The sequence below is a fragment of the Aythya ferina genome (assembly GCF_964211825.1).
Source record: "Aythya ferina genome assembly, chromosome: 17".
Lineage (NCBI taxonomy): Eukaryota > Metazoa > Chordata > Aves > Anseriformes > Anatidae > Aythya > Aythya ferina.
In genome coordinates, this window is record NC_140316.1 from 8,538,863 (window position 1) to 9,099,332 (window position 560,470).

A 560,470-nucleotide genomic window follows, 5' to 3' on the forward strand; every position below is an offset into this window, starting at 1 on the left:
TGAGCACATATCCATAGATATGGATATAGAGGCAACAGCTTCTGGACCCCTGAGGCACACTGTTCATGAATTATAGTTGCGACCACATAAATTGAGGAGCCAGTGCTGATCTTGAAGTCACAAGACACGGACTCTTGGGTGTGCTTGCAGGGAGGCACCCTAAGAATTTCATATTCTCCTCTTGATGTGATTTTTTTTTTTTTTTTTTGCTGTGCAATCTGATGAAACATACACCACATGCTGCTTAAACGTCTGGCTGGCCCCCTTCATACAGCAGCAAAGAAACTCCTCTTATATTTAGAAGCCCTGTTCTAGGGTTACATATCAAGATACATACACACTGCTGTTTTGCAGAATGCAGCTGCCCTGTAAGAAGCTAAAGATGCTAATCTGATCCAGGAGCTGAGGTCAGCAATTTCAAGTTTCCATCTGTCTCTGCCTGTAATACATGCAGGAAAGAAAAGAGAGCTGGACTTCAGACATTAGTCGGTGCCTTCAGCATGCAGGAAGACTGCAGAAAAAAAATGGAAGCTTGGAGCAGATTTGTGAAAGGAAAACACTGTTCTTTTCCCCAGGGCACAGACATTGAGTTGAAATACATTTTACTGTTTTTTCTCCCCCCTATTTCATGAATTAGCATAATTCAGAGCATACATGAGAGCTCTTTTTTTTTTTTTTTCTTCATCAACCTTGGCAGGTGCAATGTATAATGGTAATGGGTCAAACCCAAACCTAGAGGGATGATGATGAAGAAGTAATTTCCAGTGCCTATCATAGATACTGAAAATTTTTTGTATGGCCCTCAAAATATAAAGCAGGTACTAATTCCTCAGCTGGACAACTGCATTTTGCCTTCCAGAACTACTGCTATCACCCAGGGGTCTTGCTGATTTGGGCATTTGTTCATCTTTTTTCTTTACCAAAACATTGGATACCTCACTTTGGGTCTATCACAGAATGATTTGGTCATACAAGCACCACTTTTGTTTCCCGCACAAGTGAGGTGAAGCTGGAGAAGGACCTGAGTTCAACTGCATTTCTCAAACACGCTTGAAAATGTATAGAAGCATAAATAAATGAAGAGAACTGATACCAATATATTAGTAAAGCAAAAATAAGATTACCTATGACATAGAAGCACTAAAGGACATTAGAGGAATTGCTACATTTTTCCCTATCTGTCACTTTAAGTGGTTTAATATAATGCTTTTATTTTTATACCAATCAATAGCACTGTAAGGTAGCAACATTTCCCTTCAGAAGTACTGAAGATACAATGGCTCAATTCTCACTTATATTAAGAGTGAGACTTCAAAGATATTTACAAACACCAAGATGCAAGTTAGATTTCCAGCATGGTTTTCAAAAGCATCTGCACAAGGCAGCTGTCTAACTCCTATTGATTTAAATGCTTGTTAGGAACTTTGAAAAAATACTTCAAGTCACATATCCCTACCCTCTAATGCTTAAATATCTTTGAAATTCTTTCTCCCCATCAGCCCTCTATTGTTGGTTTAGTTTACAGTGCAGGAATTTAATGTTTTGCAGAATGCTGAAACTTTTTATGCATGCTTTGATTTTTAGTACGTTGATGTACAGAAGTTTTACTACAGCGATATAGGGGTGTTTGCTTTGATGCCAGCAACGCAAGGTAGTGGGCCTCTGACCTCTGTTACCTGTTGCGTGACCTCCTTTAGTGAACTCATTTGACCAAAGCCCTAAAGAAACCACTGAAGGCCCACTTTGAAAAGGCCTCAAGACTCTTTCTTTGGATGGCATTTTGAAAATGAAGCACAAAGCCTGCCCTGCTGATATTTTGAGCGCTACCTTATCTCAAACAACTTCTGCATGTATTAGCTGCAGTACAGACTGGTTGAACAGTATCACGTAGGTCAGAAGTCTTGTTTTTGTTTTCACTGATTTCGTTCTGAAATTGTCCAGTAGGTTTGAGACAGGGAAATTACTCTTTAAAATAGGAGAGGCAACAAAAGTTAGGAAAGAACTTCCCACATACCAGAATGGACGTGAATTAAAAGTAATTTTATTCCACTTCTCAATGACAGTTCTATCATATTTGATAATAAGGCAAGCTACTAAAAGTCCCACAAGACATATCAGACTGTTGAAATAGTATTCAAAAAACAGAGAAGTTCACAGGACAGCCAATTCTTGTGATCCTCAAAATCAGTGGCAAGATTCTCACATTGACAAATTAGATCAGTGTAAATGCTGAAGAAATCAACTGATTTCACTGATGTGAGTGAGGTTTTATACTGGAGCAATTAAGGATAGGCTGTGCATCACTGACTTCAATGAAAAACAGAATCTGGCAGAAAGAAAAGTGAAAAAGCACATTAAAAGTATAATACCAAGGCACAGAAAATACATGCTACTTCCAGGCATATGCTTTAACAGGTACAGATTTCTGGGAGATTTTATTTATTTATTTATTTTTGTCAATAGGTGTACTCCTGCCAGGCATGATGCATTGCTCACATGCACCTGTGAAACTCCCATGCATTTCTGGATAAAGATCCAGTCGATCCAGATCTACAATAGTGCAAGGAGAGTAAGTGTAAGTTGGCATAGCTTGCTTGAAGATGTAGTAACAATTAAAGCAAATGGAGCAACCGCCACTGAGGATGTAGTCATCTGTGTTAATGCTCACAGAGTTTACTCCTTTGAAAATGGAATATTGGTGTTAACCAATACAACAAACATGTTCTTTCAAACAATTTTCAGCTAATAAAAATCAGTTGTCCCATGCTAAGTTTTCATAAAATGTCAAGAAACTGCCATAATTTAGAGGCCATCAATTCTGTAATCTAAGGCTGTTCACTGAGAAATAACTCAGGATCAGCAAGAGTCTACATAATGTCAGTAAGTGTAGAATAGTCTGTCCATCTCTAACTGCATTGATATATAGACTATTCATAGCAAGACGAGAGGATGAACTAAACAAAAAAAGGCATGAACAAAGCAGAACACAATGGAAGTATGTGACTTGCTAGAGGAACAACAACAAAGGGATGAAGAAGGACAACTATTTAAAAAGATTGTTTGTGAGATTAAAAAAAGAGAAACTTCTTGCATGAAGTTTAAAGAGGAAAATACGATCAATGCAACTCTAATGCAGGACTGGAGCTAAGTCAAGGGAGTTCAACAATGAAAGACAACAAAACAAGAAGAAATAATTAATAAAAATATAGATGCTATGGAACAAAAGCGTCTTCTAACAATTAGGTGATTGGCATCGGTCCCAGACGGTGAAAAGTCCAATGGAAAGACCTAAAAGCTGAGGGTGACAGAAGAAAGCAGCCACTGAGTCAGAGTACACCCACAGCATTATAAAATCACATATCAGGATAAAATCACAAACCCATTGTTATGATTATGCTATATTGAGACTATTTTACAGGAATAAAAAATCCTTAAGGGCCTGATCCAAAACCCACTGGAGGTGACATGATTTCTACTGGCTTCAGTGGGCTGTGTATCAGATCTTACATTGCACACTACAAACAGTCTGGATAATTAGGCTTTGGGTAGGCTCAGCCAGGGAACATCATGGACCCAGCATACATTACTCCATGTAAATGAAAAAAAAAAAAGGAGTAGTTAGGGCAAATCACATTATATATTAGGGTAAAAGAGAAAATGCTGCTTTATACTGAGATTCATTATAAATAAATAATTTTGAAAACCTGGTCACGCCATGCTGATTAACTAACTGGGCTATCATTTCATCCACCAGCAACATGCCTCTGCAGACTTGTAGGGTCAAATCTAACAGTCTGGAAAGAAGGGGTTCCTTCTCTTCTTCTTACTTTTCCCCTTCTGAGATTTACATGGTGATATACTCCAAGTGCAGTCCTGGTCTTCAGATAGCATGCTGCAAGGACACAAAAAATATGTATTTTTAAAGAAGGAAGAGACAGAGTTTGCCCTGTGAGTTTAAATTATTAATTCTACAGATCTAATGGATGCATTATTTAGTGGCACTTGTTCCCTTAACAAACAGCCCTCTAGATTAGTGGTTCAATACAGTTTTGAATCAAAGCACTAAGCTTCTAATGGCACCAGTCATCTGTCAATCTGAACTGAATTTTTAAACTGGGTTACCTGAATCAATGCAAGTTAGGATCTTTCATTGCCAGGAAATGGTCTCTTATTTGCCATAGTTTTGTAAGGGCAAGAGCATCTCTGCTTCCTTAAAGTGGTACATAAAAACAGTCAGGCAGGAACAATACTTTCAGTAGTAGACAACTTGGTAAATACAACAGCTATACATGACAGTTTTCAAAAAGACTGGGATACCTCTTCTCTTGTGCATCTGTGTTAGGAGAGGAAGATCTGAGAAATTCCTTCAAATTCTTTTGTTGTAGGTAGCTGTCAGACATTACCCATGGTTGTACTGATCTCACTGACTTGTCTCTGGATTATGGGCTCTCTCCTGGAATCCTGAGATATCTTTCCCATCAAGCAGCTACTTCTTAGCAGCTCCTTAAAAGAGGACTCAATACATTTGGCACTCAACACTAAATATATGGGGCAGGTAACATTAACTCATTTGCTGATTTTGTCTTGGACACTACTCAGGGCTCCAATGGGCTGAATCTATTGTGGGAACATTCTCTCCATACACAGATAAAAAAAAAAAAAAAAATTGACCAGATTTTTATATGTGGATTGCTAAAGGAATGAGGCTAAAGCAATCATATTGCCTCTGTACCTCTACATGTGTGTCTGCCCACTACCCAGCTGTTGAGCTCACTGAACATGCTTGATATAGTGTCAGACTTCAGTAGTAGTCAGTTGACTTTAAGCTCTTATGTTTTTACAAATCCAGTAAAGAGGCAGGTGATGAAGGAAAGAATTGGTTAGTGCCTTTACAAATAGAAGAAGCAGCAGTGTGAGCTCACTAGTTAGGTGGATGCCAAAAATTAATGTGGATAAAAGACAACAGGAATGCCCTGACCTCAGGTCTTGTGCTCAGTTACTGGCAGGTCAATCCTTGCAGCCAAAGACAGGCAGACTTCCTTGAATCTTTGCTATGAAAAGGTACAGAAAGCAGAATGGGCAATGTAAAGATTTGCAAGCTGGCTGCATAATTCCTGTGATCTTGCTGGCACTCCATTTATTCTATCTGTGAAAGAGAGTCACTCAGTGAAATGGTAGCAAGGTGTTTGAGAGCCTCAGAAAGGGGAAAGCAGAGATGTTTAAAATAATTTTGCATGTTTTTTTTTTCTCTTTAAGAACTATTTAAAAGTTAGTAAGAAAAATATAAGTATACATCTGTCGCTGGTGCAAAGTATAAATGCTTACTTCTTTTCTCTCTACCATTAATTACCAATGCTACATACACAAATGTGCTTGATTTAAGGCCCTTCTGATCATGAAGCATTATGAGTTAGTGTTTTCTGAACAGCTTGACTGTGTGAACAGCCTCTGTGTTCTTCAAAGCTATGCTGACAGGTGGTATTTCTGTGCCTTCCTTGGGGTGAAGTTCTAGCTCAAGTGAGATTACAGAAGGGGTCAGAAGTTCACACTCCCCTACACAAACATTAAAATATCATAATGGTTTGCATGAAATTCTGAAGTCACTGAACATGACTACCCTTCTCACCCAGGCTCTTACCAGAAGGTAACTTCACCCTGCACGTATCCCTGGGGTTCAAGGTAAAGACAAAGGGCTCCTGATGCGAATGAAAAAGCCCTGGACTCTGGTCCATTGCCAGGAGTTTCTCTCATTTCTTTCCTTCAGTGCTTCGGATACCTTTCCTCATACCAAAACAGTCCCTTATCTCATACAGAGCTATGCAGAGAAGCTTATATATTTACTACACTCCAAAACCTCTTACTAGATCTCCACATTTTCAACTGACTCACTCCCACTTGCCTAGACTGCAGAGAATCACTGGAGAGCAGCACAAGAGGCATGTGCTTCTGATGATACACGCTTCGTTGCTCATCTGGGAAGTAAAACTCATGCAACCTCTAGTTTTGCCCTGATCTCAAGCATCACTCAGACACTAGAAAGCCTAAAAGCATGTGCTATTAGAAGCTGTGTATTGTTTCAGACTATTAAGCAGCAAGACTGGTAATGGAGTAAAAATACAAGAATACAAGCAGGAAGTATAATATCATGTTGCAATCCAGCTACAATCAGGGCTTGGGATACCTGAGGCTTCCTTAACTAAGGAGGTCCTAGCCCAGGATTATGTTTTCCTGTATTCTGCTAGGGAGACTCAAATAAAATCCAAAGACACCAAGCGTCTTGTGTTATCAAAAAGTAAAACAAAACATAATTTGGAGACTGGTCCAAAAATCTGGAGACTGATCTGAAAACCCAGATCTTCAATTACTGGAGAACACTTCACTGATGAAATTATCAACCTTCACTGATCAAAATACTTTGCAAGAAACAGGAAGGCTTACTCCAAATCCGTTCAAGTCAGTGGAAAGGCTGCTAACAGGCTTCATGAAAGAATATAAAACTGATGGTACTGGGTTGGAGCAAACAGCCACCTCTGCAGCATCCTGTCTCTGACAGTGACATGTTGCAGATGCCTACAGGGAGTGTGTATGAGAAGACTAAATCCAGGGTGACATTTCTCTCTTTATTATCTTCCTACTCTGGCAATCTGCAGCTTAGAAACTCTCTGAGCCTGACATAATATCTGCATCTTTGCATTTAAGCTTTCTTTTGTAACTTCTCTGGTTACTCTTTCAAATGATTTGTATTGTTGGTATCCATTGCAAAGGGCAGAAATAAGTTCCACAGCTGCATTGTGGAAAAGTACCTCCATCTCATTTGAAGCTGCTTTCCTCTGATATCTCTTGACCTCGTTCAGAAGAGACATCAAATAACCACTCTTTGTTTACCTCCTTTCACTGTCTTTAACTACCTGTCTTCAACTACCAGATCTCCCAAGCCAAAGAGATTGTGTCTATTTTATCTTTCCACAACAGAGGTTTTTTTTCATACCTTTCAGCCGTTCTCCATCATTATTTTTGTCTACCACATCTTTTTTTGAGTCAAGAATATCAGAACTAGAGGCAGAATTCAGAATGTGGTACGCAGCTCAGTGTCACCTGCCATTAGGTATCTTGCCATTTACTTTCAAACCAGGCATATCACAGCAGACTAAGGTCACACACAGGCTGTGGCATGCAGCTCTCTGCACTGTTTCAGTTCACAGAGATGTCTCCTCACGGAAGATAAATACGGCTCCTCTCTTACTGCAGTTCTTGACAGACAACATGCCTACAAGCACCTATTCATGGCTAGACCTAGTGATGACACAAATACTGTTTTAAGTTCATCTGAGCAATCAGTGAAAGTGTAATTCAGTGCAATGGACCAGCAAGGCAAGTGTGCAGGAGAAGTGGATAGGAGGTTAAAAAATGGAGTAATAAGAAATTGGGCCTAGTGTGGAATGGGTGACAGCCAGGCTGCAGCTTAACACTTTGTGATTCCTCCATGTAGCAAGCAACACACCAGTTTACACTGATCAAAAGAGATGAGTTTCATCACTGGGTGCTTGACTGCAGTGATGCAAGGCTTCCCCTTGTCTACTTTCAGGGTTAAGACTGCAGAAAGTAGGTGATTTCCAAGTGTTGGATGGGCCCTATTCCAGGCTATAGGCCTATGTGTAAACATATACCTTAATGTAAGTTTGCTAAAGGTAACATGCCAGTATTAAAGACAAATGAGGCTCTCCAAGGCAGCAGCACGAGCCCAGAAATGGCTTAGCACTGATAAGATCTTCAAAATGAAAAGACAGTGCTGTTTCTTCCATGCAGACGTAGGTGTCTCCTGCTGTTCTTCCTGTGTCACCATTACTGTGCAAGTCAGTAAACCAAGCAAGGCATGCAAGGACGCTCAGGGCTCACAAGGTAGTAACTTTCTGAAAAGTGAAAGGATCATCTTCCTCCTGAGTCCACCAGTCCCTTCCAATCTTATTTCAGTCAGATGCAAAACAGCCTTTCGGGTGTTCCTGTAGTCTGTGAATTAACAGACACAGGTCCATGATCTCATCCACCAGATCCCAGACAGAGCTTTGAGGTCAGGCTCACTCTCCTTCGCATGCGATCTGAGTGTCACTCAGATGACGAGCTACTGCAGTGATGAGTTATGGGCACCACAACTTAACTGTATCTTGTTCCTTCCTATTCATTTCACAGTTCAGAAGCAACAGATTTGGCTAGAATAGTCCAAGTGAACTGCAGCAACATGCACATCTAATCTTGCTGTCTTACAGGAAGTATAATAATTAGTAATAATAAGTAATACCCCAGTAGTATGCTGAGGGTTCCCAGGTTTCTGACAATACTTTTATCTAATGCAGATATTTTGAAAAGACAAAACTGAAGAAGAAAAGCAATGAAGACGTATTATACTGATTTACTGCTGCTTATTTCCTTGAGGGTAGGCTAGAAGTACTTACAAATAGTACCTAGGCGTAAAGTGCTAACTACTCCTAATATCTGGCAGCAGGCACAAAGAAGCATTCACATTCAGCACACAGGGTCTCACTGTAGGGGAAGTGAAATATTGACAGCAATTAAATATAGGCATTTGTGCCCTAGTTAATGTGAATGCTTCAAGGCAGTGTTTTCTACCACTCCTCATACTGCCTTTCGCTCCTCCTACTTTAAAAAAAAAAAAAAAGCCTGGGCTGCTATCCTTGTCTGAGAAATGATGAGTAAGGTAGTAGAAGTGAACAGAGGAATTTACTGCTGCTGTCAGTTACAAAACTTGGCACTCCCAGCCTGAAGTGACTTGGTTTTAAATTTGTGAGGGCTGAACAAACCGAACACAAGCTGTACTGAAAAGAGATTCCTGCTTGCAAGATGCAAGGGAAACTACTGAATGATACAGTAAGCTTTTGACTTTGTGGCATCACCCACTAATATCCTACAGAAATGGACCCTAGTACCACTAACTTCCCTACAGCTCATACTTTTAAGTTTGTGCCTGAAAACGTTGCACATGTTTAACCAGCTACTTCATTCCACTCCCCAGATATGTTTGCATTTCGGTGGTGACTGAGGCGATCTCTATTTATAGTTTATACGTAAGTTTGAACATGTGCATTGGAAGTGTTAGGGAAAAAAGGTTCGCCAACCTAAACAGCCACCAATAAATTGATTTCAATTGGCTATTTTATCAGAGAGTGCACATTACTAAGAAGACATTGTTGCAAAGAATATGTGCAATGTATGTTGCACAACCTTAAGAAAGGATATTGATGCCCTATTACTTTTGTCCTGTTCTGCTAATACGCTTGCAATCCATCTGCATAACCACTGAGACTCATTTGCTGAGTCTCTTCACTACCACTCCAGATATCTGAATGAAGGTTACTTACAATGCATCGAGAGTGAACAACTTTCACCCACAGCAAGCCAAGTCAAAATTACATTTGTGGTCACTTTTGATATAGTTATGACCACCTTAATATCAAATGGTGAAATAGTAATTGACTGTTTTCTGCTTACAAAGTTAAAAAAAGAAATGTTGGACAGATTATGAGACTGAAAATTAGCACCTATGGGCTCCACTGCTTGGAATCTAGGGATCTCTATGCACTTGGTCTTGCAGATGGAGAAACTGACTAAATTAAACTGGCATAAATTAAAAAAAAATCTATGGGTGCTGCAAGAGTTTCCAGAAAATCCACTTCTGCTAGCACAATCTTTTGTACTTCTCCACGGAAAATAGCATTTTTCTAAATTTCAAAATGAGAAAGAGCAAAAATTGATCTTTTGGAAACCCTGTACGTGTTTAACAGAGTCAGACTCTGACAGTCTTTAGTTTCTTACTCTGAAGCCCTTGCACAGAGAAGAACTGTTTGCAATGGAACCGATAGTATTTTGCTTACCGTTGTGAAATGAACTACACAGTAGATTCCAATGATGACAAGTCCAATGATAATTGATGCAACAGCAACCCAGAGTGCATTGCGACCCAGTCTTTTTGACCCTTCTATATCTCCTTGATTATAACTGTTTAAAGCCTGTAGAAGAGAAACAGAGAGTTTGTGATTTAAAACAAAAACAAAACGGAAATCTGTACACAAACCAAAGTAACTGCTTTGAACTAATGATAAGTTCTATGCACATTGACACTGTAGAAAGAACTTCTGAAAATGGTTATTCGCTTTGTAAAAATAAATTTCCACTGATAACAGTCCATGGTAAACAGGGAGTCCAGCTTTCTGTTCCACTCATTTTCGGTACCTTTCATTGTACCTAGATGTGTTTTATTTCAGTAGTGAAGCTATACTCATATGATTAGTTCTCTTGCACACACTAGCGTAAGAGCTGTCATATCAGCGCTAATCCACCCACTTGCATAAATCAGTGGCTTTTATCTCTGAAAATATTTCTGTAGGATATGTGAACTGTTAAGTGTATACAGCTGAACAGAAGCTGGCCACTTCACCCGCAATGAAATAAACTCTTACCCTCTGCAGGGTCATAAGCAGGAAAATGAGTATAAATAAGCTGCAGTTTTTACAGAAGGCCTCAGTAAAACTGGTTCAAGTAGGCTTACTAAATTCCTGTTTTACCAATGTTTTAATTTCAAAGCAGTTTGCAGGTGATGGAGAAAACAAAACGAAGAAAACTAGATCATCTGAACAACACATGAGTGCCATCTTCACAGGCTAGAAATTCTTTCCCTTTGCATTTTTAGAATGTGCTGATAATTATTATCATGTAAATTCAGAAGTGTGGATAAGAAATACAGATATTTTCTCAACAGCCTAAGTTTATCTTTATCCACCCATGATGTGGCAGATGCTGTCAATTCATCACATGTAAAGATTGCAAGGTATGATAAGAACACTCTTGATTTTCTAGTCTTCTGTGAGACAGACTGTATGGTTTTTTGAACTTTTTTTTTTTTTTTAAACCAGGGAATATTTTTAAAATAGAAGATTCAGTGGACACTGAAATACTCCAGTATATGAGTCTAAGAGAGTTTGTAGCAACTATTTCCCCAAAATAAGATGCTATCCAAGAGTTTTTAAGAAGGGTGTTATTACTAAGAATTTATTTTAAAAGATCAGGAGACTTTGAATTCATAAGCCATGACACTGAGTCCAGATTTCTTTATCAGATTACACCATTGCACTATCTCAGTATATTTCCTCAGGGAATCAAATTAGTCATGACCTGTTCTTTAGTATCTTATTATAGGAAGTATCCCAAAAAGGTGGAGGGTGGAAGTGGGGGGATATGAGGACCTGATCAAATGAACTGTTCTTTGGACTAAATAATACAAGTTGTCTTTAGAAAATGACCACACGAGGTACTGCCAGCTTCTGTTATTAAAGTGCTCTGGTTACAAATCACTTTTTGTAGCAAAGGTAGGACAACAGTTAATTCACCAGATCTGAGACTTGAGAGCTGGAAATGAATGAACACTGGTGATAACGACACAGAGTTAGAGCAGCAATATGCCCCCTCTATGGGTCATTTCCCCCCCCCCAATAAAAGCCTAGTTCTACCCCTGCTATGGCAATAGAAGTGCCTTTATTGTCACACACACTTTATAGCTAGAGAGGTTTAAAACCTAATTTGAGATTATTCAGACAAATAATTTTACAGCAGTTGCACTAAACCAAAAGAAAGAAGAGCTGCTCTGCAGAGAGGAAATTACTTCTAATATTTTGCCATCATTTATTTCTGTAAGAGTTTGGCTGAGATCCTTCAGAGTAAAGCTCATTTGAAAGGTCTGATGAGAACAAGGGCAAAGGACCAAAGGCACTCAGTGATTTCCTTCTTGTGAAAATTAGTCTCTTCAAAGTACATGGGATATTAAAGGTGATGTTGCCAATGATATTCACTGGCTACAGGACAGCTTCAGCGTCATACACCTCTCCCACATCAAGCACAACAAGTTAGCATACTTTTGCCACTGCATGGAAATGTAACCATCTCAAACTTAGGAAGCCCTGGTGTTGTTAGCTCTAAGGAGACTTGGGTTACCACTGTACAAACAGGAAATCCCACAGTCTTATCCAATGCTGGTTGATTTATTAGCTTCCATGGGCTTTCACTCAGGTCATAAACACTACCACAGTAACGTATCAAGAGTTGCTGAGATTTTCCTCAAAATGACACAAGGAACATCATTTAGTTACATGATCACTACACTACATGCTTTCAAAAATTTGTGCTTCTATTCAGTTTAGCCTTAATGCTGAATTTCATTTTCTTTTAATGCTATTCCATTTCCTATACTATTCTGTGTCCAGACATGTATAACCACGAACGGCTATGGTAAGCTTGAAAAAACGAAACACCTCACTAGATAGCTTTGTTGCTTTTCAAAGAAAAGCACTTTGGCTGCTAAAGTATACTTAGACTTCATGGAATACCAGGAAGAGCCTTTTTGCCAGGCAGAAAAATAATTAGGGACATTATCTGTATATGTTCTGTCAATTAGCGTGCACAGAAGTTAATGGGCTAGATGCATCTTGGTGTTAGCACTGCAGTAAGATCTCTCGTGCCAAGGCAGTCCCAGAGCACTGAAGCCTGTATTCCTAGAATTGCATCTCAAGGATAAGTACAGGTACATACTCTCTTGTGTCTAAGAGAGTCTGAGCTGCTGATGTGCTTTTGCCCTTAAAGAGAGCACTGATACATCTCTTCCTGGCAGCCCACATGCCTAAATATTTCTCTGTTACAGTTCCCTAAAGAATATCTCTAATACCTCTGCTTTGCTGTCAAATTTTGTTGAGGTTGGATAGTGGACTTACACGATATATAATGGTGAAAGTGGGAAGAGATGGAAATGAGAGACATACACAAACAAATAGGATGACCACCCAAGCCTTGTTTCCTTAGAGTATTAGCCTAGCTACACCTCATCATTCAGGCAGAAAAACAGAGGCTGTACTGAGGCACAGTCACCCCTGATTCTCCACCAGTGCAGCCTCCTGTTACAAGAGCTGGCTGGCACAGTTCCTCTCACCTGTTACACCCCTGTCCTCAACAGGCCTGTCTACAGGACAAGACCTTTCTTGTTTATTCTTTTTTTTTCCTAAAAAAAAAAAAAAAAAAAAAAAAAAAAAAAAAAAAAAAACTTTCAGGAAGGTCAATGAAAGGAAAATGGAAAATGGCCTGGCTTGGTCTTGAGCAGGCTGACTTCTCCTCCTGCCTCTGCCAGCAACTATAGCAGCTATGAATGTGACTGAGGCTACAGGGAGGAATACTGCAAAAACATCACTGACACCCCAGCCCTGACTTTGCTTCCCTCGCCCACCAAAGGACAAGCTTTCCATGACATCTAGACAGTGGTCCTGCAAACAATCTAAACTCAGATCCCCATGAGGTCTCAAAGCAGGAACAGAGTTGTAAACAACACGTGATAGCAATAAACTTGCAGTTCTGGAGCATTTTGCTAATGTATTGAGGAAGCCTGGAGAATGTCCATGCAATTCCTGCAGGTACCACATAAATAATTCACCCTGTGCACTTTAATAAGTACTGTCATTTTAATACAAATCCACAATGAAGAGGAGGAAAATAGCATTAATGATAAAGAAGAGGATTTGGGTGAGACAGGAAGGAGACAAAAGCTGTTTTATTAAGAGGCTTAAATGAAATGGTGCAATTTAGACAGCATTCAAGAAAAAATAAGAGGTTTGGGGAGTGGTTGGGGTCTGACGTAAAGCTCTTTGAAATTGACTTGTTTCCATGTACCTCAAAGAACCCATGGATCTAGCTTTCAGTTTTCAACATGGTAGACAACATTAACTGTTAAAGCTTTAAAAGCTACATTTCCAGTAGCTATGCAATATATGCAGAACACAGTATCTGCATGCAACATTTGGTCTAACTTCTAGAACAAATTTCAGCCATTTTCAGCCTAATACCAGACGATTTCTCAAGTTTCTGCTACCTCATTCTCTGTGAAGCCAAAAACTAAATTAAAGCCACAGTTCTGCAGCTGCTTATTTACTTGAGCAATCTTAACGACTTCACCAGGTTCAGACACATCTATTTACAAAAGATATTCTCAGTTCAAAAATGAAGCAACTTAACCTCATATGAACAGAAATATGTTGAATTAGCTACAGACTATTCATCCCTTTTAACATGCATTTTCTGTTCCACACCCCCAGAAGACCATTTATAGCAAAAACAGAAAGACTACTAAATTACTACAGAAATCTTCTTCCATGTCTTTAACAAATCTGGGCAGAACAGACTGAGGTGCTCTGATCAACATTTGCTATGCTTTGGATGAGCCAGGCTGCAACAAACCCTATTTGGCTGTGCCTGGAAATGAGATACTCTCTCTAACTCAGACCAAAGGAAGAACGAGATGTGCTGGCTCAATATGACTCCTCACTGTGAACAACAAATGGGGAAGGAGCAAGAAGAGGGACCTGGGGAACAACTCAGAGCCAGGCTTGATCTCTGCTTTTTGACAAATGAAGCAGGCATGTGATGAACAGGACACAATGAAAGGAGAGTTTGTTTTGCAGGCTGTATAGCTGCATGCAGACGTTGTACCTCTGCAACTCTGGGGACAGGTTGAAAGTATCCGTGCAGAGGAAAGGCATAACCAGTTTGCAGAGATGAGGTCTGTGTGAACATGCTTAAGAACAGCTGTCAAGTCTTGTTTAATATTACTGAATTAAGTACAAAATGTTCCATATGGTGTTACGCATCCACATACCTACAAGCTGCTTAGAAAAGCCACACAGGGTTAGATGACCAGTCTGCCACACAAATCTTTGAAATAAAGGTAGCTGAAGGTGCTGTACTGAGAAAGGCCAACAAGGTTCATTCAACTACGAGACCTGGTGGTATCAGAAATATCCACGATTCATTTTTTCATCCTGTTCCACAACTACCACTTAGCTGTGATTCCATGTGTCAGATACAAGTTCACCCGAACCAATCCTCAGATACAGCTGGCAATCCACTGCCAACTAAGCGTTGTCTGAGTTCATGGTAGGGGGAAAGACACCACTGCAGATAAGGAATCAAAAAGCTCAGTGGCACCCTACCTAGCCACAGACTCACGCCAGAGAAGTCTATTCTGTCACACGAGCCTCCTGACCTGGCACCTGCACTTCACCCTCCTGTCTTGATGCCTGTGGTCTCACCTATGTGAGAAAGAACAGGGAAAGTCTGAGCTAGGCACCTCTGGGGTTGAGTAAGCCTGCAGATATTACAGCAATACAACACAGCTGTTGGAAGCAACAGGAAGCAGGAGAAATAACAGCATCTGGTTGGAAAGGCAGAAGAGCACCAAAGAGAACAGCAATCCTACAGCCAGGAGACCTAGGCAAAGGGCTCTGGAAAGGGCTCTCCTTGCTGAGGAAAACAGATCTCCATTTGCTGAAAGCTGCTAAGTACACCTTACATCTACAAGAGGCCAGGACCTAGTTTGAGGGGGCAGCTCTTGAAATACCAAAATATCAACACACTGAGGCCGTTTACCGCTCATTTCATTGGCTATCCTCTTATTTCTGTTATGAGAAATAGATTTCACAAAGTGGGTAAGGAACAAGAAGTTTATTGTCACAATATGAAGGACCTGGGAGAAGTTGGTTCCAAAAATAAAGTCAAGGAGATAGATCTAGAATGGTAAGATTTGTGCTCTCACAGGTGAGAACAGAGCGATGAAACCAGTGCCAGAGCTGTAAGCAGGGCAACTGAAGAGCCTGAAGACAAGTCTGTCATTTAATTTGGGGGTGTGTTAGAGCCCAGACTCTACTTTTAGTGTGAATGCTATTTTCATTGTCTGAATTGAGAACACTTAAAGAGGACATGACACACACAGACAAACAGGGTGCTGAACCATGCCCCTCTGGAGGCCAACATGACTTTTCCTTTCAGGTTCATTCTAGACAGTGGAAATTGTTATAGAGAATTCTGCTTTTATGGGTCTACACCTCTTCTAACACAAGGTCTCAGGCAACCTGTGCAGACTACAAAGGTATCTTCTACAAGAAAAGAAAAAAAAACCATGCCAGCATTAACTCTTAGCAGCTCTAGGAAATACACTGAGAGAGAGGGAGGATGTACGTCCCAGCAAAAGGAGAGATGAAACCAGCACAAGTTAAAATGGAGAACCAGGAGTAGTGGTGAATAGAGCAGTTACAAGCAAGTTACAAGTTTGCAGCTCCAAAAGGCAGGGGAGTAGGGCTGTGGAAAATAAGTTTGGATGTGTTATCTTCATGGAAAACGTGAGAATTTAGGTATGAATAATGTTGAAACAGAAGACAATCACACAGTGGTGGTTATTGGTTTAGTTTTGGTTTCCTCTCTTTAAGGGAATGGGCAGCTGTGACCTGCACAGACTGCTTAGCATTCAGGAAGTGCTCTTCCCACCCTGGTTTCTATATATCTCACGGAGACAGTTACTTAAGCCTGACTCCAGAAGCCCGCACAAACTTCAACTAGGGCGTGGGTAGACATTTCTCCATATGGGGTGCAAAAACCTTTAGAGGCCAGGTTCTGTCCTTGACAGTTAACTTCTGTGCAACCCCAGTGCTTTGGTGAAAGTACTGTCATAGTGAACAGATGCCCCCAGGCCCAGATTGTCAGCTCATTAGTTTATATAGCGCCCTAAGTGTCCACTGAAAGAAAGGTTGCTGGGTACCAAAACCAGTAGATTTGATCTTTCTAAATCAAGGAAAAGAACTTATTGCATAATCAATAACAGAGAAAACAAACAACTTGAAAAAAAATAAAATGACAGATAATACTTTTCATGACAAAAATGGTTGTGAAGATGGTTTGGGAATGGCTTCTGTAAGTATTTTTTTTAAGCATGTATCCTAGTATCAAGGTGTGATTACTAATCAATTTTACTAGTTTTAAAAGATTATGTTTGTGTATATTTTGGATATAGGTAATTATTGTAATAGCTAATGGAAAAAAAAAAAAAAGCTATATTTTTGCTTACCTTTTCAGCCTGTCTGTCAGAGAAAAGGATGAAAATACACAACATGTTTTAAACCCTTTTCAGCTCCTAAACAACAGAAATACATTGCAGTATTACTGATTACACTGATCATATATTCTATTAGAGAAATCTGGACCTGACTGTGCAACTTTTAACTGAGAGAAAAAGATTCTGTTCTAACAGTCCTTTTAACTTTAACAGGACTACTGCATTATTCAGGACTATGCGAATGAATTACATAGGAATAAGTCTGTTCTCTCAGCATACTTGGTACTTATTCTATAAGGGTTTTTGCTAATAAACTGAAATTATCATTGGTTTGTCTACTTTTCTTGCAAATAAGATCACCATCATGCCAAAGGGCTTATTTACTGAAAAAATAATAAACACACTATCAAATTTGGTTAGTTGAACCAGAAAACACATCCACTCCTTTGCAAATCTAATTTCTGCTCCCCAGCTGCTTTTCCACATACTTTGTATGTCCAATTCAGTGTGCAAGTTAGTTGATGCAACAAATCTCATTAACTGGGATAAACTTCCCTCCCTCACATAGCCTGACATTGAAAACTTGATTTGAACTGCCTTTCCCTCTGCGTTTTACGCCTGATAAATTTTTGAGCTGATACCTGCTGGGATAGCTGTACGAAACCCTGATGGAGCCCTTTCTCATGCTCTCTACCTCACCGAACTTTGTCCACACACCGGGGACAAGTGCTTACAGAAGCAGTTGGATGCTCTTTATCCAGATAGTTCCTCCAGCCCCACTCTGCTCCTGCAGCTCCCGACAGGGAGAGCCCCAGCCAGACCGGCTCCGTGCAGGAGCAGACAGCAGAGGGTCGCCTGCCACATACACGGAACCCCAAACCGGGAGGGGGGATCGCGTTCTCGGGCCGGTCCACAACTTACCATGACGGCGAAAACAAAGGCTACGATGTTGACGGGATAGGCGGGGCAGAAACAAGCGAGGATGCTGAGGAGCAGGTAGTTCTTGGGCCGCGGCTGCGGCGGTCCGTCGGGGAGCTCATCCTCGATGTTGGTCTCGGGGCTGTTCTCCAAAGCCCTCTTGATGTCGGTGCCTGCGGGGAGAGCGGACATGAGGCTGCGGCGCGGCGGGCGGGCGGCTCGGAAAGCCCAGCGCCGCGCACCGGGCAGGCGGCACCCACGGCGGCACCGAGCCAAGGGAGCCGCCCGGTGCGGTGCGACGCCTGCAGGGGGGGGTGTGTGTATGGGGGGGGGGCAGCCCGCAGACAGCTCCTCTCCTGCCATATGTTTTAACACAGCAAATTCAAGGAGGGAATACATACAAAACCAAGCCGTCGAGGGTGGCAGCGTGGTCGGGCTGCGGATGGCTGGAGGCACGGCGAGGGGTCCCGAGCTGTCGCTGTCCCACTCTTCAAAGCGTCCCCCAGGACATGCTGCTGCTGCTGGCACAGCAGGGCCCGGAGCCACATGGCCCTTGGCTGCTCCCCCGTTTTTCTGAAACTTTAACCGGTACAGTTAAAAGACTTTAACTCTGTGTTGTCCCTGGGGAGAACTTCGCTGTCTTCTCAGATTCTCGTTTCTGGTGTCAGTGAGCTCCATCAGCAAGTGGCATAAGGTCTGCAAAGGTATTTTCCTTTGATCAAGGGAATGGGGAATTGATGGGAATTTGTCATCTAACCCAAGTGACTTCCTAAATTTAGCAAAAATATTAAAGTTTGGCTGAAAATAGCCTACTTAAGAAGTTTGGTGGCTCAGGCTCAGAGTATTTTGGCAAATTTTTACCAAGTGATTCAGTCCCTACTAAACATTATACCTGTAAGGTGAAATCCACTGTGGGGAAAGCTTGAGGGGGAGCATGGAAATCAATAAACCAAAACCAAACACAAGTCAAACAAAGATCTGATTCCATTATGGCTTTGAAGCTGGTAAGGAAAACAGCCAGTATCCAGAGAGGAATGGGCTCTGATCATGTCTGATCATGCCATGTATCACTAAAAAAAACAAACAAACAACTTTATATCCGCATGAAGATTCAGCCAAACGGAGGGACTTCTGGGCAGATGAAGGTTGGAGTTGAACATTTGCACTGTGTTTGGTTCCTACCAGAAGTACTTCATTAATTCAAGTTACAGCAAACAGTAAGGTATACTTACAGCTTTGTGAAGGAGCTACCATTATCATTGGGAGTTTTGCAATTGACTTGAATGCACGCTGTGTTTTCTGTTCATGTCTGTCATCCTACAAGATATAACACAGACAACATAGTAAAGACCTATACAAGTGCAGTATTTTTACTTCCATAAACATTAATCACCTCTCAGGCTGCATCCATAGAATATCACATGGAATGAGAATTTACCGATCTATCAAGATGTTGAAAGAAAAGATTCTGTATCTTTAGGAAACAGTAAGAAATACCAAAATTAACTTGCCAATTTACCCATTAGTGTAAAGAGCACAGGCTCTTTGTAGCTGTAAAATCTTTGATTCTCCCCTGTTCTCAGGGGACTTTAAACATACATGAGACAAGCTCAGAAAACACCGTTTGCATCACATTGCACAATTACTTTTATAATTGATTTCAGTAGGGGTGGAGACCATGGACCTACCTTCAGCAAGTGACCAGCATCTTTCAGGGCCACACAAACCTTTAATCCATGAAAACATTTTCTGAGAAACACTGCAATGGCTTTATGAGTCTGGTGTGTCTGGTTTTAGTTGAAATGCTCACAGGTAAATAAGAATCTACTATGAGGCATGTGAATGTAAATATCTCATTTATGTGGGACAAGTTGAGCCACTAGCATTGAAAATAACAAGCACAACAAAAAGCTGTGAGCAAATCAACTCTAAAGAGAAGGCAAAGTTGTGTGCAGAGATTAGCCAGGGAGTCTTGCAACTGGGGTAGGAAGATGGGATATATATTCTTACTATCTTATGTCAGACATTTAGTTTAAGTGCCTTTATGGGAACCTCAGAGAAGGTGATTCAGAGAGTGGTGGAATTACCAGCCACTGAAGGTTAACAATTTTCCACTGTGGAGCATGAACTACAGGAGCAATTTGGGCTCTGTTAAGCTGGACTATGTGAATCCCTTCCCACGTCTCTCAAAGATGCAGACCTAAAAGTAGAAGCCAGGATTCTTTGTGCATTTCTAGGAACAGCAAAGTCTCATTGTGCAAATGATGCTGCTAAGGCATGCTAATGGATTGGAAAGGAAGCAAGAGACAGGAAGTGGTGAGATGCATGTAGCTATGAAAGATGTTATAAGATATTCAGGGGCAATTTGTGATAATGAGAGCTCATTAAGAGGTTTGTGAGACAAAGGTTCTGTCATAAGGCAGTTAGTGTAGCTGAATTTAGTGGTTTGTTTTATGTAGAAGATGGGTTGAAATCTAAGAAATATATCACGCTAGGACAAGCTGGCTTAAATTTTAAATGGTACTGAGTTGTAGCCACTTACTGAGGTTAAGAAAAAAAAGATATTCAGCCAATAGCTTGGTTTCACATAGTGCAGTGATGGAGGGTGGTTATATTCCCAAGAACCTGGGAAAGGTTCTTATCTCAGAGAGAAGAGGTGCTGAGGTAGCTCAGCAGAAAGCTGTGAAAATTCTTTAAAAGCATTAACTGAGAGTTTTAAGGTATAGCTCTGTGGAAAGGAATCATAAAAACAGCCCTCCAAGAGAATGAGTCAGAGCGCCCAATATACTTGCTTGCAGCTTTGCACTTGAAGCTGAGTCTTGAAAAAGAAACAATTTTCTGTCTGATCACTCTGCACAGAGCAGAGATTTTCCCAGTGATATGAGTAAGGCAACATGTTGGATAAATTGCTTATCATGATGGGCAAAGCAGATGGGCTACAGACATGCAGTTTCAAGATTTTTTGTTAAAGGTCTTCTTCCCCTGATTTTGGATGGTGCTATATATTGACAGCAGGATTTGTCATAATACAGAATATGATCTCTCCACCATGCTTTGCTGTATTGCTGACTGGTGGAGCTCTCCTCAAAAGCATGCTCATGGCTCACAGTTCTGAAAAGAAGTTGTAATGTCTGCACGCACAAGTCAAAGTCCAGAGAATGATCAAAAACAAGAGTTTAATGCTCAGAGGTTGTTTGGGCCTCATGTATATGTCCAGACAACATGATAAAAGGAGATTCCTCATTGGTTCTCCACAGCATTAAGGGAGTAGAGACTTTGCAAATCACAATGAACTCTTCTCAAGTGCACTTGACATCATGCCAGAAGGACCTGGTGAGATGTTGTACTGGCCTGAAAGGCTGGTCAGATAAGCTGGGCTTCCCTAGCTCAGTGTAAGGTAAAGGAGGCATTTCTAGCAATGTAGTTCTTTCTGGGACAGCATGGTGATGCATCACCATCAAACTGACCTTACATGGCACACTCAATCCCTACAACAGCAGAGCTGGTGAGGGCCTAGATCATGCTATCTGCACTCACGATGGCAAAGATGAGCACACTGCCCTTTTCCAACTGCTCTTAGAAAAAAAAAAAAAAAGAGAAACTGAAGGTTTTTAAGAGAATGTAGCATCCAGGATAATGACAAACAAATAACCCTTTATCCAGGAGACTGAAACTAAGCTTTCTTGAGGGCCCTTACATTCCCATTGATTCAGTGGGAGCCTAGCAAAGGTGTTATTAATTTATGATGTTGAATCAGATAGGTTGAGCTCATTGGTTTTCATACATATTAAATATTCACACAGTTATACTTTTCCTTAGACAGAGAACTGCCGTATTATTTAACTGAATACGGTAGTCAAGATGTTACAAGAATAATTTTGATGGTGATTTCTCATCACCACAGTAGTGGGTGGGCTTATAAAGAAGATAGAGACAACTTGTCTGAAAATTACTTATTTTCCATGAAAAATAGAAAGAGTCAACATCTGTGCATGGCACAAGGTGTTGAGTCAAGAGGTATATCTGCCCTTTAACTCTTTGTCATAAACAAATGAGAACATTCAGGAATCAAAGGCCAAAAAACAACTTGCTTTATTTTTGGCCAACTTGCGTATATTTGCATTACCCTGCACTTCAAGAATCAATTCAGACCTTTCCCGAAGTCTGTTCATATCACTGTCATTATTTCTTCTAGTATATAACCAGTTAGGTCACAACGGGGGCATGTCTCATCTTTTCTGCTTTTGAAGTGGGCAAGGTTTAATATGTGTCATATTTAATAGCTGGAAGTGTACTAGCTGGAAGTATGCATGTTCTCTTCCTTAAAAACATGGATCAGGACCTTTTTTTTGCTATTGTATTTTGTGGGTGTTACTGAGTCAGCAGTGCCTGAGGGGCTGATGCATTATTCTACCACTGGGACTAGTTTCTGCTGATGTTCTAATAGGTATCACGAGAGAAATGCTTTTCTTAGCTTAAACATAACTTCCCTATTTTACCCTTGCAGCTATATACTCTTACTTTTCACTGTGGATTGTAACAGTAGGCTGTGGCTTTGCAAATATCAAACATCCCTGATGGGCTGTTGCTTTGGTAAATTATTCATGGTAAATTAATGTGTGATCAGGGAAATGTCCAGATAAAAACTAAAGTTTCCTTTGCAGTCTGAGACTTTTTTCATTCATTGTTAAACTTCTGAAATACTATCATAAATTGAAGCCAATAAATAAGTTGTTTGTACAAACCCGCTAGTGCCTAAACACATGTGAAGACGTCTTTACATGTTTGTCATGATCTATCCTTCTATTCCATCTCCCAGCTTCTGACGTGCCTGATCTCATCACACATCAGCATCAAAGAATCTGTTAACGCAGCTCAGACAGCAACGGGCATCTGCTCAGTGCTGTGGGTGACCTGCATTGTGCTGTGAGGAGTCCTTATTTTATCTCACTGTTCCGTTTTCCTGGAAATGAGTTCATATTCTTGGAAGTTTTTCTCCTTATGATTGACAAGACAGTCTGTTGTAGCAGTCCCCTTGAAGCACTGAAATGGCACGATTTATCTTACCTCACTGTAAACATCTCAAAGCTGAGCATCAAAGCTCACCGAAGTCTGACTTCTTTTAGAATCCATGGAGAAGGCAGCACCCAAAGAGACTCTGCGTGTATTATGATTAAAGTTAGGGGAGAGAAATTCCAGCCAGGAATTTTGCTTATAAGTCACTTGTAAAGCACATTTTGAATCCATTACCATGCTAATAAGTGTTCATAGCAGAACTTGAGCAATTCTGCAATTTGTGAGGTATTTGTGTTATCAAAGAAACGGCAATGGTAATTTGCTGTCTAATTCTTACTTAGCAAATAACAGAAAATTGCTGTTTTGAATAATTTTCATAAATTCTCTGAAAGCGCTTTATGAAAGTGTTTTAAGATTATTTGTTTCATCTCATTCTGTTAATTAAGGCTTTTGATGCAGACAATGAATTAAATTAGTTCTCACTCACCACAGGGTGAGTCTGTAATCTTTTCACTGACTACTCTGAACCAGCTCCAGCTTCACACAGGAACAAACAAGAGCAAGACACAGGCATGGCTCTGCATATTGTTCTATGGCTGGACTAGGTCAGTAACGTTACCTACAAATAGAGTAGGGGTTAAACCAAAAGGCTAAATGCACCCAGTAGGGAAAGTCTGGATCTGGATTCAGATCTGAACTTGTGGAATAAGCTGAATACCAATCGTTCTATAAATTATTAATATATTTAGCACTTTTCTGCTGTGTAGCATCCCAAAGAACCATCTCTCCTTTTCTCACACATATACTCACGTACTCCCCTTTCATTAAGGAGAAATAGAGTAATTAGAACAGTCATCTAATTTGGATCTTACTGATCAACACCCCTGCAGCTTTACTTCAATGAAATTGCTGTGTCCTAGAACACACTGGTGAACACAGCCCAGAACTCATTGAGAGATCATTTAACAGGTAAAAACGGCAACCAAGACAATGCGATGTGTAACCCACCAGGAAATAGTCTGGATGTACAGGTAACAGGACATTATTCTTTTTCCTTATTTATACATTACATTGGATGACTATTTGAAAAATCTGTTCAAGTGTATAAACTCAGTGTTCGCTTTCGTCCTGTGATGTAAAGTCAAGTTGTAGCACTGATAAAACAACTGTGTTGACACGAGTACATCAGGTTGATAAATATGCAAATACTCCATTTAGGGACAGAATTGCCACACTACTCTCTATGGATGTCAAAAATCCTGGTACAAAACTATCTCAGAAAAGATGTCTCAGAATGCACCTTGAAGGGTACTTGGAAAACTGAGCTTTAGCTGTATGCCTCTACTCAGGTAACTTATCTTAGCCCCCTCCACAGCTAAGAGACATAACGTGACTTCTCCAAACGTGACTGGAATACAGAGTACTTACACTAACTTGTGTGGGTACCCTTGAGAAGGGCTTCTCATCCCCTTTGACTATAGAGGGAGCTGTAACTGTAGAGAAGGACTAGCTAGTTAATGTTCCTAGCCTGTGAAGGAGGAGTCTGACTGTCCACTGCTCATCCCCATGCAGCTTCTCATGCTAAGTGACTGTTTTGTTTAAAAATTACAGTGTTTTCTCTTTACACTTCATGCTTGAAAAAATCTGGTAATCCTCTTGAAGGATTTGGAGAGGGCTTCTCAGAAAGCTGAACAACATTCTGTCCTTCCTCATCTTCTGAATTCTTTTTGCAAGGTTGTAGCAGGATGCACTGCAAGCCTGCAGTAATAAAGTCTTTTTTTTTCTTTTCTTTTCTTTTTTTTTTTTTTTTTCCAAAAGCAAAAGATCGCTTTTTGTAATTTTTATCTCAGCCTCTTATATTATATGGGTCATAGTTGTTCCTCTTTTCCTACAACAAATGGGAACAGTTGGGCATTGTAATCTTTCCTCCATGCTTTTTGTGTGGAGTTTCCATTATAGACCATATGTATTTCCCTTAGCTGTAACCTGACCTACTTTGTAAATATGGTTTAAAGAACCATAGGTAGGAAATAGCCTGTTAAAGGCAAACATTTTTTAGAACATTCTGGGAAATATTCTAATAAATTATCTACAAAAGACAATGTTTCAATGACTGTTACAGTAATCTAGCACTGGAAATAAATTAAATGCCACATTTGTCAACTACAATTTATAGTACAATGACTAAATCCATCATATATAGTTAGGTGCAACTTACAATGCTGTGTACTAAAGCACAGCCACCCTAACAAAAATCATACAGAAAATGAACAATTCTTTGTCAGAAAAAAAGGAAAGAAATGTCAACAAGAAAAAACTCTTTCTCAGCCTTTCCCTCCTTCAGAATTTTATTCGTATTCTTGCAAACTGAACTGCAAAAGTCCAGTTCAACAATGGAAAATTGGAATCTTGAAAGCTGACATTGTTAACTGTTGTTAATCAGGACTGACACAGTTGAAAATAATGTAATTGTGTGCGGATGCTGCAGTAACCAGACCAAAACCTGCAGGACATTTGCGTAGCTACAGCATGCAGCTCCTTTGGAATTCATATTATCATGAGAAAGAGTTACCTTTGAGCTTGCTCTGGTTTGTGCAGAGATTCTTGTGACATTCTTTCTTTTCTGGTGGAATAAGTCTTTTATTTCCCTTCTGCCCAACTGCAGAATAATTTAGAATCTGACTTTTCTTCCCCAGAATTGTCTTTTAGTATGGAAAAGACCACTTACCTTGAAGAGTAAGAGTCACTACCAGCTGTGGTGTCTTGCTCGAAACATGGAACTCAGTAGCTGGTTTAATGTGATAAATGCCATTGCTTTCCTGCCCTTCTGGCACAGCAGCAAAAGAGCATTCCCCTCTTCTCACTGTCAAAAGGTCTCCTGAATGAACATCCTTCCTGCTTACTGTTACCCTGGTGAATAGACAAATACAACAAGAAACATGCTACAGTGACACTGCTATATTGGACTTTTACCCAACAGGCTCAACTTTACCCTCCCTCTCCAATACTGTTATAAAACACAAGCATTGGGTAGATCAAAATCCATCTATGTTCCATTTTTGACATGGACCACTAACAGATGATTAAGTAGAATACAAGAAACAAGTCACATGGTGCTTCTGGCCCCACCACGTCCTTCCAGCTTCCTGCAATCAGCTGGTTATGGACTTTTCAAGGAGGAGGTTAGACATTGATTTATTTCAGCCAGTAGTCAGTTAAATTACAGAAGCAAAGGTTTTGGTAAAGGTAAACACCTTTACAACCTTACCTTTGGTAAATACCTCAAATACAGGATCATAAATTTAAAAGTAGAAGGAAATGTGTTTCTTACCTAGAACAAATGAAGAGTGAGATGGAACAAGCCATGTTAATTAACCCTTGCGTTGGTTGTAGGAGAACAGAAGGGTAAAATGTCTGCTTCTGAAATCTTTTCTTCCAGGTTCTCTACGTGATGAGCCTGATAGGCTGGCTAAGGTAGCAGACTCCATATCAGGGAAGGCTATTACCTTCAAAGGTGCAATTCAGTTCCAGACAAAGTAGGAAAGATTAAGCTTTACTTCCACTCACCAATTTCCAGGCTCTGGATGGAGAACAATCCTATCTACACATACATTTGCATCAGCATTTCTTCTCTGATGATTCAAAATAGCTCTGATTTTATTTTCCATAAACCAGCCTTTAATAGCACTCTTAAAGGCTTCCAGTAAAATGCATTATGAAGGGGTCTCTGAGCCTTTTAGCACACACAGAATGTTTGGAAGTCTATAGTCAGAGAAATAGGATTGGGACTTCAGCAAGAATGGGTCTGTACAGAAACCTCAGTGCCAATGAACAGCTAAAGGATTTGTCCAGATCAATGACCTCTTGCCTTTGCTATGAGTTCAGCACTGGTCTTTCTTTGGAAGCTGTTTACAGGCACGTGAGAAGAAATCTCACCAGAGACAGGAAATTAAGTTTGGGGTTTCTGAGAATCCTTTCTAGCTGCATTCCTTTTGTGACATCTTTTTTATTTTCTTTGATCCCTTTCTTTTGGTGGTCTGCCAGTTTTTCTACTGGGAAGTGTCTTTTATTTTGTGTAGGCTTGCTGCATAACAAAAAGTATGGCTACAGACACTCAGTGCCTTGAATAAAAGATTGAGCCGCTGGCTTTGAGATCAGCCTTTGCCCTTGTCAAAACAAGCTATTCTCATTTTACAGTAATCAACACCAAACAAGGTCAATCAGAATCTTTCCACTGACCTTATTAGAAGTTAGATCTGGGCCCAAATATCCTGGGGTTTGTTAGCCTGAGCTTTTATCTTCTGCAATACTGCAACAGTGATATTTATTAAAACTTAGCAAAAAAAAATTGCTGTTATTAATGTCTGAGGCCAAATATAGTCACATCTCTTTAACACACAGGCACGAAGACATTAATTTACAAGACAGCAGAATAGAATGGTGATACATAAAGCTGGAATTCCAATTAGAAAGACATACACTGGTTTCTGAATACCCGTACAATGACTGTGACATTTATTTATGGTAAAACAGCCTATCTCCAAGAAAGAGGTGTTTATTTTATAATCCCTATTTATAAGATACTGCTTTTTATGTCCTAGGTAAAACACAGTGGGAGTATTGCTGCTGATGTAAAAGAATGGCTGGCTTCTTTTCTACCATGGTGAAATCTTTCCTACAAGAAGAGCAAAGATGACAATTTCAGAACCACTGTGAAGCAGAAGGAAGGGGTGAGCTGTGAAAGAGGAATTACTTATTCTAACTGTTGTGTTTTCCACTTGCCAGCCTAATAGCCAAGCAATTCTCAAACAACAATAACTTTGTCTTGCTACTAGTCAGACCCAGAAAATGTTCTTACTTCAGTTTCACAAAGGTGTGATCTGAGGAGGGTGGGATTTGGATGACACTTGGAACATAGCAGGCAGTGGGAAACAGCAAGATTCTCTGCCTGAGAGTTCATTGCTTGAATGCCCCAAACACCTCTTCAGTGCATGAAGTAAGCAGCCTACCCAAGTTTGCATGGTTCATTTGGGCTAAAGGCATTTGTGAATGACTAGCCTATTTGCTGAAACTGTAAAGGACCAGAACAGAATTGGAGGAAGGGTGAGCAAGCAGCGCTAATCCAGCAACTCTACCACACATACTGTTGACCTTTGGCTTGGACTCTTGGTGTGTCCAGCTCCAGTGTGTTAAATGGGTTACTTTGAACCTACCTTGCAAGAGTGTACCAAAGGAGTAAGTTGAAGACTGAGATGTTCAGAGAAGAAATCTCTTTGCATTATTTCAATCCTTTAAATAAGCAGAGACTGGAGTAGGATTGAGGATCTTGTCTGGTCAGTAATGAGGAAACTAAGTTGTCAGGAAGCAGGAAAAGGGAAGCTGCTATTTTTCTACAGAGAAGCTCTTTCCCACCTCAGGATAAAAGCAGCAGAAAATGTTTCATTAGGATGGTGCCAGAAGAGGAGAAAAGATGATATACATGTACTTTCTACAGGAGTCCCTTCAATTACCTGGTGACAACAGGAGAGAGAAGAGCCATTGTCAAACTAAATCATGTACAAGATATTTTATAATGTTACAAAAGCTACATTACAGACTCCTAACATTCAGGATCGGCTTCCTGCTTTTGGAGCTCAAATTACTTCTCAGACATTACCTAATTATATTTGGCACAATCATCTCATCTTACACGCAGGCAGACACATTAAGTCACATGCTCAGCTTTTATAAACTGCTGATTTTAGCAGCATTGCTGATATACTCCAGCTGAGGACAAGTCCATTACCATTTCTTATATGTGAGGAAAACTCATAATAGCTTTCTCATTGGCATCTCCCATATAGAGAGGAATGGCTAAAGTGAAGGTTTCACCTTGTGTAAACAGATCAACCAGAAGCTTCAAAGCTGCTAAATTAAGATTTCTTTCTGTTTGCATGTAGTATCAGCTGTTACCACAGGGTGACACAACAGCACAGACAATGAAACTCCACTCAGATCACTGTGAAATGATCTCAAAAGGACAGTAGATGTAGGGGTTCTCAAAACCCATGAAGGCGTGCAAGGAAGTTGTTTTTGTTTAAAAAAAAAAAAACAAACAACAACAAAAACCACACACACAGTGAACATTCAGAATTGGGGTCTGACAGGTCAGACTGAGACCTGATCCTGCTTATCTGGTAGAAGTATTGACACTGATTTTACTGTAGATCTGTCCTCCAGCATTTGCAGATAAGTTTGTCATTGGATTTTAAGAAGGAGGGAAAGAAAATCTGAGACAGGGAAATATATGGCTTTGCTACCAGTAAAAATGCTAGGCTACCACCACCACATACAGAGTGAGAAAAGTGGAAGCACAACAAAACTTTTAAGGCTCACTTTTTATGGTGGCTTTAAGTTAAAGAAAATCGTGATTTTGGTTCTTTTCCTTGAAAAAGATTCACCTCTTGTTACGAGGATGAGGAAGGGAACAAAAAAAGGTTGGTAATCAATAACATGTTACACATCATTGGTCACTATACTCACCTGACTCCTGAGTTGGCAGTGTTTTTCCTTATTGCAGCTGAAGGATTAACAGCCTTTCTGGCAAATGGGCCTTCGGGAAGTTTTGACAGGCAGGTAGGCAGCTCATTAAGATCATCAGCTTAGAAGGTCATTGATTCCATTACCCAGCAACTGTGACCCACCATGAAATAGATGGTTAAGCCCAAAATGATTCGCAGAGCTCCTGAATTATCACTGTCTCCAAGTTCAGGGGTGCTATTCTACTGTCTTACCCAGCAGAGTAATGGAAAATATATGGTAAAGTAATCAGCAGAAAGCACATCTTCAGGTAAAAACTTGGAAAATGCACCTAAGGATGCCTGATTTTCCAATAGTAATTTTAATAAGGCAAGAAATAAGCCATAATCAGAGTAACTACAAAATAAAGTCAATAGAAAAATAAAACATCCAGATTTCAGAAAATAATTTGAGCAAAACCCAATCATCTTAAAGCTTACAACCTCCCTACGTTTGGGTTATATTTTGTAAATAGTAGGCAAAATGAAGAGCAATCAGAGACAATGCTATTTAGATATGACAACATATCTGTAATGAGGAGATGCTTGCTATATATGTTGTAGAAATGTTTGAAGAAGCCACCTGGCCTGTGATTAGGAACTCAGTGTTCATCCTAAAAAGTTGGTTAAGATTAAAGTTTGTTGGTGAGTCCAAGACATCATACAGGAAGGAGCAACAGTGTTGAGCTTTTATTTTCTGTGGCTGACCTCAGCCAGCAGAGCACTGTACAGGGTGTGCAAGAGTGGTCAATAGGACTTCCTGAAGTTAATTTGTTCCCCAGCCTTCCTTGAGGCAACTCTCAACAGACAGTAGGTTTTCTGCTTGAATCCAGACAGTTGTAACTGGAAAACACACTCATCTGGCCGTTTGATTAAAAGGCAGAGGCCTGTGCACTGAGAGGGGCTACTCTTGTCCAAAACCACTCACTGAAATCCTCTTCTGGCATCTCCACAATACTTTCACGTACAAACTGAAACAAAAAAAGGTTCTTTCCTGAGCATTTGATTTTATATGTAAGAGAAAGACATAACATGCGGGAAAAAATTGATCATTGTGACAATGGAAGAAAAATACTGATTTCTGCAAACAGTACAGTGCTTTATATCACCAAAATATTTTAATACAATTTTCAGAACAGCTGGATTTGCTCTAAAATGAATTAAAAGCAAAACTCTACAATCTTCCTTGCCATTTATACCCTGAATCCTTCAAAGACAATTCTTGTGTTTTTAAACATATGTCTGTCTCCTGCCTGACATAGCGCTACATACATGTACATTAAAGCAAACTGGAATTAAATAAAAAACTTAATCTGGAATCTCTTAATTTATAAAAAAACTTAATCTGGAATCTCTTAATTTATATTCATTGATGCTCTTCTTGCTCCTAAAATGCTAGTTTCCTTTATCAATTCCAGTCAGAAGAAATACCAAGGTCTTCCCTCCTCAGTGGCTATTTTTGAAAGATGTATAAATAAGCAGATAGGAGATTCAGCAACACTTACCTCTTTTTTTTCTATTAATACTACTCTAACATGAAGGGTCAAATGAAAAGGAAACAGAAAGAAAATAGCAAATAAATCTAAAAAGAAAAAACAAGCAACAGAGACACATATTGAGCATCAAGATAAGGCTGCCTCTCTGGTTAGCAACAAGATATGCACAAGACAAAATGGCTATTTTCATAAACATCAAGAAAATGCAGGTAGTCTGATTTCAATACACTGGGTGCTTTGCTCGTTAGGCATCATATACTCAGTAAATGAAGATGCACAGACACTAACCTGCTGCCCCTCTGAAATTACTGTTCTCTTGCAAATAAGAAAGAACTGTAATAAGAACAAAAAACAGAAGGTGGCATCATTGCCTTTTTTGTTCTGGTTAGACTATGTAGCAGTATACATTCTAAATGTATTCTGGGTTCTTTCTTCTGTCTTTACTTTCTGCAAATCACTTCTACAACTACAAGAGCTGAGCCCAAGTTAAGATCTTGAGAAGCAGATTATTTTGACACGTTGTTGAAGCAAAACAAAGATATCTGCAGAATTCCAGAATCGGTGGCGTAATAGCTCATAGATATAACTACTGGGAATGACAGGCCTCTTCAAGGCACAAGAAGTGAATGTTTCTTGTCGAGCATCTTAACAATTTATGACAGATGTCACTTCCACTGTGGCAGTAAATAAATCAACAATGACATAATAATAAAATTATACTGATTAATAATCCAGTGCTTGTCATAACAGCTTTCTCCTGAAGAGTTCAATGTGCCTTGTAAAAGGTGAATAGTACCATCTTCAATAATGAGATCCTAAATGATTTCATCTGGTAACTTTCCACTGTGTGGATTTCACCCATAGGTGTCTGCTTTCCTCAACCTTACCATACAAAGAATCAAGAACAGGACTTGTCTCACCTCCACAGCTGCAGCAATTTCTGGAGAACACAGTTCCCACACCTGTAGATCAGTCAAAGCCCTAAGAAAGGTGTCATGATGAATTTTTAAATCAGGAGTCATGCCAAATTTTTCCAGTTTCTTTAAGATTTTCTTCACGTAATGGTCATTCTTCACAGACTCTGGGAGTCTGGCCAGCAATACAGGAAACCTTTAGCAAAAAGGGGAACAGCAGTAAAAGAGAAGCCCTAGGAACAAATGCTTATCTGATGGATAACTCTAGGTCTTCCTTGACATTTCTGCCACTTTGCCACCTCCATGGCTTTTTTTTTAAAAAAAGGGTTCTTTGTGGAATGCAATACTCAGTGTAATTCCCATTGAATAATGCAAAGGAGCTTTATTTAATAGAACTTGTGCACTATCTCCCTTTACAGGGCATTAAAATAGATGCTTCTTCATTGTTCGTTTAAATTTTGAATGACAAACTTGGTTATGAAAGCAAATAATAATAAAAAACTGAACAATATTTCCATTTTTACTGGATATGTCCTCTTCACCTTTTCCCCATTTATGTTTAGCCTCTATAGATTTTCTAATGCAATCAGTGCCTTCTCTGAAACACTTTCTGATTTTCTTTACTATTCCTTTTCCCCCGTTAACATCATTCTTCATTACGTGCTGACATAAATCTCACTGATGTGAGCATGCAGTAACACACAGTCTTTACCACTGCATTCTGAATATAGAGAGCCAGAAGGAGAATTACACGTTACAATAAAAATAAAACTCTTGTGAAAAGACTTCCATTTTTTTTTAATGTTCTGTGTAAATTCTGCAGTGCTGTTTTGACAGTCCTAAAGACTGATGTTCCAAGCCTTTCCAGACTGTGCATGACTGGAGTTTGCTGGCTGAAGATTTGGCAGCACACCAGCAGGAAGTGTTGCCTCCCCACAGTTTAGGATGCACATTACTGGTACAGCAGGAGAGGGGTGAGGAATTTTTTCCTTAAATCAGTAAAAAAAGGAAACAAATAGGTTCTTGTCTTCAGTAGAACCACTTCTATACTCAGTTGCATACTGCTAGTATGGCTGTTTAGCCAACTCATTACTATCCCAGTTAACAGAACTGTGTCACAAGAAGGTCTTGTATAACACATTCGTGCATTAAGATATTTTCTTTGAGAAGGGATGCTAGGGCCAGTAGGCTCATATCATACTGTTCATATTTTATTTTTCTCACTTCTTGAGAGAGAGAAAGCAACTAGACTGACAGCATAACATAGTAAAGCATTCCACTGCAATTCAGCTTTCCTAGCAAGACACTGTTTGCAAGAGTATGGGGAAAAAACCAGCCGTGTTGTAAATGAAGTAACTGCTATGATGAACGCAATTTCTCTGTCATGACCTAATGTCTCCACAAGGGGGTTGACCAGTTGCGTCAGAGATTTCACTATTCTTGCACCTCTCTCATTAGCACTTCGCAGGACAGGCAACAAAAAGGTATACTCATTTAACTATGCTGGTATAGTCAAAGGAAGACAAGCCTCCTTACTGTGGAAGTATGATTTTTATATGAAGGAATAGCTGGCTGATAGTACTAGTCTCATATGGGGGAAAAGTGAAAAATTATACTGGTGTAAGTCTTCCTTATTCTCATGGAGCTCTGTCCATGTTAAGGCTTTTTGTAGCAGAACTGAGCATATAAAAGCAAAACCACATTCATTCCAGTTTCAGGGCTTATTTACATGTCAGAACTTAAATTTAGTGGACAGCTGGAACATATGTTGGAGAACTAAAACCAGGGTTTTGCTATATAGGCCAAGACTAGGTTTATTCATTAACTCATGACAGATGAGTTCCTGGGCCACCTGCATTTTGGGCCTGAGATAAGAAATTGGCTTTTCATTACTGCTATATGTGAAGGACAGAAGGCTTACTAGCACAGAGAACAAAAGAGGGTAGACTGAAAAACACATTCCATGCAGCTTGCATTCTCTGCAATGTCTTCGTTTTGTGTAGAAGATTTTTTTTTAATTATTTTTTTTATTTTTGTTTTTACTAATGACAGCTCTGTGACCATGACCATCTGAGGGTCTCTGACTCCTTACCATTTTATTTCATCTTCAACATGTTCTCTTTCAGCTCTTACGTCCAGCTTTCTTAGTCTTTCCATGTCTTTTTTAAAATACTTCAATCGTTTCAAAGCTAGGTATTTTAGAGAGCATCGCTCTTCCTGGCTCCTACAAAAAAAATAAATAAAGCTGTCCTTGAAAAATTACCATTCATCTTCACAGTTAATTCCGAAGATACTAAGGAAGGTGCAAAACAATGAATGTGAAGAACACATCATATGACGAGTCTGTGGACACTAATAAACTTCCTATTTCTTCTAGAAGCATATTTAAAACTGTTTATGTTTTATGTCAACTCTAGGAGGTAAGAAAAACTTAAGTCAAAACACAAATTGAAATTTTAATTTTAAGTTTTAATTGAAAACTCCACTGTCTATAAGGTATCCACTACTTAAAAACAAACTAACAAAATAAACAGCAATGCTTCACAATGATTTAGGGTAAAATTGTCCTTCCATACTGAAGAATACTATCAGAATGATTAGTTGCTTAGGCAGTCACAACAGCTGCTCAGGGAAAAAAGTAAGAACCCAGCTCCAAAGAAGGAAATCTCTGGGGCAAAAAAAATCTAGCTACAAAATAGAACAAAAGATTGGAAAGAAGAAGGAAGAGAAAAGGGGAAAGAAAACTGTGCCTATAACATCCTGCAGAACAGTCACGTAGGGAAGGATTTCAGGCCTGTTGCTTATGGAGAAAAAACAACTTGCACAACTATCACCCAGAAACATTCATCTGTGAAAGGAAAAGGAAGACAGATTTCAGCTGATCAACTAAGGAGAAATGTCACTGATCTGGGAAAAGGCCTTGAGAGAGGACATTGCAACTGTTACTAAGAGAACAGTCAAAGTAATGATGAAGAACAATACAGCAATCTCTGAAATGAAATTACAAGATAGCCATGCAGACCATATGCGAACTGAATTTATTATTCTCTCTTTGAATGTCACAGTCCTTTAGACCCAATGTAAGTATATACAACGTATTTATCAGAACTGTGTTCCACAAGAGTCACTCAGAAATATCCCAAAACACTTCCATAAGTTCTTAACCTGTAGTGTATTTTTTGTATGTGGACAGTCATGAAGTTTTCTGGACCATGCCTTTATTCTTATTTTTATCTAAATCAGTAGATGCATTTTAAAACATCTGAAGACAAGTCCTAAATCTGGTGAGAAGCAAGGTGCAGGGTCTTTTAAGAATATACAGGAAGAGTCTCTTTTTACCTCTCAAGGCTCTCTAGGGTGTCATGTAAACAACAAGCTGCTTCTTCACGTACTTCTGCGAACTTTTGCCTCGTGTCAGCCCGCAAATTAGATTTTCTCTTAATGAAAGAGCTGATGCGGCAGCTGCAAAAAAAACAAGAAAAAACCTTTGAATTAACATCTTGTGGTAACCATCTTGTGACAAGCATCTGTGTTGCTTACAACATACAGCAATGTGAATGCATGTCAATTTTGAGATCTCATTCACAGTAATATCCAAATTTAGTATATACAGTTTTTAATTCATGAAATTTACAAAATAATTTGATTAAAATTATAAGTTATATTAAATTCAGATTGTTTCCAACTTTCCTGCCAGTCACTTTCTTCCAGGAAAGTCTTTTTGCACTGCATTGAAATGTACTAACTGTGCTGCAAGTTTTTACTGGCTTGCTCTTGCCTCACTACAATAAAATGCTGACATTTGCATGCCAAACTTTTTCCACACATTGAACTGAGTTTATACAGCATATAACGTCCTTCAAAAACATATCTGTAAACTCATCCCTGCCTTCTGAGCCTCTGATTCTTTAATATTCTCTCTTGCTCTTTAATGAATGGCATGTTTGCTCTGTAATCCGTCTGAGCCACTAACAGCAAACCGTAAGACAAGACAAGCTTTAAAATAGTGTACAGTTGGTTTGTCCAGAACGTGAGACATCCTACAGGTGCTGATAAAACACTCTTAAAATGACAGACTTGCTGGAGTTCCTTGCTATCTAGGTACAAAGTTTCCGATTTATTTTTCTCTTGATCTCTACTCCAAGAAAAAAAAATGCTTCAGCGAAGTCTACTTATAAGAATAGTTTGTTGTGTTCGTCTTAGAGCTATAGAAACCACCACAGAAGTGAATAATGAAGGAACACACCTAGTGTAAGTTTATTCTGCCATCCATGCCAAGAAATGTTAGTATCATTTGAATTCACTGAACACTGAATTCAGCTGTTCTGAAAAACATGCTTAAGCTCTGTCCTGGTGAGTTGCTTCTCCTAGTCATTCAGAAACACATTGAATAACATACCTCTGCAGTCCAGTCTTCTCAACCACATCTTCTTGTTCAGGGACATCTTTTGACATGTAACCCTGTGGTATCTGGATCAGCTTCTGCAGGGCTGATAAAAAAAATTAATAATAATCTGTAAAAACATGCTAACTCAACTGTGCATTTTCTTCTAGCAGAGAGGATGTCACATACATTGGCCCAAATGAAGCATCCTCAGAGACCTAATATTTAGTACTTAAAAAAAAAATTAAGTTTCTTTAAAAAATACAGACTTTTAAAAGAGGTTTCAAGATAGGTAACCAAATACAAAGGCACCCAAATCATTAATCCCTTTTGAAAGCAAAAACATTGTTCTTTCAAGCTGTGAAAAACAACACAACAAAACAAACAACCATCAAGTAGGAGATAGCAGATTATTATTATTATTATTAACATTAGATGCTTGTAATAATAGTACATTAGAAAACTGGAAGATTTGAACAAAATACACAGAAATTCAATCTTCGGTTCCTGTATTGTTTTGTTAGTATTCTAGTGGCATAATTGTCAAGTCTTCTGAATTTGAGCCTACAGCATCACTTTGCCCTTCTTCTTTTAAATATCAAATGGAATTTAATACGTTTAAAAACAACAGGTATCCAGTTACATCTTTGCGTCTCTTTATTGTCATCTACTAAAACATAAGACCTCAAGTAGTCCTTCATTGGCTATATGTTCCAGACTATCCACCTCTGAGCAGATCTTTCTCACTACCAATGGTCTCTACTTTTTCTGCCTTCCACTGTAATGTGAATGCTTATATTCTCCTCTCTCAAACACCTGGAAAGCCACTTTAACTCACTGTTTTCCTTAAAATTGACATCTTTATTTTCCTCTCCACTGCTGTTTTCATTCCTGCTTTTATGCCAACTCCCTGGAAAGACACTGAGGTGGCCATCTTCTGTACGTTATTCCCTCCAAACACACGTATTAAAAATCCCAGTGTTAGCTGTCAAATTCTAAGTCATCCTTTGAGGTGCTTGGTATGTCCCATATGGTAGTAAGTGGTATTGTATTGAGCATTCAGCATCTTGAAGTTACAATCCTCAACTTCAAAAGGTAATTTCTGTGTATTTTTGTGAAGCACCGCATATACTGTAATAGAAAACGACTGCTGAACGTTAACTGTATTAAATATGAGCAAAAACTACTTCCACTTGTTAAAAGTACAGATTTGAATATTATACTGTGAATTTATAAATGTAAGACATGGATGCTAGAAATTGTTGGGCACCAGCTAATGGACTAAAATTTTTAAGAAACATGCTTATAATAAAGATCCTCTATTAACTGTGGCCAAGGTAAGTTTCAAGAGTGCCAGACTCCTAGCCAACCTCAAAGCTCTACCATTGACTAGTTTAAACGATGGCTCCCCTGTGACTCTTACTAGTCAGTGTGTTAGCCTCTAAGATGCTGGCTATACCACTGAACCTCCTAGAGCTCTAGAACTGAGAAGCAGTTTGAATATGAAGGTTGACTCCCATGGGGTTGGAGCCTCTGCTCAAAACTGAGCTTAGCCTGCATACAGATCTCATTTGTTCTTGGCATGTATTGCCAAAGCCCTTCTAAAAAGAATCCAATTATCTTTTCTATTTATGGTTACCATACAGGCAGATAGAATAGCTGGATATCTGAAACCCATCTATGCTGCTGATAATGTCTGTCTGGGGGAGAAGAACTGTTCTAAGGAGTGGCTGCAATTGGTGCTTTCTCCAAGATGAGACAAGTTGTCTCAAGCCATTCCTGATAGCAGCCCAGCTGGCAGATTTTGGAGAGAGAGAACAGGAAGCAAAGCACAGCTAATACCAGAGAGATATAGGTCCTTTTTTTGACTATCAACAGAAACAGAGGGCCTCATGGAAGTGGTCCTGGTACGAAGCCTGACGGGGTTCAAGAAGAGTTTGGACAATGATCTCAGAAATAGGGCTTGATTTTTGGGTGATCCCATGTGGAGACAGGAGTTGGACTTGATGATGTTTGGATCCCTTCCAACTCAGGATAGCCTACAACTCTGTGAATATCTCCGTGCCCTCCATTTTATAGTATTATAATCTGTTCCAATTACCAAGTTAGAAAAACTGGGGAAATGAATACTCCAGCTTGTCCATATTCATAATATTTTTGAAATATTAACCTCCATAGCTGTGAGCTAGGCAGACATTAATTAGAAATATGAAAAACAGCAGAGACTGTAGTAATTTCACTAGACTGCATTTGCAGCAATTGGGGTTATGATCTCCAGCTCTCCCACAGACAAGCTGTATGAGCTTGGCAAACCTCCTTGATTTCTACATCTTAAACATCTGTGTAATGGGGTACAAATATATACCTATTATGTAGGGATGTAACACTGATTAAACCATTGTAAAGATATTGATCAACCCTAAAGAAGAGGCCAAAATACAGGTGCAACCTTTATAATTAAGAACCTTTGCACAAATATGCATATATCCTCTTTTGAAAGTTTTTGCCTGAGAATTCAAAGCCACACTGCTGGCTGAAAAGCTTTGGAGCTAATATCCAGCCTAGAGCTTGGGGCTAAGACCTCTCAGATACAGGTCTCATTTTAATTTTCAGTGTGAAGAAAACTTATGCTGTGAACTGATTTGCATATACGTATATTTTTGCAGTAGCCACAAAAAATTAGGTTTACATTTCATACATTTAAATCACATACTCTGTCCACATAAAAAGATTCTCAAATGTGGCAAAGGAAGCAAGCTTAGAACACTAATCTGCTTTGTAAAATCTTTGACTGATTAGATTGGGACCGAATGATAAATGAGCTAACCTCAGAAGTGACCTGTTATACCGCAGCTGTAAGCACTGCAGCTTTCACATTTTCCTTTGTCAACACGATGTAACATTTAAGCTTTTGGACTAGTACAGGTCCTCGCTCTGCCAACAGCTTTGAAAAATCAAACTTGTATAAGCAGACATTCTACAGCAGCAGTCCTAAAACTACAGCATCTAAATTAATGGAAAGCCTTTTGTCCAACTGCATTTTGAATTCTTTCCCTAACATAAGTATTATCTCTAAGAGGCACGCTCAGGTGTAACTACTAGTTAGCTACCTACTACAGAACCTTTCCCACTTTTAATATGTGCTTACATGTGGGTACATGAGTTGTGTGTACTCTCAAAATTTTGTCTGTGTGAGTTTCATGAAGCTTTGTGAATTCTAGATAAAGGCTACTGACTTATAATCTATTTCTAATATGTGCTTTTCTGGTCTTGACTTAGGAGGAAAAGACTGAAGATTACCTAGTTTTGTACTAAAACGCGTTGCAGAGCTGGCAGATAAACTATTCTGTCAGATCAAGCATAGGGTAGTCACTAATGGATGAGTAAAGGAATACAGAGTAACAAACCCCTGAGTTAAACAGACATGTATTTAGTGGATCAGTTGTTTAAACCACAGAACAGTTTTACTGTTTTTACCTCCTGTTGAATATTACAGATGTGGATGAGTGTCTGATCATAAAACTGCTACAACTGACTATTAATTAAAACTCTTACTTAATATTCACATGGGACTACACTGTCTTTAAACCAATTTGCTAACAGTGAGGGTGCAAGGAACTCTGTACAAGTCTCCCTAAGTCTGAAGAGAAATACACTTGTACATCTAGCAGTGTCTTTGAACTAAGGACTCCCTAGTAATGCTGAAAACAAATCTATTTGATATTAGCAGTCAAGAAAAGAAACTTACGGGGAAAAAGACGATGTTGTTCCTTAGTTTGCACTGACTCACTCATAACATCAGACAAAGCTCCATTCGTGTTGACATTGTCTTCAGAGTAAAGCACAAGGGAATTTACACTACCCTGAGGGGTTTGACCATAAAAAGACTGACTACTAAGCTGAGAGATGACTGGAGTAAATATCTTGTTTGTCTTCCTGAAAAGTGGACAGTGTCGTGCTTTCCGCATGTATTTCTGTACAAAGAAAAAAGAATAGAAAGGATTTTCAATACCAAATGTTAACAGCAAAGTTTGTTTCAAAATTCTGTTGCAAATTTGACAAGAAACACATTTCCATAACTAATCAGAGCAGTAGGTTTTTCTAGCCTTCCTGTAACTTCAAAGATTTTTCTTCAGTGACTTCAACAAAGCAGTGATTTCTTGGATCATACCTCCTTCAATTTGTTACTTTTCTTTGACATTCCTCTGCTGAAGTAACACTGAAGCAGTGGAGAAGGTTGGTAATAGAGCAACTTTCTCATGTCCATGGAGGAATAGGTCAAAATGGTTTGATAAATGTTTGGGTCTCCTCCCTACACCCACTAACCTGGCAAATAAGTTTCCTGTGTCAGGAATGTGGATGTGAAAGCAGATTGAATTCTACAGGTTTATTAATCAAAACACCATGCATTATAAAGCAAGTACCCCTGGAGAAACACAGTAATTCCACTACAAGTTTCATACCAAATATGAAAAGCAGTGTTCAAGTCATAATTAGTGTAAGTGACAGAGAGGAAATTATCATTAAGTCAGGAAAGTTATTTCAGAAAAATAATCCCAGCAATATAGATGCTAAAAGACACACAAAGGTTGACACACACTTTGTTTTCCTCTGCTCATGTTCATTTGGACCTGACTTTAGAGAATAGATAAGACTATATGGAAAAGTCAGAAAGACCTCTATTTAGAAACACCCCTGTTAATTCCGTGACTTGCTGACTTTGCTAACAGCAAAAAGAATATTTGCATAAAAACACTTTTTTTTTTTTTTGGTCTTTTAGAAGTTTCACAACTCTCGCTGCTTATTCCCCAACAGCAATCTTCATCTTCCATTAAATCATTTTTGTTATTATGTCAGGAGGGTACAAGCTGCAAGTGCTGACAAATAACAAGAGCAAACAGCTTGCATGTAACAACAGCCCATACTTCTAAGAGTGCCTCACCTGGGGCTTTAAAAGCCTTTTACTAAACTTCTTTAAATTTGCCTTACAGGGGGCAAAGCAAGGAACTAAAATCTTAGGCAAACTGCTGAATATCAAAATGTAAGATATGCTAGAGTGGAAAATATCAGAATCCACTTGTTCCGTATTGAGCTCTTCTAGTTATGCTCCTAAGCCAAACTCATTCCCACTTTATTTCCTTCCATTCACTTTAGCAGTTTCAAAAACCAAAACAAAATAAAACAAAAGTCTTGCTGTGGTTTCAGAAAGATGGACTATCATAGCAAAACAGTTACCAAGTGTTTTAGATCATTTGTAGTGTTTATAATGATGTTTGCCTTACCAGATTACCATCCTCTAGGATAATAATTTTATTTATCTTTTAAAAGGCTTTCATCTGAATTGCTTTTCTCCTTTCCTCGGCTTTGCTTTGAATGTACCAAGCGAATCTTGCTTTCTTCAAATAGAAATTTAGTTTGAATTTGTTTCAAATTGAGCTGTATATTCTGAGTAAAAAGGCAACCAAACATATCGTGACTAGAACTTATTGGAACAAGGTTTTCCAGGACACTGGTCTGAAATCCCCAGGTGCCCAACTCATAAAGAAAAGGGGGCAAATGCAAGCCAAAGGCTACATAAATTTTAACAAAGTTTTTAATTCTTCCCACATCGGTGATTATCTCTAAGGCCAAGCCACAGTTTCAATCTGCAGAATAACTACATGTTGCTTTTGCTATTACTTAGCATCACACTGTTATTCATCAAAACCCAGAGAGACAAACAATCTGCATTCAGAGGATCCAGAGTATAAAATGTGGTATCAGGAAGTTCAATTAGGCAACAACAACAAAAAAAAAAGCTTGAAAAGTTAGATTAATTCCTAAGGAAGAAATTACCAATGAAGTTACCTTTGTATTTGTAACAAAGAGCTCCCACATGAATGCTACTAACTTTTCCTCTTCCATTTCTTTCACTGTTTTTTTACAGCCACCAGGGTCCCTGAGTGAAAATGATTTAATCAGTTTCTCATCTCAAGAGTCTTTGTTTTATTACAACTTCTTTTAAGAAATGTAGTAAACATACAAGCTGTGATTACACTACAGTCACAAGTGCAGATGAACCTAAATACAGCAAAGTCATTTTTGCAAGATATCACGCTTGTACTGGGTCAGATTTTGCTCTCAACTTCCTCTGTGCAAGTACTGAAGAATCTTATCCAGTATAGCCAGATTTCATGGATAGAAATGACAGGAGGTTCATACAAGTTTGATTTTTCAAAGCTGTTAGCAGAGCGAGGACCTGTACTAGTCCAAAAGCTTAAATGTTACATCGTGTTGACAAAGGAAAATGTGAAAGCCGCAGCATTTGCAGCTGTGGTATAACAACAGGTCACTTCTGAGGTTGGCTCATTTATCATTCGGTCCCGATCTAATCAGTCAAAGGTTTTACAAAGCAGATTAGTGTTCTAAGCTTGCTTCCTTTGCCACATCTGAAAATCTTTTTGTGTGGACAGACAGTATGTGATCTAAATGCAAGCCTGATTTTTCATGGTTACTGCAACATGAAGTACGTGGGTATGCATATCAGTTCAAATAACTTTGAGGAAGAGGAGTGGTGGTTACAGACTGCAACAGAAAACAGAAAGTATACAAAAGACGATACTACTTCTGAACCTGGAAATGAATCCAGAGTCTTTATGCTCTGCTGTCAGCCTGTATTTGTGAGATTTATTGACAAACTGTTCCTCTTATCCCAGTCTATTGGTCGTTCCTCATATGTAAGGGGTTGAAAAACCCATCTATGATACATGCTGGACTGGACTGATTCTCCTGTCTAATTTATCAGGCTAATTCTACATAATGCTACTCTGACACTCTTGTTATATATAAATGCAGTTTGTCTTGACTGAGAATATACAGAGAAAACAGAAGAGCTCTGCCCTGTAAATCAAGCATTGACTGTTCAATGTTTTACCAAACACACACAAATAATTTAAAACAGAGTCAATGTTGTTATATTTATTAACTAAAAATGCTGAGAATTTAAATTATTATTTACTTTTAACAGCACAAAAATTCAGAAGCAACACAATGCAGTTTTGTTAGAAGTACCATCACCATTGTAACATAATTGATAGAATAAAAGCAGCCACTAAATATCACCTAATAGCTGGCTTTGTTCTGTAATTATAACATTCCTGGAATTCCTGTTGTGTTCAATGAGATAACCCTCTAAAGAAGGCTCCAGGAATATGCATACACATTAATACATGTATTTAATTTTCATAATTATTAACAAAAGAAAGAAGGAAAGAAAACATAACTAAATTTGGTTGGGTCAACTCAGTATTTTCTGCTAGTTCTGTAACTTACAATAATAGAGGACCATGCTGTGCTATTAATTTGACTGTACAACTCCCTGCTGACTGCATGGGGGCAATGTCAATGCAAAATTTGTTTATGCTGCATGGCATGGAATTAATAACATTTCACTCAAATATTTATTACTTGAAATAAGAGAAACAACAAGGTATAAAGGACAAAAGATTCCAAAATCCTAACTCCAAAGACTACCATGCATTATGAACGTACATTGGATTCCAGCAGGTTAATATGGAATGCATCGAATTGTTGGATTCAAGGGTCAAAGCTTCCAAAAGCCAGTGTATGGCACACAGCTGCCGGAAAAGATGTTCGCTATAAAGTGGAGAAACAAATGTGTTATGCTACAGTTAGGAAAATATAGTTCAACTGGCAACATGTTGCCAAGTAGATAGCCTAGCAATAAAAGCTCTTGTTGATAAAAGGCATTTCTGTAACAAATTGTTTATTGTCCCAGTGAATTCCAGACACCTCTTGAGGTTTTTGCAATGTTGATGCATATTATTTGGTGGGAAATGTTCCAACAGACTTGCCTTTGTGATGTACTTAGTACTTTCATACCTATGAGGGTTCCAGGATTTATGACCTCATGATTTGGATTCTTATGTATCTTTTTGGGTGTTTTTTTTGGATTCTACAGTAGCTTCTAAGGCTTTGCATCTGAGAAGAGGCAATGTGTTAGTTCAAAATGCCAGGCTGATCTTTTTCTGAACTAAGATTATCTTTAGCATTCTAACCTAGTCCACAGGCAAGTGTGAATATATAAAGGTACTTTTGGTGAGCAACAGGTTAATAAACAAAATAGCGTACATGATATGTGTACTGTCTTTTCCCTGTCTTTCCTAGGCCTACCTTTTTTTTTTTTTTTTTTTTTTTAAACTAGGCAAATTAAATATTAACTTTTACAGCCTTTCCTTAAGATAAGCCTTATCTCAAAAGTTATACCATATATGCAAATAAGTCAGAATTTTCTGAATCAAAATCTGGAGGGCAAACAATGTATGTTTGTTCACATGCACCCACACAGGGTTTTCAGTAACTTATTAGGATTCAAACATTTACAATTGAAATTTAACAGTCGCTGAAGACTGATTATTTTGACTTATCTTCATGAAATTCTCAGGAATCACAGAATGGTAGAATGGTTTAGGCTGGAAGGGACCTTAAAGATCACCTGATCTTGTCCACCAGTTAAAAAGATGCATATGCATTATGGGGTCTGTTTTGCTGTGAATCCCCCTGGTGTCCTCCCAAGGAAAGCATGAAATAAATCTGCCTTCAAATATACCTTTTTGCTTCAGGGGGTCTTGGAATCAGGACACTGGTATAAGCAGGAGTGAAAGACCTTAAGGTCATCTTTTTTTTCTTCTTCCCTGACTTCTTCAAGTGGTTGCTTTCTGTTAGAGAACAGCTATAGGAAAGAACAGAATAGAGTTAAAAAAAGGAGTATGTGAAATGAAGACAGAACCAATAAAATCATTTACAGTGTTCACATCACCACACCACATTCCCACTCTCCTCCTCACATTAAAAAAAAAACAAAACACTATTTCTCTAAATCTGGAATTACTGCATATATTAAAAATATTGCAAATCAGATGTTTACCAGGATGTATAATTATTCATAGTATGCTTATGATAACTGCTTATTCCAGTGATCTACCTGTTCAGACCACACCTGACTATGGAGCTATTCTGCACTACGACATGGATGCATGGATGGCTAAAACGTCAAGTCAAAGTGTGGGCCCAGTATGACACAGACAAGTCCAAACCTTTTATAGAACACGACATGACAACTCCCTAGCAATAAGGTACACATTTCACTGAGCTGTCTGCCAAATAGAAAGATATTTATTTTCCTTACATTCAAGACTCTTTACTTTTTAAACCTTAAACAATTCAAAAATTGCCTTTAACCTAAGAACAAAGATTGTTGCTGGTAACTCTGACAGAATGAAATTGTCTTATAGGAGCATACAATCTGTCTGCAGACACTTTCTAAAGGGCTCTGGAAAAGCAGAATTTGCTCCTGCTAGTTTAATGATACGCTTCAATCTTTGCCATTTTTTACTTCCAAGGCCCAAATGTAGCCACAAATGTGAACTGTAACAAAGACATACTAGATAACCAGAAAGATTGTTTGTTTTCCACAGGAAACAGAAAGGAATGAACAGAGAATCTCACACAACAATCACAAGAACTTAAAAATCACAGAAAGCAATCACGTAAAGTTAGTGAGCACAGCAGGCAGAGCTGAACATGACCTTTTCTACAGACCTTTTTGTCTCTAAAGAATGAACAAATCACTTGTCAGTAAATAGGCATATGCCATAACCTGTTTTTCAAAATATATTCCTCTGGGATGCTGAATCAGGTCCTCATGTCAAAAGCACCAGCTCATAGTTCAAAGGCAGCAGAAGTATATGGAAACCTCATATACCTTTCCAAAGCAGAGAGAGCATGATTATGGACTTAGTGGAGATAGAATATAGCATCTTTTCAGAAATACAACACTTTTTGCTCACATCATGTCAAGATCACAATATGAAAAATAAGAAAAAATGCCTACAATCAACACATACTCCAAGTCTGTATCACCTAAGCCAAGACAAGTGAAGGAGGCTTTTAAAACTGACAGTACATAGAGCTGTGTAAAGTGACTATGTGTGGCAGAGGAGGACTTAATGAAGACAAGAATAAATAGAACAACCTTCCAATGGTTCATCACTGCATTAAAAATTAGTGTGATAGTCAAAGAAGCCAAAAAGAAAAGAGCAATAAGAGTGAAGCATGTCAGATATATCTGCGATAGTTTGCTTTCTCCTTCAGTGCAATTTAGAAGAGTGACTGAATGGCACAGCTCCTACGAAAGACAGGAGATCCACAGAGAAAATATAACATGAAATACTATAAGCTGGATAATAAATTAGTATAAAACTGAAATGATATTGGCCTTAAACAGGTGAGAGGTTAACTGAGAACTGGGTGGAGCTTCAAACTTAAAGTTACATGCAAATTTCTTTAGCACAGACTTCCTAGATGGATGAACAATTGTGGATTAACATTTCCTTCCTCAAACTAAGGAAGCTGACACCCTCAGACTTCTTACTGCCTACTACAAACTAGTAAATAATTGGAACAAGGGCTGGGGAGCGTGTCCCCCAAGCATTCAATTGCTACACATTTTCTAAAGCAGCAACTGTGAATAGTACATACAATACTGGCAGGGGCATTTCAGCTCTATGTTCAGGGACCTTTTCTTTTACAGAGATCAGTGCAGCTCTACAGCCAACTAAGAAACGAATGAACACATTTATTATTTAGTCTAACAAAGATATCTAAGAACCATAAAAATTGGCAGGTATTCCTTCTGTCCCAAAAGAAATGTCTTAAACAAAACCTCATTAAGCATCTTCTTCATTCAGATAACCTTACCTAAATTTGTACTTATTAGAGATAACCAGAGCACATGAATTCCACATACTTTGTTGTTCGGAACAACATGCCTGTTTTATGCTTCTTCAAATCACTCTAACTTCTTTGTAGTTCTAATGAATAACAGAATACTGGTACATACAGTGGGACTATTGTATAGGCGTTTAAGTCCTCGATGGAATCCCTATTCCTACTGGGTGGCACTTTGCTTCTACTTTGTCATGTGTTATGAAAAGAAACTTACCAAGTCTGAAGCACTGATATATTTAAAACTGTTGATAACAGACTTAAATGCTACAATTTACGTAACAGCAATAAAGAAGTCCCAGCAGAGACTTAGTATTTGCTCTTTTCTTGTAGAGGAAAAGAGGAAGGGGGAGAAAGAAAATGCCTAGACCCGTCACTGTGTCACACCTTCAGTGAAATTTGAGCATATAAACCCATGCCAATAGTTTCATCTCTTGAGAAAGACTGAAGCCAGACGTCATCTGTTAAAAAGGCATTTTGTGCTCCTCCAGCAGTTTAACACTGCTTCAGACTTACTTATTCCATGAAGTTCCTCATCTTTAAAGTCAGCACTGTGAAAGCTGGGAGTGAAGAAAGTTTCCACAACAGATAATGATCTGTATTTTGTATCTAGACTTTTTTTTTTCTTTTAAACTGCCTACCACTGCAGACAAATATGTGTAAAACATCACACAACTGGAGCTAACACCACATGGGTAAATCACATGGGACAGTCTGAATGAACAAAGGCACACCTGACAACACCATGCATTCTTCTTTCACTTGTTTCAGTGTGTCCTCCTGTGCCATTCAACACATCCTGGAATTGAGAAAATTCTCCATAACCCCCCCCCTGGATTTTGACATTTGATCACATTCTAATGACTTCCAAGTAGAAATGTTGGCAGATTTTAGAAAGCTTTACTCTAAAAATGAAATTAAACTCTCAATTAACATGTTAACATTTTGCTAGTGTAGAGTTTGGGGTCTTTTTTTTTTTTTTTTTTTTTTTTTTAGCTATTTTTACAACTGACAAAGAGCCTAGTACAGGTATAAGATTAAAGTGGCTTTGTCAGTATTCACCCACAAGCCTGGAAGTAACTGCACTAGAAGGTTTTTTTGTTTTGTTTTTACTGCTAGAAGAAGCCATTTCTACATAAAGATAAAATTATCTGTATGGCTATACCTTCATAAAGGAAAGAGGAATGTTGAATCTTTTTAGGTCAGCCCTGCTATATCTAAACAGAAGCAAATAAATGCCTTCAATGATCTGAATCATCACAATAATAAAGGCAATGATATTTTTCATACGTGCAATTTTTTTTTTCCCGTGCAATAAATGGGGGATTAGCTGAGTTTTAGGTGACAGAACGGTTACATACAAAAACGAATAATGAGCACTGAGTTTACAAAAGGCTTTCTGGGAGGTTAATTCAAGAATTTATTTTTATTAAATAGTCCTGTTTACCTAAAACGTTTATGTGGCCTTCATTATCCTGGGATCACAGTGCTTCACAGAGCCATTTAAAAACATGGTCGTAGGTGACTTGGTTAAGGTAAGAAGAACGTTTTAGATTATGCAGATAGAGGCAAAACTTCCAAAATACTTTAACCTCTATACCCTATACCTTTTCTCCTTCTGTAACACCATTTATTTTTCAGTAACATGCTATTATTTTCTCATCTTTTCTAGCTATTCAGCTAGAGACCATTTAGAACACTGTGTATTAAACGTGACTCTAGTAAATATAATACTTTTCTGCTTGAAAACTCTCAGCCTGTCTATGCTACTTATCTGTGTTTTTTTGTGTGTTTGGTTGGTTATTTGGACTGGGTTTCAAACTAACAGGAAAAAAAATCTTGTTTTTTAATAACGGTTATAAATTGTCAACTCACTTTGTGACTAGGGTCTGACTGCATCTTGGATGATTCTGGAGACTGAATTCTCCAAGTTGAGAGTCAGCTCATGAAAGAAAGGTGAATGATAGGAACCCAGTACCTAGGTTGGACATAAGCCACAGCAAACTGTTGAGGAAAGCATAGTTAACTACAGTCCTAACTCATGATGGCAACATTGTGCTGTGACTTCCTGGGAAATCTTTTACAGAAGTCAGGCATACTGGCATTACAATGCCGTATTGATTTTCAGAACAAACTCCAAATCCATTTTGATCATCAGATTAGCCTCTGCCTCTCATTAGTCTTTTTATCTTCAGATAAAACTGTAGTTGGAAGCACTGGGAACATAGAGCCAGCCATGGAAAACTGTTAGACATGAATGAGCTTTTGATGCAATAAGGCTCCCAAAGGTCTGTAACCTCTAGAATAACCATTCTGTCCTGCTGAGCAAGTATTTAATTATCTCACCACCTAGTGAGGATTGAGAGATGGAAGACAAGTAGAACAACATAACAAGCATTAGAGGTGCACTGAATAGATCAGACTGAGGCAAAAGATTGAAACCTATCTAATGGAGAGAATACCAGAGGAAGGTGGTAATAGGTCTGAACTAGCCAAGAAACACATTCTGCAAGCCAAGCCACTTATTCTGCATGCAATTCTTTATTATTCTTAGTTCTGTGGTCCTATTTTGGGGACAAAAGCATGCCAAATTCTCACCAGACCTCCTCTTCTCCTCAGAGAATCAGTTCTAAGTTGGCTATGAAACCTTTCCCTAGTTCAAAAGACTTTCCACCTTCTAAACTTACCCCTTTTTAACAGTGCCTCAAACAGTTTTGTTCCGTGCTTGTTAAGTTCAGATGTATTCACACAGATTTTTAAGCATTTTTTCTTTTAGTTCACACAAGTAGTAATCTGGCTCAATACCAAGTAATGACAGAAACCAGAGATTGTTACTTTTTAAAATCACTGACCTTGGATGACCAAAAGCCCTCTGAGTTGACTTACGTGCTTGTTTCTTCCTCTGACTCTTCTGGATCCGAGAAACGTGTGGGTGGCTGGAAATCAGTTTCCCATCTTGTGCCCTGAGCCTGCTGTTTGTTCAGTGTGTTCTTCCTCTCCAGTGATTCTTGATGAAGTATATGGAAATATGCTCCACCTTGCTTCACAGCACTGACATGATGCCTGCCAAAAATCATCATAATTTGGCCAGTGTACTAAAGACATATTAGAAAATTAATTTCTATGCAGCCCACCAACTGCACTTTTAACAGATTTCACATTCTTCTACATTCAACATCAGTATTTCTTTCTGCAATATGAGAGAGGACAACAATTCCCTAATGTGAACTGGGAGATCTTTCCATTACCTCTTTCAGCACAGGTTAACTATTCAATGTTGGAGGTTAACTACTGAACTCAGGACACCACTGTGTCCACTACTTAATTTAAAAACTACCTGACTCATTCTAATTTACAGCAGCCAATTGACCAGTGGGCCCCTCACTGTCTTAATTCAGTTGTCAGCAGCTGACAGGCAGTACCCTGAAGCTACCTGTTAGCTGTTAAATTCCACTTGCTGTCAGAAGGCTGAATTGTTAGTCAAAGGGAAGCTGCCAGAGAAGGCAGTGAGCGAGCCGAAGACGACAGGACGGGTGTTACTGCAAGAGAAGGAAATGAAGAAACCATAATGCACTCCCTGGAGGATGATAACAGAGACAAAAAAAGAAAAGATGAGCTGGGGAGGAAAAGGTGTATGGCACACCACCACTTATTAACACGTTACCTAGAATGGAGCAGATGATCTAAGTCAGACAAGAGCATGCTATTCAAGCATAGGATGGGGCCCTTTAAATTAAGGCATTGCTGACTTTGGAATTAAGTGTCATCAGCTGGTATTGATTCTTTCAAAAATAATCTAGTCTTGAAAGCTGGGTCTTGTTTTTTTACTTAGAAGTAATACCCCTCCTTTTATTACCAGAGATGCATTAAAGCACCTGAAGATCATATAGGGTACACATTTCAGGCACCAAATTAACTAATTCTCAAGTGGAACCATTTACTCCCTCCTTGCTTCCCTTGATGAAAAACCAGTTGCACAATTTAATGGTTTTGGGACTGGGTTTTGTAAACTTTAAGTCCAACAATCATAAATGCAAGTCTGAACACCTTTCATTTGCAGAAAGATGGCAACCCATCTGCCAGATATTTCTATGCTAAAAAATAAAATAAAATGAGACAATAAATGTCCCTGACAAGAAATACTGCATGCTTTAGAAAAACATGAGGACTTCAGAGCTTTGTCAGACTGGATTGTCTTTTTTCTTCCATAAGAACCTAGTATTTTGTATAACAGACACCTCTCGGAATACTAGAAAATGTTTAGTAACTGCAGACTCCGGCTTTCTGATCTTTTCCAGTAGTTCTCAAGCTCTCTCTTTTCTCCCAGCCATCAAGATACTTGTATGTTAAAATATTTTTTTCCCCTCCATAGTGCTTGTTCTATATTATTGCACACAGTAATTCATATAAGTATTCCCCCTTTAAGATCAAAACCACTGCTGTACCTGTGCATTATAATACCACAAATAGGGAACAATAAAGTTATTTGATAAATCAAAGATATCTGGTAAAGATACATAAACTAGAAAGGATTTGTTTGTTTCTTTTTACATTAACAGCCATAACCAGTACTACTGGAGAAAGATGTATAAGTGGCAAAGTGCATTCATTACAATTTTTTAACGCTTATCTAATATAGAAGACTTCAATATATGTATGCCAAAATCAATGATCACTCTCATATACCAATAGGAACAAGAAAAGTTGCACATGCTTGTGAATGAACATTGAGTCTGTGACTTCCTTGAAGTCTCAGGTATCACAAAATTAGCTCCAGTCTCTAAATAAAGCCCTCTCATAACTCCATAGGATTATTTCTGGCATATTCGTGAATTACTCTGAAGGTTCATGGACTCTTTTTAGGAAAACATTAAAATAAACCCAAGCTTAAAATATAGAGGTGGCAAGAGTACTTTTCTGCACTGAAGATTTATAGTGTATTGCTGAAACAGGACATCATATATTTCTGCATTTTTAATTCTGGCATCAGGATACCCTGTTTGTACAATAACTTCATAAATTTATCTATGTTGTCTATTTGACAAGTAGGTGAGAATCATTCATTAAAATACAATCAAGATAAAATTTGGCATCCATTTATTAAAGTAACTGAGTATCAGTCAACTGTAGTCACAACACAGATTTTCAACTGTTTCAGATAAAAGGACGTCTTATTTTTTAAGTTAATATCTTTGTCAGTATGAAAACTAAAGGAGTTTCCTGAGCAGTGATAATGTACCATCAAATACTTCATTTTTTCAACAGGAAGTTATTATAGATAAGCATCAATGACATGCACAAAGGAATGGCCCAGTAGTGTACTACACAGAAAGAAAAGTTGTTACAAGTTTGGTACGATTACATACTTACTAAGTTTTCTTCAATTTACTTTTTAGGGAATAAAGGTGATCAGCTAATTGTAATACAAAGCCATTAAAGTATCAGGGAGTTGAACTTCTACTGCTGATATGTGATTCTTGGTACCTTTCTTTGAGCAAGAAATGACTCGCAAAAATAAAAGGATATCACATATTTATCTTAATCATAATTTAGGTGCTAGACTAACATTAAGAAGCTATAATAATAATACCAGAAACCTTGCCATTAGGGTAAAGACAAGCTAGACATTTTCCAGGTTTTTTACATTGTTTAAATATATTTTATTTAAGTGCACTGCTCATCTTCACTAAATTCAAAGGAATCATACTAAGGATTTATTTGTTCCAGAAAATCAAGATTTACCGTTAACAACCACCGCACATTTACCTTGCATAAAAACAAGTTCTGTGGGAGGTGATTTACTAAATGAATGACATATACTCCTGAACACATGATGCCAAGCTCTCACTCAGATCAGCTGGTGTAACCCCAGCCTGAACAGACCTGCTAGAAAGAAGGGCAGAAGGTTGCATTACCATAAGGCTGCTCATCTGTTAAGCAGCTATATTCAGTGCAGCAGGTGGTGTTACTGGGGACACCTGAGTCTCATTAATTCTTCCTGCTAGTCTTCCCCTATCCCATTCCCCGAGGTGCAAAGAAAGAGCAGTCTCTATGTACCTGCTTGATTCTTCCTCTCTCTAAGGCCTCACATTATAATCATGGTAAATAAAAATTGAGTTGTGAGCTTTAAGGAAAATAACTATTTATCTATCATACAATTACTACATATGCATCATTTCTCTGATCGTGGAAATTGTTAGTCTCTGTTTCATAAAACAGCTTATATTATTTTCTTATCTTAATGGTTACAGCCTTCATATCAATAAAACTAATGACAGAACATCTCCTGCTCCAGACACTGTACAGTAGGCATTTAGCCTCTTCCAGAGGCTTATAGCCAATTGCAAATATAAATAAAACCAATGTGGCATTACTCTAAAAGCCACTGAAAGCACATGCTTTCTAAATGCCATTTCCTTTCATTTCATAAAAGCATTTCAATTTGCAACTGCAACAACTCCCTGCAAACCCAGTAAAAGCTTCTCTCCTTGGGCACAAGACCAGATTCTGCTGAGGGTGTTGCAAGGTGAATGGCAGCTGGGAACTGCCAAACTTGTAGCAGTTGTGACAAATTCACTAAGAGCTAAGGCTTCTCAAGTGAAAACCAAGTGCAATTTCATGCACACTGCCACTTAAAAGCATGCTGAGTGAATAATTTCTATTGCAGAAGTAATACAACCCATATCTATACGAAAAAGCACAGGAAGCAGTAACTTGGAAACTACAGTAAAGACAGCTAAATAGTATGAAGCATTCTGAATGTTACAGACTAAACCAATGAATTAAAAAACAGCACAAGTCTTCTTAATGAAAACTTTGAATTATCTGCAGCCATGCCATCAAAAGCTGTGATCCTATCAAAACCCTCAAATGAGGCTGATGAGCGGCTAGATCCTGAAGAATTCAAAGAAATATCCACAGAAGGAAGTGGTGAGGGCAGTTCATGTGTATTAAACACTTCATGTGTATTAAACTTAAAATCTAGGCCTTAGCCTAGGCAGCACTGTGGTAGTGGACAGTCTGTCTTTTTGAACTTAAAACAAGATGGAAGTTCTGATTACTTGAAGTCATTAAGAATCCCATAGCAATCTCTGCAGGTGCTCAAGTGTTAACACCTGCATTCTCATCAGGTTTCAGCTGATTAAATGTTACTGTCCTGACAGCTGTTTCAGTTGGAATAGGACACTTTTTTGTTTTAATCATTCCAGTTCCTGAAAATACTATGTGGTGTGTATGTGCAATAACACATCAGTCTTCATTTGAGCAGTTGCTGCATCCTAATAGCTGAAGCAATTCTAATATGTCCTCTAACTGTCTGACAAGGTGCTGTAAAGCTTAAATAGTATTTGTAAAACAGCAGGAAGTGCAGAGATAAAAGAAAATCCTTATGACACAGTACTGTTCTCATTTACAAAGCACGCAGAACAACAGGAGAGTAAACTCCACATTTGTTGTAAACTGTCAACACTGATACAAATTCACACCAGTGGAGAACCTGTTCCATTCTCAGTATATACTGGAGCTGCTGACTATTCCACTCAATTCTTTAGTGCCCATATGTTCAGTATGGTAATGCATATGTATCTACGCCTGTATGTCCCTAAGTTATTTATTTAGAGTGCTTTACACATTTGGGATCTCAAAGTAAGACAGTCTCATTGAAAATGAGAATTAGTGCACTCTTCACTTAAGGTATACTTGGAGAGTTATTAAAAAGTGCTTGCATGACCTCCCTTCTTAAATTACCAAAAGCCACAAGTGGTGAACCTGCTCTTGAGCTCTGTACACATGGCGTTTAGGTCACGTCCTGAAGTCTCAGCACATGGGCAGAAAACGCTTGCAAGTATTCACAATTAATATATAGGTACTAATGTAAATTAAGAATTCTGGTTTGGTAGTGTTTATAGCCAAATTACAGAGATGCAACAATATATATAAGGCAACAGAGAAACAGGAACACAATGCTTACTACCCTACTTAATGGCTGAGTAATCACACAGTAAGAAACTAATAGGTAAATATTAATACATATTATCTTCTTAAATTCAGTAAAAAAAAAAACAAAACACAACAGATTATAATTACATTAAGATCTATTAAATGTAGATACTCAGACATCCACAGAAACTCAGACATCCGTTATCATTTACCATACTGAACCATTAACCATTCTGGCAAGGAACTAAAGTGGTACCATACCAACATCTGTCCTGGACAGTTCAAGGTATGGATGCAATCTGGAATACCCAGATTATTTCAGATGTAGATTTCTGTTTTATTCTCCTGAAGATGAGTACAATACTCAAACATATTTGTTAAAAAAAAAAACATACACCAAAAAAAGAAAAAAACAAGCTCTGCACAAAAGTGATGATGCATATTTTCAAATGAAAAGCTGACTATGAAGTCATGAAACAAAATAAAACATGAATAAATTTGTGGTATGTTCACAGACTGCAAGAAGAAATAAAGACCTTCTAGTGAAAACAACGTAACACTATTATAAAAGATGTGACCAGGTGAATATATTAATATATTATCATACATTTAAAGATAATTTGGAGTGTTATTTAATTAACTACAAAGACATTAAATAAAATGAAAATGCTGCTTCCCCTGTGAAGTGAGGAGAGGTTCTCTAATGTGGAAGAACACAAACATGTTTGGCTACCTGGAGGTACAAAATAATATACAAAAGACCTTATTTTTACATGTAAATGTGTTCTGAACCTAGAAAGAATGAAGGGTAGCAATTTCACTTTTAAGAAGCCCCAGAACGCAAGAACATGCAACTACCACTTCTGGAAGTATATACAGGTCCTTCTCCAGTTGCACTGTGCTGTAAAATCTATTCTTGCCGATTTTGGTAATGGAAAAGTTGCATGCAGGATGCAGGTATGTTTAGGTTTCTAGCCCCTGGTTTCTCTGGAAAAGTACATAAACTAAGGTCGGGAGGGGGGGGGAAGTAATTACAGAGCAGCACAGATAAGATAGTTTTGTACTGATGAAGGGAAGAAAAAATTATCAATTTTGAGGCTTTGCTTCAAATTCTTCTCCCAAAGCTTTGGGGAAATGATTACTTAAACTTCAGAAGGAAAAAAAAAAAAAAAGTCATCTGAAGATTTTTAGGCTTACTTTTTTTTTCCCTGAAAGTACAAAAACAACTTTAAGTTCACGTTTCACATAAAAACACACTTCGTAAGTGGAACTCCAATGAGGTCCCGACCCTCTTAGAAATACGGTTAGTTCAGGATATTCACATGAAAGTAGAATCTACTCCTCACAATCTAGCATTTTACCTTACCACACAAAGGTATACACAGAACAATGACATTTACTACTAAGTAGTGGAAAACCCATTTTAAGTGGTAGCTTTGTTCAAACATTCAGTCATAATGTGTCATTTTTTGTCACAATACAAGGAATTAGACTGTCATGTTTAGGTAGTAAAATCTAATACGCAATGAACTATTTCCACTTACACATTTTCAAATAATAAACATACTTTTGCATGAGAAGAAAAGAGATTGAGACTCAAATGAACAGCCTGGAAAGACAGAAATGTTGATGGGCATAGCAGTCTTTCCAGTGATTGATGATAGAGATGATGATTCATACATCCATACACTTAAATGGATGTCTTTGGCCATGACTGCTGTCTAATTAATGTGAGCCATCACTCATGTAAAGAAAATTTTTGCTTCTGGAAAAAAAAAATGCTGCAGACTGCCAGCAGTGACAGTGCTAGAAACATGCCAATTAGAGTGATTTCTGCCAAGCAGCAAAAGGGCACACAACACTGGTTTCCAAGCAACTGACATTAGGAAGTATTAAGTACACTGGAAACTAATATTGGCAGATAGACATTGCACCTTCTCAGTTAGTTCTGCCTGACTTTTTTGGTTTGTAACCACGGTCTCCTCTCCACTCTCACACGCTCCACTGAATCATTTAGTAAACCACGCACATTAATGAATGCCAATATATCAGAATCTCCACTGAAGTTTTCTTTGCCTGTATATATTAAAACAGGGTTGGTATAGATCCACAGGTAAGGACAGTCAAGATTCATTACCAAAATTCCAAACCCAACTCATGTCTTGCCTTTTAAAGTCTTCCCATAGTAGCTACCTTTTCAATCACAAAACTCAAGTGGCTTTGTATTAAAAAGTATCCTTCAAAGACAGCTAGTTACAAAGCCACTAGCAGGAAGAGAAGTAGCCGAAACAGCTCTTAGGGTATGTCAGTCTAATTGCTGTTGCGGGCATAAAGAATGCATTAGTAGAGCCTGAGCTTTCAGCAGACTGACTTTTAGAGATCTGCCTTCAGGAAACTTGAACCATTTTAAAGAAACATACAGTTTAGAATTTAAAACATAAAAATCAGCCACTGGAATACTGCAAAATTGCCAACAGTTTGACATTTAGTTTTATTTAACTAACACTACTGGAACAGAGGCAGGGGAGCCAATTTTCTCCAAACTATAGGAAATGCAGTACATCTACAGAGGCTTGGCACATCCATTTTGCAAATAAAGGCTTGAATGGCTCACAAAATGGCATGAACTCCTTCCCTTTGGGCTTGTAGCTCAAAGCTGTCGATTCCTAGGCATCACTGACTAAGGATGACCACAACGTGTCATTTTTACATGGGCACTTATGCTTAGATAAGTCACCATGTGAGCAGTTCTTGTAATTTTATGTTGACAGAGATAAGGTCCATTTTCTTCTTTTTTTTTTTTTTTTTTTTCTGATACTACATATAACCACAAGCTATCTTACTGGTATAGCTGGAAGCCATAGAAAACACCTGCAATTTGTGATAATTGAAGTGCTTCAGTTTAAAGAAAATAGACACACTTAACGAAGTAAACACGATTTTTCATCTCCTATTTTTCTTGCCAAAAGTGAATGAGAGTGCCCTGGCAAAGCAGTCACATCACCTCTGCTTCCTTTCCCATGTAGTTTGTTAGACTATGTTAGACTAAATCTAAAAAATACATCTGCTTTTCAAGATGTAGCTCTGTTTCATGAGAAGTAACTATTTAGTCTAAACTCATTTAATTTCCTCTACAATGCATATATTCCTCCCAAGTTGAAGGCAGACTTTAAGTTAACATAGGATCAGAATCATCCTTCAATACGTCTATTTCTATCCAATGGCAAAAGTAGTCTAGGGGGACTGGGCTTCTAATTCAGAAAGCTCAGGTAAATGTCTAATTCTAGATGAAACAAATTCAGCCCCATGCCTACAGTCAGGTATTTAAACTGTGCAAATCCACCAGTACAATGACCTTCTAACAGGCTACTCCATCACTGTGCACCTCAGTGCATATCCTCAGCCTTGCCACAGAGCGGAACTGGGACGTATTAATCAGTTCGTGCAGGGAAGAGGAACACAAGGACAGCAGTCTGGCAGCCTGCACCATTTGTAGAGCTTAGGTGAAGAGAGACTTTCAAAAACATTATCCCTCTTCTCACCTTTCTTGGCATCAAAAAAAAATAATCTGTATTTCTACCTCTTTTGGGGGGTCAGTGAAAATAATTACCAATTTTGCCTGGCAATCCATTTATCAGAAGGACTTAACTGAGGCAGAAACACAAAAAACAAGAAAACATTTGTCTCCTTAATGGAATTGAGATGTTTCCTTTGTAACACATTCTGTTTGGTTTTGCTTCCAGTTGCTCTCACGTTTTGTGCCTCTTTTTTACATAAAGATAATATTTTCAACTAGTCTCATTTTAAGCAATATATATATTTTTAAGCTCTATTTTTTTGTGGTGATGTTTAATAACAAGTATTTCCAGCACACTTGCATGGTCTTTCTGGCTGAGTTAGCTCACAGAAGTGATTTATGGCTACCTGCTTTTATTTTGTGTTAACAACCACAAGCCTCCAATGATTTGGTAATCTTTTTTGCTGTGTAAGTGTTCCTACATCTTGCTACAATTTATGATTAGTTACAAAGACCTCTACTTTCTTGGTTCTCATACAATCCTCATGCAGCTGTGGATGACTTAACATTATTTCTGGATCACATTTACAGATGTGATTGCAACAAAGCAATAAAAAAAAAAAAAGTATCTCCTTCAAAGCTGAATGTCATTTCAAAGTGGCTGTACTTATTCAGTTTTTCTTGTCTTAGTAAAAAATAGCAATAGAATATTTCCTCTTCTAGAAATGAAAATATAATCATTAGAGCAAAGCTAAAGATATTTCAACATCTTATCAGTGACAGACTGCAACTGAGTGCACCCTCAGCAAATGTGCAGATGACACCAAGCTGAGCGGTGCAGTGAATACACCAGAAGGAAGGGATGCCATCCAAATGGACCCGGACAGTCTGGAGAAGTGGGCCCATGAGAACCTAATGAGGGTCAGCAAGTCCAAGTGCAAGGTGCTGCACCTGGGTTGGGGTAATCCCAGACACGAGTACAGACTGGGAGAAGAACTCATGGAGAGCAGCCCTGCTGAAAAGGACTTGAGGGTTCTGGGAGACAAAAAGCTCAACATGAGCCAGAGTGTGCTGGCAGCTCAGAACAACTGCATCTTGGGCTGCATCAACAGAGGAGTGGGCAGCAGGTCATGGGAGGGGATTGTCCCCCACTGCTCTGCCCTCCCAAGGCCCCACCTGGAGTGCTGTGTCCAGGGCTGGGGCCCCTAGCACAAGAAGGATGTGGACCTTATAGAGCAGGTCGAGAGGAGGTCTACAAAGGTGACCACAGGGGTAAAACACCTCTCCTATGAGAGAGAGCTGGACGTTCAGTCTGGAGAAGAGAATGCTCCCAGTACTTAAAGGGGGCTTATAAAAAAGATGGAGAGTGACTTTTTACACAGGCAGATAGTGGTAAGACAAGGGGAACAGTTTTAAACTAAAAGACATCAGATGTAGATCATATGTTAGGAGGAAATTCTTTACTGAGGGCAGTGAGGTGCTCAACAGGTTGCCTAGAGAAGCTGCAGATGCCCCCTTCCTGGAGGTGTTCATGGGTAGCCTGGCCTAGTGTCACAAATAAAGGTGTCATCTTTTCTGCCATACTGTACTCCACCCACTGAATCAATGAGAAATTCTGAGCCAAGTAACTCAGGACTTCTTTGTCTACATGTGCAACCTCCACTGGAACTAAGACGCACTGATCCCCGAAGAAGAATTACCATTATCTACAGATTTCCCAAACAGATCTTTTTATGCTACAAAAAGACATGCAATTCCTTCCTATATTTTAACTTGTAGTTTAGTTAAAATGGTAACCTGCCAGCTCTCTGATACCTCCCTAAAGTGATTTGGTACACCTCATTAGCCGGAAGGCACTGGTAAGACTTTCTGCTTAGAATAGACTGATACTTATGAAAGATGACAGCCTGAACAACCTCTGCATTGCCATCACCCTCTTGTATATTATCATGAAGATCATCTTATACTTAAAGAGAATATTACTAAGAGGAGGTATGAGTTCATAATTATATGGTTTATCTGCACTTCATGTTTTTTAATGTTTAAAGTGGAATATTAAAGCGTTATGAATGCATTTAAGTCTGTTCTGGTAACGACTTCAAACATTTTTGAGATAATTTTAAAATTCATACTACTATGCTATGTCACTCTGATCATTATTCCTAAAAAACTTCCTCAGTTTGTTCCATTATACTTGTTAATACAAACAAGCTGCAAGATCACAGACATTACTTTCCATGAATATGTATCAATTAACATCCAATTAAGACAACTGCTCGCTGTTCCTTTTCAATCATAAGGAAAGGCAGCAAAAAAAAAATCCACAAAGGTCATTTGTATTCACTGACTCCCTGTAGTATGTATTAGCATTCTGCTCCGCTAGCCTGACTGCTTTCATTGAAATAAAAAGTTGCTGTCCTAATGATTTACACTCCAGTTTTCTTCTTTTGTGCATTTTCCACTCTGCTTCCCCCCCAGAAAATAGCTCCTTTTCTGTAGTCTGAATTTGTTACTAAGAAGTATTGCTGACATGCTCTTTGGTCCAAACCATCAGTACAGTAATTCTCATTTGAAATTATCTTTTCCTGAAACTCTGTATCTCAATATTTGGTTAAAAAGGCTGCTGGTTTCATCTCCTTGCTTTTCTTACAGTTCTTTTTTATCCTACATGCAGATTTAGTTAAAGCAGCATTGTACAAACACTCAAGGTGAATGGGTAGCATTTTCATTGTTAAAAGGTCATACAGCGACAGTCGAGGAATATCCAGGCTTATACAACAGAATAATATAAAAAAAGTTATCGCTTACTCTTGATTTCCAGATATAAGGTATGTTGGATATATTTCTGCATATCACGTCATTTGGCTACTGCATATTTTAGAAAGCACTAGAAGATGCAAGTCTACATCTCAAAAATCAGTTTCCCTATTTTTTCTCAAGCAAACTTCTCCACAGCCATTGTAGTTCACATCATACTTCACTTCTTAAATTATATAAGGCATATAGGATTTGTGACTTAATTTCTACAATGAATAGAATAAACTTTATTAGATGTGCTGCAGGATCACCACCGGGATTACAATGTAAAGAATGTGTGGTATTACACAAAATGACAGGCAAACTTCATTTGAACATGTATTCAGACAACAAATGCTCTCAAGAAACAAGTGACCATTGCCTGCACAACAGTATGCAAACACATTTCTCATGAGCTTGCTAAGAACCTCTGATTAGGCACTGAACAAGCTAAATTTCTGATATTCATAAAACAGAATAACCAAAACCCAAATGTGTAAATTTATCATTTACTGTGTGGATTGGGTTTACATGGCAAGGTTTGGTAGCAGGGGGGCTGAGGAGCAACCTCTGTGAGAAGAGCCCAGGAGCTGCCCCACATTAGATAAGAGCCAGTCCCAGCCAGTTCCAAAAGGGATCTGCTAATGGCCAGAGTGGAGCCATAGAGCAATGCTTCTGTGCCTCTGTGAGAGCAGATTTAAGAAAGGAAAAGGAAAAACAAACAAACAAACAAAAAACCTGCTGTGCAATAGCACTAAGATAGAAAGAAGTAAGAAAATATAGAGAGAAACAACCCTACAGGCACCAAGGGTAGTGCAGAAGGGGGGCAGAAGTTCCTCTGTAGCCCATGGAGAGGCCCCTGGTGGAGCAGGCTGTCCCCATGCAGCCCATGGGTCCCACATGGAGCAGATCTCCATGCTGCAGCTCCTCCATGGGTGGAGGAGCCCCCAGTGGAGCAGGTGGATGTGTCCTGGAGGAGGCTGCAGTCCATGGAGAATCCCCGCCCGAGCAAGCCCCAAGCCAGAGCTGCTGCCTGTGGAGAAGAGGCCATGCAGGAGCAGGAGGTCTCAGGGGAGCTGCAGCCTGTGGGGGACCCATGCTGGAGCAGTCTGCTTCTGAAGGATCAGCCCAATTGTCCAGACCCATACGGGAGCAGTTGTTGAAGAGCTGCTGCCTGTGGGAAACCTACATAGGACCAGTTAGGGAAGGATGGCATCCCTGGGAGGGACCCCACGTTGGAGCAGGGGCAGAGAACGACTGTGAAGGAGCAGCAGATGAAGTGTTATGAACTGGCTGTAATCCCCATTCCCTGTTCCCCTGCACCACATGTGGAAAGGAGGTAGGATAGTGTGGATGGGAGGATGTTTTTGGTTTGCTTTTAGTTTCTCACTGCTCTAATCTGTTAGTGATAGGCAGTAAGTTACATTAATCTCCCTATGTTCAGTCTGTTTTGTCTGTGATGGTAAATGGTGAGTGATCTCCCTGTCCTTATCTCAACCCTCAAGCTCTTTTCATTTTATTTTCTCCCCCTCTTCCTTTGAGGAAGAAGATTGAGAGAGAAGTATAGTGGAACTTTGCTAGCCATCAGTGTGAAGGCACCACACTGTGCTGTCAATGTAAAAAGTAAATATAAATTTACTTGTGCAGTAACACAAAATTAAGTCTTCTTTTGCTTTGTGTTCCACCTACATTTCAATAGTGATGGAAAATCAGTGGACAGGAATAGATCCCACTCAGGCATTTGAAATTACATGAAGCAAGTATTGCATACAACTGAAAACTAAGTTTATGGAACTAGAAAAACACGGAGGAGTTGGAGATGCTTTAACAGGTATAGATTTTCTTACTTGTCAGCACACCAAGTTCTGCTTGGGATATTAAAATAGAGTTGAGGTCTGTCTATTTTCTGCATCAGCAGTAAAAAAACATTCTGTGGGCCAAATTAGATGTTTAGGAAGTTGCCCAACATTCCTGTCCTCTGTGGGTGTGGTACAGGTACAACTGATAAGGACTTAACAGACAATTCTGCTGATAATGTCCATAAAGGAATAAGAACTTCTCTGTCCTTTTAGCTGTGTTTTTTTGTTATTTTTTTTAAATCACTCAGAAAACATAACATCAAAATACATTAGGATCAAATCTATTCACATCATTAAAAGTCTGCATTTAACATAATTTTGCAGATTACATTACCATTAAACATCCAGCTGAAGGTGAATCTGCATTTATGATTATGTGAAGCATGTGTCTTGAGTTAAAAGTAGGCTACACAAATCACTTCATCTATTATAGGAAACAACTGCACTCACCCAGAGTGATGGACTGGATCTCTTAAAGTCTTTCCCTGGAGCTTCTGATTTAGTGGCCCAATTTTGAAAAAGAATCAGAGAAAGAGACATCACTGAAATCTAGAATAACAACTCAAGTATTTACTTACCTGAGACACCTGAGTTCCAGTCACAATTGTTCCAGTGATAATCTTACATCCACAATTTGATTTTTTCCTATTTCCTATCAGAGTAATCATCATCTACCTGATACCCATCAGAGCTGTGGACTTACGACAATGCTTGCATGCCCTGAGTGCTAGGCATCATACAAGTTTTCAAGCTAACATCCCTGAAAGCGTAAGATAATGGTAATAAGACTGAAAATAAAGAATGTAAATACAAGTGGTTAAAGAAAAAAACCCTATGTGTTAAAAAAAAAGCAATTTTCATTCACACTCTGCCATCCATGCCAAATTAAAAGCTATATATTTATGCAGTAAGTTTAGTTCAGATACATTGCACTGTTTCTGATTCCAATTTACTTGACGGAGATGCAGTGAGGTCAAATGATTTGTACAAAGGTACACAGAGCACTTCTCAGCAGGAGTTAGGATCACCGTCTTGATATCCCCACTCCCAATTTCTGACCTCCATATAGAGCACTCACCACAATGCTATAATGCTCAGAAACAGGGAGCAGAAGGTGCAGGAAGCGTGGAGAGGCCATCTACTTTTCTCCTTCTGGTATGAACTAATCACATCCAGCTGCAGTTTGTACCACTTGTCCTACATGGAGCTGCTTTAGCACACAGCAAAGCCACCTTGGAAAAGCATTGTTTTTCTTGCCACTGAATCCTTCAGATTCAGTACTCCTCATCAAGAGCTCAAAACACCAGGTTCTGCAAAAACAGCCCTGTATTGTCCATTCATATGCTGAAGAAGTTGTAGGTATAAAATCTCTATAATTATATAATTAGAAGCTCACTCAGTCTATTTAATTGCAGAGAATTTCAACGATGTGGAAAAGCTCAGTTGATCCTAAACATCTCTACATTGGTCAAGGTATGCAAAAATACTACGTAGCTCCTACTGACATTTCAAAATGTTTCCCAGCAAGTAACAAACCAAGGCCCCCTCAGGTTAACCTACTAGCAAAATGACACTCAATTCCTTTGAACTATAAATTATAATGAGAAGAATGGTTCAGTTAGCTTCACCCAAATGCCTGGCAAATCAGTTGCATCAAACTTAAAAATCAAGCCTTTTCATATCACGGGTGATGGTAAACTTCATCCTACAAAACGTTTTAAGTATTTTTTTTATCCTACTCATTCAAAATTAAAGGATGTAAAACATCCTAAAACAAGCTGCAAGCACCTGCAAATCACAAATCAAGAAGAAACTGACATCTGACAGCTTTTCATCAAAAGAACTTTAACTTGACTTCAAAGAGACAATGCCACTAATAGTTAGCAATGAAGGCAGACAAACATAATTAACACTGCATTTACAGCAAAACCAAGCCAGCCTTTACTAAAATGGCTCATTCAACATTTGAAGTATGCAACATTTATTATTTTGCTTATGGTTTATCACCTTTTCAGTCAAATTTATAAAGTGAAAATTCACAAATTAACAAAATAAATGAAAAATAACTGGATTAAAATAAGGATAAAAGGGAAGAATGTGAAATTTAACATTATAATGAGTAAGTAGTATACAGCTTAGTAAAAATGTTTATAGTATAAATATTTCAAAATGTTTACATTGTATAAACACTACATTGTGAAAAGTAAAGTTGTGATTCCTCTGGAGTAGCACATGCCAAGAAGCTACTTTTCTCTAACTTCCTTGATTTCTGTACCATTACAATCTCAAACAATCTTTAACATATCATGAAGATACAATATCACGTGTTCTCTTGACTGGCAGACTTCCTTGGATTTAACCAATTAAATTAAGTTTCCATATAAATGTCTGTCTTGTTGCTGCTTGCTTTGATTCAACTATTTTTATCTAGTGAATGTTCTTCAAAGGCTCAAAGTCTACAAACGTGGTAAACACTCATGTAAGGTGTACCCTGCTGGGGCTGGCAGCAGCAATTTGTCAATTTTATTTGCAGCAGGCTGTAACTAAACCTTGCCAGATGTAAATCACCTTTTTGTACTACTGCTTGCTGTTTCAGTTGCAAATGATTCTTGTTTCTTAGATTAATACTCACATCAAGAAAGCTAGAAGGTTCCAGGAAAATGTAGAAAACTCCAGAGTCACCTACTGCAAGACTTAAACGGTTTAGCAATTACTTAAGCTAATACTTAGCAAATACAGTGAATAGTTTCTGTAGGCAAGTTTGGAGTGCAATCAAAATGTATGATTGAAACAGAACAGCATATTGAAGGCTCGGTCTCATCAACTTAAGGAGCAGCTGTAGTGACAATGCTGAAACACAGGTGTCAACGCAGCATAAGTGCATTTAAAAGTATGAGTACCTAAACTGGAAACCACTCTTTGCTAAAGACTACACCCAATAGGCTTCATTGTTTTGTTTTGTTTTTTAATGGGACTATAAGAAATGCCCTGCAGAGACAGCTTACTGCATCTCTGACAGTGGTTATAGAAGATACATTCTAGGAAAAGCAAGCATGCCCAACCAATTTTTATGGTCAACCCCCTAAATCAAATAATGGTTGTTGTTCAAACAGTTGGCTGAAGGCTATATAGGATCCCAGATTTATGTCTGATTAAAACATCCCCATTCCCATCAACTAAGGAGCACAAGAGTTTGTTCCTACCAAGTCAGCATCTTCCTGAGACTCAAGTTGGAATATTCTGAATGAGTCTCTGCATGTATTTCTGTTTGTAGTGAGAATATCTACCATTATATTTTCCACCACAGTGGACACCTTTGCTTATTTCTGACTACTTTGATTACCAGATCTTGGCACAATACTGTTTTATGCAAAAAAAAACTGCAAAGAAATAGCAAACACCTTTATAATGAACACTTAAACAACGTAGAATTATCAACAGGGCTATCAATCATTCTTCATGCACCAGAGTCAAAATTTTGAGTATACACAACAGCACATAGAGAGAAAATTATGAGCCATCTTTCCCTAAGCTGTTAGTACAGTTGATTATTTTGTCTCTAATCCAACTGCTGCCACTGCAGAACCAACAATTCTTTTAGTCTTGACTGGTCCATTTCTGTGTGCTCTGGATTCCCTTACCTTGACTGAGCTAAAGCTTTATTAAGAGTCCTCAGCTCCTTTCCTGTTTCTCTAAATGAGGTGAGTCTCTTCACTGATTCCGGTGGGTCAGACTGAAAGTGATAAAGTTGATAATTAGCATTAGGGTATTAATAAGAGCTCAGCAGAGATAAGATATGTGCAGTCTCAGAGTTCAGCTTTAATCACTAAACATTGTCTGAGATGGTCAGAAAATATCTGGGACAGCATTAGGACACTTCATAAGCACGTAAAAAAACTTTATATGATATGTCTGGGTAGACACGTGCATTTCAACAGCTTTTAACTCATTGGCTGACTTTGGATTTAACAGAAGCCTTACAAGCAGTTAAGGACCTGTGAGACTCATTAAACTATCAGACAAGAAGAGACTGTTCAATTGCCTAGACTAAGGGAATGACTGCTGTGACTGCTTATGCAAACTACAAGAAGTATACATGAGAGAGAAATACTTTAGCAGTTCCAGTCCAAGAAGATTTTCAGACTCAAAACAAGGAGATAGGCATTTTTAAACAAACACACACAAACAAAGCAAAAAGATGAAAGCAATATGAAAAGTTCCACAGATGTGGCTGCTTTTGGAGCATAGAACATAATGGTTTCTTATTTATTTTTAAAAGGAGTATATACACAAGGTCAGCAATTTCACACAAGGGAATTAAAATCATCAACTTAGTACATTGTTCAAATGCATGCAACATGTTTTCTTCTGAACATCTCTGAGATAAAAGTTTACATTTGTTGTTGAACTAGCCATGGCTTAGAAGTATCCTTGGGGCTTCCAGAGAACAGCTGCATCAGTTTTATAGAATGATGATCACATGCTGTGTGCATACAGTGCTTTTGCATGTGTTAGTTAAGCTAATAAAATATGCAGCTGAGGCAGCATTCAATGTGCAAGGAGTGCATGGCTGAATTGCCATATACTGGGAAGAGTAATATTGGCATGCACAACCTGAGGGGCAGCCTAAGCTATTCCTTTGGGCAGTTTTGTGCATCTTGTAAGTTGTCCTAGGGTGCCCATAAAAATAAATTCCCAGTAAAGGAAATAAAGATGACCAACACCCCTTTCACCGACAGGTTTTTGAGATATAAGGATGTGCAATACTGACCTACGTCCTTCAAAAAACAAAATGCTTAAACAGTCATTCTGAATACGTTAGTCATTTCTGTGCTAAACTGTTGTATAGTTTGAAGGTTGGCCTTCCAGAGTTGATGAATGGAATAACTAGCAACACTAAAGTGAATTTTCTGAATAGTATTTTTTTTTTACCAAATTACACTATAAACTTATCTCACTCATTAGCGATCTTTTTACTAGATAAAACCTATGATATGTCCATCAGCCAGCAAAAAGGCCGGTTCCTTTTATACAGTAAGGCTTTAAGCCTTGAACACAGTAAACACTTATGTATATATTTTAAATATGATGTCTGTCTGTTGGCCTCTTTAACTTAATCCCGAATCAAAGCTTCAACAGTAATTAAACTATGTAGTCTTACCTTCGGATTGAAAGAGTACTCATTAGTAGGAACCTTAGCTACTTCTTTGCATGGTCTTTCCCGCCCATCTTTTTTTGCTGGTTCCTAAAATATTAACAAAAACATGTAACCATATTTGAAGTGCTCATTAGCCATACAGTAGCTGGTCACCATTTTCAAAATTAAATGGTGCAAATAAGTTGTCCTACGGGGAGGCAAACTAAAACAAATGTAATGGCTAGTCTTATGTAGAAACACTTAAAATGTCACTGAGTAAATCTGGCACACAGAGAGGTTCTCATGTGAAGCACCTATGGAAAACCTACTGCGCAAAGTGCATACACGCTTTCTAAATTACTGTGCTTGAATGTTTAAAAAAAAAAAAACACTTTTCTTATGGAAGATTTATCTACTGCGTCTAACATAAAAAGAAAATCCAATTTCCAAAACAGGAATAGGAAATTACTTACCAGTAATTGTTCTTCCCTGAAGATAGATACCACGCTAGATCACTATTCTTGGGTCTGTGCTTTCACCCCCAAGGATGGCACAGACTCATGAAAAGCCCTGAAGTCAAACACAAGCCCATTTTTAGTTCTCCTTCAACCAGTAGGTTATTCAAGTGGAAGGAAGACAGATTCCCTCCTATTAATATTTATATACATAGGTATATATGCAGGTAGATTAATAAAAGATTTTAGATCACTCAGCAGTGTATGGTGCTCAGGCTAAAAGGATATGAAAATAGAAATTCCTTCCTGGAGTAGTTTCAGATCAAAGAGCTCATTTATTGATTCCAAGCAAAGCAAAGCTGGAGGCCCTAGAAAGCCACAGCCATATAGCTTGGGCAGAGCTGATGTACAACGAAGTCTGAAAGTCTCTGCACAGCAAATTCAGAGCTGTGGATGAAATACTTGCTACACTGTATAGCTTTTGCACAACAGTGCAAAGCCTGGAAATACTTAAGTGTTTTAAAAATCCCTAAGAGCACAGCACTTTGCTTAGAATCTTGACTTGGGAAGGCACAAACTGCTTTCCAAATCTATGTTCCAATGTAACATTTCAGCAGAACAAAGGTTGAAGGTGTACGGAGCAGTATTCTTCACCCCCTAGAAAACTGCTAACACCAGCATTCTAATGTAATCACTGAGGCAGCCCATAAACAAAAGACATAAACAAAAAAAAAAAATTAAGCAGCAAAGGTACTAAAAGCAAAGTAGCTGGAATAGAAATAAGATTTTCTGCAGCATGTAAAGATGAACTAATAAAATGTCAAAGACAAGTGTCCAAAGGCTTTGCTATTTCATGCAATTGGGGAGCACTTAAACAAGATTGGTCAGCAGGAGCAGGGACAGATGGCAAATTGACAGGGATTGGGAGTACAAATCTTAGAGGGACCCTGATACATCCAAGAGCTGCCTCCGTGTGTGAAGAAAAGCTCATTCACACACTGAATGAGAAAGGAATCATTTTACAGCCTGAGCAGGCACCCGTATTTCACCCCATCAGAGGAAATTACTGGAAATAAGTATGCAGTCAGTGAAGAGAGTCTTAAATTTTATTTTTCCTAAAACTCAGTGCAACTATTTATGATTATATGCCATAATCAATACATTTTGTCTGAATAGTCCCATGTCTTTATTTGTGAAAACAGACTTTCAAAAGTTGACTGGATCTCAGAAATCTGTTGCCAAACAAAACACAGTATTTGTGGTTTTGATTTTTTATTTTCAGCATAAAAAACTATATTCATAACTGTATGTATATTAATGCACACAAACAATATCTGAAACATAATGCTAAACGATGTAACTATTATTTTTCGCTGATCCACCCTTCTAAACTTCAGAGTACTCTTCACAGTAGAAAGGTGCCAGATGGATGGGTAAATGACTTCCTAGGTGAAACAAGCCTTCAGAGAACCTGGCCTGGAACCAATTTCATTTCAAAATGTGAAAGGTTTTCATCCTCCTCCCCCCATCCAACATTTTAATATTTTGAACAACATTTAATTTACATTAGGGCACACATCATTTTGAGATTACAATGGAAAAAATAGCTCCAATAAATTCTCAGTCTTTTGACACAGTAGCAGAGGAGAACAAAGGTTGAACTACTTTCATCTGGCTTTCTCCTCTGTACTTGCAATCTACAATGCTAACCACCAACCTTATCTGAGCATCATCCCATAGTATAATAAGCAACAAAACCCAAAATTGTAAGCTCATGTGAGTTCTCATCTTCTTTGCTACAGGAATAGCATGCAGACTGATGCTGGTGGTGGTTTTTCTTGTTACTGTTTTGTTTTATAATTGCAAACATTTAATCTGTATTTAAAGAGAAAGCTATTAGAAACCTGATTTGGACTTGGAGCAGAAGCATCTTAGGCTTCAGAAACAGCCAAATTTCCAGTCTGATTTGTTCCTGAAACTATTTTTTTTCTCCCAGCAGAAGCAGCAATATGTTGGCCATGGCCAGCTACCATTGTTTTTACAGCTGGCAATACCCTGAATGACGTGATTAAAATCGATTTAAAAAATCTCTCAGAATAACTCATTACTCCAAAGACTTCAATGGTTTAGAGGTACGTTGACCACCAGTACTGACTCAGAATCCATTTAGCCACATTCTTTGCAAATGTGCAATGCCGTAGAGCACTGGGAGAAAAGTTTTTTTCAAAGAGAACTTTCAGAGATTCCTGGATACAATGGGAAAAAATAAATTTGTGATCAACGTTTTACAGGATGCAATGTTATCCTGCATCCCACCTCTGGTCAGGCAGCTCTGCCAGTTCATGAGGAAAGGCAAGAGAAAAGAGCTGTAAGCCTACCTAACCTTTGCACAGTTTGACAGGAAGGAAGGGGAGGGAGGTATCACATATGCTACCCTTCCACCCAGGTACTGATAATGTGATTCAATCAGCCTTATCACAGAAAACAGAAGGAAATAGCTTCCTTTCCTACAACGATATCTTTCATTATGTCGTGTACTGAAAAGGTGCAACCTGAGCTTAAAGCAGTAACAGTACATAATGATAGAACAGGAGAATTCCATCTTCATAATTTGTAGTGCAGATATAAAAGACTGAGATAATGCTGCCAAGTCTAATTTGTTAGGCTCAACAATATGTTATCATGACAACCTGAACAATCTTAGTGCAGAAACAGTGAACAGGCTTGGAGGTCCCCCTCTGCCCCCCCACTTTTTTTTTTTTTTTTTAAAGTGTTTCCAACTTAAGGAGACTGTTATCCTAGTTCATCTAATTTGCTTTTAAGCTATCAAAGGTTTGTTTCAGTGATCATTTCCTGCTTTCTTTATAGTGAAGTAACAGAATAAGATACAACTCCGTATGTAAGAAAGAACGGCAATTTAAACAGATACAAAAAAAAAAATCATACGGTAATATAGGAAATGTGGTCCTAAGTGAGATCACTTGAGGAAATTAATCCAAAAGTTTCCCTGAAAATGTTTGAAGTCCTTTTTCTTGAGATCACACCCAGCAGCTCTCAGTAAAATGAACTACAGAGATAGTGCAGCAGGTGGAGCTCGATGCCATCTGGTTCCCTATAAACTGCTCCTGCGGACCTGGAGGCAGCCCCTTCCAGAGCTATCGCAGGTGGCACACACAAAGGTCTGGCATTCCTCCTTACTGGCTTCGGCTGCTCTTTGCACGTCCTCTTCAGCTTCAGGAAGAAGATTGAAAGTTCCAAGTATTTTTGGATGAATAAATTCTTTTCAATAACTTGTTTCAATCACAAGCCACCACCTCCAGACACTAGATTTCATCCTAACAATTCCCAGACACTTCCACTTTCTATTTTAAATTCTGCAGAATAGAATTTCCTCAGCTGACATTTCCTTCCTTTTAATAAACACGCTTCCCATTTCATACACTTATCTTTGCAGATGTCATTCTGTAAATTTTGAAAACTTCCAATTTTGTTTTCCAAATCCTGTTGTGGAAAAATGAGTTGGTGATCTGCATGTCATCTACAGATGGGAGAGCTGAGGTACACCAAGCTTGCCTTCAGTTTGTGTTCATTTATTTATTTATTTTACTTAGGCTTGTGAAAGAACTTCTTTCCTTGACAATTCATGAAGCTTTTTTCCACTCTGGTCAACCCATTTGGTTGGTATGCTATTGTGAAAAATAGATTTGACACACCTATTGCGCTCTTCTTTCTAATATCGCTTGAATAGGAGCATTATGATTACATTTGCAAAAGGTGACTGTGTTTTGATGAAAATAAATCAGCACAGCTTCATCACAAGCCACCCATTTAGTCATCCAGATGCAAGCCCAACCTGGTGAAATGTATTTTTAATTTTACAAAAACATTTAGAAAGCTCTCGTGAAGCACTCCATACAGAGATGATTACTGCTATTCTGCAGGTAGCATTCTAAATGTTGATTTTTAAAGCACGCATTCTAGCCAAGTACTCAGGGTATGCATTTTTTTTTCTGCTTCTGCTGCTGCTCAATACTGACCCTTTTTGCCCTTTCACTAGAATGTGGGAACATGGAACAGACATCAGGGCCAAAAGAGAATTTTAAATTAAATACAAGAGACTCCTAAGCAAAGGACTTCAGTAAGAATATTCTGCAGAAAATTAAGTCTGCTCTAGGAGTAATGTTATTTTAGTGCTCCAGCTTAAGCTATGCCACAACTAAATCCGCAGATGCAAATATATCTCAGCCTCAAACACAAGACACCTGATTTGTTAGGGTTGTGCTGTACCATATCAATAATTCAAAGCACTCTGCAGCTGAGAATCTCTGCTGCCAAGGGGAGCACTTGTTAAGTGCTATTACAGCAGCTTCCATTCCTTGGTCTCTGGTCAGAAATGATCCCACTATCGAAGGAGGAGGGTACTCATCCCTCTGTTTCACCATAGTATTAATGAGGGAGGGAGCTCCAGTTCCGTCCACTCTCCTTCTATGCTCCAACGAACATATTACTGTCAATAAAGACATTTCAGCTGCCTCCTTCCTTTTTCCTGATAAGTGAGAGAAAGGTTGTTTACCAGTAAAGGTGTAAGAATGAAATTTAGAGTAAGTAGACTCAATTTCATCTCTATCAAACTTCCTCTGACATCCTAAATAAAACATTTAACACTTTCCATCAGCCACTAAGAGCTTTCCCCTCCCCTATCTCCCCATGTGTTTTTTTTTTTTTTGTTGTTGTTGTTTTTTGTTTTTTGTTTTTTTTTAAATGAATTTTGGTACAAGCACCTCAGCTCACTAGGCCTCTGTTCCCCATATCCAAAAATGGGGAAAACAACATTTCTTATTCATTAACTTTTATGAACTATTCAACTATTATAGCGGTGGAAAGCATACGTACAGAAAGACCATTGCTTTCATACCAAAACAGAACCACAGGATCTTTTGGGTTGAAACGGACCCCTAAGGTCCACCTAGTTCTAACCCCCTGCCTTATAGCTTATTATTGTTTATTCCATCACTTTGCCTCAGCTTATTCTCAGGGAGTTTCTCTGGGAAATCCTCTTTGCATTTTATTTTCTCCAAAGAATATTTACTTAATTCTGATAAGGGATAAATTATGTAAAATAATTGGATCAAATTAATCTCGACTGTAATGCCATTGTTGCCATTGTATTTACCCCCCAGTTGCTTTTAGCCCCTTAGGCAACTACATTATTTGACCTGCCATCTTTACAGTCTATGTAAAACCATTTCATTATAGGATGATCTGAAAACTCCATGATCTAAAGGTTTTGAATTGTGTCCTTACAAGTAAACATAAAAGAAAACTGCTCCTATACAACATGTCTCTTTATGCCTCATATTTCTGCCATTTACCTGGTCTCTGGGCAACATGTCAATAATTTAGGTTTATGCAGCTCTCCCAAAGCCTTTTATTTATATTTTTGGTGGCATACTGTTAATCAAAATAATAGTTAGCCTTCACTACTGTTTTCTAGATATTTACTTCTACTCAATTTAGAATTACAAATGTTGTCCCCAGATCTGCTTACAGAAAACCAAATATCCTAAAAAGCTTTTGGATTGCCAGAAAGTCTGTTGTATTAGAAATTAATGTAAACAGTATTTAACTGAGAAAATAAAACCCTCATGTACCACAATAATGCTCATTTCCTTCTTGCATTTAGTAGTTTAAAATAACTTACAAAGTGCTGAAGAGATCCACTTAGTAACAAAGGAAACTCAAAAAAACAGAAACCCTTATTAACATCTCTAAAAAATTAGCTTCTTAGTTCTGCTAGTCTAACACATGATTTCTTATTGGAATGCTATGCTAAAAACATGAAAGTTCATGAACCGAGGCAGGAGTACATAATAAAATTAACAGATCAATATCTTCTACAGCACAGAGTCACTATTCAATCCAAAAGCAACAAACAAAATAAAGAACATGCCATTCTGTTTTATTTCATAGTGAAAACAAAGTTAATTTGAGAATGAGTTGGGGGAACACACAGCTGGTAAGCAGAGTTACCAGCCCCAGGAAATTCAGGGAAATGTAATTGAGAACGAATTATCTCTTTAATTACTTTTGACCAAATCAATAAGAGCCACAGAATAGAAAGCACAATGACTGCCACCTGGTAGAGGACAAAACAAAAACTGAAAGTTACTACAAAGCTCGGTCATGTTAAGACCAAAGAACTTTTCTCTTACAGGAAGAAAGAAAGAGGGTTAAGGATATTGGTTCAATAAATAAGCAGTGCATACAAAAGTTAATAATTGATCCTGGCCAACACACGCTGTTCTCAGCTGTGAAGACTGTTAACACTTTACTTGAATTTTAAACTGTCCAGTCACCACTTCAGGATTAGCAAAACAAAAAGCACCACCTGTTTCTTTCTGAACTTCTGCAGTTTCTCCCACACTTTCTTTTTATCTACTAAACAGCAACGTAGGAATTATTTGCTGTTGCAGTTTAAGGCATAGCGCTTATTCTTGTACTTGTATTAATAAACAGACCAAGATCCTACATCTCCTTTGGCTTTGTACCACAGACGAGTAGCAACAGTCACACCTGGAGGTCACAGACGTGTAGCCAAACACAGCTGGCTTTCAGCACAATGGACTATCTGCAAGCAAGGCAGAGATGGAGGGACCACAAGGGCTACTCTGGCATCCAAGAGCAGTGAAGACTCCAGAACCTGTTTACCTGTAGTACCTGCAGGGTCCCCATTACTACAGCAATTTACCACCTAAAGTATTAATGGTCGCAATATGCTGGTCAGTATATACGTCAGTCTGTATATATCACAGAATCACAGAATCACAGAATTTTCTAGGTTGGAAGAGACCTCAAGGTCATCGAGTCCAACCTCCAACCTAACGCTAACAGCCCTCCACTAAACCATATCCCTAAGCTCTACATCTAAGCGTCTTTTGAAGACTTCCAGGGATGGTGACTCCACCACTTCCCTGGGCAGCCTGTTCCAATGCCTCACAACCCTTTCTGTAAAGAAGTTCTTCCTAACATCTAACCTAAAACTCCCCTGGCTCAACTTAAGCCCATTCCCCCTCGTCCTGTCACCAGGCACGTGGGAGAACAGGCCAACCCCCACCTCTCTACAGCCTCCTTTAAGGTATCTGTAAAGAGCAATAAGGTCACCCCTGAGCCTCCTCTTCTCCAGGCTGAACAAGCCCAGCTCCCTCAGCCGCTCCTCGTAGGACTTGTTCTCCAGGCCCCTCACCAGCTTCGTCGCCCTTCTCTGCACCCGCTCAAGCACCTCGATGTCCTTCTTGTAGCGAGGGGCCCAAAACTGAACACAGTACTCGAGGTGCGGCCTCACCAGAGCTGAGTACAGGGGGACGATCACCTCCCTAGCCCTGCTGGTCACGCTATATGAAGGATGAAGGTACAACCAGGTAAGTGACTTGTCCCTGGTCACACAGAATACACACACAAAGGGCATGGAATTGAAAGCAGGTCTCTGAAGCTCAAAAACTCACCTCTTGACTTGAGCTAGAAGTCTAACTCCACAGTCTGACTCAATCTTTCAGCACATCTGACTATCACTGAAGAAAACTAAAGGAGGCAGATTTCTGAATATCTCCTTTTTTCTCAACCAGGTTTTAATTTAATATGCCACAACTGTTGATCACGTGGATGCTGAACATCAAATTAAAGTGAATACCAGGTGTACTGTTAGCACCTCGCTCTCTTCCCTTTTCTCTGTGCCCTCCACCACTCCTCATGGACCTTAAGGTCTTCAGTTTCAAGCAGTTCCTTTAAAAGTCTTGGCATTCATATGTGAGCAGGACAGTGTAGTTACTCCATGAGTTTACAGAGTAAAAGAAATTGTATTTTGACATGACCTTTCCCCTCCCCCCCCCCCCCCCCCCCCCCCAGCCTTCTAGTCAGGAGTTACTTTAACTGGCAACAGCAAAAGACTGCAAAATGCTAAACTGGCACCAGAAACTGAGACAAAGTAAAGCAATGTACAACAATCTTCACGCTGCCCTGTGCTGACTGAAAGGCTTAAAAGAATGTTTCACAGAAGTGCAGTTAGAATGAATAAAAACAGTGGCTCTACAAACAAACAAAAAGGTAAAGGCAGCTTTGGATGATGGAGATACCTCACCTGTTTTTAAATAGCGAGCTGTCCTTTTGAGCTGTAGCATTTCCCTAGCAGTAACTGAATTCTTCTTCCCCTCCTGCCCAGCTTACACCTTAAAACTATATACAGAGTAAGTCCTTCACTCAGGGGGTAATACATCATTCCACTTTGCCAATGCCAATTTAATGTGTAATCCTTACACATTGGACAGAAGAGGCAGGGCAGTGATGAAGGAACAATCCAGCAAATAAAGTGCATGAAGATTTGGGCCTTTTCTTCTCAAAGGCCACAGTCGTGTTAGCAAGAATTTCAGAATAATTCTTAATTCAATATTACAGCACTTTCTTCCCCCGTGGCAATATATGTCATGTTTTTGAATAGGTCTGATTCAAGGCAGACATACCAAAACAGTTGATTTGCTTTTTCAGTGAAACAGACCTGACTTCTACTAAAAGAACCATCACTGGCCCAGAAAAATCTTCAGCACAATGAGCTACTTCCTATATCATTGCCAGACCTACCATGGAAAAAATTCAACTGACAATGTCTTACAGACATACACTGAGATACGTTATACAGCCTGAGGTAAAAGAAACTCACTTCAGAGTCTTTCAAGTTGCTGTAGCCCATTTAGAGAACAAAGATTTGGGGCCAAAAGCAGTACTATTACTGCATCTATTCCTCCTGAAATACATTCTCTGAGAAACAGTGGGAACAAACATGCAACACGCCTACCGGTTTAGTCAATAAATAGCAAATCTCATTCTGTACAGACTTAATTGAGCATTTTTCATAATATCTACATTCATTTCAAACTCCAGCAACAGAGGAAAACACATTATAGTACAATATGACAAACTTTATAGCACAATTTGCTCAAACAACAGCTGGCCCAGTATGTCAGAAGGAAAGAAGGAAAGAGTTGGCTGTGATTTCTGAAGCATGTTGTTTCAAACAAGCAAGATATTAGAACTTCCTTGATCTTAAGAAAGAAGTTTTTTTTTTTTTGTAGTAGGTATGAAGACACAAAAACCATTGAGAGAATGAGCAACTAATTATCCTGAAGCTGGCCTGTGGAAGGAATTGGGGATGCATAAGCAAGCCCAGCTTTGCCTCATACAGAGTTCAGAATTATCAGTTTTATGTGGCTGATTTTACTGATGTCTTAGGAAAACCTGATAGCTTACATTCATAAGGTTTATTAGAATTCGGTTCCTGTAAATGAGTAAAAATGTTAAGGAGGAAATTTTTCCAAGCCCTTTCTTGTACTTTGAGTCAAATTACTAGCTGCTAGGCTCCTGATTATGGCAGCCAGCTGTGTGTCCACCTAGCACTTATTTCTGGAATGGCCCAATCTGAAGGTATATATATGTATATTTAAAAAACAGTATACATTCCCTATGTTACTTAAATTGTCCAATACTAATTGCACTACTACAGAGGTACACTCAAACAAGATAGGAGAATTGTCTAGGATCAGTGCATACGGGGCAAACAGGGCAGCCGTTTGGGACACACCGGCCTCCTGCAGCAGCCACAGGGGGGTTCCTGGACTTCCAACTTGGCACTCTGTCATGCCACCGGGGTTGATTCCTCTTTTGAACAGTTCCTATGTAGATAAAGTCTGAAAGCTTTCTAATGTGAATGATGACTTCGAATCCTCAGAAGGGAGTAAGGTGTAATCTCTGGGCAGCCTGATGCCAACATGGCTCACGCCCCGCCTATTAGACTGAGGTGATTTGCAGAAACTGCTCCTAAAAGAGGATGGGCAGGACCAGTGGGAGGTTGGAACAGCAACAACATGGAAAAACACGTCTGTTGCATAAAGTGTCTTTAGCTTCCAGAGCTCTATGCCACTCATTACTCACAAATAGCATCTACAAAACTTTAAACTCTGCAGTCAAACATTTATTTTGATAGCACAACTAGCAACTTTGGGGAAAAGTGGTCACCGATGTCTGTAATCTTGAGCTTTTCGGGGGGAAAAAGAAAAAAAACATTATATCCAGTTCAGGGAGAGGGATGGTTGGGGGGATTCTTCTCTCTGCCCCCCCCCCCCCAGACAGAGAAGACTCACTGACTAGGAAATATAAAACCCTACAAAGGGTAGAGAAGTTTAGCAACAATAATTCTCTTCTGCCATCACAGCGCTTTGTAGTAGTATTAAAAGGGATGCAGATTGCTAGCTATGCCAGGAAAGATAATATTCTAATGCACAAATTCCTATTACAGATTCTCTCCTCTAAGAATTCAGACACGTTAATCAGAATCTCTAAACTGACTGACAAATGCGACATTGGTTGGTGTTACTCTGCATGCGGTGCTATACCTAATTTCAGGATATGACCTTTCATATGGGGTAGGCAGACAATGAGAATAATATAGTATGATCATTATGGAGTTTATCTATCATTTTAATTTTGAAAGACAAAACAATTTGAAAAAACTTCTGTATTTATTTTGCACACTGTCTAATCTTTTGGATATTCCAAATCATACTTTAAAAACTCAGATGATTGAGTTGGTATAATGAGAAATTTAATGACCTGTAAAATGAACAGAGCACATCTGCCAGCCCTAAAAAAGTCATCTTTTCTCCACATGCACACCACAATATGGGACTGACAGTTCCAGTCTATTTTTCCAAGCAGCCACTCTTGTTACTTCCTTAAAATAAATATGAATTTTAAAAAGCTGACATATCTCTTCACAGTTTTCCAGTGTTTTCAACTTCAAGAAGGAACATTCAAAGAGTATTCACTGGTTACGACATACACGGACATTCTACCCACCTAAACTGAAAACAAATTTTACAAGGAAAAAGATAAGCAACTTCTGAACCATTGGTAATTTCACTCAAGTCTATGTTTTTTAAGGGTCATACTCTGCTGAAATAAAGTTCCTGACCAAGTTTACATTTTGACAGGGATAAATACAGTCCATACCGTGACAGCAGCACGAAGGGTACCCACAGTCCAGCTGGCACCAACTTTGTCCGTGACAAACACGGACCACATCAAGAAAAGAATTATTGGCTATGATTTTTTCCAAGATCAGAGTACCCTTTAGTTCTGAGACAAAGCCCCAAGTGCTCTTGATAGCTACATTAAGGTCCTAGCAAACAGCTCTGCATGGGTTTTAGGCACAATATACTGAACAAAAAAAGGGATTTTTAGTAACTCATACTAAAACACTAGCAAGCACGCACACCTCACTTATATCTGGCTGACTCATCACATGAAGCTAACTAGCATTCTTTCAAAGATTTGACTACATTATCTGCTAATAAGCCCTATACTATTTTATCTGTGACTTAAAAGAAAAAAAAAAAAACGATTAATATTTAGGAACTACTCTACAATTCTGATAAAAGAAATTCAATACAAATTGATAACATTTGACACAAATAAGGGAGTAAGCCACAGCTAAGCCACAAAAACTTGACTTTCCAGAGGACAGCTATTTTCAGAAACATTTTGTGATAGCCATGCCAGCTGCACACACAGACTGCATTGCATCTGTGGCCCATTCTCCTTAAGCACTGTCTTTGTTTTGATTTCCTATTTTGTATTCCATTAGTTTTAAGGCTGTATGTCATTCTGCCATTAAATCACTGTTTTCAAGCAATAGTGTCTTCTAGTTGACCTCAGAGCAAGACAGGACAAAGACTTCCATTCATACAATTTGCCAGTACAGCCAATAGGTGATGGAAAGCCTTGCTATAGAGCCCGTATCTTATGTAGCCAACTCATTCTGACTTCCCAATTACTGCCACGCACCAATTCAGACCTCAGACACCTCATGTAAGTGATACAAGCTAACAGTATTTGATGAGAACAGCTAGAAATGAAATACCCAAAAGGAGAAAAAGTTACAGACAGTATTTTACCAGAAGCAACTTGTTTAAAACAGAAAGATTCAAACGCTTCTGATGAGCTAAATGAAATGGCAAGGTGCCTATTTAGAAAACAATTTTTTTTTCTAATTTTTTTTATTTTTTTTTTAGAATCTGCATTCACTAAAAGATGAACTAAACTTACTGTCAAGCAAGGGTGATTTCTGAATGTCAGACAGCAAAGTTGAATGAATTCAGTACTTCCAAGCCTTTAGAAAAAAGCCAGGAGGAAAAGAAAAAAAAAAAAAGCTTTGTTCTGACGAATCTGGAAATGGATCATTAGGATACAGCCAGGGTGTAATTTTTCATTTTTCACGGATTAACATCATTGTTTGCAGTGCAGGCTGTTGCATAGTGACACAAGCCTATATAGGGTGACAAGAAACACACCCAAACAATTTCAAGAACACAGCAGTGCCTCGGATAGGAGCTTAAAGTCAGTTTATTTTACAGAAATCCACCTCTGAGCTTCGCCAATGAACAATGGCAGCATTTCTCAGGGCAGAGCTCGCGGGTGAAGTGCCTGAGAACCCTCCAGCGACGATACAGCTGTCTGCATGGAGGATTCAGCTCCCTGAACTGTGATGAGCAATTTGTCTCACAGCTTTGATCTGCTGTCAGTTTAGCAGATACTGACCCCAAGAATTCATTTCTAACATTTCAGGGGAACCTAACCAAAAAAAAATTGAAGCAGCGTGTGGTATACCTGTAGTTAACCTATCACCTGCTGATAGTGGTAAAAGAAAAAATAAACGTGCTTCTGTTATATGACAAAGGCTTTCAGTTTCTTGAATGCTTAAGTATTTGAGCCCAACACATAAAGCATCAACAAGGTAAAGCAGCATAAAGGTCAGCACTGAAGTAAATACATTAAGGATGAAGGATTGCAGTGCAAGGACTGCTCTAACAAGTGAGGAACCACACAATTTCATCCCCCCAGAAGCTCCACAGGCATTAGCTCAAGGCCAAAGACACAGCAAAGCGCACTCATCGGGATGAGAAAGGGCCAGAGACTTCAGTGGGCTCTGTAATTTACTGTAACCTACCTTTAATTGCAGCACAGAAAACATTACAAAAAACAAACAAACAAACACACGCCAGTTTTGCAGTCTCTTTAGTGCAGAGATGTAGACTGTTACCTGGAGCCCAATGCAACATAGCAAGAATTTGCCTTTTATGAGTTAAAAGGTAAAAATAATCCTTAATGTTAAAATTAGTAATGGATGGAGTGTACAAATGAGTGATTAAAATTAACATCACAACTGCTTCATGAAGCACCTTTTGACCCATAAATGAAATTGTGTGGGTGTGAATGAAGTCAGACCATAGTCTGGCAGTGTTTCACCTGAGGAATTGTGCCTTACTCCACGATTAACCCACAGAGGTTGATAGGTAGAGAGATGAAATATCTGAGGATTGTACACCAACAGGGACTTCAGAATCCTTCTTTCATAATGCTCAGATTAGCACAGAGGCCATGAAAATCTTTTAGCTGTAAGTCATTGAGGAATTATGTCAAAACTGGTCTTAATACATTAGAGAGGACAAAAAACAGTGTTCCAAAACAGTACCCCAAACAAATTCAATGCCCAGTTTCCACACAAAGTAACTTTTTTCCAACCAAAAGCATCCACAATAACATTACAGCTCCTACCTCTTTTCCCTGTATCCTGCTTTTGAGCTCTTATGTAAAGTGTGACAGTTATATAGCTACCCAATTAACTTCGCTATTGTCCCCTAAAAACACTCTCCATCTTTGCTCTCCTTTTGTGCAAATGGCATAACGTTAATTTAATGGAAAGGCCACATTATACTACAAGGAGTGTAGTGACATTACATTATGTCCTCCCCCTGCTTACCATCCTCCCCCCATTGCTTCTGTGCATTTAACACTTCCCACGGACATCACATGAATAATGAGAAGTGACTCTAGCCACACACAGGGCTGCTTTCTACTGCTTGTAATTTAAGACATCATCCTACAGTCTCAAGGAAAGCAAAATACCATCGATCTGATTTTGTACACAAAAGGTTGTCCTTTGTAAGTAAAATTCAAGCTTTAAATCCTATAATTTCCCCCTCACTACTGACCACCTTCATTTGCTTTGCCTGCAGGAGAAAGCCCAATTTCAGAACTCACTTCAACATTTCCACATTCTCATCAACTTACCCCAAAGTTGTTTCTCTTTGTTATGAGAAGGATACTTTCTCCTCTGCTCTTCTTCCATGCAGAATCTGGGGAGAATTAGCATGCTGTCCTGGCGAAACTTGTTTAAACTGTTGTCTGCCCATCTGAGTTTGCCTTCCCTTTTTCTACTGGATACATTATTCTTCATGACTCTATCCTAAACACTCAGGTAGTACTGCTCTGCCAGCCATGGCTAGCCACAGCCTGCTGACATGGCCCCTACATTCTGCAAAACGTTTTTGGCATCATTTAGGATGTGCAACTGATCTCTATATACACGTCCTTCCTACAAACAACCACAACCCAACCTATCCACAAACTTAGTCCTACACTACTACATAGTTCTTATTTCCTTTTTTTTTTTTTTTAAATGTGGCTATAAAAATTTCCACATTGTTCATGCTCCCCCTCCCCTAATTAAATAACTACTTCCTACTAGTGATCACATGCACAGAGAGGTTCTTAAAAAATGCCACATACAAAAAAGAGCACAGCTTTTCCTATCTAAAATGTTTTCTTACTTTCCCAGTATGCATTTCTGACATAGCTCCACTGAACATGGCATTAGGGAAATCCTCCACTGCCCAGTAAGATCAGCATTAACACTCCTTTGTGCTCTCAGAGCAATACAGAGGAACATAAACCAGAAACTCATCCATGAATTACAAACAGTGTTAACCTTAGTGTCCACCGCAAGTTCTAAACAGAACAAATTGCACCCACAAACAGTGACAACCATTTATTTCTTACATGGCACTTCTAGTCAAATCTCAAAGTGTTTTATGAAACATCTTTTTCCCCATTCTCACCCCAAAATAACCATTTGACCAAGTGCTTCCAGATAGCAAAGGACACTTAATTGGCCACACTTGTGGGGAGCACAAGATTCTTCAAATGGGATGAAGAGTCTATTCCTTTCATTCTGTAACTTACAGAGTATTTGTATGCACTATTTAGGAGAAGCAGACATTAAACACACTAAAAAACTTCATGTTTTGAATATTTACAGGGAAACATCACCTTTCAAACTCACTTCTCTCCTGCCCGAGGCACAGTATTGCAGATCGATTCCCAAAGCTAGGTGAGCAATGCAATTTGCTAAAATGACAACTGAAATGTAATCACACAAGTGTAATGCACCATGACTGTACCAGCAGCCTGGCATTTGGCAAGTTTACTAAAACCTTAATAACAATGCATTATTACATTTGCTATGCTTCCCCTAATTCATTATGGAAGCAGCCTTTAGGAATAGAAATTGAACTTTTGAAACTGATTAGACTGTTTTGCATTTAATAGCACAGAAATTGTGTGGACCACGCGGGTTAGCTGCTATTCCAGAGATATGTCAAACTCATTCAGCAATCATAAAGCTTTTATTTCTATCGCACACAGCATTCTCCGGTAGTTCAGCTCAGGTCAGGAGTACCACCTAAAATCTAATATTCATGTCATAAAGTAAAGCCAAATTAAAAAAATATCAGTTTTGGAAACATATTGCCCTGATCTCCAGTCTCACTTGTATCACCATTTTTGTGTTTCACACTCTAAGAGATAAAACAAGGAGTCCTGTGAGAACAAGCAAGAGCTCAGGATCAGAGAATTCTTCACTGTAGTACCACCTTCACAGTTTTCTATATGCAATTAGCTAAGATAAATCACTTCTATGATTTTGTTGAAATTTTACACTGTCTGAATAAGAAGTTCCAAGATATTTCTGAAGCTTCGTCTAAACCTAATCTAAATCTATCATAACTAAGTTTTCTCTTTTTATTTAATTTCATTTGTTTTTAATAAAAAAAGACTAAAGCACAGCATTTCCTAGATGCATATATGAGACCTGGGTTCATCAAATGACCACAGATTGGTTACCCAATTCAGAAAGCATTAGGAATGCCACCGAATCCGTGTGGTCTGGCCAGACCAGCTTCCCTATTCTGGGGATACTGGTAAGACAACCACCACTAATGTTTTCCTGCTCTTCCCAGAGCGATAAGGAATTATGACTGACCTTCACATGGCTGGCAGCAAAAAGGTTCCCTGCATTCTAAATTCTGCCTTGCAATACTTTTTTTCAGTCTTCTGGGAAGTGAGGTATTAGATTGGAAACTGACAGATCTTTAACTGGAGCAGTAACAAATAACATCAGTGTAATTTCTCTCTTGAAAGAAATTGCTCCATTTTCTTCTCCAGTTTCCAGCTTAAAACCTTTCATTGCTGATGCTGTTGTCAGTCTTATCTAGTGATCTATTTACGTAAAGCACACAATTACAGTATAGATTTTTATGACAAGTACAGAGCAGGTTTTGACATTAATAACACTGAAGATTTTGTGGACTTGGATTGTTTTTAGGGCTTGGTCAGGAAAGCCAACTTTCTCCCATGTAAAAAGTCAACAAGTCACCGCAGAGGTTTTACAAATTAATTTGTCATAGCAATTAAGGGAAAGAAGCTATATAAACATGATAAAAGATGACTAACATCACCATGCATTGTTACATTAAAGAATAAGAAAAAAGACCTTTAACACGTTGCTCTGAACACTTAAAAAAAAAAAAAATCAAAAATACTGTCTGGAAAGCTACACTCTTTGACTGTTAACGAATCAGCGCTGTCTGCAATGCATGCCCGACCTTTGAGAACGGGGGGAAAAAACATCTCAAACAAAACTAACTTGCAATTATTTGTAAGGGAAGCTTGAAAGGTTCCATCACGCTATGTAGGCACAGACACCTACTGACAACGCAGAACCAGGCAGCCACTCCCTCCCAGGCCAGGGAATTTTGATAGGCAAGAACTTAAAAACTGTCGGGAAGCTGCTTGGTGTAGCTGCTCTGGTTAAAATGCATGGCCCATTCAACTTCTCAGGATACTTCTCCACTTGCTGAGCTTCCCCCCTCCCTCTGTGGTACCACTAGAAGTTTGGAAGGGGGTTACTTTGTTCCATCAGGCTGCATGGGAAAGAAATTCTTTCACTGCATGGACCCAGCTTTACTTAGAACTTGTATTGTAAGACAGATGCTGTACTCCCTGTGTGACCACAGGACAGCAGAGTTTCCAATGCAACAGTCAGAACTTTCAAATACCACGCTTCAGCTGTCAAATTTACTTAATACAGACACAAAAAGCATCAATGAACATATCGCTTTTCTAAACACGTTTGTCGTCATCATGTATATGTACAGAAAGGATTTTAAACATGCAATTACTACATATCCAATGTCCACATCATTTTGTGTTACTACCCCAGCATACTTGTTATGCAAACGTTTTTAGCTCTTAAGATCTTATTTTTGATAATACCAGCTTACAAAGTGTAATCTGCTGGCAGATATTAGCATACCCAAGTCCCATTGAACCCACAGGCCTTTTATCATCTTCTTGCAGTTTACAAAAAAATTTATTCACCACTGCAAATCATCAGCTGTAGTTCTTGCTGAGGAAAACATTAACTCAGAAAGCAGAAATGAGTACAAATGCAATAATTAAGGAGAGCATGTTTTTTAACACTATGAATGTTATGCTCTCAGACACCTGTAATTAGACACATCCAGTAGACCTACAATCTTCTCAAGGTGTTCTGAATAGCAGAGACTGCTGGGGTGGGTGGTAATGGGGGTAAAAAACCCATAACCTGTGTTTTTGCTATATACAAAGTATTTTTCAAATAGGCAGTAGGAATACATTGTTTGTTTGGTTTAGTATCTTTGAAAAATCACACTTAAATAGGTATCTGCAGAGTAGCTTCAGTAGGGAGACTTGGTGTATGAACAGCATGAAATTAAGGGTTTTCCCCAGTCTGTCCTGATGGAGGGAAGCCAGAAACTGGTCAGATTCAGTACCAAGAAAGCATTTAGATTTTCTAACACAGTAACCAATCCCCTCTAGGGGAAAATAAAATAGTTAGCCTGATATTTCAAGACTGTCTAGGGCTTTTAGCCACGTTCTCCGCAAAAAGGAAGGATGTGCAATTATATCCCCCAACAGCTTCAGCTTCATTCATCTAAAGCACAAATCACACAACTACACATTTAGTGGCGTAACTGGTACACTAAGCCTAACCCTAATTATGACCCTAAAATACATGTACGGCGCTACTTTCTCCCATCAGAAAGTGCTCCCCACAGAAGCCTTTGGGTACACCTCAACTCCCTTTGGGAGCCTTTACTCACACAACACAACAGCACCTTCTCTCCTGTTCCTGCCTACCCTAAATAACAACCATGCTGCTTCTGTAGCAGCTGCCAGAGAGTATCCCTTAGGCACCCCATTAGAAGGAGTAGGCTCAAAGTCGCAGGGACCGAATGTGCAGATTGTGGGCTGTAGAGCCAGGAGTTACTCCTCTCTGTGCACAGAGACCACGAGGACAACTGCTCTCTACCCGAAGGAGCACAGAAAACTCAGGTTGCTCCAGATGTCCTTGCATGAAGCAATGGCAGAATGGAAAGAAAATGGCACAATGCTCCAGTCTCATCTCAAGGATCAGCAGCTTGGTCCTTGTCCTTGGGGTTTAACGATTCCAGCTGCATTTAAAAGCAACTTGAGATAGAAAAAGACCCAGGGAGTTCACAGGTATGTAGTACCATGGAGACCAGGAGAAAATAACAATGTTCACAAACACAGGCACTCCGAGCTAATCCTGTCAGACCTTCCAGAAACTTAAATATGGACACAAAATAAAAAAGAAAATAATTAATCCACCACCACCAAAGCCATCCGTACCTATGTGAATTGTCTCACAAACACGTTACTCTTCATACCCTTCTTATGCTCAACTTTGAGCTTTATGCCCTCCCCTTAACCACCACCATTTCTCATCCCTGCCTTACACCCTATTAATCCTCATGCCCTCAGCACGATTCCTCTCCTTCAAGGACCTCTCAAGATGGATCTCGTACCTTGCCCCGAGTATTCTCCTTTAAGTATGCTCATTATCCTACACTTTCCTTTTCATTCATTAATCTGCTATCATCTTTGCTCCATTTTAATTGCTCTCATGAAGAACTTTAGAGAAATTACAAAAATCAGTTCCCAAAATCATAATACACGTGTCAAAGTGGTTACACTTTACCTACAAAGACCCTACTTCCATCAAATATAAAAGCAGATTACAATTACTGACAGAAAGGCATAGAATATTTCAAACGCTTCATTAAACAGAAATAGTCATTCTTCTCCCAGGAAGTAGGGGTATATAAAGCACTTAGGAGAAAAGCCTCCTTGATTTTTTATTTTAAACACAAACAGGAAAGTTGTGCCTACCTGCGCGAGCTGTCCCAAGGAGTAGAGGGTGAGTTTCTTTGGGTCTGTGTAGAGAATCTCACCAAGCTCCTGGTATGGCTTCCCCATGGGGGTGAAGTGTCCCTGCGTGAATTGCTTTTGCCTTCTGTGGTAGTTTTCCCAGAACACTTGTTTTCTTGAAGGCTCACTGCTTCTGTAAATCGTCCTGCTTCTGGCCAAGACCTTCCCTTCCTTCTGAGCAACACCAGGCAAAGCCTGAACACGCACAAAATCCTGAGGGTTCAACACCCTAGTGGCTGCCAGCGCCTTAACCCCACCAGTTTTAACAGAGCCTGGCAACAAAGGTGCCTTGGGCCTGCCACTTTTACCTGTGCTGGTGGCCACAGGTGCCTCAACTTTGCTGCTCTGAGGTGCAGCTGGTGCTGGCATTGCTCCTGAAGGGGGACCGCTGTGTTTTAACTCCCTATGCTATCGATAATTCCACTTTTCCAGTCACGAAAACAAACACCTGCTGCTCAAACCTCCACGCGAGCTTTCTTCCTACCCTTCTGAGGTGTAACCCCGCAGCAGCCATGGACTAACAAGACTTTACCCCTCACTCCCCCTCACCCTGCGGAACGAACCCTGACCCTCAGGGGACCCCAAAACCCAACCTGCCTCTTGGGGAGCACCCGGCACACCCCTCTGAAGGGCTCCACCTCACGGAAACTTTATTTTCCACCGTTTTCAACCTCCCCCTCCCCACAGCCCCTCACACAGCGAGCCCCTCGCCCCCGACCCCTGTGGGGGAGCCGCCTGAGGACCGGACCCCCCTCAGCCCCGCCACCCCCTGAGGGAGCCCTCAGGCGGCGCCGCTGCCGCGAGGAGCCGCGCGCCCGCCGTCACCCGGGAAACGCCGCGCGCACAGCGCCCCCCCCCCCCCCTCCCGCCGTGCACGCGCCCGAGCAGCAAACGTTGCACGGGGCCGCGCACGACGGGCTGAGCAGCGAGCATTGCACAGCGCCGTGCACGAGGGGCCATGCAGTGAACCCGTTGCACGGCTGAGGAACAAGCTTTGCACCACGGCTGCCTCCTATGGCAGCTTGCTCAGTGTTCGGGTTGAGGCTGCGCTGCACGGCCATGCAAAGCGAGTGCTGCTGCACCCCCAACAGGGCCAGAGCTGGGGATTGCAAAGGGGTTCCTCTTGTAAAAGCCGTACTGGGGGGCACCAGGAGGCAGCAACTAGCATGGAGTTTCTCCTTGGCCACAGCACGATCGTGGCGAGAAGAAACACCCCCATGCCTGGTATCTGCGACAGCTGTGAGAAATACCACAACAAGGTTATGACAACTATGGAAGTGGGATTTGGAAGCAGCATTAATGCCTAAAAATGTGCTTCTGCACCAACACAACGAAGCTTCTGCGTCTGAAAAAAAGATGCTTGATTGCTCTTGCAGGCTGCAGTGCTGTTGTGCTTTGGGGTTGTGTCTAATGTGTGCCCCACTTTGTGCTGCTGCCCAGTGCATGCTTGTTTTTTATTAAAACAACAACAACAAAACAGCCTCAAAACCTTGAAAACTTGTGGTTTGGGGGTCAGCACATGAAGGCATTTCCACAGCAGGTGCTGGGTGCAGACTTTGCCCAGTTCTTGGGCACATTTCTCTCCCACCCTGTTCATTGCCAGCTCCCATTCCACAAGGCATTTGGGGACAGACAGGTATGCATTTATTCCTCTTTTCCTTCCATGTCATTTCTCTGTCCAACTTACAATTTTTGGTGGCAATTTAACAGCTTTTACCAATTACAGCCCTATCTTCTTCTCTGTTGCTGCTGCAGAGGAGGAGGTTACGCTCGTCACTGCTGTCCTCAGTGTTTGCTGTCACCGCCTGTAAGGCTATTTCTTTTCATTTTGTCCTTAGCTTTTATTTTCTTACCCCTCAAGGACAGCCGTGGATACACCAAGCTGTTCCTGAGCTCAGCAGCCCTTTGCTTTCGGCAGCTTTGTGGGAACGGCCTCTTCCTTCAGTCCTCACCCTTTTCTCCACGTGTCCATTTTCTCCACACGATAGCTGCGTCCCAGCTCCCAGCCTTTGGGAGCACCGACCACCCAGCCCTCATGGTGCAGAACATGAAGAGATTTGGGGCCTCGGGGGTTCTTTGGGGGGCAGGCAGCTCTCGGCTCCTTGCAATGAGGCTGCTGAGGCCTGGCTCATCAGCGCTACACCTCACAGGCTGAGGAACCTGAGGTGCTGTCAGGTCTCGGTCTCACAGCATCTTCGCTGCTCCCAAACCTCAAAGAAATCCTTCCAAAAAGAGATCCTTCCAAAAACAGCAGCCGCCCCCTCGCCGGCACCGTCCTCCATTTTGTGCCCTGCGGCAGGCGCGGGGGGGGAGTTTACACCAGGCAGAAAATGGAGGTGGGCGTGAAGATGCCCTGAGGGTTGGGAGGGGACCTCGAGCTCCTGCAGAGCTGCCCAAACCTCACCCCATCGCAGAAGGAAAAGTGCTGGTAGCGGGCACAGTTTGAGGATGGATTAGGATTATTTGAGGATGGATTTGGATTATTTGAGGATGGATTCGGAGCCAGCTCTGCGGCTCTCAGGGGGTTGGTGGCCAAACGCTGCAGCCCCATGCCAGGGAAAATCCTACATGACCTTTAAGGTCCTTTGAGCTTCAGTGTTACCCAAGTAGAATTCAAGCAGCGCAATCCCCCCCCCCACCATCTGGGTGCCACTTTAAAAGACATTTTCTCATATCATTGCAATTTCAGGAAATCGCACTGGATGGCTATGGAAATGCGAGATGCTTCCCCCTAAATTGTGCGGCAGCGTGAAGCATTTTAAGCCCCAGCTGCCGCTTATGAGATATTTTGACAGCTCACAGACGGCTTCCGAGAATTCCCCAGCCCCAGCACCACCACGCAGGCTGGTGGTGAGCCTGGCTTCAAGCATTGCGGTGCCACTGAGCAAAGCCCTGTGCTTGGCTTTGTGGCGATTTCTGCTCATTTTATGCTTGTTTAGCTTTGGGAAGGAGGAAAATACTCCCTAGCAGAGCTCTGAACCCACTGCGAACCTGCCTTGAACCTGCTTTCCTAACTAGGTGAAGCTGCAGGCACGCACGTGTACATGTCAATGACTTGTACTGCCCCGTCGATGCTCAAGCATTGATTTCCACCTAAAGGAAACACCCGAGGGATGAATTGAGAGCTAACTGCAGGTCAGGGGGTTGCCTTCAAGCTCAGCAGCTGCATAAATAATGCAAGCCCGACCCCAAGCCAGTTCACCCAAACAGCTTCTGGACCACACGAGCAGATCTTTGGCCATCAAACCCTGCTGGGGGCTGGCCCTGCTGCCCCATGCTCGTCACTTCGTGTGGGCCCCAGTTCCCCCCAGCAGGACATTTCCCTCCTCCCTCGCTGGGAGCCATTCCTGCTGTTTTCTCCCCCAGAGCTAGCTCCTGATCACCGAGCAGGGATCGAAATGCCGAGCACGCCTCCCTGCAACTTGCGCTGATTTTCGGAAATTGCAGCCAATCAGCATTGCTGCAAATTGGCCGCTTTTTTTGGCTCAGGCTTGATGCAAAGAGGAAAACAAATGGAGTTTTAAAATGCAGCTAATCAAGCTGTTAAAGAGAGGTTAATCCTAACGAATTAATCAGATCGCAAGCGGTCGGGAGAGGAAGGAGCAGGAGAGCCACCGGGCTTGGCTGTTCCTCAGGGCAATGCCACGTTTCAGCAAGAGCATGGAGAAGGTGGTGATGCTCCTAGGGGGCAATGGAGAGCTCCAGGCTTTTCCCCATCTCCTGCAGCCAAATCCCATCCTCCTGCTGCCCATTGATCCTGGCCATCAGCTCAGCCAGGGTGTTCCTTGTGGGCAGAGGCCCTACAGGCAGCTCAGTGTGCTCGGGCATGAGGACTCAAAAATAACGAGTGGCAGTGAAAGGAAGGAGGTTTAAAGAGGGATATTAATGATATACACCGCTGTATACAACAGCATAATCAGAAAAAAATGTATTACACCCATTAAGTACCATTATCAATGCCTGGAGCTAATCGTTTCGACTTAATGAAACTAATTCATTTCCCTATGCTGGAGCGATGTCCCTTCCTAGCACAGGTGGCAGTGATGCCACCAGCCCTGGTGCCCCGGCCACAGCCAGCACTGTGGGGCACCCTGATGCTGCTGCCCTGTGCTCCCTGGCACCCTTGGTGTTAACGGTGGTGAGGAGCATGGTGAGATCTCCAAAACTTCTCTTGGGAGGTGCAGGAACCCTAAGGTGCCCCGCAGCACCCATCTCAGGGTACGCATCCCACACCTCTTTCCAGACCAGAGGAGAAGTGACTTCAAGCCAACGCGGTCTCACTACCACCAACTAAAAACCCCCAAAACCCATAGGCCCAGCTCTGTGTCACCTTTCGCTCCATCCCAGCAGCAGAAACACTGCAGCCTTCCCACAAGGTCTTTGCTCCAGAGAGGAGCCTGGGGTCAGCACCAGCCTAGGAAAAGCACTCACTTGCACCTTGCTTTACCTTCACGCTGGAGATGGTTTAGCTTGATTTATTCCAATTAGTTGTAATTTTTTTTTTTTTGTTCTAATGAGCTCTTCTGCAGGCTTTCTGTGCTTCATGAACACCCTCCTCAGCTGATGTAATGTGTTTCAAGGAGATTGCTTAATAAGGAGAGATCTCCAAGGCTGCCTTGGACAGGGGGCTTTTTGTTGCAAGATGAAAGAGGAAAAGGGAGAGGGAATTGGGCTCCTTCGGGGAAGGGGGGAGTGGGGGGTGCTGCAGAGCATCTGTCTGCTACACCAAATGGCAGGATGGCCCTTAGTTATCTGTGGTGTTTCCAGAAGTCCTCCCGCATGGATACAACACATTATTTGCTGGGGGAGGAAGCGGGGGTCCCTAGAAGGGGCTGGTGACGCTCCGCAGGGTGGTAGCACAGGCTGGGAGCTGCTGCCAAAGTGCTCAGCCTCTGATTTAAGGCATGGAAAGGCACCTGGTTGTGTTATTTCTATGGCATCGGGTTCATTTTTATTATGGGAAAAGTAGGCATTTTTGCTTCTCTGTCCCAGTGACCATCGTGTGACAAAAGCACCTCTTTGGAGACATCAGGGAAAAAAGGGGGATGAGATTTGCTCTGCAAGTAGAGCAGGGATGCAGCAAAGCAAAGCCTCCAAAGGAGGAAGAACTCCAAATAGAAACATAAAAAAAAAAAAAAAAAGTATGTAAAAACGATGTGGACTTCAGCAGAGGAAAACCAGAACCATCATGGGATGGTCTCTGGGGAGAAAAGGAACGGATTCACGCTGAGTGAGCCTGGGTTTGTGTGAGAGCCAGCCGGAAGCATGCTGAGGGATGCTCTGGGAAGGAAAAAACGCCCAAGAAGCTGCATCGAGCCCTGCAGAGACCTGAGCAGGGCAGGGGGGGAGCAAGGGGGGGACGAGGGGCACAGATCCCCCTCAGCCACAGGATGACGGGGGGCCTCCGAGGATGCCTGGTGCCTCCAGGCCTCCCCGGAGCTGCCTGTGTGCTGCTTACCCTGCCCCGCGTGCTGCCAGCCAAAAGCGATCAGTTCAGCTTTTTGCTTCCATTTTTGGGAAACGAATCCTCGGGGACACGCAAGGAGCTCGCCTCATCCCCGGGGGGGGAGGAAACGTGGGACACCCCTCGGTGCTCCCTGCATGGGAGGCCCCGCGCCAGAGCGGGTATTAAGCCACAAGGGGTAATACGCCGTGACACCATAAAATGCAGCCTAATTGCAACGAGGCCATAAAAATGTAATGTAATTGGAGTGGCTATCGCAGTGTTTTGTTATGGGGCTGATGGTTTCACAGCCTCAGCTCACCCAGGGGCTGAGGACAGACAGACAGCCCCGGGCACGGGGCCGAGCTGCTGGAATCACGCCGCAGCGTTTCCAAACCTGTTCCTCCACCTGCTGAAGCACTCGGAGCAGTATTTATTTTTAAAGCCTCCCTCGCTGCAGCGATCAGGCAGCACTTAAAAAAAAAATAAAATAAAATAAAAAAGAAGAAGAAGAAAGAAAAAGTGTTGATCTGCACCCATTTTGTTGGCGTGGGGTTCCCGGAAGATCCAGCAGCTCGAGGGGGTGCTCACCAAAGAGGCCCTGGCAAGTTGCCCCTGTTAGGGGGCTTTGTTGCCGACGCAGCCTCAGCTGGTAAGGAATTACCACTGGTGCACTTCACAGCAGTTTCTAAGATGTTATTAAGGAGTTCCTCGGGAAACAGAACCAAATAGACCAGAAGGTGAATAAAGAAATAAACCACTTTCCCCCAGCTGCAGATGAGCAGGAGGGAACGCCGCAAATGGAACCCAGCTGGGCAATCCCTCACCACCCCCCAGGGCAGTTTGGGGACATTTGCTGGGTTTTAGAGGCTGAATCACATGCTCCCATTTCACCAACACCCACCCAGCAGCTCCTACCTCTACTCCAGCTCCCAAAAGGCCAAACCTGGGCTCTCCATGCCCCAGGCCTGGAGCCCTCCCCAAATACCCGGGGGTGGACGGGGCTCAGCTGCAGCTCATCCCCCCCAGCCCCTGTGCGAGCAAGGCTGCTGTGCTCGGGGGAATGCCAGGGCCAGGGTTTACAGCACACGGCGGGGCTGTTGTTGGTAACCAAGCCCCGAACGAGCCCGGGTGCAGCATGTGAGCTGTATTTTTAACTCCAAGGCCCTCCTGGCGCCATGGAAAACCAGGTGCCTGCTCCAGGCGCCCATTGGCACCGCTGCTTTGCCGTGCCCTGGGCATTGGGTTGCAGGGCTGAGCTGCGGCCAGGAGCTTGCTGGGGGACGTGTGAGTGGGGAGGGTGTGGGGACAAACCCCGATTTCCCAGCTGAGAGGCTGGTTTAGCATCTCCAAGTAGGAAGAAAGGCGTGCAGCCCATCCAGAGAGTACGGAAATGCCCACGAGCATCCCCATCCGCCCCTGCCCTCGCCTCCCAGCCCTCCAGCTCAGCCAAGACCAGCAGAGGCTAAGAACATCAACTCATCTTTATTCCTCAAGTCTGAAAAGTAAAAGCACAAGTTCTCTTTGGAAAAAGAAAAAAAAAATGTTCAAACATGCAGACAGTTTACGTTTCTCAGCAGGTCCGGTGGGGGTTTGGCTGTCGGGGGGACAGGGCTGTGCCATCGGCCCTTGCTGCCGGACGCGTGCCTTCGGGCTGGCGAGGGGCCGTTTGTGGAGTTCAAAAAAAAAAAAAAACACCAAAAACAGAGAAGAAGAAGACGACACAGGACCACAGGATTCCACTTCAATTTAAGAGGAGGAAAGGGCACTTTTTCGCTATCGTTACAAACATCCCGCCCGCTCACCTTACAGCAAAAAAAAAAAACAACAGGACCGTACCGAGGACACCCGTTCTGCCCGGTCTGACGGACACAAAACCCTCTACCGGAGCATCAGACCGCTGCAAAACTGCGGTGACAGTGGCCTGGTGGCCGTGGCAGCTGGTCCCGGGGGTGGCGGGTGCTGCCGTCCCCGCGAGCAGGAGAGGTTGTGCCCCGGGGCCACCCCGCCGGGGACTGGGGAGCGGGGTCGGGGGGGAGCGGGGAGCAGAGAGGAGGCCGCCGGGGTGCGGGGGGCTGTCAGGCACAGGTGGCCTCCGGGCTGTCCACGGGGATGTCGCTGCCGCAGCCGCCCTCGCCGTACTGCTGGTACGGGGGGATCTGGGGCGCCTCGATGATCAGCAGCCCCTCCGGTGACAAGGAGGCGAAGACGGTGATGGGATCCACCTCATAGGGCAGCCTGGAACGGGGACAGACAGACAAATGGGTTTGGGAGTTGGGGAGGCTGTGTGGCTCGCAGCACCCCTGCTGGGAATGCCCACATGGGCAGGGTCAGCAGCCCCCGCGGCGCTCCCCGAATCCCCCCGTTGTTCCCGGAGCTCCCAGGAACGCGCCGGGGATATTTAGAGCGGTCTCTTGGCCGCCTCGCCACCCGCCGGGCGCTCTGTTTAATCTCCACGGCAGATGTGTTTGACAGGACGTCACCGCCGCCTGCGCCGGCTTCTGCCGAGCACGAGTAAATCAGCCCCATGCCCGGCGCCTTGCCCGTAAAAGGAGCCTCGGCGCCTGCCTCTCGCCCAGCGCGGCTGCCCCGCGCATGCAGCCTTTTCCCAGGAATATTTTGGGGAAGCCAAGCAGCAAAAAGCCCCCGCCGCTGCCTTGCGGTTTGCACCTGGCGCTGGCTCCCCTTCCCCGCTGCTCTTAGCCGAGTGAGTCAAGGCGATAGCGATCTGCCTGACATCACTCGGATGTGTACTCGGGTATGCACGCGGCCGCGCGCTGATGAATGGGTGTATTTTGGGGCTGGTGATGGGATCAGCGCATCGCGGCCCCGCAGGATGTGCTGGCACCGTGCACCCCTCTCGTGCTGGGGTCCAAAATGCAGGGAGGGGACCAAAAAGCACTGCGGGCGCTGCTCCGTGCCTGCCCGCTCTTGTGTCAGGGCGGATTTTGGGGTGGAGACAGCAGTGCTATGGCCATCCCATGTCACGGGGATGGGGTTGTGCTTGTAGAGGGCGTAGGAGGATGCCCTGGGGCCGGGTGATACCTACTGGATTTTCTTGGTGAAGTTCTTGGAGACGATGCCTCCTTCCACCTGCTGCTCCTCGTGTTTGCCTGGGGGGAAGGACAAAGGCAGTGTCACCACCCCACAGGGCTCCTTTGGTTAACCCAACAAGCAAAACAAAACCAAACCCAGGAAAGTTTCCAAAGGAGAGGTTTTCCCTTCCCCAGCACAGAGGCTTCCACGTGGGGAGGAAGACGCCAGACCCAGCCAGGCCTTGAGCTTAAAATGGGAGCGATCGTCACAATGAAGTGTTTGTTAAAAAAAAAGTGAAGGGAGATGCCAGCAGCTTGAGGCAGCAGCAAGTGCCCGGCCTCTGGGGCTGCACTGCTCTGAGGAGGAAGTAGAGGAGGAGGGGGTGTTTTCGCCTGCCAAACACCTTCGTTTCCCATGAAGGCCTGGGTCCTGCTTGCTGCCAAGAGATGGAGCTGAAGGAGCCCCCAGACGTGATAAAATCTTTGGAGGGGCCCCATCCCCTCGCCCCCATCCTCTGCCAGCTGCCAGGTGCTGCATGAGGACCCCCCAGATGGGGCTGGAGCTCCGAGGCTGCTCGGGCCCCCCCAACCCACAGTGTCCCCCCACACCCCAAATCAGCCCCCAGGGCAAATACTGCGCTGTGGCAGCCCCAGGAGGTGTGGGACATCGGCCCGGGGGATGCTCGGGGCTGGGGGCGATGTGTTGGGGCGTCGTGGCTGGGTTTTTAGGGAGGTGCTTCTGGCTGCCTTGCTCTCGGCCCCTTTAAAGGGAATCTCCCTCTCTCCCTCTGCTCTGGCCTCACACAGCTATAATTAACCCAGACAAGCTGGGGCCTCTCTCGGCAGATCGCTGCTGGGTGCCAGCTGGGACTAAAATCAGGGAGATTTACCCCAAAGGAGGCCTTTCCTTCCCATTTGGGCAGCAAGCGTGCCACCGCGGCTCCTGAGCAGGGTCCCCCACCACATCCCCAACCCCTTCTGTGCCAAGCCCGTGGGGTGGCCACAGGCAGGGCAGGACCTTCGCGCCCCATCCTCCTCCTCCTCCTCCTCGTCCCCGCACTTTGGCTCTCACCTGACACCTCCACGTAGCCGTCCTTGGTTTTGACCGTCAGCTCCTCGGGTTTGAAGCTGTGCACGTTGACGCACACCTTCCAGGGCTCGCGGGAGGCGGGCACGGGGCTGCGGCTCTCGGGGTACCCCCCGAAGCGGGCGCCGTAGCCGGGGGCCATGGCGGAGGCGCGGGCCATGCCGGCACGCAGCGGGCCCGGCCAGGTGGTGGTGAGCCGGGGCCGAGCCCAGTCGGGCCAGTCCGCCGTCAGGTCCCCGGGGAAGGGCGACATGCCGAAATCATCGTCCAGGAGGCGCGAGGTCAAGCCGGGCTCCCGGAAAGGGTCGCGGACGCTTCGCCTGCTGGGGTAATGGCAGGAGAAGGGCAGCTGGCTGTCGGCCATGGCTCGCCGCTCCGGCGGCTCGGGGCTCACGGAGCCTCAGTGGGGCCGCTCCTGGCTGTAAAATTCCCCGGGGAGCCCGGCCCGGGGCAGGCGCATCCACACGGGAGGGGGCTCGGGTGGGTGCGGTGGGGGCTGCTCCTTCCCTGGTACCAGGCGGAGGGCGACGGAGGAACCCCGATTCAGGGCTGAACCATTCGGCGCTCGAAAAGCAAGTGCAGGAAGGACGGAGGAGATCTCTGGACCAAAAGAAAAAAAAAAAAGCTTCCTGGTTGGCTTCAGTCCCAGGGATCGGGCGGTGGAAAATAAAACTTCTCGGCCAGAGAAGAAAAAAAACAACCAAACAAACACGAATATCCCAAGATTAAAAGCTTATCTCTCCCCTCTCTCTCCTACAATCACGGTGCGGCTTCCCCGCCGCTCCCGGCTGAGAGCCGCAATAAATGCTTGAGCTCGGAGCCGAGAAACTTCTGTAACCTTCCAGCCGCCGGGCGAGCGCTATTTATACGGCTTTGGGAGGGGGGGAGGCTGTGTTTTGCAATTCCTGCCCTGTCAGCCGAGTATTTTGGAGAGGATGAAACAGCCGTGGAGAATCTGGGCTGCGGCAGCTGACCTCTCCTGCTGGCCCGAGGATCCCTGCAGCCACGGGGCCACGGCGTTTTCAGCAGCTGCCCCGGCCCCTGCCTAAAAATAACCCCGCAGCTCATCGCTTTCGCCCCAATGTCACCCATTAAAAATACCCCCCCGGTGGGTCCGGCCCCCGCACTGTATGGCCACGTGTCCCCACGCCACCGAGCAGCCCCCTGTGCTGGGAAATGCGTCACCGCCACCCCCCAGCATGGCACACGAGGGGACGAAGCCGGTTGGGATTTGCAGGCTGATGCCCGGGGCTGGGCCTGGAGCAATGCTCCCAAACTGCCTGGGGAGAGTGGGACCCCACAGAGCCCAGCCAGGCAGGGTCCTCGCCCCCTCGCCCTCCTCCTCCTCGCCGCGTGCCCGGCCCTGCCGCAGCAGGGCGAGGCGCTAATCACAGCCCGCGCGGTGGTGGCAGAGCTAATTACAGGGCAGCGTGCAGGGGGAAGGGGTGCGGTGGCGGCGGCGTGAGCAGGGTGCCCGGTGGTGCGAGTGGGGGTACCTGGTGGTGTCCTTGCAGGGGGTCCTGGCACGGCTGGGGTGGGTGGGTGGGCGATGCGCAAGGGATGCGCAGTGCCGGGTGCTGGGCCGCTTCCTCACGCCGCGTCCTCTCCCCGGCTCTGCCTCCCGCTCCTGCAATTTTTCTAATGGACTCGACGGCGCTAATTGCAACGGGGAGGCCGCAACGCGCTGCAGGCCGCGCGGCGGTTCAGCTGCTGGTCACTCTGACGGCATTAATCACGCTGCGCCGGCGCGGCACCGCTGGGGAGGGAGCTGCCTTGGCTGGCGTAGGGAGCGGCCGCTTCCCCTGCTCATCCCTCGGCTCCGGCACCGCTGCATGCGTGGGGGCATGGCCAGGCATGGCGGGGGCTCCCTGGGGACCGAAGGGGACGCCCTGGATAGGCCTGGGAGGAGCAGGGAGGCAGCTGCCAGCAGAGGCCAAAGCGCCTTTCTCTGTCCCTTTGTCCTGCCTGGCTGAGGGCTCCCCCCCATCGGGGTGACACAGGTGTCCTGGGGGTGACACCAGCCCATGGAAAGAGGGGCTGAGCCTTGGGGAGGTTTGGTGCAGCCCCATGGCCACCACCATCCCTGCTGCATTCCCAGGAGCCTCCCCACTTCCTCAGTCCTGCATTTCCCCAGTAGCTCCAGGCCATCCTCCCTCCCCGGCCAGGAATTCGCCTTGTCGCCTTGTTTATCCCGATTAGTCACACGTCCCTCTCCGGGGCCATCCCGATTTAGCTCCTGTTGTCACTCCAAACCTCCCAGTCGCCTCCCACCGCCCAGCCAGCCCCACGGCTGCCAGCGGCGCCACGTCAGCTCTGGGGAGTGCGGCACGGCCACCCATCTGCTGAGGGACGTGGGGACACTGCCCCATGTCCCTGTTGTCTCCGTTCCATGACCAGAGCCTTCCTGGGTGCACAACTGAGCTGCCATCGGGGCTCAGCCCAATGCCACAACCAGCACTCACGGCTGGTCCCGAGGAGCGTCCCCAGGTGAGGGGCATCATCCCTGTGGAGCCCCCAAACCCTGACCCCCCTGGCACGACAGCTGCGTTTCTGGCTTGCGCTAGCGTTGGCTGAACTGGGGGTGACCCAAATCCCACAGCAAAGGGCAGCAAAAGCCCAGCCCAGCGAGGAAAGGAGAGCTGGCAGGAACCTGAACAACTGTTTTTGCTCCAGTCCGTGCCCTGAGGACCCAGTTCTCAGCAGCTGAGAGTGCATGCACATGTCCTGCCCCACCGAGCAGCTGAAAGAACCCAAAATATCCTGCCGCACCCAGCCGCATCCAAAAGGAACATGAGAAACAGGGCTGTGATGAGAACCAGATACCATCTGAATCTTTATTGGAACCCTTTTTCTAAACAGGCTAACAACTCAAATACCCCAGGAAGACTAAAGAATACAGTATGCATTTCCATGGAAAGCAAAGGTAGTTTTACAATGGAGTCAAATGAACAGCTGCGCCGGTGTAATTTGGTAAGGAATCGACCAACAGGCGAGAAAACAGGGACACCGCTTCCCTGGCAGCTTTTCTCCCGTCTTGGCTTTTGTTCTACATCTCCCCATTCCCTGGATTTTGAATATGGAGAGCTGCCCTGGTGCTCAGGGTGCTGTTCTCTAAACAAGAGCCCCACATCAGGCTGCTTTCCCATGAAGCTGTTGCTGCAGCAGCGGATATAGCGGTGCTTCAGAAACCGTCCTGATCCTGTGCAAACTTCCAGGTAGCAGCAAAAGTGATAGGAATCATTCATCCTCGAGTACAGAGATAAGAAAGCCCCGCGGGACACTAAAGGGCAAAGACTTCGGTTAGGCACCTAAATCCGTCCCTTTCTCAAGCAAACACCCTACTGCAAACAAATACCTTTGTTTCAAAGATGGGAGCTCCTGCTCATTGCAGCGCTGGGGAGAGGACAGGAGCGAGCTCTGCAGCCCTGATATTTCTCCCTTAATCTCTGGTGGTTGAGCTCCCAAGGAGCCTCGTTGGTCTGGCAGATGCCCCCGAGCTGGCAGAGGCCAGCCCCCACGGGAAGTCACCTCTCTCCAGCATATATGGCACACCGCGCTGCATGCAAAAGGCTCCAACGTTCCTGGACCCAATGGCAAGACCCAAAAATTTTTTTAAGTAATGCTCAATAAATAGGAGAAATAAATATTAAATAAGAGGCTGAGTCCTCTCAGCCTTTTCAATATATGTACAATGCATAGCAAAATAACGTTGATTGGCTGTTGCAGACGGGTTTGGTACAACGTCAGTCCCCCAGAACAACAAAAACATGGAGAAAAGTTATGGTCGACAGAAAGCAGAGCACGAGTGAGTGCTGCAACCCGTGGTGAAATAACACAACGGTGCTTTGAAGTATCCCTTCTCTGCGCTTTTCAGCAAAACCGCAGGGGGATTTTGGGCTGGATTTGCTGGAATCTGGCCCCGATGCATGGGGTGGGCAAGGAGGAACCCCAAGACAAGGTTGGTCCAGGGAGCAGGGAGAATCCCGGGGGGACACATGCGCTGTGGGTGCTGCGTTGTGTGCTCTGCTGTGGAAAGGCAACCAGGGTGCTTGGGACAGAAACAAAATCATGGGCAGGAAGGAGCCCTTGAATGAGGAAAGAGAACTCTACCCTTTGAGACAGCGCTTCCGTAAGGTGGCAGAGAGATTCCCCCAAAGCCTCGCTGCTCTCGGTGAGGCCCCAGCTGGTCCTGGGTGCAGCGGCTGCTGATGAGCAGTGATTCACCTGCACCAAAAGGAGCGAGCTGCCCGCCAGCTGGAAGCTGCTCCTTGCAGACAGCAGCAGTCTGGGATGCCGGACACAGAGCAAAAAATCCTGTAACAGCAACGAATCAGTGAAAATGAAAAAAAAAAAAAAAAAAGAAGAAGAAGAAGAAGAAGCACTGGCAAAGGCACAGAGACAGAAAAGCTCACGGGCTTCTCGCAAACTGACAGAAAACCCAGTTGTCCACTGACAGGGAGGCTGATGGTCTGGTTTGTACTGAAAAACCTTAAATAAGTTAAAAAATAAAGAGATAAATACCACCGAGGGAAACATACACATGTATATGCACATAGGCACATACACACACACACACACAGGTGTACACGCGGACGGTTCGGTCCTGTCACCGGCGGCTGGGTTTTGCAAGCACCTCCCGCACACAGCTCGCTCTCTCACGGTCTGGCTTCTTCAGTTTTTCCATGGGTGGGTCGCAGCGTGGCAATAAACAACACCGGGGAGTCCTGGCGACGGCGTCCTCCTCCCAGGGAAGCCGGCGGAGCGGTGCCGAGCAGCCCGGTTTCGGCGGCAGGGCCGGGGGAAGCAGGGCTGGCAGCAGCTGGAGCCCAGCCCCTGGCCGAGAGGCAGGCGCTGCGAGAACCTCTACACAGCAACGGCGACACGGAGACGCTCAGAACAGGCAAACGGGTCCCAAAATAACTTAACTGTCCCAACCCCCCCCCCCCCCCCCCGCAACCTCTCCCTCCCCCCAAAAAAAATAGAATAAATAAATACTGCTCATGGCGGCCACCTGCATCCATTCAGACGTCTGATTAAAAAGAGAATAATAATAATAATAATAAATAAATAAATAAATAAATAAATAAAGAGGTTTGCTCCGACGCGAGTCACCTGGGAAACCCCAGGAGCGTTTAGCTGCCATGGACTGTGCAGGCGGAGGCAGTCCCAGAGGCGCGGGGCAGCCGGACCCCGACGCGGTGTTTGTTCGTCCGTCCCCAGCCACGAGGAACTCCAGTCAGCGCTGGGTTTGGGTATTTACACCACGAAGCTCTTCTTTTTTTTCCTGGTTTTTGCCCGCCTGGCTCGCTGCTGCCTTCCTGCAGACCCAAGTGTGCGTTCAGGGGTACACGGGCAGGGGGCAACTCTCCGTGCACCGGTGGATTTGGGGTTGGGTCTCCGCTCACTGCCATCAGGTCTTCTACAGAGCATTCAAATGCCAAACTGGGAGAGACTCTCTGGGGAAGAAGCGTGAGGTTTTCAGCCCTTTACGAGAAGGGAGCTCACCGCAGAAGATGGCCCAGGGGCTGCTGCCAGGCCCAGGGCAGGAGAAGGAATCAGCACCCTGCTGCATGAACGCCCTGTCTTCGATCCTCAGCCACAGCGCCCTGATTTGCTCAGCCCTGCCAAGAATTTGCTTCTCTGTGCCCTAGGAAGTGGCCCCCAGGTGCTGGATGTCTCCCCACAGAGCAGCCCCAGGAGCCCAGCTCTTTGCCTCAGCCACCCTCAAATTACCCCACGGAACAAGGCAGGGGCACCGGGAAATAAGCGGGGCTTGGGCTGGAAGGCACAGGGCAAGGGGCACCAGCAGTGGGAAGGAGGACTGGGAAAAGGGGACCCCTGGCATCGATCCTCCCCGTGTACCAGCCAGGTAGCAGAATAACCCTCGCTACTGTTTTTTCCAGCAGATAACACGCTTATTTGCTTGATAAGGCAATCATCCAGGCTGTGTTTGTCTTTCGTCTGCTCACAGCTTGGCCCCTTTACCTGCTGCCAGCAGGAGCAGGGCCCTGGGTAACCCTTTATCTGGTGAGTTTGCTTTTCTTTCTAAGCCCTCTCCTCCTCCAGCAGATGCTGGCTCCCCTTAGCCCTTTTCTGTGACACTTACATGACACACCTCCTTGACTCATTAAGCCCAAACTTGTTAATAATCAGGCAGGATGGAAGGGGAGGGGATGGAAAAAGGGAGGGAGGGAAGTCTTAAGCCTAAATTAGCGTCTCTAAGCAGCCAGGTGTTGTAAGAGAAAGAAAATCCTCAGCACCAGCTCAGCCTGTGCTGGGAGAAGCCTTTGTTACCCTGCAAAACACAGTAATTGCGCAGGCAGCTGGGCTGGCAAGCCTGGCAGGGAGACAAAACCGCAGGGCCGCCCAGGCAGGCAGGGCCCTCCTGGGAAAAACAGGCAATTAGTGGGGGCCCTTCCTGTCCCCCCAGCACCAAACTGGGCTCCCCTGCACCCTGCTGCAGCTCTGGGGAGGGGAAGAACCTCGGAGCAGCGGTGGAGTGGTGGGGGAGGCCAGACCCCGCGCCGTGCGTCGGGGAGCCGCTCGGTCACCCCGTGGCCAGAGCTGAGAGCGGAGCCTTTTCGGCTGTGTAGTGCCAGGGAGGGAAAATATCCTCTGGTCTTACACTTGGAGTGATGAGGCTGATCCTGCCTTCAAGGGGAGCCTGAGCCTCAAGGAGAAGTTATCTCCCCAAACCCTCCTTCTACTGACCACTGCTGTCTGTTAGGGGAACGTGGAGCTGGGATCCCCTGGCTCACACACTTCTGACCCCGTGTGCTCTCCCTACACCCCGCTGCGGGTACCTCGCCGGAGCTAACCCAGCGCCCTTGGATCCTCACAGTCCCACCTTGCTCTCGGAGATCAAGGAACCCTTAGAAAAACCTGAACTGCTCCCAAACTGCAGGAGAGGCCTCCAAGAGGGGAACCCCACAGCCTCACCTCTCACGCCGTGGCACTGACTCCCCACTCCCAAATCTGCTTCAGACCTCAGCACGTTCACGAGTCTCAGTGCTGGGGGGAAACAAAATGACCCTGTGAAAGATGAACGCACACCTGGTAGGAAAAGGCAGGAGCTTTTTTTTTTTTTTTCCCCTGGAATTAATATCAGGAGGGATTCCTAGCCTTCTACTTCTAGCAGAGACTGGCTTCTGGCAATAAATAAATATTCGCATGGAAGAGGCCTGCTGCAGAGTGGGCAGAAATTCCGGGGGAGACACCCATGGGACCTGATATTTGCCTTGGTTATGACAGGTCACCCCCACTCATCACCAAAGCTTCCCAGCAAATTCCTCCCTAAATGTGTCTCTTCCTCCATGGGAAATTAATCTGCTGGCTACCGGTTTGGCAGGAGAAGAGCAGGGAGACAAATTCTTCCTTTGGACCAGCTGGTGGCTCAGAGAACGGCGGCGATGGGGAGATGGGGGCTGTTGGTGAGGACGGAGCAGATCTGGTGTACCAGGCTCTCCATGGGGCACCGACCCTTCTTCCAGCCCCGGCTGGGGGAGCCAGGACAGACCCATCCTCTCTGCAAGGTGGCGAAGGAGCCGCACTGTGCGCAGGCGGCCTCTTACTCTGTCCGAAGTGGGGAAGGGAGACCCGGTGCTGCCATCGCATTGGTATCAGGGTGATTGCTCTCGATGGCCGGGTAGGTGGGAAGGACGTGGAGAATGCCAGGAATTCGGAGGTGCCGGCAGCGCGCGAGCCCTCGGCGGCACTCCCTAGCGCCGCAGGCTGTCGGAGCTGCCTCCTGACTCAGAGCTCCTGCTCCGGCTGCGGCTGCTTCTGGGGCCCGAGCTGCGGCTGCGGCTCCTGCCCTCCCCGCTGCTGCTGCTCCAGCTGCGGCTCCGGCTCGTCCGGGAGCTGGAGTAGCTCCGGCTGCGGCTGGGGGAGCGGCTGAAGCTGCTGTACCAAGAAGAGTAGCTGCTGGCACTGCTGGAGGAAGGACTGGGCCGATAGTAGGGGATGGGGCGTTTGCGGGCACTGTGGGGACAGAAAGATGTGGGTTACCAGGAACACCAGGACAGATTTACTGCCTAAATCTCCAGAAAGTGCCGTTTACGCTGTACTGACAGCCTCCTGGCTTGTTTGTTTATTTAAAAGAAATAAAGTAGGTAGCTGACAGGCTTTGGGATTCCTGCCACCCACTTCCAGGGCCCCGGGGAACGCCCCAAGCACCAAGTCTGAGGCTGGGCTCTGCCTGATGCTGTCCCCAGAAGCCCTCAGCATGAGGGTTACAGGCTCTCTGTGCCTGGGACGTCTACCACAGGAGAGGGCGAAGCAAAAAGCCTGTAGGGGGATGCACCTCGGATCTGATGGGCAAGTCCCTGCTCTGACTTCATCTGCCTTTTTTCTTCAGTGGCTGTAAACGAGATCCCTGCATCCTCTCTCTGCCTCTAGCTGGAAATCCTGAAGCTCTAGGAGTGGCAGACGGGCCTGCTGATCAGGCTCAGGGGAACCGGCCTCCTGCTGGAGCAACCTCCACGGGCAAGGGCTGGGACCAGAGAACATCCCACGTCCCCCAGAAGGGACTGCTGAACCTGCCTCCCTCCAAGGGACAGGCCGGTGTCCCAGAATGTCCCCATACCTCGTGATGCGCCGCGCTTCCAGGTGGCTGGGGGAGTCTCTCCTGCGTTTCCTCAGGGGCGAGTAGGAGCACCGCCGCCGCCGGTCGCGCTCCCTGTGCGACTCCTTCTCGCTGGAGCCGTACTTGTGCTCTCGCTCACGGTCCCTAGGGAAGGTTGGGAACAGTCAGTGCTGGGCTCGTGCGGGTGCAGTTGGCTGCGTTGGGGTTGAATGCACAGAAAATGACCCAGAAAGGCACACAGCTCCAAAAGGGAGCATCCTAAAGCTCAGAGCTCTGGTGGCATCAGCCCCGCACACGCAATCAGCTGGGCAGTGAGACACTTGTGGGGCCTGACAGACAGACACCGACCAGTTCTGGGCTGCCTGGAGGATTCAGCAGTCTCCTGGCTGTCCCATGCTGCTGAGCTAAGATGGCTCCCCCATACCCATGCCTATAGCTGCACTCGGTATTTCCACAGCTCTGCTAAAGCTGCTCCTGCTGGCTGTGCTGTGAAACCAGGCGAGCACAGCCCTGCCAGCGGGCCCCACGCGCGCCGAGGGCCCCAGGTACCCCTGCAGGGCCGCACGGCTCGCCAGAAGGAGTGTCGGGGTTGCTATGGTTTTATCTTTTGTTAAACTCCCGTACACGTCAGCACAGGCCCTTCTGCGGTACACAGATGATTTCATACACCCCGTTCCCTGCTCGCTGCCATCTGCAAAGCGCGACGTTACAGAGCAGGAGCCCGGGCCCTGCACACAGGAAACGTTCTCCTACAGCAGAGCAGGGACTGTCGCAGCTTGCAGGAATCAAGCCCCGGGAATGTAACATTTAAGGGTGCCAAATGTTCACAGTATGCTCAGCCGCAGAGATGTTACCAGAAAGAAAAAAAAAAAAAAAAACTGCCCAAAGGCATCTCCGGGGCTGAGCTGTGAGATGCGTGTCTCCTGCAGGGTGTGGAGTGAGCGGAGCCGCCTGGACCGTGCTTCCCCTTGCGTGGCTGAACGAGCGCCAGCACGAGGGTACCTGGCATCTGCCCACACAGCAGGGACACTTCTCAGGGCCTGACACCTCTTTGGCAGAGCCGCAGCCCTGAAAAGCTTTCCCTGCTGCATGTCTTTCCCTGCTGCACTAAGATTTCTCTCTGACAAGGGCTGCAGCCCCGCCGCAGGGGTGTGCTGCTGGCTGCCGTGGGCTTCTTGGATGATGGAAGCCACGGGCAGACCCGGCTGGAGCCTAACGCTCTGCCCACTGCTCACAGCCCCGGAGCTTCCCGGGTTTTCCTGTGAGGCACCTCCTACTTGCACGAGGCCCTGGCAAACATCCCCAGGCAGCCATCTGTGCACCCTGCCGGGCAGCGCGTCCTTCGCAGCAGCTCAGAGCGGAGGAAGAGCCGCTGAGTATGAGGTGCTGTGGTGCTTCAGTGCTGGGGGTACACCAGCCTCCCTCCCTGCCCTGAGAGCGGGACATTTCAGGGTGAAATTCCCCTGAATCAATGCAGGGTGGGTATTTCTCAGCTATAAGAAATCCCCTCTTGCCACAGAAGGCGAAAGGCTCGCTGCTGGGCTCTTTCCTCTGCTTCCAGCACCAGCTCTGGGGCAATAAACGGGAAGATATTTCCATAGGGCTGCAGGCCAACATAACATACAGAGATAAACCTTGCTCTGTGTCTCCCTGCTCCTCCTTCACTCTGCTGAGAAGTACTGGGGTGCCTGAAGCACCCAGCGAGGAAGCTTGGGGAGCAGTTTGGGGCTGGCAGAGGGCACCAGGCTGGAGCACAAGCAAGCGATGGAGGCAGTGGGGAGGCATGAGGCAGCGATTAGCACATGCAGACAGCTGTACCTGCTGGGGCTGTAGCGGGAGTAACTGGGGCTCCGGCGAGGCTTTGAACTCCGGCTTCCAGGACTTTTTTTGCAGGATTTGGAGGAATAGCTGGGGGACCGTGAAGAAGACCTGGGGATAGGGAATACATGTATGAGTTAAAGATGCTGGAAGGTGAGACAGTACCAGACTCCTCCTAATCTTGGCTGATGGGGGGAAGAGATGTCCCATATTGCAGGAGCTATCTGGCTCCCTACACACACACAAACCCTCTCACCCACTTCCCCGAGGAGTCTGACAGCCTGCAAGGGGCTGGACGTTGCCCAGGGTCACAGAGACAGCCGTTTGCACTGGCCTTACCTCTTCCCTGAAGAGCAGGACCTGCTTCGGGAGTACCTGGGGGAGGCCCTGTGGTGTGAGGAGCGGGAGCGGCTGGAGCGGCTGGAGCCAGGGGAGGACCTGCCTGTGCTGCTGTACGACTCGCTGCGGGAGCACGGCCTTGCCGGGGAGCTGGGGGCTGGGGACGGGGACAAATTTCGCTTCTTCTCCTCCGAACAGCTGAGACACAAGGACAGGCACGCTCTGAAAACATATATATTTGGGTGCTCAGTTAAGCCGTGGCTTATGGCTTACATGAGCTAACAACAATCCCATCCTCCCAGTCCCAAAGGGGATAAAAACCTCCTGGTTCCCTAGGCTCCTGCTGTCAGAGCACAAGAGCTCAGCCTCCAGGTCTCAGGCAGCTCTTCTGCCCCGTGTCCTGCAGGCCTGGGGAGGCCTGCAGGACACGGGGCAGAAGCCCTACAGCAAGGACAGCCAGAGCTGCGGGCCTGCACAGCAGTGTGAGCAGGCATGTCCCGCTGCCTTTTGAGAGGCCTGTGTGAATCCCTGTACCTCCAGAAGAAGTGTCCTGGCTGTGCTTTGGGGCTGGCCTAACAACAGCAGTGGCCAGCTGCAATTCCAGCTCCACCCATGCGAAGGCAGAGTTATCCCACTGGAGTCACGGTGTGAGAAGTATATAGGGCCTCAAAATTTTATCCTCTGACTGAAAATTCAGGATTCATTCTTCCTAATACCAATTCCCCTGGCTCCTTCCCGCTCCCGGACCACAGCCTGGCTCTAATTTTTGGTTTTTAAGACCTGAGGGCCTGGAATCGCTCCCTAACACCACTGCCTGAGCACAGCCTTGGGTACCAGTCCTTGTGCTTCAGCGCCTTCATCCTCAACATCACTGGGCAAATCCCCAGGGAAAGGGAGGCAGTGATGGAGGCTGGCACCACGTCCCTCTCCTGATGATGTCCTGTGGCACCAGACTGTGTCTGACTCCAGCTCCCAGCTCCAGCAGCACTGTGGTACCAGTGTAGAGCTGCTGCTGTTATCCCACAGCCAGCACAGCACCTGCCTCTCCCTGTGATCCCCACGTGCACAAAATGCTGTCTGGTCACCCAGGACCAGTCCTGAAGGAGGCAGGAAGGGACAGACTGGATTTGTCTCAATTGGACAGGTGAAAAAACAGCCTGTAATGGTTTTAGTGAAAATGAACCTCATTCCCCTTCCCCATGGTAAAATAATTTGCAAGGAACCCCCTCAGGCACCTTTCCAGAATTTGCCCAGAAGGCCCAAGGACACGGTCGTGTCCAGCAGAGCAGGGCTGTGCTCAGGACACAGCTCTGCATGGGGCCAAACCCCAGATAAGCCATATTAACACCAGAAGAGGAGGCATGGGCAATGCCCAGGGATGCGATGGCTGCGTTTTCATCTTCCTCCTTGGGCTAAAGCATTGCTCAATGCTGGGTTCCCGACTCCAGACTGGCAAGACCGTGGGTCTGATTTACATCTAACTCTCTCCAGACCACAAAAACCTCCCTGCCAGCTCACCGCCGCAACTGGCAAGCAGGCAGGAGATACAGAGCAACGCCGTAGCAGGTATTTGGCTGCCAGCAGCAGCTGCTGGTAATCACTGACCTTCGGTCTTGTCCCTGGGCATCTGGAGACAGATTTTCCAAAGCTGTCGCCTTGGTCTGGGAAAAGCAACTGGTGAAGGAATTTCCTGAATCAGAGCTGTTATCACTGTTGGCCAGTTTGGGCTTCCCGGACGAGAAGGCATGGCCAAAGCCATCATGGACTAGACTTCTTTTCTCCTGGCTGTCCTTGGACCTGGATGAGCTCGTTTGAGTGGAGGGAGGGGAGGAAGTATCGTTTCCTGAGTCATATTCATGATACTCTCCGTTCTGGCTGGCTAGGTTGCCCGGCGGGCTGTCTGTTTTGGTAAAGAGGTCAGCAGAAGACCCTGACTGAGAGATCTGAAAGCAAAAAAGCCATGTGGCATTGTTTGAACATTTTTTTAAGGGGGATTGTTTCTGGTTTTACTTTGATTTTTTTTTTTTTTTAAATAAGCCCAGAAATTTTACCATCATGATGCACTGAAACAAAAGGAAAGGAAAGAAACAAACAAAGTAAGAAAGCAAGAAAGAAAAAGAAGAAAGAGAAGAAAACAAAAGCACATATCCCTGAAAGAAATCCACAGTAAGAAGAAACTTCTTTTCCCCCTGCTATGATAACGGGAAGATTTAGAGATCATGCAAAGAGTATCAGCATGCGATTCATGTTAAACAAAAGAGTTCAACAAAGTAAACGGGCAACCAAACAGTCAAAGTAACTAACTAAATAAAAAGGGTGTAACAGAGGAAAAAGCCCTTATATAACCTAAAAGGAGGGAAATCTAAAAAACAAAACAAAACAAAACAAAAAAAAAACAACAAAAAAAAAGAAATATACATACAAATAAACTACATAAATCTTGGGGGGGAAAAAAAGGAAACATTCTTAAATGAGTGTTTTTTTTTTTAAAAAAAAAGCTTCCTTAATAAAGAGGGTGAATAAATGTCACTAAAGTAAAAAATGTCACTAAAGTAAAAATCAAATCAAATCAAGGGCTTCTGTACATATAAAAATTGGCAAATAAACAAGCTTAGCACTTTGAAAATTAAAAAAATAATAATAAAATAAAAATGGGGGGAGGGAAAAAAAAAAAAGAAAAAACCCTCTGGAAATAAAAGGTATACAGACACTTCTTTGTGTGCTTTTTTCCCCCTGAAGAAGATACAGCTAATGCGCTCAAGTGACCTCTAATAAATTCCCTGGTGTCTTGCGGATAGCATCCACTTACCCATCAAGAACTCCTCCTTTAGTAGGTAAGGTGTAAGAAAAAAGGAAGAGCGGGCAACATAAGTCCATCATTAGAGTCTCAAATTACATGAAAAAAACATAAACCCTCTCTTCAATCCACACTGCCAACTGTTCACTTGACTCCGCTATGTAAATGTCAAGCCTGCTTTTTGTCTGCTTGCTTGTCTCACTTATTATTCATTTTTGTTTCCTTCTGGTTTAAATTAGGCTAACCAGCCTGCTCCCAGAGGCTGATCGCTTGCGCTGAAAAGTCGTGGCTTGCGCTAAATCCCCTCGGGTTTCCTGGTGGCCCACAGAGACATGGAAGTAGCAAAAGCAGCTTGAAGGAAGAAGCAAAAAAAATAAAGTAGAGGAGGGAAAAATATCCCCCTTGTTTTGCTGGTTTGGAGAGCTACTGGGATGGGGGATAGCCCTGCTCCTGCCAGCTGTGGTGTTCAGCCATACCCGGGATGGTTTTTGGTGGGCTGCTGACCCTGATGTGGCGAGCAAGGACCCCGTATCCATGTGGCTGCCTCGGCCAGGGCTGTCATCTGGGACCCTGAGCACCGCTGGGGGGTCTACATCATTTTAATATTTTAACCCTTCAGTTTTAACTTTATTCATGTGTTTTAGAGCCAGGCCAGGAACCTACCAGCACTGGGCAGTGGGGCTACGTTAGTGCCAGCGCCTGCTCTTGCTATGGGGAAAATTAGGGCCAAACACGGACCTAGCATGACTGCACCCTTGTGTGGCCTCCTCCTTTTTCACTGCTGTCCTAACTCCCACCCAGTTTTTGGTCCAGGATTTGCAGTATGGACACGTATGCTTGGTTCCCCCCACTCCAAACAGTCAGTGCTGAATCTCAACCCCCCCCTCACGTCCTCTGGGGCACGTAGCACCCTCCCTCTGCTTCCTTCGTGCTCTCCGAGCCATTCTGGGGAGCTGGGATGTGCCCTCCCAAATCTGGGGTATTCTGAGCCAAGAATCAGGGGGGTTGCTCTCGATTTAATTTAAGAGGTGCTAACTGGGACACGGAGGGTGACTCAGATGCACACTGAGACCGACTGAAACCGGAGGGGAGCTGCTCCAGGAGCAGAGCTGCCAGAGCACGCAGCAGCTCTCAGCGAGCAGTCCGTGGAAGGAGGGCTGCTCACAACACCCTCGTGCTCTGAAAACACCTGGGCTTGGAGGATCTCCAAGTACTTGCTGCTTGTTTAGTAACAGGCAGCATTTCTGGGATAAAGCACAGAGGGACAGGAATTGGTTCATCCCATCCCATCCAGCCGGAGCTGGGGACTCCCCATCTTCTCCCATCTCTGCTCCACAATAACCTCTAAGCCATGCTCATGTCAAAGGAGCGTGAGAGAGCCAGCCATGCAGCTCTCCTGTTATCCACCAATTCTTTCTGAAGCCCTGACACTGCATCCAGAGCTCTGAGGGAATTGGCACCCTTGGGCTGAACCACAGCTCTCTCCCCAGGGACATCCCAGAGAATACAGGACTGCGCTTTCAAATATGGAACCAGATTTTTCTATTATTATATATTTTTTTAAGATGGTTTATGGCTTGCGTTATACCTGAACCCTAACCAAAAGGCAGACAGCTTTTGACTGCATTTTATTTATGGGTGTAAAAAACCATGCGAGATGCTCCCTGGCTACACAGGGTGGGAATAGGGCTGCTGAGAGGGACACGGCCACCAGCACTGCACGTGCAGACACCCCTCACTTCTACTCCCCCCAGCCTAAACCAAAGGGCCTTTATTTCTTCACAGCCAAGAAATCCACCTGTTTCTTTGCATTTCTAAAAGAGCTTTTAAGGCTGCCTCTGGGACCTGGGGTATACGCTCTTGCTTCACCTTCGCTGAAATCTACCTTCAAAGTGACGCCTGTTGTCAGCACATTGCTAAACCTAGCAAAAAACTGAGTGGCCAACAAGCTCCTCTGTAGCTCCACTGCTGCAGTAGCGGCACTCTGGGAAGGGGCAACACATGGATATCATTAAATCATAGAGCCTACAGTCCTCGTGAGGGCTGGAAGGCCTGGCCTGGGATTCCTGCCCTGCACCAGCAGCCAGGACAGGCCTCAAGGTGCTCGACTTCTCCACTCAGAGACGACTTCCCCATCTGACGGCCTTGGCTTTGCTCCTGGTCCCATTTTGTTGCTTGCGAAAGGCACACAGGCCACACAAAATGGAAACCAGGAGCCGCGTCTGAAAACACTGCGCAGAGTTCAACTGAATTCTAATGGCTTTTTTATTTTTCTAGGTTGTCTTGAAAGAGCCTGGTCTTTCATGAATCTAATTTTCTCTGTGTGAACATTTGGCTTCCCCTCCCTCCCCCCCAGTAAGTAATTAAATAATCTCAGTGAACTTTGCTTCTTTCAGCAGGGGACCTGCTGCTGCCCTCAAGAAAACCTAGGATATATTCTTATTGTTTGGGGCGTGGGGGCTTTTGTTTGTTTCAAATCGCTATTTAATCAAGATGGAGGTGTGAGCAGAAACGAGGCCCTCACTCGTACTTCAGAAGGTAATTTCGAGAGTGCTCGTAGATCAAGAGGCAGTGCAGACTAATAGGTTACAAAAACACAATCACCACTCGTCTTCCAATTAAATTGAACAAGTCCATTTACTGTGCTTCAAACAGCCCCGAGGAGAGATAGGGCCATAAATTTTCTCAGCCATAAGGGGACCGAGGCCCATCAATGAGCAGCGTGGCACAGCCTCACTCATAGCCAGAGGGTTTCTTTCTTGGGTCTCGTTCTCTTGTTTTGCAACTCATTTCAAAGCGGAGTTAATTTCTTTTTTCAGGGTTGCATAACGCCTCCCCTCCCTCCCTCTTTCTGTGCCTTACGCTGATGAAAGGCACAAAAAGCTTGCGTCAGTGACCCCTGCTCCCCGCCAGGGCTGGCAGACAGCTGCCGGCACACGCTGCAGCACCTGCTGCGAGGGGCTGCGAGCCTCCCTGGGGACAGTCCCCTTCGGGATCAACGGGGACATGGGGCTGTCCTTCACCCAGGGGAGATGCCCCAGCTGAAAAGCCAACGAAAAATCTCGTCTGCCCACCGGGGTGCGGCCAGCGTGGTGTGACACAGGCCAGAGGGTCCGCAGCTCAGCTCCTGGCCAGGCTGGAATGGCTTTGGGGTGAGGGTTTGTGTTGGGACAGCTCCTTTAGGGTACTGCTTGGTCCTCCTGTGGCTGCACACACCCCTGCCTCTGACTGAGCACTGAGCTGCACATTTGTCAGGCAATAACCCGTGTAACTTCAGCCCTCTGGCTGGGAGGGGGAAAAATGGAACAGCAAAGAGAGCAGCTTCCATACTGAGGGGAGGGTTTGCCTTCCAGCTCTTTAAGGGCCTTGTTTGTTCTCAGAAACACAGCAAGCAGCAGTTAAAAGAAAAACTTTTCCTATATAAACAAAATCCCAGGCTAGAAAAAAAAAAAGAAAAAAAAAAAAAGAAAGAAAGAGCGAGGCAGGCTGCAAGTCTGCTACAAGACTCCCTGAACCCTCCTGCACACAGCATCCCACCCCCTGAGCAACATTTCTCCGCTTGTACCTTCCTGCAGACCCGCTAGCACAAACAGCACTCCTTGGAACAACTGTACCCCACTGAGCCTCGCTGAAAATTTGGGTCAAGCCTCTGTTAATTTGTGACACTGTAAACGAGCTTCAGTGAAAGTAAAGGAGCTGGCAGGGAAAATATATGCAGAGTGCAGCTATCTTCATCAGGTACAACAAAGGCAATTAAAGTTGCACCCTGCAGGTATTTATATTGCGCCGCTCAACCAAAAGCACAGGGGCATGTAATACAGCTGTGTTGGTGTAGGATAAAGTGTCTGCAGCAGGTTAGGGGGGTTGTTATTAACGTTCAGAAGAGATGCTGCATATTACCCACGGTTTCTCAGCATGCTGAGGCACAGAGCCACAGCCCTATTTCTCAACAGGTGTCTACTGTGGCTGCATGTGATTAAAGGGAAAAATTAGAGTGAGAAGCTAGGAACTTCGTTGCTCAGAAGCAGCAGGGAACTCTGGGGTGTTCTTGTGTGTGTGCTTGTGTATGCATGCATCAGCTTGCACATAAAGGCAAGAGGGAAAGAAGCAAGGTAGATGCATGGGCAGGGCACTCTTTTGTGTGGTTTATCCCTCAGAAATTAAAGGTAGACTGAGTTAGATGTGGGCATTCCAATAGAAGAGTAAAACAACGCGTGGAGGCAAAATTTACCACACAGCGCTTCAACTTGTCAGCAGAAAAAAGGAAATAGAATAAAAACTGGCTTAAAAAAACTTGGATTTGGAAATGCTATAGCATTACCTCAGCAAGTTTGTGTATTGTCTGTCTGGGTCTGTTCTGTGTGTCAGGATCCTCCCTGCAAAACCTCTTTCCTCTGGAGATACCACGATGCATCTCTCCATGTAAGGATGGTTTGGAAGCTCAGGCCAGAGGAAAGGGCAGGGTGTGATATAGCAACGCCCACTGAGGACTGAAACACGGCATTTTTTTGACCTGAATTCTGTATTTTTCCACAAAAATATTTTCTGCAAGAGCAGAGAGCTGAGACCTCTCTCCAGAACTCTCTCAATGCAGATTCTGACAGAGCTAAGCTCCTTTATAGAGCAACCCTTGAACTCAGAAAAAGGAGAGCCATACAACAGTTGTGTATAGGCATTAATAGAGGCTAAAAGTTTCCGTTCCATTTTTCCCTTGCCAGTTTGAGTATTTAATGACCTTACCCAGAAAAAAAAGCAGGGGCAGCACTCAACCAGGGGTTTTGATTTAAACAAGTGCTTAAGCAATGTCCCAGCAGAATGTACTTCTTTCTGGGAACAGAGCGGACACTAGTGGTATGCGTAGTAAAGCTATTGACACCTTTTTGTCACTGGAATATTTGCCTGTATTATTAACCCCTGCTAGAAAGAATACAGCAACAGCCCGATGACTTTTGCTTTGCATCCGTTATCTGCATCTGTAACTATAAAACTGATTTCCCCTGCCCTGCAGCTTGCGTGCTCATTTACCCCAAATGAGGCAAGTGGAAAGCAGAGCACAGCATGCTTGAGTTTAGCTAATTTTAAAGGTTCTTATAATTTTAAATTAGAGTTTACTCTTGCTCTGGGAACAAAACAGTTGGCAATTGGCCTCACAGGATTCATGGAGCCTGGCTTCAGAGAGAGGAAACCTAGTACCAATTAAAAAACAGACTCACACCTGAAATATGCATGTAAAATATGCAGCTTGAACACCACCAACAAAACCCTGGTGGCAAGATGCAGTCTTTGGCTGGCTGGTTTTTGAAAGGACCTGCGAACTCATTCTGACCTTCCTGAATTGACCCAGGGCAACACCCCAGGCTTGTAGCAATGAAAGCTTCAGTTTGTTTTCCTTTTCATGTGTGCACACGTAGACATGCACCTAAGTATGGTGCTCACGTTCTGTTCTTGCTCTGCCTTATATGGTTTTATAAGCAGTGACTCACGTGTACTACATGCTCGGTAGATGTATATAACATAATTAATTCTGAAAGACAACTTGTGCCTGTCCGCATCCGTGTATGATCTGCGTATTTTGATTGGAATGCTACCTGTGCAGGTGAGCGGATAAAACATCTCCTCTGGCTGGGACTACCCATCTCACACCTGATGTAACTACTGAGTATTTGCAGTTGAGCACTAGCTTTAAAAGGAGAAAAATCAGTTCCCCATTACATAACACTTCGGGGCTTGGAGGACTACGTATTCAAGACACTGCTAACATTACACATCCGTACACAAATACAAGATTCTGTAATCCCTTGAGTCTTACGTAGCACTTTCTCTCTCCAGAATGCCTATCAGATACCAACACTGATCAAAGGGCATCACACCTCTGCTTTGCAGCTACTAGGAACAAGGGGGAAATGTGCCATGGAAATCAAGATTTCATATCAGTCAGTATCTAATATTTCTCTGTCATTTCCTCCCTCAGTTCTATGGCATGTATTATATCATCTCTTTCCATGTATATGGAAAAACATCCCAAGGCACTGAGCCTGACTTTCCCCTTGGCTGCACATGCAGTTCCCATTAGCATCAATGAGAGCTGCTCATAAGCTCCCAATTTGGTCCTTGGGCTTGTCAGTCCAGAGCAACAGTGATCCTAAGAGGACCCTGATGGTCAGATAACATCCCCTGCCAATAATCACCAACTCATTAAATGTAAATGTTTCTTTTATATATGTTTGATCTTTTTCTTCCCCTGAAGGACTAAACTTTCGGACATGAAGACCACCGAATTAAGTTCACATTCAGCTGAGCAAAGACCGCATAATAAACACAACCCTGTAAAATCTCATTGCTGGAGGCCACTTTTTCTTTGTTAAATGTCCTCAATTCATTATTCATAAGCTAGAGTCTTGGCAAGTTTTTCCCCTCTCCAACCCCACCCTTGATGTGAAAGTGCTGAAGGAAGGAGCGACTTTAAATACATTGGAGAACAGCACCATTAATAAATAATACTGTTTTAACCAACTTTGTCTAACATCATTATAATTGAGTTATAAAAATTTTATAGCAGATTTCTTGCCCAGATTCCTGTGGCTAGTTCAAGCAAAGTGGTGTGTAATACTTACTACTTCCTTGGGAGACAGGAAGCTGTAGAGTGGGAGGGTTTGGCTGGCTTTTTGGTTGGCCTGAACCTCTGCAGAGGAGCTTCGCTTTGCTGTGACCTTTGAATGGTGCTGGGAGCATCTTCGCCGTGTTTTACGCCCTTCCTCCCGAGACCTGGCTCTGTGCCTCCAGAAGACATGGAGAACCAAACCGTTATTCCTCGGCATTGTAGTGGTGCCCACTACCAGCTCCACACAAACCCTTGACAGCTTTGTGCTGAGCCACTGCATGTGGGAGGAAACCTTCCACATGACTCCTCTGTAGAGTCACGATGGACAGAAAAGGAACATTTTGCTTTTCTACTTTTTTTTTTTTTTTTTACTATATATATTTAGCATCCAGGAAACTTGGGGTGGATTTTGGACCTTAACGTCAAATTTCAGCTCTAACTCGTAATTTTATGGTGGCTCAAGACAAACTGTGCTTCCCAGCAGCTTGAATGTCCCTATGTCAATACACCTCCAAGAAAAGACGCTCTTCTCTTGCATGAACATCTCACCTATTACAGGTTGCATTCCTCCCTGCACTGATCATCATCAAATTTTCATGAGAAAATTCTCAGTAATTAGGAATGGAGTGGGAGAGAGGGGGTGGTTTGCTCATCAAGTCAAGTGCTTTCAAAGAACACGTATCAAATTCATGTGCATGAGCTATGCAACTTGCTATCGCAGTGATGTGGCCCTAGCACCAGCATCCACTCAGCTGGCCTCAGGATGCATCTGTCATCCACAGGACAGAGACTGAAATCAGGTCAAAGGCAGTGGATACAGATGCCATTGGCAAATACATTTCCATTGCTAAGAACAAGTTTAACGGCTTGCCTGGGACATCAGCAGCACAGAGCCCTTGGGCTGGGAAGGCAGACTGGGCTGAAATCAGCTGTCACTGCCTGAGCGTCAGCTACGGGGATTAGAAGTGACTGCTGGACTAAGAAGCTGAAGCCACTGCTCCTCGAGCCAAAACCCTCTCTTTTATGGCCAAGAGCGCAAGCAGCTCAACACACGGTGTCCCAGCAGAACGGGACATGGCTCTGTGCAGAGCTCATGGATCACACGAGCTCTTGCAGCCCTGAGCTCAGCGAGCGGTCACGTTACCTGCTGCGGCAGCTCGGGGAGTAGGAGTCGGAGCTCTCCGAGCGAGACTGGCGGTGGCGATGGCGATGAGCTTTCCGGGTGCGCCCACGAGAGCTTTAAGAAGGCAGAGAGGAAAACCACCGTTAGACAGCAGACTGGGGGCTGCAAGAGGCAGCAGGTGGAGGCTGAAGTCATTTAAATCAGAAACAAGAGCTGCACTTTAAGCCAAAGAGATTGGTGCGTGAGACATGGTGCAGTACAGCAAGGCATGAGAAATTCTCCATCCCTTCACAGCTACACCGACATTCAGGCAAGCCATCTTACTGAGATCTATGCTTGCATTTTAACTACAAGCTATTAGGTTGCCCCCATAGCCTGCTGGAGGAAGATCTATGGACTAGCATGCAGGAACACAGCACAGCACCAATCCTTTCTGCTTTCAAGACCTTAAAGAACTGTCAGCTACTCTCCCTTCATCCTGCAGGCTGCCCTGACAGCCAGGGAACTGCCCAGGATGTTCCCACAGCTAAGCTTTGATGTGGGAGCACAGTCCCTCTGGGCAACCCATTGCAAAGCCCAAACCCTCCCCTTTCTTGCTGTGCCCCTCTCTGCAGTGCAGGCTCCTTTCTAAACAGCAGATGCAAGAGGCCATGTTCCAAATAATACAGAACACTTAGTACCTGCCTGCCTTCCCCACCTTCTCAAGGTGGGAGGGTCTGCCCAGTCCTATAGGATGCTCTTATGATTGCTATATGAACATGAAGGACAGCTTCCCTAACTGCAGCCTGCCCTATTGCGGGCACAGGACCCTTTTACCTGGCTGCTCATAGGTGTCCAGTCATGCTGCCCCCTTTCTTTACAGGGCCACAGAACAGGGACCAGCAAAATGTGCACACAGAGCCCAGTTCACTGTCCTGCTGCTCCACGTGGGTTATTACTGACGGCTTACCTGGCCCCATTACTGAAGGGCTGTTGTTGCCCTTGCCAAAAGCTTGAGCCCTGCACACACAGAGTAGGCTGACGTGGGTGGCAGGCTGTGTCACCTTCAGTGCCTATTCCTTCTCATCATGCTCAGTGCCCATCACAGCAGGTATTTTTGGTCTGGTAGCGCAGCCATCTGCTCAGCCGGGCATTGCTGTGCCAGCAGGCAAAGCTAACGAGGGGTTAGCTGATGGGAACAGCCTGCTTTCATGGCCACGCTGCACCACTCCTTGACACTGCTAATATACCTGACTGGACAGCATTTAGCAGTCTGGCACCACGAAAACTTAGCAAATCAATTGCTTGAGAACAGCATCTCCCCTAAGACAAAAGGGCAACCACCAGGGCAACTGCTTGAACTCCACTTGGCTGTTTCCTCTGATGCTTTTTACACCCTATGATTCAATTAAAAAAAAAAAAAAAATTGGGATTTTTCTTCCTTCTTTCTGCACAGATGAAGTCAGGGATACTAAACATCTCTCCCTCACACAGTGGATTTGTGTAAAAATCCCCATTTTCTCTTCACCTTCTGCACCACTCCCTCCCAGTTTAAGACTTTTCTCTGTCTGCAGGAAGGATGAACTGGTCCCATGTGGTTTAGATAACCAGTTGCTCAACACAAAGATAAGCCAAAGCAGGGCGATGGTACAAAAAATCCTGATCTGCGTTTGCTCACAGGCTCTCTCCAATCCACCCCTGGGAGCAATGGGGAGTTTTGCAGAAACCAGGAGTGACTCAGTTCTGACTTGTGAGCTGAAAGATGGAGGCTAAAGAGCCCTGGCTGGTTTATCCCCAAAGAGCAATTCTAGCAGCTCTTTGGGGATAAACCAAGAAGGAATCAGCTCTTCTCATTCCCCTTGGTCAGTGCACTCCAGCAAGGCATCCAACCTTTGTGTTAACCACACTGCTAGGCTACTGCACCTTGGCCAGCACCACCCTGCATATGGGAGATGCCTTCTTTCACCAATTATCTAGGAAGCCTCGGTTTTACCAACAATCTATGAGACTTCTGGGTGTGTAGCAGCTTAGTTTGAGGAAAAAATGGTGAGTGCCCCACTGAATAGGCAGAAATAACGAGAAAAGGAGATGGGTGTTCTGCATTGTAACACAGCTGGCCTCTGGAAGCAGCACGGCATGTTGTGCTCCTCTTGGATTCCCAATCTCTTCAGTCCCAAGGTGTACCAAGGTAACATCAGTAGGGCTAGGGGTTGTTGTCCTTCTGTCCCCTTTCTGCCTAAGAGTAAACAGCTTCAGCCCCAGAGCTGTTTCCTTGCTCTGAAAGCAGGTGAGATGCCACAAGTTGCAATTCCCAGGAGAAGACCGAGAAGGAAATTAAAAACAGAATGCTTACAGGCCCTCCTCCTGGCCCTAAGGAACCACATTTCATGCCATACTCCTTGATTGTCTGCCCCATAAGAGAACCACAATCCTTCTCTTATGCACTTACCAGAGCAGTTAGGAACCTCAGCTCCACATTTTTGCATTCTCTAACACCTCTAAACAACCCCTTCTCTTCCCTATTCCCCATTGCTTTCTGCTCCCATGAAAAATTCCTGAATCAGGTGGCACAAATGAGAGAGAAAAGATCTCCAGCCTCTACAAACCCTTCCCTATTTCAGCAAAACCAGAATCACTGGTTTTAGCTACAAAATAATCCAGAGAGCTGCTCAGAGCTCTGCAGCTAGCATTAGCTCCTGGGGACCCACCACACGAAATGCTTCCTACCCCTGCAGCTCTGCACAGGCAGGGCAGGGAGTACCAGGAACCACTACTTACTGTTTTTTGTGTTTTCTTTCTTCCTTTCTCTTACTTTTGGGGCTTGAAGAACTAAATAAGAAATGGCTAATTAATTCAGAGATTTCTGTTCTGATAAAGAGCCACACAATCACACACAATGTTACAGCTAAATTGCCCAAAAGCGTGCAATAAAAAATTAAAGGGATGAATGATTCTCTCTCAGCACAGGGGGTCTCAGTTCCTGCTAACAAAGCTGGCTCATGGGCTTGGACAAAAAAAAAAAAATCCCAGTGCCATCAGCCCTCCTGCTGGCTTTCCCATAGAGAACTGGAATAGTACATGCATGTACTGGGATCAGGAGCATCCTTAAAGTACACAACTGGAAAGGCAGTGAGTGAGTCTGAGGGTTTCAAAGATGGACACTGCTCAGGGATGCGTACTCTTTGCAGATGAAGCCATAAAAGAAACAAGGCTAAAGATGCAGGAAAGATACAACATGGATGATTGTTGCTGGGGATACTTTTAACCAAGATGCCATTTCCAGTTACTTGCTTAGCTGCATAGGTTGGGCAGGAGATCTGACTCCTATGGGATCTGAGGGACACATAAGGCTGAACAGGACAAGGGTAGCCCCAAATCCACAGGAAATGGGGGAGCCAAGGGAGCCACCAGGAGACAGAAGTGTCTTCTGCCCCCACCCAGCAAATATCAACCTCATGAGATCCTGAGAAGACCATTAAACTATTATTTCTAAGGGATCACCCATGCTTGCTCTTACCTGTGTCTTCTCTTCTTTGAGGATAACCTGCAAGACACAAATATTTACACTAAATACAGGGTCTAACAGAAGTGGAAATCTGAATCAGAGACAATATGGTAAGGCCCATCTATAGACTGAGCACCTCCCACGTCCCTGGGGGTTCCCTTTTCACTAATATTGCCTCTGCAGTCTTGCACTACGATTAGTTTGAAGAGACAGAGGAGAGTACAGTCCCAGGTTTTCTGTATGAAGGACCATGTAGCAGCCAAAGGAGGAATCCTTTCTGGATAACCCCAGAGCAAGCTCACAGCCAAACCAGGATCATGCAAAGTCTTCCCTCCTGGAGCATCCCTGGGATGACACAGGAGCCATCATGCTGGTGGTCTTCAAAGAAAATCCTGGGAACATGGAGATCACGTTGCAGCAAGGCCTGACCCCGGTCTACTACACAGCCTGATGGCCCATCTGAGCTTCTAGGACAACATCCCACAGAGGACATGGCCTGAAGTGCTGCCTAGAGGGGCCAGGAGATTACCCATGGCAAATGGGATCTGTAGCTGATGTGTTACCAGGTGTCTGGAAATGACCTCCATCAGTCACTAATGCTCAGTGGTTGCTCATGCTGCTTTGTGGGACCAGATACAGCTTATCATCAGCTTGTAGGGAGCACAGATGGGTACTAAAGGTGGAAAGCCAAAGAGCATCTGACCCCGGACAACTATCAGAAGGTGGCATCCATACAAGAGCATAAGAATCTCTTATTGAAAAGGAATTATTTTAAAGGGATTTCTATCTCCTTGTATCTCCTTCTCCCTGCCTTCCTCTTTAAGAAACATACTTTGCTTTTCACCCTGTTAGCCACTTTTGGTAGCTTCTCGCTTTGATTCAATAAATTATAAATACATGAACTTTCCGAGGGAGATGGCATCCACTGTTCTCTGCAAATATTGATTTAACAGTTGAGGGAAAATGGTAAAATATTTGCAATTTTAAATTTTCATCATGCTTTTTAAATTAAAAATGGACTACAGAAGAGGGAAGGCGGAGGCAGTCCCATGACTTCAAGCAATGTGAGGCGAGCTCTCCCCCTTGCCAGCATGGTTGGGAGATGTTGAGAGATGGCTCTGGGCTGGGAAGGGCAAATCTGATGGCTCCTGGTGCCTGGGGAGGGGAAGGAAGGGGCTGAGATGTGGGCACAGGGAGCTGGCTGGAGCCTTTTGATGGTTCAGATGCTGCCGCTTTCTGTGGGTTGATGGAAAGGGGAAACGAATGGGAGCCACATGAAATTTGACAGCAAGATTGTGGAGCTGGTGGAGGCTGCCTTGGCCTTGACCTGGCTCACCTGCCTGTCTGTCTGTCCATCTGTCCATCTTCTCTGCCACCCTGAAAGCTCACCAAGCCACCCCAACGGCCATCTCACCTTCTCGTGGGGCCCTGCTGCCTCGATGGCCACCACCACGAACAACTACGAGCCGTGGGAGGGCTGTAACGTCTCCCACCTCCTGCCCAGACGCCCCCTGAGAACCCGGCACACCCCTGCACAGCCACCAGCCAGCCGTGACGTTTCCCAAGGAGAAATACCTGTTTCTTTTTCGTTTCTTGGAGCTCTTCTTCTTCTTCTTCTTCACAGGGGAGGGGCTGTAGGAGGGAGACCTGGGGGTGCAAAGGGGTGTCAGGGGCTGCATGGCCCCCTCACCCCTCCAGGGCCATCCCGGCCCACGCCATCCCCAGGCTCAGGGCCTGGGGGGCTTCAGGCTGAGCCCCCGCAAGCTGTGAGGGGAGGGCGACAACACGGCGGTGCCTCGTGGGGCCTGCCAACGGGCCCTCACACCTCCATTTTGCATCCATTTCCTCCCCTCGGCTGCCAGTCCCCTCATCCCCACACGCCCCAGCCCAGGCCCACGCTGTCACGGCCGCCCTCACCTCCGGCGCTTCTTGCGGCCAGACTTCTTCTTCTTCTTCTTCCCCCGGGCCGGCGGCGGTGCGCGCTCCCCGTTGCACGAGGGGCTAAATCCAAAAATATTTTAAAATTAATAAATAAATGCACCATCTGTATCATTTCACTTGGGGCTGCTCCCTTTCCCATGCCGCTGTCCCCACCAGAGGGACAGACAGGGCAGAGGGATCACTTCTGATAGCAGATCAGGGGTGCGGGTGAGCCCCTAATTACCCTCTAATGAATAATTTGGTCACACTTTAAATTAAGTGTCTCCTGCATGGATTTAATGGAGATATAATGAGACAGCCACTGTACGTGGATGCAGTGCCAGCTGATTATTTAAAATGTGTTTGCTGAGGTTAATGACTCCAGAACAGATTTATAGGTTTTGTTGCTCTTTGTAAATATGCTTTAAATAATTAATTGACATTTAATTTGCATATAATAATTATTGCAATCAGATGCATCTAACAGTAGTAAAAGACATGACATATGTTAAATAGCAATTGATTAGAAAAATATATATTTATTGAGATGCTATGGTAATTTAGTAAGCTACGTATATCTTGCACAGCTGTTAAACCTTAAAAAATTGTGAACTAATTTCTTTTTAAACACATGACACTGAATCATGTCATGTTTCAGTGAAAAGTAAAATCCACAGTTAAATTAATTCAGAGCACTGGACTGAAAATATGAAATGTCTGGGGGCTAGTGATCCAAAATAAAGCAGACTGATAGAAACAAGGGCACTGGGTCTCTGCCTCAGCTTCCCCACTGTTTGTCCCACTGGCAGGAGGAGCCACCTTTGGGGACGTGAGCGTGGCCTCATGTTTGGAAAACGTGAAGAGCTGCAGACAGGACAAAGGAAAGGACATTATTGTTAATAATAGTCCTAAGGCAGAGCAAGCATCCTGGCATGTTGGCCTCTCAGGTGACAGGGACAGCACGTTGGTGGCCCCAGTGAAACCACCTGAAGGGCTGCAGCTCAGGGCCAAGCCCACCAGGAGCTGGCCCTGCTGCCAGCCACCAGCAGCAGGTCACCAACATTGCCTTGCAGGGTAGGCATGGGGACAAGGAGCTGGAAGACCCCTTCCCATTGTCTGACTGGGCACAACCAAGTGTACCCGGGGCTCTGAGGGAAGAGAGCTGTCCTGGTGAGGTGAGCTCACCCAAAGGTGAGCAGAGGCTTCATCCCAGCCCCCACTGAGACTATCACTATGCAGGAGAGGACCTCAGTTGCCCTAGTGAGACAGCAGAACCCAGGACAACACAAATCTGGGCTCCCCAGCAAGCAGGAGCACATCTCAGCCCCCTTATCAATCAAGCCCTGCCATGGCCAAGCCAGAGCATGGAGAAACCTCCAGCCTGCGCTGCTCAGCCACAGGCAACTCCTGCAGAGCCCTCCTCCTGCTCCCGAGATGAATTCTTTTGTCTTTGAAGTGGAAGACTTCTCCCTGGGCTGATCCAACTTTAATTGTTCTTCTGTGATTGTAATCAGAGTCTAATTAAAAATACACTTTAGATTATTGTTCCGGTTAGCCTGCAATCTGAAGATAGGAAATGTGCTTTCTTTCTCTTTCTTTCCAGCATCTTTAACCAAATGGAGAAGCTTTAATCCCAGAGACGGTTCAGCAGGCAGCTCTGAGACCCCAGCTGCTTCACTTTGAAGGTTTCATTCGTTTTTTCCCCTCACAAATAGTCAGGGGCAAACGATGAGCTGATAACAAAGCCCTGCCCTAACAAAGACAAAGCAGCTAGTCTGATGTGGGCACGTGGAGGTGGGAACTGCTGAGGTGATCCCCAGCTGGGGGAACCCCGCAGGCCCCACTGTACACGGGATGCTGGCAGCTCACCTGGGCTGGCTGCATGAGCACAACGTGGAGCGAAAAGGGAACTGAAGAGACTGGGTTTCTCCATGGGTTTCATGGAACTGCAACTCATGTGGCCATTCAACCCATCCACAGCTTTCACAGACCCCACTTGGGATGAGCATACACTCTTCGGTGTTTCCTTTGCTGACAGCCCCGTCCCCTTTGGGGTGGCCCCATCCCCTACCTGCGGGACCTGCGGCGGGCATGGCTGCGCCTCTCCTTCCCTCTCGCCCAGCCGTTAGTGCTGGAGGCCTCCTTGGACACGCGGCCACTTGGCTTCTCGGGGTGTCTGTCCTCTGCAGGGTATGGCAGGCAGCTGAGTGGCCCACTAGAGGGTATCAGGACAGAAAGAGCAATAAGGAAGGAAAAAAACAGGGGAGTGAAAATCCCAGCAAAACAAAGGGTAAAAAAAAATACAATTATTTCAATCACCATTCCCCAAACCTGCTGTAGCATTGCCAGCCCCTTGCTGCATGGCCTCTTCCCCCAGAGCATCCCCCTCATCGGCACCCAGGTGGAAGCAAAGCTCCCTCCCCTCACCTACAAACAAGGTGCTGGGCCAGCAGCACAGCTGGTCCTGCTGAAAGCCCAAACTGGAGGCACTGGGGCAGCCCCTCAGAGCCAAGGGGAAGCGCCTGAGACTTGCAGGTGCCTCTACAAGCCCTGGGGAACCCACACAAGCAGAGCCCTGCAGATATTTTTTTCAAACAGAAGGAGTGATTCAAAGCCATAAACCACACCTGGAGGGGGCACTGAGAACATGGTGTCATCCAAAGTATTATTCAATAAATACAGCAAGTGTCAGGGTGTCCAGGGCATGCTGCAGAGACGTGGGATGAAGGGCTGGGGTGTGCACATCTGGAGGGTTCAATGCGCCCAGGAGCATGGCTAAGGAGCAATGCCATGGTGAAGGAGCATGTTAGCCCTGGCTTGCCTTGGCCAGAAGCATGCAGCCCCTGGCAATGTCCTTCTGCCTGCCCTCGTCATGAGCAACGCAATTTTGGGGACTGCAGTTGGCCCAGGAGCAGCTGCAGAAGAGAGGTCACCCCTATTTCCACTTGTGCTCTCAGCCAAAGCCCACCTTCCCTAATAGCTTCCTCTTTCTCAGCAGACATTTTTCAGTGTCCGAACATTTTAGGGATGTGCCTTAGCCAAGCACAAGCACTAGGGTTCGATGGGGTGAAGCTGGGGCAAATGTTTCCAGCCCAGGACATGCAGGAGGTGCTGCTGATGTGACAGTCCCTCCGGCTTTCAAATCTATTACTCCTCCTGTAATAAATCCCCCGGTCTCTGCCCAACATCTATGTGGTTTGTAACCATCCGGGAAGCTACATGGTTAATTGCTTTCTTTGCATGAGCTAATTAGCTCGTGGCCTTTCCCAAACCCCTTTTAAGAGCAGCCTTCCGAGGCTCAATCATTAGGATCCATTAAAAACGTCCCCAAATTAATGATCTGTGCAAAGCCAGGGCTGGAGCGGCTCCGGGAGCAGAGTACCCGGGTATGGTGGGTGATGTTCCCCACCCTGGTCCCCGATCCCACTAATGGCATTTTCAGGTCCCGGGATTAAAACATTTTGGCCCGGAGGCGAACAAGGGCTGCTGCTGTCCTGCAACACCCCGCGAACCATTTCTTCTGGGCTTGGAAGCAATTATCGATGGAAATAATTATTCTCCAATCCCATCAAAGGCTGGCTTTGATTCAACCAAATGTTCTCCTCCGGTGAAAGCTGAGAGTCACTAACACGCTAAACCGGCTGGTAATCCCTGTGCGTTAAGCTCCACGGACATTGATCGAATATAAATATATATTTAAATATATATATATATATACTTTGTAGTCTTTCCTGTCTTTCATCCCTGATATAAAAGCGCTTGCAGCTCGGTGTGAAAGACCTCCGCAGCCTTAGAGGGAGGGCTGTCACACCTTCCCCTGCAGGGAGGAGAAAGCCTCTGTGGAGGGTTTTTTTTTTGGGAAAAAGAGCTTAGTTTGCTGGAGGCAGCCCCAGGAGGGCGGCAAGGACATGCAAGCAATGTGACTGGAAGCACAGGCTTCCTCTGTGCAGGGGACGTCCCTTTCCTTTGCGGCAGTCTCTGGTCCAGGAAGATTTTGGGGGCAATTCTGGCCAGCTTCTGGTGGATGGGAGGGGAGCAGAGGGCGCACAGGGCTCTGCCCAGGTGCTCACCTCTCCCACCAGCCTGAGCACTTCACTGCTTTTCCCAACCGGGCTGCATTTTGGTATTGCTAACGTGAAGGGGAGAAACCACCATAAAATGCTGCAGTCGCTTGGAGAACGGGGCTGGGGCTGGCAGCCAGGGTATGACAGCGTGGAGAGGTGGCTGCTGGCCTTTCGCTGAGGACGGGGCAAAGGCAGAGGGTATTTGCAGCCTCGGGGAGCAGAGCTCTCTCACAAACCATCACCACATCTCCATCACAGAGCTCAGTGCCATGGCCACGTGCTGTCTCATCAGGCCATGGACCGCGGCTCTCGGTGACGCAGCCCCCTCCCCTGTCCCCGGGCTCCCACGTCCCCCAGCCATCTCCTGCCACAAAGCTTTCATCAAGCAGCCTTTCTCCTTCTCTCCTTTCTCTCTGGAGGAGAGAAAAGCTGGAACGTTGCCTTCCTCGTGACCTTCCAGCTGCGGGACACCATTGCCAGGGCAGCAGTGGCAGCATCTCTCGCCTCCGCGGGACCAGCTCCAGCAGCCCCAGCCCTCTGGGGCCACTCCAAGGCCCCTCCACCCTTCTCAGCAGCTGTGCAAGCAGCAGAACAGGCACAACGGGGCTGGATCATGCCCACCAGGCCTTTTTTTTTTTTTAAGATTTATTTTACTTCTACAGGCACAGAGTAATGGGGTGCTGGATGCCCAGCCCGGTGCCGCAGGGATCTGGCTGAATGCACGAGCACTTTGGAGACCTCCAGCACTGGCCACACTTGGGAGATCCACTCCACCAGCACTTCTGAGCTCAAGACAGAATATTTGGGAAAACCAGCACCGGCACTTCACTACCTTGCCCTTTTCAGCCCCAGCTGGCTTCTCATTCCCATCACCTCAGCAGACCCCGGTGCAAAAACAGGCACAGCTCCAGCCGACTGGAGCCCCGAAAACTCAAAAGGTTAAAGCCTCTCTGATGAGCCTGTTAGTTGCAAATATTTCACTGGCAAAGCCAATGATGGATGTCTCGCTGAGGGACATCAGCCCATGAAAGGACACAGGCACCCATAGCTCCAGGAAGAGCGAGAAGTGCCCGCAGCCACAGCAGTGGGACCCGGCGGTCCCGCAGCCATCCCCGCACATCGCCTCTGCCCAGCACCTTGGCTGCTCTGCACCACTTCAGGCAGAGGAGATTTTTTTTTCTGTGCTGGCAAAATTACCCTTTTATTTTCTCTGTCTCTTCTCAGCTGATTGAAAAAGAAAATTGTGGAACCGTTCCTTTGTCCCAGGAGAGGGAGGGGGGAAAAGGAAGGTTGTAAAGCCCTTTCCAAGCCCAAACTCCAGCAGATGTGTTTACATAAATCCCTTTGAAATAGGCACTAAAAATACCTCTTCAAAATTAGGAGATGGGGGAGATTGTAAAGTGCTTTCCACAAACACAGACACACAAGCACCCCACGGCAGGTTCCTTCCCCACCTCATTCAGACTGTTATTATTAGTGCGGCAGGAGCCCTGCAGTTTGTTATTGAAAATTATAATAGCAAATCACCGAGATATTTTCCCTGATTGCACAGATTCCAAGCCAGTTCCATTTTAATCTTCTCTCCACTATTTTCCCGTGCATCAGCAGAGGCGCCAGCTGCAGAAAAGCGCGTGGCTTTTTTTCTTGATGCAGTTTAAGCACAGAAGAGAAACGCCACTCTCTAATAGATGTTTTTCATCCAATTTTCGCCACCACGCCTCGTTTCCCTTCCTGTGATGCCCTCCTCCTGCTGCAAGCCCCAACGCGGCGGCGGCTCCTTTTGCTTCTTGGCCTCCAGAAACGCTTCACGACCTCCTCTCATCACACCCCGGGCCAAAAAAAATTTTAAAAAAAAGCAGCTCAGCTCTTTATTTTCCAGCAGCTGATTTGCCACGCATGGCTGCCCAAAAACAGAGGCGCGTCCCCGCTGGCAGTGGGGTCGGTGACAGGTGCTCCGGGGACAGGAGCAATGCTCCGTGAGCCATCCTTCAGAGGGTCCCCACGGCTGCGTGCCCTCCTCCCCAGGGGCTGGACAGCCCCGAGCCTTTCCTATTCTCAAATCCCCCTCCTTAGGCAAACACCCTCCGGGTCCCCATGCCTGGAAAGGTGACGGCGATGGCACCGCAGCCAGGGCCCGGCACCGGGTAGGGCTGCGGGTGCTCGTCACAACACGCCAGCTCCCCTGTCTGCAGCCCTGCTCCATTTGGCAGGGCGAACGGCGGCGAGATAAACAGTTTATTTGCCAATAACATAGCTCGTTAACTTTTAATCGAAGAGCGGCGTGTGAGCACACAGCTTCCAGGAGCGATGGGAGATTGCTGTGAGCACAGATCAGGCACAGGGCATGGCGGCAGGGGGAGAGGACGGGGAGAGAGGCTGCCCCTGGAGCAGTGGCATGCCCTCTCTATTTCTTTGCCCTTTCTTTTATTTTATTTTAATTCCCACTGGAAAACGAATGGAAAACAACCCCAATAACTCCCAAACCCAACCTGCCTGTGCAACATCCACCTGCCCAGGGAGCAACTTGGGTTGGTGGGGACAGCGGGGGACACCAGGAGATGATGGCCAGCTTCTCCCTCCAGGATGGGGGCAGGACACTCAGACCCCACAAATAAACCACCCCCGAGATGGGGTCCCTTGGGCGTCCCCCATTTGGGACTTTTCTCCCTAATATCTACCCCACGGTGACACCCTGGGCTACACGGGGCTGGGACAGAGCAGATGGGGAGCGTGGGGAGCACAGCTTCATGGCTGGGTGGGTTTGGTGTGGCTCCAGACTTCCTTTCCCCAAACCCCCCAGGTGCTGTGGGAATCACCTCGGCAGTCTCACCAGCTGCCTGGAGATGGGTGGCAGGAGGTATTTTTTTAAAGACAGTTTCTAGGAGAGACAATGGGGCCTCATCTCCACTCAGGAGGTTGAGGATGGCGTGCCCATGCCACCCAGGGCTGCTTTTGGGGCCAAGCCAGGAAAAATCCCTCCCTCTCCACTCCCAGGTCTCGTCTCCAGCCACCTCCTCCACCCTGCAGCCCTGCACAGGGCTTTAAATCACCGGGGAAGAGCGAGGGGAGGATATTTATGGGTTTGCTGCTCCCTAGGGGGAAGGTCTGGAGGAAGCAGCCAGCTCCCAGCGCTCCTGGCCCCGTGGCTGGAGAGAATCATTTCCCCGCTCCGCACACCCGTCTTTAATTGGGTGTAATAATAATTTTAGTGCTTGCTGGGATTCGTGGGGCTGAACCAATGTTTGTAAAACGCTCTGCTATCCTCGGCCGAAAGGCAGCCTAGAACGGCAAAGCCCCCGTGTTATCCACATGTGGATAATCCAGAATTACTCACAAACAAAATCAAGATTATGCAAATGTATTCATTACTCCCCAGAACACCTCCAGGAAAATAGGGGAATTAGTCCCGTTAACAATTACCCGCTATGTCAGCGCGTGGCTGAGCGCACGGGTGCACGCGCTCCCCGTCGGCGGTCACCTGGGGCTCGTCCTGGGACCTCAAGGTGTTGGAAAAGGAGGGGAAATTTGGGCTGGGGGTGGCCTCGGTGTGCCCCTGTCCCCGCCCCGTCCCTCGCCTTTGTGCCCGCTGATGCTGAGCCCAGCTTCGTGCAGCGCAGGGCAGCCGCGTGGCCGGGGCGTGCCGGATAAAGGTGCGCTGGAAACCCCGCATGGTTTAATTAATGCCACATGCCTCTCACTCCGCGGGTTGCGTGGGTTGTTAATTATTTTTATAAAGAAAATAATTAGTCCCAATCAAGGCAGAAGCTCTCCAGAATTACAGCTCATTAAGCGCTCGCACATTTTTCTGTTCTATAAAAAGTCGTGCGGTGCTGATGAAAATTACAGGCCCTTGGAAGCAGCATGAAATACAAATCCAGGCGGTGTCACCATCCTGTTACCACCAGCCGCATCGCTTTAGCTTCAGCAATTGCAGCTGGAGCTGAAGTGCAGGGCTCTCTGCTCCCTACCAGCGCTCTGCTCTGCCCGTTAGCGTGCCGGCACCAACGTGACCCCCAGCAGCGGCCCGGACAAGGATGTCCCCAAGGAGGTGACAGCCACCGAGGGGAAAGGAGCACCTTGGCGAGGGGTTGAGGGATGCTCAGGCTGGGTTCAGCTCCCCCATGGCAAAAATAGGGGAGAAGGAGCAGCCTTCGAGCAGTGGGGTCACCCCGGTGGGACGCAGGGGGGTGCTCGTGGCGGGGTGCAGGAGCGTCCCCGAGCATCCCCGGCCAAACCATCCCGATGTGCTGGGCCCAGCCCTATTGAACGCCGCAGGGGCTTCGCTCAGAGCCTAATTGAAAGAAATCAGAGCACGGTGAAGGGAGCTGAGGCCAAATCGATAGCGGAGCAGTGGGGAGGGCAAGCGGGACGCCGGCTTCGCTGCCTCTCCACCATGAACGGCGCGGTGAGCCCTGGCCCCTGCTCCTCATGCGACAAACAGGGACGTGGAGGAAGGCGAAGACGACGCAGGCAGCTGAAAATAAAGGTGTCTGGTGGGAAACCAACAGCCTCAGCGGGGCAGCTTGAGCAAAGCCCTACCGCCCCTCCTGCACCCCGCACGCCGGAGGTCTTTAGCTGTGAAATCTCTCATAATGCAAAAATATTTCCCTTGCTGGGCAGTAGCCGGTTCTTCATCCTGACAGCTGAAATCCCAGCCTCCTGCCCCAGTCCTCTCCTGTCGCACCCAAAGTGCTGTGTTCAAGCACACCCAGGCAAAGCCAAAAATCCCCAAAACCCCAAAGCCAAAAACCCCAAACTGCAGCCCCAGCACTGCCCTGCTGTGCCAGGGCGATGCTCTGCTGGCAGTCGGTGTTGGCCAAAAGCCATTTTCTCACCGTGACCCTTGGGTTCCTGAGCACTTCCAGCCACTCGCACATGCAGACGAGGCGTGCACTGGCCGAGCCCCCGTTCCTAATCCTTGGGATTTGGGATCAAGCATCACAGTGGTGTTTGCAGCCCCTATCTGCACGCTGGGCCTTCCTCTGGCCCCGGGAACAAAGAGGGAAGGGGGCAGCGAGCAGAGCAGAGCAATCCCGAAGGAGCAGCACCCTGCTGAGCACCTCGTCCTGCTGCCCACCCAAGCACACTGGGAGCGCACTGGGAGCACACTGGGAGAGCCCCCGGAGCCCGGCCGGCTGCAGCCACCTGGTCTTGTTTCATTAATGGAGAGACATCAATTAAACACGGAGCGTTAAACGAGTCATCAGTGAAGCAATTAGCCCCAACCACAGGCTGGGGGCTCAGGGACCCGGCTCAGCCTCGAAACGCCTGGCTGAGCGCGTCCTGCCCCAAAAGAGGCTTATTTCAGCCCAATTCACCATCCTGCTGCAGGACGGCATCCTGCGAGCATCCAGCCAGCTACAGGGCTGCCTCCCTGCAAAAGGCCAAGAGCGGCACGGGGTTCCCACCACGTCCCCCGGCTCCTTTCCCCCTTCCAACCGAGTTCGTTCCCACTTTTAGTTTTTTTTTTTTAAGCCCTCCCCGCAGTCCCCGCTGCAATGGCAGGGAAGGCGCTCCCGTCGCCTGCACAAAAAAAATAAAAAAAATTGCTATTTTTACACTCCCGGCTCCCTCAGCTGCTGGAGGAGCCAGCCCCGAGCCTCCCGCAGCAGGGGGGCTGCGTGGCCCCGCTGAGCGGGCACCAAACCCAGCGCCTGCCCCGACCCTCCTGGGCTGCTCGGGGCCTTGCGGAGATGAGGAGGTTTCGGTGGCCGCAGGAAGAAAAGGTGGAAATAAAGAGAAAAGGGAAGGGCGGTCATGCACGAAATGATTTCATTTCGCTGATGCGGGGAGCGCGTTTGATAAGTTCATATTAGAGAAAAACCTAAAGAAAGCCCAAAGAAAGGCCCGGCTGCAAGACAGGAGGCGAGGGGGATGAAGGCTCCAGTCCCCATGGCAGTGCTGGGTCCCACAGCCCCACATCTTTATTTTTATTACCCAGACCTCAAGGGAGGGAGGCAATCTGCCTGCAGGGGTGCGGGCTTTATGAGCCCCCTTTTCCATGCTGTTCCCAAAGGAGAGCCCAAGTCCTTTTTTCGGGCACCTCTCTCATTGCCAGGAGGGGAGCAGGAACATGAGGGGTGTTTTCCCCAGGGCTTTTGGGGGCCCTGCAGCATCTCTAACCTCGGCTTCATCCTCCAGAGCCCTGCGAGACCCCTGGAGGTGCTGGGGCAGCCTTGGGGGGACGTTTGGCGGCCGCCAGAGCCCAGCAAATGCTCTCTGATGAACTTTTCCCCACTGGAAATGGGCCCAGCGGAGGCAGGTGGATGAGGCTGTGCAGAAGGAGGAAGAGGAGGAGGAGGAGGAGAAGGAGGAGGAGGAGGAAGGCACCGTGGGTCCCCCGAGCATCCCCAGCTCTGTCCTCGCCGCCTTCACCCCGGGCTCCCCCCAGCAGCCCCCGAGCTGCCTAATTAGCGCCGCCGCCGCCGTCCAGCTGGAGCTGGAGGGCAGGGGCAGACAAAGCCTCCCTATTGACAGCACCCCCGAGGACTGCGGTTGGAGGCAGGGGGGGGCTTTTCTTCTCTCCCCCCCCCCACCCCTCCACTTCTCCACTTTTCTTTTCAAGCCCCGCTCCCCCCGTTGGGCCGGGGCCACGGGCTCATTAGCGCTGCGGCTCGTTGGGAGCAGATGGCAGCCAGGCCCGGCCGCCTCTCCCCGCGGAGCAGATGCCCGGCGGACAAGGGGGGGATTAGCAGAGCCGGGGGGGCCGCAAGCTGGGTCCGTGTCCCCCCCCCAACCTCCCCAAGCAGCACGCCCTGGTGCCGATGCTCGGGGACCCAGCGGTGCCAAAACGCTGCGGGTTGGGATGGGAGACAGCAGGTACCCTGTCCCGTCCCCAAAATCACCGGTGATGGCAAACCAGGTGGCAAAACGGTGTTCACCCCCCCCCCCAAAACGTAGTGACCCCCCCTCCCTGCCCGCCACGCGCAGCACGTCCCGGGGGACTGGGGGTTAAAGCGCAAATCCCCGCGCTGCCCTGGTGTGACCCAGTTCGGCCATCTGGCAGGCACGGACACAGCCTCGGTCCCCCCCGTGTCCCCCTCCAACGCCGTTACCTGCCCCAGGGTGAAGTCCCCGGGGGTGGCCGGGGGGTGACAGCGGGCAGGTGACAGCCCCGGGCCCCTCGGTGCCCCCCTCTGCAAAGCCGAGCGTTTCCCGGCCGCGCTGCAGCAGCTGCGGGCTGCTCGCCGGGTAATTAGGCTCCAGCACCGAAATAACGAGCAGCCACCCGCAGCCTTCTCGCAAAAATAAATTAAAAAAAGAGTCGGACGAGAAGAAAGTGAAGACGGGAAGCGACCGCCTTGATTTTTCCCCTTCCGTGCCATGAAGCGCTCGGGAACCCCTCGGCTTGGCAGGAGCCCCCCCCCCGGGGGAGCGGGCAGCCCCTGGCCAGGATTAATGTATTCTTTTGTTCCGGGGATGAAACGTGGTTTTAGCAGGGCTTTAACCCGCTGAACCTCCCCGGGAGCTTGATGGGAATTAAGATGGAAGGGGATTTATCTCCGGGAGCGGTGCTGAGGGATGGGGCAGCACCGTGCTCCGTTTTGGGGGGCTCGCGGGGAGCCCACAGGGCACGGAGCCTCCCAGGGGGACTGTGGGGCCAGCTGGAAGGAGGAAAATCCCCTTCTGCGAGAGGAAAAACCCTGCTGCCCCACGGCTGTCAAGTGTGGGAGCAGAGAGCCAGCTGGTCACCGCAGCGCCTCGCCGGGCTACCTGGCCTCCCCACCTGCCCCCGGTGCCGCTTGGCTTTAGGGGATTTGCTCCTAAATTAGCCCGGCGTGCACTCGGGGCCACGAGGCCGATGGGATCGGTGTTGCCGCGAAGCCTTCGGGAAAACCAGAGCGGGCTTTCGGAGGGGTGCAGAGCAGGCGCCCAGCTCCGAGCCTTTCCCAGCTCCCAGTGCCGGTTCCCAGTTTCCCAACCCGAGCAGCCCCAGGAGGCAGAAGCCTGGCTCAGTCCCTTGGGAAAACAACGCCGAGAGGACGGCTTTTAACACCATCGAGGCAGCCAACAAGACAAATTCGGGTGCTCCCAAGCCGGGAAGGCGCTGTCATGAAGAAGCCGCACGGGTCCTGGCGCATCCGATGGCCCTGCTGGGTACCGGCTGGGCACCGCTGCCCCTTTTGCCTTTTTCTGCAGGTTTTTGCCCCAACCGCACACCTGGCAAGGCAGGGGTGGCCACAGCCCCTGGGCTACGAGTCCTGGGGGTGTCATTGTGTCCCCCCACCCCGTCCCTAGTGGCTGCCCCCCCCAGGTCACCTTCCCGCGGGGTCCGGGTGCTGCAGGACCAAGCCAGCGGGACGCACACCCTGGGGGCTGCACGGTGGGGCTGGGGGCGCCCCCACTTTGTGCCTGGTGACCCCTCCAGCTTCCCCCTTTCACCCCACAGCCCAGCGAGAGCTTTCTAGCCCCCTGCTCAGAGGCAGCCAAAGTTTCCCAAGCGTGCATCAGCCCGGGGAGGGATCCCCCAGCCCTGCGCACGGGGGTCCCTTGGGTCCCCAACCCCTAAGTGAGACCCTCGGGGGTGGCAGAAGGAGGGGAACCAGCAGGGATTTGGGGCAGAGCCCGGTGGCGGTGCTGAGCCTGGGGGGGGTGTCCCCGAGCCCTTACCTGGGCAGCGGCTTGCGGGCGGTGATGCTGGCCACGATGATGCTCTCGGGGCGCGGCGTGGCCACGGCTTTGAAGGTTCCTCGCCAGAACTTCTCGAAGAGCTGCTTCTCGCCCTGCTGCACGCTGGCCATGGCCCCGGCACGGCTCGGCACGGCTCCGCTCCGCCGCTCTCCGCGGTGCTGATCGCTGTTACATCCCTCCCGGCCCCGCACGGCTCAGGTTCGGGTGCCCGGGGCTGCTGCGGCTCGGGGTTAGCCCGGTTCGGCGCGGCTGGCGGGGGGCGTGTGGGGCCGAGCCGCTCCCGGCTCCCGTTTTGTGGCGGCGAGGCGGGGAATGGGGCCGGGCCCCGCCGCCGTCCCCTCCCCGGTGCCGCCTCCCGCAGCTGCTCCGCCGGGAGCAGCCCCGGACCGAGAGCAGCTCCCGGGCTGCAGCATCCTGGATCCGGAGCATCCCTGGACCAGGAGCATCCCTGAACCAGGAGCATCCCTGAACCAGGAGCATCTCTGGACCAGGAGCATCTCTGGATCTGAAGCATCCTGGATCCGGAGCATCCCTGGATCCGGAGCATCCCTGGACCAGAAGCACCCCTGGATCAGGAGCATCCCTGGATCGGGAGCCCCAGGCCGGTCACCACCCAAGTACATCGCCCGTTTTATCACCCAAATGGGCCCCGTGGTGACCAGCCCGGGGCTCCCGGTCCAGGGGTGCTCCCCAGGAGCATCTCCTCTCTGGCTGGGTTCAGCCTCTGGTTTTGCCCTCTCCCAGCTGCTCACTGAAAAAAAAAATATAGGCACCAGCTCGGATCACCAAGAGGAAAAGGAGCAAAAAGCCACAGGGAGCTTTCTGTATCTGGTCCGCACTGGGATCTGCACGGGGAAGGGATTTGGGAAACAAACTCTTCCTTTCCTCCCCCTCCATCCTCTCCCATTTAACGGTGAGGTGGAGGGGCAGAGCTGGGCTTTGCTGCTTCTCAGCCCCAGCTTGGGGCAGCAGCAGGGAGGGAAACCCAAAGCAGCTCCAAAACCAAGGGCTCAGCACCCGGGGCAGGATCCGACCCCTCCTCGCCACCGGGGCACCTGGGCTGGGGCAAGTGCAGCGGCGTGATCCCCCCAGCCTCTTGCACCGAGCCCAATAAAGCTGTTTCTGGGAGAAAATGCTTCTCGGAGCCGGCGCTTGGGAGCACAAGTGAGAGGCGGTGACCTTGGGTGGCGGAGGCACTCGCTATTGTGCCTCGGCTCGCCGCGTGCTGCTTTATGTAAGCAGCTGGGGATGGCAGAGCCAGGAACAATAGGCAGCGGGAGCTGAGGAAGGAGGGAAAACCACAGCAAACTTGATCACCTCCTTGCGATGGATGCAAAATTAGCAGGAGGTAGCAGGGCGTTGCCTGTCTGACATCCTCCAGCCCTGCTGCTTTTTGCTTTCTGTACCCAGGCCCCGGGCTGTGGCCCTGCACGGAGAGCAGCAAGCCTAAAACCCTAAAACCTCGGCAGCAGCAGAGTCAGGCAGAGGTCCAGCAGGGCTTTGTAAAACACAGCCAGCTCCACCTGGAAAGCCCGAGGGGTTAGGACAGCATCTGCACGGGCAGAGAGCTGACCTTGTCCCATGGGGACAGCCTCACCCCCAGCTGGTGCCCCTGGGGCTTCTCGGGTGCTGCTGGTGTGGGTGCAGGAGCACGGGGGGAAGGATCCCAGCCTGGTGCCAGCTCCCCCCCATAAATGCAGCTCGTTACCCCAACACCCAGCCCAGCACCAGCTCCCAGCTCTGCAGGATGAGTGCAGCCACCGCCAGCTGCAGCCGAGGCCCCACGGCACCACGCAAGGCTTCCAGCCCGCCTGGCCCTTCTCTCCTCTAATCCCCAGGCCACCTGGCCCCAGACGAGCCCGGCTGTCCCCTGTTGTCCCCCAAAGCCCAGCCCACACCTGGAGCTGCTCCGAACGCCCCCAACCTGGCTGCTGAATGGGAGGAATAACAAATGTTTGCGCTATTAAATCGGCAGCGTGGGTGGCGCGTGAGCAGGGGGGAGGCAGCGATCGCTACGAGGTGAAACCTCTCCTGGCGTACCTCGCGGGGACATCGGCAGCCAATTAAGCAATTGGCTCCGTTAACGGAGGCTCCGAGGAACGCGCCTCCCCGCCGTACAGCAACGGCGCTGCAATAAATCGCCTCGTAAATAAACAGCCGGGAAAAGCGGCGCAAGACGCCCGCAAAAAGCACGGCGGCAACGCCGGGTGGCACCGGTGTGGCTGCCAGCCCCGTGCCATCCCCCGGTGATGCTTAGTCCCCCTTTTTCCTCCCCCAAACCCAAAGGGTTAACCTCCCCGGGTTTAGATCCTGTCTCCCTCGACAGGAGTGAGCGGTGGGGTGGCTCCGTGCGTGCTGAGAGGTGCCCCCGGGGACGGGAAGCAGAAAATGTGTTTACCCAGGATTACATTTTAATCTCTTCCCTCCTTCTAGAGAGAGAAGAGAGCTGGGTTTGGCCTGGAGCCGGACAAAGATTTTTCTATAAACGCTGAATTTTCCCTTGGGTTTGGATTATTTGCTTGCTGCGCCACGTGCCGCAGAACCCCGGTGGGTGCTGAGCACCTGCTGCTCTGTGCCCATGGTGCTTGGGGTCCCTGAATCCCCAGGGAAGCACATCCAGGCCTGTCCCCATGTCCCCATGGCCAGGACAGTGCTGGTGCAGTGACCCCACTGGCACCATCCTGGCACCTGGACCCACATCTCCGTGCCCCCATTGCCCCCACGGCAAAGACGCTTCAGTGACACGAGGCCAGAGGAAGAAACAGAGCTCGGTCTTGCACAAAACCTCCCCATTTCCATCTCCACTTCATCCCCCAGCCAAGCAGGCTTCCTGCAAATGCAGAAAATCAATAATTACCTTTGGAAGCATTCATTAGATCTCGAGAGTCAATAAACAAAAGCTGCGAGCGCCCTCGACTCATTACGCTTCAGAAGCACCTACCAATTATTCCCTCCACTAACCCAGCCCCAGTCGGCAGGGGGGGGGGGATTTTGGCCCCGTGCTGAGGCTGCAGCACTTCATGGGGTCTATCCCTCATACGCCAGCATTCATCTTTCCCTTTGGAAACCTCCGTTTTATGGAAAGTTTTCCCCCCTTGAGAGGCTCCCAGGCAGAGCCGCGCACACCGCAGGGTCCCTCTGTTCTCCCCACAGCTGGGGACATCCATGGATGAGGCTCTGGGGGAGAGGGAGAAGAGGGAAGGGAGAAAAAGCCCTCATTCCTCGAAACAGGAGGGCTGCCCAGCAAACATGGGAAGGTGGAAATTTCAGCAGCAATTTTGGCAGCTGGCAGCAACCAGCCTTCAGCACTGGGACGGCACCAGCAGTACCCAGGGCTTGGAGATGGGGTGGTGGTGCTGGGACCTGCCCATCCCATCCCATCCCGTCCCATCCCATCCCTCCTTCCCCTGGGGACATCAGCCAAGATTTGGGGCAGGCTTTCTCCCAGCGCCTGTCCGAGACAATTCCCATCCAGGCTGGGACAGGAAAGCTCCCGTGACCCACGCAGGACAGGACGCAGCCACTCCTGGCTCCCGCTGCGGCTCCTTTGACTGTGGCCTTGTGCACTGCAGCGGGGGGACAGGCACCCCCACCCCGCTAATGTAGCAATTAGACATGTTCAGATTAATCAGATAATTAAGCAGAAATGCGCTAATTGAATAAACAGGAGAGCTGAATGCCAATGACATGGGGAGAAAAGGAGGACAGGAACAGGAGGCGTGGGGACGTGTCCCCGGCTCGCAGGCGGCTGAGCCGAGGGGCTGGGGGGGTCCCCAGGGTTGGGGGGTGCTGGAGATGAGCTCGGAGCAGCAGGGATGGAGTCAGGCACCGGAGAGGATGGGCCAGCCCCTGGAAGGCAGCGGTGCCCACTTCAGACCAGGGGCAGCCCGTTTATGCCACTGCTTTTCCTTCTCTTTCCCCAGCAGTGTTTCGGCACCGCTGCGCCCGTGCCAGCATCGTGCAACGCTTGGCAGGAGCGCAGCCTCTGCCATGAGAGATTCAACTGCTGAGAACAACTGGAGAATTTGGGGCACGGACACTTCCCATTAAGACGCGCTAATGAAATGTGAAAATGTTTTGCTGTGCTGTAATTTTTATATATTTTTGAATGCAGCTGCGGTGCTGTTCGACGAGGGCTAATTTGGACGTCAATTAAACCAGGCTAAATTACAGCCAAGTACGCCGTGGGAGCCAACGCGGCAGGGGACGTGTCCAGGAGCCCCAAATCTTGCTGACCTTGCCCTCTCCTTACAAGCTGGACCAAGAGCCCCATCTCACCTCACCTCCGTGGTCGAGCCCTGCCAGCTGCCACCAGCACAGGGGACATTGGGCAAGAAGTGACAAGGACAGGGACGGCCACCCTAGGGAGCAAAGCCACAAGCTCCTGCTGTTTGTCCTCAGCTGCTTGGGGTGCTCGGGTTTTTAAAAGCTCCCAGCACTGCCTCTGTGTCCAACCACGCCGGGTCTGCTGGGGCTCAGCACCGGGTCCTGCTGGCGGTGACACGGCCCCGTCCTCGCTGGGCAGCCCCCGGGTTGCTCCCACAACGCGTTTATAGATGGGAGTGAAAGAACAAAGCCAAGGGGGCTACGTGGGGAGCAGGAGCACGGGGCGCAGGCTCTTCGCTCTCGGATTTTTTTTTTAATGGAATAAAAAGGAGATTATTGGCTACAATTAATTGTTCACACTCTAGAGAAGATGAAAGTGCGGGGAGTAAACAGATGCCGGTCACGATTGGGCGCTCATTAAGGCAGGAGCAGGATTCATTTCATACGCGTGATTAACTCCTGGCCACTGATGATTTACACGGCAGATGATCAAAAGAGAATTAATTATGCCACAAACGGGGCTGTGCCAACCCGGCCGGGCCGGCACTGCTGACGGTGGAGCCCACAGCCCCCGACATCGGGGCTGGAGCCACTGGCAGCCCCTGCAAACAGCAACCGAGCAGAAAATCCAGACGTGTCCTTCCCTCAGGATGGCTTTTGAGCAGCTCGGTGGACATCACCCACTCGCACTGATGCTCCTCACCAGGGAGTTTAAGCCCGAGGGTGACCCGCTGCTCTTCTGGGGCTGGGTTTGGTGGCTGTGAGTGCAGGGGAGCTGCAGGCAGTGCCACAGAGCACGGAGTGGCACAGTGTGCGTGTCCTCTGCCCAGCTTCCTGCCCCTCGTTAGCAGTAATTAACCCAGGGAAGGCTTCCCTCCGCTCAACACCTTTCCTTTCCTCGGTGATTGATGGAGTCCCTCGCCATTACACATCCACACGGTAATTAAAGGAAGGGACTCCGCACCCTGAGCCTGATTTATTCTTTAATACAGCCCCCTTTTGATCTCGTCTCTCTCTCTTAATTTAATTACAAGCTGGGAATCAGCATCCCTCCACCACCAGAGCTGCTCTGCTTTGCTTGGGTTCCTCCATCCCCAAAACCTGGCGGCTGGCACTTTCCAGGAGCTCCGTTAAGCACCCGCCCTGCTCCCACTTCACAAACTAGAAGGGAAAAATCTCCCCTTGCTTTCAGCATTTAGCCAATAAGGGAGGGAGGGCGGGTTTGTTTGCAGCAGGTGGGATGCTCGCTTCCCTCCCAAACCCCAAATTACCATGGGGCTTCTCCACCCCTGGCAGACCCCGGGCTGAGCACTGCACAGCATCACAGCGAGCATCATGGTGCAATAACTCCTTCCCAAGCAGCCTGGGCAACAGCAGGCGTTTTAAGGAAAGAATAAAAGAAAATAAAAGGGCATTTTGTGTTTAAATCCCCTCCACGGCTTTTATTTGCGAGCTCCCCAGAGGGGGCCATGCCCCAGAGGTGCCCGCAGAGCCCAGCCACAGGCACGGGCACCTGCCTGGTCCCCCTGAGTGCAGCCGAGCCCCTGGCTCTGCTAACGAAGTGGTGCTGATTAGCGCCTGGTATTTTTAAAATCTTAATCTTAACTCCTGCAGGAGTCACCTTCAGCTCCGCCAGGCGGCCCCTCCCCGAGGAGGCGACGGGGAGATGAATTGATTGCCTGGAGCTGATTAGCAATTAGGCCTGGCACGCTCCAGCTGTAAATACCGTCACCGCGGCTGGGGACGAGGCAAGGCAGGGTGCAGGGGGGGCCCGGGGTGCTGCGGTATTAGGAGCAGGAGGGGGCAGACCCCAAAATAACACTTCCCAAAGATTTTGGCAGCCGCCGCCGCTCCGTCCCCTGAGATCGCTGCATGCTCCTGCCTGGCCAGCGGGCTGCGTGCGGGTGCCCGTGAGTTGTGTCTTTAATATGGTGCGGGAATATTTACCCCATAAATTCTTAAGAGCAGATTTACAGACCCTAACAGCATTACAGGCTGGTAGTGCAGCTATGAGATCCCCTCCCCATGGAGTGCCAGCAGCGTGGAGCTGTCCAGGGGCTGGGGCTGGTGTCACCCCCCAGCCCTGACCTGCTCCATCCCAAGGGACACCCAGGTCCCCAGGGTGGCAGGATCCCACCCCGATGGGGCCCAGGCAGCACGCGAGGATCAAACCCAGCTCAGCTCCAGCAGGACCATGAACAGACGCCCACGCGATGCCGCTGTCAGCTCTGTACCTGTCGCCTTCGGAGTTGCTGGCTATTTACACAGCTCTTAACCATTACAGCTGCTCGGCTGCAAAGCAGCTCCGTGACACAAGCCCCCGGTCCCAGGCACTTTAAAAGAAATGAGAAAGAAATTGAATTGTACTCGAAGGCGACTTCTGGGGAGATAACGCCAAGGCTCCGTGCTCGGCTGCGGTGGTAGCGAGAGAGAAGAGCTTCACCTCCCTGCACGGCCCTGGCAGTGATGGACGATACCACAACTGGAGCACCACGAACCCGGGCATCTTAAAAATGGAATGTGCGGAGGGCCAGCAGGCTGCGTGCTTGGGGTTACCACTGCTGGGGACGGGCTGCTGAGATTTAAGAGCTGGTCGCTGGTTAAAGAGGCTGGGGCTGCCTCTGAGCCCACGCTCTCCAGCTCCAAGCTGCTCCTGGCTGATGGTGCTCGCTTCAAGATGACCAGAATTTGGGCAAACGAGACGTCGGAGTTGTCGCTCAGTGTTGTGATGAGGGTGTAGTTGAACAAGACAGATTAGGTGAAAATACTTGCAAGGGAAGAAAAGGGGGGGGCTCTGGCTCGCTCAGCCAGGCTGCTAACCCCGACTGGTACTGGGGTGGGCCCAGCACCCACCAGCAGCTGGTCATGTCGGGCTGCAAAAGCTCCAGAAAGGCCAGGGAGGTCTCAGCTGCCCGGGGAGGGCAACATAATGCTCTTTACAGTCCCTCTTTTGGTGACTAGACCAGAAATCATCTGCTTGATCTTCAACCAGCAGTCCAAAGCCTTTACATCAGTCTCAAGATTAATTAGCAGCTGAATAATAATCCCAGATAAATCTCATCAAGGCATAAGAACCTTCCCTGCTGCCTTGGGTGTCAAGGGGGCGGACCACAGCCTGGTGCCAGGACCCCCAGCCTGGCCCCATTTTGGGGTGTAGGCTGCTGTTTTCTCTTGGCACAAGCAGCCGGGTGCTGTCACCCATGGCAGGGGCTCCCCAGAGGCAGAGGACAGGCCAGGGGTGGTGCAGAGCTGCTGGGGGCTCAGAACTCTGTAGCAGAAGGCTTGAGAGAGAGGCACGGGCATCTCCATTAAATACAGGGGCACCACAGAGCTGGGGCAACCTCAAACGCAAGCAGAGGGAAGCACAGAGAAGGAGAAAAGGCTCTGGAGGCTTCCTGCTCACACTTATCCTTGCCCCGCCGCCACCTGCCTCCCTCACGGGTGGGCACCGAGCCTGACGGACACCCAGCATGGCCCAAAAGGTCGGGATACACGCTCCCGTTGTGGCTGTGACATCTCTGCTCCAAAAGCCATTGCTGTCCCCTGGCTGTCACCGCCGGAGGACGACAGCCCGGTAGCTCCGTCTGCGTGTGGGTGACTTTCCTTTACCTCCAGCCCCCCTTTCCCCGGGCACCTCCTCTCCTCCAAAACGGCAGCAAGAAAAAATAAATAATCAGCCGCAGCGAGCCGGCTGCACCAGAACATTTATTTCATCGAATGCACCATTTATTTTCAATTATCAGTGAACCTCCCCCCTCCTCTGCTCCCTCCCTCCCCGCGCGCTCGGCGGATCGCTGGGACAAAGTTTGCAGAGTTGCAAAACGGCAGCAGAGGAGAGGGCAACCCTGCCAGAGGTGAGGCGGAGAGGGGCACACATGCTGGGGTGGTGCAGGGAGAAGGACAGAAGGGTCAGACAGAGCGGGGAGAGGCGCCCTGCCTCTTGGCTTACCTCGGCCCGGCGTGCTGAAGAGGTGCGGTGGCAGCGGAGCAGAGGCGACGATGGGGAGGCTGCAGGGAAGAGGCACAGACGAGGGCCAGAGCGGCACTGTAGGCATCTTATCCTTCTATAAGCTCTTTCAGCCTCGCAGCCCCAGCCTTCTCTCCCTTGTCCTCTCCTCCTGGGGCCGGAGGCTGACCTCAAGCTGTCCTCACCTCCCTGGGGACACAGCCACGGCGACCTCAGGTTCACAGGAGACGTCCAGACCTGGTGCAAGATGTGGTTTCTGAGCTGGTGAGCGAAAAAAACATCCCACCCAAAGTCCCCACGTGGCCTGCAGGCCTCCAAGCATCAGAGCTCTGTCGTGACACCCCCTGCTGCCCGCAGCACCCTTGTCCCGCTGGGTGCAGGCAGGGGTCGAGGTGCGGCACTCGCTGGCTCTGCCTTACGCTCGCGCTCCAAAAGCCGCCTTATTCCCAGGTCGCTCTCAGTCAGAGCCATTTAAAGATCTCTGACATATCATGAAGGATCCTCTAATGGGGTTCAGCAGACTAAGATTTATATCAAAAAGCCCCAATTTATTGAATTAATGCTGCAGAGCAAAACCGTGGCTGCTTAACAACTGGAGTATCAGTATTTTACAGCAACATAACTAATAAGGCCATTAATACAAACTGGGCTCCCTCCTGACATTTATATCACTGTAAATCTCTCTCAGCACCAGAATTATTTATGCCATCCCAGGCACTCGAGGAGCGCTGTCGTCCTTTATCAGGCTGAAAGATTTAAGCCACGAGATGATGATGCTAACTATAATAAAAAAGGAGCGTGAGAGGAGCGGGGACAGCGTTGGTAGGGCAGCAACGGGGCCGGGACCCTGACCCAAGGACAGCGGGTGCAGATGCGAGCCTAGCCCTTGCTTTTGGGGAGCAGCTCCCCGTTTCCAGCAGCGATGGGGCCAGAGGCACCTGCAGACCCAGGCCTCGAGATCAAACCCATGGGACATACATATTGACATACGCACCTGGCTGCAGTTTCCCACGTGCACCAGGTTTGCCCTGAGCAAAGAAAACTTTGAAAGAGAAAGAAACGAAGCTGCACAGGGCGAGGAAGGTTTGAAAAGCCAAGAAGCAGCCCCAGCCCTGGCCAAGCAGCAAGGGAAACCATAAATAGGAAGGAGGACGGGGTGGGGGCGGTGGGAGAGGAGAGGAGCCTGACAGACCTCGGTGAGTACTAATTATTTCTGGCATTATCTGCACAGACAGATAAGGTTTTCATTAATAAATGTGAAGAGGAACGAGGAGGGGGAGGTGAAGAGGAGTGTGGGGAGGGGACAGAGAAGCAGTAACAGCTGAGTGCCGGGCGAGATCTGCAAATTAGCCACAACCACCAACAAAATGCAGTCGGGTACAGGGAGCAATTAGGGGCCCAGCCGGCTGCAGTGGCAGCACGGGGGGACACGGGGGACAGTAATTAGCTGCCAAGCCTGTCCCCACTCACCTCTGCCTCGCAGGCTGCCTCGTAATTCCCAACACGTTGGAAATGGAATCGTCAGTAAGCTCTCATACGCGGGGCCTTATTAAACCCGCTATCTGTGTTTATTTAATTGGAAGGAGATAAAGCCAGGCCAGCCCAGGGAGCAGGGCTGGGGCGATGCAGCATCTCACTGCAGCCCTGCTTTTCAACCCAAATGCGCAGGCACACGTGCGTGAGCGGGGCGACAGGGGTTGCAGGGATGCCAGAGTGATGAATTTGGACTTTTATCTCTGGGCAGGCCGTGACAGCATGGAGAGGCAGGAGAAAAGGAAAGCCTGGCTCCCCCGTGCTCCCTCGGTTTGCAGGCAGCGCGTACCTGGGCTGGATGGGGCTGGAGCTCCACGGGGTGGTTTCGTGCAGCGGGGTTTGTGGCCGAGGTCGAGGAGCTGTGGCAGTTAGCAGAAGCTGGCCGCTCCTCTCTTGGCCTCGGTTCCCACGGCAACGGGGCATTTCGGCACATTTCTCCACGCACAACCTCACGGCAAAGGTCAGCACGGGAGAGGAAGATGCTTGGTCCAGCTGAAACAGAATAATATTGGGGCAAGTCATTAAAACCCAGACCAACAAGAACACCTCTCCCCCCAAAAAATTATCTCAGCCATCCCCAAACCAACCTCCCCGGGGTGCGTGTGCCAGGGTCACAGCTCAGCAGCCACCCCCAGCTCTCGAGTGACGCTTCCATCAGCCCCGCTGCTCTCCCCGGGGGGCTGCTCCCTTCCATTGCTGTTAGGAGACGGTGTCCTCCCTGCGGCTCTCTCCTTCCACAGCCCCTTCTTTCCAAGAAGCCAGGCCTCCAGGGCCTCTGGAAAACTTTATTCACAGAGCGGGGGAGAAAGAATTGCTTTTCTCTGTTTTATCAGAGCCAAGACTTCACAGGACTCTCCTTAAACCACGGCATTACAAAGGAAGCGAGAGCCTGCATAGGTGAAAGGACAATTTTTCTGGAGGCAGGGCAAGCTGCCATCACTGCAAGCACTTAATGAGGAGTCAAAGTGCTAGACCAAGGAGTTTTGCCTGCAGAGATTTACCAGACACAACCACAAGCTGCTTACTTCTTCAAACAGCTGAGCAGGAATTGCTTCTTTCTGCTCGAAGCTAGGAGCAAGCCCGTGCCCACATCTAGCAGCTGAAAGGCAGCAGAGCCGCTGCATCTCCTCGTGCCCCTCCGAGCAGAGATGATACAGGCTCAGGGACGGGGGTGGTTCCTGCCCTGGGAAGGGAAGATGCTCTTAAACAGCAGATTTAGATCCCCTCTTCACAACAGACAGCGCTCCCTGTCCTCCAAAACAGGGCTCCAAAGCCCGCTGAGCAGCACGTGGGTGAGCAGACCCCAATGAGGCAGCGCAGGAGAAAGTCGAGGAGAACAGGACAAACACGAGACCCGTTTCAGCAGGCAGAACTTGCCCTACAGCCTACCCAAAGCAGGCTTTGGTCACAGCAATGGTGCTGGTGGACATGGGGCTGATCCCCAACCAGGCACTGATGGTCCTCTGCTAACCAGCCAGGCCCGCAGGAGGCTTCCAGACGTCCACCAGCTCTGGAGAGCCAGAAGAACAGCGAGGATTTCAGCCAGAGAACTCCTTTTAACAGGAAAGAAGGGTGAGACCAACTTTCACCTCTTTGAAATTTAAGATGAAAACTCCCCGTGTTACCAGCAGCTTTTCTGAGGAAAGTTAGCAAAGTCTGTCTGCAGGCAGAAATCTCCTAAAAGGAGCAATTATGACCAGGACCAGCAGAGAGACTTTGATCAGTTAAAAGAGACTTTTTTCCTGAGACAACAGTTCAGGATGGAGAAGCACGAGCTGCCTCACAGAAGGCACCCCGACCAGCACAGTTCCCCTCCCTGGTGCTCTGCACTACAAAGCCCAGGGCCACGGGAGAGGCAGAGGCACCGAGGAGGCGAAGCACACGCTGTGCTGGGGTGAGCGCTGTGCACAGGACCCGTTTGGAAGGAACACAGCACCCACAGCACCCACCTGGCCAGAGGTGGGCACACGGAGCTGCCATCCGACCCACTGCTAGGTGGGAGGGCTGAAAATCCTCTTTGCTTCCTCACGCCGTGAGGGTTTGGTTGGGAATCTCCCCTCGCTGGCACGGGGACAGCAGCGGGTGTCACGGGGTGAGCTGAGAGCCAAGAAGGGGCATCGGTAGTTCGGGATCCAAGGAAACGGCCCGAGATCCTGCCAAGAGAAGGACACATTGATTGTTTTAGTACAGCTGCAAACATTAAGCTTGCAAGCCAAGCCTGCGTTCAAGAAATCTCTAACATTTAAGGAGCTAAAAACCCAGCGTATGACTGATGGAAAGCTGAGAGCTTCTCTTCATCAAGCTGTCTGAGGTGGGAGGTATTCCCCAGTGCCCCCAAAGCATTTGGGATGCAGCTCAACCCGTGTCCTAGGTGGGAAGGGCTGCAATGATTCATCTCATGCCTCTCCTCTGCCCCATTCCTCCTTTGTCCTGACTATGCTGGCAGCAGCCAGGGTCAGCTCTGCAATCCCCATTTAGTGCTGCGGGAGTTACTGGTGTCTTTTTTTGTGAGTCTTTTCCCTCCCAGTCACTGAAGCAGAGGGAAGGTTTCTTCGTTTCCTTCCAGGTGACGAAGCACTGCTTCTGCAGCACTTCTTACCGACAGCACTTCTTACCTGTGCCCCAAGCCCAGGGAGACCTAAATGCTGCAGTCGGACAGCACCGTCCCCAGCGTGGAGCAGAAGGGACAGCTCCAGCCACCCACCCATGCCCAGCAGAGCAGCCCTTGAGCCAAGTTTGGCCCCAAGTTAAGGCTAAAAAAAAACCCTTCCAATTTCACCTCATTGGGAAAAAGGGCTGGGAGGCCAAGCTCCACACCAGCTCCTCTGACCTCAGACGAGGGCAAGCAAACTCCAGGCTAATTAATGAAGAATTGCAGTGCTCGAAGGCTTTGGCACCATCATCTGTTGCTGCAGTTCAAGTCCATTAAGCACAGCCTCGCTCTGCAGCACGGCCTCCGCTTTGCTGCGCAGAGCTCTCCAGCACACCTGGCAGCTCGGGGACACACGGCCACCAAGGGCGGTGGTGGCCCTGGAGGGGCCAAGAGGAGACTCTGCAGGGAATGGGGTGGGGGGATCCCATCCCCTCTCCTTTTAGGATCTTTCTCCTACCTCTCGCTCAGCTTTTCAGTGACACAGGACCTCCTTTCTCCAGGTACTGGTGGTAAGAGCAGTGACATGCCCTGCTTGGCTCTAATCAGCTGCAAAATCACTGAATGTTCTTCAGCTGTGCTTTTTTTTTTTTTTTTTTTTTTTTTAAATATCAAAACTGGAACTGAGCTGGAAGAAAGTAAGCAAAATCCACCACGGCTAATTATTTGATCTTAATTGACAAAAAAAATAGAGGGATTGATGAAAGGAGTTGGTAAGCAGAACGATAACATGAGTGTCCTCGAAGGCAAGCACTGTAACAGGATCCAAAAGCAAGACTTTTGGTAATCCTTGGGCTGTTAATTATCTAAACACCGGTCCCTTGGAGCTGCCTGAGCGAGGATTAATTAGTTTGTGAAATAATAGCTAAATTGATACTGGGAAGGAGTTTGGGTTCCAAAATAATGGCTGAAGATTAGCCAGCCGGTTTCCCCGTTTCTCTTTGCGATGCTCAGAAGGACATTTGTCTCTGCTGCTTTTTCAGAAAGGGGCCATTAATCAAACCAGCAGACGGCCCTTCCCAGATCTGTGATGTTGCACAAAGACAAAAGGAAGGAGGAGGAAGAAACAAATCACCTACAAGCGTTAGGAAAAAGAAATCCCAAAACCCAGTGATTAGCAGCTACGGAGACCGTCTCCCCACAGGGGCTGGATCCATTCAACCAGAGCAACTCTCCTGGAGATGAAGAATATCTCCTGTGAAAGGCAGGTACCTACAGGAAAGGGATTTGACTGTCTCTAAAACAAATTACTTGCACTAATCCCAGACACCAGGATTTGTGTCTCCTGATTCAGCCAAGTTTGATGTCCACGTTGTCACCACCTGCCAAAGCTTTCCCCATGAGCGGGCCGCATGGCCATAAGGATTTGTGGGATCGACCCCTCTCACCTGGCTGCACATCTCACAGGAGGTGGAGGAACATCTCCCATCAGCGTCTTTGACACTGCCACATGTGGCTGAAGCCACCTGGCAGGCTCAGGAGGTGCCAGAAGCACAGTGCATGGAGGCACCCACGCATCCTACTGCATCGCCTCCAAACAGCCCCACGATGCTCCCCACCTCCCCGGGGGATGGCACTTGCAGCCACACGACTACTCAGCCCAAGAGGAGGCACGGAGCCTTTTCTCCTGGCCCCTTCTCTTCTCCCAAGCTCCCTGCCACCACACACATTCACGGAGCACTCTGGGCAATCAGCCTGGTGTTGCAGCAAAGCGAAAGAGCAGCCGGCTGAAGGCTGCAGCATTAATCACACCAGCCTCTCACTCACGGAGCCTGTTGTCTTGCAAGAGCGTCTGCTCCATAAAATATGCACAGCTGACATGCATGAAACCCCTCGCAGCATTTATTGATGTACATTACCTTGGCTTTTACAGCATAATAAATAACAGGGGAGAGGCAGACACCCGTCCCCTCATCAGTCTGCACTGCACTGCCCACCCTTGGTGGCTTCTCAGACCGAGGTGTGCAGGGAACATCTCCCCCAGCACAGCACAGCTCAGAAACCCCGCCAGCAACACGTGTCCGAGCCCCAGGCAGGTCGTGCTCCCAGGCAGGGAGGCCAAGATTGTGTTTCCTTTCCTTTACAGGGGCCTTTAATAAACAGGCACCACCAGCCAGCGAGAAAAGTGTCCTTGCAAGCTGTTTGTTACCTTTGGCATCAAACAGCTACGGGCAGACGAGGGGCAGCGCTGGCTCTGTGCAGGGAGTTCTCAGTTCTTGGGCAGTGAGGATGGGAATCGCGTTGGTCTGGTAGGAAAATCCCCTCCAGCATCTGCCAGAGCCACAGTGCAAAGCGCAGACCTTCTCCACAAATATCCAGCAGCCCCACTGCGGGCCCACAGCCCCGCTCTGCCCCCGAAGCAGACTGCTGGCAGGCAGATCTGCTCTCGGTTTACACCGCTTCTCAGACCTCGGTGGCTCCATGCGCTGCAGAAGAGGCTTAAGCAGAGCTTGGAGGAGAGATCCCATCGGATAAGAGCGAGCAGACAACAGTCCCATACCAGAAAGAAGCCACTGCACCTCCGGGAGGCTTGGTTTATCATCACAGGTCTCAGACAGCACAGAGTACCTACCGCAGTGTCAGGCAGCGAGCAGCAAACATCTCATTAGTTACAGCAGGGCTCCTGCTGCTCTGCCAGCCTGGGCTGAACCAGCTCGGAAAGGGGAACAAAATTCCCCTCCTGGAAGCAGATCAAAGGCAGAGCAGGGCGAGGGGAGGAGGAACTCACCTTGTGGCTGCCGGTCCAGCAGCATCCTCAGCTCCTGGAGCACGTAGGCTTCGGGCTGCCTAACCTTGTGGTCTCACTCCACTGCAGCGCCTTAGATAGATTAATCACTCACGCCGTGGGCAAGAAAAGTCAAGTGGATACCGTCTCCTCGGCCATTACTCTGATTTTTCATCCTCTGCTTGCTGTGAACAAAACAGAAATGACAGTGAGAGTGGCAGCTCACCAGCCCTATGAAGGATGCAGCACGCAGCCCAGCACCCGGCGTCCCCGTGCCGTCATCCAAACCAGGGCACAGAGCACCCGCTGCTCGCTTCGCCCTTCACTGTCCAGCAAGCCACTGATTTATCTCCAGGTGCCAGTTATTTATCTCCACCCTCAGCTGGGGAAGAGAAGACACTTCTATTGGCAAGTTCGGGGGGCCTCCACCAGAAACAGAAGTGAGGGGAGCACCAGGGCCCAAGGGAAGAGCTATTTTTTGGGGACCGTTACAGAGCTTTGGGCTCACAGCACCCACACGGCCTCCTCCCTGCAAGGTATCACAGCCCCCGAGAAGGGACTCAGCACGCTGAAGCAGTGGGAGCAGCTCCAGCTCCCATGCAAGAAGCTGGGGGCAGCTCCACTTGGATCACACTATTTTCAGCAGGGGCTCTTCTCTTTGGCCCTCTGAATTCCCCCTGCCCAAGCCCTTGCTGTCTGCAGGCACCAATACCAGCCCGCCTGGGCTTTGCAGCCCAGCTAGCACCACACACGGGTCTCTTTTCCAGATTCCCTTTTAGCTGTTTGCTAGCCCCAGGGGGAGGAGGTAGTTTTTTCATCCCTTTTTACAAGGTGATTAAATGCTGCATTTGTAAAACACTTCATTCTGGGAAACAAATTATGTAAAATGCACTCAGTGGGACCTAACACGAACCGATACCATCAGCTAGCAACAGGGGCTCTGCTTCCAGGATTTGCTTTCTAGAGGCAGCCGTGGATAAGCTGCTGACCTGCTGCAGCCCAGGACAGGGTCCCACCAGGCACAGAGCTCTGATCTGGCCCTGTCACAGTCTCCTGGTGACCTCGAAGCCTGCAGGTCCCATGGAAAGAGCCAGCTGGCTGCAGGCACCTACCTCCCAGGTCACGTCCGTGCTGGGTGAGCTCTGGTCAGCTCGCATGCCGAGCAGGACAGTGCAGGGATGGGCCAGCCTGGGCAAGGCTTGGGCATGGTGCAGGGCGGCTATGGAAAGTCTGGATCTCCTGCTGCTGCTTATTTTAGCACTCACAAGGGGTTTTCAGAGCTCTCCTGCTGCTGCTAGCTCTGCTGTGGCACTCCAGGCACGGAGAGCTGGAAGAAGAGCAGCTGGATGGGGTTTCACTCATCTCCAAGCAGCTCCAGGGGATGCAATACCTGCCCCCAGCCCAGCAACTACAGCAAGAAACAAACCAAACTGGACCCAGCTTTCCTCATCTCAGATTGGAAACGACGCTGCTTCCCTGAGGACAGGCCACTTGTCAGGGCAGGTGGCTGCAGCAGAGGAGAAAGGAGCTCTTCTTCTGGACAGGCTCAAGGATGCCTCAGGGCAAAGCACCGCGGGCAGGTAATGTGCTGGATTAGAAGAGAAACCAGCCTTAGAGCTTGCCTCGTGTGTATTGCTGATGAAAAAGGAAGAAGAGCGAAATCAAGATTTCCTGCCCCCAATTTGCTGACTCAGTAATGACTCAAGTGACTAAATTTAGCTAGTGAAGAGCTCAGCAGCAGGGTGAGTGCCTGCTGGCCTTTCCTTAACCTTATTATGAGACCTTTCAAGTAAACCCTTCCCCGGCTCAGAAGGGATTCTGCTCACGCTCCAAGGGGATTATAAACCACCTCTGAAAGCTGGGAGAGAGACGTGTGTACGTCCACAGGTACACACACGGCTTCCTGGTGGCGATGCAAGACCTGGGAGTGGAGAGACAGCACTGGAGTGCATCTCGCTTGTGGAGTCGTCATGGCAACAGGAAATTTTTAAAAGCAATTAGGTGTGGGTTCATCTGCATGGCTCAGAGGATCGCAGAGAGCCCTGCCTCTCCTCTCTGCAGCTGCTGTGTGCAGGCAGCGGGGTCTGGGGGCTCGGGGCTCCGCCGGTTCAGGCAGATGGGGTGGTTCTGGCTGAACATCCGTGGGAAGAGCCACGAGGGCTTTGGGAACCAGCCCCGTGTTGGTGTGAGCTCAGGCTGGCTGATGGAGGGGGAGATGCCCCGCAGGAAAACAGCCCAGACCCAGGTCTACGTCTGCAGCTGGGGCACAACGAGGCAGAGCGGAAGACTTCCTGACCAGAGGGAAGTATAAATTTCTGACAGCAGCAATACCATCAACACAGCCTGACCTGGCTGCAAGCTAAGCTGCCCCCGTGTTTTAATAAGGCCCGTTCCTGCGAGGTCAATCATTACCTAACCTCCCACAAAACCTTCATTGACCATTCTCCAAGAAGACAGGAGAGCAGCTCATTGCCTGCACTGCCCGGCAGCTCCGGGTTCAGCGTGTGGGACCCGCAGAGCTCCTCTCCTCCACAGCCCCAGGGCAGGAGCCGAGGGAACCAGCTGTTGTGGTTTAACCCATTTTTAGGAGGAAAATTAACTCTATTCCAGCTGAAACCAGGCCATTTGCCTGCCCCGAGCCGCCCACACCTCCCGAAGGCTGCTGACTCGACCCTCGGCTGCTGCAGGAGTGGGAGCAGACTGGTGCACGTTCACCTCCACGTGGGCACGGCGTCAGCCCTTCTCCAGATAACACCACACACTCTACTTCTCCCATTCCAATCGCACTGCAAGGGCTTTTTTCTCTTTTCTTTTCTGAAACTCAGTCCCTCCTCCTCACTGCTAGAAATCCCTCTGAAGTTTCTCCTCACATCTTTTCGCTCCCCTTCGCGATTTCGACATTTCCCAGGCTCTGTAGTGGATGAGCTGCTGTTCCAGCTCCCCACCCCACTTCCATTTTCCGCTTATTTTTCTACATTGTCTGCTCCCAGTGGCAACTCTGGCCACCAGCAGCTTTTTGGCCATTTGATGAAACAATCCTCACTCCAGCGTCTGTGTGCGAGTGTTGGTTCATGGCTGCTCCAGCCCCTACCTGAGCCCAGCGCCAGCACTCGTGCATCTTTGCACCAAAGAGCTTCCCGGAGGCCCTGAAAGCTGCAGAAGCATGGATGGCCTGGTGTTCGTGCCCTGTTTTAGCATCTATCTCCCCTTTTTTATTTATGAACTAGAAATGGAGCTTTAGCTTCTACCAGAGCAAAGCCAGAGAGCAAAGAGGTGCCGCAGGGAACCCGCGCGTGGGGCTCTCATCACGCCAGCAGCATGAGTCAGCCACACCACAGCCTCCCCCTGCAGCAAGGAGCTGCAAGGATGAGCACCAGCGTGAGGAGAGGGGAGAGGAAAAGGGAAGCTTGTGCAGAAATGGCACACGGCATCCGCTCCACGCGGGCGGCTGGGTGGGAAGCCAGCTTCCTTCTCTGTTCTTTCTGCCTTACAACTTGCCTGCAGGGCTGGAGAAGGCTGAGTTGCTGCTGCTTTCTCCCAGGCTGGTTCGCTTTCAGGGTGAGAGGGGTGGGTAACGTACATCTGCAGAGGGGAGATAAGGTAATCTGGTACCTCGACTGCCTGGGATCTTATTAAAGGAGGGCTGGCTGGCGAGATCCTATCTCTGCACAGAAATATCTGCAACTTTATCCTCAACTGTAACGTGAACCAAAACAAATTGGATGACCAGCACGGCCACTTCGGGCTCTCCTGCATGGCAAGGTGGGCAGGGAGCAGAGGGGAGGCCACCCCAGCACAGCCTGGGCCCTGGCAGAGCAGCAGAGCAGGTGGGTAGGAGGCAGCGCAGCTGAGACAGCAACACGGCAGGATGCTGCTGCAGCAGGAGGAAGTGAGGGTGTAAATGCAGGAGTGAAGGAGACCTTGTGAAGGACGAGGGAAGGGCCCGGATTCAGGCTTGTATGCTCAAGTGCACCACAAAGGGTTTGCAGCCCAAGGGAGCACTTGAGAAAGCAGCTGGCTTTAATGTGTCTCGCAGGAACATCTCTCTCTTAGGGACCCCAAATTACAGCATGTCCCTAGGGCTGCTCAGCGAGCCCACACGCTGACAGAGGAACATGCAGCAGCAATCTGATGGCTAACAGAAGCAGCAGGGCCCATTCCTGCTGCTTAGGACACCAGGATTGCTGCGAGGAGACAGAGCAGGGCTCGAAGCTACAGAGCTGGGTTTCAAACCTTCAGGTCCCACGTTCATTCAGGGGCACAGGGACAGGGGCAGCTCTTGGAAAACTACCACCCCAGCTGCAGCCCCAGCTCCTCCCAAGCAGGTTTGAGCCCAGCAGGCAGCGCTGGAGCAGCCCACCCAACCATTTTTCCACCCTAGGCTGACCCCTGGGGACAGCACAGTCGGTTTTTGCCAGGTTTGTCACTCACCTCCCACCTCCCTGCTGCAGCAGAGGGAACCAGGCACCACACACGGGCTGGCCACCAGCCTGCTCTGCAGGAGCAGATGAAAGGCTCCTTTGTTCCTCCACCTGGAGCACAGAGCCAGCCTGGTTCTCGTGCACCTGCGGGAGCCAAGGCCATTGGGAGCAGGCTCTCTTGCTGCAGCTGGGCTGCAGTTGATAGGGGGACCTCTGACTGCTCTTTACAGCGTTTGCAGGTGACTGCATGCAGCTTCCCTCCTTGCTCTCCAGCAGAGCTCTCCACCCATGCTGGCAACCTGGGAAGTGAACACAGACAGATGTTCATGGGAGGGGTGAACCTACCTGTGCTGACAGTTTGGGCTTTAAAAAACACTGAATGTCCTCCAAGGAGGAGGGACCTGATGCCGTGCCCAGCTCGTGCTCCCACCAAAGCCAGGGACAACGCACATGCAACCAAAGCTCAGATCTCCATCTCCTTTCGTTGTGCCCAGGAAGCATCCTAACTGCTCCTGCCACCAACACCTTGCCACAGTACTGCAAACTATGTCAAAGCAGGAGGTGCAAGAAAGCTTCTGTCAGCTCCTCTCCACCCTCAAAACACCCCAGTCAGCTGCACACCACGCTGGAGGGATCACAGCCTGCCAAGAGGGGCACGAAACCATCCGTGGGATATGCAGAGATCTAGGAAAATGTTGTGCATCAAAGCAGGCAGCAAAGTACACCGTCAGCTGGCGTTTAGCAGGGGCTGATGTCTCTGCTCCCCCACGGAGGGTAACAGCCCAGACACTGCCAGGGCGACTCCCAGATACCAAAGACAAGTTGACCAACATATCTGGGGAAGAAGTCCCGCAGCCTGAGATAATAATTTGTGCTTTTCGAGGTGGGATTAGCCAGGGCAAGAGCCTCACTTCAAGCAGCCCTGCTGTTCTGGGCTCCATGCTTCCTCGCTCAGAGTTAGTTCAGGCATTTCTGCATCCTACAGCAGCAGAGACAAGGAAGGCCCTTTGGGTGAAACAGAGACTGGAAAATCTTCAAAGACGATGCAGAGAGGACGTTCCTGCCTATTACCTGCAACTGGAGATATGCTACCTGACTTATCCAGGGCAAATACAGCTTGTCAAGAGCAATACACTCACTGAACTGCTAGATGGGTCAGTCTGTGCCGACAGTGGTGGTGTAGGAGAGGTAATCAAAATGCTGCAGAACCAACGTGTAGCAGCTCCACACGAGCCCTCTGAAGCCGATGGGAAAAGGAAGGAGGCAAGAAGTGCTGACAAGTCAGCTCCGTCTGTAGCAAGCAAGAACAAGGACTGACATGCAGCTTAACCAACGTATTAGTTAACACCATGAAGGAACAAAAAAAAGTTACAGGGGTGAAGGAAGAAAGCTGTTTCCCCTATAAACACCCAGAATGTGATACTCCTGGACTTCATATCACCAGATATATGATGGGGGGGGTGCACCCTCTGCACTCAGACCATTTTGATAAAAGGACTCAGAGCAGCATTTAGATCATGATGTCTAAATGTCATGAGAAGAGGCATAGCAAAGGGCCAGGGCTACTTCCAGGTGGGCCAGGTCAGGCTCTCCCCGTAACGCTGGGCAGGCCAGTGAGCTGCAGGCACTTCTCAGCTCTGAGCAGTTCTGGGATTCCCTGGACAGATCCCAAGGCAAGCACCGGTGACCCAGCTAATTACTTGTAGGGAATTACTCTGCAAATGCTGGCTCATAATAAATGATTGTGCTCCATAAAACCCTTTCTGAACCTGCTGTATCACACAGGTGTCCTCAGGAGTAAAAGTGCTTAGCAAAAGCAGCATGAACTTGGCACAAGAGGTGAAAGCAAGACCCAAGCTGGCAATGCTGGCTTTAAGACGACGAGGAAACATCCAAACAGGAGCCGCACAGGACCACCACCCCATGGGGAGTCCCTTCAGCAGCTCTGAAAAGGGTTTGTCAGGAGATTTGGCATCGTGTGCGTTGGTTTCCCTCTGGTCAATGGGAAAGCAACATGCAGGAAATTCCTATTTCAGTGAATTTGGAGAAGGGGGATCTCACATCCCAAGTTCTTCAGACTGCCTTCCTGGAGCGGTGTTCTCTCCTCTTGGGTCAGCACATATCACAGACCCCAACCTCTGTGGGCAGATGGCTCTCTGCCTTCGTAGCAGCAGGCTAATAGGGAAGCGGTAGGGGCCAGATGCTCCTGCCCTCCCACGTTGAGTGCGAGCAGCAGTGGCATTTGCTCACATCGGCACCAAGAGCCACCGAAGGCAGCAGGAAGCAATGGTGCCAGCGCTGACGTTGAGCCAGCGATGCTCAGAGCCCTCTGAGAGCTCTCGGAGAGGATGTTATCCACTGACCTGCTGCACCAGACAGCCTCTGCCGCTCCGGGGCTGCTTGCAGAAAGCTGGAGGCCTCCCAAGCACCAGCTACACCTCGTGCCTGGCTGCTGCGGCTTCCTGACACAGTCAGACTGTGGAAAGCACCCAGGCAGGGCAGCCTGGGGCTCAGCCCGGGGGGCAGCAGGAGCTGTCCTCTTGGATTTCACCACCCCCACAGCTCGCTCCACTCTAGCAGCAGGCACGGGGAAAGGAGCTCCACGTTTATTCCTGCACAGCGACAGCTCTGAACTCACTGAAAGCCGCTGTCGGATGCTGTTTAAGGCCCACAGTTGCCCCTGTGCCCCAGTTTGTGCCCCGGGAGCAGAGCAGGGACATTCGGCCACTGAGGGTTTACAGCAGGCAGGGGGTGGCAGGAGAACGTGGCCCTGGCTGGGTAATGAGTTTTGCATTGTGCTGCATTAACCCAGACTAAATTACCTTTTATGCTGCTCTGCCTTGGCTAATAGAATAACACAAACCAGCAAGCAGCAAAAGATAACTTCGTCCTTCTGATCGCTGTCAAGGGAAAACAGACCCTTTATTCTCAGCCCGTGCTGCCAGTGCGAGGGCAGGTTTCTAGATCCTCCAGGTGCCCCTGGAAGGAAGCTAAGAGTTAAAGCTGGCAGCGCCTCACTCCCTGTGTCACGAGCACCACAACAGCCGTCTCACTAGGTGGAAAGGAACAGCAAGCGCTCCTAATTGAGCTCCTAGCTGGTTAAGGAAACACAAGTCTATTTAAAGGAGTCAGAGCCTTTTTAATCTTCCTTCTCTGAAAGAGAAAAAAGCCTGCATAAATATATCTAACCAGAATTAGAGCTCAACCCCTAGAGAAAGCCCTGTTTGTCTCCTTCAGCCCATTGTCCAGCATGGCAAGGGCTGTTTCTCTGCAAAAGGCAACATTAGCTAATTGCTATTTGAAGTCTTCCCTCCTACGGAGCGGAGCAGCAGCAGCCCCTGCTCCCCTCCCATGACAGCTCTCTGCAGCACACGCTTCCCACTCGGGCAGCAAGTGATCAGCAGTCACGGGGCCGGATCCTGCTCTCTGAGGCAAGCCACAGCTCAGACCTGAGAATTTGGAGGCAGGGGGGCAGCCAGCCTTTCCCCCTCGCTCCCTGCTTGGGGCACAAGGGCCATGATATGGGATGGACCTACAGCCACTACAGGACCTGCCTGCAGGGCCAGGCTTGTGCCAGTGTCCCCCACGGCACCGCTATCACAGGGGCAGGGAGGGAGCCCCATCTCGTGGGAAATGCTGCAGCAGCATTTCTCTGCAGAAACAGCTTGAGTGAGTGCAAAGGGAAAGCTACTGGAGACAGAAAGGGGGACAACACATCTCCCGTGGAGCTGGAAGGGGTGGGGAGGAAAATATCCTCCAGCAGAAAGGCCTGCAGCCATCATCACAGATGAGTCAAGGCAGCAAGGCAAGAGAAATGTAAATAGGAGCACATCTGACTTAAAGTTGGGCAGCGTTAGGGATGCTTTTGCCTAAGCTGGTGAGAAAGCAGTTTGTCAGAAGACCAGGCATTTGAGTGATGCTTACTTGCAAGATTGTTTGTTTTTTTAAAGTGATTACTACACAAAAAAAAAAAAAAAAAAAAAAAAAAACATAAAATTGCCTCATCGTGAGCCACGATGATTTTCCCTTAAGAAATCTTTGATATTCACTGTTTCCACCGAGCTCTGCAGAGAAGAGAGCCCTTCTCTGGAAGAGCAGGGCACAGCCAGGGCTGGGGGGAGCCACTTTCTAGGAAGAGAGAAGGGCTGGGGAGGAACGTGGCACGGCACTGCCCTCTTTGGGCAAAACCACCCGCTGATTGCAGGCTCGCCACTGTCTTTGGTTCAGATGTTGTGCAGAACTATTTTTTTTTGCATCCTGGTGAACACGAGTGACTTTGCTCCCTCCCTACAATAAGTGTGGGGTAGGAGGTGTACATAGAGAGCTACTGCCCGGCAAATAACAGGCAGCTGTTTGCTCAGGCAGCCTCGCCTGTACTAACAGATGGTCAGGAGATGCTCTCCTCCTCCAAAACTCACCCACCCCGCTCTCTATCCAAGCCATGGGCTCGCCGAGCCTTGCCACCACTGCTGGGGGGTTCTGCTCCTCAGTGGGAGAGCGCCAGCACCGATTCGTGCTCCTGGTCTGCATCTCCAGCCCTGGCTGGGAAATGAGACCCAAGCAGAGCAGGGTGGGTGACTGCACGGGTCCCTTTGCCCAGCCCAGCGCTGAAATCCCTGCTGAGGACCGGGGCTGATGGCAGGCAGCTCAGGACAAAAAGCTCAGCAAATCCCAGCGCTGCAAAGGGCAGCTAACTGCGTTATTGGTGATGCAGGAATTGGGAAGAGTCCCCTTCCGTTTCATACCTCTTCACAGCTCCCCTGGGAAGCAGTTCTGTCTTCCCAGGTGGGACGGCCAGCGTTGAGGACAGGCACTGGCCTCCTCTCTGCAAGGTTATTTGCTAAAGGAGCCACGCAGCCAGAGGTTTGAGCTCTGCTGCCTGTTTGTATACGTGATAAATTGTGGAGCTTTTTTTTTTTCCCTTTATAGGAAAAAGGCTTCGTAACCTGACTGCAAAAACATACGGTAGAAAGAACATCCTGGAGCATGGTGGAAACAAAGAGCAGAGGATGGAAGAGAACAGCAGGTGATTTGGTTGCTGCAGATCTTACCTTCACGTGACCACGCAGAAGAGGATGTGTTAATGGTGGTAGGCAACTGTAAGTGTGGCATGTCCGCATCTGCAAGCATGGGATTTCTCCAGATACCTGTGAAGAAAGAGAAAGCAGATGAATTCATTGAAAGAATTCCCTCAGGACCTGAAGGAAATAGCTGGGTGGAAGAAATCCGTCCGCCTCCCCCACACAAGCGTGCAACGCAGCAGGGTGCAGCTCAGGAGGCAGGCACGCTGCCAGGGCACTACCGTGCACAAAGAAAACCCTTCAGCCTTTGCTGTGGTGCTTGGGGATCCCACCAGGAGACACTTCCCTGCTGAAGGCAGAAGATGCAGCCCTGCAGCCCCCTCGGGTGAGGCAGCAGCTCCTGCAGCATCCACCAGCTGGCCCTGGAGCTAGCGGCCAGCTCTGATGCACCATTCCCAAACCACAGCAGGGACTGGAAGCTGCTGGTTTGTTAAAATCAGCCATTTGGCAGCGCCTGCTCTGAGTAAAGGGAAGAAGCTAGCAGTTCTCTCCAAACTGGGAGCCCGTGGGTGCAATTCAAAACCTCTTTTCCAGCGCTCTGTGTACCCGTGGTACAAACGCATGCATCCGTGCCCATATAGGACCCAGAACAATGTTCCTGCAGTTTCAGTCAAACTTCTGTGCAGGTAATAATAGCTCAAACGAGCTCTGTGCTAGCCCCTCTCAGCAGCAGGTCTTGCCAGACTTTACAAAGAGGGGGGAGCCACGTGGCTTCTTGCTGCATTTGGATGGAGCCTATTTTTGGGCTCTTTGCTGGCACACAACGCTGCTGTAAGCGATCACCTCCGAGGTTAATTAGATGAGATGCTTCGGCAAGGTCTCTGGAGGTGCAGGATTTCCTTTTCTCCACATTAAGCCCTTTTATTAACACTTCAATAGATCTTGACATCGCGGTGCCCCTGCTACGTTACCTATCACACCGCCGGCAATAATGGCAGGGCTTTTGCTGGGGATTAGGGGCGAGCTACAGAGAACGGCAAACATCAGAGAAAGCAATAAGAGCAGAACACGTTTAGAAATTGCCGGCTATTGCAGCAGCCCCAGAAGTCACAGCTGTGCTTGTCCCCACTGCAATCAACCCAGCACTGCGAGAACAGCACGGAATATTAGAGTCACCACGGTGCCCAGCGATGGCTCTGGCTCGGAGCCCTGCAAGTGTCACGGGGACTGGAGATGTCTGGAAGCTCCGAGAGCCCTGCAAGAAAAGGACGGCGTTCTCAGTTCAACACGACGTTAGGCGCTTACAAAAATGACTTGGCTTCTCTGCCCCCGAAGCTTGCAGGTGTTTGTTTAACAGCCTGCATAAATTGAGGCTAATCACAGCTCCGGCAGCTGCTGAGGAGTCCGACAGGCAGGAGGACACGGCCCCGTTATCTCGAGTGCAAGCTGAGCAAGCTGCTCCCGAGGGGAGAGCTAATCTATGCAGCCCCAAACGAAGCAGCCGGCCTCTCGCATCCACGGCTTCACGGGGGAGAAGCCGAGGACGGGGGCTGAATGGGATTAGGGCTGAGCAGGGAGGGGATGCTCGGGGCCAGGCGCTGCCTGCTGCCAGGGAAACTGCCCTGTGACGAGGGCAGGCTGGGGGCCAGGGCCGGTCTCCCTGAGGTGGAGCAGGCTTGTTGCCCAACCTCGTGTCCCTTGGGACCTCAAAGCAAGATGCTGAGGGAGGTGGGCTCCAGAGCCCACCAGGCAGCGAAGCAAACAGGCAGCCCCCCGACATACCTAGCACTATGCACCCCCCTCCTTCCTGACGTACGGAAAGACACAAATAATGTCTAACAAGCCAACAAAAGCAATTTATCTAAAGCATGCTTCTGTCAGGAGCCCAGACTCCTCCAGAAAGTGGGACAGTTTCCAGAGTGTGCCATTTCCTAAAAAGCAGGGCGGGTTTCCTGGCTTTGCTACACCCTCCTGGCTTCATTCACACATCTTAGCAAGCCAGGCATGAGAGCAGGGCAGGTACTTGGCGGCAGCAGGTCCTGCTGACCGCGTGCTTCTGTCTCACCTTGAGAACCCAGCAGGATGGGGCAGAGTCCCCCAGCCAGTGCCAAGCCCTTCTAGGGGGGCAAAAAGGGCTCTCTCCTTCCGCCAGGACATACAGCTGCACCCAAGGGCAGGAACACAGCAAGGGGGGGCTCCCAGGGCTCATTTCAGCCACACTCCCAGCAGCCTGACGCAGGTTAGTGGCCGTAGCAGTTCGTTCCCTTTCCCTTCCAGCCAGTCCCCATGGCACACCCCAGCTCCTGTCCTTACCTGGGCAATCAGTGGCTCTGTGGCTTCCCCCAGGCTAGCACGCCCCAGCAGCTCTGCTCAGTGTGACAAAGCGAGGCCATTAGCCAAGCACAGGACAGGCTTGGCCATAAAACCCAGCACTGCACATCCCAGAGAGCTCTGCAGGGACAAAAGTCGATGTGAAATCACAAAGCATACATGAAATCTGCCTCCCCACGCGCCCGTACGTCCATCAGCAGAAGGCAGAAACGATGGACTTGTGCTCCTGGCATGGCAAAGGCTAATGATTTCTGGGCACTCGTAATTGTTTCCGATCAGACTGACATTCACAATGCCTGACCCCGTAACAAGGCCACGGGGAGGCTGCAGTAAAACACTAATCACACGCTCAGCACTCGCTCATTAGCTAAGCCCAGAGCCTGGGCTTCCAACAGCCAGGACAGGATGGATCCAGGGGGAAGGAGGCCCACCGAGAGGTAGGGAACTGGGGAATGGCTCAGCACCGTTAGGGACCAGCCCAGTTGCTCCCCGTGTTTCAGTTTATGCCAGTCTTGTGCTCCCTTGTTATCCTAAGTGCCTGCCTCAATTACAGGCTTTATTACACACATGGCTTAAGCTGCTGAAGAACACAGTGCTTAGAGATTTAAAACCCAGCCCTAACGGTGGAAGTACTCATTCCTGCCAAGTACAATGGTCTTCAGAGGAGGATTTTCATTAGCTACCCATCTTTAAAGCCAGGCTCCCTATCACCGTGTTAAGCAGCAGCAGAACTGTGACCACCGATCAGCCTTTTGCTAGGGAAACCTCCCCACACTGGAGCAGGCAGCGTGCCCCTTGATGGCAGCCAGCTCTTGACTGTGATTTGGTGCAGTTCACCCCGGGTGATTTCAGAGGGTCCCGCAGCCTGAAATCAGCCCTCAGACCTCAGAGAGGCAACGGGGACAATGCTCAGGACACAGCTTGGCTGCAAGCTGTGGGATCAGGTGAGGCTGGGACTGTGCAACCTTCCAGAAAGGGGCTGGAGAAGGAGAGACAGTGAGAAGGGAGTGCTGGTAGGTTCCCTACCTAAGAAACAATAAAGACCTGGTCTGTAAACAAGCTGGGAGCTTGGGAGCACCCAGCTGCACCCATCACCCCCCTGTCCATAAAGCCAGCCACCTTCACCATCAGCAGCTGGTGCGGGCACTGCTCACCTCCACGGCCACCACTTGCACAGGACAGCACGCACTGGGCCTGCGGTGCCTCAGCTCCATGATGCTTGGGATGTTCCCTCCCCCTTTTGCTTTTGGAAACGCATAATAAGATCTCGACACAAGCTGTGGAAATTGCATTCCTTTATCTTGCCTGTGCTAAGCCAGGAAGAACACGAGCAACAGCCCGAATACAATTCTCCTCCCGACAGCAAAGAAGTCAGCACCTCCCCTGCCCCTCAGCTCTCCGCTGCTGCTGAATTTCCATTTCTGGAGCTGCCCAGCCTGATCTCTGAGCACAAGCCCCGCAAAGGCCAGGCAGTGCTCCAGGGCTCCCTTCCTGCTCCTCAGGACAGCCAGAGAGAGAAAAGCCAGCAGTGCCCAGCCACTGCATCACGAGGCATTGCCAAGAGGAGGAGGAGGAGGAGGAGGAGGTCAGGCTTAAGGAAGGCAACCAGAAGCCCCTCGGGGAGCATCCTGGCACACTCAGCCTGGGCAGCAGCAGGTCGTGTTTCTCTGTGGATACCTGGACCAGAGCAACAGCTCTCCTCTTTCATTCCAGAGAACCCACACAACAGGCAGGCAGTGGTCCAAGCTCTCTGCTTTCAGGCACTCGAAAAGCCAGGACTCCCACCCACACAAACACACCTGGCTCCCTGCTCAGGGGTCTGCGAGCTCCCAGAAATTAGCCTGAATCTCCCCACAGCACGGAGGAGCCTGCAGGAGCCTCCGTAACAAATGGCCCAGCAGAATGCCAGATGGCTAATAAATCCAGCCTGAACACACCACCAGCTCATGGGAGCGCTGAACACTTCCAGTGCCTACAAACAGGCATTATAGATCGAGCTCAACTGGAGATGCTGGCTAAATCCAGGGTTTCCAACAACTGCTGTATTAGCAGGCTGGGCAAGGCATGCGGTCAGGGAGCCAGGGCCTGCCAGAAGACAAGACAGGGCTATTTTGCAATAAATATGTTAAATATTGTGTATTATCCAGCTCTGCGTGCAACGTCAGGGTTACAGCAGTGCCTCTGGAACCTGAACAAGACAAGGACCTCATCGCAGGTCCTCACTCACCCTGAGGTCATGCTGCCATCAGAGCTCATGAGCAGCCTTCTGAGCCCCACACAAAGGGAACGGGGGCAGCTCCACTTTTCAGGTTGTCCTCGTGAAGCACAAGGTGAAGCCGCTGTTTTGACACTGGATGAGATACTTTTTTCGGACGTTGATCAGTCTCTGACTTTTTTCCCCAAAGAGCCATCTGGGAGACTCTCCTAAAGGCGCAGGTAACCTAGATGACAAGAGACAGCCCGTCAGCATTGCGTGACTGCAGGAAACAGGCAAAAGGAAGGGAGCTGACAGAAGGAGAGCTCCTCCATCCCCAAAACAGAGGAGTCATCTCTCCTTGCTGCTATCCAGCCCCAGCAGTCACAGGCTGTCATAAATGGAGATAAAATAGGACAGGGGACTGCAGCAGTTAAAGCCTCTCCCGTCTTCGTCTAGACGCTCTCCAAGCATGCATCCAAGCCCCTGACAGCTGAGGACTGATGATTACAGAGTGAGCAGGGACAGCTCTGCTCCGATGCCCACCTCACCCTGGAGGAGCTGTCTCCGAGTTGACGGTGCAGCCTGCTTCAGACGAATTGGTCACAGGGATCAGCACGTCAGCAAAGCTCCAGTACAGCACCTCCGGAGCTCTTAGCAACAGCTCATGCTGTAAGGAAAAAAAAAGTAGCCTTGAGCCATCACGCTACAAAGATGCCATCCCTTGTGCTGGCAGCTCAAAGGACAGGCATGTAGTACCTAATTTTCTTTTGGCCCCGTTGATTTTCTGCAGCTCTGCCTCCAGATGCACACACATGGGCAGCTCGTTCAGCTTTGCAGGAAAACTGGAGCAGGAGGAGGAGGATGCCTCTGTCCCACTGGGAGCAAGTGAGCTGGTCTGAAGAACAGAGACAGCAAAAGGCATTGCAGGCCAGTTGGGTTAATGCAGAAGAGGGAACGGGCACAGCCAGCCATTCCCACTCCGCCTGGCAGCCACGTTCATGGGCTCTCAAGTCTCTCAGATCCTAGGCTGGAAAGCAAAGCATGGCAATTGTCAGCACTCACTGCTGTAAATAGGAACATTTTGGAAATAAACTGCATCTTGGAAATTAATCTGTGCTGCCTCACTGAGGGTTAGCACCTTAAATTTGTCAAAAAAAAAAAAAAAAAAAAAAACTCTTATGAGTCAACAGAAAAGGAAGGAAGGAAGACATTTACTTGGCTGGAGAGCCCTAATACAGAGCTAGCAGGAAGCAAGAAACCCGAGGAGACTCACTCCTGCCTGGCTCAGGTTGCCCTGCTCCAAACCCCAGGATTTTTACATCCTGGGGTCAGACTAATTTCTCCTGCCATCACAGCAGCAGTGTTGTAAATGGCTTTTAAATGTCAAACTAGCACTTGAGTGCTTCTAAGGCAATGCACAACACGCATCAGGGATTATGAAAAAATCAGGCAGCATTAGTCAAGGCTGGGCCTTAGCACTTTAGCCAGAGATGACTTTGGCATTCAGCATTCACAGCACACGAAGTTCAGTGTTCCTCTACTCCTGAGTGTTGCCAGCTCTTTGGAGAGCCTCACAACTTTGGTGAGAAGCAGGCACGAGCACGCTTTGGTCACCTGGGAATTTGCAGAGCCTCTGGTGCGACGCTTTGGGAAATCGTTCTGCAGCTGAAGTCCTGCAGCATGCCGTGGATCGCGCATTCCCAGCAGACTCCTCTGCCACTGTGCTGGCTACTTCGTCCTAGCTCCAGGCTCCCTCATGCCAAGTCTGCACTCCATCCAGCCCCCAGACAATCTGTCCCCGTGGAGGGAGCAATGTGTTGTCCAGATCTTTTTTTTTTCCTGGAGCTGAAGTGGACTCATGCCCAATATAAAGCAAATCTGGACTCGTAGCGCTGTGTGACACTGATATTTCCATCTCTTCCAGGTTATCCCAGACACCCAAGGGTACCCAAAGTGCCTTCACCTCCCAGCCTGTCAATGGGAGTCCAAGAGGCAGGTAACTGGGAGCAAGAGCATCTTCCAACACCTCCAGCGTGCTGGGGCTTTCACCCCCAGCCCTCACCGAGCATCCCTCAGGGCAGGTGGCTGGACACGTACCCCAGCTCGCTGCCCATGGCACACAGAACAAGCACTGCTGTGGAGTCGGTGTCCTCATTCCCCCTCCACACACGTGTATCTCGAGGGTTAAAAATCAATAATCCTCTCTTCTTCTACCCATATTGTTAACACATCCAGGTAAGCAGGAAAACAGCCCCCTGACAGAGCTGTGTTTTTTCTCTTCACTAACTCCTGAGGGGCTGCTAGGCAGAAACCTTTAATGAATCTGACAGAACTCCTAGCACAGAACAGCCCTACTGTTTGATGCAAAGTTTAATTTGATTTCTCACTTGAGTAACTGAGACATCCTTGATATGCTTCCTTCGGCTTCTCCCCAGATGGATGTGCTGCATGTAGTTAACACCAGGAGTCACCTGCATTTCACCCTCTGCCTTTGCTCCACTCTGCTCCTAACACTGACATCCCTCAGTACCTCCCAGGGCCGCAGAGCTCCCGCTCCCATCCAGGTGACCAGCTCTCGTCTTTGGAAAGGGCTTTCCATTCATTCACCCTCCTTTAAGCCAGGGGAAAATTGAGGTTGAATGGTGGCAGCAGTTTGACCCCAGACGATGTCGCGGGCAGGGGCTGAGGTAGGAAGCGCAGCAAAGTCTCTCAGCTGAGGTCAGGACCAGCAATCTCTGCAGGGCAGCAGTCGTGGGAAGCAGCAATTCCTTTCAGCTTAAGCTGCTGTGTTCCTCCACAGCAGCAGCTCCGTTCCAGCAGCAAGGCTTGCATCTATGCAGCACTTCAGGAACAGCTCAGGTACAGGGCTTTGAGAACAGAGTAAACATTGTGATTGCTATCAAGTATGAGAAGTATGGAGAGGAACATGGTGGTGGTGTGGCTTTTTTCTCTCCATTTTTTTCTGCTATCTGTTGACAGGACATGCTGCAATGGCAGCCAGGTGCCCAGCACCACAGACCTGCTGAAACAGATCCACTCTTGATACGGGAAGACCCCAAGCATCCCAAAGCCCAGCAGAGCAATGAAGCCCCACACGATGGCCAGACGCAGACAAAGGTCCCCCCAAGACCCACCATGACCTAGGTTTCTGTCTGGTTCAGAACTCACTCGTAAGCCAGCACAAACAACACTGGTTTAACTCAATCTATTCACCTCCAAAACCTCCGAAGCACAACAGTCAATTTCAGAATCTTAAAGCAAACCGTTAGGGAGTGAAAGATGGATTTGCAGGCATTAAAGCCACAGACCAAGGAGCAAACAGCCACTTTTGATTGAGAAATCAATGCCTGGGGTTTACAACATTTCACACTAAGGAGCAGCAGAGATACCTCATCCCTCCAGGGCAAGGGAGGAGACACTAGAACCTGATGCTTCCAATCTGCTAAAGCAGGCTTTGCATACCTTGAGTCCGTGGGGTATGACATGCTTTCAAAAGAGACTGCTCAGATCAAACTGCTCAGAACAGAGTCCGTTTCACACCTCTTTTGGGCAGCTCATGCCCTGGGTACAGCTCAGGCACAACAAGTGGCCTCCAGGCCAGCTGTGCTGAGGTCAGGGAGCATCCGAGTGAAACACCGACCCACCAGATGCCAAGCTGCTGCTAGGCGGCCACGCAGCCCTCGGTGCAAAAAGGTTGTCCTGGAAAGGAAAAAAGATGGCCAGACTGGATTGATCAAGGTGCCAGAGGGAAGGAGCAAGTCATGAAGGAGAAAGGAGGAACAATCCCTGCGCCCGACGGGGACTTTTACAAGCAAGAGAGACATGCTGACAAATTGCAGCGGACCGCTGGAACCCCTGATTCTTTTAAAAGCACTGCTTTTCTCTCAGCTTTCTTCTCCTTTGTATACAGAAACCTCATCCTCAAAAGCCATCACAATGCCTCCAGAGGGAAAAAATACCCCGGCACAAGGCAGACTTCCCTTTAGGCAAAGTGAATCTGCATTAGCTGAGCAGAAAGGCTTTCATCTCAAACCCATTCATTTCCAGAGCACTTGACCCAAAAGGAAGTCTCCTTTATTCCTTTAAAAGTCACTTTCTTTACCCAGGTCCCTTGGCCTTAAAAGGGAGCCATTATGCAGCTTTCTGCTCTCACCACTGCCTGTTCGGGGCCCTTTCTCTCCTCCAGCCTGCAGCAGTGGCAGTCCCTGTGCCACGTTCCTCAGCATCCTGAGTGCTGTGCCCCCAGGAGTGCAGGCAGCACCAACACCCTGCTGCTGCAGGAGCTGAGCTCAGGGCCCCCCCTGCTCCCCAGAGGGCTCCTGTGCCCCTGCCAGGCTCTGCAGACCCCGTTTGCCTGGAGATGGTGGCAAAGCAGGGGGGGTTCACCATTGGAAACAGCCAGATCCGACTGTTTCTGTCCTTCAGCAAGAGCTAACACAGCAGTAATAGCCATTAGCATCTGACTTAATTCCATCGGATGCTGTAAGCAAAAAGTTCTTTTGCATAAGGCACGGACAAGGCTGTAGCTGCAGGGCCTGGGTGGCTGTGAACAGCTCAGCAATGCCACCAGACGTGCTAGACAGAAATCAGCTCGTGCAAACCGTGGAGACGGGGCTCGAGGAGATTATTCCTCCTGAGAGAGCTGTGGGAGACTGTCAGAGCTCTCTGAGAGCTCCCTGAGCTCTGCCTCCAGCAGCTTGCAAACCTCATGGCCCCCGCAGGGGTGTCCCCTCATGGCCTGGGACACACACCCACCTCTGGCACGAGCAGCTCCAAACACCAGAAGATGTTGCCTAGAGGGGACACAGCTCAGGAAAGCGATTTTGTGCTCAGTCAAGTTCTAGCCCATCAAGTCACTGCTTCAGTGCTGAATTTTGCAGTACTTGATGTCCAGCCTAAAGGCCCAGCCTCAGGCCAGGGAAACTACAAGATTCTCTGCTCAAAATTAGAATGAATTTCTACCCCTCCAAAATGGGGAGCAGAACTTGGACCCCGTTCCCCAAAGCAGTGAAAAAACACAAGTGCTCCAACACTGGTTGCATGAGATCTCTTAATTCCAGGTGTTTCTTTTTGTTTGTTTGTTTGAGCAGCACTCTGTGCACATGTGGAGGGATCTGGCTTGCTCACTGCGCTTGGCCATCCTGGAGGGAGGGAACAGCTGCATCAGGCAGGACTGGCAGCAGAGAAAACTGCACTGGTGATGATTCCTTAAGCTGAAGTGCTCACCGTGCACAGAAAGGTGACAGCCAGCATAAGCTACCTACAAGGCTTTATGGAATAAATCCAACGCGCTTCAATTCATCCAAACCATCTCTGCAGAAGCACTAAAACCTAACAGGAGGGCATTAAGGGGCAGGAAACAGGAGGCAGGATCTCTGAATTGCCTTTCCAGTGAGGATGTGGTCTGCTGGAGGATGTGAGGGCATCCTGGCACATCAGCAGTACATCACCTGGGAGATGCAGCAGCTCCGGCCCCAGAAGGGGATGGTGTAGGCTGAGCACCCTGCTGACACAGCCCTGCAGCATCCCCGAGCACGTTCAGAGCAAGTCACTGAACCCAGCCCCACCTTACACGTGGGGGTAGTGCACGCAAGACTGCACAGAGCAAAACAAATCCATCTTCTTGCTGGCACAGCCATGCAGAAACATGGCTCCCACTCCCCTTCCAAGAGGAAAGCTGCCTGCCCCACACCACTCTCCTCCACCAGGCCCCCAGCACCTCAATTCCACTGCACAGCAACCAGCAGGAGTTAGAAACCAGCCTGCTTCCCTCCAGGCAAGACCCAGTGCAAGATGTGGGGCTCCCACCTGCCTCTGCCACAGCCCTGCCTTATTTTCTTCTTCTGAACAGCGGGTACAAGGGGTTTTACCTGCCCAAGCCATGCTATCTTCCATCCTTTGACAGCAGCACTGAGAAGCAAGATGCTCAAAGGCAGAGGTGATTTCTGAATTTGATTGAGTGATTCCTAGCTATTTAAAGTTGGGCTGGCTTTTGCTTGCCTTTAGCAACACTTTCAGGGGGCTTCACTTCATTTTTTGCGGCCTCCCTTTTCTGCACAACCCCCCAAAAAGCCAATGAAAGTCATTAAGGAAAATACTTCCCAAAGCTCACAGAGATGAACAGGTTCTGTGAGACTAATTTTTAGGACAACAGTGGAGGCAGGGAGAGGAAAGCTTAAGACTTCCCATAGCGGAAAAAATGGATCTATTAAAGCAGTGGGTGCTATCAGGGAAGTGACCAATTTCTTGCCAACCAGCATAGCCAGACATTTCTTCTAAAACAGATCTGTCTTAGCTTCTCCGGAGCATGACAGCTTTCCCCTCTACCTGCCTGAATTGCAGCAGCCTAGCTTGACAGCTCTAATAGTGCAATTCAGTTTATTGACCTATTAGCTGCCACCTGCTTGGGACGCAGCCACGGCAGATTTGCCATTGTGTAAGCAGCAGAAGCAGCAAACATAAAACCCTAAATAAATTTTCAGAGGCTGTGAGCAGTATAATTAATCATATGGTCTTTCATGAGGCGGCAGCAGCAGCAGGGAAGCAGACAGGGGAGCACAGAAGGCAAAGCTGCAGGAAGAGGACATCAGGGCACCCTTCTGCTGCCTCCCCCCCGCTGCCAAAGATGAGGCACGAGCCAAGAGCTAAAAGGCAAGGCTGGAGCCTAGGTCAAACCCCATTTCACTGCTCACCCATTTCTTGAACCTGAGCGAGCGACTGTCTCCCACAGCAAGCTTTATTCACACACATCCTTGATCAGCAAATAAGCGGCATTCACAGTGTTTGCAGTTTTTAAGTTCAGAATGCTCCAAGTCCGCTTCCCGTTGTGCTGAACTTGCATCTCCTCCTTTCCCCCGTGACCTCTGAATCTGGCACAGAGCAGTCAGCACAGAGTGAGAGCAGAAAACAGACATCAGAGAAAGAAACAGAAGGGAAAGCTTTCGGCACCCTGAACTTGGTTCCTTCCAGCTCTTCAGTTGGCAAACGCACAGAGCTTGTATCTTCCTCACTGCCTGGATCTCACTGCGATCTCGCCTTTTCTGCTCCTCTGCCAGTGCACCATTTTGGGATGCTGCTTCCTGCTGCCCACCCCATGGCTAAATTGCTCCACGAAGGCGCACACGCAGGCAGCTGGTTGGAAAAAGAAATAGGAGGCCCTAAATCTTCCTGAGTTTAGGACATGGCACATCTCTGCCCCAAGACCTCCTGCCGTGCTACCTGACAGCAAGGCTCTCCCTAGACACCCTGCCCTTCAGCTCATCAGCAGAAGCAAACAGAATAGCGTGGCCCTGAGAGAAACTTCCTATGATATCCACCTTTAAAAGCCATCAGGGACTCTTGGTGACACTTGGACTCATCAGGATCCCAGAAGTGACAAGTTAGGAGCCAGCAGTACCTTTCTGAAGGGCGATGACAGACAGCCTGGCTAAGCCCTCTGCTCCTCCTGCCTTGCATCCTCCTTAATCCAAGCTGGGTGGTCAACACGAGGTCCTTGTACTGCAGACAGAGGTCCTGATCTGTGAAGACAGAGATGAGAAAATAAGTTTTTATTTCCTGCCACTGAAGTGGAGCCAGGCCCTGAGCTCCAAGATCAGCCCATGTCAGAGACACATCTCTTCTTCCACCCTTATTTCAACCCACTGCCTGCTCACTGGGTGGCTGGCATCTCTCCCGCTCTGAGCGGCTGCTGTTTCTCTAAGCAACATAGATGCAATGCTGAGCAAAAGCCCCCCTCAAAGTGGGGGTAAAAAAGATATTCCAGCCTTTGAGCCACACTTTTAATATCTTTTTTTTTTTTCCCCTGCCAGAAGAAAGTAAATTCCTTATGCCAGCTGGGCTGCAATCTCACCACCACATATCTCTGCTTCAGCCCTGGCTGCCAGCCCCTCTGCACAGATGGCAAATGCGAGGCTCGTATTCCCTCCACGCCACCCCTTCTGCTTCTGCAGCCCTCGGCGCTGGCCAGGCAGCACGGTGGGCACCAGGCACTGAAGGGCAGACAGAGCTGGGCCGACCACCCACGAAAAAACAAAATTCAAGACAGATCCAAGCACTGTGGATGCCTTGGCAGAGCTGCTCTGGTGGCTGGTAGGGCAGTGGCAGCACCTCGCTGGCACCACGAGGAGGAATTGCGGGTTTAATGTGGCAGGGCCCTGGGCACCTCTGTTCGTGGTGAGAATCGGAGGAAAGGGACCTGGAGGCCCAGGACTGCCTCCGTTTTGGTGTTTTGGTACAAAGCAGGTCATAGTCCTACCCTTCTCTTTGGCTCTGCAGATTTCCAAGCAGTTTTGCTCCAGAAATGGAGAACGCCTTTTATGGGCCTGGCAGAGCAGGTGTCTGGGACAGGTAAGGGCCACAACCAAGACCCCAGTGCAGACCTAGCTCAACTCAGAAGGCAGCGCATGTGTCCACGCTGCCTGACTGGCACAGAGCACCCAGCCCTGGCCAAAACACCCTGCTTGGCCTCACCAAACTGAGCTGGAGAGCGTCAGATGCTGCATGGCGTGGCAGGGAAGGGAGCAGGTTGTTTGGGGATGGTGACAATTCAGCAGCCACCGGGTCACACTGCCTGGCTCCGGCTGTTGCACGCGGGCAGCTGAATGACATCTGTCAGTCGCCGCCCTCAAGCTGTGTCTCGAAGCCAGCTGCCATCCCACTCCCACCCAAACCATCCATCAAGCATCATCTGTGTCAAGCTAGTTTTTATTTTAAACCTAACGTCTGTAAAGTGTTTTGCCTTTAAATTATTCTGCAGACTCACTCAGTTAAACAGCATTTCCCAGTCTAGACAGAACAATCTTGTTGTCAGTGAAACAGATTCACCCTGACATCCCCACGGTGCGTGGTGATGCGGCTGCTATTTTGGAAAAACAGAAAGAGCTAAAAGCTTTTTCTCTTACGGTTTTGAAATGATTCCTGTCCACTCAACTTCAAACAAACACCTCAATAAACGATCCAGCCGTGTTTGATCTCTATTAGGAAGCCACATGGATGGAGAAAGGGGAAATGGTTTGGCATCTGTGTGACCCGACATCTCTGAGTGCTTCCTGCAAGATGCCTGCCCTCCTGAAAGGGAGGAATTCCCTCTCCTGCTCTGGCTTTCCAAACTGGCTGCTTTGGCTCTTGTGTCCAGACTGCAGGCCTAGGAGTGCAGTTTGGAGCCCTCAGGTCCCCCTAGTGTGATACCAAAGACTCTGCTCCCAAGCAGGGACTTGCCTGATTCTCCGTGGCTGTGGGGCGAGCCGCAGGTGACTGGCATGAAGATGCAACCGAGGCATCAGCAGCCTGAAAGAGATATCAAACCAAGTCAAAACACATCCTGCATATCAGCTTTGCCCCCATGTCTCCTCTTGTCAGTGCATGAGAAGCAACAAAGGCTTCCTTTACATTATAATTAAAAAAAGAATTTCCCCCCTCATGAAAAATCTGCACAAAGGAAAAGGTAAAGCAGGCAGAGCGTTTGACAGCACTTCACGTCTAGTCAGCTCTGCTATAGCCTGCGGAGCTGTGAGAGTGAAAACAGCCTGATCAAACCAAAAATAATATTTTCCCCTTTTGCTCTGTCAGTGACAAATCCTTGATGCCTGCAGTGAGAATAACGTACACCAGCTGGGGAGCTTTCATCTTGCAGTACCACAGCTACCTGCCCAACCTGGCACAGTGGTGGGGGGGGGAAACGCATTGAGATATTACACAGCATCAGATTCACTGCAAGCACCAGTCCTGATGTCTTCAGCTGGCTTGAGAGCATCCCGAAGCCACAGGGCCCACCTTCAAACCTGATGCTACATTAAGCAGTCCCTCTGCTCTTGGCCTTCAGCCGATCCGATCACTACAGAAGCCATCGACACGTGAGAGGCTGTTCTGCGAGAGCCCCAGAAGCAACAACTAAGCAAAGCAATTCACATTTCAACACACGTGGCATCAAGGTTGTGAAATTCTCCCATCCCAAAGTGCTCCCAGCAGAGCCTTTGTGTAGACCTGAGCTCCCTTTTCTGCCAGAGGTGCCAGCACCTGCAGACAACAAGCTGAGAGCTCTCTCAAGCTCACCCAGGTGAGACAGGTAGGCTACAAATGCAGCACAGCCATGTTCAGGTGTGTTTTCAAGCACAAACAGTGGGATGGAGATGTGGACACCAGCCCTTTGACGTGGCCATGGCTCCTTTGTCGCACACAAACCAGCTCACCTCTCCCAAACAGCTGCTCGGGATGGAAGCAGCAATTGCTGGTCCCCCAGCTCTGGGGCAAAACCTTCTCACTGAACTAACGAGCTGGCAAAATAAAATATAAATGCCTCAGGAGACACGAGGCATTCAGCAGGTCCTGGGCCAGCAGAGCCCACTTCAACATGGAGCTAGTGGTTGCACATCAGAGCACTGTACCTGCTCCATCTCGTGACACTTGTGTTGGAGGGGTTTGATGACTCCCAAGAAATGCCAAGACAAGAAGCTTTTAGGAACTACTGAACTGCCTTTTGAAGAGGCAGGAGATGCACGTACCTAATCCAGTCTTAAAACTAATGATTTAATTTACCTTATGTGTACCAAGCCAGCATTAATGAGCATCTCCCAGTAGTATACCATCGGAATGTTTTATCTGGAGATTATGCTGATTAAATCATCAGGTGCCGTAATCTTCCCTTCCCCTCTCAACAAGAGGAGTAAAAAAAAAATTAAAATACAGACATAGCCCTCTAAGCCACAGCAGGGAACTGCACGTTCGAGCATTCTTCTTGCTCAGCAGAGCATGCCCATGAGGCTCCCTATCCTGGAAGAAGCTGTCCTAGCTGGTACGGTGCTCGGAAGGAAAATGAAGGCACTTGTTCAGAACTGAAGAGAAGCCAGGAGACAGAGGAGGAGCTTCAAGGTAGTACAGGTGCTACACTGGATGCACAGCTGCTGCCTGAGGCCACTGGGTCACTTGCTGATGGGACAGGAGATGAGGATGGCCTTTCAGGTCACAGCTAGCGGTTCCTTTGGTTGAATGCACAAGGTAGCCAAGCTTCCCAGAGCTCCTTCAGAAGATCTCTGCATCCCTCAGCCCTTCTCCTCACCCCACTCCTCAAGGAGCTGCACTGCTCTGAGGGTGAGGCTGGTGGGCACCATCCACACAGCAGACATCTCCTTCCACCTGCCCCCAAAACCTGCCTTTTCACCAAGGTTTCGCTCTGCAAGCATCGCTGAGGAAATGCCATGGGAGCTCCCTGAGGCTATAAATCTGCTTCCAGAACACCAGACACTGAGGCCGCCGGTCACGCAAGCTGCAAATCCAAGTGGCTTAGATTCCTCGTGCAGGTAGACAACACCTTAGCAGAGGGGAATAAAAAGAGAAGCCTGCTGAAAACATCTCCATTCCACCTCTCTCATCTTCCCATTTCTGCCCGCACCACCTCTTGCTATACACCGAAGCGAAGGAACAAACCACCTACACCCTGACGAGTCAACGAGACCTACCTTGACTTCTTCAAACAGTTATCGCCTGCTGACAGTGGGTTTTCAGACCCAGCCTTTGGGACCCGATTGCAAACACTTTCCGGCGGCTCTCTGCCACATAATCACGTTTGGGTACTTCACGTCTAACGGCTTTGTCTGCTGCCTGCTTGGATTGCACGCAGAGTGCTCCAGAGCCCTTGGGCACGGCACTTCAGAAACAGAACACCTTTTATTTAAAGCCAATTCAAAACCGCAGCGGTGAGTTTGAAAGCTTCCCTGGAGAATGACAAAGGATCTTGTTAAGCTTATGGCAGAAGAGGAGGGGTCCAAGGCCAAAACAAGACCCTACAACAGAAAGCTCCCTCTGCAAAAGCAAACTCCAAACGTGGCTCATGCTGATCTCTGGCACAAACAACAGGTCTCGAGTAGGCAATCCGTATCTCCAAGTCTAAACCTCAGTTTGATCAATATTGACTTGCCCTTCCAGACAGTCATTACGCAAGTCAGCGTTGGTGTTTATGAAGTGAGTGGATTTATGAAGTGAGTGGATTTTGTGAAAGAAGGGTGCTCAGCAGCTGTCAGATTTGCTTATTTGGAAGTTGGGTCAAACAGCAAGCTTTTGCCAGCAGTTCTGAATGTGGGCTGCAACCACCACATTCCCTGTCTCACTCTCCTCGTAAATACAATAATTATTGTGCTGTTGTAAAAGCTTTGAAGCCTTCAGAACAGAGAAGCATTATCTGGAAGTTTGATACCAAAATGAAGTTTTCAAGAGGAACTCCATCCCACTAACAGCAGCCCCGTGGCTTGTGCAGAAAACACAGCTCCAACCCTGTCCAGACAAGGAAAAAACTGGTATGGTGCAAAAGGATCCACACTTACAGGCTCTGTAAGGAGGCATTTTCTCAGCAAGAGTTCTTCTGACAGACAAGAGAAGGAATGTTCTGACTTGCAGCTCCACAGATCCGCAAGCTGTAAGAATTCTCCCTTTGTAAAAATTATTATTATTCATTCCCATGGTCCTGTGAGCCTGCACGACGATTCACAAAGCAGAGGATGGATGCATTTCCTTCCCTGAATACCTTTCAAATCACAGCTCTGACCCAGAGCCTTTCTCACCTAGGAGCAAATCATCATCTTACCATACAAAACTGGACTTCCCCAGTACGATTTAAGTGGAAAAATGTCAACTCAGAACTATTCTTCACATCCTTCTGATGTCATTTTACAGTAGGAATAACCTGTTCTGGCCCTCTCTCTCTCTGTAAGTGTCTCTGCCTTTCCGGTGTGAACAGCATTTCCCTTTTGGCCTTTTAGTTCAATTAACGTGGGCCCCCAAAAGGCTCAGGACTTCATCACTTCTAAATGAAACGCCTTCAACCTCTAACGCCACTTGTCTTTGGCAGGACCCTTGTTCCAGACAAACTTGACATTTTGACAGCATCTTTACATTCACTTTCCCTGAGCAAATGCACTCTACAAAGTTGAATTTTTGGAGTGGGGAGAAAATCTTTCTCTGAGTAAACATCTACACACTGCATGGAATTGCATGTCAAGCCACTCAATAAAACCACCTGGCCTGCCAGGAAGAAGCTTGATAAATCTTTGGTACAGACGCCTTCTCCCCCCTCCTTTAAATCCTGTACAGAGTCCTCAAAATCTAGAGGAAGGTTTCCAAACTCACTGATCATCCTCCTTATCCTGCCAGCACCACATTCACTTGTGCTTCACCCTCACTGCTCAGACAGCTGTCTTTGGAAACAAGGACCTGGAGAACACACAAGGGAAAGCATTACAAAAAGCCACAGAGGTTGCTTTCCCTCTACCCTCACTACCAGAGCTTGAAGGATGTCGTGGTAGAGAGAGCGAGCGCTGTCTGCAAGCACCACCATTTTCACATCTTCTCTTCTTAAAACAGCAGACAGCCCTGCAGGTACAACAGACCCGGGGATGACGTTTGCCACCTTGGTGACAGAGGCCACCAGCGCCATGTCACTCTGCTACTGCTCACTCACAGCCGCTCATTCTCTCCTAAGGAGAAAAGTCAGTTGAGAGACTTACTCTTACTTCACTCCCGACAGCCAAGGTGTCTGATTTATTATTATTTTTCTAATATATTCCTCCTCTCCCCAAGCTGGAGGCAGAAAACCTTCACGGCAAATCAAAGCCCACAGATGTCAGGCTACTTTTCTTCTCCTTTACCTACGTAATGCCACGGACAGCCAGAGGCAGAAAGCTGCTGGTCCTCAGCAAGATGGATTTCCTTGTCTCTAACCAGTTCATTCCAGCTTGGAGGGAGAGATCCTCCTTTTAGCATCACATTACGTGGGGCTCATGCTCAGGTCCCTTCTGCGTCACACGAAATCCTCCTCTTCTGCTAGCATCTTTGCAGATCCTGTTGTTACATACAACATCCTGCACTAGCAAGAGATTAATTATCCTCTGTGAGTTACCATCTGTCAGCTGATCCCATTAACAAACCATGCCCATGTTTTCCACCTACTGCAAAGGAAAAAAACGCTCACAGTTCAGGCTTTTTTTTTACTTAGGAATTGCAATCAGCTTCTTATAGCCAACTGCCAAAGGCCAGCTGATTAATGGTAACTAACCACACAGAAATCTGGTCCCCTGCTCCGGACTGAGCCTTAGCCCATCCAGCTGGACAGAGACAAGAGGGTAACACTGGAGATTACATGCTGAGAGCTGCAGGTGAAGTTCTGACATAGCCAAAACCCTACAACAAAACTCTGCAGAAGATTAAATTGCCCTAAGACCTGGAACAGAAGCTAAGCTAAGGAAGCAGCAGGGAACCCCTAGCTGGGTCCCAGACACAGCTCAGTCTTCAGCAAACCACTCCTGTGCCTCTGCTTCCCCACCTGAGCAATCACACGTCCTCTTCTGCTTTCCATAGAAACCTTTGAGATTTATGTATCAAAAACACTGTATGGGGAATATCACTGCCAGGACAGACAGCAGCATGTGCTGGATACTCTTCACAGCACTGACCATGCAGGAAAGCAGGATGCTCTGGCACTGACGCTAGCTTCTCCTACCTGTCTTGCTCAGTAGCTATCAAGATTGCCACAGCAACAGGAAGACAGAGGAGAAAACTATTTCACTGGAATGTATTTGGTTGCTTTTTAGTGGATTGACATAAGAGTTCGTTTATAAATACATCAAGAGCATGTCAGTGTGAAATTGGAAATGAGAGTGGATGGCAGCACTGTGAGCAAAGCACACGGGGTGAGAAGATTAAACACACAGGTTAACCCGAACAAGTTACAGACTGAGACCTGGGGGAGAATGCAGAAGCTCAGCTCTCATCAACTCCACTGATCAAGCAACAGAAACCCTTCTCACTAACGCAAACTGCTTCGTGATTGCTTGCCTCCATGCTGTCACAGCCCTGACGAGCTTCTGCCTCCAGAAGGCCCGCTGTCAGCGAGCAGGGGCAGTGCTCGGCTGGGCTGCAAACGTCTGCTTTTCCCCTTGGGAAGGGAAAGCCCACAGTGCTGGTGCTTGCAGCAGGCTGCTCTGCTCCCAGCATTGCCACTGCCACATAACAAAACAGGAAACAAAGAGGGCCAGTGAGGTTGTGCTAGAGGCTGAGGTGTTCCCCAAAATAATTTAGGAGGCTCATTAAACCAGTTAACAGCACAAGAGCAGCTCTGACAGGACAAGCAAGCCACTGTACCTCCACTTTCTTTTGTAACAGCTTCCCAAAAGGCTTCAGCATTTAGCTGAAGACATGAGTGGTAACTCAAAGGGTATGTTCAACCATTTGTTTCAACAGAAATCAATTATTATTCATCTACTTTCCTAAAAAAAAAAAAAAAAATATATATATATATATATATATATATATACACATACATACAAACAAGAAACTCCACCTACCTTTTCATTTTATGATGCAAGCAGAACTGGAGCTGCATCCACGTGTCCTGATCCAACCACTCTCCAAACCCACGGCAAGCAGTGCAATAAATCTGTTCGCTTGGACACACTTCAGTCACCAGTTCCAAACAGGACTTAAATCAGCAAGTAAAAACCTTAAGACACCATTTTTAACCCTGATTTGCATTTGTAGCCATTTTAATTAAAGATCACTAGCTTTCATTAACTGGTAAAGCCATTAAATAAATAGGAAAGTCCTGAAGGCAATCACTGTCAAAAGAATTCTAACTCGATAAAAATAAGGAACATCAATAAAGTGAAAGGAAAAATGCATGTCTCATCACTTTCTGTTCAGATATTTTTTCCTCTCAGGATTTGGGACAGAATATGTGGATGAAAATTAGAATTAATGGAAAAATGACAAAGCTACCTCAGGCACAGGGGGCAAATTCAAGATTAAATAAATCAGTAGCTGTTTCTAGGGGGATTAAGTCCATCGGTTCTCAAGCCCTAAAATTGATTGGCTTTGCTTAAAGCCTTGCTATTTACTGTTCAGTCTTGTTTCCATGAGTTCAGACAGCTCTGTGGTGGTGAATGGAGTGAAACCCAGCTGGTGGCCAGTCGCCAGTGGTGTTCCTCAGGGGTTGGTGTTGGGGCCCATCCTCTTTACTATCTTTATTGATGACTTGGATGAAGGAATTGAGCGCACCCTTAGTAAGTTTGCAGATGACACCAACCAAACTGGGGGGACGTGTCGACCGACTGGAGGGTAGGAAGGCCCTGCAGAGGGACCTGGGCAGGTTGGGTCGATGGACAGAGGCCAAGGGATGAGGATCAACACGGCTCAGAGCTGGGTCCTGCACTTTGGTCACACCAACCCCATGCAGTGCTGCAGGCTTGGGGCAGAGTGACTGAAAAGCTGAGCAGATGGAAAGGATCTGGGGGTGTTGGTTGATGCTCGCCTGAACATGAGCCAGCAGTGTGCCCAGGTGGGCAAGAATGCCAACAGCACCCCAGCTTGCTTCAGGAATAGTGCAGGCAGCAGGAGCAGGGAGGTGATCGGCCCCCTGTACTCAGCTCTGGTGAGGCCGCACCAGTGCTGGGTTCAGCTTTGGGCCCCTCACTACCAGAAGGACATCGAGGGCCTGGAGCGTGGCCAGAGAAGGGCTGTGAAGCTGGGGAAGGGCCTGGGACAAAAGTCCTGTGAGGAGTGGCTGAGGGAACTGGGGGGGGTTTGGGCTGGAGAAGAGGAGGCTCAGGGGAGACCTCATTGCTCTCTGCAACTGCCTGAAAGGGAGGGGTGGGGAGCTGGGGGTCGGCCTCTGCTCACGGGTAACTGATAGGACCAGAGGGAATGGCCTCAAGCTGTGCCAGGGGAGGTTCAGGGTGGAAATGAGGAGACATTTCTGTCAGAAACAGCAGTCAGGCATCGGGACAGGTTGCCCAGGGAGGTGGTGGAGTCACTGTCCCTGGGGGTGTTCAAGGAGAGGTTGGACGTGGTGCTTGGGGACATGGGTGAGTGGGTGACATTGGTGGTAGGGGGGTGGTTGGACCAGCTGATCTTGGAAGGTCTCTTCCAACCTTAATGATTCTATGATTATGATTTTAAAATGTTCTTGACGCACGTTTATTAACTAAACTGAAATCAAGAATATTTAAAAGTACTCCTGAATGGAGAGGAAGAATCTCAATGCCAGCACTGACTCCACTGCAAAGAAATAGTTTGCATATAACATGGTATTTCAACAGTCCAAAAGTTTAAACTGATGTTAAACATTAAGGGTCCCAAACTGAGTAGAACACTGAAAGAGTGGAATTATTTAACTGCATGAAATGCAATGTTTTAGTAACATCAGATTTCACTGAATTCATACAGGACACCTGCTTTTGCTTTCTGAACGCTTATAAGCACACTAAATTTTGAGCCTTCGAACTGGGTTTTAGAGAAACTAAAACTAGGAACAGCAAACCTTAAACATCCATTGTTTCGTGTTTGCTACCTGCTTCTGTGGAACAAGAACCCAAAACATGTTTTAATCTTTCTTCTTCTGAAAGGGGAAGAACCAGTTATTCACAAAAGGTCACAACAATTTCTTGCTCTTTTAGGTTTCATTTTTCTCAGTACCTCAATAGCATAAGAAAAATTGCAAACAAACAGGGCTTTTGTTGCTAATCACTTTGGCTCTTTACAAACTTCCAGACAAAGCACATGAGCTGAAAAAGAATTTATTTTGTTAGCATTCTTCCTGGTAAAAAGACTTCTGAAACTTTTCAGTGAGCATGATGTCAAAAAGCCACTGGAAGTTAGTTCACTGATCAGGCTTCCTGTACATTTGAATATCTAACGGCTGATCAAGTGCAAAATAGTAATTTTTTCCCCAGCAGATACACAGTCCATTTCCCAGGGTAATGAAAAAAAGTACCTAACATGAGCTAACAGCCAATTACAATTTAACCCTCAATAAGTCTGGTTTCAGCAGAAGGTTTACCTTTCTTTAAAAAAAATAAAATAAAATACTATAACCAGCAGTTAAAACACGTTAAATTTACTTTAAACACTGCTCATAATGAAAATTAAATATTTTCATACCTGTAGCAAAGCCATTTCTGTTCACCGAGGGTTTGAATTCTTCACAAGACTGATGTTATGCAAACAGCAGACAGAAAAGACAATTTTCTCTTAGAAGTTTAGCAAGACCTTGTCCATCTCCTTGAGTAACTTGTCTTTTGTTTCCAACCAGTGGCAGGAAATCCTCATTTCTACAGCTGTCTATACACTTGATCACCAAATGGCTCATCCTCACCACAACACACTTTGAGCATCCTTCTAGGATTAAAAAATGTACTGTTTCCCTGCATTCACAATAAGACAGCATTTTTTATCATCTCCAGCTTTGTAAACAGCACAGGCCATTACAGAACAGCCTGCTTGAAAAAAAGAAATGATACAATATTCATTTGTTTTGTTAAAGGAGAAGAATTTACTTTTTACAATGATCAGCTATGGTAAGAAAGACTTTCATTTCATTAAAATTAGACAGTAAGCACAAAGCAGCCTTAAAACAAAATACCTTCAACGTAATAGTTAAATTTTAGCAAAAAGTTGGCTGTAAGACCACACTCTGGGCTGCCAAAAGCAGATATTCAATTTCAAAGGCTGGTTCAGGGGCAGTGGGGAAATTGACAGTGGACATGGAACAGAAGGGAGTTACTACGAACATCATACGTCCTTTCTGAACATCCAAGATCAGTGCCAAAACAGAGTAAGAGTTTGAGATCAAGTGTTGACAGCTCAGATCCCCACTGAAGCACCGCCCTGAATCAGTAGCGGTTTCTGTAACCCATCTCCCCAGTCAATAAAGCAGTACACTTAGATTTCTGCCTTCCCACCCTGATTTCTCACTGTCCTTATTCTTTCTTAGCTTCTTTTTTCCCTGCTACAAGTTTCCGTCCAAGGTTTGTGCCACGACAGCTGCAACCCAACAAATCCCAGTACCAGCAACTTGCTCAGCACAGCTGAGGGATTACAGTGGGGTTCCGGAAGGAAATGGTGCACAAGATCCACAGGGGTTTGCTTCCAGGACACCATTCAAATATTCAAAGGGTGCAAACTCAAGATGCCCTCCCTCCACCCCAACTTCTGCAATTTAAGGCCACAGCTACTGGAAAGATGAATGTTGGGCTGTGAGAGCAGCTGTTGTTTCCCCCTCGTCTGCTTAGGGATAGAAATGATGAGCTGATGGTGATTCAGACTGAGCTGCAGGGTCGAAGCTGTGTAATTAAGCTTCTATGATGTGCACCTGTATCACACCTGGCTCTAAGAGGAACTGCTACATTTCTATGCCTCTACCAATACCTTTAAAGTTACCCTAAAACAGGTAACATAACAGCAGTAGAGAAATCACCTGCTGTCTTGCCAACCTGCTAACATCTTCCCAAAACTGTACCAAAGTTTCCAGCTATTTCCCCAAACACATGTATGAATAAAATGATATAGGCAGGAAATAAATCCTGCTGTTTACCTAATGCTTTTTATTATAAGAACTATGATGACCATCTGAAGGCTCAGTGACAAATCCTGTTTGGTACATCATCATCTTATAAAAACCTGCCACACACAGAGGATGTTAAGTTACATTAAGTATGCTTTTACCCTGACAAAACACAGCCTGCTGCTTTCCACTGGGCTAACTGCAGCAAAGATGGCACATTTTCCAGGGGTGGGAAGCAGCCATCGCCTCCTTTCCCCACCACAGTTCCAGATCTAGCTCAAACTCTAAGCACTGTAAGAGCACAGAAGGTGTTCCAGCCAAACAGGCAACGCATCAGAAGCTCAGCCGTAACACTTGACTCCAGATCCGTGTACGTGCATTGGTTATTGGGATGTGACTGCCACCCAACTGCAGTGAGTAAAAGAAATGGAAACAGACATTTAGAAGAGTCATTTATCCAGATACGAAAAAGGCTAGACTGATGCTGAACAAGAAAGCTGAAAAAGAAAACCAAAAAGATGCCTCACAAAGTAACAGATAAAGGCAGAAATTACAACTTTTTGTCCAGTAATCGAAAGAAGGAACACAAAATTGATTTGCACGGAAGGGAGATCTGACAGTGCTGCCAGGGTGCTGTGTAGCTCACGCCAGTACAGTCACACATGGTACTGGTGGCTTCAGCCATCAGAGGCAGATCAGAGTCAGATCTTTAAACGCCTTGGAAGGGAGTACATTCATGTATTCAAACCCTTGGAAGGGAGTACACTTGAACATTTTAACTCTTGTGTTTTTGGAGGATAAGCATAGAAATCCAGTGTTATCTCCACTAATTAAAACACCCTTCAAAGGGAAACCTTTGTATGATGTTTTAAGGGATGAAGGTTTCAGATGTACACTAAGAGCATGTCAATACAGCTGTCCACTCTGTACCAGACTGGTATTTATCCTTCATTTCTCTACATGTACAAATGGTTATACTCACATATTGTTTCTTTACTCTTGCTACGTGTAAAGTCAATTAATCCTTTGTTTCATACTCGTCTGCCTACTTCAGGAAATCTACTGTAGCAGTATAGACATACTCTCTGCAGGTTTATTGAAGGGTTTTTTAATGTGAAGAGAAACGGAAGCTTTAGATTAGCCACACGTGACTGCTTAACTACATTAAAATCAACTGGATTTTCAGCAGTTTCTGTACTGATCAGACTTTCCCAAAAAAGCCTCAGCGCTCGAGTCTTTAACCAGTTCATCGCATAACGCTGATGTTATTTACCAGATATTACAGATGCATCTCAGCTGCAATTGAACCTGACAGAATTAGTCTCCTTTTGCTCAACATCCTGAGCCTTGCAGGAAAACAACAACAAAAACCAAACAACCTCAGGTCTTGACAAGCAAAGTTTCTTCCATCGGTCTGATTCAAAACAGAAATGTTACGCTGTCTTCAACGTACAAGTCCAATCTATGCATCATGAAACAATGATGGAAAAAGTATGACGCAAAGTCTTCTTAGTCACCCAGAACATAAAGAAAACATACAGAAGCCTGGTGCAAAGTCCAGAAATAGTCCAGGGCAGTGCTTGGGTATCACTCAAGATTTTAGGACTACTGTGGATAACGTGGCCAGCCACAAAGTGTCTCATAAGAGGTCATGACAATGTTCTCTGTTGCTAAGATGAGAGTGAACAGACCGCCATTCCCCATTAGATGTTTGTCTATTGGTTTTAATTAAAAAAAAGAAGAGCAAGGAAGAGCATACAGTCATGCAGCTGATCGTCGACGAATCACAAAAACTCCTCGCTGCAGCTGTCCCAAATAGATTCGCATCTTTGTACTGTCGCTGGTTTTCCTCACCCAGATCTGCATAAAGGAGAGAGAGAATTGGGCAAGGGGGAAAACATTGGGGTGAAAAAGGGAAAAATCCCACAGTAAGTAACATGCAGCCAAATAACTCCAGGTGTTCAGATCTGACAATAAGAATCTCTGCTACTCACGGTGCACAGATAAATCACCTTAATCCTTTTTCCCTCCCCCCATTAGGCATCTGCAACCTTTGTAGAAAATCAAGTAACACTTCTGACTTCACCAATTTAACTTTCCACTCAAATCAGTCATCAAGAATAATTGCTTCTATGGCAATGCTTGGGAAAAGTAAAGTTTGCTCCTGCTACAGTTCTTAACCGGAACTCCAGCATTAAGCTTTACCTAATCAAGAATAAATCTCTCTAGATCCACAGATCATAAAAATGACCTATCCTGGGATTTGTTCAGACACAAGGAACTATTAGTCAAATGAAAAGCTGACTCTTAATTTTGTTCAGCGAAGCATTTCTCACAGTGTATTAAATAATCTGTATCTGAAGATAAAAGGGCCTCTTTTTCAGCTACCTGCCTGGAAGAATTCATAGAACTTGCAGATATATGGTACGTTTCAAAGGACAAATTGCTTCCATGGAAGCAGCCATTCAGAGAATTAAAAAAAAAATAAAATAACTTTCAAGAAGTTCAGACCCAAATACTTGTCCTTCAAAAAAAATCAAATCTGAACAGGACTCCTCTGTGTCTTATTATTCTAAAGCATTTACACCATTAAATAAACACATGGAAAATAGGAGTTTTTCAGCTCTTAGTACTAGAATATTTTAGGACAGAAGCCCAGTACTGCCCATTGCAAAGGCTTATAAAGTCAGTGCCTGAATATTATTTATCCCAATTTTAGATACTGTATTAGCTACAAGCCTGGCATAGTAGATTTATACAGTTATTTTAATTACAATTTGACCTTACTAGCAGAAGCCCTGAATATAAATTTAATATTTGCCTGCATTTGTACTTCAGTTATTTCCCCAGAGAAATTAAAATCTACCTTTACTGATAATCATCTCTATTGCAACATTTCCAAGTGTTTGGTAGGATTTGCTAACCAAGAGGATTTGTACGTCTAGAAGCTGAGTGCCTGTATAGAACAGTAAACACAGCCAGTTTGCATTCTATCACACTATGATGGAATGGCACGCTGCTTTTGCTGAAGTTATCAGTTTTTGTTAAGCTTCATTTGGAGGAAAATGAAAATTCTGTTTTCAGTGAACACAGTGAAATTACTATTAACCCTAAAATGGGCCACAGAGTTAAGAAAAATAAAAGAATTGAGACATTCTGAACCTAAAACCAACGTTTTAGGCATACAATGTATTCTGCCATCAGAAGATAACATCTATTAATTTAAAGAACTGAAGGACATGGCAAACAGAAACAACCAAACCCATCCCTTAATTTCTTTTATTCCTAAACTGTAAAGAAAAACAAGTTTATTCCTTTTTCCAACTTCCAATAAACTGATATTTCTGAATAAACTCATGGGAAGAAAACCCTTTCCTGTACGTACTGAAGAGGTCATAAAAAGTGAAACATTGAATTGTTTCTATGTGCTTGGCCAATGATTTCCACCAATGCAGCAATCTGACTCAGTTTCCAAAGAAACCACATGGGATTATTTTTTTTTTTCTCAGTTGGATCATTATAGCTCACACTGTTGGAGATGCCCACAGCCAATTCCAAAATTCAAATCCAGTTTAAGTAATTTAGACCTTCATATGAACAAAGATCCCTGATACGCTGTTAATTACTTCATTTTTTCAGCCACAAGACAACAGTTTTATATTATAATATTACGTTCCTTAGTTAAGACTTTTTTTAAAACTTTTTTTTTTTTTTATTTTAATGGAAGTGCTGTTGGGGAAACACCCTGTGCCTTTACCTTCAGTAAAGTTCCTTTGAATTGACTTGACTTCCTTTAGAAATGCTCTCAAGTTATAACTCTGGTCTACAACTGGAGATCTCAAATCCAGGTTTGCCTTCTAGCTTCTAAATTTGTGCAGAGCCCAGAAAGATTCAAAAAACAATTGCAAAATGAAAATGAGTGATACAATCAGAGCTGCAGAGCGCACTTCTAAGAACACTCCCTCATTTCAGTATTTTTTTTCTCATCTCCTATCTTTACATTGTTGCAGAGACCCATCACAGGGAAATTAACTGCCATGCCTTCTCCCAAACCTTCCTCAGAAAAAGGAAATGAAACCTATGGTGTCACTTAAAACGTGAAATTTCTAACTACAAAACTGCATTTTCCTCAGGTTTGAGGTAAGCTGTTCCCAAAAGATTAAGAGTTTTATTCTTTTAAGTTAATAGCAATAACTCCAATCAAATTAGCAGCACTCTGTTTGTACCACATCTGTTAGCACACTACTACATCTAAATAAACAACCATTGAGCATAACAGAGCAAGGAAAACAGTTGTGATACAAAGCGAATCCCATATGCAACTCATTTTGTTGAAACCAAAGTGTTTTCCCTTTATTGCCAAAGCAAATTAAAGCTGCTTTATTATCTGATTGAAGAGAAGTGCATTCAAGTCTACCATTTCTTTCCTTTAAGTGTTTGGAATCTGCACACAAAGAATAAAGTGCTCCCGATGCCCAACTAATGGACTGCTCAAACAGTAAGATTATATTGCAACGAGATTCACATCAATCTTCAGCACGCAACTCTCTCTTGACCTGCTTCTCTAAGTCTTAATCATTAGCCAACAGGAAATTGTCTCTGACAAACGATTCACCCCCTCCATCTCCCGTGTAGGTGATGAATGATGCCAGCTTACTTCACAGCATAAATACTCGTGTTAGCAGGAAGAATTTTCTCCCTGGAGGAACTAAATTTGGTGACAAAGTTTTTCATTACCCTCTCCTGGTTTCCAAATGGGATTTACTTTTTATTTTGCATTACTAGGAGCTGTGAATATGTGCTTTAAGTAATAGAAATGGAACTTATCAGGGCAGCACCAAGGAGATGCAACATCCCAGTTCTCCCCATTTTCCTGCCTGCCAAACTACTACTTGCAGAATGTAGGATCACCTTTCAGAGAGCAAGAGCAAGGCTCTTCCCATCCGAGATCTACCCCAGGATGAGATCTTAATTCAGTTTCATCTTGTATTCAGCTTCTTTAGACACCAAACGACTACATCTTCTCTGAAAGTAGTACCTGCTCTTAGGCCCTATTAAACTGATGTCTACCTGACTGAACTGACCCATGAACCCCATGAAACCCAGAGCAGCCACCTACCTCGTTGGCGCCCACAGAACTGATGACACAGCTGATCTTAGTGTTCTCTTTAGACTCCAGGTAAATGGCCTGGCTCTTGTGGTACCTACAAAAATAAAACAACAGACAACACATCAAACCCTTAGCTGTCCAGAGACTGAGAAGGTAAACAATAATAAGGTCGATAAAGACAAGATTCTATAAGTATTTGGATAGAATAAATACAAAGCTTTTTTTTTCTTTCCATGCCACTTTCCCTATCTTTGGGGCGTAGCTGATCCTCCACACACACTTTGCATTTAAATGCAGCTTCAGAATGCACAAAGCACTCCCCATTTGAATTCAATTCTCAAAGCAGATTACTAAAAACAGATTTAATATCGGAAAGAGGCAGAGCACCAAGACACGAGATAGGACACTGATTCACAATAAGCCCTCACTTTGAGTTAACCAAACTAGCTTTTCGCACTTCAGACACAGGATGGATTTTAGATAGCAACTCCATGTTGTGCCTGATAAAATCTGACAGAGCAAATTAGATGCTAAAGGATTATTCACATTCCCCAATAAAAAATTACTGGAACACTAGTGCAACAACAACTCTGAAGTGTACTCAATTCAACTGTGCAGTCTATTAAACAGAGACCTCAAATTTCTAATAGTCTCATTTTGTGAACACATTGAAGATTACATCAAAGCGACAGGTGTGACTGTGACAAGCTATATATACCCACAATAAGCACGAAGTATCTAAGCATATTTTTATCTAAGCATATTTTTAACTTTTACATCGCATTTTAATCATGCTGTATGAGTTTTATATAGAATGCCTTAAGGAGAAAAAAGTCAAAATTCATAACCAAATCGCTTGGTTTCATGGTCTTGCCTTCTTCACCCACACCACATTCCTGGTAAGGGCTGCAAAGTACGCTAGACAAAATTCTGCTTCTGTTTATTTTGCTTAGGAGAGTTCTGCAAGTAAAACCAGTTATACTGAAACGTTATTTGCAAGTAAATTATCTTAATCAAGAGAGCACCAAAAGACTTTGGTTACGAAAGCAGATCTGTATTTCTGCCTTCAACCTAATCATGATGTGCTTCATATTTATCAGGGAAATCCAAGCTGCAGACTCACCACGCAGATCTCCTCAGCATGCAACTCCCCGCAGCCTGATGGGCTGACAGCCATTTGTCAAAATACACGCATTTGCATAATCTTTGCAGTTATTTCTACAATAACCATACTGTAAATATGGAAGTCTTCCAATAGTTTATTCCATAATCTCTTCCTACTGGCTCATGTACTCAGAATTTTCACACTGCTTGCCAGGAATAAAATGATAGCGTCGGCTTTCAGTATTCCAGAAGTACTATCAAAGGACTGGGCAAGAGAATTAAAAATAAGAAAAACATTTCTCCAACCTTTAGACACTTGTGCCCAACCATTCTTCTTTTTCCCTCATTTTAATAGAAAGGGTGTCAACAAGTATCAGGGCAATGCAATAGCAGCAACAATACAAGCCAAAAATCCCAGTTTATTGAGCCCAGGTGACTGTTAATCGATGTAAGGGAAACCATGTAAGTTGCTACAAACCAGACCTCACTCTAGTAAGGAATAGGACACTGATGGACTGATATTTCTACCATGATACATTGTGAGTGCTTAAGCAAGGAGAATTGATCATCTTGATAGCACCAGTGCACAAGCTTCGGAGTGCAGAAGACACCAGTGCAAAAGAAAACTCCTGGCTGAGATTGACGGAGGCACAGATGATGAAATATGTTTCACTCAGAGCTGTTTGTTTCAAATTTTTAATTATCAGTGAATTGCAAAGCTAATGACACACACGAAATTGGCTTCAGGCTCTGGATTTCACTTCAAGTTGCCATCTATCAGTAAATTTATGTTAATTATGCACAGAAAAGGTAAAAAAAAAAAAAAAAAGGTAAATCCAACACTTTTTCATTGAGTAGGTCTCAAACAGCCTCAAGCCCCACACATGCAGAGAGACGGGTCAACCAATTTTAACCTTGTGTACCTCAGCAACACAGTCACATCTCAGCCTTTTGCATCATTTATGCACCCACAAGGAAAAAGAAGGGTAAAACTTAACAGGAAAATAGATGAGGTTAAAAATACAGTGGAATTTAAGTTGTCTTTCAAGAGAGAAGGAAAAGTGCCAGACACCCCTTACTTCACCACTATGACAAGCGAGGCAACCAGAAGTAATTCCACTTTCTGCTACAAAATATTTTGCTGAAAGGCTGAGATTTTCAGCTGCGTGTCCATTAGAAGATTGAAAAAAAAAAATCACTGTACTATTGTATGCAGGCAAAGCTAAAAATAAAAAGAAGAAGATGGCTGTTTTATAGAGAACTGCATTTTAGGGTCTGGTGGGGGTGCGGAACAAACAGACTGGGGACAGCAAAACTGAAGTTTAATTTCACATTCCAGAATTCCCTACACAAAGCCTCCGCTCTGGAGATATGTTTGTGAAATACTTCTACAAGACCTTAGGGAGGCCACTACTTTAGGTAACGGTCCTTCATAGCTACTGTCAGGAAGCAGAGAAAGTCACTCCCAAGCTGTCAGATCTATTTTTTCTGGCACATGCCAGCAGCTACAGCCTTAATACACCTTAGAAACAATTACCCTCCCACTTATCAAGAGTTTCTTCGTTACTTTAAAATACCACCTGCTTTGCAGAAGTACCATTACTATCAATCAAAATCTAAAAGCAGGATCATTACAGTCACAAAACATGAAATACTGATCTTAAACCTGCATATAAGAATAAAGCAGAGGGGACAGCAACAACTAGGATTCCTGACAGTGAGGCCCCCGTGACTTTCATCTTGCTGAATCCAATTGTATCTGCTAACATTTTACATCCCAACTAGACACCTTTTGGGGAGAGACTGTGCCTTTGAGATTCATCTGGGCTCACAGGAGCACGCCCAAGTTTAAACTTGGTAAGAGTTTTACTGATTGATTGTACCAAACTCCATCTTATTTTTCTTGTTATACAACACTACGGTCACGTGCACGGTTAAAAATTCTAAGAACAGTTTATTCATCCAAATATATCCTAGAGGATAGTAGCTTTACACAAGAAAATAAAATTCTGAAAGAAAAAAAGGAACTTAATGCATTCGTGAAGGAACAAGTAGCCTGTTTGTGTCTGGTTTATGCTTCAAGGAAGTTTAAGCTCCAGGCAGCTGCTTTTATCAGAGCTGTATACATTGAACCCTTGATGAAACTTCACTACCCGAAGACTACCAAAAGGAAAAGCTGTAGAAGAGAACTGCTGTGTAGACAACAAATTCCATGCTTATTACTCACAGTAAGAAAATTACAACCCCAACACTTGTTATTTTAAGCCACCAGAACACCAAATGGGCTACAAGTAAGCACACTACTTGGAAATTGCTTTCTGGTTGAAGAATATGAGACTGTTCCCTTGATTATCTAATTTTGCACGTCTCCAATTAAGAGCTGCTAAGATTCCTGTGAAAATTTTAATATTTTCTTCACATTTTGTAAGGCTTCCACAGCTAGATGACTGTAAAACTTAGTGATAAATCCAATCAGCAGTTCTGAAGCTGCCTCTCGTGTGGATTTGATCTTTAAAGGTTACTTGCATTTGTTATTAGAAACATTTTTCATTGTGAAACAGCATTTCTTCTGCCACCTGGTGGAATGATGGGCTAGTGTACTACAAACCAGAGCACAAGGACAGTGAATACAGCAGGCAGCAGCTGTACCTGAGATCCCAGCACTTCTGTATCCTAGCTGACAAGCTGCACCGCTACATCAAACTGCATCCATTGGTGGCTCTCTTACATGAGATTAAGTTTGACAAAAATGTTTCCCAAGTGTCACAGTGCAAAAAATTGAACAGAAGGACAGATAAATCATGGAGCAAGCCAGTAGTTACTCCAGAAACTCTGTGAGGCCTGAACACTCTGTTATCACTTACCATTTACCGAAGTCGTAGTGATTAACCCTTGGAGGAAGATGGCTAATACCTGACCAGAAGTGTTTTGTCCCCAAATTCTTTCAAAGAAGCAATTCCTCTTCAAAGTCTTTGTGTCTACACAAAACAAGGCTAGGTAGGACTGCTTAAAAACAGAAATTTACCGGGACTTACCATCTTTTATCATAGTAGAGTTTTCCATCTTCTATCCGGGCTTCAAACCGCTGTGCTGGAGACTCTGCTGGTGTAGCTGGGAGGTGTTCAGGGGAGGAGGGAGAGGCTGAGGACAGAAAAGAGACCAGTTAAAGAGTAGCTTGTGCCCACCAGGCAGCAGTACATCTGACTGAAAACAGCAATTAATAAGGTCATGTTAGGCAGAAAAAAAAAAAAAACATAGAAAAGCTACAAACTCAAATTTCCATCAGAAAAATACACTCTATGGAGAAGAATAATTCAACCTATACCTTGTTTTATATAAATCATAATATTTACTTGAATAGATCAAACTTCTGAAGAAGATTTGACAGGTAGGTAAAAGACAACACTTAGTTTGTTTTAAATTCTAATTTATAATAAAGTAGTAAAACAGGGTGAGGATTACTTAGGCAAGTTAATACTGCTCTTTCCTGAAATAATGTGTACAGACCCATCTAGAAAGCTAAAAACATAAGTTTTCAATCCTCTATCTACCATACAAACAGCTAAGTTGTGCAGGTACATCTGAATATAATGAAAAAATCTATTTACACAGCTAAGTTGTCTGACATTTCAAATTGTCCCATGTCACCCAAACATTTCAGGCACCTAAAGCTGTTGGAGATGGGAAGCATCCCCAACAAGTGATGAAGAGACTCCACACAGCACCCCAATTTGCCACAGTAACTACCCAAAGAACAGCAATTACACAGTCAAAACATTTACAGAGTCAAATTACGGAGTCAGGAATTGACAGTGAAGAAGTCTACAATATAAATCTCCGCTCAAAACATGGTTGTGAACAAATTCCAATGCAACCATTAACTCACCTGGTCTCTTGGGTGATTTAAGCTACATGGAAAGAGAACAAAGAAGTATTACAGATCTGACGTGAGCTAAGGAAGGTTATCGCAATAACTATAGTTTTTATTTTTAAATGGACAGATACGTGGCATAACAAAAACAGAATAGTATGAATAGTCTCGTGATACTAAAGGTGTTGAAATGGAGCTTTCTCAGAGCATTCAGATAGTCCACCAAAACCAGCAAAAACCGAATCCATCTCACACACTCCGTTCTTTGAACGTGATCCAACTTTTCTTGGGGCACACCAAATACAGTATGTAAATTATTAGAGACCTCTGCAGCTGCCAAAATAGGCATGCCCCACTACCATCCTCAAAAACCTCAATGAACAGCTTTCTAGTATGAGAAACCATAAAAGCCTCTAACCATTTAGCAGGAAAGCAGTAGGAAAATGAAATCTAGAAAAAAACTGAAGTATAAACATACACACTGCATCCCAACCAGCCTGGGGAAGTATTGCAAGACTGGGGAGGGGAAAAAAAAAAGGAAGGCCCACAAAGGCCTGAAACAGAGGCAGGTTTTTGATCTCACAGAAAGCAATGTTAACATCTGTTCAGCCAAAAGGAAGAAGAGAGAAACACTCCTTAAAATAGCTTATCACTTGCTTCTGACAAAAGGTAACATTTTTACATGACAGTCATTTTAATTAGGTTAATTAAGCTTATTACAATAGGAGGGAAAAGATACCATCTTGCTTAATCTTTTATTGTGTTATTTTAGAAAGTCTGTTGGGGTGAAACAGTCCCACGTGTCAGACAGGAACATAAGACAGACAGCTCTGTGCTCTTCAGGGAAGAACATTAGCTTTCTTTACAAAATAAATACAAATCAAGCCATAATCCCTACCTTATTCAGGGTTCTCAGGTCCTCCATTATTTGCTCATCAGTCAACAGGTAATTTAGCTGAGGTATCCAGAATTAAGGTTCCCATAAGCTCTCGACAAGCAAAGATATAAATTAAAAGTCAATGACATCTCACTTCACTGAACATAAGCCAGAAGGTTTCTGTAAAACTGCATCAGATTTTAATATGGGTGTTATCCTTCAGCTTTTCTTTGTCATATGAATTAGTACAAGTCAATCTCCACAGAGTCTCATCATTAGCAACAAACAGTGCCAAATCATTTTAATTTATTCACATATAACCATCAACGAAAAACCTTTAGTGCATTGACATTTACTTCATATAGGCAATCAGCAGCATTTCCAATGTTGTTCTCTACAGCAATGCAAGAAGAAAAATCTGGAGGCTGAAACACAACAGACTCGCTTCGAGCTTTGTAAAATTGAGCTGAATCCCACCCAAGTCTAGGAAAAGAAAGTCAGCAGTTTGCAACTCAGTAGGAGGAACAGAGAGAGAGGGATGGATCTTTACTCCAGTGACGAAAGGCAGAGTTTCATACTACAGCTGCTCTATCATGCTCAATTAATAGGTCATGTTTGCTATGAAACTCATTTATTTCAGATGAGATATGAGCACTAATAAATAGATATATTTTTTAGAAAAAGTGAACAGAATCTCCAACTAAAAAGAGGTTAATTAAAAGTGGAGATGCTCATGACTATACTGCATGAACCCTAGAATTTTAAGTTCTGATATCGCCTTCAGAAAATGTGAGTCACTCAGGAGTCACAAGATAAGTGTCTTTAATCTAAGCCAAACAAGTCTGGAATCTAATAATAAACCTCTGCAAAGCAAGTATCATTGCCTCCCTTTCCAGGTGAATTTAGTATACAAACAGAAAAAGTGCCCACTGTCACATTTCCAAAAGCCAAAGAACATTTTAATTATAAAAAACATGCAACGAGGCAGGACAGGAGGATTACATATACATGTTTTTCTGTTTCTTGTGATATATGAAGACAAGATGGATTTTCATCTTTTTTTTAATTCAAAGAACACATCTGGCACTCCACTGACACTGCTTTTGCTATGCATCTTTCTGTATTAGATATCCAAAGCCTTTATCAGAAATGGAAAAAATAGTTTGATATGACAAATATGATCTTTCTAGCAAATGTCACATCTTGAAATGAGAAAAGCTTTGGCTCATGGAAAAAGCCATTTCCTATCTATGGAATCAATTGCCTCAACATTTAGGTAAAATGACAAGCTTTTCCTTTGTGAAAAAATTACCAGAGGAATTCAAACCGATCTTGCTGACAAAAAAATCACCTATGTTATCCCATGGCACTGTGAAGTAAAAGAGATTATATTGTCTTAGTAAGGGATATCTAAGGACTAGCTGTAGAGTATTAGTTTATCACACAATATACAGGAGAAGTCATGTTTTGGTATTTCCCAGATGAAAATCAGATTCTAGCACCTCATCTCATTTTCTTTCCTATACATCACAACACTGATGCATTTTGCCTCGCAGGCAGCATGCTGGCTTCAGGTAGAAAAGCCATTCAATGCTTGTGTAAAAGGATATCAGGGGCAGGTTTCCTCCTCTTGTCTGGGATGGGAACTGGATCATTTGGTCGTCGCCTCAGTTTCCTCGTCATGATAGGCTTCACTTCCATAGAATCTGTAGGGTAATGAAGTTGGAGAGCAGATAAGACCACAGGGAGAGAAGTAAGAATCAGACACTTTCTACACAAGGCACAAGGGAAATAATGTCTCCTCTCCTGCACAGAGAATTGGATTTTTTTTCATGATAGCTTCCAGCATTCAAGCTGGAAGTGCTGACAGTGAATACAAAGTCTCTTTTATAGGAGGTCACTGTTCAATATCAGTGCTGTGATGCCATGGTTACAGCTTTCGCTGTCTGGAAGTTGTTTCAGGGGCATTCAATAGCTCCTTTAGGTGCAGGTAACTGAAGTACAATGACGAAGCAGAAGGGTTCAGGGAAATTTTTTTTATGCTAATGGCAAATATCTGCTTGTAAATAGACCACTTAAAAGGCAGGGTTCACAGAGGTCTTTGCTAACAAAACTTGAACAGGTAATAGCACACAAAACATCACCTACATATCAACTGTTCTTTTTTATGCCTTCAAGCTGGAAAAATAGGTTTGTCCAAGCAATAAAGATGGTTAATGCATTTGAGACAGACTGATACAATCAGGTGGAGTAATTTTGAACACAAATAGGATTTAAATCCAGATCTAAAGAAGTTTCAAATTATGTTTTATAAAATGAACCTAATTAATAACTCACAAAGCAACGGTTGTTAGGAAGTAAGTTGTAGCTTCTACACTGGGGAAAAAGACAGAATCTGTCTAAAATTTAAACATCTCATCATTATCTGCATTGCAGTTTGTCCAAATATCTATAGGTCATCTCAACTGAACGGCTTTACCCTGAAACTTACACGAATCATTCCTAAATTTATGAGGATACCTTGAACTGGCAAGGAAGAGACCACATCTTAAATGCTAAACTATCATTTCACCTCTTCTATGTGCTATGAATTATTTGCTTATCTTTAAGTACACATGAATCACATCCCAGATAGCACTTACGTATATGAAGCTTCTGTGGCTCCCTCTAGACGCTACATCCTTGAGCAACAATACATCAGTGTTCTGATGTGTTCAAAACACATCAAATTACTTTTCTCCTTATCTCAAGGGTGAACAAGGATGGCCATTCCGCACATCAAAGGAAAAGATATTGTGATAAAAGATTAAAAAAATAAAAAATGAAGTGCCACCCACCAAGAGCACACCAAAGGAAACCTCTCTGCAATTCAAAGCTGACTGAAAAACACTGAACACTAATAGCTCTGCAGACACTAAAAACATAAGTTATTGTGCTGAATAGAAGCCATCCTTCACATTTGTTACGATTGATTTACAAGAGCCTCAAAAGAGGAGTCTGAAGCACTTACTCAAGGTGATATGCAGCCAAGCTGAGAAGGCTTTTTCACCTTTTTTCAAGAATAATTTGAAATGAGTCGTCACAGAGATGGTATCTGTATTGCTTAAAATGTGAATAAGGCAAAAATATCATTTTTGTTCTCTCTTTATCTTAGCACCCTGTATATTGAATTGTGACAAGTCAGCTGAAAGTTACCACCAAAGAAAGTTATCAGGAAAAAATAGTTTGAAAGTATTCCATTTACCATGAAACACCTGAAGAGCTTCGACATTCTTGAGAGATTCATGAAAACTTTATAAAGGTTTCAAAGAGCTGCTAAAGTACCGACAGATTCAACCTGAAATATAGGCTTGTGTGAGGCTGAACAGCTGAGCCCCACACCATACAATGCTCCAGAAGACAACAGCTGCAACCTAAAAAAACCTGCAGGTGAGTCCTGGCACTCAAACCAGCCTATCATCAGGTTGCCCACTTGCATTCCTGCATGCATTGAGCTTTTAAAAGTTTTAAAACTCACTGAGTCCACACAAGCTCTGGTGTTCTTATTACTTGGCCTCCAGCATGCATTCAGAACAAAATCTGCTAGTTCTAAAGGAATCAGATTGCATTTCTGCTAGCCCGGGAGGAAGGAGATGAGGGAAGTCTGTCTAGCACATACAGAAGGGATTGCTGCTCCACAGTTATTTATGTGCCTTTTCCCAGAGTTGTATCTGACGAAACAGCTCACCTCTTCAGGACATCCAACAGTGGGGGGCCATGCTTTCCTGAGAAGAATTAATCTGGTCCCCAAACCAGACACATTTCTACTACATACCCCTTTTTACTCCTGCTCAGTTTCCCTTCAACTCTGCAAATCTCACTCCTGATGCTAACAGCTGTCCTGCTGGCAGAGAAATTGGCTTCCTTCGGATTCTGAGAACATCAGCACCAGATTTTCTGGGCTAAGATCTAGTCAGATCCTGATTCCTTAAGGAAAATCTGCTTGCAAGATTAGCATTGTATGCCAACTTAGTAGTTGGCAAACATAAGCATGGGATAACAGTAAGATAAGGCTAAGGCACAGACAGCTTGTGAGATCAGACTAGACTTCATTACTGAACAAACTAACAAACCAAAACACCACTATCAGGGAAGCAGCACAGCACAAGGTGTTTTCCAGACCAGATTAGCACTAATAGTTTGTACAAAGCCAAAAGCACTCGAATACATCCAAACAGGTTTTATTTCTCCCTTCAGAACACTAATTAAATTATCAGCTTACATAACTTGTGCAGCTACTAGGAAAGAAAGACAAAAAACAGTCTAATTCACAGACAGGCCTCAGCAACACAACCAATGTTATCGGTCCGTAAAGTGAGGGAGTTGTTTTTTGTGAGGAAATCAAATCAGACCTTGGGTTCAGCAGCACAACCTGTGAAAGAGGCTAATTACCACTATAACTCCACCACGACCATTATTGACAAGAGCACAGCCAAGGCATCAAGGGTACCAAGTGGCTTCGTGAAAGAAATCTGTCCATTTAGCATCCATTTTCCAGAGTCTGGGCAGAAATGCAGCTAACAGACATCTATTTTACCGGCTTTAAGTAGCACATTTCAACCCTTACTGTTTGCCTGCCTTTAGCTTCTTAACCATCTGTTACTGGAGCAAAAAGGACAGTTTAAAACTCAGTACCACTGATAAGGTCAATACTGCGTTATTTCTCAGGAGTTCTATTGCCAGATCACAGGAACTGAAGAATCCCTTTCCCTGCATATGGAGTAAGGTATGATAAAAATACATTTCACACCAGCCTAATGAAAAAACATGAACATCTGGTAGGTGTTCACTGGAAGAATTCAGTTACAAAAGTAGTTGAATTACATTGACTCCAACTGCCATCACAATTTAGGGAAATGATGAGGGAAGCCATGGTACATACAAGTCAACTGGTTAATTTTATACAAGCTAAAACTAGAAATGCTGTTCTCCAACAGTATCTCAAAAAATATCTTAAAAGAAGCTATGAACACAGGAGTTTAGTTTTCAGGCATGAGTCTGACCCAGAGTCCAGCAGAATCTTATGAAGTCCAGCAACTGCCACAAGAACTTACTTCATATTTTCCTGAGTTGCATTACAAAAACACCAGAAACTTAGCTGTCTTGTACTCAAATCCCTCCTTCTTCACATAGCTCAAGATTATTGCTTGGAGGTTTTCCTTTGCTGTTGGTGCTCAGCATCTTCTCCCAACTGGTCTTTTCTTCTGCATCTCTGCTCAACCCCAGCTGCTAACAGTAACACTGCATTCTTCCTACAGCCTGAAATACAGGACACTAGCTGGGCAAAGCCAACTCCTGCCTTGAACCTGCTGTAGGGAGAATACCAATCCCAGCCTGACTACAGTTCTGCTATAGAACTGAAGGACTGACATGGACCTTAAAAAAACAACTACCTGTGGCTTTCCAGAATCAGTAAAGAACATTAAGCTAGTTGCTACTGAAGTGATAAAGACCCTTTAAGGATCTTGGTCTTGCATATACAATCCACTCATTCAGAGAGTAAAGGTCATTAATTATACAAAATCAATTTGTATACAATGTTTTGAGCTAACTTTCACTTACATAGCCTCTAGCCTTCTATTCTGGAAGATTTACAGCCCCCTTTGGGTAAAGGCATGCAATTAAGCAATGAAAATGTATTAAACTGACAGTAAGACATCACAGGCTTTACAATATGCTCCATTAAGGGAGAACCTCATGACCAGGTACCACCAGAGGAATTCCCAAATATTTCAAAAAGAAACCTACAGAAGAGGGACACCCACTCAGATACAGACACACCATGCTGCTAGCCTAGTAATGTTCTAAACCCAAGTAACTCACTGCAGCTGTGCAACAAAACCTAAGGTTTCTCAAACAGTTTCTTTAATTTTGAAAATAGAAAAAGTAAATAAGAAAGCTTATCCACTCTGTTCCTTTATTGACACTATGTTGATTTACCTGTTAGTAATTCAGGTCACTGAATTTTATTATGAACTGCACTCCCCACTAAAAGACTACCAATTTGTGTTCTACATCTGTTGACATTTGGAAAGTTTTAAAGCCAGACTAGCTGTCTGTATAAATCAGCACTGCTATTTTTTTTAATCTCTTTTTTCTAAGCAGTACTGAAGCAAGGAAGACAAGTGACAAATGCCTATCTTGTTTCTTACCTCCTGTTAATTCCATGGTTAGCTTCTCATTCTCAATCATCTTCTTTTTCTCTTCCAACTCTGCAATCAGATTTTCTTTAAGCTCAATTTTCTTATCTTCAAATTCTTTTGCTGCTGCCTTCTTTTCCTTGACATAATTTTTTTCCACTTGATCTGTCTAATGCAAACCAGGAGATAAAACAGTTAGCTGAGGAGCCAATGTCCCAAATCAATGATTTAGAAACACCTTCTTTCAACTGCTGTGCTTTGATTAGCTTTTCAGTTCAAAACCACAGCTCATTCTACAGCTTATCAATATTTAAATAAAACAAACAGAAAACCATCTAAATATGACTAAGCAAGTGGAGCTACTATCAGCAAAAGAATTAATCCTTTTTAAGCCCACTTTAGTGGGGCATACCTATCAAGTGTCTAGCAGAAAGCTCTTCAGATTTTAAAGAATCACTGTATCTTATCACCTCAAGCAAGCTTAAACATCCGTTTTAAACCATCAAAAACACAGCCATCATACAGCAGTACAAGAAAATATATATATATATATTTTAATTCTATTTTAATGGCAGTCTGGAAATTACATGAGGTAATACCCTCAGAATTCTATATTCAACTGTAACAACACTACAGGAAAAAAACTGCAAAAACAAGTACCAGTTGATTAAACCGCAGGTTTAAGTCCTTGTATAAAGTTTAACAAGTATTTTGACAAATTAAGGGTACTTACTTCCAGCTGGAGAAACAATTCTGAAAGAAGAGACAGAATCAATTTATTATCTCAAAAGATGCACAAAATTTTTTAACATTTTAAGTCATTTGATACTGCAACCAAAAGCGTACATGCTCATCCCACCTCTACCCTCACTTTGCAGTTTTATGCTGAAAATAATGTAACCATGGAAAAAAAAAGACAAAAATATATTGTTAACTGAAGTTTTCTACAGATAGTCAAGCAGATTTGCAAAGCTTACACAGCAGTAAGCCATTCTTTTCAGATCAGCTACTAATTGCATCAGTGAATTAGTAAATGAGTCAGTGGGTAAATCCTAACCATTGCTTCATTATCTGCATTCTCAAAAAAAAAAAAAAAAAAAAAACCCTCAGCATGGGAAGGATAAACACAAAACCATCCTGTCATACTAGGCAGTTGGATTTTTATCATAAAATTCAAAGTTATCACAATCTGCCCTCCTGTGGAAGAAATACGATGCTGCAGCACCACTCCTTGCCAGCCAGAAATGTTTGTATTTTGTCTTAATTTTATCTAAATGTCCCAATATTTCTGGAATACCACTCTAACAAACATGACATTTGTCTCAGAAGACAGATTCCTGTGAGCAAGAAGTAGTTCAACTAGATTAAATTCTTCAAGCAAGTCCTTCACTATCCCAAGCACTTTTAGAAGGAGATAGCTTGCTCTACTGAGAAGTTGGAATATATTAGGCATCATACAACTGCCACTGCCTGTTTTATCTCCCAGTATAACAGTCAAGGCATTAGAGAATTCACCCAACTTTTCAGAAAGAAAAAAATTACATTTCCTATTTTCATATAACAGCATCTATAAAAGGCCTCTCTTCGGTATCCGGGATTAGAAAGTACTGAAAAAAGAACAGAAGGAAGGCAAGCAAATCTATCTGGTTTCCAAGCCATTTCTCTGCAGTAACACAATAAAGGCTACCCAGAGGGGCTGAGAGCTAAGCACTTCAAAATTTAACTTGTGCCTGCGCTCCTGAAACAGTGAGCCAGAAGAGCAAGTACAGGCAGCCTGCTCAGTGTCACGGCTGCACTGAGTAACACCTTCAGCAGCAACCGCTCCGCATTCGCTGTTTCAGGGCTCAAAAAGATCTTTGAGAAAGCAGGGAGTCCTCATTTTCTATTCCTGAAAATACAAAGCAGTACACCTGGAGGTTTCGCACAAGCTACATGAAAGAACAAACCAAAGTGGAAAACTGTGGGTTAGTCATGATGCCAGATACATGAAACATCTTTACGTGCTCTATTTCACACAAATGAAGACTAAAACTGTTTATCAATGTTTATCAAGGAAAAGAAAAATCAAGAAAGATTCCATCATGCTTCATGTACTCAAAAGAAACTACACACTACCCTCAGAGAGGGAAAAACCCTTCACTGCAGCAAGTTCCCATTCCTTACAAGATAGAATTACAATTATTTTGCTTCAGGTGTTACAAAAATTGGGCATTTAAGGTGCATGCATCTCTTTGAAACAAATCCAGCTTACCTGCATTTCGTATCCTTTCTTTATACTGCTGGTCCAACTTCTTCATTCTTTTCTGATATTCCTGAAGAGTACCTAGGTTGAAATAAATTGGGGATTTCAACTACAACTTTAATTATTCCTTGTATTCAGTGCTCCTCAAAGGGCAATACGCTACTTGACACAGAAACAGTAACATCTGAAATCAGGAAACTACAGTTTTGGCTTATTTTGGTAACCATTTTCCCTGTTTGTTTGTTTGTTTTTTCAGAAAGCAAGATGACTGCTTTTAAGAAAGGCTCTCCATACTGCACAGAGGCTTAACTACAAGCATGTAAAGGGAAAAAGGATGGAAAGTAGCTGGTATTTCTCCATAAGCAGCAAAACAGAGCCAATATTCCACCAGTGAAGAATCTCATAATCCCCATCCTTCTATGACCTCTGCAACTGTTCTCCAACCAAATATTAAAGAGTGCTGAAAATTGTTTAGAAAAAAAGCTACCCCCTTCAAAGCTTACCTTCCTGCAATTGTTGCAATTGCCTCTTAAGAGATGCCAGTTTGTCCTGATACATCCTGCGAAGTTCAAGAACACACAACTTTATATTACAAGGCAAACAGGCACGGTTTACTTCAATCTCTGCTTTGTTTACAATGTGTTTATGCTGAACTGCAGACTTTTCAGAAGAACTTCAGGAAACAAGTAAAAGAGTATTTGTCATTCAAATGAAAGATCGTCATTCATGCACTCCACGTAAAAAGCCCACAACCCCACCAGTTTCACAAAGTAAAGAATTGTTTCCGTAACAGTTCAGCAAAAACAGAACTTATATTTAACATGAAAACCCATCACGAGTTTAGATCTACAGACACCGGAAACTTTACAACAGAATCATTCTGCTCCTTTGTCAAATTGTGATATGTGTAACAGTTTCCTACATATAGAAGAGAAGGCATTTCCAGATCTTGACATCATCTATTAAAAAAAAAAAAAAATCTCCACCACACACACCAAAAGAAAAGAAAACCAAAACTAAAAGCAAAGTCTATTCCTGGTTCCGCTGCAGACTCGCATTTCCTTTCTCACGTACCTGTGGTTTAACACAGGCCAAGTCTTCCTCAACTGTATAAAAAAAACACCTCCACCAGTAAGAAAGAATACTAAATGCTGCAAATGCACTTTAACATTAAGAGGAGCTATTTCAAGTCTCCAAAAAGCCACTCTTCCTGGACAAGACTGGCACTCCGTTGCTTAGGGGATGTGAACGGACACCTTGCTTTTTGCATGGCTTGTATCTAGTAGATGCTTTGTTTTCTTTAAAGGATCTGCCTGCAGAGGCATTCATTTGCAGGAAAACTAAGCTGCTCCCAGGAACCTGTACCTGCCTTTGTTCAAAACAGCACTTTGTTTCTTGAACTGAGAAAGTAATTGAGAAGAAATATGTACCCATTAGATATTACATTGGTGTAGAAACTTAAAAACACAAATCTTGGCCCAGAACATCGCATAGCTTATGCAAAAGACACGCACCTGCCCCGCTCCCCAATAACAGAGCTACTTTTTGTTAGGTTACTTACTGCTCTTTCATTTCTACGTAGTCCTCTTCCTCATGTTTTGCCAGGTCAGTCTCACTGGCATCCTCAGTATCTAAGTGAGATAAAGAACAATTTGTTAAAACTGAAACAGCATTAAAAAAAACATAGTAAACAACTAAAAAAAACCCACACTCATGCAATTTAACCTTAAATATATAACCAAATAGGCAACTGCAGAGACAAGTTTGGAATTGAATCATCTTCTATACAACTGCAAGTTATCCCAGATAAATCCTCCAGTAGATTTGCAACAAAGCTTACATCAAGTTCAAGCAACGCTGACTTAAGACAGTCTAGTAATTTCTTCCTCATTTAAGTCTCCACATTAGTGCTTACAAATACTAAAGTGAGATGGTAACACAACCCTAGGACCCCAAAGAACGTTTCCCAGCCTCCTTCCTATTGTTTCGCCCAGGAAATAATCTCCTCTGTGGAAGGCTAGGACTGAAACACCTCTAACCGATTCACAATGCCTCTGCAGCTCGACCTGAAACACTCCAAATGGAAAATGCTACAACTAGATGCTGTTACGATTTACTACAAAGGCCTCACTAAAGATAAGCTACTTGCTAAGATCCCAAACACCAGCACTAATAAAGACAGCCCTGGCCTTACAGAGAGAGAATATAAACTGGAAAAAAAAAAAAAAAAAACAGTACAGAACTGCTAGTTGGTGGCTACTTCTTTACGTATTTATTAGCCGTAAGACTCGGGTAGCCGAGAATGAATAATAAATATCCTTTCCTCTCTGAGGAGAAGTCAATTTCTCTGGGCTGGGGTTGTGATGGAAAGGGTACAGCTGCACAGCCTAAACTGCAGCAATATTCCCTAGGTATGGGCGGGGCTGGCACTCTCTAAAAGAAAAAAAAAAAAAAAAAAAAAAAGTAAGATTTGATTTGAGCTACAAAGAAACACCTTCAGGTGTGGTGTTGTGTTTTTTTCGCAGCTCTCCAGGCTTGGCTGCAGCTCCTCGTTCACAAACACACAGATCTAATGGAGGAGTTTTGCTGACAGCACCAGGGACTGTCACAGGCCTGTTCTTCACCCCCTTTACTTGCTACTTTATGCACCCTAGACCCCAGGACACTCTGGGTTTCACTTTGGCTTCCCTTCTGTGTTACTTTCCCAATCCCCCCACAAACCCCCAACACCTCCTTGCACCCCCTGCCTTCATTCCCCGGGTTCTCCTCCCTCACCCACCGCCCTCCCCCGAGCCCCCACACCCCACAGGCTCTCAGCAATCCCCACCCCATTCTCCAGCACCTCCCCCTTCCCCAGCCATGACCCCAAACCCCAAATCCCCCTCCTGGCTCTCCCCTTCTCAGCCTCCCCACACACCCCCCTTCTCCTCACGTTTCCATCCTTCCACAGGAAACCCCAGGCGCTCACCAATCTCTCATTTCCACAGCATTTTCCTGTAGTTTCCGAGCCTTTCTCCCCCAAACCCACCCGCCCCCTCCCCTCCACCCTGACCCCCCGCTGCCCACCACAGCCCCGGCCAGGCCCGGCCTCCACCAACCCTCGTCCGAGTCGCGGGCCCGAGCGCTCCGCTCGCCGTCCTCCTCCTCGGCGCTCTCCAGCTCCTCCTCCTCGTAGTACTCGGGCCCGGGGGGCATGGCGGGGGCCGGAGCCCCGGGCGGCGTGGCGGACACCGGCGGGGTGGCGGACACCAGCCCGGCCGCGCTCATGGCGCCGGGACGCAGGGGGAGCCGTGCCCGCACCTCCGCCCGCCCTGCCGCCTCTGCCGGGCTGCTCGGCAACCGCGCCAGGACCCCGCCGCCGCTTCCGCTTCCTCCCGGCCTGCCCTCGCCGCTGCCTGAGCGCCCGGCGCCGCGGTGCAGGCGAATGCGGAGGGCACCTAAGGGAGGGGGCCTGCGCGGCGGGGCGGGCTGGCAGGCGGTGCTCGGTGCCCGAGGTCGCGGGTTCGATTCCCCGGCTCGGCGGCGGGGCTTGGTTTGCCCAGAGCCGTGTGGTTGGGTTTTGCCACAGAAAGCTCCTGTCCTGATAAAAAGGGCCTGCCTAGCACCTGCACAACTTCCTCACTGTGTTTTTAACACGGACAAACAGTTTCCGTGTTCTCCATGCCCTCGTCCAAAGGCCAGCAGGGCGCTGTGGGCACACACCCAGCTGAAGTGGCTCCTCTGTGCCAGCCCTCACAGCACCGACGGCCAAACCCACCCCGAGTGCCTCATGTCAGTCAGGGAAAATGTGCCATTTGGCTCCTTTCTGACATGGCATGGCACACTGACCGGTTACTCGCACTGCCTGTAGCAGATCTGTGATAAACACTCACCTGAACGGTTGTGAGGCGCATTCCCCAAACACACAGCGTGTTGGCTCACAGGGACCCTACAAACACCTTAACCAGGGAAAAGGAAACACAACAGAATGGGTTTTATCTAAAGGCCTGTGCTCCCAAACACTGCAGTGCTTTTTAGAACCAGCTAAACCTGGCCATGGGCTGCCCAGAGGGGCACCAGGTCATGCTCTTTGTGCTGGGAAGAAGGGCAGGAAGGCAGCACGTGCACTTTGCTTTTCTGCAGCTCATCCTGAAGAGCTGTTTGCACTGACTGACAATTTTTAACTTGGAACACCCATGCAAAGCATGCGCTATACCTTTTTACATAAGTAAATATTGCCTTTTACAAGACATGAGGCTGAGACCCGGCTAAAAGTCAACGCCAGTGGGAGCAGCTCCCGGATCTGTGTCCCATTTGAGGGCACCTGATGCAGACCATTGAGCTGCTCCCCATCCCCCTGCTGCCAGGGGCTGCCAGCCAGAGCAAGAGCAAAGCTCCCACAGGTTTCCTGGATGGACGTAGCAATAGCTGGGGCTGTGAGTGGCCACAGGGCGAACAGAAACAGGGCTGTATGTGGCCACAGGGCGAACAGGAATGGGTGCGGTGGCTGCTGCCACATCCCAGGGGCTGCACGGCTGGTTCTGTGCTTGGGCTGCTCAGATCGCTTTCCCAACATCACACAGTTACAGATAGATCAGACGGGCTAGAAGCCTTTCTTAGGACTAACCAATGCCTCCCCAATTTCCTTTCTTTCTTCCACGTGTCCACGCAGTTCACCCATCAGCTCCCCAGCAAGCTTTGCTCACACTGCTGCGGACAGCGGATGAGTAAACACGTTGCAAGTGTGGCTGAGCCAAGGCTGCCCTTCCAAGGTTAATTCATCCCGCGTTACACTGCCTCAGCACTTTCTGTTTGTCTGAAGCGGATCTACCCTTTAAGAGAAGCCTGCCTTTCACACACCACACAAAGGGCAGGTGCATTTACTAATGTGGGGACACACAAGAATCCTTTGAACAGAAGGAGCTGCGTACGGTGAATGAGTAAGAAACTGGACAGAGTTGCTGATGCAAAATTTTTTAGCTTATTCTGTGGTCAAAACTGGAATCTCGCTGCTTGCTCCCTCTGTACCAATTCCTGATGTTTAATATTAGCCTTCTGGAGACACCCTATACTGTCATCTCTCAGGCATTTAGTGGGAACCCAAGGGAGGAGGTTCAGCTTTAAGGAATGCCCTGTTTCCCTTACAAACACAGAAACTTAACTGTCTACGCCCCAAAGAGCTATCAGGGAAAGTTTAAGCTTCTTTGTCAAGCTGTTGTTCTTGGCTCACGTTTCCATCAAAGCTGTTTTCCTCATCACAACTCACTTATTGTTTCACATACATTCACCCAGTTTGAAGGCAGATTTCTGCATCCTGCTTTGTCAGCATCAGCTATTCATAGAGGAGCTGACGCAGAAGTCACGCTCAGTGTGTTTTTCTTTCCGTTTGTAAGAAATGGAGAAAAAAGTCACAAAGCTGTAAACAGAGGGCATGGCAACCCACTTCTTGTGTGAGTTAGATGAGTGTAGCTACAAAACGTGTAATATAGTGCCTTGGCCTGTGAGGAACAGACAACATAGAATCCAAGATCAGCTGGTCCAACCATCCCCTACCACCGATGTCACCACTAAGCTGTGTCACCAAGCACCACGTCCAACCTCTCCTTGAACACCCCCAGGGACGGTGACTCCACCACCTCCCTGGGCAACCCACCCCAATGCCTGACTGCTGTTTCTGACAGAAATGTCTCCTCATTTCCAACCTGAACCTCCCCTGGCACAACTTGAGGCCATTCCCGAGGCCACCCATGAGAAGAGGCCGACCCCCAGCTCCCCACCCCTTCCTTTCAGGCAGTTGCAGAGAGCAATGAGGTCTGCCCTGAGCCTCCTCTTCTCCTAACTAAACAATTCCTTTTCCCTCAGCCGCTCCTCACAGGACTTGTGCTCCATGGCTGAGGATTGGGGCCTTATAGGGCCACGAGGGGCCATGAAACAAAAGTGCAGAAACTTGAAAGCCAGGTGTTTCAGGCCAAGGGTGTTGGTACAACGCTGGTGAAGGGCCTGGAGCACAAGTGCTGTGAGGAGTGGCTGAGGGAGCTGGGGGGGTTTGGGCTGGAGGAGGCTGAGGGGAGACCTCATTGCTCTGTGCAACTGCCTGAAAGGAAGGGGTGGGGAGCTGGGGGAAGGCTTATTCCCACAAGTGACAGGACCAGAGGGAATGGCCTCAAGCTGAGCCAGGGGAGGTTCAGGTTGGCAATGAGGAGACATTTCTGTCAGAAACAGCAGTCAGGCATCGGGACAGGTTGCATGGGGAGGCGGTGGAGCCCCCATCCCTGGGGGTGTCCAAGGCGAGGCTGGACGCGGTGCTTGGGGACACGGCTGGGTGCCACCGGTGCTAGGAGATGCTTCCACCACACTCACCCAAACCCATCTCCCAACTTCTAACAACTCCGTGCCTCACCCCCGACCCCCTCACATCCACCCCAGCCCCACCTCCCCCCTGCCACCCCCCTCAGGCCGGCGGGGCCCCGTAACCGAGCGCCGCCCCCCCCCCCCTTCAGGCCGCGCAGCCGAGCGCCGAGCGAGCGGAGGCAGCCGCGCCCCGGGCGGCGGCGGCGGGGCCGTGGCAGGAAGCGGCGGGGCCGGGCCGCCCCCCCCCGCAGGCCGGCACCGGGTGAGCGGCGGCGGGGCCCGGCCGCAGGGAGCCGGGGAGGGGGGCTCGGGGCACCCCGGGATCCCCTAAAGGGGGTTGAAGGGGGAGCCGGTGCCCTCCTCCCCCTTCCTTCCTTTCCCGCGGGGGTGGTCCCGGGGAGTTTTTTTTTTGGGGGGGAGGGTTTATAGGGGGGAGGGGGGGTCGTGGTCGCGACATGGTCGTGACATGGTCGTGACAGGGGTGTGTTGTAGGTGCCGGATGTCCTCGAGCAGCCCCTGGGCCCGCCTGGGAAGGAGGAAGGAGGAGGCCGGCAGGCGAGTGGTGAGCCCCCAGGTCTCATTCCCTGTCCCCCTGCCCCGTGTGTGTCCCCGTCTCCCCCGTCCCCATCCCCTCTGTCACTTCCCCCCCTCCCCTGTCCCCCTCTCCCCCGTCCCCCTCTCCCCTGTCACTTTTCCGTGTCCCCATCTCCTCCACCACTTCATTTCCCCCTCTCCCTGTCACTTTTTTTTTTCCATCCCCATTTCCTCCCCTGTTTCTTCTCCCCCGGCTCTGGTTCCCGTCCCGTCCTGTGCGGGTGCTCCCGGCCGAGCTCCCCATGGCCGCGCCGTGGGGCTGGGTGCTGTGGGTGCAGCTGCCATGTTTGGCTGGGCACCGCCGGGCAGGTGCTGCTGGCAGGGCCTCCTGCCCTGCACCACGACCAGGACTCGTCCCAGCGCTGCCTTGAACCCACATCCAACCCCGAAAGGATTTCGGGTCGCGTTGCCCACCTTGCAAAGCAGTGAGCTGGGCAGCAAGACGTCAGGGTGTAGGGTTGGGGGTTCAATGGGGGCCATGCGCTCCTTATCTCGTCCGCAGGAGCTGTGAGGTAGCACGGCGTGGTTAGGAGTTAACTGGGTAAGAGCTCAGCGGGGGTATGACACCCTGCTGTCATTTATGGGACTCTTGTTTGGGGGCTCCGATCTGCTCCCCAAGGTCTGCGTACGTCTTTTAAACAAAGGGTTGATGTCCGTGAGTTCTGCAGTGCCTACAATCACGTAGCTGATTTCACTGCTGGCTGTTAGTTTAATGAATCAGGTAGAAGATACACTGGAGTACGTGGGTTGCTTTTCTGTCATGTAGTCGATTGTCGATAGAAACAATACCATGCTTGCTCTTCTCTTTTTCTCTCTCCAGAACTGTATGATTTCTGGTAGCTGGCTAATTCTGAGTTCTCAAGGAGTGTTGAAACAGTACAGGGAGTGTTTCAAGTGTAAATGCCTCTTCACAAACTTTATTTTTTAACATTAACACATACCGGACAACTTAATGCTTTCTGGACCCGCAGTGAGGCTGCAACCTGTTTGTAACTATTAATGTGTGATTTTTCAGATTAACATTTCTTACGCCCAATAACGAATCGCACATCTTATCATACAGCTCATCAGATAACTTCCTCTAGCATCTGATTTGAGGGACAACTTCAGCTAGGCCGTTTCCATCTTTCCTACCCAGTGTGAGGGTTTGCAGATGGTAAACTAATTCTTCTGTGTGTGTGTGTTACAGAGATTCTCTGTAGGTACTTCCCTCTCAATTTGTTACCTTTGTTAATTAAGTTTTTCAGAAAATCCTTGCTAGTCAAAACTTTCTATGGTGAGATATTTCTGGTTATGTGCATTCGAAACACCAACCTTTTCTCAGCAGGCTTTTGTTGCTAAATGTAGTTTTCGTAGTGTGTTGCAGGGTGGGGTGGTCTCTTAACAGAACTGGGCTCTGTCTTTTCTGATTAATCAGCTGCCTTCCCTGCGAGAGAACACCCTGTCAATTTGCAGCAAGTTTGGAGCCTGCTGGGCTAACACACGCTCTTCAGGAACCCCCTGTGGCAGGGGAGGAGAAGGGTAGGGATGCCTGGGAAGTTCCCTGAACAAAACAGGGGGATCGGGGGGCTTGGAGCAGAAACACAGAATCCAGCACTCCCTCAACTCTTTTAATAGCTGTGCTTTTACACAACAGGAAGAAAAAAAAGTAGTAAGCCAAAAAATGTTTTATTTTATGCTTATTATTTTCAAACTACTTCCTTATTTGAAGACCATTGATTCAACCAGAATGATTTGATTGCCTTTGGCTTGGTGCTGTGTAATAAACATTATGCAATTGCGTTGCGCCTGCCTGTTCGTTGGCTCTTCCAAGGGTAGCTCAGTGAGTTTTCCTGACGCTGTCTCGTTATCGGTCTCTGAAATCACTGTGGTAGGTTTGTTTTAATTCATCGGGTGAAGCTTACTTTAGAAAGTACTGATCTGGTTAATCTACGGTTCCTTAGGTGTTTTGAGTGAAAAAAAAGGGAAATCTGTTGCACTGTGTAACCTCTTTACCTAGTTCACAGGTAGCAGGCACTCGGACTTGCTCATTTTGATCTGCTGCGGCTGCGTTACAGCGCATGAAACTCGACTGCAGAGTGTGCACTGCTTAAAATCATCATCAGTATTGCATGGCAGGAGCTGTAATCTGCGTGAACCTCAGCTCCTAATTAATGAGGAGGAAAGTTGAAATAGAAATTAAAGTAAATTAATTGGGTGTGGTTGTCCATCTCCTGAGTTACTGAAGGATGGTGGAAATCCGAGCGCTCTCCTTGTTACTTGCAGTACCGTGGCAGCTTCTGCTGAATCTTTGTGAAGCCCCAATTCCCAGCATTAAGGAATAATGCTTCTGACATGGTGTGTGCTTAGAGTTTCAAACTATGTGAGGGTCTTTAATTTTTACTACATGTTGGGAATATGAAAAGTGTATGTTGGTAAAGATGGGTAGCTTTTCTCTCAGATTGAATTCAATCAATTTCTTTTAAATACCAGCAGTAATCTTTTTTCAAAGAGATTTTTGAATTATTTTGTTTTGGCTAAGCTTGTTCATGCTGAGGATGGCAAAAGAATGTGTTCGATTTGAGCGGTTTGGAAGTTTTCATGTTTGTATACAGTCATCCTGGTGTTTGTGTTGCCTTACTAGACTTTCCCCTTGTGTAAGAAATTGTTAGTTTGATTTGTAGGGACAGGGAAATTTCAAATTTAATATAGGGAGCCTACAAAACAAGTTTGTCAGAGTTGTTAATGAAGTAAGCACTTATTCCCTTGAACAGGTAATAGCTTGATGTTGATGTAATTACTATTTTTTTTCCCCACCCTGAATATTAGGTCAAAATGGACTCTGGTTTCATTAAATTTGGAATAAACCAATAGCTATGTGGGAACGCGCAGTTGCATGCCTCACTACTTAGCTACAGGAGGCTTTCAAATAAGGACATTCTCACAGTTTGTCTGGTGTATTAATTTCAATCAGTCTTTCTGAATGGGAGTATAATTAGGCACAGCTGGATCGTGGGGTTAATTGGGCAAAGTTAGAGAGCCCATCTGAATCAGACTAACTAATCTCCAGCAGCAGCACTTCCTCATGAGTAGTGAACTCGCCTGGAGTTGCACCCCCTTCTGCTGTGACTTGTTAATTGTGATACTGAGGGGAGACAGAGTAATTCCTCAAAAGAAGGGCAAAGGGTGACCTTGGTGTGCTATGGTTTCAGACCTTCCTGACTCTGCTTCAGTACAAGCAGCTTTTGTGCTGCTGGCTGTACTGTCTTTGGGAAGGGAGAGCAAGCTGTTCCTATTTAGTCTAAGAAATTGTCGTTGTAAGAGTGGAGACATTAACCCCGCAATCCTGGATAAATTCCAGTCTAGGAGGCTACACGCTGCCTACCTACATTAGTTTGGTTTTCATTCTTGCACACTGCTCTCCAGCATTACTGTGTGTGGCAGATGCTATGGCCCAGACTAACTGTTTTTCAGCGCTGGGGGGAATGAATCTCGTGTAGTGTGCATGTTTTCGCGTATGTTAAACAGTTTGGGATGAAAGGTGTTATGACTACCAGATACTATCACCATTTTATGAGCAGGATGTCCTTATTAGATTGGAATTGATGAACGCGTGCCAAATTTTGTGCATGGTGAGTCTGCCTCTGTCGAGATGCAAATATTATGCTCAGTTTCCACGTTAAACCTCTTTTCGCCTTCATTTCTAGTTAGTGATCTGAGATTTTGTTGCAGAGATGCTGGCACAAAACTGAGCAGATTTATTTAGGGTGGCCCTTGCACATTTTAAGTGTTTAAGCCAGATTTACAAGAATATAGTCACTGATGATTCATGTTGAGATGATGTTTTTCTTCCTTGTAATGGAACATATGGGAGTACGTAGCATATGGTACTGCTGAGAAATGTTAGACGCAGAGCACTGATTTGATTTATTACACAGCAAAAAGTTTGGATTTTTAGTCTAACGCTGGGCAGAATGCTTTGTAAACAAGTCAGGCTGCCGCTTTGTATTGGATGCACTGTCTTGTGGTGGTAAATTTTCAAATAATTCCTGTAAATGAAAACAGCGTTCTTACAAAACTTGGGTTTGTTGCCGGTGCACTGCTGCAAATGTATGAATTCAATGGGTGTCTCATTAAGAGATGCGATTGTTTTTTTGAGACCAAACCAGCCTTGGATTGTATTGCCTTGCCAGTTCACCCAGCCTTCTAGCCGTCCAGGGGGTGTTTATCTTCTTACGGTTCCGTCTTGCTCTTTTGCACCTTAAAAACTGAAATCTCATGTGTCATGTGGGGAGTAGAGGTGTTAAGAACATGTAAAGATATGGTTTTCTTCCTGTCCTAGTAGCCAAAGCATCTTCCTTCTGGTGTTCTTGTTCTTTGGTCTTCTCATAACTTAGGGAGGTTTGTTTTTTTCAGCGGGTGGGTGGTGGGAGTCAACACACACCTTGATTCTTCCAGCGAACAAGAGAAAGTGTACAAAAGTGCAGCTGGAGAGATCATAAATTCCAGTCCTGCATTTCCTGGTGCTCTCCTGCATTTCTTAACTATTCATCTTTCAGGTGATTATAATCTCTTCAGAGCAGGCAGCACTTCTGCTGTGGCTTTTTAGCTCTTACTACAGTGTTACTGGAGCTCACAGGTGCTGTAGTAATACAGATAATAAATCGTTGGTCCTAAGAGTACATTAAGCTTTTTCAAAACTGATTTGAGCAATAAACAGGAACCTTAAAATGTTGTTTCTGTTTATTTTTTTTTTCCCCAAAAGAAAAACTGAACTCTAACTTACTTGTAAACATTGAAGTACTGGTTAAAACAGACACTATAGCAAATTGGTACTGCTTTTATTTCTTGTGCATTTACCTATTTTGACTCCTTCAGAAGAAGCTTCAGTATGTTGTAACCATGAGGGGGGGAACGTTTGACATAATTTAAAAACTGATCTTATTTAGTAAAAGGAAGTATTATCTATAGTTGAGGGAATTAACTAATGACCTCTTGTTACCATCGCCTTCAGGATCTTAGATCCTCCCTTTGCTTGCCTCATTCTTAGTCATAGATTGGAAAAGGAAAACAGGCTTTTTTCCCCTCCCAGCTCTTAAGTAGTTTCTCAACTTCAGATGAACTGATCGGTGACCTAAACCATGTGCATAAACTGAAATCAAGAAAATATTCCCTCTTCGCTTGCAGAACATACTGCTTTTATTAGAGCTCACATAGCACATCGACTAACTCTGGGTCCCAGTTTTAACCTGTACGTAGAGTGTTTTTAAAAAGCATTGCCTCGAATTTTAATTTGTAACGTTTTTGATCTTAATGTTAGTTGGGGTTTCAATTTGAACTCTAAGCTTCTTTCAAAAGGGGGGGGGGGGGGAAAACACTTCTTATCTGGAAAGTATGCGAGTGGCAGAGCAGATAAGATAATTGAGACCTAAATGTGAGCTGGGATGGAAACAGGCTCTGTTAAGAGTCAGGTCTCATCCGCTTTGCCACACTCAGGCGATGCTTTAATGCATGCTAATGCAATGAGTTTTGTCATCCTGTGGAGAACGCAGTGAGTTTGGACTCCTTTGCTTTTGCATTAGGAGAGTGGAGCCTGTAGCTGAAGTGTTAGAGGCGTGTTTTCATCTTCTCAGAAATTCTGTGTTCATCTGTGATGCAGACAGCCAAATAGGAGGGTTTTATGCTTTTCCTGCTTGTAACCACATTTTTCTCCTAAAGTGAGGAATAGAAACAAAAAATGTTCCAGCTTGTTGTTCTGCTTGGGCAGTTGTTTCTCATAATTGCTTGTGTGAATTTGCGTGTGGCTTTCTCGGTGACAGGATCCCCCCAGGAGCTGCCAAGCTTTTTATTTTAATTTTTTCCCATAGAGGAAGAGCTCCCGTTCTCACGTGTTTGGGGCTTGATGGTGGCCCAGGTGGGTAGGAGGGTGGTAGTTACCTAAATTTAGGAAAAATGAGTAACTACTGGAATGATTTTGTTTATGTTTTACAACACAATGTCTTATTTAGACTTTAATTAAACTCTGCTTTTGCAATTTTCAACGTGGTATTTTAGGGTTGTTTTTCGCCAAAAGTACTCAATTCCAAATCAGGTTAAGCTCTGTTTCCATAAGATCCTAGAGGCTTTTTTGTTGTTGTTGTTGCAGAATCATGGTTGGGCTTAGTCTCCTGCTGTGAGAAATACAGGCTAGGAATCAGACCCGCTGCGGGTGATAGAAGCTGTAGTCCGGAAAAGGCCCTTATTCTTTGTAGTGTTGTATTAATAAGAGAAGTAAATGTGTGATATACAGCAGGAACAGTTCAAATCCTGAAGTCTGACCAAATATTACCTCAGGTAGGTGCTCCAAATTTCAGGTGTCACCAGCCATTTCTGTTAAGGGTCCGCAGCTGTGCGCTGAGGTGAGGTTTCTGTCAGGCATCGGTCGCTTGGCGCCTCAATACAGCAGGAAGAAAGTCGCTGGCTAAAGCATTTGTTGTCCCTTTTTCCTGTCCACAGGGCAATTTTGGGAAGAACACATTATATTTTTCAGCAGTTTTATGGCTTGTTGATGTGCTGAGCCCAAGCCAGGTGGAGGTGGCCGTATGAGAGCGATGTCCAACGTGCTGGCGTTGGAGGGACCGGGCCCAGGTCTGTGCCAGCCAGTCCGTGCCTGTGCAGCTCTGCTGGTGTTTAAGGTCAACTGCCTGCAAATCTTTTAGGAAGGCTTGTATTCAAATGCTATTTATAAGACCAGACTAATTTCTTTCTTCTTAATGATGGCCTTTTTGCTGATGACAGGGCTGGAATCCGGAAGGTCTGGATTCTGAATGCCACTCGTCAGCTGCGTATCCACAGGGAAGTCGTTTGCTAGATTTCTGCCTCTGTTTTTTTATCTGTATTTAAATGGGGGGGGGAAGATTGACTAATACCTGCCTCACAAGGCTGTGAGAGCGCAGTCAGTAGCCTCATGCTGCGAGATCTCTGGAAAACACTGCAGGAATGTGCAAGGGGCTTATTATGGCTAAAGCCCTGGCGAGGAGAGAACTGGTTCCACCTGGGTTATTGTCAGACCATTCATTAAGGAGTCTTAATAGCCAAAGTGATGATAGTAGCTGCTCCTGGCTTCACCCTCAATTACCCTGGGTAGGTGCAGGCTGCTGCAACACCAGAGTGCTGGTTTGGAGCAGGACCGAAGCACACGCATTTATGTTTGAGTCCGCCCTGAGCTCTTCATTTCTGTTTCACGGCTGGATTTGCATGCAGGTCAGGCCGTAGCCTAAGTGAAGTTTGGCAGCCAGACATAGCGATGATTGCTTATTCTGCCACTAGCGAGCCCTTAGCGCCTTCTTGCCAAAAGAAGTCCTGTATGTTCAGCTGAAACTCTGCTTAGTATCTGCCTAACTCTTAATTTGCAGCATTTTCACTTAGCAAATTGAACAAAACATAAAAAATATCAGGCAACAGAACTCTTAGTAATCAATATTAAAAGTTGTAAAGCAAATATAAAAACCTCTTAAGATTTGGCAACCTTCAAGCTCAGGTTGCATGTTGACAACCTGTGACGCTTTTGTATGGATGATCCTGCTGTAGTTTTTAATTTATTTGATAGGCTGTTTCTAAAATATGTGCCAAGATCTTAGCCCTTCTGGCAGGCATTGTAATAAGCAGCTATGGAGGAGAAGGAGAAAACCTATTTTAGGAAAGACCAGATATCCCTTTTTTTTTCCAAAATGAAGTCATCTTGTCAGCCATTAATAAGATACAATTGTTAAAATTTAATAACTTTCTAAAAATTCAATAGCACCATACCCTTGAAGGCAAGGAAGTTGAGGCCTAAATCCAACCTTATTTGTGTTTGTCTTTGCAGCTTCATCTCTTCATGATTATGTATGTAAACTTCTCTGTGACTTGCCAGACTTGAAATGTATTGATTAAAATACAAAGTCAGGTTCCTACTGAAACACAAGGCTCCAGGAGCTAGGGGTCCAGATTTTGGGAGCATCAAACTATGATTTTAAATGATGAGACTGCAAGTTAGTATGAATTGATGACCATGCTGTGCAGCAGGTCCTGGAGAGAGGACAGGGCTGGAAAGTGGAAGCTTGCCCTGCTGCAGGGGCAGTGCTGCAGAATTAGGCTGGCGGTGATCTCTTGAAAAGCAAACAAACAGAAAAAGCCCCATACCACTGTTCAGTTTGACTTGCTGAGTAAATTGGGCAGTTTCGCTTTCCGTTTCTTGTGCATTAGCCCGGTCTGGCGGCATTTGTGCAGTCTGGGGCTGCAAACTGCACTGGAAGACTTGAGTCAGAAATCGCTCGCCTTCCTTTAGCTTGTGCTTTACCTTGTTCTGGAGCTTTTCCTACGGAAGACCAAGCCTGGAGGTTTACCCATTACTTGAATCTGTGTTTTTAGAAAGGATTTTATGCTTGGATTTGGAATATAAACAAGGAAAGGCTCTCTTGAAAGGCTGTTGTGTTATGTTGCGTGTTAGTTGTTTATTGCTTTATGGCCTACATGGAAAAATATCCCTGCTGTAAAAAGTAGGGAAAGGCCAAAGCAGAATGCTTGTTTCATGAGCACTGGCAATGCTGACTGGAAGGTGATGGCAAGAAAGCAGATGGGTGTTGCCAAACAGTTTTATTTCATGCTTCAGGTATACAATGGCTTTCTAAATGTTGGGGCCTGACACGATGTGATGGAAATCGTGTGACACGTGAAGTTAATTTCTAAATATTCAATCCCGTGTGTTCCTGAAGGGTGAGAATTACTTGGAGTGCACAACCAACAGCCTAAAATTAGCAAAGGAAGCACCAATACATATTAATTTTCTTCAAATAGGCTGTTTGTTTTACTTAGACAAATGAGGACAGTTTCCTTGCTTTTTTTTTTTTTTTTCCCTTTATTTTAGGCAGGTGCTTAGTAAGCAGTACAGCACAAGAGAAACCTTTCTGAGCACTGCTCAGCCCACCTGGCTCTCGGAGCCTTCCAGGGAACTTGCGGCGGCTGCGTGCAGCGTGAAACCTCTCCCCTGAAGGCCGCCGGGCTCCTGGAGGCAGGGCCTCCCCTTCCACAGGGCGTTTGCAGCTGTTGTCAGTGAAGCTGTGGGTGAGTCTCGAGGGTGCACAGAGAGGAAGTGGAAGAACTTTCGTATTTATGATCTCTGTCTTCCCAGTTGCCTTAAACAAAAAGGACGGCTCAGTTCGTGCCGCCGTTTGTCAATCCAGGACTCCTGCAGAATTGGGTTGAAGGCCGAGCATCTGGAGGAATCTCCCTCGAGGTTTTTGCGTTCCTGCACCTGAAAAGCCATGTAGGAGCTGGTGGGATGGTGAGCATGAAGTTATTGTTCTCGACTTGTCTGCCTGGCAGGAGGAACTTCCTAGTGCTGACTGCTAACGTCACCCAGCCGCAAGTGTTCGCTGGTGCTTTTAGTCCACAAGGGGGGATGCGGGGCAGAATGTACCCCCCGCCCAGCATAATTTAAGAAAGCTGTTGCAAAGCTCACACCGAGTTGGTTTAAAATGAAAAGTAGGTATTTAAACCCAGGCTTTGCCCTCAGGTGGTTATTTCAAGGCTGATGAATGGCGTTCAGCCACGTGTGGGTGCTGAGCTCTGTCACACAGAGCCGCCCCTGGTCCGAGGGGGGCTATAAGGTCTGCTTGTGGCTGTCAGGGCACTGGGTCAGTAGCTGTTACAGGTGAGTTCTCCTGCCTCCTCTTCTCGGGGGGCAAGCTGCACAACGTGGAGGGATTTTTCTGTTCATAAAGGTGTATGTGCCACCTCTTTGTTTAGAGGGCAGGGCAGAAGAACACATTGCCTTTGTGCCAGAAGTTGGCAACGATTTTGGAGAGCTTTTACTTCTTTTATACTTTGCTATCTAAAACCTCCTTTTGAGAGTGGCATGTCTCCTGCACAACTGAATTTTACTTTTGCATTATCCTAGGTTTACTTTGTTTTCTTACTCCCTCACTTGCTACCCTCCCTCTTTGTTTTATGCACAAAATGTGAAGACCAAATACACCTAAACACTGTGTTCTTGAAAAGGTAGCACATTAGGAGTTTGATCCCTGTGTTGGTAGAGCAGCAAGCTAAATGAATGTGCTTTGGTTATTTTCTGTTTTGTTTTTTTAATGAGACATCCAAGGGGAGGGAGCAAGCCTCCGAAATGAAAACTGCTTTTCTGTTCTGTGACCAGTCAAAATATTCTGGAATTAAAAGCAATGCTGGAGTAAATTGATTTTTGAACCATTTGTACGAAGAGCTCATTTTATGTAATTACTGGGGCGTGACTTTAAATTCTGGGCAGGACTTTGTGGCTTGGTAGCATCCAGTTCAGCTTCTGATGTTGCAATGAAGAAGGAAGTGAGCATGTGTGCGCCTGGGGAGGGGGAGAACGAAGCACTTCTGCCTAGCCACATAAGGTGGGAATTGCAGCTGGCTGGTTATTTTTAGCTGCTAGCTATCTCATTGTGAATGTGAATCTCTTTATCAGACAGTTTGGTAAAGCCATCAGTTCGTTTTGGAGAATTGTTTTATAGCAAAATGCACTAAGCCAATGGCTTCATCACCCCAGTTTTATTCATTAAACCTTTAAGTCTTTATGCAGGACTGGGTGTGATGTGTTTTGCAAGTATTTCTATCTGCTGGTGATTTTTTTGCAGTTGTACATCTAGAGCTAAAGGACACGAGCACAGTAGGGGCTGTGAGGAAAGATGAGACCTTACAGATCGGCCTCAGGAGCTGGAAAAACACAGAAGCTTCACTGAAGGAAAAAAGTAAAAATAATGGATTAGATTTTGCTTCCTTCTTGCAAAACCCTGCAACAATGTGGTTGCAAGGACTTCTTCATGGGGAGGAAGGAGAGCAGAAGATACCATCAGTTTCCATCGGTGTATTTTCCAGTCACTCACTGTGATAGTGATTCTTTTTGGTTGCTCATCCTGGCCTGAAAGCAGACATATGGGATGTTTCCATTTTAGGCTGTTCCGCGTAATGTATGAATAAATTCCCCCTTCCTATGTTGCTTTTGCCACAGTGGGTGAGCTTTCCTGCCCGGGATCAGTCTGTTTGACTGCACTGGCCTAAAATATCCGCCCTCTGAAAGTTCTGTGTGCTATCAGAACACTGATGGAAGAAAACATTCCAACTGTCTGGTCTCAGGGTTGCTGCTCTTAAAATGCCCTGGTAAAAATACCAAGTTCTCTGAACAAGGGGGATCCTGGCTGGCCCTTGTTTTGCAGCTTGGCTGCTACCAGCAGGGATTGTGCTGCTGCCTTCCATGAGGAATAGCTGTGAAACCATCACCTCTCATCACGCAGACTAATAAGCATCATTTGCACTGCCTCTGTCTGCTGCCCTGTCACTACAGCTCCGAAACAGCGATGGTCAGAACAGAGGAGAAGCTTTCTGTGTCCTGCAATAACTCTGGAAGTGGAGGAGCAGAGGTAGTGATGGCTCCTGGTAAAATTCAGTACGCAGTGGTGCTGACATGACAGGGGAATGCTGCCCTGATGGGGCACCAAGCAGTCTCTGTCCCCATTTACTTTCAAACCATGTGTTTTGAAATGATTTTTATACAGCTTCAAACTGTCTCATGCTGACTCAGATTGGCTGGGAATGTCTGAAGGCTTCTAATCAGAGCACGGTTTCCTCTGTCAACAGAATGGGTGTATCCTGGCTATGAGTTTTTCCCTCTATTACAACATCTCCTTTCATGTTGATCTTGAAGGATCTGCTGCTCTTGCTATCTTTTTCTTTTCCGTCAAGACCAGTTCATTCACTGAGCCCGTGGTAATGCCCTGGCTACCTGTTTGTGATGGGTCTTTCACTTTTTTTTGCTTAAGAAGCAGCATTGAGATCTTTGGTGTCTGAGTAAGAAAGATAAATGCTTTCAGGTTTTGGTTGTATAAGCCAACTCTGAATGGAAGTGCAGGAGGTAAATGACATTTCTGGGAAGTAAAAGCAGAGGTGTGTACGTGTATATATAATGGTGGCTAAACTCCTTGAGGCTTTTCCAGAACCGTTGTATAGCAATCAAGGCACTGTTTTCAGCTTTCATGTTTTATCCTCCCTCCTAAATCATGTGCCAAATGATGCATTTAGAGAATTGAATCAAGAAACCTCTGGTGATTCAAATGGAAATCTTGAATCCAAGTGTAAGGTCACCGGTTTAGTTTGCTGGAGTGTGTAGCTACAGCAGGTAATCAGAAGCTTTGCTCTTTGTGTTGGGACTGACTTAAACACACATCCTAAAGCCCCAAAACTGGGTGCCAGAAAACAGATATTAAAACATATTGCACAGCAAAATCCTAAGTTTGAAGCATCAGAAGGCTGCTGGCTGGCAATTAATTTTAGTCGTTACGTTTCGATTGGCAGTCAAAAATGTGCTGGGACTGAATTTGGTGCAGCTCTCTGTGCTGCTCATCCTGTTCCTTGCCCTGGCAGTGCGTGTGCTCCCTGTCCCCGTTGGGGAAGATAGGACAGCCCCGCGAAGGACGCTGGTTCCTGCATAGCCTTTAACATCTAGCAGGTTTGTTCAGCAGCCGACCTGTTGCTCTTTGAGATCCGCGGGGCGTTTTGTGTTTGTTTTGGCTGTTGGCTTATCGCGCGCTCCCAGTAAGGCCAGCCTCTTCTGGCGGTGGCTGATAGAGGCGTTGGGGTGCTCGGAGGGCTGCACTTGGGTCCTTTTGCCCTTAGTCTTTGGGTTGAACTCGTGCCTGAAAGGGCTGCAGACCTGCTGCAATTATAGAAATTAAATAAATGGTTAAATATCTGAATGGCTCAGACATGAAACAGGCTCCCTGCTTGTACTTCCCTCAGTGCTTCGAGGGTATTGGCCCATCGCTGATGACAAAATGCTCCAAGGGTTCTGCTCTCCTGTAGAGGTGGGGCTTCCTCTGCTCGGCTCGTGTGTTAGTTTTAAGTTTGATCCTGCCTATTTCACGCTCTGCTGGCATAAACATCACTGCTGTATTTACAGCCTAGTAGCTGGTTAGTAGGTGTGCACGTGGCAGGCTGTGGGATAATTGCCTGCAGGGTTGTTCTGTATGTGCCGGGGAAGTGGTCTGGTCTCCCTGAGAGGCCCTCGGATAGCAGCAGTGTACATGGGATGGTTTTGAAACCCTGGGTTAAAAACTCAGCGCTTGTCCTCAGCTGTTGACCAGAGGAGTGAATGATGTGCAGTGCTGAGAGCTGGCGGGCTTTAAAGCCAGAGATTTATGCAAATTACTTTTTTCTTTAAGAACCACTTCATTTGTGTTCTCTGTGTGTGTAGCAGCAGCACTGTTAAATCACGCTGTGCCAAAGACCAGTCTAAACCTGCGTATTGATCCAACACCAGCACAGGTATCTTTGGATCCTCTTTTCATCCACAGCAGGTAAATGTAGAGCTGCAATCTGAGATTCCCAATGCCTGTTAGAAATTCAGCAATTTAGCTTGGACTTACGGGTGCTCTGTGCCCTATGGAGAACGGCTGAGCTCCTCCTGCACCCTGTAAGGGCACCTCAGGGATGCTGTGCTTTGAGAGCGCTGTCGACTGAGAATTGAGGCTACCAGGGCATTGCGTGTATCCTGCAGATGTTCTCCAGGTGGAACTGGTGGTGGTGCTTGGCATCACGTGCCCAGCAGACCTTGGAGATGCTTCTGAATCCTAAACCTTGTCAGTTCTGGAAAATCAATTCCCTTCTCCTGGTGTACTCCTCTCCGTAAAAGGAGTTAAGCTTTTAACAAGACATTTTATTCTCTCTAAAGAGGAAAATAAGGCATTGTTGCAGGCAGACTTCACATAACACATACATAATTGTGTTTCCATGATGCACACTTATTTTAGCACAGTTTTTTTGCGCAGCTGTCACTTTACTAGAAAGGTGAAACACAGACACGTGATGGCCTTCTTGCTGAGTGTGTTTCCTGTAACAGCTACCTGCTCGCTTTTCTTCGGGCTCTCACAAATCTGTTTAACAAGAATGTGTTTTTTCTGTTTTTTTCCTTTTTTTTTTTCTTTTTTTCCCTGTAGTGTAACTTCAAATGTGCGAGGGCAGACTTCTACCTTTGTGTGCCCAGGCTGCTGAGTCCTTCCCCACCCAACACTCTACCCTGTTGCTTCCGAGAATTTGTGTTTGGGTTTTTGGGAAGCAGGAGGGACCTGGGATTTGGGTGGATTTACAGAGGTAGCAGAGTTGCAATATTCAGGTTTTGTATCTTCATCTAGTCTATGGTAGCACTGACTGCAGCTAGAAGGGCGATCCTGGGGATGTTGGCGTACTCTGACACATTTTGGATCTGCTTTTGGGATTGAACCCAGCCGTGGGTCGCTGCGCTGCAGGTCCGTGCCTTTGCTGCCACCAGTCGTGGTGGTCTGGCACAAACCCCTCGTTCACTGAAAAGGTTTGTGCAGGACTCCAGCTGCTTGAAGTCAAGTGTTACCTGAAAATCCCCTGATCAGAGATCTATTAAGGAAAATGTAACAGCTAAAAAAAGTCATGTTAGGCTGCACCTGGTGCTGGCAAGGGGGTTCTGTGGGTACTGAGGGGGGCACGTGTGTTGCAGGCAGCTCTGTCACCCGAGACCCTTGCTTGTAGCACTGATTTCAGAACAAGCAGCGTTTATAATGGTGTGCAAGATTTTTTTTGAACTTCTTCTTCTTATACCTAGCTTTGATATGCTGCTGCTGGCATAATTAAGCACTCGTCAGCAGCCAAGTACTGGTAGTACTTATCTTTGTCCTTGTTGATGTGCTCCTGCTAATTTATTGCATCAGCATTAAAAGCTATCCAGCTGTAGTGCTGCGTTCAGCTAAGCTATTTAGAAATGTGCATTTTTAGGTCCTGCTCAGACAGGTTCACAGATGATACAGGTATTGCAGGTAATGAGGGAGGGGGAAATAGGTTCCCATCTTACAGGAAGCGTCCTGGTTTGGGGGAGCCATCTGCTGTGCTGTGGTCGTACAGGGTGCACGTGCGAGCCCAGAAATTAATTCTGGATAAATCCATCTTGTCTCCTGCCAGCAAACATCCTTCCATGTAGTTCAGCTGGATGGGTTGGGGCGTTGCTGGTTTTTCTTGGTGCTGGTGGATGCAAATAAACACAAGTTCCCTGCATTGACAGGTGAGGATGTAACTTTGAGGTGCTCAAAAGTGAGGTGGAATTTCTCCTTTGTCCTGCTGGATTTTTATCGGAGTCCTGGTAACTCAAGAAGGCTATCTGGTGCTCTCTGAAGGTGAGACTACTACAGCTCGGTAATTAGAGCAGCCCGAGGGCTTATCTGGAAGTGTTATTAGTGTGCTCCTTGCGCACAAATGTTTGAGTTCTCATTATCAGATTAGAAGACAACCAAAAATGTATCTTAGCTCGAAGTACACAGCCTGTGCTCCAAGAGTGTGTGAATCCTTGTGGAAGTCTGACGGCCTCCCTGCTTCCTCGCAGCTGTAGAGTTGACCACGGAGTGAAAATGTCAAAATGGTCAAAACCATACGGAATAACTTCATGAAAGCTTGGCTTGGTCTTGAATTCGTGGCCAGCAAAGGACTTGTCTGTTTAGTATCTATGAGTTGAAATTAATCCTACGTGGATGGCCAAGTTGCATTCCTTCGTTAGAAGGTCATCCTGTAATTGGAGCTTCTGAAATCTGCATGGTTCCGACTGACCGGTCTCAGACCGAGAGCCCAGGTGAACTTAGGTTTTGCTCATTGCAGTCCTCGTTCTTCTCTAGAAACGTGTGAGATGGTGATGGTCTGTTAGGGCAGTAAGGGAGGTGAGTGTACCCGGGGTGCTTTTAAGCCAAGGGCAGATGGGGGCTTGCTCCCGAGGCCAGCCTGGAGGCGGCTGCTGCTCTGAATTTGTCCTCAGAGAGGTTTTTGGGGCCCTGGCATCAGGGAGAGGAAGAGGATGGTGCCTGGCAGTGTGAGGGATCTCGCTGTCAGCAGGGTGGATGTGAAGCCACCGGGATGCCCTGCAGGTCAGAGAGGGTGGTGTATGGAAAATGAGGCATTTCTAGCACAGTGCTTGGGAGAAATCAGAAGGTGAAAGGGCGTTTGGTCTGCCCTAGCTTCATGTAAGAGTGGAGCTGGGGGTGGTGAGCTGAGATTATTTAAAGTTTGGGGAAGGACAGGCTTGGCAGGAGATTATACAATTCATAATGCAACACTTGACACAAGCAAGTGCTACGGGGCACTGAAGTTGTGCTGGACATTTACTTTCCTCCCTCAAAATGTCCACAAATTAATTAATTTAAATGAGTTTCTTTCTTCCAGTCTCTTCTGTCCTTAATGTATTGTGCCAGAATTTATGCTGCATGCAAACTAAACTCGACAAATATTTTCCCAAAGTAATTTTTCTAATTGCAATCTCCTATTAAATCCGCAGCATGTCAAATACAACGTGCGTTTATTGATAGGAGATACTTCTGATGGGCGTGGGTGTGTGCACACCGGGATCGCTGCTCCAGTCCTTGGCTGCCTGACTGCTTCCTAGAAAATCAGGGGGAATTTCTGACCATGACTCGTGGTGGCAGCAGCAGATGCTACCTGCTCCGGTTCTGGCAGTCCCTGGAGCCTCCGTGAATTGAGTGGTGGGGACTCGAAGCTATCTTGGGGGTAATGTTAATGATTACACACCATTACTGTCCGTCTCTTTTAAATGAGGATCCTAAAGGGAAGTCTTTGTAAAGGTTGCTTTGTCCCATTTCCGATCATTAGCACTACTCTGGAAGAGTTTCTGCTCTGAGGTTTCATTTTCACCCTGCTGTCACCACGGATTGGCTCCAGTGTTAGTCCTCACTAGGTCTGAGAAACCTTCCCTGTTTTTCTTTCCTAATTTTGAAACTGTATTCAGCTTTTGGTTTCTTCCCAAATACATACAAAACTTGCCTGAAGAAGTGTAATCTCTTGGCTAAGGTACGGAGTTGGATTCTCTCATAGTTCTGCTGCTGGTGTCGCCTTAGGTTCACAATGCCTGAGATACTGAATCCACAAAATAGGGCTATTAATATGTAGATGAGGCACCAAGAGCTAAAACAGTGCTGGAGACTTTCAGAAACCGATAATTCCGTGATTTATTCATAAAGCAGGCAGCGTAACTCTTAAAAATTTGATCAGATGCCAGTTCCTTCAGTAGCCACTCCATTCAGGAACCTTTTTATAGCTGCGCTAACATCTCTGAAGACTGTTGGGCTTAATTAATGTTTAAGGCTCTCGAACAGAACATGTCATAAAAAGGGAAGCTTTCCGAAGCTGGCAGAGGGAGGCAGGCAGGAGTTTTGCTTCGGGGAGTAGGGAGGAAAAGGGCACACGAGTGTTTGAGTTGAGTAAGTTTGTGGCTGTTCTCTCTCTTCAAAAATATCCCATTGATTGGGCTGTTTAGAGATGGACTGTGCTCAGCACAGGAATTGGCAGGCGTGTGCATGGAGTCCTTCACGTGAACTGCCTTGCCAATGCGTACAAACTGTTCCAGTCCAAAAAAGAAAGGAACGGCATTGCTAAGTGTAAACCCCTCCAAAAAAGTGCATTTCTGTGGTGTGAGTCTGGATAAGCTTGGTAAAGTCGTCATGAAAATGTTCCCCACCAGGCGTAACAGCTACATTTCTCACCTGCAAAACCATATTATCTCAAAGGTCAAGCGCAGAGAACCTGTCTCTGGGAAACGAGCATCTTCCTTGTGCATGAGGCTGTTATGCAGCCTAAAATGAGTCTTTTCCCATCAACACTGACCTTTGCCTGCACAAATAAATGCCTTCAGTGCAACCCATACCACCATCAGGCAGCACAAAACCTGTGTCTGGTGGGCACGGCACGTTCAGTGCTTCTGCTGCTGCGGTAAGGTTGTGTGATATCCTTCATCAGTAGGTGGCTTTCATGTACTGAAAACATGCTCAACAAACATATGTTAAAACCAAAACAGCCATAAACCCCTCCTGTCCCTGCTGATCCTCCCCAACATGTGCGTTCTTCCCCAATGTCTGATTTTTTAATGGTAAAAGATTAAGCGGAAGGGACCCTGTAATCACAGGGTAGGAAAGGTTGCCTAAGTGATTGCAAAAATCTCCCTGGATGGAAAAAATTGGATTGTTTCTGAAGATTTATCTTAATCTCATGAAGGATGTGCTGTGGTGGATGTCTTAGAAGCTCCCCGCATCTCGAACAGCTGAAATCAGACAAAGTTCTCCATACCCAAACAGGTGTAGGTCTGGCTTGTGGGTCGTTATTAGGTTACGTGAACAGAGAAACAAATGAAAAGTGGTAAAAGAGCAGCTTTTAATCAGCGCTCATGATAGGAAAATGACTTTGGTCTGTCTGAGTAGAAAGCAGAACTGGAACAGGCTGACAGAAATGAATGACTTTTTCTGATTTAAGTCCAACAACGTTGCCTGCAGGGGAAAATACTTCTGGCAGAGAAGATGCTAGTGATGAAAGCTTTACTGGAACAGTTAAGCTTTAGATAAAAACCTCATGTATTATTTAATCTCCATTTAGGCTTTTTTTTGCCTGGTTAAAAAGGTAACAAGTAGGGTATCAAGATCGTATCAATGAATGAGCTTTAGATGCTTTATTCAGCGAAAAGCCCATCTTGGTTTCCTCGAGAAGTTTAATGCCTTAATGGCAGGAGATTTCAGATTGCTCTGATACTGGAGTTACACTGCAGCCTTCACAAATCGCTGTTGTGCTGCTGCTGCCGAGCCAGGGTTTGCAGAAAAGTGTAGTGGAGGGTTTCTGAGTAGAAAATGGGGGGTTTCTGTTGAAATCAAGCTCTGTAGCATAGAGATATGTAACGATGCTCCCTGTATCTGGTGGCCTTGGTCTCTTTATTTTGGTGCCCCTCCCAGAGAAAACCTCGTTACAGCAGAGGATACGAACAAGTGCATAACTGAGGCCCTGCTCACACACTAATGTTAACTTGCAGCAATGCAATCTAAATATCCAAATCATCCAAATAAACAGAGCTTTAAGTGGACAAGCGATGCCTGGACGTGCCTCTTGAAATCCCTAAGCCATAGCTGCTCCCGCTGCTGCCTTTTAACACGCAAGGATGGCAGGGCTCAATCTGGTCTGCAGGCTCAGGGACCTTGCTGTGTGCCCTTATCGAGAGAGGAGGAACCTGGCACACTGCAGCGAGGCTCAGGGATGCAAGTGGTAAGATTTCAAGCATTCGAGGTTTTGATTTTGAGGTCTTAGCATTGGTGATGGTCACAGGCAACTGTTTGCTGGTGGGGACCAGCAAGGACCAGTGCTGAGCTGCAGCCTCACGAACTGCAGCATTTGTGGGCTGCTGGGTCACACGCTGTGACCTGGCTCCATATTTTGAGGTATTTTGGTGTATTATCCATAGCGACCAAACTTCAAGGAATAACCGGTATTCCCGGAGTATCCTCGGAATAAGCTGGACAGTTCCAAGGAGCTGTAGAAGGAATTTGTGTGTTAGTTGAGAACAAAACTGCAGAAGGATAAAGTGGTTTTTCCTTTTCTTTTAAGTAAGTAAAAGGTGTCACCCCAGGCATTTATCACAGAAATGAGGAAAAAGACTCTGGACCTATTTCCTGTCTTCATCTGTTGGTCACTGTTGGCGTTGTTGGAGTGCGCTGAAGTAAGGTGCAATAGAGCTGCAGTATTTGGCAAGGATCGCTTCTTATCAGGAGCAATAAATACCTCAGGCAGTCCCAGGTTGCTTTAGGACTGAGGTGGAAGTGTTCTGTCTTCCACTGTAATTGTCTGAGCTTTTAATTCGGGTCAGCCTTGCATTTGATATTAACAAATTACCGAGTTCACTAAATGAGAAGGGTTTTTTTATATTTAATATAAAACCCCACATTTTTTATTTCTATCTGATTTTGCAGTTGAAGTTTTGAGCTGAAGCTTGTTACCTTTTGGGTATGTTCCACTGCTCCAGCTCTTCTCAGAGGGCAGAAGGAAGAACAGCTCTCCTGTTTCCCTATTTCGTTTAATGCATCATTATCCCATATTTATCCCCTGTGTAAGCTGGCTTTATTTTCAGAACACCTTCATGTCGATGCCCTTCCCTACGTCTGGTGCTTTCCTTTCCTGCTTTATTTCTGCTGCTTTCTTCCTGTAGCTGATGTGGGGTACTGTGTTTGGGCAATGCCATATCTTTGTTCCTTCATTTCTGCTGTGACATTAGTCCTTCTGGCATAGCTCTGTCGTTGTATTCATGCGTCCTGATGCTCCATTTGCCTTTTCGACTGCCTCTGTGCACTGAGCAGATGTTTTTGTAGAGCGCTCTGTGCCAACCCCCAGGTCTTTTTCCTCTGTGGTTACACGTAATTTAAAATTCAGCAGCGTGTGCGAGGAGCTGAAAATATTACTACTACTGGAACAACCCTGCTTTTAGAACGTGCTCATTTCATCAGTCGCTGTTCTGCTTCTGTTCTGCTCAGACTTCTCAAGTCTGAGCCAGTCAAGATGGTCCTGGCTGTGGTTTTGACATAATTTCATCACCTCTGCCATGAGGGAGAGTTGTCTGTAAGTGACCGAAACCTGTGCTTTGCTAAATTTAATAAACACGTCTGTCATTGCTCTAGATGCCTTCTCAAAAATCCCAATCAACTAAACAGCTATTTTGGTGACATATCACAGTGGTAAATTATCATTAGAGCAAAAATAATTATATTTTACAGCAGTCTCTAAGCGGTCCCTGTGTAGTGCTCGCCATGAAGCCTGAATTTTGTGGCTGCTCAGGCACTGGGACGTGTGCCTGCCAGCATGGGCTGCAGTTCCTTGCTTACTGCTTACACCAAAACACAGCTATTCCCAAATTCATTTTCTTTGATATCCTTCGTGTAATATTTCTTATTTGTCTGACCTGAACTGATCTGTTCCCTCCTACAGCAGGAAGTCGCATCGCTGCCACGCCGTTACCAGTGCGCCTTTGTCCCTGTGGCCGCCTTCCCAAATCCTGACACCTTTCACTTCTATGCAGGCAGGAAATAATCTGAGATTTAGGCACTTCCCGTACAAGTTGCGCCAGCACTTGATATCTTCTGACTCTCCCCTCCCAACACCTTTCTGCTGTAGGCTGTGGAGGTTTTCAGATGTTTCCGTCAGGTCGCTCAGCGACCAGAGAATTCAGCTGCAGATTTGCTGCTGATTTATCAATATCCTTGGTGTCTCTGGGACATGGGTTTGCCATTACTGGGAATTGCAGCACGCAGATGCGCTCCCTGTTCTTGCTAAAAGCCTGCTGATGTGATCAGCAGGGCAGCTTAACGTTCTGAGACATTAAGGGATGTGCTAAGGAAATTCACATTTTGAATTTCAAGGGGAAAAAAATGTAAGCATAACTTATATAAAATGAGGATTAATGTCAGCTGAACCTATACAACCTATACGTTGACTTTGTGACTGCAATGCTTAAAAACAAAAGGTGGGTACGTTGAGGCAAGGTGCTTGGCGCCCTGCATGCGCTGGTCCAGGTGACAGCTCCTCTTCCCTGCCTGCTGCTGCTGGGCCCCTCTGGCTGGAGCCAAGCCTGTGCTGGCCTGGGGCAGGTTGTGAGCTGACCTGCGGCACATTCAGCTTCAGCATCAGACTCCAGTGCCTCCTGATGCAGATGGTTTTCCCCTCCAGTTCTCATTTAGACTTTTTTTTGTTTCAGTTAAAGCTGCTAAAGGTCAAAAATCCGCATTAAACTAGCGCTAAGGGCCAGTTTTGACCTGATAAATCCCAAGAAAATAGGAGTTAAGGCTAAAATCACAGACCTGGCTCTATCTGTTATGAAGGTATCGAAATTCAAGTCTTAAAGGTGCTGTATGTCCTTACATAATAGCAATGATGGTGTGATATGGTAAGACGTAATTTCAGTGTTAACTCAGGATTTTTGTTCGCTAAAGCAAAGCACTTGAGTGCAGCCGTCTTCTAGAGTTGAATTTTTTTCAGTTTTATTCTGGAACTTGTAATTGATACGGTTGACAATATATTGAGTTTTTTTTTTCTTTCTTTGGTGGCATGTGTAATCTGCACCATGCTCTCCTGCCTGGTTGGAGCCATTCATCATTGCTGGTTGTACCACAGGCTGAAAGCCGATGCCATTCAGTGTGGGCTTTGCTCGCTTTCTCTCAAGTCTGAGTGAGAACACAGGATTTCTGTCTTCAGTGGCTTTGAAAGAACTAACATATCCTTAAGCCTTATATTCTAACATATTAACGACACCATTATTTTCTTAGCTTACTAGTTAAGTAAATTGAATTAGCAAAAAGGTGGTAACTGTATGCTAATGACAGGAAAACAAAGTGTGCTGTAACGCTACTGGGGAGCTGCCAGAGCGTTCAATAACCAGGCAGGAACCTGCTCATGGAGAGAAAACTGTGCGTAGGCTTCAGGATGAGGTGCGTAACACCCTGCATTTGGATAAACAGGTTGCCTAAATTTGACACATGTTGATGGATGCAGTGGTGTGGAGTTGTACGAGTGGCTGTGCTGGTATAATGGGGAGGGAGGCTGCTCGGAGCGATTCACAAAATGCAGATAAATTTCTGTGTGAAAGTCCTAGGTGCTTCTCATGCCTTGCTGGATTCAGCTGGAGGTATCCAAAGCAGCATTAGGCAGGGATGGGCATATAATTCAGTTGGGTTACAAGGTAAGTTTTTATCTGAATTAGTCAAAACTCCTTGACTTGCTGCAGAGCTGTGCTCCTGAAGCCTAAACTTCAGCCTGGAGAGTGTGAACTCCCAGAGCCGTACCGCGGTGTTTCTGGGTTGTGATCGGGTGCAGGGCTTGGCAGGAGGTCTGGAGCAGTTTCAGGAAGGGTGGGGGTGTCAGAAACTTGCATTAGTGATGCAAGATGCCTCCGATCTGGATGAATGTGCACGTTAGTGTGCCCGTTGCATAATGAAGCCGCGGTGGAAACAGCTGCTGTAGTGTCTTGAAGTCCCAAAGAAGGAATGAGTTGATGGAAAAAGCCTCCTGCACCTATTCCAGTGCCTGTGCTTGTCCTCCTTTCATCCTGGCAGTGTGGCGTTTTTTGTCCTGCCCCTTCTGGAAATAATCTGCGTACGATGCATGAGTTTGTATAGCACGAGAGGTGAACCATGCCGTGTGTATTTCTCTGAACTTGTAAGCCTCAGACCATTGGATGTGTCCTCAGTTTCTTCTCCGAGCTGACCTCCTGCTGATTGCTTTCTGAAGAATAGCAAACAAATGCAGAGCCTTCCTGGAGCCTCTTCTAGAGCTGTTTATTCAGAGAAAAGCACGGATATTGTCCTGCGTGTGAAGTGGAGCAACGTTCCCTGCCTTCTGTATGTCCTGACATGAAAGCACCTGGATGCCTTGGTTTTTAGTGGAGTTATTGAGGGAGGGGAAAGATCAAAGCAAGTCCCTTTTCAACCTTTCCTCAAATGCTTTTTTTGACAAGTAAATTTGCGTGCATTAGTGAAAAGTATCTTTTCTGTGTTGAATTACCTTCAGGAAGTGCCAGGAGAGATGTGAATTAGGATTGGTGACCCCAGCAATGTAAAAGTTCCTCCCGGCGTGCTAGGTCTATAGCACAGCTCTCCCTCAAACGTAATTGCCACATGGTTTTTATGTGTTTGTTTGTGCTTTTCCTTACATGAACTGAGAAGATGGAGAAAACTTGTCTGTTTATTCGGTCCAAAAATAGACAAAGCCATGAGGAATCCCTGGAGGCTCCGGAGCAGCCACGGCCCAAACTCACCAAATACAAAGTGGAGCAGCGGTGCCGAAGAGCAGCCCCTGGCCTTTTTGCTGATAGTGCTGTGGTTCAGGCACCACGCCCTCGGGCACAGACGAAGGACACAGCCTAGGGACAGGAAGCAGAGTGAGATGCCTGCTAAAATCATTTATTTTTTGTTGGTATGGCCAGGCATTGTCACTCGCATCGCTCGGTGGTTGGTTCCTAACCTGGTGAGATAGGAGAGGGCTTTGGCAAGTGACAAGGCTTTTTCTTTCACCTGTCATCCCATCCCAAGGGCTTAGTGAACCCGATGAGTGTTGGGGATGGTGTTGGGATGAAGGAGGCAGTGCAGCAGCCCCAAGGCTGCTTGCACTTGTCCAAGCTCCAAGGGCACTCAGCGATGACTAAATCCCCTCCTGCTCATGGTGATGAGGTAATACAGAAAGGAAAACCTTGGAACACCTATGTTTATTCATGAATATGACACCTGTTTGCTTATATTCCGAACTTAGGGGTCTCAAGTGGCATTTTTTGAATGTTCCTTGGGCCAGAAAAGCAGTTTCCATCCCTGGAGGTATTCAAAAGCCATGCAGCTGTGGTGCTTGGGGACATGGTTTTGTGGTAGACTTGGCAGCGCTAGGTTCATAGTTAGGCTCTGACCTTAGAGGTCTTTTCCAACCCGAGTGGTTCTGCGTTTCTGTGATCAGTGCTGGGTGGAGCAGCAGAAGGAAACAGATCACCTGCTGCCTTTTCTTATTCCTATGCAGAGAGAACCCCCCTTCATTTGCTTCCTGATCCGGAAACCTAGATTTTATTCCGAGTCGCTGTGTTCTCTGGGTGACCTTCAGCGGGTTATTTTGTTTCTCCCTTTATCAGCTTCTGTGTTTTGTAAAGCCTGAGGGCATTGCCCTCACGAGCTCTGAGGGACAAAGTACGTGGACACCCTGGCGGGTTCCAGGTGGCAGCAAAACCGCATGGCACAGCTGGTGCTGGACGTGCCACATCCCAGCCCGTGCCTGTGCGACCTGGCTTTGCGGTGTGCTGCAGGGACTGCCTTGGGTACTTTCTGCCGAGGTTTGGGGTTTGCAGCCCCCTCCAGCCAGGTGGGAGATGCCTCCTGAAGAGCCTCACCTGCCTCCCGTGCACCAGGTAGCTGCTGGTGTGATGCAGTAACCCCAAAACAATCATTTTCGAAGCACACACTATGTCCGGTATGGCAAAGCATCTTTCTGCTGGACAAAGGCAGCACAGTGCCTTCTATTTCTTTACAGATTTTCAGCCAGTGCTTTTTCAGAGGTCAACTGCTCCCTCCCGCTATGCAATTATTAGGTAATGATGACATTTTGGCCGTTAGACATCCATATTTTTCCTTCTGTGTGTATCTTTTTATTACTAGCCATAAAAAATGCATGTGCTAGAAAAGAATAAACTTGGGAAGCCAGTGGGTAAGTCATGTAATATTAATGACTGATTCTGTCTTGGCTGATAGATGCTAGATTAAATTTGTCTTCCTTTAATAATAGGTTTCTCACGTGTAATTGAATTTTTGTGGACTTTTTCTAAATAAGCTTTTTCACGTTCAATACCACTTGTGAAGCAGATGTGGAGCACCTGGATGAAACAGATGTAGGCATTTTTTAATGATGTGAGTGTGGAAAAATTGCCTTTTATATATGTTAATGGTTGCAGCCGTGACTGTAAATAGGTCAGGAAGGGAGCGGGATGTGCTTGAGTAGAACAGACTCGCTGAGGGCAGACCGAGCTGAAATGATAAAACTGAAGTAGCCAAAAAGGCTGTTTCCTAAAGCGTTATCTCTGGCTGGCACGGAGGGGAGGGAGGCAGGAAGGAAGGAGAGCTCTGAAAGGAGAAGTGCACGCAGGGAGGGATGTGTGGGGCTGGTGTGTGCTGGGCAGCGGGACCGGGAGCCCTGGGGAAATGGGCTGGGGGCTGCGGGTGGGGTGGCAGCAGTGTGGGGCTGGGGTCCCGCAGCCTCCGTCGCCAAGCCTCCTTGCTGGGGAGGACGAAGAGCATGCACCGTGCCATGCAGTACTCTCCCGTGGGCCAGAATGGAGAGGTTTGGTGTTTTAATAGTAAGCTTGTAATAAAAACTCACAGAGCTTTAGGATTATGGAAAATTCGCAGTTCTAAATTCAGCACTTCGTGGTTACCGTCTTCTGCACCATCAAACAAGGAAAAAAATCGTCGCTGGGTTTGCGGTGGGTCCCTGCACGCTCTGAGGGGTACCGCGACCCTCAGAGTGGCTGCTCGCATCCCAGTGAGCGTGTGCTGTGGTTGGTTTCACTGGGGCAAGGACTCTACTGCCCGACTCCTTTAGCTTCCAGAAAAATCAGTATCTGAGTTCTATTTTCTTAGAAAAAGAGAATCAACAGATTTTTTTTAGTGGAAAACTACTTCTGCACAGTCAACTACTGTTATGACAAAGCTACCTTGCTCACCAGCGTGCTATTACAGTACAGAAACACACGACCATGGATAAGAACCTGTAAAGAAAACATTTTTTGCCCAGCTGTTATCCCAAGCTTTTCAGTGAAATGTACACGCATCCTGCTGCTACAATGCTGCCTCTCCTTGGGTAGCGCCATAATTATACGTTGACTTCAATTAGTAAACCTCACTGCTTTCCGGTTTCTGGCTGGCCTCCGAGGGACAGCTCAGAGCCACGCCACCTAGGTGGACGCCACGACAACTAATTTTGAAATAAAGGTGTTTTTTGGGTGATCCAAACTCTAATTTTGGTGATCCAAACTCTAACAGCCACTTGGGAGTGTGGATGGCGAGCTGCTTGGGGACACAGTGCTGTGGTCACAGCTCGAGAGGGGTTGTGGCTGTGGGTTTATCCACCTGCTGGGCTTTTTTGGGTTGGTTATGTGATGGTCAACGCATCAACTCCTTGAAAATACCTAAAAGGAGCTCTAAACCACAAAATGGGTAGAGCTTTGGAAGCCATTCCATTAATAGGTAGGAAACTCTGAGTGTGCTGGTGTCTCCTCCGACCTGCGTAAACAAATTTGATGACTTATTTTTGCCTCTGAGTAACACACAGCATAATAGTCATGAATTTATAATTGTCTGGAGTTCACTGGCTTGTAAGCAACATGACGAAGAGCCTGATAAAACCACTCCAGAAAGCCTGATGAGAATGGGAAGGTAGTTTCCACAATTTCATGATCCATATCTGAAGTTTTAGAGGTGCTTTCATGAGAAGACCTGATGAAATTTATATGTGTATGATGCCTACGTATACTAGGATTTAAAACATTCCTGTATCCTTCCTCCCTTTCAGATGTACCCCTGAATTATTTCAAGGGTGCCATGATTAATTACTGATGAAATTTCCTTGCTCAGAGCACGAAGCCTTTCTCTAGTCTGCAGCAGGACAGTCAGAAGCAGTTGTCTTTAAGTCACTGCTGGATTTTGAGCTGTTAAGGTATTGGGGAAGGGTTGCCTGGCATTAACTTCTATTGGTGCAGGTGTGCCTTGAGGAGAAAAACGAAGAAAGGCAGAAAAAAACAACCCCTCAACTCCTCCAAAATTGCTTTGCTATGGCCACCAGCAAAGTAGTGCTGCTTCCAGGCTGCGTTGGGAAACCTGTTTATAAAGAAGCACCTCAGTGTTGAGCTTTGAGCCCTACCTGATGCTGTGTTTCCTTCTTCTTGTGCTCTATCAAGTCCTTAAAGTGGTCTTTATTATGAATCTAGTAGGAGGAGAAGGATCTACTGGTGCAAAATGGTATGTAGGGACATTTTATAGGAAAGACCATCTTGGTCATCAGATTTCTTTACCTGCTTTTGAAGAATACGTGGGTACTACAAAGGGGTTATTACAGAGAAAAATCACCTACCCCTTCCTGAACTGGGTTCAGAAGGGCTGTGCAGTGTTCGCAGCTAGGTGTGGGGTTAGGGCCTGGTTTGGTGTGACCTAAAGGAGGGGGTCAGAAGCTTGAGATGCGTGCTGCTGCCTCCTGTTCCTGCTTTTTGATGCAACCATCGGATGAACGTGTAAAAAGCAAAACTAAAACTGAGCATGTTATTCCCCAGGACTTAAAATTTGATAGGGTTTCATGACACAAATTGCAGGAGGACTTAATAGTGCTGGTCTTTATGGAAATGTTCATCAGGTCGTGAGCTTTGGATCAAGTGCAGAGAAAAAGGTGATGCTTTTCCAAACCCACCGTTCAAAGGCAGAAGGTGTTGCCTTCACCTCCGCTGTCCCGTTCAGAGCAATGTCTGAGGAAAATTAGAAGATCACTAACTTTTAGCATATTTATCGTGCTTTTCCATATTGTATTCATAAAAAAGAAATTAGTTTTCCTTTGAGGATAGTGACCACAACTGGTGCAGCTTCCTCAGAAAGGCTGGCGGCTGCTTGATGTCGGACTTGTCGGAGCTTTCCCTGCTCCTAAAGCTAATTGTTCCTTGACTGTAAACCTACCGCCTTTCTCTTTTTATTGATTTACTTTAAATAACAGGGACAGTTGTCTCATTCTTAGTAGGTAAATACTAATAATAAAGGTACTGCAAACGGAACAAGGTGTCCTTTAAAAATGCTGCCTGTAACTGGGGGGAAATAAAATTTCGCTAAAGGTACATATCTACAACAAAGTTATTAGTTTAATTTCATATCCCAGGGCCACTGTGCACAGTGCTCACCTTTGTCATTGAAGTACTGATTCATTTGTTTTATTAGCGTGAGTAATCTGTACTAGCACGGGCTGACTCGGCATGATCCAACGCTCATGTAAGCACTGGGGAGCCCTGAACCCACGGCTGCGCTTGCCAGCCTGCTGCTGGAGGTGGATGGCCGAGCTGAAGGCTTGGCACAGAAAAATCCTCTTATCTCTTTCTAGGGGAGCTGGGCTTTCTTCCAAACACCGTGCAAATGTGAATGGAAATGGGGCGTGTACCTGCCTTGAGTCTTTCAGGCAGTCGCTTGCAAAGGCCGAGCAGCGGAGCCATGTTCGAGGGGCTGCTGCTGTCCCTGCAGGCCGCGGCCTAGTGCTGTCCTCGTCCCCCTCATACTCCTGGGGAGCTGCAGGACACTTCCAAACACTCACAACCTTCTGTTGTGGCTGCTCAAGGTCCCTGGGTATCTTCCATCCTCATTGCATACAGATTTGATCACTTTGCTCCTTAGAAATTTTGGGACTGGACGTGGGAGTGGGTTGGCCACTCTCCCTCGCCAGAGTGAAATTGCTCCACGTAGCATGGAATCAGTGATGAATTTCAGCAAACAAAGGCTGTCGTACAGCTGCTTGTTGTGTACACTGTCAGAGGACTCTAAATAACCAGCTTGCATACCAGATATGTGTCGTAGTGTTTTACGCATTAAAATAAGAGCTAATATGCTAGGGCGAACACGTGGCGCTTTCGGTTGCGTAGTATTGGTTGTACAAGTTGAAGTATTCTTAGCTATCAAAGAAATGACATTGAAAAGCTTAAAATAGGGCTTTCAAGAGGTTTCTTTTCTTCTCAAAATGATCAGGCTGGACTTGAAATAACTGAATTCTTTGCTAGAGTAAAAGTAACACGGCTAGGCCAGCACATGCAATGCGATTGACTCACTTTCTCTAAGCTGAACCAGAAAACCTTTTTTTTTTTTTTTGTCTTCTCCTTGTACAGCTACTATGGCAGCTGGGACCCTTAGCGTAATTAAAGCCTCAGGACCTGGCTATGTTAGGAGCTGGAGTACCTGCTGCAAAGCGAAGGCTCCTCATCCCCATGGGCAGGGTCATCCCCATGGGCAGGGAATTGGTGAGGGAAAGTCAGCGTAACTCGTTGCTAAAGCACCGGATGAGGCCTTAGGCATAAGCCTGAAGTAGAAATTAAAGGAAAAAATGGCTCGTACTTTAAAGACAAACAGCAAAAAAGCCTTTTTGTTTGTGTTCTTGTGCGTGTGTGCGAGCACTGCAGTGGAACCAGAGTGTGTGCCTGCTTTGGGCCAGATTTCTGATTTAGGACAGTTTTTACCAGCTGCGCTTGCACTTGAGAATTTCTTTAATGCTGTCTTCCAGATTTTGGGAGAGACTGAATCGAAGGAAGGGGACTGTGTTTGTCATTCTTGGAACAAGAATTGTGGTGTAAAATTATCCCCCCCAAAATACCCACCTAAAAATGGGCGAGCCGCGTTGCGTTGCTCCTCCTGCTGCCGCTCCAGCCTGCTTCCTGCACGTTGTTTTTCTGCTTGCAGTGGAAAACTTCGTCCTTGTTTTGGGAAGTACTGTGGTGTTTTTGGGAACTAAACCTAATTTTATGTGTTTCTGTACCCACGTGTCTCACAGCAAGAGTCGCTTTCACGATTCAGGCTGTGCTTTACGAGCAGTACGCTTGCTCCTGAATACGGACCGTGGAGTTTTTGAGGTATTGAAATTGAGAGTTTTGGGGGGCTGGAAGCCATGCTGCAAATATTAAATGTACTGGGGAGCTAAGGATGCTGGATGTGTTATAGGGTGCTTAGTAAATGAATAATTTGATAGAGAAATGTCTTGAAGAGTGTGGCAGCAGTTACAGACTTTGGCACGCAGGTATGATGACATCTACGTGGCTGTAGCTTTACACATGGAACAGCTGGAAATAAGGGCAGTCTAACTCTTAAAAACACTTTTGTTTGTGTTTTGTTGCTCTATTTATCTTCAGGTCAAGGACTGTTCTGTTACTCATAGCGCACTTAGAGGTCATAACTGGTAGCAGGAGAATCTTGGTGCAAATATATGTGAAAACCAGAAGCGGTGCTGGGTGCTTAACCAAGTGGGAGGGCGGCTTGTGCCTGGGGGCACCTTGCTTTTCTAAACCATTGGAAAAAAAAAATGTTTGTTGTAGTAGCAAGATGTTGTGCGGGGTCTGGGCAGAGATGTCCACAGGATGAGCCACTGCTGCTTCGTGGCACCTTGCTCTAGGTTATAGACCTTTAAATATCAGTTTGCTTTCCAGAACAGCTTTCAGATATAAAATAACTATAATAAAAGCCGATTTGTAAGTCTTCTGTTGCTACAGCTAATCTTCCCACTGTTACCCTGCCTGTGTGTCATTTCCATTACCCTGCCAGGAAATTCTGAAGGAGACGCACTTGGTATCAAATACTTTACCTTGGGCGTTACACTGGCTACTTGAATGAACACAGAGACTAGTTTTCTCCCTGGGAGCCATCGCAAAGCAGATGCCTAGCTCCTGAAGATGCTCACATCATGTGAGCGTGTGCATCTGGAAGCTTTGCTTTACTTGAGCTGAGCTTTCCTGTAAGCAGACCAGCTATTTACAGGCAATCTTGAGCAGTCACATCATTGGTATGTATAAAAGGGTGCTGAAAAACCATTGTAAGTTAGCCTGTATTGCTAGATAATTAAAAAATACTCTTTTTGGAGACTATTTAAATACTTAAACTCCACCATCTTGATAATATTTCCCTTTCTTCTCTTCTGATTTAATTGGGCACTGCAAGCTGCTCAGGTTTGGGGCCTTGATGGTACTCTGTAAAACATCCACACCAACTGAACGGTGTGATTATTTCTATGATTGACTTTGTCTAGGTTTAATTAAACTGGTATTCTAAAGCTGAATGCCTTGATGTCGCCAAAGCATTGCACAATGACAAATTGTGCAGCTGTAGGATGTTTCCTGTTTTTTTCCTTCTGATCCTCAATGAAGAATTTAATCCAGGTGCCATCAGCAGAGCAGTCATAATGTGTTCAATAACTTTCTCTAGAGAGTTTTTTCATAGAGGACCTTTCACTTATTTTCTTAGTATGATTCCTTATGCTAAATTTACTCTGAAGAATTCATTTCTTTCTAGCTGCTTAGGGTATTTCAGAAATGGAGCGCGAGCAGTTTGTCCTCCAAGGCTGAGATTCTCACCCGTTACTGTTGATTGAGAGCTTTAATTTCTAGGTAGGCAGTTTGAGGCATCTCCAAATGGCCTTATCTGAACCAAATGCTGTTCTCACACACTCTGAAAATCTTGAGTCACTTGTCACATCCATAAGTCATTGCCCATATGATTAATGCTATTTTCAGTTGAGGGCTTTGGAACATGCAGTCTCAAATGCAGATTGCAGTGCACTTTTTGAAGGATGAAGAGCAGATACCAGGCTTACACTAAGTTGTTTCTTGATGCATTAATTACATCGGTAACTGAAACAGCTTGCTTCAGTTGATGATACCTTGAACTTGAGTAATTTCTACTGATGGCATTCAGCTGCCATCACGCTCTGAAGAATCGAGCCAGCCAGTTCAAACTATCTTTATTTTAATATTTCCATTTCTGTAAGGGAGCTTTAATATTAAGAATGTGACTTTGCCAGCTTACTGCAAAGCGGTGTGATTTGTACCATTCCTGACGTAGGCAATTGAAGCATGAGACAGCACAGCCAGCACCAGCCGTGTGCAGGGCTCCCAGCACCTGCTCCACGAGGCCCTGCAGGGGCTGTAGGACAGCGTGGAGCACTGCTGATCCGTGCACATCAACAGGGCTTGGGTTGCTCCCGATATGCTTCCCATCCCTGCCTTTTCTGATAATCATTACCAGAAAATAATCGTCCTGCTAAGAACACTTGGGTATTGTACAGCATCGATACGTATGTCAGTCCTGTATAGAGATTGACATTGTTACTTAGAGCTTAACTTTAAATATCAACATTTCATTTCCCATTTTAAATACCAATTTATCCTTGTATATTAGAGCTGCGCTGATTTTGGTTTTTGCACAGTTCATATGATTAGAGATGGATAAATGTCTTCTTCCTCCGTTTGTTTGTATTGTTCTAAAGCCAAATGGGTTTTTCACTTGCCTGAAGAATGCCCGACCTGAAATGCTGCATTCTTTGCCCCTGTCTGCAGGCATGTAGTAAATACAGGACCTTTGGGTGAGGCCAGTCAGCTGAGAATGAATGCTCATTTCATTCATCTGGCTTCTGTCATCAGCTTGTTCCTGAGATACATGTTTTAACTAAAATATCACAGGCAGGCTAAAACATTGGCAATCCTCTTTCTGAAGCTCCTCAGCAGGAAGACTTCTGTGCAGATGGCTTCTTCCTAATAAATGAGAAGATGAGTTAGCTTGTTAAGCATTAATTCAGGTGTACATTAATTCAGATTTTGGTGATACAGCTGTATGTATATGAGGGCGGGTAGATTTCAAGCCCTCGGTGTGTTTGACCCCCCAAGAGGACGGGTGTTGTGGGACTGGTAGGAAGGGGTGGCTGCACTCAGTGTGTGCTCTGTGACCTGATTTGCACTGATGGGTCTAACTGCTTGCCCTCCTTTTTTTGTCTTTTAATTGCTCGTTTTCTTCTCAGTGGAGTGTGACAATGTTTGACTTATTAATGTCAAGTACCTTCTTTTGAGGTTTTGTAAGTTAGGTGCAATGAGCTGAGCTAAATACTAGCCTTAGCTTTGTGAGCTGTGTCCTTTTTGTAGGTGATCTAAAAAGTGTGGTGTGAGAGCAGGCTTCCAAACAAGCTTAAGAGCCTTTATAAAAGTCAAAGAATCTGACGTTAACATCTTTTCCTGGTGTCCTGTTCTATGGTGTGGAGCAAGCACAATGGTTATAGAAGACAGAAAGGGAGCGCCTTCACCCAAAGAGAGATCACTAACATTTATAGCCAGCACCCTCTTTAACTGCGCTTTCAAGTGATCCTTGGACAGGTGGTGGATTTCTTGAGATGTAATATTTTCATGTATTAGAAGATATCAGAATATTTTTTCTAAATAATAAAACTTGTTCTCCTTTGTAGGATATCAGAGCGCGTAGAATTTGGGGAGACGAGAGCACACAACGATGCTGCTGAAAGGAATCTGAGCCACAGAGCATGCTTTGTGCCACAGTTACCCAGGTATGCTTCACCTCAGCACTCCTCTAATGAGCCACAATTCATTGTGCTTCTTGCTCCATTACTTGTCATCCCGAGCCAAGGAGACTGTCTCAGCCTCAGACCAAAATTAAGCTCTGCTTTCATCATTGCTCTATCTGGATGCTGCTTGCAGTCTGAAATCTTCTGAAGCCTTTAATGTGTGTTTTAGTTTTAATTTTATCTGGTTGCTACATTTCAGCCAGTCTCTCTTCAAATGCTACACTGATTTATAACATAAGGTAGGCTGAACGTTTTGGTGTTTATTTTCAGAAGCCTTTTTGTTTTAGGCACAGAGATGTGGTATCAATAAACTAGGTGCTGAGCTACATATGTGGAAATAGAATTTTGAGGCTTGCTCCAGACTTGTTAGAAGCTGCTCCAGTTAACTCATCTGCAGATAATCTGCTGGGCTTCAGAATTCAAAGGCATGTGGGTAGAGGCATCCGTCATGCCTTTGTACGCCAGTGTCTGTGAACCAATGCAAACTTTTCAGGATGTTTAGATGATGAAGGCAAAGCTTTGTAGTGTTTTGTTTAAATAAAAGGTTTGGGATGGATATTTAAAATCTTCCTTGAAGTGCACCTTCATTCCATGCTATCTGCTTGTTCTACAGAAAGATGGTAAGAAAGCAAATACCTGCCTTACCTGATGGACTCCAGGATTTTTCAAAAGCAGTTTTGTGATGGGAGTTATCAAAACCCAATAGCCCTAGCTGTCCTAGAGCACTAAAAGATAAAATAAAAACAACAAACCCCGCACTCATATGATTGTGAAGTGTTTCTGTGGCATGGAAGAGAACTTTTCTATTAGCACCAGCTGGCAAGTGGGAGTAGAGAAACAAAGCAAACAAACAGCAGAGAAAAGTAGGAGGAACAATGGTAAGAGTTGAAAAAGTGACACATTTGGAGACCAGCACGGAGAATAACAAACTCATATCACAGGATGTTTTGCGTAGCAACAGGACTTTTGTCTTCAAGTGGACCTTAGTGTAGCTGCAGCACTTGCTTCCTGTGTGAGATAAAGGGCCGTTGTACTCTGAATGCTTTTTAATCTCTATATCTAAATTGGACTAATAATTAAAAAGAAATTGCTGAAGGAAATAATAGGAAGTCTATTGCTCCTGAAAGTGTTTCCTCTTATTTTGCTGTCAGAGAAGGGAGGACTGAAACCTGTGTAAGGGAAGCAGATAAAAGATGAACTTTCTCACCAGGTGCTGAATGCTGTCTACAAACTACGTTGTCGATGAAGGAAGAAATTGATTGGGAATTGAAAGCGCGAGCTAGTTCATAATACTGGTCAACATGCGCAAAGGGGTGCCAAAGGACCCAGAAATAGCTGACCTCTTCTACAAAGATGATCCTGAAGAAATATTTGTGGGTTTACATGAAATCGGACATGGAAGTTTCGGAGCAGTTTACTTTGTAAGTACAGTTCTTTACCTCCTTTTTGAGAAATGAAACTGATTTATCTGGTATTTTGCAGATTCTCAGCATTTGTAAAAGTGGGCATCCTTTCAGCTCTTAGTGTTCTGTGTTTGTTAGCTTTAGCATAGCACATCGTGGAAATAAGTGTCTCCAGAGCACTCCTGAGCTCTTTGCTGTTCCAGCTGTATTTAGAGAAGCAGTCAACTATAGACTTAATAACATACCCAATCACACAGGTTAAGTACATGGTACTGGTGCTGTTAGATGCTGAAAGTTGAATTGAAGCAGTTGGAAATTAATTTGCCAAACTGGAATTTCAAGATAATCTACTTGGTGCTCATAAGCTTGTAAATTATTGCAAATTAATAGATCTAGTGAATTAATGATTCAACATGCTTTTGGAGTTAAAAGCTATTTTTGTTAATGAATTGGCTTTGTGGTGGTTTGAATAAAGATACTGTGGAAGTCGCATCAAATTGCTTTCAGGCTTCTGAATGATTTCTGATAATTTAGGAGTTAGAGATACCTTTGAAATATTGCTTTGCTTTGTCATCTTCCTTCTGCTCTCGTTTATCACATACCATACTATCTCCAATAGCAAATGCTTCCATGGCAAAAGCAAAGGGAAAGTCGGGGGGGATGGGAATTCAAGAGGGAAGGGAGGTAGCGTTAACTGATAGTCGAGAGAATTTCATCTGGAAAGTGAGAAGAATCCAATTAGGATCAAACAAAGCCAAACTGAAAATACTGGATTTGGAAATAATTGTAATGTAGTCACTATCAGTGAAGCTAAAATAGAATTCAGTATCAAAAAATCATTCTAAGATAAATTTACGTTACATGGTGGTATGTCTTGCCACTCCAGAAGATCAAGCACACCGGAGCTGAGATTTTTGAATATCAGACACTAAAGTATTCAGATAAGCTCTCTTACACCTGCAACGCTGACAGTAGCTAGCATGAGTGATCTGCAAGCACTCCAATCTGCTGCTCGTAGTTCTGTGCAGCAGTGGAGCTACTGGTGGAACCAAAGAGGTTTTCTGCCATGGGGATCATCAGCAGTGGGACAGATTCTTTTAGGTGTTGGGTTAAGTGACAGGTAGGTGGAAGAATAATAGTAAATGTGTAAGACGATGAGTTTGTAAAATTTACAATACATGTTGATCCTCTCCATAAGAAGAGCAGGATTTTTTTAAGGTGTGAGTAGGGAGGTCCTGCTCAGTGTATCTCACAGACGAGGAAAAGGATGTGTGATGTGCTTTAGGGCAGAGATGAAGTAGTGAAGGTGCTGCCTTCATCATTCAGCTCTGGTGGTCAGAAAGCCCTTGTGCTTCCAGGGAAAGAGGATGAGGAGTGTTAGAGAGCTACTAAGGAGGCTTACATCAGACATGTCACCATGGTTAGGCAGATTTTTGTGATTCTGCAGAGCTTCTCTTCCTCCTTTTCCCTCTATGCTTCACCTGGTCTGTGCTTTGAAGAGTGTAGCCAGCCTGCAGCTTCTTGCAGTGACCTAGCAGCATCTTCCTTCTCCAAGCTTGATGGCGATGGAAGGCACGTTTGCAGTAAGGTTACTGTAGTAACACAGTGAGTGTAGACAGATGCATCACCTCTTTTCTGTGATACACCTACTCTTCTTGGCCGCTCTTTGAGACTTTCTTCCCTGTTGCATGGAGCACTGAGCATACAGCAAATCATTCCTTGGGGTCTGTGTTCTTGCAGCCTGTCTGTCTTTCTTCACCTTGCAATGAGGCAGGGTTTGGGAATAATCTCACATCAAATAAGATCTCACATAATCGTGGCAGTGTTTCCAGGGGTCCTGATGTCCATGGTATCAGAAAGGGAGAATAGGTCAAACACCCTTTGAAGGAACAGGGCTTCCTAAATCATTTAAAGAAGAGGGAAAAGTTCTAAAATACACCAAGGGTCAGGTTCCTTCCTGACTGGTCACAATATTTCTAAAGATTGTGTATGGTTGTTATGCAGTTCAGTGCTGCTGCCCTAACAGAACTAAATACTTCATACCCCAGCGTGTCCGTGGTGTTTGGCATCCTCAAGCCTACTGCGGTTCTGTGAACATGTATTTTAAAAAGATAAGAAACCTTTTACCTATTAAAAAATAAAGGGGTGGTGGGGTGGTAGAGGAATATTCATGTCAGGTCTAATCAAGAAAAGAAAGAAGAGAGTGCTGCTCAAATATGTTGTCCTGGGCTCATGTGTTTTGCCATTCAGAAAATGGCAATGGAATAAAGTTAATAGAGGATTTGGGGGTGCAACTTGGAGAGCTGGTGATTTTGTTTGCGCAATATATAATTACCAATGCTTGGCAAGTGAACTTAAGAAAAGAAACTTTTTTTCTTGCTAGAAAGAAACGCTGCTTAGAGCAGCAACTTGGTCCACAACAGAGGGAAGGTGGCGACAGCTTAATGGGGCAGTTGTACCCTGCAGCACAAAGTTGTGGCTGATGTGAGAGAGCGTGTGTTATGTGAAGATATTTGGAGTTAGCAGCAGACAGAAGTATTTGGAAATTTGTTTAGAACACCAGCAGGAACTCATCTATTTGAGTAAAATACTCTTGAGATCTTTTATGTGCTGGAGCAGGACGATGAGTGCTTAGGAAGGGTTTTGCCTTCCCCAGAAGTTACTTGTGTTATGTTTTCTCTAACCCATTTGATGAAGTGTGTGTGCTGGGAAGAGTCGAGTCTAAGTGTGTCAGCTCCCTTTAGTAATTCCTGGGCTCTTGTGGTTCACCCAACGTCATTTTTCTTTGAAGTCACCGTGAGCATCGTGAAATGTCTTTGATTAATGCATTGCTTGGGAGTATAGTACTCATCCTTGCGAGCAGTGGAAATGAGGATTTACCAGATTTAACTTTGATTGTATTCTAAGCTTTTAACTGACACAGGGTTTTTGTCCTCAAAATTGTAAGTGGTTAGAGGTGCTGGGATTTCAGCAACTCTTAGGATTAAAACCTTAAGATGTTCCATCCTTAACATGCAGAAATGAGGGCAGTGCCACTCCAGGCAACCAGAGCTGTTTCTGAAACTGAGTTCATGGCCTCTGGTCATCATCCCTGTGTCATACGGGTTCCAAAACAGCAAGATTTTGCTGACTGAATAATGCTCATTGTCCAACTTGGATCTGATGGCTCTGATAATAAAATATTAAATGAGTAGCTAATCTGTAAGACAGAATCTTCCAGTGTCTCATTTTTTCCTTTGACACGACATTTTAAATTTACAATCAGATGCCACACATCCAATTCTGTTGAGTGTTTCCCTGAGCCTTCTTAGTACTGTGTTGATACGAGATTGTGACAATAACGATCACCTGCAGTTCAAGGACACTTGCTATTTATGTTCTATTCCCCCCAAATACTGAGCATCATCTACTAGCCTGACTTACTGGTTGCAAGGATTGGCTTTCAACTCCTCTTAGCTTTCAAACTTAGCTTTCAAAGCTAAGCTATTTAATGAAGAAAGCAAAAATAAAGAATGGGGGCTTAAATTTTAAAGATAGAAGACTTGGTGTGGACAGAACTGGAAAACTTGCATGAGATGTTACTGCCATGACCACTTGCCCAACGAGAAAGCTTCTTGGGATAACAGTGCTTTCCATGCAGGAATCAAATGAGCAGATTGCAAGCAAATACGGCGGCTTTGTATTTTTTTCCTGCTTATACTCTGGGCAGAAAGCAAGTCCGTCAATCTGGTTGAGAAGTTTGAGTTAGATGTCAGCTCTCTGAAGATCTGCTTTTGAAGATCTGCTTTTTTTGCATTAAAATAGGTGAAGTTTGGGGCCTGGCAAATTTTGTTGAAAATGTAAATGTCCTGATTTTTTTTTCTGGTCTGCTTTTAAGCTTGATTCCACGGTGGTTTTTCAGATAAGGTGGTTTGCATTTCTATGAATAGCATGGCTCCATGATTTGACATCTGCTCAACCACCAGCAGCGAAGAGAACAACTGTGTGCAGATCGCCTACGTTTGGTGACCCAGTTTCATAAGCGAAGTGAATGACATTCCTTTTGTTACTACAAATTCATTCCTGAAAACTTGATCTTTTTGTGATAGCACAAGAAAACCAAAATAACTTGCTTTCTAACAACCCCAATGGTAATATCTGGGAGGAGGTCTGTGCCTCATCAACGTGTTTTGAACCGTAGGAAAGTCACAGCCTCTCTGCTTTAATGGCGTAAAACTAGATTAATCAGTCTTTTGAAGAACAAAGGTTTGAAAAAAAGCCCAATGTTAAATGAAACTTGGCAAAAGCAGCCTGGACCCGTCTATCTTTTTTGACTGATTTTCAGAACCAAAACTAGTTGTGTTTTTTTTTCCGTACAGCAATGCATATAAGGCACACAGACATTGTCCTAAGATGATGTGATGAAAAATCACAATACAGCCTTTGCCTTAATATTGGAAATAAGTGGACCAAAAACAGTGAATCAGAGAAAATGCTGATTAGAGGAGCAAGCTAATTGAACGCTGCTTTTACAACAATTCCAATGAAACTATTTTATGCATTCTCAGTGAGATACCGGACCTTGTTCTGTGTATCAGTAGAGAGGTAGCAAGTGTAGTAAGGGCTGAGGGAGGGACTGTGATTGTGGATAGATAAATATTGCCAGAAAAGAGAGTGCCAGAAAATAGCTGTCTCATAAATCTTATCACAAGGCAGGTGTCTCTGAAGTGTAGGAGCTTTCCAGGATGTGATATAGGAGAAGAAAGTCTGTGTTTGCTAAAGGCACGGCTCACTCCACGGGGAGGATTTAAAAATGATTTGTTTTTTCTAATTTATTTTTTTCCTCCTCCAGGCTACAAATTCCCACACTAATGAGGTGGTGGCAGTCAAGAAAATGTCCTACAGTGGGAAGCAAACGAACGAGGTAAGATGGTGAAGCCAATTCTGATGCAAAGGCTGGTACAACATAATGTAAGTCTGGTCAGGGGAATTAGCTGAGTATTTCATTTGACACTGGCGGGCCAGCTTTCTAATGCTGTAGCTGTTGCTCACTTCCATAGGAAGCATGGAGATTTGTAGAGGGAAAATGAGTTTATGCAAATTTTGACAAATAGTTCAGGTTAAGGAAGTGAATTGGAATTGAGAAATAACCAGCCTAGAAGCATTCTGTACTAAGGGCACTAAGAGCACCTAGGCTACTGAAACCATAAACCGCAACTCTTTGAGGTGTCAAGTGAGATGTATAGCTGACCTGAAACACTTCTCAGGACCTACAGTACAGAATGGCATAGACATCATATTCAGAGTATCAGTCTCACTTCAATGGTTGCTTGTTAATTGCTCGTATTTGTTCCTGTTGTGGTGTCTTGATCCAAACAGAGAACCCAAGCACATCAGGTTGACATGCAGTAGAGAACGTGTTTTTTCCGGCCAAAGGGGATGTTCATTATTAATTTTTCCTTACTTACCTGTTGGTCTTCTGCATGTGCTGTCTGTAACTATTCCAGAGGTCTTCCAAATGTCAGTGGCCTTGTGCTGCAGTACAGAAGGAAGCAAACCGCTCTGTAGCATGTGCTGTAGCTGTCTGGGGGCAGGTGGGTTTGTTACTGAGTTTCAGACCACAGGGCAGTTAATTTTAACAGTAACAGTGCTTCAAGTAAAATGTATTGCAGATAAAAAGAGAAAAAAAATACAATTTTTGGCTGTCCTCAAGCTAAATGTGTCTTAGGGTGGTCTTACTGCAACAGTGACTACCCCAAAACTTCAGTAAAGTTGTGCTTTTGAAACTACAGCTCTTGTCATCTTCACATCATAAAATTGCATAATGGATGCTTTTCAGACTGTACTGTAGTCTGTGGTGTATGAAAGCATTTAGGGGGATTAAGTGGGGAAGTGTACTCATATCTTTTTCCTTTGTTTTTATTAGAAATGGCAGGATATCATTAAAGAAGTCAAGTTTCTACAACAGCTGAAGCACCCCAACACCATAGAGTATAAGGGCTGTTACCTGAAAGAGCATACTGCATGGGTGAGTGGCACTGTGCTTGGGGTCTTTGTGTGCAGAAAGCTTGTGGTATGACAATCAGGCATCCAGTACGTGCAGCAGTATTCATCCCATGCCACCTATAGTCCCTTTCTTCTTCTAAAAAAAAAAAAAAAGTTCCCTGGTAATTTAAAAGAAATGGATATTTAGGATATTGGAAGAGATCCCCACCTCTCTTTGGCAGGCCTCTGTATTCAAGCAGGTTAAACAATAATTATGGAGCATCCTCTAGAGAATCTCCCCATAGCTTTCCAGTGCCTGAACCTTCTTTGCAACAAATTAGGATGTCTGATGTTGCTGGAATTTATTTGGAGCATTTTATTTTGTTGATTGCTGATTACGTTTCTTAAAACTTCAGGTTTTACTTCTATTGCTTCTCAGCCATCCAAGTAGTAATTATTTGTGGAGGAGTGCGTATCATATTTAAAAGCATGCTTTTTTCTTGCAGTTGGTTATGGAGTACTGTTTAGGATCAGCTTCTGATTTGCTAGAAGGTGAGTTAGAACCATAGTCTTTGATTTTCTTTTCTCTAGTGTCCCTTCTGAGTACAGTGGGAGGCTGTTTTCTCACAACCTGGTATTTTACAGATGGCAGAGGCAGTCTGTCTATACTACTGCATTCTGTAGCTAGAATGCCTGTGTTCGTGGTACTAAGGGTAAGCTGAGATTTTCCCAGAAAGCCAGTGCTGCATATAGTTGGCATGTATGTTGTAAAAGGAAGGTACAGCTATTCCTGTGGTTTCTGCTTTGATTGAAGCCGGCTGCCTGTTATCTGAGTATCCGTAATAAAAACCTGTAGAGATCACCTTTGTCCCTGCCTTGCAGTTCGTAGGAATGGTCACAGATAGCTCTATAAAACAAGAGACTAGGAAAAAAAATGGGAAGTTTTCCTTGCTAAGGACTGAAGTTGTATTTCACATACATTTGGCAAGCTGTATGCAGTCATCGCAGTAACTATTGGCCCTAGCAGGACAGTGAAGAAAAGTGTTTAACATGAAATACACACAGGCTGTATGCAGACTCAAAGCTGCTACAGAAAATTAGTATGATGAAGATGGTGCTCACCTCGTGGCTTGCAAAATTGGAGAGGTATCTCCTGTTTAGAAACATTCTCAGGAAAAGATTGCTGTTTTCTTACGTTTTTTTTCCTGATTTTTTTTTCCTTAGTTCACAAGAAGCCACTTCAGGAAGTGGAGATTGCTGCCATCACCCACGGTGCCTTGCAGGGGCTGGCCTACCTGCACTCTCACTGTAAGATTCATAGGTAAGGCAGAGCTCAGTGCTGTTGGATGTCCTTCCATCTTCCCCGGGCTGGAGTCTGAAAATAACTTCATTGTGTTTAAGCAACTCTGGTAAAGGTTTTCCTGCCAAAGTTCCCTCTAATGGACTTGTCAGTACACCCCTGCCAGAGTAGATTTATAAATAAAAGCCGCTGGCTGTTAAGGAACACATTCCTTCTATAATAATTCAATGCAGTTATATTCCAGGGCTGAAATCTCTTCGATGTTAGCAACTGTTCTCTGCAGACCCTGGTAAAAAAGTGCACCTGAATGTTGGCAGAAAGCATGGATGGGAAAACACACACCCTAAATTCACCTAGTAAAGCAGTGTGGTAGAGCTAGACTATTTTTAAGACATTTTATTTTTTTACATGTGAGTAAATAAAATCAGATCAAATTTATGCATCCAGAAATCAGCTGATGAAAGCACAACTCAAGGCTAAAACTAACTTAAGAGAAATAAGAACACACAGAGGAGGATGTTATAACAGGCTGCTCATGGGCACCAGCTCCTAGATCTTTACTTTCCAGCAGTTCTGATTTTTTTCACTTATTTTTCAACAATGTTGTGTGTTCTTATTTTGTGGTTTTGTCTTATTTTGGGAACTGCTGGTACTTTATGTCAGGGAGTTGCTGTGAAAAGGATGAGAAATAGATTAGGGTAATGTGAGCGAGAAGTCATTAGGGTAAAGCAGTCTGGGACTAAGTCATGGGGTTAAAAGCCTTTCTGTAGTCTGCTGACAAGCTGTGGGCAGAAAAATTGTATACTTGAGGCTCAGACAATAAGGAATTTAATTATTTGTCATTTGTCAGAATAGATTAACTATTTGGGGTGTATCTACGCAAGGTTATTTTATTAGGCCTAAGGAAAATATTAAGTTAGAATGTCAACTTATGAAATTAAAATGATTTCTGGTCAACCCTTTACATACATGCCCTTATTTATGCATAAGAATACCTGTTCTGAACTAACTTTACACACATTCAGAGGGCATTAAATTCTTTTTTATAGTAAATGACTGCCTGCATGGGCTCTACTAAGAATTAGGTTTTGGTCGTGATTAGGACTTCTAAACATGGCACAACTAGTGTGCTGTATAAAGTCAGCTGAATCCTAGCTACTCAGTGTGAGCTGCCCATTAATGTGTTTACTGCATATCACAAACAGAGCTGGTTATTTCTCTTTGAAATTGGGAAAAGTTTCACTCTTGCAGTATGCTGAGTGACCACGAGGAATGTTAAGTACCATGCAGGTCTTTCCTATCTGAGTGGTTTTCTACCAAAGGATATTTTGCCTTTTAATTCCTGAGCGAAGAAAGCAAGACCTCTCCCAGGACCATCGGGAGAACTCTAGTTTTCTGTAAGATGCTCTAACTTAAAGAGGAGAGCTGAAAGATTGCCTTTTCCTAGCTGTGTGTAAAATCCTTGGAGTAAAATCTCCTGCTGTGGCAAGTGACAGGAGCACTGGGGCAGGTGAAGCAATGACGGTGAGGAGGGACCAAAGCTGGGACAACTTTGGTTTCCCTGCCCAAAAGCCAGGAAGGCGAAATGAGTGTGACCTGGAATGGGGGGACACCTTGTGGAGATGCAGGAAAAAGCAGGGCCCTGGTCTCATCCTGAGCTCCCTGGGCCTCCCCCTTAACACTTTGTCCCAGTGGCACTGTGTGGGGTGGCAAAGGGTGAGATTATCCCATCAGATTGCAGACACGAGGCAATCTGAAGTTAGCACAGATACCTAAGTTGATACCTGAGGTGCCTGCTGAACTGTGAGGGTAGCAGTGGAGACGAAGCAGAGAGGACAGGACTTGTGCTGTCTCTGAAGGACTTTTGAGGGTTTGTTCTTGTGCACACAAGGCATTGTTTGGTACTTGTCCTCATTCAAAAGTGACAGATGCATAGACCCAAAACATGAAGACTTACCTGAGTAGCACATGTGCACCAAAAATGCTGTAATGTTGATTTTGAAGCAGTGTTGTCCCAGGAGTGAGGAAACAGAGGTTCTGAGAGCCCAGCTCTGTTGCTGAAGCATTGCAGGTCCATGCCTGTTGCTGCAGCTCTTGTTATTCCAGCATTGCCCGTCTGTGTGCTGCCCTTTGGAGATAAAACATTGCACCCATGTCTGCATCATGCTGAACTTCAGCAGTCTTTCAGCTGGCCTGTTCCTCTGGGCCTGCAGTTTGTGGTTGGTGCACAAGTTGCTGTCCTTCATCTGTTGTACAATAACTCAGCGTATGCAGCAAACACAAGGTAGCTTTGTTGCCCCTCCCATTTATCCAATTAGCTTCCTTTTTCATATGGTCACCGAATGTGTGAGTTTGGCAATACCCAGTAACTTGGAATCGTGGAATCATTTAGGTGGGAAAAGACCTCAAAGATCATCAAGTCCTACTTGTTTATGTTGGACGTCTGCTACTACCAATAAGTGGTTTCAATGTTAAGGACCTACAGTCAAACACCAGATATGAAAAGCTTTTTTTTTTTCTTGATGTGTTTTCTATTTATAGATTTTTATTTTTTTTTATAAGACAGCAAAGAGACATTCCAGACTGTATACCCAGCCTGGCTGATGGATCCCTTACATGTATTCAACATATATTGAGGGTCTTCTTTTGCAGAAGTAACTAACTGAGCTGCTGCTATGTGAAGTCAAACCTGGCACACCCAGTGTACAGCTTTCCCGTTGTTATTGGGGTGCTGTGTCAGGGTTTCGAGGAACTTCACTATGTTGTGATTTTTCAGCTGCAATGTATCAGGAGACCTGAATTTCTTAAAGCAATTCTTTTTTATTCTGATGTGTGCAAGAAAAAATAGTTCAGGTATAACAGGCCAGAAATCCTAGGGATTAGAAGTAAATGGTACTCAAGTGAATTCTTCTCTAACTTTGTATAGGCCCATTGCCAGGTTTCTTAGAAGGCATGCAAATGGAGTTAACCTTTCTCAGCATTTTATTGGCAATTAATTTGTAATTAACCCACTTACTGCTGGAGTTGAGAAATGTATGGTGCCAAACATGTTGAAAGTATCTTGTGCCGTATGTATTGCAGTAGCTTCATTATTGTTAATTTCTGTAATGTATGAATTATCTGAGACTTGCAGGAAATTAATGGACCCCAGTCATTTGAAAGATTAAAATAACATTTCTGGTATCTGTCACATCTTGGGTATTAGGGAGAAACACTCCCTTGTTCTCAGTTTGGGACCTCAGCCTTGTCCTTCATTCCCTAGCACACTTTTTGGGTGCAGTCAGATTTCTGTTCCAAATGAAGTCAGGTATTTGATCTCTCTAGCTTTCTGTAATACCAGGCTTCTAAACAACTCTCTCTTTTTTTTTTTTTTTTTTTTTTATATTTAATTTGAGAACAGGTTAGCAGAGTTCTGTTTATGTGTAAATTTTTCAAAGCTATTCTACTGTAACCAGAAGTGTGCTTTTTTTTTTTTTTTTCTTCTTTTAAAGGGATATTAAAGCTGGAAATATTCTTCTAACAGAACCAGGTCAAGTGAAACTAGCTGATTTTGGGTCTGCATCTATAGTCTCCCCTGCCAATTCTTTTGTGGGAACGCCTTACTGGTGAGTAAAGCATGGGGTACTTCATGGGGACTGCTGCCTTACATTTCCAGCATTTCACAGTCTAAAAATAGTATCTGGCATAAAAACTACATTAGCCAACTATATTAACAAAGCAGCGTTTTTACAATTCCTGTGTCCAGCTCTTCAGGAAACAGGTTCTTTCTCAGTGCCCATGAGTAGAGGTAGATTGTACAGCACTTTGAAAGTTAATGTTTTGACTTCTATAATACCATTGGCTTAAAAATTATTAACATTTGCCATAGGTAGTGGCATTAAGGCAAACGCATGGAGAAAGGGAAGTTTCTTAATCCAGCTCTGCAGACTGGAAGCCACGCAGCTACTTAGATTCTCTTTTGAAGAGACGTGCTTAAGGGTCACTTGAGTTGCTTAGCATTCCTAACGTAGTGGGCCAGCATAGCTTTACACTCCACTTACTTTGTGGCAGACCTCCCAGGCATTTCTGGGAGGTCACCTATGGCCCAACCTCTGAACAAGCCCATTTGGCAGGAAGCCTGCTTCATCTTTGAAGAACAAAACCAAATAGGCTACATTTTTGCAGGCTGGCCCTGCTGCTTTTTCCCCCCAACATTCATCCCTTTATCCTGGACCACCATATTTCCCAGTTGTTCTGGATTTCCCTGTTCATTTCATAGCGATACTTGCAGGCTGCACATATGTACTGGAAAATTCTCCTAGTGTGCCCATGGAAAACCCACCAGCTCTGGTGAGAGATGGTGCCTTTAGGACTCCCCCAGCCCTTGCTGACTGCCTGCAGGTACAATGCCTTTGAGATTACTGTGGGTCTCCCATGTGCCAGCAAGTTTTGCTAGCAGCGAGGCTGGCCTCTTATTTACTTCCCTTTCTTAATCTGCATCTTGGAAGAGTTTCTTGTGCAGCCAAGCACTCTTCTGTTTCGTCATGGCTTTTCTCAGATCCATGCTGGCCCTTGAAGTTGTGGCCTGCTGTGCTGCTGAAGATGATGAAGCCATCTCATTGTAAGCTATGTGCTGGGAGTCACAGGTTGTGTCCTCTGACCTGCGTGTTTTGTCCTGTGGTTGGCAGGATGGCACCAGAGGTGATCCTTGCTATGGACGAAGGGCAGTACGATGGAAAGGTGGATGTCTGGTCCCTTGGGATCACGTGTATTGAGTTAGGTGAGTAAATACTTTGCCTCTGATGTGAATAAAGAACTGTCCCCAATAATTGTTGGGAGTTTTTTTTTTAAAAAAAAAAAAAAAAAAAAGATTCTTATTCCTTAAAGTTTATTCTTCCTATTCTTCCAAGTCTTACTTGGAAAGCAGTGACAATTGAGTTAAACTCAACTGAGTTAAAGTGGCAAATCAAGGGCAAGGCACTAATAATGCTGCTGTACTTCTGTGTTCATCTAGTGTGCAAGATCAAGAGAGACCACATTTTGCAGGCCTATTTTGCGAATACTGAGCCCCCTTTATTGGCTCTTCTGAAGTGTCTTTCAGTTTCCAAACCAATGCTAAGGGTTGCCAGGCTTCCTTCACTGAGAAGCAGGATTTTGGTGCCTATGTAAACTGGGCTCCCTATATGACAAGCACTTTTATTTCCCCAATACAGCACTTTTATTTCCCCAATACTTGATTTCCCCGTGTTCATTCAGTGTGTTAGGAAAAGCTTCAAGTTGAAAATGCCAGCTGTTTTCACAGGTAATACCCAACAAGTGAACTCAAAACGGTGTCAGAATCATGGAAGTAATGCTCTGTGTTCACATTGCTGCATCTCAATCAAAAGAAAGGGTATATGAAAGAATTCTAAACACTTAAATTTACAGACTGATTAAGTGCTGATTTTGGAAGATGTGTAATGGCCACAATCTGTTCTTTCATGTGAGGAGGTGTAGTGCACCTCACCTGAATGCGTGGCCAGGCATGAACAAAACTGCAGAAATGCTTCATGAAATGGAGTGAGACATAAGCAAGTCTCCGGTATTTCAGCTGGGGTCTAAGAAACATTTTATCTCTTCGTACTTTATATGACTTATCCCCTGCTGTTCTGCTGTAGAACAAAGTGCTGCTATTTTTGTTTGCTCCCAGAGAAGAGGAAAGTATGGTTTGCAGTCTGTGCTCTTACAAGCTGGGTTTGGAGAAGGTTAGAGCAACTATTATGCCAAGATGTCCTAAGAAGTTGCGTTAGAAAGGACCTGCCTTTAATTTTCAATCCTTCTTTTCAATTTGAGCAGTATTAAACTTAAAGCTTTGCTTTTGCATGGTTCCATATCTGAGCACGTGGTCAGGAATGAAGGGGCAGGAAATCTCTTGATGAGCACCACTTGGCTTTCTGTGAATGCTGGTCTCTTAATTTCTGGTCTAGCCAAAAGCAAGCAGTGTTTAAAGAGAAGAAAACACAGTGGTTTGTGCATGCGTGCTGCATGTTTAGGACAAGTGATTGCTCTGATCTGACCTGACATGAACTTAAAATAAATAAATAATGATTAAAAAAATAAAAAATAAAAATCCTGGCATCAGTGTCAGCTTGGCACAACTCACATGGCAGTGAAAACTATCATTGCTCAATTTCTGTGTAAAATCTGTTCGGGGGCTGTCAGGCACTCGTCCTCTCGGAAGTGCAAGGACTAGGAAGAGCTTTGATAAAGAGGAGTTAAAAGCACACCTGGCAAGTGAATTTGGCAACCTGTCCGACTTCCACAGGTGACTGCCAATGGTAAATGAAATGAGCAGCCACTCTTCTCTAGGTATGGGTGCCACACTGTATGTCTGAGCTCTGTTTTATTCAGCTGCTGATGATTTTTACCACTGAGGATTAGGTGGGTAAAGTTGCAGTTAAGGTAAAATGTACTGGAAACTTTTCCTTATAATTTGCATCCTGTTCTTTGGATTCCTTCATCCACTCTTCGGGTGAATAACGGCTTTCCTTGAGTGGTTGTCCTGGAATAACCCAGAAGATTACAATAATTGGCTTAAATGTGATGACAACAGTAATGAGCTATTGATTTAGCAGCAATACCTTGCTCATGCTTCCATATCTGTCTCCTTTTCTTTCCAGACTGCCTTATCACACCTTTCTCTTTTCTTTCTAGCTGAAAGGAAGCCTCCACTTTTCAACATGAATGCAATGAGTGCCTTATATCACATAGCCCAGAATGATTCCCCTACGTTACAGTCAAATGAATGGTAAGAGAGCTTATTACCAGGTTTTGTGCTTTGTTTCCCCAAAAACGCTCTGTGATGCTCTCTGCATGGCTAAAATCTGACAAGAAAAGTGTTTGTTGCAGTGGAGTGATTTGACTGCATTCCTGAAGAATGCTCCTGTGTAGGCAGGCTCCGTTTTGACCTTCTGTCACTTTGGCTGTGCTACAATCTAAATGTGTGGAGGTGATAATTATGGGGCTGTAGATGCCGCAGGAATTAAAATATTCTTGGATACATTAAGCCAGCCTCAGCTCAGCATCAGCAAGGTTTCCAGCTGCGAAAGATCTCTGACAGAATTGTTAGCATTATGCTACAGCTGAAATGTGAAGGGAAGGGAGAGGAGAGGCTACAGAGGTAATTAGATTTTTTTTTTTCAGTGAGGGACTTCAAAAGTCATCAGAGCTCTGTAGCCAGTAAATACTCCCCATACTATGAGCTCTTGTTCCAGAATCTAAGCTTTGATACAAGAATATTTTGTTATTCTTTGGGAGCAAAGGCATTACTCCATGTCCTGCTCTTTGTACTCAAGGGTGGAATGTAGCCATCGAGCGATGCTTAGTAGAGTCTGCAGATGGCTTGAAACAACAGCTCCTGGAGAGGTGGGAAATTCCCCCATTAGGCATTTAAGTAGCATAATTATTTCATTGCTGATCATTTTATCAAACCCACTCCACATCAACTTCCTTATTGCATCGTCTTTCTTTTGTCCATTTTTCAAGATTCAAAGAAATTGCTCTCATATCTCCACACCTTTACTCAGATCATTCTGTGCAGAATTTGCAATGCAGAGTAGAAGCAGCTTGGGAATACAGTACAAGAATCAGTATTCTTGATTGCAGGCAGTTTGTTTATAGTCACCTGTTTGCTGTCTGTGACTTGGAGAGCACAAGGAGCAAGCAAGGTGCCTTTTATGCTGCTTTTGAGATGATGAGCATCTGGGAGATTAGTTTTCTTTCAGGTTGTGAAGCCTAAAGTGTCTTTGAACTTAACCATGTACCAAGATGCTTTCCTGAGTCAGCGTTGCAAATGGTGGGAAGCATCTAGAGAGCAGGGAGTCATTTCATCAGCTAACTTAGCAAGCACATTTCTGGAGTTGCTGTGAATTTCATTGTCATCTAATTTTAAGTAGCTGAAATAAAATTGAAAACTCTGGCTGGTACACAGAGTTCTTGTTTGGCTTTCATTTTGCGGCTGCGGATAACTGCCATGTCCGTATTTACTGCTGAAAGAACTGGTGAGATCAGCTTACTCAGAATTTAGAGAAGTCAGTTAACTGTTGTGCCCTAGTACTTGAGAACAAATTAGTCAGGGTTTTTCTTTTGCTCTTTGCTAGTAAGTTTGTGTATATTTCAGATACTAAGCTTATTTTTAATTTAAACCTTTTTTTTTTCTTCTTTAATTTACAGGTCAGACTCCTTTAGGGGATTTGTTGATTACTGCTTACAGAAAATACCTCAGGAAAGGCCATCATCAACAGATCTATTACGGGTAAATTTTCAAATCTCTTTTGGAAATTTGGGAAAAATGTGTTTGCCTACCCCAAAGTAATTCTAGTGGTGGTGAATGAGTATTTTCCCTTTTTCAAAACACTGTTGCTTTTTCTCTTGTCTGTATCAGTAGTTTTGGGGGGGTCTTTTTTTAAAGTACTGTTGAGGTTTTAAAGGAACTAATAACTGCATGTGTTCAGATGCGTGTTGTTACTGGCCACCACAGTACTGCTTACCACGATCTGAATTTGGAATTCTCTTTATATGTGCTGGAATAAGGCTGCATTTTACACAGTTTATTGAACAAATTTCTTCTCTGTGAGCTGAAAAATTGGCAGAAGCCTTGTACTTTTTGGTAGTGCAAGGCTGGATTCCTGTACGTCTCTAAGGCTGGGAATTGGTTGCCTTTTCTCTGCATGCACCTTTCTAAGATATCCCATCAAACATCTTCTAAGGCTGCTAAGGCAGAAGAGTCACACTCTTTGTTTCCTGAAGAACTTTCTGGCCTTTAGGCTCAAGTTTGAAAGCGTGGTGGCCTTACTAGAAGTACTGGAGTATTTTAGGCTATTTAAGGTTACAGGTAAAATCAGGAAGCGGTTGCAATTCCCTTTATAACATGATGCTCAAGAGTCAAACTGCTGGAGAAAAGTAGAGGCAGTCTGTGTAGTTAAATGCTTATACTGCTGAGTGAGGGGTTTCTTGAGGAAGCAGCCCAGCACCCTGCTCCCTGTACACCCCAGAGCTTGGCAGAGGTTCCTTTTGTGCTAGAGAACATGCAAGCCCCATGAGCCAGTAGAGAGAGCGACAGGTCCTTCAGCTGAAGGAGGAGGCTGCCAGCAGGGGAGTAGAAAGATGTCATCTTGATATATTTAATTATTTTTAATTTTCTTCCTTCAAGACAAAGCTGCACATCCCTTAACTGAAAGTATGATCAAAGACAGACAGGTCCAGTGCTGGATCAGTTAAATCTGGGCTGCAGATGTGAATACCAAACCATAATTTTCTGTGTAAGCGAGCCTTAGGAGCAAGCTTCTGAGCTCTTTGCAGAAAAGGGAACTTCCACCAGTCTCTCTGCTATGCCATGGGGTCAGTAGGATGCCCTGAGTTGTGACCATGCTGCACTCTGTGGCCTTTGAAAGAGCCGGGAAGAGATGAGGGAAGAAACTAAAAATGACCTTTTGGGGGCATTTACATGATTTTGTGTAAAGTACCGTAACTGTTAACTTCCTGATGTGCCTTCATTTTTCTCTTTATCTTCTCCAACAGAGAAAAATGTTATTTTTTTCTGTTGTGCAACAGGCAATATTTGTTGCCAAGCTTACATGCAATTTCAGTGAAGATTTAAGGCTTGTATTTTGCTACAGACCTTCTCTGTGGACGCGACAGAAAATCTGAAAAGCCATTTTAATTGCTACTCAAACTCAAGACTTAACCAGGCTTCATAAGATGCACAGGCAATAGCAAAGCTACTGCAGAGCTGGAAGTACTTTGAGAATTATACTCCACATGATGAGAGGATTAGGCTCTTAATGAAGTTTTACAGATAGCGGCCGATTAGTTAAAGAAACAGGGGTATTAGGGATGGAAAGAGCCTGAGTGACCTAGGTTATGTCCTGGCCAGGCCGGGATTGCTGTGGGTTGCTCTGAGCTGTCCTGTTTCGTCCTTTTTCAGCGTCCTTTTTTGCACGATGCAGAAGGAGTTCAGGAAGGTTATCATAAACTTTTTTTTTTCTAGTAATGTCAGCATGATTAATTCTGATCTGTTCATACCTTTCAAATCTGTTCACAATCATAGAATGGTTTGAGTTGAAAGGAGCATAAAAGAGCATTAATTCCACCCCCCTGCCATGTCAGGGACACCTCCCACCAGACCAGGTTGCTCAGAGCCCCACCCAGCCTGGCCTTGGGCACCTCCAGGGATGGGGATCTTTCCGCCTGCTCTCAGTTCAGCTCTTTCCTTTTTGCTCTAGTCTTGTAAATTATTCCTTTGTGCCTGTCTGATCCTGGTTTTGGGTTAATTTCTGTCCAGAGTTCAGCTGGCTGGACAGGCATTTTTGGCTAATGTGCTATCTGAGTGTGTTACTGCAGGTATGGTTACGTAGGCTGTGCTTGGCACTGCCACAGCAGTGGGGTTTGGGCTGCTTCATTCTTCTGGCTGCTGTCTTGTTCAGAGGTCTTGACAAGTTTACTGGTTAGTGCCACCTGTAGATTATTACTTAGCAAGCAAACTTTGCATGTATTTTTTAGTGTATTTCCAGCCATTACATTTTTCAGCTTCTCTAGTCAGGCAGTGCTGTGTTTCTATCTGGTTCTGATCCCATTTTCCAACCTTTTTTTTTTTTTTTTTTTGTCCTAGATGGGCTTTGAGTAATTGCTCTTGATTAATTAATGTCTTCTAATGTTTGCTCTTTTTCCATATTCATGCATCATGCTTAGAAGTTAAAACTAGCACTAACAGAATAGGCCTGGGTTAAGTTATCAACTACCAAAAAGTTGTTTATGTCCCTTCAGCAGTCTCCATACCGAACCCAATTAATTAGAGCTAGTTTTGGAAATAACCATCATTTTGGAAAGTGCCTCGTGCAGGTTCATAATAGCCATGAGCACGTAGGAGGGGGACCCATGTTGGAACTGATGTGTCCTGAGTTTGACAGAATCTTGTCAGCGAACCCTAAATCAGTTCCATTTTCTCAAGTCATCAGCATTCAGTTTACCTGAGAAGTACAGGAACTGTTTATAATTCCCAGGGCTTTGTCTTTGGAAAATTTAAGAGCAACCTTTCTTTACAAAGTAGGGATGTGTGAAATCCTGTCCAGCCCCTTCTCCATCAGGCTTTTTTTTATTTTTCATTTTTAAGTATCTCCTTTCTATAAAATTGATTAGTGGCCCTGCTATTCCTCTGGTTGCCGTACATAGCTGCTGGTGAGAATTGCATGGCATGCTGCTGTTTCACACCAGGTAAACAGGACTCGGTTTTTCCTTAAATATTTGAGCAGAGGAATTGTTAGCTCCGTAGGGTGTTTTGCTTAATTTCCACAGTAGGTTAGATTGCTGCTCTGTGTCTACCTGCCAGCCTTTTCATGCTGATTTTTGTTCTAAGGCTACCATTCAGCCTTTGTTTTATGGCTTCTCTTGTTGCTTTTTCAGCTCAGTAAAATGCGTTCTCATGGATGTTTCTGAATCTCTTGGTTCTTGAAGTGAGAAATCGAAATCATGCACTCTTTACTGAATAGCTGGCTTTGCACTCGCTTCTGTCTTTGCTTTAAGCCTGGACCATATAGAATATTTAACCCTCATGCCTTCACTTTCCAGGTAAAGCCTGACAAACGAGCTTGTTTTTACTTTCTCTTCAGCGCCCGGTATATTTTTCCTGTGATCCATTTGTGCTGTGGCACATAACCAGCGTTTTGTTCTCCGGTTCTGCTTGCAGCACCCCGACAATCCTTTGACCAGCTAATAGGTTTATGTTGTGGGTTTCAGAATGATTCATTCATGTGGATTGGCAGTCTTTCTGCTCTCTAGGAATAGTGTAAGTTCATTGAAGGATATGATTTCAGGAGTACCTTAGGTTGGAGTCTGCACAAACAATTGGAGCTGAGATGTCATTCTTAAATTATGTATATTCAGTCTTTTTGTTTGGTTTTAGACTTTCAGAGCAGTGCCCCAGATGTTCCCTCCCGCAGGAAACATCTCCTCCCTAAAGCTTGTCAGATTATAAGATTCATGATCTTTTTTCTTTTAGGGATTTTTTTTACTTGCATGTAATAAACAGGGATAGAGAGAAATTTTTGTGGCCACATTTTTTAAAGGGAACTGAATTTTAGGAGGTGTTAGAGGATGTTTTCAGTTTCAGTTTACTATCCTGGATGAAAACAAACCAAACCTATCTCAATAATATTTTCACTTTCAAAATTAAATTACAAAATTTTCTTTAAACACTTATTTTCTTATTTTTCTCAGCTTGTGTGATATTCCCAGGAGACTTGGTTCTGTTGGTTCGTCTTCCAGCCAACTTACTGCTTGCCTTTAGGTTAACCACTTCTTTTTGAGTCTGTTTTTTTCTTATAATTTGAAGAAAGCATACAAATTAAGTCCTATCAGCCATCATTTCTTACCAGTTTTTGCAGTACCTAGCAGAGCAGTGACTACATCTTATGTATGTAGTTCAGTTATTTCATGTGGATAAGCATTTAGAATCGTGTTCTCGTCATACAAGACTTTTGTTTATATTTTTATGCATCTGCCTTATAGTTCCCATGTGGTCACATTCTAATATGTGGGGAGCTTAAATATGAAGCACGTAGCTTGTCACTTAATGAAAGGAGTATTTGCAGTGTTGAAGAGTATGCCTAAATGAGTATACACTGGATAGGTAGGATGGAGTTAAGTTCAGGATCATTGTTCCAAATGCATTACTGCTTTCTAAAAAATACCTGTTATCTACGATGAGATAAAAATGGTTGCCTTTTTTCTAATCATAAATAAGCTGCAGATTGTTTGCTGCTGTTTACAGAGAAATAAATGGTGGGGATCTGTAAGGAGCAGAAATGAATCATTTGGCTTCTGTGTGAAATAATGTGGTATTTTTAGTTATAATTCAAAAATAAACGCCATCGCTGCTAGCAAAGAAATGGATACTGAAGTGAGTAGCTTGCTCCCTTAACAAAACTGAAATGCACAATAATTTGAATTCAATTAAAAACAAGGAATAAGCCTGCGGCATGATTATTCCTATGCTTATTTAGAAATCATTAAATGATGATGTTGTCAACTTCCTTGTACGCAAGACTTGTGTTTTGAGAAGGGCTGGGTCTGTTGTGTCTGTTACTACAGCTACAGGTGGCTGTATTAGTGCTTGAGTTTGAGGGGTGCCATCAGATCCAGGGAGAGGTGTGTTGCCCCGAGTTCATGAACTGAGGCCAGGCAGGCAGACCTGATCCTCCTGAGACCTTCTTTGCAGCGGGGGCCCAACTGTTTAGCTCACTAACAAAAGGCCATCCTGCCATTCACAGTGCGGGGTGGAAAACTTTATTTCCTATTCCCATCTTTCATTATTCACCTATCTAGAAACGCACACACGGTGTTTGTGCTTTAAAGCTATCTCCTGTGGTGTATATTAAGCAGCGTACGCTAACGCAGTGATCCCATGCAGAATATTGGCAAGTGTATGCTCAGATCGTTCACGTACTCAGAGGTTGAATCAGGAAGCTGCAGGGCTTTCAGGCTCCATCGCCAGTTGTACAGCGCAGGAGGACATGGCTGATAAGTCAGAGCAGAGCATTGCATCACATACTTAAGTTCCATTGAACAACTTACTGTTAAGTCTGCACTTAAAACCTGTGCTTCTTGTACATCCTTAGGGATTAGTAAGAACTGGATTTTTTTTTTTTCTTAAACTCTTCAATAATAAACAAGCCTTGCAGTCGTCTTACTGGTTTGGAGTTGGAATAGGTCAGATGCAGGGCAGATCTTTGCATGAAGCTTAGGCAGGTAATCTTCCATAATCAGGATTGATTAATCTTCATCCTTTATGCATTTTGTTCATTTTTAAGTCCTGTGCATTTGCAGGGTTTAAAGTGGCAGTGTCTTGTTCCTTGTACACTTAAAGTGAAGGGGCTGGGGAAGGAACAAATCAGCTCTGATGCTCGGAGAGCCCAGAAAACCTGACCTCAGTCCAAAAAGTGAATCAGGGAGTCAGGGCGGAGAGCTTTCAAAGGACCTCTCTGCCCACCACCCTGCTTCTCCTGCCACTGATGTGTATGTGCACATGAGTTTCGAGTCGCAGAGTGATTTTTGCTCCTTTCTCTGTACTCTGCATTTGATTGTGCTCTGTGCTGAAGCAGTTCCTCTGACTTCCCAACAAAGCGCTTTGCAGCCTACGCTTCAAAACTCAAAGGGCATGGCACGATCCGTTTGGTTGTTTGATACAGTGATGAGTACGGTACGGGTAATCAGTGCTGAGGCTTTCATAACAGGTATTACTAACTACTGAATGTGAACTCATGGTGTCTCATGCCCCTCTTGGGAGGGAGAAGCTCCTGTGCCCTTGTTTTCACATGAAACATGCTAGTGTCATGTCTGAGACCGTGTGTTTTATTTCCTTGATTATAGCATGATTTTGTTCGCCGAGACCGACCACCAAGGGTACTAATAGACCTCATACAAAGGACAAAAGATGCAGTACGTGAACTGGATAACCTTCAGTACCGGAAAATGAAGAAAATCCTTTTCCAAGAGACACGGAATGGCCCACTGACCGAGTCTCAAGAGGAGGAGGAGGTACTTTTATTTTGTTGCCCCATTTGCGCTGTTCTAAATCATGTTAGGAAAAGTGAGATGCTGCTGTCGTTAAGGGGCAGAACAAACACGGCCAGGTATGGATGCAGAGCATTAGCAGCCATTACTCAGTGGTAGACGTGCATTTATTGGCAACTTTAAAACTTCATTTTTTCAAATGGTTGCCTTTCTTCTGAAAACTTTTGGGAAGAAAATCATTTTAAGGGAGATTCTCTACGATGAAAAATAACTCACAGCCTCTATGAAGGAGGTCCTAGTGATGGTCCAAGGTTTCCAGTCTTATAAGCACAACCAAGAGCAGTTGATTAATGCTGATATATATTTTTTAAATTAACATAGGTCCATTACTTTATAGTATAGTTATCGTGAGCTGAAAAGTAAATCACCAAATTAGTAAGACTTGTTTTTTTAATTTTTAATCTTTTTTGCTTTTATATTAAAGATATAAAACTCAGCTGCAATTTAAATCTTGTAATAAACAACCCACTTAATCAGTGTATGATAATTGACACTAACTGTGGCTCAGAGAAGAAAAACAGTCATTTTTTAATTGATGAGATTAGATGGAAATTTATGTCATTTGGTGCGGGCACATTGGATAAATAAATCCATGCCTGGTTCTCAACCACAAAAAAAATCACAGACAAATTGATGTTTTTATTCCTTTTTGCTGTATTACAGCAAGATCACGTGCAGTGGGATGCCCAAGTTTAGTGTATATTTTGGGGACTTGGCTTTGAGGCTTGTGTATGTCAGATATTCTTGTAAGGCTGGGCTACAGCGTTGGTTTAAGAAATGGGCAAGCCTGGGTGTCAGGAGAGCACACAGGAAGAAGAGACTGGTGCTTAATACTGCCCTTCACCGTGGGGAAGATGCACAAAAGCAGCAAGAACAGCAACCACTGTGGTTAAAGCTACAAAGTGCAGCTGTTCTGACCCTCCAGCTAGGCAACTTTAAATCTTTAGGTTATTTATCTGGGGGAGGGAGAGCGGGGGTGTCAGATTTTTGCACTGGAAGCTTCAAGCTGTGTCCACCTGTGTGTGACAAACTGCTGGGAGAGTGACAGAGCAGGAAGCACAAGGAAGTGAGCTTCACACTTAACAACTCAGCAGATCCAAGCTTAACAGCCAAGGTGTGGTAGCAGTTGACTCTGAGATGCATCTTCCTCTGTTCTTCCTGTCCCCACCCCCTAAAAAGGGGGGAAAAATGTATGTCCAGGAATTAACACTAATAAAGCTCACACTCTGCATGTGCACAGCATGCCCTGCACTGGGATTTACCCCTGAGCTTGCATACCACAAGAAGAGGTTGTATTGCTCGTGTGTACATTGCTTACTTGATGCTGAAAGTCAAACACAGCACTCGCTTCAGTTACTAATGGTTAACAGAAGCTGTAAATGCCACCAGCCAGTTTCTCTTTCTACCTTAGTGTAAGGGACATTACAAATCCTTATTTTTAACACTAAAAATAATACTAATGCTTTCCTCAGAGCTCTTGAAAGAAACTAAAGATCATTTGGAAAGTATTTAAGCCAGGAAGTCAACATTAAGGTTGCGTGTGCAATCTTCTTCTCTGCCCTTTTGTGCATATGTGTTTATTAGTTACATAGTCACATTCTCATCTGAGATGCCTGGTAGTTATTTCTTCTACAGCTTTATATAAGCATCCTGGAAATGTTTTCATTCTCCTGTGTATATGTTTTCTGTCAAACAGTATTCTTTTGTATTTTGGAGTTTAAGTGCTTTTACACAGGCTCTGAATGATCTGCTAATTGCTTAAAAATAATCAGACAATCAAATACATATCTGTCAAGTCTGTCAAGTTTATCTTTCTTTCAGTTTCCAACCAAATGAGTATCCTGTTAATTGATTTGAAATGTAATTCTCCCCAAGCTCACTTCGGAGGCCAGGAGGAACTGAGTGCAGTAGCAAGCCATTCATTTTGGTGAGCCGAGGCTATTTCAGAGCAGGAGCTGAAGGCTGCTCAGAGCTCTCAGTCCTCACTGAACTCACTGCAAGCATCTTCAGTCCTGTTAGTTTATTACTGGGGACTCTGTATGTTCTCAGGTCAGTCCAGATTAAGCTCATACTCAGGGATTATTGAGCTGGTATGAGTATACAAGCAAAAGAAAAAAAAAAAAAAAAAAAAAAAGATGCTAACTTCTGATATTTGTCTGTAGAAGAAAAACGTGTCCTATGTGAGGAACAATTACTTAGGTATGTCTAAGCAGATTACAATAACTTTAATCGCTGTAATAATGCAGGCTCTTCTGAGTCAGCTGTTTAAAGGTGAATGAAGATTACATAAGAATTTATCTTGGCTGAAAACACAAATATAGCATGTTGGTTTTAGCTTGAAAGAATGTCACTGCTGACTGCTTGGGACAAGGAGGTTAAAACCTCTGCGCCCATGATATACCTGAGATAGCTACCGAGTCATGAACGAATGGGTTCATCTTCTGACTCACAAAATGTGTTGTAGCATATATAAACTCGGAACATGGTTTTAACACAAACTTCAAAGATTGTTCCTTTCACATTTATGAGACTCCTTTCACCACCCATCCAGTATTCCTGGATGCGTCCTGTTCAAGCCAGAGCCATGCCCAGACTTACTGATATGTGCAAAAAACTGTCCTGATGTCTGATTTATGAGGATTGCAGGGGAGGAGGCAAAAGCTCGCTGCCCCCTGTGGAATGCTGCATAACTCAGGCAGCCTCAAGAAACGTAGTTGCCAAAATACTGAGTAAAACCCCTTTAACTCTGCCGAGTTGCCTTTAAAGAAAACCTTGGGCACCGCAGTCACCCCGCTGGGCAGGTGACCTCCTGCGGTATCCGTAACCCATGCCCCTTGTTTTATAGGACAGTGAGCATGGATCAAACCTGAGTAGGAAGATGGACAGTCTGGGCAGCAACCACTCCATCCCGAGCATGTCCGTGAGCACAGGCAGTCAGAGCAGCAGTGTGAGCAGCATGCAGGAGGTCCTGGATGAGAGCAGCCCTGAACTGGTCATGATGCATAGTGACGAGAGCACAATTAATTCCACTTCCTCCGTTGTTCATAAGAAGGTATGTCCTCTGGTGCTCTCCAAAGCTTCCTGCCCTCCCTGCTGTCGCTCGTGCTGCATAGGGCCCAGCGAGCGGCGTGCTGTGGTCTTGTGCTGAGCCGTTTGCTGAGAGCAGGAGCTGGTGATGGGCTTGCCAGAGTCAAGTTCTGTGTTTTTTAATTTTAACGGCTGAGCTGCGTTCAGGTGATCTCTGAAAATACAGAGATGGCTAAGGAAGGGTAGCGCTGTCTGTGTCTAGGCAGGGTCCACGCAGACTTACTGCATGCCTCCTCACCTGCCCCGCATGTGCACTCCTTCACCTCTGCTCGTGTCTTCAGTCCTTGTTTCCTTGTGAATGAGTGTGCTGTACTGTGTAGCACGGTGACAAGTGGTCACAGCAAAGCTAACTGTTTACCAGTCACAGTGTATGATTAAAATCTGCTTGCACTTGGATTTCCCTCATGAGAAGTGGAAGTGTGCAGAACTTTGGACCCTTCCCACGAGGTACGTCTCCAGTTAAATACTACTCACTGCTTCTCTGCTCTTGCGCTGCATGCTGTGATCTGTTGCCATTTTGTTTTCTTGGTGCTAGATAGCAAACTGAAGTTGTCTACCTCTAAGTCAGCATCTAATCTGTGGGATTGTTTGAGTGAAATAGTTTTGGCTTGGCCTTAGCAGTGTCATTTACTAGTGGGCAGTAAAGCGTAGGCTTTGTGTGATTGCATTTGCAAAGAGCTTCAATGTGTACATGTGCTTTTTGCCAGAAGAGCTAAAACATTACAGCAGCAATAAAAGTATGAGTTTCACATTTGTAAGGTTGCGACAAGCCTGGTTTTAACTAACTAAATATTTGTAAGCATTTTTGTCTCCTGAAATACACTATTTATGTAACTGAATATTGAAGTATTTATAGAAGGGACCTCTCAAGTCATTTTGTCTCCAACAAAAGATTGCTGTATATATTTAAAGATATGGGAAGATAAGATGCATAAATTTCAGTAGGTTACTTTTTTTTTTTTTCAAATATGTTTTCAGTAGCACCTTTAAAGAGAGACCTTTTTGGAAAAAAATAGGGACAAAAGGCCAGTCCAAGGAACCATCAGAATGAAGAGTGGCATGACTCATCTTACGTGCTGGTGATTGTAGTTGGAGCTTGTTTCTCATTTTGTGTAGGTTTCGAGAACGTTTATTTTGATTTCACATTGCCAGGTAGTTATGTATGCATTAAAATAGAAGTCGGAGAGATTGATTTACACAATGGTACATTATAATATTACTGATGGATCGGTGTCGTTACAGTTGATGAAGACAAAATGTGAGCCACTCCTGCCAGACCTAAATTGCATTTGTGAAAGAAGTAGAGTTGCTGCTTGCCTTAAGAATACCATTTCACTTTGTACTGATTGTATGGCACTTGTAAAGTACAAATACAGGAAGACTTCTGAGGTTATGAATTCAATCCTCTTAGCATTGTAATAACTGCGACGTTCTGTAAGATGAAGACATTCAGCTGAGAACAATGCTCAGTTCAGTTAGGCTCCTTTTAAAAACTCCCCAGCTCACAATTTATGTATGGTGTCATATTTAAGTTATGGACAGAGGGAAGTGTTAGTTGCCTCTGCTTACAGGTACGTGTGGGCAGGGAGCATATACTCACATTACCCTGTGGTTGCACACCATACATACATACATACACTTGCACTGTGAAAAAGCATAATTATGACACCACGTGAATGTTTTTATTGCTTGTTTGGAAGAATGGGAGATCTTCCACACTTTTAAGGGAGGTAGGGTAAAAGAGCTTACATAGAGGTCACTTAAAGCGGGTGTTTTGAAGTATTTTAGGAAGCACAAGAGCCAGATCTGCACTGATAACTCTTGCACACTACCTTTTGCTGTACATATGCATTTAGAATATGCATAGCAGGACATATACCACTCTGAAAATACAGTTTTAACATACGCCTTCTTAAAATTCTCTGTTACTTGGGGCAATACAATCTTAAACAAAATATATATATAATATATATTAATATATACATGAAAAGAATAAAGTTGGAACAGGACATTTCAGGGGATTTATGTATACATACATTCATTCTATTTTCAAGTTATAGTTCTTTATTCTGAAAAAAAAAAAAAGTTCAATTTGTGCTTGCTTTAACTGTGTTTCTGTAAACTGATCAAGTTAATCCACACAACCTGGTTTTGTACTACGAGGTGAGAAGTAGGGAGCTTGGTAATACTCTGGAGCCTAATCACAAACAAAAGTAAAAGAACCTGGGGGTTCAAGTTTAAATTTAGCTGCTGTTTTGCATTTCATCAGCCTTTAAAGGCTAAAAAGAAAATACAGATGAACATAATTAGCCAGCTGTCTGCGTTATGTGGACACGGGGTCATCTACTAGATTGTTTTGACACAGGTCAAATCAGAGTGTTGTGTAAAATTATGGTATTCCACAAATGTGTTAATTAACAACCTCCAGATGTACCAGACTGTGCAAATGACCAGGATGGCTAAATTGCCTGAACTCTTCGCATTTTTTAAGACTCAGAGCTCCAAGTGTCAGAGACCTTTTGATTTCTTTGCACCACGGCCCCAGAGCGTTGTGTGCAACTGTAAAATTCAGGATGAACAAGTCTGTGGGGACGTGCAAAACACAATTCCCAACCTTCAGTGCTTCAGGCCGCTGCCTGGTGTGAAGAGTCAGCCCGAGTGGCTTCCAGGAACGCTGTTCTGCTGTCCGAAACAAATACGGCAAGCAGTAGGACTTGGAATGCTCCCGTGTGGGATTACTTTATTTTCATGAGACTTTATAGTAGTAAGGGGAAAAAATAAAAAAGTCTCATTTAATCAAAGCAACAAGCCAGTATGGTATTGTTTTGTTCAGCTCTGCTGTACAGACTTGTTGCTGGTCCTTACCTCTTAAAGATGAAACTTTGGGAACAAAAACATTGCCAGGGGAATCCTCTGATTAAAATCTAGTTTATAACAAAAGGCATGAAAAGAGGATGCTCACAAACTGCCCAATGCCCGTAATAAATACGGACTTCTCTAAGATCTGTTGGAACTTGAGTGACTTCACAAGTCCACTGAATTACCCTGTGCACGCCGGTGCCTACTGCTGCCGCGGTCAGCACACAGCCTTCCTGCTGCCTCTGCCCTGCTCTTCGATGGGAGCTCTCCTACGTGTCAGGAGTCATGATTCATACTTGGGAAAGGTGGTGGTTCTAGGAGATGTAAAGGATATTTGGGTGTAATGACTTACAGGCTTGAGTTTTGGTTTGCGTGCGCAGGCAGCAATAAACCCTACGTACTGTCTGGAGCTGTCAAGGAGGTCATGAAGCCTTTTCTAGAAAGACTCCTGATACATCAACCTCTCTGCAGATTATTGAGTTTTAGTCCGGTGTTTTACCATGAACAATGGCGCCCTGCTTCCTTTAAATTCTTAGAAGTTGGGCGTTTGCTGCAGTTCTGTGCGCTGCTCTTGCTCTTCATGAAGGTATTTGGTGTGCACCATCAGAGGTGCAGCACGCGAGTGAATATTCCTGGCGAGGTGAAACTGGATGGTTCTGCCTCAGGCTGGTGCAGTGTGGTCAGTTGGCTGTTGGGGAGGTTGTGAATTGGTTACGGAAGACGATGGGACTCCTTCCTCTGTGTTTTGTTAGGTCACTTAATGCGAGAGGTTCAACGCTGCTATGTGCTGAACAAATGTTCAGTGCTGAACTATGAAATACGATTTATAGATCTGTCTGCCCGGTTTTGCTGTGATTAAAATTTGAGGCAAAATTCTCATCGATTTATCAGTAGGAAAAAAATCAACTCCCATCTACCTACTGAGTTGTTTTGTTTGCTTCTGTGGCTTGCTCATTCAGTTGCCTTCTAAGCAGGTATTTTATTCATGTAGGAAGTTTTGTTGCAGAACTATCTCTTTCCCCCCTAGCATTTATTGGAACAAGCTACATCTTTCTTTATAAATGAAAATTATCAGAATGATTACTGCTATCTGGAAGGAGTCAGCTCAGAACGTCCGTGGCATAACACGAAAACACCATTAACAACAGGCGGTGAGCATTGCTCTTAAAAATGCATGGCTGCTGCATTAGGTTGATGTTCCTGAGATGATGTTCTGGTGCTAGGGACTGTAAAACCTGCTGTTAGGTGAGGAGGATGAAAAGATGGTGTGTGGTGGAGCCAAGGTGGGGCTCTGGAGAGCAGAATTTGGGTTGTCATCCACGGGCTGACCTTGGGCAAGTCATGCTGGTTTGAGGAGTGGTTTGCTTCTTGCCTGCTTTTAATATTTTACATTCATCCTAGTATGGTAACGGAGAGAAGGAAAGTGATTGAAGGACTGGGGTGTTTCTAGAAGACCTTAGGAACCTTGTTTGTATACGTGGGCTTTGTGTATTTGGCCGGATAGGTGAGGGTGCTGCGGAGCTACAGAAGGCATGGGAGTGGTGCTCTTCCCATGGACCCATGTGTGTCATCTGAGTGATGCTGCTGAATTTTACCTGTTTAATCAGGATTTTTGGTGCAACTGTTAGAATCTAAGACTCTTTTTGGGAAAGCGTGCAAGTCTGGGAGCACCCTGTTTGCCACGTGAACGTGCACGGATGGAAAACGTAAGATCAGCCCCACCACCGGTAATTGCCCTTCTGTAACACTGCTGCCCCCTGCTTGGGCAATGAAAAGCCCAACATAGGGATGACAAATGTAAAAAAGAAACGGCAGCATTTTATTACACTCAGTGTAGGCCCACTACTTGTTTGGCAGACTGTCCTTTTTAATCGATTGGGCACGCTGGGGCTCCTGCGGGTAGCTGCGGGGGTGCCGGGACAGTCTCAGCCCGGCCCAGCCCTGCAAAGGCAAAGGGGAGCCTGGGACACAAGGGCTCGAAATGAAGGACGGGAGAAGAGAAAATGATATTGAAAGTTAAATTGGCACGGGTCCAACCCAGAAAAAGCCAAACGCTGAGAACAGCAGAGGGGAAATGAGCAGCGGGAACGGGAGAGGCGCGGCAGCGTGACAGCGGTGTGGTGGTGGAAGTGTTGGTGTGCGTTGGCTGGTTTCTTATCCTGGGTCTTTCTGACCTGGCCGATGTCTGGAGTGGTGACAGGGTGGTGAAGTGCTCGTGCTCGCCCGCAGACACCCTCTGCACAGGCCCACAATCCGCTGCTGCCATAGCCAGCGCTCGGCTCAAAGCTTGGCCTCTCCTGCTTGCCTTCAGCGTACGCGTTCCTCACTTCCACAGCCTTTGGTTTGTGTCCATGACGGCCACAGACCTGATGAAACTCAGGAACAATTGGTGGTGGTTAGCAGGAGCTCGAGGAGGGCAGCCACGAAGCCGTGCCAGGAGCCCTGCGGTGGGTGCGTGGCCATCAGCTCCCGTCACGGGACACGGCAGGCACCCGGCGGTGGTCGGAGCTGTCTGCAGGTGTGCTGACTTCTGGAGGCCACCTCTTCAATTAGCAGGTTCCCAATGGTGCTTCTGACGAGCGTGGCTGGTTGGGGTCTCCGTGGGCTCGCCAGGAGCTCTGCTGTCCTCACACCCAGCCCGCGGCGCTTCGGCAGAAGCACGGCCGCTGCTCGCCGCGCCTTTGCCAGCGAGCGAGCAGGGGAAGGCTGCATGAGAAACCATTTGTGCTGAAACCCGTGAGCTGTTGCTTTAAAGGGAAAAAAAAAAAAAAATCCTTTGTGGGCTGTGGAGAGAAAGTGCTAGAAGCGTGCGGGATCATGACTGGAAAGCAGGATCCCTGAGTGGTGGCGGCGGCGATCCTGCGCGGCGGCAGGGAGCGAGCCGGGACGCCGGTCCCGCTGCCGGGACAGAGGAGCCGGGCTGCCAAGGGAATGAGGCAAAATGTTGCTCTGGTGTTAAAAGGCAGCGGCGGCGGCTTTGCTAGACATGGAAGTCACGTTTTTCAAGGGATTACTCGGTTGCAGTGCTTTAAGCCAACCTTTCTGAGGAGCCCGGTCGCTCTGCATTGCTTTGTGCTTCTGAGTCTTTTTTTTTTCCGCACGTATGTAATACTGGAGGTTTAAAAAAAAAAAAAAAAAAAAAAATCTGCCAGGGATTCAGAAGGCATCCCGCTAGCGATCAGCTGACACGCCGAACCGAAGCTGCAATGTGTTGCTTATTCATTTTGTACCGTGGGAGCTGCAGGGGCTAGCAGAGAGCTAAACTATGCATTTCAAACAGCCGTGCTTGTGCAGAAAGAGGGCTGAGAGACAGGCAGCCGCCGAGGAAAGAGCACAGCTGGACTTTCTCCTTGTTTTTATCCATTTCTGCAGGATCATGTATTTATAAGGGATGAGGTGGGCCACAGGGATCGCAGGCCTGAGGTGCGGCCTACCCAGTCAGTGCAGAATCAGGCCCTCCACTACCGGAACCGAGAGCGCTTTGCCACAATCAAATCAGCGTCTTTGGTAAGCAGCCCCCACCCCTGCTCTCTCTCTGTCTCTCTGTTTCTCTCTCTCTCTCTGGGAAGGGGTCAAGAAAAAATTTTTTTCTCTCTTAATTTTTTTTAATCTGTTGGCATAGCAACTAGATATTGCACCGAATGATGTTTTAGCCGTGTGTGTGAAATGTAAGGTGTAGGGTATCTGTAATATCTGGGCTTTCACACTGCATATCTTTCCAGCCGATGTGGAATAAGCCACATTTGTGGGTGAAGCTAATATCGTCTTAGATTTTTTTTTTTTTTTTCCTCTTCCACCTATCTCCTTTGTTAGGGCTGCTGCTATTAACAAATGTGCTTGTTTGCATGTGCATTAAGAGTGTCTATGTGCTTGTGTGAAATACGGTTAAATGCTGTGGAAATGCAGATGCATATGGGTTTTGAAACAATAAGATTGCTGTTTCCAGGATGAGCTGCTGCCGATTTTTTTTTATTATTTTTTAATTATTTTTCCCATTCATTCATTCATTTATTTCAAGCAACTGTGCTGTGACTGCGCTTTGCAGGCTGATCCCCGGGCGGGATCGCGGGATTGCAAGAGCCGAGGGCTCACGGCGGGGCTGTGGGCTTACAAAGAGGAGGGGGATGGGCTGAATCCATCCAGATTTGTACTATTGCAAATGTGATTGCTGTAGGATGCCTTTGTAGTAGCGAGAGGGGTGTGTGCCGCCAGAGTTGGCGGCCGCGCCGCCTCCCCGGCACCCGCGCGGCTGCGTCCGGCGGCAGCCTTCGGAGGGGCCCGCTCGTGGGAGCGGGGTGAGAAGCGGGGTGGATGGATGGATGGACAGATGGATAGATGGATGGGCAGACATGTCAGTGAAAGATTCGGGCCCCCCGGCGTTGGAGGTCACATGGACGGGAGCGTTAGGAAGCACCGTGCCGCTTGCCTGCTGCCATGACATCATCCTGGACCAGCCCCGAAATTACAACAGCAGCCCTCCCCTTCTTGCTCTGCCCTGGCTGAATGATTTTTTTTGATTTTTTTTTTTATTTTTTGCCTTCACCACCACCATTTCTTGATCCCCCTGCACAGATCTGCTCGATCTCTCCGCGTGCAAGAGGCAGCGGCGTGTGTGTGACCACAGCTAAAGGTTGCCAGCCGAGCAGAAAAGCAGCGGCAGTGCCAGCAGCCAAATACCTTCCCGTATGGTGGTTGCTGCTGCTGTGAAATCCTGAAATGACGCTGAGGCGTTCAGACCTGTCACCAGACACTTTGCAGGCTGAGATTTGGGGCAGGGCATCTGAGTTCCACCTTCTGCAGGGGTATTTCTGTGTAACACCGCCTGACTGCTCCCTGGGGCTGAGTCCCCTGCTCCCCATCCTCCTCTCCCCGATTTCAGGATCCTCCTCTCCCTGATTTCAGAATTGACCTAGAAATGAGCACGTTAGAGGTCTTCTGGTCTCCTGGAGACCCTCTGCCTTGCACATTTTTTCTCTTTTGTGCGTGTGCATACAGCACAACACCAGCACTGTTGCCTGCACTCAACAAATAAAAGTAGGATACTGTTAAGTTGGCTGGAAGGACGAAATGATAAATGGCTGAAATCCCATCATCCAAACATGTATGTAAATTGATTCCTAGATCATTGTCAGTGTGAAACATACTCATGATCTCTTACTCCCCATGGAAAGCTGCACCTCCTGTCCTGCCCTCGGCAGCAGAGTCCATCGCTCTTCTCTTCCTCGGACGTGTCCTCCCTGAGCTTCTTGGGTGGGTGAAGTTATCGTGCGGTGAGGCCCCCTTGGGAGCTGGTCAAAGAGGGTGGCACAAGGATAAGGACAGCGAGGTCTTCACAGTCCTCTGAGCTCTGGGGAAAGCAGTGGATGTCCCAGGGTCACTTTTCAGTCCCATGGCAGTCCCCTGTGGGGCTGGGACCGTGTAGGCCTTACTTAGCCACTTGGATTTCCTGAATTGCTCCGCTTCAATCACCAAGTGATTAACAAGATACCTGGCCAGGAAGATGCTGGGCTTTTTGGAGAACTTTTCTGCTTCTGATTTTCTGTGGAACGTGCTCTGATAAGGCTTAGAGTTCACACCAGCGCAGCAGTACGTGCATGGCACCTTCTGGGACACGGGGAAGTCCCAACCCTTGTCTCATTGTGTTAGCCACTGGGCCTGGGGAAGAGCACACAGCGTGTCACGTACAAACTTCATTGTTCCCCATCACATGCGTACGTATCCTCTTCCCCAACAAGAGAGAAGTTCCCCAAAACACCCCCTGGGTGTTACAGGAGGCATTGCTGTGTCCTTAGGTTCTGAGATTGCAGGGTAGGGAAGTAATTTCAGTTTGTTTACAAGAAAAATACTTTAATTTCAGTTAATTTTCTGTTAATTTCAGTTAATTTTGTGATGGGCTTTCTCTTTAATGATCTTTCACCTCTGCATTTTCCAAAATGGAAATCTAGAAAACAGTCTAAATTTCAGCCTTTTCCCCCAAACACAAAGAATGCCAGTATACATCCTTGGGGTTGAAGTGCTGGCATGATTGTCGCACTCTTCTTTTTTTAACCCCTGTGCATTCAGTTACCTCTGGGTGACTGGAGGGTGTCAGTGGGTGGCACGTTGCTGGTCCTGCTATGGCCAAGGGAAAACTGTCACACCTGCCCCCTTGTTTCCTGTTCCAGTACCTGGGGGGAAGAAAAGGTCTGGCGTGTAGCTGACAGGGGGAGGATGACCTAAACATGTCTGAAAGTTAGTGTGAAACCAGAAATCCAGACTATTCATCTGTGTGAATTTATTCTTTCAAATGTTATCTAAAAAAATAAATAATCCTATGTGATAGCTCCTAGATCACTGCTGCTGACCATCAGTTGGCTTCTCAGCACCTGGGCACTGCTTTTGGGCACAGGAAGGTTACACAGCTGAGAGCCACGTAGCCTGCATTGCAGAACATCCTGAATTACCAGAAAATGGGAGTTCTGACACCAAATTTAACGCTACGGGGTGATATTTGGGTGTCAAAACATCTGCTGTGGGATGTGCTGGACACCACCTGCGACAAGAGAAGAGGGCAGCACTGGAGGAGGGGCACCGAGTGCAGGGCCGGTGGGCTGCGCACATTGCTTCCCCTGGGCCAGATCCAGGGTCTCGGGTGCTCATGTTCCTGATGTTCACCCTGACATCAGGATACTGCAGGCTGAGGAAAGGCTTTCTGAAGGGCTCTGTCAGCTTGGAAGTCTGGTCTCTTTCCAAAAACAAGCTCAAATAGCTTTAGCGAGTGAAGGGGACCGCAAACAGGAGGGCTGCACTAGACAGCTCTGCGCTCCCGATGTCCCAGAGATTTTAAGTGCAGTTCCCCTGCCCTGTTTTTCTGCAAAAGCATCACATGAATAATAAGGAAACTGGGCAGGCTTTCAGATAACATAGTGAAATGGGTTATCCACAAAGGAACGGGCTGTGAATATCTCTCTCCACTCTTTCAGTGATGCTTTGATATTATTTATAACAGGCTTAAAAAAAAAAAAAAAAGAGGGCAAATGGGGTTAAGAAAGCTGAAGGAGTGTTCTTGCTTTTTGAAACAAGTGATTACCTTTGGTCTTATTTCAAGTAACAGTTTTAATAGTCACTCATTCCTGGACCACCACGTTCTTTGGCCATTGTGTGTTCCACCTTCTTCACCTCTTTTTTTTTTCCTTGTGGCACTCTTGGGACAGCATGGAACGGTGCTACAGGAAAACACTCTGCGTATTTCTGCTGTTGTATTCAAAATCGGTATCTGAAAAGGAGATCAGGTGCCAGCACATCTCCATCTTACTTTGCGGATTATCAGTGATCCATAAATTAAAAGTTACAACCAGGAACCTAAGCCTTGGAGCTGAGAAAGCTGCAGTGGAAAGGAAGGCTGGACGTTGTGTGTGTTGACAAGACTGCACCTATCAACATTTTCCAGTGAAAGGTGTTCTTTTAGATATGTGCACTGGTTTACTCAACCCCTTAGCTCTCCACCACCTCACATATTTCCTTGATACCTGCTTTTGCAGCTTTCAAATGAGATGATCTAATGGGTAAAACTTCATAGAAAGATCAGGCAGTCGGGACCCTACTGAAGGCCTTGGTGTTCTCTTTGAAATCCAAATACTAGCAAAAATATTACATGATCTCATCCTGGGTGTGCAAAGCCAAATGTCTGGGTACATGTGAGCACTCTTCTCTGGCTGTGGCCATTAAAATGACATCGGGACAGCGTGACACCAAAACCTGGTGCGTTCACATGGTGGCTCTTCCCCTGCACCCTCTTCTGCTGAAGCAATGACATGTTTTTCCAGATGCTTGTGCTCTTCAGCAACTCATCTGGCTGCTGCCAAACAGATCCTTGCCCTAAAATACTGACTTGTTCTTTCTTATCTCAAGGAGTTTCTTTCATCGTGAGGGGCTGCTGGTGTCTTGCTCAGTCCTCTGCCACCACCCAGCAAAGAGGACTTGGTATTTTGGTTAGTTATCAAGAGGTGAGAATAACCCTCGCTTGGGAGAACATTCAGTGTCTTGGTAGAGCGACATATATATATAATTATTTTATTTTATTTTTTTTTAAAAAAAGGAACTCTAAGAACTGGCAGTTTAGAGAATTTGTGAGCCCAGCTTCCTTACGTCAAGCCAAAATCTTGGAGAGTGAAAAAGAGGAAGTTTGGATTTGGTGACAAGTGAACTGCCTGTGAGAGTAGGTTGGGAAAGGCAGCTGCCTGTCTCAGCGCTGTGTATGCCAAAGATGCAGGGGGATAAGAAACTGAGGAAATGTCATGCCTTAATAAAGGCTGCTCTGTTTTATGCCGAGTTTTGGTTCTGCCAATGACTGATTCAACGTGCTTCAAATCGAGCTTCAGGAAACCACAGTTTTCTGCTTTAAAGGATCCTGACATTTTCTGGTTACGTGGAGAAGAAATTTTGCAGTGAGCAATTCAGTTTTAATCTTTCCCCATTGTTATCTGTGGGATTACATTTGCAAAACACTTCTTAAAGTTCAGAGTGCCTTTGTCTAAGAACGCTAGGGAGGTGATTACTGAGACTTGCCCAGATCTTGTTTTTCAGACGGTCACTGAGGCCGTGCACCCATCACAGGCTTCACCTTCAGAACCGTAACCATCCAGGTGTTGACATATTTAGTCTGAAGTGCCTCTCTGGTACCGAGCTGGTCACATCCAGCAGCTTATTCCAATCTCTTTCAACTTCACCCTTGCTGTCTTCGAGATCACTGTTTGTGGACCTCATCTTTGAGGCCAGAGTTCTGAAGAGTGTTGGTATTAATTAGAGATTACGGTGATAAATTAACTCTGTAGCATGAGCATGCTGAGTGCAGACACCAGATCCATAAAACGTCCACAAAGTCTACTGCCTTTCTGCTCCCTGCTGCCCTTCTTCTCCCTGGTCTTCAGGAATGAAATGCTGCTTCTGTTTTTTAGAGATGAGGGCAAAGGGAAGACTGGCAAGGTTGGTAGTGGATTTTTAGATCTGTGGTTCTTATGTTCTTGCTGTTTGCCTTGTCCTTCCGAATTCTTGGTGCTGAGCGTGCCCTGTACAGTGCTCTGCTCTTTGCAACCAGGCAGGGCCTGAAACATGGCGCATTTGGGCAGATCCTGTGCTGCTTTCTGCTATTACCAGATCTCCCCAGCTTTTCCTAAGCTATAGCAGAACCCCTCCTAGTACTGGCTTTGTGTTTCGGCAATCATTCCCACATCCCCACGTGTTCTGATGCCTGGCTGAGGTGGGTTTCAGTACCCAGCCCCGACCATATGAAGGCAGGCTTCCTCCTTACACTGGTGGCTGAGGTGTAAGCGTGTATTCAATCCAGACAACTTCAAAATAACATCCCAAAATTCCTCATGCAAGGAGGACATGATTTGTGTGTCAGCACAATGAAGGTCTTCAGGTGCATCCTAAGCCTGAACTCACCTTAAAGGTCCCCAAAATGCGACCTCCGAATGGTGGCAGTGCTGGAGCAGGTGCCAACTTCTTCCCCCTGGCTGCCTCTGGAGGAATTCTTCAGCCAGGCCAGGCTCTTGCAGGCTGCAGGAAGGGAAGGACTGTTGGTTCGTGAGGCTTCCGTAATCCCCTGCAAAGGGCTCAGCTCTGCTGCTCATGGTTAGTGTGAAGGGAGATGTCCCCTCTTCTGGAGTCAGACTGCAGCTCTACGTGTGTGCGAAAGGCTTTTGGCTCCCAAGGCTGAAAGATCTAGGCTAGAAGATCTGCTCATCTTCTATATGTGAAGTTCCTGGGACTGTATTCTTAATTAAAAAATAATAATAATTCAAAAATTGGTCTTGGACACTTTACATCTTTTGAAATGGAAGCATTCCCATTCAAGTTTTCTTCTGAAAAATTTTGGCACAACTTACTGGGTGTTTTTTTCCCTCTTTTCACATGGCTGTACTTAGGCATGGAAATGATGTGGAACCTGTGAGTTTGTTTCAGCTGAGCGGGGTTTAAAATCTGCTTAGACCATCTGATCAGTCTCGTTAAGAGCACACAGTTCCAGAACAGTGTTCCCTTGTTAGAAAACTTTCAGTTCTGGTAGGGAATGAGCTCAGTCTGCTGTCTTCTTGCATTTCAAGAAGAAATTTTGAAGGAGGTGCAGGAAATAGGTATTGAGGGACTGAACTGGTGCTTCCAGGAACGGGGAGTTTCTCAAAGTGGATGCCACCTTGTAAGCCCACGTAACCTTCAGGATTTGAGCCCTGTGTCTGAAGAAGGTTGCACAGCAGCCACCTGTGTTTCCAGATCTCCTCTGGTGTTTCCTGTATTGATGGGTAGTAACCCGCTGGTTCCTGTGTTCATAAAGTGACGTTTTCTGCTGTGTTACTGAAAATGAACGTGGAGTTGTCAGGAAAATATGGGAGGGAAGAACGAGGAGGGAGAAACCTTTTGGCCTGGTTTGTGATATTAAACAGCAGCACCCTGTGAAACCCCAAACAGCAATCATTCCCTGGAAGTTGACTCCTAAGAGCACAGCAGAGCGCGGCCTGCTTTACAGGTAAGCGGTGAACGGGGCAGCGAAGGCGGCCACCTAGCAGTTCTTTCCCTTTCCCTGCCATCAGGTTACAAGGCAGATCCATGAGCATGAGCAGGAGAACGAGTTGCGGGAACAGATGTCAGGATATAAGCGGATGCGGCGCCAGCACCAGAAGCAGCTGATCGCCCTGGAAAACAAGTTGAAGGCCGAGATGGATGAGCACCGCCTCAAGCTGCAGAAGGAGGTGGAGACGCATGCCAACAACTCGTCCATTGAGCTGGAGAAGCTGGCCAAGAAGCAAGTGGCTGTGATGGAGAAAGAGGTGGGTACACATACAGGCTCCCTAGGCGTACGAGAAGCTTGAGAGGGAGAGGTTTGTACCAGCTCTCAGGGAAAGGGCAGTGGAAGTGCTGCTTAAACCCATGGTCACTGCCTGGAGCTGCAGATTTGTGAAGGAACTGCACAGCCACGAGCTGACCCTCTGGGTGACGGGCGCTCCACTGGCACCCACTGATGCTATAGCTGTGGAAAGTGACCGACAAACTTTGGGGGCACCTTGGGGAGGCTTCTGCCTCGTGGCTGAGGTGTGTTATTGAGGCTGTGACAAAGCTCGTGGTGCTGTAACCTGTTCTTCTGCTGTCACTCAGCCTGTTCAGAAATTGGTACGTTAATTACATGGTAATTAGTGGGCTTCTGCCCTCTGGGGTGGTTTCGGTGAAGAGACAGAAAGAGGAAGCTCTTAAATGTACGTGGGCATTATGGTTTCTTCCTGTGCAAGCAGCTTGCATTTGGCCAAACGCTCATGACTGTGTCTGGCATAGGATGGGAGAATGACAGACAAAAAAAATGCCCAAAAGAAGACCAATTTATGCTGGATTCAGTACCTGCTCCTTCACCCCTGTTCTTTTTCCTTTCTCTGTGACTTGCAGGCAAAGACGGCTGCAGCAGATGAAAAGAAATTCCAGCAACAGATTTTGGCTCAGCAGAAGAAAGACCTGGCGACCTTTTTAGAAAGTCAGAAGAAACAATACAAGCTTTGCAAGGAAAAGATTAAAGAGGCAAGAAGCCATCGTTTTGGGGGCTGAACGGGGTGTGGCATGAACATGAACTAGACTTTCTTTTTGATTAACCTGAGCCAGCCCAAGGATTTAAGGGATGCTGTCATACTTGGAAGCAAATTTAGATTCCCAGCTAGTAAAGTTTCAGGAACTGGGATCATCTGGCAGCATTTCTAGAATTAGGGATGCTGGAGGAGCCTTTGTGGGTTGCTGTAGAGCAGAATCTTTGAAAGCAAGGGTGATGAGGGGAAATGGGAGTTCATAGAGCACTCTTCTTCCCCCTTTCCCTCATTTGTTTTTCCCCTCAAGCCATAAGCAATCAGAACAGAGGTACACGTCACTTGATTAAAAACCCAGGGATCACTTACATGAAGTAGAAAAAAGGCAGGCTGAGGGATTTGGGGTTGTTCAGCCTGGAGAAGAGAAGGCTCCAGGGAGAGACCTTCCAACAGCCTGCCAGTACTTAAAGGGGGCTACAGGGGAGCTGGGGGGTGGGACTCTTTGTCAGGGAGTGCAGTGATAGGGGTGATGGTTTTATACTTAAAGAGGACAGATTTAGATTAGATATAAGGAAGAAATTATTTCCTATGAGGGAGGTGAGGCCCTAGCATAGGTTGCCCAGAGAAGCTGTGGATGCCCCATCCCTGGAAGTGCTCAAGGCCAGGCTGGATTGGGCTGGGGGCAGCCTGGCGTGGTGGGAGGTGCCCATTGCAGGGGGTTGCAACTAGATGATTTTTAAGGTCCCTTCCAACCTGAACCATTCTGTGAAATAAGTAACTTCAGTGCATAGCCTATATCTATCCCAAACTACGTTATTTAAGTACATCATCCCACCAGGTAGCAAAATCCTTTGCTGTTATGATGAATGTAGAGGGGACAGAATGGACAGTAAAGAGCTCCACAGAGGATCTGATTCAACAGACTTGAGCATGAGTTGAAGTAAAGGAAACTTAAGCCCAAGCTGGACTCCTTTGTAAAACAGGTGCAGAGCTAGGAAGGGAGCCAAGGATTTTGACCCATTCTCTTTTCTGGATGGCCAGAGCCTCCCCTGCAGTGGTGTTTTCTGTCTTTTCCTTGCTGCAGTGTTCAGCCTTGAGGCATTTGTGCGTAATTGCCATTTCTTCCTGCTCCTCTTGGTGTGTTAATGCAGCTCTGGAAGCAGTAGGGCTGGGTATGGCAGGGGGACGAGTCTGGTTCCCCTCGTGCCTGCTCATTTTGGTGTCCTTCTGTGAACGGAATGGCAGAGGAGTAGCCAGCAACAGAAGGTCCTCCAAGTCCCATGTCGCAGTGATCCTAAGGAGAGTCTTGTTTTTTTGACTCTGTATGCATGCAGGAAATGAATGAGGACCACAGCACACCGAAGAAAGAGAAGCAGGAAAGAATATCCAAACACAAAGAGAACCTGCAGCACACGCAGGCTGAAGAGGAGGCCCATCTTCTCAGCCAGCAGAGACTCTTCTACGACAAAAACTGCCGTTTCTTCAAGAGAAAAACGATGATCAAGAGGCACGAGATGGAACAGCAGAACATTCGGGAAGTATGGCACTCTTCAGTTCTTTTTCCAGACATTTCCTTAACTGTTCTAGCTTCATGTCTGTAAAAGTTTGCTAGCTGCATGATACTAGATCTTCATATTTTAAGTTGTCAAACAGAACCGAGAAAAATGTAGGAAAAGTGTTTTGGGAACCCATTTTCCATACAGAAATGTAGCTGGCACATGGCTGCTTTTATTTATTGAAGGAGGAGGGTGGCAAGACTGGCTTGCAGAAAGAAATATCACGTGGGCTTTTAGATTTTTTTGGGGGAGCCTGTTGAGCTGCTTTCACAACGTGGGGCAGTTTTTGCCATGGTAAGCATCAGGGCTGCCTGTAGGATGGGATGGCTGAAAGGACATCAGGTGAGGAGTTGTGCTTGTTGGCAGAAGGAAACCCACACAGTTAAAATTGGTGTAGTGAAACAGTAATAACCTTAACAGAACAATACGGAGGTTGCAGACCAAAATGCTACAAATGTGATACCAAAAATTCAGTCCTGTTGTGTCTGTGTTCTGAGCATCTGCAAATAATCAGAAGTTGGTTTTGCCATTGGGCTCCACTCAAACCAGTGCTCAACGTGCCCAGAAGGGGTGGCAGTTTAAGGAGCAGCTGTTTAACGTCTGGCTTCTCCTCATTTTTTATTAACCCTCGCTTTATGGGCTGCGTGTAGTCAAATACCACGTTGCAAAAATAATTATTACTTCTAGGTATTTTTCTGTGGTCATCACTGTAGGATCTGAATTCTTCATGGAATGTTATTTTTGGACAAGGACTATGAGAAGGGGAAGGTATTTTAGTAACGGCTGAGAGTGAACGAGTGGTCAAAAAATTCTAATAATCATTTATTTAGTCTGTTACCAGACTATTCCACCATACTAACTGGTGCCCAGTATTTTACCTATGCAGAGCTTTGCTGCTGTTGACTTTGGATGTGCCTGGGGCTGCTCAGCTGCTTAGCAAATCACACCCCAAAAATTAATGACTGTGTGAAAAATCAGATTTGGGCACACTTAGCACTGTGTGTAAGCTCTGTGGCAAGGGTGAGAACAGAATTCAGTTACCTAGTATGCTGTTTGAGTGTATTTTAACCAGGAAACACTCCTCTGAGTTCTTGCATTTAAGCTCTAAGGAGACTTACTTCTCCAAATGATGTAAGTGTTGTTTATTTCCTGAAAATCATGCCCTTACTAATTAGTTCATATTCACTGGATAAGGTACCTGAAGTAAATAACACCTTTAAAATGTTTTTTTTTCTTGATGTTTCAAGTCACCAAGAGGTTTTCTTGTACAAATGGGAAAGCCTTTGTGAGAAGTGGAGTGCCTGTTTGCTCTCCCTGAACTGAAATCAGGGGTGGAATGGGCCCCACAGCAGCGGGTTGGCCTGTCCAAAGTGTAAGGCACAAGTGTCACAGGAAAGGATTTCAGCATATCAGTAGATCTCATTTTTTATTTTGTCTGTCAAGGGTGCAGCTTTGGCTTAAACACGAACACGTGCAGTGCCTTCACAGGGGTTAGAGCAGATTTGGAGGACCTGTTTGCAGGTGCTGACGTTGAACAATACAACAGGATTACAGCATGAAGCAACAACTCCGAATTCCTAATGAGATTTCTTGCTTTGACTGCAAAAATTTGTTGGGCTGAGCCAACACGGGGCGCTCCCCATGCTGGGCACTGGATGTGTACGTAGCGCAAAGCGGCCCCTGCTGTGCCGGAGCCTCGCATGAAGCGCGGTGATGGGTTTGTAGGCTGAGAGCTGAGGCAGAGGCAGACCAGCAGACCATCTGTGAAGGTCACCACATCGCCAGTGAGAGGTGCAGCTGTAATCACTGCTCAGCTGAGCTGGATTCAGCTCCAGGCTCTACAGGTTGTTGGCACTACCCCGAGACAGAAATAAAAGCAGCAATCAGGGAGAGAATCACTCATCATCCCCTTCCTTGGTCTGCAACGTGGTGAAGGTTTCCCTAGACTGTAGGGCTCTGTGTGGAGGAACAGTTACGTACATGTTGTGAAGTAGCATGAAACTTGGAATATATTTTAATTTTACAAAAAGATGCTGCACCTGGGGCCATAAATTACTTGTGTGTGGTGGCAGACTGGGTAAGAAAAAACAAATCTATGTTGGAGCTGTTCTCCCCCGCTTTGGCCATTCTAGTATTAGTGATGAATAAGAAGCTTCATATCTCTGTCTAGCAGAGATTTAAATTTAAAACAGAAAATACCTAATTCTGCACATTGCTGTCAGTCACCCCAGCTTGGAGCACCCAGGGATGAATTAAAAACCTCAGGGCTCTCAGCAGATGCAGGCGGCTCTCATGTGGCCCCAGTGCCACCTGCTGGAGACTCACCAGGGGACCTGGGAGCTGGCAGAGGAGCAGTAACAGGGGTGCTGGCTGGCTGCTTTGTCACCATTCCCATCGTGCTGCTGGTTTGGGGTTTTTCTGTGGCATGTGAAAGTCATAGAAGCTGTCTAAAGGAGCAATTAGGGCACCCGGCCTTGCAAATTCAACTTCTGTCTTGTGCTCTGCTGTCCTCTTGTGCAGGAGTTAAACAAGAAGCGGACCCAGAAAGAAATGGAGCACGCCATGCTGATCCGGCACGACGAGTCGACGCGCGAGCTGGAGTACAGGCAGCTGCACACACTGCAGAAGCTGCGAATGGACCTGATCCGGCTGCAGCACCAGACTGAGCTCGAGAACCAGCTGGAATACAACAAGCGGCGAGAGCGGGAGCTGCACAGGAAGCATTTCATGGAGCTCCGGCAGCAACCAAAGAACCTGAAGGTGCTGGAAGCTTTCCTTCCTCCTCTTCCACCCTCTGTCCCGCCGTGCTTGCTGTGCGGGCAGGCTGTGCTCCTGCTGCTCCTCTCACAGCACCCACACCCTGGAGCCAGCGTTCTCCACCAGCTCTCCGAGCTCTCCTCTGCGTCGCTTTCCTTTGCTCAGAGCTGGTTGGTGTAAGGAAGTTGCAAGCCACTGTAGCAATGAGCTCAACGAGGATTTTATTTTATTTTTTTTAAGTGCTGTGCTGATTGAGGCTGCTGGGTAAAACCAGGCTAGTCCTTAACCCAGCGTGACAGAACTTGCTTCTGATGGATGAGCTGTGCTGTCTGCATGCCCTTGCTCGTGTCAGCCTACAGACCTCGATGTGGGAAGGGGCTGGCTGATGCTTCCTCACTTTCAAAGGTTACGGAGGGAGAGAACCTGGGTGCGCTGAGCAGTGCTCTGTCCTAGTCCAGCCGCGGGTTGGTTAGAAACCTCTGAGCTGCCCTGGGAGATCACTGCTCCTCCTCAGGATACCCTATATGAAAAAAGGCAGCAGAGTGCTTTTATCCATCTGGTCCCACTCTCACTAGCTGCCAGCTCTGCTGTCTCCACGTAGTGTGGTTGTGGTGAGGGAGGCAGCTGGTGGAGGCGTTTCTGGGTATGAGAACGGGAGGCCTTTAAGAGCAAGGCCGCCCTGCGTTTTGGGAGGCAGGTGGCAAGGCGATGGGCTGGGCGAGCTGCAGGAAGCAGTGGCAGAAGGTGGAAATAGCTAAGGAGGGTTTTGTCAGTCCTGCTGCTGGCCCAGGCCCGCGGTCAGCAGCACCCCAACAGGGGCTGGAGCTGGCGCTGCTCATTAGGTCGCTGTGTGCATGGAGCAGCTCCCGGCCGGGTGCAGGGGCAGGAGGTGGCGCAGAGCAAGGGCAGCTTTGGCTCTCCTTTCGGGTGCGCTACAACCTCCCCGTTCCCAAAGCCCTTCGTGCTCTTCACATCGTTCCTTCCTTGGCAGGCCATGGAAATGCAGATCAAAAAGCAGTTCCAGGACACGTGCAAAGTGCAAACTAAGCAGTACAAAGCACTGAAGAATCACCAGCTGGAAGTAACTCCAAAGAGTGAGCACAAGACAATTTTGAAGAGCCTGAAGGACGAGCAGACGAGGAAGCTCGCCATCCTGGCAGAGCAGTACGAGCAGAGCATCAACGAGATGATGGCCTCGCAGGCGGTAGGTGCAGCGTGAGGCTCCTCCTGCCCCCGGGCCGGCAGCGTGGGGGCAGTCGGGCCTTCAGTCCGTGCAGCACGTGGTGTTCTTCCCCCTTACAGCTCCGGCTGGACGAGGCTCAAGAAGCGGAATGCCAAGCCCTGAGACTGCAACTCCAGCAGGAGATGGAGCTCCTCAACGCGTACCAGAGCAAAATTAAGATGCAGACAGAAGCACAGCATGAAAGAGAACTCCAGAAGCTGGAGCAACGGGTGTCGCTGCGCAGAGCACATCTGGAGCAAAAGGTAGGCACCGGGGGGGCTGCTAGGGGGTTCCTGTCAGCACGTACCCCTCTCGCGTGGGGTCGGCGCCCGGCCGGGAGCTGCCGCACCGTGCCCTGAGGGGCTGCTGCCTGTGCTTCTTGCAGATCGAAGAGGAGCTAGCCGCCCTCCAGAAGGAACGCAGCGAGAGGATAAAGTTTCTGTTGGAAAGGCAGGAGCGAGAGATTGAAACGTTTGACATGGAGAGCTTGCGAATGGGCTTTGGGAATTTGGTCACATTAGAATATCCCAAGGAGGACTATAGATGAGATTAAATTTCTTTGCCATTTAGCAACAACAAAAAGATAAAAAGCAAACAAAATAATGACGAAACTTGCAAAACCAACATTCCCCATGTTAACGGGCGTGCTCTCTCTCTTTCTGTCTCTCTTACTGACATCGTGTCGGACTAGTGCCTGTATATTCTTACTCCATCAGGGGCCCCCTTTCCCCCTGTGTCAAGTCCCGGTGCAGGACAGCTCCTGGCGGTCTTTTCCATAGTATGTCACAGTATTGATGTCTCTGTGCAATGATTAAAAATGTTTCAGTGAAAACTTTGGAGACAATTTTAATGGAAAAAAAAAAAAAAAGTGGATGTATGTTGCTTTTGAGCAATCACTCATTTTTACCACCAATCTACGAAAGTACAAAGCAAAAAAAAAATCCTCAAATGCTATATACAAACCCAGGGGGAGAGAGACTAAATCCGCAGCCTTACCTTAACTAGCTGCTGCATTATTTTATTTTATTTTTATTTTTTTGGTATTTATTCATCAGGAATAATTAAATAATAAAAAAATTTTATTAAAGATTGAGAAATTTGATACATTTTACAGAAAAAAAAAAATTAATCGTGATGTACATATCAGTGGTGACATATTATTACTTTTTTGGGGGTGGGGAGGGGCGGGGCAAAGATCTGGTGATTTTTAGAAGAACCATGCCAGGCGAGGCGGGGATTAGACCTCGGTCCTCGGCATATTCTTGATTGTATCATAATCATTTTCTGCTGTCGCAGAGAATGTGAATACACTTAAATGAGCCCACAGGATCCCAGTAGCACAAATTGGGCTTTGTCAAATCGTGTATTTTGTGTATAGAAGGAATTTAAGGAGAGCTTTTACTTATTTTCATATTGTATTTTAACTGTTTCTCTGATCAAAAATTTTTTTACTTCTTTCCCCCCTTCCCTCCTGCTCCCTGCCACCCCGCCCACTTTCCGGTTCAGTACTTGGAGTTCAACACTGTCTGTCAGATCATCCTGAGCCCTTTCTTTTCTTTTTTTTTTTGTTGTTTCTTTTGTTCCTCCCCCGAGTCCACCCCCAACCCCATGATCTCGGTCATAAATATTGCATTATTCACACTTTCAAACTGTGTATTTTCTTACAATAAAAAGATTAAAAAAAAAAGGCTTTACTTCTTTTGCATGCACTTTAAAAAAAAAAAAGAAAAAAACAACAAAAGAACAAAAAAACATTTTTCAGGTTCAAAGGAAGAGCATGAATAACTGTCAGAGCTTTTAATTATATTTGTAAATAAAAGTGTTCATCACAACGCCTCGCTGTCTCATTGTGGGAAGGGCTCCGCGGCTGCCCCTGCGGGAAAGCTGCCGCAGGAACCGCTGGTGGGGGAGCTCCTGGGCTGCCCCGAAGCCGTTTATTGGGGCAGGGGAGGTGTTTGTGCTAACTCATGGCTTCTGCTCTCAGCTTTTTTGCCTTTCTTCCAGCCTGAGAAGTCCCAGGCTGTGAACCAGCTCTCACCAAGCACCAGGTAATGCAGGTGTTGGGGCACCTCCTCTCCACCTGTGTGTTTCGTGGATCTTGGTCTTTATTTGGGGTGTTTCCTTCAAGAGCTGTCACTCCTCACTTTTTTCTTTGCTGGCCCTGTGCATAGGAGCTATCCCAGGGGTGTGCTGGTGGCGTAGCACAGCTGTGTGCATACCTGCAGCCTCCACTCACCTGAGGTGTGCTCGTGTCTTTAGAAGTACAAGGTACCTGATATTTACGGGGCATTGCTGCAGCGTTTTGAGGTTTGTAATGTGTTTTACACACTCCTCAAAAAACAGTACCTTTGAGAAAAGAAGTTAAAAGAAGGGGAAGGCTTCCAGTGCTGTGAAGCAGAATCACACTCGCTTCATTTCTTTACATCCTTTGAAGACAGCCATGAGCTGTGCTTCATTTTCTGAGTGCTGAGGACGCCCCGCCGGGCCTCGCCCCCTGCAGGCTGCAGGAGCAGCACAACGGCAGCCCGGCGGGGAAGGGGAGCGCCCCCAGGTGCCAAGTGGCGGTGCCCAGCACAGGAGGTGACAGCTGCAACTCAGGGGGGAACCCAGGAGCAGCAAGGAATGCAAAGGGTTTAGTGGTGGAGGTGTTCGGGGGTAAGTGACCCTGTCCTGGCTATAAGGAACGTGCCTGCCTTGAGCTCCGTTCCTAAAACATCAGCATTTTATCTTCTAGGCTCGATGTGTGTGTTTCAGGCAGCGCTGCCCACATGGTGCTCCCCTCGCGGGGCTTCAGCCTCGCCTCCGTGCCGGGAGGGGAAGGAACAGGGGAAGGAAGGGCGCCGCGCCGAGCTGCCAGCACTCCCCTGCTCCCCAAGGACACAAGCACACCGCCCGCCTGGGTAAGTGTTTAATTGCACCGTGAGCACGCATTGGTCACAACAGAACACGGACAAAACAAAGCCGCTCTGCTTCGAGGGGCTACAGAGATCAGAAGAGAACAGAGAATCAGAAGGCAAGCAGCTTCCCCGCCTCGTTCTACTCGTTATCTTTAAAGTAATGACTTCAGTGGTTCACCTCATTGGCAAATACTTGAGGGAAAAAAAAAAAAAAAAACAGCTTCCCTCTGCCTGCTGCCTTCTCCCCTCCTGGAAGGGGACGGCTGCGCAGCCAGCAGCAACCAGAAGTGGTTCTGCACCCACAGCAGCGCCATCAGCACAGCGGGGCCGCTCCGAGTGGCAGCGGTTCACAGGGTTTGACTTCCCCTGAGCAGGTCGGCCCGAAGGGGCTGCCCCTGGCCTTTTCGGAAGCTTTTTGGGCTAGCTACAGGCTGCGCCTACAGCAACGAGCGCAGCACAAGTCCGGACCGTGCTAACACCAAGGCGGATTCAGCTTGTGGACGGCAGCGAGGTCATGGCTCAGCTCAGGTCAGTGCGGGAGCAGCCGGGTTCAACTCACAGGCAAACAGAACGACAGCGAGGTGCTTCGAGCGGGCTCTGGGGGGTCGGGGGTGCCACGCGGTGCTCGTGCGGTGCCTGCTCCCTACTTCCCGGACAGCTGCTCGTAGAGCTTCGGCACGTAGTCGTCCCACTCCGCCTGGTAGCAGGTGCCGGCCACCGGCACCCCCAGGTTGTACTTGCTGCGGAAAGCCGCCACCTTGAACTTCCCTCGCTTGTCGCCGGAGCGATTGGACAGGATGGGCTCGTCGCACTTCAGCTGCTTCGGCTGCTCGTACACCAGCCACACGTACCGGTGCAGCCCTGCAGGGAGGAGACAGCACGACAAGCACACCTCACTTGCAGTTCTGGGGTTTAAGGGTGGCTTTGAAGCGACCCCAGCTGCTCGGGGAACAAGCCCGCGTCCACCTGGGGCACGCTGGCAGCTGCTGCCATTGTTCTCAGGATAAGTGTGAGCTAAAGGAGCTTAAAGATGTACAAGAGGTGTGTGAAGGACTCACGTTGTCCCTAAGCTGCGCTCCCCCTGCCCCAGCTACTGAATTCAGGCAGAAGGGCACGGATCCATGGCCCGATGTCCAAGGGGCACCGTGATTAAGGCTGGCTACATGCAGGCCCCCTGGGGCTGCCCCTGCGGCACCACATGAGGTTTGTGTAGCCACAGGCTGTGCCCCGAGCACTGCGTCTGCTCGCTCACAGCACGGCCAGGCTCAGCTCCCCCTAACTGCAGCCAGGTACTGACCTGTTCCTTTGGGGGGTCCTGACCCGACGTAATCTGACAGCACAGTCCCGCTCCCCACGTCGTTGCCTTTCATGTTGGTCACCAGGAAGTGATGCCATTCCCTGACAGGAGACAGCAAGAAGCAGTCAGGCCGTGTCACAGCCCTCGGGTAAGACCCTTCCTTGCTCTGAGCAGCTGTTTTCCCCCAAAGTTGTCAGAGTAGGTGACTGAAGCCAACCACTGCTGCTCCTAGTTGGTCAGACCCAAAGGTGTCAGGCCCACAGCACAAACTGCCTCCTTCGGGATGCAGAGCCCAGCAGGCAGCTGCCATCCTGCCCGGCGGCTCCACCACACCCACAGTCTGACCCTGTAAGAGCGAGCACTGCATGTGATTCCAAGTGGCCTGATGTAGCAGAAGTGAGCTGGTCCCTGCTTTAATATTTTACTGCTAGCACTAACCTAGTTCCAACTCACACATGGCTCATGTTAGTGAGCTGCAAATGCTGCGCTTCTCCAAGGTACAGGAGACCTCCAGATAACCCTGGCAAAAGCAGCTCCTTTTCCCCATGCTGTCCTTGTCTCAAGGAGAGATGCAAGGGCTCTGATCCTATCCAGGACCATTTCTTATCCCCAGCCCCACTGCCATAACCTAGATCACACTCCCCACCTCCTCCTGAGCCTCTGCTCAGTCCAAGAGGGCCACCCCCATTACCTGAACTTCGGGTCCTTCCTACTGGGAGCATCGGGGTCCGTGAGAACCAGCGTGTAGAGCTTCTGGGGGTCGCAGCCATCCCACTCGATGCTGGTGGGGCGGTGCTGCACCTGCAGCGACGACAGCGTCAGCGGGAGCAGCCGGCAGCGCCGCGCACGGCGGCCAGGCGTGACCAGCCACGCTCGATCCTGAACGTTCAAGGCCGCTCGGCACCCACGGCTGCTGCCAAAGCCTTCAAAGCCAGGCGTCCCCCACCGCCAGCCAGGGCGGGCCGCGGCCGCTGCTCCCCCGGAGGGGCCTCGCCGCCATTTTGTGGCTCCCTCAGGGGGGGCAGGCGCACCCCCCCCCCTCACGCACACACCCCCTGGGGGCCTCCCCCGCTCACCTGGGTGGGCGTCAGCACCTTGCCCAGCTCGTCGATCTCCACCGAGCCGTACTTGACCCGCAGGGGCTGCGCGGGTTTCTGCTCCACCTCGGTGAGGCTCAGCGGCCCGCTCCACAGCCCCAGGTCCACCGCCATAGCCGCCCCCTCCTCGGCGCTGCGCTGAGGCGACTGCCTGCCTGACCGAGTGACTGACAGCCGCGCCGCGCAATCAGCGCCGCCCCTCGGCCCGCCCCCCGCTCCCATTGGAGGAAACCTGCGCCGTGGTCCCGCCCCCCGCTGGCTGGGCGCTCCCCCCCCTCCCCTCCGAGGACCGCGGGGCCGCGGGTTCGAGGCCGGCGGCAGCCGCAGCGCCCGGCGGGGGCTGCCCGTGTGGGGCAGGGCTCGGGGCCCGTCCCCTGCCCCGTTCCCTTTGTAAACCACGATCCAGGGAGGCGATCCCTGCGTGCACAAGGTGCCCCAGGCCGCGCTGTGAGCGTGGGCTGGGGCTGAGACCTGGCAGTTTGGCAGAGTGCTTTATGGCCTCGGCCCCAAAACGCATTAGTGTGCTCATAGGGCTGGTGGCTGAACACGCCTCAGAGACATCTTCCTCTGCTCTCTCCCAGGAGCAACGGCCTCACTGTGTCTGCTGTTGTATTTCATATTTTGGAGTGGGCAACAGAGTCAGAGGAGGAGGCTTTGGGTAGAAAGCGGCAGCTGGGGCTGAGCTGCAGGGCATGTCCTCCCAGCCTGGCTCGCATCAGTTTCCAAAGGAGCCTGCAGGACTGCATGGAGCAGACTGGTTTCAGCTGGAGACAACGTGGGTTGAGTTGGAGTAGGAGCATCAGACAGATCAAACTCCAAAGCATCACTCTTCCCAGCCCACCTTGGCCCTGGCCTGCCCTGGAGCACTTCAGGGCTCGATCTTTGCATGCTGCTGCCTGCTGAGGTCTCTGTCCTGGCACAGGAAGGTTTGTCCCCCACTGGCAGCAGGAGGCTCCCTTTTTGCACGTGGGCACTGACCGCATGCTTCCCTATAGAAACATGCGTGCCTCTGGCCATCCTCTTCTTTGGCATCAGCCCAGAGCCCTTGTATTCAAGGTGTAGGTTTTCAGCTGCCATATGTGCTGGAAATCCTCCCTGGTTCAACAAGAAGGAGTCCTCTTCAATGACACCCGCTCCCAGCTCCTCTGCAGGCACAGAGCAGCAGGGTCAGTCTAATCCACGTACACTCGGGATCAGTCTCCTGTGTGAGGACACATACCACCTGCCTTGGTCTGCTGAGCACAATGGAGCTATCTGAGCCTCATTCCTCTCTCCTCATTTGCTTTGTTAATTAAGTGACCTACTAAGAATCCCCATATCCTTTCCTGCCTGTCAGGACAAGATGAGAAAGAGAAGGTGGTTGCTAGGATCATTCTCTGTGTGCCCCAGATACTTGCTGTTTTGGGTCGGCAGCTGCCCTGTGCTGAAGGGCGGTGGGCAAGGAGTTATTCCCACTCCTGCCCTGACAGGGGAGGCAGCTGAGCAGAGCCTCCAGGGCCCACCCAAAACACCACTGCTGCAAGAAGGACAAAGGTGGTACTGACAGGTTCTCCCAGGAAGCTCTCAGCTCTAGCAAGTGGCATTTTAGCTTTTATTTTATTATTTAAGCCTTTCAAATCTGCAGCCACAGGGTGGAGAAACAGGCAGGTGCTTCCTCCTGTTCCTAGGGACTATTTCTTCTTACACATCTGCTGCTGGAGTTTAGCAGCATGTTTGCTGTGCATTGTTGCACTCAACTATAGGAATCCAAGGGTCAGCTTTAAAGAAACTGAAAATATTTGTACCTTTCTCTTTCCTTGTTCCCTGCAGCTTCTGTTTCCATTGGATCTATCCAGCTGTGGAGAAACTCATCTTTTACCTGTTCCATCTGCTGCCTCCTTCCAGTCTGCACTGCTGTCTGCTATCCTTCTTTCCTGCACAGCTCTGGTTTGAGCTATTATTTTCCCAAAATAATATTTTTTTTTACCTCCAAATCATACAGTTTTTGGTATACTTCATAGTCCTTTAGCACTGTTTTTCACAGCCTCACTTCTTTTGGGATGTTTCTTAAGTGGTTGCATTACAGAAGGTGCTAGAGCATGCTCTGGGTGGGGGGGGTCTCACTTTCAGGCATCAGTTAGGTGTCCTGTTTTGGTTTCTGGAAACACCATTCTCATAGCACTGAATGCTCTTGGTATTGATCCCTGGACTGCACCTGAGCTCACTATGTGACACCCCCCTAAAAAACACTGGCAAAATACTGGCTACTTCAGCACCTCACTTTGACTTCACACAGGCTGTTTCACCTGCTGATCATGACGAAGGCTTTCAATTTCAGGTGAAGTCCTGCCTGTACAGGAACCACAGCAAATACAAGACAACAGTCAGCCTTGGAATACACTGGGGCAAGTCCAGTGGAGTGCCCCACAGCTGCACCTGCCTTCACCACATCTGAATTTGCCGGTGTTATGCTGCGTTATGCATTGGTTTGATTTCCACTGCCTGTATTCCCTTTCTTCCAAGGATACCTTGACAAGAAGTCTTGATTTATCCATACAATGCTTGCATTTCTTCCTTTACCAAGCATGAATTCAGGGCATTGCCTGCTGCTGTCGAAGCACCACACAGCCCATGCCAAAGCTGATGTCCTCTCACAGCAGATGCTCACTGCTGCTCCTGCCCAAGGCCCCTGGTGGCTCCTAGCCCCTTCTTTCTGCTGGGAGAGCCACCTGTTGCTGCAAAGCACTCTTACAAAAAAACTGATAAATAATTAAGAGAAATAATCGAGACATTTCTTCTCAGAAACAGCAGTCAGGCGTTGGGACGGGTTGCCCAGGGAGGTGGTGGCATCACTGTCCCTGGGGGTGTTCAGGGAGAGGTTGGACGTGGTGCTTGGGGACATGGGTTAGCGGGTGACATTCGTGGTAGGGGGGTGGTTGGACTAGATGAACTTGAAGGTCTTTTACAATATTTAGGATTCAATGAGAAAAAAAAGCCCAGCAGCTCGTTTCACTGTGGGACGGGGAAATGGGCTGAGGGGGCCGGGGGTACCCAAAATGGCGGGAGGGGTCGCGGGGGGGGGGGGGGGGGGCTCAAAATGGCGGGAGGGGGCAGGTAGGCGTCCAAAATGGCGGCCGGCCCCCCGGCCCGCTCCCCTCAGGGGGCTCGGGGCGACCGGGCAGGCACCTGAGCGGAGCCTTGGGGCGGAGGCCGGGCGGCGCCGCCTCCCGGGCGGGCCGAGAGGCAGCGGGAGGCGGTGGCGGCGGCTCAGGGCGATGGGGCTCCCCGGCGGGACGCCGCCGGCCCGGCTCTTCCTCGCCCTCTGCGTCTGGAGGCTGGCGCTGCGCCGGGGCGCCGCAGGTAGCGGGGGCGGGCGGGTGGGCGAGCGCTGAGGAGGCACCGCCGGTCCCTCAGCCCGAGTGGCGAGGAGGGCTCCAGAGGGTCCCAAGGGCTGATTTATTTATTTAATTACTAAAAAGTCACTTTTTGGTAAAAGTAACGAGCGCCCCAGTCGCGGTGGGGCAGCGGAGCTGGGGGTTTTAGGGGGTTTTAGCCCATTTTAGAGCCAACTTTGCATGGAGAGAAGTGGCAATGGGGCCAGGGCTCAGCTCACCTTGGCCCCGGCAGAATGCGTGGTCGAGGCTTCAGGTGCAGCATAGCATATTTTATTTGTATTCTTTTTACCAAATCACCTGTTGGCCCCTTCCCTTTCAAATTCCCACCCGCCTTCAGATGCCCGAGCAGGGATCGCCGTGCTGCCAGCCCTCTGGGTGTAGGCTGCGCGCCTGATCGCTGCCCTTTGCCTCGGAAAAGGCTGTGTCTGCTCTTGGGTTCAGGTCCCCTGTGGCAGGGGATGTGGCTGGGAAGGCTTGAAGCCTGGCAGAGGTGAAAGGAGGCCACCAAGACACCAAGAGTTTAGTTATCTTTGTGGCTACTGATGTTAGAGTCGCTTTGTTGAGTTCTTTGGCTTTTTTTCCGTTACTATTCCTTTCCCCGGGCAGTGTAGGGATGAGGTTGCTTGGGCAGTAGGAGGCAGAGGTTCAGCAAAATGCTGGGTGAGCACCAGCATTGCCACGACCGTGAATCTGGGCTCTCATTGCTGCCGATTCAGTGTCACCGATGCCCTGACGCGGCTCCTGTCCGCTTTCTTCAGGTCGCTTTTGCCGTTTGCCCCTTTCCCCAGGCAAAAATAAGCTGGCATTGCTTTCCCATTGAGACTTCTAAGCCGTGTTCTTCTTTCTGATTGTGAACATTTCTAATTGCCAAATGCATCTTGGAGATCCTTTGCAGAGGTGATGAGGCTCCGTAAGGAGTGCTGTGTAGGCTTCTGGAGCCAAGGGCAGGATACCTGCCTCAGGGCCACCAGAACAAAAATTGGGCAGGCAAATCAAGGGAGGGAAATGGGTTAACAGATGGCAGGCAGGGAGGAGTGGCTTTGGTGTGGTAATGAAGCACCTCAGCAGGTTCCCCAAATGGCTTTTTTATTCATAACAGCATGGAAAGGCTGGATCCTCTGTTGATGAATACCATTTGCCTGGTGTTGCTGAAAACCATATATTCAATTTGTGTGAGTCTTTGTTGCAAAGTTTGCTGTGGAAGGGGATTTTGCAGGTTCCCTAGATCCCTAACACCATCCCTTCCATTTTGCAGGAACAGAAGAAGTGGTCTTTGGGAAGGTTGGAGGAAGCATCCTCCTTTTATGCCGAAATGTCTCCAAAGAAGCAACAGAAGTGGTCTGGTTCCAAGGGGATCCGCACTCTTTCCCCCCACTCTTCTCCTCGCGGGTCGCCTTCCCCCCCGATGTCCGTTTCTCCCTGGTTGACAACAGCTCGCTGCGCATCACAGAGCTGCGTCTGCAGGACGAAGGCAACTACACCTGCAAGGAAGTGCTAAACAAGACAGACCACGAGCACAGAGTCCAGCTCCTGGTAGCCAGTAAGTCTGTCCCGTGCCTGTGGGCTTCCCCCAGCCTGGGGCTCAGGTTCCCAGATTCGTAGCAAACCTGGCGCTGGTGGAAAGCTAATGTGAAAAGGGGGAAGGTGGCTTTATCACATAAAATCTGTGAGCAGGCTGATATTACTCAGTTAAACATTTACTCACAAGCAGCGAACGTTAACGTGCCAGCTGTGAAGTCCTCGTTATGCCTTTTCAGTTCCTTCTTCATCGCTAATTTTTGGACAGATCTTTAACAGCCTATAGCTGTGGCCCGTTGCCTCAGAATCGGGGTGACTTCTGCCCAAAAACCATGTATTTTTTTTGAAGTACGTTTGAAATAGATGCACAGTGCCAACCTTGCTGCCATCCTTTTGGTGTGAGGATGGAGGGCCTTCAGCTGAAGTTTCCAGTTTTGGGTCATTGAGTGCATTCTTCTGACTTTGACAGAAACATCACATCCTTCAAATTTATCACTGGGAGCAGTGTGATGGGATGTGCCTGTTGTTATCAGCACAGGTCATTCTTTCAGCTTCTTTTCCCTCTCGTGTCTTTTGGTGCTTTCTCCCATTTCCATTTGTATTCATTCCCTTAGAAATCTTCGTAGGCCCCTCGGCGACCTGCTGTCCTCATGCCACCCCAGCCCATATTCCAGGGTTTAGGGGAGGGCAAGGCTGCTGCCAGTTTTCCTGTTGTGGTGGCACTGTGCTTTACAAGCTCTTTCCTTGCTTGCTTGTCTTTTTGTCAACATTTACAGTGTGATGCTTGTTTTCTGTTTGCATTTAGGGTGTTTCTCCTTTGCCAGCCTTTGGTGAAGGGTGTGTGTTGTAAAAGTTGTGCCTGTTTAGTACAGATTAAATCTCTGAATGTTAACACAGGTAAAATTCCCTTCCTGGGGCGAGGAACCTGCAGATGGGGTTGGAGGGTCACAGAGGACTGGAGCAAAGGAATCCAGAAAGCCCAGGCTGCTGCAGAGAATGTGTAGGCATGGGGCTCAGGAAGGGGGAGTCCGAAATCTTAAGGTGGCTTCCTTACGATACTATTTTTTTCCCCCTTCTGAAACTCTGTGGGCATGCCACGTGTCGATACCACTCTCTGAAATTCACTTGTTAATGCGGAACTTGTCAGTTAACTTCCAAAGGTCACCCAGGAGGTATGTGCCATGGGGGTGTCCGTAAATAGGTGGCAGAGAGACTCCTGGGGATGCTTTAGGTCAGCAGGAGCAGCACCAGCAAAGGCCAGAAGCTGAAGCTTACCAACTTCACGTTAGAAGCATGTGCCTTTTATTTTTCAAACTTGGTGCTGTTGGCCCTTGAAGCAACTTGGCCTGGGCTGAGTGAACCTGACCGGCACAGGCAGCACCTTTTTTTCTGGTTAAAGCTGTATTTAAAATAAAACAAACACGCAAGGAGTAGAGGAAGCAACGTGACAGAGGTGCAGCCATGGCCTTGGGCTGCTGTTCTGTGTTTGTGTTGGGATAAGAAGCACATGGTGTGAAGGAAATGTGTAATTGCACACCTCCGAGGGATTTCCTGGTCTGTCTGTGTGCAGTTTGATCTGGGTCTCTCTTGGCTCTTCTGTGAGCGTGGAGCCCATCTCTGCTGGTGTGTTGTGGTGTTGTAGTGGTCTGGGGGGGTGAGAGGTTGTTAGTTTTGGGGTAAATTTTGTTTGTTTTACTTTTTGAGGAACAGATCTGCTCTTAACATTTAGGGAGAAGAGTAGGATTGTGCTGGGAGAGCCTGGGAGTTAGGATACAACGCTGACAGCATGAGGAGGCAGGTGCCAGGGGCTGGCACAAGGAGTGCAGTGCCCTGGCGGGGTCTGCCCCTTGGTGTGGGGCAGTTCCCCGTGACTCAGGCCAGCAGGTTGCTCTCGTCAGCCACAGGCAGGGTTCAGGAGCAGTTACGAGACCACCCCAGGGCTGGAACAGAGGAAGTGACGGAGGAATTTCTTGCCACAGCAGGGTGGTTTCAAAGATCATAAAAAAATGCATGTATATAGTTCCAGGAAAGCCGAGCCCCAAGCAGGTATGTTGTTGGAGCTCACGTGGGTTTTGTGCTATGATTTTTTTTCCCCTTACTCTAAATTTTGTCACCTCTCGGGTTACCTGAATAAATGCTCTGCAAATTATGTGTCAGACATCCCTCTGACATCTCTTGTCTGGGGCTTTGCTTGGCAGCGTCTGGTCTCTCACTGGGGTCTCGTTCAGCTCTGGGAGTAGGCAAGCCAGCCACAGGGGCAGTTCTGCCAGGATCAGAGTCCAGAATCCCTCCCTGTGGCTGTTACACAGGCACATGCGTGTGTATGGGCGTGTGTACGTCCCAGTTTCTGCACTAAAATCCTGCTCTCAGCCAGCGTCGGGTGAAAAGAAGCCACCTGATGGGAGAGAGGCAGGAGCTCGGGCTGCACGAAGGGACCCTTGGGGTTCTGTTGGTTCCTGCCCCATCCCGCCAGCACTTAGCTGGGTCTGCACTGAGATACCAAACGTGCTCCTGGCTGTTACCCAGTGGTGCTGGCACGAGGCTACGGTGGCTTACCCTGCCTCCCTTCTTTGCTGGAGTTTGTCCCCGCCGCCGTGAGCGGGATGTGGGTGATGCAAAGTGCGGCGTGGGGTGTGAGAGGCAGTCTGGGCCCTCACGTGGTGACAACAACCTCTGTCAGACAGAGCTGTGGCAGTAATTTGTCCCTCCCCTGTGTGTTAGTGGTTGCTGGGCTGCATTTTGCAGAACAGCATGGTCCCTGGTGGCCTTCAGTCAGAGTTGTGGTCCCCTGGGGCTCAGGGACACGGGGTCAGGGAGCCAGACAGGCATGGAAACCCTAAAGGCTTTGAAGGAGGATTGGAAAACCAAGCTCTTGCTGGGTTTCCAGCCCCGGGATGCTGAGAGCCGTGACTTGGATGTGGTTTTAACCGTGTGCTCTTCTTCTGACAGATCCACCGCAGTCCTCCCTGAAGTGCTGGGCCGAGACCTCCTCCTCGGGGCTGATGCTGCAGCTCTTCTGCAGCTGGCCCGGGGGGTACCCCCACCCCACGCTGCACTGGAGAGAAGAGGGGCACGATCTGGAGAACTCCAGCTGGGTCATCAGCTCCACGAGGTCCTCGGACACCCACGTGGAAACCCTGAACAGCTCCCACCTCGCCCACCGCAAAGTCTTCAAGTGCGTTGGGAGCCACGTGGTGGAGCAGGAGGAGCCTGCCTGCTCCGTGGAGATAAGTGAGTTGCCTGGCTCAGCACAGGAATTATTAATGAGCCTGCTAGCGGTGGGGCAGGCGGTTACCCCGGGCGTTCTTTGCCCTCCAGAACACGAAGGCAGTGGTCAGGCTCGCTGGCTCTTGCAGTGGGGCGGGAGGGGGATGATAATGAGGCTGCCTGGCAGGGTTTGACTTGTGGAGGGGTGACTGCACAAGGCACAGAAGTCCTGCAGGTGAGATCCAGCATGGGAGGGTTGTTGTCGACGTGTTGATTTGGGTACAACTTCGGGGGCTGGCAAATCTCTGAGCAGCACGCTTCTCACCTCTGCAAACACTCATACTTGTGGCTGCAATGGAGAAGGTGACTTGAGGTTTTAGTGCCTTGCTCAGCTTGAGATGAAGTTTGTTGGGGCTGATTTATGGCAAAGTGCTTGTGCGTGCCTCCAGTCCCCCATAAGCCTCTAACAAGGGCTAATGAAAGTGCCTTTGGAAAACCTGAGCTGTGTTTGTCCTCGAAGGCTTGTTGGGGCTGCAGGAGAACTCTGCGCCTCCCAAGGCAAATGCCTGGGCTGCCTTTTTCCTCTCTGCCATCTTCCCACGGGCTGCCCTCTGAGCATTCCTGCCTGTGGATGTAAAGGCAGGTGCCCAAAATAGGATTGTGAGCAACTTGCACATTGTTCAGAGCTCCTTGGAAGGCTGCTCAAGTCCCATGAGCAACATCATGAGCCCCATCAGCAACGCTTCCTCCTGTTAACGCTTATTAATTTGTCAGATGGTGATTTCCTGCTGCGCTAAACTCCGCCATCCCCTCTTTGACTTCTTCTTCTTTTTTCCCCCTTCAGAGCTCCCCTCCCTGGAATCGGACCCCCCGCAGACCTGCTTGGTGGGTGACAACGTGACCCTGACGTGCCGGCTGACCGAGGGCGTGCCGGCGGCCAGGCTCAGCTGGCTGCGGGGCATCACCCAGCCGGAGATCCAGCCCGGAGGGAGGTTCCTCATCGCCCAGGAGGGCAACGTGTCCCGCCTCACCATCCAGAACTGCTCCCAGGGCACCGACGGGGGCTGCTACGTCTGCAAGGCGCAGAACCCCGTGGGGCTGCGGGAGATGTTCGTCTGCCTGACGGTGAAGCGTGAGTGGGGCTGCCTGGGGTCACGGTGGGAGGCAGGGGCGCAGCTCGCTGCAGCTGTAGGAGAGCCCCCGGGGGCTTTGCTTGCCCCTGGGAGCCTGCTGGCTGTTGATACTCTCACAGCAAGTGGGATGCAGGGCTGGGTTCCTTCATGCCAGGGTGAAAAGGCCTGATTCCCCTCACCTCGGTGTTAATGGGCCTCAGGGATGGGCGCAGCTGCTTCCCTGGTCCTTCCCTGTGTGTTTTGGGGGTAGAGGAGCACTCAGGGTGCTGCTTGAACTGCAACAGGGATTGATTTGCATCTGCTAAATACACGTGGACACAGAAATAGGGGCCTCGTGGTGCTGTTTTCCATGTCGGTGAAGCAGAGGGGCCTGAGACTCGCACCCTGCGTGGTGCTGGGCCTGAAGTGATGGGAAATCAGAGCTGAGGCAGCGCTGAGACTTGCAGCGAGAGCATCCATCCGTGTCCCACTGACGAGGTGGCCGCCCATGTCTCCTCTCTCTGCAGAGCCAACAAACATCGTTGGAGTCGTGGGCGCGGTGGCGACCCTGTCCCTGATGGCTGTTCTCACCATCTCCGGGCTCATCTTGTACTACAACCCCCTCCTGTGCCTCAGAGGTAGGAGCTCTCCCCCACGCCAGCCGGGGCAGGGGCTCAGTCCCTAACCCTCCTGTCCTGCCTGGAGCTCTGCCCGCTGATTTACCCCAGCCCTTTGGCCTCATCCTGCTCGCAAACAAAATCCCCATCAGCCCTGGAGGAGCTGGGTTGGAAACGCAAGGAGCTGAGCTGTGCAGAGCCAGCCCTGCTCTCCCCTTTTCTCCCAAGCTTTCTCGCTATATGTGGGCGAGCCGACTGCTTTTCCCCTCTGGCAGAAACTCTCCTCCTCTGCACCTCCTCTGCCTGCCAGAGTGTGTCCTGCAGGCGGGGGCTGCGTGGCAAAACCAGCACCGGGTGCTCCGGGGGTGGTTTCTAACGCACTTTTCCCTTCCCTTCCCTCCCGTTTAGGTGCTGCGTTCAGGTGAGTTGATTTTCCTCGTCCCACCCTGCACAGACTCACTGGTTTGCCTCCTGACATCCGCAGTCTCCCGTAGGGCAGGGGCCGGGCGGGCTGACCAGAGCCAAGCTGGGCTTTTGGGGTGGGAGCAGGAGGGCTCAGCCCAGGGGTGGATTGGGGAGCGGGGGGATGAGGAGAGCACTTGGCCTCGCCTCTGGACACGCAGAGGCACCCGGTAGCGTGGGGGAAGGCCGTGCAGGAGAACTTCTCCTTGGTGCTGCCAAGCCCTAAAACACGGTGAGTAAATAGAAACAGCAACCTCCTGCTTCTCTGCACTGCTTGCACCGCGTCCTTCCCTCCCTGGGGATGTCTGAGAGCTGCACATACCTCTGCGGGCTTCTGCTGTGCTGGGTTTCTCTGTTTCCTGCTGCTCGTGGCCCTGCTCCCTCTCCTTGCCCTTGTTGGTTGTGTTCCCACAGCTGTGGTGCTGCGGCATGGGAAGACTCTGGTGTGAGTGCCTCCAGTTCCCCCTGTGTGCAGGAGGGGAGGATAACCCGGCTCGGGAGGGGCTGTGGCAGTGTAGTACATGAGTGGTCATGAGCTGGTTGGAGGACTTTGGAAGACGAATGGGAAGCAGTGCAGAGTGCTGGGGGCGGCCTCGCTGCCAGCGGGGTGTGAAGCCAGCTGTCCTTCGCACACTAAGGGAGAGCCCTTCAAAACCCGCCCGTTTTGGTGCGTTGCTGAGGTGTCCGAGCCAGGGGAGAGGCAGCCTGGAGGGACGGGGTGAGGACGAGCTGTCCTCAGCCTCTCAGCCCACCTCTGCTGCCCGCAGGAGCCAGGACTCGGGCGACGTCTTAGTGCTGGTGGACTCGGAAGACGACGACGACGAGGAGGAGAAGGGGGAAGGGGACGCGGTGAGCGGCTCCAAGTACGAGCTGGTCAACGGGAGCAGCGCCCCGGCTGCCTACGTGAGCTGCCTTGCAGGAGGTGAGCCCTGCTGCCTGCTTTGGGGCCGGAGCTGTGAAGCCATGGGTTTTTGGGGAGCGGCTGCCGGGAGGGAGGAACCCCAGTTCTCACCTCCTTGGCACTCGCTGAGGTGCTGCTGCTCTGTAGGTGACGACGGCGAGCAGCACGGCGAGGTCCCTCTGCAGAAGACACGAGGAGAAGAGGCACGAGGCACATAATTCCTGCTCCTTCTTGTGGAAGCACGCAGCTCCAGCTGGGAGCCCTGCCTCAGGCATCCCCACGGCCGTGTGGCCGCACGGGGGCTGCCAGCGCCCTGCAGCTGGTTCTCAGCGCCCCGCTCCCCTCGCCCAGCTCTCCGTCCTCCCCCAGCCCTGTTCCTCCGCTTCTCCCCTCTTCTCCTGTTCCTCTCCATCTCAGGTATCCTTTTTAACGAGGTGGCACAGGTGCAGAGCTCAGGAACTGGGTCCCACGCTCACCTCGCTGCCTGCCACAGCCTCGGGTACCTGCACGGGCTCTGGCTCGGTCCCCGTGAGTGGTGCCAGGGCTGTGGGGGACGCCGTGGGGCTGCAGCCAAGTGGCAGGGCCCTGGGATAACAAAAACCGAGTGCTGCAGGGGCAGGGCAATATGTGGGTGATGCTGACTTTTTTTTTTTGGGGGGGGGCAGGTTTGACTGTTTTTGTTATAAATAATTTTTCCCCAATTTTCTTCTGAAATGTTGCTGTGGATCTAAGCTGGAAGAGCTGAGCTGGACCTTGCGGCGTGGCCACGAGGGGACGGGGAGGGGAAGGGGGGATCAGGGCAGACCTGGAGGGGTCTGTAGGGTGGGTCACCGGGCGGGCAGAGCGTTTTGGGAGGGGATCGAGGCACAAATCAAACCTGATCCCTCTGCGGGTAAGCAGAGGGGTTGGGTGGGGGGATGTGGGCACACACGGGGCGTGGAGGGGATCGGGGAGCGTGCGGGGGGAACGAGGGGGACCTGGAGGAGGGGATCGAGGGGGGAGAGGACCCCTGGGCACACGGGGGGGGGCTGTGCACACCGTGGGCAAGGCAGCAGGGGCTGAGCCCCCACCAGGACGTGGAGGAGAGCTGAAGAGGTAAGGGGGGGGCAGAGCTCTTGTGGGGGCAGCGTTTGGGGTCTGCTTGTGCACGGTGATCTCTGAAAGGGGGCAGGGTTTTTTTTTTGGGGGGGCTAGAGGGGACTGGGGTGTGGGGGGAGGCTCTGGAGAGCCCGGAGGAGGCGAGGAGGGGGCCCTGGGAGAGGGGGAGCAGGGTCAGAGGGCTGTGAGGGGGACCCACCTCCAAATGTAACCCCATGGAGCCCCCAAAATAGCTCTGGGGAACAGAACATGGGGTTGGGGGATCTGGGAGCACACCTGAGGCTTTGGGGCTGAAAAGAAAGGCTGGGAGGGTGCGCAGGGAGGAGGAGGGGGGCAGAGCACCCCCAAATTGCCCTCCCGCTGGGGCTGGGGTCGAGCAGGGCCCCCGTGGCAGGGGACACATCCTGGGGACACATCCCAGGGACGCGTTGGGGTCCATGGGGCTGTGTCCCTGCCCTGTGGGGTGACGTTTGGGGCCGCGGCAGGGAAATCCCCGTGGGAGGCAGCGGGTGCCTCCGGCTGCCCCTGGCAACTGCTCTGTGGTGCTGTGGTGCCGCCGCCATCTCGGCCGCCCGGCGTCCCGCTCCTCCGCACCCCCACCCCAAAATGTCCCCGGGGCTGGAGGACAGCTTGTGTAGGGTTTTCCAAGAGAAGCTGCAGCTCCGGTAGGCGATGTGCCCCCCTCCCCAGCCCCCCTGTGGCTCCCCGTCACTGGGGTTAGCCGGGGGGGGGGGGGTTGGGGGCTGATTTAGGGGCGTGCAGGGGGGGTGAAGAGAGGTTTTGGGGTAGCACCTCGGGGGGGTCAGGGCAGGGGGCTGCAGCCTCCCCACGGTGTCGGGGCTGGGGGAGGCTGAAGCAGGAGGGGAGGTGGGGTCGGGGCGACCACGGGTGATCACTGGGACCCCCCCTTGAGCCCAGGGGGCATCCTTTGGGGTCTGGGGGTCCCGAGCTGGCCCTGACGGGCTCCGTGGGGCTGTGGGCAGGACGGTGCCGGCGGGGGACTTGGCGTCACTGCTGCCTTCCTCCACGCGCCTGCTGCTGAAGAGGAGGGAGCTGGTGGATGTGGAGCGGGCTCTGCAGGCCCAGCAGGAGGTATGGGGGCAGCCCCCAGCCCCTCCGCGTGCCCCCTGCCTGGGGAGAGGGGTGGCCGGTGGGCACAGCGGGGTCGAAACCACCAGCAACCCCTCAAAGTGGCACCAAGACCCCGGTTTGCGGTGGGCGCCCCCCTCACCGTGCTCCCCACCGCCCCTGGGTGCTGTGGCGAATCCACCTCAGGGATTTCGGCGGAGGATGGAGGACCTGGGTCGGCGCCGGCAGCAGCTGGGCCAGCGGGCAGAGCAGCTCCGTGATGTCTCCCTCAGCTTCGACGCCTTCCTTGAGGTGCGGGCACCACCAGGCTCAGCGCCGTGCCCCGATGTGGCCGCGTCCCCGCTGCCACCGTCCCTGCCGCCCCCAGGTTTCGGCGGCCAGGAGGGAGCGGGCACGGGTGGCACGGAGGGGAGCCGATGGTGACGGCCTGCAGCAGGAGCTGGCGGGGCTGCTGAGGCGCAGGGAGCGGCTGCGACGGCAGCTGCGGGGCCTCCAGGTCTTCGGGGAGTACCTGCGGGGTGTGGTGGCCACCACAGGGCGGGTGAGTGTGACAAAATGCACGTCCCCATCCCGTGTCCCCCTGGGGTTGTCTTCCTCTGGGGCCACCAGCACCCCGAGCTCCACGTTGGGGCATCTGTGAGGGGATCTGAGGCACAAAATCACCCCCAAAATGAGGGTGAGCAGCACCACGGTGGGGCTGAGTGCTCCTGTAACCCCTCGTCCCCTTCCCACCGCCCAGTTCCAGGACGTCCCGTCCATGCTGGCCCATTTTGGGGCGCTGGTGGGGGTGCGGGCAGCCCTGCGGCAGCAGCTGGAGGCCGGGCAGCAGAGGCTGGCCCAGAGCCGGGCTCGGCTCCAGCAGTACCACGAGGAGGCTGACGGTGAGCTCCTGCGGGGCAGGGACGAGGTGCTCCAGCTCCGTGCACGCCTGGAGGCCGCCCGCCACGATGTGCTCCAGGGGGTAAGGGGGGGCTGCGGGACCACCGGGACCCCCTCTTGGGGGTGAGGGGCTGGAGTGCAAGCCCCTGATCGTGGCCCCTGTGGAGGGCAGGTGGCTGTGGGGTGGTGATGGGGAGGGAGCACAAGGGTGGGGGTGCTGGGAGGTGCAGGGGATGTGGGGCACAGGGCTGGCTGTCTGTCTGTCTGTCCGTCCCCCAGGAGTCCTGCTGGACCCAGATCCAGAGTGCGGCTGCCCACAAGGCCCTGCTGCTGGGGCAGATCCGGATGGCGGTACTGAGCCTCTTCCAGCTTGCCACCAAGCACCTGAGGGTCCCCAGGGACGTGGCCCTGGAGGACACGGAGACCCAGCTGGACGTGGTGAGTGCAGGGACACAGGGACATCCCTCTCCCTGGAGGGCTGTGGCATCAGAGCCCCCATCTCCGCAGGTGCTGCTGCGCCTGCAGGACCTGGCTGCCATCTGTGCTGAGCTGCGCCCCAAGGAGCCGGGGCTGGGCCCCCCCCGCGTGCCTGCCCCCACCACCACCCGCCCACAGCACCACAGGGCTGTCACGGGGCCTCCGAGCCACCAGTGAGTCCCAACCCGGGGGCAAATCCTCCCTGGGATGAGGCTGCCAAGGCCAGCAGGGAGCTGTAGGATGCCAGCACCTCCCTGGGGATGGAGGTGGCTCCCCAACGAGCCCAGGAACGCCGAGAGGCAACGCAGCTCCTGCACAGCGGGGCACCAAGTGCTTTGGGACACAGCCTGCCCCCACAGCGCCCTCTTGCAAGTGGGCCCCAGCTGCCTGGGGGGAATGGGGAGCAGCTGCTTGTGTGCAGGCTGTTGGTGCTGATAAAGCCGTTTCCCATCAAAATACAACCCAGCCGTGGAGCTGCAGCACCTGCTTCTTTTAGGGCTGCAGCTCAGGGAGGGATTACCCCAGTCACGAGCTGCCTGCATCAAGCACCAAGAGGAGGCAGGCTCCAAAACCAGCCGGCGATTTAATGTCTCTCCCTGACAGCACATCCAGGCAAGGGGTGGGGGAAGCCCTTTGGCCACCCCGTGCTGTGGCACCTGCCCCGCTCCCCTCTCCTACAGCCTCTTTCGGAGCTTGCCCTTCTTGGTGGTGCCCACGCGGCGCCCGAAGGCCATCTGCCGCAGCTCCTGCACCCGCTGCCGGTTCCTGGCCTTGAGGCGCTTGAGGCCCCCGCGCTGCAGGAAGCGCTGCTTGGCCGCCGCCTTGCGCTGCTTCAGGATCTGCTGCTTGGTCTTCAGCTCCGAGCGCACCTTGCCCCGGGCGGCAGGCTGCCGGCGTCCTGCGGGATGGAGGCAGGCAGAGGAGGAGGTAAAAACCACACTGGGAGGTGAGAGAGAGAGAGTGGGGGGCTATGTGGGGGCTACTGGGGTACTCACCCTGCCCATGTTTGTGCTTTCCTTTGAACTGCTCCCTGCCTCGTTCGTCCTCCTCGTCGTCGTCCCGCTCGTCGACTTTCTGCTTCTGCTTCCACTTCTCGTAGCTGGGCTGGGTTAAGGGAACGTGCAGCCACTCCCCAGCACCTGCCCAGCCTCCCTCCCCGGCCCCAGCACCGGGCAGCTCCCGTGGACAGCTGCAGGACGTGGTGCTGGCACCCTCAGCCTCCCGATTCCCCTTGCTGTGGCACAGGCAGGCAGCGGTGCCCGCGGGCAGGATACAGGTTGTTCTTGTAGGAGCCGCTGATGTAGCGCCCGCTCTCTGTCCGCACCTTCTTCTTGTCCTCCTGGCCCGTTAGCCCCACAAACCGCTTCTTCTTACGGTCCCTGGGAAGGACAGATGGGGGAGAAGTAGGGGAACGTCCACCACCCTCCTTTTTGCTGGGCATCCCACCCCTAACTCCCCCTGCATTGCCCAGACAGCAAGAAACACTGTCTTCAGCTGGAGAAAAATACCTCCTGGGGCTACAACCCTCTCTCCCCTGGCCACCCGGACCTCCCCGCTCACCACTTCAGCAGCTGCTTGCTCCTGTTGAGGTTGTGGTTCTCATCGCCCATGAGATCCAGCACGGCTCCAGCTGCCTGCTGCTCGAAGGGGCTGCCCTCGCCGCCCACGCTCAGCCTGCGGGGAGGACAAAAGGAGCGCTGAGAGCAGCCCCCCTGCTGCAGGATGTCACGGGAGGGAAGCAGGATTGCTCCCCGACTCACCCCCTCTCGCTCTCGAAGTCCTTGGGGCGGTAGGGGACGTAGAACTCCTCCTCCCGCTGCGCCGGCTGCTGCGGCTTCTTCCTGGCACTGTCTTCTCCACCCCGGCCCCGTTTCCGTTTGCGTCCCACCACCGCGGAGAACACGTCCTGGGAAGGGGATAGAGGGGGCTGGGGGAGCTGTGTCCTCCTCCCAGCCCAACCCAGGGGCCCAAGTTCCTGCAGGACACCGTGCTGGCCCCAAAGCCGTAGCCCAGCCCTGTTCCTGCCCCTCTACCTGGAGGTTTTCCTCCTCTCCTTCCCTTTCCTCGGGCTCAGGGGGGGCCTGGCGCAGCCCCTGCCCTTGGAGAGCTGCTGCCCGCTTCTCCTGCTGCCCGCGCTGGTACTTCTGGATGAGGGCATGGTCGCGGCGCCGCTTGGACCGCATGACAGCGCTGGCCATGGTGCGGGCTGTGGCGTTGATCTCAAAGATGGTCTGCACGGGGGGAGAGAGCGAGTCCTGCATGCTGCGGGCGCAGGGACCTTCCCCTTCCATCCCGTCGGGCCTCAACTCACTGCCTTGGCCTTGTAGCTTTTAATGCTGTCCACGAACTTCAGCCTCTCCAGCTCCGTGTCTTCGAAGCAAGCACCTGGAGAATACGGGCGCGGAGGGGACGCCGATCAGCCCAGCAGCGAGGGGACAGGACAGGTTCCCCTCCCTCGGCGTCCCCGCGGCGCTCACTGAAGAGCGGGTGCAAGCCCAGCTGGGATGTGTCCAGGTCCTTCACCCTCTTGATGGACTCGGGCGAGGGGCCGGGCCGGGAGCGCAGGTACTGCTTCTGTGCATTGTCGGCCACCCGGCGCAGGCTGCGCAGCTCCAGAGAGCCCTCGTGGTCCGTGAGCAGCAGGCACTCCTCGTCGTCCACCAGGCTCCGCGGGACACGGCCCAGCACCCCGTCGGCACCTGGAGCACGGGGGACACCGTGTCATTGCTCACCCACCCTCCCTTCCCCATAAGCATATCGCCCCTCTGAGAGCCCCTCTGCCCAAATGGCTGCCACAAGACCACAGACTCCAAAAATAAACCCCATGTGCAGCCAGGACATGAGCCTGGAGAGACGTGCGCTCGCTCAAGTGCCTGTGATGGGTTCGCCTTACCTGCAGGCAGCTCCTGGGCACCGGCGAGGACGAGCGGGCGCCCCAAGAAGAGGTGGAGGTCGAAGACGTAGGGCATCTCGTCCGGAGCCACCAGTGAGTAGGCAGTGCCGCTCCGGCCGGCTCGGGCCACGCGACCTGGCAGGGTGAGGAGGAGAAAAGTGGGAAACCAGAGCCACAGCCAGCCCAGCACGTCCCTGACTCGTGACAAGGACCCACTGGAAGCCCAGGACCCCATGCACATGCCATGCCCAGGCTGGGAAGGGGCTGTGGGTCACTAGGGAAGGGAGCAAAAAGGGACCCAGCCACCGCCCCAAGCCTGTCCCTAAAGGCAGGGGACCTTGAGGTGCATGTGTCACCAGAAGGCACCAGCCCTGCCCACAGTCCAGCTGGAAAAAAAAGGGACATCACAGCCCCCACCACGGCTACCTCCTGCCCCAGACATATCTCTAACAGGTCAAGGGGATCAGCGCCTTCTCTGCAGGTTTCCCAGCATGGTGAGGCGCAAGGATCAGACCCTTAAAAGCAAGGGATGAGGGACAGCCCGCCCTGAGGGACCCCGGGTCGCACAGGGCGCTGCCACCCACCGACACGGTGCAGGAACAGCTTGGACTTGGCGGGGAAGCTGTAGTTGATGACATTGTCCAGCATGGGGATGTCGAGCCCGCGGGCGGCCACGTCGGTGACCAGCAGCACCGGGCACTTGCCCTGGGCGAACTTGGCGATGTTGATCTTGCGGGCGGTCTGGTCCAGCGAGCTGTAGATGTGGGTGCAGCAGATGCCCTGGGCTGTCAGCAGCTGGAGACAGGAAAAGCAATCAGATCCCGCTTGGAAATGCACCCTCAGCTGAGGGACAGTGTCCCCCAGGCTCCTGAGACCCCAGGGTGCCCACCCAGACCCCAAACCCACTGTGATCCACCCCTTTTTTTTGTAAGGAGTTGGTGAATGCAGCATCTCCGTGATCACACATGCTGGGGATTTCTCCCTCAGCCAGGAGAAATGGGCTGGGACTCCAGCAGGACCCTGCCCGTGGACGTAACCCCACGTGGGTCTGTGAAGGGGCCCCCCCGCAGCCCGCCCACCCCCGTCGTGTGCCCCCGATGCCACTTGCCTCCTTGAGATACTCCGTGTGGTGCTTGGTGGCCACGAAGACGACCGTCTGGTCCTGGGGCTTCACCACGCTGCGCAGCAGGTGGAGCAGCACGGCCGGTTTGTCATCCCCACGGACATGGAAGAAAGCCAGCTGCAGGGGGAGGGCAGCGCTCAGCCCTTCTGGGGCCCCACTCTCTTGGGGACACCCCACAGCACCCTGCCAGCTCCCCATCCCGAGCGCAAAGCCCGGCTCAAGCTCACCTTGAGCTGCTCACTGAGCTTGGACTCCACATCCAGACGGATCAGCGTGGGCTCGGTGAGACCTGCGGGACATGGTCACACAGAGGATGCAGGTGGGATGGGGGACATGCTGCTGGGACAGCCCCCAGCTCCCTCCCAGCCTGGGGCACCCGCTTGGCCCAGCCTCAACCCAGTTTGGATTTTCCAGTCCCAGGCCTGTGGCCAGCACAGCTGAGGGACTGGGTCACGTCCCCATCCTTGACAGCTCACAGGGCCACTAAGCCTTGGATCCAGCCCCAAAACCCAGCCCTGCAGCCACCGCCTGCCCCACACTTCTCACCAGCCCGGGCGAACTCGACGAGCAGCTTGGGCAGCGTGGCAGAGAAGAGGACAGTCTGGTGGCCGCCTGGGAGCCGTGCCAGGATCTCCTGGAGCTGCTCTGCGAAACCCATCTCAAAGAGCCTGCGGGGAAGGGACAGGGGACATCGCAGAGCCTGCTGCACCTCTCCGTGGCCAGCCAAGGGCACCTCGTCCAAGCGCACTGACCTGTCGGCCTCGTCAAACACCACGTACTCCACGCTCTGCAGCTTCAGGTTCATCTCCACCGCCACGTGCACCAGGCGCCCGGGGGTGGCGATGATGCTGGGTGGGACAGAGATGGTTACACCGAGCTGGTTCTGGTGATGGGGCCAGGGGAGGGACAACGGGGGCTCCCTGCACCACCCCAAATCCAGCCCTGGTGGCTCTCGGTGGCCGTCTCCCCACCAGGTGCCCTCCCTGTGCCCACACTCACATGTCGGGGTTCTCGTGCAGCGCCGCGAACTGGTCCTCCATCCTGCGAGAAGGGGGAGGACACAGGGCAGCTCAGCTCACCGCCCCGAGGTTTGGCACTTTTGGGGGTGTTTTAGGGAAGCTGGGGTGACACGGAGAGCGGGGACACGGCTTACTTGTCTCCTCCCAGGATGAGAGCTGTCCTCAAGCCGGTGAACTTGCCCAGCTGTGGGGTGAGAAAGGAACACGGGGGAGTCGTTAGCAGGTTCAGCACCCAACCAAACCCCAAGCCCACCACGGTCCCTGCTCATCCCCATACCTCCTTGGTGAATTTCAGGGTCTGCAGGGCCAGCTCGCGTGTGGGAGAGAGGATGAGGGCACGTGCCCCGGCCGGGCTGGGCGCCTTCAGCCGCTCGAACATGGGGATGAGGAAGCAGGCCGTCTTCCCACTGCCCGTCCGTGCCATCGCCACCACGTCACGGCCACGCAGGATCACCGGGATGGTCTGCAGGACACAGCCCTGCCCTCAGCACCCCATAGAGGTGGGGGGGTCCCAAAAGTGCCCCCGCACCCCCAGGGTCTCACCTTCCTCTGGATGGGCGTCGGGACCTTGTAGCCTTTCTTCATGATGCCCTTGAAGACGGGGTAGCTGAGACCTGCGGGGACACAGGGACAGGTGAGGGGACATGGGTGGTAGGGACACAGCCATGGGGTTGGGGGGTGACAGCGTTGGGGCCCCCAAAAAGTCAGGCACACGCACCCATGGACTGGAAGCCTCCGGATTTCTTCTTCTTGTTCTGCGCCCGCACCATGGCCTGCGTGTCCTCGGCGGTGGCATCGTCCTCGGCATCAGCGCTGGGGAAGGCGGGCAGCGGGGCCGCGGGGACCTGGGGACGGGCGGCGAGAGGGGATGGTGGCACTGGGGACACTGGGACACAGGGACTGGGGACACTGGGACATGGGGACACCAGCACGTGGAATCACCGGGACATGAGGACAGGGGATACCAGTGCCATGTGGGGACTGGGGGGAAACTGGGAGCACTGGGACGGGCAGACTGGGAGCACTGGGACGAGCTCTGCGGACCCCGGTGCCAGCAGCAGCCCAGCCCCGCGTGTCTTGGGGCGGCGGCCACACGCGGAGCGCCGGGACACGCCGCCACCCCCGGTCCCACCCGGTCCCCCCCGGTGCCCCCCGGTGCCCCCAACCCCCCCCATGCCCCCGGTCCCCCCCGGCCCCCCGGTACCTGGGGTCGCCGCTCCCCGGCCCCACCGGGGCCCCGCTGGCGGCGGTTGCGAGGCGGCGGCGCCATCCCGGCCGTGGAGCACGGAAGCGGGGAGGGCCCCGGGCGGAAAGGGAGGGCGCTGCCCGGCACCGGGACCGACCCCGGGGAGCCGGGCCCGACCCCGGTATCACGGGGACGAGGGTGTTTGGGGACCCCCGGGATCCCCCACGAGGTGCGGGCTCCTCGCAGCCGACCCCCCCCGCGGCCGCCCACCTGAACGCCCCCTTCCCTCTTTTGATCCCCCGCTCCGCCTTTTCTTGCCCCCTTTGCTTCCCCCTCTCCTCCTTTGTAGCCACTTTTCCCCCTTTTTCTCTCCCTATCCCCCCTCGTTTTCCCCTTTCCCCTCTTGTTACCCTCTCTCCCTCTTTTCTTTCCCTCTCTCCCTCTATATTATCCCCTCTCCCCCCTTGTTACCCCCTTTCCCCCTGTGTTTCCCCCCTTGTTACTCCCTCTCCCCCTATATTACTCCTTCTCCCTTTATATTATCCACTCTCCCCCTATATTACTCCCTCTCATTATCCCTTCTCCCCCATATTACCCCCTTTACCCCTTCCTTTCCCCTTCTTGTTACCCCCTCTTCCCCTTTCTTTCCCCCTCTTGTTACATCTTCTCTCCCTATATTACCCCTTCTTCCCCTCTATTACCCCTTCCCCCCCTTTCTTGCCCCTTCTTGTTACCTCTTCTCCCCCATATTACCCCCTCTCCCTCTTTCTTTCCTCCTTTTGTTACCCTGTCTCCCCATTTGTTACCCCTTCTTTTTACCCTCTCTCTCCCATGTTACCCCCTTTCCCTCTTTCTTTCTGCCCCTTTTTGCCTCCTCTCCCCCTATATTATCCCTATACAGGGTGGCTACTGCCAGGAGCTGCCAAGGTCGGGGAACATGGGGAACTTGGTAGCTCCCTCCCACGTGAGGGAAACCTTTTGTCAAATCCACCTGAGGACAAACTGAGCCAGGTTAGGGCATCGTTCTGCCCCCATAAATGCTTTTATTGAAATATTCACCTTTATTTATATTTATTCTGCTTCTAGAGCAGCAGAACCGGGCCCTGACGCACACAAGTACACAAAAGGCACCGAAGCTGGGAAGGCCAGCCAGGAATCTGCGCTCCTGGTCCTGTCCCGTTGGCAAGAGACGAGCTTTGGGCAGGCCGCAGAGCTCAGCCCCAAATGGCCACGTCCTCTGCCCCAGCAAGCGCTGCCTCAGCCATTGCTTGTAACCTGTGGGAGCTGAGCCCCTGGGCAGCCAGCAGCCCTGCTGGGAGGAACGAGTGGAGGCCATAGGATGGATTTAGTGCTTATTTCTCAGCCTCCTTGCCCTCTACTTTCTTTTTGCTTTGAGCAGTGACTGCAGCAAGCAGCTTCTCTGGGCGCAGGTGGTGGCGTGGCTGACCACGGCCATCCCCTCGCACCCCACAGCCTCCCTGCTGCTCTGAAACCCTCGCTCCTTCCTCAGGGGAGGCGTTACGGGTGCCAACATGAATCCGAGCCTGTTTTATTGGGGTGTGAGCACAGTGATGGGGGCTGCCATATCTGCAGGTCTTCAAGGGGGCCGAGAGAGAAACAGAAACGCCAAGTGGACGCTAGATGGAGACAGGAGGGCTAAGGACCGAGCGGCAGCCCCGCTCCTGCAGCAGGCAGAGCCGGGTGCCGTGCAGCACAGCAGCAGCGGGGGGGCAACGGCCCCAAAACCAGGCAGCTCCCCCACACACGGTGCCGGGCTGGGCAGCAGCGTTATGGGGCTGGGGGCGGCAGCAGGACGGGATTTGTCACGGGTGGCAGGGCTTTGTCTGCTTTTTAGGTGTTTAAAAGACGTTTAGATGTAGGGCTCAGCGATGTGCTTTAGTGCAGGACTGCCCAGTGTGGGGTCAGTGCGGGGCGGTGACGGGGAGCTCCCTGAGGCCCCAATGGGGCCTGGGCTTAGGCCTAGGCCTGTCCCTAGGCCTCTGCCCGTTGCTAGGCAACCGCCGCGCTCACCCCTGACCCCGCGCAGCCGCCTCAGGCAGCCAATAGGAGCCCGCGCTGCTCCCCCCTCCCCCCCGCCCTTTCCTTCCCCTCCGTAGGCGTGCGGCTTGCCCCGTGATGCCGTTCCCCCTCCACGCCCGCCACGAGCCAATCAACGCCCTCCGCTCTCCCGATGGGCAGCGCCGCCGCCCAATGACGAAGCGGAGCGGCGGAGGGAGGCGGGAACAAGCCGGAGCGGCAGGGCGGCGGGCGGGAGGTGGGGCGGGGCGAAGCGAGCTCCGAGCGCTGATTGGCGGGCTGCGGGGAGGCGCCCCGCGGCTGGGCCAATGAGGAGCGGGAGGGGCGGGGCGCAGCGGTGCGAGGGCGCTGAGGTGCGGCGGGTTCGGCTCGGTTCGGCTGCGTTCGGCTCCTCCACTCGGCTCCGTCCGGCCGCGTTCGGCTCCGCTCGGCTCGGTTCGGCTCCGTCCGGCCCCGGGGGCGCTGGGCGGGAGGGCGGGCGGCGGGGGCCGGGGAGGGGGGGGAACGCTGTGAGGGGCTCGGCCGTGAGGCGCCTCCGCCTGCCCCTCAGGGGGGGATTTTACCCCTCCAGGAGGGATTTTACCCCCTGCAAGAGGATTTTTGCCCCCTTTAGAGGAAATTCTGCCCCCTCCAGAGGGCATTTTGCATCATTCGGGAGGATTTTTGCCCCTTCCAGGGGGAATCGTGCACCTTCCAGGAGGGGTTTTGCCTCTCCCCGGGGGCATTTTCCCCCTCTGGGGAGGATTTTGCCTCCCCCAGGAGGGATTTTGCACCCTCCAGAGGGGATTTTTCACTATTTAGAAGGGGTTTTGCCCCCTCCAGGAGCAGTGTGCCCTTTCCTGAAGGAATTTTTCACCTTTCAGAAGCGAGTTTGCCCCCTCCAGGGGACGTTTTGCCCCCTCCAGGGGGAACATTTCCCCCTCCAGGAGGAATTTTGCCCCCTCCAGAAGGAATATCCCCCCCTCTAGGAGTTTTTCCTCCTTGAGAACTGACTTTGCATCCTTCAGGAGGAATTTTACCCCCTCCAAGGGGAATTTTTCACCATTCAGGAGAGATTTTGCCTCCTCCAGGGGGAATCTTCCGCCCTCTAGGAGGAATTTTTCACTGTTCCTAAGATAATTTTGCCCCTTCCAGAGGGATTTTTGCCCCCTCTGAGTGCTTTTTGCCCCTCCAGCGGGGGCGTCGAGGCCGAGCCATGTGCTCTGGGGGCTCCTAGCACCATGCCAGCCCCCCGCAGCCTCCCCCTGTTCCCCGGGGCCATCCCCCGAGCCCCAGGCCCTGTGGGGTCGATGTACACCCCCTGGGCGATTTTTGGGACCCGTAACACCCCCGAGCCGAGCGCTTTACACCGATACTCGTAGGCGAGCGGTGCGAAGGGATGGGCGAGCCTCTCTCCGTGTCCACACACCCGCAGGACGCTCCCGATGGAAGGCTTTGCGGGGCGAGCTGCTGACCCAGCCCTTTTACACCAAGCCCTGCAGCCGGCGTTGTCGGGACCCGTCGGGGGAGGACTTGTGGCAGCAGGAGCCTCGCGGGGGCCAGCATGGCCGTGAGCATGGACGATGACGTGCCCCTCATCCTCACCCTGGACGACAGCGGGAGCAACGCCTCGGCCCCGCTCGACGAGCTGGAGCGGGAGGAGCTGCCCAATGAAAGTAAGGACCCCGCAGTTCTTGCTGCCCTCCAAAAATGGCCTCGCTTTGCTTTCCTTTGCAGCGCTGCTCTGCCCCGTGCCTGCCACAACCTGGAGCTCCTGGAGCTGTCCCTTGACGTCCTGGTGGCTGCCCGAGGAAACCAGAGCGGGGTGGTGGTTGTGGTGCTTGCTGGTAGCCCCCAGGTGGGGTGGAGCACGCCAGAGGCACTGCTCCGGGCCTCCTCTAACTCTTCGCTCTGATTTCTCCATAACCTGTGGCATCGCTGTCCCTAGGCTCAGTTCTCCCTTCCTGTTCGTTGCCCCAGGGCTTCTCCTTTCCTTGGCCCCGCTATGCTGGCTTTCACAACTGTTACTTTGCCTGTTTCTAGCCCACGATCTGATTTTTTTGCATTAACCAAAGGTATATGTGCTGATAAATCCCTTTAAAACCCCCTCATTGTAATCTTACCAAAGAATCAGGAGCGCTTTAGGCAGTGTATCTGTGCTCCTGTTAACCCCAGGCACTCGGTGGGACGGAGCCATCGTATGAGCCGGGGGAGAGGGCGAACCTCTGAGCAGCACAGCTTGGCCTGTGCTGAAGCATGCAGGGAGGTTTTGTTGTTGTTACACCTCACCAAATGTGTTTCAGCAATTTTGTTTGATGCATCTCTCTGACTTCTCTCTGACATTGCAGGTGTGTGCACCTGCACCCTTCTGGTCGTCCTGTTCAAGCTCTGCTTCCACGAGCCTAGAATTCCTGACATATTAATTAATTAATAAGTTCCTGGCCCCTCTTTGCTGCATTATACCTCTGCCCCATGTCTCCTCTGTGATTCTGTCACTTGGTATCTCTCCTGAAATCATACAGGTTCCCCTAATTTTCCTCTCCTCTGACTTTCTGAGCTGGTGGCTCGTTTCTGGCAGTCACAACTTCTCCTCTCCTCCCCTGCCACGCAAATCCCTGGCAAAATTGCCCAGATGACTTTCCCTGAGCTCTGCTGCCTTGCTGCTCTATTGCATCTGTTTTTCTTAACGTTTAGCTCTGGATCTGTAACTAAAGTGGATAGAAGAGACTGCTTCCCCTGTCCTGTTAGAGGCTTTCTTGTGACTAATTTTAATCGCTCCTCCGTTGCCTTTTGGTCCACCCACCTCCTGTCCCTGTAAAGAAGTATGTGGGGGTTATCATCCGGTTAAAGCCAACACGACTGTGGAATATTTTCATTTATTAGTGCTTTCATTCTCAAACCCGTGCTGAAACACAGTCTGCATCCCTTGAAATGCAGGGAGGTTGCGGAGGGACTGATTTTGTGCTTTTTAGAAGATTGGCACGTAGTTCTTGAGAAATAATTTGCTGCAGTTCTCTCGGTATTAAAGAGCTGTTACTCTGCTCTGTTTTAATCCCTGTTAGAGTTGAATTTGCTGGGAAAAATGTAAAGCCTATTCGGTGTACGTGACGCTGAATCATGGGGAGCCCTCTGAAGCCAGTGGTACTGCGAGAGGGGGTGAGAGATGAAAACAGGCAGGGCAGCGCGAGCAGCGTGAAAGGCACGTTTATCACCGGGAAGCTTAAATTAGGGAGGGAGCAGGCTTACGCCATCACTGGCAAAATTAAGCTTGTTTGCAAAACGGGACGTGTGCTCCAGCTCTGTTCCTTGCCTGCAAAGATAATCTGCTGTGAAATGCAGAGAAGTGACATTAAGAAAAGTGTACAATTTTGCATTTTTATTCAAAGGCCTGTCTTTTGCCAGGGAGAAGTGTGTGAGAAGCCTTCTTTTCAGGAGAGGGAGAGCCTGGTAGGGTGATGAGGGCATGGTGACGGGGAAGGTCAGAGGGCTGTGTGCTTCTTGTTTTATCTCCCTTAATCCTGAGCTCTAGCAACAGGTTATTGGAGCAGAATTTGGAGGAGCAGCATGCCTGTGCCTGGCCATAGGCTCCTGGGGACTCGGTGGCAGGCTGAACGCCGTGCATTTATTCAGGTTTGTCCCCAGATGCCAGCTGTCGAAATGCCCTTAGTGCCACCTGGGAAGCAGATGATAGGTAAGACGAAGTGGGTGTAGCCACCCTTGGGCTAAATGACGTGTCAGAGGTTGATAATCAAGTGGCAGTGCTGTTCTGTGCTGCTGTCACTGACCTCTCCGAATTTTAACCTGTGTTCCAGGCTGTCTCTGCCATCTCTTAGTAAGTGCCCTGTGTAGTTCCAGTATATTGGCTCTCACCACCATGTTTGTTATTTTAAGGAACTTCTTGTGCCTCTTCTTTCTTTTTCCTTTTTTTTTTTTTTTTAAACTTGATCCATGACACAGGTTTTGCAACCGGTCCTTGGATGAATGAATTTGTAGTTGGGGACTCTTGGTGTTGGTTGCCTGGAAATGCAGGCAGGTTGGAGTAAGCAGTGCCCAGGTTTGTGAAAAGAAGCCTGTTGCTGATGTAAAAAAAAAAAAAAAAAAAAAAAACAGATTAAAGTGCAAGAGTGTGTTCCTGTTAGAATCTCGCAGAAGAGTTCTCTTTTGGGTAAGTGATTGCTTTGGGATTAGAGTAAAAGGAGCTAAGTGAGAAAACGGTGTGGAAAATGACATTCTTAAAGAAAATGTCCAGCTGCAAAAATTAATCTCCCTAATCATGCACCTCTTAAGCTCTTAATGGAAGCAAATACTGGCATGGGGAGGAATATTAAAGCTCTGCCTTCCTTGTCCTGTGCTGGGATGCACATCTCTTCAGCCGCCCCGAAAGGTCAGAATCCTACAGAGCAGGCTGGAATTCAGCTCATGTCCAGAAAAGCCTGGTTCCTGTGGTGCAGGCGGCTCTCTGGATGCAGTGTGTGAGGGGCTGTGGTGCTGGGTCGTTCTTCTACAAGCTCCAGCAGCTGGAGGAGAAGGAGAGGAGCGCTTTCATCACTGGAACCCGTGGCTCGTGCTAATTAACACGGCGCTGCCCTCCCCTGCCACATCTTATCGGGGAATCTGGACGCGCTCTCGTTAAGCTTCCCGACGCTTATCCGAGGCGGGTGACTAATTCTGGATCTTACAGCAGGCAGAACCGGGGCCGCAGTCGTTGTGTGACCTTGCCCAAAGTCGTGCTCTGAGAAGGGCGAGAGGCAGCCCGGGCTGAGCGATCCCTGGCCTCGCCGAGCTCCTAGCACACGTTCCAACGGGGATCTGAAAATACCCCCACAAGCGAGGCGTGTTTTCCTGCACAATGACAGCCTTGAAGCTCTAGGACAGTGCCTCTCCTCGAGCTGATGGGAATTATCAGCAATAAATGAGAGCCCGTTGATTTACCCGGTATTAGATCAGATAGAAGATCCCCCTCTGCCCCCTGCGTGGAAATTGCTGTAGCCTCAAGTGGAGTTTCAGTGCGCTCAGAGCAGAAAGTACAGCTCCGAGCGTTGTGCGGGGAACAATGTGGTATTGTCTGTCTGTTTCTCCCGCACAATGGATTGTGGCAAGTGGAAGAAGTCGTCTTTAAACTCGGGGTTCTTACAGGAAAGCAACCGCATCTGCTATTGAGGTAAAAAAAGAATCAGTGTGTGCGCCTGGGGAGGTGCAGGGGGGGCGGCTGCGACAGCCAGGGGCTATGTTTTCTGGAAGGGTTGATGGAAACCAGGAAGGGCCTTGGCCCCGCTCCTGGATGGAGCGAGGGAAGAGGCTTTTGGCAACATTCTTCTTGTAATCAGCTGATGGGAGCCCTTGTGGAGTTGTGGAACACGGGGGCCGTGCCATTATTTGGGTGTCTCATCTTTCTTTTCAATATCCCGCTTACTGATCTGCAGGGAGGCACAGCCCTGCAGCAGTGGTGCAGGATGGACAGCAAGCCTTCTTTTGAGACCCGTGAGCAGCCTGGATCTTGATTTCTCCAGTAATTGATGCAACCTGAAGTGACCCAGTCCTCTTCTGTGCTGGGTCTGGTTCCAGAACGTGTCTGTAGCAGCAGGGAGAGGAAACCAAGTCCTGTCCCCGTAGCCACAGCTTCAGCTCTGCTCAGTGAGTCCTCAAACACCCCTGGTGCCTTCCTCGTCCCGGTGCTTTAGGTGCAGCGAGAGGAGGGGAGAGATTTCAGGTGTAAACCACCTGCGTGTTGCCTGATGGGCTGAGGGAACGGGCAGAGAATAAACCCTTGGCTCTGGGGGCAGTGCGGTGACCGCACAGACCCTCAGCAGCTCTCCTGCTAGAGGAAGCACTGTAATTGTGCAAGCCTTCTGACTCTGCCCCCTTTTGAAGTGTTGCACGTGTCAGATATCCAGTGGATTTAATAAATCCTCTGGGATCTGTGATCTCTGTGCAGGAAAGTGAGTGCCCAGCAGCTGGTTGTGTGGGCTTGAGCACTGATAATGCTGAGGAAACACCGCAGCTAAGTGGTGTGGGGAAAGAGGGGACGACAAAACAAACCAATGCCTGCAGTGAACGTGGCAAATCCCAAGATCTTTGACAGCCAGGCTCTCTTCCTCTCATCGTGGCTCCTGCTTCTACTGATTGGCCTTTAATTAGTTCCAGCAGCAGCACTTGAGCTGCTGCGTTAGAGGTGAAGCGTGGCCAGGGCACAGGCCTGGGAACTCGTCTTCAGCAGGGACCTGCTTCTGCTGCTCAACCTGCTCCTAGGGTAGGTCAGGTAACGTTGCCGTGGGCAATGCATCTCGACTGGGAAGTGCAGGTTATGTCTTTTGTGGAAATTTACAGGTAGGCTGCATGGTAAGAGCTCCTGGTTTACATTTCTGTGTGTGCTTTGCTTTTCATAGTCTGTTACCTACTTAAAACGTACGCACAGGGGAATTATTTCCTTCTGAAGCACAAGTTCGGTGCTGAGCTGCTGTTTATGCCCCTGAAAGTCTCTGCTCCAACCCACCAGCCTTGCATTTTTGCAACTTCTGCCAGTGCTCCTCTAATCCTTTCCTGGCCTAGATGACTTGTAATGAATGTTTTAAGCAAGCAAAGCGAAGCCAAACTGCCTCCGAGATGAGCAAGGGGTGAAAATATTGGAAAGAGAAATGAGCACCCGAAACATAAGGAGATTATTGTTTTCTCCTTCGGTACAATCCATTTCCCTGGGTGATGAGCTCTGTGAACTCAGAGCAAGGAGGCAAGCTTTTAAGAGACGCTGCGCATCTTGCGAGATGGTGCTGGGAGCAGTGGGAAGTGTGTTTCTGCTGGGAAGTTCCCCACGCATCATCCCCTGGAATCTCATTTACAGCCACAATTCAGGATCGAAGGCAGGATGCCTCGGCTCTGCTTCACATACTGCAGTGAGAGGGAAGAGCTGAGATATCTGGGTGAAGAGAAACAGCGCTCGGCGTTGTCCGGGCCTCACAAAAGAGTTTTTATCAAGAGATCCTCAACGCGACTCTGGGAGTGTGGTACCTCCAGAAGAGAAGCCATGAGCGGAGGAGAGTACCAGGAGGGATTGTGAGCTGTAGTTAGTGCGTGTATTTTTATTTTTTTTTTGAGCCTGCCTTGTTTTCTTAGCCCTGCAGGAGATCAGTTTGCACAATGCACACATTGTGTGCTTCACAGTAGGATGCTTTGTCAAACAGAATCCCTGCACTGTTGACTTTTTCTCGCAGTAAAAAAAAAACAAAAAACAAAACACAAAAAAACTCAGAGTGATTTCGTCCTGAATGCCCCATGCTGTTGGAATCTGAGCACTAAAAGCCTCTACAAGGTACAGAAGACTTGGGTGAGCGTTCAGTAATCCCGGAGTCAGGCAGTTCCTTCTCCTTTGTCACCTCCCAGAGCAGGAGCGAGGCATCTCCTCCTTCCTGCAGGTTTGCTGTCAGGTGGGGAGGGTGCTGCAGAGCGGGGCGAGGTGCCTGGAAGCTTTTTCACTCTCCTTTTGTGCAGACCAAGCTGGCGACCTTGAGGCTCAGAGGGAGGCAGCCCTTCATGAGCATCCTCCCTACCTGCAGCTCTCTTTTTTTGAGGGGAGAGCAGAAGAGCAGCCCAGGCCGATCCCTTTAGGTGGGAGACGCGTGCTGCAGCATCGCAGGGCTCCGCGCCTCGAGCAGGTGGTCCCAGGGCTATAAAAGCTGTTCAGGAGCCCGGGAGCTCGCAGGCTGCAAAAAAAAATCAAGCCCTTTCCAGCTTGAGCCGGTCACTCCTCAGCTGACTTGGGAACATTTGGCTCAGGAAGCGGAACAACAGTTGGAAGCAAGCAGCGATTAGTTTTTTCATGGCTTCCCAGGGAACGCATCGGTTTGTTCATGTTTTTTTTTGTGTTGTTTTTATTTTTTTTTCTCCCCCTCATTTTTTTTTTTTTGCGATTCCTGTGGATTTTTAAGGCGCTGTAGATGCAGGATGTTGGGTTCAGCCAAGCTCGCTCACTGGCAGATTGAAATGAGCAGAGGCTGAGCACGCTGAGTTCGCTCATCATAACCGATGTGATGCTGCTCAGAACTTCCTTTGCCCTTGGTATCTTCGCCGAGGAATCCTGCCTGCTGCCGTCAGCCCCCCTGCGTTGAAATCCCATTTTACCCATTTGAATGCTGTAAGAAGTGCTGTATAAACTAAACAGGAGCATCTGTGAAGTGGTTAGAGTTGTTGTTGATTGCCTCTTCCTTATTGCCTTCGGGGGATTTAAGCTCGAATTTGCTGGAAGTAGAATTGATGAGGCAGAACGCTCCATTTCTGATCCTGAAGCTGGGAAAAGAGCGCTGAATTTGATGGGTCTTTCTCGTCTCCAGCGTCCCTGGCTTTTGATCTGGACCTTGCAGGGCTCTCCCCGTGCCTTTGGCATAATTGCTTTCTGCGTGTCGGGGTCCTGCCTGCCTCCTGCATGGCTGCTTTCTTTTCGGGGAGCTGCCGGAGCAGCTTTAGGGCTGCAGCCATCTGCTTCTGGCGAGCGCTTCGGCAGGAAGCTCGGGCACCTGTGCTGCTGCTGCTGGCCTCAGCCGGGAGAGAGGCAGGCAGAAAAGGGGTGTGGGGGGTTGTGTTGGTCTGCTGCAGCACTGCAGCAACAATGAAGGATCCCGAGGATGTCGAGGGGAGGCTGCTGTGCTTTGAATCATAGCGTGGGGGTTTGGAGCTCGTACCCCGCGCTGGTTTTTGTTTCATCATGATGTGGCCATGCCTGCTTGGAACAAAAAGATTTTCCTTTCATGCTTACATAGGGGACTGAAATTTAGGATGCATCCCCCTGCGCTGCCATGTTAAACCCTCTGATGTGACGGGGCTGGACACACGAGCTGCTTACATCCGTGTGTGGCAGATACTGTCACCTGGGAACACCTCACGCATCCTTTATTCCAACCGTAGCCGTATTTTTTGGAACACTTCCACCATCCTCAGCAGGTTTGGAAGTTTCTGGTACAGAAGCAAGGTAGCCCGCTGAAGTGCTGTGCAGTGCTGTGGTGTTCGGGTGGGGGATGTGAGCAACACGAATCGAGGCTGTGCAGCTCTGTGAGCTGCCTGAGGGGCAGCCCTCGTGTGTGTTCCTTCAAACAAGAGTAAGAGCGGGGTCAGGAGGTGATGTTTGCATCCGTGCTGGCTAGAGTAATCAACACATCCACGTGTGGTGGGCTTCCAGTGCTCTTCCTTCCTCCCCAGCTATTACACGTGCCCTATCCAGTGCCTGCCAGCTGCGCTTTCCATAAAATATGCTGGAATCTTCTCTTTTTTAACCTTTCCTTTTAAGACAGCACTAGGGCTGGGGCTTCCCCCGTTCCTTTACTGCATCTTCCTCTGCTGGCAGCTGCCGTTCCCTGGCTGAGACACCCAGAGAGACAACAGCAGAGGTGTGGCAGTGTTGTATTTCAGAAGACGTGCTGCGGAGCCTGATGCTCACACAGAACACAGCCACACACCTCTCGCTGCTGCTCCGTACAGACAGCTCCCTCTGATCCCAGCCCGCAGCGGTAAGGCGTCAGAGTTTTGCCACTAAATCTTATTTTTACTCGTTTTCTTGCTACCCCTCTCTCCTCGGGGTGGAAAGGTCAGGTAATTAGGTACCTCATTAACAGTTCTGGCTGACTCCATCCTAGCTCTGCTCCACTCTGGCAATGTGTGGTAGGGATGTGAGGACCAGCAGAGGTGGGTGGTGGATCAGCAGCAGCCCTGGTGGCTCTCTGCCTAGGTAATTGCTGTGGTTTCAGTACCTGGCTCATCCCGGGTGCTCATCCTCCTGGAACAGAGCTGCTCGGAGTTTAACGAGGCTTCGCTCTACATCATGGTGCTGTAGGTGGGTGCATTTGTGTTATTGTGAGTTGCTGTTGTGCAGAGGCTGGCTGATTTTGGGGGAAATATGAGAGCTGCTGCTACAGGAGCGAGCCGTGGCCATGCAGGTTGGTTGCTCGGAGTCATGCTGGGCTCATGTAAGCGAGGAGCTTCCTCTGCTTCCCACCACGAACGTCGTGGCTGCCCCAGAGAGCCACTGGTGGAACAAACTGGAAGCTGGACCTGGCAGAGCGCTGCTCTCCTTCAACAGGCCAGGTTGCAGCTTCATCAAACCTCTTTCCAAACTGCATCGGGCAAATGCAGAGGCTCCGCTTTGGAGAATTGAAAGGAGGAACGCGCCCTGGAAACGCTGACGTGTTGGTGCTGGTGCTGGAGCAGATCTCTGGCATGTTGAAGCCATGAGGCACGCGTTTCCCTTTCTGGAACAAAAAGAGGAAATTCCTTCATGTAACAGGATGTGTTAAAGAAATGCCCTATCTGAGGGATTCCGATGTCTCTTTCCCTTTCTGTCACTTCCCTAAAAGCTTTGGATCGTAACCGTGTGCGTACGCTCCGTGTCTGGCCTTTCTCGTGAGTCATAGGCAGAGCTTGGCTCTTTTTTTTGCTGGTGTCAGCAAAACCCATGGTGTTCCCAGTTGTTTTTCCATTCGAAGCGAGGTGTTTCAGTGCTCAGATGTCTGATTCCAGCTGCAGAACAACCTCTCTGTACCTGTAGAGCCCTCATCACTGTGGTACAACAGGACCAACAGGATGACAGCGTGTGAGCTGCCAACCCTAACCCTGACAGGATGGATACCACGAGGCCGTAGGTGATCCTTCTGTTGCGGCTCTGACTTCTCCTTTTTGTGGTGGGGAGGCTCAGTTGTTAAGATCACACATACAGGATATGAAACCGGCAGCAATGGGGCTGAACGCAGAAGCGAGGTTCTTAATTCTTAACTACATCTTCCTTGTGCAACCTGTCCTTTCACGTGAGTTGTGCTCACGTAAAATGCTTTGGACCTGCATTAAAAGAAGCAGGAGCCCCTTTGTGTTATGTTCTCAGATCGTGCAGGTGCCTGGCTCTGCTCTCTCCTTGCAGCCCATGGACGTTCTCACGAAGCCCGTGAATTATTCTCATCCCTGGTTTCTCTGAAGCCTCCCACTGTTTTATCTCTTGTATTTTGTGCTCTTCTTTACGACTGTCTCTTTGTCCCCAGCAGGGTGGTGCAGGAAGCGAATGCCGGTGTGAATCATCGCGTGGCGTAGCGAGCGGCAGAGCAAGCAGCTAGCTAAATTCGGGCTCTGACCCGCTCGGAGCAAGAGCTGACTGGAGGCCCTGCTTCTGCTGAGACAAAACAATTCCCGACAATGCTTGAGCTCTTCAGGCATTGTGCGTAGCTCCTGCCTCGGTGTTTTTAAGTGTGCGCAGTGCAGACGTTAGCAAGGATGCGGCAGTCCCCTAAACAATGCAGGGTTTAAGTTGTATTCAGCGTAAGGAGATAGGCAGCACAATTGATAAGAGGCAGGAACGGAGAAAAAGTGGCTTACCATGCTGGGGGACATCTGCTCAGCCTGCCTGCGGATTCAGCTCCCCGTAGCGTGGTGGATGGCAGCGGGGAGTGAGCTCGTCTGCGTGCCGCAGGAACTAACGGGAGGCTCAAAGGAAAAAGTGAAGACGGGAGGCTCGAATCCTCTCGTGCCGCGAAGAGGAAGTGGCAACATCCATCTTTGGGAAAAACCTGCCTGGGCTAAATGGGAAACCGACGTGGCTTTGTTTGTTGGGGTTCACAGCTGGTGGAGGCTGTGAGAATACGGCAAGACGAAGAGCCCTGATGCTGTGGCATCGTCCCCGTCCCTTGGCATCGTCCCCATCCCATCCCCTGGATGGGTGCTGGGCTATTCTGGCCCTCGAGGCTGGCTCCTGCATCGCTTCCCTTGGTGGTGGCTCACAGAGGGCGCTGAGCTCACTGCTTGCCTCTCACCTCCGAGCTGCGTGGCTCGGTGCCAAACCAGCTGTGCTTTCCAGGCGGCTTCCAGCTTTTTTTTTTTCCTCCCGGGTAGGTGAGCCTGGCCTTGAAGAGACAAATGTGTGCGTGCTCACGCCTTGGCACTCGAGAATAAAAGGAGCAGTTTCCTATCAGTGGCACCGGAGGGGAGCGGAGCGATAAATGCACCGGGGGTGAAGCTCCGTGGTACGTCAACGCGTGGAGAGGGAAACGCCGGCGTTGGTGCCAATGCGATGCCAACGTGCTCGGTGCCTCTGCAGGACCTGGCTGCTGCCTGGCCACAGCTGCTGTGGGGATTTGTCTGGCCTGCGTGCTGTTAAAATCTTGGCTCTGGGGCTGAAGGTACCTCTGCAGGGAAGGGGAGCCCCCTCCTTTCTTTCCACGCTTTTTCACAGCTGCATCTTCCGCAGCGGCACCCCCTGCACGGCTCGGCTGCTGGGGGCTTCCCAGGAGAGGAGCACTTCTGGGAGCCTTCAGAGGCAACAAATGCCATCCTCCATCCTCTGTGGGCACGTGCCCCGTGCTGCTGGGTGCCTGCTGACACTTCTCTGCAGCTGAAAGCCTGCAGCCAGCTGAGTTTGGGTACCTGGACACGAATGCAGTTGAGGTGGGTGCTCAGGCACTGCTGGACCTGCTCCCAGCCCCGACAGGGAGACGCTGCTCCCCTGAGACAAGGAGACTGGCAAGTGCCTCATCACAGAGGCCGTGCCTCTTTCCAAGGAAGGAATAATAACCACGAGGCTTGCTTCTTCCTGGAGATGGTAAATGCAGAACAGCAGCGCTCACAAACATGGTTGCAAGAAGGAAACAAAAGGCCAAGCTGCTGCCAGGTTATCTTTAATTAAGAAGGAATGACCTCGTAAGGCAGCGTGAGCAAAGTTGTGTCCTGGCTCCCAAGTCCCGTGTGCTCTGCCTGCCTTTATGAGCCTCGGAGGGAGATATTGCTCGTGTCTGCAGCCCCTGGTGCCAGCACCGTTGGTTTTGCTGGCTGACACGGGGCGTGCACGTGATGTGTGAGCTGTACGAGCGGCCTCCTGAGCTGGGAGAGCATTTCTCTTCAGCTCTGTCCCTTGGGCTGCCTTCCCTGCAGCCTTTCTTTTGTCCTGCCATCGCAGGTAGGCCTCCGTAGCCTTCTAGGAGAGCCCCCTCCTTCATTAGCTACAGACACGTGGCTTTGGGGTCTAATTAGCAACATCTAAGCCTGTTTCAGGTAATGCCATAAGAAGTCTGTGCTTGCTAGAAAGCAGAACAGCTGCGGCACAGGGTGGTGAGAGCCAGCCTGGGGGAGCTCCGAGGCACCCGTGGCGTTGGTTTGGAACTCCCTGAGCTCCTAGCAGGCTTCCAGGTGGATTTTCAAATTATTAAACCCAGGTAATGAAGATCAAATGATAAATATCCAAACAGACTGGAGTTTCTCCCGGGTTCCTTGCTCCCCTCCCTCCCTCGCAGCCCTCAGAGTTTTTCCTTCCCCGAAGCAGGGAATTTGTTTTGCAAAGGGAGAGGTTTGGGCTCTGGAGAGTTTATGCTCCTTCTCTTTCTTCCTTTTTGTTTTTTATTGTAATGATGACATATGGAAACTATTTACACAGGAGCATGCTCTGCTGCACTGAATGGAAACGTTGGAGTCCCGGCAGTATCGTTCCGGATGCCTTGTGTAAGCAGCCAGCTGGTTTTGCTTTTTTCTCTTTTTATTTTCTCCTTTTTTTTTTTTTTTTTCCCCCTCCCTCCTTCCCTTCTCGGGGAACGTCTGGGATAAGTTACACAAGTGTGGAAGGAAGCGTTGCCATCTGCGAGCAGCCCCGGCCGCTTGCTCCGTCACGCCCCTTGTACTGTGAACTTGGCAAATGTTTTGTTTTCTTCTTTTTTTTTTTTTTTTTGCTGAGGGAGGTGGGGGGAGATGTGCTGAGTAGTCACAGCGAGACTCTGAACTCCTTTCCCTTCAGTTCCTCGTGTTCCCTGGGGAGCAAACCCTGCTCCACGCCAGGACAGGAGAGCGTGGCGCGCCGAGCCTTGCTCTCTGACTGCACTCATTCTCCAAACCAACTTTGCCAGGCAGCAAAACCTCCCAGCAGCTCTCTCCGAGAACCATCCCGCCTGCAGGACGGCGAGAGGGAAGCTTTTCAGCCTGGCCCCGAGCCACCTTCCTCAGCGGGAAGGGGAAGAAGATGCCTGCGGCTCCGTGGAGCTCGGAGGAACCCCTCCTGTGCCCGGCTCTGCCCTGAGCCATCGGGGAGCGGCTCGGGGAGGCAGCGCTGGCTGCCATGCGGTGGAGAGAGCCTCCTGCCATCTACTTGGAGGACTGCGGGAGCCCCGTGGAGAGATCCTCCTACCTCATCCAGCTCCCCACCGCCGGTAACCGCCGCCGGGGACGCGCTGCGGCACGAGCCGGGGCTGGCATTAGTCTGTGTCATTGTTAGCGTGGGAGCAGCTGAGGAAATTAGCTGGCTGGAGGGCTGCCAAGCGAGCGAGCAGGCATTGAGACGCTGCTCAAGTTGGTGGTGGTGGTTGTTGTTGTTTTATTATTATTATTATTTATTACCCAGATGATGCTGTTGCCTCGGGGATGCTAGATCAGCCTTCTGGTACCTGGTGGGGAAGGAGCCCAGCCACGGAGCGCAGCTCTGTGCTGCAACGTTTGTTGGCTGTGCCTAGAGAGGTGATGGCTGGGGCAGGCAGGGGGCAAATAGCGTGGCTTCTGGAGTTACTTCTTAGCTCTGACTTCAGTCTGGGAGCTGTTCGCAGGCTTGATCTCCATGGGACATCTTTTCTGCTTCAGCTGCGAGCTGGCTGTGCAAGGCAGGGAGATGTCCTCTCCTTTTCACTGCGACGTAGCTTTTCCCTGAGTTGGTCCTTTACAGCGGAGGTTTGTCCACGTGAAATAATTACTTTGATTCAAGGGAGTTTGGTGTCTCTGGGTAGGAGCCGTGTTCTGGTGCCTTGTTGAGCCCCACAAAACTTGGCTGGTTTGTGCCTGGTGCGTTTCGACCTCCTGAAACATCTCCGTGTGCTCCAATAACCAGGGTAGCGACCTCCTTAACGCGTCCCCTTTCTCCAGAAGAGCTGGGGCAGCCCAGGTGTTGGCTCTGCTTTTTCACCACCTCCTGAATTGCGAGGGACAAACAACTCTGGGATTTTCTCTCCTTTCTCTGTGCTTTGCGTTGAGCTGAGCCCCACAGGGACCTGTAGCAGCTCGGAGCGAGGAATCCTGCGGCCGTGCCCAGCCACCAAATGCTGAAGGAGCAGCAGGAGGGGTGCCTGGGACCTTGGGGACCCCATGTGTGGTCCTCCTAGCACCCTGTTAAGCATCCCTGCCCCAAAGGGGTTTGCAGTCAGGCTGCAGTCCAAGGGAGTCTCTCTCTGGAATGTGCATGCAGGAAAAGCTTTGCAAATAACCACTTTCGAAGAACTTTGTAGAGCTCCCAGTGTAAAGCTTCTGACTTCTTTACTGATATCTTTTAGTTAAAAAGCAGATGAATGCAAAAGACTGGCGTTCCACTTCTGTGGATAAAGGAAAAAAAAGCATCATCTGTGTTTATTTCTCCCCTCCTCCAAAAAATTGTGCTCATTTAAGGTTTAAGAAGGTCTGGGGGAGCAATCAGCCCCACCGAAACATCCAGCTGAACGTGGAGAGGTGTTTTAAAGGTATGGGGGAAGCGCAGAGGAGCAGGCGGGGTGCTGCAGGGTTCCAGCAATCTGCCTGCAGCCCGGGAGGCTTTCACCAACCTCCGATAAGTGCTGTCTGATTTCGGTTAGGGGGTGGGAAAGGCAGCCGGGGCTCTGTGCAGGGTTTGCTGGCCTTGCAGGAGCCATTTCAAGGTTTTGAGGGGTGCAGAGGTCTGGTGTGGCCTTTTCCAGAACAACCTGACCACTTGTTTAATGAGGGTGGTTTTGTCGTAGAGAGGAGGTGCAGCAAATCCTCGGCATCCTAACATGGGAGAGGTTGTTTTTTCCCCACCTCGTGGCACAGAGAGAGACAGCTGCTCCATCACCGTGTCTGTGCTTGTAGAAAGGGGGAAAATTGGGGATCATGAGGCCGTGGAGGAGGGAATTGTGCTGAGAGTGAGAACCCCAACGTGGTTTGGGTACCAAGGGGAGCTTTGGGGAGCTCCAGCCCCAACCTCGCTTCTGTGGGGTCTGTGCAGTGCTCATCACTGACGCTGCAAAATACAAATTCCCATCCCAGAAGAAAAAACGGCATCTTTTTGTGAACAGTGATAGTCTTCATGTGTGTTTCATGTGCCTTAATAACACTGAGGCTGTACAACATGCCCACTAGCAAGTGCTGGAGCTTATTTACCTGTACTGCTCAGCTTACCCGTGGGTGGTAAGGTGCTGTGTGTGTGCAGCTATGCTTGGGAGCTGCTTTTTGCAACATATTTGTATTTTTAAATGGGATTTTTAGTTACGAAACCTTGTACAAATGTTCAGTAAAGCATTGCTTTGTAGTGCTTTACTGATGGCGGAGACATCTCCAGGTAAATCTGGGGTACGGACTGAAAATGAACCTTGCTCTTTGTTCTTATCAGAAGGAGATTGGTGCTTACCTGCACCAAAAAGTGTTGCAAAGGTGTGTTGTTTAATGACTGAAGGGCTCTGAAAAATGAGATTTTTCTCCTGAAAATGCTGCACTCCTGCTGGGAAGAGTAGGTGTGCAAGCAGCCAGTTCCTCGGGCACTCCATTGCCTCTTGATGCCTGTTCCTGCTCCCGCTGCCTGGCTTGTTTGCCTGCTCCCTGACCCATCTCAGCTTGCTTAATTGCAAATCATTTTCTCTCCTGTTGTCCCGATGCAGATGGAGGCAGCTACGACGTTATCCACGATGCCTCCAGCCCTGCTGCCGGGGACTGCTGCGCGCAGCAAAGCTCTGCCCGCCACAACTGGGAAATGAACTACCAAGAGGCAGCGATCTACCTCCAGGTGAGCCCTGCTCGTCAGTGCACTGTGTAAAAAATAAAGAATAAAAAATAATTAAAAAAAATGGGGCCGTCTGAAGCTATGATAGCTCTTGGTTATGAGGAGCAAAGAGCTTCAGTCCTGGGGTTAAAAAATAATAAAATAAAATCAGTGCTTTGGAAGGGGGATCTAAAGGGAAGGAAGATGCAAGCGCCTTCAGGTGGGCTCTGGTAAGTAGTTTGGGAAACACCGAGCAAGCTGGGGCTACCCATCTTCTCCCCATGGTGAGGATTTTGTAGTGGAGAGGTTCAGCCCATGCTTTACTTATAGGAACAGCCCTATTGGAACAAGAAAATGAGAATATTTATAATATTGCTGCCCGGTGTAATGCGTTAGCTACCAGAGCTACCCTGCTCCTGCCCCACGGGACTGCCGAGGGTTGCTCCTCTGCCATTTGAAAACATGGGAGGCTCGGACCTTGCTGATACCTCAGCTTATGCTGGAGCAGCATGGACAAGATAATGGTAACCCCAGCCCCTCCTGGGCTTTTGTTTAAACTCCCGATTAGTGGAGATGCTCTGCAAAGGTTCATTGAGCTGCTGCAGCGTCTGATGGTAATGCACACAGCAGGCTTGGCCCTTCACATGCAGATTAGTCTTGCTGCTGCCTTGACCAATGGCCATAATGACAATGTCCTTGAAACGAAGTAGACATAACTTAAAGAGCGTGCAGATTGTTTATGTGCGGCAGTAGCTGCAGGCAAGAGCGTCTTATCTGCATGCGAGGACTTTGCTGTCCAGCCACGTTTCGAATTGCTTGGCTACCATGAGGCGGAATTGAGACTATTTTTCATTCTGCAAATGTGTTTTGTCAGGCGTGAATAAGAATGCCCTGCTGATCTAAGCTAGCTCTCCCTTTGAGTGGGGGGCTCGCGTTTTATGGAGCTTGCTGCTGGGTTTTGTCCTGCCTGCAATCTGGCTCCCTGACCTGGCAGTGTTTGTTTGTTCTTACTCAGAGTGTGAGCTTGCCTGCGAGGCGCCTAAATGAGAAACGTTTGAAACCCTCTTTTGAATTAGTCTTGAGAACGCTTCACCTCTTAAAGGAGGTCCTGTTTGTGGATCTTGTTATCCATTTTGCAATTATAGCGATTCTTCTTGGATGGAAAGGTATTCATTCAGAAAGAAAAGTGTGTGTGTGTACCTGAGTGTCCCAGCTGGGGAAAAATGTTCTCATTTGACGTTTTCCAAGAGCCAGCAAGCTTCCTGTGAGTGGCTTCCCTTGCTTAAACCCTCGGCTCAAGACAGGAGAAGCAGCTGGATGCTTCTTCACGAAAAAACCTTTTCTAAATTCTCCCCGAGCTAAGTTTTGTCCTAGAATTAAAAATAGCAACAGCGCGGCTGTTCAAAATCAGTTGAAGGCAAACTGTTAAGATGGTGTATCTGACCTTTTAACATTAATTAAGCTCTCTCTTTAAGAGGAAATGATAAATCAGCATAGAGACCTGTTAATTTTTCATGGAGTCTGTCTCTCTGCTCCCTTCCTTTGCTGCCAGGGCTCCCAAGCATGTTTTCTCGCAGGCATTCGTCGAGGCCCAGATAAGGAGGAGCGACTGTCAGCCAGGTGCCCCAGAGCTTATCTGTGTGTTTTTCTGTTCTGTCCTGGAGAACTTTAATCAAAGAGAGCTGCAAACGTATGGAAGTGGTTGCAAATAGATGAGGTGCAGTGTTTGCGCTGGGATGTTGGCTGAAGATTCCTCCTGCCTTTGTAAACTCCTTCAGGGCTCTTCCTCCTTTTGGAAAACCTCAAGGGTTCCTGAAGCGGGGGCTGGTGGATATTAACGAGTTCATTACTGAAATGTGCTGACAAACGGAAGGGGATGCCCCACGAGTGTGGAGTTCATTCCTCAATAAACAAATGAATGTTAAGCTGTGAGGTGGGAATAGCCCGCTGGGAATTGCAGCCAGTCCTTATAAAAGTCTGTTCTTTGGGTGGAAAACTCAGGTACAGAGCTGACAGTCACTAGTGCTCTTCTCCTTATTATTCCTATTGCTCTAGGAAGGAGAAAACAACGACAAGTTCTTCACTCACCCCAAAAATGCCAAAGCACTTGCTGCCTACCTCTTTGCACACAATCACCTTTTCTACCTGATGGAGCTGAGCACGGCACTGCTGCTCCTGTTGCTGTCTCTGTGCGAGGCGCCAGCTGTTCCTATGCTCCGCCTTGGCATCTTCGTAAGTACTTGGGGGCATAATGAAGAAGTTTGCTTGTCTTGCAGGGGTGGGTAAGAGGAAAAAGGTTAGACATAAAGGAAGGAGGTAGCAGATGGGAAAAAACCCATCTGGCTTGTTCTCTAAATTGGCTGAGAGCAGATATGCCAGCCAGCAAAACATCCTTTTTGTTGTGTTTGTTTTTTGTTTTTTTTTTTTTTTAACCTGATGTGCATAGACCAACTGTGAAAGCGACACAGTTACATTATCTAGCCTGTGCAGATCTTAAATTTTGTAACTGTGGATAAAAGTGTGGCTTTTCCTTTTTCTTGAGGTAGCTCCGAAGTCTGTGTGCTTTCACAGGGTGGTTTTACTGTCCTTGTGTTGGTGCTGTTATCCCAGGGGTGTCGCTGCTCCCTAGAACACACCTGGCCCAAGCTGAGAACCAGTTTGCTAAACCTTGTGTCCCGTCCTCCTGATGTCTTGAGCACTTTTCTTGTAATGTATTTAAGTGAGGTGAAGTTTTATCTGTACCCACATTTTGTCAGGGTTAGACAAGCGATGCACAAACAGTTTTGTGTCCTGTTGTTGGTCCCCAGCCAGCAGGTGCCACTGTCAGGCATAGCGCCAGGAGCTGTTGCTGCTGGTGGGAGAACCTCCACCTGCTTTTGGAGCTGGGAGTGGCACCCTAAGAGCATGCCAGGGTGCAGAAGAGTTTGTGACAGCCTTTGGGTTAAAGTGTTCCTCAAAATGAGTCAGAGCTCCTTAAATGCATTGGGGTTTTGAGCTATGACTAATGCTGAGGTTGTAAGAAAATGGCATCTTCATAGTCCAGTTCTGCATCTTCCAACAGAGAAGGGGTCCATCAGCACTGCCAGAAGTTGCTGTTCTGTTCCTGAGCTTGATCAGGACTCTCTCTGTGGTTGTCCAGAACTTCTGTGTCAAGAGAAAACTCTTCTCCATGTAAATTCAGTCTGCCAAGCAGATCTTCTTCCTACATTTCACCAAAAATAAAAATATGCAGTCCCAAACTTCTAAAAAGCATTTCTGCTTGAGTTGCTAGTGTCTTGCACTTTTGTTTTAAATACATGAATATATTTTTTATGTTTTTCAAGTCCAAAAGCTGTGTGGTTTTCTAGGAAATGCTGGGCTGATGCTGACTAGAGGAATATTTGACTGGCTTTAACAGAAGTACAAAGCAATAAACATACAGACTTTGAAAGCAGAGCACTGTGCTGGCTTTAAGAGTGTCTTTGGGTTTATCCCATGTGCTCTGAGTTTGACAACAGTCTGATGCTAGAAAAAAGGGGTGGAAGCGTGGCCTCTGATGTGCCTGTAGCCAGAAGCCCAGGTTTAAGGTTTGTTCCCTAACAGGTCCACGCAACCCTGGAGCTGTTTGCGTTGATGGTGGTGGTCTTTGAGCTCTCCATGAAGATGAGGTGGCTGGGCTTCCACACCTTCATTAGGCACAAGAGGACGATGGTGAAGGTAAGCTGTCCCTCTGGTTGTTGTCGTTTTTTCCTTCAGCACCTCTGAGAACCAAAGAACCGCAGTAACTGCTGGCCTTCCTGTAGCAGCATCGCTCAGCCACGTGTCCCAAAGCCAAATAATTCGTGTGAGGTTCCTAAGCAATGGGAGATGCAAATAAATGGGTGGTCGGTGAGAGCTTTGCCTTTCCCAAAGGAGACTGCAGCTGTGCCTCTTATTAACCTTTTTTTTTTTTTTTTTCTTGCAGACTTGCGTGCTGTTTGTGCAGTTCATCGAGGCCATCGTGGTGCTGGTGCGCCAAACCTCGCATGTCCGCATAACGAGGGCTCTGCGCTGCATCTTCCTGGTGGACTGCCGCTACTGTGGCGCCGTGAGGAGGTGAGCGGTCAGCTGGCTGGGTCTTCTGCTGCCACGCCTAGCAATAGGTGGAGGAAAAGCATGCTGTTGGGTTTGTTTTTTTTTTTTTTTCCTCTTCCCACCTGGAAGAGAAAATACGCAAGTTTTGGTTTATCCATGTTTTCTCTTTTTTTTCCTCATTTTTTTTTTCCCTCCTTTTTCAGAAACCTGCGACAGATCTTCCAGTCCCTCCCACCGTTTATTGACATTCTTCTCCTCCTGCTTTTCTTCATGGTGATCTTTGCCATCCTGGGTGAGTTGTGTGTACAGAAGTATGTATCTATGATGCTCACAACCAGTTCTCCAAAAGCAGCACAGACGTGAATGATGAATATAAACCTGGTCAGATTCAGAGCCAGGACCTTCCACTTCACCCATAATCACTAGGAAGGCAAACTTAAATAGAGGTAAAACATCTAGAAGATGGCTGTTTGATTCTGTAGCAAAGGTCCTTTTGACTTCTTCCAGAAGTTCATGGTGTGTGTGCTGGAGGTGTCCAAGTTCTGTTTCCATCATCTCCTCCTCAGCCCAGTAAGTTTAGTCTAAACTCTCGAGTGAATGTCTGCAGCATACCTGCTACCATCCTATCCCCAAAAAGCTTGTTTTCCAGAAGGATCGGTGAAATGCCAATGAGACAAATTAGCAATTGTGTATGGAAAAGGCCTTACAGATTCTCTCTTCGTGGTGCTTTGTGGTTGTTGGTGTGACTTTGCTCTTTGAGAACAGAGACCAGTCACTGCTGCTTGAAATTGAAACAGACTTCTTGTTCTTTTCCACATCATCTCACCTCTCCTCTCCGTTTTCTTCTAGGTTTTTACTTGTTTTCTCCTAACCACTCAGATCCGGTAAGCATCTCTCACCTGGAACTGAAGCTTGAGTCCCAGTTTGACCAGCTCAGAACCAAGTATTACTGTGCAGACGTGGCTTATTTCCATGTGGTGGCCTGGGGGGGCAGACATTAGCTGGTGCTGGCAATGGAAAAAGTGCAGGGGCCGTGGCTGACGAGGCAGTTGGCAGAGTTACCCTGGGTCAACACCTGCTGGCAGGGAAGGCAGCGCATGGGACTTCTTCAGAGAGAGGAAGTCCCACAGGGAACTCTCAGGTCGTCCTTCCTTGTTCTTGCTGTCTGAATTCAGGCGGGTGGGCCACCTGCTGCCATCCCCAGGGGAGGGAGTTCTTTGGGTGGGAGCTTGGCCGTTCCACACAGTGGCTGTCCAAGTCCAGCAGCCAAGTTCCTTGCGTTATGAATCTGTAACTTCCTGGGAATATGACGGCAAAAATGTTTAGGTTAGCTTTCAATTGATTTAACTCTTCACATGCCATCTCTCAGAGACCTTTAAAAAAGACCAGTGCTAAAGAACCCTTTTTCGTATGAGGCATCAGGGAACAGTAGAAGTGCCTGTATTCAAGTGATGTTGTTTTCATTTGGTTTATTTTTTGGACAAAATGTCACTATGAAATTCTGCTTGCATTTTTGTCATGTTATTTTATTTTTTTTCCTTTTCTTTCAGTACTTCAGTACCTTAGAGAACAGCCTCGTGAATCTCTTTGTACTTCTGACCACTTCAAAGTAAGTTCTGACCTAGAAAAGGATATCTGTCCCTCTGTCCCAGAAGAAATCTAGCAGAGTCCAGACTTTCTCTGCAGAAATGGTCTGTCTCCAGCTGTGACTCCTTTCCCCTGCATGAGAGAGGTTTCCTGGGTTAGCCTGCCTGGGAACAACTGGTACTTCATTTAGTTTTAGGCTTCTGTGACCTCAGATGTGGAGTTATCTCTAAGCCACTCGAACACTTCATCACTGCGAGGGCAATAAGGGGGAGACAGCTTTATTAGGCCTGGGTCCGAAGAAGGAAAGTTTGTTTGTGCTTCTTTGTCAGCTGACAGTTTGCTGTTGTGAAGTAACTTCCTATTCCTCTGCTTCACTTCCACTATCTAGGAGAGGGGGGATAATGACAGTGGGTAAATATTGATCTGCTGTCTGGGAGAGCTCTGGGGATTAGGAAATTAGCAAAGGATGGAATAAATCTCAGGGTGTCATGCTGTAGTACTTCTACACCAGGGCTATACTTCTGTCATTGTTACAAGCACAATCCCTAGCCATGTTACAAATCCCCTTGGCCCGTTCAATTTTTGGGATGTGCAGGAAATATTTTTTTCTTTTTTTCCTTTTGTCATGCCTCAGTGTTCTTGCTGCTCATTGCTGGTGTCATGAGAAGCCACAGGTTTTGCAGAAATGTGTAGGTCCGTGGATCTGGGTGCACACATCTGAGTCTTGTGCTTTTGCCTACGTAGTGGGAAGTGTAGCATGGCCTATTGGGGCGCTTAAATTTGTGTCTTTCGGATGCAGTTTCCCTGATGTGATGATGCCATCTTATGCCCGGAACCCGTGGTCCTGTGTCTTCTTCATAGTGTACCTCTCCATTGAGCTGTACTTCATCATGAACTTGGTGAGTGCCCCGTTGAAGCGCTTGACTTCCCTCTGCCTGGATTTGGAGTTCATTGCTCAAGTCTTCCCCGTACCCAAGGGTGCTCTATAATAACCTGAGACCCCTTGGCAGAATAATTCTAGAAATGGCAGCTCTGCTGCAGATAGGAGTCTAACGTTTGACCACAAGGAAGTGAACTAAATCATAGAAAACAGAATGATATTATCATCTTTCAGCCTCTCTCACATTAATATCGTGCTTGGAGTGACATACTTGGTTGCACAAAATTTACTGTCCTTTTCTGTCTTAATTATTTATCGTAAAATGGCATTTTATTATCTGGGCTTGCCTGAAATCCTTTGTAAATCAGTTCGAAAGGGAATGGAATTGCTAAGGATGGCAGGACTTGAAGAGTGCTGATATCTGCAGCGTGAGAGTGCGGCTGCTGTGCTCGCTCTGCTTCGTTCAGCATCCAGAGCAGAGCTGAAACCAGCTCAGGGGAGGATGTGGGCTGTGAAAAATGGGTTGTTGAAGGACTTGGGGGATTCTGCATCCCAAGGTGAGTGATTTGGTGCTTGTAATGGGCTGGGATTTCACTACTGTTGTGCTAGATGGAGGGATAGTTCTGATACATTTGCCAAAGCTCCCATGGGTGGATGAGTCCAAACAGCAGCCTTCAAAACCCCCTTCCCAAAGAGATTGGGGCATTTTTAGCAACGTTTTGATGCTGTTTTCTGTTAGTATATGTGGGATTTAGCCTTACCTTTGAAAGCAACTAGTAAGCGTTAGGAAACCAGAAATATCTGGGCCTCTTCCAAACAAAGAAGTGGATCAGTGTGTGCAGTGTGCTTCCTGATTTTTTTTTTTTTTTTTTTTTTTGTCCTTTTGGTCCATGAGCCATCACTACCTCTATCCTGCTTCATCAGGAAGATTGCTCCTGCAGCAGTGCCTCTCCTTGCCTCTCTAGACTGGATATTCCTGCCTGTTTCAGAAACTTTTGATCCATATTCTGTGCAGCTACCTGAGCCAAACTCGAGTGTCTCATCTCTCCTTCCCGCAGCTTCTTGCCGTTGTGTTCGACACGTTCAATGACATTGAGAAGAGGAAGTTTAAGTCTTTGCTGCTGCACAAGCGCACGGCCATACAGCACGCCTACCGCTTGCTCATCACCAAACAGGTACAGCGCCCTGCGGGGACTCTCAGAACCTCCCAGGGGGTGCTGGGATGGAGGTCAGATCACAATCACCAAGGGCTACCTTTTTTTTTTATTTGTCCAACTAGTTTTTAATCTCTTTCTGGAGAAAAAAAGTAGCCTGAATTTCAGCCCCAATGTGAGACCATGGAAGTGCCTTGATAAAATGAAGAAAGCTTGTCCTGGAGTGCACGTGGTCATTGATTTCTCCTTAGTTTCCACCCTCAAGCGTGGGTCACTCGAGGACTGGCTTCTTGAACACCAATAGTTAGAGGAGGGGCGGGTTATGCATGTGAAGAGACGGTTCAGTTGCCAGATACTGCGTGAACAAATGGTGGAGACAGAATTCACCTACAGTGCTTTAAGGGACAAAGCACTGGGGGACAGCATTGATTTCTTGGTTAACTTATGGAGCAAGAAGAGAAATAAGGCCCAAGAATAACTAACTTTCCTTTAGTAAATTGGTTCATGTTTAGGGCACGTTTGCTATATTAGCACTTTCTGAGGAAGAGCTTATAGTCTGAAAATCATGCCAGTAACAGGGCCAGTTAGAATATCTGCTGTTCTCTCAAAGACAGTAGTTGAACTCTGCTTGGGATGTCTGGCTGGACAGTTTTTACGGGGTGGGGCAGCACAGAACAGCTCTGCATTTGTTGGAGGGTCAGATTTGCCAGGAGAGCTTTCTGATCTCTGTGTTCTGGGATAAATGCAGTATTTTAAAGTACTGGTTTAGGGTACTTTTCAGGCTTGTTTAAAATAGCATCTTATGGTCATGTAAAAATCCTGCTTAAAACAAATCCAGAGTGAGAAATGAACATATAAGTGTGTACATGTTTCTGTCTGATGTCCCTGTTCATGACATTTCCTTGTTTTCTAGAGGCCATCTGGAATTTCCTTCAAGCATTTTGAAGGGCTGTTGCGGTTTTACAAGCCTCGGATGTGCACCCGAGAGCGGTATCTTACGTTCAAAGCACTGAATCAAAGTAACACTCCTTTACTCAGGTAGGATGCTCTCGCTGCTGCGCCCTGAGCAGGGATGTTGCCTCACACTCTGAGGCTATCCCTCAGAGAGGATGGCTGAGTTCATGGAAGGAAACTGGTCTGGAGTGTGGGAATGGAGTTCTGTGCCTGAAAAGATTTGTGCTGGGGAATTGGGAAGCTTGGAGGGGTGGGTGCCCTGAGAATTGAGGGTTTTTCTGCAGAGGTGATGGCGTTCCTGCATGCCCTCTTGTGGATACAGTGCTCTGCTGGCAGTCGCCAGGCATCCTCTGCTTCCCACTTTCCCTGCCAGAACAGAGGAGTGGGAAATTGAGGAGCAGCATTAGAGCCTGCAAGGAGCATTTCTTCACACAGCGCAGCCTCGCAGCTTAACAAGTTTTTGTTATTCCAGCAGCTGGCTGTGTCCCCTAGGGTTTTGTTAATTAAAATCTGGTTCTGCTGGTGCTTTCAGGACTGTCATCCTCTGCGTTATGAGGCAGAGAATTACCATTCTGGTGGGTGGGTGCAGCTAACTTGAGCCAGCATGGAAGTAGAGGGAATTAGAGCAGGAGACCTGCTCCTTCTTTTAATTTGTTCTGGCCACAGAGCGAACGTTTCGCATGAAACTGGTGCTGCTGCTTCTCCTTCAAGTCAAGTGCCATGGAGACATACTGAAAATGGCACGAGGAGAAGGACTGAGCTCTTAAATTTAGGCACCTAACGGCGCTGGTAAGAGCCTGAGAATTCCACCATCCGTGCTTTCAGACACCTAAAAGCACGCAGCTCTGGTTACTGTCAGTCAGCAACCTCTGGCCACACCAAGAAGAGGTTGGTGTTGACTTACCAGCAGTGGCTGCAGCTCTAATAAGGAGTTAATAATTGCCAGGGACTTTCTGCTGATGATGCCTGGCAAGGACACTTAAGGATGTAATCAGCTCCAAGGCTCTGATCAGATGTTTCTTTCTGTTTTGCAGTCTAAAGGATTTTTACAATTTCTATGAAGTTGTTGGCTTAAAATGGAAGGTGAGTGTTAATTGGGTGGAGAACAGGGGAAGTGTGTCAGGGAGGGGGAGCAGAGGAGGCCAGTGATCAAAGAGAAGGTGGGTAAGAAATAAAGGCAGTCTAAAAGAAGGTGATGGGAATAAGGTGGGTCTCAACTGCTGTACTTTCAGGGTTTGACTTTGTTATAAATGACTTTTGATTGTGGCTGTTCTGCTTCCAGGCAAAACGAAATCGCGAGCACTGGTTTGATGACCTTCCCCGGACAGCTTTCCTTATTTTTAAAGGTACTGGCTGGGGTTTAATGACAGCACACATTCAACTAGTAAGAAGAGCTTTTCTCTGTAAAGACAGAGCTCTCTGAAGGGACTTCTTATGTACCTGTGCTGAAATGTCCAAGGTAAACAGCTTGAGGGGAGGCCCACTAACCAACTCTGTGTATTCAGAGCCTCCAAGGGAGGTTTCTTTACATACTCCCTGTGCTCTGACCCAAACCCCAGCTTCCTCAGAGTGAGACACCTCTTAGCAGTAGCTCTGTGGTGAACCAGACCCTGAGGTCAGGGAGGGCTGTACTCCTTTTTCAGCCCTGAGGCTAGCTGTGATGTACGAGCCCTGAATCTAGCAGGGTTTGTGACGGTGCAGTGGGATTTGTTTGCCAAGAAACCACTGGGCTTCCTGGTCCCAACATGGAATTGCAGTGCTTGTACAGATCAAGTGCAGCTGCTAAGGAAGGGGAAGGAGATGTGCAACAGCCATCAGTGCCATCTGCCTTGCAAATGTGACATCTCCCGTGTCCCAAGTTACCTGACTGAACGTAGGCACTCAGAAATAAGAACACCAACACCAAAATCATGGGTGTGCTGGTGGGAAGCAGTTAGCAGCATCCTGATCCACACGCACAGCTGCCGTAGGAGCCCTGTGGATCTCTGCTAATGCACTCAGCTCTCCTCGGCAGCATGTGTTGTTTCAAACGTGGGCAGTGCTTCGTCAGCTGTTCTTACCTCTGTCTGCATCACAGAACTAGTGCATAGAGGCAGGGGGAGGCATCTAGATGGTTAAGGATAGCGAGTTCGCTGCCACTAAAAATCTAAACCAAATTTCACCTTGGTCCCAAGAAGCGAAAGTTTCTGATCTACAGATCTGCTTAGCTTCTGTGCTGAGCACTGATGTGAAAAACATCTCAAGGAGAAGACAGAGGAAGCTGTGCGTGAGGCACAGAGGACTGCATTAACATGCATTTTGCTGTACTTTCCTTTGTGCAGGCATCAACATCCTTGTGAATTCCCGCGTGTTCCAGTACACCATGTGTAAGTAGCAGCAACAAGCCCTCTCTCTGCCACGCTCCCTCAATGTCGTGCCAGGGGCACTGTCTGTGCTCGGCCCTCCAAGGACTCAGCATGGTGGGGTCTGGTCTTTGGTCTGAGCTGTGGTTCCTCTGCAAAATCTGGAATTTGGGTGGAGAGGGAGGGAAAACATGCTCACACCGACTGCTGCTGTGTTGAGTCTCCTGCAGAGGCTGCTTTATAACCTACTTGTGGGCTGGCTGCGTAGGGATCAGCTCACTGCGTTGGGATACGTTGGCGGTTAGCTTTCACAAGCCTTGAGGTTTTTATCTTGCAGCCGAAGGGTGCTGGATAAGGAACTGCCTTGCCAGGCAGCCTTCTTGTTCTGCTGGCACTTGAGGAGGTGCGAGCATTGTTGCTGCTGGAGGGATTGCTTGGCAACTGCTCTGCCTGGGAGAATTTCTTCTCTCTCTCAAGGAGGAGGAGGAGTGCTTACTTGTGGTGCTCCTTGTTATGTTCTACACGGTCTCTTCCTACTCAGTAATTTGGAGTAATTTGAACATTGGAGGAGACAGATTTTTATAAATTAGGGTGCTAAACTAGGGAGAAGGGAAGAGATGAGGACATCTGAATGAAAGGATAAATCCCGCATCTTCAGCTCCTGAGATCTGAACACCGGGGAGCAGTTACAGATCCAAGCTGACGGGGGCTTTGCACTGTTGGGGACCTAGTGGTTCTCAAGATCTTGTTCCAGAACTAGGATGAAGCTGAAGTATTTTGCCACATTATTACTTGTGTGTAAAATAATTCTTGGTGAACAAATGATTGAGCGTGAACCTGGTCATTGTTTTAGTTTTGTTTGCTTTAGAAGACAGCAGTGCTGCAGTTGTTTGACAGCCTGGGAAAAGCCTGAGTGGAAGGTTGTGACTCTTCCAAGTTACAAATTCAACTCGGTAGCTGAGTTGGAAATGTTGACCCTGCCACTCATCGATTTTCACTTTGTTTTCCAGATACTGTGGTGGCTGTGAATGGAATTTGGATTCTTGTCGAAACCTTCATGCTGCAAGGTAGGAAATGTTGCAGCTTGCTGTCTTGACTATGCTGCTGGGTGACTGAATGAAGGGGAGGCCAGAAGTTGTTCTCGTGTCTTGCAGGAGGGAATTTCTTCTCCAGAAACGTCCCATGGAGCTACATAGTCTTCCTCACAAGTAAGTAGGTGCCACCCAACAGAAATATCTCACTTCGTAATGAGTTGGGAAGGGAATAGGCAGCTCTGTTGCCAGAAGATTGTGCAGTTTGAAGTAAAAACAGGCGTACAGACTCCATCTAGAATGATCCTGTGCCTGGCAGGGTTTGTCAGCATACACACAGACCCACATGAGTGCTGCACTGCTCTACAGCTCCCTGAGCTGCTGCAGCCGTGGTGCCTCCCTGCCATTGTGGTATTGTTGGCTTTGTTTAGGTTTTTTAACCTGCATGCTCACAGAGCGCTGCCAGGACAGAGAGGGTGTTAGATGGCTCCTCTTTGAAAGGATTTGTCCCTGCAGGTCAGGCCTAGGCTAAGGGATGGAGGTTGGATTTGTTCCCCTGAGATAAAGGAAATACCTAGTCAGGCCTGAATTTATTACACAGCTCTCTGGCCTCTTGTATGGGAGCTTGTGCCTGAACATTTACAGCTTGTTAGCCAAGTAACTGCTTTGTCGGCTGCCCTGAAGAGAAATCACCACGAATACAGGAAAACATGTTGGTTTGGAGGGAAAATGTTGCTTTTGGCATCTGACCAAGAATAAGGTCCTGTACTCAAAGGACCATGTATCTTATGCAGAGGGCGAGCCTTTGCATAAGTCCTCCTTGTGATGCTGCTAATTTCTGTTCGTGGCTCTCATCTCCTTTTACAGTTTACGGCGTGGAGCTGCTCCTGAAAACCACTGGGCTGGGGCCCGTCGAGTACCTGTCCTCAGGCTGGAATCTGTAAGTGTGCGCTGACACTCAGAGGCGATGAAAACTGGTGTGTTAGAGAGGCTGGCTGCTGAGATGAGTTCTTAGGCCTGAGGGTGAGGCTTCTGGGCTTGGCCTTGGGCATCCTGTCAGGCTGGAGTGGCCCCAAGTACCTCTTCTCTGCTGAAATATTAGTGATATATCATTTATATCATTTATTTTTTTTCTTTTCCAGCTTTGACTTCTCAGTGACCCTGTTTGCATTCCTGGGGCTTATGGCGCTGGCGTTTAACATGGAGCCGTTCTACTTCATCGTGGTCCTGCGACCTCTCCAGCTGCTGAGGTGAGACGGGGAGCACAGAGAGCAGGTTGGGGAAGAAACCAGGCAGGTTTGTTTGCCATCGGTCCAGCTGGGCACTGAGCTCCTTACCAGGAGGGGGCAAGGATTGCTCCGTGGGTACCTGACCATGGCACGACCAGGATTCGCGCAGGGTAAGGAGATTAGCCAGCGCTATCAAAACCCAAGATAAAAACTTGGGATGGGATATGAAACCCCGTGCTTTGGAGCTTAAGCTGATCTCTAATAGAGATCAAGGGATTTACCAGGGACAGATTATCCTATGTCTGCCTTCGTGGGGTTCTTACACCTCCTCTAAATTGTCTGATGCTGTTCAGAGAAAAGCTCTTCTGTCGGGGTGAGGCGGTCTCAGCCAGCTTAATAATTTCTCTTGAATTACCAGAAATTACAGTTTTCAAAGGGTAGTGTTTTCTAGGGTGAAGCACAACCCTGCTCAGTTGTATCTCACCCTTTAAGCAAGGCTGGGGCCCGTAACCTCTCTGCAGCTCAGTGAGATGGGTCTGATTAACCCTCTCGTTTTGAGGCTGTTACGGAGATACATTCCCCTTGACAGAAGGATCTGAGAGCCGTGGAAGGCATTTGAGAAGCAAAATATTGTTTCATTAAAGGCGAGCTAATGTAGTTTAGCTCTTCAGTGAGGATTTAAAGAACACTTCATGACACTTGAAGGCGGGGGGGTGGGAGGGTGGAAATGCTTTGGCAGGGGAGCAACAGAAAACCTGTGTTTGGCAACTGTGCTGCTCTGTGAAGGCCGAGGGGTTTGCCAAATCTGAAATTAGCAGGCACAATGTGTGTTTTCTTTCATCAATTTTTACTGGGTCGTGAGGTAAACACAGAAAAGCTTGTGTCTAGGGAAAAGAGTGATGAATCCTTACCCTGTGCATAGGACTAGTTTGGGCTCTTACAACTTTTTTTTATATATATATTAAAAAAAAAAAAAAGCTATTTATGCTTCATGCTGTGTAAGCAGATGTGGGCCTTTCCTTAAGATTCCTTAATCCTGTAAGCACTTACTTGGCTGTGCCATAAACATCCAGATGAAGCAACAGGACGTTGTCAGATGAACAGAGACCACTTGAACCAGTGCAGATTGTGTGGGTTTAGTGTCAGGAAACCTTCCCTGATCATTAACCTGGGAGATGCAGAGAACTGTGATGCTCTTTTTAACTATTTCTGACAGCTTTCAGTGCGTAGGTTAACTTCTCTGGCTTCTCCTTTCAGGCTCTTTAAATTGAAGAAACGCTACAGGAATGTCCTGGACACCATGTTTGAGTTGTTCCCCAGGATGGCCAGGTACTGACTTAATCTCTTTGGACAGCAGCAGGGGGAGAGAGGGGCAAAGGTTAAGTGTCTAGGGCTGGGATCAGGACACGGACCCGCCAAACCTTCCAAAGGTTTTGTCCTCAGACCTGTCGATAGATTGTTGCTTGATGCGCTGCTGAGGTTGCAGTGTGCTGGTAATCTTCCCATTTTTTGGAGCAGCAAGAAACCCTTCTGGGATGCCTTTTTTTTTATGTTAGGAGAACGACTAAGAGTTGGTGTTGTTTAATTTTTCCTCCCCCAGCTTTTGGTGAGAGGGGAGACCTGTGTGGGAGGAACATTGGCACAAATATGCCCAGCCCCAGCTGTCTCACTGTCTTTAGTACAGCCGCTCTAGAGCATCATTGTTAAATGGTAGGGCATTGGGAGGAGCTCGGTGGTCGAGTGATAGCTAGAGAGCCTTGTTCTTGGTGCTGTCCCTGCATCCAAGGATGTGGAGAGGGCAGAACAGTTTGTTGTGGTTTGGTTTTTGTTAGAAAAACTGTGGAGAGAAGTTTGCTTAGCAGAACATAAACTGGGAGAGAATCCAGGCTGTTCTCTAGTTTCTTAAAACTTCTCTCTCTTCAGTGAGTGGCAAGCTCCTTGTCCAAGGACTTGAATGAAAGCACAAAGAACTGCAGGGCAGTGCTGGCAGAGAGGGTGGTCTGGGGTTTTCAGTGCTCTTAGAAATCCTTCCAGAGCAGCTAGCCTGTGACTTTGTTTTGCCTCCCTCAGTACTGTGCTACTGAAGAGTTGCTTTCTGTGTTTTTTTGCCTCTAGCCTCGGTTTAACCCTGCTGATCTTCTACTACTGCTTCGCCATCGTTGGCATGGAATTCTTTGCTGGTGTGGTCTACCCAAACTGCTGCAAGTGAGTACTGCAAATCCATCCCCCCTGCAGTGGGTTTGGTGCAGAGCCAGTAGCAGTGCCTCTGGCAGTTATATCTCCAGCTGAAGAAGGGGCTAGAGAATGGGTCTGAATGGGGCTCTGTAGCCAAAGCAACACAGCGGGAAAATTTAGGGGAGATGCTTCACTTCTCTAGGTAAGATTGGATGAAATTACTTTCATGCTGCACTTGGAAAGGGAGAGATTTCTGCGGAAGATTTGGCTGCTTTTTGAGATCTGTAGTTCACCTCAGGTGGCTGTGCTGGTAGAATTTTTTCCTGGTATTGTAGCTGGGAACTCCTGTAAACATCTGCTCTAGAGCAAAATTGAGATTTTCATCTACGTGACCCCAGAGTTGCTGTGCCAGATGTAACATATTTAGGCCTCGCTTTCTACAAGATAAATTTGCCTAGTCTTGGAAGCTGAGCTGTCCTGTGCCCTTTGCATCTTAAATGATGGCAGACCACTTGGAAATACCAGGCTTTAAGGCTGTGAGCCAAGGAGTCTAAGACATTCAGTTTCTCTGGTCTAATGTTTCTTGAATTATTACCCAGACACCCTGGGCTTGTGCTGAGCTGTGCAGGAGAGAGGCTAGCTCTCAAAGACAGAGGCAAGTGTTAGCCAAGAGTTGGAAACTGCCACCCAATTCAACACCTTCTAAGTGTTTTGGTATTTATTATCCTGAGATTTTTTTTCCATCTTCTCTTCTCATTCTTTGCCCTGGTCTCCCCAACCAGCACAAGCACTGTTGCAGATTCCTACCGCTGGGTGAACCACACAGTTGGCAACAAGACGGTTGTGGAAGAAGGCTATTACTATCTCAACAACTTCGACAACATTCTGAACAGCTTTGGTAAGGGCAGCTTTGTCCATAGCAAAGCCTATTCCTTAGCGCATCTGTGTCCCTGCAGAGCTGGGTGGCAGGACTGCAGTGCCTGGAACACTGTAAGAGAGACGTCCTAGTGCACCTCAGGCACTCAGTATCCTGCTCTTCCCTTTTGGACAATATCAGCTGAGTCATTGTGTCTTGGCTTTATTGCAAAGCAAGCAGCCATCTCTAAAAAGCCACGTGAAGCAAGCAAATCTGTTTTGACTGGTAATCAGACCGGGCTTCCAGAGATGTTTAAGGAGGTCTTTAGGTTACTGTTCTTCTAAAGAGCCAGCAGTAATGCTAATACATTTCTTGAAATTCACTGGTGGAGATTGATTTGAATATGGTTACTCTTCATGACTTTTCTTAACGCATGAGTAGAGGTGCTCGTCTCCTGGGGATTTCAGAGGTCTCCATGCTCTGTTGTGGAAAGGGTTAGGTCTGTTTCTGATTCTTAAGAAACAAATAAAGCCACGCTCCTGGTTCTGTGGGTCTAACCCCCTTTGTTGTAAGTGGGAAGATGCCAAAGTGATTGCAGTGATGAGGGCCTGCATTCTGCATCTGGATTTGCTGCCTGTAGTGGAACTTGGCGTCTTGCCTCTGTTTTTGTCTGTCAAATACCTTGTCTAAAGATTCATTCTAAAACAAGCGAGGTTGGATAAAGCAATTGTCTTTATTTTTTTCTCCCTCGTCTGCAGTGACCCTGTTTGAGCTGACGGTTGTCAATGACTGGTACATCATCATGGTAAGTAAACCTCAGCTCCCTTGCCTGCGCAAGCAGCACAGGCTCTTGCCAGATGAGGTAGATCTTTTCATTCTATCACTGCTTTCTTCCCCTGGCATCTGGAGAGGGCAGGGTTAGTCACTTGCTGTTGTTAGGCGTTTGTTGCTCTTGATCACGGGGTGATATTTGACCTCTGTGACATGCTACCAGGCATGTTTTCTCGTCGAACTTGACCAGCCTTCAGGCCGGGTTTCACAACCTGGACAAATGAAGTCATGCTGTACTCCAGCTTATCGCCCTGCTGTCCAGGCTGTGTTCTCTTAGCAGCAGTGGTTTGTTCAGCCAGGGGCCTTAAATGCTCTGTGTGTTTGCATGTAGGACCCTAGCTTTTTGCCTTCAGGGGCAGGTTAGCTGCAAGAACCAGCTGGAGCACTGAGCATTGTGCAGGCAGTCCCTGGGGTTAGCATGAATATGAGGTGGATAGTATTGATGCTGCTTTTTGTTGGTTAGCCAGCATTCTTCTTGTGTGCACTAGTGACTCTTTCCCCTGTCTCCTCTAGGAAGGGGTGACGTCTCAAACCACTCACTGGAGCCGCCTTTACTTCATGATCTTCTACATTGTGACCATGGTAGGTGTCTGGAGATGCTTTGTATGTGAAATTGGGGAGATGGGGAAGGGAGACAGCTTTCCATCTGTTCCAGAGGGAGCTTTTGTCCCTAAATGCAGACAGCTTTGCTTCTCTACATAACGTCTTCCAAAAACATGTGAGCCTTCCTCACTTGCAGGAATTCGAATTTGGGGGCATTGACAAAACTGGTGCTGCACAAATCTGGGCCTCAGGGTAAGGGCTGGGGCAGCAGAGTCTTGTTCTGTCCCCTTTGTTGTTCACTGCCACCAGCTGACGTGCAGGTAGATGTGTGAGCTGGGACACGCGCATCGTCTCTTCCACAGAGGAGCTTGGAGCAGCAGGAGCTGAAGCACAACCCAAACGCTCAGCTTCCTGTTGAACTGGGGGGCCAGAACGCCCCAGCAGCAGCCTCCTGATCTCTTTCTCCTGTTGTCCTCTCCCAGGTGGTGATGACCATCATCGTGGCATTTATCCTGGAGGCTTTCGTCTTCCGCATGAACTACACGCGGAAGAACCAAGACTCAGAAGGTCAGAACCAAGGGCTGGCTGACCCACAGCGTGTTTCCTCTCTCTGACTTGGGAGATAATGAGATTGGATTGCATTTTTTTTTTATAGCCTGACTTCCTAAAATCATTCTTAGGCTTTTGTGTGATATCTCTGTCTGGCTTCCAGCTCTGCCCTCATTTCCCCCGCCCTGCCATGTATGGATACATACATACACATATATATATATAGTGTAGTTTGGGTGAACTTCAGCTATTTGAGCTGTTTCAAACAGACAGCAAGTCTGTGCACATTTTGTGGAAGAAACGTAGGAAACCTTACAGCAATAATATAGCAGAGCAAAATCTTCAGACCTTACAGGAAAGAAAGGTGATTTTTTTCTTCCTCCTTTTAATATCAATTTCACTCCCTTGCACTCACACACCCACACCAGGATGTCTCTCTTCAAGTGTTTCATCCAGCTCTTGGGCACCAAGAAAAAGGTGATTTAACAGCATTCCTTGCCGTGACACAGAGAAAAAGGACGCTGCCTATCCAGTCCTTTCCACATCTCCCAGTTGTACTTAGACTGCTGACCATGTGCTGGTTTTGGATGTGCCTTTTTGTGCCCTTTAAGAGCTGACTGTACTGGGCTCTCCATCCCATCACACCTCTCTGAGTCATCGTGTTTCCTCACTGTCCTTTGTCTCCTGAGCTGGGCGGCTGAAGCTGCCTGTAACTTCATGACCTGCTAATCTAGGTGCCATAAACACATTAATGTCTTACAGCCCTTCTCCCGCTGGTCCTTTAGGTGATCTACACCCAGACTTTTCTATTCAGTCTTTATGCAGGCTAATTTTAGTAATTCTTCACAGTTTTCTGCAGGGAGAAGCTACAGCTACTGCACTTTCATATATTTAATGCAGGGAATCTTCCCTGTAGAAAGACATGGTGGTGGCCCCAGCCACAGGAGTGGCTTTGATTCGCCCCTCGTCTTCCTTAGGTGCCAAAAGATCCAAATGTGTGGCACAGGCCAGTGTGAGCCAGGCATTGTTAGCTGCAGAACACTTTTCACTGCGATCCCTCCTGCTCCCATTCTGCATGGTGCAGTGAAAGGTGTTCGTTAGCACTTATCTCGAGCTGCGTTGGGCAGCTGAAGGCCAAAAGGCAGCAATTAGTGTGTGATTATTTGTTCTGCTAGTTAACTTGCAGGTGAGCAAAGAGGGACAAGACCTTAAGGCCCTGAGGAACCTGAGATTTTAAAAGCTGAGAGATGCCTGCTGGCCCTACACACCAGTTTTCTTCTTCCCTGCCCTGCTGGGGGACCAGGACATACGTGTTCCAGTACAGATAACTTTTCTTCCTGTTTCTTTTTCTTGCCTGTGCAGAAGACAATGGCATTGTGCTGGAGAAGGAGATCTCCAAGGAGGAAGTGGTTGGGATAATTGAGCTGTACAAGCGGAGTTCAGCCGCCCCCGAAACTTCTCAGCTGCAGAAAATCGTTTTGCAGATGGACAAGTATGGGGTAAGAGGAAACTCACTGCAGGTTCTTGGCTTCAGGGGAGGGAGGTGCACCAGGGTTGCGCATACCTTTTTGCTGTCTTCTAGAGGGAAACAGACTGGAAAAAGCGTATTTACTTTTCTCCAGGGAAGCCAGTGCCTTGTGATTCTCCTGCCCCTCTCTCCGTGCCATCACACACTTAGGCCCAGGCAGTCCTGAAGCATTATGCAGCAATATGTTCGTATCGATTCCAGAGAGCAGCTGTCCTTTTCTCTGCGGCACTGCTTACATTTTCATCCCAGAACAGGAAAAAAGAGCTGACCTGGCTTTCTGCTCTTGTCTCTGAGATCTGTTGGCTTGTGCATCTGGGAGGAGCTTAAACGATTGTTTTAATAATAGCCATTGTGTTCCTGCATCTGTGCTGCCAAGTGCAAGTGCTCCAGTCCCTTTGCGGGCCTTGATTTGCTTTGGTTGGCTTGGTGGTTAGAAGTTGAGCTCTTGTTTACGTGGGCAAAATTCAGAATAGTGGTGGTGATGATGGCTGTGGCAGTACTGATCAGAAGGAGTTTTGAAGATGATCAACCACAGGGGCATGTTGCCCTCAGCCTTGCAGTGGAGTACAGAATGGTGCCAGACCTGGGGTTGTTTTTCTCAGTGCTGTTCGGGTGACTCCTGTGGGCAGAAAGTAATTCAGAATTCAGCTCACTAGTCTTTTGCAGCTCTTTTTCTCTGCTAACAGTAGGAAGAGCCCAGAATAGCCCATGCTCACCAGCAGATAATAGGTGTCTGCAGAAGGGGTGCCTGAAGCTCAGGGGCTGCTCCTGTGAGCTGCCCGGTGACTGACGAACGTTGTCTTTGTTTTTCCTTCTTCCTTAGCAAATGTCAACCACGTTTTTGGGACGCAGATCCAGGACCAAGAGTGATTTGAGCATGAAGATGTATGAGGAGGAGATACAGGTATGTGGGGCTGAGTTGGACACAGCAGCAAGGCTCGTGGTTAGCAGAGCACTTCACACTGCCTGGAAGAACAAATCCTCAAATCCTCCTTTGAAACACAGGAGGCCTTCTCCCTCTGAGACCCAGGCACCTCCATGAAAGGAGTGGTAGCAGAAGATGAATTGTGCTTTAGAGTCATCAGATTTGGTGTTTGGAGGCTTTCTTAAAACCACAGAGTGTGTGAGAGCCTCCCTGGTGGGTTCAGGAACCCGGCTGTGCTGGTGTGCATCAGCAGAGTGGCTGCAACTGCGTGTGTGTGTGTGTGTGTAGGTGTGTGTGTAGGGGTGTGTGTGTGTGTGTAGGTGTGTGTGTAGGTGCTCCAGCTTGGCCAGGAGAACCCCCAGTCACTAAGGCAGCTGTGATCGCTGAGCCAGGAGCACATGCGTGGTGTTCCTGGGACTTGGCCGCCTTACACTCAGTTGTTAAGCCCCTGGAATGTGATTGTGTTTGAGCTTGGGTGTGTCCGTCAGACCGAGTGCTCTGCAAGTGCCTGTTTTTCAATAGCAGGCAAACAAAGATGGGAAACGCTTAAATCAGCTGATTCGCTGCATTGTTTGAGGCATTCCTGCCGCTGTTCTTCGAGGTTAGGAACTTTATGCCTTGAATTTGGCCGCTGTAGTGTGAGCAAGGCCTTGTGGTTTGGGGTCATGGACTAATACAGTGATTAGTACTGAAAGAATTAATCTCGTAACCACTCGAATCTGCCCAAGGGATAGAAGGGCAGCTAGGTTGGGGGTGAGTCTTCAGTCCCACTAACAAAAATAAACACATTACATGCCACACAGCTGGGTGGAAATCTACGTTGAAGCTCCTTGCCTGTCCTGTTTGGCCTCTAACAGGGGGATGTAACATCCTGTAGCACCCTGGGCGCGACTCCAAGCCCCAGACATCCCAGTGGTGTCAACATGAGAGTCCGGGATGTTAAGGAGGGACATCCTGAGCACGATGCTTCCTTGCTGGGGTTTGTCAGGCCTGGCAGCTCAGCTTGGCTGCTGCTGAGCCTTGCCCGGTGCTTCTTGCTTGGACCTTTGGTGTATCTGTCACAGCTGGGCCCCTCTGCTGGAGAAAATGATAGACAAAAAGCTGGAAGGAGCCCCCTCTGCCCGAGCAAATGCTGTGTCCTTGCAGATCGGGGGTGCTCTGGGGCAAAGACTGATCTCTGTCTTGATCTTGTCTTGCAGGAGTGGTATGAGGAGCACTCCAGGAAAGAGGAATCCCAGGCACCGTTGCAGGAGTCTGCGTCTGCTTCCACCAGCTCTCTGAAGCCCCTGAGCCTCCGGCAACGCTCCCAGACTGTCATTTAGGCCTAGCTAACGCGAGCTGCCTTCTATGCAATAACCTAGAGTATTACTTCACAGCGTATATATCGGGATGGTGTACATAGGTCTGTTCCACGTGCTGGTTGGCTTTAGGGTTCAAAGCTCTTCCCCTAAGCAGTGAACCCCTGAAAAAAAAACAGGGGGACTCTGCGTAAGACTGCTGCAACCAGAGTGAGCGTGGTGCCCGTGCTCGGCACAGAGCATCTCAGACAGAGCAGAGACTTCTCCCTCCGAGCTGCTTCCCAGGCTTGAGCCTGCTGTTTGTCTTGCCACTAACAGACCTGGGGGAGAGGGACGTGTAATCCATTAACAGGAGGAAATGCGCTTAAGCCACCTGCTTACTATTTAAAAGAGGGAAAAAACAACTTGCCCTTTTTGAAGGTCTGCTTCGCTTAAAGGGTACCGTTAACCTAGGAATAAAAGAAGGGGAGTGGATTATTTTTTTTTTCTTCTCCCCCACTTGTTATGCAAAGGAAGGGAGGGTGGTATGAAATTTCAGCACTTTTGGAGGTCGGGCTGCCTCTCCTCTACCTTTTAGCACCGCTAGATGCACTCCCAGTAGCAGATCCAGCTCTGCACATCGAATTTAGCTGTCCCTGAGCAGTCCCGTGGCAGCTGGAGCCAGAAGCGAGGGTCTGCAGCTCACTGAATTGTGTCTGGATTAGGGAGAGACAGGTCAGGTTAAGGAGAGGAGGGTCAGGTCTTGGGAAGCTCTCCGAAGAGCTTTCCTGCTCCCTTGGATTCTGGATGTGGAAGAAACATGAAAGATGTTTCTTCTCACCTGTCTGCTTCTCAGTGTGAGCTGCCAGGCCTGGTAGCTGAGGGAGGGGAAAGAAAAGGGCTCGCTTCCCAGCTCTGCCACGTTTATGCTGGGATTGTGGCAGGTAGCTTCATCCCTCGCGTTTCATTACCTGTGAAGTGGTGAGAACCTGTCTCTAAGTCCCTTTTTTTTTTTTTTTTTTTTTTTTTTTTTTTTTTTTTAAACCCCTAAGCACAGAAAGTGCTGAGGGTTAGAAGCTGGGAGGTTCCCTTAACTCTTGCTTTTTGACCTCTTCTCAGCTTCAGGTGAGGAGTAGACGGAGCTGGGGAGGCTTTCTGAAGGCTTCGATGCAGCTGGGGGTGGGAGATGTGTGCCCAGTCCCTGTGTGCCATGCGCCTGCTGTTTCCTTGCAGCCTCACCCTGTAGCACAGGACAGAAGGAGAGGACTGATCCCAGCAGGGCAGCCAGGGAGCATTTCCTGGGGAAGGACGAGACTTGGAAAAGCAGGCAAAGCGCTCTGTGCTCCTCGCTCCTGCCTGGATAAATGCCCTGGGTGCCTCGGGGCAGCTCCGCGTCCTTTCTGGGTACTTCAGGGTGCTTGGCTGTGAAACCACTTCTGAGCTGAACCGTGAAGGACCTTAAAGGGCTGCTTTCCAGACCGTAAATGTGACCACGAGTCAACGAGCAGCACAGCAGAGCAGGTTGCTCTGCGTGGAGTTGCAGCCTGGGAGATTTATCCAGATTAGAACTGGGGCTGTTGGAAACGTCTCTGGGTGTGGGGCAGGATGAACGAGCAGTGGGAAGGTCAGAAAACCACCTGGGGCTTTGTTTAAATTCCACATTACCCCTCAGTGATAGGTTTGGGGCATTTTCTGGGTTTGGGGCACTTGCTGGGTGTGAAAGGAGCTGCACCTTCAGGCTACGCCCTGCAGTAACGGGGTCTCGTGTCCCAGGGGTTGGGGCTCGGCTGCTGCTTCTCTGGTCTCGTGCTGAGATGCTGATCCACCCCCACCTTCACCGTATTATTATTTTTAAACTAAGGAGGGCCGCAGAAGTTTACTTCTTCCGCAGGACTTTGTCTGGAAGGACAAGAAGTTTGAGTACGGGGCATCCCCTTCTATTTATCCTCCTCTTCCCCCCCCTTCCCCACAGACTAACGACGGAGACAATCATTCGGTAGGGAACGAGGGAGGAAGCGCGGCAGGATTTTTGTACGCTGGCGTTTTGTTTATAAAGATGATTTTATGGACACGTCTGTAAAATGTTCTCTAGATTTTTCAAGCACACTAATAAAGAGCATCCTCAGCTTTGTAAAGGCAGCACCTTCCTTTCCTCCTTCCCCTTGGTTCAGGAGAGGGGCTCGGCTGTGGATTTCCACGCCGTTTGAAGAGGAGCTGTGCCCGCCCTCCCTCTCCAGCAGCAGCTGCTTACATGAGCATATTTCACATCCCTGCCCTGCAGCTCTGCCCTGAATTCCTCTTCCTGGACATTGCTCTCAGAGCTCAGCTCTCCCCCTGCCAGTTTTTCCCCTCTCTGTCACCGTACTGCTTTCATGCTCTTGTTTTGCTTTCTTTTTAATGCACCAGCTGAGGCCGGGAGGAGCTGCACAGGCTCCTGAAGCCCTCGCTCCTCTCCCTGCGTGGCTGCTGCCTCCTGTTTGGGCCGGAAAGCGGGGGTGGCTGCTGCGAGAGCTGCAGGCGCAGGGAGCCGTAATATTTGTGAAAGCACTCATCCAGCCAGAAAAAAAAAAGGAGAAACGAGCACAGCCCCAGCCCGGAAGGGAAGAGCAGCGGGCTGGGAGAGCCTCCAACCTGCCCCAACCCCAGGCTGCCGCTCGTGCTGCTTGCACAACCGCCCGTGTCCCCGCCGAGCAGAAGTGGGGTGATCCCTAACGGCCGGGGCCGCGGAACCGCTGCCTCCCCGAGCCCGTGGAGCTGCGTAAGAGCCGGCGGCTGCAGCCCCGTGCCTGCAGCTCCGTCACGAGCAGGCCCTCGGCAGCACGAGCAGCTGCATGTGACCGGCGTTGGGAAATGCAGCGTGGGTGCCCTGGAGGAAGCTGCACCCCCAGCCCCGCTCAGGGCCCCGAGCAGCCCAGCCCTGCACCCAGCGCCCTCGCAGCAAGCACCACGAGTTGAGGTTGTGTGGTTTTTAATTGCAATTAATTTGTGTTTTTTTTTTCCCTCTTACAGTGTCTAAACCTAGTTTTGCCAGAGGCTAACAGTGTGCACAGAAACCTCTGCACCAAGTCCTTTGCTACAGCTCTGTCTGCACTCAGGAGCAGAAGTATTCCTAAAGGCAGGTTGAAAAACATTGCTAAAAAAAAAAAAAAAAAAAAAAAGAGGAGAAACCAGCCTCCTGTGGGCTGCTTTCCAGCTTCGCTTGCACTCTGCCCTGCTGCCTCGCCTCACCTCGACCCCTCTTTTGCTCTTCCCCCCACGTTACGAACGCTCGCTGCCCTCTGCAACGACAGCCAGTCCCCAAATTGCACTCAAGCCTTTACTTTGCAGTTTCCCCACGCAGCATCCTCCAGCCCCAGGATGGGGACGGGGACGGGAAGCGGGTGCCCAGGAGCAACCTCCCCTGCGCCTGCCCCGCTCCCTTGCGCCCGGGGGTGGCCGAGCCTTTCACCTCCTCCCTGTTTGGAGTTAACCGAGGTTAACCAGAGCGGGGCGAGGACTCGGCTGCTGCCCAGCGCCTCCTTCTCCCTTCTCAAAACGCACGAGCAGGCGGAGGCTGGAGCCGTGGCGCCGAGGGCAGGGAGGGCGGGCGGTCAGGCGGCGGCCAGGCGGATCACCCTGAACTCGGTCAGCAGGGCCACGCAGAGGAAGGCCAGGTAGTAGAGGATGAGGCAGACGCCGTACGCCTTGCCCAGCTGGAAGCACTGCGCCGGCACCGCCATGAAGGAGAAGACCAGGCTCAGCCCCAGGGCTCCGGCCAGGATCCAGACCAGGAGGCTGTCGGGCTCCAGCTGCCGGAGAGATGCTGGGTGGCAGCGGGGTCCTGGCGGGGCTGGTCCCCTCCCCGTGCTGTAGCCGTCAGCCTTACCTTCACCACCAGCTGGCTGCTCGTCATCTGCAGCAGGCAGCCCAGTCCCACGCCCACCAGGATGTCTGGGGCCGGTTCAGGATGGAGGAGCAGCGCAATTTCCCCTCCAGCCCCGGGGATGGGGACAGCGCCGTCCCCCTTCCTCCCAGCCCCTCTGAAGCTACCCAAGCCTCAAGCACAAGAGGCTTCAGCATCGTCCCAGCCTCCTGGGAGCCTCCCCAGGGAGGCACGGCCTCTTCCCATCCTTCCCTCAAGCAGATCCCAGGGGACCAGCCCTGATCCTCATCCCAGGATGGATCCTGCCCAGCTCCAGGTCCCCCGGGAGCAGGGACTGGCCCCAGAACAGCCCCAATCTGTCCCCCCAGCACCCAAACCCCCAGCACCGCGTGCCCGAAGGATACTGAAGATGATGCCCCCGAAGCAGGCGGAGAAGGCCATGCGGGGGTAGCCCTGCCGTGCCATGGTGAGGTCGGAGAAGGTGTCTGGTGGGAGAAAGGGGAGATGCTGGAGGACACCTGCACCCCGCTGGGGTTCAGCAGGTGAAGTCTTGCTGCCGGCAGCTCCAGCCACACAGCTGGGGCCCTGCAGAGCCCTTACCCCCGATGCTGTTGCCCCAGGCCAGCAGCGTCAGGCCCAGCACTGTGTTGCTCAGCTGGAAGATGATGCCCAGGGTCCGCAGGATGTTCACCAGCTCCGTGGCCGCGGCGTTGATCCACATGGCGCTGGCCAAGAAGCCAAGGAAGGCAAACACCTGGCAGGAGAAGGAGAAGCTGGGTGCTGGGTGCGTCCCCTCCAGCCAGCTGTGTCCCTCCTGGGGACACCAGGGACTGGGAAGGTGCTCAGGTCCCTCAGCTCCCAGCAGGGCTGCTCTGGCCCCTGGTGTGCGTTCAGGGCTGGGGACACCTTACACAGTGGTACTTGGGCGGCTCCTCGTTGGTCGTGGTGAGGAAGATGATGATGGCCAGGACGAAGCCAACCAGCATGACCAGGCCCCAGACTGGGAAGATGCCCTGGATCTGGTACAGCCCATCTGCACGCAGGAGGGAGAGAACACGTCAATGCGGCCCCACAGGCTGGGCAGGATCCCACCAGGCCGGTGGTGTGGGGTCGAGCCTCGTCCCTAAAGCCACCTCTACCCCACCCTGCTGGGGGAGACCCCATGGGGGACAGGGAGCATGGAGCTACCCGGCCTGGGGCTTTGTGGCCAGCTTGGTCGTGTCCCCTCCTCGGGGGACACGAGGGGGAGCTCGGGGTCGCTGTAGGCTCTTACAGGCACCCGACTTGAGGGTGAGGACGCAGAGCAGGGGGCTGGTGACGATGTGCAGGCAGTTGAGGGGTCTCTTCCAGTTCAGGTCGTCCTTGTCGGGGTCCACCACGGGCACGGTGAGCAGCAGCACCAGCTCCACGGGGACCTGGGGGGCATCCCATGGGTGTGATCCGTCCCCAAACACGCTGTCCCTGCCCAGGGGTGACACTCATCATGTCCCCCCCTTCCTCCTCACCTTGAAGACCTTGAAGAGCCGCCAGTACCAGGGCTTCCTCCTCCACTTGCGCTGGTCCAAGGGGCTGAGGGCGCTGGCGAGGATGCGCAGGGAGGTCTCTTGGTAGGGGAGCAGGGGCCGGTACTCCTCACCTGGGGGGGTCGGGGTGCTGAGCGTGCCGGGGGGGCTCCCCACACCACAGAACCCCCTCAAGATTTAGCAGAGATGGCCCCAACCCCCCCCCAAAACCTGACCTACCATAGTCCCCGCTGTTGGTGCCCGAGGACTCCCGCTCCTCAGCATCCGTCGGCATCTCTGGGGGGGGTGAGGAAGAGCAAGGGGGTGGTGAGGGGGGGACACGGGGGTCCCGATGGCACCGCGAGGCGGCCCTTACCTGGCTCCCAGGGTCCGGGGGGGGCCAGCCCATCCCCGCGCTGCCTGCGGTGAATCCAGGTGCAGAGCACCACGGCGAAGACGTAGAAGACGTAGAGCCCCAGGTAACCTGGCGGGGGGCGAGGAGAAGGGGTTATGGACCCCCCCGGGGGACGCTCAAGCCGCCCCGGCAGCCGTCACTCACCCAGCGCCTCTCCCAGCGTGATGCGGCCCAGGTAGAGGACGAGGAAGGTGAGGAAGACGGCCACCATGTAGAAAATGGCGTCCCTGAGGAAGGGCCTGGAGGCGGCCGTGAAGGGCTTGACCAGGGCAATGCCACCGGCCACCACCGTGGTCACAAAAATACCAGCGCCTGTTGACACAACGGGGTGAGGGGAGCGCTGGGGGGGAGAATGGTCCCACAGGGCCCCCCCTAACAACCCACACCGTCACGGGGACCCTTACCGAAGACGGCCCCAACAGCCAGCCCTGCTGTCCGTGGGTCGGAGAAGGCCACCACGGCGCTGAAGACATCAGGCGCCCCGTTGCCGAAGGCCAGGAAGGTGACGCCATGGAGGGGAGCCGTCAAGGAGCAGCCCCCGGATCACGGCCTGGACCCCCCCCATGTGTGTGTGTCCCCCCCCAGGTCCCCGTCCCAAGGATACTGCCACGTTGTGGGACAGCTTCAGGTTGGTGGAGATGGCCGAGAGGTTGGGGCAGAAGCTGCGAGGGCACAAAGGAGGCGGCGGTGGTGGTCTCGGGGGGGGGGGGTGACGGGACCACCCAAGGCCACCACAGCTCGGGGGGCGTCCCCTCGGGGTACTCACAACTTCTCGGCTGTCACGCCAAGGATGACGAAGAGGTAGAGGAGCCACAGGGCCTGAGGGGGGGACAGGGCTCAGCCTCAAGGCATGGGGGGCACAGCCCACGGCCCCCCAGGTCCCCGTCCTTACGTAGAGGGTGACGGCCAGCGGCAGCAGCCCCGGGGGGAAGACGCAGAAGACGCCGCCGAGGTAGTTGAGGAAGCCGCCGTCCAGCCGGCAGTCGGGGTTGCCCCGCACGAAGCGGCACCACTCGGAGCTGTTGTGCTTCCTCACCTCCCTGCACTGCGGGGCAGGGCCGGGGGGGCTCACACGGGGGTCCCCGGCCATGTCGCACCCCCCCCCCCAGAGCCAGCACCCACCCCGTGGGTGACACTGCGCTGCTGTACCGCATCCCCTCCCTGCCTCAGTTTCCCCATCCGTGCCCTATATACACAGCGGATGAGGGATGTAAGGACAGGACCCCCCCCAGCACCCAAATCTCCCTCCTCGCCCCCCTTCATGCCCCCACTCACGTCCAGGCCCCGTCCGTGTCCCAAGGGGTCCTCCCTGGTGCTCCCCGTGTCCAGCGCCACCAGTGTCACCGCTCGCGGTGCCCCGCTGTCACCCGCCAGCGCCCCAGCCAGGCTCAGCGCCCCGGCCAGGCTCAGCACCCACAGCGTCCCCATGGCACCCTATGGGGCTGGGGAGAGCGGGTGGGGGCACCTAGGGCTTGGGGAGGGGGGGCAGGGGCTGAGCGGGGTGGGGGGGGTCCATGGGGGGAGGTGGGGATGGGAGAAGTGGGTATAGGGGTGAAAGCAGGGGTAAAAAATAGGAATATAGGGAAAAAAGTAGGGGTATAGTGATAAGAGTTGGGGTATAGGGATAAAAGTAGGGGTGTAGGGATAAAAGGGATAAAAAATAGGAATATAGCGATAAAATGAGGGTTATAGAGATAAAAGGGACACAAAATAGGAGTATAGGGATAAAAACGGTGCAGGGATAAGAGATAAGGATAAAAAATAGGGGTATAGGTTTAAAAGTAAGGGTATAGGGATAAGGCTAGGGGTATAGGGATAAAAGTAAGGGTACAGGGATAAAAGCTAGGCATAAAAAATAGGAATATCGGGATAAATTAGGGCTACAGGGATAAAAGTAAGGGTATGGGGGTAAGAATAGGGGTACTGGGATAAAAGATAGGGATAAAAGTAGGGGTAGAGGGGCAAAAATAGGGAAATGGGGATAAAAACAGGAATATAGGGATAAGAAATAGGGATTTAGGGGTTAAAATAAGGACATAGGGGTAAAAAATAGGGATATAGGGGTAAAAATAGGGATATAGGGGTAAAAATAGGGGTAAAACCAGGCACAGGGCGCCAACAGGGCTAGGAGCGGGGGGAGGCCACCAGCCCCGTGCCCGGCTCCGCGCCGCTCCCTGCGGGGGGAGCCGGGGGTTAGGGGGGGGCACGGGGAGACCCCCCCCACACCGCCCCCCCCCCGAAACCACGACCGGGGACCCCAACCCGGGGTGGGGGGAGTCCCAATGGGGCCGCGATGGGGTCGGGGCTGGGGACGGGTTGGGGATATGGGGATATGGGGATATGGGGATATGGGGATATGGGGACAAGGGGACCCCCCCGGGACCCCCCCCGTACCCACCGTGCCGGCGCGGCCCCGGCGCTGTGCGCGGGCGGCTGCTGCCCCCCCCCCGCCCTAAAGGGGCCGCCCCCGTCCGCCCTTAAAGGCGCAGCAGCGCTTTGGGCGCGGGGGGACACGAGGGGGGGACGTGGGGACACAGCGGGGGTAGGGGCTGGGGGCTCCGTGCCCCATATTGGGGGGGGGGTCAGGTTTGGGTGTCACCCCCCCCGGTAGGAGCCTCCCGGGGACTTTGCCCGCTGGGCGCAGCGGTAAACAGGCGGGGATTGCACAAGGCCGGGGTGCTGCGCCCCTCTCACCCCCCCGGGGACTGGGGGTTAGGGGTGGATATGGGGTGCCCATGGGGTGCCCATGGGGTAGGGGTGTCATGGGGTAGGGGTGCCCAAGGGGTGCCCATGGGGTAGGGGTGCCTAAGGGGCTGGGGTTCCCATAGGGCAGGGGTGCCGCATGGGGTGCCCATGGGGTAGGGGTGTCTGTGGGGTGCCCATGGGGTGCCTACGGGGCTGGGGTGCCTATGGGGTAAGGGTGCCACACAGGGCAGCGGTGCCCATGGGGTGTCTGTGGGGTAGGGGTGCCCATGGGGTAGGGGTGCCTATGGGATAGGGTTGTCATGGGGTAAGAATGCCCATGGAGTGCCTATAGGGTAGGGATGCCAATGGATAGGGGTCCCCCTAGGGTGTCCACGGGGCAGAGGTGCCTGCATTGTCTATATGGCATTGGTATATATGGCATTGTCTATAGGGCAGGGGTGTTTATGGGGTAGGGGCGCCTATGGGAAAGGCGTACCACGGGGTGCAGGAGCCCACGGAGCACCTATAGGGCCGGGGTGCCATGCCATAGGGCTTCCTTTGGGGTGCCTGCAGGGTGCCCATGGGGTTCCTATGTGTACCCACGGGGTTCCTATAGGGCAGGCTGCCCATATAACAGAGCCACCCACAGCCCTCCCTTAGGGCGCAACCCCCCCGAGCCCCCCCCGAGCCCCCCCGGAGCCCCCCCCGGGGGGGCGCGCCTTTTCCCTAAACCCCGCCCACTTCCCCCAACCCCGCCCACTTCGACCACGCCCACTTTAGCCCCGCCCCCTCCAGCCCCCCACCCCAGCCATGGCGGCCCCGCGGGCGGTGGTGGCCGCGCTGCTCCTGGCCCTGCCCGGGGCTGGGGTCGGGTTTGGGGTCGGGGTCGCCGCCGCCGTCCCCCCCCCTCCGGCCCGCGGCGCCTCCGTGCTGCTGGAGCCCGGCTCCGGGCGGCTGCGGGTCCTGCCCGGCCGCCACCCCAACGCCATCGCCTGGGCAGCGCTCACCGACCACAGCCGGGCTGTGGGGTGCGGGGATGGGGCTGGGGGGGGCTGGGGGGCAGCAGGAAAACTGGGGGGGGCAATGGGAGGGAGTGGGGGCTGGGGAAGGACGGGGGGGGAGCCAGGGGGGGAGGTGGGGGGGAATTGGGGGGATTGAGGGGGTCCCGGAATAGGGGGAGTCAAGGGGGAGAGGTAGGGGGACGTGGGGTGGGACATGGGGGGGCTCAGGGGACTGGGGGGGGGCAGGGGGGAACTGGGGAGGGAACTGGGGGAAACTGGGGGAGCCCAGGGGAGAGCCAGGGGGAGAACTGGGGGAAGAACCTCAGGGACCATGGGGAGAGCTGGGGGGGAACTGGGGGTGAATCAGGGGGATCGAGAGCAGAACCAGGGAGAGGACTGGGAGGGCTGTGGGGGATACTGGGGGGGAGAACCAGGGGGTGGCTGGGTCAGAATAGGTGGGGGGACTGGGGGAGAACTGGGAGGGAACTGGGGGAGAGCTGGGGGGGAACTGGGGAGAACTGGGGGGTCCTGGGGAGAACTGGGAGGGACCTGGGGAGAACTGGGAGGGACTTGGAGGAGAACCAGGGGGAGAATTGGAGGGACCTCGTCGAGAACCGGGGGAGAACTGGGGGGGTCCCAGGGAGAACCATTCCCGGCCATAACCCCCCTGCTGTCACAGCTGGGCCTTCCTGGAGGTGGCCACCAACGCCTCGTTCAATGACAGCCTGCAGGCCTACGCCGCGGGGCTGGCCGAGGCCGCCGTCACTGAGCAGGTACCGGGGGGGTGGCGGTGGCGGGGGGGGGGGGCCGGCGGGCAGGACCCCCCTGTCCCCGTCCCGCTGCCAGCGCCGTGCCCCGCAGCTCATCTACATGCACTGGATGAACACGGTGGTGGGCTACTGCGGGCCCTTCGGCTACCAGACCCCCTACTGCGAGAAGCTCCGCGGCTACCTGCAGGCCAACCTGGCCTGGATGGAGGAGCAGATGGCGTCTGGCCAGCGCCCCGAGTACTGGCACCAGGTGAGGCCGTGCCCCTCGGTGTCCCCACCGCCAGTTTGGGTGCAGAATGTTGATTTTTGGTTCGTTTTTCCTCGTCCCTGCAGGTGCGCCTGGCGCTGCTGCAGCTGAAGGGCCTGGAGGACAGCTACAACGGGCGCGTGGCCTTCCCCACCGGCAGCCTCTCCCTGTCGCCTTTCGGCTTCCTGTGAGCTCTGTCCCCCAAAAAATTGGGGCTGGGGGCTGCCGGGGGATGTCTTGGGTCTGGGTTCCTCACGTGGGGTGCCCCACGCCACCTCCTCACCTCCCCGCAGCCTCCTGCAGCTGGGGGGGGACCTGGAGGACCTGGAGCAGGCCCTGAACAGATCGGCCCCGCGGCACCCGCTGGGCTCCGGCTCCTGCTCGGCGCTCCTCAAACTGCTGCCGGGCCACCGGGACCTGCTGGTGGCCCACGACACCTGGGCCCCCTACCAGACCATGCTGCGCATCGTCAAGAAGTACACCCTGCCCTTCCGCGTGGAACCCGGCAGTAAGTGGGCAGGATGGGGGGGGCACATCTTTTCCCCTTTCCCCCCCCAAATCCTGACTCCCCCGACCCTGTTCTCGCACCCCTCTCCAGGCTCTGCTCAGATCCCGGGGAGCATCCAAGTGTTTTCCTCCTACCCCGGCACCATCTTCTCTGGAGACGACTTCTACATCCTGAGCAGCGGGCTGGTGGGTGGCACCCGGCACCCGCGGGACCCCCCGGTAGCACCCCCCAACCCCGCTCACCCCCCCCTTTCCCCTTCCCCTCCCCGCAGGTAGCTCTGGAGACCACCATCGGCAACAGCAACGCGGCGCTCTGGAAGTACCTGCGGCCGCAGGGCAGCGTCCTGGAGTGGCTGAGGAACATCGTGGCCAACCGGCTGGCCCGCAGCGGCGCCGAGTGGGCCACCATCTTCACCCAGTTCAACAGCGGCACGTGAGCACCGGGACGTGCTGGGGAGGGGGGACACCGCATGGGGACACACCCGGGGCGTGCTCTGGGTGACCCCGAGGGACGCGGTCGCCTCCCCGTGCAGGTACAACAACCAGTGGATGGTGGTGGATTACAAAGCCTTCTCTCCGGGGAAGGCTGGCCCCCAGCCAGGCGTGCTGACGGTGCTGGAGCAGATCCCGTGAGTGCCCCTCGCCCTCCCCAAAAGCCAGCTCGGCCCCTCGGAGCCCTAAAATCCCGGCCGCCCAGCCCGCGGGCTGCCCCAGCGTGGCCCAGGTGGGATTTGTTTGGTGGCCTGGGTGCGAAACGCGGGCTCGGTGGCACGCTGCCTCCCGCTGCGGTGGCCCTTCTGGCACGGGTGTGGCGGCGCTGCTGCAGCCGGTGGCTCTCTGCATGCAGGTGACGGCCCCCGAATAGGGTGGGGACCCCCGGGTGGGTCTGTCCCTCCCGTCCCCCTTTTATTTTGCCTTCTGCTCTGACTGGTGCCCTTCCTCCTGCTGCAGGGGCTTGGTGATGGTGGCTGATAAGACAGAGGTGCTGTACCAGCAGGGATACTGGGCCAGCTACAACGTGCCGTAAGCTCCCTCCAGCCTCGACTCTGCTCGTCTCCACCCTCATCGGTGTCCCACCGATGCCATTTAATAATAAAAAAGGGGGGGAGGTTGGTGCCACCCTCACCCGCTGCCTCCCCGCCCCCCAGGTACTTCGAGGAGATCTTCAACGCCAGCGGGAACCTGGAGCTGGTGAAGCAGTACGGCGACTGGTTCACCTACGACAAGAACCCGCGCGCCCAAATCTTCCGCAGGAACCACTCGCAGGTCCACGACGTGGACTCCATGGTCCGCCTGATGAGGTGGGGGCTGCCGCCTGCCCCCCAAAAACCCCCTCCTGGGTGTCGCCTCCGCCTCCCCGCGGACCCCCAGCCTTTGCGGTTGCGCTCTCAATGATCTAATTATTTCATTTCCCCCCCTTGCCAGGTCCAACAACTACCTGCAGGACCCGCTGTCGCGGTGCCGGGGCTGCGACCCCCCCCAGAACGCCGAGAACGCCATCTCCGCCCGCTCCGACCTCAACCCCTCCAACGGCACCTACCCCTTCGCCGCCCTGCGCCAGCGCTGCCACGGCGGCACCGACATGAAGGTGGGGACTCCCCTATCCCCCCCAAATCCCCCCCGGGACCCCACGCAACCCTCTTATTTCTCCTTTTTTCCCTCCTGGCACCAGGTCACCTCCTTCGGCATGGCCTCCACCTACGGGCTGGTGGCCGCCAGCGGCCCGGCGTGGGACGACGTGCCCCCCTTCCGCTGGAGCACGTCCCCCTGCAGCCACCTGCTGCACATGGGGCACCCCGACCTCTGGAAGTTCCCCCCCGTCAAGGTCCGCTGGGACTGAGCCCGGAGCGACCCTGGCACGTGGTGGCCGCTCGTCCATCCGCGTCCGTCTGTCCAGACCCTTTTTTTTGGGGGGCAAACTCCGCGGCGCATCAGCTGCTGGCTCTTCCTTCTCACTAGGGCTGGCTTTGGGGGCGCATGGGGGGGGGACACCGGCTCTGCCCCGTCCCCTGTCCCCTATATTTTTCTCCTCCTGCTTCTCTCGCTGCTCATTGCCGTCCCGTGGGGTGCCCCACGCTGCGTAAGGGGCTGTGCCCCCGCTGTGCCGCCGTGCCCAGGATCAGAGGGCTCTGTCCCCAACCCCAAAAATGAGCACTGTGCCCCATGGGGCGCTTCCCTGGGGGGGCTGCTCTTGCTCTGGGGGGCCCTTCCCATAAAGGGGGGTGCTGGGAGGCTGGGGCAGGCACCAGGACAGCTCCATGGCAAAGAGGAGGTGAGTGACCGGGTTTGGGTTCGACAAATAAAGCGGTCTGCGTGCGGTGGAGCCGTGCTTTGTGCTGCGCCGAGACTCTCTGGTGCCTCGTATCGGGGTTGGGCTCACACTGAGGCCCTCTCCTGCAAAAAGGGAGGTGGTTAATGGGGTGCTGCTGTCTCCGGGCTGCTGGCTGGCTGGGTTTCCTTGCCTCTGCTCCATGCTGTGCTCTGGTGCTGACCCCTTGGGGTTATTTTGGGTGTCTGGAGTTGGTTCTCAACAGCTGAGAGGGGAGAGCAGCCACGGAGCAGGGAGCACCACTCACCCCCAAGACGGGGTGCTCGTCCTTGTCCCCTTTGTTCCCCCTCCTCTGCCACCTGTGTCCGCCCCCCCAGCCCCAAAACCCACGTCCTGAAATCCTCTTACTGCAGCCCCCTTGATCCTCTCCGCCGCAGCGCGGCTCGTTAGGAATAACGAGGTCATTACTGGGGGATTAATGAGCTGGCGTTTGGCAGCGCTTTGAAGGAGCGAGGTTCCCACCGAGGCCGCCCTGGCCCCCGTCCCGAGGCCTCCCCAGACCAGGCTGGGCCCCCCCCATCACCCCCAGCGAGGGGGAGCACAAAATGCCACTGTCACCACCCCTTTTCCGTCCCCGGTGTCCCGAGAGGGGCACGGCTCGGTGTCAGGTGCCCGCTCCGTGGGCTGTTCACTCTGAAGCCTACTGACGGCGTGAGCCCTCGCTGCCACCGACAGCTCCATGGGGACATGGCTGTCCCTGCTCCATGTCCCCGGTGGCACCTCCGAGCCCTCCAGCTGGTGGGGTGGAGAAGCGGAGGGGTGGGAGCCCCGCTGACCTTCCTCCAACCCTCACCCTCCTCCTCCTCCTCCAGGACAAAGGACCAGGAGGATCTTGCCAGAATTTTGCGTGTTTGTGCCAATTGCCAAGGGAGAGGGGCTGCGGTGCCAACAAACCCTGGCGCGGCCACTTGTGTTTTTTTTTTTTTTTTTTTTATCGGGGGGAGGGAGTTGGCCACAATCAGCCGAAGGAGGCAGAGTCCTGAAATCTGCTGGGGAAGCACATTTCTGGCCAGGCCTGAGCTCGGCGTGCTGGCACGGGGCCTGCGGCCACCGGCACGGCCCCTCCGACGTCACCTCGCCGCCTTCCCTCCCCAGACGTCGCTCCGGGAGCAGGGCAGGAGGCGCGGGGACGCACCGCGGGCACCAGGTACCCCTGGGGACCGAGCCCACCTGCGGCTCTCCCAGTCCTCAGGCTGCTTTCTGTGGGTTTTAGGGGGGTTTGGGGACACTGGCGGTGACCCCAACACCTGGCAGAGCCCGGCCATGGAGGCCGAGAGGCCCTTCCACCTCGTGTCCCCCCTCCTGGAGAGCCTGCCCCTGTCCCGTGTGGCGGGGACCAAGGTCTACATGAAGCTGGAGAACGTGCAGCCCACCGGCTCCTTCAAGATCCGGGGCATCGGGCACTTCTGCCAGGAGGTGAGCGTGGCAGGGGGGTCATGGGGGGGTGTAATGGGGACACCCGGTGCTGCCCTCGGTTTTGGGGACACGGTGGGGCCACGTGGTTGTGTCCTTTCCTCTTCTTCCTCCTGTTTTCCAGGCTGCCAAGAAGGGCTGCCAGCACTTCGTGTGCTCCTCAGGTAATTTTTTTGGGGGGAGGGAGGATGGGGGACACCCCCTGCTTCCCAGCCCCTCATCCTCACGCCCCCCACTCCCTCAGTTTTGGGGTTGCTCCCAGTGGGGTGCTGCATGGGGGAGAAACCGTGCGCCCCCCTACATGGATCACCCTGGGGGGATGGAGGAGATCTGACCCTGGAGGAGGGGAGGGGGGGGTCGAACCCCTCAAATGAAAGCCCCCCCTGTTTTTTTTGGCAGGGGGCAACGCGGGCATGGCCGCGGCGTACGCAGCCAGGAAGCTGGGGCTGCCGGCCACCGTGGTAGTGCCCAGCAGCACCGGCCCCAGCACCGTGCGCAGGCTGCAGGAGCTGGGGGCGACGGTGGAGGTCTGCGGCAAGGTAGGGCGCCCACCCCAAAAATTGGGGTTTGGGGGGGCACCTCGGTGCCTGTGGATGAGTACGGACCCCAAAAACACTCCCTCCTGCGTTGGGTTTTGGGTATCCCTGCGGTGATAAGGGGCACATCGCCAGGGCCCCAGGGCTGGATGCGGCCCCGCTGAGCACCCCTCGCGCCCCCCAGGTGTGGGATGAAGCCAACCGCAGAGCCCTGGAGCTCACCAACACCCCCGGCTGGGTCAGCGTCCACCCCTTCGACCACCCCTTGGTGTGGTGAGTGCCTTTGGGGCTCAGCTCCGCGCCCCGCATCCCCATCCCCGAGGGTCGGGCGGGTTTGGGGTGCCCACCGCCACCAAAATCCCCCAGGCAGGGCCACGCCAGCCTGGTCCAGGAGCTGAAGGACTCGCTGGAGGCCAAGCCCGATGCCATCGTGCTGGCGGTGGGCGGCGGGGGGCTGCTGGCCGGCGTGGTGGCCGGGCTGCAGCAGGTGGGGTGGCCCGACGTCCCCATCGTCGCCGCCGAGACCTGGGGGGCGCACAGCTTCCACGCAGCGCTGGAGGCCGGCCACCTCGTCACCCTGCCTGACATCACCAGGTGAGCGCTGGGGACACCTCTCCATCAGCAGGGGGTCCCCAACGTGACCACAGACCCCCCTTGGAAAGGTGCTGGGGGGCTCTGTGTCCTTGGCACATGGCACTGGGCCGTGGGTGTCATGAGCTGGCCGTTCCCAGCCAGCTCTGCCACCCCCACGGTGGGTCCCCGAGGGGATGGCATGTCCCAGGGCCACCCTGACCCTATTTTCCCAGCGTGGCCAAGTGCCTGGGGGCGCAGACAGTGTCGGCGCGGGCGCTGCAGTGCGCGCAGGAGAGCCGGGTCCTCTCCCAGGTGGTGGAGGACGCCGAGGCCGTGCGCGCCGTGGAGCAGTTCCTGGGTGAGCAGGGGTGGGACGGGGACACCGAGGGGGGTGCCCAACAACGGGGCTGGGCTCTCAGGACGTCCTCATCCCTACAGATGACGAGAGGATGCTGGTGCAGCCGGCATGCGGGGCGGCGCTGGCCGTGCTCTACTCGGGGCGGCTGCAGCGGCTGCAGCGCGAGGGGCGCCTGGGGACCCCCCTGGGCAGCGTGGTGCTGGTGGTCTGCGGCGGCAGCAGCATCACGGCGGCACAGCTGCGGGGCCTGAAGAGCCAGCTGGGGCTGGAGTGACCCCCCCCGGGTGTCCCCCCCCTTCCCCACGTCGCCCCAAAGGTGCTGAGTGGGGTGGGGAAACTGAGGCACGGCCCCGGGGACGCCGCGGCTGGAGCCTCAATCAGCGAGCGCTCCCGCTCTGGCTAATTTGCCACTGTCTCGATGCGTTATTATTCTAATGATTATTAATTATTACAACCCTCGCCCGTCCCTCCTGTGCTGTCAGAAGGGAACAGCGTGCGCGGACCTGCTGCTTACGGGGATTTATTGGGGGGGGTCCCCAGCCATGTGTCCGTTCGTCCATCCCAAAGCACCCATGCCCCCCCATCCCCTGATTTGGGGTCTCTCTCCCACCAGGGCCCCCACCCCTGACTGCCCCCCAGCTTACCACCTTTGCCCCAGCTCCCACCAGTTGATCCATTTAGCCCCAGTGCCCGTTTTGCCCTTTCCAGCCCCAAAACCCTCCTCAACCTCCCCCCGGAGCAGCTGCCGAAGCCCGTTCCCCTCGCCCGCCTGCCTGCCCTGAAGCCTTCTCCTCCCTTCCTTCCCTTTTTCCCTTTTCCCCAATAAATCCCCCCGGCCCGGCCAGCCCCCGCAATGCCTCCTGAAGGACCGAACCCCATAAATCAAAGCCCTGCTGCTCCGTCGTGGGCAGTAGCTTATGTAAAAAGGTGTTTCCAGGGAGCACCGAAGGCTGGAGAATCCTATTACGAGGCGCACTATTAATTATCGGGAGTCAGCCTGCCCTCCCCCTGCCATTTTTTATCCCGGGTCCCGGCCCCGATTACTTTCCACCTTTCCCACCTCAACCTCCTCGCACGGAGCCCCCGCCAGCATCCCAAATCCCAGGGGTGCCCCAGCACCCCGCAAACCACCCTCGGCCACGCGGCTGGGGCGTGATAATTAGCGTAAGGCTAATGACAGCAGCACACTAATAATAACGAGCAGGCGGCAAGCGCCCTTGTGCTTTAATCCCCATAACGAGGCCGGGCAGAGGTCACCGGGACGTGGTGCCACCCACAGGGGCAGCACCTCTCCTGTCCCCACCGCCTGCGCTTGTGCCTCAGTTTCCCCTCAGTTTCCCCGTGCGCCGCGCGCTTTTCTCGGCGTCCCCTCCCGTGGTGGCACGGGAAGGAAAAATTCCTCCACTTGGCTGAACGGGGCGGGGGGGAAAAAAAATTAAAAAATAAAAATAAAAAGAGGCAGCGGAGCGGCTGGCTGGCCATAAATCAGCAGCGGGACTTAAAATTCAGGTCAGCGAGAGGGGCTCTGGGAAGCCGGCGCGGGAAGGTAATTTATTCGGTTTATATCTTTTTACTGCAAGGCGAGGGGGGGGAGGCCGGACCTCGGCCGCGATTTTGCATTTTAAATATTAGTTTGGGGCCTCTTTGTGTGCTGGGGGGCACAGGGGTGTCTGCTTCTCCTCGCAGGCCCCCGATGAAGGGGGCCAGGGGCCGGAGCAGGTAGCTCAGGGGTTTTTATCCACACCGAACAACGCCAGGCGCTCACACCAGTGGCCTCCGCGAGAGGCAGCGGGGACAGGAAACCCACGGTGCCTTCTGAAAACAACTTTTTTTCATCTTTCTTTCCCCTTCTCCTTCCTTTTTCCTATCTTTTTTCCCCCCACCTTCATCCTTCTCTTCCCCCCCCCCCACCCCAGCACCACCCCATCCCCAGCCTCCGAAACCAGAATAAAACTCGGAGCCTCCGCTGACTGCAAGTACGATAAATAATCAGTAAACACAAAAACATACTTTATTTGTTTCTCCTTTATACAAAATAAAGAAACTAGAAGCAAAAACTATAATACATCCTCGGACCCGCGGGGCCGCCGGGATGCGCTGGGCTCGGCGGAGGCTCGGCCTTCGTTTGCGCCGCGCGCCGGTTTTGTGCCGCGTTTCTTTGTTTGTCTCCTTTTTTATTATTTTTTATTATTTTTTTCTGCCTCTTTCCGGTCCCGGGCGCTTCTTCGCCTCCCCCCCACACCCCTTCTTCCCCTAAAATTTAGGTTGGCTGAGCTCAGCGGGATGCTTGGGGAGCCCCCTGCCCGGCCTCCCGTCCCCCCCTCCCCGCGGCCTCGCCAAAAAAAAAACCACCCAGCGGGTCCCAACCCACCTCCTCCTGGGGAACAAAACGGGGGAACAACGAAAGCGAGGGGCTGAGGGGGGGGCTGCTATTCCCCGTGTCCCCCCCCCGGCCCCATTATATCGGGACGAAGGATGGGGATCATTAAAAAGAGGCTAATTAGCACTGGGGGGGGGGGGGAGCCCCGCAGCAGCCCCCCGGCACCGGTGGGACCCGTGTCCAGGCGAGTTCAGCTTTGGTCCGAGAGGTGGTGGTCCCGACGCCGGCGGGGGGCACAAAGGGGGGGTCTCGGGGCACGTTGTGTTGCCCCCACCCCAATAAAAGAGGGGGCACAGTGTGGGGAGGGGGAGGTAGCGGGGTGCCCCCAGCATCGGGATGGGGCTGCGGTGCCGGGGAGGATGCGTTTTGGCATCGGAGGGCGGCCGTGGCATCGGGGTTGTGGTTTTATTTGGGGGAAAAGGGGGGGGTGTCCGTCAGCCGGTGTGCCCCGGGGGGCATGGAGGGAGGTGTGGGGTGGGGATTTGTTGGGGGGGGGGGTGGGGAAGAGGCGCGTCCCCCCCCCGGCTCTACCACACCGCCGCCTCGCTCAGCTCCGGGTTGGGGTGCGCGAGCGCCCCGCTGTAGCCGCTATTGCTGGACATGGAGAAGGGGGGGCTCGGCCCCCCGCTGAAGACCTCCCCCGGGATGGGGTGCAGCGAGCCCGTCATCCCCGGCTCGGGGCTGGGGGTGTCGGGGTGCGAGATCATATCCGTGTACCTTTGGTTTTCTGAGGAGTGGTGTCCGCTTAGGGGGGGCTCCAAGGGTCCCAGGGGCGTGGAGCCGGGTCCTGAGTTCTGAAGGTAGCTGGGGTCGGCCGGGGACTGGGCCTGGGAGGGGGGCCCGTGGGGGAAAAAGTCATAGTTGCCTCCCGGCCCGTAGTAGTCACCTTGGTAATCTGCAATTAGGGGGGGGAAAGGTTGGAGCCGGCCCCCGGTGCCGTCACCCCAAGCCCCCCGCACCACCATGGGCATGACCCCATCACAGCCCCCCCACCCCAAAATGGTGCTTTTGGGGCGCTCAGCACCTCGTGGAGGTAAAAAGACCCCCCCTGATAGCCCCCCCATCCTAACACCGTGGCATTTTTGGGGTGGGAAGGGGAGGAAATAGGGGAAGGGGAGGGCGAGGGGCTGGGGTAACCGGGGTGAGGTGGGCGTGATCCCATTATTTAATGGGGAAAAGTATTTACAGGTGTAGAAATATTTCTGTTTTTATATGTATTTATGTATACACACACATATATATAAATAAATAAAAGGAGTGGGGGAGATGTGTGTATATGTAATGGGGAGATAGATAGGGGAAATATATATAAATGGGGAATAGATAATATATGGGGGGGAAATATATATATAAAATATATATTTAACACATATGGGTATATAAAACACTTATAAATATATATATAACACATATGGATATATAAATATATATAAATATATGATGCATATATACATAATGGGGAATATAATCCCATTTATCAGCCTGGAAGGGCTCGAGACCCCAACCTCAAGGGGTGCCCCCAAAGCCCCCGGGCTCGGGGGAGCTTTGGGGATGCAGCACAGGGACCCTGGCAGCAGTAGGGGTGTAGGGGAGGTGGTGGGGGCGTTTTGTCCAAAATTAGGAGGTGTTGCCCCAAAAGCCGTGGGGGCTCCCCGCTGCCCGTCCCATCCCGGCGGGGCGTCGGGGGGCGTTGGGGGCGGCGGTGACCTTCCATATGCTGCGGGCCCGGGAGGTAATGGGAACAAATGCGGCCTGAAAGGGGCACAAAAGCCCGCAGCTGGGGCTTTGTTCGCCGGAGAGGGGCCGCGCCGCCACCGCTGCCACCGCCACCACCACTGCCACCGCCACCGTCACCCTGAGCCTGGCAGCAGCACGGGGATCGGGGTGGAGAGGGACAAAGGGGATGGCGAGGGGGAAAGGAAAAGGGAAGAGGGATGGGGAAGGGGCTCCCGCGGCCGGTCCCTCACCTCCGTAGTAGGTGTAGGGCGTCGAGCCGAGCATCTCGGACTCGTCGAGGCGGCCGCCCAGGGGCCGCATCCTGCGGGGGCTGCGGAAGAAGGCGTGCCGGCGGGCACCCAGCGCGCTCAGCTGCTTCATCCGGCGCTCCTTGGACCGGCGGTTCTGGAACCAGACCTGCAGCAGGGGGACCAACGTCAGCCCCTAAGGATCGCCCCCCTGCACGCCTCCCCATATCCTGTGGGACAACCCCCTCCCCAGAATAAATCGGCCAGGGGTGGACGGGGAAAGGGGTAAAAATGTTGTCACCGCCTGGGGAGGGATTTCCTGGGGATGGATGGGGATAAAAGGGACGAGGCGGATGCCTTCTTTTGGGATATTCCCTCACCTGAACCGAATCTACTCCTGGCTGGAGGGGGGGCTAAATTATTGCCCCCCTCCTGAACCCGAGGACCCGCACACGTGGGGGCACACACACACCCGCTGCCCTGTGCACGGAGTGAGGACGGCACCAGCGCGGCGGGAGCGCCCTCCCCTATTAGCCCTATTAAACTCGTTAATCCCTATATTTCCACTGGGATTTTTATGTTTTTTTTTTGGGGTGGGGAAGAGCAGCAGGGACGTGCCGGGCAGGGACCATCAGCCTCTCTTTGCCCCCCTGGGGGCAGCGCCTTCTGCCCTCACCGGTGGCCAACGCTCGGCACCGGGGGTCCCGCCGGCCCTCCGTCCCCACCCCAAATTGCCCCGGCCCCCGGGGGAGGACATCACCACCCCGACCCTGACGTCACCGTCGAGGTGATGACGTCACCGTCCATCCCGTGACGTCACACGGGGGGGGCTCACCTGGATGACTCTCATGTTGAGGCCAGTCTCCTGCGCCAGCTGCTCGCGGATGTGCCGGGTGGGCTTTGGGGTGGCGGCGAAGGCGGCTTTGAGGGTCTCCAGCTGCTTGGCCTTAATGGTGGTGCGGGGCCCCCGGCGCTTGGTGCCCGAGTTCTGCTCCTCGTTCTCGTTGTTGGTGGTCTCCTTGTCCGACGAGGTGGAGTTGTCCGTCTCCTTGGGGTCGTCCTGCATGGGGTCCTGGAGATCCGGGGACAAACTCCTGTCTGTACATGAGGACACTGTAAAGGAGACCCAGAGAGGAAAGGGGGGGGGGGGGGGGCGGATGGCTTAGGAGAGAGAGCGACCCCCTTCTCCTCTGCCCTCCCCTTCCCACCGAGCCCGGATGCTTGCAGGAAATGGGGAGGGGGATTTTTGGGGGTGCTGGGTGCGGATCGCCTTTGCGCCCCCCCCTAAACAACGCACGGAGCTCATGGCAAGCATCGCCCGGCCCGGCCCCGCACGCCGGCATCTGAGCTGGCGACCCTATGAAGCTCCCCCCCACAAACTGCTTGGGGGTTCAGCAGCCGGGGGGGGGGCTTTTTGGGGAGGGGGCGGCCCCCCCCCGAGCACACCACAGCCCCCGGCGCTCTCCCTCTCCCCCCCACCGTGCCGCTCGCACCGGGGATGCGCCGCTGGGAGAAATGCGAGGGTCGGGGGGGATTTTGGGGGGGGGTCCAGTCACTGCCTTGAGCCTGGCTCACACCCCTCCCCCCCCAGCCGCCCCCTCACTGCCCCCCCCGGGGCCCCTGATGCCAGCACCCCCCCAGGCCAAGCTCTACTCGCCTCGCTCGCAGCAGCGGCCCCACTGACTGGCGTGGCAGGATCCGGCCCCGGGTGCTGGACGGAGAGAGAGCCCACGGAAGGGGGTGAGCACGGGCGGCTGGCATTGCTGGGACAGCACGAGCGGGCCTGATCCTGCCGTCCTGCCGCAGAGACAGCTTCCAAGGAAGTCAAATGGGAGCTTTGCCTCTGGGTGAAAGGAGGCGAAGGATCAGGCCCGCGGCGCGGGGGGCACCGGGCACACTCGCGGTGGGGTGGGGGGGGGGGCTCGGTGTAAAGCGGGGAGGTGGGCGTGCGTGGGGGGGCACCACGAGCATCCGTGGGGAGCAACGGGGGCTTAGAAGGCGTCTGGCCCCCATCCCAACCCTGCTCCACGAGGGGGAACGCGGGGCCAGAAAGAAAAACCCCGGCACCGGGGTGGGCACCGGCGCAGGATGCGTCCCCCTCGGTGTCCCCGAGGCCACGCGGCGCGTACCTGAGTTGAGGCTGCCTTCCTTCAGGGTGGGGGAGTTCAAATAATCCTCTTTGCAAACAAATTTGTTCTCGTCTATGATATAGAGTTCCTCGCCCGTGGAGAGCTGCTTGTTGCAGACCATGCAGGTGAAACAGTTCAGGTGGAACACTTTGTTCCGCGCTTTCCGGACCAGGTCGCTGGGGGAGATGCCTTGGGAGCAGCCGGCGCATTTGGTACCAAACCTCCTGGGGGGGGGGATTAAAAAAGAAAAAGAGAGGTGAGAGGCACGATTTTGGGGAGCGCACACGGCACCGCACGGGAATGCTTCGTACCCCACAACCCCATTTCCCCGGGGAGCTCGGGTTTGGGGTCCTCTCCTAGAGGACACGGGGGTCGCCCCCCCTCCAAAAGGATAGGGGGGTGAGGAGGGGGCTCGTTCCTCCCAGCCCAGCAGGGGGGAATTTCTTGTCCCCCCCCCACCATCCCCACACATCGCGGCCGGAGGGCACCGGGCCGGGCGCTCGGGGTAGCAGGGAGCACCGGGAGCAAACCGGGGGGCGGCGGCGGGGCCCGAAAGGACCCCGAGGCCGGGGGCTCGGGACCATCCTGCACCCCCCTTCCACCCCCCCGTTGTATTTTATTTTAATTTTTTCAGCTCGGAGCCGCCGCTTCGCACAGCTCCGGCTTCCCTCCCCTGCGCGCAGCGCTTTTCCCCGGCCGATGTTTTATTTTATTTTTATTTTTCCCCTTTTCATTCCTTTTATTTATCTTAATTTTTAATTTTTATTTTTTTCCCGGGAAACGAAAAAATGCAGAAAACGATTTCCTCGAGGACAAAAAAAAAGAAAAAGAAAAAGAAATAAAGAAAGAAAACAAAAAGGAGAAAACCAAAAGCCGCACACGGTGGCTGTGGCTGTGGCTGCCAGGCCCGGGGGAGCCGGGGGCTGCCAGGCCGGGGGGGGGGGGAATGGGGCTGGGGGGGGTCCGGGGGGTCCCCCCTTTTTTCCTCCTGGCCTCGGCACAACTTCTGCTGCCCGCGCTGCCGCCCGTGACGTTGATGTAGTGAAAGCATTACGGGTCGTAAGTCATTTTCCCCTTCCCATCCCGGCCCCTAATTTCCTCCCCGGCACCTTATCGGAGTCATTAGGGGCATTTAAGGAGCGGAGGAGCGCGGGGGGGCCCCCGGGGCCGGGGGGAAATAGGGGGGCCAAGGAGCGGCCCGGCGGGGAAGCGCCGCCCGCAGCGTTTTGGTGGCAAAAGGCGAGATTTTGGCACCGGCTTCGGCGGGGCCCCGGGGTGTTTTTTTTGCGCCTTTTTTTTTTTTTTTTTTTTTTTTTTGGGTGGGGGGGGGGGTCGGCGGAGAGGGCCGCGGGCCCGGCTGCTTTTGGAGGCAAGGTCACACAAGGAGCTGGGGGGGGGGAGATAAAGCACAGCCCCCCCCCAACCTCGGGCTGCAGCGCAGCCCCTGGCCCCATCTTCGCCGCGCCCTGCCCGGGCACCGCGGGTTGGAGCCCCGGGAGGGACGGACGGGGATGGGGGGAGCCCCCCAGATCCCGGGGGGAGACCCCCCAGAACCAGGGAAGAGAGCCCCAAGTCCCTGGGGAGACCCCCAGAACCCAGGAGGAGCCCCCCAGCTCCCGGGAAGGAAGGATGGGGATGGGGGGAGACCCCCAGATCTCGAGGGGAGACCCCCCAGATCCCAGTGGGAGACCCCCAACTCTCAGGGGGAGGCCCCCCATCTCTTGAGGAGCCCCCTCATCCTTTGGGGAGTCCTCCTCATCCCTTGGGGAGCCCCCCCAGCTCCTCTCCTCTTCCCCGCCGGGCTGGGAGCGGCGGCGGCACCGCATCCCCTCGGTGTGGGGTATGTTTTTTGTTGTTTTTGTCGTTTTTTTTTTTTTTTAGGGGGTGCCACTCACCTGAAAAAGTCATTTTTACAGTAGAGTTTGCCTTCCCTGGAGAAGCATTTCTCGGTCAGGTTGCACTTGCACTCGCAGCACTGGACGCATTTGATGTGCCATGCCCTGTCCAAGACGTTGAGCAGAAAGCGGTCCAGGATCGGCCTCTCGCAGCCCGCACAATGCACCATCATCACCTCCGCCGGGGGAAAGGAGCCTCGCCACCGAGAAGTCAGAGCCCCGAGCGAGGTCTCACAAAAATTCAACCGTCGGGGAAAAAAAAAAAAAAATAATAATAAAAAAAAATAACAACACACCAGGAAAAAAAAAAATCTCAAAAATTAAAGGAGGGGAGCGGAGCTGTCAAGTTCTTCCCCCTCTTCTCTCCGGCGGGGATGGAAAAAATAAAAACACAAAACCCAAAAGCCCAAAGAAAAAAAAAAAAAAAAAAAAAAAAAAAGACCCCCCCCCAAAAATCCAAAACGGCCCCGAAAAAGCCCGAAGGGACGCCCCCGGCCCCTCCGTCGTGCTGGGGGGCTGTGCGGCAGCGGGCAGGGCAGGAGGGGTGCATGAACGCCCCCCCTGCAGCCGGCAGCCCCGGTGCCTCGCTGTGCTCCGCCGCCGCCGCGCCGCCACTCTCATGCTGTCCCCATGGCCAGCTTTGTCCCCCGCCTTAGTTAATTCGCGCATCCTTATTCAGATTTGGTGACGTGGGGGCCCGCGTCGGCCGCCCGGTGGCCAATGGCATCCCGGTGGCCATGGCAACCTCTTAATTTATAGCATATCTAAATTGGCTCCAGCCCTGCGCTTGGCACAGAGGGAAAAAAACAACGCGCCTCTATTGTTGAGGGTGGCTTGTACCTGCGCCGCCAAGTGAGTACGCACCTGGCTTGGGGGGGGCCGCCCGGGGGGCTCCGCTCGGGCTTTTAATTGTATTTTTTTAAATTTCCCTCCTTCTATAATTTAATTTATCCCAGAGGGATGCTCGGGGAGGACTCCCCATCCCGGCTCGGGATGGGGAAGGCAGCACCTGTTTTCTCGACGGGATCGCTTTTGGTGTTATTACTATTGTTATTTCGTATCATTTATTTTGGCCGGGACGGGAGGTAAAAGGAACGAGGGAGGGGAGAGGAACTGGGGGAGAAGGGGGGAGGAGGATTTTTGGGGAGGGGGGAAAGAAAAAGGGAGGGGGCGCAAAGTTGCGCTGCGGGCCCCCCGCGGGGCTTTGTGGAGCTGCCGTGGGGGCCCCGCGATGCGGGGATGAACGGGGAGGAAGGGGAGGAAGAGGAGGAAGGGGTGGAAGGGGAGGAAGGAGAGGAAAGGGAGGAAGAAGAGGAAGGGGAGAAAAAAGAGGAAGAAGAGGAGGAGGAGGCCGGGACGGGGCCGCCGCACTTCTCCGCTGTTTTTTCTCCCCAGCTGCAGGTGCGGCGGGGCTGTGCCGAACCGGCTGCCCCCGGGGATCCGGCCCCTGGGGACCCCCCGAATCCCCCCGGCCGCCCCCCGAAACCCCGCAGCCGGCGAGGGGAACGGCAGAGGAAAGCCAAAAAAAAAAAAAAAAAACAAACAAATCCGCAGCGTTAAGGACATCGCCGGGAGAGGGAAAAGGAGGCGGATTTGTGTGGTTCGGGGCAAGAGGATGGAGGAGAGAAAATACGGAGAGGAGGCCACCGAAAAGAAAGAAATAAAACAAAAGGTAAAGAAAAAGAGAACAGAGAAAGAAACGAAAAATAATAATATTTTTTTTAAAAAAGAGTGAAAAGTGAAAAAACCTGCAGACGAAAGCAGAGAAAAAAGAAACAAGAAAAAAAGAGAAGAGAAAGGAAAACGGGAGATTGAGGAAAAAATAAAGAACAAAAATAAACGAAAACGGATGGAAAGAATGAAGGAAAAACGAAAAATAATAAAAAAGAAAATCAGAAAGAAAAAAGGTAAAGGAAGCTAGGAAGAGGTGAACGAAAAAAAAAAAAAAAAAGAAGAAAAGAAATAAAATAAGGGAAGAAACCAGGCAGGAAAACCATCGGGAGCACGGAAACTGAAGAAGAGAGAAACGGGAAGGAATGAAAGAAAGGATGGAAAATAAAGGGCACGAAAAGGAGAGCTGGAGAAAGCGCGAGCGAGGAAGGAAGGAAACGAAGGAAAACAAAGAGAGGAGGTGAGAAAGAAGGAGAGAGAAGGAAATAAATGAAGAAGGCACCGGCTAAGGAGGGAAGGAGCAGGACGGGAGGAGGCGACGGGAGCGCCCGCTGCGCCCTTCCCCAGCGCGCTGCGCCCGAAGTTTGCCCTCGGGGGGGTTTCGCCGCTGAATTTCCACGCCGGAGAGAGACCTCGGGGAGGGTCGGGGCAGGGGGTCACGGCCCCGGTACCGGCCCCAACACCGGCCCCGGGGGGGGCCGGCAATTCCCCCCCGCGCTGCGCCCCGGAGCCGCGCAGCAGAGCTGCGTTCCCACGGACTTGTTCCCGAGGTAGGTGCGGGTGCGCAAAGGCGTGTGCCCGCGGGAGGTGCGCGCACACGCGTGGACACGCACCCCCACGCGTGCACACCTCCAGGCCGGGGCAGCGTGCCCGCGCTCCTGCGCGCACCCGCGCCCTCCCCACGGGCACAGCCGGGCCGCGGGGGGCTCCCGGTGCGCCCCGTCGGGGGCCGCGGCTCTCGGTGGGCTCGGACCCGGTTCCACGGTGGGGGGGGAACGGCTTTGGGGAGGGGGACACACCGGGAGGGCGTGGGGAGGCGCCGAGCACACGCTGCCACGGGCACGCGTGGAGGTGCCGGATAGGGGGTGCGGAGCTTGTGCGCTCCCGCGCACCGCCGTTCCCACGGCTTGGCGGAGCCTCCCGTAACCCACCCCCCCTCCACGGGGCTGGCCGATTTTTCCCGAAGAACCCCCCCGGACACCCCCGGGATCCTCCCGGGAACCACACCGGGACTCCCCAGAATCCTCCCGGGGTCCACTCGGAACCTTCCTGGGCACCCCCCGGAGACCTCTCCAGGACCCCCCGGGACCTCTCCAGACCCAAGAGAAGGGCGAGGGGGGCTTGGAGGGGGCGCGAGGCGCTGCCAGGCGCTGCCTCTTCCCCCCTCCCGCTCCCCGTTTCGTTTGAAAGTAAAGGAACAAATAAAGGCAACGGGGAGGGGAGAAGAAAAACGCAACCCAGGAGCCCCCCAGCCCACCCCCGCTGGCCGCATTCCCCCGGGGTAATTGAGGCAGCGGCACACTGATGGCACCTAACGAACCCGTTGTGTTTTAACAGGGGAGCGCACGGAGAAGCGGCGTCGCTCGTAGAAGATGTCGATGGAATTTACACCCTAAAAAAAAAAATAATAATAAAAAAAAATCCCCTTTCAAGAATAAAGTGTATCAACTTACAACACAACAGACGGCAGAGGGATAAGTGAAACAGACAAAAGACAAACAAGATAATAATCTGTTTCCAATCAGTTAAGCCCTGTAGAATTTGTAATACGCGGTTTGCATATTCCCCCGGTGTTTTGTAATTAATTATCTAGCTGCTAGGATGCTCCGCCGCCGACTTGGTGGAGGTTTTCCCCGATTTCCCCTATTTTCGGGTGCAGCGCGGAGCGGGGCCGGAGGATGCCGCAGCCGCCCCCTCCACTCCCCGGTAAAAGGGGGCCGGGGCCGTTTTAACATTAAACAAACCCAGCAAGCATCTCGTCGCCGGGCCATAGGCGTTTCTGAGTGACTGCGTTACAAATTGTAAATTTAAATAGCTCACAGGATTCATTACCTCCCGCGTCTGATTTCACCCAGCCGTGAAAAATTGTCCTGGTGTACCACTGAGAAAGGGTTTGCTGCAAAGAGCCACAGCCTAATCACCAGCTTTCTCTCTCCAACAAAAGTGTAATTATTTTGTTTTGGGTGTAAATATAACCCACGGTACAAAAAAAAAAAAAAAAAAAAAAAGGAAAAAAAGAAAAAAAAAAAAAAAAGATAAACCTCCAGCAGCGTCTGAATCCATCGCGGGGCCGTTTAGAAAGATCCGTCCTAAATTAATACCAAGGTTAAAAGGGGACGTGGAAATTTCCGAGAGGTGCGGGGGGTGCTGGGGGTTGCGGAGCCCCGAGCATCGCCACAGCCCCCCCGGAGCTCCCCCGGCAAGGAGGGACCCCAACCCGGGAGGGATCCCAACCCCGACCCCAATCTCCTGCCCCCAGGACGGGCCCCGGTGCCCCTCCCGATTTCTCCGTGCCCCCCCAAATCTCCTCCTCTCTTCCCCTTTTCGGTACCGGGGAGCCCGGCCCGGGGGGGTTTTGCTCGCCGCGGGTGTTTTTGTGCACAGCGGGAGGGGAACACACAAATAAACAATCAAACCAACCCAAAACCAACATGAAAAAAAAACGAAATCCAAACGAAGAACGAAGGGATTTTTTTTTCACCTTTTTTTCTTGGTTTTAACGGATTTATCGGTGCCTCCCCTCCCAGCTCCATCCCCGGGTTTCGGAGAGGGGAACGGCACCAAACGAAAAGGGGCGGCAGGAGATGAGGGGGGCTCCGGGATCAGGCTCCTGGGGGACGTTTATAGGGAAAATAAAAGGGATTTTTTTTTTTTAAAAAAAGGAAAATTAGAAAAAAATGAAAATTAAATAAAAGGAAAGTTAAAAAAAAGAAAAATTAAAGAAAAAATTATAAGAAAATTAAAAGAAAAAACAAAAAAGGAGAAGGGAAAAAAAAGGAGAAATGGAAAAAAAAACACACACAGAAGAGGGAAGGGTGCGGGATGGATCCCGCAGCCCCCGGTGCCCCGGGGCTCTCCGGCTTTTGGGGGCGGCCGGCCCCGACCCCCCCCGACTCTCCGACGCCCACCCCCCGGTCCCCCACCCCCGGCCCCAGCCCCCAGCCCTTTCCCGGTGCGGCAGCGGGGCCGGCGGTCGGGATTTCTCCGCTCGCTTTCCCTTCTCCCTTCCCACAGCTGTTTGAATCGGTTGATTTTTATTTTTTTTTTATATCTATTTTTTCAGTTTCCGAGGGTGGCGGTAATTGGAGAGGCTTTAATTACCCCCACACCCACCCTCCCCGAGCTCCAGCCCCATCCCGGGGCCCCGTCCCCATCCCCTGCTCTCCATCCCTGCCATTTGGGACCCCAAAAAAAAACCCCAAACCACCCCCCTCGCCCCCCCGGAGCCTCGTGTGTGCCTCCCCCTTGCACCTTGCAATAAACCGAACCTGAGCTTGAGCCACTTAATTTATTTGGGGTGGCGTGGAGGGGTTTTGGGTGGGGGGGGCGCAAAACCCTCTCCAAATTTCCTGGGTTTGCCGCACCCTCCCGTCGGTGCGACCTCCCCCCCCAGCCCTTCCTCGGCTCGGGGCCGTCCCCCCCCCGCCGTAGCGGCGCTAATGAGGGTGTGTGTTGACACGGCGAGGCGATGCCCCCGCTTTGCCTTTGTTTGGGAGGTGTGAAAGGAGGGGGATCTGCATGAGAAAAGGCGGCGGCGAGCGCGGAGCTGCGGCGGGACGGAGCGAGCCGGTGCGTGGGGAGGGCGCCCCGTCGGGGCAGGGACCCCCGGAGTGATTGAGGGGGTCGGGGAGGGGGGGCTGGGGGATAAGGGGTGGGGGCAAGGGGCGCTCCGGGGTACGGTGGTGGCCACCCCGAGGAGGGAAAAGCCCGAGGTTAGGGGGTTATCGCCCCCCCCCGCGCTGCCGTCGGGGGGCGGTGGTGGTGGGGTAAATGGGAACCCCTAATGGGAACCCCCAAATGGGAACCCCTAAATGGGAACCTCAAATGGGAACCCTAAATGGGAACCTCAAATGGGAACCCCAAATGGGAACCCCAAATGGGAACGTAAAGGGGGTGGGGAAGGGCTGATGGAGATGGGGGTGTCCCCGTCGGGCTGTGCCCCCCCCCTCCCTTCCCGTTTCCATGCCCCAGCTTTGATTTTTTCGTGGGAAATAGGGAAAAGGGGATGGGGGGGGGGGGGGGGCGCACGGCCCGCACCCGCGGGCAGGGTTTGGTTGGGGCCGGGTGGTGCCGCTGGGAGCTGCGGGGGGGGGCACGGGGGGGTGCTGAGAGTACCCCGACCCCCCCCCATGGGTATATAACGGGGCCGAGGCGAGGGGTCCCGCGGCGGGGGGGGGACACACTCGAAGCCCCCCCCGAAGCGCGTCCGGCACCGGCTGCAGAACCCCCCGGGGGGGTCCCACGGTGTCCCCCAGCCCCCCCCCGTGTCCCCGACCCCCCCCATGTCCCCAACCCGCCCCCCCCGCCCCGCCCCCGGCCCTCTCCAGGGTCCTGAACGGCCCCGGCCCCCCCAGCCCCCCCCGGCCCCGCTCCCTGTCTCGCTCTTTCGCTCCCCCCCCCGTTTTTTTTCTCCTTTTATTTTTCTCTCTCTCGATTTCTCTTTTTCTTTCTTTTTTCCCACCCTCTCTTTTCCTTTCCTTGTCTCTCTCTTTTCTCTCTTTTCTTTCTTCGCTCCTCTTTTTCCTCTTTTCTTTTTTCTCTTTCCTCTTTTTTTTTTCTCATCTCTTTTCTTTTTTTTCTTTTTTCCTTTTTTCCTCTTTCCTCGTTCTTTTTTTTCTTGCTCTTTTTTTCCTTTTCCCTCATTCTCTTTCTTTTACCTTTTTCTTTTTATTTTTCCACTTTCTCATTTTTTTTTCTGTTCCTTTTTCTTTCTCTTTCTTTACCTCCTTTTTTTTTCTTTTTTCTTTTTTCTTTTTCCTCTTTCCTATCTTTCTGTTTCCCACTTTTTCTTTCTTTCTTTACCTCTTTTTCTCTTTCTTTCGTTTGCCTCTTTTTCTCTTTTTTTTTTTCCTTTCCTTTCCCTCTTTTTCTCTTTCCCCTTTTCCCCTTTTTCCTCTTTTTCTCTTCCTTTCTTTCCCTCTTTTTCTTTCTTTCTTTTCTTTTCATTTTTTCCTTTTTATTTTTCCTCTTTCTTTGTCTTTTTCTTATTTTTTCTCCTATTTTTCTTTGTTTCCTCCTTTTCATTTTCTTTCTTTCTTTCTTTCTTTCTTTCTTTCTTTCTTTCTTTCTTTCTTTCTTTCTTTCTTTCTTTCTTTCTTTCCTTCTTTCTTTCTTTCTTTCTTTCTTTCTTTCTTTCTTTCTTTCTTTCTTTCTTTCTTTCTTTCTTTCTTTCTTTCTTTCTTTCTTTCTTTCTTTCTTTCTTTCTTTCTTTCTTTCTTTCTTTCTTTCTTTCTTTCTTTCCTCCTCCCTCACATCCCCTTTATTTTCCCCACTTTCCCTCGGTTTCTCTCCCATTTCACACACACACCTCCAGCACCGATCTCCCCGTCTCTCCCCCCTTTCCCCCCGCTCTCCCTCCTCCCCCACAGAGCTCCGTTTGCCAAAAGAGTGGAAATTTTACAGATGTGATGATTGGAGGGGAAGACCCTCGGAGCCCCCACATCCAGCACCCAGCACCCTGCTGGCCCCAGCCCCGAGGGGGTCCCAGCACGAAACCCTTCTTCTGCTGGGACCGGAGCAGAAAACCAAGCTGCCAGCGGTGGGGCGGGCACGCACAGCCCCTGCTCCCCCCCAAAATGTGGCAGCCCCAGGTCTGCGGGGGGACCCAGGCAGCCGACAAAAAGCAATGCAAACCCTGGGTGTTGCAGAAAGGTGATGCTGGGATGCATCTGCTTCTCCTCCGGCACAATCCCCCTGTGCTGCCCCCCAGGACAGCGAGAATTCGGGCTGCCAGCTGCCCCCCGGGCATCCCCTGGCTGGACGGGGGGCACCGCCAGCTGCCCCCTGCCCCTTTATGTGTGTCCATGTGCACGTCCCGCTGCTGGGCACGCACACATGCACGCAGACCCCTTCCCTACACTCGTAACGCAGCCCTCCATCGTGTCACACACACCCCTACCACCCTATAACGTGCCCCCCCCGCACCACCCAGCGTGGTGACCCCATCTCCTCTGCCATGGGTTCAATAAAGGGGCTCAGGGCTTGGTACCCCCCAGGCTGTCACCGTCACCTGGGCAAGTGGCGACCTTGCTTTCTTTTCCTTTCCCCTCTCCTCCTGCTGTCCCCACTCCCTTCTTCACTGTACCCAGGGGCAGAAAAGGGTCCTTGCTCCAGGTGGGTCCCCATTACCTGGGGCAGGGTCCCCGTGGGGCTGGAGGGCGAGCTGGAGGCTTGGAAGGAGAGAGGAGTCCCCCGTGGGCTGGGGAAGCAGCTGGAGTCGGCTTCTTCACGTTTTTTCTTTAAATGCTTCTCATCCTTTTTTTTTTTTTATTATTATTTTTTTTACATTTTGGAGCAGGACAGGTTGCCCATCTCCCTCTTCCAGCTGGAGCCGGGGGGGGCTCCTCACCTGGGCCAGCTGGTGGCGGGGTCGAGCCCGGGGGATGCTCTGCAGGGCAGAGACCCCCCAAGGAGCCCCCAGGGAGCCTCTGGTGCCCCTTCAGGTGAGTCCCAAAGCCCCTGTGCGGATGGATTTAACCCTTGCAGTGCCTGGGTAGTGACAAAGCCCCCTGGTTGCCGGCACCGGGGTTTTTGGGTGGCTCAGTGAGGGGAACAACGAGCCCTAATACAAGGGAGCTGCTGAGCAGCACTCTGCTTTATTATCTTCCTGTGAACAAACGATGTTTTGGGTGGCCTCCCGTATGGGCTCATGCAGATTTGGGTCGGGAACAGAGGGCAGGCTGATGCAGGCAGGCTTATTACAGAAAGACGAAGTGTCTGCATGGGTAAATGCAAATGGGAAGGAGTTGCACGCAGACGCACGCGTGCCACCACCCCAAACCACGCAGGTGCACCCCCACCCCCTGGCTCTGCTCACACTGCTCTGGGTGCAGAGAGAGTTTGGACAAGGTAGGGGCTTGCTCCTCCGTGCCCCAGCATCCCGAATACCCGGTGGCAGCCCCAGAGGCTGCTTTCTCTCCACAGAACCCAAATTTCATCCTGCGCTTGAGAGGGGGTGATGAGACCTGGCAGGGGCAGGCGCAGGTCCTGGGCTCACTGAGGCTTTGTGCAACTTCTGGGGGCTTGGGCAGGGGCTGTGACAGAGCTGGCAGCAGCCCCTGGCCCTGGATCTTCATTTCCTTGCACTGGTGCATGAGAGGAGATGAGCAAGGTGCAGGAGGCTGCCCCTCGGAGCTCTCCGGTCACCCCTCGTGCAGCATCTCCCTTTGTTTCCCCCCACACCCGCACCTCGAACCCTTTGGAAAGCAGGCAAGCTGCCGCCGCCGGCCCTGCAGTGAGCCTGGGACAATTCATTTATTTATTTTTTCACACAAGGGGTAAACACAATAATTTCAAAGGAGCGATGGCTTCCCAGCGGAGAAGCCAGGAGGGACCTGCCGCGAGGTCCTGGCGCGCCGTGTCACTGACGCTGATTCGATCTGACACCCGGGTGTCTCCGCAGCCACCACATTGTGTGCCGCAAATGTATATTAACATTAGTATGCATTGGCACAATATGGATCCATTATTCCAGGCGCTTCTGAGGACTAGGTGCTGCGCAGGAGCAGCTGCTGCTTTTGAAGCCTCAGAGCGTCAATAGATTCAGAGGTTTTAGGGCCAGAAGGGACCCCGGCGACCACGCAGCCCGGCCTCCTGCGGAGCACCGGTGGTTTCGGCATCCTGCCCCGCAACGCCGGGCTCGGCAGCACCTCCCCTCCTGCAGCTCACGCCGGAGAAGTTGCCGTTGCCCTTGGTCCTATCCTTCTCCTCGTTAATCATAAAAGGGCCATTTTTTGTTATTTTGTCTTGTGGAGATCCAGCTTGGATCCTCACCACTTGGTTCTCTTGGGTGTCCCCCCTTCTCCCGTGCCACCGAGTGTGGGCGAAGGAAATGCTTTTCCCCTTTTGTTGAAGCTGTGACTGCACAGGAGGAAGGAAAATAAAAATCTCTGTCCTGGAATGCCTGTCTTAAAAAGGATTCTCATGGGGGGATGGTATCTGGGAAGATGTTCAGGTTTTGGGTTGTTCCCTGGCTCTGACCGTACACCAAACCTTCAGGCTTTGTTCCAGAACATCCGTGTGCATGCATTTAGCGGCGAAGGGTGCTCTAGGAGGGCTTTGGTTTATATTACTTCTCCCAGTTTATATTACTTTCTCCCAGAAAATGAAGGAAAACAATTAAAAGAGAATAAAAATAAATAAAAAGAGCTGAAAGTCTTATGTTATGGTCACAAAAACTCATCAAAAAAGCACCTCTGGTGTGACAGCTGAAGACAGGTGCCTATACCTTGTGCCACCTCTGATCCCCGAATCACTGCTGGGAACTGGCTGGTAAAGGGACCGGGATCAGGTCCAGGGTTTGCTTTCAAACAGGATTTTATCCTTTTGGTTCCCCCATGTTCCTACTTCTGGGGACAGCAGCTGTGCAACGGAGGAGGTAAGGCCATGTCACCCCATATCCACTGAGGTTTTAGGGATCCCCCAAGGGGAGGACACGGTGCCCATGGGGACTGCAGGGGGCTCCTGGGGTCCCTGTCCTGCCCCAGCCAGAGCAGATATGGGGGGCTGAGGGATGTTCTGGTGCCTGCGAGCCCAGAAGGCTCTCCCATCCCATGCCCAGGTTTGGGGTCCCGTCTCATCCCTTCCCACGCTGGATTGCTTTGAGACCCAACTCTGCTCACCCGCATGCTTTGGGGTGGCTTGGCTGACGTGGTGAGCCCCTGCTCTCCTTTTCGTGCTGCCCTTGAAGGCTTTCCCTACATGCTGCAGCTGGTGGGAGAAAGCACCAAGCTAAATTCCCTTTCCCATCCTCAGCTGGAGGCGGAGGAAGCAACATTTAAGACAAGCCACAGGCGTTGTCCCTCCAGCACAGAGCTGTCAGTGGGACTCCTTGCTGCAGGAGCTTCATGGATAAAGAAACCAGACAAGCTTGGAGCAGGGAAATTGCTTGCAGGATGGTGAAACCATTGAAACCAGAGCTGTTTCTGGTGGTCCTGTGCTGGTAGATAGGAGAGGGTCCTGGGGAACTGCCGATTCTTGTACGGTGTTGCTGCATGTGTTTGTCTCCAGCTCAGGATTTTGGCGGGGTCCGAGGAAATAAGGCAGCGTTCCTGGAAAGGACATCTCCAGCACATCTCCTCCTATCCTGCCTTGCGTGAATTGCCTCGTTCCTGGCTGCCAAGCCGGATCCTGCTTTGCCTTTTCTGTTCCGCTGCTCGGCTCGTGTCACAGCCGGCTGTCCCTCACCTCTCATCAGCCCTGACAACGACGAGGGGAAATGAAAAAAGATTATTTGGTATCATTTTTCCCTTCTACCAGGCGTTTCGTGTAGGAAACACTTTCAAAGAAGAGGGATGAATCACACAGCTACAGAAATTAGAGATGGAAAGGACCTTTTAGGTCAGCCAGTCCATTTCCCTGGCAATGCAGAGAAGCTCAGGGGTGCAGCTAGGTTTTCAAGGACTTCACCCAGTTTAAAACAACTTCAGCAACTTAAATCCATCCTGAGCCAGCTGCAGCTGGAAGAGGGCTGGGTTTTGGCCGAATGTGGTGTGAAGGCCCCAAAGCTTTCTCCCAGTTAAGGTGCAGATTTTTGCCCTGGGAGCTGCTGGGGAGAGGCTGCGGAGCGGGGCATGGAGTGGCCAGACCCCTGGATGGCCACGGGCTCTCCTGGCTCCCTGTACCTCAGTCTGGCACGATTTGTGATATAGATGCCGAATCAACCATTCCCATCCTAGCTATGGGCTACCCAGGTCCTGCAGAAATTCCTTCGCATGGGGAGGGAGAAAACCAAAAAAAGCTGGGAGTCGAGGGGGAAATAAACCCATAATTACGTTAATTTTCCAAGAACCCTCCAGTCCAGGGGCTTGTGGTTGAATACAGACTTTTGGCCACGTGAACTCTCTCCCAGTGACTCTGCAAATCCTTATATTTATTTTTCTGGTCATTATCAAAAGGCAGAAAGAGCTGCTGAGCATGGGATGCATCCAGAAGGACCTCTCTAATTAACCCAGGAGGGAGAGCATCCCTCCCGCCTGCCCTGACCCTGCACCTACAGGGATGGAGCAGGCTTGCCAGTGCTCACCTGGGCACCGAGCCTTAATCTCCGTCCCCAAAACACCCGGCCCCTGATCCGCCTTACGGGGACAGTGCCGCGACGCTGCCACCTCCTCCTCATAAGTGGTCACCTGCCAGCTTCAGCTGGAGGCGTAATTGCCATCCTTGAGGCCTGAGCCGTCTTATTCCCCTTGAAGCCGATGAGGAAACCTCCCAGACTCCGCAGGAGGCTGTGCTGCGATCCCCCCATCTCTTTTCCCAGGATTTATCTCCTCGCGGGGCCGGGAAGGGAAGGGTCTGGAGGGAGCGGGTGCCTCGGGGAGCCGGGGCGAGAGAAAGAAGAGCAAACACAGGTCCATTAATCCGCAGTTAGTCTGCCTTTTTTGTTAGGAAGATGAACTTGATGAGTTAATTAAGCCACAGCCTGTAAAACCAGTTTATTTGCATAGCAAACTCCTGGGCCAGTGCCGCTGTGAGCGGGCATAGCCGCGCAGACAATTCCGGGGAAATTACAGCCTCATTAATATGCTAATCTGGTTGCAGGCCTGGAACGAGTTTTGGGTTTGCGATGCTTGGGGGGGGGTCGGGGGGGGGTTGCTTAGCAACCCTTCCCTCCAGGTAACCCTTCTCTTGCTTGCCCTTGATATCCCCCAAGGATGGAGAGGGACGGGGGGGGGCCCGGCGATGCCACGCGCGAGCGAGCGCGGCGCGAGGAGGATGGGTTGGAGCCCTGCTGCAGCCCCCGGCCCCAAATCGGGGTTTGGGGAGGTGTATGGGGTGGGAGGGGAATAGGGGGAGAGCTGCAGGTCGTTCGTCTTGCCTCTGCCTCCACGCCATGGTCACTGCATGCCGTTAGGTGCCTGTCACCGCATTGTCCCCGCGTGGGGTGGCACGGGGCGTTGTGGCAGGTCCTGGGCTGGTGCTGGGGCAGGAGGGATCAGGACAAGGCTTTCCTTTAGCCATGCTGGCACCACCCACCCCATAACCGACTGCCAGGGTGAGGGATGTGCCCCAGGTGTCCCCGCGTCCCACCACGTTGATGTCCAGCAGAGGTGGGCCACCAAAAGTCCTCCTGCTCTGACCCAGGCTCTGCAAAGCCAGGTGGGGTCAGAGGTCTGGAGATCTGGGTGGGAGATCTGGGTGGGAGATTTGGGAGATCTGGGTGGGAGATTTGGGAGATATGGGTTGGAGATTTGGGATTTCTGGATCAGTGATCTAGGAGATCCAGGTCAGAGATCTGGGAGATCTGGGTTGTTCCCCCAGCACGAGGGGGTAAGCTGGGGATTACATCCCCTGAGGGATCAGTTCCCGTGCTCCACCACCACCACCTCCATGGCAATTAGATGCCCTGACAAAGCTGGCATTTTTTTGGATGGAAACTGCAAGCTCATGTCCTGGCTGGAGGTTCCTCTCCTCTCCCCAGTGCTTTGCCCAGGGCAGTTCAGGGATGGCCATCTCCACTCATCCACCAGCCCAAATGCTCTTCTTTGAAGTGCTAACAAGTGAAACCCCCCCAAGAAGTTTTTGCCCTGGATATTTCCCTGATGAGGAGCCCCCCAACCTCTCCATAGGAGGCTGCTGGAGCCCCCTGGATCACCTGGGAAGAAGGGAGCTGCTGCCTTCCCCCCAGGAGTACCAGTCACCAGGGCTACCCATCCATTAACCTTCATCAGTTCAAATATTTGTTATTCATATTACCCCAAAATGTGCTAAAAAGATGAAAAAAAAAAAAAAAAAGGAATTAATGCGCCAGATCTTGCATCCACCTTTTAGCTTATAAAGGTGCTAAAGCAGTATTAACATTTACAGTCTATGAGCTCTGCTTTGCTTGTGCCTGAGGCCAAGGGGTTTAAGCCAATACCGAAGTTAATAGCCAGGCTGGTTAAAAATAATAAATAAAATAATGTCATAAAGTGGGAACTTCACTCGGGCTGTGGCCAGCGGTTCTTTCCCACCGAGAGGTGAAGCCGCCCTCTCCGTGTGCTTCTTCCCCATCGCCTGCTCCAGCTCCCTCCTGCTCCCTCAAACACCACCAAAATTGGGTGAAATGTGTGTTTTATTCCTTGGTGCTGGTGAGTCAAAGAGCACCACGTTTGCCACGAGACAACGGGTTCGGATGCAGGCTGAGAAGCCCCATCCCCTCCTGGGATGAGGAGCTGCCATGTACAAGTTTTCCAGCCGGGATCTTTATTCATACCAAAGGCCACCTCTTAATTTCAGGTGGATGCTGAGCTAGCACCCTGCCCAGAGCATCACCTTGGTGACACAAGGCACTAACAACCCTGAGCAGCCTCACCTGGGGGCTCCACCCACGGCTGGGGTCTATTTAAGCCCAGACCTGAGCCTTCACTCACTTTTTGAGCTTTGTTGTGGATGTGCCTCTTTCAGTCTTGACTGTGTCTGGCCACAGGCCTTCTTGGTGAGGACCTCAGCCCATGGGGTGACTTGTTTTGGACCTATTTTGTTGCTGCACACCTACCTGGTGGTCACTGGGCTGTGCTGCTGGACGTGACCCTGCCTGATATTGCTGGGATGGTGAATTTCAGCAGAGCTCACGATAACCTGAGCTGCTTCACCTCCTAGCCTGATGGTTTTCCTTCCGTGCTTCCATTTGTGGTGACACCATGTCCCTTGGAGCTGGGATTTCACCTGCTGGGATTGCTGGAGACCTGAGGTAGGTGAAGGGATGGGCTGTGACTTCCCTTGGGGGCTCTCCCTGACCCCAGCCTCCATCCCCTGGGACAACCACAGGCATTTTCTGGCTGCTCACACTTATACCCATCCCTTAATCCCCTGTGTGTGGTGCCAGCACAGCACTGAGCCTGCTCACAGGACTCCAGGAGAGAGCCCTTGAAGCTGAGGAGCAATGTTCTCTTCCCAGAGGAAGAAATTAGGTCTCAGCTTTTTGGGCTTATTTCTTCTCTGGCTATTTTTTTTTTTTTTTTTTTTTTTTAAGGCAGAGCCACACAGGCTGTGAAAACAGAGCAGAGTCCTATTTGAAATTCAGAGGGCACTGTCAGCCCATGTCATTGGCAGAGAATAAATAAATACCTCCTCTGAACAAGCCAGGAGTGATGTGTCGCCAGGCTCATTCAAGGTCGCACCATAAACACGCGGTGGAGGCAGGAAGCAGACCCCAAGGGAGCTGGATCTGTGGACCCCAACGGGGCTGGATCTCAGCCCTTGCTCTCCTGTGGGACAGAGATGTGTAGGATTTCTGCAGGATACTGCAGGATAATCTGCAGGAATACCAGGCACACATGGCCCTGAGCTTGGGGGGTCAGTGGAGATGCCTGTGTGCCTCTGCTCGTGTCCTCTCCAGCTGATGGGGGCTGATTGGGGATGTGTGGGGATATCTGTGGGTTTGGGGGGATCTGGTCTTGCAGTGTGCTGTGTGCCATGCAGCATGTTGTCCAGGTGAGGTTTGTCCATAAGGTGTTGCTGGATCCAGGTCCTGAGGCTGCCCTGACCCCCAGCAAGCCCTGGTGTGACTGGGGTGTTTCTGAGGGTCTGTGTTTGGGGTCTTCCTCCATCCCCAGTGCTTAACCTGGGGGAGAAGTGGCCAGAGAGGGAGAACCCACCAAAAACCCCCTCCCTGCTCCTCCTGCGCTAGGGCTCAGACCCCAGGTCCGAGGCTGCTCGGCTCCGAGTCTCCGCGGCGCTCCTCACCCTTTGACGAATCCTGGCATTTGCGAAGTTATTATACCTCATTATGGATTGGATTTTAATCTACTGTAAATAGTCCTACCATTATAGTGTCATAAGAAGCAATTAGCCCCCCTGCTTGCTTCTATGCATGAGGGGAAAGCTTTAATATCACGGAACTGCGAGGGCTTGATGGGGCTGAAGCCTCCGTTCGCGCAGGCGGAGGCTCGGCTCCGTGGTGTTAACCTGCTCCGTGCCTGCCTGGGGATGTCCCCTCTGTGTCCTCAGGTGTCCGACGGGAACATCTTTGGAGCTCCTGGGTTGATTTCCACCCGGGACCTGTCCCTCCTCGGGTGTGCCCTTTGGCACAGCTGGAGATCCCCTTCCAGTGGGCACACGTGGTCCGGGCAGGTGATAAATTGCGGTCTCCTCGCCTTGCCCCTAGCCCAGCCCCAAAGGGGATTATCATCTGCAGGGCTGAGAGGCATCCAGAGTCCAGTCCCTGCCTTGCCTCGCCTCGGGGTGATTATTTTCAGTCTCGGCGCAGCTCTCCTCCTTTGTGGTGTGGAAGAAATTCATTATCTGGAGCCGGCGTGCTCGCAGGGTTAGAAATGAGCCCTACCTGCTCGGTGCCCGTGTCACCTGGAGCTGGGGGGAGCCTGGGCGCTCGGATGTCACGGCTGTCCCCGCTGGGTGACGTTGTGTGATTAATAACAGCCCCGGGTTAATGGGGTTTTAATGGTCCTCCAGCAGCAGGAAGGGGGGAGGCGTGCTCAGCCCTGAACCGGCAGGGCTGGGGGCTTGGCCCTTGTTTTGAGGGGGATCTGAGGTGGTTTTGTGCTTGGTGCTGTGCAGGCAGGTGGCTGTGGTGTGTGTGTGTGTTGGGCAGCACGGGCTGAGCTAGAGGTGCTTGGGGCTGGGGAACCGTGATGGAGACACCCCCCTGTGACCATAGCACGGTGCATGACGGATGCGAGCATCTGATACCATCCCCAGGTCCCCATGCCCACCCTTACTGCATTTCCAGCAGCAGAGGGGCCCTGCACTGGGGATTTAGCTGCAAAAAGCCTTGCCTTGCCTTCTCCAAGAGTGGCCCATGGAGAGGGCAATGCTCTGTCCTCACCTCCAGGCTCCTCACGGGCCCCCGCTGCAGCGAGTGCTCCTGCAGAAACCTGCTCGCGGGGCTTTGCCCCAGAAAAATGCCCCCCAAGTCCTTTCTTTGCAAAAGAAGCCGGCTGCCTGTTAATTACATGAGCCTTCTCATGGGCAATTGAGCTGGCTGCGCGTGTGTGTGTGCGCGTTCGTGCTGCCTGCAAGCCCTCTCCTGATTCATGCTCACAGGTGACTGAAATGAAGCCAAATTTCTGCAACAAAGCACAGCCCTGCTGGCTGTGCCCACCTGCATCCGGGCAGCATCCTTCCTCCCGGTGGCCACCTGGGTCCCAAACCCAATTTCTGAGCCCTGCGATGGCTCGTCCCTGCAGCTGAGGTGCTGCAGAGCCCCCGAGGGCTGTGCCTGTTACCTCCCCTCTCTCTGCCTTGCTGCTATCCATCTGAATATTTCAATCCTTGGGGGGTGAGCAGCACGCTCCCCTCTTTCCGAACAACTTCCCCTCGCTTATTAGCCAAAACCAGGGCTGAGCTGTCCCAGGCTTTGGGTGAGCCCCATCGTGGAAGGAGCTTAGAGCAGGAGCAGCATCCCCACCCTGTGTGCAGAGGGGGCCGGGGAAGGAGGGAAGCAGCTCGTAATTACAGGGTACGAGGCAGTGATAAAATGATAATGGGCGAGTTCTGACCCAGCCCAGCCAGGTCGGTGAAGCTGTGAAATAAATTTAGCAAAAGAGCGAGGGCACAGGGGGCTCCCAGGCTGGTTTGTGAAATGCCGGTTTCACAAACACGACGTAAATTGGATTGCAAACATCTAATTAACCTTTCTGCTTATTTTTTTTGTTGTTGTAGTTGGGAAAGGCGACGGAGCCCAGCTGAAGCTGGCACCACAGCGTGGTCTCCCCTTGTGCTGGAGGAGAGGGGAGGGAGATGCTGGTGGGCTCCTTGCCCAGGGACAAAACCCTTCTGGCTCCCCCGTCCTGGGGTGGAAGCGGAGCGTGATGCCTGCCCTTTCTGCGGGAGGAGGAGGCGCTGGTGGTGTCCCCCCTGCATTTCTTTGTTCTTTGTTGCAGGGACCTCCCTGCTCCCAGCAGGTGAGGATGTCCCGTGGTGTCCCTGTGCCATGGGGCCATCACCCCTGCATCTAACCCAGCCCCTTCGGAGAGCAGGGGAAGCGCAGGAGCACGTCCCTCCCTGCTGCTCCCTGCGATCCGAGGGCTGCTGCTGCTTATCTGGCTCGAGGGCAATGCTCCACATGGCTTTCAGAAGCCTGTGACCCCCCCCCCCTTTCAATCCCTTCACCGCCTCCTGCCTCCCCCTCGCCCCAACCCCTTCTCTTTTTCACCCCACCTTCCCCCAGGGGCATCCAGCCAGTGCAAGCGGTCCCCTGGCAGCAATGATGAAGATGGATGTCTGATTGATTCTCTCTCCTCTGTGCAACCCCCCTCTGCAGCCCCCCCCCTCTTTTTCCCCTCGTCCCCCCCCCCCCCCCTTTTCCATGCCCTTCTGGCAGAAAATTAAAAGGCTATTTGTTAAAGGGTGAAAGCCCTCAGGTGCAGCCCCCGGCTGGACAATTTGTCTCCATGAAAAGGATGCTATTATGAGAGCGGCTGGATCCAGGAGGAGGGGAGGGGGGAGAATTTGCCAGGAGAGACGGGGGGTGTCGGGGAGGGGGAAGGAGGCATCTCGGAGGGACAATGCGGCCAGCCTGGGGGGGCCGTGAGATTGCCAGGGCTGGCTGTCCCCCCTGTCTGGGCTGTGGGGAGGGAGGGAGGGAGGTTGATCGTCCTGGGGTGAGGGTGGTGGTGGGCAGAAGTGCCTCCTGCCAGGGGTGCTCCGTGTCTCCCCATCAAAGGGGATGGAGAATTGGCCAGGCTGGGTTTTGGGACGGCTGCTGGGGGAGCTGTGCCAAACCTGGGGGGCCCTGTGGTTGCCCAGGACTGGGTGTCCCTTCCCCTGCTCCAGGGATAATGATGATGATGAGGAAGAAACATACCTTTGCTCTCTTGAGCAGCAAATCCATCAGCCAGGTGTCTGCCTGCACGCCTCTCCCACGGTGCCCTCCCTCCCTCCTTCCCAGTGTGTATTTTTGTCCGTGACTCCAGCCACCCAGCTCTTCATCCTCCTTCCTCTCCATCACCGAGCCCCTGTTTGCCTGCTTACCTGCTCCTCTCTCTGATTTTAGGCTTTGGCACAAGGACCCCTTTGAGGATCCACAGTACTAATCCAACAAGGAAGATCACCAAGGAGCTGGGGGAGCCCCCAGACCTTTCCCTCTCCAAAATATCATAAGGCTCCGAACTGGGAGAGGCTGAACATTACAGAGCTCCTCCAAGAGAGACCAGGGCAGGGGTGAGACCCGCATCCACTGGCAGCTTCTTGTGGCTGCTGAGAGCTCGGTGAGGCTCCTGGAGGTGGTGGCAGGGGAAATATTGCTGGGCAGAGGGGCTGGTGGCATGGGGTTTCGTGCAGAGATGATGCGTGCTGGTTGTGCCCAGCTCCTGCTGCAGGAAAGCACCTGGAAGGGTAAGAAACAGCCCAGTATGGCTCAAAAGGGGCTCTGCTGGACCCTCAGGTATAACCAGGACTCAACACACAGCTCCCAGCTCTGTGCCTGGATGTGGGGGAGCTCAGCCCTGGGTTCTGCTCCCTAGGGACACAAATGCAGCCCCTGCTGCAGGTGGGAGTGTGTCCACAGGCAGGAGGAGGAGAGAACGGGGTGGCCAGGTGCTGACCTCCGTCTGCAGGAGATCACGAGCTGATGAGCTGTGTTTTCCCCATTTTGTGATGCTCCTCCAAACAGGGATGCTGCCTCCTCCCATGGGCATCGGTGCTCCAGCGTGCGCTCTCCTCTCCCGGCATCTCCCGAACCCAGCTGAAATAGATTACAGCCTAAGATTTAATGATTCAGCGTTTCTGTTGCTGCTGATTTACTGAGTGATGCTCAACTTTTTTTTTATCAGCTGAAGAACTGCTTGGCCATCAGGAGCTGCAGGCGGCTGCGGAGGGAATTAAATAATAATATCTTTGGGATGTAAAGATGGATGGGTCGGATGCAGCAGCACAACCGCCTCGGCAGTGAAGTAAAGGTCAGGATGGGAGCTAAAATAGGAAGGAGGGAGTCTCCACTTGCTTCTGCAGCCTGCCAACACTAACGCAGGCTTAACCCACGTACGTGCCAATGGCTTTGTGCACTTATTTTTTAACTTCTCCTTGCCAGAATGGCCTGTGGTTTGATCCGGGGGTACAAGCGATGTGTTGGTCAAGCATGTGGGTTGTGATGGGCAGCAGCATCCGAACCTGTGATGCAGATCAAAGCTTTCCAGAGGGATGTGTGGTGCTCGTGCCCATGCACAGGTGCTGAGGCAGGTGGAGAAAAGCAGGCTGAGGGCTGGATGACTCCAGAGCAGCAGGAAATGTTGCTGGGGACACACAGGTTTGCGGGGAGGTTGTGAGCAGAGGGGACAACTGGCAGGAGCCTGAGCATGGCTGGTGCCACGTCTCCCCTCTGAGCTGGCCCAGGTGAGGGGAGCTTCTGGAAAAATGGGAAAAGGGGGAAAAAAAAAAAATAGAATAAAATGGCCCAAATCCAAAGTCGAGGGCTCTCGGGAGATGGTGCAGAGCTGTTCAGTGCCGGTGCCTGAGAACCATGAGGAACGTGAAGTGGAAACCAATGAAGCGCGGGGAGCGCGGTGCGGCGCAGCCTAATTGAGGGACAAAACCTGAGCAGATGGGCAGCCCTGCCCACCGCCCCCAGCCCCCGGGGGGGCCAGGACCACCCCATGTCCACAGACCTCATCTTCCTCATCATCCCTGCTGCCTTGTTTCTAGGTCTTGGAGGTCTGGTTTAGCCCAAACCTTCCCACATCGTGGCTGTGAACCCATGAGGAAGCGAGGTAGGTGGACTTGGGGGTCCCATTGCCCATGTGGGGCTGCCCTGCAGGTGGGTATTGTGCACTTCTTCCTCCTGCCCTGACTGTGGGAAGCCTAATGAATTAGTGTTGATTGAATGAACGCTTTCAGGTAATCAGAGAAAGGTGCCATAAAAGCATGTGGTGGTGGTGATGATGTGCTTTATGGCGAGGAGAAAGTGGTGATCCCAAATAAAAACCCAAATTAATGCAGGGGGAGGTCTAGAGGTGGCTTCAGGTCTGAGGCAAGCTCAGCATTAAAGGTACAAATGAATTCAGGCGTTTGCCAGGCTCCCACCTCTCCTCAACCCGCGTCTCCTCTTGACCTCCCTGCTCCTCTCCAGGAGCCTTCCTGCTGGAGACCGAGATTAATCACCTCCCGCGCGGCCCTGCGGGCTTCCCCCATCTGATAACGTGTGAATGAGGCTGACAGGGCCTGCTGAGGCTTTCTCTGCTCCCTGCACTTCTCTCCTGAGCCCTGGCAGCACATCCACGAGGCCACCACATCCCCAGCCTCCCTGCTGTCCTTGTCCCTCGACTCGCAGCACCCAGCCTTTAACCTCGCCCTGCCAAGTCCACTGCTATCCCATGTCACTAAGTCCTACATCTTCACATTTCTTGAAGATTTCCGGGTTTGTTGGCATAACCACATCTCTGGGCAGCCTGTTCCTAGGCTGCACAACCCCTTCAGTAAAGAAATTTCTCCTGATATCCAACCTAAACCTCCTCTGGTGCCACCTGAGGCCCTTTCCCCTCACCTTATCACTTGGCTGGGAGAAGAGCCCGATCCCCACCTTGCTTCAAGCTCCTTTAAGGTAATTTAAAGTTCTGTAAGGTCTGAACAACCCCAGCTGCTCCTCATAAGACTTGTTCTCTAGACCCTTCACCAGCTTTTTTGTTGTTCTTTGGACACATCCACTGCTTCATGGCTGGTGGTACCCCAGGCTGCATGGACAGGGCTCTCACCCTGTGCCTCCTCCCCAGTTCTGGACCCTTTGGGATCGCTTACTGGGGAGATGATTTCCATTTATTTTTTACTCAGGTGACTAAAACCATTTCCTCCCCGTACCAACAAGTTTTTTTCTTTTCTCCTTTCCCATCAATGCAGATGAAACACCCAAACTTGTTTCACCTCAAAGTTAAAAGCATCAGGAAGAAATGGTCCAACTCCTCCAGCATACTACCTACTAGGAACTTTCATTTAGGTAAGCTGGTCTGCCAAATTTGGCAAGAATTTGTACCTTTCACTTGCATTCCCTATTCACCCTGAGACAACATTTTAAAGAATAATGGAGGATTTGTCCTAAAAAACAATAATTTGCCAGGCTGGAGTCCACTGGATCTTTCGCCCTAGCACAACACCCAGAGGAATGGGTTTTCATCCTGCTAACAAAGTGAGCCCCGAGGCCCCTCCGAACCCCATAAAATTTGGGATTTCTTTAGCTTTGAGTCACCAGGGCAGGAAAACTCGCAGTCTCCATCGGTGTGCATCCGTCCTCATTAGGACAGGGGGACGGGGGGGCTGTGGGGCTGCTCCTTTGTCCCGGCCCCGCGTTTCATCCCCCGCCGCCCTACGTGGGCCGGGGGAGCGCCGCGCGGGGTCATGTTTGTTGTGTTTCCAGGAAGCCCCTCCAGAAAAAACATCCTGGGAGCACAGAGGTTTCCCTTCTGCCGGCATACAAATGAACCCCAAACACAGCCCGCTTCAAAGCCGCCGCCTAATGAGCCGCTCCCCACCCCGGTGCGACGAGGGCCCTAACGAAGCCTGGGCAGGACAAAGGCGCCAGCTTTGCTTTTTGAGCTTGCTCAGTGGAATAAAAAAAAAAAAAAGAGAGAGGTAGAAGAGGGGGCAGGGAGCGGGGATGCCGGCACAGGAGGGGCTGATCCTTTCCCTCGGTGCCCCCCGGTACCTCTCCTTCCTTGGGCCCATGTCCCAAGTCAACCTGAGCATCCCGAAGCCCCCCTCAAGCATCCCGTGGAGGTTGGGGTTTGTGGGACTGGCCCCAATGTGCTGGGGGCTGCCAATACCATCCGTAATCCCCCTTCTGCATCAGCCAGCTGAAGCCTCCTGGCCCCAAAAGCCTGCGGCAGGTGTAGGAACCAGCTAGGGGAAAACAAGGACGGTGGCAAATGCTGGCTGCAGAGCCCTGGTAAAGCTCCAGGCAGGGAATGGGCTTGCAGATTTTCTTCCCAAAATATTTTAGGAGGGAAAGCATCCAGAAATGTTCATTGTGCAAAAGTTTTCTTTTGATGATGCTTTTTTTTCAGGTGGAAGAAAATGCTTTTTCCCATTTTTTTTCTGGTTTTGCTCACAAAAAAAAATAAAATTGTTTTCCTACTTTTTTATTCACAGTATTATTTTTGTCTGGCTGAGGAAGCATTTTCTGCCACAGAAATGTGAAACTAACCTAAAAATAACACCACTCTTCGTTGCGCTCTGCAGTTCCTGGTGCCACGTGGAAGTTTTCCCGTCCAGCGAGCAGCGAGGGAATTTCCCCTGGGACCAGATCCCCCTGGTGCACCCAGAGCTGCCACCGCTGGCTCGGTCGAAGGGGATCCCTGTGCCCGAAGGAGGTCCCTGTCTGGGTGCAGAGCTGCCTGGGGCTGCTCTTTTGGGGCTGCCCTACTCCTCGCAGCCCTTCCCAGCTCTTCCCATCCATCTTCCCAGGCTCCGGGCGATGGATGGGAGCTGCCAGCCCCGCAGCAGAGATGTTAATGTCATTGATCAGCTCCAGCACTGCTTTCCCCCTCTTCTCCCTGCTATATTTTCATCTTGGCTGGGGAACAAATGAATATAAGTGGCCGGCACCATGTGCCTGGAGGCGGTCAGGCTGTGGGGTTTCCCTGGGCGTGTTGACCAAAAGCATCCCCTCGTCCTTCCATCTGTGGTGGAGAGCATCACCCAGCCCCATGCCCTGTGTCTCCAGGGGTGAAGAGGCTGCATGGATGTGGGGATTGGGGTCGCAATTTTAAGTGGTTTGCAAAGCCCGCCATGAGCTGGAGAAGGCACTGGTGGCTTCCTCAGGACACATCCCGTGCTCAGTGCCCACATGGGGCTGATCCTAAAGCACATCCCATCCTGGTGAGCTGCGGTAAGGCAGCCTGGTGGTGCTGGGGCTGCTCTCTGCATCAGCCCCCAAGAAAGGAGCCACAGCTGGAGGTGAGCACATGTCCCCATCCCACCCCATCCCTGGCATCCCTCTGTCCCCATCGGACCCGGGACGGGCTCAGCCTCTACTACGGGTTAAAAACAAGTATGCGAGCAGCCCCCGCCTCGTCCCCGGTGCCAAGGGAGGAACAAAACCCTGCAGCAAAGGGCCCTCGAGCGAGTAATCTCTCCTTCAGATGTGTCCCAGCATCCCTCCGCCATGCGCGGCCCCGGCAGCCACCACTTGAATTAGCACCCAAGGATTATGGGAGCCACAGTCATTAATCTAGGTGACAAACAGGACTCTGAAGGAATATTTGCACCCCGAAATTGAAAAGATTAGGCCATATTTGTCAAGGATTGGTAGGCTTTATCGCCTCCAGAGCAGATGCTGTTAAATATTCATGAGCTGCATAAGTGGGAGAAGACCTCGCTAGGCCTGATGACTTTCAGAGAGAGGAGGGAAGGGGGGGACAGGGATGGGGGAGGCACGGTGGCATCGGCATGCTGAGGTGGTGGGGGGCTTTGTGGGCAGAGGGGGGTGGCTGCAAGCCCGGCCTGGGATCTCTGCTGTCCCCAGAGCCAGCCCAGAGCTGGGGACCCCAAAAGGCAGGGAGGTGCTGGTGGGCCACCAGGCTGGATGTCCCCACGCGTGTCCCCTCGGATCTAGGGATGGCCTCTGGTTTGGAGGTGGCCCCTGAGCTGTCAGTTGCCCTCAGGGGCACCACGGCCCCGCTTGGTGGTGTTGATTGATTTAGGGAGCCCAGCTCCATCCCATTCAGGTTCCTTTTCTCTTAGGATTTGCAGTCCCCATCGGCTCCTGCTTGGGCACAGCCCCACAGCCACCTCCTCTGCCCCACCACGAAGATTTTGCAATGGATGGCAGGGAGGAACGACTGCCAGAGCAGCGGGAGGATGGAGAGGTGGGAGAGGAGCTGGAGGAGGAAATGGGTTTGAGAACCTGGAGCTGATGGAGGAAAGCAGAGGAAACATGGGAACAAGATGGGGAAGGGATGGACGGATGCTCAGGACTAGATAAAAATGAGGAAGAAAGTAGGAAAGCTGTGCACAGACACGGTCACCTCCTGACCCTCAGCCTCCCCAGAATTTAAGAGCAGCTTCCCCCTAAGCTGTTGAGCCCCTTGCAGACCCCAGACCTGCTCCCCCCAAACCCAAACTGCCATGAGGACCTGGCACAATGGCATCCTGGAGGCTCAGCTCTCTGCGGCCCCAAATCCCCCCATTAACTGGGGTTTTCCAGCACCCAATTCTGGAGAGACTGAGTTGCTGGCTTGCCCGAAGGAGCTGCAGAGGTGGGAAGCCCCCCAGCAGGGCATCTCCAGCCCTTCCCTCCCTGATTTTTTTGGCAGGGAGGCAGGCAGGACCGGTGGTGCCACGCGGAGGGCCGAGCACCCCCCCTGCCCTCCCCAGGTTTCTCTCTGTATCTGCCAAGCACACACTCTTGGTCCGGGGCCAGTTTGAACCCAAACTCCGAATCGCAAAGAGCCAGGGAGAATTTTTAGCGCACCAGAAGCCTTGATTTTCAGCCAGCTGTTTCCCCCAGTGTCATTCAACTGATAAAGGGAAAAGCCAGGGCTGGCATTAGGAAAAGCATCTCGTAAGCTGCAAAACCAGCAGAAAAAGACTCCGTTGCCAGGCTTGTGGGGCGACAGACACTTAATTTAGTGCAGTCCAGGGATTTTTTATTTTTTTTCCCTCAGTGTTAGTGGAAAATCCTGATTCATCAAAACCACAATTCTTTGAAAGAATGGGTCAGTCCCACCGACGTTTTCACTCAATTTAAAGAAAACCCAAACCAATAAAACCGAATCAGATGACATTTTGTACCCAATCTCTTCCAAAAGGGAAGAAATTGTTCGCTGCTCATCCCAGATGTCTTTTGAGTGTTAAGTGCGTGGCCGCTTATGGTAAAAAGAGATGGAAACTCCAAATTTGCAGAACTGTCAGAAGCTGTTTCCATGACCCCACGAGGAGGTTTAGGTCAGTCTGAAGGGCACCCTGAGTTTCTCTCCTGCAGACACCACTGGTCACCACTTTGGGTGTGCTGCGTGCTGGGTACCTACCCAGCAGTGCTGTGGCCAGGCACTGCTCGTGGCATCATTTCCACCATACAGGGAAAAAATAAAAATAAAAGCCCTGGAAATGCTGCATCACCTGCTGCCCCAATCCTCATCCCCACCTCAGCCTCCGGGAGATGTCCACGTTTGGGTTCAGGCTGGGGTTTGCCCGGCCCTGCTCCATCCCACCTCCGCTCCCCAGACCCCCGCCAGCCTCAGCACGATTTAATGTCTCGCAGATCTGTCCCTATTTGACAAACAGGTGATTTTGCTAATGAGGAATAAATGAGATTCACAGGATGAGAGAAAGGGAACAGCAGCTGTCGTGAGCGCAGGATGTGCTGGCTTTATTAAAATAATATATGGCCACATGCTTGGTATTAGGGCTCGCAGTTTGAGAACTCCCATCTCATCCCTCCCCGCTCCCCCCGCCCCGGCTCTCCCCTCCCCTCTCTCATCCCCGTCCCTTTTCCTGGAACATTTTCCAATCAGCAAATTACTGGCTGGAGAGCCCAGGCCCTCCCAGGCCATGCATACGAAATAGGGCCTCACGTGGCCGCGGCTGGGCTGGGGAGGCAGGGAAGATGTGCAGGCGTGTGTGTGCGCACATGGATGTGTGTGCACACGCGTGTGGAGGAGGCGAGGGAAGGGGAAGGACGATTTTTGGTGCTCTGGAGGATGTGGGTGCTCGGTGATGGATGCTGGTGGAAGAGCAGGTGATGCAGGGAGAGTTTTGGGCAGCAGGAGGAGGCTCCTTTGGGTACTGGGACACAGCTGGTGGCTCTGGAAGGAGATGCAAGGATCGGTGGCATAAAATCTGATCCTGGGCTCTGGTATGGGGTCAATGAGCTCGCTGGATGGCCCTGGGTGGGACAGAAGGATTTGCCATCCCATGCTCTGTGTTAGTGCCACATCGGGGCATAAAACACGCTGTGAGACAAAGCTCAGAGCCCTGGTTTCAGGAGTACAGTCTGCAGGCAAATATTTACAGCCCAAGGGGTTTTCTTGTTATTCTGCTGGGAGGATGCTTTGGTGAGAGGTGATGTAGAGGGGGAGGGAAGGAGAAGTTTGCCTTATTCCCTCTGTAAAACTCCCTGGCACTTAAAGGAGGAGGAAGAAACCTTATTATTATTTTTTTCTTCTGAAATCCTTTCCCTACGTTTCTAACCAAAATTTCCAGTCTTACCTGTAGTGGGTTTCCTTGCACTACCTCCCCAGCAGCTGGGGAAGTGGCAGGCTCCGAATAGCCCCAGTTACAAAAAAGATGCAGAATAAATATTATTTTTCTGCAAGTTTTCAGGGCTTAACTCTCCAGATAAGCTTTGAGCAGCGAGGAGGGAAGGTATTTCCTCGGCCAAGCAGGAATACCCTGGCAGTTTTAGCTAGAAGGCAAAATGTGGTCTGAAAAGGGCAATTCTGAGCTGAAGTAGCAGGAAATGATGCAATTTTAGAACGGTATTTCTGTGATATCAGAAGCCCAAGAATAAGGAAGAGATGGACTGGCAAAAAGAAAAACAAAAAAACAAAACAACCAAGCAAGAAATCCTCCAACCCATTTTTAAGTGGTTGCAATGAAAACAGAAACTTTGATTTTTATGGTTTTATGAGTGTTCATAAAAAAAAATGAATTCATGTAAATGATTCCCCCACTTTTCGTGCAGTATTTCAGGGTGATGCATACACTTCGTTCACGACTTCTCTCCGTGCAGGTGCTTCTCATCCCAGGAGGGGAAGCAGCTCACTTGGGGCCAGCGCTCGAGTCCCTCCTGGGGTCACCAGTTCCAAGCCCCCGCCCCAATTCAGGCAGGGGATTTTCCCAGCATGGGGGGTGAACGCAAACCCCGGTGCCCCTTCCAGAATGGGTTCAGCAGGTGCAAGGCACGGGCAGCACCGCTCGGGGCCCGGGGCTCGGGTCACCCCTCGGGGCAGGGACAGGCAGCGAGCGGCGGGGCGAGCAAACAAGTGCCCCGCGAATAATGGACTGGGTGAGTGACAGCAGAATTGCCGTTTAACAATTTGCTGGGCAAATATTATTTGACCGTTTCTAGAGCCGCTTGAAGAGGACAAATATAACCTCCCCACGCGCTGGGAATAATTCGGTCGGCAAAAGCAGGCGGAGATTCGCCGGATGAGTTATTGATGGCGGGGGACAGAGGGGTGTCACCGCTGTCACCGAAGCCATCGGCGCAGGTCTGCGTGTCACTGGTGGACCACGGATGGGGCCGGGTGGCCACCTCCCTGCCTTAGCAGCCCGAATACCGGCCCCATCTCCCCAGGTCGGCCGTAATCCCCACGTCCCCATGTCTCTGGGGGATTAAGCTCCCATATGAATGCTTCTCCCCGCTCAGGGGGGAAGCATCTGGGTCTCTGCGTCGGGGGGAGCTGGGCTGGAGGAGGGGATGGGGCTAGGAGGCATTCCCGCCCCACACGGCGCGGGGCTTGGGAACAAAAAGCCGGAGTTGCATGGAGAGCATCCCCTGCTGAGGCCCCGGGGCTGGCGCCTGCCCCCACTGAGGGGGCTGTGGCATGCATGGCTCCAGGTGTTCCCGCAGCCCAAATTCTCTGCCCAGGGATCCTTCACCCGCGGTGCACGAAGGCCGGCACGGCACCGGGGGGCTCCGTGTGGCCGGGTGTCCTCTCCAGCTGGTGGCACTGCTCGTCCCTCCCTCTGGTGCCGTGGAGGTGCTCTCTGTTTGGGGCGCTCCGTGCCTCAGTTTCCCCATGGGGTCCCCCAGTTCCCTGCTCCTCACCCTGCTGGCGCCGCTCTGAAACCCCTCCGTCCCGCTGCCATCGCGCCGAGCGATTAAACGTAGCATTATCTTATTTATTTTGGCTTGCCTCCTTGCCAGTCCCCTGCTGTAAATTAAATGATTGCCGAGCTAGATTAGCAGAAAGCATATGTGGAAATTACCTTTTAATTTCTTAATTACATTGCACTCACCTGCAGCTCAACCTGCCAGTGTAAGGAGAGTGTGAAGTTAATTTCCATTGATATATTATCTGCTTTCTTATAAATTAGGATCCTATTAGAGAGGAAGCACACCAAGAACAGGCTGTTCCCAGTCAGGCTGTGGATGGGATCTGCTCTTAGGGCTGGCTTACAGAAGCTGGGCTGCCTGCAGGTCAGTGGGATGGGGGTGTCCCATAGATGCTGGTGCACACCGCAGTGGCAGGGAGCCTTTCTGTGTTCTGTAACCTTGTCAAGGCTGTAGGAACGGGAATCCCAGGGCCAATATCCTGGGTTTGACCCCGATTTGTTGTTTCTTAGGGATGTCTTGGCAACAAGATTTAATCGAGTTGCTTCAGTTGCGGGGTCAAGGCTGGGAAGGGAGCAGTTAGGTGGCATCTTCCAATCCCTGGAGCAAATGAATGGGAAAGCCTGATTTCTCTCAGAGTTTCCCTTCCTACTGGGCTGTTTATTGAGACAAGAATGAAAAAGCCTAAAACCGATGTTTTAGAGTGTCACCCAAATCTCTGGGCCCTTCCATTGTCCACAGAGGCTGGGGAGCAGAGTGAGCCCTGGCAGCACCCATCCATGCAGGGTGTTAGTGCAGCTCTCACGATGCTCCTCAGCACGCAAAGCTCCTCAGCACCCATCGGTGGGCTGCTGGGGTCCCTACCTGGGCAGACCCGAGGGGCCGGGAGAGCATTCGGAGGTGAGCCATGGTTCTGCTCCTCCGGTCACTGTTTTGTTTCATGAGGCAGCTGACGTGCTTTGTTCTCTCTTCTGGAGACTTGATTTGTTTTCTTTCTTATTCAGTGGCTTTCCCTAGCCTGTAATGCTTTTCATATTCCCTGTGCAGCTTGTGTCAGAGGAAGGGGAGATGGCAGATTGATTTCCTATCATAAACCCCTTCCTGCTGTGAAGAGGAGAGGAATGCTCTTCGTACGCCGCTTGCAGACGGACCGATGCTGAAACTATTTTGGGCTGACTTTGTGCCCCAACCTAAGCCAAGGCAGGGTGGCAGTGACAAGGTAACCTCCAGGTAACGTGCCCTGACCCACTGCCGGAGGATAATGTGGTGTGGAGGATAACGAGGCAAACACCACGGCTCTACTACCAGAACCACCTCCTCCAACTGGGATCAAAGCTGGAGCAAGCTGAGCGCTTCGTTCAAAGGACTGGTGGGGTCAAGCCTTTTGTTGTAGGCTTGTTTTATGTTACAGAGATTCTAGATAGATCTGTCCCGAGAGCTCCTCTCTTCAATAGGTTTAAGGTGTGCAACGTGTGACCCGGGGGATGAGCTGGGATGCTCCTCAGCAGGGTCAGGACGTGGCAACCTGCGGGGTTCATCCTGCCGTGGGGCAGGGCAGCCCTGCAGGGGGATGTGGCCAGGCTAGGGGGATGGAAATTTTCTAGCAGATGTGGGGCTTTAACATGGACAAAAGCAAGCCCCTGCCCCTGGGATGGACTAAGGGGCTGAGAAATAAGTGTTGGGGTGGGTTCGGCAGAAGGCTGCCAGGGTGTTGGTGGGGCCGGAGGGAGGAGAGGCTGGGGGCTTGGTAAGGCTGTGTTGAGAGGAGGAAAGGAGAGGGAAATAGGCTGGAACAGGGCAGGATCTGGTGGGATGTAAGGAAATACAGTCACTGTGGGGGTGAACAAGCTGTGCACCGGAGCAAAGGAGCTGGTGGGATTCCTGTCCCTGGAAGTGTTTGGGAACTGACCGGGGAAATCCCTGAGCATCCCAGCCCAAACTCCATGCTAAGCTTGCTGTGGACAGGAGGTTGGGTTAAAGACCTCCTGGGGTCCCTTTTCACCTGAAATTCCTGCAGTTCTGTGCTGCTGCTGTGTTGCAGGGGGTCAAAAGTGCCTCTTGCGCTCTGCCCAGCACGGCAAATACTCCCAGTGCTTCTCACAACGGGACTGAGTGTGAGTGGGTTTCAGAGCCCAGTTCCCATATTTCTGCTTCAAACCCTGCCGACCACACCTGAAACTCATCAGGAGGTGGCACAGTTCGGTTGCAAAACAATACATTTACTTTACATCTAAAATATCTTGTAAAATCCAAAACAAAGACAGAAGACACCTGATTTCCCCCCTCTGCCCCGAGCCTTGCCTCACTTGACCACGCTGCCGTCGCTTAAAGCTCCTTGTTCCCCACGCAGAGGTCGCGGCACCTATTAATCACGCTGAAGAGCCCCTCAATTATCTGAAACCACGATTACCCCAGCCCGTTCCACGTCCCCCGTGACATTTGGATAACTGAGGTTGTTCTGTATTATTATTATTTTTCAATTGTGGTAATTATTGTACATTAAACCATTAGCATTCATTACTCCTACAGTGTGTAATTAGAACAATGGTGGATGGATTGCTACCGACTCTAATGAAGTTTTTATAATTGTAATTTATGGCCGTCAAATTACCTTTCTTAAAAATGAAGCCTAGTATTAGCCTCTTAAGTTATGGGGAGGGGGTGGTAATTACTTCTAATTGATGGTTCTTGTTTGCTCTGCAGACGGAGCAATGCCGATCCAGCCCCGCTCCGGGTCTCCACCTAAGAAAGGAGAAGGATTTGTGCGATGTTACCGTGCCTCCTGCACCTCGCCAGCCCTGCCCTGCGGCACGGAGCCATGCTTGGGATGCTCCTGGGCTGGGAGAAGAGCCAGGGGCAGCAGAGGGCCAGGGCAGCAGCTCTGGGGCCAGAAAATGGGAGAGCACAGAGGTTTTGGGGTGAGCATTATAGCAGGGTCGGCGTTGTAGTGGGGTGCGTATTAGAGCGGGTGGGTGTTATAAGCTGGGTATGAGCATTATAGCGGGGTAGGCGTTATAACAGGGTGGGTGTTATAGCAGGGTCAATGTTATAACAGGGGGTGAGCACTATAGTGGGGCAAGCATTACAGTGGGGTGGGTGTAATAAGCAAGGGGGTGAGTGTTATAGTGGGGCAGGTGTTTAAGTGGGGTGGACATTGTAGTTGGGTGGGCATTATAGCTGGGGGGCAAGCATTATAAGAGGGGCAGTGAGCATTATAGTGGGGCGGGAGTTATAACAGGGAGGGGAGGGCGTTATAGCAGGGGGGCTGAGTGTTATAGTGGGGTGGGTGTTATAGCAAGGTGGGTGCTATGGGGGGCAGGCATTATAAGTAATAAGTAAGGGGGGCAGAGGGTATAAGTGGGGAGTGGGCACTATAGCAGGGGGTGGGCTCTATAGAGGGGCAGGTGGCCCTATAGTGGGGAGGGTGGATGCTATAGGGGGGTGGATGGTATGGGGTGGGCTGTCCGTGGTGCTGGCTATGATGGGGCTGGGTGCTTGGGGGGGTGGCTAATGGGATGGGGGACCAGGGGGGTCAATTTCACTCGGTCTGTCATTGGGGCTGAAGGGGGGTGTGTGTAACGCTGCCCCTTAATTACGTTTCTGTGGTTGTTGTGGTGGTTATGAGTTAAAAATAAGCCGCGCCTTCGCTTTCCCAGTGGGGGGCCGAGTTTTGCTTTAATTGCCTCTGTTTGAATCAATTTAGGCGCAATTATGCTCCTCCTTTCGGTGTAATGGAGACGCCTGTGCCTGTCTGGCCAAAGCCCTGCAGCAGGCCGAGTGCGGGGCCTCCACCATGGCTGGCCTCATGGTGGGCCCTAGGCCAGCTTGGGGGGTCCCACCACCGCTCCTTCTCCCCCCTGGGTTGTGGGGGTCCTGTCCCTCAGCAAGGAGGCCCTCGGGGAGGTTTGGCAGCTCCAGGTGTTGGCACCTTTCTGAGCACTGGGCGCTGCCATAGGGTCGTGCTAGCGTGCCCTGAGACGTGCCAAGCCTCAGAGAAGACCAAGGAAGGGTCCTTGCCACCGGGGTTGAAGCTCTGGGCTCTGCACCATGCATAACTGGTCAGGAATTGGGTTTTAAGCAGTGGTTATGGGCAATGCTTCCTGTGCGAGTTCACATTTGTCCCTGAAATGCTGTTGTGTCTTGGAGGAAGGCCACCAGATATTAAATAAGAGTGCACTGTTATGCTAGGAACAAAGAGAAGGGCAGCACAACCAAAGTGGAGGGACTTCTGTGGTGTCAGCACCACCCCATAACGCCCCTATCCCATCGGGATGTCCTCGAGGTGGATGCCCAGGCCTCCTGCTCAGCTGTGGTGGGAAATGTTTGTTGTAGCACTTGAGGAACAGGTGAATTTCACTGCTCGAGAAAATTCCATTGACAGTTCTGAAGATGACTTTTTTTTTTTTTCTTTAGAACTAGCAAGAAAAGAAAAAAGATTTTTTTTTTTTCTCTTCTAGAGGACATCTCACTGTCATTTTCCTGTGTCACTGGGATCTAAGACCAGACTCATCAGCAAGCAAAAGACTGATTCTGAGACCTCTGCTTCAGTTGCTTGGATCCATGGCCACAATTAGAGAACTAGCCATCGGCTGAATTTTTCAGAGGTTTAAAATAATAAAGCACTTCTCAATTTTCAGCTGACCTCTGGGAGGTTCACTTTTTCTTCCTTGAAAGTAGCACAAACCCAACACTTACATCTTGGTCTTTTAACAACACGCGAGCTGTTTCTCATCCTCAGCTCTTGCAAAAATGGAAAAATATGGAGTGGAGGAGGATTGCTGAAAAGTGGCACTGATGAGTAGTGGTTCTTTTGTGAAGGATGGTTGAGGCTTTTCTAACAAGCCTATTTTCCATTTAAAAAAATAAAAAGCTTACGAGCTTGTGGAGAAGTTTCAAAACCAAGGCCTGTATTTGCAGGTCTCGGCACGTAGTTCTCAGCTGTGAAGCCCCCCAGGTGCCTCCCTCTTCCAGAGAGGAATGCTGGTGATGGGAGGCCGGCCTCCCCGCCTTCTTCCTAGAGCATCGTCCTCCTGAGGCATATGAGGGAGCATCGAGACCTGCATCTCCTGGGGTGGGATCCCTGCAGCCACCCTAAGCCCCAGTGGGGCTCTACGCTGTCCCGGTGGGCCACCACTAGCCCAAGGCTGCCTTGCCCTCCATCCTTGAGGCTGTGGCTCCCACCGACACCTCCACCTGCATCCTCCAAGGGCTGGACTAGCCAACCTTGGTGATGGAAGCAACCCAAGTCCCTTCTCCCCATAGCACCCATCCTGGCCCCGGTGCGGGACGCAGCCGCAGCCCCCTCCTCGCTGCCCTGTCCCCCCCGCAAACACGGGGGCTTTGCCTTTGAGCGGCTGGCACAGGCCTAGGCGCAGCGCTGATTAGATCGCTGTCACCAGGGAACAGGAAGGTTAATTGCCATTCTCTTTGTGTGCCGCTCGGAGAGGAGACCAATTTCAGCTCAGTAGCAACAAAGTGTTGCCTGCTTGCTTCGGAGGGGGCAGGGGGAAGCGGGGAGGGGTGGGGAGACACAAGCGGGCAGGATTGTGCACGGACTTTGAGCATAGCTGTGTCTTGTCTGGTCTAGCAAAAGAGAAGTGCTTAACAAGTATTAAGAGACACAAATAATTCTCCTTTTCTCCTCTCGCCCATTCTTTTCTCTCTTTCTCTTTGCTTGTAAATCCTGCTTATCGCATCTGAATAGCAGAATGGTTTCACACCGGACCTTTAATCTGGCCCAGAGCAGCCCCCAGAGGGGCAAAGTGGCTGAGGATTACCTTTTATTTTATTTGATTTTTTTTTTAGCTTTCTTCCACTCCTCCCCTCCCTCGTGGGTTTTTTAGTATTTTTTTTTCCCCTCTGCATTTGTTCTTGGAGGGAGTGAGGAGCAAAGGCTTAAGGGGGGGAAGGGGAAAAAAAGAAGTGTGTAGGGGGTGTTACAAACTTAAGGGGATCTGGATCTATTCAGAACGACTTGTCCATAGCCTTGCTGCTTTTGTTCGCCTGCCATTCTTTAGATGATTTCTTCACTCTAGTAAAAGCGCTTTAATTCCCTTGTAGATACCGAGAATCCCTCCTTCTCCTGCTCTCCCCTCCTTCTCCTCCTGGAGCCCGGCGCACCCTCTTTCACTTTCTCAGACTCTTTATCCAGTATCCTCCTTGCCACCAACAAAGCCCAGGAATGGCAAAGTCCCCTTTCAGAAGAATGAAAGAGATGGAAGGAGCAGGAGGAGCCCGAGGAGATGGGGAGCAGCGTGTGCGTACGTGCACCGTTACGTGTGTCACCTGCCCCGTGCTGGAGATTTGCGGCTCCCCCTGACTTTCTGATCCCAGGAAGCTTTACTCATGGCATGTCCCGCTCCAGGTATGAGACACATGGCAAAGCCCTTCAGGAGAGAAGCTCTGGAGGATGCTGAAGGACCCCACACCCAACACTCCAGCTGCTAGGAGCTGGCACTAGGACAGGTCCTCTTGTGTCGCCTTGTGTCACCAGGAACAAACCAGGAGGTGCGTGGGCTGGAGACCCTACCGGACACCCAGGGTGAGCATAACTGGGCCAGCCTGAAGGCCAGCAGCTCACCATCCCCACCAGCCACCACGAGGAGGTCAGGGCTTCTCAGCCACTCAGTGAGGAGAGATGTGCCCACAGGTGGGACATCAGAGCAGGGAGCATTGAAGCCCCCCATGTAGACCCGGCTGGGGGTGCCGACAGCATGGTGGTGGGACTGCCCGCCTGAGTCCCAGGCACCAGCTGCCAGGGGTAGAAACAGCTCTGGGGCATCAGGTCCTGTCCCTGCAACCCGTGCAGATGTCTTATGGCATTTCAACCCATATCAGCACGGAGGAAAACTTTATAACCAAAAACTGAGAGTTTCAAAAGGCAATGTGGATTTCAGGGGCTGCCCTTGCTCTCATCAAAGATTCAGTGCCTGGGAATCAAGACAGGTGAATAAGAGTGCTCCGTGGGTCAGCCCATGGGCATTAAATGTGTTTTGTGCACCTGAAGTTTTAGGTTTGGTCTGCAAGAACTCACAGCTGACCGAGGTAACCTGGGGGTTATTGCTCCAGGAGCAAGAGGGGAGATGTGCCTGTACGTCAGGCTGCAACCTGCAGCTGCTGAGGCACAGGGAGATATTTCCCAGTGCTGGTCCTGCTGCGGAAGGTGGTAATTCCTCCCTCTCCTGCTGGTCCACCTTCTGACTTTGGTGTAAATCAGCCCCGCAGTGCTAAACACATTGCACTGAATCAAAGCCATCCTCGTGGCGAGAAGCTCCCTGTGCTGTTTTAGCATTTACCACTGCCACGGTATTTTCAGCATGTGAGCGTGCCGGTTACCACTGCTCAGCCCAAGGGTTCCTCAAACTAAGGAGATGGCAAAGCTAGCAAAGCCAGCTATCTGTGAGGTCCTGGAGCTCACATGGATGAGCTCGGAGGAGCTCGGTGCCGCCTGGGTGCCAGGATCTTGCCAACGCTTCTCTCAGCCCCCCAGGGGCCAGCAGCACCCGCAGAGCATGGCACCCCCATGTCTGTATCTCCATGGCTTGTACACCACTCACTGACCCCATCTGCAAGCAAACCCCTCTGCATTCGGACACCCCAAACCTTAATGTGGTGTTAAGGGGGGGGCGAGGCTGGGTACCAGCATTGGAGTGTCTGCTGGGGGTCACGTCGCAGCTGACACCTGTTGGAAAAGGACTGAATCAATTTGAGGGAAGGGAATCACATGCTGCGGAGCTAAACCTCATCAGATCCTCCAAGGCACTAATTACCCTCACCAGCCTCACTTGGGGTCCCACCCACGGCCCTGCAGCTCTGCTTAAGAGCAGCCCTGGGGGCTCAGACCCCCCCCACCAGGCTGTGCTGTAGGTAGCACATCTCCACCTTCCTCTCCTGCCCCCCAGGTAGCCAGGCTCCGTGTGCCTGTGTTGCTTTGCAAATATTGGGATTGGGCCCCGATTTCTGCATCAGGGCTCGTTCCCACGTTGGCTGGGATTAGCCCCCCCCCCCCCCTCCCCTGCCGAGCAGTGGGGGACAGGAGAAGCCGAGGCATTTCCTGCAATGGCTAATTAGATCCAGCTCCCGACAACAACATGCACCGTAGAAAAGCAAAGCGCTGAGCGGGACAAGGTAATGAGAGTGTTCCCCTCCCCAACAATTCCTCCCACTAATCCCAGACAAAGCTCCAAAGGCTGGCCCGAGCTGCCAGGCGGCGTAAATCAGCACTGCTCCACTTACTTCGGTGAGGCTTTGCTGATTTATAGCAGCTGAAGGCTTCTTGCCACCTGTAATTTATGTCTTGGGGTCTAATTTTGTGCACGTTTTGTCTCTAATCCTTCTCCTCTGGGGTGCTGCGGGGATACCAGGGCAGGGCTGGGCTCTTTCTTGGAGGCACCTCAGTGCCACCGACCACCCCAAAAAGCAGTGCCATCCCCCAGAGGTAGACGTGAGGGGTGCTGCTGCTTTCACGGATGGCTGCGTTCCTCCTGCAGCCACGGCGGTGGCACTGGATGAAGCCTCGGGGCGAACACGGAGCAGTTAATAATGAATGATGCACGCGCTGCCCGTGATGAGTAATTCAGGCAGCAGCGTGCAGCACAGCTGCTGGCTAAGCACCTGGCCTTCAAAGGGTGAATGAGCATTAAGACAGCTCCATAAAAGCCGGTCCAGCAGTTGCAGGGGAGGATGTTTTATGAATGGAGGTGGCAACCTGGCTGTGGCATTTTTGCAGTCGTTGGCCAGCGATGGAAGGAGATTTGCAGTAGAGTGGCGTGGAGCATCAACAGGTCTGTGAAATTCCTCCTGGCGCCTGGGAGGAGTTTCAGGGTGGGAAGCCAGCCCCGTTTGTCAGCTGGGGTTTCCAGAGGAGGTGTATCCGGACCTGCTCAGAGGTCAGAAAGGGAAGGGCTCTCGAGCTCTGCCCTCTCCATGGAGCTGAGTGTCACAGCAGGAGGTCGGGTGGCCGGTAGAGGTGTGCTCCAGGTCTGGTGTAGGGCTGAGTCCAAGGAATAAGTGAGGTCTGGTCAAGCAGATTGCGATCACCGAAGATGGCATATGGTGTGCAAGCTAGATGAAATGTTGGACTTCTCAGAGCCAAGAGAATGGCTTTAGCAGCTCCCTGTACGCTGAATCCCAGTGAACCCCTGGCCAGCAGGTGAAATCCCTCCTGCTGGGCCATCTGAACAAGCTTGGTAGCTTCTCCCAGATCAGCTCCCCCTGGGGCTGTGCCAGGAGAGGGGTTTGAGATCAGCACCAGAACCCCACGAGCCAGCAGGGCCAAGAAGCTCCCTACCTTGGCTTGCAAGAAGCAATCCTACCCTGCTGCGGCTGCACCCCAGGGCTTTAAGAGCACTCAGTAGCTTCTGTAGTGATGCCAAACCTCTGCTGTGTGTCCTGTGCTTTGCCGCGTCCTCAGTGCCCTCCCCTCCAGAGCACACAGAAGGGCAGCAATGCTGGAGGTGACTGTAGTTTTTGAACAAAATCCATCCCCAAGTGGGATTTTGCACCCCAAATCCACCACCCCCTCCCTGTTGGGCGCTCTGGTGTGGGCAGATTGGTGAAACAAAAAATGCTTCTTCCACATGGTCTCCCTCCCCCCGGGGAATTTCAGCCCTCCTTGCCTTGGGAGGCATCACCCAGCCTCGCTGGAGCAGCAGCTCGGGGAGGCACAGGGGAGGGAGAGGAGGAGCTGGAGATGTTTGCTAGCAAATAAAGGACTGTGTGCTTAAACACTCTTCCTCTGCCTGTCCCCACCCGGCAGCGTTTGCTCAGCAAACACTGCTAATTCACCGGCTTCCCAACGTTTGATTCAGTCTGCAAAAGCAAACCTCGTACCCCACGTCCCCAGGGGCCTCCTCTCCCCCCTCGTTCTCCCCGGGACGTGCTGCTGGGCACCAGCCCTCGGTGCCTGGCCACCAACTGTGAGACTGGGGAACTGTGGGGGCGCAGGGGGGGCAGAAGCATCCCCTGGCAAAGCTTTTCTGGTGCTCAAATGTGGGGGAAAAGCAAACTTGGGCAGAGCTTTACCCTGATGCCACCCGTGCCTGGATAACAGGCTCGAGCTGGATGATGCTGTGTGTGCACAGTGCTCATGGCTTCGTGGTCATGACTGTGGAGGTGTAAGGGGGAAAGGTGGCGTGGGACAGAGGCAGAAATATTTTTCCCCTTAGGGAAAGGCGAGAGGTTTTGTGGAGAGGCTCTGGGAATTGCAGCCCTGGCTGCAGGAGGGGGGCAGCACCTCGTGTGCTTCGGGATGGTTGCTTGTACCAGTTATCCTCCGAGGGACAGGGCTCAGCCCCTGTGTTTTGTCTGGCTGCAGCAGTAGGAAATGCCTGTGTTCATCCAGAAATGTTCTTGCCCAGGGGACTGGCTACCAGGGAGTTACTGCAGGGTGCAGTGTGGTCGTGGAGAGATCGATACCTCTAACAGGGACCACCCAGATGCCACGACATTTCAACAGCTCCAAAATGTTCAGTTTGAGTCAGAGCATAACATCCCCTTCATTCTGGCAGGGCAGTGAGGACATCCTGCTGAAATTGTCATGAATTTCCGCTCGTGGCTCGGCCAGGAGCTCAGGAAGGTGTTTGTGTTCGGTTTCATGGAAACTCGCTTTGCACTCGTGCTGACCAGCGGTGCCGAGACCGGGAGATGCTCAGGGCTGGACCCAGGGGTGCTGGGTTGGAGACCTCAAGGGCACAACCACAGAGGTCTGGCCAGGCAGCTCACCCCCGGCTGCTGTCTCCTCTTCGTTTCTCCTGCTGACACCTGGAGCCGGTGCTGTAGAACATGCCCACACTTCGTCCTTTTCCTGCTCAGCCTCGTCGGCCAAATAAAACCTGCACTGGGCAGCCTCGTGCCACGGGCACCTGGGTGTGCATCCACCCTCCGGACCTGCAGGTCCCTGCTGCGCTCCTGGGGAAAAAGGCTTGGGAAAGCAGCCCCTTGTGCTCGCCTATCCGCATGGGAAGCATCCTCCTGTCACTTCCAAGCAGCCCCGGAGCTCCGGCAGTGACATATGCTCCCTCCTCGCCCGCCTTTCAGCGCAGGTCCTCGCGGGAGGCCCATTAAGCACTTAGCTGACCTTGGACCTCCGCCCGCGCCAGCTGCACGCGGGAAGGAGCGGGCAGGCATGCGAGCACCTTGCCCGCCGGAGCTGTCAGCGGTGATTTACAGTGGCTGGGCGCAGGGCGGGCAGCGGGGCTGGCACTGCGGTGCCAGGGGGCTGCTCTGGCTGCTCCGATCTCCACAGCCCCGCTCGGTGCCCCTCTGGGTTCAACCCCGGGTCTTAATTTTCCGGCTGACCGCACCCGCTCCTAGCGAGGCGGAGAGGGGAGGCGCAGATTGCAGCGGGAGCAGCTTCTGGCGATGGGGTGGTGGCTGGAGGAAGGATGCAGAGGCTGTAACAGCTGCTCTAGGCTCTTTTCCTCCTCTCCACGTAGCTTTCTGATGGGACCAAACATGCCACAGGGGCGCTTCTGGCGAGGGGATGGCACCATCTCATCCCGGCCAAGCCAGCATCCTTCAGAGGTGCCGGTAAGCCCCGTGTCACTTCAGTTCCCAACGCAACACCCCGAGTCTGAGCCATTACCCCACCGCATCCTGCTCAGCCTCGCAGCTTAGCCTTATCTCTCAGAGCAGAAAGGCTGCAGATTGCCCTCGACAACTTGTGAAATATCCTCCGTGGTCTGTGTGGACTCTGACCTCCTCCCCCCAGCCCCTCCTGCCCCATCCCTGGGGGCCTCTCTCCTGCAGGAGCCCCAGAGCCGGTCCCATCCCCAGCTCAGCTCAGCACCAGGACACTTTTTTTGTCCCCCAGTTTGCAACACAAAACCGCTGAGGTTTGGGCTGTTCCTTGGGAGGAGGCAGCAGACGAGGGCAGTCCCTGGCAGGCTGCTTGCAGGCAGCTGGAGGAGAAAGATCCATACAGAAAAATGAGGGTGGGAAGTCCTAAAGGATGCTTCAGCTGCAGCAGCAGAAGACAAGGAGAGGCGCAGAGGTGCACCCATCTTTTCTACTAGCTGTATTTGGGGAAAGCCTTAGGGAAAAAAGGTATTAAAAGGCTCCTAGCTGTAGCAGCCCACTCATCACATCTCCAGAGCCAGAGAGAAGTCGTCTCCACCATCCCTGCTTCTGGGAGCTCGCTGTCGGATGCAGCGAGAGACCAAAGGGAGGAGACATCCCTGCTGGGTGTCACAGGGTGACTTCAACTGCACATGGCAAAGGAGGGAAGAAAACGTGAATTTTCCAACTGGGGGAACTGGGTGCTGCTCAGGGAACCTTCTCAGGGGATGGGGACACTTATCCCAAGCTGTTGGTAATATTTCCCCTACAGACAAGCTGCAGGCACCTGCTCAAATTGGAGCAACCTCCCCACAACCTCCTCCTGCCCCGTGACAGTGAGCTTGGGGCACCTTGGATGGGTGCAGGACGGGTGTATTTGTGGCTGCGCTGGGCGTATCGACTTCTTGGCACCCAAAGGCCAGCCAAGGCACGATTTTCAGACGAAATCTTTGATTTCTGAACGCGTCTGTGAGCGATGCGAGGCGGCTCAAAGGCTCTCAGCTGCAGCGGGCGGGCTTGCGCCACTGGCGCGGTATCTCTGCTGGACACGGCAAGACTCGTGGACATGAAGCTGAGGATCTGAAACTCTGCGTGCCTTTGAAAATCTTCGCTTGGAGACTGGGTTTGAGGTTCTGAGGAACAAAAAAGGGTTTTGGAGCTGCTCGGGGGCATGGAAAGAGCAAGATAGGAGGAAGGAGAAACGCTGCTCCTGGTGCTGCCTCGACTGAAATAAATGCCCCAAGAGCTGCTGCCCCCAGGACCGCTGAGTATTTCTCTGCTCAGCCTTGAAACCCAATCACCTTTTGCTTTGTTTGGCAGGGAAAAATCCTCAAGGCTTTGAGGTTTGGCCTTGTTACGGAAAATGCTTTAAAACCAGGTGTGAGGATGCTTTAGGCGGGATGGGCGCACGCAGTGGGGACGTGGGGACCCTCTACAGCACCCAAATCACCTTGGCACAGGGACAGCACCCAGATCTCGCTGCCTGGTGGTGAGGACACGCTGCTGAGGCCACCGGGAGCCTCTCCTGCTGCAGCCTCCCCAGGCTGAGATCCGTGGTCCTCCCGTACCACCGGGAGGAGAAGCTGGCCCCAGCTGGGTCTCCGGAGCGCAGCACCCTGCAGGAGGAGCCCTTTATCCCCCCCACACACCCGTTTGCATTATTATTCCCCCCCCCCCCTCTTCAAATTCATCTCCCTCAGCCATCCGGGGCTGTCCCTGCTGGAAAATTACTCTCACAAAAGCTCCCTCAGCAGTAATTACCTAAATGGGGGGAAGGGAGGGGAGACCCATTTAGAATCCACTTCATGGCGGGATTAGCTAATTAATTAACGGTTTCACTGACAACTCGAAGGGGAAGAGTGTGTTAAATAGGAAGGCTCCGGAGCTTGATTTATGTGATGTGACACCCACGGCCTCGCCGCCACATTGCCATCCTGCCAGCCCCGCGCCGGGAGGTCCCGCTCGGGGCCACCGGGGGGACGCAGGGGACAGTGGTGGGAGCAGGGGGTGAGCAGCCGGAGGGTGATGCTGGGGTCAGATGTGTCCTGGATGCACGTGAAGGTGTGGAGGTGCCCAATGTGCCCTGCTGGATGGAGGCCAGGTTGTCCCTTTCCTCTGGACAGGCTCCCAGCCACGTCCCAGCCCTGCGGTGCCACATCCCCACTGCTCCTTGGCTCATCACCTGCAGGCACCTCGGGAAAAGCCCTGCCCAGGATACCCAAATCCATGGCTGGAATGGATTTGTTGTGTCTCTGAAAAGAGCCGGGCTGTTCTGATGCACGAATCCTGCCCTGACTCACAAATCCTGCGCTGCTGCATTCGGGGCTTGCTCTGCCCTGGCTCTGTCCCCTGCCCAAATCCCGTACCCGCCGCCTGGTGCCTCTCACCTCCGCCAGCATCCTGGGGGAAAAGCAGCTGTGTGTTTGGATGGGAAAAATAAATCTTGAGGGTTTCCAGCTGGATTTGTTAATTTGTGGCAAAGGTTAAGATGCGTATTGAAAAAACACGCTTTTTTTTAGGGGTTAATTTGCATTTGTTTGTTTGTTTGCATTCTGCGAAGGCTGCGATTCCCCTCGGAGGGAACAAAACTGCCAAGTTTCACACCTTCGCTGGAGGTGAAAATTTCTCACGTTGGTAGCAAAACCACAGATTGCTTCGGGGAGAGGGAGGGAGGGGGGAAGGCGCCGGGAATGGGTTTCCTTCCACTTCTGCAGGGATTAAGGGGAAACGCTGATAAATAGCAGAGACGAAGCTGCCCAGGCTTCCTGCAAAACTCAAGGGGGAAAGGGGACGGGGTGGGACAGCCAGAGGGGTTATCCCAGTGCATGGCTGTGGGATGGGAGATATTTTGGATAGGGGATGCTATGGGATGGAGATGCTCTGGATTGGGGATGCTTTAGGATGGGGATGCTCTGGATAGGGGATGCTATGGGATGGAGATGCTCTGGATAGGGGATGCTATGGGATGGAGATGCTCTGGATTGGGGATGCTATGGGATGGGGATGCTCTGGATAGGGGATGCTATGGGATGGAGATGCTCTGGATGGGAGCTGCTTTGGGATGGAGAAACTCTGGGTTGGAGATGCCCTGGGAAGGAGATACTCCAGGTGTGAGGATGCTCCACTGCCACCCAAACCCTCTCCCCCCTGACTTTGCCGATTGTTTCGGCCACTTGAATGCCGGAGGCAGGGAGCGGGTTAAATCTAAATAAATGTTAACCCCCAAATAAATAAATAAAGGCCGCTCCGGGGTGGGGCTGTCCGTGTCTGGCAGGCCTGCGTCCCCCCCTGTCATGTCCCCCCCCCCCAGCACTTGGCTGGCTTTTTTTGATGGCTTCTAAATAGAGGCGCCCGATCGCATCTGGGAACAAAATGAAACAGATTTCATTTTTCACACGCGGCACAATGGCCGCGCTGACAAAAGAGGAAGGCGGCCCATTGTCCCGCTCTGCATCTTCACATCCTACCTCTGTCCCCCAAATTAACCCCTTTCACCTCGGCCTTTGTGGCGACACCACTTCGGAGCCGCCGAACAAAGGCGGAAGAAAGCCCTCTCCATGTACTGGGGGGGGGGTGGCGGTGGGGGGGCGGCGGGCTGGTGTCCCCCTCCTCGTGCTCCTGGCGGTGGCTGTCCCCGTGTCCCTTCTTCCATCAGCCTCTCGCCCAGCAGGACCCTGTCCAGCGGGGACATCCCGCCGTGGATCAAGGAACAAGGAGGGAGCATCCCTTAAATGCAGCCCTGCCTTGCTGTCCTGGCGCTGGGGACACTAAGGGGTGGTGATCCCCATAACCACGTCCTCCTTTGGGATGCTCATGGGGTTTTGGGGTTCTTTGGTGGGGTTTTAGTCTTGTTACCGACTCTGACATCATTTGGCTTTATTGTGCTTAAATCCCAACCATGCAAAAAAAAAAAAATAAAAAAAAGAAAACAACAACAAGCAAATAAATAAAAACAAGGCTAAAGGGGAAAAAGAGCAAAGTGCTTTCAGACAAAGCTCTGGAGCATTCGGAGTTGGCCTGGGGTGATTTCCAGCCGAGCCTCGTGCCTTCAAGCACACAGCACACTGGGTGCTGGCACGGATGGTGAAGCCAGGACCCGGCTCTGTGTCCTGGTTGCTCTCCGGCTCGGGGCTGCAGATCTTTAAGCCCGTGAGAAAACAATTGCAGGGATGTCCAAATTTCCAGCATTTCACACCTTGCCTACCGGAGCTGGGGGCCAGCTGGGGACGTCTCGCCCTGGCACCGACCCTTTTCCTCGGGGTCTCACTGCGAGGGGGCTCTGTACTTTTCCCCCCCGGTGCCGTTTATCTGACAACCCGCTCCGTTCGCAGATGACACCGCTGCGATGAACCCTTTGATAATCCCTCCGTCCCCACAATCAATGCACCCGTGAGCAAAGGCTGGATGCCGCAGCAGGGGGATTTTTACCTGGAAAATCACCCCCAGGGATGTGTTTTTCCCTTTCCCAGCTCAGCCTCCCCAGCTGGCCACCAACTCACCGCAGGGCCATGCGCCCATTTCTCTGCCACCTCGGGCATCTCACCCGCAGCATCCTCCCGCTCCCTTTGCCCACCATTTGAGTAGGATGTGGGGACAGGATCAGGCCGGGGGGTTGCTGTCTGTGGGGTTCCCCTGGGGGTCCCCTCCCCTGACACCAGCAGCTCTGGAGGACCGGGACCAGCCCCAGAAACACCCGGGCTCCTCGCCCTCTCTGCGGCACCCCCGACTGCAGCATCCCTTTAAATAGCGAGGGGCCGCTCTCCCACCCGGGCCTGCAGGAGGTTAGATAAGAGAATACAAACCACAATGCTTGCCCTTTTTTTTTTTTTTTTTTTATCTTTCCTTTTTTTATTATCTTCTTATGGCTTTAGAATTATCTTCACAGACACTACATGAATTTAGTCAGGGCAGGTAAGGTCAGGCGCAGACACAGTTGCTCATATTTATGTATAATCACCCGCCGGAGGAGATAAATGGGCAAAGAGGAAGGGGGGCAGCGGGGGCAACAAGGGATGTGTCCCCCGGGGGAGGACGTGGAGGGGCAGTGAGGGGACAACAGCTCGTGGGTGATGGCACGGCCTCCGCTGGCATGCCAGAAGGTGGGCAGGAATTTCTGCTAGGCTGGTGGAAAGTCCTCATGGAAAATCTGAGGTTTGGTCAGGCTTCTGCACGTTTGTGACCTTAAATGGCCAGGGTCTTAAGGGTCAGCCAGGCTTAGGGGTACCAAAAAGTTAGGTGAGATGGTTCTTACCCCCCGGTTCTTGACGCAGACGGCAGCGCCGTGCTGGGTGTCTTGGCTGGGCTCAGACTCCCAGGTCGGAGAGCATCACGGTGAGCTGGAGATGGCCATGGCATGGAGGAATGGAGGTGACAACGCCACAAAGAGGTGGAGATGGCCACGTCACAGAGGGATGGAGGTGACCACATCATGGTGAGACGAGCACTCTGTGACCTGGCACTGGCCATGGCTGGGAAGAAGATCTCAGCAGAGGTCCTGGGTGTTCAGAGCCCGGGCAGGAGCAGCAGGCTGGGCGATGGGCTCTCCCCGGACACCCTCCCCAGGTGGCTCCCCTTAGCACCCAGCTGGGTGGGCACCCAAGGGCAATGCCCCGAGCCAGGGACCCCATTCCCACGTCGAGCCGTGGAGGCGAGCTGCTCAGGGCGGGATGCTTTCTGCAGAGCCAGGTAGCAGGGCAGAGCGTGCCGCTGTTTCAAGGAAAATATATAATGCACCTAAAGAAATTGTACAGAAATTGCAAACAAAGCATGCACAGGAGGATATAAAATACCGCGTACAAGGGCACCCACCGATTATAACTTGATTTAAAACCACTTAATTCACTAAATAACAAATGCAGATTTACCAGAGGTGTCAGGACTAAAAGCATGCCTAACAATGCATTTATTTAATAACTGTTTGCTCTCAATGTCAGGGCACTGTGTCTAGAAAATACAAGCAGCAAACTAAAGGCTGCGATTTTCTTTCTTCTTTTTTATTTTTTTTTATTTTTTTCCCCAAGGCCTGGTATATCTGGGGAGGGGGAGGTGGAAATCAAGGAAGAGAAGCCAGAAATTGTAACGCTGAGCGAGGCTGTGCCTCCCTTTGGCCAGGGAGCAGAGGAGGGGAGCGGAACACAGGAGCCGCGAGCGCGAATTCGCCGCCAGAGCGTGCAGGTGAAGGAGAAACCCGCGTGGCTTAAACGAAGCTTCATTACCTCAGCCAAGGAAAAGTGTTACAGAAACAGCTCTGAAGTTTGCAGATGTATTTGGTGTATCGGATGGGGTTTGCTTGGTCAAGGAAAAGGGAAGGAGCTGAACGCTGGTGCCTGTTAGGCTGCTGGTTGGGTGTTGGGGAGACAGAAAGTGCCAGGCTGGGCTGCCTTGCCCCTGTGGCACTGGAAGGGGTCATTTTTACTGTTTTTTTTGGGGGATATCTGGCTTGTTTCACGTATTGCATGGTTTGCTCAGTGCCATGGGGTGCCCCATGCAGCTCCTGGGAGGAAGGTGAGGGCAGCAGCCCACCTTTTTTCAGCCTGGAGGTTTGCCTGTAGAAAACCACAAAATGCCAAAAGGCATTTTTCAGGAAGACTCGTCTGCTGCCAAGCCTGCAGAGAGGCACTCGCTTGAGCTTCACATCTACACTTACTTCTCTAAGTAAGATCCAAGCAGGAAAATCCCTCACTGATGGCCGTACCGATGGCCCCACATGGGGTGTGCTCGGGAGAGGGGCGATGGAGCCCCCCAAGACTTTGTCCATGAGGCCCCCATTGCCTTCTGCTCTGTGCCCAGCACGGCACAGGAAATTCAGGCTCAAATCCTTCCACATCCTCCTTTTTTTTTAGGACTTTACGTAGAGTCTCTGTTGCTGTCCCCATGCTGGTGACGATGAGCTGTTCCGTGCCCATTTTACCCAGCCCCGGCTCTTGCCTTGTGGCTCTCAGGACACCTCACAGGGCAATTTCCAGCAGCTCCCCAGGCACCTGCTGTGGAAGGCGATGTCAGAAGGACGCCAGGCTTAGCAAAACCCTGTTAGGAGGTGGCACCCAGTTTTCCTGCAATTAGGGAGCAGCTAACGGGGCTCAGTGGCTACCTCCACTTTGCTCATCCAAACGGGGTTCATCACGGAGCCAGTCTGTGCCAGGCAGAGCAGGGCACGTTAATTAATCCTCCTGCAGTCATCAAAAACCTCGTGGCTGCCTTGCTGCTGGCGCTGCGAGACGCTCTGTGTGCAGAGCCCAGGTTGCCCCGCGTCTGGCAGAACAGCGCTGACCCCTGCTCTGGGAAAGGCAGCACATGTACCAGCTTTGTTCCCGCGTCCCCTTTCTGCTGAGCACGGCGTCGACACAAAACCCCGGCGCTGTGCGAAGGAGCCGACCCGGTGGGACGCGGGGCCGGGCTGGGGGATGCCCCACGGTGCCGCTGGGGGGGGATGCAGCCCCCTGCCACGGGCGTTGTGCAGGTGGGACGGAGGGGAGCCTGCCTTTCCCTGGCTCTCCGTGACGCACGGCCCTACAAAGCTGGTTATCTGCCCAAACCCCGTGGCTGACAAAGAGCCCCCAGCCGCTCCAGCGCACGGCGGAGGTCTTTGCCGGGCTCCTCTTCCCTGCTCCCCCACCTCCTCCCCCAGCACTGTCGCCCAGCCTTATCTTCTGTTGTCTTCTTGTGGGAGAGGAGATAAAAGTAATTCTTATGGATGCTTCTCCAGCGGAGGCTTGCCTCCTTCCCCCCTCGCCTCCCCCAGCATCTCCCTGCTCCGTCCAGATAAAGGGTGAGGACCAAGCACATGTCATTTTCTTTGTGCAAAATCAATATTCAGCAAAGTTTATCTGTCCGACATAGCAGGAAGCGCTAATTTCATCCGCGTCAATTACTTTGATGAACGCTCATACTGTTCAGGGTGCGAGAACAAGATAAAAGAATTACTGAAATAAAAAGCATGCGCCCGCCCGTGGCCCCCACCCCAAAGCCCCTCCTGGGGCCGGGCTGCCCGCGAGCAGCCAGGCAGGGTGGTAATGGGGTGGGTGGGGGTGATTTTGGGCTGGGGACAGGGCAGAGACACCCCCCTGCTCCGGGTCAATGGGCACAGGTAGGCAGAGGTGTGCTGCTGTAGGGATGGGCTCATCCAGCACGTGTTTGTCCATGTTTTCTTTTTTTTTTTTTTTTTTTGTGGGAAATGGCACCCGGAGAATAAGGAGAGCTGCTCCTGCCCCAAACCATCCCGTTCTCTAGCCGTGGTCGTAGCCGCTGCGGCTGAAGTGGTGCGTAACAGTCTGATGGCCCTGCTGCTGCGGAGCTGAGCGAGCAGGTCTCGGGGCCCAAGTCTTTAATTAACCAGCAGGGCTTAATTTCACAACCAGGCTGGATGCGCCGCCACGCTGCCGCGCTGCAGGCTGCGGGCACCAGCCCGGCCCCATCACGGGTGTCCTCGGTGTCGGGGAGTCATCGGGGCCTGAGCCCTGCTCCCTGCTGTGCTCAGCCCCTGGAGAACGAGGTCGTTTCGCTCAGCTGGTACAAACCCATCCTTTGAGCATCGTCCCACCGAGCCCCTCTCTGTCAGCCCCGCGCGCAGCAGGAGCGGTTCCCGGCTGGTTCCTGCAGCGTCGCTGGCAGGAGCGTGGACAAATGGCTCCTGCGAGTATCTCTGATGCCGCCCGTCAGAGGCAATTTGTCACCTGCACGGGGCCGCCTGCTGCTCCTCTCCCAGCCCCGGGGGATGGAGCAGCGTGGGCTTGTCCCCGGTGGTCACAGCGGGGGGACATTGGGGCTTGCTGCCCCCACAGGGGACAGCAGCTGGAGCAGGATGGGGGAGTTCTGCCCCAAAATCAGCAGAGCCTTCCAGGCACAGGGACAGCTCCCAAATGCCTGGGTCAGATGAGGACCTGGCTCCTGCCCTACCTGGTGGTGAAGAAAAATGTGCAGGGGCTGGCGGCGCGCACTGGAGTGATTTCCACAGCTCAGCTCGGCACTGGGACTTCGTTAAGCCACGGCAATTTGCCAGCTCTTGGTGGTGTGATCAAGAGGCTGGCCCCGTTTCTCCACCAGCTGCGTGTGTCCCCGCCACCCAGGGCTCCCCGAGCATCGTGCCAGCACCGCGCCGCTTCCCTGGGTACCACCAGGAGTGGGATCGCCCTCGGCACGCCCCGTGGGGCTGCTGCAGCACAGTTTGGTGTTAAATCTGGACAGTTTGGGCTGTTGGAGGAGTGCAATTATCCCCAAACTATTGCCCTTGGCTGGGCACAGCTCTGGGGACCCTGTGGGGTGCCAATGTCCCAGGGAGATGCTCTACACCAGGGCACGTGAAGGATGTCCCAAAATGGGGCTTTTGGGGCACGATCTGAGCCCGTAGCCTCCCCAGAGCAGGGCAGGGGAATAGCCCAGAGGGTGAGGACTTCTCCGGTGTATTCTGGGCTGGGGGGAAGCCCGGAGCCCCCTGCCCACCTGGCTGCGCGCAGCCTGGGCTCCCCCCCTGCTCCCGCAGGCTGCCCGTGCCTCTCTCCCCACCGGCTACAGGGGGAGCCAAGACATCGAGCTAGACGAGACGCACGGCAAGCCCTGCACGAAGGTCGGCCAGGCAGATGGTGACGGGGCTGCCGTGGGGACCCGCCGACAGGTTTGGGGTCCCCGAGCCACCTGCGCGGAGGAGGAGCCCAGAGGAAGCACGGCCCGGGCAGGGGATGGATCCGGAGCTGCTGGTGCCCTGCTCGGCACCCGCAAATTCCCACCTCTGGCACCACCCAGCCCCTCTCCCCGCTACCTACCAGATCTTGTGCAGCAAAAAGAGAAACAAAAGAGGGGAATGGAAAGGCAAGGACTGCAGGAACGACAAATTCCTTACAGGCAGCACAATTACTGCAGGGCGCTGTGGTACCCCGCTCCCCAAAAAGCAAATCAAACCCACACGAGGGGCACACGAGCCAAAGCCTTAAAACCTGCCCTAGTGGGGAAGGATTTAATTTGGGGATAATTTCAAACTATGCAATCCTTTGCTTATTTTTTTATTTATTATTTTTTTCCCCCCTTAAATTAGACTTTGCTGACGGCACTTCAAGGGTCTTCCTGCCGGTGCCAAATAAAAAAAAGTCTGTGTAATTAGTAATACTTGGGGAAAAAACATCCTTTCTCATCGGGATTTGGAAGGAGCAGAGGTGGCCTGTGTGAGAGGGAGCACCTGGCCCTGCTGGGGCACGAGGCTTGGATTGAACCATGCAGAAGGATGGGGCCGAGGCTCACCGAGGCCGTCCCAGCGCTGGGATCCGCTCGCCCTCCCCGTGCCGGGGCAGGATCCGTCCCCATCCCCATCCCCCCCGTCCCCCGCTGCCTCCCCTGCAGCACACACAAAGCTGCGACCTGGATTATCTTCATTTCCATATGGAGGGCGATGTAAGCCAGCTCAATGCATGGCCGGTCATTTTGTTCCCAACTTTGCGGCGCGCGGGAGCGGAGCCCGCTGGGGACATTAACTATTCAGCTCATCTCACCTTGTGTGCGCACGCATAGATCAGGCTCTACAGCCCGGGGAAAATAAAGCCCAACGCCTCCTGCCCGGTGTTTCTTTGTATTTGCCTTCCCCGGGGGGGTGGACGCCTCTTTTGGGGTCCCGATTTGGGGACACACATCGGCACAGAGGGGACGGGGATGGTTCCCATCAAAGGGCGATGCGGGGTGGGCATCCCCATGCCCCGTGGCTGCTTCCAGACCCAGGCTGTGTCCCCTTGCCCCCCCCCCCATGGTGGCCAGGGGGCTGCTCCGTGTCCCCAAATTGTCCCCACCGATGTCCTGCTGACCTGCAGCCCCCTCTGCCGTTCGTGGCTCCGGCTCGCCCCAGCCTCAGGGTCCCATTTTGGGGTTGGGGGGGGGACACCTGCCACTCCCCACCCCATCGCCCCTCTCCAGCAGCCCCCTCCCTGGTGCTGTGCCCCCTCTGTCCCCATCCCTTGGGGGATGGAGTCCCGTGGGTGCATCCTGCTGGCAGCACCGGTGGCTTTTTTGGGGTCTCCTCCCCAGAGCGAGGCCGAGACAGCAAATGGAGGAGAACCTAAAGGGCCAAACTCGAAGAAACTCAACCCAAAAGTCCCCTTCCCACTCCTTCTCATCTTTTTTGGGTGGCAGGCTGTGGAAAATGGGATGGGAGCAGCTCTGCAGCAGGTAAAGCCCCCAGCCCCACTGTCCCCACCTGCCTGAGGACCCCGTCCCCGTTCCCAGCTCCCAGCATGGGGCTACGGGGGGGTTATTGAGGTTCCAGCCCCTTGACATTTTCCTGCCACACAGTTTTAATACCAGGAGCTTGGGGCCTCGTTAAGGGCAGCGGGATAATCACCTGTGAGCATTGTAGGGGATGGGCAGGGGACCCCTAGCACCCAAAGCTTCTCCCCATAAATCAGAGCCCAAGGACCCCCGGGGCTGATTTCTGAGCCTGGCTGAGGGAGGAGGGGGGTCCCCATTCCCCAGAGCGGGCCCCCATTTCTGAGGTTGGGTCCCCATTTCTGGGGGTGGGTTCCCATTTCCCAGGTGTGTCCCCATTTCCCAGGGGGTGCATCCCCATTCCCCATGGCCTCCCCAAAGCTCCCGCAGCCCCCGCACACCCCAGAGCACAGCCACAAGCTGCACCAGCACCCCTCATCCCCCGGAAAATCCACATACCCCACCACCATCACCCCCCACCCCCAAAACCCCAGCTCCCTCGGCCCCCCATCCTTCCCCTTCCCACTCCTTTGCCCCCCCGGCACCGCAGCTCGCCCTCCACAGCCGCCGGCACCGCCGATGGCAGCAACCTCTCGGCCACAAAGCAGCCTTGGGGAAGCCTCCTGCGGCCGTCCCTCGGCAGATGGAGGCAGGATGGAGCCCGCTGGAGATGCTGCCCACATCTGCTCCCGCCAGGTCCAGGCAGCAGCGATGCCGCCGTGCCGTGCCTATTTTTTTTTATTTTTTTTTATTTTTTTTCCCTTCTATTTTTTTTTTTTCCCATCCCTTTCCCCGTTCCCCCTTCCGTGCCGCTCTCCCCCGGTGTCAATGCGGCACGGGTGATAGGACACGGTGATAGATCTGCCTCGGACACACTCTACAATAGCTCTCAGACAGTCTATTAGTCAGCAATTGTCTGCCAGGCAGCCTGGCCGGGCCCGTGTGCCGCAGCTGATAATGGCAACGAACAAAGATGGCAGCTGCTTTGTAGGGGGAACAGATTTGTGGCAAATCGAGATAAAATAAAGAGGAAGGAGAAAGGAGTGTATGGGAAAAAAAAAAAAAAAAAAAAGCGTGCAGAGGAAAGGGGGAAAGTAGGGGAGAGGGGGAGGAGGAAGGAGGCAGCGTGCGAGCTGTCAGTCCGCGGGAGCATCGCGGCGCTCTGATCTTCTGCGGGGATGGGGAGGGGGGGAGAAGGAAAAGCAGCACGAGAGGAAATGCAAAGGCAAAAATCAAATGCAGAAATCATTTTCAGGCTGCCGGTGTCGTGGGTGCAGATAAGCGCAGCCACCGAGGCTGGCAGGCTGGGGAAGGGCTCCTGGGGCTGCGTCGCCGCCGGTATCGCGGGGTGCGCCTGTGTGCAGCCGGCAGGAGCACAACTGCTGTGCTTCTGCTCCCCTGTGCCCATGCACCCGGCCTCGTTTGGTCCCTGTGATGCTTTCCCTTGATTTTTGGGGCAGAGAGGGGGCTTGTCCCAGCTGGGGGTGTCACGGTCACACCGAGTACCCCTTCTGCGGCGTGCCCAGGGAGCGCAGCAGGTCCCCGCTGACGTGCCCTGTGAGCAGAGGGGTGCGCGGGGTGGGGAGGAGAAGGCTTCCAGGGATGGGTTACGGAGCTCTGGGGCTCTGAAAGTAAAGATGGGGTTGGCAGGGAGTGCAGGGAGCCGGCCTGCCTCCTTTCTGGAGCCGCAGGGCTTGCACGCAGGGGTTTGCATGCAAAGGTTTGCACACCATGGGTTGCGTGCGAAGATTTGCACACCATGGTTGGTATGCAAGCGTTTGCACACGGGGGTTGCATGCAAATGGTTGCATGCAAAGATTTGCACACCACGGGTTGCAATGCAAGGATTTGCACACAGGTGTTTGCACATAAAGGTTTGCACACCACGAGTTGCAATGCAAGCATTTGCACACGGGGCTGCATGTAATTTTTCACATGCATGGCTTTACATGCAAAGGTTTGTACAAGGATTTGCATGCAGGAATTTGCACTCACGTGTTTGCACGCGAAGGCCTGTGTGCAGGAGTTTGCACACGCAGTGCACTCAGTTTTCCACCCCTGACCCTGCTCACCATCATCCTCCAGCCCAGCGCTGCAGGAACGTGAGCCCCCCACAGCTCCCAGCTCCTTGGGGCCCCCTAAAATGTGGCCCCACGGGTGCATGGCCCTGGGAAGCACCCACCAAGGGGTCACACACAGCACTTGGGGTGCTCACTTGTCATCCTGAGCAAAGGGAGGATCAAAATCAATTACAAAAAATAAATGAAAAGGTGCCTGTTATAATTACAATCCAAACTTTTTTTTTTTCAGAAGCTGGAGTTTTTAATTCGAATGCATTACATTTGGCCTCAAAAATTTAATTGGATTAAAATTTAAAGTTTAAATTATGGCAAACCTATGTTAAAGCCTACATTTAACAAGATCTATTCATATTAAAATTAAATACATATGTACAGTTATATATATGTGCATATAAAGACAGCTGCACGTATTTGCTGTTGGAGTTTTAAGGAAAGTTCCACTGAAAGTTGGCTGCTAAAAACTTAAACCTCAAAGTGCTGCCGTGGTTTTTGCTATCAGAGTGCCAAGAGTTTGCTTTTCTGCTTGGTTTTCCCATGTGGCAGTGCTCAGCACCTGGCCTGCCCACCTTTTGAGGCAGAAACACGAGGTTTTTGTCATCCTGGCGTCACTGGTGCCCAAGGAGATGGGCTCACTGCAGGCACCTCCAGCTCGTCCCAGGGTTGGTTTAAAAGAGAAAAATCATATTTGGGTAACGCAAGACCTTTTGTTCTTATAGGTTCTGCTTAGTTAGGGTTTGTTAATGTTAAAGAAAAAAAAATCCTGTTTTTGTACATAGAATTTGTAATTGAATTCTGGTTCCCACCTCACCTGTGCTCAATATGACAGGGTGCATGCCCTGCTTTGTGGGATGGGGAGCATCCCTTGTGTTTTGGGATGGGGACCATGCCCCATTTGTGGGATGGGGACCATGCCCTGCTTTGTGGGTTGGGGATAAGCTCTACCTTTTGGGATGCGGAGCATCCTTTGCTTTGTGGGGTGAGGAATATGCCCTGCACTTTGGGATGGGGAGCATGCCCCTGTTTAATGGGATGGGGATAATCCTCTGCATTTGGGGATAGGGAATATCCCCTGCATTTTGGGATGGATACCAACTCCTGCTTTGTATGGCGGGGAGCACCCTCCACATTTTGGGATGCCGGGCGTCCCACAGGGCAGGGCTGGGGGCGCGTTCAGGCCCAGCCCCTCTCGATAACCTCCTGGTGGGCCCGCGGAGAGCCGAGCTGCCTAATCTCCTTATCGCTGCCGGCCTCAGCCTCGGGGCTGGTTATCTCTGTGGATAAAGGCAGAGGGACACCGCACAGCACCTAGCCCGGCACGGGGCCCCCCCGCTAATCCTGCCGGGGCCGTTCTCCCTTTATCCCCCTCCGCAAATCCCCGGCCCCCCGCGCCCCTCCACGCCTGAGCAGCACCGGGACCTCTTATCGCCCGCACCTGCGGTGGGAAAACAGGGCTGGGGGGGGGGGACACGGGGGTGATGAGAGGCTGGGGGGGCTTCCTCTGTGCCCCCCTGGGCCGCCTGCCAGATAAAAACCTTAATCACTGCTGCCAGCCCCCCCCCAGGGAGCGGGATAAGCCCTGCGCATTGCTGCTGCACGCGATGCCCCCGGTGCTTCGCCCCCTCCCGGCCCCAAAACCTTTGGGTCCCCTCCTGATGCACACTCACATTTTCCCCTTTCTCCCCCACCCCTTATTTCCCTCGTTATCCATTTTTCCATTTTTCCACCCCACAAATATATTTTTTGCCCCCCCCAGCACCTTCCCCCGTCCCCACTTCTCCCTGCTCCCATCTCCCCTCCCTCTCCTCTCCCCCAGCCTTCCCCCTCTCCCCTCCCCATTTGCTCTTTGTCAGGCTGTTCTCCATCCCTCAGCCTGCCTCTAATTTCTGATTAATATGTTCTTAGCCAAGGAAAAGAGAGAGAGGGAGAAGGAGAGAGAGAAAAGAAGGAATCTTCTAAATAAATCATTTAGTCATGTGAGGAGCTAATCTCCAAGTGACGGCCTGTGTTTATCTAGTTTTTAGCAGTGCATGTTAAATAGTGATAGGGGACTAATTTTTTTTTTTTTTTTTTTTTTTTTTTTTTTTTTCTGCTGGAGCTGCTGTGAAGGGATTTTTAACTTCATTTCCCAGAAAGAAAAATGGTGAAAGCGGAGATAAGGCCCCCGAGCAGCTCTGCCCCTGAACTGTTAGCCGGTGCAATTAAACACCGCACGGCAGAAGGGGCAGCGGGGCAGGGGTTGCCAATTACCCCATGCAGGGGACACGGCTCTGCCCCCACCCCCCTGGCCCCCTGCCCCCTGCCATCCACCCGCCAGGTCCCCTCAGTCCCCTCGCCCCGCTTTGGGTCCCCCCTTTAAGAAATTTACTCTGAACGGTGGGGTTTTTCTGGGTCCCTCGCCATGGCAGGGGCAGAGAGGCACACGGTGCACCGGTCCCTGAATGTGTCCACCTTTAGGTTTTACCTCTGGGAGAATGGTAAAGCCCCACCAGGGACTCAACACCCTGCTGAAATCTCTTGTAGGTTCATCCTTTGGCTCGTTCTTTGGAAGAAAAGCTTGGTGTGGTTTCCTCATCCTTCTTCCAGCAAGCTCACCACTCCTGATTTTGCACCGATGTGGCACCGACCCTGCCCATATTCCTACCTAGTTTATTACATATTATTCTATATATCTACAAAACTATTTATTCCTCATATAGATGATGGAAGGGGAATGTATCCCGATCCCTGTAGGGCTGGGATGGACGAGAAGGTGCACGATGAAGAAGGGGAGTTACAAGCCACCGGCACAGCTCAGCACGTTGGAGAGGACCCATCCTCCTCGCAGCGCCTTCTCCAGGTGTTCTCCAGCCCCAGGAACCTGGGCTGCTGCAGGGAAGCACAAAAAAAAATCCCCACAGCCAGGGGCTTTCCCAGGAAGCCCCCCAGGACCCTCCTGGACCACGGGATCCTGGGTGGGCAGAGGCAGCCGATTCCCACCAGGAGCCGCCGCAATTAAGCCCCGGTAATGAGGGGCTGCGTTGAGGGGAGGCAGAGCGGTAATTTAAATGATGGCCAGCTCAAATACGGAACGTCTAAATGTTCTCTCGGAGAGATTTATCTGTGTGCGGGCCTACCTCGCTCATTTATTTCGTTAAGCAGCTCGCTATATCCCGGCGGGCGGGAGGAAGGATGCTCGTGCACGGTGCCCGGCAGGGCTTGGGTACCTCTGTGGGCACGAAGCATCCCTTTATGTGCACCCAGGGAGCCCCAAAATCTCTGCCTTCCACCCCAAGCACAGCTTTCCCTGCTTTTCTTCCCCACCTGGGGGCTGGGGGGAGGAGGGATGCTGAGCTGTGGGGTCTGCAGCCCGAAATGTGGGGAGGTGGCTGTAGGTAGTGGCTGCCTGCCCTTAAATCCCTCCTCGGTGACACCGGCTGCACCGCCTTTGTCTGCAGCAAACAGCTTCCCACCAGCATGCCTGTTTGTTTTCTTTTTGGGGAAAAATCAATTAAAAAAAAAAAAAGCCAGATTTCTCCAACTTCTTCCTCTCCCACCGCCGGGGTGGAGGAGAAGCCAGGCAGGGTGGTGCAGAGGGGATGCACGAACCCCGCAGCCCCGCTGGAAGGAATCACCCCCCAAAAATAAAACCAGTTTGCATGGAAAAAAACAGTGCCTCGCTCCCCTTGCCCATATCCCCCACCCCTGGGGAGGAGGGCACAGCATGGGGACCCTTCCCCACGGCCACCCCGGGTCCCCGCTGTCCCCCCGGCTGCTCCCCACCGCCGCGTCCCTCGGGCGTGCGGCCGCGAACAGCTGTCGGAGAGCCGGGATCTAATGGCTGCCTGGAGAGCAGTTAGCGGATAATTAATATTTGCAGCACAGAGCCGTGATTGCTCCACGTCTTCCTCCCCGACAGCGGCGCGGGGATGCTGGGGACGGCGAGGCGGGGGGCTCGGAGCCCAGCCAGCACGGAGGGGGTGCCCCAAATCCATGGGCATCCTCGGCTGGGCGTGGGAAGGCAGGCAGGAGGCTACCACGGCTCTCCATGGCAGCACGGGGATGGAGTAGGAAGATTTTTTTCCCCCCCCCGGGCCGTCCTTCCCCGAGGCTGAGGGGCTGCACGCCTGCTGCAGGGGTTTCAGCAAAAGGCAGGCTGCTGGAGGGGCTCTGCTCTGGCACCGTGGGATTTTAGCTTGGTGCCTGTGAAAACCCTCCTCCTTTTCTCCTTTTCCTCCAGTTGGGTTCGTTGCATGTGCAGAATGAGAAAAAAAAAAATAATAAAAAAATAAAGAGTGTAAGTGAAGGGCCAGCAACTTCCCTGGAAAAATTAAACCAGCATCCTGCAGGGATGCTCGGCACACCAAAATGCTCCTGGGAAGCAGCGAGGGGGTGCACGGAGCAGGGGTTTGGGGTTTGGGGGCAGCTGGGACAGGCTGGGCTCCTGAAAAGACCTCAGAGCAGCTCCTTGCTGTGTTTTTTTTATCCTTTAAGCAAGAGAAAGCACGCTGGTGCTGAGCAAGCATGGTACGGCGGCATGACTGCTGGCATCTAGAGCACCTGGAGACCCCAAAAAGCAGAGCCCCATCACAAATCCAGCACGGAGGGGATGGGGGCACCCGCGGAGCATCAACCCCAACACCGAGTCCTCCAAACCGCTGCAATAAACTGAGGAGGAACGGGTGAGGGAGAAATAAAAGCCCCCGTGCAGCAGGCGAGGATTCTCTTACCCTTCTTTTTGCTTTTCTCTCCTATTTTTTATTTATTTTTTTGGGGGGTGAGGAGCAAATTCAGCCATCTCTGGCTGCGAGCGTGTTCGCTGCAGCTCGCAGCGTGCCGTTAATTCCCCGAGCTGTTTAATTTAACAGCCCCTGAACATGCAGACATCACGCTGCACCTTGGCTCTTTGCGGAGCGGCCTGGGTACACAGCCAACACAGCCAAAAAAAATAATCACAAACCCTGCCCTCAGGAGCTGTGGGGCGGGCAGGGATGGGCAGCCAGCATCCTGCCCCCCTCCCGTGCCTGCATCCATCCCAAAATGCTCCCAGCATCGCATCCCCTGGTCCTGCTCCTGCAGCCTTGGCACAGCCTCTCCACCCCGTCGGTGGCTTTGCATGGGTGTCCTGTGTGCCTCGGTTTCCCCAGGTGCATGGCGATGCGTCGTTGCTTCTTGGGCATGCTGAGAGGGGTTAAACCAATATGTGCCTGACCCCAAATGTTTGGGCCTGGAGGGTGGTGCGGTGACACCCGAACCAGGCAGGGTCCCTGCTCGTGCAGGAAGATGGGGCTGGGGCTGCTCGTTGGGAAGAGGTGACACAAGAGGTTGGTGACACTGGAGGCTGGTGACACTAGAGACTGGTGATATTAGGGGCTGGTGACACTGGAGGTTGATGGCACTGGAGGTTGGTGACACTGGAGGTTGGTGACACTGGTTTGGGGTTGGTCTTGGCTCATGGAGGTGCAGGAGGATGCGGGTTTCCAAACCCAGGACGAAAAATCAGGGCCACGCCACAACCCCAGCCGCTGCCTCGACCCACTCCCAGCCAGCAGAAAATCGGGGCTGCTTGTGCCTTCTCTCCCTGGCTTCAAAAATCCCATAAAGAGGGGCCGGCTGCAGGCGGCACCGCCCCGGCGAGGGGGCCGCGGGCTGCGGCTTGATCCGCCCGCCTGCGGTATTATCCCGCAGCCCCCGAGCGCCTGGGCTGGCGCACGCGGGGGTTCACACCTCCAGAACAGAGCCTTATCTCGGCGCTCGGTGCAGGACAAGGCTGTTTTACTCCTCCCTCCATAACCCTCTTAGACTTAATCCCGTCTTTAATGCTGCTTGGAAGGGGGCTTTGAACGGCTGTGCAGCCTAACCGGCTCTGACCTCTCCGGCTGCTCTCGCATGCCCATTTGGAGAACTCCCGACTCTCAAAGAGATAACAGGAGCCCGGCAAATCCTCGCTGGGAAGCTAAAGCGATTGTCACACTTAGGGAAGTTTACTCGGAAAGCAAACTTAGAGCGGCTTGCTGGCCCCGGGGGTGGCGGGGGGCCGGGATGCTCGCCCTCCCCAGCCCCACGGGGCAGTGGTACCCAGCCTGGAGGGATGCAGTGAGCGGCTTTTGGGCACGGAGCGAGGAGAGGAGGTGCTGTGGGTGATAAGGAACCGGATAAAATGGTGCAGGGGATGGGAACTGGTGCTTCTCTGCATGGCTTGACCCTTGGTGCAGCGACACGGCGATGCTTGGGGTTCCCCAGCACCGTGATGCTCACCCGACATGGTTTTCCCCCCAGAAAAGTACCACAGCACCAAAACACCCCGCTGCCACCATCCCCAGGGCTTGCACCCCACCTCTGGGTGCTCCCCGCCCCACCTCTGGGTGCTCCCCACCCCACCTCTGGGTGCTCCCCACCCAGCACCCCATGGCCAAGCCCTCCCCGGCAGCCCCGGGAATCGACACCTTTCTGTTCCGCTTGGAATTAATCAAAGCCACGGCCCCTATATTAATACTGCGGTGGGAATTAAAATCATGCAACGCATTAAAGATGTAATTTAAAATTAATAACTCATAATTATTTATCATGGCGTATCGGCGGGGCTATGAATTTTCTCCTCTCACCCGGCGTTCATTTCCTTCCCTTTCCCTCTTCCTCGCGCCTCTAATAGCTGCCGGACCATTATGAATATCTGCGAGTGATTTTTTGGAGATGCTCAGCTTCAGATAGACCACGGTCCATTTTTTATTTTTTTTTAATATTTTTTTGGTGCTTGTCAGGCTGGGTGGCAGAGGAAAACCTTGGCTGTGGTCAGTCCCTGGAGACAAAATGCTCCTTGCCCGTCGCAACGCGCTCCGTGCCCAAACGACGGCACGGTTTTGCCGGTGATGGCTTCGGATGCCTGGTGCGAGGGAGCATCGGGGTGGCTTGCACCGAAACCTGCGTGGCTACGGCAGCGGGGTGCTCCGCAGGGACCCCAAAAATCAGCGGCGACATCGAGGGGAAGGAGGAGACGGCGAGGCCGGCGCGCCCCTGCCTCGCTCGGCCGGCGCTGCTGAAGGAGGGAGCGCAAATCCCCAGCCTGGCAGTTGGTTACAGCTCGCAGGAGGGGAAAAAAACGAAAGAAAAAAAAAAAAAAAAAAAAAAGGAGGGAAGCTCGGCTCTGTCTCTTTAAAAATAAATAAATAGATAAAGACTATAAAAAAAAAAAAAAGCAATAAGTATATGCAAATGTGTTGAGCCGAACATCGCTGTCTGTGAAACAGATGAGGGAGAAAGTGCTTGAAGCTAGAGAGGAATGAGGCAGCCAGTGCTGACCTCGGGGTTAATAATTTTTACTTCTCCATCTCATTCCCTCCATAAAAAAGAATGCGAGGGGGGAGGAGGGGGAGGCGCTGAGCCGGGGGGGCTGCGGCAGCCCCGGGCACGGCACCCATGGGTGGGCACGGGGGGACCGGGCACCTGCCTGCGCCGGTGCCTGGTGGAAAGGGAACATCCGAGGCAGAAACCACGGCATTTCTTTGGTAAGCACGGTATTTGGTAACCACGGTACCTGGACTTGATCTCAGCTGCTGTCATTCCCTCACGTGCGTTATTCCATCACGGCATGGCAGGCGATGACGGAGGCGAGATGCTCGACGCCACCCGGCACAACGGCAGCGCCAGCTCGCCAAGGCGCTGATGACATCGGCAACTCGATTGACGTGAATCGATTTTATTTTTATTTTTTTTGGCAGAAAATCGCGGAATTCCCACCAGCTTCAGCACCCGGCGTTGCGTGCGGGACTTGTATCCCTCCCACACCCCGCCAGCTTTGCCGTGTTTTTCCGCATCGTGTTCAAATATCGCCGAAAATTACCCCAAATGGGGAGGTTGATGCCTCTGAACACACAACCTGCTGCGGGGGAGGAAGGGAATAATACGCTCCTTGTGTTTATTTGGGACAAGCAGTGATGGGTTTAGGCTGCTGCCTGGCAAGGCCGAGGGCAGGAGGGACAGCCCCAGCCCCTTGGGGCAGAGCATGGGGTCCCTTGTGGGGTTTTCCAGGCTGGGGTTGGCAGCGGGTGCAGAGGGAGAGGCCAAGGTGAGCGGGTCCTGCTTGAGGGACCCTTGGGGTGGGCTAACGGAGCCCTCAAACCCCTGTACAAGGGGGTGGCAGCTCTTGGTGGCTTCTGAGGAGGTGCAGAAGGAGACCCAGCAGGATCACCCAGGAGCAGGGGTGGCAGCAGGGCTCGGGAGCTGCTTTTTGCCAAGGGGGCAGCTCCCTGGAGGCAGGGATCCCTCCTGCGCTGCCAAAACCAGCAGCAGGGCCGGAGCCCCAGCAGGATGTCACCTGCCTGCCCCCAGCTCTGCAGCCCTCCCACCAGCCCTGGCACCCCCAGCCCTCCCCTGGCTGGTAGAGGAAGGGATCCTCACTGAACCCAGCAGCCTCTAAAGCCTGCAGCCCTCCCTGCATCCTCCCCTGTGTCATTCCCATACAAGCCTGTATCTCTCCTTACATCCTTCCCATATAAGTCTGCATCCTTCCCTGCCTCTCTCCCATACGAGCCTGTGTTCCTCCCTGCAGGTTCTCCCCTATGAGCCTGGATTCTTCCCATACAAGCCTGTATCCATCCTTGCATCCTTGCCATACAAGCCTTCATCCTTTCCAGCATCCCTCCCCTACAAGCCTGCATCCATCCCTCCATCCTTCCCTTATAAGCCTGCATCCTGCCCTACATCCTCCTCATATAAGCCTGCATCCCTCTCTGTATCCCTCCCATACAGGGCTGTATCCATTCCTGCAATCTCTCCCCTATAAGCCTCTATCCTTCCCATACAAGCCCGCATCCCTCCCTGCATCCCTCCCCTACAAGCCTGTACCCATTGCTGCATCCTGCCCACACAAGCACGCATCCATCTCTGCATCTCTCCCCTACAAGCCTGCATTTCTCCCCGAATCCCTCCCCTACAAGCTTCCATCCTTCCCTGCATCCCTCCCTGCATCCATCCCCTATAAACCTGCATCCTTTCCTGAATCCCTCCCCTATAAGCCTGCATCCCTCCCTGCACCCCCTTCACCCCCTGCATCCCCCCCCAGGCATCCTTCCCCGTTCTCCCCCTCCCACACCCGGTGCTGAGCCGCACAGCCCCTGCAGGACCCTACCCACGTCCTCCCCATCCCCGTGTCCCCGTGTCCCCGTGTCCCCGTGTCCCCGTGTCCCCTGGCCGTGGCGGTGGCCGAGGAAGCGCCTCCTGCACCCCCGTGCTCGGGTGCTAAATGGAAGCGGCAGATCGATCCCGCGTGTGCCGAGCTGACACGGAGCCTCATTAGGGGTTAGTTTTCATCCTCCTGCTCCCTGGCAGCCTTCACATTATCCCATAAAATTTATTTACTATTTCATGAATACATAAGCAGCAGGCAAACGCCGGCTTTTTATATATTTACACTGTATATATTTCACGGGAGAGTTATGTGTGTCTCTGAGGCAGAGTGGAGGGAGCGAGAGGGGAGCAGGAGCAGAAGGAGAAAGCAGCTGTGAGGGAGGAGGGGGGGGAAACGGGGACGGATCCTGCCGGGGGTGCGCAGCCGAATTTTGAGGGTGTTCACATCCTGCCGCTGGGGCATCACTGATGTTTTTTTTTGGGGCAAAATGAGGGAAAAAAAAAACAGCAGACGGGCTGGATGCGCAGGGCTTTGATGGCAACGCTGCACGGTACCTCAGTGCCCAACTGTGGGGTTTCCAGATGCGGGGGCCAACTGCACCCCTGGTGCTTTCCCCGGTCTCAAGGCCCCAAGAAAAGGGCTTTTAGGGGTGGTAGGAGGCAGCTGTGGGATGCCCCTGGTGAGGAATGAGCTCGGAGGAACCCAGCTGCACCCCAAGGGCTGCTTGAGGTGCTGGCTTGGGGTTGTTGGAGAGGGAGAGCGCAGGGTGCGCCCCACGATGCTTGTCCTACATGGACACAGACCCCATCCTTATCAAACCCCATCCCACGTGCCCCAAAATGTGCTCCCTGCCTGTCTCGCTTGGCAGAGGTTGGCTTGCTGGGCTCAAAGGGTGGCAGAGGGACAGGAGAAGGGCCGGCACCCTCCCTCGGGAGTGGAGCTCCCCCTTTCCAGAGCGAAGGAGAGGAAAAAAAAAAAAAAAGCCCGGTGGTGCTCATTTGAACCACGCAGCCACTTGTAGCCTGATGCCATCGGAGGAAATCAGCAGCCAAGAGCCACTCGAACGGTGTGCGCGGGGAGGAGACGGGCACGGAGGCAAAAGAAGAGCTGGGAAGGGAGGAGGGGGGATTACGGTCCCCCCATCACCCCTGGTGGAGGCAGGGAGCAGGATCAGAGCCAGGTGATTTTTTTGGCAGATCCCACTGCAGACTTCAGCGCTTGGTGTGCCCCCCAGCAAGGTGTGGGGATGCTCACAAACCTGCAGCCTCCCCAAATGTCACCGCTGCCGGAGCCACCACAGAGCCAGCTCCTGGCCTCCCCCGGAGGAACGAGGGGATTTAATCCTCCGAGCTGCGAGGCTGCTGTGCAAAGCTGAGCTCTTTTTGCAAGGTGCCCGGTTCCTCCATCCTCTCCCCCCGGCACCACGTTGTGCGTCCCCGGGAGAAGGGAGAGGAACTGCGGGGAGAAGGCTGGGAGGGAGGATCAGAGCTGGCGGCCTCCAGGCAAGGCTGGGGAAGGCCAAGGAGGAAAGGGGGGGAAATGGGGAGGCAGGGGAGCTCCACGAACCCACACACTCACCCCGTAGCATTCCTCCGTGGCCCTCCCCGCTCCATCAGTCATTTCTGCGCCGCCGGAGCTGCGGCTGCCGGGAGCAGAACAAAGGGGTTGGATGGCCGGGCCTCCTGCTGGGGAGGTCACCGCGGGGATGAGGCCAGCCCTGGGAGGAGGCCGAGGTCTTGGGTGCTTTCTGGACGAGGTCTGGGGTCCCCCACCTCGAAGGGGTCGCGATACCCTAGCACGGTGCTGCCGGTGCCACGCCATCCCGCTGCCACCCGTCCTGTTCCCGGCACAGCGCCAAGAGGGGATCAGGCAGGGGGTTTAAGGAGCTGAAGACCAAAAAGGACATAAAAACCAATCTCCAGAAGTGCTGAAGTCCTTAACGTTTGCCAGAAAACCATTTGTCTGGGCAGCAATACCTTCAGCTTCCTACCTCTGTTCTGGACCCAACCTCGTTCCCGTGCAGCCCCCCCGGCTGCCGCTTCCCAACCCAAATCAATTCAGTGCTAATTTGAAAAGCAACACGTCCGCCGAGCCCCCTTCCTCCGGCGTGCTCAGACCAGCCTGGCGGAGCCCCAGCGGGCGGGAGGGGGGGTCCTGAGCACCACGATAGCAGCTCCTCCACGGGCAGCTCCACCACGGGGTTCGGAGAGCCGGCCGGAGCCGCGGGACGCCTTCAGGTGATGCCTGATGATGGCAAGCCCGGTCCTGTAAGGGGTTTGCGCTTTTGGTGTGTGCCAATTAACGGGATGTCGCCGTCGGAGCCGCAGCTGGGTCCCCGGAGCTCTCAGGGCACCCCCTGCCTCCGCGGAGGCTTTTCCTTGGGCACTGCTGGAGGAACGAAGCCGCCCGTGCACGCTGCCCGAGGGATGGGATGGAGAGAGGACACCCAGCTGGGGTGGCACCCGTCACCTCATCCTCCATTGTGTCCCACGGGACCTTGCACAGCGCCCAGCTTCCAGGCCATGTGTTTTATTTTTGCAGCAGAGCCACCAGAAGGCTGCCCAGGCTTCCCGGGCTCACAAGCACAAACCCAGGGATGTTTCGGAAGAGGCAAAGCCACCGCCAGAAGTCACGCTCGGCACGCACGGCTCGGTGCTCCTCTCCTTGAATTCCTAGCACGAGCCAACGGGCGACTGTCATGCCATTTCCAGTGATCACAACCAAGAGACAAAAGTTGGAGCTGGAATATTCCTGGCCGAGCCACACGGCTAAAACAGGCAGGAAAGGTTTGTTGAATACATTCAGATAATTAATACATGTGAGAACACCGCGATTCCCTCATTGCCAGTCCACAAACAGAAAGAAGCTAAATTCATTAGATTAATATTTGTTGAGACTTATTAGTTTAGCTCTAATTTCATGATCAGATGGCATTTTCTGGAAGTCGAAAAGCAGGTGCTGAAGATTCACCGAACCTAAACCACGGCATTAAAGGGCAAAGCATCTCCGAGAGGAAAGGCTGCACAAAGCCTGGCTCCCCCAGCAGCATGGAGAGCAGCAGCTTTTCCGCCTTACCCCACCTCGCACCACAGCCCGGGGTTTATAGGACTGGAGGGACAAGTGGCTCCTCCAGCTGGGGCTGCTCAGCTTGGGGAAAAACCCCCAGCTTGCTCCCCTTTGGCAACTCTGTGGCTTAACCCCCTTGTCCACCCTGGTCTTGCTGCTGCCAACAGCTTCCTGGGCCCCGTAATTCCCCGTCCTGCCCAGCCGGTGCCTTTCCAGCCCTGCCTCCTTCAGCTGAACGGGGAAATGAGCCAGTGAAGCATCTCAGCCAGGCGTAGACCCCTGCACACTCCAGCGAGCCCCCGTCCTTCCGCAAGTCCCCGCTCAAGGTGACTGAAGCACCTCCCGCGGGCAGGTAGCAAGGCAGCACAGCGGCTTTCTGCAGGGAGCAGCCTTCCCGAAGCTGGGATGCCTCCTGGTTTTGGTGGTGGCCACCCCCGCACACCCCCAGGAGCTCAGAATAAGGTCCGGGTGTGTTGAACCTACCCTCGGGGCTGGCTGGGCAAGGCAGGGGCGCGCTGAGCGGTGTCCCCTGGGGGCTGAGAGCCTTTGAGCTGTAGGAGCTTGCTTAAAGCCGAGCCCTCGTGCCCGAGCTGAGCAATTCCTGCCTTTCCTTCCCACCGCATCGGGACCTCACCCGATGAACCCCGCAGTGGCAGCAGCACAAACCGCAGCCGCCGTCCCCGTCCCCATCGCGGTCACTCCATGAAATCCGCTGAGCCCCTGCAGCCAGGTGAAGCATTTTGCTCCGTGCATTGCTCGGTCCAGCAAAGGGGACTTCACCACACGCCTCACGGAGCTGGGAAGTGCCCACCCTACAGCTCTGCGGGGCCCCAAATGGGGCTGGGTGCTGGAGAGCCGACCGGGGCCGTGCATGGATCCCCAGCTGCCCCCAAAGCCACCCGGCTCCATCTCTCCGGGGAACGAAGCTCCTCTCCAGGTAGCAGCATGCTGCATCCCCTGCTCCTGGGGAAAACTTTTGGGGAGGGAGAATGGCTTTTTAAGTGTTATTATCCTAATTACAGTGCACATTTGCTCCCGCCGCACAAGCCACGGTAGGGACCCGGTGGCTTCGCACCAGCTGGGGAAAAAAAAAAAAAAAAAAAAGAAATAAACCCAGCAAAACATTTGGAAACACCGCTGAGACGCCAGCTCCGCTCCCAGGACACGAAGGCATCCTCTTCCTCCCATCACACACACACACAGACCCCGTGGGTGCTTCGGCCTCGAGCGCCCGGTGGGGAAGGTGAGGCCGAAGGCAGCGTCCGTCCCCCCCCCCCCCGGCCACCCCGCGCTCGGAGCCGCCTGACCCCCACGGGTCCCCTCGCTGACAAAAGGCCTATCTTCTCTCCGCCTAAATGATTTAAATTCTAATCAAACATCATTTATGGTACATCTCGGAGCCGTCTCCCGGGAACTGCTCCCACGTGAGCCGTTGCCAGGGCAACCGGGGGGTCTCATTTCAGAAATGTCAGATTGCATTATTGTCTTCACACTTCTCTGATAACCCGGTGTCTCTGCCTCTCCCGCCGCCGTCCCCGCGGCTCGCGCCAGCCTTCCCCCTCCTCGCCTGCCGTCCCCGGAGAAAATCGCCGGCTCCGTTTCATTACTCGCCCTGCCCGCCCCGCCGACACCGGGTCCCCCGTCGGACTCCCGCGGTGCGGTCCGCTCTCGTTTTTATTGCTGCTGGGGAGGAAGAGGAGGGCTCGTTTGGCGTTGGGGAGGAAGGGGAGATGCTCCCTTCGCCCCCCAGCTGGGTTCCTGTGTCGGCACGGTGGTACCCGGCCCGCTGGGGTACCTCGGGGATGCACGAGGATGCCCTAAAAGCCGCCCAGAGGGGCTGGCACCGAGCTCCTGGGTGTGCCCAGGTGAGCCCCAATCTCCTGCAGCCATCCCAAGGGTTCCTGAGAGCACCTCCTGGAACACACAAGAGCCAATTAACCACGATCTGCTAACTATGCGGTCAAGGAGGAGCAGCTGCTCCCCACCCATGGTTCCTCGTGGGCAGGTTAAAGCAGCCAGAGTATGGTCACAACGACGTTTGGCACAGCCAGGTGGAGCAGCCACCAAGAGGCACCGACAGCAGTCACTAAAAGCAGGCCCAGGCATTTCACGCCGTGTGAGCTAGGTCAGAGCCACCACCTGCACGTGGTCTTCAGCCCTACGGGCAGAAAGGGCAAGCCTGTCCCCATCTCAGCACCTCAACGTGGGGCTCACACCACTCACTCCGTCATAGCCAGGACATCTTGTGGCTCTTTGGGGTGCCAACAACCCAACCCAACCCAACCCAACCCAACCCAACCCAACCCAACTCAACCCAACTCAACCCAACCCAACCCAACCAAATCCAACTCAACCAAATCCAACTCAACTCAACTCAACCCAATTCAACTCAACCCAAACCAATCCAACTCACCCAACCCAACCCAACTCACCCAACCCAACCCAACAAGAGCCTCTACAACCTTCAGGCTCCCCTTGTTCCCACGTTTTCTGCAGGCATTGCCAACTCCTGGCAGCCAGCTGTGCTTCTTTGGCCCTCCTCCACGCTGTGCATCCCACTGAGGTCCACCTCCATCCGCACAGAGTTCCTAACCCTTGCCTCCAGCTCCCAGAAGCCAATAATTAAAACCATGGCTGGCTCATGAGCCTCTAATGAGGCTCAGCTCTAAGCTGGCCAAACCCAGCCGAGCTGGGTCCAACACGGCCGTGGCTTTCACGTGCCATCAGGGACAACTGGCTGAGCCGCTGGGAATTTGGTCCTGGCTGGAGATAAGTGTTGGTTTTACAGCCCCAGGAGGGGTTTGGTGGGGAGCACAGAAATGTTCCAAGAAGCTGGGGGCAAAATGGGGGTGTTTCCATGACTATTCTGCCACTGCTTAGGGGCATTGGGGGGAATAAGCTGTGTGGGGTGGTTGGGATGGCACCACGCGTGCTGTCCCTGCTGAGCTCCTCGGCCCATCTGCCAGCAGCACTGAGCTCTCCATCACCTTTAAATAGAGCCCATAAAATACTCCCCAAGAGAGTCCCCACCCAGGGCAGGAGAATTTGGCCAAACGGTCCCAAATCCCTTATTTTTCCCCCATTTCCCTGCATCCTGCCCTAAGCACGGTGGCTGGGAAGGTGACACGGGGTGTCCCCGACGAGCTGGGCCGGTGGCGGTGCCGTCCCCGCGTGCGCTGTCCTGCATCCATCCATCTGCCGGGCGCCCCGGCTGCCTGATAAACCCCTAATGAACTCCCAACACCGCCTCTTCCCAAAGAATAAACCAGCGCTGGCCCAGGCGGTTAATATTTAACTGAATAAGGGCCATAAATATGGAAAATGGGACTTTTAATTAAATAAGCAGCTTTTAAAAGGGCCCTTGGGCCGAAGCGGCTTTTGTTTAAATATGATTGATTTGACATGTCCTTTCCCTCCCGTTTTTTCTCTCTCTCTCCCTCCCTCTCCCTTTCGGTGCAGGGATGGGAAGCGGGGCTGCTCGTCCCCGTCGTGCCGGCTGCAGGGATCCCGCTGGCCTTCCTGTGCTGGGGGCAGACCTGGAGGTGTCCTGCTGGAGTGGAGCCACCAAAAGCAGGGGCACAAGGGGTGGGTTTCGGGCCGAGATGGGTTCAGAGGAGCCCCGGGTGCCGCGCAGCAGCTTCTTTCTGAGCTGTGAATCATCCAGAAGGAGCTACAGCTTGTTTAATCCAAATGTTCTCCAAAGGGCCTCTCTCGGGATAAAACACCTCGACCAGAAGCGATGCCAGGGCAGGGACAGCACACAGCGGTCGCTACCCTCTCCCTCTTGCTTCTTTTTAAAAGCTGTAACCCCCCCGAGCTTCAGATTTTCCATAAATGCCCTCCTCTGCAGGAGGCTGAAGCCATGCATCCTGGAGAGGATCCCACATGTTTGCGCATGGCAGAGCCCCCTCCAAAGAGCTTGGGAGAGGAAGGAGGGGAAACTGAGGCACGAAGCAGGGAATGAGTGCCCAGCACAGCCAGGAGAAGGATGGATCCCCCAAATGTCAGCACGTGTGGAGCTCAGCCAGTGTGCAATAACAGGGGGTCTTACCAGCTTTGCTGTTTGACGTTTGGGCTGTCCTTGTGCTGACGACTCCAAAACCTCCCAAGGGGACTTCGTGGAGGTGGCAGGGGGCAGGTCCTGGGCTGAACGGCCACAGTGTGCAGGAGCCCGTGCTGGATGAGCTCCTGCACAGCCCCTGTGGCCCGAGGAGCATCTCAGGATCACCAGATTTAGCTCTCTGAGAGAAAGAGGAGCTGGGTGAAAGAAGCCGAGCCACCCCGAAGCAAGCGACACACCAGGATCTGGTGGAGCTTCACCCAGAGCCGGCTGAGCTCCTCTCCTTCCCCTGCCCAAAGGCTTTCAAGGGGTCTGCAAAGCCCAACGAGCAGCCCACATAAAGCTGCCCTGGCTGCTCTGTTAGACACCAGGGGTGCCAGTCGGTGCAGCCCCAAGCTGGGCTGCCACCACGAGCAGTATTTGCTCCCCACCCGTTCATCCTGCTTATTTTCTGTCCTTCTATTCCCCATCGATGCCGCACGCCTCGGGCTCCCTTCGCTCAGCGCAGCCACGCCGAGTTTCAGCTGAGGGAGCACAGAGTTAATTATCTCCACAAACTACTCGGGGGAAGCGAAGTATTCCCCGGACCTTGACCTGTTGCTTCAGTGGGATTTCACGTCTGATACTGTGAAATGGGGGGGTTTGGAATTGAGCCGGGGGGGGAAAAGGGCAGGTTATGCTTCCCATCACTTCTGGGTGCCTTTGGGTGTGAAGTTTTCACCAGGGATCACCAGATTTGAACATTGCCAGTGTCCAAAACAAGGTCCTCACCCCGGCATCACGCTGGTTTGTGGGATCTTCTCCCCCAGAAACAGCCCCCTGGTGCCATACCTGGTGAGAGCATCAACAGCTGGGACAAACACAACTTCTCCCTTGGCTTAAGCATCCCTGGGCCACTGGTGACAACCGGAGCTGCTTCTGAACCCTGCTCAACGCAGGCATCGCTGGAGACCTCCGAGGGCAGGCTGGAGGAGCCCAGCAGTGGCATGGGCAGAGCTGTCCTCCACGGATCCCCTCCAGGCACCCTGCCGTGGCTTTGGCTCCTCCACGACACACAAAATGAAGTGCAGGAGGATGTTCTTTGGTTTCAGCTTGTTCGTGGATAAATTGAACCCCGTGCCTTAGCCTCACGCCTCTGGCAGGTCGCATTCCCCCGCCGCACCCACACTCGTCTGGGTTCCCTGCCTCGGATGTCATCGCCCAGCTATCACCCCTCCGGGACGCCAGCTTCCTTCTGAGCTGCCTCCCAGTGACGCACCCTTTGTAATTATTCACACACGTTGCTAAACATTTCCTCTTTTCCCTTTAAAGCACGCGAGGCACCGCCTAGATCAGCCGGTGACGAACGCGCACGCAGAACAGCTCCTCGTCTCCACGCCATCCCGAGGCACCTCCAGCCCTGGGTGCCCTCTGAAACGCTGCACAAAGCCCTGATTTTGCTCCCTCTGAAATCCAGGCACATCTCAGCCCTGGTGTACAACACCTGAACACGGCACCAGTGCTGGATCTGCCCCCAGTACCAGGCAGCAGGGAGCACAGTGCCAGGGACAGCGACCAACCAGGGCTGGGTACCCACCAGGTGACAACAAAGCTGGCGAAGTGATTTTATGAAAAGAGGGTTAATGCTGACATGTAAAATTGTAATTCCTAAGGAATTATTAGCAAATATTTCGTGAATCTCAGTGCTTGGTCCTCAGCAGCACGAGGGCATCGTCACTCTGATGCTGAAGGGTCTTTGGAAATCCCAACCCAAACTGCAGCCAAAATTTTTGGCCACACCAACACAGACAATGAGTGACATCCGTGGCACTTTGGCGGATTTGGGCACATGAGAAAAACAACCAGGACATGTCCCGGAGAGGTGCTATGCCACCAGTCGCGGGATGCCAGGCTCATACCTCGCTCTTGGGGAGACCAGGCAGAAGGCAGAGCTCACTGTGGCACTGGAGAGACTGGGAGGTTTTGTAGGGATTTTTTTTTTTAAGGTATGCGGTTCTCAAAAAGAAAAAAAAAAAAAAAAAGGCCCAGTGTTTGCAGCCAACACGTGTAATCTGTTGCAGTCCTTGTCAGACAAAACAGTTTTGCCGTAAGACAGCGATTCCCAGAGGGGAAAGGGGCGAAGTGAAAATACTTTATCAGCTGCGTACATATGTAAAGCGGTACCCTGGTTGAAAAGCAAAGCCTCTTTCCCTTTGAAAGCAAGGCAGGGAGAGACGGGAGGCAATTGCCTAAGAGCAGGGACAGAAATGACACAGGCACAAAGCTGAATGCGGCAAACCCCAGGCCTCGCTCCTAAAATATGCTTATCTCCCTATCGGGCTGAAATAACTGCCAGGCTGTGGGGAGCGCGGATTCAAAACCAAATCCAAACAAACCCCAGCTTCGGTCAGTTTTGGAAAACTCTTTAAAAATATACGCGTGGCTTTTAATGTACAAATCGCGATTTGATTCGAAGATTAAGAGCAAATTCTGCCGCAGTCTTTAGGGTCGGCGGGGGACCTTGCGCCAAACGTCTGCGTCCCCGGGGCGCTGTGCCAAAAAATGTGCTGCTTTGGGAGGGTCACGCTGCTGCCCCGTACCTGCTGCTGGTTTCAGAGGAGATCCTGGGGCACAAGCTCGTCCTCCCGCTCCGAATTCAGGGTCTGTTTAAAAGGCCGAGTGCTAAAACCAGCCCTCTGCTTCGTGGGATGAGCAGACTCAGCTGGCAACAGGTGTGCTCGCCGCCGAAAATCCAGCGGTTTTCTCCCTCTCCATCCATCAGCGAGTGCCCTGAGAAGAGGGAAATAAAATGAATGGCGTGCAGCAGCTACCCGTCACCCCTGGCGAGACAGAGACCGCAGCTCGAGTTTGATTTACACGGATGGGGACAGGGATGGGAGAGTTTGGGGGGGATGCAGGCGCCCTGCCCGGTCCCCCAGGGGGATGCAGAGCCCGGGGAGGGCAGGAGCCACACGTGCTGATGCTGCCGGGCTGAGGAAGGTAAGAAAAAAGGCTGGGGGAGGGAGCTGGAAAAATAAAGGAGAGAAAGAAGAAAGGGAATGAGGAAAGGCAAGGGGGGGGCAGACGGAAGGAGCACGCGCGCGTGCCCATCTGGGCGCTGCATCACATTGAAATTGTCCCGCATTAAAAATTCACCAGGCAGCGAATTTTCAAGGGATTTGTAGTAATTAGATGACAAAATGCTGGCAAATCTCAGGCTTGCCAAAGATGTTACTCAGGGGTCAAAGACTCGACACTTTTGGCTGGGTAATTTGTAAGTGTCAATCACACTCAGCCATCAGAGGGAGAGCGGGGATCTAAGGGCTGCATCCTAACGAAGCCCAACGCCCCTGCCTGCAGCCGCCCCGCACCTCGCAGCCTCTTGCGAGGGACTCGAGGCACAGCAGCGGAAACACAGAGGCTATATATATTTATTTTCCCCCCGAAAAACTTCCCACTTTTCGTTTTTTGGGTCAGTTTCTAGTAGGAGCAGCGCCTGCCCTGGTTTTTGGCCGCCAAGCGCCGGCGCTTCCGTCCCGGCCGTCCTGCTGGGGGATGCAAAAAGGATTTGAGAAGTGGGTGTTTTTCGTCAGTCCTGCTGACACGTTCTTAAAATTGCCCATAGGATGGGCTCTGCCTTCCTGCCACCCTGTTGCCTGCCCAAACCAGCTGGGTTAATTAATTCGGACACCAGCGGGGTTGTCCCAAACCTGGCTGCTCCCGTTCTGGGGACCAGGACCCGCTACGGACCGAGCTGCCTGGAGCCTCAGGGAGAGGAGAAATTAACGGGTTTTCCACTCCGTTGGTTAGAAACCGGGCCATAAAATCCAAAATTGAGTTCTGCCCAAGGTGCCACCTGAACTCGCTGCCCTGACCGTGGGTGAAGGCTCCACGGGGCCGATCCCACGGGGCCGTCCCCTGCCCTTGTGGGGGGATTTTGGCTTGACCCACGTGAGCCCTGATACCGCTGCGGTGGCTGCCCCGGCCATTTTGGTCTGCCAAGGACTGGCTGCGATTGCCTGGAGGCTCTTTGGGAGCAAACTGCCCCAAAACAGGGCACCGTCTCCCAGGCACAGCACCCTACCTGCCCCAAAAACCTGGCCGAGCCCAGGATCAGCCCTGGTGTCATCCCAGCACGTGGAGCCTCTGCAAAGCTGCTCAGCAGGGAATTCCCAGCCTGATGCCTGGTGGGAGACAGCCTCGGGGCTGTCCTGCGATGCTGATTGAGGCCAGGCTCCACCAGCTCCAAAAAATCCCCCGAGAGAGCCAGGGCACTGGGGTTTGGGTCGCCGGAGAGGCAAGAGCACAAATGCCTCTCCATCTCCCGTGGTTATGAGGATGTCCTCGTTCCACCTGCGGAATCCCACCTCTGGTTTCGGACCACAAAGAAAGGTTTAAGCTGGAGGAAAGGGAGAGAGGGATGCAGGGAGGGGCACGGCAGAGGTGGCAAGGGGGAAAATTGCCTTTGGGAAGAGTTTCTGTGGTTTGGTTTGAGTCCGTCACCGTTCCTTGCTGGGATCACAGTACCTGGTAACTCAGCCACGCGGCAGTGCGCTGCTCTCCAGCCATCCTGCTGCCCTATATAAGTGAGCTGAGGGGCCTGTAAAAGTGGCTGTGGGTTTCTCATCAATTTAAAAAGTCATTTAGCAGCTGCAAAACGTTGCCTGCCAGCAGCCGGGCCTCGGAGGGGCATCCTGCCCCTAACCAGGCAGCGGCTGGGTTTCGAGACTCTATTATGCGGACTTAAATAGCACTAATTATGGACCGAGGCACCCAGAGAGCTGCAGAGGTGCTTCTCAATATTCTTTCTCCATCTTAATGCCACAATTCCTCTGTTTTCTTTCTTTGTCAGTGGTTCCCTTCCTTCTCAGCACCAGGAGCCATAAAACCCAGCGCAGGTTTTTCCTATAAAGCGCTGATGCTTTATAGGAAACCTAACCCCCACCTCGACTGACCGTGCTGGATGAGCGAGGACAGGGGACTCTTCCCTGTCCAGCGCTGCTGGAGGTGGAGCAGATCCCAAATGTGTGTGGCAACGATGACAAAAAGGCCAAAAAGCAGCGGCACCACCCTGGAGCTGGCACCCTGCTGCACAAGAGGGCTGGCGAGTGCTTCAGCCACCTTCGGAGAAGGATCTCACCCATTTGGGGATGCTCACGAGCATGCTTCTCCTCACTCCGGGCAGCAGCCAGGCACCTCTCTGCAAAAAGGCAAAGGTTTGAGACCCACCTTGCTGGAATTTGGTGGCTCTTTTGCTCCAGTCCCGAAGCAGCCCTCGGGAAAGCCCGGAGCTCCCCACGTACCCCAGTGCGGGTGGGAGAAGGGGCTGACCCCGTTCTCTGAGAGCCCAGGATCCAGCAGCAGGGTGGGAGGCAAAGCCTGACCACGCCGAGAGGCTGCAGAGGAGAAAATGAACCAGCAAGGTCCTGAGCCTACAAGAGCGCTCCGATCCTAATTGCGCCCTGATCCTAATTAAATGGCACAAATTACACGCCGTGGCACGCTGGGGTCTCTGCAGGACCGTGCTCCTGCACAACACCAGGGTGCCACCTGTCCCACGGGGTGACACTGGCCACCAAGAGCCAGCTTTGGGGATTTGGGGTGCCCTGGGCCGTCCCTCTCCTGGCTGCTCCCGCACCCCACTGCCGGAGCCTCTCGCTCCTGTGCCGGCTGCTTTGCATATCTCACCGATTCTGGTCACATCGTGCACACATATGCCTCAGCCAACGTTTGTTGATATTCTCTCTGCCTCTCTCCCTAGCTCCAGTTTGGGGTGAAAGCCTCCCTTATTAGCCAATTTGGATACCCATTTACTGTGAATTACTGAGCCTGATTATTATTCATGAATGGATAAGTCTGAAATCTCAAGCCCTGCCATGCGATTTCTCTCCCTCTCAAATGCATATATTTAGGGAAAACAGGAGGCAGCGTGTCCGTGTCATGCAGCATCGAGCTCCGGAGGAAGGAGAGCTGGGCAGGGCTCCTCGCTGCCCCCTTTTTTTTTTTGGCACTGACTTGTTCGGGAACACGGAACCGGGCAAGGAGCAGCGAGACCCAGGACAAGGTGCAGATGTGCTTAATGTTAAGGAGAGAAATCCACGCTCCCCAAATCCCCAGCAGCATCCACGAGAAGCATCCCCACGGCAATTTGAGCTTGCTGCTGTCCCCTCCAACGGGGGCCAGGCACCAGGAGTCACCCGGGTGGTGGCAGAGCCCGTAGGCACGGCGCAAATATTTGAGTGCCGGCTGCAGGAAGGGGAAAAGAGGTTTGCAGTCACCCACGGAAGGAGGCAGGAAAATCAGGGGCTGAACAAAAGCAAAGCCCTGGCTGCCACGTAGCAAAGTTTGCAGCACACCTGCACGCAGAGCGGGGAGCTGCCTGCAGCTGGAGCCCTGCAGTGGGGAAACCGAGGCAGCGCGGGGAGGTCTCCGCCCCAGCACTGCTTCTGCTGAAGGAGCAGCAGCTGAAATGGGTTTTGCAGAGCCCAAACCTTTACCGTGTGCTCCCTGCCATGTTTTGCTCAGCAAGCCAAGGCAGACAGCGCGCCGGGCGAGCAGGCAGCCAAGCTGGGAGCGTCGCTGCTGCCGTGCCAGCGCGCAGCGAGAGGGGCTCGCGACGGAGCCGGCAGCAAGCAGGGCGCAGGAGAGCCCAGCTGGGAGACGTGCGGCGGGGAGACGTGCTGCTTGTCCTCCTGCGACGAGTCCTGGAGCCCCGCTCCGTCTGCCAGCCTTTGGGGAAGGTTTTTTGCAAAGGTTGTGCGGGACTGAGGAGAGGAGGAGAGCGGGAGGCAGGAAGGAAACCAGCTGGATGCGGGCACGGGGCTCCCGTGTCCTCCTGGGAGTGGGGACAAGCAGCACGCACCCTTTGGGGTTCTCTGCAGGGAGCTGACAGCTCCTCGAGGCCTCTGCCAGCAGGCAGCACCGAAGAAAAGCTGGTTTTCCATCAAAGCCCTGCGATTCAGCAAACAGGCTGCCTTTGAACGGCATCCTCGTCCAGTTCCAAACGAGCTAAGGACCAGGGGGAGACCATTTCCCATAACTACGTGGACAGTTACAGAGTTTGCATTATTTTATCGTTAGGATCGTTTCGGATCCCAAAAAGAAAAAAAAAAAAGCAGCGGGGAGTGATGAGTTCTGCGCAGACCTACTTAGGCTTCTGGTTTAATTCAAGTTAATTAGCAGCTAGACGCTCGTTCTCGGAAAATTCCCGTTAAACCCGCAGTAATTTTGGGGTGCGGGACGTGGGATTCTTCCCACGTAACAAAGGAGCCGAGGCTCTGCTCGCGGAGCAGGAATTAACTCCAGCCGCTCTCCGGCGCTGCCATCAGCACTTCCATAATGAACGTGCGGGCAGATATCTGTACACACATACACAGCCCCCACCCCCCCTCGCACACATCAAACAGATTTCCTCGATACCAAATTGCCTGAAAAATTAACCAATGTCAAACTGCTCGGCGAGATAAGTATCATTAAGGGAGGAAGGAAATCTTCATTACGTTTGAAGGTGCGGAGAAAGCCCCTCGTGGACGTCCTCCAGCCCGAGCCCAGCCACGGCATTAAGGCGTTGGACGACGCATCAAAGGGTTAAATTAATTTTCATTAAAATTTAAATTTGAGAAGGCTCCCTCTCTCTCTCTCCTCTCCTCCCTCCTCCCCCCCCCCCGCACGTTTGACTGGCAACCATTTCATATTTCAATCTCGGCAGAACAAATTGAATTAGATGTTGAAACCAAACTCTGCTCTGTTCTCTAAAGCCTACATGCTCTGCTTGCGCTAATCCTTTTCGGCGCTGCTGCAGACCTCAGAGACGCTCAGCAAGAAACCTGCCCCGCCACAAAAGACAATGAGGGGAGGAAAAAGAGGAAAAAAAAAATAAAAAAAATAACACAACACGGGGAAAATCCAACCCCAACCTGCAACGCTGCGAAGCTCTGCTTTAATCGAGAGGCTGGGGGCCACACGTAGGAAGGGACCTGCTCGGCTCCTCCGTCCTCGGGGCAGCCGGGGCCAGCTGGGCACGTTTGTTCCTCCCTCCTGCAGGGTTTCTGAGCCACCTTGCTGTCTGATCCTGCTCCCCTGCCCTTGTACCTATCGATATATATATATATAAATTTGTTTTTTTTGTTTTAGCTCGAAGCGTTTTTTCCCATGGATCATGGGATGGTTTGCTGGTGGTGCGGCGCAGCTCCCATCCGTCCCCATCAGCTGACCTGATTCTTGTCCCAAGATGCAGAGCCCCCTGCTCTGAGCTGATCACAGACTCACCCTGAGGCTTTGCGCCCCTCTGGTGCCACCCCAGGACCCCCACCAGGAACACTGGGCAAAAAAAAAAAGGTAAAAAACGAACAAACCCCAAGATTCCCTCACTCCACGTTAGGCGTGTGGCTATTTCAGCTGACAGCCCCTTTCCCAACACTGCTCCACCACGTGTGCCTCAGTTTCCCCTGAAAAGGGGCAGTCTTTGGGGTTAGAAACGGGCATTTTGGGGCTGGGAAGCAGCAGAGCACTCGAGCAGGGAGCACCAGCTCCAGGAGCCCAGCTGGGGGAGGTTTGCAGACACCGTCCCAAAGCGGTGGCAAGAGGCCGGGGGAGAGCAGGGCAGGCAGGAGGTGCCCAAAAGGCCGGGCTCGCCGTGCCTCCAAGCAGTGCTGGTGCTGCTCCATCCCCTCCTTCCTCCTCCTGGCGTCTCGAGAAGGTGCTGGCAGCACGGCCACGCGGAGGCATCCTTAAATCAGAGCTGTTCCATGGGAACAAATGTTATCTCCAGACCCCGGACTCGCCGCGTGAGGCAGGCAGTTATTTAACCCAGCTCGGATTGCTCCCGCGGTCACGCAAGCACCTTCCCTTTCCTCGGGAGGGCCTCGGTGCTGTGCCCGTGCCCACGGCACAAGGCAGGAGGACGCATTAGCAGGGTTATTGGTCGGCTCCGGGCCCAGACGCGCTCGCTAGTCAGGAGCCAGCGGTGCTGGGGGTTTATCAAAGGCCGGTAATAGGCGAGGTGATGAGCATCCCACTGCTAGGAGGATTGGTACTGCCTCGCAGCAACAGGCAGACAGTGCCAGGAGGAAAACAGCCTCGGCAGCACTGATGTGCAGCACGCACGCAGGCACACGTGGGCGAGCACAGGGTGTTGGCACGGGGACAGCCCCGAGGCCTTGGTCACCGCCACGCGTTCGGCACCCGGCCTGAGCAGCACCCTGAAAACGGAGCCCTCCTGGCCCTCCTGACCCCAGCAGGATCTGCCCAGGGGTCTCAAAAGGAGGTGGGGGAACTGTTTTGGCTGTTTTTGCCCTGTGCCCATCTCAGGTGGTGAGACAAAGAGGAGCAGCCCCCCTGCTCTGCCCCACGCAGAGCGAGGGACCACTCGCACCTCGCCAGCCCTCGAGGGAATGCCAACACGGTGCGCAGTGCACCCAAATGTGAGCGTGGGCTCTCACTTGGAGCCTGAACTGAGCACAGATCTGAGCTGTACCCCACAAGCACATCCCTGGATGCTCCCAGGAGCCTTCTCCTCCTCCTGGCACCTCCAACCAAGGCATTTTGCCCCGCAGGGCTGGCTGTGCCCCGTACCCACCTTGGCGGATGGCAGGCAGCTGCCGAACACGGGCTAGATGGCCTCGTCTTTGTTGCTCTCCTCCTCTTCCAGCTGCTCCAGGATTTCACCCAAAACCTCTGAGCGTTTCCTCTTCTTCACGGAACCTGGGGAAAGGAAAAAGAAAGGCAAGGATCACAAGCCAGGCCCATGCATGACCACCACCAGCTCCAGCCCTCCTCATCCCCCAGCGCTGCCGTTTCCATCTCCCCAGCTGCCCTGGGAGTTTACCACGGAGTAAATCCCCATCCCTTTACTCCAAAGCCTTTTCTGGAGGCCAGCGACGCCAAAACCCTTTCCACAGAGCCCAAATCACCCACCCCACACCCGAGAGCACTCGCAGGAGCCCCCCCAGACGCACGGCAGGACGCGGACACACGGACACCGCCACGCACACCCTTCCCCGGGGAAGGGACACCTCCTCTCCGCACCCCACCACCGTCACCACAGCAGGTCTCAAACCTCCCCGGGGGGCTTCCAGCCCCTGTGGTGCCAAAACCATTTGTCCCCTGTGCCGGGGAGGCCGGGGACTGCCTTGTCTCCGCCGGGCACGAAATGCCCCCGCGGCACGGCAGGAGCCGCCGCGCAGCCCCCGCTCCCCCCGCGCTCCCCAGCCAGCGGCTCTGGCTCGCGAGAAGCACATGGAGAACAGCTGTTTAAATCCTGCTTTCAGACATCAAAAGCCTCGCTGGGTTTCTCAAACAAACAAACATACCATAGGACTGAAGAAAAGGTGTAAAATAAATAAATGGAACAAGCTGTGCATTTTCTTTTAGTATTACAGCTGCTGCGGGAGATAAACAACAAGTAAATGTCACAAAACATCAATACAGAAGAAATTAACCTGACAAAAGCTCACATCCCCCTCCTCTGCCTCTCCCCCCCGCCCCCCCCCAGCTCAGAACAGTTTTGCATTTCTGGAGTTCCCATCTAATGATTTTTATTTTTCAATTAATTCCTTGACAGAGCGCCAGAGCCCGCCTCGGCCTCGCTCCCCGCCGGGGGCTGTGGGGACGGGGGCGCCGGCTGCCACCCCCCAGACCCGAGGTGCTCGGTTCTGCCCCGCTGAGATGCCCCAAAAACACAAAAATGGGGACGGTCGAGGCCGGAGGAAGGCGCAGACCCCGCTGCCGACCCTACCCCTTACTCTGCCCTCCAGGCTCCTGCTCCCCCGGCCGTCCTCGTGCTTAGGGTTAGGAGGCAAATAGGGTTAGGTGCGAATCCCCCAAATCCGGGGCAGCTCTGGGTTTGTTTCTCCACCTGCAGCCCTTCCGCACCAGACCCCAAATGCCCCTTGTAGGGTCTGTTGGCTGCCCCTATCACACCCCAGGCGCACTGTATGGGTTTATTAGGAGAGCACGGGAAGAGGTTGGATGGCTCCAGATTTGGGATCAGAGCTGCTCCTACCCCTAAACCCACCCCAAGCCAACAAGGAGACCACGGATCCCCTCAACCACAGCACCTGAACCCATCGGACCCACAAGCAATATGGGGACAACCCCGACCCCAATGCCCCTCCCCAGCACCGGGGAGCCCCGAGAGCAACCCGGCGCCTGCCTAACGGGGAGGAGAAAAGGAAAATAAAACGAAATCCAACAAAACCCAGGAGGGTGGGGAAGCGAATTGGTTCGACTTCCGTTCTGCTGCTCCAAGCTGGTTAAGGTTTGCCCGCTAACGATCCCATTTGCTTCCTTTAAACAATAGCCAAAGCCGGCGGGGGTGGGCCGGGAGGGGGATTACCACGGGATTAGAACGTGGCAGGGTTGCGGATGCCACGCTAATCCTGCAGGGTTTTACTCTCTGGCTACGGCATGTGTTTGCATTAGTTACAGATGCTCTGTAAAAAAAAAAAAAATAATAAAAAAAAGGAAGGGAAAAAAAAAAAAAGGAAACACAAAGGGAGCCCAAAAGGATGGGAGGTGAGGGTGGGAGTGCAGCCGAAAGGAAAAAGGAGCCGCTTCGGGGGGCCGGGGCGAAGGAGGAGCAACGGGGGAAAGGTTGTGGGGTTGGGGAAGCCCCTTCCACTCCTTTCCCTTTCCCGTTCCCTTCCCTTTCACCCTGTAAAGGGTGCACGCTCCTGCCTTACTGCCCTCCTCTTCCTCGCCCTCTCCCACCCCAAACCAGAGGCGGCTCCCCCCGTTTCACCGCCCGCTCCACCCCTCGGAGAACAAACCCAAGCCGTCCCTTCCCCTTTTTTTTTTTTTTTTTTTTTTTTTTCCCCTCCTTGCGCTCGGCGCAAAATTCCCCATCTGTCAATTTAATTCTTTGATCGATGGGAAAGAGCAGGAAAAAACGGCCCGGCACAGCTGGCTTCCCAAGTTAGCCCTGGCGGGAGACCGCCAGCCCCGCTGGTGACGGCTGAGCGAAATGTTTGCGGAGAGCAGAGAACACAAGTCGATAGCAATTTAGCTGGATTGGGAGCACGTACCTTCCCTGCACGGAGCGCGGGCTCCCGGGAGAGAGGCGGCGCCGCCTCGCTCCTCGCCGACGTTTCCCCGGGCTGGAGCTCGTGGCTGCAGCTGCGGCCGTCGCGCGGTGGAAAAGGGGGAAAAAAAAATGCAAGGAGAGGGGGAATTGGTGCGGTGCCGAGGGTTGTAGGTGAGCACGGGGAGGGAGGAGGGTGGGGAGCGGGTGTTGGGGGGCTGGAGGGGAGCCCAGAGGTTGCAACGCGTGCAGGGCGCGGATGGGATCTGTCCCTCTCCATGGTTTGAAGGGTTTTAGGGTGCCTGTGCGCCCTGCTGTCCCGAGGGGATTGGCACAATGGTCCCTGGGGGTCAGCGTCCTATAAAATGAGGGTGGAAAGAGGCTGCTGGTGGCAGGATTGGTGCAGCCACCCCGATGCAGGGCTTGCCACAGTCCCTGCTCCGTGGGACGGGCTGGATGAGCGGCCCCAAAGCCGACCAACCTTCCTGAGGCTTCTCTCCCCACCTCACTGCAGACAAGTCCCTGTATCCACAGCCCTCCCTGCCACCCTCGTGGCTCTGCAGCCACCTCTCAGCACCAGCTCCCGCATTAACAAGGCATGGTGGGGTGCCATTAAACCCCAAAGAATCCAAGCGGGGTTTTCCCTCGCCATATAAGACCCCCCTGCCGGAGGCTGAAGAGGAGGTGTGCTCAGGAATGAGAAAAAAGATTTAAGCTCTTAGCTACTGAGCTCGGAGACAGCGGTCGGGGTTGGGCGGTGGGATCCCAGCCAGCAGCATCACCGACCCCACTGCTGGCAGCGGGGGCCTCGCTTCCTCCTGGAACACCACAAAGGCACGAAGAATGGCCTGAAAACCCCACAAAATGGGCAAGGGGCCCGCTCCACTTTACTGCACCTATTTGATTGAGAAGATGGCTCTGAAGCGACTTGATCGCTGGGACAAACGGCGGCACCGAGGCAGGATTTCGGAGGCCAGACCTCGCTCTGACCTAACGCAGAGTGGCAGATTGAGACCCGAGAAGCCTTCGGAGCTGGGGATGCAGAAATCTGCTGCACTGGCAGCGAGACCCACACAACGAGGAGCAGCAAGGCGAGCTCATTCCATGGGCAAGCCAAACCTCACTTTGGAAACTCCTGCGCATCGCTGCTGCGCCCACAGCAAACCAAAACGGCCCAAAGGAAAAGGAAAAGGAAGGAGGAAAAGGAGGAGCTTTCCGAAATACTTGCAGGGGTGTAGAGCTTGGAAGAAACGCGTCCTGAGACTGATGTGAGATGGGGAGATCAGCTCTCTTTGTCTTGATTCACCTCTTCTGGAGGTGAAAGATCCTTGGGGTGCTCCTGGTGGCTTTAATTTCTGTGGAATAACTGGGAAAAAGGGGTGGGAGCAGCAGAGCCCACATCACCCTGTATTGCTGGCAAGGTGACGATAGAAACACACAACACCCCTGCAGCAAGGCCAGCAGCTCCCAGCAGCATTGTGATGCGGCATCGGCTGCCCAAAGGTCCAAAAGGATCCCAAAAGGCTTGCAGAGGGGAGAAGAAAATGGCAGGATGGCAATGCTCAACACCACAAAGATGTTTGGGGCATGAAGCAAGGAATAAAGTGAGTTGGCCGGTGGGGTAAAGCTCACCCCAGCCACTGCGCTCTGCCTTTTGAGGGCGGCTGCCTGCACGTGCTGCTCCCCAGGTAGGGCTGGCAGGGAGGTAATGCTGCGTGTGCTCCCCACCCTGGGCTCTGCTCAGGAAGATCAGCCTCCAGATAAGGTGGGGAGGACACGGGGATGTGAAGGAGCATCCCCACGGTGGCTGCAAGAGGCAGCTGCATTTTTTATCCCTATCACCTGCACACCCACGGCAATACCAGGGCAGGGCACGGCTCCCTCCTGTCCTCAGGGCCACCGAGCGCCACTTGGGGAACCCTCAAGACCAACCGGCCTCACCACCCGGACAGGGAACTCCCCAGACTGGCACCCGAAGGATGAAAATCCCCACAGGCACGCAGGGAGAGGCTGCGCCCTGCTGCTGGTGCCAGGCAGCTCTCGTGCTCACCCCGCAGGGGCTTTGTCCTGGAGATCTGCTGCTGGCAGATCCCGCTCGGCACCGGGATTAGCCACCAGCAGCTTCACGGCGGAGACGTGAGTGTGTGTGCAAGGCAGGGCTGAAGGCACTGGATATTATTTTTCTCTCTCTCTCCCTCTCTCCCCTCGAGACGGGTTGGAGAGCAGAGCTGCCTGCCGTCTTCAATCCTATTTCCAGCCCCAGAAGACGGGCGGCGATAACCTCGCTCCCGTTTTCCATCCCAGCCCCCGGAGCCACCGCAGCTCCCTCCAAGGCTGCAGCCCTCCCGGGAGGCGAAGAAACCTCCTCCAGCTGCGCTCCGCATCCCCGCCTCAGCCAGGAAGGCACCAGGCAGGGGGGCCGGGGCGATGAAAACAGAAATCAGGAGGTGAGCTGAGCCTGGGGTAGGCGGCAGAGCTCGCCAGGAACAGCCAGCATCTGCTGCCAGTCTGCACCGACAGCAAAACCAAGCCCAGAGCAGAGGAAGAAGGGCAAAAGGAGATTCCCCCGTAGGAAAGGGGTGCACAGAGCATCACAGCTGCTCCCCTATCCCCCAGGATGGAGATTCACGCTGCTGTGGACGTGCACCCGCTCTGGGCTGGGTTCTGGGGGGCACATCCATCCCCTCCCAGCAGTGCCCCGCTGCCTCCCAGCGCTACGTGCGGGGTATTTCACAGGGCTGGACGCTGCCGTGCTCCTTCAGCTCTCCTTTTCAGCACCGTGCTGGAGCTCAGCCCGCAGCTCCCAGCGCTTCCAGCTCACCACGTGCCCCTTTTTGCTCCACTCCTGGCCCCATCGCGCCTCCCCTCATCCCTTTCCCTGCCAAGTCGCCTCTTTCCCTGCCTGCCCGTAAGACTCAGCACCACGCACACCACTTCACCATCATGTCACCGGGTCCTGCTGGAGCTGGGCTCGCTGAATATGCAAAACCCGCTGCTTTTCCACCTCGGCACGTGGCAAAAAGCAACCCCAGAGCTGCTCCTGCCACCCCCCGGCCACGGGCACGACGGAGAGGGGAGGCGGGGAAGGGATGCTGCAGGGGATGCAGGAGGAAGAGCATCGATCTCCAGCTCAGTCCTCCAGCCCAGGGGAGCCCTTCCTACATAAATATTTGCCAAGCAATGCATTTGTGCCTGTCGATGGCTGTCAATGGGAGCCCGCGGGGCTGCTATCTGCCGAGCTGTCATTCTCGGGCACCTGATCCAAACGGCACTCTCCGGATCTCAACCCACAGTCAAATTATTTGTCCTTTTTAACCGGGTTTCCGTCCTCCGAGGGACTCCCCTCCCCTCCCAGGTGTCTGTTAGACCCAGCCCTTGCTGGGCAGCCTCACGGTGCCACCAAGGGCGCTCGTAGCCTGTCCCCACCTCGGGAGCACCCTAGGGCGCAAGGCAGGCAGAGCAAAAACCTTTCAGCTGGCACAGCGCTGCCAGCACGCGGGGAGTTAACAGCCTCACGTGCACAGGGAGAGCTGTCAGACAAAGCATCCTGCCCGCATCCCTCCTGCTTCCCCCCTCGGCTGCCTCCAGCTCCTCTCCTGCAGCAGATTTCCTCCAGCACAGCCTCCTCGGTGGGCCCTGCCCGCCTCTGCTGGGCGAGACCCCCTGCGTTGGCACCGCCGGGGCTCCAGCATCCATCTGGCAGCCCCGGCGCGGCGGGGAAAGGGCCGGCGCGGAGCGGAGGCGAGTGCCAGATGGGCCGGTGCCAGCCAAGCTGCGTCGCCCGGGCCAGAAGGATGCTGCTACGTTACCGTGGAAATGGTCGGCTGTTTTCCGTCTCAGGGCCTCCACCGTGCTCTCCTCCGTGTCTGCCCACTCCAAGACCAGCCTCCGGCCGTACAGATGCGTGCTGTGGCACAGGGCGTTGAAGGCTTTCTGCAGATTAAAAGGGAAAATAAAAATAAATAAATAAATAAATAAAAGAAAAGAAAAGCAGGCTTGCATGAGGAAAAAACAGGGATGTCCCTCCCTCTGCCCTGAATCTAAAAGGCCACCACAGGACATTCTGCTCTGAGCACTTGGCTCTGACGGGGCAGGATTCATCTCCGTCACTGGCCGTGATGCCATCATTTATCTCCCACAGCCTTGCAGAAGAGCAAGTGCCCGTCGTCACTCCTGCTGCTCGCAGGGGAGCGGGCTGGGAGCCAGCACGTGGAGCAGCTCAATGCACTCCTCATTTCCTACAGGCTTCCAAGGGAATTCAGGTCTGAGCAGGATCGGGCCCATCCCATGAATGTACAAACCCTCAGGTCAAAGATTTTCATCCCCAGGGGCCCAAAGTGCTCCGGACATCGCGATATGTGGCTGGGCACGGGGCAGAGCAAAGGGGCACAGGACGCTCTTTGAAAACCCTGAGCTAGGATTCAGGAAATACATCAGGGCTGCAAACTCGCAGCGGTGGAACAAACACGGCCGCACACAGCATCCCTCTGTCCTCACATCTGGAGGGCCCCGAAGCAGCGCTGACGTAAGGGTAAGGCTGGAGAAGCCACGGCCAGTTGGTCCCACGGAGGTCCTGAGGGTGTCCAGCGCCGCGGGCAGGAGCTTGGGCAGCAGCACGAGCGCCTTTTCCAAAGGTTTTGTTGACAACAAAGGGAAACATGTTAAGTTAATCAACCCCACCGCCTGCTTTTTGGGTTTGGTTGGAGCGCTTCGTCAGATTTGGGGCAATGCTGAAAGCGAGAGGTTTCTCTGTACACAGGGCTCAAAAGTCTCGAAGAAGTCTCCACGCGAGGCTCGCCCAGCGGTGGCTCTGGATGGCCGCGGCTGCCCCCAGCTGTCCCATCACATCTCCACTCCTCCTGGAAGCGCCTTCGGGTGCCCAGGACAGCTCCTTGGAACCCCGGAGCCATTTCTGGGGACTTCAGCGCCCAGCTGCTCCACGGAGGGAGCAGAAATTCCCCGTGGGATGAAAGCAGAGCTCTCACCAGCTCACCACACCTCCTCCCAGTCCAACTGCTGGGCGAGGGCTGGGGGCCGTGCCTTTATCCTGCAGCAGGCTCTTCTGACTCCCACAGATTACAAATCTCCAGACAACGCATTTCCAGGGACCAGCTTCCCGTTGCCTGCATCTTCCCCTCCTTCTGATTCTCCTTCACTCACACAATTCCCGTTCATTATAAAAAAAAAAAGAGCACTGCCAGCTCCACCTCGCCCGGACCCCTCGCCGATGCACCAAGACGTCCTTCCACATCTGCCACCTCCCCAAACTCGTGCACGGCCCCGTTTTTTGGGGTGTGCCGCAGCCTCACCAGCTCTTTTTGCAGCCACAGCTGTTTTTATTTGCCACTGCTGTTGTTTTAAAGGCCTCTTTTCACTTGGAATGGTTTCCAATTAGCAGAGCAATGTGTTGGCTTGAACAACCACCCGGGGGGAGGCGGCAGGAGGGAGCGGCGATGGCTGTTTATGTTGGCACAAAGAGACGTTTCCGTAGCCTGGCAAAGAAGCACAGCTCAAATCGCCCAGTCCCGTTTGTTCATTTCTACTTTTTGTTTTTGATTTCTCACTACCTGCAGCACGAGGAGGAGGAGGGAGGCCGCAGGACGGGGTGCGGCCGTGGGATTGCCGGCCCCGTGGGATCACCAGGAGAGGTCGTGGAGCAAGAGGGAAGGCTGGCGTTGCCATCAGCTCGTGGTGGATGGAAATCCTGCTGGGTGAGGCACATCTCCTGGCGGCCAGGTGACACTTCCCAGCCCAACGTGCTCCTGGAACGAGGGGCTTTGAACCCAGGAAGAAGCAAAGCGTGGGATGGCGGGGTGAGAGCACGGGGACCCTGAGCTGGGGCACTAGAAGAGGATCCACGCCTTGCAGGTGAAAAACACCTCCACGTGTCATCTCCTTTGGAAAGCAGCTGAAAAATAAAACTTACGTATTCGTAGCTCTGCAAGGGATTAGTACTTCTCCAGGGCAAAGCAAGAACGCACCGATAATTCGGAAGACAAAGGGAGGAAGGGGAGAAATGCTGTCCCCATGCACCCACGTGGCTGAAGATCTTCCAGAGATGAGGAAATTCGCCACTGCTGCCATTGCAAATAAAAAACTGGGCAGGAGAAAATTCATTTTAACTGCAGGAGAAATAGGAAAGGGAACAAGGACGAGCAGAATGGCTTTCAAAGCAAGTGGGGCTGGGGACCTGAGGTATTTTTGGTATCCTCCACGTGAGTGTCTGAAGACCAAGCTGCCAGAACAGGAACAGAGGGCTGGTGGCCGGCTATAAAAATGGGAAAAGACCTCAAATTACTGCGACAATGCATCATTAAAGAAAGGGGATTGGAGCAGGCTTGGCATGTTGGAAGCACCTGAACTTGGTGGTGGCTTCAGCTTGGGCACAGCCAGAGCCTGGCATTGGATGGAGAGGCAGAAGGAGCAGGGAAAAGCAGAGAGGAAGGGAAAAGGAGAGTGAAAAACGTTTGTGGGATTCAGAGAGGGAATTTCAAAATGAAGGGAGGACTGATGAACCTCTCCGATGCCTGGGACAAGGCAGATGCTGCTTTGGAGCTCATCTGCTGTGCCAGGGCACTGCAAAGTCAGAGATCAAGGGGCTGGACCGCTGCATCCACCGCCCCCGAGCGCTACGGCGCGCCGTCCCTAAATGCTGTATTAATTTTGAGGACAGTGCTGCTCTGCCTCCAGATTCCCCCTTGCCCTATTAAATACTCAAGCCTCAGAGCCTCGGGGCTGGAGTCATTAGAGGGACAAAGGGTCAACAACATTAGGAGATTGATAAATTTCCCTTCCTCACAAGAAACAGTCCCAACTGAGGATGCTCTCTGCAGCGCCAGCTGCACACGAAGGATTTTTCGCGTGCGCCTTTTTAAAGGGCTGCCTGTCTGTCCCAAAAGGGCAATTCCTATTTGGAGACCAGATGTATTTTTATATTGACAGGGGAGAAAAGTGGAAGCCAGGCTTCCAGTTAATAGTTTAAAAATAAAAACAATCCCCCACCAATCCTGCACGGGGAACTTCAGGAAGCACAGCAAGTGCTTAATGCGGCCTTAACCAGAGATCAGCTGCTGTTGAAGCTCCCCTTCTCGATCCCCAAATCCCACGTGCTCCCAGCTAGCGGTCATCTTGTGCTGGAGATTTTGAACCAAAGGCTTGGTCAGCAGGTACGCCAGCCCTCTTTGGGAATATGGTGAAAGCAAGGTATAAAAACCCACAGAGTTTGGGGTGTGCAGGGGTTGGGGTAGCTGGATGGTACCAGCTGATGGGGAATTAGGAGGGTGCAGCCCCTGAAGCTCCCTCTGCAGAAAAACTCACGGTCCTGGCTCCTTTCTGAAACTCTGACGTGGGTTCCTCCCTCTTCCCTGGCTTAGCACACGTGCTGGGATCTGCTCAATGCAGATCCCAGCACGGCAAGGGGACGAAGCCCAGCCCGATGGGTGCCGTGCTGGCACCCCAGCGGGGATTTCGGAGCAGAAGCCCCACGTCTCCCTCCCAGCTTTGGAAAAACCTCCGCAGGCGCTCCCACAGCAGCTGTAATCGCTCAGAGAAAATGACAAACATGGGAGGTCACAGGCTTTAAATGCCCAACAAAGCCACCGTAACTATTCTATTATAAAAACATCATGTTTTATAAGACGCTTATAAGCAATTTCCAAATTACCACTCTGAGCAAAAAATGTCATTGATAGTCCGCAGCTATTCAGCTCAGAGGTCTCCGGGCCCACTCCCCTCCTCTCTCATTTCACTTAGCAATAAACTCTAAGCCAATTATGTCCGTGTTTACGATATTCAGGATCCTATTCATCAATACACGGCGCATCCTTTTCCAGACGGCCAGTGGAGTGTACTTGATGTGCCACTTGTGAGACAATTAAATCCCTCAAAGAGATGAGGGTAAAAAAAAAAAAAAAAAAGGAAGGAAGAAAAGCTGCTTTGCTGGAAAAGAGGAAAAACTCACGGAGTGAGCCTTCACAGGGTGGCTTCCTCACCGCACACTTGTCTCCGGGGTCGGTGCATCCCTGCCTCTGTGAGCTCTGGTGGGGTGGTGGGAGCAGGAGGGTCCCAGACAAGAGCCCTGCCAGAATCTCTCCCCACTGCCTGGCTGTGTTTTTCACCCAGGTGAGAGCAAACCTGATGAGAGACTCGGCTGGAGCAGAGGCATGTGCAAAAACCGCAGAGCAGGCAGGAGAGCCACGCTTCAAGGGGGCTCGCTGCACGACGTGCTGCTGAGCAAGCCAGCCCCGAAGGGGAGGGCGAATGCTGAGCTGAAGGAAGTTTGAGTTAGGATCAATACAGGGCTAACAAAGAAACTCTGCGCACTGTGTTATAGGGGAGGTCAGGCTGGAACAGATGATCTAATAGTCCCTTGTGATCCCGGATCGATGAATCCTGTCTAAAAACATAAACACGGCGATGCTTGCTCCCCCCTCCTCGCTCCTTCGTCTCCACTCATGGTCTTGAAAATTCGGAGTGGCTGCAGGTCGCTGGAGCCCCGTGGTACCTCCTCTTCAGCAGTGACATCCCTCAGCCTGCACCCACGGTTCCTCTTCCAGACACTGCACACACCTCTGGGCATCATCAGCAGGGACAAAACCCCAAAACCAACCCCAAGTCCTTCTTTTGGTCATTGCACCAAGGACACCAAACTTCTGCCCTTTATGGCTGGCTCAGTTTGGGGTTTCTGTGACGTGCTGCCTTACCTGCTGGCTGGAAGCACTGCCCGGCTTTTTACACACTGCCCCTGCCTCCTGCAGGACAGCTGTGCTGGCAGGAGCAAACCCTCGCCTCGGCTAGATCCTCCTTTTCAGAACTGCTGAAAACTCGTTTTTCCTTCCTAAACAGCACTGCTCAGGTCCCCAGGATGTTTTTCTGTAAGGTGTTCTGGGAAGCACTTTGGAAGGAGTTATATTGTGATGGAGTTTCTTGTCCTTACTGTGAGCTGCCTCTGGTTCCCCCAGCTCCAGCAGGACCGTGCGGGACCACTCATTTTATGGGCTACGACACCTGATAACCCCGAGCTAGCTGTCCCCAGAAGCTCTGAGTGACAGCCCCACAGCCAAGACCCACACATACATGGGGCAATCGGAGCTGTTTGGTAGCTGGATGCTCGGTACCACTTCTGTGAGCCCTTCCTCCCACAGACAGCAGCTTGCAGGGCTGCAAGCAAGGCACGGCACAGCACAACCGCCTGCCCCAGCTGCCCTTCCCCGTCTTTTCCACTGCTACGGAAGAAAAGCTGTTTGCCAGACACATCTGGAGGGTGATCCTGGCTGTTGGTTTCACTGAGGGTGATAAATTGGCCAGATCCCAAGTGCAGGCAAAGAGAAAGCCTTCAGTGGGTGCCCACCGTGGGGGTTTAGCTTCATTGTGGCTTTGCTGGTGAATCCAACAGCCTGCATCAAATCCCTCGGTGGAACACAGCCCCCAGGTTCCCTTCTGGCCCGAGACCAGGCGGGGACGGTGCTGGAGGGAGAGGAGCCGGGGGCAGGTCTAGGTCTCACCTTGGCATCCTGCTTGGTGAGGAAATCCACGAAGCCGAAGCCGCGGTGGGAGCCTGTCCCTGCCATCTTCTTGGGCAGCCGCACGGTCTTCAGCTCTCCGAAGGTGCTGTGAGGGAGAGAGGGAAAAGCAAAGACACTGAGACCGAGGGGAGAGCCCTCTTTTTATCCCAAACCACGGCAGCACCAGTTGCAGACACATTTCAGGCTCGCCAGCCCTGACTAAGGCAAGCTGTGGGCAGTGGCCGCTCTGCTTCCCTGTAAGCTCCACAACCAAAGCACGCAGCGACAGCTGAAAGCTCCGCTGGGATTTCACAGGCCGTCCTTTCTGCTTCACAAAGCAAAAACCTCCTCCAGTCTAACTGCTGTCCTTCTCCTCCCTGTGGATCTGCAGAAATCGAGGCCCCAGCCTGCGTGCCGTGCCCTGGTCGGGGTGGGCGAAGAGCATCTCCGTGTCGCAAGGGGTCGGATCAGATTTATTGGCACTTCAGGACACGGCCACAAGCCCCAGCGTGGCCTCGTGGGGTCTTTTCCTCCTTCCAGAAGAGCTCCTCTGCCCCCAGAGCCTGTCCTGCACACCGTGCTCGCAGAGGTCCCATCCCTCTGCTGGGTACCTTTTTCTGACTGGATTTCCAGCAGAGTTTCAGAGGAGTCTGAGTGCCACCAGCATGGAAAGCTGGGAACAGGGGAATAAATAAAGGGCGTTCCCATTCAGCTGGAAACCTTGCCACGGCATAGTTTCCCTGCAGAATAAACACATCCCTCAAAAACCAAAGCATGCAGCCACCCCACCGGCCTGGACCTCGCCCCAAAAGCCTGCAGCCAGACCCCGAGGCAGAGCTCGCAGCTCCTCCACCTCAGCTCTCCCACCCTGACATCCCCAAGAAATTCCCAACAAAGCCCCTGTTTTCCCTACATCCCAGCTCCGGCTTCCCCTTCTCCTCCCCTCGCCTCCATTTACCAACCCCACAGGCGCAAACGGCAGGCGATAAATATTTAACGCGGACGGGGGCCGAGGAGATGCGCCGGTTTATTTGGAAACCTGCACGCACAAAAGGAGCCCGGGATGCAGCGGTGCCAAAGAGCACCTGGGAATAAACACAGTAAAGGCCGTAAATGCTCTCATGAAATGATATAAGCTAAATCCTGGGAGTTAACCCGCTGCACCGGCGGCATGACCAGGCATTCATCCACCCAATTTCCTCCGGCAAGGCGGTGTGTAAATGTACCATTATGAAGCCTCCAAATGAATCCGCACGCCTCCTCCGCGGCGTTTCCAGCGCTCTGCCTCCCTCCTGCCCCCTCCGAGCTGGTGCTGGGCAAACAAACAAACAAACCCACACGGCGTGGCCTCGGGGAGCAGAGGGGCTCGGGTCCCTGCAGGGTGAGGATGCTCCCGGGGGTGAGCCGGGCACCGGAGCTCTGCGGATGGCTCCTCTCGATGCCGCGTCCCTGCGGGAGCTGAGAGCCCTGGGTGGGGTAAAGGGAGGGCTGCCGAGAGAGATCCTGGCCCAAAGGGGTTTAAAACGGAGGTGGAAATCAGAGTGATGATGCCCAAACCCATGGCACCACGGAAAACGTGACCTGAGGTACGGGCACCGCCTGTGGGGAGCAGAGTGTTTGCCCGAGGACTTGCAGCACCCGCTCTGAGCACTAAAGCACCAAGAGTCTCCCCCTGAAACCACACCGAGACCTGACACATGGCATGGGCAAACGCCAAAAATGCCAAATTTTTGGCAAATGCCAAAAATGGACAGCCCCTGGAGACGGGAGCAGGGCAGCTCCAGGCCCTGTGGGGCAGCCCTGGGGACACACATCAGCCTCGGCCACCAAGAAGACGACAGCGGGGACCCAGCCTGGAGCAGCACCTCCTTGGGGCTGGGGGAAGGGACAGCAGGGCCAAAGAGGGTTGGGGCTGTTGTAGGGGACCACAGCACAATGTTCAGCAGGGGAAGGAAAGCAGAGGGACAGGGCTGACCCCACCGGGGCTGAGGAGTAAAACACCCCCCCACTGCGGCGCTAATTAGAAAGCACAACACAGCAATTACCATCCCAGGAGCTGTGAATGAAGTGGAGAGCCCGGGCCTTTAATGTTCTCCTCTCCAGCGCAAGGCAGAGGCTCACACCTCTCTTTTCCAATTATTTCCTCCAGATTTGTGCGGGGGAAGAGAGGCAGAGGCGGGGGGGGAGCCCGATTACCCCCCGCAGCGCCAGGCTCCTCGTGCCGGGGGGACACCGATGCTGCAGCCCTGGAGCTCAGGGACGGCCCCAAAAACCCCCAGGAGAGGGGCTGGAGGAAGGGACAGGGATGCAGCTCATCTGAGCGAGGTGGCAGGGCAGGGAGGAGAGCAGCTTTTACATGGGCTGGTGTGCCAGCTGCTGAAACCCAGCTCACCGCTGAGATCCCACCGAGCTGCTTTCCAACACGGGTGGGGACAGCTACGGAGGAGGGTGGGCTCCCAGCAGCTCTGACCCCTTGTCGCTGCCTCCTTCCCCTTCCAGGACACAGCTGCGATGTCTGCAGCCCCACCAGCATGCAGAGACTGGTGTGAAAACACAGCAGACACCCCAGGAGCCGGGTTTCCCCTTGGAGCTGACATCTCTCTCCTCTCTCCACGGGGAACTGGACAGCGATCAGCCAGTGCTGGCACCAAACCCCACTGCTGGCGCAGAGCACAGCTCCAGGCCAGGCTCCTCTCCCCAGCACCGGGCTTTATAGGGCAGTCCCAGGAGCCAGAGTAAGAGTGGGTGAAACCTGAGCAGCCACAGACCCCCCTGGGACACGGATGCTCCACCAGGAGCTGAGCTCCAACTCCTTGGAGCTGCGGAGGTCAGAGGAGGGTCCTGGCTAATCCACAACCAACCTGGACGGAAAGCTCCAACCAGTCACTCAAGCATCTCCTGCCCTACTGCATGTCAGAAGAGTTAGGATGAGGATTTCAGCATCCGTTTGCCTGCCTGGGTGAAAGCTGGGGAGCTCCAGAGCCCCTGCAGCAGTGCCAGGGCTCAGCCGCAGCAAAGCCCTTCCCGAATCGGTGAGTCCGCCTCTGCAGGAGGCTTCAGCCTCCCCTCTGCTCAGTCCTGCCCTGGGCAGACCCACGGCCCTGGCCCTGCTTTCTGGCAGAACACCTCGGGTGGCATCACACCAGGCTGCTCTGAGATCAGTGCGCTCTCCTGGAGCCGCGGCAAAACCAAAGTTGCCGCGTTTTGCCTACCATGGGGGGTGGGCGATGGGAAACGTGGGTCGGGCTCCTGGTGGGAAGCAGAGCGGAGGCACAAGAGGCTGGGTTTGCAGGGTTTGGCTCTCCTGGCTTTGCCCTCCCTGCACACGGCAGGCAGCTCGCCAGCCAGGCTGGTGAAATCCACCCTGAGGCTCGCGCTCGGCTTGGCGCGCCTGCACGCTGCTGGCTGGCAGGGCTGACAGCCCCGAACAAACGCCCAGACGGAGATGTTTCCTCAGCTAAAACCTTTGTTTTGTGCTGATCCAGGTTTAAAAGGGGGAGAAAGGGAAACCGGTATGAGCCTGCGTTGGCCCTGGCTGAGCACCCACCCCCGCGGCCGCAGAACAATGAGAGCCGCAGCCTCCCTCCGCCTGCCACCGGCCCCAAACCCAAGAGCGAGGCGAGAAAAGCCCCGAGATGCCAGCGGGGACATCCCCTGCCGTCCCTCATCGCCGGTGCCAGGTGGCATCGAGCACCTCTGCGTGGCACTGCTGGGCACCCACCGCTCTCCTGGCGCTTTGGCAGCTCATCCACAGCTTCTGCGCCCTGCTGGATGAGCAGAGGGAGGAGGAGGAGGCTGCAAACCGCGAGCTGGCCACGGGTCAGAGGCCCACCACTCCTTGGGGCTGTAATTCTGTCCTTCTGGCACAGGCTGGCTGGGAGGCGAGGCCTTTGCCTGCTCATTGTAGGAGGTTCTCTTGCTGCTAAGCAGAGCGTGCTGCAGCTCCCTCCGTGCCCACGGCTGTCCTGCCATGAGCTCACCCCAAATTTTCTTCGCCTCCCTGCGCCTGGATCCAGCCCCAGCAGCTCCTCACGCACACACTGCACAGCTCGGCAGTGCCTCACCTCGCAGGAACCACAGATCCTGAACACAACCCCAGCTGGAAGATGTGCAGGCTTCCAAATGGAGTACCCCACAGCAAGCACGCGGCTTGCCAGCTCTGTGCCCGCACCACTTTGTCCTCCACGCTCCTCCAGACCCAAATCCACGAGAAAACGAAGCAGCCGCGTGCTGATGGAGCCAAGCTGATACCTGCTGACCCCTCCTGCTCAGCCTCTTCACCTCATGCCATTCCCTACCTTAAAAAGGAGCATTTGAACCACAAGCTCCTTAGGACAGGCCAAGTCCTGGTGAGCCCTGACCATTATTTTCAAGTCCTGGACAGAAGTCACCGTCAGCCTGCTTGGTTTTGGCACGCCCTGAGCACCCGATCGAGGGCTGGTTGTGAAGTTTTAGCACCAGGAATCCACGCACGTGGCTGGAAGAGCCAGCTGCTGCCCATCCCCGCAGGGGGATGTTTGCTTCCTGCAAAGCAAACAAATCAGCCTTACGTTTCTCCAAACGCCAACAGCTGTCCTGCTGCACAGGATAAGCCTAAATCAGGGAAAAAAAAACAACACAACGCCAATGAGCAGAGTGGGAAGTTGGTCATGAAAACCTCCAGCAAGGCCACCAGCCTTCTCCTGGCTTGCCACCACCTCCTCCTCTCTCCCTTTCTCTTTTTGATGACTTCCCATCCCCAGAGCCCTGCCACCACCTAAATCCCTCCTCGTGGCTGCTGCAGTCCTGGGATGAGGCTGGAGGGGGGGAGCTGGGAGCTTTCTGCTCATCACCAACAGCTCCAGGCAGGGGACCTGAGGCCAAACAAGACCAAAGTCCTCCCCTTCCCAGCCCGTGCCACCTCGTCTCTTGCAGCAGGCCACGGCCACACTTCAGCCCCGCAGAATTCAGGCAATCTCTCTGCAACGGTCATCCTCATTTTCCTTCCTTTTTTTCCTCCTTTCACCCCCAAAAAGGCCCTTCCCTCCCCCACCGCATTACTTCGCTGCCAGTCTTTGCTTCCGCGCCGATTTACTGATTATGGGGAAAAAAAAAAAAAAAAAAAAAAAGGAGAGATATAATAATGGTCCTTTTTTCTTTCTTCCTCCTTTCGGAAGGCAGGACCCTGCCAAATGGTTTTGCCCCTGGGCTGAGCCGCGGCCAGTTCCACCCCCTGCAGGAGGGAGTTAATGAAATACGCAGTGGAAGGGCCCTCCCGCCTCCCGCTCCAGGACTTGGGCTGACTCCACTCCGGCTAATCCCATTACAAGAAAATAACGTGGATAATTCAAGCTAATGAAATCGTTACAAGAATGTGGACAGCCAGGGGTGGACATTCAGAGCCAATTTAACACTCCTCGGTGTTGTTATCCCCAGCACAGGAAATATCTGAAAGGAGGAAGGGAAAGGAGAGAGGGAGAGAAGAAAAAAAAAAAAAAAAAAAAAAAAGCAGCCCTCCTCTCTTGTTAGCTTAAATCCTGTTAGAGAGTTCAGGAATTAATCTGCCACCTATCTCCCCTGCTCCCATTATCATCATCATCATCAATAATGTCTCCTCGGTAACCCCTGCACGTGAACAGATGAAGGCGCAGGAGGGCAAGGAGGGCGCGGAGCCTCCCGGCACGCTGCAGCGAGCGCGGCGCTGCCACTGCCACCACCCCGGAGCAGAAATAGGGACAGAGAGGGGGACACGGGGGTGGCAGGGCTGAAGCCTGGACCTGCACACCCAGCCCTCCTCTCCTGGAGCCTCCGTCCTCAGCCACCTGGTGCAGCTGGAGGTGTGCCGGGTCCCCAAAATGCCTTCCAAACCTCTCCGAAAACCGCGCAGGGCTCATGAGGAAGACAGCCACGGGTGCTCCTCGTTCCTTCCTGCACAGATCAGCACCATTTTTTTTATTTTTCACCATCCTCTCCTCGCTGCCCACGAGCATCATCTGTAGTTGGAGGCCTCTTGGTCTGCTGGCTGCAGCAAAACAGGGTTTTGCCTGACCTAAGTGCTGTTCTTCTCCACTCCTAGGGACAGCCGGACACGAAGCAAAGAGCTCCCCGCCTCCTGTGGGTGCACGCAGCACGTCCAGGGGCAGAGCTGCTGCTGTGGGTGAATTTTAAGAGAGATCCAAGCTCCCACACACATCCAAACACCTCCTGGTTGCAGCACGACATGGGCACAGCTCATACTTGGCGCAGACCCCGTGAAAGCCAAACCTTTCCCTTCTTCCAGCTCAGCAAAGCCCCGGCTGCTGCTCACCGACCTCGCACAGACACACATTGCTTCAGTCCCTCCACGGAAACGGAGAGGTTTGGGATTTAAAATAGAGATGGAGCAACACGAAGGCAAGAATTTGGAGTGAGACGAAGCAAAAGCCCCGTGGCAGAAGCAGCAGAAGGGCTGGGAGCCCTGCAGAAGGGTGAGCTGCTGGGCACCAGGCCACCAAGAGCGGCGTGCCACCATCCTCCGTGGGTCACAGAGATGGGACATTTGGGGTCCAACCTGGTGGCTGACCCCTTCCTATCCCATACAGAGACTCTCTGATGTGCCACAGGGGAATTTTTCACCCTTATGCCACTCCAGCACAAAGAGCAGCTCGTCCTTCCCCTTTTCCTAGGCTTTATTCTCACCAAACTTGCAGGAAAATCGGCACCAGCCACATTTCCACCTTGTGCCCCACCAACCAGGCTGGGACTGACCCAGAATTTTGGAAACCAACAATGCCCAGGACAGGGAGGGATGCGGCGGGGCGAGCCCCCCAGGATGAGCTGCACCATCCCATTTCTCCGGGTGCTTCCAGCACACCTGCCACAGCAACTGTTCAGCTCGCTGCCTCCAAGAGCATCACAAGCCCTGCAGCTCCCCAGGGAGCAAGGAGACGCCAAGAAATGTGCCTGAAGAAGAGCCCAAGATCCAACAATCGGGGTGAATTTTTGGGATAAATGTAGTGAAGGCACTTGCAAATGATTTTTAGCTGAATTTTGGGAAGAGGCAGGCACGCAGCTCACTGGATCTGGCTTCACGGGGCAGAATAAAATGACGCCGTGCCTACAAGTACTTGAAAAATAAATGAATAAAAAAGTAAAACCTGGTAGATTGCCAGTGGTCAGGGTGTTGCGTTCTGGGAGCAGTGTTCCCATGTCCTCGTTCCCATGCCATGCTCCAAATTCTCCTTTCCAGACACCTCGGCAGCCTGGCTCCTCACTCCTCTGCACCCTGTGCCAGGCCATCCTCACCTCTCTCCTCCAAGCCGATCTCCTTCATCATCCCTATCACCCAGCTGGGTCAGGGCTCCTCTGAAAGCTTCCTCAGGACTTTGCTCCCCCTTCTTTTTCCATCTGCGAGTCTCCGGCTGGCTGATGGCTCCCTTTCTGGCTGTCACTTCAAGTCCTTTTTCTCCTACTGCTGGTGCCAGCAGGTTGCTGTCCCTCGCCTTCCTCTCCTCTTGCTTGGGACCCGTTTGGGCGTGCTGTCGATGGAGGTTTCGCTGCCGTGCTGTCCCCATGTGCCTTCCTGTGCTCATTGGGTTGCCAGTAGCCCTCAGCTCCGTGCCACCCTGCTCCCGGCTCCAGGGGAGCCCCTGAGGTCCCCCCAGCCACCCGCCCGTGCCCCTCAGCCTCACCGCTGGGGAACCTGCCTGGGGTGCCACATTGCCATCACTCCTCACCTCTTCTGCATGGGCAAAACCAAAGCTTAGCTCTTTCCATATGCATCAAATTTGGGCCCAGAGCTTCAAAAAAACCCCACAACTACTCCACGTGCCAGAGACTAGGAGGACACCGATGTGCTTATTCCAACGAGCTCTTCCAAGGAGCTGGGGATTTACGCACGAGGCTCCTGCTCAGGTCCTGATTTTCCAGGGAAGCCTCTCCGCCCTCGCAGCCCCCCTCAAAGCCTCTCAAAGGAGGCAGCCTCGGGCCCTTCCCTCTCCCCCCCGAAGCTGTTTCCCCCTCGCCTAAACTGCTTGCTTCAAACCGGAGCAAAACGTTTCACCCCTCCTCGATTTATTTTCCTTAACAGTTGCTTGTGAGGGACCTTATCAAAAGCTTTCTGAAATTCCAAGTAAATTAGTCATTAGGCAGGTTTTCAGAACGGTAATTAGGCCACTCCATGCCCCTGATGTATTATTTACCTGAGAAGATATACATAATTAGGGCTCTTCTTTATAACTGGTATTACACGCGCTAAATTCTACTCCAGTCTATCGTGTAATTACGCAATTAGGCTGCATGCTAAACAGAAAGAAACCAATTCTGAAAACCTAGCAAAAAAAAAAAAAAAGGGGAAAAAAAAGGCCGGTAATTATTATTTTTTAAATCCCCCATCACCGGCACAGCGGCGGGGTTTAAAATTTTAATATCCCTCCACTTCAGGCGTTTCTGAACAGGTGCTAGGAGCGGGTTTGGTTGCCTCGTTTTGTCCTGTCTAATCCTCGCGTTGCGCCGCAGATTCGCTTCCTTAAAGGGATTTGCTCCAGGGCTGCCGTTCCCAGGGGCTTGCAGCTCCCTTCCCGGGTCGGCGGGGATTTGCTGTGCTCGGGGAAACGGGGTCGCATTGCCTCGCAGCCTCTCCTCGTCCTCCCAAAGATTATTTCCAACAGCTTCCCATCCACAGCCGGCGGATGCAGGCAGGGCCAGTTGCTACGGCAGGGCTGGTGCAGAGATGTAGCCCTACAGGGCTGGATCCTACAGAGCAATCCAAGCAGGCAACGGGGCCAAAAACCCATCAGGGAGCACTGGGGGCTGTGCAGGAGAAGCCAACACCTCCGCAAGGGGCAGGCAGAAAACCAGGGGCCGGGTCCTGGCTCTCCAAAGCTGTGCCCAGCCCTTGTGCACCTTTCAAGAGGAGAATGGGATGTGGCGATCCCAAATTTGTCCCCCTCTTCCTCCTGGCTGTACCTGGAAGCATGAGCTCTTCTCTTCTGCAGCTCCACATCCTGCTGTGCACTGCCCTGCTCCGTCTCAGCCCCACAGATGGAGGAGCGCGTGCCACGGGGCGCACCACACACCCGGGGAGTTTTTTAATCTCCCCATCATTACGCATCTACCTTAGAGTTGGTGAGATCAAAGAAAAAGTGCCCAGGACTTACCGAGCACGCTCACACCTCCCCAGGAAGCCACCTGTGCTTTATCCGCATGCATTTTCATGCGTTCAAGGCTCCTCTGATTCATTACCTTCGTTTCAGAAGGAAATCTGCTGCTGCTCTATGTCTCAGCGCTCAAAATTGCCAAGCCACCGCAGGCACGGGGAAAGGTGCAGGATGGGGAACGCCAGCAGCTTTAGGGAGCCCCACATAAGATCCCACTGTTGGAATCGCACCAAAGTCTGTGAGAGTCGAGGTTTTTGGAAGACCATCACCCTCACACGCTGTGATTTCATCTCCCTGGGGGCTTTCTGACCCCTGCTGCTGCTTTTTTGTTTGCTGCTGGGGCAAAACGTTCAGTGGAGAGAAGGCTGCGTCTACCAGGACCACTCCAAGAGGACTTCTCTTCAGCCCTGCCAGCCTCCTGTCCCCGCCACCTCCCAGGACAGTGCCAGGACCTCCTGGGACACCCCACGGCTCCTGCCACCAGCTCCCACGGTCGCTCCCACCGAGCTGTACAAGCACAGTCGTGACCCTTACATCCCAAACCCCAGGAAACCTAAATCCTCCCACCGACTTCAGTGGGAGCCTCGGCGCTCGCAGAGCGTTTTGCCGAGCTCCAGCCCTAAGCCACGCTCCTCCTGCGGGCAGCACCTTGCAGCACCAGGGCTTAGGAGCCCCCACGTCCCCCCCAGTGATCACCAGCAGGTCAGGATTTCAAAGGAACCACCCACAGCTTGAACAGCGCCGAGATTTGGGGATTTATCTCTCCTGGGCTCCTTTGAAAGCCCCGATCAGAGCACAGCTGCGGCCACAAAGGAGTTACGCTAAAAATAGTGCTCGCAGGAGGGCCCGGCACAAATCTCCTTTCCTCTCGGATTCTCGTGAGTCAGCTCGTTTTGAAGACAGAAGAGGAAATTCAGGCGACTGGCAGAGCAGTAAACAAGGGGAGGGAGACGCAGCCTCGTGGCCCCCAAAGGGCACCCGGCAGAGAAAGCTTTGCTGTAGGAACCCCGGTGAAATGGCTGCACCGACAGCCAAAAAACATCTCATCTCCGACTCCAGAGCCTCCTGCACCGAGCTGAAGGAGAATAAATATAGAAGCGATGAGATATTTATAGGCAGGCAGCTATTTTAACATGGCTCCGCCCTAAAGAGAATCCTTATTTAAGTCCCGGCCCTGCAAAGCTGCACGATGACTTCGAGAAATCACCAGATTAATTATTTTCACCGGGAGAACCGAGGAACGCGTAGGGAAGATCAAATGCATGCAAATGCATTACAGGACGTGGGAGCTCGAGCGGAGCGCTCCTGTTCTGGGGACTCAAACACCACGAGGATCCTGAGATCTCCTGAGCATGGGACGGTCCTGAAAGCTTTCCCTACCCACAGGCACAGGGCTCAGCAGGGGCACAAGCCCACGCTCCCCCTTAGCCTTGTTTTGGGGATCTCGGACCAGCTTTTTGAGGGCAGAGGCAGGGAAATGCCTCCCTGCACCTTCCTCACCCAGCGTCTCGCCCTGTGGGTGCCCAAACAGCAGCAGAGGTGAACCTGCCTTGGGAATTTCCTAAAGGGAGGTGGAGGATGCTGAGCTCTGGCAGCTGGGCTACACAAAACCTGAAGCCCTCCGAGGGATAGCTTGGTCTCCCCCTTCCCTGGCCATCTATTTGCCCCAGTCTCACAGCAACTGAACGCTGAGGGCTTCTTTGTGCTGCCAGGCAGAGGATGCCAACAGCTCGGTCACAGAGCTCTCTTCCTCGAGAAGAGAGAAAACCAGTTGAAAAACGTAATCTTAAATGTTTTGCTTAAACAAAATACGCTGCTGGTGTTCCTGATGGCATCCTCTACGCACGCAAGCCGCAAGTGGTAAACATCCCTCCCGTATCCCCCAGAGAAGAAGCAAGGCGCAGCTCTCGCTGCAAATTGCCGGCAGGCAGCGAGATGGAAAGGGGCTGGCATCTTCCAGCCGAGCGCTGGAGAAAGCCATTTCCCTGACAGATGCCTGATGTCTGCGGGAGGACTGAGCACACGGCCCTGCAAACCCCGGGACCTGCGAGGAGGAGCAGGGCAGGAGAGAGAACGGCCCCCACGCAGCCGCATCGAGTGGAAGCTCCCCGATACGGGGAAGAGGAGAAGAGGATGCTGAGAAGCATCCCCACACCACGTACCCTGCGTCTGATGACAGCTGGCTGTTGCACACGCTGCTTTAGCCTCGCACACAGGGGTTTGGAGAGCTTTCCTGCGAGTATTTGCTGCTCCTGAGGTGAATGGGAAGGTGAGGAATACGCTGCACCGCTGAGACAGCGGCGGGACCAGCGCAGAAAGAGCCTGCTTCGGTTCAGATGTCAGAAGATGGGACCTCAAAAAGGAATCTGAGCCACTAAAGCACAAGCTGGATGCTCAGTGGTGATTAAAAGAATGAAATTCTTTGGGCTCGTCATCTCTGCGATGTTTAATAAATGTTAGAGGGCTCTGATAACGCGTGGCACTGGCACGAGCCGCCTGCAGCCCATCTCCCAGCCAGCTGCTGAGCTTGGTGTTGCTTGGAGGAAGCCAGCAACCCCGAGCCCTCTTCTCAGCTTTCAACCTGGGGGGTTAAAGATTTCTGTGGGCAGATGGAGAGCCCTGATTCCTCAGGAAAACTGTTTCCTTAGGAAAACAGCTTGTGAGAGTGGGCTCTGCAGGCTCATGGGATCCTTCCTCCTGCACCCGCAGGTAGCTCCCCTCCCGAGGGAGGCAGAGCCGTTCCCCTCAATGCATTTCCTTCTCTGAAAACATAAGGAAATCTCAGCTGTGCTGCTCCTCGGATGGGGCTGCATCCCACCAAGCGCTGTAAAAAGCGCAGCCGTAGGAGACACGGTGAGAGAGAAGGGAAGGAGGTGGCCCTTACGGCCTGAACCCTCCAAAAATACAACAAGAGCACAGCCGGCCAAAAGCTGAGACACCTCCTAGGGATGGCACCACCACAAATTGCTGGGGGTGGTGCAGAAATCCTGCAGCTAGAGAGGCTGGCGGGGGGAGAGCTGCCAGCCACGAGGGCCTGGGGAGCATGGAGCCTGCGAGGGAGCTGTCAGAGCCCCGGCCCTACCTCGTGTGACAGCAAGAAGTCCCCGCAGAGGTGACGGCGCCGGCAGCCGCAGCGAGCAAACAGCCGAACGTGCTGCAGAAAGGGGGGGGGGAACAAGAGAGGAGGCGATGGATGTGGTCCTGGCAGGAGAGTCAGGCTGCATTTGCTTGTGTTAAATTTAAAAAAATAGGGAAAAAAAAGGAGGCAAGTGGTTAAAGAGCAACTTCTCAGCAGCACAACCCTCTGCCCGCAGGTAGGGCAGGGCGGCAGCTCCCTCCCCTCGCTCCCGCGGCCCTCATTTCATGGGGTTTTTGCACAAGCAGCGGGGTGGAAAATGATCCAGCGGCTGGAGAAGCACCCCTAGGGTCCCTGGGTGCATGGTGGGTGGGTGGCCGGAGCCCGGTCCTGCTGGGGTGGCGAGGAGGGAGCCTGGCTGCTGAGCTCCCAAATCGCAGCCGCGCAGCGCGGGGGAGCCGGGCGCTGCCCCCCCGCCGCCCTCCTGGATGCTGACGAGAGAGACAGCGCAGTCCTGCGTGACAGCGTGAAATTAATATGATTTTGGGGGAAGCTGGCAGTGAGTAATGAGCATCTGAAATACCTCGCCTCCACCCCCCCCCCTCGCCCCTGAACTCCTTTAACCCTTCAGCCGCTCGCACGGCGCCTGGAGAACGGGCTCGAAGGAGGGGAAGAGGCAGAGCTGGGGTGGAGAGAGGCGAAGAGGGGGGCGAGCAGCCCAGCCAGGTGCTGAATTTATGGGGTAGGTTTTGGCATCAGTGCTGGAGGGGCTGAGGTCAGCGCTCACAGAGAGGCAGGACCTGAAATGTCGAAGAGCATGGCTCCGTGGGAAGGTGTCAAAAAGGACTGGGGGGCTGGAAGGGATCAGGGCTGTCCTCCAAACCTCCTCCAGCAGGTTGCCAAGAGGCCAACTGTGAGGGGAACAGTCCAACACGTCCCCACCACCTTCCCTCAGAAGCCAGGAGCTCACCTTCCCCTTCCCAGGGTGCCAACAAAACCTTGGTCTGGCAAAGCGCTCCATGCGGGGGCTCCTCCCGAGCACTCCTGCTGCCTAAAAAAAGGCTCAGTCCCCAAAAAGGGTCAGTCCCACAGCACCACATCCCTGCAAAGACAAACCCCAGGAGCTTCCTACGCCTCCCGGTACCGGCTCCTCACATTTAAGCTTTCTCCTCTTCCCTGCCAGATGCCTGGAGTGGTCAGCTGGCTCAGCTGCAGCTGGGGGAGGAGGGAAGAAGACAGATGGTCAGCGTGCTGTGCCTTCGCTTGGCTTCTTTGGGGAAAGCAAGAGGCAGAGAGAAATGCTCTCGGCGCCACGAGCAGCAGAAGCCAAGGCGGTGCAAACGCCAGGGCACGGGAAACCTTTGGGGTCTGCCCAGGCAAGGCAGGAGAGCGATTACAGCCACGTCCCAAAGGCTTAAACCCCGCTAAATTGGAGGAGGTAGAAATGTGGCGGCGGGCTTGACGTTAAAAAAAAAGAAGATAATGCAAATAGAGATGCAAATAAAGGACACGGTGTCACCCTGAGCAGCAAACTGTGATTCATTAGAGGCTCATTCAGGACCTTCGCGGGAAGCGAGGCTGAGAATACCCACACACAGGCACCGGGGAGAGACGGGGAGGTGGGCAGGGCAATGGCAACGCCTGCCTAAGGAATGTGGTGGGGAAGGATTTTAAAGACGAAGAAAATCATCAGCTGGAGGGCTCCTTGGGTGAAAAGCTAGGGCACGATTCAGAGTTAGTCCAGCTCATTCCAACAGGGCAGGGCCTGAGAGATCCCAGCCTGACCGGCCACGGGGCAATGCACGAGGAGAACGAGATCAGGCTACAGCCTGAGACAAAAAACCCCAAGACAAAACCCCCACACGTTTTCCCTGCCTTATATATAGACACACACACAGCGTTCAGAGCAATTCAGACAAAAGGAGACTTCCTAGCACTTGTACTACAGCTGCCAGCCTTTCTACAGGATTTGTTGCTCCTTTCCCATCGAGGAGCAAAAGCGCACATGTGTGCCAGCCCCACTCGGCACAGAAAGCTGGCAAAGACCCCGAAGCAGAATCCCAGAGTCACATCGGACTAAGACACCTCAGCAGCAGCTCCTTCCCCACCTCTTCTCACCTCCCCAAGCCCTTCCCCACCGAGGAGCAGTGGAGCCTGTGTGTGAAACTCACTGAGCACCCCTGGGAGGCTCGGTGCCTGGGCGAGAGGCTCCTGCGGAAGGAAGCAGCCTAAAAAGTCCCCTAATTTGTGCTGGATGGGTGGCCTGAGCAAAAGCAGGCAGCTGAGAGCTCCTGGGCAGAGGTTTCAGGTGAGCAAAAAGGAGACCTGTGGGTAGGGGACACGCGGAGTGCAGAAGAGGGGAAGAAAATCAAATATTGCAATGAATATTCAAGACAGGGAAAGAGATGTACTGAAAAAAAAAATATTCCTTCTGCTCTTGGGAAGATCCACCTTTTAAAGCAGCCCTGTCAAGATAACACAGAGTTAAACATTTCCTTATCTATGTTAAACACCTTTATGATTCAAACTGGAAAACAGCACCGAAAACCCATTTCGCTCTCCCCCCCGCCCCACAGCTTGTTTTGCGGAGCCAAATGAAAGCGGCCAGCTCCACGCCTGGGCTCTGCTCAACATCGCTGCGCTTGGGCTCCCCACATGTAGGAAGAGGCTCAAAGAAGGGCCCCCATCTTCCCCCAAAAGTTTAACGTCTGCTTTTCAGGATAGGAAGAGAAATAAACCCAAGATATCCCTGCCTGGTGGAGCAAACCGCGGGCACTGCGAGCACACAGCCAGGGGGGACAAGGGCACCCACACCCCAAACACCCTGGGAGCGTGGATTATGTGGGACAACACCCGTAAGGGCTGGATGCAGACTTTTGGGGCCACCCTTTTTGGAAGAAGAAGAGCCCCAAGGGAAACGCACCCAGCAAAGACATCATTTTTACCAGTGCCTTCAAAGCACGCTCGCAGACTTCAAGTGGGCGAGCGGGGCCAAGCTGCGACATGAGCTCTGGGGCTGAAGGCATCAATCCCAGAGCAGCTTTCTGCAGCCCGAGATGCTCAGCAGCCCATGCAGAGCCCCCACATCCTAATTCCGGAGCTGATAACCCCACATTAATACAAAGCAGTGTAGCTACCACCAGCAATGCTGCCCAGGAGCCGCCTGCAGCCTCAGATGAGTCAAGAGCTGGAGCAGGAGCTCAGACTTTGCTTAGGGTGCAGGGTGCTGCTGGCTGGGTTCGACCCGATGGCTGCACACACCACGGAGCAGCCAGAGCTCTGCTGAGCACAAATATCCTCTGGCACAGCCCTGCCCTGCTGCGGGTACATCCCAGCACTTGTTTTAACGCCTTGCTCCCTCTTAGCATCCATTTCTCCGAGGCAGCTAAACCCCAATCCACGGAGGTAGGGAAGTGAGGGATCAGGGCTGGCCTGGATGACAAACAAAAAAAAAATTGAGCAAAGCTCCTCACCCACAGGATGAGCCTCTCCTCCCTGCTTTTGTTGACTGCTCCAGCACGGGGGCTTGTTAATCTGCCCACACCGAGCAACGAGGGATTTGGCTGGCCCATCAGGCTGTGGAGGAGAGCAGGAGGCTCCTCCCCGGGCAGAAGCATCCTCCCGGGGAAAAAGGCTGCATATCCCACGGGGAACATCTCTGGGTTTGCTGATGGGGGAGCAGAAACCGCTGGCTTTAGACCAGTAACCACACAGGGGTAGGACAAGAGGCATTTTGCTCATCACCCAAACGGCCAGCCCCCTCTCCTCCTCCGAAACACAAGGCCTTCAGCCGGGTCTAGCTGCAGCCTGGCGGTTGGACGGTCATGATGAAGTGATTCAGAAACGCAGCTTCATCTGCTGGTGGATGTAACCCAGAGGAACAGGGCACGAACCCAGCAGCGGCTTCCAGCAGCCCTTCTCAAAGATGATCTGCTCCACGTCCTGCCCCAGCACTGCAGTCTAGCGTGCCCAGCGCCTGCACAGCTAGCCTCCCTCTGCCTTCTTCTGCCCCTCAGATAACAATCCCATCATCTTATCCACGCTGATTTAATTTTGTTTCAGCCTTAAAGGGCTAAAACCACAATAAATGGGAAGTTTTAGAGTCCTGTGCATTGCAGTTTGTGCACGCACCCCCCTTACCTCGGCTCAGGGTGCTGGGGGAGCTTCCAGGTGCGGCACAGCAGAGATGGACCCACGCTGTGCTTTAACCAGCTGTCCCCAGGAGGGTGCAGGACACGCTGGGGACATGTTCTCAGCAGCCAGCAAGGAGCTGAGCAGGCGATTTGGCCTGTCGATGTGGAAGGGTGGCAGAAAGAAGAGGAAAAGTGTTGCACCTGGGGTTCCTGGGCATCGCCGAGCTACCTCCTTCCAGACCAGACCTCCAGCAGGGGCTCTGCAGCTCCTGGGCTTCACCCCACAACCAGCTCTATCCCCCCTGAGCAGCCCCTGCCTGACCCAGATAGGCTCCTACACCATGATTTGATGCTCACTGTGCTTTCTGCAGCATCCCCCACGCTCACAGGCTGGCTCACTAGAGTGGGCACAGCCCGGAAAGAAAAATTTAAGCAGCCAAGAGGAAGGAGCAATGGATTTTGAGGTATTTCTAGCACACAGCTAGGGTTTTAAAAGCAAAACCTTCACTTGGAGAACGATCTGACAGACTGATCGGCAAATGTTTGCAGCACTGTGCATCCTAGGGGTGTTTGCAGTGCATTTTCTAATTAGAACTGCCCAGCACTTGCTTAACGAACTCACATGTTTATGAAGGCTCTGTTTCTTTTTTCCACTCTTCTGCCTTTCAGTAGCAAAGATTTCCACAGCTTCAACAAGGCAACGTTAGTCCAGGAAGGAGAAATTGTCTCCAGTCATGTAGACTCCATTACTGGGAGAAAGGTGTGAACAGCAAGCATGTCTGGCAGACGGATTCATTATACCACCGTGTCCTTTATAATGGGAAATGAAAAGCCCATTCTGATAACTACACTTTATTATAATAGGTCAGAAGAAGTGAAAGGCATCATCTTATAAAATTAACTTCATAAAGACTGCCTTTAAAAAAAAATATCTGCCAGTTTATCCGCCGCATCTTTCTTCAGAGATTTTTTTCTTCTTCTAGGGGAGCTGTGACTCCAAAGCCTCGTCCCGCTGCCTGTTCTCACTTTTGCCCTCTATCAGAGGGAATGGAGCAGTTTTCTCCTGATCAGTCCCAGGCACTTGTTTTGCCGGATGCAATAACGCCGTGGCTTTGTCAAGGCAAAGAAAATAGCCAGCAAAGTAGTTAAAACTGAAAGAGACCCCAAAGGTCTTCCAGCTCTTCCTCCTTCTTCACAGGGAAGTCACAACGGGGACAAACGTGCCCCACAGCCCCCCCTGTGCTCTGAGATACCTTTCAGTTGCTTCTTCGTGCAACTCAAGTCCACTCTTAACTGCTAGGGATAATTTCTAAGACTTAATAGCTTCTCACAACGCATTTGGGTTCGTTTCCTACAGGTGAAAGACAAGAGGTGGCCAGGCAGACGATAAAACATCTTCTAGGGGCACTGCTCTGACACCCCATCTCGCGCTGGTGAGGGTGGCTAGGACTAATTGGCAGAGGAGGGCTGGAAGCAAAGGTCCTTGCAATTTTAGGAGAATTTATACCGAAAAAAAACCCGACTACAGACTTTCAAGGTATGTTTTGCAAAGGAGGCAAAAGGAAAACACCATCCTCAACGCACACAACTGGAGATGCAACGCCAACAACTGCTCCTGTGGTGGTACGAGCGTCAGGCACCAAACTCTAGACAGGCTCCCTACAGTATTTGTGTCTCACATCGCATGAGATTGGGTGGAAATCTTTAAGATTTCTTCAAAACCTCACCATTTCCCTTTTGGCAAAAATAAAACGTGTCCTTGAAGTGTTACATGAAGTTGCAAACCAGCCTTGTTTGTAATATTCATGAAAGTTGGTGCAGGAAGGAGGATGGAAGAGGATGCCATGAAACAAACGGTTAATTGGGACTTCAAATGAAGGTTGGATCTAATGTGAGAGATTTTAAAGGAGCCTCATTTTCAGAAATTGCCAGAGCTCCAATCTGTGAAAATGTGGCCTTTCACAGATCTCCAATTCAGCTTGCCACATCGAGAGTTCCTTTTGAAAAAAGTCGTGCCATAAAAGCCCCCCAATTTGGTAGCAAAAATTAGCAGCCTTCATGGGATATCAATCCCTTTGTCTCTCCTCCCCTAACCACGGCTCTTTGGAAAGGACGAAGGACCATTTGTCTTTTGTTATTTCTGCAGGTAGTGAAGATAAGAGTAGAATCTAATAGAGAACAAAACTGGCAAAAAAAAAAAAAAAAAAAACAACACCCACAAAAGCTGAATCTTCACACCTAGCCCAAAAGCTGCCCCTATAATTGAAAAGCATTTCTCCCTCTGAAGAAAATAACACCCATCAGGCCTCAAAAAACCTCTCCCAGCAGCACGGCAGAGGCCAGCACCTCCAGCACGAGGGGACAGAGGGACACTGAGTGCCCCAAAGGCATCGTCTCAGGGTGGGAGGTGGGCACACGTCCACCCTGCAACCCTGACTTTGCAGGGGAAGGACTCCAGCCTCTAGGGCTGCTAACCCGAGTGCTCCTGACTTCAGCTCCTTCCTTCATCCCAAGGATTAGGACTCAACAGCCCCAAACTCCAGAATTAAACTCATTTTCATCGAGTCTCCTGCATGTCCTCAGCTTGGGGAGGAATCAGGCTGGATTTTGCAGGCGCTCGCAGACCTCTCCACGCTGCCAGGGACCCACCTTGCCACTCCACTGCCGTCCGAACACGAGCAATGGGGCAGGGCAAGCGTGAGCATCCAAACCATGGATCCATGCACCGAGATATTAAAACGTGTAAAGACACCCAAGGAAGGATTTCCTGAACTGCCAGCACCGAGCAGTGTGCACAGGAAGCCCTCCAAAGCTGCTATTCCAAGCACCCAACTCCCGCGTTTCGCTGTTTCACTGTCATTAACACCTACCGCAGCCGGAGTTAAAAACCAAGACAGCTCCTTGACAAAGCTCCAAACACGCAAATATTTGTTTGGGGGTATAAACACATGCACTGCCTCCTGCCAAAGCAGCTGAGAAAAGGAAAAAAAAAAAAAAAAAGAGAGAAAGCAAGTACAGAAGGAAGCAAACTGAGAGACATCAGCTGCAGGGCTTTTGAGAGCGTGAAACAATAGAGGAGAAGCTCGTCCTGCAAAGCCTCCCACCTCCACGGGCCGGGGGCTGCTGCCTGGCGTGGCAGTGCCCGGCGGGGTCCCTGGCTGTCCCCAGGCTGTCCCCCAGGCTGGCTGTCCCCAGCAGCCTCTCCTGGGCAGGCTAAGAGTGCCCCCTGCAGCCCTGCCGTCCGTGCCGCCTCCGCTGCCAAGCGACCGGTCCCAATTGCAAATAAATAAAGTAAGGAAACACAAACCGGACAGGTTCCTAAATGGAGGGAGAGCTCAAAGCTCCAAGAGCAAAGGCAGCTGGTTTAAGAGCACAGAAAGCAATCTAGGAGGATGAAGTGTTGGGTAGTGCTCTGTCATGCCTGGTTTTAGCCTCTCTGAAGGGAAGGAGGGATGGCAGGGGTGCAGGGAGGATTGTGGGTCCCCCACCCCCCCCAAGCTGCTGGCTTTTGTCTTGAGGATAAAAAAAACACATCTCCGAATATCCTAGGTAAATGGAACGGATGTTCACGCGTTGCTCTGAGGATGCTGTCAGCAGCACCCGGAGCCAGAAGCTGCGTGTTCCTTGCAATATTAATCAGAGCGCTCCGCTGCCCCTCCGCTCCCCAGCACTCCGGTGCCAGGCAAGACAGGAAGAAATAAAAAAATGTACCAAAAACCCCTCATTCTCTGCTGGGCTCATCTATTCTCCTGATATACATAAGCCTCCCAGGTCCTTGAACTCCACCCAGGGCACTAACAGGCACAGATTCCTAGGGTTTTGTTTGCTCTGCTGTTAGGATGGACACGTCCACGACCACACTGCATTAAGTTTTGGAGCAGCAGAGCCCTGTGTGCCACCAGAACTCAGCACACAAATTTGGAAGTCCAGGGGCTTTTGCCCTGTTTCAAAAAGGCTCTCAGGGAAGTGGGGAAGCAGCAGCACCCAGGCTGCACCAGCAGGAAAACCTTTTGCTCTTCTCTTCCACAGGGCTCCTTACACTGTGCCTTTCCTCACTGCGTGTCCGACAGCTGAGTCACGGTCTGCAAGCAGTTAGAATCGAGGACCCTGCTCCAAAACGGTGTCTCAACACACAGTTTTCCTCACCACCTCACACCCTTCCTCTGTCCTGCAGCATTCAGGCTACCAGCAGCACAGAAAACCTGTCCTTACCCGCGGGTGAGCCAGGAGAAGAGCATCACACGCTACCAAAGCAGCCGGAATTCACTGCACGCAGGGAACTGCATTGCTCCCTCTGCTCCAACAAATCCCTGCCCCACAGCTCCTCGCTATGCAGTTCTCAGAGCATGGCCTGAGAGGTTTCAAAGGGTTAAAGTGATTCCTCAGCTCAGTCCCTTTGGAAAGGGACGCTGCAGCCCTGACCAGCTGAAGCCACCTGCCTTCTGCTTCAACACTCAGCAGGACAGCCTCCTCCTAACCCAGGAGCTCACCATTCCCTGAGGATGGATGGCACCCCTCTTGCTTTTGCTGATGGAAAAGGGGATGGATGGAGCTGGACACTGATTCCCCCAAATTCCTTTGGGAAGAGCAGAGCTGGGACCATGGCCTGGGGCAACCAGCCACAGATTCTCATCCTGGGAGCAGCAAAGATACTGTAAGCTGAACTCTACACGGCTGCACCTCCTTCCTGAGATGTGTTCCACGGCTTAACGAGTGACTGCACAAAAGGCTGAGGGTACAAAGAAACCAGAGATCAGCCAGCATGCAGAGGAATGCAGGCTGGGATCCTAAAATCCCTCTTTGCTGTTACGGCAGGTCTGTAGGCTGGCAAAGGATTCCTTGCTGGAGAGGCTCCGACAGGCAGCACAGCCTCACGCAGGGATGCACCGCACCAAGCACACCAGGCACGTATCCAGGTACACAAAGCAAAACACTCGAAGGCAGAGCAAGATTTACGCGCTCCCTGCGTGCTGGGAAGGAGCTACGGCGTTGTGTGTGCAGGGCAGATGGAGGAGGGAGCCAGCCCGAGCTAAAACCTCTCAGAGCAGCTGTCTGCAGCGGCTCGTGGTGCTCCTCCCCAGCCAGGTGTGCCAAGCAGCAGGAAAGCTGCCACACACCACTCAGACGAGAGGGAAAGAAATCCGAGGCGATGGCATTTGGTCAATGGGGAGTGATGCCCATGCTCCGGGGATGTCTGCAGCACAGCAAAGGGCCACCCAGCTCTGACAGCTCCCAGGGGCTGTAGTCACAACGCTGGCATGTGTCATCTCTGTCCCTCAGACAGAATTTCTGCAGCGATACAACGTGCTAAACCATTTCTACTTCCAGGTTTGCTTAAATCCACAAAAAAAGCTGTAATATTTACACTCCAGCAGCAAGCTCCTGTATTCAGATCCTGCTGGCTCCTACATGGAGCACACCAAACGCCCGACAAAGCGCGTTCCTACCTGAAGAGCTCCCTGATTTCCCTGACAGTGGCCTGGAAGGGGATGTTTCGGACTAAGATCTTGGAAGTCTTCTGCTTCTTCACTGTTTGCTTCTTTCGGGAGGATTTCACAGCAGGCCTGTGAAGTCAACAGAAAGGGCAGGTGAGAACCACTGTGCAGCAGCATATGCAGGACATTTGGGAACCTTTAACGTTGGGAGTCTGAAAAAATTAGCCAGCCAGCTCACAGTGGCATCCCCAATGGCATCTTATTGATGACAACAGAAATTTCACAGGATATGCCGTGGAGCAATGAATGCAAGCAATTTAAATCCCATGTCTGAAAATTGGATTCCAGTTTGTTGAGTGCAACCTCAACCAAGATCAGGCAGCAGGCCTGGGCTTGAACCTACCCCTAACTTTTCTTTTGAAACCAAATCTTGTCTATTCAATTATCAGAAGGAAATATTATTTGTACGTATGCAAGCAGTTAGTCTAATGTAAGCTAATTTTCATTCTTTTTCTTACTGGCTTAGAAAACAGTAAACAAAACTTTTTAATAGGTTATTAAACTAATTTATTTTGCCCAGGTTGTGTTGCATTTGAACAAGATAGAAATTTACCTAAGACAAAAAAATAGCAGCTTAAAGCAAAACTTTCTACATTAAAATTCATTCAGTGATTATCCAGACTGCAAAATCCAGAATGGATGAGGATGCTTCAATGAAGAGCTGAAGTACAAAGTGCAGCTCCTGAACTGTTGAATTCTGGTCCCTAGGTATCAGATTTTCAAAGGATTTTTGACATTTAAGAGACCTCTTCTGGTAGGGTTTCCAAAGTGCCTAAACAACAGCTTTTGAGTGCTGATTGTCACCTTCAAACACCTGGATTAGTTTTCAGCTTCATGGGTATGGATCACCAAAATCCCAGTGGACAGGAGTCACAGACTTCTGCGTTAAAGGCATAAATCTCAGCCAGTCACCCTCTTTATTCAACAGCAAGAAACACCTCCATACAAAGGTCTGTCTGTGAGGCACTGTCCCAAAAGCATTTGAGAAGCCTTTTTCTTGAATGTGGAAGTCTCAAGTGCCTGGTTCTTGCTTTGGGATGACTTTTGGGGCCCTGATACTGCCTGCTGCTTAGGGGTTTTACTTGGAAATATGTCTTTTACTGAGCAAACAACTTCACATCAGCTAATTGTTTTCTTTTCAAATAAGACTAAGGTGACTCCACTTAATCATAACAAGAGCTGATGTGTGACCAGCACTACTGGTCACAACCCTCAGGATGCAGAGATGCTAGCTAAGAAATGAAGAACCTACCAAGAACCGCAGCTTAAATATACCCATGCTACAGAGGTAAGACAGCTTTACCTGATAGCTCTCTCCGAGATTTTCACTTCCAGCTTATGGCCATCTACAATGCAGCCCTAAAAGTCAAAAAAAAAAAAAAAAAGAAAAAAAAGTTTAAGTCACAACAGCTTTCATGCTTCCAGGGCAGTGGCACCGCATTTCATGTCTTTGCTCTTTCCCATATATTCCTCCCATTCTCCCCATCAAGGTTTTTCCCTGTTGAACGCTGTTCAAACAAGGCCAGGTTTCTGATATGAGGCTGGAGACAGCCTGACCGACCGAAGCAGCAGCCCGTGTCCCTGATCTCCCTGCCGATCAGCCTCAGCTCTGCCACTAAGCTGGCAGAGGCGAGTCACTTCACTGCCTCCGACTACTGTTTCCTCTCCCTCTAGACTGCAAACTCTTCAAGGCAGGGAGCGTCTTACTGCTTGTTCTGGAATGAGCCAAGGATGACTCATTTGCTGTCAGTAGCCAATACAGCAAAAAAATAGTCTGCAAAATACCCACTTTGCTGCTTTTCCCCTTCCCCCTGGAATTCTGCTTTCAAAACAATGGGGAACACAAATCCAACCCCGAGACTACGTGGGCTGTGGAACGTGAAATCACCACCTGTTGACGGTGGGACCCATGGACTGCGGTCACGGAGCACGAACAGATTGTACAAACACAGCAATTTCTTCAAACCTATCTAGAAAGGGATCGTTCCAGCTGTCTGGCCCGCTTCGCCCAGGTAATGCAGACCAGAGACTTGAATGGTGGTGTTCTAGCAGCATGAGGAACAACTTATTCCCTTGGAGAGCAGCCAAGCCCTGTAGCATGTGTCATGGAGAAAGCATAAGGCTAGAAAACCCTGAAGCACTGGCAGATTTACAGAAGATAAAACTTAACTCCACAGCACTAAATACTGAGCAATATTTATTCTCAGTTTGTGAGGGCCTGGGTCTCTGCCACCCCTGCAAAGGAAATCCGGCGGAATAAAAACTCACTAAGTTTGCATCTTTCCACATTTTCTGCCACCTCCCCATTGGATCAGTGCTAACAAACTCCCTTCTGAACATGCTCTTGTCCCTTTTATACCCTGTTCCTCAACTTCATTTAGATTTCGAGCCTCACAGCTCATCCACACCTTCGCCCATCTCCTCTGGAAATAAACCTGGACAGACGGTGCCTGAGCTTACCTGGAGCTGGCGCAGGGCTTTCTGAGCACTCTCTGGCTTCTTGTACTCCACAAATCCAAAGCCCATGGAAAGCAAAGTGCCTGTTAGGACAGTAAGGGAACTTAAGTTAGCAAGAAACAATGCTATTAAACAGAAGATTTAAAAACAAACCAGGAGAAAGTGCTGTTGCATACTGACTAGACCAGGGGAACTCGCTGCTACAGCATCACACGCACTCACACCTTGAATTGTGGTGCCCTGCACTGGCTCTTCAACACGATGCAGGGACAATTTGGAGCACAAGAAGTCTCTGAACTGTTGATTGTCAAAACTGGGGAGACGAAAAGCAATACCCCAGAGAAGGGGACAGCCTGCCCATGCCCTGAAGTCAAAGGCCATCCAGGCTGTGCTTGCCTTAAGCAAAACCTTTCCTGTGTCCAACCCCGTGGAAAGCAAGCAGGCAATCCAACAGCCCCAAGCACTCGTCCCTGCAGTGTGCTGGGACCGATACAGGCAGGGAGATGGCAAACGAATCACACTCAGCACAGTGCTCAGCCAGGGATCCTCAAAGATCCCGGCTGCTGCTGTAGATAAAGCACGCCCTGAGATGATTCAACTGGTGTGTGATGCTGGCTGCTTTCAACTCGCATCTTGTATGGTCCTGAAGGAGTTGGCTCCTCCACACACACCTCCACAAAGCCCACAATCGAGCCTAACCTTCTAGACTGAACCCCAGCACATTTTTGTTGCTGTTTTCAGCCATTTCAACAGGCGTACTTCTAGAAACGTTAAAGACTTCGCCAGCAAGAACACAAACGCTCATCTGGATGAATGCTAAAGCAACGCCACACCTGAGCCCTCAGCAACCAGCCAAGGGAAGGAATTGAACAGCAACAGCTAGAGTACCTGCTTTGTCTTTCTTCTTGGATATCGTGCAGCTCTTCACAGCTCCCACTTTGGAGAACGTCTGCAAGGAATTCAGACACGTGACTCAGTTCTTTGTCACAGGCTTACAGCTCAGCTTGAGTGACAACGTGGCCCTCTTCCAGAGCCAGGAGCACTCGCTGACGAGCCCACCTCCCCCCGGCACACCTGAGCAGCAGTCAGTGCAGCTGCTTTTTCTATTATAAGATTGTTTCTGTGCAAATACACACACAGATTTAAAAATAATAATAATAAAAAAATAAATACAGGTGTTCTTGGAAACCCTCCACTGCTCCTCAGAACCTGCTGAGATCTGGGGTGGCTCTGGAAGACCACAACAGGTTACAAGATGCCCTCACCCAGGTAGGGACCTTAGGGGTAGACAACTCCAGTGGTGCCCCAAGAGAACAGCTGCTTCCAGAGCCAAGCAGGAGTGGCTGCCCTACAGCAGCACGCTGGCTATTTGATTCTCCTGTAAAACTGTAGCCACAAGGCAGGAAAAAAAAAGGAAAAACTGGCAAGTCCCAGGCAATCTCTGATATTTATATTTGTTCCCAGAGCCCCCTGGACCAGGTCTATAGCAGTACCACAGTCCCAAGGCAAAGAAGCACAGGTCCAGAATGGACTAACACCCCACCAGTCTTTCTGGGACATGAAACGTGGCATTGCCCATGGCTACAAAAATTAGCAGGGATGGGAACTTCCAGCTGTTTCCCACAGCCTTGCTATTAACATCCCACAGGGCTTCAGAAATGCTACCATCTCTCCCAAGTGCTTTGCTGAGGCAAAGCAGCTCCGTGTTGGTAGAAGGCAGAAGATAAAAAGTGCACCTCGGTGAAATCACCATTTATTTATTTAGCACACAAAGCAGCGTCACAGCTGCTCAAGCTGATCCCAAGGAGAAGCATGGGAAGTGAGGAGTCTTAAAAGACTTCCTACTGCCTCCACCTGTCCCAAGGTGGAATTAAACCTCATCAGAACTGTTTCAGAAACATTTGTCTAATTGATGGCTAAAGCTCTAAGCGGAGGTTTCCAGCCCCAGTACAATCCAGGGCTCCTGATCTCCTTCATTAGGCCGTACTGGCTGCAATTTAACTCCTTTGGACACTTTATCCTTGGCACAACAAGGTGGAAAACAGCTTTCCCCTGGCCCTCTGCAGCCCAGTTCCTTTTAGCCCCTGCAGGCAGTAGGGGTTTTACTCCAGCAAGCAGCCCAGTCTGACCTCCAGCCCACTCCCATCCCACCTGAGTGGCCTGTGCTAAGCAAAACCCAGTCCCCACCCTTTTCTTACAGCTTACCTCATTCAGCGTGTCTTCTGTGGTGGCGAAGTTGATGTTTTTGATGAACAAGGTACACCCTGGAATGCTCTCTTCTTCTTCCTCATCCTCCTCTTCATCCTCTTCCTCCCCCTGTGCTGCTGTTTCTGCTGAGCCCTCGACAGCTGTGGCTGTGTCATCACCTGATACAACAAGAACAAGAAGGACATCGAGGTGCTTGAGCGGGTGCAGAGAAGGGCGACGAAGCTGGTGAGGGGCCTGGAGAACAAGTCCTACGAGGAGCGGCTGAGGGAGCTGGGCTTGTTCAGCCTGGAGAAGAGGAGGCTCAGGGGTGACCTTATCGCTCTTTTTAGGTACCTCAAGGGAGGCTGTAGCGAGGTGGGGGTTGGCCTGTTCTCCCACGTGCCTGGTGACAGGACGAGGGGGAATGGGCTTAAGTTGAGCCAGGGGAGTTTTAGGTTAGATGTTAGGAAGAACTTCTTTACAGAAAGGGTTGTGAGGCATTGGAACAGGCTGCCCAGGGAAGTGGTGGAGTCACCATCCCTGGAAGTCTTCAAAAGACGTTTAGATGTAGAGCTTAGGGATATGGTTTAGTGGAGGGCTGTTAGCGTTAGGTTGGAGGTTGGACTCGATGACCTTGAGGTCTCTTCCAACCTAGAAAATTCTGTGATTCTGTGATTCTGTGAAGATGGAACAAAGCTGAATTTGGGGCGAGCTTGCCCCCTGCCCCAGCTGCGAGTCCAGCAGGAACAGAACAATCCTCTCTTGGCTCTCTGTGGGCAAACAGGGACCGAGGCAAGCTCAGCACACGGTACATGAACATGTCACTGTGGAAGCTGCGATACTGCCTGTCCTTTGAATGCAGAAACTCCACCAACCTGCTTCCCCAGCACTCAAACGCCCTCACATCTACCCTCGCCAGACACTGCTGAACTAGGCAAGGGGCCTCAGCCTTGCTTGAGCACGCTTCTGCACTGCTCCACCTCACCTCTTGCTAACACTTACCTGCAGGATGCAAAATCCTGACTTCCCCATCAGCACATGAAGGCACTTATTAGACAACAGAGTATACACATAAGCTGTCATCCATGGGCTCTCCAACTCCTTTTCTTGCTAAAAAACTTGTATTTTCACACTAGCTTCATCCCCTACAGCGTCGCTGATGCTGTGCTCAGGGGGGCCAAGCTAAGCACCTCCCTTGGGCATTACCACCACCCCCTCGATGATTTTTCTAGGCTCATTTCTCTCACTTTGCACGAGATAAACCTGTATAGGGTCAGGGGTGCACAGAGACCCCCTGGCTCTATTTCAAGAGCTGCCTTTCCCCACAGGGCTCCATCTGGTTGCCCTCCCTGCCCCGGTGCCACGCAGCCCAAGCCTTTTTGGTCGAGTGGCCAAACTCTCCTGATCCCAGCCAGGGAGGAATTTGCCAACAAGGTATGGAAAAAACTCATCGCCTCTGAAGGCAACTCGTCGGAGGAAGGGGGAGGGAAGAGATTTAGTGAGACGGGGTGGGATGAAAAGGTGCCTCCATCTGTGGCTGGCACAATGAGGCTGCCACGCGCCGCCGCCTGAAGCCCTTTTGTGAGCGAGGCGAGGAGTTTGCTGCGCATCCCCTCCCTTCCCTCTCCCAGATGCAGAGCGCCAGAGGCTGGCAGCAAAGACCATTATCAGCCCCAAGCAGCCTTCCAGGAGCTCCTGCGCTTAAAGCTCTTTATCTCGAGGTGAGGGTCTCGGTTACAGGCAGATAAAGCTCCCCCCCCAGCTCCCCTGGGCTCCGGCTGTCCCCTGTGACCCACACGCAGAACAGCAGCCCAGGAAGAGGCTTTTCATCAGCTTTTCTCCCCCCTCCCCAAACCTCAGAGTCCTGAAATAGCTTCCAGCAAAACAACCCTACATAAAGCCATGCTTCCCCAGCCTTTTTTTTTTTTTTTTTTTAAAAAAAGGTTTAAAGGATCTTGAAAGGTTTTAAACATACAGGCAAGATTTAATTGTTATAGACCCTGGGATGGGGAGAAAGTCTGCTGGCAGAGGGAAGGTTGTGCCCTTGTGGCAGCAGAAAATCACCCAGACAAAGCATACAGCAGGGCTTGACACAGGAGCACAGAGAAACAAGCACAGGGACCCTTGATCTGACACAGGCACGTCAGCTGCTCCATCCACTGCTGCCTGTTGTGGCAAGCTGGCTGCCCACGGACAGGGAGAGTTGCACAGCATGCAGCCACTTCAAAACCACACTCAGGGGGGCAGGTCTGGCTCAAAGCAAAACAGCTACAGCTCTCCTGATGGCTGCTGCCCAGCCCAGGCCAAAAATCTCCTCCCATCAGCTCAGGCCAACTGGATCGTGAGCTGCGGGCAGCACCACACTGCCTGCACCTCATCCAGGAGGTGAGGGGCACAGAGACAGGACAGAGCCCAGTGCTCGTGTGGGACACGCTGCAGGTGTTCTTAGGGGACCCTAAAAACCACACTGAGGACATCAAGAGAATGGTTCCCTACCTAAAAGCTCAGGAACATCAGCACTGCTGCTTTAGACAGAATTCAGCAGGGGAGTAACCAGAGATACCTCCTAACCTGAAGTTAAAGCTCTTACCAGGTGCTAGGCTTGCTTCTCCCTCTTTTTCTGAAGCTTCTGTGGTTTTTTGCTGAGGGGCTGGGCCGGAGAAGACACCCATCGGAGCCCATTCCAGATACAGCGGCGTGGAGTGAAACTGAAGAGAACGCAGGAGAAACATGAAGAGCATTAGGTAAGGCATGAAAAAAATCTCTGCTCTGAGCTTTTCTACTCAGACACACTTGTGCAAAACAGCAGTAGGAAAGCTAAGCAACATTTTTGCCTGGCTTAATTAACTTGCACTAAAGGAGAACTGGTATCCAACCAGACACAGGGCCAGCCTGCCAAATGGCACCCAGAGGTCACGGAGCAGGGCCACAGCTGGGCAAACAGGCTCCGAGGGGAGCTCCAGGCTTCAGTACCACACACCCCTATTGCAAAAAGTACCAGAAACCCTCTCCCAGGCCACAGAGGGATTATTACAGCACAGCAGCGACTGAGAACTCTCATCCTCCAACCCCCCACCTCACATTTTTACAAACCCTCCTTTCTACAGATCGATAATTAACCAAGATCCACGCTCTCCAGGCAGCTGCCTGCCCCTGGCTGTGCTCACCTTGGAGTAGGCCAGCCTGGTGAACGCTTGCTTGGCCTCAGTTGGCTCCAGGAACTCCACGATGGCTGTGATGCCTCCTGCAGGGAGCAGCACCCGGCCCAAGCTGCCATGCTTGCCAAAAAGGACTTCCAGCTCTGACACGCTCGTGCTGGCAGGGAGGTTCTTGACCAGGATCACGGTTTTACTCCGCTTGCCAGCAGCCTGCCGCGTTTGGTTGGGGGAAAAGAGAAAGGGGAGATGGGATTTTAGAAAGCCACGCAGCATGTATTTCATCCATCCCAAGCACAGTTGCATTTGCAAGTGTTCAGAAGGTTTCTTAACTCTTTTAAGAGTTAATTTCTGCAAGATGAGGATTAATTAATTTCAAAAAGAGCTGAGGATGTCAGGACTAGGCACCCATAGAAGAAGCAGGTCCTATTTGCTGCCTCCAGCTGGGCATCTCACCTGACTGAAGGCATCCAGGCAGACTCCGTTTTCAATTAGGAACCGGCGAATTTCCTGCACCAGCTCAGTTTCTCCCAGAGCGACCCTCACTGCCACGCTGTCTTTACTCTCCTGCAGGCAAGAACATCAGTTAGAAACATGACAGAGGTCAAAGCAGGGAAGCAAAGGGCCTGATCCAGGAAAGTACTGAGCAACTGTTGCTCCTGCTGCTCTTAGAAGCATCAGGAATTTGGCAGAGAGGTTGAAGGCAAAATGTTCCAGCTCCTCTGAATCTGCTGGGAGTTGCTAAGCGGCAGGGTGTAAATTCCCATCAACTTCCAGCCACGTACAAACTCAAAATTCAGCCACAGAAAAGCAGATATTGTGGGAAAGGGGGGAGAATGATGTCATTTTGTCTTCCGGTGACAAAGGGATTGGCCCCCACAGAGAGGCTACAGGACCAGTGATCTTTCAGCCTGTACAGTGCTCACGATTGGCACAGCAGCTTTTGCTGCACAAGACCATCAGGCAGGTCCTGGCCCTGAGAAAACAGGTAGGAAAATGATCTCCCATCCCCGCCGATCAATAACCAACTCACGTGATCCAGCACTTGGCTTTTTGAAGCATTGTACTTCTGAGCAATGGCATCAGCCACAGCACTTGTGCCCACAAACAACGTGTTCCAGTTGTGAGAGCTGCAGAGAGAAAAAAGAGCCAGGTTCAAAGCCTTGCAGCCTTCTTTCATTGGCAACTCTCTACTCGATGGTCCTGGGAGAAAACTTTGAAACCAGTATGTTGCAGAGGAAGATAACCCCAAATTCCTGCAGGTTTTAGAAATACAGGTGGCCAAACAGACGAGAAAGACCAAATGATCTGAAACAACTGCCCCCCAAAGCGTTACAGCATCAGACCAACTTTCTTTAGGCACCAGAGAAGCTCCTAAGTAGAGCCACTGAACCCCATGTTTCTCTCAATTTGTGCTACTCACTGAACTACTAGAGCTACTTGGAGAGAGGATTCAAGTAGATAGGAGATAAAAGAAACAGAGAGGTGCACAATAAATGCCTTATTGGCTGTGGTAACCTCTACATCCCCTGCAAAGATGCATTCTGGCCATTTGGGAATTTGGCAGGCTGTATCATCACACCGTGCTACAAGACACCTTTGTACCTGGCACTGTTGGCTTTTTCCTTGGCCTCTTTCTGCTTTTTGTAGGAGGAAGACTCGTCTGCATCCACATCTTCAATTTTTTCCTTCTTGATTGTAGAGGGTAAAAGATGCATCATTCTACCCTAGAAGGAAGGAAGAAGAGGTCCAGAAGGTCTTAAATATCCCAGAGTAGTTCATGAGCTAAGTAAGCAAGGGGAAGAAGTTTTCAGGCACCTTTCCTAGTCAAGTGAACTAGGTGACAGAGGGAACCTTCCTCCCCAGAGAAGCCATTACAGCAAGTAAATGTCCAAGTAAATGTAGTACAAGACAGACTCAGACCTTCCTCTAGCTCAGATTTTGGTACTGTTTTTGGAAGCTGTTCACACCAGGCTGCCCTACCAGAAGGGACTGTGTTCTCAGAGCAAGGCAGAATTGCCTCTACCCCTGATCACCCACAGAAACCCCGTTCAGCAAAGCACAGGAGCAACAAACACCCTCCCTGCACAGGAAACCCATTGGCGGCTGTACCTGGAACACCTGCCCGTCCATCTCTGCATAGGCCTTCACTGCGTGCTCGGGCATCATGTAGGTGATGAAAGCAAATCCTTTGGGTTTCTTGGTCAGTCTGTCTATAGGGAAATGGATATCCGAGAGGGGCCCTGCGAGAGGAAAGGCCTTTCCGTGAGAGATGTCCTGGCCCAGCCAGCACTGCCCACAACAGCACTCAGAACTGGCACCTCCTGGCCACACAAATGCAGCTGCTTAGAACTTGCCTTCTTTATCTTAAGTCAGGAACCAGGATTTCCACAACCTAACCCTCTGTCTGCCCCAGGACACTCCCATACCAAGAGAAACTTAAATTTGCCTAACTTTGAGCAAAAAGGGAAGCTCGAAGCTCCCAGCTCACATGCCAAACATAAACAGAAATTTGGGGTACTCAGAAATTCATACCCCTAACCTACAAAATCTAGAAGTGTCCCGTGTGATCAGTGTGTTTCATGCAGCAGGTGCTTTCAGCTACCCTCTCCTCCTTCCCATCCCACCAGGACTCTGAGACTGACTGGTAAGAGCTTTTGCAGCTGCATTTGAGACGTGACGAGGAAGGAGGACACACACACAGCATGCTCTGAGCTAAGCACAACAGCACCAGGGGCAGTTTCAAAGCCAAGCAACCACATCTTATCACCCCGGGCAATAAAAATTATGGGAGTCAGTCTGTGTCTGAGGAGTGTGGGACATGGAGCTTCACACATCCACTCCCACCAAGCAAACCTCTGTCCCAGCCCTGCAGCAAGTACGTACCATACTTGGAAAAGATCTTCTCCAAGTCCTCCTCAGTGCTGGTAAAAGGCAGATTCCTGACAAAGAGCCTTCCTGATTCAGACAGGTCCTCTTCTTCCTCATCATCCCTCTTCCTTCGTTGCCACAGCTTGTCATCAGTTTTTGCTGGAACGGTTTCTTTTGGGGTATTCCCACATCGGAGTACCTTGATGTATCGCCCATCTAGTCCAAAACCACAAGCACGTTAGATGCTTCCCACAGCCACGGGACATTTATAGCAATGAGTTAAGAGTCTGGGCTTACAGCAGTGACACAGGCAATTATAACTTGAAAAAAATGAGCAGAATTCTGCCTGGTTAAACAAAAGGATGAGGGCTGCAAGAGATTAGTCTTCATGAAAATAATATGAATAATGCTTGCTAGCCAGCTGCACAGCCTCCTTCCCCTTCAGAGCTCCAACACTTCTGCCTCTGCCAGCCTCATCCACAGGCTTCTAAGCCAGTGTTCCCATCCTGCATGGTTTTTTTTGTTTTGTTTTGTTTTTTTAAACAAGTATAAATTGAGCAGTTCCACTACAGACCAGGCCAGGAGCAGGTTTCAAATACAGATTTACAGAGTCACTTCTACAAATCCCCTGCAGTATCCCACCTAGATTTAAACAATATCATTTTTATGCCAAGAACAAAACACACTTCAGGCACGTGGCAAGAAACAAGAGCCAAAGAGCACACGGCTCAGCCCGTTGCCAAGTCTAAGCTGCTCCTGATGGCACTGACATAGCACCTGGTTATCCCACGTCAGCAGCGCAGAGCAAACCACCCCCACCATCTGCCTGGGAAAAACTGAAGCAATGGGAGATTCTTTCACAGGGAACACTTCAGCAGCTGAGCACCCTGCCATCGACAGCAGCCGGAAAGAGAAGGAACAAGCAGCCCTTACCTAGGCATTCTTTTCTTCGTTTCAAGGCCCTTTGCACTTCTGCTTCACTCTTCAAGTCAACAAAGACATAACCTTGGAGGAAGGAAAGGTTCAGCTGAGCATCATGTGGGGTGCACAGAGTCACTAATTGGCTAATTAAGGGTGAATCAGGCTTTTTACATATAGATTCCTATAGATAAAGCATTCAGGTCCCATTAAAGTTTCAATCCAGCCTGAAAACAGCCCCATCAGACTGGAAGGCTGCCTTTTAATAGCTCATTCTCTATGTACAAACCAAACAAGCCCAATTTAACAGCTGAAGTGGGCTTTCACAGGTGTCTCCAAGCCATCAAGAGCAAAGAAAAGGCGTGTCTGCTGTAAGGCTATGAAAGAAAAACAGCAAAGTTCTCTGCCAGCTCCGAGGACCTGCTCTTTCTGATGGGTACCTCCAGTAACTGCAGCCCCTCAGAAGCCCACCTTGGTTACAGGTGGATTTTACAGATGGACTGGCAGCAGCAGCCCTTCCCAGAGGAAGGGACCTTTCCTTGGCACGGTTTGGGATGTTTAGGAAAGCTCCAGGGGCAGATGAAAGAACAGGCTCCTGCTGCTGTATGCTGCAGTACCCTAAGGGAGCACAGCCAACATTACTCTGCCCATGGCATCCTATGGACAACAACTAGGGCAGGTGAGCTGCAAAGTCACAGAAAGGTCTATAAGAATCAGGGCACGAGCCAGAAATTTAGAACTACAGATGGAAACAGCAGTGGTGTGATTCAGAAGTCCTCCAAGTCACAGATCCAACCCACTTCAACATTTATACCTTACCTGTGTTTTTCCCCTGGGCATTTTTTCCTATCCGGATTGCCACTGGCTTCAGAGGCAAGAAGAATTCTCGAATCTTTTGCTGCAGGAAGAATTAGAATTGCTTAAATCAGTTCTAAGATACAGGAAGCAGGTTTCATACTCTTTTATAAGCGCTATAAAAACATCACATGCAACATACAGCATTTCTGCACAAAACCAGGTAAAAAGCTTCTGTCTGCCCATACAACCCTCAGCGCAGCTCCATCGAGTGAAGAAAGGGGCCTCTGCAAAGATCTTGTTGAGTTACAAACTGCGAACACCCCTGAACACTCATTTCCAGCTTGGGAACAAAGCTCACCTCAGTGATGTTCAGAGGGGCACCATGCAGTTTCACTGTGTATGGCGTGCTTGCTTCTCCCGAGCTGACCTGGTTCTTCTGCACAAAAGGACAGAAAAAAAAAACAGCTGAATGAAAAACAGTAAAAGTCACAGGACAACAAGCTGATTTTGCCCAGCAAGCAGGAGGTGTGAGATAAAAACCATGAGATTCTCTCAATTGCATCATCCTGGGTAGGAATTTCTGGATGAGGGTGAAAAGTTTGACTGGGATGTTCAAAACTGCTGAAAAGCAACCTCTGCGAAAGAGCATTCTCTGCAGACACAGAGACAGCCACGGGAAAGAGAGAAGAGCCGCTGAAAAGTGCACTAACAGCACTTCTTCAAAAGCCCTAGTTTCCAAAAAGGGAAATTTAATCAGCACTGAAAAGATACCTAACAAACTTTTTTAATGTCTCCCATCAAGTGGCCCAACAAAGCTGGCACCTGGGGGTCTTGCAGATTTCAAGTTTTCAATCTCATCCCGGGAGCAACCAATGAAAACGTACCATCCCATGAAGTTCCTGCTTTATGACAGACAAAATATAATTCAGCAATACCTGTAGCGTGGATCCTTTTTTCTTTTTCTCTGCTGGTGACTCTTGCTGTGGTTTCTGGGCTTTTGCCTTCCCCTTTTTTTCTGTGTGGGTGCTGACAGTTTCTACAGTGTCTGAGTCCTCCTCACTCTCACTCTCCTCTTCCGTCTCTTCACTGTCTGTTTCTTCTTCTGTGCTAGAGGAGGACGAATCCTTCACTACTTTAGATTTCAGGTAATCCATATCTGAGAGGTCTTCCCTGGCAGCTGCCTTCTTCTCCTGGCCCTTCTTTGCTGTCAGAAAAAAAAGACCAAAGTTTTGCATCGATACTGCTGCTTTCTCCTCAACCAGGTAAAATCTGAGAACAGACACAATCACTAGAACCAACTTACTCTCCTCTATCCTTTCTGCATGAAGGAAAGACTTAAAAATAGCAGAGCAATTTTAAATCAGCACTTCCACACTGACGTGTCTGGACTGCTGTTTCTTTTTTCTTTTTTTTTAAGCAGCAGTTCATATATAAAACAAATTAGAAAGGAGCTTGAGGCATTTCATGAATTATTTTGTCTACGTTTTAACTAAATACTTCAAATGGACTCCAGAGAAGATTTTCAATTGTTCAGTTAAATTTTGCACAGACAAATGACAGACGAAGACATTTCTCCAAAACACCATCCATCCATCCCCAGAGATTGATTGACCACGCCTACGTTTTAGTTACCCGAACAGAGGCAAAGAGCAGCAGGCAAGGTGCCATTTACTCCAAAAGAAGATAAGGCAATACCACACAGGGAGCAAGAAAGGCTCCAAAACCACATTCATCGCTGGTGCAAGAACACTGGAGACTAAAAATACCAGACTACAGCCCAGATTTCTCACTCTAAGTTATCCCAGCGCTCTACTAGACACCGTTTTCCTTCTAGGATCTAACACACTGAACTCTGACCGTTCCCATCAACTCTGACAGAGCCCGAGGACATACCAACATTTTCAGAAATATGCAAAAGGCAGACCATGTTCACAGAAAGCAGTTAAGTGATACTAAATAAAAGGAAACCACATCCAGCTTTGGAAATGCTGGCAATGAAAGGGGCCATAGGCTAGGTCAGCATTAAAGGAGAGAGAAATTTCCCCTATTACTCTTCCTGGGCTTTCAGGAGAAAGCACAGATGCCATCCACTTAATACCAGAAACTGCATTTCTCCACGTTTGGGGAGCTAGCCGTACACCTGAAGTGTACTGAGCAAGTCTCACACTGGGGAAGCTACCTTCTGACTGCACTGTCCCTGTTTGTGGGCAGGACACTGAGGTTCAGAGACAAAGATGAGCAAAGACGGTTCCTTTCGGTACCTTTGGTTTCCTCCTCATCTTCAGAGGGTTCATTCCCCTCCCTCTCCTCCTCGCTCAGATCCTCAGACTCGTCTGAATCGAAGTTCAGGTAATCAGCTGCTGCCTTTGATTTTTCCTTCTTGGGCTTTTCTGCCAAAGTGTCATTAGCCCAGGTGGCCACCTGAGACCGTTTCTGGTGAACCACCAAGAATTCCTGGAATGCTTCATCTCCTTCCAGCTGTTGAAAAATAAAGCAAGCAGACAAACTGTGAAGAGAGGCAAAGGAGTGGTAGTAGCAAGTCTGAATTCAAAGACAGCTCATTTTCAGCCACAGAAAGAAAACTTACAAACAGAACTCCACTTTACACTCACAAGGTGAGTCACTAACAGCTCTCAGCCCTACACCCTCTTGTTGTACTTACTGTTCAGAAAGCACTTTAAGGAAAAAAAGAAAACATTAAAGAAGGAAAAAGTGCACAAGTCAAACATAACAAAACTTGCACGTGGTTTGAAAACACAGTTGTTGAAACAGGTTTGTCCGGGATGCAGTGTTTGTTCACAAAGGAGTAGTTAACAATTAAAAAAATACACACAAAAAAAAAAACAATTTCTAATGTTGGGATTATCAGAATTATGCTTTGCTACAGCAGAATTGACTGTCGTAGAGTTCTTTACATCATACATCTTGCCTGAATTGACAGCAATGAAAACAATACAGAAAAAAAGCTCTATTATTCCTGTTCTTAATATAAGTTATCAATGTAGGGACTGGGACTGAAACTTACCTCCTTTAAGTCTTCTGTGGGGTCTTTCTTCTTTTTATTCTAGGAAGATAAACCATGTTTAGAAAGCATTATTAGAAGCAGAGGCAGTATCACTTCTCAGGTAACCTAAGGCTAGAGGGAACATAGGTCCTAAGGCAGAAAATGCCAGAACCAGGCCTCCAACATCAGCTCTCCCAGCTACTCAATCCCCTTTCCCCCACACCCGGCTATCCCCCTCTCTGCCAAGTCACTGCCACACATCAGATTTCCATGGAAAAAAAAAAAAGCAAGGCTTACTTTCTTTGTGCCTGCAGGAGCTGCACTTGTCACAGGTTGTTTCTCCGGCTGCTTTTCTGAGGCAGGGACCTTCTGAGAGTGCTTACTCCACGCTTTGGGTTTTGAAGGGTCACCAAAAGACTTGCACAACTCAACCTGAGAGGAATAAATCAAGTCTTTAAAAATAAACAGTCTGAACAGTGCTCAACTAAACAGTCAAACAAGTTCTCCTTCATATCACAGATAACGCTCTGCCTCGTATATTATGATGAATCACTTTAAATAAATGAAAAAAAACGAACTCAAATTCACAAGTTCAGATGATCACAGCTCGAAACCTGACACTGCTGTTCCTGAAATCACTGTCATTGCACAGAAGACAGACCCTCTGTATCAGCTACCTGCTTGGGACACCAGCAACAAGGCCTGACATCAGGCTTTGCTGTTTTGCTGCAGAGAACTTAAAATTCAGACTTTTTTGGGCACTAGCTGCTCATCAGTAAGACTACCAAGATCTCCAATTATCAGCTTTATTCTGAATCAAAAGAAGGAATTTTCAAAGATGAGCTCACAGTGACTCTGGAGGTGTCTATGAAGCTCCTGTTGAAGTGGTTCAGGGCCACCTGAGCTTCATCTTCAGACTTGTAGCCGATGAAGCCGAATTTCCGGAATTTGCCATCCTTGGTGAACTTCAAGCAGCAATCGGTCAGCGTGCCAAAGGCTGCAAACAGCTTCCGAAAGCGATCTTCCTTCATCTGGGAAACGAAGACGAACAAAAGAAGTCAGCAATGAGATAATGACAGAGATGTTTTGTGGATACATCCAAACCAACACACTTACTAACAATGGACTTCTGAAAAAATACATCACATTATATCGTGGCAGGGCTGGTAACAAACACACATCAACTGTGAAAGCTCTTCATCTCCCCATGAATTCCCTACATGCATACATCTGTGCCTCCAAGAGCTCCCCACCCAAATGCTGCACCCAGGTGGGGGGCTGCCCTCAATCCAGCACCCACTGCAACCACAGGCAGCTGCCCACACCTCCACATGAGGCTCCCGCAGCACCTCAACCACCAAGGGTCCTGCCCCCAGCACTCTCTTGCCTCCTCTAGCCAAGCTGAGGACTCTCTGTGTCAGGACACAGAATCAGAAAATCATTAAGGTTGGAAAAGCCCTCCAAGACCATCTGCTCCAACCACCCCCTACCACCACTATCACCCACTAACGCGTGTCCCCAAGCACCACGTCCAACCTTTCTTTGAACCCCCTCAGGTACAGTGACTCCACCACCTCCCTGGGCAACCCATCCCAGTGCCTGACTGCTGTTTCTGACAGAAATGTCTCCTCATTTCCAGCCTGAACCTCCCCTGGCACAACTTGAGGCTGTTCCCTCTAGTCCTATTGCTGGTTATCTGTGAGAAGAGGCCAACCACATCTTCCACATCCCCACCTCTTCCTTTCAGGCAGTTGCAGAGAGCAATGAGCTCTCCCCTGAACCTCCTCTTCTCCAGCCCAAACGCCCCCAGTTCCCTCAGCCGCTCCTCATGGGACTTGTGCTCCAGGCCCTTCCCCAGCTTCGCAGCCCTTCTCTGGACACGCTCCAGGACCTCGAAGTCCTTCTGGAAGTGAGGGGCCCAAAGCTGAACCCAGCACTTGAAGTGCAGCCTCACCAGAGCAGAGCACGGGAAGACCATCACCTCCCTGCTCCTGCTGGCCACACTTCTCCTGACACAAGCCAGGCTGCCGGTGGCCACCTGTGCTCGCTGTGGGCTCCCTCCCTGCTCCCTCCCCGCGGCCTCCCCAGGACCCCACCGGGGCCTCCCCGCTCCCAGCAGCCCGCACCCAACCCCCCAGGCCCCGCTCCCCCCGAACGCCGCCCCGCTGAGGCCGCCGCCGCTCTCACCCCGTTGGGGAGGTTCTTCACGATGAGCCTCGACATGTCGGCGACAGAGGGGGGCGGCGACAGCGGCCGCGACACGAGGAGGGCCCCGCCGCGCTCAGCCGGGCGCACGCCGCGCTGTGGGCGCCGCCATGTTGCCGCCGCGTCACGTGGGCGCGGGGCCCGCAGCGCGCAGGCGCGGAAGTGAGCGGAGCCGTGGCAACGGGCCCTAGCAACGCCCATAGCAACGGGCCCTAGCAACGGGCCAGGGCCTGATGGGGCCTGGGGAGTGGGGGGTGCAAAGGAGGGGGATGGAGGTGGCCATGGGGGACAGTGAGGGGACAAAGGGACACGGAGGGGACAAGGGGACCCCCAGGGGGTGTTGTCTCCCCAAGGGGTGTCCCCTCCCCACCAGCCCACGGACACAGTCCCCAGAGCCATGCAGCCATGGTGCAGGGGACACTGGTGTCCACTAAAAAGATGGTGTCCCCAAAGTAGGGACCCCGCTGCCACCAGCCCCCCCGTGTTCTCCTGATGCTGCTCGGTGGGGCCGGAGGAGGGAGCTCCATGCCTGACACTGCTCTGAGCTGAGAGGCGCCAAGGGCAGGGGGAATGAACCCCTAAAAAATTCAGGGAAATTGGGGGTGATGGTGTGAGTTCAGTGCTGCTTTGCTTCCTGCCTGCCCCTGTAAAAGGGGGAGATCTTCGGGAAGGCAGCAGGTTCAACCCAGCCACACCACAGCTCCATCCCAATGGCTTGGTGGGACTGGGATGCAGGCTTGTAACTGGGGAGCCCAACCTGACCCCCACCCCCCCAGGTGAGCAGGAAGGAAACCACCTGCATTTTCTAGGCAAGAATTTGGGGAATGGCCAGACTCAGTGCTCAGGAGAGAATGGGATGCTCTGGGATGGCCATCCGAGGCTCTACTTGAAGGAAAAACACGGTGCATGAAGCTACCTATGAGTGCCCAGGAGGAGATGCTCCTGCTCCCATCACCCAGCTCTTTGAAGGGGTCTCCATGAGCTGTTGTGGAGCTGGGGACCCATCTCCCTCCCCTCGCCCTCTGCTCCTGCCTCGTCCTTGCCGTGCTGTCAGCCTTGTCACTGGGATGCAGGCTGGCACTGACAGGGCCCCGCTCACACCATCACTAACACGTCCAGACCGTGCCCTTGTCATTCCCGTCCTCTCCAAGACATTTGTCTCCCTCTCTCCTTCCCCATCTCCTCCTCACCTGCTGATCGCAGCCACCAGCAGTGCCCAGCTCCAGCCTGTGCTGTCCAGGACAGCTCTGACCTTGTCCTCCTAAGCTGTCACTGCTGGGACAGAGCTGTCCACACCCCAGCCAGCCATCCTGCTCCCCATGGGTCCCACACCTCACTTGGGGATGCAATTTCCCTCCAACATCCCCTCCTGCAATTAGGGTTGATCCTCCCCAGGTGAGAGCTCACAGAGAAGCCTCAGTGCCCATGAGGGGATGTGGCTTTTGCCAGGGCCGTGGAGATTTTCCCCTTTGCTATTCCCCTTCCTTTGTGAGTACCATATTTCAGCCTCCCCAAATGCAAAGATCTGGCTACAGAAGCAAAAGCTTTCAAAATTCTGACTTGAGAGTTGATTTCCTTTTTACTTTCTACTCCCCAGTCTACCTCTGGCTCCAGTTTTTATGTTTGAAAGTGTGAAAGCTGGAACATTTTTCTTTTTTCTTTCTCACCAAGTCTTACACTTCTGGGGCATCAGCAATAGGTGGCTCCTTCGGTGGCTGTTCCTGCTGCCCCATGGAAGGTCCTGTCCAAAGGTAGGCTCGTTCCTGAGCAGAGATCCCAGCCCCAGGTAGAAAAGAGGGAAACTGAGGAGGGAAAAAAGAGGGAAACTTGTTTGAGAAGGCTCAACAAAAGCTTTGGAAAGCAGCTCCAAGTGCTTGAACACCTGCCCCCAAATCACCCCGACCCCTCTGCTGCAGGCCCACAACGTGGGTAGGGGGTAGACTGGGCGCTGCCCTGCCCCAGAGCAGAGACTCAAGATTAGACTGACCACAACACACTTTTGGGTCTTTTCTCCATCAAAATACACCTCAGGTGATCCCATGGGATCCTAAGGGGGAAACTCAGCCAAATCCAGGAGGGTACCTGGCAGGTGACATATCCCATGAAGGTGACACTCCATCCACCTGCAGCCTGGCTGCCAGCCCACCAGGAACCAAGTCGGGGTGTCAGGATGGTGACAGGGTCACGGTGCTGCCCACCCCCTCGCCCTCCCTCCTCCAAGGTCCCCTGTGCCTGGCAGGGGGTGACAAGCTCTCCGTCCCATCCCACTGCTGACAGGAGGAGAAGTCACAGCCCCTCGGCTGGTCCCAGTGGAGCTGTCACGGCGCGTTAGGCATCTGGCTCGTCCTCCAGCAGGACAGGGCCTTGCACAGCGCCAAAGAGCAGGGGTCACCTTGCTGTAAAACACCGTTACAGGCTGCCTGCAGCCGAGCGGCTGAACTTTAGGCAGCAAGGGCTACAGCGAGGGGCGGGAAGGAGAGAAAGAAGGAAGCTGCTGCAGATCCTGTCCCTCCCTGGGTGCATCGAGGGGTCAGACTCAAAGCTTGCCATGGTTTTGGAGAGATGCTTTGTTCAGCCTGGTATCCCCAGGTCACCAAGGTGCCATGGCACGGCTTGTCCTGCTGCCAGCCCTGCCCAGGAAGGACACACACGGCCGTGGGCAGCCCTTCGTGCCTATCTGATCAGGAGCACCTCATCCCTGCTGGGTGCTGGGGTCACCCTCACTGGGACGGGAGATAAATCACAAACAGAAAAGCACAAACCAAAACCATGGTCGTCCACGGGGGGCTGCAGGGACCTCAGCATCGAGCACACAAACTGCTGGGATCGGCACGGGCTTAAAAACGAGGTTCACCCGGTGTTCCTCCTGACCACACAAAGCCACGGGAGATGTTGGCCATGCCCTGCTGGCCACGCAGCTGCAGCTGGTCCTGGCCATTGCTGTCACCCAGCAGTGACACCGCTGCCTTCAGGGGACAGAAAAGGTCTGGCCCCTTCGCAGCACACCCCGAGGCAGCCTTCAGCACCTCTCCTGTGACTCACCAAAGACTCACCACCGGCCCTTCTGGTGGCCTGGACCCTCCGCGAGGAGAAGGGTTCCTCCTGCTGCTGCCCCTCGCCTGGTCTCTCCTCCATCCATCACCCCCTTCCACCGCCTTCGCCTTCCTTTGTGTTTCTGTATTTTGGGTTGTGTGTAAATGGACTCAGGGGAGGGTCCGGGCAACAGCTGCCTTTGATCAGCGCAACATGTGGGAGACGGAGCACTTCAGGAATGCCGACTCCTGATCAAAGGTGGGAACGCAGTGACAGCCGGGGCTTGGCAAGGGCCCATCCCCGCTAATCCCCAGGGGGGTAGGACCAGCAACCCGCACAGGCTGGCTGGCTGTCCATCAAAAGGGGACAATCTGCACCCCAAAGCGTGGAAAGAGGCCAGAGGGCAGCCTCCAAAATTCAGTGCTAGCACCCAAAGCAGCAGGAGAAACGCTGAGCAGCCTTGGGGAGGGCACACGATTGAAAATTGGGCAGTGCTGCCCCAGCACATCGCCTCCCTGAAGGCGAGGCTGGGTTGGAAGGTCACTTGCTATGAAAACATCAGGAGGAAGAGGAAGGATCATCCCTCCTGATGGACAGACGGGGTCCACAGGAGGGGAAAACAAGGCTCAGCCTCCCCTCCTGTGGGTTTGGCAACCCCCAAGCCTGTCCCATGGCACCTTCTGCCACAGACACTCTTATCTGCCGTCTCTTTCCCTGATAACCCCGGGTGCTGAGCTGGGAATCCCATCTGTGCAGAGCAGGTGGACTCAGCAAGGTGCTGGGTGAGGGATCACACGCTCCCCACGATGCTGCTCCAACAGGGACCAGGTCGGGGGCTCCCCAGCAGGATGCTCCCCTCCCAACCTCAGCAAAACAACCCCTCGCCGCACGCAGCACCCCTGCCCCATCTCTATTTGGGTACTTCTCGGACAAGGCTCCTCGGTCGCGTCAAAATGGGAAGCTTTTAGAAAGGGGCTGATAAGGGCAATTCCCTCGGGGTCGCAGCGGGCAGGGTCACGGGTCGCTTCCTCGCGGCGCGCTGCCTGATAACGAGGCGATCGGAGCCGGGGTTATGGAGATGGCATTTATCAGCAAGCCCTGGGAAAACAAAGACCTGCAGATGCCTGCTGGCTTGCCAGCGGGGAGATGGGGCAAGGATGAGCACCGATGTGTGGGTGGGGGCTTCAGGCATGGGAGCTAGCACAGAGGAAGGGTGCGGGAGGATTAGGGAGGTGAAGAGCAGGGGCAAGGGATGGGAAGCTTGAGGGTTTGTTCCCTGATTGCTCCCAGAGCGGTGATGCTCTGCACTGTGACCACAGACACGTGGTGGGGCTGCCATAAACAAATACAGATGAGATGTTCCCAAAGCAGGGAGATGCTGCACGTGGGAGCCAAGCCCTATACAAGTCCCAACCCCAAGAATCCACCTGCCATATATCCCCCAGGGTGCTTTTCTTCCCCCCTTAGAGCCCCCTGAGGACCATCTCCATCCCCAGCCATCCCATTCTCAGCTCACGGAGACAGAGCAAGAAAACCAGGAGGGCAGAAAGGGAAACTGAGGCACGGGGAGGTGACAGCAGACTGCTGGCAGCGCAGCCAGGACTGAGCCACAGCCTCCCCCTTGGGGAGCAGCCCAGGGACTGTGCCGAGCTGCCCATTTTTTGGGGGCCATGGAGACAGCAGAAAGAGCCCCTGCTGCTGCCCCTTCCCATCCCAAACTGGGTACAGCTGAACAGAGGATTTGGGGGAGCAGAGGGAGGGACAGCAGGCAACTGGAGGGATGGAGAGGAAAGCACGGGGCGCGTGGGCACAGTCTGCCAGCACCCGGGGTGCTGGGAGCAGCACAGGGTGACAGGACACCGCCGACACCTCGCCACGGCAGGCACGGGGACAGGCAGCACGGGAAGGGCAAGACACAGCAAGAGACAGCAGCTCCCGAGGTTTAACTCCCTCCTCCACCAATATGCAGCACTTTTTCCTTACTGGAGAGGCTCGGCAGAGCAAATATTGAGAGCACCTGCCTGCCTCAGCCAGGCACAATTATCCTTGACCAAATGCCACGGTGCAAGAATGTAGGGCACCCTCTCTGCCCGCCCACCCTACGCCAGGGCACAATGCAATTAAAATAAGCGGTGCCAGATGGTTTATTAGCGGCTGCAGAGCTGGGGGCTGGTGCTTTGTGTCCCAGAAGTGGCTCTGCTGCAGCTCCCTTGCATCCTGGGGTCAGCTCTTCCTCCCACCCCACCAGCAATGTCCATCCTTCCCCTCTGTCCCCTTCTGTTGGTGCAGAGCCTGGCCCGAAAAGCGTGTAACTCTGAAATCCTACAGGAAAAACCAGGAATATCGCTAGGTTTTCACACTAAACATACAACCACTCCAAGGGCACTGCGTGCTTGCCTCCCTAGCCCCTCTCCCACAGCTTCTGACCTCTTGGGCTCTGCAGAGGTGCTAAAGCTCACATTTCTGCCATGGATTTCACTCCCCTGAATGCCTTTTGCACAGCACCAACCACTCGGGGCGCATCCCAGCCATTCGTTACAAGCAGCAAAGCTGCTTCAAGCCTGTGGTGTGGAGTAAGCCAGGAAACACAGCTCCTGTGCCACCCACCAGCTGGTGATGAACGAATCAAAAAAAACAAAACAGCCCCATGGCTCCAGCCCCACAGTTATGTGCCACACACCAGCCTGCCTCGCTGCTGGGAACGGGGTTTTTGGTGCTCTTTTAAGTCCCTTGAAGCTTTTCAGCAGAGCAGGCAGCGAGGGGATGGGAACAAGCTGTCGCAGCCTCACCCAGCACAAGGGCTCGGCGGGCACCACGCGAAACCCCGCTGCATCCCTGGCTGCTCACACAGGGGAAAGAGCTTTGCACTGAGCCATGGAGGAGCTCAGGGGCTGTCTGAGCAGCAGCACGACCCTGCTGCATCCCAGGAACACGCAGGGAGCAGAACAGCAGCAACAATTCAGCACAAATCATTTTGTCCTGGTGGCCAAGGCACGGTGCACCCTTAGCCAGCTCCATCCTCGCACAGCACCCATGGCGAGCAGGATGGGGAGCTCCTGTGGTCCTTACCCTATCCCCAAAGGGGCCCCAATTTTTTTTTTTTTTTAAGGTTCCCCCAGAACAAATCCTCATCCCAGCTGCAGCAAAGCCCCCTTCTCCTGCAAGGGCTTCTCACTTGCGCCGTTTGTTTTGCTGCTGGCAAGGCTGGGTGCTGGAAGCTGCCAGGCGAGGGGCTCTGCGAGCACGGGGACTACAAAGAGGGCTGACACCTCTAATGAATTGCAGTAATACCAGCTCGGGTGAACTCTGAAGTGCCTGTTTACACAATCACTGACCTCCCCTCGCCCGCTCGCTGGTGCGAGTCCCCCTGCCTTGATGGATCGCAGCTGAAGGGAGGCAGAGCCCGGTGTTTATCGTCTCCCAGCTTGGGAAGGGAAGAAATAACACTATTTCCTGGCACGCCGGCCACCACCGGCGATCAAATGCCCACCCAACACTTGCTCTGGGAAGCACCGTCTGCAGGGGCTTCTTTACAAATCCATTTTTTTGGGGAGGAAGGCCAGATGTTCATAGCTTTTGCAGCCAGACCTTCCCCACGGCCAGCGGAGATGCTCCCTGGACCAAATCCTGCTCCATCACATCAGTCCCCAGCCAAGGGACACAGCCTGGTCAGACGTCCCCGTGCCCCTGCTTGGGTTTATGAGAGCAGCCCCCAATCCTTCCTGTGGCCCTAAACCTCCCTCTGATGCAGGTGAGCACCAAGAGCCCTTCTGGGTGATGCCATCCGTGGGGAAACGGGTCCCTCCTTTCAGCACACACTAGGATTTGGGGTTGGGACATGTCCCATGACCATCTTGTCCCAGCTCCAAGCATACAGGGGAAAAAAAACCCAAACCCTATTAGAAAAGGGGAGAGTGCACTTCGAAGTCTGCAGTCAGCCAGCAGGAGGGAAGGACAGGAGGATGCTCTGTCACCCGGCCACCCTCATGCCTCCCCACGGCTCATTTTAGCCCTGGCAGGAGGGGAAAGTCTTCCACAAAGCCAAGCTTTCCTTCCTCGTGTACTCAGAGGGTGAAAACTTCAATGCTGGCCCCCAGGGAAAGCGCTTCTCCATTCCCCTGCTCACCCCCCGACCTCCTCGTTTTGTTCCGGAGTTATTTTTGGCAGCAAAAAGCTTTCTTCCTCGCCCTTCCCCTGGCCCCCATCTTTCTGCCAGCCAAAGTGGCATTTTAAGCCTCCTGCCCGCCCGAGCAGAAAAATGGTGGCTGCGGCGGGGCAGAGTTAAACCTCTCCACCCGCCGAGGAAGCTGGAACCTTCTCGACCCATTAACCCCCCACCAGCTCAGCCACCCCAAGAGGGGCTCTCAGAGCTCGCCACGGGCCAGACCTGACCCCACGAGGGTCCACAGGCAGGAGAGGAGAGCTGTGACCCCCAGGATGGGGACTCACCCCCATCTCCTCCCCTGCAGCACTCTGAAATCCATTTAACCATTGCACCGTGGTCTCTGCAGTCCTCTATCACGTATAAAATCCTAGCTGCACCCCAAATCCTGCTTGCAGTTGGAGTTGGGTGAATTCGGGAGGTCCTACACCAAAAAAAGCTTTGGGGAATACACAGAGACCTTGTGCCACTTCCCCCAAAAAGCGAGAGAAGCTAGCTTCACATAAACAAAGGTTTAAAACACCATCAGCGAGGAAGCAAGCAGCACAAAAAGTGCGGCTGTAAGGCTCGAGCTGTGCTAAGGGATGTCAGGACCGAGGAGTGGATGCCCTGAGACCCGAGGGTACCAAACCCCAGCATCACCTTGCTCCTCTGCAGCCAGAGCTGCTCTGCCCTGCTGAAAACAAATAAATAATTAGCTGCTGTCCATCAAAACCAGCAACGAGGGGCTAGGCAGACACCCAGCCGGCTCAGCATCCTCCTCCCCACACCAGCAAGATCAGGCAGGGGGACACCAAGCCCTGCCCCAGCTGCTGGGCTCAGCAGCCTGGGGACATCCACGGTGGTTAGCTCCCCCCATAGACAGCCCTCTTCTTCCTGAAGGTTTCCTGCCCCTTTTTTTATCCCACTGGTGTTTCTGCCTTCCTCAGCACCTCGCAGCTGTGAGTTTGGCTTTAACTGCAGCCCCTCGGTGGGTTTTAGCCCACAGGGTAGGACAAGAGCTGCAGAGCATCCCTAAAACGGAGAAACCCTGCAGGGCACGGACTTAGGAAAGCCTCTGCCCTTTGGATTTCTGCCCAAGCAGCTCCTCCAGCACTTCCCACCACTCCATCCTTACGCCACGGATGAAAAAGAAAATAAAAAAATCCAGTGGGGAAACATGCACCTCGCAGCAATGCCCTGGCAAGCCTGGTTTCAGCCCGAGGTGATCTCCTCTCCCCACCGCCGGCCCCGGTTTGTGCCGAAACGGCCGAGCAGCCTCTGCTGTTGCAGCAGCATCACTGCACAGCCCCGCGGAGGAGCCGCCACCACAAGATGTCACCCGCACCCTTTGCCCAAAGCCCCCCAGAAGCCCCCATAGGGCCGCCTTGCTGAGCGGGGCCGGGGGCAGCCTGCCCCAGGACCCCCTTCCCCAGCTTCTGTGGGGTGCTGAGACCCCGGCACCTCGTCCCCTGCCGCACGGAGGGGCGCCAAACCTCGTCTCTAACTCAGCATCTCCCCATCCCCATGGAAATCCCCCGGCTGCGGCATCCCCCGGGGACCAGCGCTGGACCATGGGATGCTGCGGGTGCTCAGCACCAGGTCCCAGACCCCCTCGTGGGGTGGGATAATCGTCCTTAAAGTTCTCACCCACCCGGAGACCTGCAACCCGGATCACAAATGGGTGGAAGAAGTGGTTTTCAAGCTGGCAAGGAGCAGCTTTCTGGCTCAGGAGTGCGCTAGGAGGTCTCTGTGCAAGGTCTGAGCACAGAGGGGGTTCAAGTGGTGTTATCCTGCCCCAGAACAAAACACCCAATTTTTGTAAGTAAATTGCAAACTTCTTTAATCCGTAGATTCAAGATATTTTGCCCTGAAGTAATTCAGCTTGAATAAGAACCTCACAAACTGAGACAGAACTAAAACGTTTTAAGAGGAAGGATTGCTCCAGAGCAGACAGAGCGGGCTGCCAGGGAGCTACGGGGATGTGAGCGGTTCTGAGTCAAGGGGAAACGGAGTTGACTGAAACTGTGGGAGCACCAAGCCCTCTGGCACAACGTCCCTGCATTGCCAAGCCTGTCGTATTTCCAACTGCAGACACGGGTGAGAACTGCAACCAGCACCAGCCTCAGCAAGAGCAAGCCTTACACATTTTCCAAGCCTTTAAACATTTTCTGTTCTCCTCTTGAGCCCTGGCAGGGAGCAGAAGAGCACCCAACAGGTCAAACACAGGCTACAAACCTATGTAACACCCAGAAGATCGCACTAACACCTGAAGAAGGAAACCTTCTCGAGGGGGATCCCAGAAACCCTAAACCCCAGCGCCAGCAATAAACCCAAGAGGACTGGCAGCATTTGGGGCACTGCAGCAACAACTGAGTGCTCCGGAAAAAAGCCAGCCTGGGTCTTTTCCTCCTTGACCTCCCCTGCAGCAGTGCATTAGCCTCCCTGTGCATGCTCGTGCTGTAAGTGGGATGCTGCTGGGTTTATTCCAGAAGCAGAGGGGTCGGCTCGGCGAGGTCCCGAGGGCTCGGTCCCCCACGGCTGCTCAGCTCAGGTTGCGTTGTTTAATGGACTGCTCTACCAAAAGCACGTCTGTTGCGAGCCCCCACGGTGCCTTATAAAAGCCAGCACCACCAGTGAGCCCTGAGCCTGGCCGCGCGGCTCCACGGGCAGGTTATTGCTCGTAAAACCCCGTGCTGGAAGGAGCCGCGCTCCTCGAGGGCGAGCCAGCGCTGCCTCGTGGTTTGCTCAATAAAAAGCCCCCCGTGCTCGACTCCTTTCCCAAGGAATATTTGAGATCTGCTGCTCCGGGGTGTCCAGAAAGGAAGAAAATTACTGGCCCGTTAACAGCTGCCCCTTGGCCTGTTTTTCCACGTTTGAAACAATTGGCAGCTGGGTCGGCCGAAAACATTTGTTTTGCCTCGGATTATTTGCAACACCCCGTAAACTCGGTGGCTTTTCACTCCCTCACCGCGGGGACTTCTCCTGTGTGTTTTTCCATGCGCCTCCAACATATGGAGCAATAAAAGCCTAGGTCGTGGCTGGTGTCACAAAATATTTCGGGGGAGCCCTGGGGAGGAGGCGTACGGCTTGGGTGGGGATGACCTGGCGGAGACCCGGGGCTGAAGGAAGCTCATGTTTTTATGAGCCGGGAAATTGCAGGCTCAGCTCGGGCTGTGCCAGTTGTCTGCTTCCTAACCAGGGGCTGGGCAGGGGGAAACATCCAAAGGGACACGTGGCAGCTGCCAGGGGTGGTGGGTCCCAGCAGGGGACAGCCAGGAATCACTAAGGTCAGACAAGACCTTCAAGCTCATCTGGTCCAACCATCCCCCTACCACCAATGTCACCACTGAACCATGTCCCCAAGTGTCACGTCCAACCTTGCCTTGAACACCCCCAGGGATGGTAGATGTCGAGTGGGACAGGCGAAGTGGCAGGGCTGTCGCCGAGCCAGCCTGCAAGGACAGGTCGGGGTGGGGAAATGCTGCTTGGCAGATGTGGGGGGGAAGGAGGCAGAGAGCTGGGGAGCTGACAAGGGAGGGTGGAGGGCGTGGGGAGAAATACAGACCTGAGCCATGGAGGATGGCACAGGACAGGCAAGAAAAAGGAAGTGAGACCTAAAACAGGGGAGATGAACAAGCCTGGAAGAGCTGAATGGGAGACAGAGATGTTCCTTTTGGGAAACCCCACTTCTACCCACGCAGCCTGCCGATGCTCCACGCACACATCCCCCAGGAGAGCAGCACACATCCAAAGCCCCAACAGACCTCAGCCCACAGTAGGGGGCTCGGAGAGGGGCACAGAGTACAAATGTCTCGACCAGAAGATGAAGGCAGCTCTCCGTGCCCCCCCTCCCCTGGGGACGGTGAGCGGGGCTGGAGTGAGGGCGAGCAGAAGGCTGGAGTTTGTAACGCCGCATCCAGCTGTCATCGCCGGCGTTTGTCAAACGAAGTGACCACTCTCGGGACAGGTACTATTTCAAAAGTGAACATCGCTTTAAAAAAGTGCTAATGTACAAGGCTGTCAGGTCCCAGCCTCGGGAGCAAGATTGCTTCTCTGATGTTCGGGGGGAGATAAGGCTGCCGGGAGGGGCGGCAGCCGGGGCTGGCTCTGCTTGTCACTGCACAGAGCGCTCGGACCTGGCCTTCCAGGCAGGTTTGGCCAAATACCTTCTCCTGCTCGAGGCTGGGGAGCTGAAATGTAGATGCTCAGGTCAGTCCCCATTGCTACAGCACCACAGATTTCAAGTCTCCCTCCAAGCCATCTGCTGCATCAAGCTTATTTTAACAGAGCACGCATTGCTGCTCCCAACACGGACTCCTCTGCTCACCAAGGACTCCTTCACCTGAAGGATTTGAGAGTTTTCCCCAAAAAGAGGCCGGTGGAGAAGGAGCAAGCCTTTCTGTAGCACCCATCACTCCCAGCTTGGGCACAGTCACCAGCACATCACCCATACCAGGTGCATTTCAGCCCCTGCCTCTCCTTATTTAATGCCAGCAGAAATGATGCCTCTCCCCTTGCTTCTATTGCGCTGCCCAAAAGCTGCGTACCCTTCTCACTTTGTCCACCTTGGTTTAGGAAAACAAGGGAAAAACACACATAAAACTAAAGATATCTAATTCTTACCTTCTCTTCTGGAGACAGACGAGGTCTGCTAGGGTTTTGTACGTTATCCACCCGGTCCCCTGGGTTAGCACCCAGCTAGAACAGGATCTATTCCCTCTGAGAGCCTTGGAGCAACCTCAGCCTGCTGGTGGATACCACTATAACCTCTACAATTAGGATTTATTTAATCCTTCCCCTCCATCCCCCAGGCAATCACCTGCAGCCCCATCCCACACAAAAGCCAAACATTCCCCCTGCCACCAGCAGCACCCAGGGCAGAGCACACCTCTCCCCATACCAGCACCAATAAGCACCATTTCCCCAGAATATCCTCCTCCCTAGGCTGTGAAATGTGGATTTCCCCTTTGGGAAAACCCCCCTTGCTGCCACCCAGCCACATCCAGCAGCCCCACCACCCTCGGGGAGGGGCAGCCCTGCCCTTTCCTTAATTACCTGCAGGTTGCTCAGCTAATTAGCCCTCCTCAGGTCTGGATCTTCAGCAGCTGTGCTGCTCAGCACATCCTGCTCTGGGTCACAATCAGAGGAGCCCTACAGCTGCTCAAAGCAAATAATCCACAAAACATTTTGCCACCTGAACCAGAATCTTACTGGGACGTGGGGAATTTTCCATCAGAATTGAAATCTGAGGGGCTTTTCTGACTTCATTTGTAACCTATTTGGACCATTGATTAGTACCAGCATTAATAACCCTAGGAATTAATGTCAGAAGAGGGATTTTTCAAGGAGACAATTTGCATGGTAACATGTTGCTCTTGATTAAACTTTGCAACAAGGAAAAAAAACCAGTTTGTTCTGCTAACATCATTCTGATGACTCCTGTTTGTTTCTAGAAAATGATCTCTTTTTCTCTAAATGGTGTTGCATTACATATAGCAGAGCGTATTACAGCTGTGTAGCATGGACAGATGAAAACAAAGAGCCAAAGCGATGCTAGAGAAACACAGCGGGCGCCTTCACCTCCGTACAACATTTTGATTGTTGAAAACAATCATTTTAGGGAAATTCAGTTGGAAAAATATTCTATTCCAAATCAGAATTATTTTTTTTAACGCCAAATGTTCCTATCCGTGGATAAAGAAATTTATTTATTTATGAAAGGAATACAAGCGTCCATTCCTTATACACAATAAGAAGGGAAAAGTACCTCACAGCACAGGCAGCTTGCTTGAGGGACTCCTGGCTGGAAGGAGCTTTAATTCAAAGTAATGAATGTAATAACTCCATAAAAGCTATTTGTATTAATTCCTTGCATTTACCCTGGGGTCCTCCAGCCCTGGGGACACCGCTGCCCAGTGCTGTGGGCACTGAGCTCTTGGAGCAGCAGGAGCACTGGGTGCCTCTGATGGCAGGGCTTTGAGGCATCCTTTAAGTTACCTACAAACTTTCACAGGTCATGCACATTTGGGTGAGGATTAGGCTGGAAATATTTCATTGCCAGCAGCCTTCGTGAGCTTACTGTCTGCACAACCCTTGAGAAATTCTGTGCAAACAGAAACACCCCGAGCCACCTTGGTGCCATCCCTCTCTCCTCTTCCTTGGAGCCCCCATCCCATCCCATCCCATCCCATCCCATCCCATCCCATCCCATCCCATCCCATCCCATCCCAAGCCCCATGGGAGCAGACAGACCCATCCCATGCCACCCTCCCGACCCGGCCCACTTCCACCCCGCTCTACCCCCAGAACCCCACCTTTTCTTTATTTTTTTTGGCAACACTGCAGGGAAATATCAGAGGCACCCACGCGGCCTCCACTGGCTCAGAAAGGAGGCACTGGCTGTGGAAGAAACACCCAATTATTTAGCAGCTGGCAAGGTTAAGCTCGGTAACCCCGGGGCCGGGGAAGGCTGGGCTTTGTGTGTGCACGGGGAAAGCATCATCCCAACGGAGGGCAGCCCAACCAACGCACCCGTCCCGGCGGTGGCACGCTGCTGCCTGGCAGGATGCCGGCTTTTTGGGCCATGAAAAGAAGCTGGGGATGTCCCGGCCGACGCCGGCTTGGGGCGAGGGGCAGACGAGTTCTGCCCATTCATCAGCACCCGTCAGGCTCCCCGAGCCGGCCGCGGGATAAATCAAACCGCGAGAGGGGAAGGGGGAAAAAAAAAAAAGCATCCAGGGGGGAGGTGGGGGAGCGAAAAGGCAGCGCAAGGGAGAGGAAAAACCAGATCAAAGGCAGAAATTCATCAGAGATAACGGAATTATTTATTTTTCCTGCTGCTAGTGGGGATTTTTTTTTTTCCCCCTTTGAGGCCCCCCAGGCCTTCTGGGCTCCTACGTCTCCAGGCAGTCTGTTATTCTCCGGCGTCCCATCACCCCAGCCCAGCCACAAAGCACCACGTTCACTTCATCACGCCGCCCTGCTCCGCGCAGAGAGACCTTTTGATCTCCGTCTCTCCAGTGTTTATGTGTGACAGTGCAAGAAATGTATTTACAGTACCCAGGGCTCTGTTAGACACTGCCCGCCTGCGTTTGAACATTAATATTGGGAGTGAAGGGGGGGGGGAAGAGGGGGAGCAGCTCTCCTTTAATTCACCCGTCATTTATTAAAGTGTTTATTTGGAAATCTGCAGGCCCATTTATCTGGTTATTACTCAGCGCGGGATCAAATAATAACTCAGGTTCTGCGTGTCACGCCAGACAAACCAAACAGCCTCTTGATGAGGTCTTTCCACGGCCTGTGTGCCCAGCCGCCCCCCTGGCACCGTGCCTGCTGTAGGGTCCTGGGTGGGCTCGGCGGGCCCCTAGCCCAGCTTTTCATCTCCCCTTGCGGGCATGGATCCAGCCTGGGCCTGGTGCTACTGATGGTGGTGGCCCCAAAGCCCCCCCTGAGAGAAATTGGTGCCCGGTTGGGCAGGGGCAGCCCTGCTAAGAGCTTTGTCCCAGCTCCCTCTGACTCGCACCCTGCTTTTAATGCTGCCTCCTTCCGTCTGCAGCACCTCTCCCAGCAGCAGAGGGGTGTCCTCAGGGGGACCAGGCCACCGAGGACCCCAATGGGTTTGCCATCATCTGTTGGTAGGAGCTGGAGAGCTTGGAGTCACCACAAAGCCCCCATTCCCAGACCCTGAGATGAGGAGAAGAGCCCAGGGTGTTCCAGCAGGAACCCTCCTCTTTTTGGGGTGAGGATAAGGCAACAGCCACTGAGCCCCGGTGGCTGCCCCGCTGTCTCCTTTGGGCATTCCCTTCCCCACCTCACACCTTCTGCTTGGTGTTGGGTTCCCCAACCTCACCAGATGAGGAGGTTTCGAGAAGTGCTAATTTCAAGTACCCAGGAGCACAAGGCTGGCTCACGGGGCCTCATTCCAATGCTATTAACCATCCATAGTGCAGGTTTCCCAGATTTTAAGAAAACATTTCAACCCCTTTCAGGCAGTTCTTGGTGGTGAACAAGGTGCCTTCTGGCCAAAGAGGTTTTGGTGATGAAATGCCCTTGTGAAGGGACCCATTTCACACAGCCATGGTGTGCAGAACAGCTGGCAGGGTGCCCCTGGCAGCACCAGAGCTGAGACCAGAGGTGCCAATACACATCAAGCTCTGGAGAATATTGGTGTTTGATGAAGGAACTACTGGCAGAAACCAGCTGGTAGGGGGAAAGGACAGTTCAGTAGTTTGGTCATACCCGGGTTTTGTGCCTCGTGCACATCGCAGCACTGCTTCAAGCCCCTCCTGCACCTTATCCTTGGCTACGAAGGATGGCCAGCCCTGAAATCCCAGCTCTTTGTTAGTGCTTGACATCACAAAGTGCTTTCCAGCCTCAGCTGTTCACAAATTCTCTTTTAAAAACGCCTTGTGCTCCAGAAGGTGTTGAGCAAGCGTTATGTCAAACCAAGCTTGCTTGGGATCCCCAAACAAGCGCTCTGGGGATGAGGAGCAAAAGAACAAAATGCAGAGTCTGGAGCAACAGGCATGTACTTGGCCAGAGCATTGCCCAGCAGCACGAGCCTCTCCGAGGCTCCTCTACAGCACAGGCAAAAGCTCTGTAAGAGGTAAAGGCACTCACCAGAGCTCTGAGAGCCTCTGCAACCCACCCACCTCCTGGCATCACAGGTGGCATTTAACCACAAGACGTCTCCATCTTGCTGTGGCCCATGTAGGTGCTACCACCCAGCCCACCTCCAAAACCCACTCTGTAGTGTTAGAACAGCCCCATCCTAGAGCATGATGTTTTTCAAATCAGTGGGGCTGGATGTCCTGCCTTTCCTCTGGGGGGGAACAGCCTGTAGGAAGCATCCCTCCCATCAGTAGGATCCTGCCACCACCCCGTGGGGAGCACCAGCGCTCATCAGCCGGTTCTAAATGCTCATTTTTAATTCCTGCCTTCTCTGCACGCGGATTTAAGATGCATATGATAAGGTGTCATAAAAAGAGCTGACAACAGAGGAAACGTTAAGCTGCTACGGGCATACTCCTTTGACACTATTTGGAGAGTTGTCTTCGTTAAAGCCCTGAAGCCTGGGATCCCGTAACAGGAGCCGCCGGAGGCAGGCAGTGCAGAGGTTCCGACCCCCCCTCTGGCTCATGGTATCAGCTATGGTATAAAATAAATACATATATAAAAAATAAATAAAAAACAAGCATTTCAAATAAAAGATCTTTCTGGTTAAATTATATAGCTTGGGAAAAATTTTTGCTCGTATTTTCAGAGAAAAGGGGATTTCTGTTCTTCAATTCAATGGATTTTTCCTTCTGAAAGTGGGCTTGGTTTTGCTATTTATACAAATGTGCGCAGAGAAAGAAAGCAATTCCAGTTTCTAGCATATGCTACTTAAGCATATACGCATTGTATGGAAGTGCAATGTTTTGACTACTTAAAAAAATGACTCAAATGCCCTCCCCCTTTCCTGCCTTATGTTTTTTAAAAATAAAAAGTTTGCATCTTGGCCTCCCAACTACACTTGCAATCATTTTATTTCTCCCAACAGACGTTTTCCAAGGAGCAACCATTCATTTTGCAGCCCTTGCTCCTGAAATCTTGCGACAATTTTAATCCTTCTTGTGCAAAACTCCCTGATAGCACCAGCACAAGGCCTCCCAGAATAAAATTCCCTCATCAACGACGTAAAGAGGTTTTTTGTGCATTGTTTTGTTTTACCTTCTCTTTTGGTCCTAACTCTGCAAAGAACTGGTGAGTCACGGCTTTGAAATCCGCGCTGGATGCCAGCTGAAAACAGAGGCTTTGCACGATCAAGTTGACAGATGATGCAAAGGCGGCCCTGCTAGGCACAGACTCATCCATATTCCGAGTTAAAAGAAATATTGCATTTTTAAGGGTAAAGAAACATATTTAAGAGATAAAGGAAAAGAAAAGTTTGCTGGTCATCAATTATAATAATAAAACAGAGGAAGGGGGAGAGAAATTCACTTTAAAGACATGCTAAAGCCCCTAATCTTCAAAGAGCTAAAGGCCGGAGGCTGCCCTTGAGCCAGCCCTGCCGGCAGGTGGCGGCCACGGAGCCCAGGGAAGAGAAAAATAGTCAAAATAATCCTGGAGGAAACATGGGCTGAGCCTGGATGGGTTCAATGGGGAACAGGGAGAGAGGAAAAGGCAGGCAGAAGGGCACAGTGGTGGGAGATGGCTTGTGGGGTGGCTGGGTGAGACCCAGGAGTTGGGGTGGCACCAGCGGAAGCAATGAGCAGCTCCATCGTGTCGTCCTCCCTCCAAATCCTGCTTCTCCTGCCCCAACAGCCCCTGCCAGGTGAGCACAGGCATGGTTTCAGTTCAAAATGTGTTAGGAAGAGGCAAGAAGTTGTGACTGCTGTGGGCCACCTGTGGGACCTCATCCACAGCCCCCTGAAGTCAACAACCTCCCCTTGGGTTTGGGTTAAGCCCTTGGGATGTTTCGGTGTCTACCAAGGGAAGGAGCAGAGAGGTGAGGAGTAGGGAGGTGAACTCAGATGGTACTTGCCTGCAGAACCACGTGAGTGAGCCCAAGGTGGGTGTGCAAAGCTCGTGGTCGTGTGGCACATTGGGAGAGAGATGCCACGTCCTTACATCTCTGCTGTGCAAGCCCAACCTGGGCCCATTGCACGGGGTTACTTCTGGAAGATGCTGTAAACACATTTCCTGCTTTTACAGGTGTTGGAGCTTGCATTCAGACAGCAAACACTTGGAAACCCATGCTCTAAGCAGCCCTTCACAAAGCCTTCAGACTTGCTTCCAACCAACACGTGAGAACCCACTTGTGAACTGCATTTCATCGTCCACCTGGTGATGAGACTTGTGTGCAACCCCGAAGAACTCCCTTCTGGGAAACTGCACTTTGTGTTCTCAAATTGTCCAAAAGGGAAGCTCAAAGACCCCAGGAAGCTCAAAGGGAAGCTCAAAGACCACAGGATGAACAACAACAACAAGGCCAGGTGTGCTGGGCTCCTCTGCTAGGAAGGGGCCATGTATTGTGGTCCTTTGGAAGAAATCAAGACTTTGCAGAAGCCAAAGTGAAATCATGGACATAGACAAGTCCTGCCCACCGGTTCAACAGCAGGGGCACAGAGATTTGGGTCCATTTGCTTAGCTTTTGTTAGTAGGGAGGGGTAAAAGGGTTGGAAGAAGGAAGAGGAGTGCCCCAGACCTTGTATCTGAGTAAAAACAGTGTCCACTCTGAGCACAGCTGCAAGTCATCAGAGGGAAAATAAGGCTACATGGAGATGAAAACCTACATTCAGCATGGGGAGGCGATGCCAGATACTTGGAGAGCTCTCACAGGTCTTGCAGTGGAAGGAGCTCAGCAGGTCAAGGTGCTCACCCCACCCAGTACCCTCAGAAGGTGAGAAAATGGGAATTCACTGCAGCATGCCTGGATCATGGATACTGCTTTGCACCTGCAATTTACTGGGTTATCCTTACTAAATGATGAAGACGGATAAATTATGAAGGTGGATATCAACTGGTGATACATCACCTGGATGCAAATAACACACAATATAAGCACTGGAGTCCCAGCTAAGCCTCTGGGATTGGGACTTACGGTCTGGGCCATTTTGGCTGGAGAAGACCTCCTCATAAACCCGGCTGCCAGGTGAGCTCAGCCTGCAGCAGGAAAAAGTCAAAGATGATCTCCCCTGGTGTGAATACAGATACCCGGCCTCCTTTCTCTTCCTTGGCTTCATGGGGACCAGAGGAAGCTGCTCTGGTGGTATGGTTGGACAAAACTAGCCCCAACATGGGCTCATCTTGCTTTTCCAGGGTACCTTCTCCTAAGAGGGAGGAAAACTGATCCATCTCCACCACAAGACACCCAGACCCACATTACAGGTTGGAGAAAACTCCAGTGAAGTTCAGCCTGGTTCCTAGCCCCCACCACAAAGCCCATTTTACACCCTGAAAGGTATCAGAGTGAAGCTGGACAGAAACCCGCCTAGAACAGATGATGGTTGACCCACCACAAAATATGGAGGCATCCCAAATCATCCAAGCAAGGTGTAAATAAGCCAGCTTGAGCTTGGAAATAGCTGGACATGTGTGAGTTTGGCTGATTCACCTTATTCCTCATGCGTGTGGCACGGAGAGCAGCCCCAAGGAGCCAAGCTTTGGAGAGCCCCCTGCAGTGTGATCTCATCCTGCCCACGTCTCACACCTCACCCTGGTGCTCAGCAGGCTCGTGATGTGCCAGCCTCACCCTCCAGAGCCCTCGAGGCTTTTAAAAGTTGTTTCCAATCTCGGAGGCTGCTACAGTGCGGAGACTTTATCACAAAGTCCAACACCAGAATTTTTCTTCAGCTTGCAAGCCAAAACTAACATAAACAGCCGGCTCCTCATTCGTTATTCTAATTCTACCATAAAACATGCCAAAGCCAGTCCTGACTGAGGTTTTAGCTGATTTACTGCCTTTTCAACAGGCAGTGTCTAATGAATTGGGTGAGCTCGCGGGTCAGATTTATGCTGGAGGAGCAGCTGTAGGGGAGCTCACCGCGCCACAAGCAGCAGAAACACCGCTTGCCTGGCAGAAAAGGGGCATCTCCCAGGATTTCCTACCTCACCATGCCCTTCCAACACGTTTCTGTTAGCACTGAAAGAGAGAGATGCAACAGAAGGGTTTTTCGTGGAGCCCTGAGAAGTTTCACCTGGCCAAAATAACTCTGATGCACAATTTATCCCGCCTCAAATCCCTGCCAGGTCTGCTTCCAGTTGCTCCAAAACCCCCTTGCAAGGCCAAGCAGGATCACAATGCCATCTGCAGCACGTATCACAGCCTGGTGTGCCTCCAGCTCTCCCCACCGGAGCCCCTCTGAGGAACAGGGCCAGCGTTGGATGCTCCCGGTGAGGTTAATCCCCCTCAAACACAAGATGCGTGCCATTTTCTTTATTTTTCTATATCAGTTTGATAAACTGTTTCCCAGGGAGGCTGGTGCACAGAAGGAGGAGGAGCTCAGCTAAAACCTTAACCCTTTGGCAGCCCCGTGGCTGGTATTTTGGAGTTCACTGGGGAATTTTCTTTCCCCTTAAGATGCTTCTAATTTTACCCACAGCCAAGCTCAGAGGTAAAAAAGCCTGAGCAGCATTTGCAAAGCCACCCAAGGTCCAGGCAATGACTCCAGCTCCTTTGCAAGAGCACCAATCACCTATTCCACCTCCTGGGATGCAAGAGGCAAGGACGAAACCAGCCCCAAACCACCTCCAACATCACTTTGACCAGAAAAGCAGAGGAAACACGCTGTTATCTTCACCAGGGAGAGCTTCCAGGTCAGCAGCAGATCCTGCCCAGAGGAAGATCAGGTTGAATAATTGATGGCTGCATAACATTAGGACCAGGAATTGGGGTCCTTCTTGGCCTTCAGGTCTTGTAGGTCTGAAAAAGTAGGTTGGAAGTACCCGTGGGAGTGGCCAGTGCAGATCCCAGCACTTTCTCCTTGCTGGAGCACTGGGGGGTGCAGCTTTCTTGCTGTGTGTCCAGGCTGCTTGACAGCAGAGGAAAAAAAAAAAGGAGAAGAAAAACAAAGCCTTGCCCAGAGGCAGCTGTTCCTCTGGCTTGGCTAAAATCAGATGTGAAACCAGTTCAAGGTTCGGAGAGTCGAGTTCCTGGGGATGTCGAAAAGGTGGCCACCCTTGGTGCCCCTGCACACAAGGACCATGCCTGCAGGACCCCTGCAAAGATGCCCCAAGAGCCATCCTTCCCACTAGAAACAAAAATATTTTGGAAATACTCCTTGGGTTTTCTCATTGCCTTGCTGGGGATGGGAGGTGCTGGCAGCTCAGCACCACACTGCCCCAGAAGCACTGCAAGCTCAGCACCAGGCCATCAGCATTGGCACCCTCAGGTGACCAAAACCCTTCTGACCCCAACATTTGTCCCTACAGCTGTATAGAGAGGAGGGAAGAGGCATCGCAGCACGTTCATGAACCAGGCGATGCTCAGATCCAGCTGCCTCCCCCACCTTCCTCGAGGCGCAAGCGCTGCTGCGATTTAAATTACGTGGAGGGGCAGGATTTAGTGCGCTGCTGGGAGCGGGCTTGGCGCACAGACCCCCAGACCTGGAAGGGGCCTGTCCTTTGTGTATTGTCTTACGAGACAAAGGCGGAAGAAAACACCTGGAACAGCGAGGCCGGGGCTGGTGGGGGGGCGGAAGAGATGTTGCCACAGCTGCTTACGAGATGCGGGCCAGATTTATAAAGGAATTTGCAGACCTACCACTGGGACCTGTGTGCCCTGACTTCCAGCAGTCTTCTAGTGCCCAGCAGCATGGGACGGGGCTTACCCATGGTCCGAAATCCTGGCTGAAAGCCCCCTGAAGACCCACAGAGAAGCTCTGCATTAGGGGCACCGTGTCCTGGAGGCTCCGTGTGCCAAGCAGGATTGGTCCCTGCCTGCAGCCAGGACCACCTCCTTCCGTGGGTGCTGACAGGGCTGTACTCAGGCACCTACGGATATACAAAAGCATGCCCGGTGGGACAGAGCTGAGCAGATGACTCCCACTGACCTCGCAGGCTTGCACCTTGCGGAGCCTCTTCCTCCCCATCTCCACCTGCCCTTCCTGTGCCAAAAACTGTGGCACCTTTTTTATTTTTTTGGCTGGGGCATGAAATTCTTGCAAGGAGCCAGAATCCAGCCCTGCTCTGCCCGTGGCGTGGGGATGTCTTCTGCAGCCAGGAGGATGGATGTAACAGGAGAGGGAGGAGAGGAAGGATGGATATAACAGGAGAGGGAGGAGGATGGAAGGTGAGGATAGCGCTCTTCCCTGCTGCGGAAATCCCCCATCATGGGCGTGAAGAGAGAGATGAGAGCTGATAAAGCCCTCCCTGCCCCGCCACAAGCACAAAACGTGAAAGCAGAAATTTGGAGAGCAGCTGGGGGTCCTGCCACAAAGCCCCCAGGCACCGGGGCAGGGTCCATGCTGGTGCTTCCCCCCCACAGCCCCACCTGAGCATCACTGCCAGGTACCGGGGGCTTCACCCTGCGGGATGTGCCACCTCCCTTCCCACTGGGAGAGCAAGAGGAAGCTGTGGAAATATGCAGAGCTGGGAAAGACATTGCAGGTCCTCCCCGAGAGCGCCTGGAAAGCGTGGGGGGGAGGCAGGGAGGCTGACTGACAGCGTGATTTAGGACCTGTCTGCAAAGCAAACAAAAGCAATTGAAAACTGCATCATCTAGGCAAACTTAGTAGGTTGTATTTTCACAAGTGAGGACTGATGGTAAGACCAGCTTAATCCCCCAGTGGACTTTCCACACCTCTGCGGGCCGGCTGACAGGGCCAGCTGTTTTGTCTTGCAGCTGATTGCTGAAATAACATTGCTGGGCTCGTGCTATTGAAACAGGATGGGACGGGAGGGAGCGAGCAGCCACGGGGGCAGCCGGTATTAAAACAAATACGTTCGGCTGCCAAACCTCCTGCTCTGTGCCCCCTAAAAACCAGGGCACCCCTTGGTCCTGGCGGCGAGGAGCAGCGATGCTCCAAATGCTCACGCCGGAGCAGAGTCTGTGCTCGTGGGTGTTTGGAGAAGAACCCCAGGAGAAAAATCTCCCCGGGTGTTTTTGGCTGATTTGGGGTGAGCAGGAAATGCAGCAGAGGTGGATAATTGCGTGTAACCCACAGCCTTACCAGTCCTCCAGGGGACTGGCCTGGGGACCTGCTGAGCTGAACGGGAGCTGCAGCCCAGCTCACCAGCTTTTAGGGGCTCATCCAGACCGCAGATACACGTACAATGAGTTAGAGGAAAAGGACTTCAAATATTATGGCATTACACGCACGCAGACAAAACAAAAAAACAATAAGCACAGCCCAAGCCAATCTGAAGTTCTCATGATGTTTCCATTCACTTTGGGTTTGAACAAAACCACATATTTAGGTTCCCACACCCTAATTTCCCAGCAAATATCAAAAAAGAGACAAAATATTGCCTTGCACAGAGCAGGGGATGTTCAGTGCCTTCTTATTCCCTTCCCAAAACCATCACTGAAATGATGAATAGAACAACATATCCCTTTCCAACATCAAACTTGTTAACAGAGAAAAATAAAACATGTTTTGGGGAGCTTAACACATCTCCTACATGCACCAGGCATGCAAGCAGCAAATGGATGCACCAGTTTTACTAATCCTCACTTTCTTTTTTTTTTTTTTTTTTTTTTTTTTAGAGAAGATGAATGAACCTCTCCTCCCTCTCTGGGACTGTTCAAAGGGACAGATGACAGACCAAGATCTCCCCCCACACCTGGGCAATGTGTGCAGGACTCAAGATCAGCTCTCTTCTTGGCTCCTGGCATGCAGCAGCGCCTGCAGGAGAGCATCCTCTGCTCCCCAGCCCCTGGGAACCTCCTTTGGCTCACTGCTGTAGCAGAAGGAGGCTGCTGCTCATCTGATGAGACAGGTTACCAGCAGAAAAAGCATATTTGCTGAAGTCACAACGTTTGGCAGAAGTGTTGGTGATATTTTCACCATAAGTTTACCTGCTTCCTTCAAATAAGAGTGCAGTGCTTTAGTTCAGGCAGTTCAGCTCAGCCTTTCGCTCTGCCCATGCTGTTTCATTTCCCTGCACTGTGACTTAAGCTGAATTCCAGTTTCCATTGACAATTAGGTTACAGCAAAGCAGCTATTTAGGAGCTTGCACTTGGACTTGAATGGTTTTTACATTACGAAAACATGACATTAAAACCCAACCCACCAAATAGTCCTATGTTTTCAAAGCAGAAAGTTTCTCAAATTTTAATTTCAGGGTGATTGTTTGCTTTTAAAATAATGTCCCTGTTTGCAAAGAAAACAGATGTCAGAACAAAGCAGCCTGGCCCTCCTTACAGGGCCAGCACCATCTTTGTTCCTCGCAGGCTCAGGTCTGCATGCGGCCAGCAGGAAAAAGGGCTGAGCACTGGTCACCTCGCTCTTCCTGCTCTGACAAGCAGAGGAAAAAAAAAAAAAAAAAAGAAGGGATGGAAGTATTTAAGTCCACCTCCACTGACTGGGTTTTGTCCTGGAACGCCATCTCCAATTCCTCCTTAGCCTGAATTAAGTATGTTAACTCATCTCTATTTCAATAAGTTAAAATTTCCCAAGGACTTTGCAACTATGGTAAAATCAGGGAAGCTTAAGGATCGAGTCAGGGAAGTTTACAGAACACAGCAGAACCTCAGATACCTGTTTCCTGTGGCTATGAACTCATCCAGGACACAAGTGAGTGCTCTTCAGGTGTGATTAGCTCCCTGCTTTCAGCTTCTGTCACATCTGTGCCCCCTGCAAAAGAAAAAACAAACAAACAAACAAACCATGGCTTCTATCAGACAGCTTGCTGATTGCAAAACATTCCTTCATATCCTTTTGAGCAAAATCTGGAAATTTTAGGGATACTGTAGATACCCTTATTCCACCACACCATGAAGGGCACAACAAGAAATTTGGGGGGATGCTCTACATCCATGAGGGAGGCAGAAATCCCTGAGCACCTTCAGAGGCAGGAGCAGAGGGGCTGGGGATGGAGCACAGGGAGCTCACAACACTAAAATTTTAGGCTGCTTAAATACAGACCCATCACCTTTACCTGGGGGGCAGGATGGATTTAACCCTCTCTCAACCCCTCCTTGTCTCTGAACAGGCTCAGAGGCCGAGCACAGCATGAAGGCATTGCACATTTCCAAACCCTCATCACAAGAAAACTGCTGATGCCCAGCTCTGGATCTTGCTGTCAGCCCTTCGGATACGCAACCCTATCAGCCCCCCAGTGCCAGCGGGTGGAGGGGAGCAGGGAAGAGGCACTGAGCCCCACGGCGCTGGGCTTTGCTGCAATTTTGCTGTGAAGTGAGGGGACAGAAAAGCTACATCCTCAAGGAAAAAAATGCCCCCACCACCCACACCTTTAGACATCTGACTGAAAAATGGAAAAAGAAGATTAAAAAATAAAAACAAAGCCCAAGTCTCACATAGATTGATTTCCTGGTGCAGGCTTCTGTTTCCTCACTTGCTGCTTATCGAGCAGGTCAGTGCTGGAGAGCTGCAGTGCTGCTCCCCCTGGCAAGGACGATGCCCCTGTGCTGCCAGCATCCCCCAGCCCCGATGGGGATGGACGAGTGATGGGTACTAGGTTATCAGTGCCTGCCCCCCATAGCCCATGGCTATGTGCCCCGGGATGTGCCCTGGCCCCTCTGCAGAGCTGAGCACCAAAACGAGCTGATTTCTTCCCAAGACTGTCAGCTTTTCCTAGCCCATGCCACACATCCATTGTAAATTGAAAATTTGAAAATAACACATTTATTTTCATTTTTTCAATAAAAAAAAAAGAAAAAAAAAGAAAAAAAAGAAAGAAAGAAAAAAAGAAAACAAACAAACAACCCCCAAACCAAAACCACAACAACCCAAACCCCATAGACAATTTCCTCTGTGGTGGATATAAGGGGAAAGCAATTAAGGATTTTTTTCCCTACCAGCTTTAGCTGTGACGCATTTGCTCGCATTTTCCCAGCATGAGCAATGCCCTGATGACATCGTTAGCCCTTGGTCCTGGTGCCACCACAGGGATGACAATAACCTGTGCTCCTGAGCCACCAACACCATTGCCTCCAACGCACCTCTAAGAAAGTCCAAGAAATTGGGCCATTCAGTGCTCCCTCACAGCTGCTTCCAGCAAGCAACCTGCCTCCCCAGCTGGATTCATGCTGGTGACCCCAATTCATGGAGTTTAGCCCCAGATGCTCCCCTAGGAAGGTACTGTCACATGAGACAGGGCACGATATGGGTTGAATTCATCCCGCATCAGCTCAGTGCCTTGACTCACGAAACCCAAGCCCTGCAACGGAGGCATGCAAAAAGCATCCTGCACCTCATCAGCACACAGAATTATTTTCCCTCCCTATGCCATTTACATAGCACAAAAGACCACCAAGGAAATTCATTGCAATTATTTCTGGCAGCCTGCTCAATCAGTTTTCACACCCCAGGCTCCGCACTGTGGGGCTCAGAGCCTGCTGCAGGCTGCTCCCCCTGTCCCTCTCCACCTCCGGAGCACCAGCAATTTCCTTGGCACACCAGTAAATCCATTTTCTGGTCACATCCTGGTGCCCTGACCATGCTGGCACAAGGAGCATCCTGCCCCGTGTAACGACCAGCACCAGCTGCCTAAAGGCTTCATCCAGAAACCTTTGTGGGGCTGCCGGGCACCTCCTCCTCCAGGGAGCCAGCTGCAGCACTTCAAAAGGAGACTTCATGCATGGGTAAAAGTCCTTTAAAATTGGATTAAAAACTCACATTTTTGCCCCCCCTCACCCCCCCCCTTTTTTTTTTTTTTTTTTTTTTTTGATGTTTTTAATCAAACCTACCCTGAGACAGATACAAGAAGTGGTTTGGCTCACTGGCTTTGTATGATAGGACCATTGGTCTGGGGAGTCTTTGGTGGGTATTTCTAATACTATATATATAATATATACTTTTAATACTCCTAAGAAAACCCTTTTATGAAACACCTGACTGAAGTTAAAAAAAAAAAAAGTATTTAAAACAAACTAGAAAGCTTTTTGTTAATTATATATGTGTATATACAATGGAAATACTCATATTAATGCACATAAATGCATCAACTATATACATGATATATATTACGTAAACTATATACAACATATGATATATATTACATAAACTATATACAATATATGGTATATATTACATAAACTATAAGGTATTTATTACATAAACTATATTTATATGATATAAATAGTATAATATATCCTATAATATGTATAGTGCACATGTGAATACGATCATATATGTACCCATATCCTCCCCCCAGCATTTCAGCTGATGCTTTCCCACCAGTCTCACCCAAAATCCAGCCCCACCACCACCTCTACTCTTCCCCAGAGCTCTCCATCCAAAATCCTGGCTGGGCTCAGACGATGCCCAGGAACCCTTCGGGGCCCTCTCCCCGTGCCGGAGGGGCGCTGGGACCCCCGGGGGCAGGTGGGTGCCCTTTGATCCCCCGGGGCAGCGGGGCCGGGGGATGCGGCGGTGCGCAGACGGGCTGGGCAGCCAGCCCTGCTCTGCTAATTCCCTTCTGAAGTGCTGGAGCCACTGTCACGTCTCATTACAAGAGGCCAGTGCCCTTGTTTTAATTTCTAACCGGAGCAAACGGGATAATAATATTAACCCCAGCGGGGGGTGGCAAGAGAAGGCACCTCTTCGCTTCAAATGTTTGGACAAAAAATTTGCTCTCATTAGGGCAGAAGGCCAGGAGATGCTGCCTCTGTAGGGAAGGCAGAGCCACGGGGCTTTGTTGCATTTGGAGTGCACCTCGGCTTCTCCCAGAGAGCCCGGGCTGTAATTGGGGCCAGGCAGGGACTTGCTGGGACCAGAGGGAGACAAAAAGGGGCAGGAAGGCTTTTGGTCTCCCCAGCAAAGGAATTCTGCCCCATAGACCCATATTCTGCTAGAAAACGGGCTGCTTTTTCTTGAGGAAAGGAGCTTATCTTGCAGGTTATCCAACACCAAGTTCAAGGATCGTAGCATCTCCCCAGAGCCACACCAGGGTCCAGACCAGGAGCTAAAACAAGGGTGCAAGGAGACACTTGGGAAAAGGAGCGCCATGAAGCAAGAGCTGGCACAAAACGGGCAAAGAACTGGCCAAATCAAGAAGGAAAAAAAATAATAAAAAAACACTGTACACCTTCCCTCTGCCAGGAAGCACATTGCTAGCCAAAGAGTTTCAAGTTTGGTTCAGCCTCGGGTAAGGAGGGAAATTAAAAACAAAGTGTTCAATTAATTCTTCATTTATGACCAAATAGTAGGAACATTGTTTCCCTCATTCCCCAAATTGCCCACTGTCAGTATGTTTAGAAACAGGTTGGAAATGAATGTTCTTCCTGCGGGTGACTGCCAGAAAAGATAAGGGATTTCTGCGGAGGGTCACTTTTTTTTGTTATTGTGTTATCATTACTGCTATGTGAAGCCCACAGAGCTGCTCTGGATGCCCAGAACCTATTGATTCAGACCTGAAAGAAGAACCTAAACATGGCACCGAGTTCCCGAACACGAGGGGACCAGTTCCCACTCATTGCTGCAATGACAGCACGGTGTTTTTGCTTAGAGCAATCCAGGCAGTATTTGGGTTGAGATCTTGTTCTTCCAAGTAAATAAATATATAAGGCTATTTACTTGTTTTCAAAAGAAATTCAAATGAAAACATCAGGTTCCTAATGCTCCCTTTCAGCTTTGATCATTTTTTAAACTTCTCCACATACCAAAAATTGAGTTATTCGCTCATTCTGTTCAGCCTTGCCGAGCATTACAGAGATTCCCCCAAAGGTGAAACCAGGCACTTTAAAAATAAAACAGAAACCCGTGCTTCAGCCCTCAGAAATCCAGCCAACAGCCCACCCGCTGCCGATCTATTGAAGGTAACTCGATGGGACAAACCTGACTCGTGACGGGACAAGTGACGACTGTCACATTGTCCTGAGGATGCTCCTTCTGACACCGAGATCACGCAGAGCCTCGGGGAATAGGATACAACCTTCGTTCAACCCCTTGTCCTCTCCAGGCCGGTACCCTCCCTCCATTTCTGAGTGCTGAGCCGAGCCGGAGGGACGTGGATCAAAAGCAGTCGGTCAAAAACGTTATTGATGGAGGCCAGCCTTCCAAAACCGCATCTGGATCCAAATCAGAACTTTTTCGCAATAACTTGTCAATTCCTACAAATGTTTTTTGAAGTGAGAGGGTCAAAGCATTCACCTCGACTTTTCCAAGGGCAGTGCTGGAGCGTTATATTTCATTTTTGACATTGTGTTTTTGGAATGTTTTCTTTAAAATATACTAAAATATTTAAAGACATATTATTACATATTAAAGGCAATAATGTATTTCATGATGTTAAATTCAAAATACCTATACAGGAGTCCAAACAAAATATTTTCTCTTATTAAAACCTCAGATTTTTATGTAAACTAATGGCTATTTTCTTTTCTTTTAAAAGTGTCAGGAAACATTTGAGAGTTCCAAAAAAGCTTGTCTACTTTTGTCCATTTTTTTACTGCATGAAAAATGCTGACTTTAATTGTTTTTCAGAATGCGCAAACTTCCTTTTCAGTTGTTTTCAGGCTAAAAATTGCAATTCCCAATCAGCTGTCAAGTGACTGAAGGTTCTCAGATTTTTCCCCCAAGCCCTCAGAAGGAAACAGGGAAGGAAAGATGTTTGCTTTCATCCATTGTTTTTTTGTTACCAATCAAGCAAAACCAGCAAAAATTGGGGCAGTTAATGGAAGAGATTTCAGCCTCTGATGACCTAAGAAAATGGAACCAGTGACAAGCATTTCTCATTTCCTAAAAAAGCCAAAAACTTGCAAGTGCAAAGGACCTTTGTCCATCTTTGTCCTTTGATCCAGATGGACATTTACTCACTGGGTAGGGTCTCCTGATAACATGACCCCCAGCCCAGTTCCCTAATTTCCAGCCCTATTTTTCAGGCTATGGTCAAAGTTGGATCATCCCCAAACCCTGGATGCCACTGACCATCAGATCCATGTTAACCTTTCCAGGACAGAAGACACTTGGGGCCCAGCTAGTCAGGGCTTTAGCTGCTGATTTCTGTTGTTACCTGGGGGAAGGACAGGGAACAAGCTCTCAGTGCGTGCTTACACTTGAAAAAAAAAAAAAAAAGAACAAATAAATGTTACAGCTCCTTGTGGGGAGGGCTGCATCTGTGGGAGTCAGTGGGCAGGGGACAGGTGACAGTTATCAGCTGATAACAGCGCTTACACCAGGGCTGTAGACAGCCTGCCCAGGGGCTTGTCAGGAGCAGGGATACAGCTGGCACACGGGGAAAACCTGTACTCGTGTCCCACCTGTGGGTGTGACACCAGCCTCTGGCTGCAAGCTTGCAGTGCTGTTTTTCATCCCTTATCTCGTATAAATGAAGCTGAGAAGAGAGACAGAAACACTGGTGTAACTGTCCCTTTGTACTCTCATCCATGCCTGCTCACAGACGAGACTTCACAGGAGTGAAAGGTAAGCCTCTGCTCTTAAACACCCCCAAAATTCATAGCATTTTTATAAAATCACAGAATAGATCAATTCAGAAAGGATCTCAGGACACCTCTAGTCCATCCTCCTGCTCAAAGTGAGGGTGACACTGAATTCAGACCAGGTTTCTCAGGATGTCTCCTTGAATTCCTCCAAGGCTGGAGACCCTATGACCTCCTTTGGTCTGGCAATGAGCATCCATCAGAGTGAAAACTGCTTTCCTCAAAACCAGCCAGACCCTCCCACCCCAATTTACACCCACTGCTTCTCCTTCTCCACATTAGCAAAATGCCTGGCTCCATCTTCCCCACAACCCCTGGCAGGGACAGAGGCGTGCTCCAGGCCTCCCAGCCCTGGCCCTGCTCCCCCAGGCCCTGCTCATGGGGCACGTGTTCCAGCCCCCATCCAACAAATGTAAAATATAGGGGGAAGATCCCATTCCTTCATCTGCTGTCTGAGCCCATGGTCATGCAGCCCAGGATGCCATCAGTCTCCACTGCTGCCCATCTCCCACCCCCAGGACATCCAGCTCACTCTCAGCAGAGCTTTAAGATACTCCTCCAACATTTTCAAGCCAAATAATAATAATAAATAAATAGCCTCACCCTTTCCCCATGTGATCATATTCACACATGCTTTTCCTTCATGACTAATAGCTTTTTTTAATACTTTTTGGTCCGACGGGGACTGCCAGCTCCCAGACCACCAAGCACTACATGACACCGTGCTCAGCACCCCTATCCAGAACAGAAGATGACAGCAGCACCATGCTTTCACCAAGTCTCGGGAGCCTGTTTTGCTTCCCTTTTCAGAGCCCAGCTGGTGATGGCATTTGCCAACAGCAGCCTCAGCTGGGGGATCTCCAGCCCTCTCCCCCGAGCAGCTGGGTAGTGTTGGCATCACCCTGCTCTTGTTCTCTAGGGCAGAGCTATTGCTGCGTCCCCACAGCACCTGGAACACCTATAAAGGTGTGACACCCTAACACCAGGATATAGATCTCTCTGTACACACACATATATACACATGGATATTTTAGGAAGTGAGGAAAAGGGCAGGAGGACAGTCGTATCCTTGGAGAAGGAGGAGCTTCGCTAAAGAGCTGAACTGGAGGCTAGGACCAAAGCAAACCCGAGTGAGAGCTTCCCAGCATCTCCACCCGGAGATATCACACCCCCACAGTCCTCAGAAAGCTCTTGTTTTAATAGAAAGCTCCTGCCCTGAGCCCAGTTAAACTAGGAGGGAGATTATTGGCCAAAAAAAAAAAAAAAATCACAAGTCTCCACCTTAAATGAGGGGGAAAAAAGTAAAGAAGCTTTCTATTGAACGGGTTTAGGATGGAGACCTCTTGAATGTGTCCAAGGAGGACATCAGCCCCAGGTGATGAGAAATTCCTGGAGGCAGCATGAAAGATATCTATGCTCCTGATCCTCTTGGGGTGCTGGCTGCAGGAAGAGCAGTGCCCACAGCCAGGCTGCCACTAACACCCGGGGGCTGGCGGGTGTCTGTGCCAGATAGAAATGATCCTCACAGCCTCAGCTAGAGGCTTGATGGCCTCTCAGTTCCACCACGAGGCCTTGAACGTTTTCATTATTTTTTCATTTGTAATTTTATTTCATAATAGTAACAAGACGCCCTGGGGCAACGTGTTTCCAGGGGATTATTGCCTTCAGCTTTTTGTTTTATGACACATGCCATAATCGCAAAGCAATGTACAACCTGTCATATCTCGTTATTTAAACACTGGTCATATATCCATGTGCTAGGTGCGAAGGATAGACCAGGGCCATAAAATTATATGGACATTTGGTGGCAAGAGTTAGTTTGTGCGAGCCGTTCCCAGGAACAGCTTGCAGCTGGGATAGCTCAGCTCGGACCCATCCTCAACTGCAGAGCTCTTGCAAGTTGTTTTTGCTCTCACTGTGCCCACAGAGCCTCTGCTGAAGGTGTATGAGCTAAGTTTGTGGTCTCCCTTCCCCTTGGCAAGGTGTGCACAGCCTGCAGACACTGCCAAAAAACCTTGCAAAACTCAAAATCAAGGTGAAGACTGAGAGCGGGCTGGAGGGGACTGCCCTGCAAGGCTGTGGGGTGGAAAACCCTTTGTTAGAGGAGCTGAAATCCTTTTGTGAGATGCCAGTGGATCTAAGAGATGGCAGAAGAAATCCCTCGTATCCATCTAACTGCAGGAGGCAGCTATAGGATGCTGCAGGAGGCACTCCTAAGCATTTGCCATGTGCCCACAAGGGCTCTTCTCTGGCCGGGGACACTCACAGTAAGGCTCTGAACGCTGGACCTCCAAGAAGAGCATTACGAGGGGTACATTGGGATTCACGGGCTGCCTGGCAGGCTCAGCTCTCGCCACTTGGCTCTGAAAGACAGCTCTGTGCTGGCCCGAGCAGCCCACACCGCTGCAGGTCTGCCAGCCCAGTCCACCCTGGAGGCAACCCAGGGCCGCGGGAAGGCTCAGCCCCAGCTCAGCTGGGCTAGGACAGAGGTTTGGGTTGGAGAGAGTCCGCGCCCAACCACAAAGCTCAGCAGAACCCACCACCTAGCCCTTCAGAAACACAAGGCAAATTCACAACGTGGCTTTTCAGCTCCGGGGACATTCAGCTTACCTGAGCTCCAGGACAATGACACGGGGACGGGGCTGTCCTTGGTCCGGGCAGCTCTGGGGCTCACGGTTTTCCAAGTGCTGTTCCTTTAAGCTCGTTATACTCCTGCTTTAATTTCCAAACAGCAGCCTTTTTGTTCTCCAGGCTGCTGCGACTTGCAGATACATGCACCGTGCCCTCTTTTGCAGGGAGGTGTTTTTTTTTTGATCTTTCTTGCCATTCTCCACAATCTAAAGCAAAAGACATTCGGGTTAGAAACAAATGCCTGAGATTATTTTTTTTTTCCAGGCAGCCTCCTCCCCCCCATGGAAAACAAAGACACTTTCTCAGCTGAGCAGAATCAGCCTCCGCCAAGTGCCAAATCAATTTAATAAGATACAAACTACAAATATACACCACCGAACGCTCCTCTTGGATACATGGAGACAAATCCCATTTGGTGGGGTGTCAGATGGACACCCCACCAATGAAGTGCCTACCTCGCTGCTGCTATAGCCGCTCACACTCAAGTTTCTCTTTATTCTCTGCTCAAGAGCAGCGAAACATAAATCTCAGTCTTCCCGGTAGCTTCTAAAGGTTTTTCTCTGTGCCAAGTTTCCTCCCAGCTCCTGGAGGGCAAACAGCAGCCACACAGCCTCTTTTGTGCTCCGGGGCTGGGCAGGCGGGGTGCCCTTGGCACTGCTTGGGAGCTGGCAAAGCATCAAAGGGGGCTTTGAGCAGGAGCTGCTGCTGTTGGGTCTCCGATGGGTGATGGAGCAGGAGGGGGCTGCAGGGTGGGTTTGGGCAGCCCCGGGGTGCTTGGGGTGCCTGGGAGATGCTGCTTGAGGGTAGAAGGCAGCGAGGGCACAGGAGACCCACCTGGGTGGGCAGAGCTGGCTTCTCTCTGCTTGTTTGAAAAGAGGAAAAGGCAAAGCTGAGTCTCGCCCAGCCCAGTGAGAGGGATGAAAGGCTACAGCTTTAGAAATGGGACTTCTTCACCTTCTGTCTCCCTGAGATGTACAAATTCAGAGCCAGATGCAGGGTGTGGGCAGGTCCCGGCTCCTCCCCACACCCCCCAAACCTCCCTGTTCTGCTCTGCCCATGGAAGGGGCCACAAGGGCACTTCCTGTATCACAAAAGCCACCCAGGGAACCATCAACAGCAATTTAAATCCACTTTAAAGGATGCCCCTATGTCCTACTCTGCCAGCACACCCATAAGGGCAGCACCTTCCAGGAGGGAATGGTTGTACCAGCACCCAGCATCCCAGAGCAGCTCCAGCCTCTACAGCTGCTTGGAGGGCTCAAACAGGGCACGGGCACCACTGTTGGCTGCTGAGCCGGTGCCTCTGGATGGTGATGGCCACTGGGGTCTGCCCTGGACCATAAAACTCTTATAGGGGCCACAGGGAGTTGGTGAAATCCTGCCCAACACCTCCAGATAGGTCTGCAAAGGATGGGCTGACAACAGCTCTCATCCTCTCCCACATCATCTTCTCTCCTACCTGTCCCTTTGGGGCTGCTGCAGGTGTTTGCACCCCACAGATGCCATCTGGGGCAGCTGACAGGCTCAGGAAGCCTTTGGTTATGATCCCTTTGAGTTTCCAGCCCTGGGAGCAATGCATTTATTTGTAAGTGGAAAATGAACCTGATCACATCCGGGATGAAGCGGGTCCTGACAAGCCACACAGAACGGCTCCTGTGGGTGCAGGGACCAGAACAGCAGCATCCAGCCCAGGGCTCTGCTGGCAGACAGATTAGCTGCAGAAGGACACTTTGGGAACATGCTCTGGGAAGAACAGGGTATTTTTGGTTTCCAGAGGGTCCTTACGTATAACGATAAAAGGAGAGAGCAATGAGGAAGGTGGACAAATCGTGCCATGTATAATCCTTCCAGCATCCTCAGAAACACATGGTGATTTTCCAGCCTCTCTCTTTCCCCTGCATTTCCCAATGCCCTACATGGAGGGAGGGCCTTCTATCAGTCCCAGATCCATTCCCTTTGCAAGTATTCCCCCATTTCCTGAACTTGTCTTGCTTTTCTGATCCCCAGCTCCTGCACAGCATCACCACCTCCCTTTTGGCCATGCCATCAGGAGGAGCACCAGGTTTCTTAAGCGTGCATTTTACCAAAAAAATAAAATTAAATCTTGACTGGTTTCAAATGCATCTAAAATCAAGCTGGGGTGCATTCCGAGACGGACTCCCCGTTCCAATTATTATCACAAATCTCAAGCCTGAGATTCCCAGCTTGGGGAAAACCACCCCCCTGCTGGGAAAACAACCCGGGGAGAGGCACAGGCGCATCCTGTGCGCCCGGGGGCTGCGAGCCAGGTGCGTTTCCCCCCAAAAATCAAGAGAAAAATAAAAAAAAACCACCAAAATACACCCACCCCAGCCGAGCCCCGCGGCCAGTTGTGCGGGGGACAGCCCAGCCCAGGCGGGGCGAGGCGGTGCCGGCTGCGGGAGCCGTGTCCCCAGGGACCCCGCGGGGACCCCGCAGGGCTCCCCGAGCATCCCCCGGCACGGTGCGCTCCCGGCCCGGCCCCGGGGCCGCTAGAGGGCAATAGCGACTTGTCCCAGGCCAGCACCCGCTGACAGCAGCCCGGGGGCAGCGAGGGATGCTCGAGGGATGCTCCGGTGTCCGCAGGGAAAGCATCGGGGCACCTTTTCTCTCCTGGAGGTAATAAAGGCGTTTGGGAGGTTTTCTGGGGGAAGGGGAGGCACCTTCGCGTTGGCAGGCAGCAGCCAGGGCAGTGAGGATGCTCGTGGGCTGGTGTGGTTTGGAGCCATCCCTCCAGCAAAGCAGAGAGCTGCAGGCCCAGGTGAGCCGCCTTTTATCCTCAGCTGATTAAGCTAATGAGGGAAAACCTGTTCCCACCCACGATGGGCAGGTGCTAGCGGTTGGTTCCCCCTTGCTGGGAGCACCAGGCTCTCCAGCAGCCTCCCATTCTCCCAGGGATGCCTTTCCTCGCTCCCACGATCCCCCACATCCCCCACAGGGCACGTTCCCTTTACCCCAGGCCTGGGGACTCTCTGCCACCCATCAGGGAGGGGTCTCCCCTGCTGCCCCCCATCCCCGTGGGCTCCACACCTTCACCGCATCCTCAGCAAGGCGGAAAAATGCCGCAGCCCCTCCGGCTTCGCTCCCATCCCCAGCTCCGGGCGCTTCCCCCGGGTGCCACCAGCACCTCGGTTTATCAGGCCGGAGCGGTGGGAGATAGGGAGGGAGCAGATAAGCCCTCAAGTGGCAGCGTGCTGTAAACATTCCCACTGGTGCTGTTAGATTACAGCGCTGGGAAAATGCCTCCGGCCCCCCCCAGGCCACCAGCGCGGCGGGCAGGGCCAGGGGGGCCGCAGAGCTGTTGAAAAGCTCGGCAGGAGGAGCCGTGTCGGGGCTGAAGTGCTTCTCCGGAGGGCTGCGGGGCTGCTGAGCCTCCCAAGCTCATGGGGAGAGCCCAGGGAGCTCCAACAGCTCGTGCCTTGCATGCTGGGGGCTGGTTTGGGAAGGACGTCCAAAGCCTTCATCAACCTGTCATGGAGAAGGGGCTCTCTCCTGGCTCACTTTGAGCCTTCTGAGCCTGTGGGCTTCATGGGGTTGGAGTCCCAGGTCATAAATCCCTGGGGATGATGCCTCTGTGGGGAAAGAAAAGTGGGAGGGGGTCTCCTAGTCTCCTTCGGGTGGCTTTCCAAGGACTGATCCAGGCATGGTGTCACCGTCCCTTGTGCAGCAGACCAGCCTGAGGAGGTGACAAGCTGGGCAGGTGATAGCTGGGGGGCATGAGCAGCAGGGCTGGGGGTCACTTGGAAGGAGGGAACGCACTCGTGACACCCCTAAGAGATAAATGCTGGGGGCCTCATCCAGCTCTTACCCATGTCTATGCTCATGTGGCCTCCTGCTGGGAATCAGCCTCACCCCGCACCTTCGCTTTTCAGAGGGGTGAGCAAGGAGCCCAGATGTGGAGCCAGCCCATTTTGGTGGATGGCAGCTCCCTGTGCACCTCTTCCTTTCCTCTTTACCCTGGGAAAGCCTCTGGAAGGCTCAGGCACATCCAGCAGCACTGGAAGGTGGGTGCTGAGCAGAGCAGAGCCTTCCCTCCCGCACCCATCCCCAGAACATCCTCGGCTTCAGGCAGCTTTTGGAGCTCGCAGGCAGGCAATGCTGAGCCACGGGAACCTCCCACTCCCACTTTTTCCCTTATATTTCCACAGCAAGTAAATCTCCATCCTTTCAGGGCTCTCAAATCTATTATTTTTACATTTGCAGTGGATTCCCTGGCCCTGTTATTAATGAAAACCTCCAGGAAAGCTCCTCAAATACAGCTTTGACATTCTGCCCAGGACCTGTGGACAAGGGAAAAAAAAAAAAAAAAAAGGCAAAAAAAAAAAAAGGCAAAGCAACATTAATAAAGCAGGAGGTTTCTATTAAGTCTGAAGGACTGGACTCTCTGGCTTTCTTGGATGCTGAAATCCTCTAGTGCAGGATAAATCTTATACACTTCATTTTCCCAATCTCTCTTTCAATATATTTTAAGGGAATGTTGCTGGTATCAGAGTAAATAACGTCCTAGCTGCGAGCGTGGGGTCTGCAGTGGCGTGGGGTCAGCCTGTGGGCTGGGGCAGCCTCCTCTGTGGTCTCCTCATGGTCTCAGCCCTCTCTGCAATCAGCAGCTCAAGCTAAGAGAGGTTTTAATTAGCCACCCATACAAAACCCAAGCAACTCCTGGGAGGCTGGGGGAAGAAGCGGGTGAGCTAACGGAGCAGAGATGTGGGCTAATTCCCCAAATATGCAAATGGTCAGGAGCTGCAAGCAACGCCACCTTGGTGCCAGGGAGCCTCCGCCAGTCCTTGCAAGGGTTTTTTCCCACTTGCACACGAGGGAACTCCTCATCTGCAGGCTCTGCCAGCATCTTTGTGCAGCACCTGCTCCTTCTGCCTCTCGGTACCTCCTAAAGATGCTGGTTGTCGTAGGGAAAGCTGTTATCTGGAGGCGAGCATGCCGGCTTTTGCTGCAGAAGAGAGTGAGGCCAAGGTTGGGTGGGATATGTCTCACTCTGCTTTTGCACCTTTCGTTGCTCCATGAAGCACGCTGGAGGAGAACTAAATGCAAGGCTGGTGGTGTAAGGGCATGGAGGAGCCCCTCAGGGCCTCGTTTCAGCACCGAGGGCTTGCACCCAGCCACCGAGCTGTGCAGGCTGTGATGGATGCTGCGAGCACAGACCCCAGGGCTGTGTTTTGTTTGCACTTCTTCCTTCCCTGATTGCTGCACAGAGCTGGGGATGCTGCGCTTGCAGGAGACGTGAGAAACTGACTGGTGCCTCAGGTTGCACTGCAGAATAAATGCAGGGGACTTTTGCTAGCTGGAAACACACAGCTCTCTTTGTGAGCAGCAGCTTGCGTGCTCCTCGCTGGTGGTTCTGACCCAGCAGGACTCAGGTGTTGCTGCAGTGCAAATGCCCATGCTTTTTAATGCACAGTATCAAAGCTAGCTTTCTCCTTCCTGAAAAATGCCAGGCCAGCCCCAATCTGCACAGGCAGCAGGGTTCAGACAATGTAAAGCCGAGGCGCCAGCAGGAGCCTCAGACCCACTGTGTCTCGATGCTGACACACATGCAACCAAAGCCCCCCACAGAAAGTGGTAAATGAGAAAAGGGGATGGAACCGAGTCAAATTAATAACATCCAGCGTAGCTTATAAGACTGACCTGGGGCTTAAAAAGCTGCTTGTGAAGGACTCTGGCCCAAAATGGGGAATGTGGGGCTGGAAAGCACCACTTGGACGAGAGGCACCGATCCACTGGCAGTTCCAAGTACCCGAGAGGGGGATATTTGGGGTTATTAATCCTGTTCAGAGGCCACCTAGTCTGCAAATACACCCCAGCCCCCTCTACGGGATCAAGGCATTGAGATCACAAGGCAGGTTTAAATCATGCTTGAAAAGCCAGAGTGGCCCTGCCCCGAGATGTGCTGACTTTGTCCTGTATAACACCAGAAACCAAGGGGTAACCGCAACTGTTCGGACACAAAGGTGAAGAAAGACCATCTTCTCCAGCTGAACTTTCCTCCGGTGGATAGAGGCATCCAGGAACAGCACTGGGATGGGCAGTTGTAGCTCTTGGATGGAGATGACGCATTCTAGGGCTGGAGCAGCATGGATCTGCTCCATTCCCAACCCTGCCAAAACTGGAATAGGCTCTGGCTGCTCCTTGTCTGGCCAGCAATGGGAGAGGCTGAGAACCGAGCCCGTAAGCAGCACTCTGCAAAAAGTGCTCGGTTTTGGGGATGGGTTTGCAATTTCAGATGCTGTGTGGCTTCAAACATGCGGTCAAAGCTCCCTTCTATTTCCCCTATAGACAAATGTGCATCCCATCCTCAGCTCTGTCGCCATCCACCCTGGTAAATCAGAGTGTCTTCTCAATTAATGAAGCACATTGGTAAAGGCATCTTTGTAAGGGCCATCCCCCCATCCACCACCTCACCTGAACCATCACAGATCAAACCCAGCACCACCAGGAGGAAATACACACCCTGCTGCTGCTGGAGATGCGTCCCTGTGAACGCCCACCCTGAGTCGAAGAGGCAGGGGATGGGGCCCCATGTGGATGGGACTGGGAAATCGTCCCGCCACATCCCTGTGGTGGCCTGGCCAGGTGGGACTGGTGGCTTGGAAAGACATTTCCTCCCCGCAGGCTGTGGGAAGCCCTGCGAGGAGCCGAAATCGCTCTGGCTCCATCCCCCTGCAGCAGTTTTACGGGTCCCAGCAGGGCCAGCATTCGGCGTAAGCATGTGAATTTAGGGGAGGGGGCAGACAGAGAATAACTCCCCGCAAGTGGCCAAATGTAATAAACACAGTCACTAACCACTTTTCAGAATACACACATAATAATATGTGGTATTTATATTTTTACCACCCCAGCGGGACTTTGGCAAGTAAATCGGATTTTCCCACCCTGACCCAAATAAACGTTCAGGAGTGGAAATAACAGATTGCTTTTGCCTGAAATAACCATGCGCTCATTCCAGGGGGATGTCAGCTGAGCGATCCTCATTTCTCTGGACCACTTGGACCTTGCAAAATTTCCCCCTCTCCTCTCGGAGCTGAGCGAGGACCCACTCGCGTTGGGCCTGATCCAAATTCCACCGAAGTCAATGGAAAGCCTCCAGCTGGCTCACACACATCTCAGCAATCCCCCAGCCACTGAAACACTGAAAAGGATGCATGGGTAGAGTCCAAACAATTCTGGACCTTGTCAGAAAATCTTCGCCCATGTTTCAGCCCCCATCCCTGAAACGTCCCTCTGACTTCTCTGGATTGGCTTGAACAAGTCACCAGTGGGAACTGTGCTTTCTTCCTTTCCTTTCTTTTTATATACCAAACTCAAACCACTCTTCTCCTCCTCCCTACACTGCTTCATATAGAGCAATGGTTGAGAATTAAAGCAAGATCAGGCAGCGCCAGTTTTTTCTGTCTCCCAAAGGCTCTGTAACAACTTGCACTGGATGCACACGTTGTGCAATGGCCTGTCCTGCAGCTCCCACACAGGTGCAGTGCCTTCTGCTGACATGCAGCACATGGCTGCATTTCCATTGGGATCTTCCCCTTTGATGCTTTAGGTTTTATCTGAAGACACCGAGCTACAAAGCTGCAGCAGAACTGCTCTTACCCTGTCCCACTATGGCTGAGTTCCTCCCCGGTGCTGTTGGAGTGGACCTGTCCATTCTCTAAAACACATGGACTTAGTGGGATGACCAAAAAGGATTTGCAAACTTAGACAGTTGGTCTGTGAGATCTCTCAGAACAGTCGAACCCTGTCATTACCTCCTGAAACCCATGCTCTGCTTCAGCTAGGTGTCCTCCAAAGCCTTCAGGAGCTCCATAAGTTTCAAAGCCCTTGGCATGGGCAAAGGCAGAGGGTTAAATAGTGAGAAATAGTTGACCCTGTGCCATGTGGAGACCTCAGCTGGTTCATCTTCAGCCTCGTGGTCCCCTGCTGCTCCCAAAGCATCATCATCTCAGTTCGGGTTCCTTAATACTGACAACAGAAACAGCTGTTGTCCCCGTTCTCGCCCTTGATCAATAGCATCCCAATCTCACGTTCGATGGCATAAATTATTTATCTCTAATTGGATCGATGCTTCCTTGGTCTTAGAGAATCGATTAATGAGTATTTGCCATCAGGGTTCTCGGTGCCCTCCAGGGAGACTTGTCACAGCAGCACCGGTGGGACCTGGTGCCGGAAAGGCAGGGGGAGCAGAAGGGGAACCTGTCGGGAGTTCTTCCTTTGGGGGACACACTTGGCTGCAATCCAATCTGGAAAAGGAGTTGCAAGAAACCTTTCATCTCAGTGCAAGACCTTTCCTTGAGAACCAAAGCTCCTTGAGAACAGTGTGAAACACAGAGAAACCTCAGATCAGCCTTGCCGACACCATATCTTCACCACCTTCCTGTTCTGCCTGTAAATTATCATTTTCCAACCTGGCTTTTATACCATCAAGGTACTTTTCAAGGGCAGCAACCATCTGTCCTACTCGTCTCCTAACATGCTTGGGGCTGATGATCCGGACGAGGATGTGCTCGCACTGATGTGCTTCTGGGTAGCAGCGATCCACTGCATGCCACCAGCTGCCTTTGATAATGAAGGATCCTCCTTTTCAAAGTTCCCATTTTACGCTCCGTCAGTGTTTAAGCATGTGTTAATGGTTTAAAGAAGCAACCCACTAGAGAGTCTCATTTGTCAGGAGCAGTTCCTCTAAATTTCATCATAACCAAAGTAAGGCAAACCAGAATGGTGCAAGCTGGAGCGAAGACAGGAGCACTGATGGATGTTTCACACCAGCTGCTAAAATGGTCCTTTGAAAGCTCCTCGAGCTGAGGTTCTGCAGACCAGCATCAGTGCCTCCTGAGCAGAAGCAGGCAGCTCACGGGGAGGAAGGCTGGGCTGGATTTCCGAACTTATTGGGCAGACCCACACATCAACACGATGCCTGATAGCAACGCCCCTCAACCCACCGAATCATCCACATGCTCTATGAAATCAAATGATGTGCTGCCATGGATGGCGATGACTGGAGAGACTCAGATATCACCTTCAGAAGGTCAGCGCAGCTTCTAGGACTGCTCACTTAAATATAGAAGCAAATCCACCACGGTTGCAGTTCCAGGAGATCTTCGGCTAAGAGCCTTTTCTGTATTTTTAGCAGTGAGGCTGTGAAGCTCCCCTGCAGTCCTGCTTTTCCTGATTCCTTGTACTCTGGTTAACTGGAATTGCTTTAAAAAAATCAGAACACTGGGTTTAAATTATAGCTTAATGCCCCTGTGACGGATACGCATGAGAAACAGCAAATACACCGCAAGGAGGTGGTCCTCTAGGCTACAAACAGAGAGGGCCATGGAGATTAGGTACTAATGAGGCTAGTCCAGCAGGGAAACAGAGTCAGAAAGTCACTCCTAAATTTGTCCACAAGCTTGGTTCCTCTCTGAGGAAGCCGAGAAACCTGAGGCTCTTGTGGCAGCCAGGGCAGAGCAGATTTCAACACAAGACAGGATAAATGGTAAGATCGTGTACCAACCTGGCCTTGTGAGGAATCAGAGCATTTGGGTGTGAGCACTCTGAGGCTGGCCACTTGGATACACTTCAGAATTTCAAAATATAGGAGATGGCACCTTTGTCCTCCATCATGGTAAGCATGGTGGTGGCGTACATCCAACTTGCCATGCCCTGCGAGGAGCTGCGCCCACGCTAGCAAGAAACCACCTGGAATAAGTGAATAAAAGGGAAAAGACTTGCCTGAAAGCACACAGCTGGGCAGCCCTGGGACCTGCAAATATGGGTGACTGATGTCCTCACCGGCTGCGTCGCACGTGCACGGCGCGTGGGGAGCAGCAGCAGCTCTCAGGAGGGCAGAGGCATTGCTCTGCCTGCGGGGGAACATGTTCCCTGCTCCCATCGTGAGACTTTTTAGCATCTGCACCAGCCCTCTCCATGCTGATTTTCAACAGATGTTGTGCTAATGAATAACAATGTAATCTCAGTGCCTTAATATAGTGCCGGGGTGTGATAAGTCCGAAATTGCTGTCATCGTCGGTGTGAGGACGATCTGGTCATTGTTCAGAACTGTCCTCCTCTGATGATTACATGAAGGGGAATTTATTTTCTTCCATCTACTCCCACTCTGCTTCCAAATTTAAAACTATTCAGGCATTAGATATAACTATTTTTCTAAGGGCTTAATAAGAGGCCAGGATGCAGATGTTCCGATAAGGCCATGACAAATTGCAAGCGGAGAAGCCACATTAAACCTGACCTATTGCAGGATGCCAGACTCGGCTCTGCCTTTAGAGAAAGGCCCCGGTAGCTATGCTAGACCAGCTGCTACCACCATGTGCAGCATCCTGGTGAGGGCAGAGGAGATGGCTTCCAGCCCATGCAAATACTGCTACTCCCAGCTGAAAGCCAGAGCTGAAATACGGGGCTTGGGGAGGGAGCAGATGGGTGGGTGAGGGAACAGCTCGGCTTCTTCACTGGTTTCTGGGAGTATCAAACACCCCAGCTCGTATGAAAGCCTGGGAAGGGTTGAAGAGATGTCTCCAAATACATGAAAACCATTGGAAATGAAACAACAAATTATGGCTTTTTTTTTTTTTTTTTTTTTGCAGCAAGGGTGGCACAGGTGAGACCGCAGAGAAGCCACCCAGCAGGCAGGGTGGTTGAACAGGGGAGGAATCACTTGGGGCTGAACATCTCCCTCCACGGGAGGCTTGGGAAGAGATGCTCCAGGCAGCTCTTGGCTCCCAGGATATCACCAACCCTGATCTTGTGCCCATCAGGATGATGCAGAGCCTCACCATCCATCACAGGCACCAGGCTCCCCCACCCCATCATGATGGCTCTGCTGGACTTGCCCCACTGTGCCAGTGTTTTTCTTCTACTCGAAAACCCCAAACCAGCTGATATGCTCCAGCACAGCCCCCTGTATTTGGGGAATGGTCACAGACCTCATCCTGCTGCCTATATGCTTGCTTGTGCCACCCAGCTCATCTTGTCTGCAGCAAGGGCACTCAGCCAGCTCCTGTTCAGCTTGCTGTGCACAAAAAGCCAGAGAAGATGACCCCAGCTTGCCCTGCCATGGGGCTGAGTCCCTCCTGAAGACAGGGGTTTGCCTTTATTGAACTTCAGCTTGTGGAGACTCTAAATAACAGCCTTGTTGCCTAGTGTATTGGCTATTTCCCACACATTTGGCACCGAAAAGCCAAAAAAACACAGCCCTGTAGGCAGTGATGCAGGGACCAGGTGCTCCAGGAGGGTGGCTGTGGGCTGACAACTTGGACCGGTCAAAAAAAAAAAAAATTCCAAAAAAAAATGCCAAAAATCCCAACTACTGAAGGAAGACAGGGCCTGAAGGGATGATTTCTGTGAAAAGTCACCTCCAGAAAATAAGGAAAAGGTCCACAATTGAAGGAACATGCTGGCCCTGATGCTTTTTGCACAGCAGATGATGCCACCATGCCAAGAGCCGCAGATGTCCCTGCAAATATTCACGTCCTTCCCTGCTGCACCCGTGGCAGAGCCTGGCCAAACCCAGGGCACGTTTCCATAAGGGAGCGTGGGCAGCTGCCTGCCACAGGTTGCTTTTGGGTGCCAAACCCTCCAGGAGGAGAACTGGCTAGTTAAGAGAGCCCATGGGCTTCCTGGGCCACACCAGAGGCTGCTCTTAGACAGCAGGAGAGCAGAAGGGACTCCTCAGAGTTGGAGCCAAGCTGCAGAATTCAGGCTGCAGTTTGTTCTTTCATAATCCTAGAAATCTGCTGCTAAAAAAAATAAATAAATGAGGAGACAGAGCTCAAATACTCCAGGCTCTGGTGCTCAAGACATAATTTGCATCCATGAACTATTTTTCTTAAGAGAAGTCTCCCCTGGCCATTATTTCCTGGCTGTATCTCCCAATTCCAGTTGTATGGAGACCAGCTCTCAGCCAGAACACGGCCAGTCAGCGAGGACTGATCTGTATCCACCAGCATGTAACAGTTTAAAGGTTAGAAGCCATAAAAATACATACACAACCCCAGAAGCCCAAATTCACCCTGCCAGAGGAGCCTGAGAAGAGGTTCATCCACCTGCAGGCAGCTCCAGGGTCCGTCCCCTTCCTCTGCAGCTACACGTGCACAAGAACAGCTTCCCACCTGACGTGCTGAGCCCACACCACCTCTCCTTCCAAACTCCAGAGCCCCGAGGGCTGTTCTGGAAGCCAGCAATTAAAATCCCACAGCTCAGGCTTCCTGCAGCTTTGCCAGCAGCCCCTGCACAGTGAGGGCAGGGTGGTAGAGGAGCCAGCAAACAGCCCAGACATGCCTCTATTACCCAGGGAGGGCAGAGAGGTGGAGATTCACCTCATTCTACAGTCCTGGGGACTGGGGAAATGCTAGCTGTGCTCCTTTTCTTCCGGACTCTGCTGGACAGCTAAATCCCATTCTAAGCTTATGAAATATCACCTGCTCTTTACTTGTACCTGATGTATTTGCTGACGGCCAGACCCGACATCTCCGCGGAGCCCTCTCCCCAGCCCCGCAGTCATTGGTTCTGAGCACAGCCCTGATGGAGCAGATGAAACTGCAATGGTAACTCAATCTACCTCGCTTGGTGTAAAATGTAATAAAAAGAGGGTCCAGAGCCCAAGGCTGAGGCTGTAAATTTTCTGCCAGCACCACACCTGTCACCCTGCTTGGGGCTTCTGCTGCATCTCCTCCCTGCTCTGCCTGGCCCCACGTGCTGCCGCTTTGCCTCTCTGAATCAGGCATTTCAAAGGAGCTGAGGCAACAGGGCTTTCATTATGGCAAGGGTAAAGTGATCAGAGGAAAAGGGGGGAAAACGGGGTTGGCTCAGGCTGTTTTTGCCGAGATGCAGGTGACTGAAGCAGGTCTGGCAGGCAGCACAGGCTGTGCTCTGCTCCATGCAGACACCAGGGACAGGCTTGGCAGCGCTCATCCCTGGCTTGTCTGCCCTAAGATGCTAATTACTTTAACGTAGCTAATGGATTCATTATATACTGGGGAATGAAAAGCCACATGTGTTACGCACTGTCTCAACTTCTCTGTCTTGCATCTGTGCCTGCTTCGGCTTGTAAAGAAGTGGATTTAAGTAACAAAGCCATACCTGCTGCTGACTCCATGTCGTGTGTGCTCTTACTTCAATACCCATTTTCACCTCCCTTGCCCAGAAGTGAATCAATACCACATCAGTTCACACCTTGTTCTGACTGTGTCATGTCATCAGAGATGGCCAGCATGTGTTGGCAACTGCCACGATGGGTCAGGGCTCAGGAAGTCACGGCTCCGTTCCCCAGCCTGCTGGGGACACCGCTGCCACCTTCCACAGGACCTGCTCGGGCAGCCCTGCATTGCCAACAGAATCCCAGCGCCTCCTCCCCATCTGCAGCAGGAAGCTCCACCTATAGCCAGGAGGAGAAAAAAACAACTGTGCAAACCCTCTCACTTTATCTAGAGCAGATTTTTTTTATCTGAAGATTTTTTTGACTGAAGTTTTCCTGTAACCTGGTGGATGAGCACAAGGGAAGAGGATGCTGCTGCTCAGTGCAGTCCCCTTAGTTATGCAGCAGAAGAGTTAAGAGCTGAGGTCCCTGATTAGGCAGCGGAGAGAGAAACCCAGCTTCTCAGTTCCCTAACACTCCCCTCCCATCCTTTTGGTGCCCAAAATCCTGCAAGAACAACATCCCAGCACTCCCCTCCCCAGGCAGGAACAGGGACTCCAGCCCACATCCCTGCAGGTCTTCCACCAACCTTGCAGAGGTGGAAGCATCTCTCTTCCCCCTATTCCTGTACAAGGATTGCTCAGCCCTGCTGCCAGAAACCCATCCCCTGCAGTTCCCTTCACTGGCAGCCTCTCAGGGAGCCTGGGGCTGAGCACCAGCCCTCTCCCCTGCCTTATCACATCCCTGCACCCAGCTGAGCCCTCTGCAGGGATCGTGGCAGTGATCCAGGCTGCGATGCAGGGCACCTGCCTGCACCCACCCCAGCCATTACCAGCACTCCAGCACAGCTGTAACTGGGAAGAGAAGGAGCTGGGAGAT

General features: G+C 50.3%; 17 protein-coding genes and 7 long non-coding RNA genes across 47 annotated transcripts; 10 read left to right on the forward strand and 14 right to left on the reverse strand.

Moving 5' to 3' along the window:
* Positions 1-2,021: 2,021 nt before the first annotated feature.
* Positions 2,022-18,074, reverse strand: TMEM233 (transmembrane protein 233). The gene is made up of 3 exons (XM_084538964.1): positions 17,852-18,074; positions 9,888-10,022; positions 2,022-3,892 (listed from the first exon to the last, which is right to left on the reverse strand). The coding sequence occupies exons 1-3, from the start codon at positions 18,038-18,040 to the stop codon at positions 3,881-3,883; spliced, it is 336 nt and encodes a 111-aa protein (XP_084395090.1). The 5' UTR covers positions 18,041-18,074; the 3' UTR covers positions 2,022-3,880.
* Positions 18,075-29,691: 11,617 nt separating this feature from the next.
* CCDC60 (coiled-coil domain containing 60) lies at positions 29,692-88,872 on the reverse strand. 2 transcript variants are annotated; one of them, XM_084538962.1, is made up of 13 exons: positions 88,158-88,872; positions 68,272-68,355; positions 66,752-66,843; positions 49,887-50,063; positions 44,824-44,946; positions 43,746-43,850; positions 42,063-42,153; positions 39,964-40,189; positions 36,231-36,321; positions 35,171-35,293; positions 33,924-34,055; positions 31,838-32,027; positions 29,692-30,392 (listed from the first exon to the last, which is right to left on the reverse strand). In XM_084538962.1, the coding sequence occupies exons 1-13, from the start codon at positions 88,563-88,565 to the stop codon at positions 30,294-30,296; spliced, it is 1,941 nt and encodes a 646-aa protein (XP_084395088.1). In that variant the 5' UTR covers positions 88,566-88,872; the 3' UTR covers positions 29,692-30,293. The 2 variants fall into 2 exon arrangements, with proteins under 2 accessions (XP_084395088.1, XP_084395089.1); XM_084538963.1 differs by lacking the exon at positions 43,746-43,850.
* A 6,233-nt stretch (positions 88,873-95,105) lies between these two features.
* Positions 95,106-99,459, reverse strand: HSPB8 (heat shock protein family B (small) member 8). Of its 2 annotated transcripts, XM_084538712.1 has the most exons (4): positions 99,258-99,459; positions 97,747-98,361; positions 96,689-96,752; positions 95,106-95,877 (listed from the first exon to the last, which is right to left on the reverse strand). In XM_084538712.1, the coding sequence occupies exons 2-4, from the start codon at positions 98,123-98,125 to the stop codon at positions 95,718-95,720; spliced, it is 603 nt and encodes a 200-aa protein (XP_084394838.1). In that variant the 5' UTR covers positions 98,126-98,361; positions 99,258-99,459; the 3' UTR covers positions 95,106-95,717. The 2 variants fall into 2 exon arrangements, with proteins under 2 accessions (XP_084394838.1, XP_084394837.1); XM_084538711.1 differs by lacking the exon at positions 99,258-99,459 and having other exon boundaries at positions 97,747-98,583.
* Positions 99,460-102,734: 3,275 nt separating this feature from the next.
* Positions 102,735-137,406, reverse strand: SRRM4 (serine/arginine repetitive matrix 4). Of its 6 annotated transcripts, XM_084538715.1 has the most exons (14): positions 137,102-137,405; positions 126,499-126,642; positions 124,425-124,508; positions 124,083-124,154; positions 122,520-122,546; positions 121,781-121,831; positions 119,045-119,137; positions 117,914-118,076; positions 111,312-111,327; positions 110,108-110,402; positions 108,503-108,724; positions 108,164-108,274; positions 106,346-106,489; positions 102,735-105,741 (listed from the first exon to the last, which is right to left on the reverse strand). In XM_084538715.1, the coding sequence occupies exons 1-14, from the start codon at positions 137,230-137,232 to the stop codon at positions 105,480-105,482; spliced, it is 1,815 nt and encodes a 604-aa protein (XP_084394841.1). In that variant the 5' UTR covers positions 137,233-137,405; the 3' UTR covers positions 102,735-105,479. The 6 variants fall into 6 exon arrangements, with proteins under 6 accessions (XP_084394841.1, XP_084394840.1, XP_084394839.1 ...); XM_084538714.1 differs by lacking the exon at positions 111,312-111,327 and having other exon boundaries at positions 110,108-110,445; positions 117,914-118,070; XM_084538713.1 differs by lacking the exon at positions 111,312-111,327 and having other exon boundaries at positions 110,108-110,445; positions 137,102-137,402.
* A 7,746-nt stretch (positions 137,407-145,152) lies between these two features.
* Positions 145,153-184,429, reverse strand: LOC311446023 (uncharacterized protein). The gene is made up of 19 exons (XM_084538720.1): positions 184,213-184,429; positions 181,623-181,756; positions 175,510-175,578; positions 173,690-173,810; positions 172,986-173,424; positions 169,756-169,992; positions 167,908-169,312; positions 167,050-167,188; positions 166,837-166,960; positions 166,324-166,537; positions 164,079-164,216; positions 162,609-163,020; positions 161,796-161,891; positions 156,755-157,043; positions 155,822-155,905; positions 152,327-152,508; positions 148,898-149,101; positions 147,238-147,440; positions 145,153-145,652 (listed from the first exon to the last, which is right to left on the reverse strand). The coding sequence occupies exons 12-16, from the start codon at positions 162,712-162,714 to the stop codon at positions 152,427-152,429; spliced, it is 657 nt and encodes a 218-aa protein (XP_084394846.1). The 5' UTR covers positions 162,715-163,020; positions 164,079-164,216; positions 166,324-166,537; positions 166,837-166,960; positions 167,050-167,188; positions 167,908-169,312; positions 169,756-169,992; positions 172,986-173,424; positions 173,690-173,810; positions 175,510-175,578; positions 181,623-181,756; positions 184,213-184,429; the 3' UTR covers positions 145,153-145,652; positions 147,238-147,440; positions 148,898-149,101; positions 152,327-152,426.
* A 2,888-nt stretch (positions 184,430-187,317) lies between these two features.
* On the reverse strand, positions 187,318-208,335 carry SUDS3 (SDS3 homolog, SIN3A corepressor complex component). The gene is made up of 12 exons (XM_084538719.1): positions 208,096-208,335; positions 206,559-206,628; positions 205,501-205,556; positions 205,007-205,078; positions 203,489-203,508; positions 202,768-202,924; positions 198,187-198,282; positions 196,598-196,659; positions 195,715-195,736; positions 194,864-194,969; positions 190,734-190,818; positions 187,318-187,474 (listed from the first exon to the last, which is right to left on the reverse strand). Exons 1-12 carry the CDS (start codon positions 208,262-208,264, stop codon positions 187,376-187,378), a joined length of 1,014 nt encoding a protein of 337 aa, XP_084394845.1. The 5' UTR covers positions 208,265-208,335; the 3' UTR covers positions 187,318-187,375.
* A 3,180-nt stretch (positions 208,336-211,515) lies between these two features.
* On the forward strand, positions 211,516-293,480 carry TAOK3 (TAO kinase 3). Of its 7 annotated transcripts, XM_084538724.1 has the most exons (23): positions 217,352-217,451; positions 220,788-220,984; positions 221,104-221,204; positions 245,258-245,356; positions 246,585-246,795; positions 251,609-251,680; positions 252,683-252,784; positions 253,248-253,293; positions 253,966-254,062; positions 257,533-257,646; positions 258,709-258,800; positions 260,714-260,807; positions 262,232-262,313; positions 268,424-268,591; positions 271,473-271,679; positions 277,946-278,080; positions 285,142-285,378; positions 285,986-286,114; positions 287,448-287,651; positions 290,190-290,429; positions 291,418-291,630; positions 291,729-291,911; positions 292,034-293,480. In XM_084538724.1, exons 5-23 carry the CDS (start codon positions 246,676-246,678, stop codon positions 292,193-292,195), a joined length of 2,697 nt encoding a protein of 898 aa, XP_084394850.1. In that variant the 5' UTR covers positions 217,352-217,451; positions 220,788-220,984; positions 221,104-221,204; positions 245,258-245,356; positions 246,585-246,675; the 3' UTR covers positions 292,196-293,480. The 7 variants fall into 7 exon arrangements, with proteins under 7 accessions (XP_084394853.1, XP_084394847.1, XP_084394851.1 ...); XM_084538721.1 differs by lacking the exons at positions 217,352-217,451; positions 220,788-220,984; positions 221,104-221,204 and adding exons at positions 211,517-211,589; positions 211,820-211,889; XM_084538722.1 differs by having other exon boundaries at positions 217,311-217,451; positions 220,788-221,204.
* On the reverse strand, positions 217,082-220,590 carry LOC311446026. Its single transcript, XR_014698715.1, has 2 exons — positions 218,229-220,590; positions 217,082-217,612 (listed from the first exon to the last, which is right to left on the reverse strand). It is a non-coding gene; the product is annotated as an uncharacterized lncRNA (long non-coding RNA).
* A 1,063-nt stretch (positions 293,481-294,543) lies between the features above and the next one.
* On the reverse strand, positions 294,544-297,129 carry PEBP1 (phosphatidylethanolamine binding protein 1). The gene is made up of 4 exons (XM_084538728.1): positions 296,919-297,129; positions 296,534-296,643; positions 295,843-295,943; positions 294,544-295,406 (listed from the first exon to the last, which is right to left on the reverse strand). The coding sequence occupies exons 1-4, from the start codon at positions 297,051-297,053 to the stop codon at positions 295,189-295,191; spliced, it is 564 nt and encodes a 187-aa protein (XP_084394854.1). The 5' UTR covers positions 297,054-297,129; the 3' UTR covers positions 294,544-295,188.
* Positions 297,130-300,085: 2,956 nt separating this feature from the next.
* Positions 300,086-308,831, forward strand: VSIG10 (V-set and immunoglobulin domain containing 10). 3 transcript variants are annotated; one of them, XM_084538729.1, is made up of 8 exons: positions 300,087-300,278; positions 301,569-301,853; positions 304,781-305,062; positions 305,883-306,170; positions 306,678-306,788; positions 307,176-307,188; positions 307,997-308,151; positions 308,278-308,831. In XM_084538729.1, exons 1-8 carry the CDS (start codon positions 300,194-300,196, stop codon positions 308,346-308,348), a joined length of 1,290 nt encoding a protein of 429 aa, XP_084394855.1. In that variant the 5' UTR covers positions 300,087-300,193; the 3' UTR covers positions 308,349-308,831. The 3 variants fall into 3 exon arrangements, 2 of the variants coding, with proteins under 2 accessions (XP_084394856.1, XP_084394855.1); XM_084538730.1 differs by lacking the exon at positions 307,176-307,188 and having other exon boundaries at positions 300,086-300,278; positions 307,977-308,151; XR_014698716.1 differs by lacking the exon at positions 307,176-307,188.
* Positions 308,832-309,154: 323 nt separating this feature from the next.
* CFAP73 (cilia and flagella associated protein 73) lies at positions 309,155-312,138 on the forward strand (the record flags this gene model as incomplete). The annotated part of the gene is made up of 7 exons (XM_084539235.1): positions 309,155-309,225; positions 310,212-310,320; positions 310,504-310,608; positions 310,685-310,858; positions 311,057-311,278; positions 311,476-311,634; positions 311,704-312,138. Coding segments are annotated over 7 exons (987 nt in total), but the record flags the coding sequence as incomplete, so codon positions are not given.
* Positions 312,139-312,237: 99 nt separating this feature from the next.
* Positions 312,238-318,053, reverse strand: DDX54 (DEAD-box helicase 54). The gene is made up of 20 exons (XM_084538731.1): positions 317,913-318,053; positions 317,427-317,553; positions 317,252-317,322; positions 316,986-317,171; positions 316,843-316,892; positions 316,689-316,730; positions 316,442-316,537; positions 316,236-316,357; positions 315,917-315,978; positions 315,675-315,806; positions 315,151-315,361; positions 314,567-314,701; positions 314,151-314,372; positions 313,985-314,058; positions 313,707-313,904; positions 313,434-313,579; positions 313,234-313,347; positions 312,948-313,052; positions 312,669-312,772; positions 312,238-312,571 (listed from the first exon to the last, which is right to left on the reverse strand). The coding sequence occupies exons 1-20, from the start codon at positions 317,976-317,978 to the stop codon at positions 312,348-312,350; spliced, it is 2,487 nt and encodes an 828-aa protein (XP_084394857.1). The 5' UTR covers positions 317,979-318,053; the 3' UTR covers positions 312,238-312,347.
* Positions 318,054-320,273: 2,220 nt separating this feature from the next.
* TPCN1 (two pore segment channel 1) lies at positions 320,274-360,652 on the forward strand. Of its 3 annotated transcripts, XM_084538736.1 has the most exons (28): positions 320,274-320,366; positions 321,346-321,586; positions 336,503-336,627; positions 338,659-338,835; positions 340,186-340,299; positions 340,547-340,677; positions 340,860-340,948; positions 341,506-341,540; positions 342,207-342,265; positions 343,043-343,142; positions 344,182-344,298; positions 345,191-345,315; positions 346,266-346,314; positions 346,514-346,577; positions 347,553-347,597; positions 348,584-348,640; positions 348,728-348,781; positions 349,472-349,544; positions 349,747-349,854; positions 351,091-351,162; positions 351,949-352,038; positions 352,791-352,906; positions 353,623-353,669; positions 354,209-354,277; positions 354,721-354,805; positions 356,150-356,286; positions 357,139-357,219; positions 358,440-360,652. In XM_084538736.1, the coding sequence occupies exons 2-28, from the start codon at positions 321,475-321,477 to the stop codon at positions 358,560-358,562; spliced, it is 2,454 nt and encodes an 817-aa protein (XP_084394862.1). In that variant the 5' UTR covers positions 320,274-320,366; positions 321,346-321,474; the 3' UTR covers positions 358,563-360,652. The 3 variants fall into 3 exon arrangements, with proteins under 3 accessions (XP_084394862.1, XP_084394863.1, XP_084394864.1); XM_084538737.1 differs by lacking the exon at positions 320,274-320,366 and having other exon boundaries at positions 320,457-321,586; XM_084538738.1 differs by lacking the exons at positions 320,274-320,366; positions 321,346-321,586 and adding an exon at positions 333,614-334,063.
* On the forward strand, positions 332,451-333,785 carry LOC311446037. Its single transcript, XR_014698724.1, has 3 exons — positions 332,451-332,570; positions 333,301-333,365; positions 333,764-333,785. It is a non-coding gene; the product is annotated as an uncharacterized lncRNA (long non-coding RNA).
* An 816-nt stretch (positions 360,653-361,468) lies between the features above and the next one.
* SLC8B1 (solute carrier family 8 member B1) lies at positions 361,469-366,829 on the reverse strand. The gene is made up of 16 exons (XM_084538739.1): positions 366,695-366,829; positions 365,572-366,176; positions 365,189-365,341; positions 365,063-365,115; positions 364,900-364,958; positions 364,701-364,805; positions 364,441-364,608; positions 364,258-364,365; positions 364,122-364,178; positions 363,885-364,015; positions 363,653-363,794; positions 363,291-363,412; positions 362,980-363,133; positions 362,784-362,864; positions 362,383-362,447; positions 361,469-362,305 (listed from the first exon to the last, which is right to left on the reverse strand). The coding sequence occupies exons 2-16, from the start codon at positions 365,722-365,724 to the stop codon at positions 362,108-362,110; spliced, it is 1,749 nt and encodes a 582-aa protein (XP_084394865.1). The 5' UTR covers positions 365,725-366,176; positions 366,695-366,829; the 3' UTR covers positions 361,469-362,107.
* A 953-nt stretch (positions 366,830-367,782) lies between these two features.
* PLBD2 (phospholipase B domain containing 2) lies at positions 367,783-371,846 on the forward strand. Its single transcript, XM_084538788.1, has 12 exons — positions 367,783-368,009; positions 368,662-368,755; positions 368,844-369,002; positions 369,086-369,186; positions 369,293-369,507; positions 369,598-369,692; positions 369,779-369,939; positions 370,040-370,135; positions 370,458-370,529; positions 370,655-370,807; positions 370,932-371,094; positions 371,179-371,846. The coding sequence occupies exons 1-12, from the start codon at positions 367,792-367,794 to the stop codon at positions 371,344-371,346; spliced, it is 1,695 nt and encodes a 564-aa protein (XP_084394914.1). The 5' UTR covers positions 367,783-367,791; the 3' UTR covers positions 371,347-371,846.
* A 1,072-nt stretch (positions 371,847-372,918) lies between these two features.
* SDSL (serine dehydratase like) lies at positions 372,919-392,770 on the forward strand. Of its 2 annotated transcripts, none has more exons than XM_084538790.1 (8): positions 372,919-373,251; positions 373,373-373,412; positions 373,648-373,787; positions 373,969-374,057; positions 374,151-374,378; positions 374,591-374,715; positions 374,796-374,995; positions 392,760-392,770. In XM_084538790.1, exons 1-7 carry the CDS (start codon positions 373,099-373,101, stop codon positions 374,987-374,989), a joined length of 969 nt encoding a protein of 322 aa, XP_084394916.1. In that variant the 5' UTR covers positions 372,919-373,098; the 3' UTR covers positions 374,990-374,995; positions 392,760-392,770. The 2 variants fall into 2 exon arrangements, with proteins under 2 accessions (XP_084394916.1, XP_084394917.1); XM_084538791.1 differs by lacking the exon at positions 392,760-392,770 and having other exon boundaries at positions 372,935-372,982; positions 373,090-373,251; positions 374,796-375,174.
* On the reverse strand, positions 377,623-383,256 carry LHX5 (LIM homeobox 5; the record flags this gene model as incomplete). Its single annotated transcript, XM_084538789.1, has 5 exons — positions 377,623-377,990; positions 379,063-379,228; positions 379,895-380,172; positions 381,189-381,412; positions 383,084-383,256. The coding sequence occupies 5 exons, from the start codon at positions 383,254-383,256 to the stop codon at positions 377,623-377,625; spliced, it is 1,209 nt and encodes a 402-aa protein (XP_084394915.1).
* Positions 392,771-397,321: 4,551 nt separating the features above from the next.
* Positions 397,322-405,682, forward strand: LOC311446032. The gene is made up of 6 exons (XR_014698717.1): positions 397,322-397,388; positions 397,553-397,643; positions 401,907-402,120; positions 402,685-402,892; positions 404,741-404,837; positions 405,255-405,682. It is a non-coding gene; the product is annotated as an uncharacterized lncRNA (long non-coding RNA).
* Positions 405,683-411,898: 6,216 nt separating this feature from the next.
* Positions 411,899-416,278, forward strand: LOC311446035. 3 transcript variants are annotated; one of them, XR_014698720.1, is made up of 4 exons: positions 411,899-411,980; positions 412,662-412,844; positions 414,318-414,532; positions 416,072-416,278. It is a non-coding gene; the product is annotated as an uncharacterized lncRNA (long non-coding RNA). The 3 variants fall into 3 exon arrangements; XR_014698721.1 differs by having other exon boundaries at positions 411,917-412,514; XR_014698722.1 differs by having other exon boundaries at positions 411,917-412,514; positions 412,662-412,833.
* Positions 416,279-419,430: 3,152 nt separating this feature from the next.
* LOC311446033 lies at positions 419,431-424,561 on the forward strand. The gene is made up of 2 exons (XR_014698718.1): positions 419,431-419,741; positions 422,123-424,561. It is a non-coding gene; the product is annotated as an uncharacterized lncRNA (long non-coding RNA).
* Positions 424,562-455,047: 30,486 nt separating this feature from the next.
* Positions 455,048-525,675, reverse strand: RBM19 (RNA binding motif protein 19). 4 transcript variants are annotated; one of them, XM_084538733.1, is made up of 26 exons: positions 525,378-525,675; positions 515,245-515,379; positions 512,221-512,403; positions 511,670-511,804; positions 511,394-511,432; positions 510,630-510,846; positions 509,304-509,572; positions 508,727-508,804; positions 508,390-508,468; positions 507,586-507,657; positions 506,668-506,868; positions 505,894-506,024; positions 505,387-505,508; positions 504,815-504,911; positions 504,238-504,348; positions 503,794-503,994; positions 503,217-503,334; positions 500,645-500,805; positions 499,328-499,388; positions 498,443-498,522; positions 497,286-497,341; positions 495,935-496,051; positions 474,163-474,268; positions 468,469-468,592; positions 462,218-462,342; positions 455,048-455,430 (listed from the first exon to the last, which is right to left on the reverse strand). In XM_084538733.1, exons 3-25 carry the CDS (start codon positions 512,401-512,403, stop codon positions 462,251-462,253), a joined length of 2,850 nt encoding a protein of 949 aa, XP_084394859.1. In that variant the 5' UTR covers positions 515,245-515,379; positions 525,378-525,675; the 3' UTR covers positions 455,048-455,430; positions 462,218-462,250. The 4 variants fall into 4 exon arrangements, with proteins under 4 accessions (XP_084394859.1, XP_084394860.1, XP_084394858.1 ...); XM_084538734.1 differs by having other exon boundaries at positions 515,255-515,379; positions 525,378-525,671; XM_084538732.1 differs by lacking the exons at positions 515,245-515,379; positions 525,378-525,675 and adding an exon at positions 513,560-513,697.
* Positions 462,351-468,401, reverse strand: LOC311446036. Its single transcript, XR_014698723.1, has 3 exons — positions 465,556-468,401; positions 464,664-464,754; positions 462,351-463,022 (listed from the first exon to the last, which is right to left on the reverse strand). It is a non-coding gene; the product is annotated as an uncharacterized lncRNA (long non-coding RNA).
* An 8,702-nt stretch (positions 525,676-534,377) lies between the features above and the next one.
* On the reverse strand, positions 534,378-548,433 carry LOC311446034. Its single transcript, XR_014698719.1, has 4 exons — positions 546,888-548,433; positions 546,412-546,638; positions 537,938-538,033; positions 534,378-535,229 (listed from the first exon to the last, which is right to left on the reverse strand). It is a non-coding gene; the product is annotated as an uncharacterized lncRNA (long non-coding RNA).
* Positions 548,434-560,470: the final 12,037 nt, after the last annotated feature.

Coding starts and splice junctions, on each gene's coding strand:
- RBM19 (XM_084538732.1), bottom strand. CDS start 513,595: ATGTCGAGGCTCATCGTGAAGAACCTCCCCAACGGG. Junction 506,025..506,667: donor GAAGATCTTTTCCAAGTATG/GTACGTACTTGC, acceptor TTCCTCTCGCAG/GGCCCCTCTCGGATATCCAT. Junction 503,335..503,793: donor CCAGGCTGGCCTACTCCAAG/GTGAGCACAGCC, acceptor CGTTCTCTTCAG/TTTCACTCCACGCCGCTGTA.
- LOC311446023 (XM_084538720.1), bottom strand. CDS start 162,714: ATGTCAAGATCTATTGAAGTGTTAATAAAAGGGCTTAATGTGGAGAAA. Junction 157,044..161,795: donor TTCTGCGTGGTCACGTGAAG/GTAAGATCTGCA, acceptor TTCACTTCCCAG/GTTGCCAGCATGGGTGGAGA. Junction 155,906..156,754: donor CTGCAGCAGGGAGGTGGGAG/GTGAGTGACAAA, acceptor TCCCCTCTGCAG/ATGTACGTTACCCACCCCTC.
- HSPB8 (XM_084538712.1), bottom strand. CDS start 98,125: ATGGCCGACAGCCAGCTGCCCTTCTCCTGCCATTACCCCAGCAGGCGA. Junction 96,753..97,746: donor CGGCTACGTGGAGGTGTCAG/GTGAGAGCCAAA, acceptor CCTTCCCCCCAG/GCAAACACGAGGAGCAGCAG. Junction 95,878..96,688: donor AACTTCACCAAGAAAATCCA/GTAGGTATCACC, acceptor TCCCCGTTCCAG/GCTGCCCTATGAGGTGGATC.
- CCDC60 (XM_084538962.1), bottom strand. CDS start 88,565: ATGCCAGCACCAGCTGCACCTCAGAGCAGCAAAGTTGAGGCACCTGTG. Junction 68,356..88,157: donor CCTTGGGACAGCTCGCGCAG/GTAGGCACAACT, acceptor TTAATATTTTAG/GAACCAGCAAAAAAAGATGG. Junction 66,844..68,271: donor AGTACTCTTTCAATCCGAAG/GTAAGACTACAT, acceptor TATCACTTTCAG/TCTGACCCACCGGAATCAGT.
- VSIG10 (XM_084538729.1), top strand. CDS start 300,194: ATGGGGCTCCCCGGCGGGACGCCGCCGGCCCGGCTCTTCCTCGCCCTC. Junction 301,854..304,780: donor AGTCCAGCTCCTGGTAGCCA/GTAAGTCTGTCC, acceptor TTCTTCTGACAG/ATCCACCGCAGTCCTCCCTG. Junction 308,152..308,277: donor CGTGAGCTGCCTTGCAGGAG/GTGAGCCCTGCT, acceptor GCTGCTCTGTAG/GTGACGACGGCGAGCAGCAC.
- TPCN1 (XM_084538736.1), top strand. CDS start 321,475: ATGGCCGTGAGCATGGACGATGACGTGCCCCTCATCCTCACCCTGGAC. Junction 346,578..347,552: donor AGCTTTCCTTATTTTTAAAG/GTACTGGCTGGG, acceptor TCCTTTGTGCAG/GCATCAACATCCTTGTGAAT. Junction 349,545..349,746: donor CTGTCCTCAGGCTGGAATCT/GTAAGTGTGCGC, acceptor TTTCTTTTCCAG/CTTTGACTTCTCAGTGACCC.
- SUDS3 (XM_084538719.1), bottom strand. CDS start 208,264: ATGAGCGCGGCCGGGCTGGTGTCCGCCACCCCGCCGGTGTCCGCCACG. Junction 203,509..205,006: donor AGAAAGGATACGAAATGCAG/GTAAGCTGGATT, acceptor CTCTTCTTTCAG/AATTGTTTCTCCAGCTGGAA. Junction 190,819..194,863: donor CTCTACTATGATAAAAGATG/GTAAGTCCCGGT, acceptor TTATTTTTGTAG/GTACCACAAGAGCCAGGCCA.
- TAOK3 (XM_084538721.1), top strand. CDS start 246,676: ATGCGCAAAGGGGTGCCAAAGGACCCAGAAATAGCTGACCTCTTCTAC. Junction 291,631..291,728: donor AGATGATGGCCTCGCAGGCG/GTAGGTGCAGCG, acceptor TCCCCCTTACAG/CTCCGGCTGGACGAGGCTCA. Junction 291,912..292,033: donor GAGCACATCTGGAGCAAAAG/GTAGGCACCGGG, acceptor TGCTTCTTGCAG/ATCGAAGAGGAGCTAGCCGC.
- PLBD2 (XM_084538788.1), top strand. CDS start 367,792: ATGGCGGCCCCGCGGGCGGTGGTGGCCGCGCTGCTCCTGGCCCTGCCC. Junction 369,940..370,039: donor ACCCAGTTCAACAGCGGCAC/GTGAGCACCGGG, acceptor CTCCCCGTGCAG/GTACAACAACCAGTGGATGG. Junction 370,530..370,654: donor TGGGCCAGCTACAACGTGCC/GTAAGCTCCCTC, acceptor CCCGCCCCCCAG/GTACTTCGAGGAGATCTTCA.
- PEBP1 (XM_084538728.1), bottom strand. CDS start 297,053: ATGGCGGTGGACCTGGGGCTGTGGAGCGGGCCGCTGAGCCTCACCGAG. Junction 296,644..296,918: donor AGGTGCTGACGCCCACCCAG/GTGAGCGGGGGA, acceptor TCGTCGCTGCAG/GTGCAGCACCGCCCCACCAG. Junction 295,407..295,842: donor AGGACCCCCCAAAGGAACAG/GTCAGTACCTGG, acceptor TCCTCCCTGCAG/GGCTGCACCGGTACGTGTGG.
- SRRM4 (XM_084538713.1), bottom strand. CDS start 137,232: ATGGCCAGCGTGCAGCAGGGCGAGAAGCAGCTCTTCGAGAAGTTCTGG. Junction 106,490..108,163: donor TCCCGCTACAGCCCCAGCAG/GTACAGCTGTCT, acceptor AACCTTCCCTAG/GGACCGTGAGCGAGAGCACA. Junction 105,742..106,345: donor GAAGCGCGGCGCATCACGAG/GTATGGGGACAT, acceptor CTGTCCCCACAG/TGCCCGCAAACGCCCCATCC.
- SLC8B1 (XM_084538739.1), bottom strand. CDS start 365,724: ATGGGGACGCTGTGGGTGCTGAGCCTGGCCGGGGCGCTGAGCCTGGCT. Junction 364,016..364,121: donor CACCAACAGCGGGGACTATG/GTAGGTCAGGTT, acceptor CGACCCCCCCAG/GTGAGGAGTACCGGCCCCTG. Junction 362,448..362,783: donor CTTCGGGGGCATCATCTTCA/GTATCCTTCGGG, acceptor AACCGGCCCCAG/ACATCCTGGTGGGCGTGGGA.
- SDSL (XM_084538790.1), top strand. CDS start 373,099: ATGGAGGCCGAGAGGCCCTTCCACCTCGTGTCCCCCCTCCTGGAGAGC. Junction 373,788..373,968: donor CGGTGGAGGTCTGCGGCAAG/GTAGGGCGCCCA, acceptor CGCGCCCCCCAG/GTGTGGGATGAAGCCAACCG. Junction 374,716..374,795: donor CGCCGTGGAGCAGTTCCTGG/GTGAGCAGGGGT, acceptor TCATCCCTACAG/ATGACGAGAGGATGCTGGTG.
- DDX54 (XM_084538731.1), bottom strand. CDS start 317,978: ATGGCGCCGCCGCCTCGCAACCGCCGCCAGCGGGGCCCCGGTGGGGCC. Junction 312,773..312,947: donor GGCTCCTACAAGAACAACCT/GTATCCTGCCCG, acceptor AACCCAGCCCAG/CTACGAGAAGTGGAAGCAGA. Junction 312,572..312,668: donor AAAGCACAAACATGGGCAGG/GTGAGTACCCCA, acceptor TCCATCCCGCAG/GACGCCGGCAGCCTGCCGCC.
- TMEM233 (XM_084538964.1), bottom strand. CDS start 18,040: ATGTCCGCTCTCCCCGCAGGCACCGACATCAAGAGGGCTTTGGAGAAC. Junction 10,023..17,851: donor CCTTTGTTTTCGCCGTCATG/GTAAGTTGTGGA, acceptor TCTCTTCTACAG/GCTTTAAACAGTTATAATCA.